General features: G+C 42.1%; 1 protein-coding gene and 1 long non-coding RNA gene across 6 annotated transcripts; both read right to left on the bottom strand.

Annotated features, from left to right (window-relative positions):
• Positions 1–37,407: 37,407 nt before the first annotated feature.
• PDE1B (phosphodiesterase 1B) lies at positions 37,408–509,119 on the bottom strand. 5 transcript variants are annotated; one of them, XM_040340762.1, is made up of 16 exons: positions 508,823–509,118; positions 481,812–481,920; positions 145,270–145,383; positions 141,357–141,539; positions 133,916–133,982; positions 130,670–130,786; positions 120,353–120,493; positions 100,137–100,237; positions 90,981–91,106; positions 89,707–89,808; positions 81,560–81,680; positions 75,333–75,414; positions 75,048–75,171; positions 62,200–62,336; positions 42,843–42,948; positions 37,408–38,794 (listed from the first exon to the last, which is right to left on the bottom strand). In XM_040340762.1, the coding sequence occupies exons 1-15, from the start codon at positions 508,878–508,880 to the stop codon at positions 42,866–42,868; spliced, it is 1,665 nt and encodes a 554-aa protein (XP_040196696.1). In that variant the 5' UTR covers positions 508,881–509,118; the 3' UTR covers positions 37,408–38,794; positions 42,843–42,865. The 5 variants fall into 5 exon arrangements, with proteins under 5 accessions (XP_040196696.1, XP_040196695.1, XP_040196699.1 ...); XM_040340761.1 differs by having other exon boundaries at positions 42,880–42,948; XM_040340765.1 differs by lacking the exon at positions 508,823–509,118 and adding an exon at positions 482,243–482,481 and having other exon boundaries at positions 42,880–42,948.
• On the bottom strand, positions 251,773–258,760 carry LOC120929377. The gene is made up of 2 exons (XR_005747384.1): positions 257,528–258,760; positions 251,773–253,637 (listed from the first exon to the last, which is right to left on the bottom strand). It is a non-coding gene; the product is annotated as an uncharacterized LOC120929377 (long non-coding RNA).
• Positions 509,120–516,338: the final 7,219 nt, after the last annotated feature.

Below are 516,338 nucleotides of genomic sequence, written 5' to 3'. Positions count from 1 at the left end.
AAAAAAAAACAGAATTACACACCCCTGCTCTGTCGCTGCTACTAGCTTAGGGTGGTGTATTTTTTTTCCCATTATCTGTGCCTCTTTCTGATGATCATGTATGGGTCAGAGCGGAGGGAATATTTCTTTACTTTCGGGTGCATGCCCATTTAGCTCTGCTCGCATTTTCTTCTTCAGGCAGGCTCAAGCCGCCTGCCTGCTTATCTCCTTGCCTTCCCTGGCGGAATGATCTTCCTCCACTCCCCACCCAGTAGTATCCGGGGCCCGGAGATGGGCAGAGAGTCACTGATTGCCGTCATTACTAGTAAAAAAAAATATGTCCCCGGATTTCATTTAAAAAATCTGGTCACCTTATGTTATACTCACTATGGAACCTAAGGGGTTAATTCTCTGCAGTGTGTAAAAGGCTGTTTGATCCTGTCTTCTCTGATTCCCCCCTTCTTTTACTGTCCCCAACCCATCTGCTGATAGAAAAGAGCCTTGGGGCAAGCTGCACATGCTGAGTTTGATGTGTATTGCTAGAGAGGTTTTTTTTGTAAGGGTGCATGTGAATCAGCACTGTCCAGACAGACAGTCAGGGGTCCTCCAGCCTCATAGGACAGTCAGAGGAGAATCAAAACTCCTCCTACAAGCTTTAACCAGTGCTCAGCCAGACACTGATAGAAGAAACAAGACTTCTATATACTGCTGATGAGAATGGGTATTTAGCAATTTATATTTACTAAAATAATTGCATTTCCATGCTCTGTGTACTGTGGGAGACCAGATATAATGAATAAAGTGTCCTGAGTAGGGATGGGCTGAACAACCCCTGGTTCGCACCAGAACACGCGAACAGGCAAAAAGTTTGAAGCGAACATGCGAATCATATTAAAGTCTATGGAACACGAACATGAAAAATCAAAATTGCTCATTTTAAAGGCTTATATGCAAGTTATTGCCATAAAAAGTGTATGAGGACCCGGGTACTGCCCTAGGGGACATGTATCAATGCAAAAAACGTTTTTAAAACAATCTTTTTTTTCAGGAGCAATGACTTTAAATATCGTGTCTGGGTGGTCCCCTTAGTCTGCCTGCAAATTGGCACATCTGTGTGATGTGTAGAACAGTGCCGCAGCAAAATTAAATTTCTAAAGGAAAAAATGTAATTTAAACTTGCTCGCCGCTGTAATGTATTGCCAAAATTCATACCAGACTCTTATCTGAGCATGCAGCCTGAAGGTCAGGATAGGGGGGGGACAAGCGAGCGCCCCCCCTCCCTCCTGAACCTTGCCAGGCCACATGGTCTCAACATGGGGAGGGTGCTTTATGGTGCCCCACAAAGCACCTTGCCCCCATGTTGATCGGGACAAGAGCCTCTTCCCAAAAACCCTGTCCATTTGTTTGTCGGGGTCTGCAGACAGGGGGGTTATTGGAATCTGGAAGCCCCTTTTAACAAGGGGACCCCCAGATCCTGCCCCCCCTCTATGTGAATGGGTATCGGGTACATTGTACCCCTACCCATTCACCCAAAAAAGTGTTAAAAAAGTATTCTTCTATTTTTTGGGTCCATCGGGCAGCGTGATTGAAGATGAATGGACATCGCTGGACACTTGTCAAAAAACGTCTCTTGTGGTTTTTACTTTTTGACACCCGATACCCATTGACATGGGGGGGCATGATATAAGGGCCCCCCTTGTTAAAGGGGGCTTCCAGATTCCGATAAGCCCCCTGCTCTTGCCTTGTATGGTTCAGGAGAAGGGGGTGCCCCCTCCTGGCCGGCCAGGCTGCGTGCTCTGATAAGGGTCTGGTATGGATTTGGGGGGACACCACGCCAATTTTTTATTTTATTTTGGTGTGGAGTTCTCCTAAAAATCTTTACCAGACCCAAAGAGCCTGGTATGGACTTTGGGGGGGGGGACCCCACGCTGTTTTTTTTTTATTATTATTGCTTGTGCATGTATATTAGCTTCTCCCACTGCACGAAAAAAAAGATTATTTAGATATTCAGAATCTCCTTGTTTTAATGCCTAACCCCAACCAAAATGGTTTGCGGATGGAATGTTCCACCTCCTCATTCCTTTATTGATTCATTGAAGCTGTAGTACAGCTTCTATTATTGGGGCGGAAAAGGTGGGCATTGTGGGAACTCTCAATGAAGAGAAAGAGGCACAACCACTTCAAACACTTTGAAATTGTTGGGTTCTGTATGTACATTATATCAGCTCCCACTGCTCTGATTTTGAGGGACTGTCCCTCATTCAGAACAAAGTCCCTCGGTCCCCCTTTCCTCCTCATTTGTCCCTAGGTGTGGTCTGATTTATATAGTTGTATATAAAATGGACTACTTATCTATCAAAAAAGTGTTTAACAGTGCTAAAATGTTTCACCCAGTTTTTAAATTTCTGCATTTATAAATTTCAAAAGCCAGTATAAAGGAATGGTAGTGGTAAAAAAAAAGCATTTGTGGGTTTAACCAATCATTTTGTTTTTGTATAATTCTCTATTAAGGGGGCTTGGCAGGGAGTATGTCACATGTCTATACTTTTGCTAATAGGTGTCCCTATGCTTATTTCAACATATTTGTTCCAGTTCAGGGACTCACCATGTAAAGATAAAATGTATGGGTCATGACCTTGAGTCATGTATATTAGCATATTCCAATAGCGGTCAGCAATGGTAGTTCCCATCCCCGACAGATACCCATTATAGGAAACCTGTACAGAGAGAACTACAGGGGCAATAACTCCTGAGATCTTTGTATGTACTGTATCTAACCCAGCTGCTTGTGTCTTCACTGCTTTTCCATTTACTAACCTGGAACAAGCATGCTAAAACCATTGAGGTCAGAACTATTTTGCATATTTTTTCCAGGTAAGTAGTATTAAAGGCATTGAATTTGCATCACAGTCAGGTAGAAAAGATAAGCAATGACAGCCTTAATATTTTCTGGCTACATATTTTCTTTAAGAATATTGGGCCAGATTCAGCAAAAACTGCGGCGGCGTAACGTATCGTCTTTACGTTACACCGCCGCAAGTTTTCAGCGCAAGTGCCTGATTCACCAAGCACTTGCGTGTAAACCTTCGGCGGCATAGCGTAAAGCTGTCCGGCGCAAGCCCGCCTAATTCAAATGGGGCGTGTACCATTTAAATTAGGCGCGTTTTCGCGCCGAACGTTCTGCGTATGCTCCGTTTGTAAATTTCTCGCCGTACTTTGCGTGAAATTACGGCGCCCCGACGTGTTTGTGAATGGCGACGTGCGTAACGTACTTACGCCGAAAAAAAAAAATTTAAATTCGACGTTGGAACGACGGCCATACTTTAACATGGCTGGTGTAAAGTTAAGCCATGAAAAAGCAGGCTTATCTTTGCGACGGGAAAAAAACGACTTGCGACGACATAACGCATGCGAGTACCTTCGTGGATCGCCGTAAAAGCTAATTTGCATACCCGACGCTGGAAAACGACGCAAACTCCACCCAGCGGCGGCCAAAGTATTGCAGCCTAAGATCCGAAGGCGTAGGAAGCCGTAAGCCTGTCGGATCTTAGCCAAATGCCGTCGTATCTTGTTTGTGAATCACAAATTAAGATATGACGCGGCAAATTTGAAAATACGCCGGAGTATCAGTAGATACTCCGGCGTATTTCTTCTGTGAATCTGGCCCATTGTGTTTCCAGGTGACATGTTTTATTCTATATGGACACTAGAGGGAGTGATATGACCACCTTAAACACCATGGGCCATATTCTGAGTAAAGTTACGATGGAGTAACTCAGGATACTCCATCGTAACTCCCTTTTTTGACCCGTGTATCTATGCTCCTGATTCTCAGAATCAGTTTTGCATAGATACACTAAAGATCCGCCATCTGTAAGTCACTTACACTGGCGGATCTTAAATGCAATGACGCCGGCCGCCGCTAGATGGCATTTAAGTGAAGGAGTCATTTGCGTATGCAAATGATCCTTCTACGCCGATTCACGAACGAGTTCGCGTCGCGTAACCGTCGCTAACGTCGTTTGCGTAAGCGGAAACTTACCCCTGCTATATGAGGGGTAAGTTTCCGCAAGTCTCGCGTAGGCCATGTTACGGATGGCGTCGGGTCCCCGTCGTGTTTTTTCGTCGGATACGTCGTTTACGTAAGTCGTTCTTGAATACGACTTTACGTCAATGACGCACACGTCGGCGTCATTGACGTTTTCCGCCGAGAACTGGAGCATGCGCACTGGGCTTTTTGCAGCCCGGCGCATGCCCAGTTCTTTTGTATCGGGGGCGCGCTTCATTTGAATAGAAGCCGCCCCCTTGGAGATCCGCCAGGCTACGCCGGGACACTTACACTCCGCTGTCCCAACTTATGGAGCAAGTGGTTGGGGAATACAACACCTGCTCCAGTAAGTTGGGACAGCGGAGTGTAAGTGCCCTAAGCGAAGCTGGCGGAGATTTACTCAGAATATGGCCCCCTATCTACATAACTAAGTCATTTCTGATGTTATAAACCTAAATAGAGACCCTTTTACTGCAAGTTTAGGCAGCTGCTAATTCCTAAAAACTGTATTTATTTCTTTTACCACTTAAGCCTCGGACCATTTCGATGGCCAAAGACCAGAGCACTTTTTGCGATTTGGCACTGCGTCGTTTTAACTGACAAATGCAATGTGGCTCCCAAAAAAAAAATTACGTAATTTTTTCCCACAAAAAGAGCTTTCTTTTGGTGGTTTGGTATTTGATCACCTCTGTGTTTTTTATTTTTTGCGCTATAAACAAAAATAGAGCATATATTTTTTACTTTTTGTTATAATAAATATCCCTAAAAAATCTATAATTTTTTTTCCCACAGTTTAGGCCGATACGTATTCTACATATTTTTGGTAAAGAAAATCGCAATAAGCATATATTGATTGGTTTGCGCAAAAGTTATAGGGCTAGATTCAGCAAGAATTTACGACGGCGTATCTATTGATACGCCGCGTAAATTCAAAGCTGCGCCAGCGTATCTCCTTTCTGTATTCAGAAAGCAAGATACGCTGAAATTAGACTAAGATCCGACTGGCATAAGTCTCTTACGCCGTCGTATCTTAGTTGCATATTTACGCTGGCCGCTAGGTGGCGCTTCCGTCGATTTCAGCGTAGAATATGCAAATGAGCTGGATACGCTGATTCAAAAACGTACGTGCGCCCGGCGGAATTTTTTACGCCATTTGCGTAAGACTTTTTCCGGCGTAACGTTGCTTCTGCTATATGAGGAGCAACCAATGTTAAGTATGGACGTCTGGCCAGCATCGAATTTTGCGTCGTTTAAGTAGTTTGCGTAAGTCGTTCGCGAATAGGGCTTTGCGTAAATTACCTCCACGTCGAAAGCATTGACTATTTGCGACATGATTAGGAGCATGCGCACTGGGATACGTTCACGGACGGCGCATGCGCCGTTCGTGAGAAACGTCATTTACGTGGGGTCATGTTTTATTTACACCTCTTCAGAATTTTAATTTGGTGCGCTTACGCCGGCAGATGTACGCTACGCCACCGTAACTTAGGGCGCAGGTTCTTTGTGAATCCAGCCCCAGCCTCACTAAGTTACGGCAGCGTAGCGTATCTGAGATACGCTACGCCCGCACAAACTTACGGCGGGCTTTCTGAATCTAGCCCATAGTGTCTATAAAATAGGGGATAGTTTTATAGCATTTTTATTATGATTTTTTTTCTACTTGTTATGGGGGTGATCTGCAATTTTTATCATCACTGCGACATTATGGCGGACACATCGGCCACTTTTGGTGCTATTTTGGGACCATTCACATTTGTACAGTGATCAGAGCTATAAATATGCACTTATTACTGTATAAATGTGACTGGCGGTGAAGGAGTTAATCACTAGGGGGTGTGAAGGGGTTAAGTGTGTCCTAGGGAGTGATTCTAACTGATAGGGGCCGTGGCGACGAGTGACTCGTCACTGATCGCTGTTCCCGATGAGAGGGAGGATATGATCAGTGACAGTGTCACTAGGCGGAACGGGGAAGATGCATGTTTACACTGGCCTCTCCCCGTTCTGCAGCTCTGTGACCCGATCGCGGGACACCGGCAGACATCGTGTCCGCGAGTCCCGCGGGCACGGTCATAGAGCTTGCGGCAGGGGCACGCGCGCACAGCGGGAATTTCAAAGTGACGTAAATATACATTACTTTGCCCAGCCGTGCCATTCTGCCGATGTATATGTACAGTAGCCGGTCGTTAACCGGTTAAAGACTCAGATACCCAGTGCACTGAAAATGAATGGGTCCAGTCTATTGTTCAAAGTGGTATTAAACACACAAACAACAATGTCATATATTGAAGTTTACGAATCCTTAAATGTGGTGTCTGCATTAGTTTTTTTCATTAGGATTGTTTCCTTTATTTTCACTTGCTGATTAGGATAGCTACAATAGCAGATTTAGTTGGACTTGGCTTATAAATGATAGAAGAAGTCCAGGTAACACCTTTCAATCAGTTACAGCAACATTATTTTTTTCCTTTTATGATAAAGATTTTATGCAAATAATGCAAATTATGCAAAAAAGATGATCATTGTAAACACCACTGTCAGCGTTAAATGGGTTGTCACAACCTTCTAACTGACACTTTTGCTGGTCTGTTAAAGGACGTTGAAAAATAACAGACTTATTAGCAGTTGTGATCTTCAAGTGCTGCAGGGGTTAAAAGAGCTGCTGAACCTGTCACAAGCACTTGTTAAGAGCCCCACTGCTCCATTCATAGAAGCTGTACAATATATCTATACTTACACAACATTAATTGAGGACAGGTGGACGAATGACAGATCCACCTCCTCGTTTATTCATTGATAAAAGCCATAGTACAGATTCTACGAATGGAGGAGAGGGGCGGAAAGGGTGGGCATAGTGGGCAGTCTCAATGAAAAGGATTTTACAGGTATGTCAATAATCCTTTTTTCTTAAAAGTACATTTCAGGACACAGGATCAAAGTCTTATACTATGGGATATTCAAAAGCATTCCAACTGAGTGGTTGGCGACACGGCATACACTATAAGATGCACAAATAGTTCAATTAAAAGGTTTACCTTACAACCAATATTGGCATCAGATGGCAATGAACAGAAGATCAGGTAGCAGCCTTACAAATATTTGAAACGGATGCCTTGAAGCGGGAACACCCATGAAGCATTAATAGACCTGGTTGAGTGCGCTTTTACAAGGAAGAGAAGAGCCCTTTCCTTTAGACTACATTTTTCAATAATGAGTTGTCTAATTGACCTAGAATATTTAGAGCGAGAGGTAGACTCGAACAGTGTCTACCACATCCAGAGAGTCGAAAGAAATCTCCCTAGAATGTTCTGGTGATGAACCTGTCGAGTTTGTCATTGAACCAGGACACCAAGCGGTCCAGATTTGGTAACCTGCACCTGCGACAAGAAGCTTGGAACACCTCTGGATGAAGGGACTATTCCCTGAAATTCAGACATCACATCTGAGGAAGTCCTCCTGCCAGTTTTAATGCCCGGGATGCTCATGGCAAACAAGGCCAGAACGTAGAGTTCTGCTTAAGATAGAATTAGGTGTAATAGGCTACAGGTTTGAATAGTGAGTTGTATAATTGACCTAGCATAAGTAGAGTGAGAGGTAGACTCACACAGTGCATATCACATCCAGGGGGTTGGAAAGAAGTTTCCCTAGAATGTTTTGCAGCAGGACAGAGAGAGGGAGGAACAATGTCCTGGTAAGTGTGGGAACAAAAAAACATTTTGAGAAGAAAAGAGGCCTTACTGTATATGTAAGGTATCACTAGGAACGGCTCTTTACAGCATGAAGCTGCCTAATGCCGCGTGCACAGGGTCGGAATTTCCGATGGAAAAAGTCAGATGGGAGCTTTTCATCTGATATTCCGACCGTGTGTATGCCCAATCAGACTTTTTTCGTCGGAATTTCCGACGGACTTAGATAGGGAGCAGGTTCTCAAAAAATTCCCATTGGAAAATCTGTTTGTCTGTATGGTATTTGATGGGAAAAAAACACACATGCTCGGAAATAATTCGAGGCATGCTCGGAAGCATTGAACTTCTTTTTCTCGCCTCGTCGTAGTGTTGTACGCCACCGCGTTCTTAACGCTCAAAAGTTCCGAGAACTTTTGTGTGACTTTTTTCCATCGGAAATTCCGACCGTGTGTACATGCCAAGCTTGAGCGGTATTCCGTCGGAAAAAACATCCAATTTTCTTCCAACGGAAATTCCGCTCATGTGTACGTGGCATTAGTAGAGCAAGAGGTAAACTTTCACAGTGCATACCACATCCATGAATCCTCCTCCACAGAAAGCATAGAATCAGTCAGAGGGAAATCAAATATAGAGGATATATGATATATATATGAGGAGATTTGCCTGTGGCCCCTGCGATCTGAGGCTTCCAAAAGCACTGATAGTCTCCCCATTAAATCAGACAGTGGCTGACAGCTTCTCTCCAGATAAACAGTAGTAAAGGAGTGCACCAGAAAGAGCTAGCAAGGTCTCTGAGAGGGACAGCTACTCAGATTGAGGACATTGGATAAAGGCTAGCAGAATTTTGAGCTTGCAAGGGGATTTTACTGCCCCCACCAAACTGGTAGCTAAGCGTGAGCTGGCAAGGGTTGCTGACCCACTCCTCAAGGGGTATTCATGATCTGTACTATAGAGGAGAAAGGATTAAGCCTTCTGTGATCAGTCACATACAATGCAGTAAGGCAGGGAGCAAAGGAAAAGCAACTGTGTATTATGGTGCTGGTGCAGACATGCGCAATGTGTTTTCTCAGAAAGAAGGCTTGGCAGGCACATTTGTGGTCCCTGGTCTTATTTTGGAGTCTGATAGTCATACATAAAAGGCATCAAATTTTAAAGTATACTTGAATACTGGCCACACAGAATTCAGTGCTCAAAACAACTTTACAGACCTGACCCACATCTTCCCACATCTTCCACATAGTGAGCATACCTCCCAACTTTTTGATACGGGAATGAGGGACATCTCATTCTTACAATTTTTTTTCCCGGGAATTTTTTACATTTCGTTTTCAGCGGGGAAACCCACTGACAGCCGATGACTCATCGGTTGTTAAGGACGTGGCGACCGGCTTGCCTGCCACCTCCTTAGCAACCAGCTATATACAGCATGTCTAAAGAGAAAAAAATATTTAAAACACAAAATGCATGAAAACTGCATGCAAAAACGCACAAAATCTGTGGGTTTAAAAATGAAAAACACACCTGAAAAACGCATCAAGCGCAGCTGCATAGATGTGAACCTAGACTTATGCATTTTTTAGTGCATTTTCAGTTTTGCAGAAATACACTACAGTTCACTTCGGACATCGGACATCGGACCTATGGGTCACATTTACATCTGTGCATTTTATGGAAAGATTTTTTTTCTGGTTTTTGGATCCATAGACTTCAATGGATCAAAAACGTGTATTGAAAAACACAGAATGCAACTGGAATATGCAAACTGCAACCTGTAGAGGGATGAACTAGGCCTAATAGTCAGTCCTGTCTTAAAGAGAAACAATTCACTATCCTTTTCATTTTTTGTCACTGAAAATCCCATTATAATGTTTGGTGACTGGGAGGAATTGACTGGATGCTGTCTTTCCTAATGACCTTCTTGACCATCACCAAGAGAAAAAAAAATTAAAAGTTCTCACTCATTGGTACAGATGCCCTTTTACTCTACAGTGCATATACCCCTCCTAAAATATCTACTGGTGATTTTTCCAATCAGGGGGCACTCATTTTTTTAGAAGAGCTGTGTAAAGTGCAAACTTTTTGAAATAATGTGTTTACAGCTTTCTGCGTGATTATTGGCTCTAATGAATAGGACTCTAGTCTTTTCTCCAAAAATACATGAAACTGATTAGATCTGACATTTTCAGCCATTGCATGAGAGCAGCCCAAACACTAGTATTCTGTTGCTGGAGGTCTTTTGAGACACAATACTTATCTTCTTGGACCTCCATCTTGGACAGAATCATGCATGTGGAGAGTTTGATAGCAGTCGATAATCACTGTATGGAGCCCTAACTATGGCCATAGTCAGGCTGGACTATACACAACAGTACAATCATATTAAAATCCCTACTGACCTCTTAGGCCTCGTACACACGATAGGATAAACAGAGGACAACGGTCTGATGGACCGTTTTCATCGGTCAAAACCGATCGTGTGTGGGCCCCATAGGTTATTTAACCATCGGTTAAAAAAAAGCCAACTTGCTTTTAATTTAACCGATGGATTCCTAACCGATAGGTCAAAACCGATCGTTAGTAGGCACGACCATCGGTTAAAAATCCACGCATGCTCAGAATCAAGTCGACGCATGCTTGGAAGCATTGAACTTCATTTTTTTCAGCACGTCGTTGTGTTTTACGTCACGGCGTTCTGACACGATCGGTTATTTAACCGATAGTGTGTGGGCGCGATGGACCATCAGTCAGCTTCATCGGTTAACCGATGACAACGGTCCTTCAGACCGTTCTCATCGGATGGTGTGTACGAGGCTCAAATGCACCTTCATGCCTCTCTTACCCCTTCTTTCTCCCCAATTAGTGCCTACTACTACCTACCTTTATAAAGTCTAGACACAAAGGCCCAGATTCACAAAGCACTTGCGCCGACGTATCTCGAGATACGCCACGTAAGTGTAAATATGCGCCGTCGTATCTGTGCGCCGTGCCCACAGAACTAGATACGCCTGAAAATAGGCTTCATCCGACCGACGTAACTTTCCTACGCCGGCGCATATTTACGCTGGACATATTTGGCGCTCCCATTGATTTTCTATTCACATATGCAAATGAGGGAGATACACCAATTCACGAATGTACTTGCGCCCGGCGCTTAATAAAAGCGGTTTGCGTAAGTCCTACGTCCGGTGTAAAGTTATGCCCCATAAAGCAGGTGTAAGTCAGCAGCATCCATGCAAATGGCTGCACCAGGGAACACAGCCGTCGTATTTTACGTTGTTTACGTAGTATGTGAATAGGGCTAGGCGTAGGTTACGTTCACGTCGTAGGCAGTGATCCGTCGTATCTTAGGGAGTAGTTCTGACGTGATTCTGAGCATGCGCACTGGGGTGCGTCCACGGGACGGCGCATGCGCCATTCAATTTAAGTACTTGTCTGGCACTCGGCACATCATTAGCATGGGGTCATGCCTCATTAGCATGTCTCAGGCCCACTTCCACCTACGGCGGCTTACGCCTGAGGGAACCCAGCGTAGATTTGGGAGCGAGTGCTTTGTGAATACTGTGCTTGCCTCTCTGCGCTGGTTCGGCGTAGCGTAAAAAAGATACGCTACGCCGACATAAATATGCGCCAATGTATGTGAATCCGGGCCAAAGTAGTATGCTCTCTGTCATTAACCCTTCACTTCTTACCACTCCTGCCTCCCTATATGATCAACCCCTAACTGTTTGTTGGTCATTTTACCACAAATCTTCCCCCTTCTCTTTTTCCCTTACATGTTCAATCATCGTGAATTATGTTATCAATAAAAATGACAAGACATTATCTTTTGGATCAAATGCCTTTATTGTGCATATTTCAACATGGTCCATGACTGTATACTTGCATAATTTTGAAAATTTAGTAAACAAATCTTTACTCGAAATGATGTGTGGTCTTGGGTGGCCTTGTCTGTTCCTATTAACCTACATGCACCTCACTGCCACACTATAATATTAAAGTAGCTACAGTTTTTTTTCATTTACAGTTCAGCAGCACTGTTTTAGAGGAAATGGCAACAAAAATTCCCAGGGAAACCGCTGATAACCAGTATACTGGCAATGGAAAAGGAGAGGTAATTATATTAGTGCAACATAAGTTCAATAATCAAATAATGAACATATAAATATAAAAATGACTATAAATGCAATAACCACTGTGGAAATCATATAGTGGTGAATAGAGTGCTGAATAGCAAATAAAAGTCCATCAAAACTTCAATCCATTCATCCTTAAATGTGCAAAGTCCAAATATGAAGTATAGAAATCCACCTTCACCAGCCATAGTAATACACCCAAAGTGCTAGGAAAATGGATGGCAGCTTACCAGATGAAGTTGACCCTTTTTCATTTAAAAAGGGTCAAATGCGCTTTGAGCAGGATGCACCTGCTAAATGAATCGATCTCTACACCTCAGACCTTTAATCCCAGAGGGCTCCCATGTGGATATTTAAAAACTAAAATGATACCGCAATAGTGTAATCTCGTTTAATATAAAAATGCATGTACATAAAAATCGGACAAATGGCTCCTTATTTGAAAAAGTGCCCCGAACCCGGCACTGAGGCTAAATGGCATAACAAGCCAGGTACGCTTCCTGATGACGTGGTAGTCGAGGCGGTACTTCATCTGGTAAGCTGCCATCCATTTTCTGAGCACTTTGGGTGTATTACTATGGCTGGTGAAGGTGGATTTCTATACTTCATATTTGGACTTTGCACATTTAAGGATGAATGGATTGAAGTTTTGATGGACTTTTATTTGCTATACAGCACTCTATTCACCACTATATGATTTCCACAGTGGTTATTGCATTTATAGTCATTTTTAGATTTATATGTTCATTATTTGATTACTGAACTTATGTTGCACTAATATAATTATCGTTATAACATATTTATATTATATTTATCTCACTGCATAGGAATAGGTAATATTTCATATACTATCTATATGCATTGCTCACATATTATCGTTTTAGGGAACAGGTGTGTTGGTAACTAATATAGTCAGTTTTTGTATAATATAGTCAGACGCACAGAAAGGACTTCAACAGATATTTGACACAAAGACCAAGAGACTTCTATTTTTTAGGGAAAAAAATGATTATGAATCAGGAGACAAGGCTGGTAAATTTTTAGCGAGAGCCTTGAAAAGTACCAGGACAAATCAGAATATACTTGGCATATGGACAAAGTCAGGGAAACTTGACATAACAACGAAACAAATAGCTTGTCACTTTCATGACTATTATACCTCCCTATACAACCTCTCAGAACGACCAAACAGGGGACCTGCACAGGGAGAAAGGAGACAGGTAATCTTAAATTATCTTAAAGATTCGAACCTCCCAACATTGTCCAAGGAGGATTCAGAACACTTTGGCCCCATACACACGATAGAATCCATCCGCAGATAAATCCCAGCAAATGGGTTTCTGCGGATAGATCCTATGGTGTGTACACGCCAGCGGATCTGTTTCCGCGGAGAAATCTCCTCTGGGATGGATTCCAGCAGATCGGATATTTGCTGACATGCACAACAAATCCATCTGCTGGAATCCATTCCAACGGATGGATCCGCTCGTCTGTACAGACTTACCGGATCCATCCGTCCAAAGGGATTCCCCGCACGCGTCGTAATGATTTGACGCATGCGTGGAATTCCTTATATGACAGCGTCGCGCCCGTCGCCGCGTCATAATCGCGGCGACGGCGCGACACGTCATCGCCAGAGGATTTCCGCGCGGATTTCAATGCGATGGTGTGTACACTCCATCGCATAGAAATCTGCGGAAATCTTTGAGAGGATTTATCCGTGGAAACGGTCCGCTGGACCGGATCCGCGGATAAATTCTCTCGTGTGTATGGGGCCTTAGAGAGATCCATTGAGGCCATAGAACTCTAGCACGCCATTAGTGATCTTAAGTCAGGGAGAAGCCCAGGCCTGGATGGCTTCACCACCATATACTACAAAACTTTCTTAGATTATCTGCTCAAGCCATTAATGAATGCCCTCAACTCCATGTCAGGACCCAAGGAGATCCCACAAGCCTTTCTTTCTGCACACATCACAGTCCTTCCCAAGCCACACAAGGACCCAACTGATTGTTCCAGCTACAGACCAATCTCTCTGCTCAATCTAGACGTGAAACTCATGTCGAAAATTATAGCCAACAGATTGAAGCCCCTGATCCATATCCTGATAGGGCCTGAGCAGGCTGGCTTCATGCCAGGCAAAGAAATGAGAGATAATGTCATTAAAGCGCTCAATTTAATACATGCTGCTAGAACCAGAAACATTGAGGGTCTTCTCCTGTCAACTGACGCGGAGAAGGCCTTCGATAGGGTGGCTTGGGAATTCATGTTGGAAACTTGTAAATTTATTGACTTGGGAACTCATATGATGACGTGGATTTCTTCCTTGTACAAAAATCCAACGACACAACTTAAGATCAACGGCTCCCTCTTTGATACAGTAAAAATCAGTAATGGAACAAGGCAGGGCTGCCCACTTTCCCCTCTTCTATTCATTTTGACACTGGAATCATTTATTAGAAGACTATTGGCAAGAGACTCAATACACGGGTTTATGGTAGCGGGTAAAGAATACAAAGTAGCGGCATTTGACAATGACCTATTGTTTTTTGTCACCAAACCACGCACATCACTACCCGCACTAATGAAAGAATTTTCCCTGTTTGGAAGTATTTCTAATTTAAAGATCAATTATTCTAAGTCAGAGGCCATGAATCTGACCGTCCCCTCGACTGACATTGATGACATAAAATCTAAAAGCCCCTTTAAATGGATTGACTCAGCACTCAAATACTTGGGGATCTGGTTGACTCCTAATCTGTCCTAGATTTATGACCGGAATTTTTTACCTCTTCTGAAAATGATCAGAACAGACTTGACAGCCTGGCATCCACGACACTTTTCCTGGTTTGGGAGGGCAGCAATCTGCAAAATGACTGTCTTGTCAAAAGTTCTTTATCTATTCAGGAACCTACCTATCAAAATTCCCCAGAGTTTTTTCAAGACCCTCCACGCAGCCCAAATGAATTTCATCTGGGCACATAAACACCCTAGAGTAAGATTTGCCCTATTCACTCAGTCCAAGGCAAGGGGCGTGATGGGTATCCCTAATTTTAGACACTACTACCTCGCCTCACATGTCACTAGGATTGTTGATTGGCACTGCCACTTCAAATTCAAAGATTGGGTTGGATTGGAAGAAGCGCTGAACCCCATTTTGATACGGTTCACCCCTTGGAATAGCTACCTGAAAGACCTAAAATCCCACGCGCTTGTTGGGACCACACTGGCAATCTTTCATAATTTGACAAAATTCCCCAAATTCTCATCGCACTTGAGTCCGCTTACCCCCCTGCAGGATAATCCTGACTTCCCCCCGGGCCAGGGGAATCACTTCACCTTTCAGAATCAAACATACCTTTGCTAGCCACACACTGCTTCCACAGTGACAGTTTCAGAGACTTCACAGTTATCAAATCAGACCATAACCTATCAGACTTACCATTGTGGACGTACTTCCAAATCCGCAGTTATCTTAATCAGGCAGCTAGAAAGGCAAACTTTAGCAGACAACTGACTGATCTGGAGACGGTATGCTTGAGAGGGGACCCTTTACATAAAGCGACATCTATAGCCTATGGCTGGATTCAGGACTGCAGCGCGCCTAGGGACGATGTACTTAGGGAGCTTTGGTCTGATGATTTGGGCATTACCATCTCAGAAAAACAATGGCAAACTGCTTGCTCACAAGTGTTCACTCAGCACCAGGACTCAGGAGATGGCATACAAGTTACTCACACGTTGGTATTGCCACACCTGTGAAACTCTACTCTTGGTTCCCACATACCCCTGACGTTTGCTGGCGTTGCCACAGCGAAAAGGGCACTTTACTACACATATGGTGGCAATGTACTGGAATACAACCATTTTAGTCTAAGGTAAAGGAACTGATATTTCAGATCACAGATACTAAGCTGAAGTTAGATGCAGTGGGCTGCCTCCTCCATGTCACAGGCTTCTACATCACGAAATACAAGAATTCGCTCTCTAAGCACTTAATTAATGCTGCCAAAGCTCTCATCCCCCTATTTTGAAAATCACCTCTCATATCAACCATCCAGGAATGGTTGCGTAAAGTCTCAGAGGTCTGTGAGATGGGGGAGACTGTAGCACAGGCGGGGGACAATGCCAGAGGCTTCCACGACACCTGGTCTCCTTGGTTCTTATTTAAATATTCCCATCTATTCCCATCTATTCCCATCTATTCTGATGGACGCAAAGTAAATATGAGCTGGTTGCTTTCTATATGTCCTACTATCCATGAGGCTGTATTGTTGTGTCTACGTCACTCTTGACCTTCATTGTCCGATACTCTGTACTCCACTCCCCCCCCCTATTCCCCCCCCCCCACTCCCTTCCGTCTCCCTTTTCTTCTTAAGGCTATTTTGCAAATTTGACATAAACAGTATTAAAACCTGAAGAAATGTTTATCAAGGCCAATTGTTGAGGGTACCAATTCAGGTTTTGATTGCTTTATTCTTGCCTCTGTAAATTGAGTTCACCAGATAACACCTATGGCTATGTCAGACTGTATTTGTTCCTTTCAAGTGTATCTTGATTCTATGTTCTCCAGTAATAATGTGGAGCTGCGACTCCATAAATCTGTTTTTCTTTTGCTAATTTTCAATAAACTTGATGTTAAAAAAAAAAAATGGCAGTTTGAGCACAAATGAAAACACAGAAGGTAGGTTTAGACACAGTCTGCTATAATCACTAGGCAAAGGTAACGTAGAGTTCTGTACAATTAGACTGGGATTAAAGTATTACTGAACCCACAACAGTAAAATCTGTCTGTGTATGCAGAATAGCACGATTGTTATACTTACTGTGGAACTTAAGGGATTAATCATCTGTATTGTGTAAAAAGGCTCTTTGATCCTGTATGGTCCTCCCCCTCCTGCAGGGTCACTCTTGGCAAGGCCACATAAGACACAGTCAGAGTAGTAAGACTGGACATGCTCAGTTTGGTCTCTATTGCTGGAGAGAACATTTCCTTGCTAAGCTGAGCTTTTCAGGTCACATGATATAGACATCACACATTTGTGCATGTACAGATCCTAAATGACAACACAGTCTCTCTCTCCTTCTCCATGCCCAGTAACTAAAAAATAACACAGTGGGTGGGATGTCACATCTTGATCCATGGATGATCCACCTTTCATAACAGCATGAGGACACATGCTGTAGTGGAAATCTCCCCTACCTAAACACTCAGCACTCAGGCAGACCCTGCAGTTTATCACATGACAGTGGTATACAGATCAGCCAAAAAGGTATATAGTGGCAGTATTTTAATGTAAGAATACGATTTATAAGCTGTGGGCATTGGGGGATGAACTGTTTTAATATTACTGTGTTTAGTTAAACTTTAAGACATGAATCAGCAAAGTCAGCATATAAGCATTGACTACAGTTTGAATAATAATACTATAAGTAGTCCAGAGTGCACTAGCAATAATTGCTTAGCAATAGGTAAATGTCTCTGTGTAGCAGCTGTAAACTCTTCAGTCAGCTAGTGTTGGGGCCCAGTTGTACCATGCACATGAGAATAGGCCCAGTCAAGCCTGCATGCATTAATAAGGCTACTAGATGGCTACATGGCCAGATCCTAAAGGGCTCAGTCTCTCTAGCAGCAGATTGCAAATCCTCACAGCAGCAGCTTACCATCACCAGTCCGAGCAATGGTGCAGCTTACCCTCTGGTCACACACAGCAATAAGTCCACTCTCTGCTGTGCACCCAGGTTACTCTGGCTGTTGGTACATCTAGACTCAACACTTCAGATGCTGCTCAGATTATGCAGCAGCGATGGTGCACTCCAGACAATGATGTGAACTCCATTGCTCCCTCATGACAAGACTGTACAGCTTGAGAAAATGCAGCACTTTCCCTTCCTTCTGGCAACCTCCCTCTGGAAAATGCAGTTCAAAAATCTCTTGATTGTAGTAGAGTCTCACTCCTCTGGACTATATTTCCCAATACACAGTGCTGCCTGACCTACCCTATTGAACTCTTCCTGCTCAGCAGCTCCCTCCTCTTTCTAACATAACCAGTTCAGCACCCAAGGGCAGAAGCTACAGGGAGCAGCTGCAGTCAGTGTTTCTCTTGCTTTTCATTCATAGCCAAGTACCTGGATACACACATGCATGACAAAGCACACATTCATCTCCCATCGCTATGTTTAGCAACCAGTAGCCAAGAGAGGAAGACTAAAGAAGTCTTAAGTGCCTGAGCAGCTTCCAGAAAGCACCAGCCCTATCACGAACTACAAAATACTTTTCCTTACTGTTAGCAAATAAATGGATAAGTGGGAGAGCATTGGGGGACCTGCTTTGCATTGTGCTGCATTTCTTTAGACACAATAGGGGTTATTTACGAATGGCAAATCCACTTTTCACTACAAGTGCAAAGTGCACTTGAAATTGCACTAAAAGTACACTTGGAAGTACAGTCACTGTAGATCCGAGGGAGACATGCAATGAAAATAAAAAACAGAATTTTAGCTTGCACATGATTGGATAATAAAATCAGCAGGGCTTCTCCTCATTTCAGATCTACCCCTCAGATTTACAGCGACTGCACTTCTAAGTGCACTTTCAGTGCAATTTCAAGTGCACTTTGCACTTGTAGTGCAAAGTGGATTTGCCTTTCGTAAATAACCCCAAGCATGTCCTTCTGAGGTGCATTTGATCTGCAGACAAAGCAGGCCTTTTCTTGTCAAACACATTGGGGTTGATTTACTAAAGACAAATAGACTGTGCACTTTGCAAAGTGCAATTGCACTCTGCAGGAGCAGTTGCTCCAGAGCGTAGTAAATGAGCTTAAGCTGCACTTTGCAAAGAATACCCAATCATATGCAAGGAAAATGCATTTTTGCTTGCACATGATTGGATGATTGAAGTCAGCAGAGCTTCTGCTAATTTACGAAGCTCTCAACTTTGAAAAGTGCACAGTCTAGTTGCATTTAGTAAATTAACCCCATTGTGTTTTATTTGAATGCAGCTGCATGCACTTAAATAAAGACTGAAGCATGTGACAAAAACACTCTTCAAAATGAACCCTTAACATGACCCTGTTTCTTTGCCATTCTTAAGTTTCACAGAGGGTGTTAGACAGCTGGTAAATGTTGCCACTTCACCGCCTATTTTTACCCCTAAAAACACAGTTGTGTAGCAGTAAGAGTGCTGCCGTTTTCATGTGCATAGCATCCCAGCTGTGGCATGTGGCAATAAAAAAACATGTCTCAACCCCCCAACTGCAAGTATAAATGAGGTCTAAAAGTGTCAGTTTCAATCTAGGTTATTTACATTGCTATGATGTAAACTCACAATGGTCATGCAACCCAGTGCATTAGTAAAGAAAATAGGATAACTAAAATGTACAAATATTGTGACAGAGCTGATTCATTATCAGTCTTGTATAGGTATATATACTCTAAGGAACAAATATGACAAACAGATTGATATGATTCCTCGTAACTGTCTTTTTTCCCCATCTATGTTTTTTATATTGCTGCATGTTTTATGTCTTTCCTTTGGGCCTTCATCTCTAGATTCCAGGCACCCTGAGAAATAACTTGTGAAGATTATCACACTCTCTGCTGCAGTCACAAATCACATCATTGTTGTTTGTTAAGGCGTAGATAGATCATTGTCAAGAAATGGGTAAAAAAAATAATAATAATAATTTTTAAAGGAAATATTATGTGTGTATGAAGTGTCTTCAGGCCTGAAAGGATACATATGCAATTGCTTAGGGAAGATGGGATAAATAAAACAGCGCAGCACTATCCAAACACTGATCATGTGCTCAAATCAAAATTACTATGAAAAAGTTTTTTTCAAGCCCAAGAGCCAGTATGGCATTATCTTAATCCTTGATTTACCCTTGTCATTTGGATCTCCTTAAATTACCAGTAATTTTAGCCAACATGAGATCCCCCAAAAAAAAATTGTGGGAGCCTACTCGCTGTGCATCACCTCCACACAACCTATTGTGGCAAAATTACTTTGGTACTTACTGGTATAAAACCTTAAAATGTAAGAGAACCCCATGCATGTTCCTGGTACTTCTGTATTGGCAAAAGAGCTTTTCATTGAGGTAGATAGCTCTGTAGAGACAAGCACAATGAATAGCATTTCCTTTGCGTTAGATCATATTGGATCCTATGGACACTGATGCTGTAGTCTTTATTCACTTTTACAACCTATATCTTGCCTACTTCTTGAAACATAAGTCGTTCTTCTCATAAAGACTTTGATACGGATGTGCAATTTGCTGGCTCTCCTTATCTATCTGCATTCTGTTCAGGTGTTTGGAGGACAGTTGGGGCGAAAGCAACCGACAATTCAGATCCCTCACATGTCTATTCTGGGACCATGAAGTGAGCGCTGCATCTGTTTGTCACTTTTAATATTTTACACATCCGCATTTTCGGATAACTCATGCTGCCACTGCATACATAACTAATGGGTAGAAAGCCCTAGAACAAATGTTATAGCTTAACTCCAGACAGTTTTTTATTTTGTGCAACTGTTAGAACATCTGTTGGGGTCCTCATTGTTATCTGTGGTCTCATTGGGAATATCTTCTCCTGGTGACAGAGGATCACACCGTCTTGTCCTTCAAAAAGTAGAGCGTAATGGACAATCTCTCCAATGGTGACGGAGAAAACAAAACATATTTCCTCTTTCTTTTAATACAGTGGAGAATGGTTAGAAACTCAGTTATGATTTTAAGCATTGTCTGTGCCTTTCCCTCTAGGCAGTTGCCCCATCTGAATTAGAAAGCATTGTCCTGGCTAGGAAATTTAGGCTGTGATCAATTTTATCAGATGGCAGTTATTGTATGCTTTGGGTTGTGCAGAGAAATCACAGGGGCATATTGAGGAAACCCACATAAACAGTAGGAGAGCATAATATTCTATGCAGTTAGTATCTCTATAACCCAGGACCTCAGCTGAGCCAACACTTAGCCAACATGCTGTCCTTATTACAGGCAGTCCCCGAGTTATGAACACAATAAGGACTGAAGGTTTGTTCGTAAGTCGAAGTTGTTTGTAAGTCGCAACACTGCATTTGTAAGTGTAATTTCCAGGCGGAACACTGCATTTGTAAGAGTAACATCCGCCTGTGCATTGATGTGGGATGTTCCAGCTGCTTTTTATGTTATCTTCTGGCCATACAGTACATGTAGTACTGCAGTGTGGGATGTGTCCGGAGGTTATCGGAGGTATCCAGGACCAGCGTGGAGCACAAGTGGCTGGCATTTGAGGCCGTTCGTAAGTAGGAGTCGTTTGTAACTTGGGTGTTCGTATCTCAGGGACTGCCTGTAAACCCTTTTAAAGATGTTTTCAACTATTTGGGATGGTCTCCAATCAAGCAGATTTTTATTTTATAGAAAAAAAAGTGTTAGATCATAAAGGAGGACTGAATTTCCCCTAGTCATTATACATTACTACTATATACGGTGGAGTTTTGTTGTGGTAAAGTACTGTATATATTATGCATATCTATATGGATAATTTTTTATTACAAAAACCACGGAAGCACACAACACAGGTTCTATTTGAGAGATGCTTTATTAATATTATTATTATAGGAATTAAAGACAGATGTACATTCTAAGAGGTCATTTCCCCTTATTATTATTTTACATGCGCATAGTTTAAATCTGACAATGTATTTTTGTGGGGTGTTTTTTGCATCAGTTATAGCAGTGCAAAAGTTTTCAACATCTCAAGAAAGAAAAGGAACTCGTGTACATGACAGAATCCACAAATAACCCATGCACATGGACATTCTAGTTAACCTTTTTTTCTTGGTAATGAACTTTATAAAACAGTCATTTTTATTATTTTTGTAATATAATGTATGCTGTGTGCAGTTATGCACTTAGCCAAATCTTAGTGATTGAAGACCAGGCCACCACTCCAGTTACTCTTCCTTGTAATGCCGAGCTATATAGGCAGACACCTAGGGCATCATGGATGTCCAAGATTCTCAGTCACAATTTTCATGCTTCTGCAGTAACCCATGGGGTATAAAGCAAATGGTTAAAACTATGCTCTTGCCTGTCACTTCCTATGCCAGGCAGTTGGTGTCTTATGTGGCTGGTCATGCCTTTACAGGAAATGCAATTAACATGGCATCCCTGTGCTTTTTGCAATCCTTATCATGGTCAATTGAAGAGATGAGGGGTGGGGTCAAAGCTGCCGTCTTGCCTTTGGCCTATTCTGCCCTAATATGTCTCTGTTGTAATGGCACACTTACCGGTTTAAGTAGTCATCCAACAGTCCTGGCCAAAACTGAGGTGCTAATAAAACTTTAGACCAATCTGCTGATGGCCTGATGTCTTATGTTATAGCGTACAGTGCAGGTCTCATTCTGAATTCATTGATGGCTATGTTAGTTAAAGATAATCAATAAAGAATGGAGAGGGTGAACTGTGAGCAATATAATAATGAATGTGAATTTCCTGATGAGTAATCCAATCAAAGTTATTAATTACCAATACCAACATCAATAACATTGCTCACCCAAGGTGAAATGTAAAACATTAGCTTTTCTCTGTAAGTATGGCTAGTTGTATATCACAGCACTCTGACAAGTTGTAGCCCTTTCCTATTATTTAATTTTTTAGTTTTAGACTTTTCTTTTTAGTGGTCCTTAAAAAACATGGGGGAATATCAGTCTTAAGCTTTTCCTTCAAGAACCACATAAACATGCATGTTTCAATACTGTTTTATGTGGCAGTAAGAAAACCATGGCACCACGCTTATCTCAGCTCTAACCAATGGCAACATCAGGCTAATAAAGAAAAATATTTAACCAAGTTTAGAACCATTTCCACCAATAGTAATGGCCCAGATAACTGATTCTGTCTTCTGTACAGTATAGAGAATGAGGCCCCATACACACGAGAGGATTTATCCGCAGATACGGTCCAGCGGACCGTATCCGCGGATAAATCCTCTCGAGGATTTCAGAAGATTTCTATGCGATGGCGTGTACACACCATCGCATTGAAATCCGCGCTGAAATCCTCTGCCGATGACGTGTCGCGCCGTCGCCGCTATTATGACGCGGCGACGGGTGCGACGCTGTCATATAAGGAATTCCACGCATGCGTCAAATCATTACGACGCGTGCGGGGAATCCCTTTGGACGGATGGATCCGGTAAGTCTGTACAGACGAGCGGATCCATCCGTTGGAATGGATTCCAGCAGATGGATTTGTTGAGCATGTCAGCAAATATCCATCTGCTGGAAATCCATCCCAGGGGAGATTTATCCGCGGATAAATATCCGCAGGAGTGTACACATCATAGGATCTATCCGCAGAAACCCATTTGATGGGATTTATCTGCGGATAGATTCTATGGTGTGTATGGGGCCTATGACTGTTGCCTGATCCTGCCAAATACATCTTGGAGATCCAACGTGTATGAGCACGTTTAAACTATGATAACCATAAATCTTTATGTAGCCATAATACCGTTCATTGCACAGTGTTTTAGAGATTTTTTTTCCTTTTTAAAGTAATGCATTTTGAAAGAATTTACAACTAAAAGTCTAGATCAACTGAACTATTTATAAAATGCCCAAATAAATTACAATGGTATGGTTTCCATAAACACTTTTCTATTCAAAGAGAATTCTATCACATTATGGAAGGTCTTATATATTGTTTTTTTTTCTTTAATTTTAAAGAGACATCATTTCATTATTTAAATAAAAGGCAACTGCATTATTTTTATTTCCTGTGTATGCATATAAAAGCCCATACAGAGCACAGTACATTCTACAAAGTATGGAGAGAAGTGATGCTGCGTTATTACTGACACTACCCCTCCTGCCAAGTTATCCATTGACATTTTAAGGAAAAATAAGATTTTATTGAAAAAAATAAACATTTCAACCCCATTCAGCTGACATTCAGCTGATGAAACCCTTCTAAGTTCATGTTGTGAAGGCATAACTTGAATATAAATTAAGGTTTTCTGTCTGTATTTCAAAGCAAACCTATGTCTGCACTGATCATTAGTAACAACTGTCAGCGAGATATATCATGACTGGGGAAAGGTGTGCTCCATCCCTTACCTATCTTAGCCTATCCAAAAGGGAGGTGAGGGAATGGGAAGGGTCAGGCAGCACAAAGGCCATGACATCTGGTCAAGCTGGTTAACACCTCTATCATCACACCACCTTTTTCTTGATGAAAATGTTTGCACTGCCAATAAGCATAGCATTTGGAGTGTTAAAAATAAGATCTGAAATAAATACAAACTGTGTACCGTTGGGTACATCGGAAGCAAGATATTTACAAATCTCTACTGAGGTTTTAAGCAAACATGTCATGAAAGGAGTTTGGTGGCTGCCATTGTAAAGGTGCGTATTGCCTGACGATTTATGCTTTCTTCAATCCGAGTCACTGATACAGAACAAGTATGCACATTAGCAAAATCGGAGCAAAGTCAAAACACACACTGACTTGTATCGGGGTAAGCTATGCTTCTGTGCCTCCTTCTCCCTTCCTGTTGTGTGCTGTGGGAAGGGTGGGGGCTCTCAAAGCTCACTGCTGAGGGATGCAGCAGCTGTATTGGTTGGCACACTGGCATAGGAGTGATATAATGGAGTTGGGACTGTGGATGCCTGACCACTGGTGCTGCTTCTTTTAGTTCCTGCATGTTTTCTCTCAGTGAGCACACTAGGAAACAAAGCCAGAAGCCTTATTTAGTGGCCATTTTGGGAGAGCCTGAGTTACAATGAAACTTATGCAACTATGTTTCAAGAAAAAGGTTGAACGGGGTGGGACTTTATGTGTGCCTCAGAGGAGTAAATAAATATATATATAGATACTAGAATTACAAAAAAATAAACAACTGAATGAAACTTAGCTCTCTGATAAGGCAGAAATCTTAGTTGTGAATAAATATAAAAAGTGTGTGATGCAGCTCTCAATTGTTGATCCAAGTGATGAACAGCTAAGGGGAAGTTCCCAAACTTGATAGGTATTGTTTGGGAATGTCCTTCTTCAGGATTTTTACTTCCCCTGTTGCACTGGCAACCAGGACCTACTAATGCAAGCAAGGAACCAGCAGCTAATAAAGGCAAGTGCTCTAAGTAATTTACCAATTCCTAGCTTGTTGACAAGGTTGTCAAGAAGCATTGGAGTCCAGGCATCCTCCACATGCAACACATTCAGCCACCGAATGTAATGCTAATTTTCTAATGAAAAAATGTCAGATAGGCAGAAGCCACACCTGCCAATTATTCCTGTTTGCAATTTTTACTATTTGTGTTGTCAGGTTTGTTTTTTACATTTGTGAAAATTATTTTTGTGTGAACATAAGTGATTTGCAGGCACTGTATTTTTTTTGTTGGAAAGTAAGTTACATTGCCGCATTTAATGTCTAAGATTTTGTCTGTGAAGATTATTACCTCTTATGCTGAGTACACACAATCGGAAATTCCAGAAAAGTCTGATTTGAGCTTTTGGTCAGAAATTCCGACCGTGTGTATGCTCCATCGGACTTTTGCTGTCGGAATGTACGCCAACAAAAAATTGAAAGCAGGTTCTCTATTTTTCATAGAGCAGAAGAGCCGAACTGCCTATTGAACTTCGTTGATCTTGACTCATCGTACATCTTGTATGTCACCGCGTTCTTGACTGTCAGAATTTCTGTCAAGATTTGTGCGACCGTGTGTATGCAACACAAGTTTGAGCCAACATTCCGTCAGAAAAAATCCACGGTTTTCTTGTCGGAATTTCCGATCGTGTGTACGCGGCATTACTTGATAAAAGGTTATGTCACACATCAGACTCTTTATTCTTCTTCAGTGCCCATAGTTGTTTTACATGCATACTTGCTCAGGATCTGTAACTCTGAAAGTATAAACTAGAGTTTCATCATGGCAGCCAGGCAGCTAGCATTTTCAAAAGTAGGGATCAATAGTGGTGCTCCCGTGTTTCTCTTAGGACACGTTTTCTCTATCCCTCTTGTTTTGGAAACCCAATGGCCCTCTACTACTGACATCATTTTGTACTCAGAGAGGGCCAGGTTCTTCAACCCAGTTAATAAAAAAGTCAAACCCAAAGATGCATTGATATTGACAAACATTTTTAGAACTGTGTAGTACTCATTTATAATGAGTATGAATCACTTCAAATGTACAGTTAAAAATATAAGATACAACCCTAAATTAACCCATAACCCTAATAAGTTAACTTGGTTTGCTGAAGTTTAAATGTGTATCTCCTATACATGGAGCCTCACCACCAAGATAACAGGTAGTGATGCTCTTTTTTAATCCATACATGATCTTACTTATATGATGGTGTAGATTGTTATAAAGTACTCAACAACTTTATAAAAAAAAGCGATGAGGAAAGTATTGGAATACAGGTTAAAAAGCAAGCAAACCTGTTTCCTTTATCTTCACAAATGTAACGTCTATTGTATTATTATATTCAACCAAGGAACCACCAGTGAGGTTTTTGGACACATGAGGTCAGTGGACAAATACAAAGCAAATGAACCCTTATTATTCATTATTATTTTTTATAAAAATGTGCAGTTTCAATAAATAATTTTGAGATATGCCCTGAATCATGGTGTTTATACTAACTGTTAAGGAAGACTAACAAGATACCATATCAGGGCTTAGCCCTGTTTTCTTTCTTGCTGAGTTGTAGTGCTTTCTTTGCATTCAGCGGAGCTCAAGCATATGTGATACAAGGAACGCACTGACACAGTCTAATCATGTATTGGATACAGTCAGTTGATGCTTTCACCCTTCACCTTCAGATATCTGAATTGGACCTGTTCTTGCTCTTCTGCTTCTTGCCACTATTCCCACTACATCTTCTACCATTTGAGATTTATGCACATCAAAAGGGGTAGGAAGTATCTCAAGAACTGGTTTTACAGCCTAAGAGACAAGAATAAAGGTCATCTTTTCTGTCTTTTCTGCCCCAGAAAAGACACTCCGACTACATGGCATTAAAATGGTAAATCAAAGACACCTGAAAGGAGGATATATTCCATTCAGAATGGGGTACACAATGTAAATGGAGTTTCTTGTCAGTTATCCAACAAAGTATTTTACCTGCAAAGACTTTTCTGACACGGCCATTGTAGAGAACAATATTTTCTTACTTCATGTCCAGTTAAATTGCAATGAGCTACCCTGAATGGTAAGAGGTTGCATTACAGTTCACCGAGAAGTACAGGACTGTGTACTTAAGCCCTTAGTTTTTTGTAGTTCTGCAACTGTTGTGGGGCTAAATTACCGCTAATCAGATGACTATTGCACTTTCAGTGGCAGACATATAAAAAAATGCAAAAAAGGCCAGGCTTTAACACCTATTTTTTTTTTCTTTTATGTATGCACATGCCCATGGTGAATATGTTCATTTTATTTATCTTCCTTCCCACATATCATCATATACTTTTCCTCTTGTCCAGTTCCTTGCTCGATAGCATTATCAGAACCTCTACCAACACTTCCTTAGTATAACTAAAGGTATTTTTTTTAAAGTTTTGGATAGTGGGGAAAGGGATTAAAACATATATCAGTTTTTACTGCTGTCTGTGTCCCCGTCAGGGAGATTCACCCTCTCTATTTTTCTTGTTTACAATGATCATCGAAGTGAAAGTAAAAGAAAATCCAAAGTTCTAGATTGTTCCCCAGAAAAGTAATGAAGAGGAAATGTTCCAGTGGGAACACTACTTCTGATGACCTGGGGGTCCCCAAGAGATTCTCTTAATTAGCAGGGATTTTTTTCACTTCCTGTTTTGGCTATGGGACAGAAAGTGAAGGTAAATCTCCCCAATGGTACAAGGATGACAAAAATAAACCTTACAGAGGTTACAACCCTCCCTTACTCTATCCAAAATGAAAAAAAAAAAGTTTTGCCTATAGTTCTACTGTAAGAATGATGCTAGGTCATGACATATCAAATAAACAATTAAGCAGCCTAATAGTTTTTTTTTCAAGCATCTAGCCATGAAAGAGAGAATTCCTCTCTATCCTGATCGTCTCCCACCTCTCAGCTCTTTCATGTTGTGTCATCGTCCCCCCCCCTCCCCCCATATATCCCTCATATGGCTTCCTTGGCTCTTTGGGCCCATGGGCAGCAGAAGCTGCATGTCTGCCTGCAGTAGTTAACAACAGTTGGAGAGCTGCAATTTTTTCTTTCAAGGTTTAGCAGTACTGCATATTCAATTTTAAAGTTAGCAGATAGAATGTTACATTTAAATTATATTTTACCAGTAAAAACAGAAGAAGGCATGACAACAATTAAATTAGATTAATATATAAAATATGAAGATTCTGCGCTTAGGAGTAGATTGGGCTGCTGCCTCCTCTAGAATTCTCCAGTAATGGAGCAGAAAAGTTGTAAACAACAACAAAAAAAAGGTAGGCGGCGCTGCCCGTCATCTGAGGAGTTAACCTCCAAAGGTGAATCACACTTTAAGTGCAAATTATGCCAATAATATATGTATATATATATATATATATATATATATATATATATATATATATATATATATATATATATATATATATATATATATATATATATATATATTTCATATGACATTACACATTTATAGGTTTATACACTTTGATCACTGTGATATATATATATATATATATATATATATATATATATATATGTACAGTATATATATATATATATATATATATATATATATATATATATATATATATATATATACATATATTATTGGAATGATTAGCACTTGCACTTATTCACGTGAAATGTGATTCACCCTTGGAGGTTCACTCTTGATGGGCAGCGCCACCTACCTCTTTTTCTTTCGGTTTACAATGCAATTTGATTGTAAAGAAAAAAGAAAGGCATAATCACTATATAAAATATTTGTTCCACATATTAATGTATTGATTTGCACATAGTGTGAGCACAAAAAGGACACTGTTATCATACAAGATGAAAAAAAAAATTGTGAAATAGATGAGAGAGTTTCTGTTCTAAAGTGCTCTGTTACTACCAACAGTATATCTCACTTTGTGAAATACAAATATATATCTATATATATTTTGATCTGTGTTATATTATTACTATATACTGTATTTTCTGTATGTATCTGTCATAGGTGGAACAGATCCAGCATATGGGGGATCTAGTAGGACAGATAAATTTGTGGTATAAAAAGAAAATCAGGGTCTTGTTGCCATGGCAAATTCAGTTAATGGGAACACAAGAGCAAAGTTGCAGCGGAATAAAACAGCGTTTAACTGCCAGCATTCAGTCTTTTCAGTTGCAATAATGAAATAAACTTGCAAGGAAAAAAGTACACCGGTTAAGGTGAAGGCCTCCATCTCACCAGAGTAAATGATCAGTCAGGAGAATGTTAAATAACTGGCAAGGAGATGTGCCATAACTTTCATTGTGTTCTAAAGTGCTTTTCTGTACAGCAGCAAGGGATGTACAAATGAATGGTGTGAAAATGTAAAATGGCCACAGCGTTATGAACATACAGGATCACGCTGCGCCTTTTAAGCACAGTGTGAGATGACGGTGGGGGAAGCAAACGTACCATTGCATCCTATAAGGCAGGGGGCAGGTCACTGTGGTCCCACTGAAATCAATGGAAATTCCATCAGCACCTCATTGGAGCAGCAAGCAAAAGGTCCCCAACCACCCTCCTCTTCTTTCTTGTCACTTGTTCTGTTTGATGTATCATTTTCTTTTGTATATGCATTTGTACATGTTTTTCTGCTGGAATGTATGTTATTTAAGGACAAAAAATAATAATTTTGTTCTATTTGCCCTCTGATTTCCTATTTGTCTGTGCTCTTGTTTTGTATTTTCCATGAAGGTGCACTGTGGGGGTTATTTACGAAAGGCAAATCCATTTTGCACTACAAGTGAAAACTACAAGTGCACTTAAAAATTGCACTGAAAGTGCACTTGGAAGTGCAGTCGCTGTAAATCTGAGGGGTATTTCTGAAATGAAGGGAAGGTCTGCAGATTTTATCACCCAATCATGTGCAAGCTAAAATGCTGTTTTTTTCCTTGCATGTCCCCCTCAGATCTACAGTGACTTTCAGTGGATTTTCAAGTGCACTTTGCCCTTGTAGTGCAAAGTTGATATGCCTTTCGTAAATAACCCCCTGTGTGTATCTGTCACCTGTAGTTGGTATCGTTGTCACAGAAAGAGGTGTCCCTTGGCTGACTGTGATGGCAATAAAAAGTCTGGTGGAGTGGGCCCAGCTTGGAGGTTATTGATGAGAGCTAGAAGCTGCGCAAAAACTGGTTGGCTTATCAGTCCCCCTAATACCAAGGGAATTCAATTTTTTATCTTTTTAGATATGTCAGTTATGTTTTTAACATTTATTGTAGGTTTTTATAATGGCTGAAGCCCTGGTAAGCTCTCATACCAGAATAAGTGGTTGGGGGCAGTATTGGCAGTATTGGCAGTATTGGCTTCAGGCATTAATCTTCACAGCGGTTTTCCAGAGTGTGGTTCAGGGTGAATTTTCCATACCAAGAGCGATAACCTCGAGCCACACTCAGGGCTGCATCGCAGTATTCAGGGAAAGTTACTTACCTTGTCCCCAGGATCCTGCAATGTCCCCCCGCTGTGTGCAGCGGCTGTGTCTACCGGCCGATGCTCTTTATGCCTGGCTCCGTTCCCTGCGAGCGGCGCAACGCACGGCGACAGTACCCGGCAGGAAATTCAAAAAGTACAAAAAAACTGAATACATACAGTACACTGTAATCCTACAGATTACATTACTGTATCAAATTATTTCACATCCCTTTTGTCGACTTCCTAGTGCTTTGTCCAGTGCCCTGGATGCAGTTTTATATTATAAAATTATAATAAATAGTGATTCATGGGGAAATTCATCATCAGACATTGAAAGTGACGACAGCGACAATTCTGCAACTGAGCACATTTCAGTGTTTTTGAGTTGATTACATTATTAAATGAATATTAATATTATTATATTAATATTGTTGATAAATATTTATTGTTATTTATTATATTATAATTTTGTTTTTCACACTTTATCATACCCGGGATGTCTACTAGACTCTTGTTTGGACAGATTTAAGTGAGTTATTCCTAAGAATTACAGGGCTCCAATTTTTAAACGCCAAATTCCCATGCAAAACAATGAACCACTTTCAGCATCAAAAATCTGACATAATCATACCGCCAGGGAAGTTAATAAGTTGATGTTGTTTTGGTAGAATCGAGTGATTGTTGGTAACATCTCACATCAGCCAAAAAGGGATTGGTTTTGGTATTTGTATATTTTGGACATCAATGACTATGGTGTGTTATTTTTGAAGCTGTGGCCGATATATATATATTTACACAAAATATATATCATTCCAATGAAAAATTGGGATTTGTACCCTACAGAAGATAGCTTGGATGGTAAATAACATTGTTTGTGTTATCAGGTCAATTCACAGGAAGCAGCAAGGGCAGTGCATTTCTGGCAAAATCAATATGCATTTTCTGCACTTGCTGAACATGTTCTTAGCCTGAAAAATTTAAATAAATGTACAGTAGTCACCACATCTAAGGATTGTTGAGCTGCAGTATATTATATGTATTTGCACCTCTGTTCCTTATAATAATTTAACAATAATCACTTAATTTCTTCCAATATAAAAGTAACTCTACTAAAACCAATCAAGGCGGTGCATCATTAAAATAATGTGATAGGAATCCAGCAATTAACTGGCCTTGTAAATGCCACTTCAAACTGATTACTCAGTTTTGAGTAAAATGACCAACTATCATGGATCTCACCAGAGAGATCCCTCAATTTCCCATCATGGTTGTGAAAGAATGAAAGTGGTTGAATGCTGAGTTACTTGTGCCATTGGCCACTGAGTTCTGCGTTTGATCCTCTGGAGCCGCACTACAGTTCATTTATTGATCCCTGTACCTTCTACTGATCTCACCAGAGTAGTATTCAATCTGACAAGGGTCAATAGCACCTTGGCTTACAGACACGTGCTTGTAAGAGATATCTATACACGGGATGCTTACAGCTGGAATGATCCAGAAGGCGATCACACTGCCACTCCACCAGAGAAACACATTTTGGGAGGTGTCATTTTTTTATATTTTTAAACATTGTGAAATCTCATTTTCTGTTGTGTCACAGACTACCATGTATTGGTTATTTTATATAACAAACTGTAATAGAATGTATTACAGTCAAACTGAGCCAAAACTGTTCTTAACTATGCAATATAAGTACAAATTTCACATGGCCAAATGCGGGGGGCTGTTTTCCTTTCTCATTATTTTCCAATCTTTAGTGTTTTTTCACTGGCACTGTAAACATTATTAAGTCTATTAATCTATGTTAAAGGTTTAAACAGCAATCCTTTAAGAACTCACAGGGGTTTATTTACTAAAGGCAAATCTACTTTGCACTACAAATGCACTTGAAAGTGCAGTCTCTGTAGATCTGAGGGGGACATGCAAGGAAAAAAAAAAACAGCATTTTAGCTTGTTGATGATTGGATGATAAAATCAGCAGAGCTTCCCCTCATTTTAGATCTTCCCCTCATATCTAAAGTGACTGCACTTCCAAGTGCACTTGTAGTGGAAAGTGGATTTTCCTTTAGTAAATCAACCCTACAGTCTCTCTAACCTCAATCTTAATGTAAATGTGTACTTAGTGCTTTATTCAAATCCAACTCTTTGTGATCCCATGGATTTTAGCACCCCAAGCCTGTATATCAGTAAATGTCTTTCTGAACAATCAAAATTTGATACATTTGTTTAACCCTTGAGTTAGTTTAAATGTTTTACCACCCTGGTGTCAGTCTGTGGAACTTTGATACTTGTTGGGCCCAAGAGTTAGTAGCAGGAGCATTGATTCTTAAATATGCTGTAATGTTTTCTATCAGTTTAATGTAATATGTCCATACTGTCTGACTCTGCATATCTTCAGTCTCCAACCACACCTGTAGCATGTCCAAAGTACCTGGTAATTTCCTCTCTGTGCAGTTTCAAACAGTCTTCTGTAGCATTATGTAGCCCCCCCTCTAGTTAGGCTGCTAGGTACATTTAGTTTTTGGCTCCATTGTAATGAAAGAAGCAGTGCTTAATTGTGTTGGTCTGTTCAGGGTTTCCTGAGCTGAGAGATTTATTCCACCTTGTGACAGACTCACCTGGGACAGAGGCTTTTGGAGGGGACTGAATGCTAGCCTCTTGCCTTGCGATCATGGGCCCTGGCATTTGGGGGAACGGTGCTCTTTGTGAGCTGTATGCCTGGGGACCCTGTATATGCCATATTAGAGTGACTGATTCATACTGTTGGGACACAGAGTGTAAGGAGATGCTAATGCCATCCCCTCCAGCCATCTGTCTGTTCTCTGTGCTAATTGACCTTGCTATTGTGTGAATATGTCCTGTGTTTACACTTATGATAATGTGTATTGTATAGCAGGTGAGCGAGAAGACGCAACGTCTACCCTGAAAGGTCATATCTATGAGTCGCCTAGTCTGGGTAAATGATTAGTTAATTAGCTCATGTTAATTTATGTTCTGGTTACCTCCTCTTTTAACTGTATATAAGGTTGTATTCTTGGTTCTATTAAACACTCCATGTTCAGCAGACAAACAAGTCTCGTCTCGTTGTGTGCTTGTGAGCAGCTGGAATATCTGATATCTATATCCAGACTGATAGAAAGCGGTATATGACGGAAGCACTCAAGCGGAGTGTGGGGCAATCCGTTACATTGGTGGCTAGCAGCGGGACGCTACCTGCAGTCTGGGACATCCAACCTCCACTTGGATCCAAGGTTCGGATAGCAAGAGAGGAGAGGTACAGATACCAGCCACCATGGAAGAGGAATTCGGAAGGAGGTTGCGAGAGAAGCAGATACAGCACAGAGGACCAGTATCAGAGCAGGTCCTGCTAGGATGGTTTGATTCTATTCACTGCAAACTCTGAAAGGAAGCGCTAGCCCGTGAGCAGCGACACCAGGGAAAAGTTTTCCCCTCCAACCGGGAAAGGTACTGGTTGCAGTATGGATTGCGGGTGCTGTTTGGGAGAAAAAACGCACAAGGAACAGACAGCTGAATTAAGCAGGCTGGTCTGGGCAGAGATGCGGCTGGATGAGAGCTACAGAGCCATTCGGTGGCATGTATCCCAAGCATGTCCCTGGATAGCGGATGACAGCCCAATGGAAGGGTTAATCTACGGCGGCCTGGGACTGTTGTATGTGAAACTGACAGGGGACGCTAACTTTGGGAGTGATTTGGAGTGGCGGTTGGATGAAATCATGGATTTCATAGAAGGGCTACTGAATGTCTCAGAAGTGTACCGGGCACTGGAAGATATAGAGTTTCTGGCCGTTCAGGAATGGGAGCTGGAGATCGCCTACAGACAGCTGCTAGACTCTGCTCAGCGCCAGGGCTGGGCTCCCTTTGCCTGGGACTATCAGGAAATACCAGTGGACAACTCTGAAATCCTGGCTGAAGAGTCGGCAATGTGGCAGAGTAACAGTGTGCTTTGCCATCCTGCCCCCGCAGCTATGGATGCGGAGGTCTTATGGCGGATGCAGCAAGTGCTGACTGACCTTGATGATCCTGTTTCTGCATGGGATGCTCTTGGATGGAGGAATGTGCCTGTCCAGCAGTATGCCAAAGAATCGGCAGTGGAAAATCTGGATATTGCCATCCCCAAAGATGAAGTGCTGACAGCAGGGCAGAGTACTGCTAACCTCTACCCAGCACCGATAGCATATTCTGGGTTCCACAGACAAGAGATGGTGAACCTCTATCCCCAGACACCAGTTGCAGAGACAGGGGATTTGATAGACTTTTCAGCTGAGGAAGAACAACGTTATGAGCCTCCAGCAGATGAGCTGGTATCAGGGCCACACTTCACTATGCTCTGCCCATCACCAACAGCAGTATCTATGGAGTTGCAAGGAACTTCCTCAGCTAAAGTGCTGGTCACCGAACAGAAGGTTCAAGACCTCTGCCCCACCCCTGTGGCAGTTCCGGATGCTCAGGGTGAGAAGGCGGTGATCACTTCCCAGCAGTCGATACAGGGGGAAAAGGGTGAGGAGGTGTTTATCGTCCCTCCCTAACAGCTTGCCAGGGTGGAGAACGTGGTCTTTCCTCCCCAGCAAAGATCCGTGCATCTGGGAGACAGTACCATAGACATGTTGTCCCAGCAGCCAGATGAGGGAATGGAAAAGGAAGCAGCCAGCTCACCTCCCCAATGGCAGCTACACAGTTTGGGTGAGGAGGAATCCAGCCTCCTTTCCCAACGGTTAGCCGGAGCGAATGATGTAGAGTCCCCAGCAAAAGTGCTGGCAAAAGGGCAGAGCTTCGCTGGCCCCTGCCTAGTGCATACAGTGTCTCTACAGCTTCAGGAAGCTGGGGCGGTCGGCCCCTCTGCCCAGCAGCAGGCCAAGCCCCGGAATGTTAAAAACCTGGCAGCCGGACAGAGAGTCAATGACCTCTGCCCCACATCTACTGGTGTCAACTACTCCTTGCAGCCAAGATTGGAGGTCATGCGGACAGACTATGTGAGTTCGCTTTGTCCGACTAACGCATGTCCAGACCAGGTGGAGGTCTGGGACCTTGTTAGTCGACTTTTGATGGGGGAGAAATGTGACAGACTCACCTGGGACAGAGGCTTTTGGAGGGGACTGAATGCTAGCCTCTTTCCTCGCGATCATTGGCCCTGGCATTTGCCTGGGGACCCTGTATATGCCATATTAGAGTGACTGATTCATACTGTTGGGACACAGAGTGTAAGGAGGTGCTAATGCCATCCCCTCCAGCCATCTGTCTGTTCTCTGTGCTAATTGACCCTGCTATTGTGTGAAGATGTCCTGTGTTTACACTTATGATAATGTGTTGTATTGAATTGTATAGCAGGTGAGCGAGGAGACGTGAAAGGTCATATCTATGCGTTGCCTAGTCTGGCTAAATGATTAGTTAATTAGCTCATGTTAATTTATGTTCTGGTTACCTCCTCTTTAAACTGTATATAAGGTTGTATTCTTGGTTCTATTAAACACTCCATGTTCAGCAGACAAACAAGTCTCGTCTTGTGTGCTTGTGAGCAGCTGGAATATCTGATATCTATATCCAGATTGATATGAAGCGGTATATGACGGAAGCACTCAAGCGGAGCGTGGGACATTCCGTTACACACCTTGCCTCTGAAAGAAGTTTCCAGAGCATAGGGTTGTAAGATTTAAATTATTATTTAAATATTTATCTTGCCCCAGCCAGACCCTTAAAGAAGGCACCCAGAAGGTGGGTAAGTGATAAATGGGCAGGAGGGCTAACCACAGTGTTCTTTTCCCTTTAAGGGAGGTATCCAGATCTCAGGGCTGCTGCCCCTGGAGGCAGCTCCACTAAAGACAAGAAGCTGCAGTCTATTCCTTAGCAGCTGCTTGACTAAGTGCCTGGGGGAGATTGCCTAAGGATTACATTTTGCTGGACAGCATTGCGCTAAAGTCCTGGGTCTCGAGAAGGATCTAGTTATTCTCCCTCAGGATCAGGAGTATGTTGGTTGGCAGACATTGACTCTGTGTAAAGACCTTGTTGGTGACTGTTAGTTGTGCAAGTGCCAGAAGGGAACTAAGAGGCAGAGGTTGCTATATGGACTGCTGTGGTAGGGCCCTAGATATATTGGCCATTCCCTGCTACCGCCAGAAAATAAGCTTTTGGATGATTAGAGAGAAGTTTGCTCTCCTAGTGTTGTTACTGATTGTTTTGGAGTATCCTGTGACCCTAAACTCCTCTCTTGTTATAATTCTTGAAAACATACATACTAAAAAGACATCCACTATACTAGTTGAGAGAACTTGGGCATATTCTCAGCGGCCCCCTTCAGAGGTAAGTACTACAATTACATATAGTGAACATTATGTGTAGTGATTTTGTGATGTTAGCACTGTTCTAGTTTCACATGGTTGCTACAGGGTAGAGTTAATATTTATGTAGTGTATCCTCTATTCTGCTGATGTCCATAGCACTAACATAGTCTGCTATTGCTCTACTTACAAATATGTGGAACTGTTTCTTCCAATATGATATATTCTTCCTCCCAATTCTTTGCAGTTTCCACAGATGGCTAAACAGATTTAAATGTCAAGTTGGTCTCATTAGGATTCCTAATGGGAACTATCAGATCTATCTGATAAGCTGTCACATAAGAATCATCTAAAAGAGATATCGGCTGCAAACATGAGACCACAATCCATAGTTAAACAGTTTAAATTATTCCTTGACCTTCATATATTTTAATATTTTGGATGTAAGATTATACAAGCAGAACTGAGGCTATACAGCTTCAGTTTGACGCCAACCTATCTGAACCCCATTGTCTGCAAAATAGGTAATGGTAATGCAGCTCCCTGAAAATCTTTAACCTGAGATGTGATGATGAAGTTCCAACTCAAAATGTTAAATCAAAATTATTTGTCCAAAAAAAATAAAATAATCAACAGTTAATCTCTTACCAGTAAGCAATTGTTTAAATCGAGCCAGGCTCTGGAAATTAATTAAAAAAAATGGTGTCTTTACTAAGGTACTGGAAAGGTTGATGAACACACAGTCGTCTGAGATAGACTTTGTACAGCACTTCAAAACAAGGCACAGAAACACAACACCAAAACCCAGGACACAGACAGGACACAACAGACAAGAAATTCTTGTTATTCCATCACAGGGAATGAAGAACATACAATGATCTACAGGTGCTTGGCTTGGAAATTTGTTTTTGGGAATGGTCAACTAATCAGTGCTCTGCATACTCTGAGAAGAGAAGTTTGCAGAGCATTGTTAATCTTCTCGGAAAATGTCTGATGTCCTCCTGCTTGGCGGGTCTTAGAGGAAGAAACAGGATTAGGTTCTGCACATCTTAATTAGCTGGAGAACATATGTGTAGTGGTGTTTAACAGGGAGGAGTCTATCAACAATGTGCTATGTGGAAATGTTGCAATACTAAGTCAAAAAATCCAAAACATTGCATTCACCTAATTAAACTACTGTAAGTACTAACATGCTTTGGTCCCCTTCGGAATAACTACATTATAATGAAGTGGAAGGCATGGTCCCATGATCCTTCTGAACAGGTCCAATTTCTTTATTCTTCTAGATGGCTCAGAATCAATGAGTCTCAAATCATTTACTATTGGTGAAATCCAGATGTCATTGTAGTGTAACCCATACATAGCGGGGCCTGAGTGCTGATTTGAGGGCCACAACTCTGAACTCTGGATGCAGTTGTCTATTTGTAACTTTTTTTTGGTAAAAATTGTTCAGTGTTTTGTTATATTGCATTTTCCTAAGTTACAAAATGACATTTACTGTAGTGTGAGACACTCTTTGTTTCCTTCTTGAGGTGAGGTGAAGAGCCAGAGTTCTATATCCTGTTCTTCATGTCACTGTGCATAAGTGAAGTGTTTTTTGCATCACTCTGGAAAAACAAGAACTAAATCATGCAGAGCCTTGATAGAGCCATGAGAGGCAAACAATATAAAATGTAGATGATTGTACGTTGGTGACTGCATACAGCAAAAATAAATTTTAAAAAAGTGTCCTAAACTAGGAGACACACAAAAGGAAAAAGACAGCTCTGTTTCAGAGGCTGAACAGAGCAAAGGCAGTTCCATATGGTGGCATCCTAATGATCCACAAAAAAGAGACAGACCCACAAAGCAGAGACAGGTGGACAGAGACAAAGAGCTGTGCAATGATCTGTGGGTCAGCCCACACAGTGTCACAGACAGGGGATTCTGAGGACAGTCAAGTTCCCTGAATGTCAGATGTTCTGTGCGTGCCAAGTGACCTGCGACTTTAGATCCAATCTCTTTATTCCCTGTGCCCTAGTCCTTCTGTACTGCAGGGAGGGGATCTGAACCTCTATGCAGATGGAGTAGCGCCTGTTAAATGAAGAGAGAGAGAGAGAGATGCGTGTAAATATATTATAGCATTAAACAGTACTTACCAAAGAATGGATCACAGATGGTATGTTTTCTCACTGTAGGTTGTACACTAACAGGCTCAGGACTTACACAGTGTCATAATACGAAGGGATATGCTCACCCTTATAGCAGTTGCAGATGGTAGGTACTTGGGTGAACATTGATGAAATCAATATTATTTGCTTCTATAGATCCTGGGTGCAATTTTATTATAGGAATGGCATGGATGCCAGCTCTTCTATAGAGCATATCGTTAGCCATCTTTGGATAAAAATAAAGTTAAAACCAGGCCAGAATTCCACACTTAGGGATCAAGATAGTAACAATTATGGTTGAGACAATGTCAGAATGTCACTAGGTTGTCACTCAACATAGCAACTGCTGTTAAAAATGTCTAAGTGTGCTCAGTTTACATTGTCTATGTTGACTTGAATAGTTCCAAGGGCACTCTAGTAACTTATATCTTCCTAAAAGGGCAGTCACTCCATTCTCATAAACCCCATTTCCCTAAGCCCTTTGTCTCTCTTCCAGTTGCTCAGTCAACTATGAAAGAATATTACTATGCTGGTGAGTGGTGATGACCTGCCTTTTCTTTAATAAGCCCTGGTAAACACTTGCTCATTCAGCAGTCAGTTTTTAATGTTAGACTGGCAGCAATGTACAGCGCAACAGAGTTTGAATGGATTGCAGTACTGGCATTTCTGATGCACCTTAAAGCTGAACTGCAGGTATGGATTTTCTTGCATAGTTACATTGGTCCAACTTGGATCAATGCAAATATGCATATGTCATACCTGTGGGACTGGTGGGGAAGCAGAGAATCACTGTAGTAGTCACTGTCTTTTGTGTCCCAAGTTGACTGGGAATGCTTTGCATTCAAAGTGCATAAAGAGTCTGACATTTTTGGCATTATTTTCGACATTCTTTAATACTCAGATAGCCCTAGATCCCACTGTAGAGCTCCTTAATAAAAAAAAAAACCCTGACTTAACTCATCATCAATTCAAGTTACTCCTGCAGATCACCACAGCGGCCAAGCAAACTATAGTGAAAGCCTGGAAATCTCCCACCCTCCATGTCCTCGCCGTTAAACATAGGATCACACATATCTATCCATGTTAAGATAGAGGTATATTGAATTTTTGTGGTGTACTCCCTCACATGACTTATGTTAACAATTTAAGACCTGGTAGTAAGCCCAGACTGGCCATAGGGCACACCAGGCACTTGCCCGGTGGGCCGGGGCCGCATGTCCTTGTGAAGCCCAAGACGGCTAAGCTGTCCTTTGATCCTGGGCTAATCACCCGACCCTCTCTGCAGCAGGCCGGTGTCCTGTCAAAATAGCCAATTCATCAAGATTTCCAATTACATCACTTCTGGTGACTGTAAACCATCAACTATGGGAGATTCCGATGACCTACCGCTTTGACACAACACCGGCAAGCGTTTACACTCAGGTACACAAAGACTTTGCTGTTTTGACACAACAGCGGGTAATGAGGAACAAGTTGTCACCAACATGGAGGCAGACATTTTGTTGGTTAGTATCGGAGTGGACTAACAATATTCAAAATTTCAAATTACTGATGGTTTACATAAACCGGACGTAATTGGAGATCTTGATGAATTGGCTATTTTGACGAAACACTGGCCAGCCAGCTGACAGCTTATTTCAGCCTTTGGGCCAGGGGGTGGAAACTAAAGGTCTAACTGTGACCATGAAGAGGGAGGCACTGGAGGAGACGCCAGACGAGAGGAACAGTGAATGCGGCTCCCTGAGTGCCTGAATAGGAGCAGCAGCGGGGCGGCTGCATATACTGTAGAAGAATCAATATATTTTTTTCCTCCTGCAGCCTCTTAAAGTCTGCTTCTCCTCCTCTCCCTCCCACAGGCATTCAAAGACTGCAGGAGGAAAATTGAGAAATTGATTCTTATATATGCAGCCGCCCCACCGCTCCTCCTATCCAGCTGCTTTCTACTGCCCCCCCCCCCCCTGTGCTCTCAGCCCACTTGTGCTCTCAGGCCCCCCTGTGCTCTCCAGCCCCCCAGTGCTCTCCTGCCCCTATGTACTCTCCTGCCCCCTGTACTCTCCTGCTCCCCTGTACTCTCCTGCCCCCCTGTGCTCTCCTACCCCCCTGTGCTCTCTCTGCCCCATGTGCTCTCCAACCCCCCGTGCTCTCAGCCCCCCTTTTCTCCCGCCCCCAGTCCCTCTATGCTCTTCGCCCCCCATGCTCCCTGGTCTCCCCTGTGTTCTCTGGCCCCCCTGTGCTCTCTGCCCCCCCTGCTCATCACCCTCCACCCATGCTCTGCGCCCCCTTGTGCTCTCTGGCCCCCAGTGCTTTTTCCCGGCCCTCCTCACCTGGGCTGCTCGATCTAAAATGGCTCTGCCTATTTTTTGTCCCAGTCCGCGCCTGCAAGGTAGGATTGGGTAGGGATTTTTTATACAGTCTTTATGGACTTTATGGGTCAAGACATTTCTCTTATTGGTGTTTGACCCATTGTCCTGCTATTTTTCTGCCACCCTGTTTCATGGTTTTGTAGTTTTTTTTTGTGTCTCTACATGTGATGATTTATAAATCCTTCTGATATCTGGATGCATTTCATGGCTGCTTCGGCCGCCCGGATCTTTACCAGTTGATACTCTACCTTCTCCATGTATGTTTTGTACTTTATGATGTATTCTCCAGTTACCAGCCCTACTGATGCACTGCCCCACTAAGGCCCCTTTCACATGGGGCGGATCAGTATTGATCCGCCTCCGTATGCTCCGTATGCTCAGCGGGGATCGCTCCTTTGATCCCCGCTAAGCCAGCGGATGACAGGGCGGTCCACGCACACTGTCTGGAGAATCGGATCATTGCGGAGGCGGACGAGATCGGGTGTCAGCGGATGTTCATCCGCTGACACCCGCATTCTCATGGGGACCAATGTATGTCCCTTTTTCATCCGCAAACGGATGGATGAAAAAGTGGACATACGGTCCGCAGGTGTGAAAGGGGCCTAAGTGATATGTCTTGCTGCATACCATGTACTGTCTCTGTAGCAATCTGCACTTGTTCCTTTTTGTATAATTTTTATTGTTATTGTTATTCATCAATAAAGTATTTGAACAAGACATATATTCATAAATGGTTTCTTTATTTTGTTGTATTGTTTATGTAGCCTTTTTCTAAAATTATAAAAATTATTAAAACACAAATTCATAAAGGGTATCCAAGCCAAATGAGCAACCCCCTGTGCTCAATATGTAGCAGCACAGTTGCTTGGCATTGGACCTGGAAGCAGAGACTACTACAGTGATTTTCCATTTCCCCCAGTGGTCTGATGTGTACAGTATGGCAAATGCACACCCACATTGGTCCAAGCTGGACCAATGAAACGTTGCAAGAAAATACTACAATTCAGTACTTTTAGCACTCCTGATACAAATACATTTTTTGCCTTTGGTTTACTGAATACCAATCTCTTTAAAGAACTAAAAGTCTCCTGTAATCCCCTGCACATCAGACTGGGAGAGCAAAAGAACTGTTAGTCAATCAGACTCTACTGTGTTGCACAGTGCTATCCACCTATCAATGCAAGCTTCCTGACAGGTGAAGAGAGTACAATAATGACCTAATCAGTGCGCTGTAGTTTACAGGAAGAGCATGGTCTGACTATGATGCCTGACAATGGTGCCAGGATAACAAGACAGAGTAAGCAAATGCTTTGGCAGAGAAGACGATGTTAAAACCGATGTTTGCCTGCTGCTTAGCTTTAAAAAACATAATCTGTGGCCCAGAAGAGGTCAGTGTATGAATTCTAGTTTCAGTGCAAAACCTTAGGGTCATTATGAACTTGATGATGTTCCAGTGTGACTATAGAAGGTCTGTTCTTTAGAATGATAAGTACATAAACCTGCTTGCTCATACAGGTGGAGCATGCACGTTTATATATTCACAGCCTTATCTTGTGTGCCCTGTCCGTCCTGACTTGACCTGGCCTATCTCTCTGTGCACTTCCCTACCTGGTCTCCATGGAAACTGTGCACTAGTCCAGGTTACCATTTTCCTCTGTGCTATGCTCTTCCTCACAGGGCGAAAGCTCATCCACAGATGTTTGGTTCGTGATTCCTAAAAAAAAATAAAAAATAATAAGTATTAATGTATAGAACAACGAATATGGCATGCCAATGGCAGTAGATCACTGTCCTGTCACTAGGCAGAACAGAGAAATGCCTTGTTTACATAGGCATATCCCCGTTCTGCCGTTCCGTGACAAAATCGCAGGACACCGGCACGCTCCTGCTAGGCAGAAGATTCAAAGCAACGTACCTGTACGTTGCTTTGCCTGCCGTGCCATTCTGCCAACGTATATGTACGTGAGGCAGTCATCAAGTGGTTAATGACACTAATTTTTATTTCTCTAGTCTAGGGGTCTCCAAACTTTCTAAACAGAGGGGCAGTTTACTGTGCTTCAGACTTTAGGGGTGCTGGACTGTGGGCATGAGTAGACAATGTCTTAGGTATCGTGGTCAGTGAGAATAAATTAAAATAGCGCCTGTGATCAGTACGAAGAGGAATAGTGCCCCATCATTGGTATTATGCAAGTTCCTCAGTTTCTTTGTTGTGGAAGGGTGGGGCATCATATGGCCATAGCTTTTCCACCTGCAGTCATGCTTTGAGTGTGGGCATCCTTTGGCTATATAAACAAAAAAGGATACTGCGCTATTAAAACCCTAAAATAAGCTGCATAAGTGAGATACACACCAAGCAGAAAGAAACAAAAATAAAGCTGCACTATCGCAACCATAAAATTTAATTATACATGTGAAATAAATGAATATTATATTGAAATATAGGTGAAAACAACATTTCTAGATTGTAAGCTCTAACAAGCCGGGCCCTCTGATCCTTCCTTTATTGAATTGTATTGTAACTATAATGTCTTCCCTGATGTTGTAAAGCGCTGTATAATAATAATAATAATAATAATAATAATTAATGTCACTTTATGAGTAATGAACGAAAAATCAGCATGAATGTCACGCTATAGGTACCTAAACCTAATAACATATAGAGTATAAGTGAAAAATTGAAAGGTCCATAAGTGGTGAGTGGTAAAGTGAGTAGAAGGATATCAGTAGAAAAGTCCCTGCACAAAATGACATTTCTAAAGGAAATAAAGTAATTTAAAACTACTCGTGGCTATAATGAATTGCCGAGTCCCGGCAATACAGATAAAAGTCATTGAAAAATAAAACAGCATGTGTTCCCCCTTAGTCCATTACCAGGCCCTTTTGGTCTGGTATGAATATTTAGGGGAACCCCGAACCAAAATTTTAAAAAAAAGCGTGAGGTTCCCCCCAAAAATCCATACCATACCCCTATCCGAGCATGCAACCTGGCAGGCCACAGGAAAAGAGGGGGGACAAGAGAGCGCCCCCTCCTGAACCGTACCAGGCCACGTGCCCTCAACATGGGGAGGATGTCCCCATGTTGATGGGGACAAGAGCCTCGTCCCCACAACCCTTGCCCGGTGGTTGTGGGGGTCTGCGGGTGGGGGGCTTATCGAATCTGGAAGCCCCCTTTAACAAAGGGGAACTCCAGATCCTGCCCCCCCAGTATGGATTTTTGGGGGAACCCTACACCATTTAAAAAAAAATGTCACAGGGTTCCCCTTAATATCCATACCAGACCTGAAGGGCCTGATATGGAATTTGGGGGGACCCCCATGCTTTTTTTTTTAATTTTGGTTTGGGGTTCCCCCTCAATATTCATACCAGACCCAAAGGGCCTGGTAATGGACTAAGGGGGGAAACATGCGCTACTTTACAGCATACTATAGACACCCACCAGGTACAAAATTTAAAGGAATATTTCACTTTTATTGTTTCACTTTAAGCATTATTAAAATCTCTGCTCCTGAAAAAACTGCCATTTAAAAAAAAAAAAAATTGCATTGATACATGTCCCCTGGGGCAGGACCCGGGTTACCAAACACTTTTTATGACAATAACTTGCATATTAGCCTTTAAAATTAGCACTTTTGATGTTTCATGTTCGTTTCCTATAGACTTTAACGGTGTTCATGTGTACGAACAACTTTTTTGCCTGTTCGCATGTTCTACTGCAAACCGAACCGGGGGTGTTCGGCTCACCCCTAAAGACTGGCGTTTGTGGTGCTTTTGGAACAAGATATAGTTTTTCGTTTTTATCTATAATCCCCTGACTAAACCCTCTCTGTATGATGAAGTCTAGTTCTTTCTGGTAGGAAACTTTGGGGTCAGAAATCAATGGAGTGTATGTATCACGATCTCCAAGGATCCTGTAAATTTCCTCCATAAAGTCACACCTGTCGAGTATGACAATCTTACCCCCTTTGTCAGCAGGTCTAATGACAAGCTCTTTATTCTCGCACAAAAAGTCTAGACCAGCTGTCACCTCCTGTCTAGGTTGGGTCTTTTTGATAGGCATCTTATCAAGGTCCCTTAGCAAAACATCACTGAAGAGATGGTGCCAAGGACCCAGGTGGGTTAAACAAAGAGGCGTTTGAAAGCCCCGAATGTCGATAACCAATAGTTAATGGTCTGATTGCATCAATGGGGTTAGAGAGCATATAACGCTTAATGTTGAGCTTGCGTATATAAACCTATGCACATCCATATACCTGTAGGTCTCAAATTTATTAAGCCTACGTGGGGGGGCATAGTTGAAACCTTTATCCAGAACAAGTTTCTCTGATCCACTCAGAGTCACTGTGCTTAGATAAAAAATTCTGGCCCCAACTACAGTTTATTTTTTGGATCGAAGCCTCCCCCCCTCTCTAGATCCTCTCCCAACCTTTTGGTACCCTGACCTGGCCTGTGAAAACCCCAATGTTTCGAGTCACGATCATAATGGTCAGAACCTGTGTAGTCAAATCCACTGTTATTATCACCATTATAAGGCATAGCAGAGGTACCAATGTCTCTAGCTGGATATGGGATTTCATTCCTGCGATCAAAATCCGTTAATGGATAATCTTTATACCTTAACGGGAAAAAACTGTTCTGTTTATTGATAGTATATTCAAAATAATTCCTGTTATCAAAAGTGCCCAACGGCTCAAATTGATTTGGCCCAGGCACATATGATGAACCATAACCATGATGATTATAGTTGCCCTGAGTGGAGTCTCGAGACCATAAGGGGCCTCCTCCACCCTGGGAGTGTCCCTGTGTGGGCATATGGTAAGGACGTCCCTGGCTGGGATAGGAGTTGGGCTATATTGTGCCACGACCACCCCAAAAGGCCTGGTTCGGTCTCTGTGGACGATGTGGTAGTGGTTGAGGATAGTTAGGTGGCTGCCTACCTCTAACGCCACCATATTTTGATCGGGTGATTGGTGTGATCCCTGTCTAGTCCTATTCGGGGGCCCATGTGTATTCCCCTGGGAATTCTTTATGTGGGGTTGAATTCCCATTTCCGGGTGGCCACTAATTGAAACCTCCATTTCAACATTGCTTTTATTGGCTTGTTCAGCCAGAAGCTTTTTCTGTCACTCAAACACAACCCCACCCTGATAGTCAGTTAAGTCTCTATTATATTTTTTATTTTTCTTATTTTTTTGTTCTCGGTCCTCTTTTTCCAATCCTTTTAGGAGTAACTGAGACTTATCTTTGTATTCATTGGTATCCTGGAGAGGAATCAGTTTATCTTTAATAGTTTTGATTTCCTCATCGAGACAGGAAAGTTTGAGACCTTTCCTTTCAACTAAAAATGTAAAAAACTTTACTCCTGCCTTATTAAAATACTTATACCAGTCTTACAACTGGATATCTCCTTTTTGGGGGCTAACCTCCCATCTAAGGCTTCTGAGAACCATATTGTTTTTAATATAAGTTTCGAGGTAAGTGATGTCCCATTGGGTGTGTGTTTCAGACAACCAACCAGATCCCCCTCCTTTTCTTTAAAATTTTCAAAGACCCCCTCGGTGTTGACCACTCTGGTAGCACTATATTCAAAGATGTCCATAATATCATATATCATTTTTTTAAATACATGAGAAATAATACAAGATTAAAAGCAGTGGTATGAAATATCAAATACAGAATATAAGGTAATTATGTTGTTTTAATTTAGACCAATCTTAGTAGGTTTTAACTCTCCTGCCAATTTCCAAGATGGTGAATCTGGAACTTCCGGATCTCCGCGCGGAAGTTTAGGTGTTCCCATTCCGCGACTCAAATCGAGGCTTGGTTGCCCTGCTTCCTATATAGCGCGATGTGTCAGTGTGTCGCCCGTGCCCCAAGACGACGTGCTGACGTCATTCTGTATGGTGGAGGTGCTTTTGTCAACTTGGTGGATATTGGATCACTTTGAAATACCCTCTGACATCCTTCTACTCACTTTACCACTCACCACTTATGGTCCTTTCCTTTTAATTTTTCACTCATACTCTATGGGCCTGATTTACCAAGCCTTTACTCCATGACTCATGGAGTAAAAGCAGGAGTAGCAGCCGTTTGGCCATTTACTAAAGAAATACGCTGCTAGTGCAGTGTATTTCCCTAGTTACTAATGTGCTCCGTGCGCCCAGGAGAGGGTGCATTGTGCACCAGTACAGACCTGGCGCACGGCACATTAAACTGTAAATTGCGGGGGTTTGGGCGGGAGTTTATTAGGGGGGGAGGTGGGGGGATGCAGGGGAAGTGAAGTGACATGTGTTTTGAAGTGTTTGGCGGGCCGAATTGAAAGGGAAAGTGTTTTTTGAAAACACATCCCCGTACGCTTGCACAGTGCGCCTGAACCTCGGGAGGTTCATTTGCATACTGGGCATGCGCAGAGAGAAAAGTCAGGGATTCCCGTGCGCCTTGTCAGTACGCCGTGAAAATCTTGGTAAATACCAAGCGGCGTACCCGTGATTGCGCTGCGTGACGCGGCGCACGGGAATCTCCGAGCTGTTTTCAGCCCTGAAGGGGAACTCCGCGCCAAATTTCAAACTTGAAATCGGCGCGGGTCCCCCTCCAGGGCTACATTAGGCTCTTAGGCTTGGTCCGGAACGTGAGGGGTTAAACCTGCGCCGATTCGGCGCGGGGGTCCCCCCCAGATCCAAACCAAGCCCTCATCCCAAGCATGCAGTCTGGCCCGGACAGGAATGGGGGCGGGGACGAGCGAGCGCCCCCCCCCCTCCTGAGCCGTACCAGACCGCATGCCCTCAACATGGGGGAGTGTGTGCTGTGGGGGAGGGGGGCACTGCCCCCCCACCCCACAGCACTCTTGCCCCCATGTCGATAGGGACAAGAGCCTCTTCCCGACAACCCTTGCCATTGGTTGTCGGGGTATGCGGGCGGGGCTAATCGGAATCTGCGAGCTCCTTTAATAAGGGGGCCCCCAGATGCCGGCCCCCCACCCTATGTGAATGAGTATGGGGTACATCGTACCTCTACCCATTCACCTGGGGGAAAATGTAAAGTAAAATAAAACACCACACAGAATAAAATATTTTATTAATCTGCTCCGGAGCCCCCCCTTTCTTCTTTAGCTCTCTTAGAAGGGGGGGTTTCTTCTCTCCCGATCTTCTGCCGGGACCCTGGGCTTCGGTGATTTCTGCCGGGGGAGGGCGCCATCCCTCGGTCCTCTCCGGAGCCTTCCGCCGGATGCCCCCACCCCATTTAAGCTCTTTTTCATTAGGGAGGGGCATCCGGACTTCGGGGTCTTCTGCCGGGGGATGGCGCCTATCCCCCGGTCTTTCCGGTGCCTTCCGCCAGGGTTCCGGTCTTCCTGGTCTTCTGCCGGGGGTGCGCCAACTCCCCGGTCTTTTCTCTGCTCCCTCTTCTGCCTGGCTCCCCCGCGGAGCCAGGGCTTTCTTCCGTCTTCTTTCTTCTCTCTTCCTTCTTCTGCCTGTCTCCTCCGGGAGCACAGGGCTTGTCTCCGCTGTCTTCTTCCTTCTTTCCTTCTCTTCCATTGGATGTTGACACGACGAGGTTCCGCGCTGACATGCCGTGTCAGCGACGGGCATGGACTTATATAGGGTAATGCCACCATGTGACCTCAACCCATGTGACATCACATTCCCTGGGCATGATGGGAATGTGATGTCACATGGGTTGAGGTCACATGGTGGCATTGCCCTATATAAGTCCATGCCCACTGCTCAGACGGCATTCCAGCGCCGGACCTCGTCGTGTCAACATCGAATGGAAGAGAAGGGAGAAGACAGCGGAGACAAGCCCTGTGCTCCGCGGAGGAGACAGGCAGAAGCGGAAGGCATCGCAGAAGCCCGGAGAGTGGCGCCCTCCGGCGGAAGACACCGTACAAGCCCGGGACCCTCCCCCAAAGGCAGGAGCCTCCCTGGTGAAGGGGGTCCCGGTGAATTACGTCGCTGAAGACGGGGGTGGGGTGCCAGTGCACCCCCCCCCCCGCAGAAACCGTCGTGGAAGCCCGGGACCCTCCCCCAAAGGCAGGAGCCTCCCTGGTGAAGGGGGTCCCGGTGAATTACATCGCTGAAGACGGGGGTGGGGTGCCAGTGCACCCCCCCCGCAGAAACCGTCGTGGAAGCCCGGGACCCTCCCCCAAAGGCAGGAGCCTCCCTGGTGAAGGGGGTCCCGGTGAATTACGTCGCTGAAGACGGGGGAGGGGTGCCAGTGCACCCCCCCCCCCGCAGAAACCGTCGTAGTAGCCCGGGACCCTCCCCCAAAGGCAGGAGCCTCACTGGTGAAGGGGGTTCCGGCAGAAGATGGCGAAGCCCGGGGCCTAATGGGGTGGTGGTGGGGGGCCCCGGCAGAAGACCCCCGGCTGACTAATAAATTAATTTATTCATGTGTGGTGTATTATTTTTTTCCATTTTTTTCCCCAGGTGAATGGGTAGGGGTACAATGTACCCCATACTCATTCACATAGGGTGGGGGGCCGGAATCTGGGAACCCCTTTATTAAAGGGGTCTCTCAGATTCTGATAAGCCCTCCGCCCGCATACCCCGACAACCAACGGCCAGGGTTGTCGGGAAGAGGCTCTTGTCCCTATCGACATGGGGACAAGAGTGCTGTGGGGGGGCAGTGCCCCCTCCCCCACAGCACACACTCCCCCATGTTGAGGGCATGTGGTCTGGTATGGCTCAGGAGGGAGGGGGCGCTCGCTCGTCCCCACCCCCATTCCTGTCTGACCAGACTGCGTGCCTGGGATAAGGGCTTGGTTTGGATCTTGGGGGGACCCCACGCTATTTTTTTTTGCGCGGGTTTAACCCCTTATGTTCCAGACCAAGCCTAAGAGCCTGGTATGCACCTGGAGGGAACCCACCTTATTTTTTTTTTGGGGGGGTCTGGAGTTCCCCTTCATGAACAGCGATCTGTCATTTACACATGTCAGTCCCCCCCCCCTACAGTTAGAACACACCCAGGGAACATATTTAACCCCTCCCTCGCACCTAGTGTTAACCCCTTCCCTGCCAGTGGCATTTTTACAGTAAGCAATGCATTTTTACAGCACTGATCGATAGAAAAATGCCAATGGTTCCAAAAAAGTGTTCGATGTGTCTGCCATAATGTCGCAGTACTGATAAAAATCGCTGATCGCCCCAATAACTAGTTAAAACAAAAAAATAAATATTTTGTAGACGCTATAACTTTTGCCAAAACCAAACACTAAACGCTATTTGCGATTTTTTGGAACCAAAAAGATGTAGAATACGTATCGGCCTAAACTGAGGGTTTTTTAATTTTTTAGAATATATATTTTTGGGGATATTTATTATAGCAAAAAGTAAAAATATTTTTTACATATGTGGGCGGGACTTACGCAAGTCCCGCCCACATATATAAACATCGTTCAAACCACACATGTGAGGTATTGACGCGTGCCTTAGAGCGAGAGCAATACTTTTACCACTAGACCTTCTTTGTAACTATAAACTGGTAACCTTGAAAAAAAAATAAAAGGTCGCCTATGGGGATATTCACGGAATTCATTTTGGCCCCATTGCAGGAGTGTTTCCAATAGTAAAGCGTGACATGTAAGGTATCTATTTACTCAGTGTAACATCATCTTTCACATTATCCCCAAAAATTGGGCTCACTTTTGTGTTTTGTTAATTTTTAACCACTTGAGCCCGGACCATATTTCTGGTCAATGACCGGGCAAGTTTTTGTGATTCGGCACGGCGTCGCTTTAACTGACAATTGCGCAGTCGTGCGACGTGGCTCCCAAACAAAATTGGCAACCTTTTTTTTCCCACAAATAGATTATTAAATGTGCGTGTTTACTTCTGTCTTTAACACCTCCCCTTCAGGCTGGAAAGCATCAGATCAGGGGAAACAAAAAAAAAAAAAGCTCTCATTCCATTGCAGCTTGGTTCCTACATGTGTGATGAACTGAGCATGCTCAAACACTTAGAACAAAAATATCCTTTCTTTTTAAAAGGTTTAAAACACTCCTTGGATGCTCATAGAGCGTGGTTTGGGTTAATTGCAGGTGTGCCCAATTACAAGCTCACCCAAACTAGAGACTGCAATTTGTTCATGTGATTTCAATTGCTTCATTACTAGCACTGTTATAAAAAGCTTGGATCGATCAGTCCTCAGCTGCCCTCAGAAGGGGCAGGCTGGCAGAAATGCTGTTGCGAAACACAAATGTGGTTTGTTGCATGGGTTTTGTTTTATTTTGCCAATGGTTTTGGTTTATTTTTAAATGATGTTCACTTTGATGTATTTGTCTATGTGGCCTTATTTTATGAAAAATGTGTGAAGCTATGGTTAGTTAGAATTTTGAAATGTATTTTTGTTTGTGTTTGTTTGTCTTTTTTCGCTTTCCTTGTTTTGTTGACCAATAAAAATTATTTTAAAATTGTTAAGTTTGTCTTTTGTTACTTTTTCATGCTACATATGTTGACAGCTGCAGCTGAAATCGGTTTGGGCCTAACAAATTATGTGTGTCTAAGCTTCTTTCCTGGTGTGTAATCATGAAATGTTTGCCATGTTTATTCTCCATGACTTTAAAGAGAAAAGTGGTAATTATTTTATTTTTTCTGCAGTGGTCCTCAGCCCTCAAGTACCCCCGACAGGACATGTTTTGTGGATTTCTCTTATCAAGAATTGCTGTCCAGACTGTATTTTAAAGCACATGTACAAGATGAAGGAAAACCTGCAAACATGGCCTGTGGGGGGGGTTTGCTATTGGTGGACAGGCTTGACGTGCTGATTTACAGCACTGTGCTTAAATCTAGCGCAAGGCAATCCTATTCAAATTGTGGGTGTTTGAGGGAAGCCAAGTGAGTGTTATAACCCCTGCTTTGTGTTTTTTTATTTTTGTGTTGAGCTTTGTGTCCCTTTTCTTAAAATTGGCTTCACTTCCTGTCACACAGCTGAACAGGAAGTGAGGTTAAAACCCTACCAGTGTCATTTCTTGGGGACACAGGTCAATCTAACTAGTGTCCCCATTAAGCAAATTGCACTCCAGCACTGTTGTGTACACCCCAAATCATGGGTCTTCAAACTACGGCCCTCCAGTTGTTCAGGAACTACAATTCCTGTCATGTCTGTGAATGTCAGTGCATTACAAGGCCTCATGGGATGTGTAGTTCTACAATAGCTGGAGGGCCGTAGTTTGAGGATCCCTGCCCCAAATGATTATTTAGTTTGGGGTTTAGTAAAGGCAAAGCCACTCTGCAGTACAAGCATAGTTGCTGAAAATCAGAGAGGAAGCACTGATGGTTTTAACATCCAATCCTGTAGAAGCAAAGTTGTTTTGTTTTCTTCCTTGCTTTGCACTTGTAGGAGTGGATTTGCCTTTAGTAAATGGACCCCAAAGTCCAAGATCCCTAATAATTTGGGGTGTACACAGCAAAATGCTAGAGTGCAATTTACATAATGGGAAACTATTTAGATTGATCTCTGTGTCCCCAAGAAAATATATTAGTAAGGTTTTACCCTCACTTCCTGTTTGGCTATGTGACAGGAAGTGAATGAATTAGAAAGGGTGAAGACACCTCACAAATGTTGTCACTATCAGGGGTGCAGACATCCCCAAAAAAATTAGCAGATAATACTTATTTGCAAATTAATAATTTTTTAGTTAACATTGGGTGGGGTGCTCTAACACACACATTCCTACATATTAGCAACGCTCTATCCTGGCCTATTGGCATGGTTATATTTTCTTAGGGCTCTCAATAAAACTCTATGAAATTTGTGCTTAAACTAGAACCAGGGGCGGACTGACAACTCATGGGGCCCCTGGGCAATAGAAGATTATGGGGCCCCTCTGGCTTACAGATGGCCACCACGCCAGGAGGTAGTGCAGAGGCGGGCAGCTAAAATCTTGGGATATTCACATTAAAAGCATGTCATTTTCGGACATATCAGGGACAGATCTAAAAAAAACACAGATTTTTACATACTGTCCCTGGTTTTACTGAGCCTGGCAACCCGGATGGGGCCCCCTAGTGGCATGGGGCCCTCGGGCAGTGCACGAGTGACTCAATGGTCAGTCCGCCCCTGACAAGAACTATAATCAACAAGTTTTATTTTATTTTATTTTGGATAGTGAGGAAGGGTTATAGGCCCTGTCAGTTTATTTTGTATTATCTGTGTCCAATTGGGGAGATTTGCCTTCACTTCCTGCCCCATAGCCAAACAGGAAGTGAGAGAAAAACTATGCAAATTAACCACTTCCCGCCCAGCCTATGGCCGATTTACGTCCGGGAAGTGGTTACACAATCCTGACAGGACGTCCTGCAGGATTTCATGCCGCGCGCGCCTGTGGGGGCACGCAGCGCGGCGATCGGTGATGCGGGGTGTCAGTCTGACACCCTGCATCTCCGATCTCGGTAAAGAGTCTCTCACGGAGACAGACGCGAGTATAGGAGAGCCGATCGGCGGCTCTCCTGACAGGGGGCGTTCGCGCTGATTGTTTATCAGCGCAGCCCCCCCTCGGATCACCACACTGGACCACCAGGGATGCCCACCCTGGACCACCAGGGTGTGCAAAAAAAAAAAAAATATAGAAAAAAAAAAAAAAAGCATTAAAAAAAAAGAAAAAAGATGCCAATCAGTGCCCACAAATGGGCACTGACTGGCAACCTGGGAAAATCAGTGCCACCCCACAGTGTCCATCAGTGCCACCCCACAGTGTCCATCAGTGCCACCCCACAGTGCCCACCTATCTGTGCCCACCTGTGCCACCCATAAGTATCCATCAGTGCCACCCATAAGTGCCGCCCATAAGTATCCATCAGTGCCACCCATAAGTGCCGCCCATGAGTGCCCATCTGTGCCGCCCATGAGTGCCCATCAGTGCCGCCTATGAGTGCCCATCAGTGCCGCATAGCAGCGCCGCCAATCAATGCCACCTCATCTGTGCCCGTCAGTACTACCTCATCGATGTCCATCAGTGCCATCTCATCGGTGCCCATCAGTGCCGCCATATCAGTGCCCGTAATTGAAAGAGAAAAACTTATTTACAAAAAAATTAACCTAAAAAAATAAAAACGTTTTTTTGTTTTAAAATTTGCAGTTTTTTTTAGTTGTTGCGCAAAAAAAAAAACGCAGAGGTGATCAAATAACAAAAAAAGAAAGCTCTATTTGTGGGGGAAAAAGGACGCCAATTTTGTTTAGGTACAGTGTTGTATGACCGCGCAATTGCCATTCAAAGTGCGACAGTGTTGAAAGCTGAAAATTGGCTTGGGCGGGAAGGTGCGTAAGTGCCTGGTACGGAAGTGGTTAAGGGAATCCAGTGCCCCCCCAGAACTAGTGTGTGGGTCCCCTGAAAATTACTGGGCGGGTCATACAAAAACAGGGTGTGGCTTTGACAGGAAGGGGTGGGTCATTTTTCTATTAGGAGGTGCAGATATGTAGTCAGGCCTAGGGCAGAACAAAACCTAAATATACTACTGCATATTAGGGCTTATTTAGACCAGATCCGATTTACAGCGTGTTTTTATATTGTGGGAGGAAACCCACGCAGGCACAGGGAGAACATGCAAACTCTATGCAGATGCTGTCACGGGCGGGATTCGAACCAACGACTCTTTTGCTGCTAGGTCAAAGTGCTATACACTACACCACTGTGCTGAACGAACATGATTGCAGCTGAAAGCATGAGAACTTTTTTTTTTTTTTTCAATACCATGCTTTCCAGCCTTATTGACCCCGCCTCTCTCCATAAAGAGGACCTGTCACACACTAGTCCTATTACAAGGGATGTTTACATTCCTTGTAATAGGAAGAAAAGTGATCCAAAATCAAAAAAAGTGTCAAAAAAGTGCAAGAATAAAAATATGAGGTAAAAAAAAAAAACAAATAAATAAAATAACGCCCCTGTCCCTAGAAGCTCGCACTCAGAAGCAAATATGCATGTAAGTCCCGCCCACATATGTAAACACCATTCAAACCACACATGTGAGGTATTGACGCGTGCGTTAGAGCGAGAGCAATAATTCTAGCCCTAGACCTCCTCTGTAACTCTGAACTGGTCACCTGTAAAAAAAAAAACAAGCATCGCCTATGGATATTTTTATGTCCCAAAGTTTGGCGCCATTCCATGAGTGTGTACAATATTAAAGCGTGACAAGTTAGGTATCTATTTACTCGGTGTAACATCATCTTTAACATTATCCATAAAAATTGGGCTAACTTTACTTTTTTTTTTTTTTTTAATTCATGAACCGTGTTTTTTTTTGGGCCAAAAAAAAGTCGTTTGAAAAATTATTGCGCAAATACCGTTGGAAATCAAATAAAAAATGACCGCTAACTTTATTCCCTAGGGTGTCTGCTAAAAAATTATATATAATGTTTGGGGGTCCTGATTAATTTCCCAGGAACAAAATATAATTTTTACATGAAGGAGAGAAGTGCCAGAATAGGCGCGCTATGGAAGTGGTTAAAGTGAAATAATAAAAGTGAAATATTCCTTTAAATTTCATACAGGGGGGGAGGGGGGGTACACGCATGTTTCCCGTGCTTAGAACTGTCCCTGTACAAGATGTCATTTCTGAAGTGAAACAAAAAAAAGGAAGTTTAAAGTACTCATGGCTATAAAGAATACAGTCATTGCTCATTAAAAAAAAAAAAAAAAAAAAAGGGGGTCCCTCCAAATTAAATTACCAGGCCCTTCAGGTCTGGAATGGATATTAAGGGGAACCCCACCGTAAAACCCCCCCAAAAAATGGCGTGGGGTCCCCCCAAATATCCATACCAGACCCTTCAGGTCTGGTGTGGATTTTAAGGGGAACTCCACCCCAAATTGAAAAAAAAAATGGCGTGGGGTCCCCCCAAATATCCATACCAGACCCTTCAGGTCTGGTGTGGATTTTAAGGGGAACTCCACCCCAAATTGAGAAAAAAAATGGCGTGGAGTCCCCCTAAAAATCCACACCAGACCCTTATCCGAGCACGTTGACCTGGCCGGCCGCAGAAAAGAGGGGGGGACAGAGTGCGGCCCCCCCCTCTCCTGAACCGCACCAGGCCACATGCCCTCAACATGGGGAGGATGTCCCCATGTTGATGGGGACAAGGGTCTCATCCCCACAACCCTTGCCCGGTGGTTGTGGGGGTATGCGGGCGGGAGGTTTATCAGAATCTGGAAGACCCCTTTAACAAAGGGGACCCCCAGATCCTGACCCCCCCCCCCTGTGTGAAATGGTAATGGGGTACACTGTACCTCTACCATTTCACCCCCAAAAAAATGTCAAAGTGTTAAAAATGACAGTAGCCGGTTTTTGACAAATCTTTTAATAAAATCTTCTTTTCTTCTTTCCTTCGGGTTTCTTCCGCTGCTTCTTTCTTCTCGTCCACATCTTGCCCGACGTCTTCTTCTATCTTCTCCGTCCGTCCTTCAGCCTTCTGGTCCCGCATCTTGCCCGTTGTCTTGTCCTGTCTTCTTCTCCGTCCGTCCGCCAGCCTCCTCGTCCGCATCTTGGGTCTTCTGCGGTCTTCTTCTCGGTCCGCCAGCCTTCTCGTCCGCATCTTGTGTCTTCTCCGGACCCAGCGTTTGAATTTGAATTGGCCGCCGTGTTCCCGCTCCTGGGACCCGCCCCCCTCTGACGCCACAAGTAAACTCCTTAGAAGGTCATGTGCGTCAGAGGGGGGCGGGGTCACAGAGCGTCACACAGCGGGGGAATTCAATTTCAATCACGCCGCCCGGAGAAGAAGTTCCCGCCGTGTCACACTCATGTGACCCCGCCCCCCTCTGACGCACATGACCTTCTAAGGAGTTTACTTGTGGCGTCAGAGGGGGGCGGGTCCCAGGAGCGGGAACACAGCGGCCAAATCAAATTCAAACGCTGGGTCCGGAGAAGACACAAGATGCGGACGAGAAGGCTGGCGGACCGAGAAGAAGACCGCAGAAGACACTTCAGGTCTGGTGTGGATTTTAAGGGGAACTCCACCCCAAATTGAAAAAAAAAATGGCGTGGGGTCCCCCCAAATATCCATACCAGACCCTTCAGGTCTGGTGTGGATTTTAAGGGGAACTCCACCCCAAATTGAGAAAAAAAATGGCGTGGAGTCCCCCTAAAAATCCACACCAGACCCTTATCCGAGCACGTTGACCTGGCCGGCCGCAGAAAAGAGGGGGGGACAGAGTGCGGCCCCCCCCTCTCCTGAACCGCACCAGGCCACATGCCCTCAACATGGGGAGGATGTCCCCATGTTGATGGGGACAAGGGTCTCATCCCCACAACCCTTGCCCGGTGGTTGTGGGGGTATGCGGGCGGGAGGTTTATCAGAATCTGGAAGACCCCTTTAACAAAGGGGACCCCCAGATCCTGACCCCCCCCCCCTGTGTGAAATGGTAATGGGGTACACTGTACCTCTACCATTTCACCCCCAAAAAAATGTCAAAGTGTTAAAAATGACAGTAGCCGGTTTTTGACAAATCTTTTAATAAAATCTTCTTTTCTTCTTTCCTTCGGGTTTCTTCCGCTGCTTCTTTCTTCTCGTCCACATCTTGCCCGACGTCTTCTTCTATCTTCTCCGTCCGTCCTTCAGCCTTCTGGTCCCGCATCTTGCCCGTTGTCTTGTCCTGTCTTCTTCTCCGTCCGTCCGCCAGCCTCCTCGTCCGCATCTTGGGTCTTCTGCGGTCTTCTTCTCGGTCCGCCAGCCTTCTCGTCCGCATCTTGTGTCTTCTCCGGACCCAGCGTTTGAATTTGAATTGGCCGCCGTGTTCCCGCTCCTGGGACCCGCCCCCCTCTGACGCCACAAGTAAACTCCTTAGAAGGTCATGTGCGTCAGAGGGGGGCGGGGTCACAGAGCGTCACACAGCGGGGGAATTCAATTTCAATCACGCCGCCCGGAGAAGAAGTTCCCGCCGTGTCACACTCATGTGACCCCGCCCCCCTCTGACGCACATGACCTTCTAAGGAGTTTACTTGTGGCGTCAGAGGGGGGCGGGTCCCAGGAGCGGGAACACAGCGGCCAAATCAAATTCAAACGCTGGGTCCGGAGAAGACACAAGATGCGGACGAGAAGGCTGGCGGACCGAGAAGAAGACCGCAGAAGACACAAGATGCGGACGAGGAGGCTGGCGGACGGACGGAGAAGAAGACAGGACAAGACAACGGGCAAGATGCGGGACCAGAAGGCTGAAGGACGGACGGAGAAGATAGAAGAAGACGTCGGGCAAGATGTGGACGAGAAGAAAGAAGCAGCGGAAGAAACCCGAAGGAAAGAAGAAAAGAAGATTTTATTAAAAGATTTGTCAAAAACCGGCTACTGTCATTTTTAACACTTTGACATTTTTTTTGGGGTGAAATGGTAGAGGTACAATGTACCCCATTACCATTTCACACAGGGGGGGGTCAGGATCTGGGGGTCCCCTTTGTTAAAGGGGTCTTCCAGATTCTGATAAACCTCCCGCCCGCATACCCCCACAACCACCGGGCAAGGGTTGTGGGGATGAGACCCTTGTCCCCATCAACATGGGGACATCCTCCCCATGTTGAGGGCATGTGGCCTGGTGCGGTTCAGGAGAGAGGGGGGGCCGCACTCTGTCCCCCCCTCTTTTCTGCGGCCGGCCAGGTCAACGTGCTCGGATAAGGGTCTGGTGTGGATTTTTAGGGGGACTCCACGCCATTTTTTTTTCAATTTGGGGTGGAGTTCCCCTTAAAATCCACACCAGACCTGAAGGGCCTGGAATGGATATTTGCCGGGAACCGCACGTCTTTTTTTTTTTTGTTTTTTACGGCGGGGTTCCCCTTAATATCCATTCCAGACCTGAAGGGCCTGGTAATTTAATTTGGGGGAACCCCTACACATTTTTTTGTTTGTTTTATGAATGAATCCCTTTAGAATTGTCAGAGCCGACAATTCATTATAGCCGCGTGTGAATTTTTAAATGACTTTTTTCCTTCTGAATGTCATTTTGTGCAGGGGGAGTTCTAAGTGCGGGAAAAATGCGCTATTTCACATGCTGACATTACACCCCCCCTAGGTACGAAATTTAAAGGAATATTTCACTTTTATTGTTTCACTTTAAGAATTATTAATTTCACTGCTCCCGAAAAAACGGCCGTTTTAAAAAATAAAAAAAGCATTGATACATGTTCCCTGGGACAGGACTGAGGTCCCCAAACACTTTTTAGGACAAAACTAGCAGATTAGCCTTTAAAATGAACACTTTTGATTTCTCCCATAGACTTCTATAGGGAGTTCGGCGCGGCTTTACATATTAGTTTCAATGCGCCGGCTGCTACGCTGGTTCATGCACCCAATTAAGCCTCCACCCGGAGTACTAATTAACGCATGAACCAGCGCAGCGCACATAGCATAGTAAATCAGGCCCTATATGTTATTAGGTTTAGGTACCTATAGAGTGACATTCATGCTGATTTTTCATTCATTACTCATAGAGTGACATTCATGTTGTTTTCACCTATATTTCAATAAAATATTCATTTATTTCACATGTATAAATAAATGTTATGGTTGGGATAGCGTAGCTTTATTTTTGTTTCTTTATCCTTTGGCTATAGCTTTTCCATCTGTAATCATGCTTTGAGTGCAGTAAATCTGCCGCCATCGGGGAATCTGAATTTTAGGCTTCCTCTGGGATAGTGGCAGTAGGTCCCCTGATTTTCCCCGGGAAGAAATTAAATATCCCCGTTGAAGCTGTCACAAACCTCTTCTTCCAATGCCAGCACCCCAACTCTCCTGCTCCTCCGCATCACCCGCACCCATATCCTCCTTCTCCTCGTATGGCCAACACTGTGGTGTAAAACAGGCCACAAGATTACAGAGAGGTGTTTGGCAATGCTGGCATTAAAATGCTAGACATTAGGGTGATTTGGTGACATTTTATTCAGAGGTCTGTGGACCAGGCCTGGGAATACCGTTGAAGAAATCCAGCTCGCCAGTTGGTGGGGCTATATCAGGGGTTGATGATGATGAGGAGTAAAAGGATGCATAAGCAGCATTAGAAAGGACAGTGACTGCTCTGTCCCCTTAGGGGGAGGAAAAGTGTGCTCTGTGATCTCGAGTAGAAGGGGGTATTCTGGCATATTAGCAGAATTATAAAACATTTTGACTGCTATGCATCCTTGGGGAGGAGGTGGAAAAGAGAAAAGGATACATTAGCAGCACTTGCAAGCAAGTGGTTTTACTGTGCCTGAAAGGAGTAAAAAGCTATGTCTCCACCTCCTAAATGATTTACCACTGTTGAGGTGAGAAAAACGGATCTTCAAAGCAAAAAAAAAAAAAAAAGAGCTAACACAATATTGGCAAAAGAATGCCTTGTTTGTCCTACAGCAGAGTTATCTAGCGGCAAACTTGCTCTTGTCCATTAAAAGTTTACAGGTCTGGAGTTGAAGTGGTTAAAGAAAAACTTTGTTCTTGTATCTACCCCTATCTGAAAAAGAAATTTAGGACCTGTTTACACCTATGATTTGTGTTTAACACACGCGCATTGGCATGTTATGTTGTGTGTTGCGTTATGGTTGCCAATTCACTTGAGTGGGCTGCCAATTGTACTAGTAAAGTGCATGTACTATTTTTAGCAACGCAGTGCACCATGATGTACAGTAGTGTGTTATTGTACATTGTGGTGTTCTGCAACCAGGTACATTAGTGAGGTGCATTGGTGAGCAATATGCACATTACTGCAGTGTGACAGTGTGAATCCACTTTCAAAGCTGAACTCTGGGGAAAAAGAAAAAAATTACCCTCCCACTTCAATGGTTGAATGCTTTTTCTCTGCCTAGGGTACCAGGAAAAAGAACATTTACTGCTATCTCTGGCCATCACTCACCTTTTCTTTCTGACACTTTGGGGTTGGGGAGTGAGTCCTTGGTGTCCTAATTCACAATGCAGGGCCACTGGTCCTGCATTGTAACTGATGATGTCATAGCTGTGCCTGTTTGCCAGAGCACCAAAGAGAAGAGACTTCAGGGGACTGGTTGCATGGAAGGAGGAGACTTCCATTACTGGTCCTGCATTTGAACTGATGATGCCAGAGCTATGTCTGTTGGCCAAAGCACCAAAGAGAAGAGGCTTTGGTTGACTGGTTGCATGGAAGGAGGAGCCTGTGAGAGTGTGGGATTAGGTAATGAAAAGTATTTTTCTCTGGTACCCTAGGCAGAAACAAAAATATAATTTAATCCTTGCGGTACTGGGGGATGACTTTGCCACTGCAATAGCATTTTTTCATTTTCCTGGAGTTTAACTTTAATGTTCTGTTACCACTCAAGGTCTAGATGACCATATACATTTGTGTAAACTTAGTCTCCTGTACAGCCTATTCAGATCTACATCATTACAGGTAAGGTAAACTCTTATAATGCAATGTTGGCTTTCAGTGCAGTATATATTTTGTCAACTTTACGGGTCTGTATATTTGGTAATTTCTCGGTGCAAACGTGACAGTTAATGGTATTTGCTGCTCTTCAGTGTAAAATAAAATCTTTTGTGTTTTTCAGTAAACCAAAATTTTAATCTTGAAGTGAGCCCATATTATACATAATAACAATTGAGAACTAGAGTTCAAGAATTGTAATTGTATTGTGACAGTTATGAGAAAGGATTACACCTACCATGTACATTGCATCTACTAAATTCCACTTCATGTACCCCATTTCATGGCATATATCCTATTTTATTACATGTATCCCCTCTCACTTTATCTACCCCATCACACTTCATGTACCCCATGTCACTGCACCTACCCTATTTCATTACATTTATTTAGCGATCTCATTGCATTTTCTCCATGTCACTACATTGACCTGATCTCACTGCATTTACCCACATTTATCCCATCTCACTGCATTTATCTTACTTCACTGTCTGTACCCCATCTATCTGCATTTAACCTAGCTTACTGCTTGTATCCCACATCACTGCATCTCCTCTGTTTCATTGCCTATACCCCCTTAGTGCATCTACCCCATCTGCCCTTTCACATAATAAAATGCATACTCACCACTTGCTGCTCTTTCTTTCCACTTCTGCTTATTCTCCTGGATATACTTGGTCCATGTTGATCGGAAGCTATTCAGGTCAGCATTAATATCACCCAGTTCAGACTGTTCATCTAACGATGGTTGTCTCCACTGAGTGCTACAAAAATAGAAACAAATTCTTGGTCAGTCACCTCAAGTCCCCCCAAAGTTGTAGCCTTCATTTTCACATTTTCAGGAAATATATTTTTCATTGGTAACTGTGGTTAAAACATACAGTAACATTTTAGTATTCAGTATGTAATTACCTTTATTGTTTCACATGCCTTTGTGTATGTTAAATAAAAAAAGGAATGCATATATATCAGCACATGAATTATACAGTTATTAGGATAAAATATTTATTTTTGCAGGGATCAGTGTCACCTCCTTCTTAACACAGGGGCCCCCCAATTGAGGCCCTCATTAGATCAGTACCCTAATATGAGTGCCCCCCCCTTAGAGACCCCCATTACATCAGAGTCCCCTTATATCAGTCCCCCCCCCGTAGAGATCCCCCATTACATCAGAGTCCCCTTATATCAGTGCTCCCCTTAGACCCCTTTCACACTGAGGGCGTATTGCAGGCGCTATAGCGTTAAAAATAGCGCCTGCAATCCGCCTCTCAAACAGCTGCTCCATTGTCTCCAGTGTGAAAGCCCGAGGGCTTTCACACTGGAGCGTTGCGCTAGCAGGACGGTAAAAAAAGTCCTGCTAGCCGCATCTTTGGAGCTCTGAGGGAGCATTGTGTATACTGCTCCTCCACCACTCCTGCCCATTGAAATCAATGTGACAGCGCGGCTATACAGCCCGCAATGCGCTGCTTCAGCCCTTTCTCGGCCGCTAGCGGGGGTTAAATGTGCCCCGCTAGCGGCTGAAATGCGCCACAAATCCGCCCATAGCGCCAGCGGTAAAAATAGCGGCGTTTTACCGCCAACGCTATGGGCGGCTAAGTGTGAAAGGTTGGTAAGAGACCCCACAAAAAAAAAAAAAATACAGTGCAACCTTATTATAATTCTATTATTTCATATGTGAAAAGAAAATTGTGATGATGTTGGAAATCCCCAAGTGTAATCCAAATATTGATACATTCCAATTTTATTAAAATATTTTATACTGTGCAATCTTGATACACATAATACTATATGAATAGCGGTAGAAATCTCAGATCCATTCCAAAATGTGATGTGCTAATATCCATCACAATTATTTATTCACATATGAATAAATAGAATTATTATAAGGGGAGGTTGCAATGCGTTTTTTTGAAATTTTTTAACATTTTTTTTTTTTTCGAGTTGTGGGAACACAACTCAAGTTTATTTACTGAGTTTTTAATTTTTTGATACAAGTCTTCTTATCTCAGCGACCCCTCTGAGAGACCAACTGCTGGGGACTCTGATCTAATAGGGGGGCTCTAAAGGGGGTGCTATTATAGAGGGACTCAGATCTAATGGGGATCTGTAATGGGGGTGCTGGCATAAGGTGACTCTGATATAAAAGTGGGTCTTTAAGAGGGGGGCACTGATATAAGGAGACTCTAAACTAATGGGGGGTCTCTAAAGGGGAGTGCTGACAGAGACCTCCCCATTAGCTCAGTGACTTTTTATATTAACACCCCCCTTAAAGACCTCCATTAGAGAGACCCCCACATAAAAAAAATGTCACTAGTATATTGGAATACTGATTATAAACAATACATTTTTTAGAATTATACTATAATTTAGGGCATATTCACACTAGAATGTCCAATCGCACAGCCCTTTTGATCTGCTGAGGGGGTCAGTGCAACGCTAACAACACCTCAAAAGCAGGTTGCAAAAGAAGTACGTTTGCCAGCACCGGATTTCATGCTACAAAAGTACTATGCGATGCAGTTGCCATGCATTACAGTACAAAAAGTAGTGCATGCATTACTTTTGGTGCAGTGGGTTGCGATTTCAGCCCACTCAAAATTTAAAAGAGCTGAAATTGCACTGCACAGAATTGCATGTGAATCACACAAGAACTACACAGCGTTCCTGTGTGATTTACATGTGGTTCCTAGTGTGAATGGGCCCTAAGAAGTCAGTTGTATAAAATAGAATTAAAATAACACCAAATATCTACAATAATAATCTGTACAAACATTTTACATATGAATCGAAGAAAAGGCTGGACGGCCACACTATGTTGACACATTTATTGAAGACGGTTTAACAATTCTTCTGGTACAAAGACATCAGAAGCACAGGATCAATGAAAAACTGACATGTTTCACAGGATGCTTAATCGTAGCTGTTGGAAGATGGAATGACCATCCATATATATGGGGATGAGGAAAAGGTGGATCAAACAGGAAATCCTTCTGATAGGCCACCCACATGGATACATCAGTCCAAATTCCTGGACGAATACGAAACACCTGGAGTCATGCAGATGCATGGGATATCTTAATCAATGAACTTAAACACGACATACCAAAATAACCTGATAGACATACCTGATGTATCATGCAACACAATGCATGATGAACAAACATAATATGTAATTCTTAATAGTTAAAATTTGGAACAAATTAATCAATGAGCAAAAGATGAAGAAAGTGAAAACAATTTAAAAGAAAATAAATAAAGGAAAGAAAGAATAAATACACAAATGAAAAAAGTAAACATTTTACATACATCTGTTTAATAACAGGTGGCACAAAGTTAAAAATAAATGGATATGCAGTAAATCTACATAAAGCAAAGCATATGGAGTATGCTGCATCATATTTCTTAATTTAGGAACATACTCATTTACCACAGTTAGATTATAGAAAACAATTATAATACAGCGACAATCAAATAGCAAGCAACAGTGTAAAAAATATTTAATTTTTTAAAAAAATATTGAAAGTGCCCCCGTTAGCCTATGCTAGTGTGCAAAGACGAACTCATTCGTCGGACCAGCACGCAAATAGCGATCGTCTCACACATGTGAGGTACAGTATCGCTGCAAACATCAGATCCTGGGTAGTAATTCTAGAACTCCTCTGTAAATCTAAAGTGGTAACCTGCTATGGAAAGTGAAATTTACTTTGTATGCTGCCGTTGAACGGGCTTTTAACCGGTTCCTGACTGGCTCACGCAGATACACTGCGGCAGAATGGCTCTCCTGAAATCCTGTTAATATATGGCTTCGCCCAGGAGAGCCACCAAAGAGCGTGCGCACGAGAGGGAGCACAGGGGTTTGTGTGTGTAAACACACAAATCACCATGCTATTTGAGGCGACAAGACAGATCGTGTCTTTCTACAAAGTAGAAAACACGATCTGTCATCTCCTATAGTCAGTCCCCATCCCCCCAAAGTTAGAACACAAAATAGGGAACACAGTTAACCACTTGATCGCTTGTGACATTTACATAGTAATCAGTGCATATTTATAACACTGATCACTCTGTAAGTGTCAATGGTCCCAAAAATGTGTCAAAAGTGTCCGACCTGTGTCCAATGCCGCAAAAAAATCGCAGATCACTGCCATTACTAGTAAAAAACAAAAAATAAAATAAAAACGCCATATAAATGCCATACATTTTCCCCATAGTTTGTAGACATCATACCTTTTGCGCAAACCAATCAATATACGCTTATTGCAATTTTTTTTACAAAAAATATGTAGAAGAATACATATCGGTCTAAACTGAGGAAAAAATTAGTTTTTTGTTTTTTTAAATTAGTATATTTACTATAGCAAAAAGTAAAAGATATTGAGGGTTATTACTAAAAACAAATCCACTTTGCACTACAAGTGCAAACTACAACTGCAAAGTGCACTTGAAATTGCACTGAAAGTGCACCTGGAAGTGCAGTCGCTGTAGATCCGAGGGGGACATGCAAGGAAAATAAAAAACAGCATTTTAGCTTGCACATGATTGGATAATAAAATCAGCAGAGCTTCCCCTCATTTCAGATCTACCCCTCAGATTTACAGTGACTGCACTTCCAAGTGCACTTTCAGTTCAATTTCAAGTGCACTTTGCACTACAAGTGCAAAGTGGATTTGCCTTTTGTAAATAACCCCCATTGTGATTTTTTTAAAATTGTTGCTCTTTTTTTGTTTATAGTGCAAAAAATAAAAACCGCAGAGGTGATCAAATACCACCAAAAGAAAGCTCTATTTATGGTGAAAAAAGGACATCAATTTTGTTTGGGTACAACATCGCACGACCGTGCAATTGTCAGTTAAAGTGTCACAGTGCCATATCGCAAAAAATGGCCCGGTCATTGAGCAGCAAAATCTTCCGGGGCTGAAGCAGTTAAAGCGTGACATGCTTGGAATCTATTTACTTGGTGTAACACCATCTTTCATATTTTACACAAAAAAAAAAGGGGTTATGTATTGTGTTTTTTTTTTCATTAAAATTCTGAAAAGTTTATGTTTTCCCAAAAATTGCGTTTGAAAAGCTGCTGCGCAAATACCACGTGACATAAAAAATTGCAAAACCCACCAATTTATTCTCTGTGGCTTCTGCTTTAAAAAAAATTGATATAATGTTTGGGGATTCTAAGTAATTTTCTAGCAAACTGATTGTTACATGTAAACAAAAGGTGCCATAAAAAGTCTGGTCTTTAACCACTTAAGCCCCAGACCATGTTGTTGCTAAATGACCGGGTGTCAGGTCACCTGAGGCCAGGTGACAGATGCACACCATTGGGTCAGGAGTGCACCGCTATGATAGTGGACCCTATGGCTGACTGCTGCGGTTGGAACCCTGGGTGGTGCAGGAAGGCAGGTGCACTGGGGCACCAACACGGATCCCACAGGGAGCTAGAATGTGAGATTCCCCAGGGCGCGGAGTGTAAGGGCCAGCTGGTGTTCACCAGAGCCTCTAGTGGCAAGGATGGACTTCACTGCAGCAGACTCCAGGCTGCGGCCCCTACGGTCTCCCAGCTCACGGTAGGCTATAGAAGGATAAGCTAATGGTTGGGGCGACAAGCAGACAAGGATAAACGGTGAACAAGCCAAAGGTCAAGGGTCACAAGCAGGCAGGGATAGTCGAGAACGAGCCAAAGGTCAGGGTCACAAGCAAGCGGGGATGGTCGGGAACACACCAAGATCAGTAACAGAGACAAAATGTAGAGCACACGGCAAACAGGAAACCAAACACACAATATGGCAAGGCAGGCTTGGAGAACACAGTGTTAAATAGTGGTTCTTGTTGAGGCGAGGGTGGAGCCACACTGAGGGAAGATTACTTAACTATGCAGGTGTGAGAAGGCAAGCCCTAAGGCTGATACACAGATAAGGTAAGAGACAGACAGGTCATGAAAGTATTACTGCAAGGTCATGACACCGGTCCACTTTTTGCGATTCGGCACTGCGTCGCTTTAACTGACAATTGCGCGGCCGTGCGACGTGGCTCCCAAACAAAATTGACGTCCTTTTTTTCCCACAAATTGAGCTTTCTTTTGGTGGTATTTGATCACCTCTGCGGTTTTTATTTTTTGCGCTATAAACAAAAATTGAACGATAATTTTGAAAAAAAAAGCAATATTTTTTACTTTTTGCTATAATAAATATCCCCAAAAAATATATCATTTTTTTTTTCCTCAGTTTAGGCCGATACGTATTCCTCTACATATTCTTGGTAAAAAAATCGCAATAAGCGTTTATTAATTGGTTTGCGCAAAAGTTATAGCGTCTACAAAATAGGGGATCGTTTTATAGCATTTTTATTAATATTTATTTTTTACTAGTAATGGCGGCGATCACCGTTTTTTTTGGTGACTGCGACATTATGGCGGACACATCGGACACTTTTGACACATTTTTGGCACCATTGTCAAGAGTTTACTATAATACTTGTTCTTACAAAGACAACTATTTTCCTATAGGAAATTATTTCCTGCAGTAAACTTTTCATGGGAACCGCACTCTGAACTACACATGGCCACTTCTAGTTTATAAATATAAGGTCTAAAGAACTCCAGCATGTAGCAAAGCAGCAAACACTTCATCCTGATACAAGATATACCAATCACCAAATATGAAATGTGGTGCTATAGAACAAATGTGCAGTCATATATACAGGTGCAATTGAGAAGTAGACTCTTAGTGCAAAGTAAGCAAATAAGAACAATTTGATGTTTGTTAAAAACATAGGGCCAGATTCAGGTAGAATTCCGGCGGCGTAACATATTCCATTTACGTTACACCGCCGTAAGTTTTACGGGCAAGTGCTTGATTCACAAAGCACTTGCCTGTAAACTTGCGGCGGCGTAGCGTAAATCCGTCCGGCGCAAGCCCGCCTAATTCATATGGGGCGTGTATCATTTAAATTAGGCGCGTTCCCACGCCGAACGTACTGCGCATGCTCCGTTTTGAAATTTCCCGCCGTGCTTTGTGCGAAATGACGTCGCACCGAAGTAATTTTTTGAACGGCGACGTGCGTTACGTCCTTTCCTATTCACGGACGACTTACGCAAAACAAAAATGTAAAATTCGACGCGGGAACGACGGCCATACTTTAACATGGCAAGTCTAAATATAAGCCAAGAAAAAGCAGCTGTAACTATACGCCGGGAAAAGCCGACTAGCGACGACGTAAGAGAATGCGACGAACGCGCGTACCTTTGTGGATCGCCGTAAACAGCTAATTAGCATACCCGACGCGGAAAACGACGCGAACTCCACCCAGCGGGCGCCAAAGTATTAGACCTACGATCCGAAGGCGTACGACGGCTTCTGGCTTTGATCAGCGTACGCCTGTCGGATCAAAGCCAGAAGCCGTCGTATCTTGGTTTGAGAATTCAAACTAAAGATACGACGCAGCAAATTTGAAAGTACGCCGGAGTATCAGCAGATACTCCGGCGTACTTCTTCTGTGAATCTGGCCCATTCAATGTGCAAAATGACTATGTACCAAGCATAAAAAGTGATCATACCGTATGCAAATAAAGTGCAAATGCGAAGTCCATTCAAATTAGAGCCCCATACAGAAATGTTCAGTTCGGGTAAGAATCCTGCAATCACTCTCCCTCTGGTGCCAGTAAAATTCTGCTGATGGATAATTTGCTTTACACCCCATGCTATGCACACAAGTCTTATCAGAAAGTTTTGACCCTTGTTGGTCATAAAAGGCTGTACTGGTTAAAACCTAATTTAGGGTAAAGTACAATGTAAAGATCCTTCAACTTCCTCATATCCATAGAGCACAGCAGGCAATAGGCTTAAATATGCAACCTATGTGCAAATGTGCAAACCTATCCCAGCTCCAAACATCAGAAGGATCAATGTTGCATGTAACAATATAAGACAAGGGAAGCAACCCCCATAATGTGAAACCATATATAAAAGCGTCATTAAATACAATTTATTTACTCACAGGTAAAAAACAAAACATCCACAGCGCTTTGATATATTAAGTCTGCTATATGCTAGAATACAAGATGGCTGCCAGCCAGTTGACATGCATGGTGATGTACGTTCTGGCTCTGCCCTTCACATTTTGTCATGCATGATGTCATCAGGGGTTTAAGACGCACGTTCAACACACATATACTGTATACTGTATAGAGGAACAGGAAAGGTGGATAGGTTGGCAATTATGCAAATATATCCACAAACGCTGATTACAATGAGACAATGTCCTCCTGTTGGTAAGAAATAGAACGGGCTAGTGACATACATACACAATCCCAGAATAAACATGAAAGAGTCCCTCTGGTGGTCAAGAGAGGGAAAAGCAAATTAAGTATATTAACTAGTGTTGCTCACGAATATTCGCATTGCGAATATTCGACTCGAATATAGCATATTCGAGAAATCGCGCTATATTTCGAATTTCGCGGTGAATATTCGCAATTCCGAATATTCGCATTTTTTCAATTTGATTTTTAAAACAGATCACATCCTATCGACGTCTAAAAGCATTGCTGGTATGATTAGAGACCCTGGGCCGAGTAGCTAAGCTGAGGCGATCCTATTATGTTGCCAAATTGAAAAAAAAAAAATTGCGATTTTTCGCTATTGCGAATGCGAAAATGATTGCGAATTTTCGATAACTGTGGTAGGAGAACTCTGATTGTCTCTGATGCAAAAGGGGGGGGCTTTGTGTATGTGTATGTGTATGTTATGAATATTTGTATGTTTGATATTATTATTTTTTGTAAGAAGGAAAAAATTGCGCATACCTTAAAAAAGGGGAGAATACAGCAGCAACTCAAAAATGTTATACAACATAAATTAATACAAGACAGAAAATGGAGTCGCTCTACAAGAATAAAAAATATGTCTAGTGACAAGACATGTGGGCAAATTATAAAATAAGCAAGCGCAAATAACTTGTGAAATACACAGTGAAACAAATATATAAAGAAATATAGTCCCAATAATAGAAAAATAATCTTTCATAAAAATGTCTTTGATATGTGAAGTGAAAAAAAGTCCAAAGCATGCAGCATGAACGTGTTCAATCTTTAAGGTGTTTGATTGACAAACGGCTGTGACAGATGGATAGAGTAAAGAATCACCACCAATGCAAAACACTTTTTATTTTCTATTGTAAAATATCAAGAATATTCTGAGCCAATCAGAGTGCTCCTTCCGCATTTGCCGAATATTCGCAATTATTTTGTATTGTAAAATATCAAGAATATTCTGAGCCAATCAGAGTGCTCCTTCTGCATTTGCCGAATATTCGCAATTATTTTGTATTGTAAAATATCAAGAATATTCTGAGCCAATCAGAGTGCTCCTTCTGCATTTGCCGAATATTCGCAATTATTTTGTATTGTAAAATATCAAGAATATTCTGAGCCAATCAGAGTGCTCCTTCCGCATTTGCCGAATATTCGCAATTATTTTGTATTGTAAAATATCACGAATATTCTGAGCCAATCAGAGTGCTCCTACAGCATTTCTCGAAATTGCGCAATAAATATCGCATTCGCATGTTGCGATATTTCGATAAAATATCACGAATATTCTGAGCCAATCAGAGCGCTCCTCCAGCATTTCTCGAAATTGCGCAATAAATATCGCATTCGCATGTTGCGATATTTCGATAAAATATCACGAATATTCTGAGCCAATCAGAGTGCTCCTACCGCAGTTATCAAAAAATCGCAATTATTTTCGCATTCGCAATAGCGAAAAATCGCAATCATTTACTTTCGATAAAATATCACGAATATTCGAATTTAGCGAATATATCTCGAATATTCGAATATATATTCGAGATATATCGCGAAATCGAATATGGCATATTCTGCTCAACACTAATATTAACCACTTATTTTATAAACAAATCAAAATGGGGAGATTATTTATAAACAATGTTATGAGTAATAGATTATTTCTAAATAGAAAGGTCCCGATCTGCCTTTCCATTCGCAAATTCCCCAAAAAATTATACAAACTTGTACACTAACCAATTAAATTGAATTTCAAATTAGGAAATCCTAAAGGACCCAAACTAATTTACTATTAGGTACACAGGTTCACTCTATCAACCTAAGTAACGGCAGATATGTTTTACCTTTGCTGGTACCACCATTTATGTAACAGTCTTACTACAGAATGAGATCAACTATTCTTTATAAAACAATTGATGTCTCATTCAATATTGAGACCACGAGGAGTAAAAGTTCTTATACTTTACATCTATTTAGTCTCCAATTTTGAAATTTCCCTCTTGATGTTACCCCCACTCCACTGTATATATATTTATATATTCCTATACACAGAGTATCAGCTGGGTTCATATTATGATGTAGATATGTGCATTCCCATTCGTACGAATGTTATTTTCGTACGAAAATGTTCATTTTCGTACCCGCAGAATAATGTGTACATACGAAAAAAATAAAGCACCAAAATACGAAAACGACAGGATTACGAATGAGCTGCATAACGAACAACCGTAAATACGAACGAACGATCTGACAAAAATACGACAAAACGAAAATGGCAAAAGAACAAAAATTACATCTATAACAAAAGATTTGCATTCTGTATCCTGTTTGAATCCCCTCTCTGTTCGTATCCTCAGCCGTATGCTCACACGACATCCACAACAAAAGATTTGCATTCTGTATCCTGTTTGAATCCCTTCTCTGTTCGTATCCTCAGCCGTATGCTCACACGACATCCACAACAAAAGACCCGCACCCTGTATTTTGAATTCGTTTTTTCTGTTTGTATTTTGGATTCAACAGAATGCAAATCTTTTGCCACAGATGTCACACGAACACACGACCGAAAACACCAAAAGAAAAAGGACCCAAAATACAGAATAGAAATCTTTTATTATAGATGTCATTTTCGTTTTTTTGAATGGGCAGTGAGTGTAGTTAGTAAAGCAGCTTCTCTTTTGTGCTGAGTAGTACAGTAAAGCGAAATAAACTTTTCTGTGGATTTTCATCTGAAGGGAGATCAGTTGGCCAGACTTTTGAACCCAAAAATGGTTTTCTGATGGAGTTTAAAAATGAACAAATTTTCTGAGAACGAATGGAAAACGATCGTTTTTATGTTTGTTGTTAAAAAAGTCTGACCAAGTGTATGGGGCTTAACAATCGTTAATATGGATGAGCCGCGTGTTGAAAGTGCCGTGAATCCCCACGATATATTTACGAAAGTACAAAATGACGAAAATCCTTTTTCTGTTCGTATCTTCAGTCGCATGCCCACATGACATCCACAACAAATTGTCATAGATGTCACACGAACACACGACCGAAAACACGAACAGAAAAAGGAATCCAAAACACAGAATGCAAATCATTGACGAAAATTCACAAAAATTATTGTCTAACAAGTAACGAACATGAATTAAACAGAATAACGAACCAACCCGCATGTACGAAAATAAAACAGTAACGAAAATACGAAACGATCGGAATACGAAAAAATCTCGTCGTACGAAAAACGAACGGGAACGAACAGGAAAACGGGCGTCTTACGAAAAACGAACGGAAACAAACCTACGGAACGATACGAAACAGAACAAAAAAAAAAGAAAAATGTTTCTGTGCACATGTCTATTATGATGCTTGGCATAGTGTTTTGGCACACTGTGCCCCTTGAAATCCCATTATTATGTTTGGTATGTGTTCTTTAGGTAAACTTGTAACTCCTGTGTGGTCTGTCCCACATATTGCAGACCACATTCTTAGAGCCACAAGACATAAAGGAAGGAAAGTAATTGTATTTGGATTGATTGAAATTTGGTTAGTTTCCTACCTTTAAAGGCAGTAACCTGGCATACACCACATTTACTTTGTTCAGGGCAACTTTATTTCTCAAAGATGGTATCCCCTGAATATTATTGCACAGTTTTCAGGTAATACTTGACCTAAAATGTTATCATTTTTTAGCACAGACCAATATTTCTTGATGATGCTTTTAACCAAGTAGATGGTAATCACGGACCAGTTAAATCTGCCTGAACCAGATGAAAATCTACTACTCTCCTTAACTAGTATATCACGGTCTTGTTGTTTTACCTGCAGAATAGTTATATCTAGTACTCCTCTATCATATCTCTTTCCAAGAGTTTTGACCTCAGAGTTTGAGCTTGCTCAAAATAATCCTTGACTTCAGTACAATTCTGTTTGAGTCAAAGAAACGGACTTCTAGGGGCAGAGGTTAACCAGGACGGATATTTGCATATGACTGAATCCAATGATTTCAATGTCCCTGTCACAAATGAGGATAATATTGTGGATGTACCTCTTCCATAGCCATAATTCCAATCTCCTAGTGGTCAAAACTACATCCTCCTCCTGCTAGGCCATGAATAAGTTGGTCATACTAAGAGCAAATTTGGCTCCCATGGCCACTTCCTTATTCTGAAAGTAAAAGAATAATACTTCTTTGGATCTCTGGTAAAGTTAAATCCTGGTCTAAAAAATATTGAACAGTATCATAGCTAAGTCTATGTGAGATGATCGTGCACTGGAGGCTATGTCTGCAGTGGCTAAGATATATCCTTCTTGCCATTGTAAATCCTTAAGGACATTAATAGTGAGCTGCCTAACCTTCAGAAAAGAGGGGTCTGCATCACTAGTGACTTCAAGTAGTGGTTAATATATTTCCCAATCATGTGACAGATGCCATTAATAATGGGATGTCCTGGTGGATTTACGCTCTTCTAAGATCTTGTGGATTTTAGGTGGACAATACATGACTGGCACTCTAGAGGCCAAAGGGACCAGAAAAGCCCACACTTTCTTTAAAATCCCATCTCTATAACCACAATCCACCACTCTTTTTAGATAATTTTTGTAGTAATTTTTAAGAAGTTTGTGCATGGAAAGGCTGATTGGGACCTTCCTATTTAGGAACAATCTGTTTCTCATAACATCGTTTATGGAGAATCTCCCTATTTTGATCTGTTTATAGAATAAGGGGTAAATATACTTAATTTTCCAACCAGAGGAACTTTTTACAGTTTATTCTGGGATTGTATATTGATGTATGTTACTTGCCCATTCTACGTTTCACCACTAAGGGGACATTACTTCATTGTAATTTGCCTTCACAGAGATCAATTTGCAACTAGCCTCAACCAATCCGCCTTTCCAGCCTTTCCAGCTTCTTTATATAAGAAGAATGTGCATCCTGAGACTTTAATGGCGTCACGTATAACATCACATATGACGTAACAAATTGCTCTCATTTGTTTACTTTGCACTAAAAGTGTACTTTTTAGTTGCACCTATATACTGCACATGTGTTCTAAAGCGTTGCACTCATGGCCACTTACACCACTGACTTTGATGACTCAAAAGTTCTTTCTTTTTTCACAAGCAAGAATTCAGTTTAAGTTAAAAGACACTTTTAGAAGAAGTAAGATTATGAACAGACCTGGACTGGTTGACAGGAACAGCTGGTTTTGTTTTGGTGCCCTCTTCTACTAATGGAAGAACAATCTTTTCAGCCACATCAGTCAACACTGAAAATGTTGGGTCGACAATAAAATCAATGAAGCCTGTAAAGATGCAGATGACAAATCACTGATAGGCTTTAGTTCCAGAAATCATAGAATGACCTCTGTTGACCTTGTCAACGTTCAAGGACATTTTTGGTCTTATCTTCCACTTTCAGGTTCAGATTTCTACTTACTTTGTGATAAAGGAAACTGCAACATACCTATTTGAGACTGAGCTACCAATGTAGCCTTGCGATCACAAAGTGGAGAGAATGGCAACCCCATTTCAGCCTCTTTGTCACCCTGGAAGAAATAGAAAACATAATTAAAGGAAAAACTAGTACAGTAACTCAGCTTCTGCACTAAGCAATAAGAAAGGTATTAGACATCAATCACAAGGTCTTTCTCATACAGCAAAATGTTCACATACTCTGTTGTAGAAAGAGATATGCTCCCCCAATCGTGAGTAGAAACTGGTGGTTGACTTACTCACTGATATCTAAAATTAACCTGTCAGTAGTAATTCAATACCAAAACCTGCAAAGAAAATGTATTATAAATTACCAGTAGATGCTACCTAGACTTGTCACACATGGAAATGTTGACATCAGCTGTGACAGGACAGTCAGACACATTCACTGCATTCTATTTATGCATATCTTTATGGGTCACTGCGGCATGTGCATTGCATGACAGAGCTAAAGCAGATATTTACATAATTCTGGTTGTAATTATAAAGAGAAAACACAGATGGTATATACAAACACCTTGCAATGATTTATATTTGGAAAGCTTGATATCAAATTATAACTGGCATGTACACAACCTCTCAGGGACACTAGTCACCAAATCTCCCTGCCACAGTTCCCAGCATTGTCAAGAAGTGATTTAACCAACTGTATCCACTCCAAATATCAGTTTTAGGCGATCGTATATTAAAGGAACATTGTCACAGGTGAAACATGGAGATGACCTCTTTTTCTGAAAATGCACATTGCCTGACTTTCCTGTTGAACACCTTTTAAAAGCTGTATACCTGTCAAAGGACTTGTATTTCTTTCCATTTAATCCTGAGAATTGTATTTGTCTATTCATTCCTGAGATTTAGACAACCCTGTCACACAACACAGCAACCCTAGAGACTTGGGGCCAGATTCAGATACATTTTCGTTGCTCCACGGCAGCGTAACGTATCCCATTTACGTTACACCGCTGCAGGTTTACAGCGTAAGTGCCTGATTCACAAAGCTCTTACCTGTAAACTTGCGGCGGTGTAACGTAAATCCGCTCGGCGCAAGCCCGCCTAATTCAAATGGGGCGGGCACCATTTAAATTAGGCGCGTTCCCGCGCCGAACGTACTGCGTATGCTCCGTCGGGAAAATTACCCGACGTGCATTGCGCTAAATGACGTCGCACGGACGTCATTTGTTTAGACGCTAACGTAAATGGCGTCCAGCACCATTCACGGACGACTTACGCAAACGACGTGATGTTTTAAATTTCGACGCGGGAACGACGGCCATCCTTAACATTGCTTAGAACACCTAGGAGGTAGCCCTAATTTTACGACACGTATCTCGACGGAAACAACGTAAATTTAGATCGACAGGCATCGTGAATGTTCGTGGATCGCCGTAACTAGTTATTTGCATATTCTACGCCGACCGCAATGGCCTCGCCACCTAGCGGCCGACATAGAATTGCATCCTAAGATCCGACAGTGTAAGTCAATTACACCTGTCGGATCTTAGGGCTATCTAATCGTAACTGATTCTATGAATCAGCAGCATAATTAGGACGGGCGGATCACAGAGATACGACGGCGTATCAGGAGATACGCCGTCGTATCTCTTTTGTGAATCTGGCCCTTGATTTTTTTTTTTTCTTCTGCAACTACGTCTTGAATGGGTCACAGCCTGCGATTGGATTGTGAATGAAAAGCAAGACTGATGAGTTCATTTGTATATCACTCTGATCTCTGTGCCCACACCACAATTGCCTGGTTCCTTCTGCTGATTATTTCTTTCCCTAAACTGTGATGTACATAGGATACAAAATTGAAATTTAGTTAGTAACCAACTTGTTACTAGCTATTTTTTTTTGATAATTACATACCAGCATTTTCACAAAAGGTTCAGTAACTGTACCTCCTCTATTCCTCCTATGGCAGAGGAAATTATGCACTTCAGTTAGCTAAAGAAGTGTTTTCTTCTGTGTTGTTTAGCTGTGAAATTACTATGGCACAACATGCTGTCTTCCACAGTTATGGCACCTTAAGATTTATATTGTTAATTTAAATTTAAAATGCCTGAACAGTAGTTTAATATGCAATAATATTCCCAGAAAGACTTGTGATGCGGTCTGTTATTAGACTCATAAAGTCAACTGATATATTATTGTTGGAGGTATTCTAGATGATGGAATGCTGTGAAAATAATAATTGAAAGAGATGAGTATCTAAAGAGCAAAATCGGGTTGCTGTATTAAAGAACTTTCTACTTAATGACAATGTTACCTTTTAATAATACAGCAGAGACAACAACAAATTTCCTTCCCACAGAGAACATAGGATCCAATTCACACAATACCCGAAGGACTCATCATTTGTAATTAAAAAGTATTAACAAAGTATACCTATTAATACTAGTATATATAAAAGTTATAAATGCTAGAACAGCATCTACAGTGGGAAAATAATTATTTGATCCCCTGCAGATTTAGTAAGTTTGCCCACTTACAAAGAAAGGAAGGGTCTAAAATGTTTTATCATAGGTGTATTTTAAATGATAGAGACAGAATATCAACCCAAAAAAACAAAAATCAAGAAAAAAAAACACATGATACAAATGTTATGAATTGAGTTGCAGGTCAGTGACCTTGGCAAGCACAGAGGTAAGACATTTCTTGTAGTTGGTGACCAGGTCTGCATACATCTCAGGAGGGATTTTGGTCCAGTCTTTTTTACAGATCTTCTCTAAATCCTTAAGGGTTCTTGGCTGTTGCTTTGCAACTCAAAGTTTAAGTCCTCCATAAATTTTCTATAGGATTTAGGTCTGTAGGCTGATTAGGCCACTCCATGACCTTAATGTGCTTCTTCTTGAGCCACTTCTTTGTGGCCTTGGCCTCGGTATGTTTTGGGCCCTTGTCATTCTGAAAGACCCATCCATGACCTATCATCAGTGTTCTGGCTGAGGGAAGAAGGTTCTCTTCCAAGATTTTACAATACATGGTGTCGTCTATTGGCCCCTCATGTGGCAAAGTTGGTCTGTACCTTTAGCAGAGAAACAGCTATAAAGCATAATGTTTCCACCTCAGTGCTTGACTCTAGGGATGGTGTTGTTAGGGAATTCAGCATTTTTCTTCCTCCAACATGGCCAGTCCCCTTCCTCAAGAAGGCACATGTACAGTTATGCCAATGAACATCTAAATAATTCAGAGGATTGGGAGAAAGTGCTACAGTCAGATGAGACCAAAATTTAGCTCTTTTGCATTAACTTGACTCGCCGTGTTTGGAAGAAGAAAAATGCTGACTATGACCCTAAGAACACAGGGCCTGATTCCCAAAAGAGATACGCAGACTTAACTGCTGTTCAGTCTGTGCCTAACTTTGGAAACGATCCTCAAAAGGCTTTTTCCAAAGTTAGGCAGAAAATCTGACATGTGTAAGACACTTACACGGTCAAATCTTAGGATGCAGTACCGCATCCGCCGCTGGGGGCATTTCTCATTGGTACGTGCACCCACGTGCACCCACCACGTGGGTACCTACCGGAGCATGATGGGACGGTGATGCCTATATAAATGGGATGCAAGGCGCGCTTCCATCATTACAGTGACAAGAGGCGACGAGTCAACATCGGAAGAAGGGAGAAGAAGAACCTGACGTCACAGAAGACCGCGATGGCTGCCTGCTAGTAATTGAGCTAACACACAAAGATAGCAGGCAGCCAGCGCTGAAGAAGAAGGCACCGGACAGCTGCAGAAGAACCGGGGTTCGCCCAGTCAACAGCGGAGAGCGGCGAAGATAGAAGAAGACCCCCGGAGAGCGGAGAAGCCCCCCCCGGAGAGCGGAGAAGCCCCCCCTGGAGAGCGGAAGAAGAAACCCCCCCCGGAGAGTGGAAGAAGACCCCCGGAGAGCGGAAGAAGAAGCCCCCCCTGGTATTAGAGCTAATAAAGAAGACAGGGGGGGCCTCCGGAGCAGAATAATAAATTATTTTAAAAACCCTTGTGTTGTGTGTTTACTAACTTTTACTTTTTGCCTCCAGGTGAATGGGTAGGGGTACGATGTACCCCATATCCATTCACTTAGGGTGGGGGGCCGGTATCTGGGGGCCCCCTTATTTGAGGGGACTCCCAGATTCCGATAAGCCCCCCACCCGCATACCCCGACAACCAACGGCAAGGGTTGTCGGGAAGAGGTCCTGTCCTCATCAACATGGGGACAGGGTGCTCTGGGGTGGGGGGGCCCGCTGTGCGCCCCGTTGCCCCAGAGCACCCAACCCCCCCATGTTGAGGGCATGCGGCCGGGCACGGCTCAGGAGGGGGGGGCGCTCGCTCGTCCCCACTCCCTTCCTGACCGGCCGGGTAGCGTGCTTTGGATACGGGTCTGGTATGGATTGTAGGGGGACCCCTACGTCGAATTTTCGGCGTAGGGGGGGTCTCCTTACAACCCATACCAGACCTAAGGGCCTGGTATGCTCCTGGGGGGGGGAACCCATGCCGCTTTTTTCTTTGAAAATTGGCATGGAGTTCTCCCTCTCAGGAATGCATGCTGAGCGACGCTGTCTTTTTTTTTATAATTATTTGTTTTCCCGGCGCGTATATTTTTTTTCACCCGTCGCAACTTTAGTGTCCCGTCGCAATCCACAAAGCCGCCCAGCGTCAATTACGTTCGCGCGCTGCACGTCGGGAAAATTACGTCACACGCATGCGCAGTACGGCCGGCGTGGGAGCGCGCCTCATTTAAATTTTAAACGCCCCCCCGGAGAGGAGGACCGCCTTGCGACGGCGGCACTTAAGTTACACGGCCTGAAATTTCTAGGTAAGTGCTTTGAAGATCAGGCACTTAGGTAGAGATTTTAAGTCAGTGTAACTTAACTGCTGAAAGTTAAGTTAGGCAGCTTTTTTGGGAATCAGGCCCACAGTCCCTACAGTCAAGCACGGAGGTGGAAACATTATGCTTTGGGGCTGTTTCTCTGTTAAAGGTATAGGCTGACTTTGTCGCATTGAGGGGCTAATGAACAGGGCCTTGTATTGTAAAATCTTGGATGAGAACCTTCTTCCCTAAGCCAGAACACTAAAGATGGGTCGTGGATGAGTCTTCCAGCATGACAATGACCCAAAACATACCGCAAAGGCAACAAATGAGTGGCTCAAGAAAAAGCACATTAAGGTAATGGAGTGGCCTTGTCAGTCTCCAGATGTTAAAGTGGTTGTAAACCCATTACAACCACTTTTACCTACATGTAAGCCTATATTAAGGCTTACCTGTAGGTGCTCGAAATATCTCCCAAACCTTCACGGTTTAGGAGATATTTACAAATGAGACGGGCGCTGATGGCAACTGCGCACGCGCCATAAACAATGGCGCACACACCGTACACAGCGGCGCAGGCGCACTTTAGAAACGGCATGCGCGCCGTTTCTAAAGGAGATCGTGCCGTGCCTGGCGGCTCCCATGACGTCGTCGCTGCTCTGGTCAATCACAGCACCGAAGCCGCGATACCTAGAAGGAAGATGGATGCTTCGTGGAAGAGGGGACAGCAGTGACATTGCAGGCTTTGGTTTCAAGTAAGTGACACATAATGGGCTACCATACGATGCAGGGAAACAAAGAGGAAGTAAAACCCATCAGATTATATAGCTGAATTCGCATTGCACAGACATTGTATGTGAACAGCACAGTAATGTGGTGCAAAACAAATGCAATGTCTGGCATCGCACCAGTGTAAACTGACCCTTTAGTACCACAAACCTTGCATTTCTTATGCACAGCAAAATTGCTGAATGTGTTATCAATTTTAAACTGGCCCATGTATTGCTTCTTATCAATTTAAACAATCATACATGGGAATCAAGGTTGGAGATTACAGTTGGTCTTCTCAAACTAGAACAAGTACTCTGGCAGAAAACCCACGCCTCCACTGAACCCTCCTCTTTCAATGACTTTACTCACTAAGCACTTTTTAGAACCATTTCAGAAAAGCTTCTTTCCCAAAGAGGCTAATAAAAAATATATAACATAAGCACCTACATATTGAATCTCATGGAATTAAGATTAGATTACTTATTAGCATGGTAACCAACATAGTGCTAGCGCAATATATCATTAGTTATCTATGTGTTTTGAGATGGTTTTCCAGTCAAAAGGAAAAAAAAACGAAACCTACCACTTAAGTCTCAATGAAAAAAACATCAATCATGCTGATCTATATTGGTGTTTGTTACCTGTCGAAAGAACTCCTCCATTAGAGCTTTGGTCCATCGTGCATGCACTTTCCACTGCTTTGTAGGGTGGCTAATGTCAGCTGCATGAAGTAGTAAAGATAGTGCTTTTGATTTGTCAATGCTGCAATAAGAACCAAGACAGACCTTGTAAGTTGACATAGGCATGTACTAAAAAAAATAAAAATAATCTATCATAGTCTGTTTCGTATGTCATGGGAGTAGCTGCAGTTACTGCATGAACTGCACAGTCCAAGGCTACCTTAACCAGCAAGACAGCTGGTCCACCATTAGACAATGTTTAAAACTGTTTTTACCTAATCCCACTGGATCTGTTAATAAAAGGTTCTCATGAAAAACTATGGACAAGGGTTTGAAACTCCATCAGATTTCTCTGTTACAATAGGTTTTTATTGAGTTTTACTAAATTGAATCATGTCATCACGTTCAGGAAGTACAGGAAACACGAAACTCTGGAAATTGTGTATTGAAACCGCTAGTGGTTTTAATTGTATACAGTTGATTCTATCTATATGTGAGTGCTGTTTTTTGATGAGAAGTGAGTGAGTGAATAAAAAAACCTGAAGGATAAAGAACTATTTAGTGTGTTTCCTTTATATGTGTCTGAATGGAGGAGGAGAGGAGAGTGAGTGCTGGAGAAGTCACCTTAATTTAGGAAGACCCCTATTTGTGGCTGGTTGCAGAAGGAGACATAATGTCAACAGAGGACCGCCAGAGAAGCTCTGCAGTATACTTTATGTCCATTTAAATGGGACAAGAGCCTAGTTTTAATTTGTAGGGTCAAGGTTCCCAGGTGAGAGCACAACTGGCAAAGGTGTGAGCATGCTTGGTGGCAAGAGAGATCCTTTGATGTTTTTGGGGGTGGAAATCAAAAGGAAACCCAATTGTTTGATTTGAACTAGAGACTTTGGTTAAAGATCATGGTTAAACATTACTGAGTAGTAATAAAGATTATAGTCATGACAATTATAATAAAGGGATTCTGGAACAAAGGGATGATACCAAAATGTTGAAAGTGCAAAAATGTCATGTCCCCAAAATCTACTCGCAGACAACTAGAGGGAGACTTTTCTACAACCAACCCCACAAGGCTGTGACTATGTAAGCAAAGACCAAGAACATTTTAAAAAAGAATGTAGGGAAAAGAAGAATGCAAACAGAAGAGAGAGGGTGGGGAGGGGGGTTAACACAGACTCAGAGGCCTCAAGGAGAGTGGCCAAGCAAGGCCTAAACAGACTGGTTGGAGTGAGGGGAACTCATTAGAATTCCATGGTTCCCAGATCTTGAGAAATTTGGCATGTGAATCATTCAGAATACTGGGCATTCATTCATGAAGCATATTCACCCCCTGGAAGGTTACGCTTTGGGTCTTCCATGCTTGAGCTATGGTCCATTCAGCGTATGCTGTGATGCATATAAGCTGAGAATTAGACAGTGTAATAGGGCCAGCCTTGCATCCCTATGGACTGTTATATGGAAAAGGGTCTGGGGTAAGTGGAAAACCCAAGACCAGAACCCCACTAGACTTTTAAAGCAAAGAAAATCTTAACTCCTAGAGTTGGTAAGGCCTATGTATCAGGACATATGATCCTGCTTTCCAAAACTCTGTCAAATTTTTACTGCTGTCTGACCCCTGTAGTGAGATCTGCCCTTATTTCCTTTCCCCAAACTCTCTAGCAAGGACATAGAAAGCCAAGAAAACTTGACAAAGGTTCTAACCCTTCACCACACAATAGTTCCAATTATAACACTCACTCTGCCTCCCTAAAATCATACATTCCATTTCCATATAACATTTATTGATAAACTGTTAATAGTGGGCTACTAATATCTTTGAAGTGACAACGTTGTCTCTTTCTTTTGTCCAATTTTAATGGTGTTTGGAGGGGTGGGCCACTGTGCCCCTGTTAAAACGATATGCCTTTTTGTATTAATAAAGTTTACATCACCAATTATATACACCTTGTCTGGTCCTCCATTACAACTCATTTTGACCTATTCAGATACCGTCCTAATGTTGTGGAGGTACCCTGTTCAGCTGGACAAATCGGTTTTTCAATAATGGTTAATTTGAGATCCTTTTCTTACAATATATTACAAAATGTTCCCATTAATTCCCTATGGATCTATTCTTGATGTGATCTCCTACTATTGATGCTTACCCTTCAAGCACATTATTTGTTGGCAATCTGTACATCACCAAAATATCTTGGATTTTACATACTGTGAGAATGGCGTTTGTGCTGGGAGATGAACTAGATGATGAAATAAGGGCTACTTTTGATTGTGACAATAACGACCCTGTGCAAAAAGAAAGTGAGGCGTTAAAGGTCCTGTTCAAGGAACATAAACTTATAGTGAAGTCCCTAAATAGGAATTGGGACATCCTCTCTTTGGAATCTTATATCACCAATAATATTATCTTGAGAGGACTCAGGCCCCGTACACACGAGAGGATCTTTCTGCTGGAATTGATCTGCGGATCAGTTCCAGCGGATAGATCCGCTGGTGTGTACATCCCAGCGGATCTTTTTCCGCGGATTTTTTCGGGCCGACCGATTTCCAGCAGATAAAAATTTCTTAGCATGCTAAGAAATCTATCCGCTGGAATCGGCTTCAGCGGATCGATCCAGTGGTCTGTACAGACTCACCGGATCGATCCGTCCGATTCCCTCCCTTGCATGCGTCGTAATGATTCGACGCATGCGTGGGTATCCTTATATGACAGCGTCGCGCACGTCGCCGCGTCATCATCGCGGCGACGGCGCGACACGTCATCGCGATGGGATTTCGGCGTGGATTTCGATCCGATGGTGAGTACACTCCATCGGATCCAAATCCGCGGAAATCCTCGAGAGGATTTATCCGCGGATACGGTCCGGCGGACCGTATCCACGGATCAATCCTCTCGTCTGTACCCGGCATAAGGGAACGTGTCATTCTGGCTACTTTTTTGGACCATGGAAAAACATTGCATAGAACACAGCATTAAAGTTATGAAACTCAGTGTTGAGGAGGAAAGGATATAATTATCCATACTCGAAGATCAGATTACCGATAGTAAAGATAAACTTGAACCCTTCAAAGATAAAGTGGAGTTCATTAAACTTAATAAACTATTCAAAAAAGAAAATAAGAGTACAGAAGACTCTAAGAACCACAAAACATTGCAAATTCAAGCGAGATTTAGAGGACTGGGCAAAGGGAAACACCTTTGACCTCACACCCAGGGGTGGGAGAAGTAGGTCAAGAAGGTGAAACAATTCTTCCCGAGCAGGATTCAATGTTGGCCAGGCAACATCAGGAAGTGGGGAAGAGGGTCAAAGAAAAGTAGTTTTTTTTAGATCAGGAATCTCCCCAGATGCCCAGTGGAATCCTAAAAGGAAACAAAGTAGAAGAAATAGTAGAAGACATTCTGAACACGATTGCAGACCTGTATTTTCCGGGAGAGATGATGCTCGTTGGTATAGACGTGGAATCACTTTACATGTCTATACCACAATAAGGTATATCGGCAGTCTTTCAATTCTTGGACTCCAGTTATCCAACCCTGTGTACCCAAAATAAGTTTATTATTGAGCTTCTGGAATTAGCACTTAAGAACAATTCCTTTCAGTTCACAGGCTTCTTTTACCAACAAATAAGGGGCACAGCGATGGGAGCCCCATGGGCACTGGCATACGCAGGTCTGCACCTGGGCTGGTGGGAGGAGGAGGTAGTATATGCCTAGTCGATGTACCTTGGCCATGTTTGTCTGTGTCTAAGGTACAGCTACGACGTACTTATGCTATGGGAAGGTTCAGGAGAGGACTTTTCACCGTTTGTAGATGAGCTAAATTGCAATACTAGGAACATCCATTTGACATATGTAGCAGATACACAGGAAATCTCTTTCCTGGATTTGTCCATCAGGTTGGAGGATGGCAGCCTCACTAGCAAGACATTCAGGAAATCCATGGCCGCCAATACCCTGCTCTATGCAAGCAGTCATCATCCAAAATCTTTATTTCGGGGGGGGCTATCAGTGGGTCAGTTTCAGAGAATAAGGCGAAGCTGCTCCAATGAGACAGACTATAGACGGGAAGCTGACAAAATGTACAGGAGATTCAGGGAAAGAGGATATTCATATCACAATCTGAGAAGAGCAAAAAAGGATAGCCAGTAGAAAACGGAGAGGTGGTCTACTTAGACCCGGGGGAATTGAGTCTGAGACCCCAGAGGGCCCAGTAAGGATCATCACTAAATTTGGTGCGCAGTGGAATGGCCTAAATAAAACTCTTGGTGACTACTGGCACGTACTGACACGCTCCAGTTAGCTGAAAGATATAGTAGGCTCGAGACCCCACCTTGTTGCCAAACAAGCAAGCAACTTGAATGATACTCTGTCGGAATTTATTATAACTACCAATAGAAACTGGCTAACCGATATACCAGAGTTAAAGAGGATGAACCCTTATGGTCACTGTGCGATCTGCGAATATGTGGACCGTTCTGGTTTGTTCCCAGACTCTGATGGCATTAATAAATACAACATTAAGCATTTTATTAATTGCACTACTACCAGGGTACTTTATCTTTTGGAGTGCCCCTGCAATAAACTTTATGTTGGCAAGACTAAATGCCAGCTGCGAATCAGGGTTGGTGAACACATCAAAAGTATTAATCTAAAGGAATAAAATCCTATTGGACAGCATTTTGCAAAGGTATCACAATGGACAACCAGGGGGTCTAAAGGTGAAGGGCTTCTTTGCCCTCAATCTGTCAACCAGGAGGGGTGACTTTGACACAGTCCTCCTAAGGAAAGAAAAGGCCTGGATCTTTTGATTAGGGACCATGACACCTAAGGGGCTAAACAATGAACTTAGCCTCAAAGGGTTTCTTGAGCACTGATTATCCTCTGAGATAGCAGCACTTTAGTCTTCAAGGATAGGTTATGGCATTGTTCCCAGCACAGAGTTATTTATTTATTTATTTTCTTGACCTATGTATCTATCCATTCAATCGCTTGTCATAAGACTTTGGCGGTGTGATTGAAATTATTGTTGCCAAATTTCACAGATATGTAAAGTGTTATGCTTGAATGAATAATGCAAGGTGTTTAGAATGTTCCAACATTTTATTGGCAATATGTCAAATGGCCACTAGATGGCTCCAAAAGGACGCTCTCGGACAAGGAAGATAGGATTTTCCACGCTTTAAAAGACACGTCCAGTGAGTGTCTCAACATCCTGATGAAGCATGCGCAAGGTATTCGAAATGCATTGACGTGAGCTCAATCACAGGACGCCAAGCTGCACGCTGTGCTTCCGCTGGGCCGGTGATACACGGTCCCTACAACCTGTTCTTGGTTAGTGCCTTCTAGATGGGATAGTCTGTATTCTAGGGAGTTAATCGAGAGGTACCTGACATGCCGTGAACTATGGGGAGACAGTAATGTCAAAAGGAAGGCTGTGCTCCAGTTACCACTACCGAGTTGCTTTTTGAGTCTGCTGTGATCTGCCTCCAGAATCCTTCACCTGTCCTTCATAGAAGCGGTATGTGCAGATGATGTTGTCTCCTGTGACTTTGGCTGCTAATTCAATCTTGGATTATCAATATCGTTGCTTTACCTCCCACTGTGGGGAATATGACTTGTTAATGAAGACATACACCTGGTAATCAACTCCCAATACTACTGATCAGTCCATACATCAGTCTATAGCTGCTACTGGGACATTTGTCTCTGCACTTTTATTGGTAACTGGAAGCCACCTGGTGACAAGTGGTAATAAGGGGTAAGTACCATGGATTTCTATTCAGTCCTGTCATGGATCCACATTTAACTATGGACTACTCACCATCCTAGCCAGTCATTCAATCCACCTCTTGAGAGTAATACTTCAAGACTGTCTGAAAATGCCCGATAGTCATTTGGGCCACTTATCTAACTGTTACCTCCTTATCAATTTTTCAAATGCAGTGTGGGTCAATTTCCAAATGTATCAGTTTGCCTGAGGACCGTGTCATAATGGTCAGGTCTAGGTTATCTGGGGGTTATTGACACCTACAGCATAAAACAACCCCCGAAGGGGACAAGTTTTTTTTGTGCCTAATCACCCCATACCTAGACCTCTTATGCCGCATACACACGATCGGTCAATCCGATGAGAGCGGTCTGATGGACCATTTTCATCAGACCAAACCAATTGTGTGTGGGCCCCATCGGTTATTTATCCATCGGTTAAAAAATTTGAAACTTGTTTTAAAATTAACCGATGGATACCTAACCGATAGAAAAAAAACGAGCGTTTGTAGGCATGTCCATCGGTTAAAAATCCATTCATGCTCAGAATCAAGTCGACACATGCTTGGAAGCATTGAACTTCGTTTTTTTCAGCACGTTGTTGTGTTTTACGTCACCGCGTTCTGACACGATCGTTTTTTTAACTGATGGTGTGTAGGCACCACTGACCATCAGTCAGCTTCATCGGTTAACTGATGGAAAAAAATCCATCAGACCGTTCTCATCGGATTGACCGATCGTGTGTACAGGGCATTAGGCTTAGATACCTGGAAGCTTCCCATTTAGGTTGACTGCGGTTTGATTGCACAAGTGAGCGATGTCCTGTGTATTTTGTTTGAAGTGACAACGTTGTCTCTTTTTTTTCTTATCCAATATTAATGGTGTTTGGAGGGGTGGGCGACTGTGCCCTTGTCTAAATGATATGCCTTTTTGTATTAATAAAGTTAACATCAACAATTGTATACACTGTGGCTGGTCCTCCTTTACAACTAATTGTGTCCTATGTATCCCTACCCCCCATTCAGATACAGTCCTATAGTTGCGGAGGTACCCCGTTCAGCTGGACAAATTGGTTTTTCAATATTGGTTGATAACTCAGTAGTTTGAGATCCATCTATTACAATATATTACAAAATATCTTAAATTAACCTTGTTTTAAACTACTCATGATAGAAGCGAAGTCATTTAAATATATATAGCCGGATTCAGAAAGACTTACGACGGCGTATCAGTAGATACGCCGCCGTAAGTCCGAATCCGCACCGTCGTATCTTTAAGTGTATTCTCAAAATGAGATACGCTTCTCAGTTGCTAAGATACGACCGGCGTAAGTCTCCTACGCCGTCGTATCTTAGCTGCCTATTTACGCTGGCCGATAGGGGCATGTACGTTGATTTACACCTAGAATATGTAAATCAGCAAGATACGCCTATTCACGAACGTACGTACGCCCATCGCAGTAAGCTACGCCGTTTACATAAGGCGTTTTTCAGGCGTAAAGATAAACCACCAAAAAGATGGCGAAGCCAATGTTAAGTATGGACGTCGGAACAGCCGTCTAATTTCACGTTGTTTACATCGTTTTCGTAAGTCGTACGTGAATGGGGCTGGGCGTAGGTTACGTTCACGTCGAAAGCATTGACTATTTGCGATGTGATTTTGAGCATGCACACTGGGATACGTCCACGGATGGCGCATGCGCCGTTCGTTAGGCGCGTCATTTACGTGGGGTCACGATTCATTACCATACAACACACCCACTACCAGCCTACTTTGAATTACGCGGGCTTACGCCGGCCCATTTACACTACGGCGCCGTAACTTAGGACGCAAGTTCTTTGTGAATACGGTACCTGCCTCTCTAAATTACGGCGGCGTAGTGTATCTGAGATACGCTACGCCCGCACAAACTTAAGCCAGTCTTTCTGAATCTGGCTAATATTTTATACTGCAGCTAGACTCTATTCATGAACAAATCATGTAGGTTTACAAATTTAGGTCATTTTAGTGTTTTCCCCACACTGAAAGTCTGGTGCAGTGAACACCCTCTTCTTTAGAATAGTTTGGAGAATTGTAAGAACAGTTTACCATAGAATGTATGGCTAGGGGGGCTAATCTGGCAGTGACTATATGCTCTTTTTTGCACCCCTCAGATAAAAAAGAGCACCTTCTTCAATAGTGTTAGCTAAGGATGACTGCTAGCCCCAGCAGCACTCAAATCAGCACTATTGTAATTTTGATTCATGGATGTTACAACTTCGAAATTGTGTTTCTGAGCTTGTAGGCAGACTGTTCTCCCCTAAAATATTTATATTTTATGAAATGAAAAATGTATGTATGTACTTACTTCTCCAGGGACTGTAGGGAACTTTTCATGGTTTTCACTTGTTGGAAGTGGCAAGACATGTCTGTGGCCAAGACCATCTCAATAACGAGCGACCTTAATTCCCTGAAAAAGCAGAATGAAAAACAGGGAATGTTGGACAGAAGAGCTTATCATTGGTAACTCCACTAATGTATATGATATAGGGAAACTCAAATTTTTGTTAACCTGTAATGTGTTATATAGTTCAGCTCTTAGTGCTTCACAAAAGATATGGGCAGCTAAGCAAATACCTAACAAATGACATTGTTGAGTCTTACAGCCTGGATTCTTACAGGAAAGCCATTCCAACACACTATTGACATGACAGTTGACTCCATGTCTGAGCTCTTCAATGGTAAATTTCTATAAATCTGCTGACTAGTGATGTCCCTGCCCTTTTTCTTATCTACAGCCTTTTCACTAAAGCTTTTTTTTGACCATAGTGACAAGAAAATTTGAAAGAGCAAGGTGGACATTTTATTTTTCTTCATAAAACTAATGAATTTCTAAAAGTGTATGTGATTTTTGTTTGGTAAAGTCCATTCATTCCAAAATCGAATGTTAACCCCTTTCTGCCACTGCCCCCCCAACTCTTTAAGACAGGTACACCGATCACGTGACTGTCATGATTGGTTATCACAGTGGTCACATGATCGGAAATCCTGATTATATGTATGTATTAGGAACTACCCGTGACATCTTAGTCACTGTGCTGGGAGCATGCAGTAAGTGCATTCTCATCGCAGAAAGCCATTCCTTGTGGTTGCATAAGAGTGGCCTCTTGGCATTAAAGCCTACCGGTCAGCTTAAGTTTGCTCTAACATTGCAGGGAGTTTTAGTTAGTAGTTTCTATTGGTATTTCATCTTACATTCCTATGCTATTATTTGCTTAATACAGTTACAATAACCAGATTGATGTAATCATACTTTAATGTTTTTCTTTTAGATTTAGCTCAAGATGTGTAAGTAGCTTGGAATCTGTTGATAATAAAAAACCAAAGTGGAAACAAGCAGACATCTGTTCATTCCTCTCCAGAACAGGCCAGATTATCAATTAATTAATACCGGTGGTAATAAAATGCATTGGATGTCCATAAGCTCCTAATTAGTTAATAATGTTTTGGGCTGTTAAAAGTAAACGAGCTTGCTATTTTGAACATGTCCATTTTTTATTTTTTTATTCTCCCATCACACTTTGCTACTTTAAGGAACAAAGTGATATTAATTACGGTAGTTTTAAAGAACAACAAACGTACGAGAACTCGTCCTTGGTGAGATTCACAAATATGTTCATTTCATCTTCTTGCATGATTCGATATACTGCACTGACGTGGTGGTTTTCAAGTACCGATCGGTCATTGTATAAGATTGCACAGTCTGACCTGTGAAGATAAAATGTAATACTGAGACACAATCTGGCAATTTATACACAGAATATATATCAGAATCAGACACAGCATCATTTATAAAGCATACAGCTCAATTCCAGGGAACCTGCACAGACTGCACATACCAATAGACAGCAGAGTTTGACATTGCAATTTATTTGACCTGGTCAGACACACTACATGCAGCCACCATATTTGGATTGGTAAGATGCAATATACAACATTTTTGTTAATGGGTTTAAATGTTCTTCAGGCATTAGGTTAAAGTTTGAGTTCAAATTATATGTCATAACTTTGGTTAAGGGTTACATTTATAAAGAGTATAAGTCCTGCTTTACATTGTCAATTATCTGCATATACAGTACCTGACATCTATCCCTGAGCACAGGTAATTGCTTGGTGTGCAGATACATGTACATAGCGACAGCTGTACTTTGTACAGGTTGAGTGCCGGCCCTATTCACATGCACCTCTAATCTCACCCACAAAAAATCCAATGATTCTTGCCACTCGGACCTGTTGCATGCTGGTAATCGCCAATGTGAAGCAGGGTTTAGGGTTTATGCCAGCCGTAGACACTAGAAAGTGGTTGAATGTGTAGGTGCAACTTGACTACCCCAAGATATCTGTGCAGGTGTCATAGTTCACTTCTATAAAGAGAAAGTCAGGGAAGGTGGACACAACACAAGCAAAGCTTATTTTCGGAAATGTTTTTTGTTCTGCCCCACCAGATTTCAGTCCTGCCCCCTAGCACCAGTAATGCTGGCATCAGGAAGTGGAATGGCCAGGGGACAGCGTGCAAGCCTGCAGTGCTGTGTTGGCATGGCTGCACAGTGCCCTGCCCTTATACACCATACCACATTCTTTGTTTCTATGGTGCAGGTGGGGGGACCAGGACACACTGCATTATTAGTTGTTTTGGTGCTGGCACCATGGAAATGATAATGTTGATCCGGGGGGGGGGGGGGACTCATATTGATCCGGGGGGGGGGGACACTCATAAATGGATGGAATTCCTGCTTATGTCTAGATCTGCTCTGCCTCCTGCCCCCTGCCATGATGCTACCACTGCAGTGACGATTTGAATGTATTAGTCTATATGTGAAGGGAATACTGAGAACTTTGATGTTAAGGGGGCTGACTCTGATGTGATGGAGGCAGACTTTGATGTGAAGAGATGCGTGGGACTCTGACGTAAAGGAGGAACTCTATTGGGATGGGAGGCTTTAACCACTTAAGGACCGCCTCATGTAAATATACGTCAGCAGAATGGCACGGACAGGCACATGCACGTACCTATACGTCCTCTGCTTGACGTGGGTCGGGGGTCCGATCGGGACCCCCCCCCCCCCGGTACATGCGGCGGTCCTTAAGCCTCGGGGAGCGATCCGGGACGACGGCGCGGCTATTCGTTTATGGCCGCTCCATCGCGATCGCTCCCCGGAGCTGAAGAACGGGGAGAGCCGTATGTAAACACGGCTTCCCCGTGCTTCACTATGGCGGCGCATCGATCGAGTGATCCCTTTTATTAGGGAGACTCGATCGATGATGTCAGTCCTACAGCCACACCCCCCTACAGTTGTAAACACACACAGTGAACCCTAAATGTTACAGCGCCCCCTGTGGTTAACTCCCAAACTGCAACTGTCATTTTCACAATAAAGAATGCAATTTAAATGCATTTTTTGCTGTGAAAATGACAATGGTCCCAAAAATGTGTCAAAATTGTCCGAAGTGTCCGCCATAATGTCGCAGTCACGAAAAAAATCGCTGATCGCCGCCATTAGTAGTAAAAAATAAAATAAAAATAAAAATGCAATAAAACTATCCCCTCTTTTGTAAACGCTATAAATTTTGCGCAAACCAACCGATAAACGATTATTGCGATTTTTTTTACCAAAAACAGGTAGAAGAATACGTATCGGCCTAAACTGAGGAAAAAAAAATGTTATATATGTTTTTGGGGGATATTTATTATAGCAAAAAGTAAAAAATATTGAATTTTTTTCAAAATTGTCGCTCTATTCTTGTTTATAGCGCATTGGTACTCAAATGTAAAGAAGGGACTCTTTTGTGATGAGGAGACTTTAATGTGAAGGGGGGGGGAACTTATGTGATGGGGGACTATAATGGGAAGGGGGGAATCTCCATAGAGAAGGGGGGCTATAATGTGAATGGGGAGCTCTGACATATTGGAATATGATGAAGGAACCCTGATGTGATAGGGAGACTCTAATGTAAAAAGGGGGGCTCTGGTGTGATGGGAGGGGGCTGTAACATAATAGAAATACTCTAATTTAATGAGAGAACTGTGATGTAAAAAAAAGGGGGTTACTCTGAAGTGATAGCGGGACCCTGATGTAAAGGGGGAACACTTATATAATGGGGGAATCTCCTATGTGGTGACAAAAAGAGAGTGAAAAAATCTCCCAGAACAGTTTCCTTCAGCCCAATAAATAAATTTTGGGACTAGGGTGCCTCATGATTTTACATACTTTTAAAGCATGGTGGAGAAATGCTGACCTAATACATACTCTTTGTTGTCACAGAAATGCAAAGACTCAGGAACTGAATTAACTTAATGCACCCCCAGACCAGACAGGCTAGATCTGGTTTTGTGTAGAGGTAAAATTCAATGGCTGTTCACCGGCTGCTGCATTCAACTAGCCTGTCCATCCTATTTAGAACAAGGTCAATGTGACTGTGGAATGCCAGGCAAATGCCATTGAATCCCACTCAGGCGAATGTCAGGCAAATTTCCCAGCTAATCCTTCAACCCTTGAAACTAATGTACTTATATTGTGTGAGGAATAAGCAGCTGCCAGTTTTCCATAATGTCCACCAATGGCTCATATAATAGCCAAAGATCAAGCTGTATAACATATTGGCAGATATGCCCTCCACACTGCTTAAAGAAGAGGGACTAAATCTTGGTAATTCACAGAAGACATGTGACTGTCACACTGTTACTATGGAAATGGTGCAGAGTTTTAATGTGTGACAGCTCTTATACTTGACACATGGGAGTTTCTGATGCAGGCAATTCAATCCTGAGAATAAGAGGACATAAATATATGATTTTAATACTATTTAAAATCAGTTCTGACACTTGATAATTAAAATAAAATTAAATCTTTAACTCGTAACTGAAGTGTAAATTTATTTCCGCAGTTAAAAAATAAAAAGTTCCAAATGTTCCAATACATTTCATTAAGATGTATGCATCATTTTGCACATCTTGTGTTTTTAAATGACACATGCTTAAAGTGGTATTAAACCCAAAAGTAATATATTGCAGCCTAGCAATCCTTACATGGGGTGGCTTTTTTCCCTATATTTTTACCTGGTGGTCCAGGCAGTAACACACTATCTGTTTTAAAAGGGAACTAAACCCATCCAAAAACTGTTAGGCCCTGTACACACCGTTGGACAAAACCGATGAGAATGGACCGAGGTGTATAGCCCATCGGTCTGTTTTCCTTCGGTCCAAAATTTTAAAACATGCTTCAAAACCGAACCAATGGATCGCTGCCCGATCGGTCCAAACCGATGGTTAGTACAGAAAGCATCGGTTCAAAACCTGCGCATGCTCAGAATCAAGTCGACGCATGCTTGGAAGCATTCAACTTCGTTTTATTCAGCACGTCGTGTGTTTGACGTCACTGCGTTCTGACCCGATCGGTTTTTGGAACAATGGTGTGTACGCACATCAGAACATCAGGCCACGTCAGCGGTGAACCGATGAAAACGGTCCGTCGGACCATTTTCATCGGTTTGGAACGACCGTGTGTACAAGGCCTCACATTCCCAGCATGCCAGGAGTGCTAATTGTTACATTTGCATAGGCATTAAAGGGATGTTTTTAACGCCACACAAATGCCTGCTTTTAATGTCAATTTGAACTTTTCAGCAAAGGAAGGCCATCTCGGCCTCTGCAGTTGTCATGGCGCTGCACATGTGATCAGTTAGGACACAAGTCATTTGATGGCTTTACACTTTGGATGAGAGGCCAAAAAACTGTGACAGTTATCATTCGCATCTTCTTTGGAATTTATCTGGTAATGACTAAGCGCTAACATTTGCGTGAAAAGCGTCTACCTCTTTGTCCCCTGCTCCATCTGTCAACCACTTGTCATATGAAGCTTCAATAAAAGGATTTTTGGAAGTGCAGCCGTCTGGAATTATTTCTTTACGTTACACAGCATGCGAGCTGGGCTATCACCTGACTAGTGTGTGTGGGGATTAACCAAAGACTCACTTACCACCTGGAGCAGCTTTTCTTGTTTCCGGGAATTTACTGTATTTATCGGCGTATACCGCGCACTTTTTTGCCCTGGAAATCAGGGCAAAATCGTGGGTGCGCGATATACGCCGATACCCGCTTCCCGCACTGTGTTTGCATGACATATACCGAGCGCAGTACACTCGGGTACATTCGGCCAGGCTCGACTTCGCTCGTAGTCACGCTCTGTGACGTTTATGCGTGAGAAGCCGAACCTGGCCGAATATACCCGAGTGTACTGCGCTCGGTATACGTCGGCGGGGGCTTCAAACTGAGCGCGGGAAGCGGGGATTCGACATGAAGACATGTTTAATGTTTATTTAACTGGTGCATTTTTTTCGAACAGAACACATAAAGTCAACATTATTAGGAAGCCAATAGAAGGAGCAGTGGCTCCGAGCGCGTAGCCCAATCAGTCTTTGTTCTCCCTGTCTGACCCTCCTCCCAGAAGTGTTCCCCGGAAGTAATCACGTGACCTGTCACGTGACCCGTGAGGCTGGACCAGGCCTCAAGACTCTACACATTCTGCTATCTTCACTTCTAAGCAGCCCATGGATCCGGGACGAGGACTACAGGATGTTACAGATGAGCCTTCTTTCCTTACCTTCTTGTAAGTGTGTTTTGTATAATGTGTCATTAACTGCTTGCCGACCGCCCACCATCCTTTTACCGCGGCAAGTCGGCTCCCCTGCGTGAGAGCCCGTAGTATAATGTCGGCGCCCCCCGCTCGCCCCCGACTCCTGTGCGCGTGCCTGGCGGGCGCGATCGCCGACGAGCACACGCGATCGCTCGTTACAGAGCGAGGACCGGGAGCTGTGTGTGTAAACACACAGCTCCCGGTCCTGTCAGGGGGGGAAATGCTGATCCTCTGTTCATACAATGTATGAACAGAAGATCAGTCATTTCCCCTAGTGAGGCCACCCCCCCCCCCACAGTTAGAACACACCCAGAGAACATACTTAACCCCTTCCCCGCCCCCTAGTGTTAACCCCTTCACTGCCAGTGGCATTTTTATAGTAATCTAATGCATTTTTATAGCACTGATCGCTATAAAAATGCCAATGGTCCCAAAAATGTGTCAAAAGTGTCCGAAGTGTCCGAAGTGTCCGCCATAATGTTGCAGTACCGATGATTACTAGTAAAAAAAAATATTAATAAAAATGCCATAAAAATACCCCCTATTTTGTAAACGCTATAACTTTTGCGCAAACCAATCAATAAACGCTTATTGCGATTTTTTTTACGAAAAATATGTAGAAGAATACGTATCGGCCTAAACTGATATATATATATATATATTTTTGAGGGATATTTATTATAGCAAAAAGTAAAAAATATTAATTTTTTTCAAAATTGTCGCTCTATTTTTGTTTATAGCGCAAAAAACACCAAAAGAAAGCTCTATTTGTGGGGAAAAAAGGACGCCAATTTTGTTTGGGAGCCACGTCGCACGACCGCACAATTGTCAGTTAAAGCGCAAAAAGTGCTCTGGTCTTTGGGCAGCAATATGGTCCGGGGGTTAAGTGGTTTAAAGAACCTCTTTAATACTGCACTTAGGTGACGCTTATTTTCTCGACCCCTTTTTCATTAGGAAGGCTTAGATACATGGCAAACTAGGATCACACTGTATGTTCTAAACATTAATGTACTATAAGGCAGATATGTTCAGAGTGTCTATGACTGTGCAGACATAAATCCACATGGTCATCCAGCCCCACAATGTGTAAAGTAGAACTATAGGCAAAACTATTTTTTTTAAATTTGGATAGAGTAAGGGATGGTTAAAACCCCTGTGAGATTTTTTTCCCCCCATATGTGTCCCGATGCAGAGATTTCCCTTTACTTCCTTTCCAATAGCCAAACAGGAGGCAAGAGGAAATCCCTGCGCATGAAAGGAATTTTTTGGGGATCCTCAGGTCACCAGAATTAGTGTGCCCTGTAAACGGAACAAATAAAGAATGTAAATCTCCCTAACGGGGGCACAAACTGCAATAAAAACTGACAAGTGTTCTAATCCCTCTCCACGCTAAAGGCAAAACATTTTTTTTTAAGTTTTTAAATATAATTCCTGTTTTTTTGCTAGTAAATAAGTCCCAGTATGTCTGATGATGTATGGGGGTTGATTAACTAAAGGAGTAACTAAAGCATGTTCACTTTTAATGTCAATTTTCACAAGGAAAAATTAATATGATGAAAATTCACTTGGAAAAGTACAGCCTATGACAAGCTAGGGGAATAAAAAAACAGGGTCAAAGACTCCAGAGCCACAGCTGCACTGGATCCACAAATGTCAGCAAAAAGGCAGTACAGTCGGCCTTCCTAAACGAATGGCCGAGGGAAAATAAGGGCCGGCTGTACTGCCTTATCAGTGGTCCTCATGGTGAGATAACCCATAGTGAGTATCAACATTTGAAAATCTGGACAGGTTAGAGGGATACAGCAAAAGCAAAATACCGTAAATATAATAAAAAATGGAACAGAAATGTACTGCAATGTAATGGAGAAAATAAGGAGCACATAGCAAAATATAATATATACAATATCTCACAAAAGTAAGTACGCCCCTCACATTTTTGTAAATATTTTATTATATCTTTTCATGTGACCACACTGAAGAAATTACACTTTGCTACAATGTAAAGTAGTGAGTGTACAGCTTGTATAACTGTAAATTTCCCTTCAAAATAACCCAACAGACAGCCATTGAAGTCAACAAAAGGGAGTACAGCCCTAAGTGAAAATTTACAAATTGGGCCCAATGTGTCAATATTTTGTGTGGCAATCATTATTTTCTAGCACTGCCTTAACCCTTTTGGGCATGGAGTTCACCAGCGCTTCACAGGTTGCCACTGGAGTCCTCTTCCACTCCTCCATGGCGACATCACGGAGCTGGTGGATGTTAGAGACCTTGCGCTCCTCCACCCTCTGTTTGAGGATGCCCCACTGATGCTCAATAGGGTTTAGGTCTGGAGACATGCTTGCCCAGTTCATCACCTTTACCCTCAGCTTCTTTAGCAAGGCAGTGGTCGTCTTGGAGGTGTGTTTGGAGTCGTTATCATGTTGGAATACTGCCCTGCGGCCCAGTCTCCGAAGGGAGGAGATCATGCTCTGCTTCAGTATGTCACAGTTCATGTTGACATTCATGGTTCCCTCAATGAACTGTATCTCCCCAGTGGCATCAGCACTCATGCAGCCCCAGACCATGACACTCCCACCACTATGCTTGACTTTGTCTTTGTACTCCTAACCTGGTTGCCGTCACACATGCTTGGCACCATCTGAACCAAATAAGTTTATCTTGGTCTCATTAGATCACAGGACATGGTTCTAGTAATATATGTCCTTAGTCTGCTTGTCTTCAGCAAACTGTTTGTGGGCTTTCTTGTGCATCATCTTTAGAAGAGGCTTCCTTCTGGGATGCCATGCAGACTAATTTGATGCAGTATGCAGCGTATGATGTGAGCACTGACAGACTGATCCCCCCACCCAGTTAACCTCTGCAGCAGTGGCGGCTGGTGTTAAAAAAATTAGGGGGCACAAACAAACAAAAAAAATAATTGAAAAAACCCCATCAATTGCAGCCACTGTGCCATCAAATGCAGCCACTGTGCCATCAATTTCAGCCACTGTGACATCAAATACTGCCACTGTGCCATCAAATGCTGCGACTGTGCCCATCAAACGCTGCCACTGTGCCATCAAACGCAGCCACTGTGCCATCAATTGCAGCCACTGTGCCATCAAACTCTGACACTGTTCCATCAAATGCTGCGACTGTGCCATCAAATGCTGCGACTGTGCCCATCTAACACTGTTTCATCAATTGCAGCCACTGTGCCACCAAATGCAGCCACTGTGCCATCAAACGCTGCCACTGTGCCATTAAAAGCTGCCACTGTGCCATCACTTGCAGCCACTGTGCCATCAATCGCAGCCACTGTGCCATCAAATGCTGTGACTGTGCCATCAAATGCTCCGACTGTGCCATCAAATGCTGCCAGTGTGCCAATCAAATGATGACACTGTGCCAAATGCTGCCAGCGGCAGCGGTGACAATAGATAGATTCATGCAATTCATGAATCTATCTATGGTGAGAGAGAGAGTGACAGAAGAGGGGGGTGGCGCTCCTTCCCCCTTCATGGACGCACCCCCTCTGCTTTGTAACAATGCTGGCAGCACTCATATGTCTATTTCTCAAAGATAACCTTTGTATATGACACTGAGCATGTGCACTCACCTTCTTTGGCGACCATGGCGAGGTCTGTTCTGAGGGGAACCTGTCCTGTTAAACCTCTATATGGTCTTGGCCACCATGTTGCAGCTCAGTTTCAGGGTCTTGGCAATCTTCGTATAGCCTAGGCCATCTTTATGTAGAGCAACAATATTTTTTTTCAGATCCCCAGAGTATTTTGCTATTAGGTGCTATGTGTTTTTTACTTAGGGGTGTACTTACTTTTGTTGCCAGTGGTTTAGACATTAATGGCTGTGTGTTGAGTTATTTTGAGGGGACAGCAAATGTACACTGTTATACAAACTGTACACTCACTACTTTACATTGTAGCAAAGTGTAATTTCTTCAGTGTTGTCACATGAAAAGCTATAATAAAATATTTTCAAAAATGTGAGGGGTGTACTCACTTTTGTGAGATACTGTATGTAGAGAAAGGCAAAACAAATAATTGGGATTTACTGTAACTAGTGATATGTTTTTGTTCATAAAACTGATCAGAAATGCACTTACTTTGTCTGGATGTGGAAGCTGTTTGTTGTACCTGTGTGCTCAAAATCATGGATGGCAGCGGCAAAAATAATCGCCAGGATTTCAATCTCATTGAGGCAGTGCTATACAAGAAATGAAAAAATGTCATTTAATTTTACCAGGTGACCAGCAGAGGGAGTAACAGGATAACTATTTTCACTGGAAAATCAAACGACAAGAATTTACCACTTTAAGCAACTGAAACATTCAAAGTGCATTGTTTTAAATATTGTTAAAATGTTGAATATTTAATGAGGTTACATTAGAGTTAAAACAAGCAAAAAAAACGTCTTCAAAGATAGTTTTTGCCTCCGCACTTCTCTGTTCTCCAGATGACTGACCTCTGCAGTTATTACATGGAGTTTAAATATTTACAAATTCCATTTTAGCGCTTGCTTAAATATTATAGGATTTAAAACGTATTTTATTAGTGCTCTCTACCAACGTTTTTTTCATTTTTTATTACTGCTACAGCATGCAGCCTGACAAATGTCAGGGGAAAAGGGAATAGTCGCTCCAGGTGGGAACCCAGATGAATATCCTCTGTTGCAGACAACTCAGGTGCAGGCAATGCACTTAGCAAAGCAGGAACAAAGATTGTCTCTGGACAGCCACACACTGAACAAATTGTAGCCTTTTATTAAAAGAAGGACAGCACTGCAAGTCACAGCAAAATAAAATAAAACCTGACTGCTGACGCGTTTCGCACTGAAGCTAGTGCTTAGTCATCAGACAAACCGATCATTAGAGTGAGCTTTTGCTTTTTGTGCAGCAGCAACCACAGCCTCCCAGACACTGTTCAGAGAGGTTTACCGTTTTCCATTACTTAAATCTCTCAATTAAGAAGTGCCCACAAGTTCTCAATAGGGTTTAGGTCAGATGAGGAACAGGGCCATCTCATTATTCTTTCATCTTTAAGGCCTTTACTTGCTATTCATGCAGTGGAGTACTTCAATGCAATGGAGCATTGTCCTGCATAAATATCATGATCTTCTTGAAAGATGCAGACTTTTTCCTGTACCACTGCTTGAAGAAAGTGTTTTCTAAAAACTGGCAGTATGTTTGGGAGTTGATTTTGAGTAAATTTTAAACCTGAAAATGTCCAACTAGCTCATCTTTAATAATACCAGCCCATACCAGTACACTACCTCCACCTTGCTGGGATCTGAGTGTAAATGGAGCTCTGTGCCCATTACCGATCCAGCCACAGGCCCATTCATTTGGTCCATCAAGAGTCGCTCTCATTTCATCAGTTCATAAAACCTTAGAAAAATCTGTCTTCAGATATTTCTTGGCTCGGTCTTGACGTTTCAACTTATGTGTCTTGTTCAGTGGTGGTTGGGTTTCAGCCTTCTTTACCTTGGCCATGTCTCTGGGCGCTGAACACCTTCTACTTCTGGGCACTTCAGGTAGTTTGCAGTTCTGGAATATGACAGCACTGGTAGATAATGGGTTCCTGGTAACTTCACACTTGATTCTTCTCAAATCATTGGCAGTTAATTTGCGTCTTATTTCTCAACAAGTTTCTTGCAACCCTGTTGACTATTTGCAAATAAATCTTTGATAGTTGTGTGATCACGCCCAGGGCCATCTTAATAGCATCATGGGCCACTGGGCAAAGTAATGCTCTGGGGCCCCTACAATGGAGACAGTGCAGGTAAACAGACATCAAGTAGGTAGGAGGCAGACAAGCGGAGCATCCCCTTTTGGGTGAAGCTCCGCATTATTTACATGAACCGTCATTCAGTACAGCAAAGAAACTGTGGCATAATACTACATATATAAAGTAAGAAAGTTGTCCAGTGCATATAATATATCTGCTAGATTAATGCCTCTCCAGCACTATGGCCCCTCTACGCCCCAGGTATCCCCCCAGCACTCTAACCCACCTACACCCAAGATATCCCCCCAGCACTCTGACCCCTCTACACCCCAGATATCCCCCCCAGCACTTTGACCCCTCTACATTCCTGATATCCCCCCCAGCACTCTGACCCCTCTACACCCCAGATATCCCCCCAGCACTCTGACCCCTCTACATTCCTGATATCCCCCCCAGCACTCTGACCCATCTATACCCCAGATATCCCCCCCCCAATCTATACCCCAGATATCCCCCCCCCCAGCATGGGCTCAAAGACCAGCTGCTTTGTGGAAAGGGCAGGGGCCCCCCATGCAGCTGGGGCCCCTGGGCAGTGCCCAGCTGTGCCCTCTCATTAAGACAGCCCTGAAACCCCCCCCCCCCCGATAGCTTAGCAATTTCAAGAGTGCTGCATCCCTCTGAGAGACTTTTAAAAATGTTTGCTTTTCAGAGTTAGTTAATAAAATGTTTTTGGCCCATTTTGCTTTTCAAAAAGAAGCTGCCTAATACTTATGCACACTACCTTGATATAGGGTGTTGATCTCCTTAGGCCACACTCTCCCTCATTACACAAATACACATCACCTGATATGCTTATATTCAATAAGCATTTCAGTTTATACAGCTTGGAGTTGAACAATATACATCAAAAATATGATTTGGTTAATATACTCACTTGCCCAATAAATGAGCACACAATATATATATATATATATATATATATATATATATATAGTGCATCCGGAAAGTGTTCACAGCGCTTCACTTTTTCCACATTTCGTTATGTTACAGCCTTATTCCAAAATTGATTAAATTAATTATTTTTTTTCAAAATTCTACAAACAAATACCCCATAATGACATTGTGAAAGAAGTTTGTTTGAAATCTTTGCAAAATGATTAAAAATAAAAGACAAAAAAAATCACATGTACATACATTTTCACTGCCTTTGCCATGACACTTAAAATTGAGCTCAGGTGCATCCTGTTGCCACTGGTCATCCTTGAGATGTTTCTACAACTTGATTGGAGTCCACCTGTGGTAAATTCAGTTGATTGGACATGATTTTGAAAGGCACACATCTGCCTATATAAGGTCCCACAGTTAACAATGCACGGCAGAGCACAAACCAAGCCATGAAGTCCAAGGAATTGTCTGTAGACCTCCAAGACAGGATTGTATTGAGGCACAAATTTGGGGAAGGGTACAGAAATATTTCTGCAGCATTGAAGGTCCCAATGAGCACAGTGGCATCCATCATCCGTAAATGGAAGAAGTTTGGAACCACCAGGACTCTTCCTAGACCGGCCTTCCTGACCAAACTGAGCGATCGGGGGAGAAGGACTTTTAGTCAGGAAGGTGACCAAGAACCCAATGGTCACTCTGACAGATCTCCAGCTTTTCTCTGTGGAGAGAGGAGAACCTTCCAGAAGAACAACCATCTCAGCAGCACTCCACCAATCAGGCTTGTATTGTAGAGGGGCCAGACAGAAGTCACATGACAGCACGCCTGGAGTTTGCTAAAAGGCACCTTAAGGCCTCTCAGACCACAAGTAACAAAATTCTCTGGTCTGTTGAAACAAAGGTTGAACACTTTGGCCTAAATGACAAGCATCATGTCTGGAGGTAACCAGACTCCCCTCATCACCTGGGCAATACCATCCCTACAGTAAAGCATGGTGGTGGCAGCATCATGCTGTTGGGGATTTTTTTCAGCGGCAGGAACTAGTCAGGATCGAGGGAAAGATGAATAGAGCAATTTACAGAGACATCCTTAATGAAAACCTGCTCAAGAGCCATCTGGACCTCAGACTGGGGCGAAGGTTCATCTTCCAACAGAACAACGACACTAAGCACACAGCTAAGATGACAAAGGAGTGGCTACAGGACAAACTCTGCGAATGTCCTTGAGTGGCCCAGCCAAGTATTGAGCAAAGGTTGTGAATATTTATGTACATGTGATTTTTTTTATAGTCTTTTTTCATAAATTTGCAAAGATTTCAAATAAACTTCTTTCAAATTGTCATTTATGGGGTACTGTTTTCAGAATTTTGAGGTAAATAATTAATTTAATACATTTTTTAATAAGGCTGTAATATAACAAAATGTGGAAAAAAATAAAGCGCTGTCAATACTTTCCGGATGCACTATATATTGTAATTATATATATATATATATATATATATATATATATATATATATATAGTAGAATCTCTAACCTCTTCCAGTCTAATGCGAACCTTCAAGGCCAAAGATAGCTGACATCCTTCAATATATGGTGGGTTGTGAGGCATGACTTTTACAGTCATTGGGCACCAGACACTTCTTGGATGTAAAAGAGGTTTTATTTCTTTGACAGTCCTTTTTATATTTTGCAAGGGAAAGAGCTTTAGGGCCAGGATATTCTTAAGTAGTTACAATTTCAAATGGCAGACTCCGAGACTTCAATTGGAGGACAGCCGTATAGGGAAAGGCCCCAGCAAGGTGCCACTTCTGCACTTGCAGTATTGCTGTCTCCTATTGCAACAGTACTTATACAGTTCCTAACTCAAAGTAACAGTTCTCTCAGCTGTACTACAACTTCTCCTTGTAGTTATTCAGCCTCTTGAGCTCTTGGTCTCTCACTGGACCCTCTGATTCACTGACTTTGAATTTGTGAGATCCTCAAGGCATTTGCGGTGGTATCTCCCTCAACTGTCACCCTCGCTTCCCTGCTGGGTCCCTAACGTGGCATTTCGGATACCTTCTAGCTTCACCCCTGCTGGCCGGCTCGGTCCCTAGCTTAGCACACAAGACTGGTCTGCAGGCATCACCTCCACTGGTTAGGTCTGTGAATTGATTACCGCCTGAAGTTTCCCGATTCTCCACCGTGCCCATTCGGTAAGAAAACTACTCCGGTAATTGCTTCAGTTACTCACTGTGGTCCCTGGTAAAGGTGATTGGTCCCTTAGTGGTGACAGCTTCCCTTCTACCTACGACCATGACAGGTTCTCCAGCCGGCAGAACTGTCACTTTTAGTTGGGCTGCAAGCCGCAAGTCCCAACCCTGCGCTGCCCTCTTACTTCTGCATAGGCCCTCATACAGCCTGTAAGCCTGATGCCCCTGGTATAGGCCCAATCTCCGTTCTAGCAGCCGGGGGCAGATGACACTGGTCCACCCAGACAGCAGTCTGGGTGGCACACAAGAACCTGGATCACCTGACCTCAGCCGAATATATAGGCTCTCCCAGCAGGCCAAGCGATTCAACAAAATCCCTGCCCATTGGCTGAGATATCCCATATACCCATAACCTGACCTTGAGTTGTCCTTCTTAAAGCGGGGGTTCGCCCTGTTAAAAAAAAAAAAAAAAGTTTTTTTTTATTAGACAATTAAATTCGGCATCGTAGCGCGAGCTACGGTATGCCGGTCTTACATTTTTTATGCCCGTACTCACCGTGCTATCGTTGATTGAAGAATCCGGGGAATGGGCGTTCCTATGGTGAGAGAAGGTGATTGACGGCCGGCCCTGGCACGTCACGCTTCTCCGGAAATAGCCGAAATAGGCTTGGCTATTCACGGCGCCTGCGCATAGCCTGTGCGCAGGCGCTGTGAATAGCCGAGACCTACTCCGGCTGTCTTCGGGGAGCGTGACGTGCCAGAGCCGGCCGTCAATCATCCTCCCTCTCCATAGGCACGCCCATTCCCCGCGGGAGTCGGATTCTTCAATCAACAATAGCACAGTGAGTACGGGGATTAAAAATTTAAGACCGGCATACCGTAGCTCGCGCTACGATGCCGAAAGTAATGGAATAATGGGGTGAAGGAGGGTGAACTACCGCTTTAACCTAATACCTCCAAGTGCCCGGCCACCTGGTGGTAGAAAAGAAAAGTACAACAAGGCCAAACTTAGGAAGAAATCAATGGATCCCTAGTAATTAACTACAGTAGCTACTCCTGACAAAGAATTTGGCGAAGAGATGCCTAACTAAACCCTAGGGCGCTACATCTGATTTAATAATTACTTGGTAATATGTATAGAAACTTAAGTAGCCCTTTTGGTCTTGCATAAGTCTCATAACAGACTTACAGTAAATACTTATCCCACACTTGTTGCCACATGTGAAACTGAAATGATGGCAAGTTTATTTTGTTACAAGGCACAGTTTTAATGACTTATATTATTTATGGCTAGCTCCTTCATTATATACAGCACCATTTATTACAGTAAATGAGAGTACACAGCTGCTGGCACAGCGCAAATTAAACTATTTTATATTCTGGTGTTAATTAGGTAATAAAATAGTCTGCTTTTCAAACTGATGTAATTTAATGATCACTTAAAGAAAGTTAACATTCCTATATCTACATAGGAAAACTAAAATTCAGTGCAGATTATACTTTTAATTTATTTTGTTTGATTATTGCCAAGATGTTTGCGAGCGCGATTAATGCAATTAGGGGCAGAAAACAGGTCATTTGCGCAAACCGCAGAAAGCAATCATTTAACAGTTGTAAGTTGTCTCTATCTTAATATGTTTAGAATATTCATACACAGGGCATCTACAGCCTTACCAGCCTTTTGGAATTTACTGTGCGTGCCTTGGACCCCAGCTGCCAGTAGTAAATGCTTTCCTTGCCTCAGTGCAATGGTAATTAAACTGGTTCTTATTAGCTAAAATGGTTTGATTTCCTGCAAACTTTCTTACTTTATCTGTGCTGTCTGTTGTCTTTTTGTATGTGTTGTGAAAGTGCTGGGCCCTGCTACTGTGGAAAAAGAGCTAAAATGTACACAGGTCTCTCAAGAATGCAGATTGAGGGGCTCCAGACATTTTGGGTTTTATCCTGGTTTTGTAATTCAAGGTCTGATGCTCAAAGGGGGTGGGAAAAAGCCTCCAATCCTGTGTCATGGTCTTTCCGGAGACCAGTAGGCTGAGCGTGCACACATGTTACAATCTAGGACCTGACAGTTGTTTGGAGCCCCACCGTCCCAAGGAGTCTGGGTAGTTGCAAAGGAGCAACCAGAGACAGTACCAGTCAGGTGTAGTTTATGAGGGAAGAGACCAAAGCCCTTAGCTAGAGGGCCAAACCACCAGGGACTTGTGAGTGTGCCGAAACAAGCGTTAAAAGGGGGGTGCTGTAGGGAGGTTTGAGGGACCATATCCAAGGTGTGAGTCTAATGCCCCGTACACACCATCACTTTATGTGATGAAAAAAAATGACGTTTTTAAAAACGTCACTTTAATTGACCGTGTGTGGGGGAAAACGTTGTTTTATGTCTTCTAAAAAACGACCAAAAAAAATTGAAGCATGCTTCAATTTTATGTGTCGTTTTTCAAAACGTCAACTTTTACTTCACAGAAATTGACAGTGTGTAGCAAAAACGTCGTTTAAAACGATGTTTTTTCACCCGCGCATGCCCAGAAGCTACTTATGAAGCGAGCTTCAATGGAAAAACGTGGTGGAACGTAACCTCGCTTTGCTAGAACATTGTGAGAAACACGATGGTGTGTAGGCAACTTCGTCTTTGAAAATTGAAGTTTCAAAAACGTCATTTTTTACTTCACAGAAAATGTTTTTTTTTTTCATCACATAAAGTGATGGTGTGTACGGGGCATAAGGACTGAGAAGTGGTGTTGCGAGAGAAAGCCAGGATGCTGATTATCATTTCCTTTTTTAATTATTGAAGTTATTGTGGAAACCACTGAGCAGGTACATTTTTCTTCTAAGGCCTCGTACAGACGACCAGTTCCAGCGGACAAATCCGGTCGTCTGTACGGCCTAGCGGATATTTATGCAGGGAGATTCGTCCAGCCGATCGATTTCAAGTGGATAGAAATTTCTTATCATGCTAAGAAATCTATCCGCTTGAATCGTGTCCAGCGGATTGATCCAGTTGTCTTTACAGACTCACTGGATCAATCTGTCCGCTCCCATCCCTCGCATGCGTCGTAATGATTAGACGCATGCGTGGAAGTAGTTACCCTCCAGCGTTGCGCACGTCACCGCGTCATCGTCGCGGCGACGGCGCGACACGTCACCGCGGATGTTTTCTGCCCGGATTTTGATCCGATAGTGTGTACAAGCCATCGGATCAAAATCCGGAGGAGGAATATCCGCTGGAAACGGTCCGGCGGACCGTTTCCAGCGCATATCCCCTCGTCTGTACGAGGCCTTAGGAACTTTGTTCTTTCATTTTGAATAAAAGAGAGCCAAAAAGGGATCAAAGTAGACATGTGCAGAAGGAAAAAAAATGTTTTGTTTTTATTTGTTATTTACATAAATGTTTTTATTTAATTTACATAAATTTGTTTCATTCATTAAATTTGTTTTCGGAATTCATTTTGTTTATTCGTTTTCAAATCGATTCAAATTTTTCGAATTCAGATCGATTTGAAAAGTGTCGAGTTTGAATAGTTTTCCAATTTCCAAAGAGAATAAAATAGAATAGAATACAAATTTGAATAGAATAGGAAAGCATATAACAGACAATAAAGGGTGATGAGGGGGCTACTTCTAACAACTCTCAAATAGACATGGAGAGGACACACCAGCCAGCCATAGAAGGTCAGGGTGCCAGAAAACCAACCACTCACGGTGACCCACCCACAGCAGGGCCAGGGTGCCAGCTAGCCAGCCACCCGTGGTGACCCAGCCACAGCAGATCCAGGGTGCCAACCAGCCACCCATGGTGATCTACCCACAGCAGGATGCCAGCCAGCCACAGAGGATGCGGAAGCAAGCCAGCCAGAGGATGCAGGAACAAACTACAGCTACAGTACCCATACTTAAGGTAAGAGGAGCGCTACACAGTGCCAATTTTATTTCTACTTTGTGAGAGATTGGGGCAGGAGTGAGAGTCACAAGTAGGGGGTCCCATGAGGGCCAGAGTGAATGAAGGTGTTCACTGTACACTCTGTTAGAAGGAGGTCCCCTCCAGTGGGTTATGGGTGGGGCCTGACAGGGAGCCCTTTCTTTTTTTTTTTTTCAGGGTCCTGAGTGTTGTCAGTCCGACCCTGGCAGTGAATGACATTTTTCTTGCTAAATCAACAGCCTTGCAGGGGTAAATGTATAAACTCTTCTGCGCTGATCAATATAATAAATAGTGAAAAAATTATATTACAAAACTGTGAACCAAATAATTTATTCTTCTACCAATAAACAGCTGCTATAAATAAATATAAACCCCTAAGTGATATAACAGGGTGCCTGATGCTGGGAGTGAGTAGGAACTGTGTCCTGTTATTTTTGCTGCTTCTGTGAGCTGGGAAGGATTGGCGTGGCTGATGGCCAGTGGCCTCTCTGTATACTGTATCTTTACCAACACATGTATATGCTTGGTTTTAAGTTTATGCTTTAAAAGCTTTTGTAAATACCTTGATTACTTTTGTCAAATACATTTGGATGTTTAAGATACTACAATATGGGAGCCTGTTTTATTGTTATTTTTATACTGGCTATAAAATCTAACCACTGAATATGGAGAGGACAGTAGTGGAGGTGAAGCCTTGAAGTGGACAGTACCTGTTTTGAAGATCTTTGGAATTAATACAAGCTGTGTTTGACTAATCTTGTAGGCATGTGCTTACATACTTACGGTATGTGCTTTTTCCTGTATCAGTGGTGGTCGTCACTTTGGATCAAGCTGTTGCTTACCTCAGGGTAATATATTCCTGCAATCAACTCCATGTTGGTTTTCTGTATGGCAAAGCTATGTTGGCACCTAAGCTTGAGCATGCAATTCCTAGGCTTCAACTTTTTGGGTCTTTGCAAGCTTTGGAAATAGCAGACTTCATACTGTGTGAGCTAGACATTCAGGTAGATGATGTCAAATTCCACACAAACAGCAAAGTTGTTCTGGTCTACATAGGCAATCAGACACGACATTTCTATGTCTACAGTATGTCAGCCAAAACACTGCTGCTGGGGGGCGTGGCCTAGACATGGCTGAGTGAGGACGTGTTTCTGCAGGGCTCCCGGCTCAAGACCCCCCTAAAACAGCAGAAAACCGAATAATTCGGTATGAACTCGCAAAAAAAATACAAGACGAGAGCATCCACTAAAGGGACACCCGCAGCCAAGAAAACGGGAGAGATTCAGCGATACTTCCACCACAAGCAGCAGGAGGCCTCCCCAGGAGCCTGGGCTACAGCATCAAGGAACACACCGCGTGGCGTGGCACAGCTGCCTCACCTCCCGGATACAGAGTCCCATCCGCCCGAGATCCCGGCGCCATCTGTGGATACCTCCTTTGTGCAGGGAGACGTTATTATGGCCCTCCAGCTACCTCAGGAGGTGAGCCTCCCCGAGCAGGACATTAGGGCGCTGCTGCAGGCCCTCCCCACCCGTTCCGACATTGCGGCCCTCCCCACACGCACGGACATCGAATCCCTGATCCTGAGGTTGGAGGAGACTCACCGCAGGGACATACAGGAAGTGCGAGGCGAAATATCCACTATAGCAGAGCGGGTGTCTTCAGGAGAGTCGGTGGTGACATCGCTGGAGGGCCGTGTGCTGGCGCTGGAGCAGTCCCGGGATCAGCATCGTGAGGCGGCTGTGGCACTCCAGCTCCACCTGGAGGACATCGAGGACCGGAGCCGCCTCAATAATCTGCGGCTCTGCGGCATCCCAGAGGACGCGGGGACAGAGGACCTGGAGGAGACGGTGAAGGGCATATTTTGCTCGATACTTGAAGACCCGGAGGCGGACATCCTGCTGGACAGGACACACAGGGCCCTAGGCCCGAGATCAGAAGATCCGAACAGGCCGCAGGACGTGATTTGCCGCCTCCACAGATACACACAAAAGGAGGACATCCTGCGCCGTGCATGGGACTTTGGAGACGTGGAGGCGGCGGGCTCCAGGGTCAAGATCCTTCCGGACCTATCCAGGGCCACTTTGAAGCGGAGAGCCCTTCTACGTCCCCTACTGGAGCTGGCTAAACTCAAGGGCTTTACCTACAGATGGGGCTACCCCTTTGCGGTGACATTCCGCGGGGACGCGGGCGCTTTTACCTTGCAGTCCACCGCCGACCTCCCAGCGCTGTTCCGGTTTATGGAGACGGAGCAGATCCAGGTGCCCGACTGGCTGCAGCTTCTTCCGAGGGTCGTGGGAAGATCAGGACCATCTGCACACCGTGGCCCGGCCCCTCCTCGCCAACAGAGGGGCAGAAGACGCCGCCAGAGGGAAGTGTCGGGGGGAGCACGTGAGTAGGCCATGGGCCGCTTGGTCCCTGGAGTCGTCTTCCCCCCCTCTCCCCCCCCCCCGCTGCTGAGTATACACCCGGATGGCACGGCTCGGGTCCTCTCCCTGTCTTTTATTTTTTTTATATATATTTTTTTTTGTGTGTGTTTTCTGGGGACGGACGCTGTGGCCTGCCGTGACTGCCTGATGCCTCCCCCTTCCTTATGGGGATGCCGGGCTGCCACATGGGAGTATCGTGCCTGTTAGGCCCGACCCACACGCGCTGTTGGGGACCCTTGGATGCCTGTTTGGATCCCCGGCCTCTCTTTACACTTGTCCCCCCCCCTGGGCCGCCGCGGCGTCGCCGTGCTTTGGGGGGAGGTGCCCCACGGACTCTGGATCCAGAGGAACTATCCCTGACTCTGGGGACCTGAGAGATGACGTTTACAGGCCCCCAGGTTGCCGTTATTTTACCCCCCTCCAGGCACTGCACCATGTTACCACCACTGAGAATCTCCCGCTCCCCCTCGGTTTAATCTGGGGGGGGCGGAGATGGAGTTGTACGGAGCCAGACTGAGCCGCACGTGACGCTGGGTGGGATTGCGCTGCTCCGATGAGGTGGGGGGGGTCGGGATATGACCCGACTATTTCACGGGAGTCCTGAGACATGTACTGGGAGCGGGCGCCCGACATGAGGGGGATACGCAGAGGACGCGTCCAGGGAACTACACCGCCTACACTGATGTATATCATGAATATACTATGTTTGCACTTTTAGGCCTGCTTGTTTTCTAGTTTATGACCAGGTTTTATGTTTTTGCATTTTGTCTGCTCCAGTTTAATGAGATGTATGCTGTTTGCTACAATACCATGTTTGCTTTCAGATTGTTCTGCCGTTTTGTGATGATTTCTATTAATATATGCCGGGGGCGAAGGAGCCGGGGCCCTGCTCGCTGGCTCTGTCTCGCCACCACCCCACATAGGACCGCGCTCGGTACCCAGGGTTCTCCTGGAGAGCGTTCTAGCCGATTAGGCTTCTTTAGGTTCCCCTCAGCTGCCCGCTCTGGTGGTAGCTTCCTAACTTCATACTCACCTCTCGAGTGGGACATTTCCGTCCCGCTCTCAGCTATTCTCTGACTTCTCCCCCCCCTCCCCCCTCTTACATACCCCCCGGAGGATTCTCCCCCCTCCTTCTCATCCACGACCATGGACGAATTACAGGTGATGTCTCTTAACGCCAAGGGGCTAAACACACCTGAAAAACGTCGGGTGCTCCTCCATGACATGCGCCGCATGAGAGCAGACATCGTACTCTTACAGAAGACCCACTTTAGAGACGGCTCCCTCCCAGTGCTTAGAAACCGTTTCTACCCCCAGGCCTACCATTCTACGTACACAGAGGCCAAGTCTAGAGGGGTGTCGATTCTTATATCGGCTAGAGTCCCGTGGACGTGTATTGACGTACGTACGGACCCGCAGGGTCGTTTCCTATTTCTAAAGGGTAAGATAGGCGAGCTGAAAATAACCATTGGGAATCTCTATGCCCCAAATGAACGCCAAGACGTGTTTATTAAACGCCAAGTAGAGAAGCTCATGAAGTACAGAGAGGGACAGATGATTGTGGGCGGGGATTTTAATATACCATTGACACCGTCGGAAGATACCTCCTCGGGCACGTCGTCCGTCCCTCGAGACGCGCGCAAGCGGATAGCAGCGGCCCTCCACTCAGCACAATTGGTTGACGCGTGGCGCCTATTTCACCCGGGGGAAAGGGATTACACTTTCCACTCGAAACCACATCAAACGTACTCTCGCATTGACTATTTCCTTATCCCCCATGAACACCTGCATGCGATCAGAGAGGTTACCATAGGGTCAATAACGTGGTTGGACCACGCCCCGATAGGCCTGAGATACGTTATTTCAGACATCCACGGAACACAGAGACCGCCATGGAGATTAAATGAGAGTCTCCTCCAGGACCCAGAGGTTTTGGCGGACGTGGTGAAAGAGATTGGCCACTATTTTGATTCCAACGGTATACCGGGGAGTGACGCGGGGGTAGTGTGGGAGGCCCACAAGGCGGTGATTAGGGGCGTTTTAATTAGACACGGGGCCCGTCTGAAACGACAGCGGATGGCACAGCTGAACCAGTTACTACGAGACCTGCAGGGCCTAGAGTCTAGCCACAAACAGTCACCCACCAGACAACTGGGAGCCGAACTGGACAGCGTTCGCACAAAAATTACAGATCTCTTGTCCTATAAGGCCAAAGCGGCGCTTCAGATTTGCAGACGGAAAATCTATGAATCCGGGGACAAATGCGGGAAACTCCTGGCCCAAACTTTACGCTCACAGAGACTTTTATCCTACATCCCATACATTGCGACCACCAACGGACAGAAGGCGACCCTGCCCCGACACATCACAGAGGAATTTAGAGTCTTCTACAATTCCCTCTACAATTTACACACGACTCCTCACTCCCGGACAACGACTGTAGAGTATATAGCTAATAGAGAGTTGCTGGAAGGCCCCATTACTCTATTAGAGTTGCAGATGGCACTTAAAACTACCAAAACTACCAAACCGGGTAAAGCCCTGTCAGGGCACAGACCTTTCACGGTCACATTCCCCAGCTGGTTCTGGGTAGAATCGAACCTGGGACTTCTTCATTTTCAGGTCCGGCTCTTTGTCTCTGAGCCACTGCTCAGTTCTATTCTGTGTGCTGTCCATTGGAGCCTGGTTCTGAAACCTGTACTTCTGTGGACCAATCAGTGGCCAGTGCGGCCTATTTAAGCCAGCCCCTTCCCCTTTGCTAATTGCTGGTTCGTTGTCAGCTTTACCTTGTTTGAAACACCTTGAAGAAACCTGAACCTTTACCTGTTTGACCCGGATCTGGACTTGACTACTCTTTTGCCTTCTCCTGCACTTGACCCCTGGATTGTTTATTGGACCTGCTGCCGTCTCCACTCCCTTTGACCATTGGCTTACTGACTTGGACTCTCTGCCTTCCGGAACCCCTGACCATTTGGCTTGCTTCTTGGATCTCCTGTTGTCCTGACCTGAACGGGCTCTCAGCCTTCTGGACTTTGTTTTTGCACCTGCATCTCTGCTATATCTACCACAGCTCCCCTGGTGTCTTCGCATCACATCTCCAGTGATTCTCGTCTTACCATCTTCCGCTGCTGGTAGCCGGTGCCTCTTTGTGCCCCTCCTCGCTGTTACCACCTCCAGGGGGTGAGGTGCACAGAGTCGCAAAGGTAGCCGCCCTCGGCATCTCGGCCTCGGTGAGTACTTACCTTAACGTTCCTGACAAGCCCCAGGACCAGATGGCCTCACGGTCATGTACTACAAAACTCTACTCCCCTCCCTAGGCCAACATATGGTAAAATTGTACAACAACCTTAGTGAGGGAGCAACGTTACACAGGGACACCCTAAAAGCGCATATTTCAGTTATACACAAAGACGGTAAGGACCCGACACAATGTGGGAGCTACCGCCCGATCTCCCTTCTAAATACGGACCTCAAACTCTTCACTAAGCTCATCGCCAGTAGACTTCAGGGACACTTGACACACCTCATCCACTTGGACCAGGTGGGCTTTGTGCCAACTAGAGAGGCTAGAGACAATACGATCAAGGTCTTGAACCTCCTGCACATAGCGAACACCACCAAGTCACCAAGCATATTCCTGGGGACGGACGCAGAGAAGGCGTTCGACAGGGTCAGCTGGGATTTCATGTTCGCAACGCTTGATCATATAGGGTTGGGGGCTAAAATGATGAACTGGATAACAGCGATGTACTCATCACCGACGGCCAGGGTCAGGGCGAACGGCGTCCTCTCTGACACCTTTCCAATAACGAACGGCACGAGACAGGGGTGCCCATTGTCGCCCCTGCTGTTCGCACTGTCCCTGGAACCCTTTTTATGCCACGTTAGACAGAATCCCGGAATTACGGGCATGGAAGTAAAGGGCGTGCAATACAAGGTCTCGGCTTACGCGGACGATCTGATGTTTTCCCTGTCGGACCCGGCCGTCTCCCTGCCCAACCTAATGAAGGAGTTTGAGATATACGGGAAGATTTCCAATTTAAAAATTAATCTCAATAAGTCGGAGGCAATGGGAGTGGGGATTCCCCAACCCTTGCTCGCAGACTTTAGAACACGATTCCATCTTAAATGGTCAGAGACGGCGTTGAAATACCTAGGTACCCTCATCCCGACGTCCATTTCACGCCTTTTTAAGCTTAATTTTCCTCCCCTCCTTAGGACTGTGCAGTCGCTCCTCGACCAATGGACCGGTGGGCTCTATTCCTGGTTCGGGCGCTGTAGCATCCTTAAGATGACGATCCTACCCAAGTTCCTGTATCTATTACAGGCCATCCCGATTCACATCCCGGTGAGCTACTTTAGGCAAATACAAACCGCCTTCACAAAGTTCCTTTGGGCAGGGAAAAAACCCCGCATTCATAAGAAGATACTTATAATGCCGAAAATATCCGGGGGGATGGTGATGCCCGATGTCCAAACCTATTACCACGCGGTACACCTCAGCAGGCTCCTTGACTGGTGTCGACACACAGAAACCAAACTATGGCCACACCTGGAACAAGCCCAGACCATGGTGCCCCTTTTCAGGGCCCCATGGTGCCAGACGGCCCTGCCCCCTGGCCTCAGAACACACCCGCTGATTGGTAACACAATCAAGACTTGCGCGCGCTCGATGGAAGCCTTTTCTCTCTCGCCCCGTAGCTCGACGCTGAGACCCATCATAGGGGACCCCGGGTTCGAACCGGGCCTGACAGACAGGCCCTTTTTGGCTTTGAGGGAGGCGGGCATATATCAGGCCTCGCACTTTGGAGGCGGGGGGAGGTGGCGAACGGTGGCGGAGCTGTCGGATCCGGGTGGCTTATTCCGCCTGGATTTTATGAGAGCATCGCAGATTGGGCACTTCCTCACTAGCTTGTCTCCGCCTGGAGACGCAGACGCGACCTTAACGGAGTTTGAGGGGCTCTGCACAGAGACGGGCGTGCTGCCACACACGCTCTCTTTAACTTACAACATGCTTATCACGCCGCCTGGGAGCTACCGACCCCCTTTCCTCCATAAGTGGGAGGAAGACCTGAACTGCAGCTTCACAGTCACACAAAAACAGAACATACTTGAGTTCGCGCACAAGTCCTCCCTCTGCACCAAATCTCAGGAAACAAACTATAAGCTCCTCACGAGATGGTACAGAACGCCAGATCTATTGCACAAGTTCTATCCGGCAACGTCAGACCTGTGCTGGCGTTGTCAAGAGGAGAGGGGTACCCTCTTACATGTCTTCTGGTCCTGCCCCCGACTTCGGAGCTTCTGGGGGGAGGTGCACAGGATCACACAACAGTTCACAGACCGCCCAGTCCCGTACAGCCCGGCCTACTTCCTTCTGCACGCAACTGACATACCAGCACGCATTTATAAGGCCTCAGTGGTACGGCATTTGCTGAATGCGGCAAAGGCCTGCATTCCCATATTGTGGAAGACGCCACACCCGCCTACAGTTGCCACATGGCTTAAAAGAGTGGACGAGGTGGGCAGATTAGAGGACTTGGTCCTGACCAGCCAGGACAGACAGGAAAAACACAAAATGACTTGGCAACTCTGGAACCACTTTAAGTATTCCGATGAAGGCTTACAGTTGAGGGGAGAGGCTGAGCCAGTTACACCCCCGCCTCCCTCCTAGACCCCCGCTGACTGCCCCTCTATGGGCTCTCTGGTGGAGAAGAGGAGATTACCCTAGCTAAGAACGTGAGGACAGTGCCCCTTCCCTCTCTGGTGGGAGACCGGTCCCGGGTCTGTGAGCCCTCCCTCCCTTCCTCTCCCTCCCTGTGCTTGCCTCCCCCTTTTTCTTTATTTCCCTCTCTGTGTCTGGGCGATCTCGCCCACTCTCTTCTACTCTACTCATCCTTTCTAACCTGCCTTTCTTTCCTTTTTAACACCTTTTAGACGAAAAAGGAAAAAGAAGTGGCTGGCCCCAGCGGGTTGCGGTATAATTCCTTAATATACGGGGGTTCCCGTCATTGCTGCTGCACCATTCCTACAGGAGAACCCTTCCTGAGTATAAGTTGTGTTGCAATGCTATGGATATGTATGCTGTGAAATTATATGTATTTGCTGCGGCCCATCCGGGCCAGTTTCTTTGATATAAATAAAAAAAAAATAAAACACTGCTGCTCCTGGCTGGACACACTGACCCTGATTTTGTTTTCCTGCCTGTAAAGGCCCCAGCCACTAAAATATTTTAAAAGTCCATATGTGCATAGACACATAGGATAACATGGAGTGGCATTTGGAATCAGTAAAAAAACAAAAACACCTCTGTGCATGAGGCCTAAAGATCACAAGGCACTGAGATGCTACTGTACACTTGCATCTGGGGAGGTGTAAAGCTGATTAGTGTTTTTACAGCCCCTCAACCACTTCCCTTTAACCACCCTGTTTTAAATGGAGCAGAGGCCATGCTGCAAGCATGTCTTTTTTAACACACATGTACACACATTTCCAGCTGGAGACAGCAGCCAGGAGTGTGTGCATACTTGTAAAGGCAGCTGAGCAGGTCTGAAACCGCCTGATCACTTCCACAATCATTGCACCATATGTCCCCACCCCACAACTTTTGAGGCAGGGTCAGAGGTGGGGCCAGGAGTGGGGTTGAGAGCGAGATCAAAGAGGGCCCCATCAGGTAGGCTGTATGGGACCCCATGATTTCCTGGCTGCCCATAGATCAGAATGGGCTTTGTCCATGTCCACTCCGCAGAAACTGAAAGGATATGGATGTGTCATCAGCTTGCTCCGCTCTGATTAACTGGGGATCTGTGAGCTGACCCCTGCTGATCGGCACAGAATCTGTCCCATGTGAAAGGGGCCTAATTGTTTTTATTATGTTGCCACCTTTTGACTATTTTTATATTGCATTTCATTTTCTGTATTCCCTTCCCCTTCTTTTGAGGTAATTTCCTTTTTGTGAATTGCTTTAATCTTTCCTCCCTTACAGGACACACATTTTACTTAGGAAAGCCAACACTTTTTTTGATCGACTTAAACATTTCTATTAGGGTTGCACTGATACCACTTTTTTAACACTGAGTACGAGTACCGATACTTTTTTGCAAGTACTCCCTGTTACCAATTACCAATACTTATCGCATAGGTAGGGGGGTGGTTTGGGAGGGGGGGTTGCTAGGGAGTTGGGCGAGGCTGGGTTGAGGGCGGGGTGAGGCAGGGTAATAGAGGGTGGGGTGAAATAGGGATTGTGGGGTGGGAGAGTTGAGAAGAAAAAGGCTGTGATCGCTGGGTGGAGAGGATGGGGATGGAAGGGTCATTGGGAGACATGGGGGCAGAGGTGACAGCTGGTGGGGGAAGGAGGAGGCAACACTCGGTGGGCAGGAGGACACAACACAGGGAGGGCGCAGTGCAGGGCGTTAGGAGGGCGCCATACAGGGCATTAGGTACAGACTAGTCTGTACACTGACACCATACTGTACATTATATACAGACTGGTGTATGTATAACATATAACATATACAGTACAGTGTCAGGATACAGATGTATATACTGTATGGTGCCAGTGTAAAAGACCAGTTTGTACCATGCTGACACTGTACTGTACATACTACACTAACCTGTTTGCAGGACTTGCTCCCCTCAATACCCATCCACTCTCTGTCATTGGATAGCAGCCAGACAGCCAGCCAGCCAGCCATCCAGTCTAGCAGCCAGCTCTTTCTGTCTCTGTGCAGAAACAGAAAGGGAGGAGCCATGACATCACCCACCCTCTTCTTGTTTACAGAGGCAGGAGAGGATCACATCAGTGCTGCATAATGAAAAAAGACAGCGGGGAGCTGTTGCCAGCTGTCAGACTGTTCCCGCTGTGCTGAGGATTTTCCTGCCCCTTGCCTTGGTGCCGTAAGGTGCCTACTGCTCCGAACCCCACTGCCAGAGGGAGGAGGTGGCGTCCCACCCGCAGCTAAAAATTATTTTCAGTATCAGTATTAGAGCATTTTGGCAAGTACTGATACTTGTGAAAATGCCTAGTATTTGCACCGATACCAGTATTAGTATCAGTTTATCACTATATCAAGTCTACAGCATCCCATTTTATTGCCTCAGTGTTCTACAGAAAATAAAGAGATTTGTGGATTACAAGGGTTTGGTGAGTTCAGCTATCAGACAAAGATTATCTGCAGTGAGTGCCTCTGTTTTATTCAGGCCAGGCATAGAGGTCTCAGTAAGGGATAGTCAATATTACAACAATTGGAGTCAAAATAGTTGCTAGTTATAGTTAAAGTAGAAATATAGCCAAAACTTTTTTTTTTCATTTTGGATAGAGCATCTGTGTGGATATTTTCCTTCACTTCCTGTTCCATAGCCAAACAGAAAGTGAGAGGAAATCCCTTAGGCTGCATTCACACTGTAACGCCGCGTACGCGGCATATTTTGCCGCGATTTGTTTAACTTTTTTTTTTTTTCACAAATTATTTCCATTGCTGTCTATGCCGAACGCCGAAAGCCACCTGAAAAAAAGGGTCCGGGACTTGTTTTCAGGCGGCAGGCGTACGGCGTGAGATGTGAACCATCTCATAGACAGCAATGGAAATTCGCCCCTCCAGCGGCACGAGCGTCGCGCTTCAGGCGTATATACGCCGAGGTGTGAATGCAGTCTTAAAGAAATGAAATTCCTTGGGGTCCCCCAGATCACCAGAACTAGTGCCCCCATTGTAAGATTTCCCCTCTATTACATTTCTAGGGACAACCCGCAATTTGGGATTTTCTTTTCCTTTCACTTTCAATGATAATGGTAAACAGGACAAATAGCGAAGGTGAACCAATGATGACTCCAGCAATAAATACTCACAGGTATTCTAATCCCTCTATACTCTATACTTTAGTCTTTTCTTTTGTGAGGTCATATAGCCATTATAAAAAGTAGTTTAGAATTATTACTCAGGATTGCTTTTTTTAAACGTAAAGCAGCACACAACATAATATTTGGAAACATCATATGCAAAACTCTATTTAATATTCCTGAGATGTGTGGTGTATAAGGATCGAATGAAACCACTATTATAGAGGTACTAGATCAAGGACATAATAAAAAGTCATGAGCAGTTTGCAATCAAGTGCTTACCACCATGCCTGTACGCAAAAGGAAGCAGTGAACTGTCTGTGTCACGTCTGCTGCATGGATCTGGTTGTGGTAAGGATTCTTATACTTCCCATAGCCACTCTCCAGGGAATCCAGAAAACTCATTAGAAACGCAACGGGAATCTAAGAGGAAGAAAAGCATGTTGTAAATAGACTGCCAACAAATGATTTATTAACATTACAAGTTTGTCTTAAAACTAAAAGCACAAATTAAAAAAGGCTTCAAGTTTCAGGTATATTTGTCAACAGTACATTTATTTTGTTTGCACCAACAATTGTTTTGCATCACTTATTGAACATTCATATCAGTCCCAGCCCTCAGAAAGCTTCAAGCGGTATTAAAACCAAAAGCAAACATTTATTATATTGCAGCTTACCAATTCTTATGCCGCGTACACGTGATCATTTTTCGGGCATTAAAAAAACGTTGTTTTTAAAAAATGTCATTTAAAATGATGGTGTGTGGGCTTTACATCATTTTTCGGGTTCTGAAAAACGACAACAATTTTTTTCGAACATGCTGCATTTTTTAACGACATTTTAAACGATGTTGTTTTTCTCGTTGTAAAAAAATGATCGTGTGGGGGCTAAAACAACGTTTTAAACCCGCGCATGCTCAGAAGCAAGTTATGAGACGGGAGCGCTCGTTCTGGTAAAACTACCATTCATAATGGAGTAAGCACATTCATCACGCTGTAACAGAAAAAAAAATCGTGAATCGTCATTTACTAAAACGGAATCAGCTAAAGCAGCCCCAAGGGTGGCGTCATCTGCATGGAACTTTCCCTTTATAGTGCCGTCGTACGTGTTGTACGTCACCGCGCTTTGCTACAGCATTTTCTTAAAACGATGGTGTGTGGGCAACGTCGTTTTATTGACAAAGTTGGAAAAACTTAGTTTTTTTCATGCCAAAAAATGATCATGTGTACGCGGCATTAGAGATGTGAGAAAAAACATTTACCACGGATGGGTTGCTTGCATTTTTATTTATTTTATTTATGTAGGACATTTATCCAAAAAGGAAAAAAAAACTGCTGATAAAGTATGAGCTGGCATTTGGTTTTAATTTGTTAGTGTATCTAAATATGTTAGTATATTTAACACACCCTCCTTCAAGACTGACAATGGTGCTGTCAAAAGGAGCCCCTGTGCTCCTTCATCCAGAGTGAGGGCGCTCTAATACAGGAAGTGTTTTACTGGCCGGATCACTAAGTGGAAACAGGGAAAAAAAACTAAAAAGAGATAACATCTAAGGATTGGTATTTTACATGTTTGGTTTTGGGTTTAATACTGCTTTCAAGTCCATATTTCACCTGAATACATACACAGACTAGGGCCAATTTACCAATACCTCCTTGGAGTGTGACTCCTTCTAGCACAATGCATTTGGGCAAAAGACATACCCCTGCCACACCTCAAGTTATATAGACCATTAAAAATGCATATGTAAAAAATGATTTGTTAAACCCAGAATTCATTTTTCTACTATTACTTTTCCTTTATACTGTACTGCCTTTTCAAAATAGTAAGCAAGATACTTCAGACATACTGTAGGATGAAGCTTTTTTTGGAGAAAAACATGTTTGGTAGATGAATAGTACATTTTCATTGATACCTGTACATCAGACCAAAAAAGAGGGACAACTGAGGTGAAGCAAGCAAGGACACATAGATTTAGTTCCAAGAGAAAGGGACAGTTGGGAGGTATGATTTACCTACTAGCATGTCTTTGAATGTGGGGGGAAACCAGAGTACCTGGAGGAATCCCATGCAAGCATAAGAAGAACATACAAACTCCATGCAGCTAGTGTCCTGGTTGGGATTCAAACCATTGATCCCAGTGCTGCACAACATTAGTACTAGTCACTAATGTCCTATTCCCACTTGCCATTGGGACTATTAACCATTACATGCAGGAGACCCAGCAGGGACTCCTAGGGCCAAATTCTCAAAAGAGATACACAGACTTAACTCAATTTTTCTAAATTTACACGGCGCGTATATTTGTGCACGATCATCAAAACGACTTAAGCAAACATTTCCGTATTTTCAGCCGTACTTAAATTAGTTACACCTGCGCATCCCCGGGCGCAAATTACGCTAGGCTCGGCGCTGTTTTTGATAGGCAAAGATGCAAATGAGGGAGTTAGGGCGATTCTCAGAATTAAGTGTGTGTGCCGTATTTTCCGCCCTGTGCGCACCTGTTAGTTTTTCTGACTAAATTTCCACATTATAAAACCAGCCCTAATTTTACACATGCTGTGGAAGGGTTTACTGTAGGTAGTGACTAGAGGTTAGAGCTCTAGTTGTGAAGGTTATTTTTGGAAAAATGCCAGGACCAGCTATGATTCTGACGGCACTTGCTGCCTTACAGGCACAAAGGAGGAGGAGGGCACAGAGGAGGAGGATGAGGGCACAGGCGCGAGTTTATCGTCCACGGCGTGATATTTGGCAAATGCCAGATTATGAGGTGATTGGCAACTACCGTTTTGATAGGGAGGCCATCCTGGAGATCACCCAAATTCTTCATGAGGATCTTATCGCCCCAACCCTACGTTCCCATGCCCTGACACCTCTTGAAAAAGTGATGGCAACCCTCCATTTTTTAGCGAGTGGCTCATTCCAGCGTGCATCTGGAGGTGTGGCTGGGATGGTGCAGTCATCAATGAGCAAATGTGTCCATCAGGTGGTCCCTGCCATACTGCGGCGCATGAGCAACCAGTTTGTCATGCCCACCCAGGAGGACCAGCGTGTGCAAGCCATGACAGACTTTTATAACATTGCTGGCTTTCCAAAGACCATCGGGGCGATAGACTGCACCCATGTGGCACTACAGCCCCCCCATGATACTGAACACCTGTTCAGAAATAGGAAAGGCTGGCATTCGATAAACGTACAGGTTATCGTAGATGCACATGGCCTCATCTGGCACGTTTGTGCCAAGTTTCCAGGCTCGTGCCACGATAGTTACATCCTACGGCAGACCAAGATCTACAGAGACTTGGAGATGAACGTTTATGGAGACAGCTGGCTGATTGGTGAGTGACATTGGTGTCAGGTATGCCCCCCCCATGATGCAGACATCACAAGGGGCACATGCATGACTAATATCTTCCTGTCTTTTCCCTTACAGGTGACTCAGGATATGCGTTGGGACCCCACCTGATGACCCCCTTTAGGAACCCCCAAACACCCGGAGAACGGAAATTCAATGAGGTGCAGCTTGTTCCGGGACACGCTCCTCAAGTCATTAATTTTTTTTTGAACTCCAGCGATGGTCCTGGTCTCCCCCCCCCCCCCCCGCCGCATTGATCCGATCGGTGATCTTTTGAAGGATCTCCTTCCTCCTGGCCGGGGTGGTGTTGTGGCTCTCAGGGCCATGGAGAAATCGCCCAAATTTAATGACGCCCTGAGCAAGTATATGCTTCTCTGCCAGGGTAAAATTAAGCTTCCTGCGCTTGGGAGCCATGACAGACAACACCCAGCAACAGGGAACTCACCCAAAAAACAAACAACAATACACACACACAACAAAGAAAATACAAACAAGCAAAAAAAAAAAATTATACAGACAGCGACTATAAATTCAAAAACAAACTGGCAAAAAAGGAAAACAAAAAACAATCACACACCAAAAAACAAACACTTATCAAAAACAAACAGGCAAAAAAGGAAAACAAAAAACAAATTATCAAAAACAAACACCAACTATACCCTCCAACTCCACAAACACTTTTCTCACAAACAAATCTTACCAACAAACACTGACAAACGTTCAAAGCAGAAGCAACTTGCTTTAGGAAGGGAACACAGGGAAATACTTTTGCAATTGAAGTCTGTTTGACTGGGGCTATTTAGACACAGGGCGATCTTCAAACTAAGTACGCTTGGCCTTTTACCTATCTCACTGATTGCGATGACCAAAGTTCTGCACATGCGCAGTGAGGTCCAGATTCGTGCGCGCATGCGCAGTACGGCCGGCACTTCATTTGCATGGGGTCACGGCTCATTACAATGAAGCACGCCCACTTCATTCCCACTTGCCATAACCACGCCTTACGCATTGAAACTTAAGTTAAGGATGGCGCAATTTTGTGCGCAAATGCACTGAGAATACGGTACTTACAACACCAACTTAGGGCGCCGTAACTTAAATGACATAAGTTAGATAATCCTAAATTTACACAGGTTTTTGAGAATTTGGCCCCTAGTGATTTTCTCTGGGTAAAAGCCGCACTGAAATCAAAGGAAGGCTGACAGCTCCTATAGCTAATAGCAGCCGCCTGAATGTAATCGCTCAAAGGGCAATAACCTGAGAATGATCAGCCCTGGACACTGCAGAAGTTGTCAGCCTCCCATTGCTTTTACTGTAGGATTTTGGTGTAATTTTTTTTTTTAGGGTGGACCTTCACTTTAAGTAGTATCCTGAAAAGATGTAAAATGATCTTGAATTACTTCCTCTGCCTCGGCACTCCTGTAACCTCTATGCTGTATACCTGCAGTGTGAGAACTAAGGCCTCTGGAGATTTGGAGTGAGATTTGGTAAATCACCGGTCACCTTCCTGAAGAGAAAGATGTACTTAAAGACCTGCAGTGCAAGGACCTCCAAACTGCTGCATGGAACATCCAGTACAAACTCTATAGCTAGAATTTTGAATAATCATCTCTTATGCAAGAAGGCTTTTTTTCCAGTACAAAATTTGAAAATACCACCAACTTTTTTTTTTTCAGATATTTTATATGATTTATAAAAATGTATAGTATTTATATGTTGAACATTGTCATGTTTGGATTTGATACATTTCCATTTAATCTCAATCCTTAGATCTTCCACATAACTGTGATTCTAAGGCATGATATGTGTTTTCCCAAGATCCTTTACATTATTTGAATGCCTTCCCTGGGAACAGAGACTTTAATTTTGTTAAAATATTTACAGTAATACACAAACATTTAAAAGTTCTCATAAGAGTTATTCCAACGAAAAACCGTAATACAATTAGAGTTAAGTTACAGGAAAGCCCCCAAAACAATTACAGGAAAGCTATAACATCTTCTAAAAAAAAAAAAAAGACAAAATCTGCTAATGGTATTTTTATGCCCTAACTATCAAAGATATGTGCACAAATCTGAACTTTAATTATGTCTGTAGCATCTCCACCAGGTCAGAGAACGGAATCAAAAATTCTTGTAATGGTGTAAACTTTCCTTACTATAGTATGGCACGCATTGTACTATAGCTAAGATGAGGGGTTAAGCACTGAGATGAAGAGCAGTATATTGACCTTGAATACAGATGGGATGGCTTGAATATTAGCTACTCAATACTGGACAGTAGATCATAATTATTTGCTATATCTAGAAATGTTAAAGAACTACTAAAGAATTTTTTTTTTTTGGATAGAGTGGGTGTAGAGATAACATATTTTTCAGGGATTTATTGTACCCACTGGGGAGACTTTTTTTTTTCTCAGTTCCCGTCTCTGTGTTGCCTACTGAGAATTGAGTGCAACATTGGCTGCTCACTTCAGGATGTTGGGAGTTCACTGTATTTTTTGCAGGATCGGTAGGTATTTTTTGCACTTGTTGGAAAGATATACCAAAACATGTTTAAAGGTGTATTTAGTAGGCCAAAGGAAACACATATGTGAAATGCATTGTAATGCCTTGAGTGAGTGAGTGAGAAACGTATATAGCGCAACACATGCAAACTGAATCGCCTCTGGGCGCTTAGTATCCATTCCCTGGGCCCTCAGAAGAGATGGGTCTTGATCTTTCTCCTGAAGGCCAGGTGGTTTACCTCCAATCGGATGCTGGTTGGTAGAGCGTTCCATAGTCTGGGTCCTTGGACCGCAAATCTTCGTTCTCCTTTGGACTTGTATCTGGCTTTGGGTATCTGGAGTAGATTTTGGTTGGTGGATCGCAGAATGCGATTGGTGTTGTGAGCTTTTAGTTTCTCGCATAGATATTGGGGGGCATTTCCCAGAATACACTTATGCGTTAGACAGAGAGCTTTGAAAGTGATTCTGTCTTTTACGGGCAACCAATGAAGGGATCTCAACGAAGGTGAAATTGATTCCCATGTTTTTTTCCCAGTCACAAGTCGAGCGGCCGTATTTTGAACGACTTGCAGACGAGTGATTTGGTATTTTGGGAGTCAAAGATAGAGGGCATTTGCATAGTCAAGTCTGGAGTTGATAAGTGTCCCCACCACGACTGCTATGTCTTTTTTTGGGATAAAGGGAGTGAGTCTGCGTAGAAGGCGCAGCAGATGGTGCGGTCCGCTGACTACTGACCCTATTTGTGCATCCATTGTCATGTAGGTGTCGAAGATGACTCAGAGACTTTTAACTTTGGTGCTGGGGGTGATGGATTGACCCAGAATGGGCGGGGGCGTCCATGTTGTTGCGGGATGAATCTTCCGATTGGCCTGAAATAGGAGAAGTTCTGTTTTTAAGGTAACTCTTTGTCATCCACTTTTCTATCATAGTAAGGCATTTCTCTAGACCGAGATAATGATCCTTTTTGTTGCAGATGCGAAAATATAGTTGCGTGTCATCTGCATAAGAGTGGTAAAGTAACTTCTGGTTGCTGATGAATTCAAAAAGCGGGCAGAGATAGATATTGAAAAGAACAGGCGACAGAGGGGATCCCTGGGGGACTCCGCATGACACCGTGCGTTTTTTAGAAGTGAAAGGGCCCAATTTCACTATTTGTGATCAGTTTTTCAAGAAGGAGGAGAACCAAGATAAATCACATTCCGCAACTCCGGCAACTTCAACTAGCCGTGTCAGCAATAATTTGTGGTCTACCGTATCAAAAGCTGCGCTTAGGTCCAGCAGTACTGGAAGACAAAATTCTACTTCGTCTGCGGCCTCTAGAGCGTCATCCCATATTTTGAGCAGTGCTGTTTCTGTCCCGTGACCCGGACGGAAACCGGACTGGAATGGGTCAAGTAATTTATGGGTGTCTAAGTGATGTTGTAGCTGTTGTACAACTTCTTTCTCCATTACCTTGGAGAAGACATTCAGGCCTGTTATGGGGCGACGGTGGTTAGGGTCTTTGGGGTCGAGGGTGTTTTTTTTTAGAATTGGTTTGATTTTACCTTGTTTCAGCAAGGGTGGCAACACGCCCTCCTTGAATGACTGGTTTATGAGCTGCATGATAGCTGGAACCAAAATATCGGCACATTCTTTCAGCAGTTTAGTGGGGATGATATCATTAGGCGCTGTGCAATTTCGCAGAGTCCTGATGATATTTTTAGTGGCATCAATGGAAATGGGTTTTAGAGTGAAGTTAGGTGATTGTGGCAGGATTATGTGGGTATTAGGTTTGTGATTTAGGTGTGGGGTAGATGGAGGTTGTATTTTGCTGAATACCGTATTTATCGCGGTATAATGCGCTCCCGCGTATACCGCGCACCCCTAAAGTGGCCCCGAATACTGTGTAAAAAACTTTTTTTTGTACTTACAGTTTTGGTGTCTTGCGCGGCGTCCATCGGCGGCCTCGTCGGGTCCGGCGTCCGTCTGTGGCTTCGGGTGTCCTCTTCGTCGGGTCCGGCGTCCTTCTGCGGCTTCGGGTGTCCTCTTCGTCGGGTCCGGGGTCCGTCTTCGGGCTTCGGGTGTCCTCTTCGTCGGGTCCGGCGTCCTTCTGCGGCGTCCTCGCGCCGAGTTTGAATACTGCGCCAACATATACAGAGCGCAGTACACTCGTGTATTGTCGGGCAGGCTCGGCAACACTCGCGCTCACGTCCTGTACGTCCAGGACGTGAGCACGGAAGGAGCCGAGACTGGCCGACTATACCCGAGTGTACTGCGCTCGGTATATGTCGGCGCAGTATTCAAAACTCGGCGCGGGAAAGCGGGTATCGGCATATACCGCGCACCCACGATTTTGCCCTGATTTTCAGGGCAAAAAAGTGCGCGGTATACGCCGATAAATTCGGTACTTTCACGGATTCTTTCAATTTTGTTGATGAAATAATCCGATAATTTGTTGCAAAATTCTTGTGAATCAGAATTAGGGGCTTCTAGACAGACTGGGTTCAAGGTCTTGGTAACTAGATTGAAGAGTTCACGAGGGCGGTTTAGGGCATTGGTGATAATATTGGAAAAATCTTTTTTTTTGGCAATAAAGATTTCTTTATGGTATTTTTTGGTTATTATCTTATAAATGGTGTGGTTTTCCTTTGAAGAGCTTATTTTCCAGGCTGCTTCTGCTCTTCTGCGCTCTTGCTTTAGCTGGAGTTGTTTTTCCGGATGCACGTTGTGCATTTTGGCGCTACTAAGTCGGCTGACTGTAGCAGAGCCTTGTTTATAGCATCAAGAGTTTCTGTGGCGGTTTGATGTAGTTGGATTATTTTTATTTTGTTCCCTAATGTAGTTTTGAAGAGTTCCAAGTGGAGCTTCTTCTGAGATCTAATCCAGTGTGTTGTCACCGGTTTTACCGTTTTTTTTGATGGGGCGTTTATGTTGATTGTGAATTTAATGGCATGGTGATCAGTCCATGGTTGCGGCTCATTTTCCAGAATATTGATTTTCAGATCTTGTCTGAAAATGAGATTGAGCGTGTGACCTGAAGCATGTGTGGGCCCCTGTACTAGTTGCTGCAGACCTAATCCTTCCAAGTGGTCAATGCAGGCATCGGCGACGGGGTCCAGTGTGGAGTTGGCCCAGAGGTTAAAATCCCCGAGCAGCAGGAGATGTTTGGTGTTTAGGGTATAGGTGGAGATGAACTCTGTCAATGACATGAGCAGGTGCGTTTTTGGACCCAGTGGTCTATAGCACAGGAGTATGTGAACAGTGTCCTGGGGATTTGTTTGCAGTTGCAGAGTGAGGGTTTCCATAAATGGAAGTGAGTACTGAAGGCCTGGTTTAGTGATCGAGAGGTGAGTCTTGAGGATCACCGCCAGGCCTTGTACACACGATCGGAATTTCCAATAAAAAAAATTAGACAGAATTTTTTCATCGGATATTCCGACTGTGTTTGGACCCCATCTGACTTTTTTCCGTCGGAGTTTAGAAATAGAATTTTTATTTTCTGATGGAAATTCCGATCGTCTGTGTGGAACTCCGACGGAGAAAACACACGCATGCTCAGAATCAAGTCGACAAGCATTGAACTTTTCTCGACTTGTCGTAGTGTTTTACGTCACCACATTTTGGACGGTCGGAATTTAGTCTGACAGTGTGCATGCAAGACAGCTTGAACGGAATTCCGATAGAAAATTCCATCAGATTTTATCCCGTCGGAAATTCCGATCGTGTGTACAGGGCATTAGAGTTTTAAATACACTTTACATCAAACATCAACGTGGACAAGGCATTCAACTACAGTTACCAATTAACAGGTATTTTTCATTTTGTATGACTTCTGTAAACTAGTTCATGGGAATAATAGCACACCATTACTGCTTTCCCAGTCTAGACCTCTATGACTAAGCCCCGGTGGGTGGGATGAAACATGTCAGAGGGCGTGGCCTGTGGAGTGGTGTAAGGCTAAGACCATCTAACACGTGTTTACAATATAGACTGGACTGGGAGAGCAGAGCTTTTTCTAAATATGTATTTAAATGTTCTGCTTAGCCCACATTCACATTGGGTCAATTTTATTGCTGGCAATAGCAGCGTCCGAATCGGTGCAGCGCCGACTTTGCGGCACCGCACCAAACAGTAGTTCATGTATAACTTTTGGCGACTTTGGGAGTGATTTGAATAGACATCTGTGCGTGAACTCGAACAGATGTCTCTCAAATCGCCCCCGAAGTTGGACTGCATTATCAGTTTGAAATTGTGCAAGTTCAGCTGAGTTTGCACGATTTCTAACCCGCATCAGCATGACCCTAGGCTTAGGTTACTACACTGGAATGAATGGAAAGAGTTATATTTATGCTTTTGGATACGTTGAATTGAAAAATGTAACAGATCTGTTCTAAAAACATTAGAGAACATGATAATGGGAAAAAAAATAAAAAATGTTTCCTGCAATGAAAAGCAATGCCACTATTTATTTTAAGAATGTTATATGTTATTAGGTCACTTACTCTCTCTGCCTAATTTAGCTCTAGCATTCTAACACAACATGACATTCTAATAAAAGAATGTTTATAACCCTCCTTGTGAAATGCACATTTTTGATTTTACAACATAAATTATAATTATTAATATTATCAGTATAAAAACATACAATAAATACATTATGGTACAATTAGTAAGCAGCTGAAAACAAGAAATGTGATCGACTCTTGTGAGTAATATTTCCAAAGTCGTATTTGAATTGTTTGCACGTATTACAAGTTACCTTGAAGCGACTGTTCAGGTTGTGTCTAGTGAGAAGTTCAAACACAATGGTTTTCAATGCATGATCTTCACTGACTCTATTCAGCACAAATACATCAAAGTCCCACAAGTCCAGATGCTAGAGAGAGAGAGAACACAAGATGAAAAAAATCTCTTCTATAATTCAGCATTCCAAATACAGTAAACTGATAGATATTCATCTGAGCCCAACTGACTAATCTTTGTGTTTTCTATAAAACATCACTTAAAGCACAGTACTGCATCCACAATAATATTCAACCAGCTTAGAGACACAAATTCCCACATAAACATGTACATTTAGTAAAAATCAAATATGACCCGGATGCAAATATTTTTTGCCAAAACAATTTAGGGGACTTAATGGTTTTAAAAAGGGACCAGACCTTTTTTGAAGTGCCCTTTAACCCATTAACTCATTAACTGAAGCTCTGCATGTAAATGTGGCCACATGATCCAAATCAGACAGAGTTGGTCTTATACATCTGAGGCCAAACTGAAAATGTAGTTATTTGGACCCCTAACAAATTTCTACATATATCAAGACAGAAAATGGAAGTTTCAGAAATAGAAGATCTACAGTAGTTAAATAGAGTCACAGGATAAGTTTATCTAAATCTGCAGCTTGACAGAACCTAAATGTGTTGGCTGTAGTAGTTTTCTTTTCCAGGCTTTATTTTGTTTATTTCCCCCTGGTAATCATGTCAAGTATACATTAACTAACATAACAATGTTAAAGGGGTTGTAAATAGGTTCCTTTAAGCTAGTGCATTGTTGGTTCACATACCTTTTCCTTCAATTTCCCTTCAAAAATTGTTTTTCTTTGTCTGAATTTCTCACTTCCTGTTTCTCCTCAGTAAGCTTGCCACCATCATCCTTACTGAACAGCTTACTGAGGAGGAACAGGAAGTGAGAAATTCAGACAAAGAAAACAAAGAAAAAAACATTTAGAAGGGACATCAAAGGAAAAGATAAGTGAACCAACAATGCACTAGCTTAAAGGAACCTATTTAGAAAATAAAAAACAAACCTTTACAAAACCTATAACTCATTGTACTGCATAAACAGTTGTGCTCATAAGATTACATTCCCTGGCACAGCAGTATGTTATAAAAAAATACTGGAGGAACATTTCCATTCATCAGCCAGGAAGCTGCGCATGGGATGAACTTGGACATTCCAACATGACAATGATCCAAAACACACACACACACCTGTCATTGGCTACTAGACATGTGCACACTGAAATATTTCAGAATTTCGTTTGCGTCCGAAAAATACATTTATTTAGTTACTCCCGAAGTTCATTTTTATTTATTTTGTTTCATTAAAAAATGAATTTGTCCGAAAATCCAAATTAATTAAGGTCGAATCTGTCATTGAAGGCTTATGGTGAATGTTCTAAGAAGATTCGACGAAGCAGCTAAACTGTACGACGACGCAATTGTACATTTCCGGTCGAATGTTCCGCCTACAAGCTATAGAAGAATTCAAATGTTTTTTGACACTAGTAATAATTATATTTATAAATTATTATTACTAGTCAACCAGCATTCAAATTCTTCTATAGCCTATTGACTGTAAATGTATAATTGCCGCGTCGTACAGTTTAGCTGCTTGTCGAATCTTCTTAGAACTTTCGACAGACACCATAAGCCTTCAATGACAGATTCAACGTTTGTATGTTTTTCGCTGCTTCGTCTAATTTTCGTCGTTCATGTCGAATGGTCTACCCCAACACTGTCTCTATAATGTCAAATCTTTTCTCTCTGTCGAATCTTTCCTCTCTATGTAGCATAATCTTGGACTAATAGAGTTAGGTTAGGCACATTCGACCACAGATTCGATAGACACTGATTGCTATTGTCAGCATCATGTTGAATCTCCTATCTATATCGAACTGTTGAAGCAGCGAAAAAGAAAATAAAGCATTTTGATGGATCTTTCGGATTTCGGATTCTGCGCATTCGTTTTTGTTTGTTAAATCGATAACGAAAATACCCGAAATTCTGATGAAAATGCATTCAGACGAAAACTAATGCACAGAATGTCTACGTGCCGTTCATGCAAGACAGTCCAAGAATTTACAGGAACTGGAGGCTTTTTGCCAAGAGGAATGGGCAGCTTTACCATCTGAGAAGATACAGTAAAGAGCCTCATCCACAAATACCCCAAAAGACTTCAAGCCGTCATTGATGTTAAAGGGGGCAATACATAGTATTAAAAACTGGGGTATGTAAACTGTTGATCAGGGTAATTTGGGTATTTTCTGTTTTGATTATAAAAAGAGTAAACACAGTTGATTGATAATAAATTGCTAAATGGCCAAACACTAACCATGAGTGAAAGAAAAGTTTTTGTGCTATCATTCATATTCTCTGAAAAAAGGACAAGAAATCATATATTCTTCCAGGGTATGTAAACTTAAGAAAGTATTATCTGGAGTTTTGCTTTCATTTGTTAGTCACTTATGTAAAGTCCATCCCATACTATGCTCACCAGACAGTGCTGGTGCCCAAGGGTGACTCTGTTGCTCCTCAATAGATAGAGGTGCCACCCTAAGACAGGAAGTGTGGTACTGGCAGAATAACCATGTGAATATAAAGGAAAATTAATGCAGCCACTATATCTAAGGCTTAGTAAGCTCCATAACATTTTTTTGTGGGGTTTAATACTGCTTTAACTTTTAATATTTGCTTCTGAAAAAATCTACTTATGAAGTGATAAAGCCCCATTCACATGGGAGTACCAATACCTGTGAAAAGGGTCATATTCACCCAGGCGGAATGCACATGTGTTTCCTGCAGCAGTGTGCAGGCAGCTGGCTAAACAGTCCTGCACGGATACCCAAAAGTATCCCAAAGTCCGATAAGCGAGTCCGATGCACAGATCAAAATGCAATACTGTCTGCATTCTGTTCCGTGCATTGAACCTGCATGGATGTAAACTCCCGGATGCACTTGGAGATCCATGCAGGACTGTGCAGCCAGCCTTCAACAAGCCACCTGCATGCTTCCGCAAGGAACACCTGTGCTGTGAGGGAAGATGGCCCTTCGTACTGGTCTACAGATCACTACATCTACGTGAATGAGGTCAAGTTGCCCTCTAACAATGAAAACTGTTTTAAGACATTTTCTTCACAAAATAATAAAAATTCACCCTTGGCAAGAGGTGTATATCAAAGTATGCTCCAATGCTCTTGGCTGATTTTTTATGCATATTTTCCTACCTTTAAACTGTTAACAACAACTGAAGAATAATTTGGTCCAACTGCTGTATACGTCCTTCGAAACATTCTGAAAACAAAAAGAATGAAATATAGAGTGCTGAAAACCTTTTTAACTTAGTCAATTTTAAAAGAAGAAACTATATCCTAAACGCCTCTACCAGGGATGTTTTATGAAATCAGTGGGCCTGTGTGCAAGATCATAAATTGGACCCTAGACTTAGAGGAAAAAATGTGGTGCACTACGCACGCCACAGCAAAAAGTGGGCAGGTTTTATGTTGCGCTAAATATTGGGTGTGGCATAAAGGGGGTGTGATTAAAGAGTGAGGTGACTTATATAGTGTGGATGTCATAAGTTATGACCAGCCAAATACAGACAGGCTAGAATGCTGCAGTTGGGAGGTGGTGAAGGGGGTGCAAAAGGTGAGAGAGGAGGGTAAGACAGAGGAAAAGAGGGGGAGAAAGAGGAATGAAGGAAAAGAGGGGAGAGAAGGAAACTAAGAGAGGAATGGATGAGAGAGAGATGGGGTGAGGGGGAGAGGGAAAGAAGAGAGCGAAAGGAAGGGGGAGAAAGGGAGAGAGACAGGGGTAAATAGTTAAGGGGAAAATGAAGGGACAAAGAAAGAAAGTGAGGCGGGGGGGAGCGAAAAAGGGTGACAAAGAGAGGGAGAGGGGTATAGAGTATGTGGGAAAGGGGGGGGAGACATAGTTAATAAAGAAAGACAGGGAGAGAGGAGAGGGGAGAGAAAGGGGGAGCTAAGAAAAAGATAAGAGAAATAAAGAGAGGGAAACAGAGGTAAAGGGGTAAGGGGACAGTGAGTGGAGGAAGAGAGAGGGCAGAAAGAGAGAGAAGGAAATAGAGAAGTAAGGGAAGGGGGACAAAGAACGTGGGAAAACGATAGAGAGAGAGGGGGAGAGTACGAGGAGAGAGGGAGAGAGAGAGGAGAGGGGGGAGGAAAAAGAGCAAGGGGTATGAGAGATAAAGAAGGAGAGAGGGGACAGAGAGAGTGGGGGGAGAGAGGGGGGGGCAGAAAGAGAGAGAAAGAAAGAAAGAAAGAAAGAGAGAGGTAAGGGAAGGGGACAAAGAGAAAAACGGGAAAAGGATAGAGAGAGAGGGAGAGAGAGAGGAGAGGGGGAGAGGAAACATAGAGAGGTGGGTGATAGATAAAGTGGGAGAGAGAGGGCAGAGTGAGTGGGGGGAGAGGGGGAGAAAGAGAGGAGAGATGGAAAGAGAGTGGAGTAAAGGAGGGTGAGATAGAGAGAGAAATAATTAAGTAAGGATGGGGGGGAGAAAAAGAGAGAGGGGGAGAAAGAGAGAGAGGGAGAGAGGAGTGAGAGAGGGAGGGGAAAGAATAGAGAGGAGAGAGATAAAGTGCTGAGGGAACAGAGAATGGAGGGAAAGAAAAGGGGAGAAAAAGAGAAGAGAGAATTTTGCATAAAGTGTGAGGCCTCGTACACACGATAGGTTAAACAGAGGACAACGGTCTGATGGACCGTTTTCATCGGTCAAAACCGATCATGTGTGGGCCCCATAGGTTATTTAACCATCGGTTAAAAAAAGCCAACTTGTTTTCAATTTAACTGATGGATTCCTAAACGATAGGACAAAACCGATCGTTAGTAGGCACGACCATCGGTTAAAAATCCACGCATGCTCAGAATCAAGTCGACGCATGCTTGGAAGCATTGAACTTCATTTTTTCGTCGTTGTGTTTTACGTCACCGCGTTCTGACACGATCGTTTTTTTAACTGATGGTGTGTAGGCACGACTGACCATCAGTCAGCTTCATCGGTTAACCGATGAAATCGGTCCGTTCTCATCGGATGGACCGATCGTGTGGGCATGAGGGTGGCCATATTTAACCACCTTGTGTCCTGGGCAATATTACAATTCTCTTTTGCTAGAAAATTACTTAAAACCCTCAAAGAATTATATGCTTTCTGAAAGGAGAGACCCTGTATAATAAAATAGTGGCAGATGCAACTTTTTATTTTTTGCGCAAATGTTTATCAAATCTATTTTATCAGGAAAAAATACACTAAAATTTACTTTCGTGCACACATAAACAAAATAATACCCACTTTTTTGGTAAAATATAAAACAAGGGTTTGTGTTAAGCAAATAGATACCCAACATGTCAAGCCTTGAAATAGTGTTCACCCATGAAGTGGTGAAAAAATACCGTACCAAAAATTGTCCATAGGCAGTCCTTTAAAAGTGAACAGACAACACTAGAATTATAGCTCTCACTCTAACATGTGTGGTTCAATTGCTGTTTACATACATGTGTGCGCAATAAATACGTGTTTGGTATTTGCATAGATGTGCAGAGTGCAATTTTTTTTATTTATTGTAATTATTGTAGTGTAATTGTACTTTAATACTTTTTTTCATGTACCTTTATTGAGATCACAAGGTGTCCAACAAGCTCTCTGTGCGATAGCATGGTCATGTGATAGTTTCTCTTAATGAAGGTATCAGGGTTCTTTTATACCCCTAATGTCTCCCTGCTTTATTCTACAGCCGATAAAGCATAAAACTATGCTTGAATGGCTGTTTACGCAACTTTTCAGACTGGGCTTGACAGCTCTCAACCCGGAAATGCTCAGAGATCAGCGTTTCTGGGTTCACTGTTTGCAGGCAGATTGAAGAACACAATTGTGGTCTCAGGCTCCCCAGAGAAGCTTGAGAGCTCAGGAACCACTGCAGGTGATCACTAGCCATGCAGTCCATTTTACTGAAAATCTAGGCCTGAAAACGGCACTTGGTTAATGTAAAAATCAGGACCCCGTGGCTTTCAACTGCATCATTAGGTATTCTCTAAGCAAAGAATATGTAGCAGCCTTTCCTAGGAGAACCTATAAACACAATCGAATAATCTATTTAGGAAGATTGTCTGAAAGGACCCAGTTTATGATGATTATCACATACCTATGGAATTTTTTTGTTTTGGAGTAAGTAGATAGAGATAACTTTTTATCAGCTGATATTTTCAGCAATACCAAATACAATCTTAAAAATTAAACAGCTTGGGTCATTGAAGGGTTGAGAATTGATGAAGAAAAATAAGAAAGACACAACTGAGACAATCATTTAGGTTAAAGCAGGCATGCTCAGACTAAATGTGGCCTGTGGAGCTGTCCGATGTGGCCCGTGACCTCAAACCTATGGCAACTCACACAGCCTCCTTCAGGTGCACGCCTCTCTACTGAACGATTGCTGATCCTCCATAATCCCTGCGGCTGTTATATACACAAGCCGCTATTGCAGCCAGCTCCCCACTCGTCTTCTTTTTTAACACACAGACAAGTGGACAGGAACCTTTAGCCAAGTGGATTACAACTAGTGGCATCCACATAGGGGTTCTGAAGGTGGATTCTCACAGTTGTGATGAGCTTGGTGTCATTCTGGGAGCACGTCAGTGCAATTATGTGTCATTAAGTTTATCTTTGCTTAATAAAGAAGTTTATTGTACTACTAGGGCATGTGCTTCCCTAGTCTGTTGTTTAGATTGTCCACTGTCCTTGCTTTGCCAATTCAAATGATGGCTGCAAAGACCCTTATACAGTGATCTGGTTAATAAAAAATATGATTTTTGTGATTATGAATAAATAGTGGGTAAACATCCAATGGGGATTGGTCCCACAGAAAGTGATGATCCTGATTGTTGTTTAAAATCTTTATTTTGCTAATCAATATTAAAATTTGGAAATTCTGAACCATTTCATTGTGCCCTGTGACTGGTTACCAAATTACTTAAAGTGGAACTTTAGTCAGAAAATTAAGTCCTAAAGATCACTTCAGGCTGGACCCCTTTGCAGGTGTAGCTATGTAAAACATAAAAAATGGGTGTCTATACTGTTTAAAATCCAGTAATACACTGTCTCGCCCTGCTCTGCAACATGCTCATTTGCTCTCCTATTTTTTTTTAGGTACTGCTGAGTTTGTAGAGGCCAACCTGCTGACAGCGTTAAAATGGAATTAAACCCTCCTATCCTTTACAGCAAAGGAATCTGCTTCTGTTTGATCTGCAGCAGCCATGGTGCGGCACATGTGATCAGTTATAACACCAATCATTTGATGGGTTAACAGTTAGGTTGAGGACTCAAGCAAATGTGACAGTTAGCAATGCTGGCATAACTAAGAATGTAACTTGTTTTTGAAACCGTTAACTTGATCGGCTTAGTTCCACTTTATGATTTACTGCTGTTCAGGGGCTCTGGTCTTCAGCAAAATGTCAGCCTCCAGCAAAAAGAAACAGCAGCAATGCTGCAGGCAATTTACAGCACACACTAATGTTGGTAGTGTAATTATTAATGTGGAATGTATGCTCCTTATTAAAGCACATTATTTTTTATCAATTTATTATAAGTAAAGTTCCGCTTTAAGTGTCCCACGCTCTTCAACAGGTTGAGCACCCCTGGGTTAAAGTATACAGGGGTGTCTTCTTTCCACCTCCAGCCTGCTGATTGGGCTGTGAAAGAGCAGCAGTAGACAGATGAGGGCAAGCCATCATTAATCTGCATCTTTTATATCTGCCAGTTCGGCTTTTTTATCGTTGTTCTGCCTGCCAATACCTCTTTAACCACCATCTGTCCCTAACTGCAATATGTCCATCATAATATAAAACAGTTATGCTTTATTGTTAGATATGATGTGTCCTTTATACCAATATGCAACCCTTCCCTGACTGTTTTTGTCCACAAAAACTAGGGCTCAATATTGCAAATGTAAGGCAAAGAATCTATATGAGAGCGTTTCTTTACTTTACTTTATGTCACGGCACATTTTTTTTGCCTGTGGGCAACAAGGATAACATTCTAAAATATACTCTTATAATTGTTGAAAGGTGTTAAAGTAATATGCAACATATAAATCTAAACATGCACTGTCATGATTAGTGTTGCTCACGAATATTCGTATTGTGAATATTTCAAATTTTTCGAATTTCGCGGTCAATATTCGCTATTCCGAATATTCGATTCAATTTTATTTTTAGAACAGATCACATCCTAGAGATCTCCATCGACGTCTAAAAGCATTTCTGGTATGATTAGAGAGCTTGGGCCGAGTAGCTGAAGCCATCATTTTATATTGCCGAAAATTTGCATTGCGATTATTCGGCAATAGGAATATTGCGCGATTATTTTCTCCGCCCTTCTTTTGCATCAGAGCCAGCAGTTGTCGAAATTCCGCAATCAATATCGCATTCGCATTTTGCGAAATTTCGATACAATATCACGAATATTCTGAGCCAATCAGAGTGCAAAATATCACGAATATTCTGAGCCAATCAGAGTGCTCCTTCCGCTGTTGTCGAAATTTCGCCATCAATATCGCATTCGCATTTTGCGAAATTTCGATACAATATCACGAATATTCTGAGCCAATCAGAGTGCAAAATATCACGAATATTCTGAGCCAATCAGAGTGCTCCTTCCGCTGTTGTCGAAATTTCGCCATCAATATCGCATTCGCATTTTGCGAAATTTCCATACAATATCACGAATATTCTGAGCCAATCAGAGTGCAAAATATCACGAATATTCTGAGCCAATCAGAGTGCTCCTTCCGCTGTTGTCGAGAATTCGCAATTATTTTCGCATTCGCAATAGCGAAATTTCGCAAAAATTTCATTTCGATAAAATATCACGAATATTCGAATTTAGCGAATATTTCTCGAATATTCGGCTATATATTCGTGATATATCGCGAAATCGAATATGGCGTATTCTGCTCAACACTAGTCATGATATTAAAGTTACCAAGAGCATAAGAAATGCAAAACAATTTAAATAAATCACACTGGAATCTTTTAACCTGTAAAGCATAATGGACCAAGTTTTAAAGTGAAATTCTGGGTAACTATACAAGTATGCATGAATAAATTCCTTACATGTTCCAGTGCATTTGCCTAGGCTGAGATAAAGTCAATAGCCTGTGCCCAGTATTCTGACTGCATGGGAATTATGTAAAAAGTCACAAGGTAAGAGGCTGCGGCAAGGGCTGATCTGTGTCAGACAATGGTCAATACAGCCAAGATTGGCACTGACCTTTCGGCACTGACTAAAGATCAAGTGTAGTATCTGTTCTTATCAGTGTCCAGTAGGGGTGCTTTGCCGTCATTCTGGCCTTTTGGCTCAAATGTCTGGATATATAGTATCCCTACTAGTCTGATGGTGGCCCTGAGGGATCTTCCCTGTGGGAACAGAAATCAGGACACAACATTGCTGCTTTATTTTTTATTTGTTCACTCTCTACGTGCGTGTCTCATTGCACTTTTTTATGTGTTTTTTTTCCATTACCCAGATGGTAGGGTGTGGGTCTTCGGGCCTTCCCTAAAGTCTAGGGGGGAGGACAATCAGGTTCCTGCATCGTCTGCTATAAAGTCAACCACCTTTGTGAGAGATTACTTATTGTACTTATTGATCAGCGTTGGCTAATCACGAGGAGGCATTTTGCACAAAACAAGGTCAATAAAGACATGGAGGAGCGACTTTGGGGTGGAGGAACTTAACTGGCCTGCACCGTGTCCTGACCTCAACCCGATAGAACACTTTATGTTATGAATTAGAGTGGAGACTGTGAGCTTTTCGTCCACATCTGTGCCTGACCTCATAAATGTGTGTCTGAAAGAATGGTCAAACATTCTCATAGACACACTCCTAAACCTTGTGGACAGCCTTCCCAGAAGAGTTGAAGCTGTTACACCTGCAAAGGATGGTTCAACTCAATATTAAACCCTACGGACTAAGACTGGGATGCCATTAAAGTTCATGTATGTGTAAAGACAGGCGTCCCAATACTTTAGGTAATATAGTGTATATATAGGTCTGCCTCCCTCTGGATTTCCAAGGTGTTATGTGGTCATTTATGTTTTTTTTTTTTTTTTTTTTTTTATTGAACTGCGTAAGCTTTTGCAAACAGACTTTTCTCATCCTTTCATTGTATGTTACATTATTTTAATCTGTGTGTGCAAATCTTTTGATTTAGGCTATGTTCGCACATTGTAATATGCAGTGTTTTACTGTGCAGGCTAGTACAGTGCTGGCTTCAGCAGGGAGCAGTGCAACGTATGTCTCAGTGCTTCACACTGTTTGCTTTTTTTTTTACAACTTTACTTGTAATTGTAATAGCGCAACCATTTATTCATGTCACTGCACAGCTGTGTAGTGCATTGTGCTACTGGGCAGTGACATGCAATACCATCCAGCACAGTGTGAAAAAGTGGAGACATGCTGCATTTCTCCACACTGAATCGCACCGCACTGCGCATCGCACGAGTGTCACAGTGTGAACCCTAGCAGTGATCTGCAACCAACCAGTGCAGAAAAATGCAGGTCACCACAAATAGTGATAATGAGCCCTTGCCCAAATAAAAAGATTCTTTGGAATACTAGTATCATATAAAAAGTAATAACATGATAAACATGCTGCTTACCTCTCCACAAAAATGCCTGCCTGTACAGCATGTACAATGCTGCGGAACCTTGGCTTTTCCTCAGACCGTCGACCTGTGGCCCGTGTTTGCTGTGTAAATGTAGAAGCCAGCCAGTCTCTGACCTCAGAGGGTACAGCATCTGAGCGAATTTCTTGAAGTTCATCTTCTGTGTCTAGGATTTGTCTGCAACGAGAAAATACAGAAGAAAACGGTTAATAAACTGAGGAAAACAAAATGAACACATATATTTCTAAGCAGAAAGAAAAATCATGTCATTTTTAACCAAGACTGCTCGGGAATGTAAGAAAATATGCTAGGCCAGGATTTAAATTACATAAAAAAGAAACAAACTATTTCTTATTTTAATAAAAAGAAGTTATTAGAATTATTTACCAAGTAAGGGGTAGAAACATCACTGCTGAATCCTGTTCTACTACACAGGGCCCCACAAAAATGGAACCAATTAGGGAGCAACCAAAAGAAAACACACACAGTTCACCAGTCAGGATAATGAAGCTCCTGCTTATCTAGATGCACAGCCATGCACTCCTTTATGAGGAACAGAAACTGGAGGAAAAAATAGGCTCTTTACTAATAATTCAAAGCATATCTGAACCCAAAATCTAAAATGTAATTTATAGCACAGCTTACCAATCCTTAAAGCCCAACTTCAGGCACAAATGAAAATAGTGCATTGTGCATCAATGATCTTACTCCTCAGTCTTGAATCCCAACACCTCTTCCCAGTTTTATTTTCTCTCAAACAATAGGTGCTGGAACTCAACCACAACCCCCCCAAAACCCCTCCACCCACACACACCTTCATAAAGTGGGTGTGGTCAGATTCCACAAACAGTAGAAGGGTCTTAAAGTGGCATTAAATGCCAGGATTGAATTACATACAGAGTGCATAGTTCAGGTGGTTACACACAGAGTGCAGAGTTGTCACTTGTAAACACAGAAACCAGACTTCTGTGTTTACAAGTGATTGTGGTGAGCAGGCACCAAAGGGTCTGAGCCAGAGGTGGTAGAACTGAGTTCCACCAAGTTTTCCCTGAAAAAAAAAAAAAAAAAACTTTGCCTCTTCCTAATGCAGTGTAATGTATCAACGTCCCTGATTCTTCTATGAGACAAGCTAATATCCTGCTCTGAGGACCAGATATGTTTCCCTGCATGTTATCTTCTTGGGCAATGGTCTCCTCGTCACCCCCATGAGTTCCCCTGACTTTAGAGCCCAGGGAAGAGGAGCTAGCCACTGAAAGTGTTGCCTCTACCAATAGGAGGTATGCATATCAAGCAGGCAGTGGACACCCGAAGAAGGACACCAGTAAGTTAAAAAAGAGAGAAAGATCATCATGTGACCATGGCTTCAGTTAGGTAAAAAAAAAAAAAATTTCTCCATACCAGCAGTTACAATGGGTGGGATGGAGGGCTCAGAGGAGTTGTCTAACAAATTGGCTTTGGAATTAAAATGAGGTGGCCACATTAGTTTACTTTTATTTTTTTATCTTTTTTATTCAGTACATTTTTATTGTTTTCAACAACAGTTTTGTTTTATTTCCATCTAGTGGACTGATCAATGTCTTCTTTTTTTCAAAGTTTCATTAACAGACCAAGCTGTCCAGTAAACATGTCAGTTAGAAGGTTGAGACAAACCATTTACCACTAACAGGGATGCTTACAATGGTAAGCGTTGATTCATTTATGTAAAACCTTAAACCCAAAAGGAAAAAGACTGTTGCTGTAATTGATTAAAAGTGTTAGCTGGAGTTCACCTTTAATTTGTTAGTCAAGTCCATCCATATCTACAAGGCCATCTAACACTAACCAGGGCCGGTGCTAGCGCAAGGCAACATGGGCACTTGCCTTACGGCGCCAGGGAACAGGGCGGAAAATTGACAGTGTCACTGTGTCAGTGTCTCTCTTGTCTCTGTGAGTCCTAGCAGGCATCTCCCACTGTGTGTATTGGGCCTTAGTGTGTTAACTTTGGCCGCGCTGTGAGAAAAGTCCCGCCCTCCTCCTAGATCAGCTCGTGTGATAGGCAGAACAATGCGTCTATCACCAATATGCCCCGATGTGTGCCAATATGCCCTGATGTGCACCAAGTGCCCTGATGTGCCATGTGTCCTGATGTCTCGTGCCCCAGTCTGCTGTGCCTCAATGTCATGTGCCCTAATGTGCTGTGCCCTGATGTACTGTGACCTGTGCCCTAATGTGCTGTGCCCTTTACCCTGATGTGGCCTGGTGTGCTGTACCCTGATGTGCTATGCCCTGATGTGCACTGTACCCTGATGTGTTGTGCCCTGTGCGTGCGTGCGCGCCGGGGGGCGGCAAAATGCACCTTCGCCTGAGTTGGCAAAAATCCTTGCACAGGCCCTGACACTAACCCAGATTGAATGCTGTTTCCAAGGGTGTCTCTGTTGCTCCTATATATAAAAAAGCCACCCTAAGGCAAGAAATGTGATACTGACCGGATCACCGGGTAAAAATAAAGGAAAGAAACTTAAAAAAGAAATCTAATGCAGCCACTACATTTAGGTATCGGTAAGCAGCAATATAAAAAATATGTTTGTTGTTGGGTTCAGATATGCTTTAAAGCAACCTAATGTAAGGAGAGAAGAACCATATAAATATTTTGGAATATTTTTTCATAGCTGCCAGTCAGACTCAAAGTTTCAGAGCAAAATTAAATATACCCGGTGGCTAATGCCTCGTACACACGGTAGGACTTTGTTTCTTTTTTTTTGGAAAGTCCGGCCGTGTGTAGCCTCCATCTGACTTTTTTTATCGGAAGTCCGACAGACCTTAGATAGAGAACCTGTTCTCTTTCTTTCCGTCGGACTTCCGTCGGACTCATGACGGACTTTTGCACAAAGTCCAAAGTCCGACCGTGTGTACGAGGCATAAGAATGAGTGACTCTAGTTCTTGGTAACAAAAACATAAAGACTTTGATACTACTCCAAATTGCCTCTTTCCCTGTACCTCCAGCCCTCATTAGGTGCATGCCCAGGAGCACATCCCCACTCAGCTGTACTGCTTGTCATGTAGAAATGAACGGGCCACACATTAATGCCATCACTGATGTAAAACCAGCTTTAATATAATAAGTAGAGGATTCACAACATACTGTATAGGGGTTGATTTACTAAAGGCAAATAGACTGTTCACTTTTGCATTGCACTCTGCAAGTGCAGTTGCACCAGAGCTTAGTAAATGAGGTCCGGCTTCACTTTACAAAGAACACCCAATCACATGCAAGGGGACTAATTATTATTTTTTTCTTGCACGTGATTGGATGATGGAAGTCAGCAGAGCTTTCCCTCATTTACTAAGCTCTGGAGCAACTGCACTTGCAAAAGCACACATTTGCCTTTAGTAAATCAACCCCATAGACTCACCTGTCCACCTACCGCTCCAACTCATTTCATAGTACAAAGGGCTTAAAGTGATACTAAAGCTTCAATTGTTTTTTGTTAAATAACAAACATGTCATACTTACCTCCACTGTGCAGCTCGTTTTGCACAGAGTGGCCCCGATCCTCGTCTTCTGGGGTCCCTCGGTGGCTGTCTCGGCTCTTCCCTGCTTCTGATTACCAGCCAGCAGTTTAAGTGATGACTGAGACCAGCCAGCAGTTTAAGTGATGACTGAGAGGAAGCCATCTGAAAATCTTCGTAAATTGACTTTTACATAAAAATATTGCAAACATTGATAATACAAAGTGCACTTGATTAATTCAGATGATCTGTGCGATAAAACCAGATGTGAATTAAAAAAAAAAAATAATAATCATAAAAATGAGAAATTATTACACAGTAATAAAAATTACTGTATGTGTTTTGCTTTATTGAGTTGACCATAGCAATACTAAATATTTCTAAAACAAACATACAAGTGATTGATGTGTGTCTCACCGTGTCTCATCAATATATACAGCTTCCAGCAATGAGGCCGTGTACTCCAAGTTTTTTTTCAGTTCCACAATGTTGACCTCTCCATTCTCTAGTTGCTTCACCATGTACTTCAGGCTGTAGATAAAGCAAAGACATGAGCGGTAATTACAATGACTGAAAATCTAATTGGTATATATGAGCACCAGCAGTTTTCGTAATACGCATTTGACAGTTTTCGTAATACACATTTGACTTGCAAATCATTTGTCCACAGAGGACAAATACAAGAAAATGTTCACCTTGTACAAATCCGTACATGCACTTATCACATAAAATCTACGGCTCGCACTTAGATCAAATTAATCCTCAGTGTTCTCACTTGGATCACTACACTAGAGGACATTCAAAATTGCTTCAATAGCTTAATACTATTGATGCCCTATCTGCAGAAAAGGAAACTGTGTTTAATTTAAACCCACCCTTCCTTGAGTTTTTTAATTTATTCAAACCTGCCAAATTGTTTTTCTTTTCAAATTGTTATTATAAAAGGTTAAAGTGTATCTAAAGCCAAACCCCTTTTTCCTTTTCTTTTTTTGGGGGTTATTTTGTTTAATTTTGGAAAAAACTGTAACAAATTACAGCCTCTGCCAGAGTCTGTGTTCCTACCATGTTTCCCCGAAAATAAGCCTGGGTCTTATATTAATTTTGGCAACAAAAGACACAGTAGGGCTTATTTTCGGGGTAGGTCTTACCATGTCTTCTTTCACCCTCTATCTCCCTGCCTGACAGGAATCCCCAGTATGAATTGGGTTAAAATGCTTGTAAAATCCTATAATTCACTCTATTACAGTAGTATATAATGTAGAATGTGTGTGTTTCTGTAATATAATTGTGCCTAATACCTTCTTTTTAGTGCCTCTCTGCAGTTTTGTGACCTGCCAGAGCTCCCTTCCCGGCAATTATATTACAGAAACACACACATTGTACATTATATACTACTGTAATGGAGTGGATTAGATGATTTTACAAGCTTATTTTCAGGGTAGGGCTTATTTTGCAGCTCTCATGGAAAATAACTCTAGGTCTTATTTTTGGGGTAGGTCTTATTTTCGGGGAAACAAAGTATTAGGGAGATTTATGTCCTTGTAATCAATGTCACTGTGACTGGAAGTGAGGGCCCATCTAGCCTGTCACCAGGACAGGAGCAGGGGGGGAATCTCCCAATGGAGACACTTGATCCTGTGACAACTGTCACAAATATATTTTTGCTTTCTGTTGTATGTATTAGAACAGAAGCAAAGAGAAATCTCCTGAAATGGACACAGATGTCAAGGAGTTTTAAATATTTCATAGTCTAAAATGACAAAAAAAAGTTTTTGCTTTAGATATATTTTATGCCAGCCAAAAGGGTCAGTATTGAAAGGGTCAGAGAAATCTCAACCCTAGTTTCCGAAGACATATGAATAGGCAGTAGCTGCTAAAAATTCAACAGTTTTTTAAACTCCCTACTAGACAAGACATGTGCACAACAAAAGTTACGTTTTTGTTTTGTTTCGTCTCGTTCCGTAGATTCATAAAGATTTGTAATTTCGTAAGACGCAAGTTTTCCTATTCGGACCCGTTCGTATTTTGTAAGACGCAAGTTTTCCTATTCGGACCTGTTTGTATATTCGCAACAGTTTTATTTTCGTTTATACTGAATGATTCGTAAGTTTGTCTAATTTATTTTCATTGATTCGAAATTCCTAATTTTGTTAGATAATAATTTTCGTTTAATGGATTCGTAATTTTGTACTTTTGTAAATACATTGCGGCGTGGTCATTCGCAATCTCGTATTTTAGTTTCATTTTCAACACGCGGCTAATCCATATTAAAGCCTCGTACACATGGTCGGACTTTTTGCTGACAAACTTCAAAATGAGCACGTTTTCAAAAAAATCCGAGCGTGTGTACGCTCCACAGGAGAAACTTTCGGTTTTCATCAGACAAAGGTTACACTGTCCAATGTGACTCAGCACAAAAGAGATAAGCTGATTGGCTAAGATATTAAGTAAGATATATCACTCACTAACTACACTGCCCAGTGCCCATTCAAAAGAACGATTCGAGTACACAAATTTACGAACAGACAAAGAAACGGATTTACAAAACACACAAGTGAAAATGCGAACATACAAATGAAAATACGAAATATACAAAATTACGAACAGACAAAGGATTTAAAATATGGAATGCAAATTGTCCGTTATAGATGCCAGATGCCCCTAGGAGCAGCTGTAAAAAATGTCCTGTGCGAGTCCAAAAAGTTAAGACTTGTTAACCTGTAGGGGACATATAGAATTATTAATTGTACTTAAACTGTACCCTGAAAGATTTACAGTTTTCACACCTCCCAACTTTATGAAATTTGAAAGAGGTTTTTCCTCAAGTGCAAAGTTTGTAGACAAAATATACCCCCCAAATAAGGCATACCACTAAGAATGAATATAAAATGATTGTCTGTACTCGCAACTGGGTTTTTGACCACAACTCTTCCTTTATACTGAAATTTCAAAATAAGAAATTAAATTATTTGGAGTTTAAATGGATGGCTTAGTGTGGTATAACACATTTGGATGGTAAATAGATATTTAAATAAAGAGCAAGTGTCACCAACCCCCGGGCTGCGGAACTGGGAGTCAGGCCCTGCGGTGGGGGTTGGCAGCGTACAGAGTGAACCAGTACAACCAGTACAACCTGCACTGCCACCCTCAGACCACCAGACGGCGCTTGCTCTCTTTATCCTAGCTCCACTACTCTCTTCCCTCACTGTGGTCACAAAGGAGAAGAGGAGGAAGGAGAGCTGGTCTGGGGACACTGGTGAGATTGCACGCCCTCCCCCATGAGGTGCACCACCAACACCACACCCCTCCCAGGTGACAGACTTCAACCAAACCCCCCACCCCCGACTGGTCCATGGAGGGGTTGACTTCTGCACAGCCGGTTCCTGGTGCCGGGGGCGTTGGGGACCACTGATATAGAGGTCTATAAAGCTGACCAGATAGAAAGACAACTTGGGAAATGAGAGACAGAAGGGTTGGGTTCCAAAAAAGACAGTCCTTTTAAATCAAGGAACGGTTGTGGCCTAGTAGCTCTATATCTCCAGTGTGAGATTATCTAAAGCACTGCTGCCTATGACTACTAGTGAGGTTCATTTTTTTCTCAAGATCTGGCTGGAGAGAAAGCTAACAAAACCCAGCTGAAATTACCAACCAGCCTTCAATCAACTGAATTATCCTGTCTAACAGTTGCATTTGCAAATACATGCGTAAGCAGCAGAGCCTCTTCACAGCACCCCAGTATTATCTTAAGTCACTCTAAAAAAATTTGAGTTTAGACTGCAGATAATACTGGGGTGCCGTGAAGAGGCTCTGCAGCTTACACACACATTTGCAAATGTGTGCATACTAAACCACTGTTTTTAACGCATACTGTTAGATAGGGTAATTAGGTTGGTTGCAGGTTGGACGGTAAGCTGAGCTGGGAATTTTCTTTAGTTTTGTTTGATATACGTTGCCCTTCCATGTACTCCTTGCTGTAAAGGCCAGTTATAGGTGGGGGCAGTGGCCATGTGTTTGTTCTTTTGAAGAGAAAGCTAAACCTGAGGATCTGCAAAGCAAGGACCTCCCTGCTTCTGCTCCATTCAATCTGTGGCTCTCTGCTTCCTTCCTCTGTCTTGGTCAGAGCTTCCATAGTACAGGTTTGCGTTATGTAATTTATTTTAAACTAGCCAAAAGCATTGGACTTTTCTTATGCAAATTGTTACATAATTAAGTTTGATTGTGCTGGCTGAATACGTTTAGACATAGAGCAGACACAACTGGTGCAGGCTTATCTTGGGGAAACAATAGCGATTATTCAACAAATCAATCCTGATCCAAGCAACTAATAGTTTACTGTGTTCCAACATAGTAAATTCTGTTCAATATACCATGCCCTATATGGAAAAAAAGCCTCACAAGGTCAAGTAAGGGAACTGGGCCAAGTTTCTTCTGGCTGGTTCAATGACTTCAGTTTCTTCGCTTCTTTTCCAGCAGAAGAGGAGTCCATATTTCTGCAGTTAACATTGTTCACATATTGCCTTGTTAGTGTTGTTTAGTGCAGTAGTAGTGAGTCTAGGCTTCTGTGATGATGCACCCACTAAGGCCACAACAGAATGGACCCAGAGGGATTGGGTTGGCAGCCCTAAAACATTGAAGACTGGAGACATAAAGTGGCAAAAAAATGATTTACTGCAAGGGACAGCTATACATTAGGGCCAGTATGCAGCAAAAGCTGTTTTTGGGGGGGTTTTCTTGGGCTTTATTTATTTATTTGTAATAAAACATCAGTGATCTACCTGTCCTCTCTTCACAGAAAATGAATGTTTGCTTGTTGATATAGGAGTCTACCACCTCCAGATCCTAAAAAGTCATTACAAATTCTGCATCAGACGTAGACTCAGATAAAAAATTAATCTGCCCTCTGTTTCCTACAGGCCTTTGCCGTCAAAGACGAAAAATGTTCCATTTTACCTGGGTTTGTTTTCCAACCCCAGGCATCCTGGGAGAAAAGCTTAGAAGAAAATGAAATGCAAAAAATAAGCTCTCAGGGGGGATGAAACCTTGAATTCAATTCATTTTTTGTCATATAAGAAGATGGGAAATGACATCATTCAAGAAAAAAAAATACTTTTCTTTTTCCAAATAAATTTGTGAAGATGATATTTAAAAAAAAATTGGAAATTGGCAAAAGGAGAACCCACTGCAAACATAAAGATATATAACTTTGCATAAGTAAAATGGATATTGATTTTACCATTCTCATTCTATCATTCTTTTCCAACTATAGCTCAAAAAGTTGGATGTTAAATTGTGTACAAATTACACTATTTCAGTTCTCAGCTAAAAAAAAGAGTTTTTATTGCTGTTAACTTGATCTCCAACTTTGTAAAACATAGTGTTGCCTGTTTTCTAGCGCAATAATAAAAATACTGCACACTGCTGACAGTTGAATATTTATATTGATTTTCTAGGATTTTACTGTTATATTAAAAAATCAATAGATCTTTCTTTCCAGCGACCTTCTCAGTTTCATTATTTTACTTGATAGCAAGTTATGCCTTTGCACGAAAGTGGTCAAGTGTTTCCAATTTTTTTCTAATGTGAAATGAGGAAAGCATGACTTATAGCTTTGTTTAGTAAAGAGTTTTTATTCTTAACCACTTGATCAACGCCTACAGTCGAAATACGGCTGCAAAGCGATTGCTTAACTCTGGGAGGACGTCCATGGACGTCCTCCCAGAATCGTGCTCCTGGGGCGCGCACATGGGAATGTCCCATGTAATACCCCACACTACTCTGCAATACCCCACACTACTCTGCAATACCCCACAATACTCTGCAATACCCCACAATACTCTGCAATACCCCACAATACCCTGCAACGTCGCCTATGGGGATTTTTAAGTAGCAAAGTTTGGCGCCATTCCACGAGCGTGTGCAACTTTGAAGGGTGACATGTTGGGTGTCTATTTACTCGGCGTAACTTCATCTTTCACATTTATGCAAAAGAATGAAGAAAAAATAAAACAGAAACAATGAAAAAAAATTTTTTTTACAGAATTTTCAGGTTTTTTCTCTTATAGCACACAAAATAAAAAACCCAACGGTGATTAAATACCACCAAAAGAAAGCTCTATTTGTGTGAAAAAAAGGACGAGAATTTCATTTGGGTACAGTGTTGTATGACTGAGTAATTGTCATTCAAATTGTGAGAGCACCGAAAGCTGAAAATTGGTCTGGTTATTAAGGGGGTTTACGTGCCCAGTGATCAAGTGGTTAAAGAGACCTTTTCATTCCTGGTAAATGTAAAGGGTCTCTTTAGGGCCCATCCCCCAAACCATTTATACTCATCTTCACAGTTCTCCCCAGTGAGAATAATACTCAGCTAGTGAGTATTGAAGAGCATGTAACCTTCTCACAGAATACAGTATTGGCAAACAACCACTATGACCAAACACTGTCACATGACAGAGGAGATGATGTAATCGCTCCCTGTAAGCTCCAACACTAGTTGACACCTAATATTTTGTGTCCACTGCTACAGGAAAAGCAACAGTAGGGTAAATCGGTAAAAAATAACTGGGTCCAGGGTGAAAATTCTACAGATCCTATTACTTTGCATGAATAGGCAAGGTGGTTGGGTCTTTTGGCTACTAAGAACAGTAATCTAGAACAACCAGTCACATACCATCTTGTACTAGTATCTTGTCATTTGCTTCAGCAATTCAGTGAATTCTAATTGGTTCTAGATTAATACACTTAAAGGGGTTGTAAAGGTTTGTTTTTTGTTTACTAAATAGGTTCCTTTAAGCTAGTGCATTGTTGGTTCACTTACCTTTTCCTTCTCACTTCCCGTTCCTCCTCAGTAAGGTGTTCAGTAAGCTGTTCTAAATGACTTTCCACCGCTCGGATGACGGTGGAAAGCTTACTGAGGAGAAACAGGAAGTGAGAAATTCAAACAAAGAAAAATAATATTTAGAAGGGAAATTGAAGGAAAAGGTAAGTGAACCAACAATGCACTAGCTTAAAGGAACCAATTTAGAAAATAAAAGATGAACCTTTACAACCCCTTTAAGAATTAGCTATTATTTTTTTGTTAGAAAATCACTTAAAACCCCCAAATATTTTATATATATATATATATATATATATATATATATATATATATATATATATATATATATATATATATATATATATACAGAGACCCTAGAGAATAAAATTGACAGTCATTGCAATATTTTATGTCACGCTGTATTAGTGTAGTGGTCTTTCAAACGCAATTTTTTTCAAAAAAAATATACACTTTAATGAATTTTTTAACACAAACATTAAAGTTAGCCTCATTTTTTTGTGTACTATGAAACATGATGTGCTCTAGAGTAAATAGATACCTAACATGTCATTTAAAATTGCACACACTTGTGGAATGGCGATAAACTACAGTACTTAAAAATCTCCATAGGCAATGCTTTAAAAATGTTCACAGGTTATCTGTTTAGATTTGCAGAGGAGGTCTAGTGCTAGAATTATTGCTTTTGACCTAATGATCGTGGCAATACCTCACATGTTTGAACACCATTTACATATGTGAGTGCGACTTACGTATGTATTCGCTTCTGCACATGATCTCGGAGGGATGGGGCGCTTTAAAAAAAATGTTTTAATTATTTTATTTTTAATTCTTAAATTTGACACTATCCCTTTATTTTTTTTATTTTTTTCTGATGACTTTCATTCCTATTACAAGTAATGTAAAAATCCCTTGTCATAGAAATAAGCATGTCGAGTCTTCTGTATGGAGAGATCCCAGATCTTTCATTTGCCTTTAAGAGCGTAGGCGGAAGTGACTACAGACGCTGCTCCAGTCCTCCAAGGGCATAGAGCTGAGTGGGGGCTATCTTGCCCTTACTAGGCTTCCTTACTAGGGATTGGCCACACTGGATCGGTTACCGGTTACCGACAGGTCCCAAGAGCCTGCTAGCTGGGGAAGGGGCGCGGCTGAACTTCTGTTGGAATCACTTATGCCCTGTACACACAATCGGTTCGTCTGATGAAAACGGACCGTTTTCATCGGACGAACCGATCGTGTGTGGGCCCCATCAGTTTTTTTCCCATCGGTGAAAAAAAATAGAACCTGTTTTACATTTTTCTTATGGTGAAAAAACCGATAGAAAAAAACGATCGTCTGTGGGGAAATCCATCCGTCAAAAATCCACGCATTCTCAGAATCAAGTCGACGCATGCTCGGAAGCATTGAACGTATTTTTTCTCAGCACGTTGTTGTGTTTTACGTCATCGCGTTGGACATGATTGGATTTTTAACGGATGGTGTGTAGGCAAGACTGATGAAAGTCAGCTTCATCGGATATCTGATGAAAAAATCCATCGGTTCGTTTTCATCAGACAAACCGATCTTGTGTACAGGGCATTAGGCAATTCCAGCAGAAGTGGGAGGGAGGGAGGAATTTTAAAGCTGAATTTCCCATTTAGAGTAAAGTTCTGTATGTAAAGCCAAAATGTTTGTTTTCGTTTTGGATAGAGTAGAGCAGGATTATAAGCCTTTTTAGTATTCTGTTTATTTTTTCAGTTATTTTTACTTTGTCCTCATTGGGGAGATTTTCTCTCTCTCTATATGTCCTGGTGACCACAGCCACTGGGAGAGAGAGAAAATCCAAAACACTGGATCAGAAATAGAAGGAAAATCTTCTAATGGGGACACTGGATGCTATGCCAACTGCCAAAGGGAAGTTTTCCTTCCTCTTCCTGATGTTTCCATATGACAAGAAGTGAAGAAAAATTGCAGGACTGGGACGGAGATGGCAAAAAAGAGCTAGCAGCGGTTTTAACCCTATCCCACTCTATTAAAAAACAATTTAAATGGGGTTTTAAATATACCTTAACCTCTTTACCACCGGGCTTGTTTTTCAGATTCTGTGTTTACGAGACTAAAACAGTTTTTTTTTGCTAGAAAATTACTTAAAACCCCCAAACATTATATATATTTTTTTCTAACACCCTAGAGAATAAAATGGCAGTCATTGCAATAATTTTTGTCACACCGTATTTGCGCAGCGGTCTTACAAGCGCACTTTTTTTGGAAAAAAATCCCTTTTTTGAATTAAAAAATAAGACAACAATAAATTTGGCCCAATTTGTTTACATATTGTGAAAGATAATGTTACGCCGAGTAAAATGATACCCAACATGTCACGCTTAAAAATTGCGCCCGCTCGTGGCATGACGTCAAACTTTTACCCTTAAAAATCTCGATAGGCGACGTTTAAAAAATTCTACAGGTTGCATTTTTTGAGTTACAGAGTAGGTCTAGGGCTAGAATTATTGCTCTCGCTCTAACGATCGCGGCGATACCTCACTTGTGTGGTTTGACCACCGTTTTCATATGCGGGCACTACTCGCGTATGCGTTCGCTTCTGTGCGCGAGCTCGTCGGGACGGGGCGCTTTAAAAAAAAAAAAAATTTGTTTTCTTATTTATTTTTATTTAGTTAATAATATTTTACACTGAAATTAAAAAAAAATATATCACTTTTATTTCTATTACAAGGAATGTAAAAAAAAAATGTTGCTTTAAGACGCTGGGCGGGACTGACGTTTTGACGTCACTTCTGCCCAGCAGAGCTATGGGGACGGGTGAAGGAAATTTTTCCTTCACTCGCAACCCCAGTCAGCTGCCGAACAGTCCCGATCGCCTCCGCCGCTACCGATGGCTCCGGTAAGCGGCGGAGGGCGTGGGAGAGCGGCGGGAGGGGGGGCCCCTCTCCCGCCACCGATAACGGCGATGTCACGGCGAATCCGCCGCGGAGACCGCCGTTATCGTGTACACCACCGCCCACTGAAAAGATGGATACCTCGGTTTTGGCAGCAGCTGCTGCCGTTACCGAGATATCCATCTTTAAAAACAGGACGTCTTTTGGACATGGGGCGGTGGTCAAGAGGTTAACAGTTCTGTGTGAAATCCCCCACTCACTCCTGCCCCCCCCCCTACCCTCCTGGAAGTAGAAGATCTGACCCAATCAGCAGCCGAAAAGGACTTGTCATGCAGCGCCCGCCATTAATTTTGGAGAAATTTAGACCTTAAAGGGGCATAGTGCAATGCAAGTAAAGGGAGGCTGATGGAGCTGTGGACTTCACTACCCAGTATTCCTTGCACATCAGAAGAGGAGAGACAGGACTTTTTGCCTGGCTATTCTGCAGAGATTTGGGTATTTGTATGGGGAAGTCAAGCCATACAGACATGAGGCTTTGGATGGACTTGTGCAGAGATTGGTTGCCCTTTCTGTGTCCATAAGAGCCTGAGGACTGACTGTCTGCTGAACTGAGCCCAGGAGCTGGAAGGACCCGTTGCCATGGGTGTCTACAACAAGGGAGAACCAGTGAGGACCAAAGCTGAGAGACTGAGCCTTGTGAGGACCTGTTCAGGAGGACTGAGTCACTGGGTCCTGAGTACCTAAGGACAGCAGACAGCCAAGTGATCTGGACCAGATTCCTGTGTATTAGGAGGGGTGAGCCAAAACATCCTGCTGCAGACTCCCCATTGGACAGTAAAACATCATCATCATCAGCTTTGTCCAATGAGCAGTGGGCATGGTTACGAAGAATTAAAGCTGATCAAATAAGCACACATACGAAACCTTAGATTTATATATCATTTGGTATGTAAAACAGTAAAATGTGTGTAGCTGTTTTGCCTGGAGTTTCATTTTATTAATATATGTTGCTGGATTATTCTGCTTTACAGAGATGTGCTATTTTAAGTTTTAATTAATCTTATTTTACAGATAATTTCTCAGAAACAAAATCTATAATGACACAGAAGATAGTAATTTTCAGAATGAGCAGACTGGTACGCAAGTTTAGAAGATATTGTTTTTCTCTTCCTCTGTGACACTATTTCTCAGGAAAGAGATACTTTATGTGTGACATAAAGCGAGAATGACAGCTAATAAATACTCATCATCTAGAACAAACAGTCTGAAAGTCGTAGCTGGAAAACACCAAGCTTTTGGTCCAACCCCCTCAGAACTGTTGCCATGTTTATTCGCATGCTGTGCTGCTTCATAAGTTTTCCCTGCACGTTGTCTCCTTCAGTGTGTCCTTGCCCTGAGCCACCAGCCGTTCAGAAATTGATTTTCCCTTTTATGCTTTCAGCTTGCAACTAATTGAATAGATGGTACCTGTGATTATGACATGGCTGCTATATCAGCCAGGGGACAGGATTGCTGTGCCTAACACAGAAATATCCCATCACAATAAATAAGGTTAGACAATCTTATCCTCATGCATAACGTTTATCTGTAAAAGGCGGCTCTGCCCAAAAGGTGATGACATCAGGAAAACCACACACCTTGTAACACTCTGGTATATACTGGGGTAAAAGAGGGGCGTTTTTTCAACACTGCTAAATAATACTTGATTAAGGAAGAATCTGTAGGCTGAAATGCCAGCTGTGATATTGGTAGATTGTTAGCTCAGCGGTAGAAGCAAAATCCAGAAAAAAACAACAAAAAAAAACATCTTTCTTCATTTACAATTGATATTCCGGAGCCCTGCACTCTGCATACGTACCCTGGGCCAGATTCAGATAGATTAGCGGATCTTTAGATCCGCGTAATCTATCTGATTTACGATCCGCCGGCGCAATTTTGAGAGGCTATTGCAGTATTCACAAAGCACTTACCTCGAAACTCGTAACTCCCCCGGCGGAATTCAAATTCCGCGGCTAGGGGGGTGTAGTATTTAAATCAGGCGCGTCCCTGCGCCGATTTAAATGCGCATGCGCCGCCGGCTAAATTTCCCGGCGTGCATTGCTCACACTGACGTCGCTAGGACGTCAGTGGTTTCGGCGTGAGCGTAACCTGCGTCAGGCCGAATTCTGAATCGATGTACGCAAACGACGTTAAAATTTAAAACTCAGCACGGGAACGACGGCCATACTAAACATAGGAAACGCAGCAGTTACCCCTGCTATAGCAGGGGTAACTATCCGCTGGAAAAAGCCGAACGCAAGCGACGTGAAAAAAAAGCGACGGGCGGGTGTTCGTTACTGAATCGGCGGTTCTCCTCATTTGCATTTCCGACGCGTAAAAAACCGAGGCGACACCTAGCGGCCGGCGGGAGATTGCAGCCTAAGATCCGACGGTGTAAGTCACTTACACCTGTCGGATCTAAGGGAGATCTATGCGGAACTGATTCTTATGAATCAGTCGCATAGATCCGACCGTCGGATCTCAGAGATACGACGGCTTATCAGGATACGCCGCTGTATCTCTTTGTGAATCTGGCCCCCTGTGTTCTTTCTACTTCCCTTTTCACAGTGGCAGGGCATTTTTAATGTTCCACTTGAAGCATTTAAAAAAAATCATTGATCCTGGCTGAATGGAATCTTTAAAAAAAATGATCTGCATTGATACGTGTCCCCCAGGTCAGTGCCCACCAATCTTCCCCTCTTCCCCATGCTATTTTTCGATACCCATTGCCTATTACCACAAAAATAGGCATATTTGATTTGACAGATTCAGCTACTTTTGATTTAATAGTATTCAGGTTCGCCGAACATTGGGCAGTTCAGCTCATCACTACTATCAATATCATTTTAGGAATTTTTAAAGGAATCTATAAAGTATTGAGAGAACATATGAACCCCATGCAGCGCATGTTCTGAAAGTATTTCCATACAGAATCTCTTTGTTAGAAAAATTGAAGTGGTTGTAAACTCCTGAAATTAAAAATGAACAAGGCACATCCTCATATAGTGTGTACTTGTCTCATTCTATAATAACACGTATTGGGTTTCCTCTCTGCTCTCTCCTTTCTCTGCTATATGCATGAGTCACCAGGAAATCCCAGGAGATGGCCCTACACCAGGGGTCAAGTCCTGGGGAAAAAGTGTGGGATCTCCCACCCAAGATCCACTCCCCCACCAAAAAAATAAAATTATACGCTCATATGCATAATTACTAAACCGCATTTTTTTTTTCCGATCCACTGTACTTTAGTAATCCTTTATGTTACTGGCTGCTTCCTGTATATGGATTCATTGGGTAGTGTGCGGGTATTCCGTCACTACCTCGATGCCGTAATGTCTCCTGGGAGCTTTTGTCGTTCCCAGGAGACATTGCGCAAAGACGAATGACACATCATGCTCAGGGGACCCTGCAATGGGACTTTGCTGCAAAATGTATCTGGTGTTATCTCCATAAATAGATAAACATACCCAGGTATATGTGCACCGTTCACCTGGACTCCTGTTGGGCCCTTTGATGATAACACCTGTTTGTACATTTGATGCATGCGCTGTTTTTAATCTTTTCTTCTATTTAAAGCTTGCATTATTTATACACTGGTGTGCATCTATATACTTATGGTTAATGTTATTTGTTGGTTGCAGGAGTTCTTCTGCAGCCAAATACTTTGATTAGATTACTGGTTAATTTCCTAGGAAGGGAATCCACTCTGTTCGCAGAGGCTGTGTCCTGGATGAAGGCACTGCCAATTTTATTATTAATCCCACTCTTCCATTTATCAAAGGTTCTCTTATTAACCTACAAGTTTGGCACAATATCCTATTGAGGGGGGGGGGGCATTTGTTATATTATTGTTCAGGAGGAGGGGGTCGCTTCCGCTACTGTCTGCCAATGAGGAGGGAGAGTCCACGGAGAGCCGAGGCTCTTGTGCACATTGCTTGATGAAGATCTGGCTCAGGTAAGTATTAGGCTGGGGAGGATGCTGCACACAGAAAGGGTTTTACCTTCATGCATAGAATGCAGAGAGCATGGGTGGGGCTGGCTCAAAACAGTTTTTACAAGCCATTCTGTGACCTCATTGCTGATATTGCGCTAGGCATTAAGGATAGGCAAGTCTAGGACTAGCATAAGGGGCTGGAAGCAGTTAAAGGTGCAGTTGCAATATAATTGAACATGTCAGGAGCAGGAGCTTACTTTTCTTTTAATATAACCACATAATATATGCATTGCAATATTTTATTCTCAGTTGGATTAACTACAATAACTGTTTTTGGGCATAAGACAAAATTGAGCACTTTGATAATTCTGCCATTCTCAAATACTCCTGCGGAGTTGAAATGTTGCTGGAAAACAACACAGAGTATTCCAGTCCATTTGGAGATGAATTGCACAGCTTTGTTCTTTTCATGGTGCAGACAATTACAAGATGATGGGAACACACAGTGCTGTCCCGAAGGCTGGATACCAGCAGGCATATTCACATCTGCAGTCTAGTAACAGGCCGGAAAACAGCAGCCTTCTGCTGAACAGCAGTAGTAGCATTGAACAATGTAATCTAGTTAAATAGGTTGATGTGGCATAATCAGTCTTCCCTATGAGGACTGGACTGAAAGTGCCTTAGAAAATGACAATGTAGTTTATTAAATAAAACAGCAGTGAACATTATTTCTAAATGGTTTCACTTCAAAGAGAAGGCTTGTGGCTGTAGCTTACAACGACTTTTGCTTTACAGTAAACCCAGGGGCGGATCCAGGCGGGCGGCTGGGCAGGCGAGAGAGCAGGCGGCGCCACAGGCGGGCCAGGCTGTTTGGTGGCTCGGTGTGTGAATGGGCGGGTGGGTGAGAGAACGGGCGGGCCGGGCTGGTGAGAGCCGGCAGGCAGCTGGGTGGCTCTGTGTGAGCGGACGGCTTGCCAATCAGCAAGCCGACAGGCGGTGGAGCAGAAAGATGACATCATCTCTCACCGCGCCTGCCCTGCATCCCTGCAGTAACTTCCACCCTCACTGTGCAAGCACCGTGGGCAGCAGAGAGATTACATTATCTCTGCTGCCTGACTCTGGAACACTGCATGCGACAAGCAAAACACCACCTTAGCAGGCAAGTGTCAATCCACAAGGTGTGGCAAGTGACAATCTGCAAGGTGTGGCAGGTGACGTGGCAAGTGACAATCCGCAAGGTGTGGCAGGTGATGTGGCAAGTGACAATCCGCAACTTGTGGCAGGTGACGTGGCAAGTGACAATCCACAACTTGTGGCAAGTGACAATCCACAACGTGTGGCAGGTGACGTGGAAAGTGACAATCCGCAAGGTGTGGCAGGTGACTTGGCAAGTGAAAATCCGCAACTTGTGGCAGGTGATATGGCAAGTGACAATCTGCAACTTGTGGCAGGTGACGTGGCCATTGACAATCCTCAACTTGTGGCAGATGATGTGACAAGTGACAATCCGCAGCGTGTGGCAGGTGACGTGGCAAGTCATATACCACAACATGTGGCAGGCGACATGGTAAGTGACAACCCGCAACTTGTGGCAGGTGACGTGGCAAGTGACAATTCCCAACATATGGCAGGTAACGTGGCAAGTGACAATCTGCATCTGGTGGCCGGCAAGTGACAATTCGCAATGTGTGGTAGGTGGCGTGGCAAGTGACAATATGCAACATGTGGCAGGTGACGTGGCAAGTGACAATCTGCATCTGGTGGTAGGCAAGTGACAATCTGCAACGTGTGGCAGGTGACGTGACAAGTGACAATCCGCATCTGGTGGCAGGTGACGGTGACAAGTGAGACACTCGGGGCTCCCACTGATTCTGCATTATGGTGAGTTGAACTATTTAATTTTATATTACAATATAATAATAGAAATAATGCACTTCAATTATCCTGACACCATATCAACCATGGTGCCAGGATGATTGAAGCGCCAACACCAGCCATTTCCCCCCGATAACTTGCCCCGCAAAATAATGTATTTTCTGGCAGTGCCCTCCCGAGACCAGACTCTGAATCCACCCCTGAGTGAACCTTTGGTCAAACTATAGATGTGACTATGAATTATGGAAGTATTTACCAATTCTTAAGTAGTAAATTAGCTTTAAAATAGAAAAAACAAAGTTCTACAACAAGAAATCCCTAATTAAGAGCTAATGGGGTAATCCACAAAACAGATACGCCGTCGTATCCCTGTTTCTATCTTTGGAACTGATCCACAGAATCAGTTTCCAAGAGATAGACAGAAGATCCGACATGTGTAATTGAATTACACTGTCGGATCTTAAGGATGCAATTCTAGGCTGGCCGCTAGGTGGCGAGGCCATTGCGGCCAGCCTAGAATATGCAAATGAACACTTACGACGATCCACGAACGTTCCGACGGGCCCGTCGCGCTAATTCTACGTCATTTATGTCGAGTTACGCCGTGTAAAAATAGGGCTGAGTCCTATTTGACTAAGCCCTATTAAGTATGGCCGTCGTTCCCGCGTCGAAAATTCAAACTCTACGTCGTTTACGTAAGACGTCCGTGAATGGCGCTGGACGCCATTTACGTTACCGTCTAAGCAAATGACGTCGGAGCGACGTCTGTTAGCGCAATGCACGTCGGGTAATTTACCCGACGGAGCATGCGCAGTACGTCCGGCGTGGGAGCGTGCCTAATTTAAATGGGAATCGCCCATTTGTATTAGGAATGCCTTGCGCCGGACGGAGTTAAGTTACACCGCCGCAAATTTCCAGGTAAGTGCTTTGTGGATCGGCACCTAACTTGGGAGATTTGCGGCAGTGTAACTTAACTCTGAAAAGTTAAGTTGAGCTGGGCGGCTGTGGATCTGGCCCTTAGAGTTTTTGGCAGATGAAACATGTCAAAAATGTTTCCCTGCTAGCCCCTGGCAATTTTTTTTGCTCTTCTCTGTAAACTGCACAACTGCAAACCCAAAATGCCAGAGACAATTTAACTCCTGTGTGCATCATCATTAGCTGTCCAATGGCGCAAGAGAAGCGTTCAGGGACTCGGAAAAAGCAGTAGAGAAGATGGGGGTTGGATCACATGTAGCAGTGACAGGCTGTATTTACCTGAGCGGGATCTTGATCCAGCAATGTGCATTAGAGCAGCAGCTTTCTTGGGTCTGTTGCTCCTCATTGGCTCACACAGCAGTGGGAGCCATTGGCTGCTGCTGCTGTCAATCACAGCCAGTGGGCCAATAAGGCAAGAGCAAGGGGTGGAGTAGAGCCACGCTCTGTGTGTGAATAGACAGTGTCCATTTACAGGAGCATGGTGAAACTGTGTTTAGTCCTAAGTATATGCAAGATAACTTAAAAAAAATTGAAGTTGTTTGCCTGAAAAGGACTAGATGATTAAATTGAAGATAGCTCACCTCATTCATTAAGGTTTTCATATTGAGCACACTATCAACTGGCCCTTTAAAATATCATCCTCATCTACATAGCCAGAAATAGGACATCTGTTTCAATCAATTAAGTAGATTTTACTTTGTATTCGCTTATGGACAAATCTCTTTTAATGAATGTTCAATTCACTTCCCATTTGTAGAAGGCATTTTTGACTTGGCAGAACAGCATGAACATTTATCACGTTGTCTTGATTAGAAATAAGAAGAAGAAAGGCTTCTCTATCAGCCCTCGGACTCAACATTATGTCTCGTGAACAGGCAATCACTGAATCCCAGTTCATACAGAACAGCCTTTCTGAAGGAAAAATATCAATTCATTTGGATTTCAATTGGCAGCAAGATTAGGATCCCTGTGTCACCAGATTGTTCAATAAAAAAAACTTTATTTTCAGAGATTCTCAATCTATTATTCTGTATATAATATTAGCAGGCAACTGTGGAATCATAAAGAAAAAGTGTAGTTTATGGCAAAGCAAGAGATAAAACTTAAAAAAACAACACAAGCCAAAATGTCTTATTTTATTTTGAATTGAACAGAAAAAGGTTAGACCTTCCTACCTGCACCATGTGTTTTTCACCTGCATTAGATGTGTAATTTGTTGCCCTGGACTCACAACGTATGTATAGTTACATAGTTGGTCTAGTTTAGGGTGACCAGACATCCCCTGTTTCAGGGCACAGTCCCCTGATTGAGTACACTGTCCCCGGGCTAAGTCTGTCCCTGGTTTTGTCCCCAGATTGGATTTAATAAGGGGCAGGGGCAATTTCAAAGACAGTCAGTGCAGAATTAAAATAAAAAAAAATAGAATTACACCCCCCCCCCCCCCCCGCTCCGCCGTGCCTTCTAGCATAGGGGGGTTGTATTTTTTCCATTATCTGTGCCCCTTTTTGATGATCATGTGCTGGTCGGAGCGGAGGGAATATTTTGTGCGCATGCCCATTCAGCTTCGCTCGCATGTTCTTCTGCCTTGGCTCAAATCCTGGCCAGCCTCCTGCCTATCTCCTTGCCTTCCCTCGCGGAGTGATCTTCCTCCGCCCCCATCCAGTAGTAGCCGGGGCCTGAAGAGTAAGACTTGAGAGGCTGTGAGGCGGGCGGCGACGGGCAGAGAGTGGCTGATTGTTGCCATTACTAGTAAAGAAAAAATATGTCCCCGGATTTCATTTTAAAAATCTGGTCACCTTAGTCTAGTTCAAGGGGGGGGGGATGCTTTTGAACTACTGTATGGTGTTGGAGAAGTCTCTTAAAAGTCTCTTGGAGGGCAAGAATATTAAACCAGTGAAGGAAATAAACCCTGATATTCACTGGAAGAACAGATCCTGAAGATGAAACTCAAATACTTTGGGCACCTAATGCGAAGAGAGGACTCGTTGAAAAAGACCCTGATGCTGGGAAACATGGAAGGAAAAAGAAGAGGATGACAGAAAGCAAGATGGATAAAAAGCATCGTCGAAACAATGGACATGGATTTAAGCAAGTTTCGGGAGGCAGTGGAGGACAGAAAAGCCTGGTTCGCTATGGTCCATGAGGTCACGAAGAGTTGGAACACGACTAAATGATTGAACAACAACAACTGTAAATTCACTGAAACATATAGTGAACAGAGATCTCCTCAACAGGGACACAAATAGCAATAGAAACCAGTCAGATTCAAAGCCTTTTGTTCTATTCAGAACAACAGCATAAAAAGTTTGGATTGAAGTTCTGATTTAAAGTACATCTAAAGGCATAGAGTAGGGGAAGGTTAAACTGCTGTCTGTTTTCACTCCACTTTCTGCTTTGTAGAATTAGCAAGAAGTGAGGGGATATTCCAATTTGAGGGACATCCCTTCTTAGACAGCTGTCACAGCAACAACTGTCACCATTGGAAGATTTCATCTGTATTACTGTTCTAGTAGCAACTCTGACAGGGGTTCCACTCATCACTCTATTCAAGGCCATAAGAAAAGTTTTGCCTTTTAGTTATACTTTCACACATTCAAGATCTGCTGCTTCCAAAACAGCATTTATATTTAATATAGGCTGGAGATATCCTTTAAGCCATTGTTTTATTGTTTTGTCAACAGAAACTGTCTGATGATGTTAAGGTAATGGGACATTAACATTTCAATCTTACTATTATTGTTTAACCCCTTCCATACAGGGCATTTTCACCCCCTTCCTGCCCAGACCAATTTTTATTTTTCAGCGCTGTTGCACTTTGAATGACATGTGCGCGTTCATGCAACACTGTGCCCAAATGAAATCTTTATATTTTTTTCCCCACAAATATAGCTTTCGTTTGGTGGTATTTGATCACCTCTGCGGTTTTTATTTTTTGCGCTATAAACAAAAATAGAGTGACAATTTAAAAAAAATTCTATATTTTTTACTTTTTACTATAATAAATATCCCCAAAAAAATATATAAAAAAAAACGTTTTTTTTCCTCAGTTTAGGCGGATACGTATTCTTCTACATATTTTTGGTAAAAAATAAAATCGCAATAAGCGTATATTGATTGGTTTGTGCAAAAGTTATAGCGTCTACAAAATAGGGGATTCATTTATGGCATTTTTTTTTTTACTAGTAATGGCGGTGATCTGCGATTTTTATTGTGACCGTGACATTGCGGCGGACACATCGGACACTTTTGACACGTTTTTGGGACCATTCACATTTATATAAAATGCACTGATTACTGTGTAAATGTGACTGGCAGGGAAGGGGTTAACACTAGGGGGCGTTGAAGGGGTTAATATGTTCCCTAAAGTGTGTTCTAACTGTAGGACGGAGGGGACTCACAAGGGGAGGAGACCGATGTGTGTTCCTCTGTACTGGGAACACAGCATCGGTCTCCTCACCTCTGAGGCAGCGTACACACGGTCGAACATGTCCGCGGACCAGTTTCCGCGGACATGTCCGACCGTGTGTACGGCCTAGCGGACAGGTTTCCAGTGGACAAAAGTTTCTTAGCATGCTAAGAAACTTGTCCGCTGTAAACCTGTCCGTCAGACATGTCCAATGGTTAGTACACCTAATTGGACATGTCCGCTGGTTATGACATGTACGGGACGCTGGTTACACGTCATAACCAGCGGACATGTCCGATTAGGTGTACTAACCATTGGACATGTCCGACGGACAGGTTTCCAGCGGACAAGTTTCTTAGCATGCGTGGAAGCATTGCACTTCCGTGTTTGAGAACGTCACTGTCTTCTACGTCACCGCGTTCTCTGTCCGCGGGGATTTTGGTCTGATGGTGTGTACACACATCAGACCAAAAGCTCCCAGGAGACATGTCCAATGAAAACGGTCCGCGGGCCGTTTTCATCGGACATGTCTCCTCGTGTGTACGGGGCCTGAGAGGAGGTGGATCTGTGTGTTTACACACACAGAACCACACTCCTGCCATGATAACCGGCAATCGCGGGCGCCCGGTGGACATCGGGTACGCGCGCTGGGTCATGAGTGGCACAGCGGGTGTGCGCCCTAGATTGCCAGGAAGAAAGGACGTCATAAGACGTCCACCAGGATCGAGGGCGGGTTCCTGCCGGCGTCATTTTATAATGGTCCGGTAAGGAAGAGGTTAACACAGCTTTAGGTTAACAATGTGGATTATAAGCATGAAAGCCCAATTCAAGCCCAAACTAATATTTTTCATTTTACATAGAGTATAAAGGGATAACAACCCTTGTCAAGTTTTATTGTTGTCGGTGTGCCTGTTGGGGCACTAGTCTACTATACAAAAGTACTAACTATTGTATGCCACTGGAGAGATCCCCTCAATTCCTGTCCTGAAGCCTACAAGGTAAGTTGTGGGAAATTTTCCCTGCGCAATCACAAAAAAAAAAAAGGTCGCCAGGGGTGTTACAAAGGCTAATTATGTCCAGTAGTGGATGTGTGGGCTGCTTTTGCCCAATTTAATCCACTAGGGTAATACAACAACTATGTCTCAAGGGTATGAATAGGGTATGAGTATCCCCTGAGCCAGATGATTTAAAGCGGTTGTAGACATGAAATAGGAACAAAGCATATCTTCCTATAGCAGTGTTTCTTAACCATTTTTCAGTTAAGGCACCCTTTAAAATCACAGACAATCTCATGACACCCTTTAAAATTATGGACAGTCTCGAGACACCCCATTCTAAAATGTAAAAAACTATTCTTATGCCTTGTACACACAATCGCAGTTTCCATTGGGATAAACTCAGACGGATTTTTTGACGGAATTCCATTCAAGCTGTCTTGCATACACACTGTCACACCACACCAGCACTACGACGAGCCGAGAAAAATGAAGTTCAATGCTTCTGAGCATGCGTTGACTTGATTCTGAGAATGCGTGTTTTTTTCTCCGTCGGAGTTTCATACAGATGAAGGGAATTTCCGTTTTACATAATGCAGAAACATCCACACATTAGAGGTGATTTATTCTTCCAAAGCAAATACACTTTTGCACACTCATAGTGACTAGTATTCCAATGTTTCTCTTCTTTCTCAATGTCTCTCCGTCAGTCAGCTAATGTGACCCCAGTGCTCAGGGAGAGGGGCAGGGGAGGGTCAAACAAGGATGCTGTGGAGACAACAGACATCCTGCTTATCAACTGATGACATCATTGGCTGTTAGGATGCCAGTGTCTAGAAAGTCGTAATGGTGCATAATGAAAACCTGTGGCTTTGTGTAAATCATAGGCAGGCTTCATCCACCTGCTGGCTTGTTTTGCCAAGGCACCCCTGAAGAAAACAGAAGACACCCTAGTTGAAAAGGGCTGCTCTATAGTGTGTACTTGACTCAATCCAGAGCATTAAGTGTCATTTCTGTCTGCTGCTTCATTCCTCCGCTATCTGTAGGAATCACATCTGACAAGTTTTCCTGACACCAAGAGAAAAATGTCAACAGGGGAGGGAGCTCCAGCAGATTGACAGCCTCAGTTATGTTCCTGTGTGGAGGGGAGTGTGGAGGGGGTCCCTCTAATCAGCTCTCAGAGCTCTCCTCGCTTTGCTCTGTAGTGTGGACATTTCAGCTCTCCGCCCCTTTTTTCTAACAGCTCAGACAAGCGTTATACATTCTGGACTTGGAACGGATGTAGGAAAGAAAAGACAGCAGCTAACAAGGTTCAACTGTTGTAGGAGTGTTCCCTTTATCTCTGTGTATCACTTGAAACAAGTACTGTAACTTCACTGGGTATATGTAAGGATTTACAACCTTTTTAAGATCTGTTTTAATATGAATAGCCCAAAGCACCATGCAAGATTGTAATGTAGCCTAAATAGATGTGAGCTCCATCCATTATTACAAACCTAAGCACCTGAGGCATTCAATGAATTCATGTTCTATACCAAGCTTGACAAGGACAGAATACAAGTATGGCCATTTAACCAAATCAAATGACACTTAGATGTTTAATGAAAATAGGATCCTCTTCCTCTTCATGGTGGCATTGTATGTTTTCAAGCACCTAAATACCCTCTTAATACTGAAGGAAGTATTTTTCGCAGAGCATATATCATGGCTGAGATCTGCATTATTTTAACAAATGTTTGCCATCTCTAGTGAGTAGGGATTAGGATGATCTGATTTTCAGTTTTTTGGATCATTGCCAGGTTTGGGCAGTAGCATTATTGGTACTTCTATCACCAAAGGATGGACTTTTTCTGATACTAATGCTGTGCTATACATCAGTGGTTCTCAAGAACCCCCAACAGGCCATGCAAGTTTACCTTTATCTTGCACAGGTGATTTAAATCACTGGCTTGGTATTTTAGACATCTATTTTATCTAAGAGAAATTCCCAAAACATGGCATGTTGGGGGTACTTGAAGACTGACGTTGAGAACCACTGTTATACATCATCAATAACTAGGTAATAGGTTTTATAAAGTTCTGTAGGCAGACTGTTCACACCCAGTGCCTTTCTGTTTGGGAATTGGAGTCTGTCTGTAATGTTTCTATTAATCAACACCACAAAATCATATCTGTTTAGGCGTATAGTATTGCTGTCTACTACAGGCTCAAATATGAATGTATGAGCTAAAGTACTAATAATGTATATGCACATGCAAATATTCCTGTTAAGGTGTTTGCTACAATAGCTGACAATTGGAAAACCATTTTAAGAGAATCACTTAATCCTTTCCACAGCTCCCCTATCTTATCTTGCACCCGCCATGTTAATACATATTCATATCTCTCTTCTTTCCTACTACCGTCTATAAGCATGGATGAGGGCACATGAACATTTTACATAAAAACCACATAACAAAAGTTATTTCAGTAGAAATGTCCTAGATTTCCAAAAACAAACAGCCCAATTATCTCACTGCAGCACATGATAATTGCCTTTTTAATTAGTTTAGGTGGCAGCCGTAACAAACAGCAATGAAAACAGGTCTAAGTTTATCACAGAGTCTTCAGTTTAGAGACCTAACACATGCTGCACTACCCAGCATGCCCAGCTAAACTTTCTTTCCACATGCTGAGAGGCACTTAGCAAATCTGATACATTTTCTGAATTTGGGAAGCCACAAATGGGAACTGTAAAGATGTAGATTCAGCTCTTGGCAGAAATTATTATACAGTTGAATGAAAGTAATAATAAATGCTACAAATGCCACGTTAACAGCTTTGAAAGGTTACTATTTCCCTGCTGAATATAGGTTCCCATCTATTTTTATAGAAGGCTTTGCCTTTTTTTTAAAAGGACAACTTTATCTTTAATAAAAAACTACTGTAACCCACCCACCCTTGCCTTCCATAACTAATCTACACTACATCCTCCCAACCCAGCTTCCTACAGTAGCACATTTGGACCTTCTCCTACAATTAGAGCCTTTCCGTACAAAATCCACTTCAGAACCAATTATGCCTGAAAAGCGACCACTCAATTCTCGGAAAACAAGCCCCACTCAAGTCTATAAAACAGCGTACACACCTATGCGCGTTTTTGTGCATTTTCCGTTTTGCAGAAACACACTGCAGTCCATTTAACATGGTTTGGTACACGTTCACATCGATCTGTTGCTGATCCTTAAGCTGATACGTTTTTGGAAAGGGTCAAGTATTAAAGAGATTGGTAAAGAATGAACTAGAGCCAAACCAGAAGAGCTAGCAATCAGGCAACTAATCCAGAGGGTCAGACAAGAATTGTAGGTTCAATAACAAGCATTGCACTTGCAAATGAGGAACTGTATTCAATATTGGGCAACTACTGAGAGTGGATGTGTTACGTTAAAGGTGTGGAAACCAATGAATAAACAAGAAAGCAGAAAGCAAAGTCCCGTAATTTTCTTGCACAGATGCATGTGGTTGTGAATGCACTAATTGGTGGGCAGGGACAGTCCGCCTAAGTGTATAAAAAAGGCATGGTTAAGCAGGTTCTCTCGCACAGTAGTGATGTATCATCTGTGCAGGAAGTAATTGAGAGGCATGTCTGATAAAAAGGTGACCATTAGCTTATTTACAGATCAATGAATTAGAACCACTACCACGGAACTTTACTGTTAAATCAATCCTTCAAATCAGAATAGAGCCCAGAGCGCAAACCTGTTTTGCAGCTGATGACTGTAAAAGCTCACTCACAGGTTTTTGGAATACCTCTCCATGCACAATAACATTATGATGCCTCTTCTTGCCTTTTAGAATGTTGTATGTTCAATATGATGACATAATAATGGTAGATCTCAAATTATATCACCTTGAATCTGATCCCCGCTGAGGTAAAGGGAAGTTCTATAAAAATGTATAAAGCCCCATACACACTATCAGTTTTCCTGCAGGTTTTCTCCTCAGGTTTACCAAAACCATGTAGTGCAAGGGCCTGCTTGATTGCTTACAAATTGAAACTCTTGAGGTTTGACCTCATATTAGATGGTTTTGGTAAATCTGAAGAGAAAACCTGCAGGAAAACTGATAGTGTGTATGGGGCTTCAAACTACTTACAATATATCAGTTTAGCAATATCACTAAGTTTATTCTTCATAGTTATTGATTCGGTTACAGCTAAGTCCCGCTATGAAAGCCTTGGTGATATTGCTAGTTTAATGAGATTTACTAAACTATACTTAAAATATGTGCTTTTTTGACTGTAATGAGATGTTTACCTTGTATTATATTATAGACTAATGATTACTTGACAAAGAAAGAAATGTTATACTAAAAGGACAGTAAACCCAATTCAACCCTACAAATTTGGTTACCAATATCCACAGTCTGTGGTGCTTTTCCAAGACCATGGAAAGAATTAACCTAGCAACGACCTTGAGGGTCATCAATGCCAAGCCTAGGTGAGGTGGTATTTGGATGAGGGTGCGGAGAAGGAAAGGAAAAGGGAATCTAATATTTCTCTTCCAGCTGAATAATTTGGTCAGCATTATAAACAAGTTGGTCTTGTTATTCTGCACTGCCTATTGTTTTCCAGATGGGCATGCTTTCATCACACTGTGTGAAGAAAGGAAATATGATCTCGGAAATAATTAATTTATTGGGCTAACTATTAATGTTGTCACTGTTGTAAGTACATTCACAAAGCAAACCTAAAGACAAACAATCATCGTAAATAATGGAACGAGAAGAATAGATTACCACACAGAGAAGTAAATTACAGGAGCAATTCACAAAGGATTTTGTTATTCATTATTCAATACTCCAACATGGTATCATTCTAACAGTGAAGTTGCATTTGTTTTTTAGATATTTACTTATAACAGATGTGTTACAAATGTCAATTAATAACAGTTAAGCCGCGTACACACAATCAGTCCATCCGATGAGAACGGTCCGAAGGACCACTCTCATCGGTTAACTTGATTCTGAGCATGCGCAGGTTTTTAACCGATGCTTTTGCATACTAACCATCGGTTTTGACCTATCGGTTATCAGTCCATTGGTTAAATTTGAAAGCAAGTTCTAAACTTTTTGACCGAAGGATAACTGACCGATGGGGCCCACACACAATCGGTTTGGACCGATGAAACGGTCCTACAGTCTGTTTTCATCGGTTTTGACCGACCGTGTGTACGCGGCCTAAGAGATCAAAATGTTTCTTTCATGCATCACCCTTTACCCAGAAAATTCTCTGAGCTTATGCCCCGTACACACGATCGGAAATTCCGACAGCAAGAGTCCGATGTGAGCTTTTGAACGAAAATTTCCGACCGTGTGTATGCTTCATCGGACTTTTGCTGTCGGAATCTCCGCCAGCAAAAGATTGAGAGCTGGTTCTCAAATTGTCAGTCGGAAAAAATTCCTATCAGAAAATCAGATCATCTGTAGCAATTCTGACACGCAAAATTCAGACGCATGCTCGGAAACGATTTGATGCATGCTCGGAAGCATTGAACTAAATTTTCTCGGCTCGTCGTAGTGTTGTACGTCACCGCGTTCTTGACGGTCGAAAGTTCCGAGATCTTTTGTGTGACCGTGTGTATGCAAGCCAAGCTTAAGCGGAATTCTGTCAGAAAAACCCTCCAAGATTTTTCAGACGGAAAATCTGATCGTGTGTATGGGGCATTAGGCATCATGTCAGGTGGTAACATCCACTACTACAGTATGTAATATATATATATATATATATATATATATATATATATATATATATATATATATATATATATATATATATATATATATATATATATATATATATATATATATATATATATATATATATATATATATATATATATATTGTGATACGGGGTGATATGTTGTAGATACGTTTTTAGTGAGACATATCAGCCCAAGTTTGTCTCTAAGCAGTCCTACCTGAACCATCACCTGTACAGTGGTCAGCAGTATTTGAGCAACCCTTTACTTTGCCATCATTTACAGAAACTAGTGCCAGATATGAACTGTGCAGCTTATAAACAAGGCACCAGTGCATAATCATCAAACAAAAACTAGGTTCCATTCTGTCCCCAGAGGTCTGGTGAATAACTTATGAGATAGAAAACTATACCAGGATTTCTACATGTTGGGGTGCAATCATTCTTGCTACTCCAATCCAAACGAGCAGTACTAGATTAAAAAATCTATCTATTGGGGGGGGGGGCTTCCCTTATTCAAATAGACTTCTTGTTTAAAGGGTGTGTATTTCTTAAGGACCTTTCCAATGGCTATATTAGCATAGGGAGTAGCTATTATAGGGTCCATTCATCTATACATGTCTGGGAAAAGGGGGCAGCCATGAAGCAGATAATAAAAGGAGGGCCATTTTTCTTCGGAGTTGCTGGAAGGCATGGGGCCTGAACAGGAGATGTACAGAGAACACTTGTGAGCAAGTGAGCACCACAACAGCCCCTCCTGAGTAGTACTAGTGCACAATTGAGACCTTATTTATGACTAATATCTGGGTTTAATGCTATCTTCCTTAAGACTTGTTATCGACAATCATATGTATCTCCAATGGAGTTTATGCCACTAATGTCTATAAACAGTGAAGTGCTGTCCAGTAAATTTCATAAAAACCATTGCAAGCCTTGCTACTAACTGTGAATGCAAGGCAATGAGAGTCATGTACCTTTATGGAATGGGATGTGCAAGCCAATACCAGAGGATTTTGGAGTATTAAGTGTTGAGGGCAAACTGATTGACCTATTCGCTGGTGCCGGCCAACTGGAATGAGGTTTGCCTTCTTAACAGTATTACTAGCCAGTTGACCTGGGCCCCCCATATCACATTGGGCTCAGGTATAGAGACTAGCCTCAAAGCCCTAGCTTGAACCGCAGAATATACAGGGCCCTGCAGGAAAATGTGCCCCAGGTGTGAAGGGGAGTCAGAGTGAAGTGGGTTTCTGACCTATTACCCACATAGTGCAGACATGGAGGTCTGCATTGAACACCTGAGCCAAGAACTAGCCTAACAACCTGACCCCTGGGTGACATGTGTTATGTAGGCCACTAGCTGAAGGTTAAGGGGTGCCTGTCTCTCCCTCAACACAGTGCCACCTCACCACACTTATCCCTGCACTAACAAAAGAAAAAAATTGTCAACTGGTTGAAAATTTCCAAACACAATGATAACCATTCCTGCAGTAGACATCTGCCAATGTTACCTTCTGATTGATAATCTACAGCAGGGATATGCAATTAGCGGACCTCCAGCTGTTCAAAACTACAAGTCCCATCATGCTTCTGCCTCTTGGTGTCATGCTTGTGGCTGTCAGATTCTTGCTATGCCTCATGGGATTTGTAGTTCTGCAACATCTGGAGGTCCGCTAATTGCATATCCCCGATCTACAGGCATCTACATTGCCGATTGAAATGGAAATAACTGCGGTTTTCAGGGTATCTTTGCCGGTTTTCAGGGTATCTTGGCCAAGCTCAGACATAGCTGATCATATACACCGGGGGCCAAATTCTCAAAAACGCCGCCTAACTTAACTTTCAGCAGTTAAGTTACACAGGCGTTAAATTTCTACCTAAGTGCCCGATCCACAAAGCACTTACCTAGAAATTTCAGGCCGTGTAACTTAAGTGCCTCCGTCGCAAGGCGGTCCTCCTCTCCGGGGGGCGATTACAATTTAAATGAGGCGCGCTCCCGCGCCGGCCGTACTGCGCATGCGTGTGACGTAATTTTCCCGACGTGCAGCGCGCAAACGTAATTTACGCCGGGCTTTGTGGATTGCGACAGGACAATAAAGTTGCGATGGGTGAAAAAAAAAATACGCGCCGGGAAAAAAAATTCAAATTTAAAAAAAAATCGCTGCGATCGGAAAAAAGGTCTGGTTTTACATGGTGTACTAACTTTACACATTGTAAAACTAGCCCTAATTTAACGCGTGCAAATCGTAACTTATGCAGAAAACACAAAGCTTTAATGCTTTGTGGATCTGCTTAAAGAGGAGTTCCACCCAAATTTGGAACTTCCTCTCAATCCACTCCTCTCCCCCTTACATGCCACATTTGGCATGTAATTTTTTTGGGGGGGGAGTGGGGGCTTCAGCACGAGTGGGACTTCCTGTCCCACTTCCTCCTTCCTGTAGGCGACTAAGCTTAGTCGCCTTCAGGAAGTGGCTGCTGTAGGCGATCGCCTAGGACACGTCACAGGTCCTAGGCGATCTCCTGGCCAATTACACGGCGCCGGGCCGCGTCGCTCGCGCATGCGCAGTTCCGCGCCGCTCGCGCTCGCGCATGCGCAGTGGGTGCCCGGCCGTGAAGCCAAAAGCTGTCACGGCCGGGTGCCCACACTGAAGATGAAGACGCCGGCCGGGGAGGGGGGGAGAGGAGCGGAGCCCCGGCCGGCGCGTCGCTGGAGCGCTGGAGCAGGTAAGTGCCTGTTTATTAAAAGCCAGCAGCTACACTTTTTGTTGCTGCTGACTTTTAATAAACATACAAATGGCTGGAACTCCCCTTTAAGTACTCATTTGCATACGCTAGCCGGCATTTCGACTCGAAATGCCCCCAGCGGCGGATGCGGTACTGCATCCTAAGATCTGACAGTGTAAGTGTCTTACAGATGTCAGATCTTCTGCCTAACTTTGGAAAAATCCTTTTGAGGATCGTTTCCAAAGTTAGGCACAGAGATACGCAGGCTGAACAGCAGTTCCGCCTGCGTATCTCTTTTGAGAATTTGGCCCCATATTTATTAAATATTCTCATACAGAGACATGTTTTCAATTAGTAAAGTATAACCAGAACATTGTATATGTTATAATTATAGATTTGCATTCTTTACTACTTAACAAATTGTTCACTAAAACAGATATGACACAATACCCTTGTATAATTATTGAACAAATGATGGTATTATTATATTAATGCAATCATCTAAACATTACTTTTCCCTAATTTTAGATACACTTCAGAAAACTTGAGCTTTCTCTTACAATGGATGTGTTGTGTCATGTGAATAAGGAGAAATGAACATGTTAACTATTATTTGATAAGCTTTAAATGACTTCCACTTAATGACTTTTTTGAAGAAGTGAGCAGCAAGTAAATGATGTGATATCCTGAGTGTATTTCAAGGTACAGGGGGGTCCAGACTTTAACTTAATTACAAGGGATAAGAAGGCAGCTTTGTGCAAAATTCTGCTTTTGAACTATTAATCTCTTTTTCTGTTGCTATGTTCTAGCTGTGCAGATTATATTTATTCTGGCATTTATAGCTTTCATATCTGAAGGAGGCATAGACCTGAGCAGAAGCCATGTAAAGCTACAAAGTACTAATTGGACTGGACTGGTACCAGCAAGGTAAACCACATGCGGCAACATAATCATTTTGCTAAATCAGATATGTGAAGGAACAACATTATTTTCTCACATCTCTAAATCTGCCTTGCTTCTAGTCAAATTGTCTCTGAAAAAGGGTAACCTATCTGTTGATAATCATTTCCATTGTAAGTTTAACCACTTAAGACCCGGACCAATATGCAGGTAAAGGATCTGGCCAGTTTTTGCGATTCGGCACTGCGACGCTTTAATTGACAATTGCGCGGTCGTGTGACGTGGCTCCCAAACAAAATTGTCGTCCTTTTTTTCCCACAAATAGAGCTTTCTTTTGGTGGTATTTGATCACCTCTGCGGTTTTTATTGTTTGCGCTATAAACAAAAATAGAGCGACAATTTTGAAAAAATTCAATATTTTTTACTTTTTGCTATAATAAATATCCCCCAAAAATATATAAAAAAACTTTTTTTTTTCCTCAGTTTAGGCCGATACGTATTCTTCTACCTATTTTTGGTAAAAAAAAACGCAATAAGCGTTTATCGCAAAATTTATACATTTTTACAAAATAGGAGATAGTTTTATTGTATTTTTATTAATATTTTTTTTTTTACTACTAATGATCAGCGATTTTTTTCATGACTGTGACATTATGGCGGACACATTGGACAATTTTGACATATTTTTGGGACCATTGTCATTTTCACAGAAAAAAATTCTATAAAAATGCATTGTTTACTGTGAAAATGACAATTGCAGTTTGGGAATTAACCACTAGGGGGCGCTTAAGGGGTTAAGTGTGACCTCATATGTGTTTCTAACTTTAGGGGTGGCGGGGCTGGACGTGTGATGTCATTGATCGCCTTTCCCTATATCAGGGAACAGACAATCAATGACAGCGCCACTGTGCAGAACGGGGAAGGTGTGTTTACACACACCTCTCCCCTTCTTCAGCTCCTGTGACCGATCGCGGGACTCCGGCGGGTCTCGCGGCCACGGTCACGGAGCTTCGGACCGAGTCGGGGTCGCACGCACGACTGGGCACTTAAAGAGGACGTACAGGTACGTGCTTGTGCCCAGCTGTGCCATTCTGCCGACGTATATAGGCGTTAGGCGGTCCTTAAGTGGTTAAATAATTCTTGTTGCTGCAGTTCCAGTTGTGTGTGTGTGCTGTCTTCAGTCTCTAGTAAGCTAACCAATCAAGAAACAGATAAAAGAAAAATAGATCTAGGAAGTAGAGATGAGCAAAACAGGGTTTTCTTGCTCCCAAAATGTTGGACGAAAATCATACTTCTTTGAAATGTTCCCATTTTTGGTGAAATGTATTGCAGTCAATAGGAAATGTGAAAGTTAGCTGGCTTATAAGGGTGCATACGTTTTAGATGGCTGCTGAGGGCTGCAAGAGCCTGCTTTGAATTACCCTGGACCTGTGGTCTGGGGCTGCTTTGCAGCTTCAGGACCTGGACGATTTACCATAATTGATAGAACCATGAATTCTGAGCTCTACCAGAAAATCCTAAAGGAGATTGTCCGGTCATCAGTTTGTGACCTCAAGCTCAAGGCCATTTGGGTTATGCAGCAGGACAATGATCCAAAACACAACAGCAAGTGCACCTCCAAATGGTTCAAACAAAGCAAAATTTAGGTTTTGGAGTGGCCTAGTCAAAGCCTGGACTTAAATCCAATTGAGATGCTGCATCATGACCTTACAGAGGTTATCAATGCTGGAAAACCCTCCAATGTGACTGAACTAAAACAATTCTGCAAAGAGTGGGCCAAAATTGCTCCACAGCAATGGAAAAGACTCATTGGCAGTTATCGCAAACGCTTGATTGCAGTTGTTTCCGCCAAGGGGGGCACAACCAGTTATTTGGTTTAGGGGGCAATTACTTTTTCACATCATTGTAAATGAAACAACCCTAAATAAAACTCGTCATGCAAAAAAACAACCTTTAAAGAAATGAAAAAGAAAAATAGATTGGTAAATTTATAGGAGAATACATTTTGTCCAAACCACTTCACTTATACCTACTAGAGAATTAAAGGGTAGCTCCACTTTAATGGGAAAAAAAATATCACAAATATATAATATATATATATATATATATATATATATATATATATATATATATATATATATACAATACTGGCACAAGCCACATTGTAATATAACAGTTTGAAACCCTTCCTATTCAGTCTGTAGTGCTGTCATTTTCTGTAAAATGCAATATGACAACCTGGAGGTGTTCTGCACACAGGTGTAAAGAACATTCCATAGAAATGTAATTTCCTGCTTGTGTGCTTGGCTCATTGATTTTCACAAAAGTCTGCACAAATCTGATTTTGGGCATCCTCGCATCCCCTGCAATAAACATTTCAGTTTTGGTAAGATGATCCCAAAAAGTTAACCATATCTAAAGGGATTCAGACCCTGTAACTTTTCTCATTAGTACCCTGCAAGTGAAACTGATCACCGCAAATTGTCGGCCAACAAACACGAACGTAGTGACGTACTAGACGTACTACGTGGTTTTTCAGCTCTTTAGCGCCACCCTTTGGTCACCTTTTGCTAATGCTTGTTAGTACTTTGGACTTTTGTCCGACGGACTTGTGTACACACGATCAGAAAATCCGACAACAAACCGTTGTCCACGGTAAAATTTAAAGCCTGCCATCCAAAATTTGTCCATGGAAAATCCGACAACAATTGTCCAACGGAGTGTTTAAACGGTCGGATTTTCCACCAACAGGCTGTCAACACACAATTCCCGTCTGAAAATCTGATTGTGCGTACGAGGCTTAAGTGTAGAATGCATTAGGCCTCGTACACACGATAGGATAGCCAGAGGACAACGGTCTGAAGGACTGTTGTCTTAGGTTAACCTATGAGGCTGACTGATGGTCCATCGTGCGTACACACCATCAGTTAAAAAACCGATCGTGTCAGAACGCGGTGACGTAAAACACAACGACGTGCTGAAAAAAACGAAGTTCAATGCTTCAAAGCATACATTGACTTGATTCTAAGCATGCCAGGTTTTTAACCGATGCTTTTGCATACTAACGATCGGTTTTGACCTATCGGTTACCAGTCCATAGGTTAAATTTTAAAGCAAGTTCTCATTTTTTTAACCTAAGGTTAACTAACCTATGGGGCACACACACGATCGGTTTGGACTGATGAAAACAGTCCTTCAGACCGTTGTCCTCTGGCTATCCTATCGTGTGTACGAGGCCTTAAGGTAAAAAAAACCTTGAGGCTTTAGAACCACTTTAAATTCCCAGAGAGTTAGGAAACCAGATGACAAAAATTTACAAAAATGATGATAGGAATCAATACAATACAAATTATTTTTATCTTTTGGCAGTGCAGGCAAGCATATGCGAATGTTTTGTTGGTTTGTAGTATACAGCAACTCCACCTTTCCATTTTTACACATAAAGGACCCAGCATGGGGGCTACATGTTTCATTTGACTAATGAAAAGCCCAGTTTAGCAATTTTTGCATTACAGTAAAAAACCTTGGATTGCGAGCATAATTCGTTCCAGAAACATGCTTGTAATCCAAAGCACTTGTATATCAAAGCATTTTTTTTTACAGGCTATAAAAGAGAAGAGAGGCACCTCTAAGTGTAGCAATATGTTGCTAAATGTTGTACCTTCATTAAATGTAACCATATTGCTACACTTAGAGGCTCCTCTCTTCTCTTTTAAACTCAGTTGTGACATGACGCTACTCTTATATCAAGACATCACTTGTATATCAAGGCAAAATTTATAAAAACATTTTGCTCATCTTGCAAAACGCTCTTTAACCAAGTTACTCTCAAACCAAGGTTTTACTGTATTATGTTCTACAGAAGGACAATATACAAAAAAATACAGCTCCACATCCATGAATAAACAGACAGGGGGCAGTAGAGCACAGACATACAGTTGCTAATACCAGATTATAGCAGTAATACACAGAGGTCAACCAACCATTAAAATTCTGCCTGTCTTGATTTTCTGACTTATCAAATGAAACTAAATGAGCATCACAATGTCATTAGCTGTTGTTGGAATGACTGCATAGTCCTAAATTCGCTATGCAATGAACATTCAAAAGCAGCCAGAAGCTAAAACCTTCAACTAATAAAATTGAAGTGCTATGCTATGCCAAATATCTCAGAAGACAAGAAACAAATAACTGAGAAAATGAAGATTCCTGTAAAAAAAATAACCCAAATTGCTAAAGTATTATCTTATGTTTACATCTGTTATTGCAAGCACTATGTAATGAATAGTGTTTGCTGATAAAAGAAAGAAACACTATTATGTGAAAGAAGACTATTCAAAAAGCAATCCATTATTTTCATTTATTTATATAGTTTAGCCTATTAACTATTTTTCGAGAATATCCTCAGAAAGTGCCAAAGTCCACTGTGCATACACAAATGTCATATAAAATACTTTAAAAAGAAGTCAAAAATGAATTGTGAATTTTTAATGTTGCTTTGGGGCGGAAAATTTGCAGTCACAATCTCAGATACAGTTCCACAAATCAAAGTCTGCCTGGTATTCCAAAGCCATTCAAGCATCGTTGTTGGCTTCTGCCCAGCTTATACAGGATAAAATGTTTGTTTTGTCTACGGTGATCCAATAAAAAGTAATACTTATATTAAAGGAGTTGTAAAGTAAAACATTTGTTCACCTAAGGCTGCTTTCACATTGCAGCGTGGAGCCGCGGTGACGGTATAGCCGCGCTATTTGTAGCGCGGCTATACCGTCGTATTTACTGCGATATTCGGGCGCTAGTGGTGAGGTTTTAACCCCCGCTAGCGGCCGAAAAAGGGTTAATACCGCCCGCTCCTATACCGCGGTAAAGATGCGGCTAGCAGGACTTTTGGAGCGCTCCTGCTAGCGCACCGCTTCAATGTGAAAGTCTTCGGGCTTTCACATTGAACACTACAGGGCATGATTTTTCATGTGGTATAGCAGCGCTATTTTTAGCGCTGTACAGCATGAAAAACGCCCCAGTGTGCAAGGGACCTTAATGCAATCTATGCATTAAGGTGAAAAAACATCTGATGCTGTCGCCCCCCCCCCGAGCCCCCGTTATACTTACCTGACCCCTCGAAAGTCCCACGCGCGGTCCCGAGATCCTCTTCACCGCTCAGCCTGGCTGCTGATTGGCTAGAGCGGATGGATTGAGAGCAGCGCAGCCATTGGCTGGCGCTGCTGTCAATCACATCCAGTGACGCGCTGCGCCAAGGGCGGGGCCGAGTGATACAGTGAGCGGCTATGGTCGCTCGCTGTATCACGGAAGCGCGCCCGCAATTACTCACCACCATGCGAGCTCTCTTGCATGACTGTGGTCAGTACTTGCGGGGAGGACCAGAGACAGCTGCCGAGGGACCCCAGAAGACTTGGATCGGGGCCACTCTGTGCAAAACTAACTGCACAGTGGAGGTAAGTATGAAGCCTTGTACACACGACCGAGGAACTCAATGGGCAAAACACATCGTTTTCCTCGTCAAGTTCCTTGTTAGGCTGTCGAGGAACTCGACAAGCCAATTTTCTCCATTCCCGTCAAGGAAATAGAGAACATGCTCTCTTTTTGGCTCGTCGAGTTTCTCGACAGTTTCCTCAATGAAAATGTACACACGACCGGTTTCCTCGGCACAAAAATATCTCCCAGCAAGTTTCTTGCTGGTTTTTGCCGAGAAACTCGGTCGTGTGTACGAGGCCTGACATGTTTGTTATTTTAAAGGAAAAACATTCTTTCCTTTACTAACCCTTTAATCCACTGTCCTGGTCTGGTGCTCTGGTCTTCTTCCTTTGCGCCCTGGACAAGGGGGGTCTTTAGCTGTCTTCAAAGCGTCTGGGCTTCTGGTCTGTTTTGTAACTTTTAAGAAAAATGAAGCTACCTCCAAGGTATGCCTCCTCTCAAGTGGCAGTTATAGTCGTTGTAAACCATTACAACACACTTTTTGCTACCGGTAAGCCTATAATAAACTTTGACGTGTCTGTAAAGCAATTTTTTTTTTTTTACTTTATAATGGGTTTAGGATTTTATTGCTGTCTGCAGGGAGATTCACATCATCATTCATCATGTCCTGAGGACCACTGCTACCGGGATAAAAATGAGGGAAAATCTACAATTTTGAGTTGTCACAGAAATACCAATAAAAGAAGAAATCTTTCAATAGGGACACTTGTTTGCCTTTTTTTTAGAGAGATCTCCTTTCACTCCCTGGAAATTAAAGGAAATCTCCTCAATCAGGCACAAATAAAAACAAAAAAAATCTTGACAGGCGTTTTAACCATTACATACTGTATCCAAAAAAATGGGCTTAAAGCTGGCCATACACTTATCAAAATTTGCCCGGTTCAGCAGGAACCCCCTCTCACACAATACACTGATCTGTGGCTGCAGCCACTGATCAGGGAAAACCCTCCAACAAAAGGCAATCAAACATGCAGGCATAGCCACACACTGTTTAAAGTTTGCCCGGGTTCAGCAAGAACCGGACACATTTCGATCGGTGTGCCGCCATCCCCACTCGTTTGAATGACTTCTGTTGTAGACATACTTGAAGATGGTCCTTGATCAGAAGTTGCAGCCGCAGATCAGGGTATTCTGACAGCAGAGGTAGCCATTGTCCGAATACAATTTTCCGGTGAGGGGGAATTTCTCCATCGACCTCGTTTGTGTGGATGGAGAACGTTTTTTTTTTTTTTCCAGTTCAATGGCTAAATGAAAAAAACTAAAAGCTCTGTTTGATCAGTTTTTCAGATACATTCATTTTTTTTTTTTTTTAAGTAATGGTTATTTTTCAAAGGTCTTTATTCTCTTTGGGTGGTGTGACCAGTTTAGGTGCCAACTGTGCTTAGAAGAGTTTTCCTTTCTTATCTTTGTCTTGTGACAGGTCTGTTCTTTTTCTAGACATATGAACAGCCTTGACAACTCTTCTGTCATTTCACAAGAACAGGGTGTGAAACACACCTGTCAAAAATGGTTGACAAGTTTTCTACAACAAACTGCAATCCGGCACACTCATACTTTTGGAAATGTACTAAATCCTGCTAATCCTTAGTGCCAGCGTGATACCTTTATTATCTACATGATTTTCTTTGCTCGGTTCCTCTTAATATAAACCAGTATGGACTGCTTACAAAGCAAAGTAACACTCAAACCTTACAGCAGTTTTTCTATTCTTACAAAAAGTCAAAAAAAAGTTGTAACTTTATTAATCTGGGATTTCGGTGGAATGCAGTGCCAGCTTTGGAGAAATCTTCAGGAATAACATGCTTTATTGGTACTAATTTAGCTCTTCCTTGTAAGCACCACATATACTGTATCCAACGCATATATTACTAGGAGTAAAGTGGGGCAAAACAGAGCACACTGGATCGTACATCTATAACACCCATTAATAGAAGGTAATGTCTCAATCATTTCAAGTCACTATGTGGTAGCTGCAATTTATTTTTGTATTTCATCTGTCTGATCTGGTGCACTTTGTTTTGATGCAGTTTTTGAGATAACTGGAATTTGATAAGGCATCAGCCCTTCATGGGGCCTGTGATGAATAAGGACCAGAAGGGCCCAAAAGGATAAAAATATAAGGCAAGGCAGACAGTCATGGTTGCACAATAAGAGGCAGGAAGACCATTTGCACACATTGGGGTTGATTTACCAAAATTGAGGGGGTGTAAAATCTGGTGCAGCTGTGCATGGTAGCCAATCAGCTTCTAACTTCAGCTTATTTAACCACTTCCCGCCCAAGGACGTCATATGACGTCCTGGACTTTCAGTGGGGATATCTGAAAGATGCCTGCATCTACAGGCATCATTCAGATATCCATCTCTTCAGCGGCGATCATGTGCACTATAAGAACGATCATAGTGGCAGATCCACCGCTTGATCGTTCTTATAGGCGACGGGAGGGGACATCCCTCCCCTCCCGCCGCCATCCGGTGCTTCTCCTGGCTCTCCTGTGCCATCGATGGGAGGCATAGAGATGACTGGTGACCAGATAAAAAAAAATGTAAAAAAAGTGTAAAAATAAAATAAATTAAGTAAAATAAAAAATAAAATAATAAAACAAATGTTTTAAACGCCCCTATCCCCGGTAGCTCGCGCTCAGAAGCGAACACACACGTAAGTCCCGCCCACATATGTAAACGCCGTTCAAACCACACATGTGAGGTATCGCCACGTGTGTTAGAGTGCCAGCAACAATTCTAGTACTAGACCTCCTCTGTAACTCTAATCTGGTAACCTGTAAAAAAAAAAAAAATAAGCAACGCCTATGGAGATTTTTAAGTACTGAAGTTTGGCGTCATTCCATGAGTGTGTGCAATTTTAAAACGTGACATGTTAGGTTCTATTTACTTGGCGTAACTTCATCTTTTACATTATACAAAAAAATTGGGCTAACTTTACTGTTTTGTTATTTTTTAATTCATGAAACTGTTTTTTTCCCCAAAAAAAGGCGTTTGAAAAATGATTGCGCAAATACCGTGCAAGATAAAAAGTTGCAATGACTGCCATTTTATTCCCTAGGTTGTCTGCTAAAAAACATATATAGTGTTTGGAGGTTCTGAGTAATTTTCTGCCCAAAAAAATATGATTTTTGCATGTAGGAGAGAAGTGCCAAAATAGGCCCCCCGGTATGGAAGTGGTTAATTAAGCTTTGATAATAAAACCTGGAAACTGATTGGTTTCTATGCAGAGCTGCACCAGATTTTGCACTCTTTAGTTTTAGTAAATCAACTCCACTGTGCAGCTGCATAAGATATCTCTAGGCCTATTTTTACGAAAAGGAGGTGTATAGCCAAAGCTTGTTTGGCTGTACTTCCCTTATGGATCACAGGAGTGCAGTTCGTTTTGCACTCCTGTGTCTCATTTTCAGCAGAGAGTGGGCTGAAGTCCGCTTTCTGCTGACGACACAGAAATCAGTCCAGGCACCGCGACAATGACTATGACTAAGCACTAGTTTCAGTGTGAAATGCGTCAGCAGTTGGGTTTTATTTTATGTTGCTGTGATTTGTAGTGCTGTCCTTCTTTTAATAAAAGCTACAATTTGTTCAGAGTGCGGCTGTCCAGAAACAATTTTTGTTCCTGCTTTGCTAAGTGCATTGCCTGCACCTGAGTTGTCTGCAACGGAGGATATTCATCTGGATTCCCACCTGGAGCGGCTACTCCCATTTCCACCGTGACAATGGACGTCGGGACCTGCCAGGTGCCTGGAGTTACACCCCGCTCAGCCTCTCAGGGAGCTGCTGAGAGCCTGAGCCGACCACTTCCCACGCCTCCACAGCCCAGCACTACAGTGAGTGAGGAGGAGGCAGAGCGGAGAGCCGCTGAGTGGCAGTCAGCAGCTCTCTGCTTGGGGAGCTGTCAGAACTAAGCAATCGCGGTTCTTAGTGTAGAGGTGCCAAAAAACAGATGCAGCATTGGACCGATGTTGCATCCACCTAGGCAGCCTTCAAAAATTCCACTCATCTGCTCATTTTGCGAGTGGAATTTAATGCAGGGCGAGTGAGAAGTAGGGGTGGACCAGGCTGACAGTTTCCTGGTTGATCGCTTTTGTAAGACTCGTGTGATAGTAGATAGTAGAGTGAATCGGCAATTGATGGGCACACTGGCAACATTTGATGGGGCACAGTAGTGGCAATTGATGGGCATACTGGCAGAAATTGATGGGTACAGTAGCTGCGATTGATGGCACAGTGGCTGCAATTTATGGATACAGCCGCTGCGTTTGATGGCACAGTGGCTGCATTTGATGAGCACAGTGGCTATGTTTGATAGCACAGTGGCAGCAATTGATGGGCACAATAGCTGCATTTGATGGCACAGTAGCTGCGTTTGATGGGCACAATGGCTGCAATTGATATTTTCCACTGCATACTTCTCTTTTAATGTTGGATGTGCATGGGTTGGGATTCCCTTTTGCTGTTGCCTAGGCTTGGACACTGCTCACTCACAGTATGTGTCAGCTTAGAGGCATTCTTCACAATGCCCTAACTGTGCTTCTGGTTTGTAATATGTAAGTGTGGTTTAATACAATACAGGGCAAATACAAAGAAGGCAATTCCTATATTCAAGTTAAATGCACCAGTAATGCAAGCATGCAATGCAAACCATACAATACAGCAATAGCATACCATATGGTATGGTATAAATACCAAATAATTACAGGACATGAAGATTTTACTTCTCAGTAGGTTTAAGAAGTTTATAAAATTTGCTGTTTTTTTTCAGCTTTACTTGTGTTCTTTCATGACTATTACACAGTGCATAAATCATAACCAACAATTCCAGAGATCCTTTCTGTACAAAAAAATATGTCTAATAAATGAGCAGAGCTTATCCGTCTTATTAAATGAAGACACCGCACATTGTTTTATCTCCAGGAAAGAGCCAGAGTTGTGTGAGGTACAGTGACAGAGGCTAACAATACTAAATTCCCAAGTGGTTAAGCCGGAAAATAGCTTCTGCTACACTTTTCTGACTGTATGACTCCAAGTACAAATGAATGCTTCATCCTTTCAAATTCTAGAATTCTTTATTAAAAAATGACTTGCCACATTTATAACTGTTTAATGCTTAACACAGATCACAAGTTTACTTTCCTAACGTTATCTATCTGTACCATGTTTCAAAAAAAAAAAAGAATGGTTGCTAAAATTAAGATTAGATTCATGCTCATTTTGTCTAGGGGAATCGGCTAGTTTTTTTAAAAACGAAGCAGTACTTACCGTTTTGGAGAGCGATCTTCTCCGCCGCTTCTGGGTATGGTCTTCGGGTCTGGGCGTTCCTTCTTGATTGACAGGCTTCCGACGGTCGCATCTATCGCGTCACGATTTTCCGAAAGTAGCCGAACGTCGGTGCGCAGGCGCCGTATAGAGCCGCACCGAAGTTCGGCTTCTTTCGGCTACTCGTGACGCGATAGATGCGACCGTCTGAAGCCTGTCGGAAGCCTGTCAATCAAGAAGGAACGCCCAGACCCGAAGACCATACCCGGAAGTGGCGGAGAAGATGCATCTCTAAAACGGTAAGTAATGCTTTGTTTTTAAAAAAAACTAGCCGATTCCCCTAGACAAAATGAGCATGAATCTAATCTTAAATTTTTTTTTGCGGGTGAACTACCGCTTTAAGAAAAGAGGCCATGTATACAAGTGTTTTTTTATTTAATTATTAAACTGTATGTAAAGCCAAAACTTTTTGTTTTAGTTTTGAATAAAATGTGGACAGAGGTCCTGCCACGTTTTTATTGCTTCACGTGTCCCCTCTAGGGAGACTCATACCTCTCTATGGTAAGAGACCATGACCATGGTTTCCAGTGCAGATAGTGATGGGAAATCCAATATTTTTAAGTTGTCACAGGAACAGAAGGTAAAAGAAATCTTCCAATGGGGAAAAGTTTATATGATTGGGGCCATACACCTGGGGGGCTGCCATGAGAACAAATCAGCCTAGAAATAAATACAATAAATAGAAGTGGTATGCATAGGACTAAGTATCTAAATGTGGCCAGGACATGTGGCCACAGTGAAGAACTTGGAAGCAGGTTTGTATTTTGCGATTATTTTGCTAGTTGGCTGCCTCTCAGGGGATCTAGGGTGCACATTTAAAGGTCAACTTTGTTAACAGTGAATTTGTCTTTTAAGCCAAGTCTAAGTTGTATTTGAAACTTATCCCAGCTTGTGTTGAGAAACCACTAGGCTTGTCTTGATTTTCAAGGCCGGTTCTTGTTTTAAAATAGAAATATGTCTCTGATTACTTAGCTGATAATTAACCCAGTCCTTGCCTGCTTCACTAAGGAGTAAGTGAATCAGTTTACTAAACAGGGACTCATACAAGTTCAGGGCAATCCTTTGTGAGCAAATATGTGCCATGCCTAATTTTTGAACCGGTAAAGGGTCTTTTTGTTTCTTAACAAGGTCACCTGTGGCAATTCATTCCTTGCAGCTGACCCCAATCAGTAGTGGGCAGGTGGTATCAGATAATATAAAGCAGGGGTCCCCCCTCATATGCCCAATTAAGGATGTACTGTATTTCCTTTACTAAAAGTGTAACTCTAGCCAAAACTGTAGCATCGCTCCACTACCATGATGATATGGTGGCACATGGCACAGTCCATCCATATAGGAGACACAAGTTTGTGTAATTTAGTGGCATAGCTTTATATACCACAAGATTGAATGAGTATATAGGGGTTGATTTACTGTAGGCAAATAGGCTGTTCACTTTGCAAGGAAAGTTACACTTTCTTAGAAAATGTGCCCAGAGCTTAATGAATGAGGGGAAGCTCTGATGACTCCCATCATCCAATAATGTGCAAGCAAAAAAATGTTTTTTTTCTTGCTCGTGATTGTGTATTCTTTGCAAAGTGAAATTTCACCACATTCACTAAACTCTGGGGGAAATTGAACTGCTAGGTCAACAGCCTATTTGTCTTTAGCAAATCAACTCCAACGTGTCTACATTATTTTGTATATTGAGTCCCACCTGTGTGTGTTTGGATATGAGTTTCATACAGGTACCGCAACATTGGACATCTAAGCATATTTTGAAAATATACACTTGAAAATATTTGGTTGCCCTAACTGAGTCTCATATCCTGCACAGCCCTGCATATCACCTTCAGTGCCGTGTCAGCCCTGTAAGGCAACCAAAGTGTTAAACATCTTGTTAGTCTGAAAAATGTAAATTAGTCTTTTAGATGTAACTGGAAGGAGTCATTTTAAGCTCTGGTAGGACAGATAGGGTAATCACCGCAGGTGAATTTATCATCACAAAGAAGAAAGAAAAGTCGCCTAAGGAAGCCACTGAGCAGTCGCAGGCAGACGACTTTCTTCGCGTTGCCTGGATACAATAATAGCTTTCACTGCAGTGGCACGTGTCACTGACGGCAAGTGGGGCTGTGTGACATTCCAGACCTAAGCTTCACCCCTGAGAAGACCAGGAGGCTTCGTAAACACTTCATGCTTATCCTTGTAAATCACAAATTCATGTTAGTTTACCAGCACACATAACTTCAGACGTGCTTTATAAGGAAGCTGGTTCTCTTCCGAAGCGTGAGGAGTTACATATGACACGCTTACACTATCTGGCTTTTACTTGTCTCTCTCAGTCTACCTTCAGCGCAAACATAACATTTTAATAGATATTATCTTCAAATCTGAACACAATACAGGCAGTCTCCTAGTTACAAACATCCGACTTACAAATGACTCCTACTTACAAATGGAGGGAGACACAGGAATTGAGAGTAAATATACCCTTAGAAAGGGAAAAAGGTACCTACAACAACCCAATTTTTTTCAAAATCCAATTGGGACAGAAAGTGAGGTGAAATTTTCTGAACAGAGGAACAGACAGCAAAACAAACATTACAGGGGTGTTAACCCTTCCCTATGCTATCCAATAAGCATAAAAATCTTTTTTTTTGTCTGGAGCTACACTTAAAAAATATACCTGTTCCGACATACAAACAGATTCAACTTAAGAACAAACCTACAGACCCTATCTTGTTTGTAAACCAAGGACTGTCTGTACATATATCATTAAAGAAAAGTTGTGCAAAAAAAACTGTATTTAGGCTGCCACGTGTTAAACTCCTTTGAAAAAATGTGAGTGAATGACCCACAAAAAAATATAAATTCAATAAAAACAGAGCTCTTTATCTATGTTCCTGTTTTGGACACAAACATTACCGGAACCAGAAGATTAACATAACATGAAGAGATGTATTAATGTGTCACACCAACAATGCACTAAACTGCAGATGTGTGAATGCACCCCTAATGCCCCATTCATACATGCGAATGGGCCCTTACCAATTAAATGCGTGAGACCCAGCGGGGGTTCCCAGCGATTAGTTATGGGAAGCAGTCCTGCAATGGGAGGCTGACATACAGTCCGTGTCCAAGGCCATTTATCACCTGTACACATCTTCATTTAGCTTCAGGAGTATTGCTACCACCAATCGCAGGGAACCCCTGCTGGGTTTCCCACATGTGGTGACGGTCCCATTCCCAAATGTGGCTTAAAAAAATTGCTTCTACAGGGGTTTTGTGTTCTGCCTGTAGAAGCAGCTCAATGTTATCCTATGTGTCCTTACACATTAGGATGATTACAGGCATATTTTGAGCGCAACGTTTAGAGCAGTGGTTCTAAACTCCTGTACTCAGGATCCACTAACAGGCCAGATTTTAATTATTATCTTGGGGAGATGTAGACTATAATACTGCAATCACACAACTGTCTAAACAAAGGGCCAGTTTATTGTCCCTCAGACTTTAGGGGGGTGGACTGTGGGCAGCAGGAGTGGAAATTTTCCTGGCATGAATGGGAATAAACATTGCCACATTTGAAATTGGGGGAGGAAAAGTGCCCCATCATTGGTATCATTGGGATGAATAGTACCCAATTATTGGTGTCAGTGGGAGAAATGGTGCCCCATTGTTGGTGTCAGTTGGCAGAATAGTGTCTTGTATCAGTGTCCCAAGAGCCAGATAAAGGCAAGCAAAGGGCTGCATCCGGCCCCAGGGCAACAGTTTGGAGACCACGGGCATAATCAATAGGCCATATAAGATTAACAGTGGATGTTAGCAAACTATAAGAAAAAGCTTTATTAATCCATGTAGAAATTTGTATCCTTCAGTCATTTTGCCTGACCATTTGATTTGTGAAAGTATACAATATCACAAAACTGTATACTAAGACATTGCAGTTTGGTTACCAAAGGCGTAGTGGCTGTTTACTCTTCAAGGTGAATGTTCACTTGGCTTAGTTAATATAATAACATTTTGTTCACTTCTCAAGCATAAAGCCTTTGCATTTCTTTTACTTCCCTTGCACACGACTGGGTGTTCAAAGTGAACATAACTTAGTCTATTCACTAAGCTAAATGAACATTTGCTTTGAAAAGGGCACAGGCTACATTTATCAGCTGAAACAATGATAAAGCAGGGGAATGTTCTGAATTAATCAGAAATGAGAGAGACGGACGAATGAATAATAAAACAATAGACCATCAGCAATATGCTAAAAAAAATGTTCCATCGGATAATCCCCACCCCACGAATCAACGAATCTGCATAATGAGCTAGTAAGGCTTTGACAGTACCTAGGTCTAAAAAATTTTATTAATATGGACTTCTAATTTTATTGTGGAAAAAAAAAAGAGGGGAACTTAAAATGTACCTTGTAGTACGATAAATTGTTAAGTTCTAATTTCTGGGCCCCCTCCTCCCCCTGTAAACACCACTAGTCTTTAGTATAGGCCCCACCAGCACTGTGACCTATACAACCAGCCTGCAAGGGAAAACAACAGACATTCACATGGGGAGTAGAGCAAGAGGGAATATACATATAAGAAAAGGCATCTCCACTGTATGTTTAAAAGAGAGATAAAGCACACTTACTATGGTATTCTTCTCACCCCACAGACACCTCCTAATGAGGAAACACTGCATTCCCCAAAATACCTCCAAAAGGGGCTCCCAGACATTTTAGTATCTGTAGCAGCCTAAAACCTGGGGCTGTGCCTGGGAGAGGCAGAGCTAGAGGCAATACGTAGGAAATAAAAAAGAAGATTGCATTTTTATACTCATTCATTGACTGGTGAGGGTTGGTCATCACTGCAGGGCAGAGGGGCCCAAAAACATCAGCAGCCCCTTTGGGGGTGAGCACTGCACAACGTCATGGTATAGCTAGTAATAGTCCATATTCAACTGGATTTGTTCTGTAATGATGAAGATGTTTTACTGCTCATTCAAGCATCTGCTCAATGTCTAAAGTAACCTTGCATTATTTACGTATTATACCTAACCTAGAATTCTTTATTGAGTTTAGCTCAACTTTAGATTTTGAACAACAAAAAAAGCTATTAATGTAAATACGCTTTCACACATTTTTCTCATTGGCATGGGGGAAATTACGACTCCATTTAGAACTATAAAGATTGGGTCTTGTTTCAAGAATGCGATAGAGACTGTGGCCCCGATTCAGATACAATAGTGTATCTCTCGGCGGGCGTAACGTATCTCAGATACGTTACACCGCCGTAAATTAGGGCGCAAGTTCTGTATTCAGAAAGAACTTGCGCCCTAAGTTAAGGCGGCGTAACGTATGTGGTCCGGCGTAAGCCCGCGGAATTCAAATATGGATGATGTGGGCGTGTTTTATGTTTTTTACGTTTTTTACGAACGGCGCATGCGCCGTTCGTGAAAGAATCCCAGTGCGCATGCTCGAAATTATGCCGCAAATTGACATTGCTTTAGACAAGAACGTAACTTACGTACAGCCCTATTTGCGAAGACTTACGCAAACAACGTAAAATTTTCAAAATTTGACGCGGGAACGATGTCCATACTTAACATAGGATAAGACACTTACGCCGGTCGCATCTTAGGGAAATCTATGCAAAACTGATTCTATGAATCAGTCGCATAGATACGACCCCGCAACTCAGAATTACGACGGCGTAACGGGAGATACGCCGTTGTAACTGCTCTCTGAATCCGGGCCAATGATGGTAATCTGTCAATACTGTGGCAGGTGGAATCTGATCTGTCAGAATCCTGGCAGAAGAGATAAAGCATTTAGAAAGGGTTGCAAATGTTGCAAATTATTTTCACCAATTAATTCAAGCAACAACCTTTACTTAGCAATAGTAAAGACCAATGGTTTGAGTAAAAAAGATTACCGCTGTATGACATGTACTGGCTGGTTAGTAGTTGGGGTGTCTGGATATTTTTCCTCTCTGGGTGGTTTTTAGCTACAAGATTGTGACTAATGGGAAAACATCTTCTTTCTCTTAAAATGGGAGTAAACTCCCTTTGTTGTTTTGCACCTACAGGTAAGCCTATAATAAGGCTTACATGTAGGTACAGTAAATATCTCCTAAATGTGCACCGTTTAGGAGATATTTACAAATGTGGCAGCTGGTGACTTCCCAGGCGCAGGCGCACTGCACAGTTAATGGATGGCATGCTGTCCATTGAGAGAGCTGTGCCGCATCCATGACTCCCTTGTGCATGATTCAAATGGCCGGCACAGGGATAGTGATTAGGTAAGTCTGTCACAATGTGCTATGACATTACCTTGCAGGGACCAGTGTGTTTGTTTTTTAAACGCAGTTTACTAACACTTTAAGGTAGCATTGGAATGCTGAGATTTTCATAATCTCAGAGCAGCTCATGTTCTACGAATGAGATTTGAGTGGTAATGGTCATCTTTCCTTTACTGCACAGTGGAACACTAATCTGCTGCTGTTCTCCCATGGTAGCACCCTGATGCCGCGTACACACGATCGGTTAAACCAATGAGAATGGTCTGATGGACCATTTTCATCGGTCGAAACCGATCGTGTGGGCGCCATCGGTTATTTAACCATCGGTTAAAAAAGCCAACTTGTTTTAAATTTAACCGATGGTTTCCTAACCGATGGGAAAAAAAACGATCATTAGTAGGCACAACTATTGGTTAAAAATCCATGCATGCTCAGAATCAAGTCGACGCACGCTTGGAAGCATTGAACTTCGTTTTTTTTTCAGCACGCCGTTGTGTTTTACATCACCACGTTCTGACACGATCGGTTTTTCAACCGATGGTGTGTAGACGCGACGGACCATCAGTCAGCTTCATCGGTTAACCGATGAAAACGGTCCATCGGTCCGTTCTCATCGGATGGACTGATCGTGTGTACGCGGCATCAGAAATAATTTTTATTCAAATGCAACGTTAAGATTTAAATACCTTCACCAGTTTATGAAAACAACTTTCTTTAATTAGCAATAAGTAAAAGTAAAAGTGAATGGTTTGGGGGAAAATCATTAACTGATATATGACATATACCCTCTGATTACCAGTTACAGAACTGTGATTGACCAAAAAAGTGACTTGTGTCTCTCCAGATGAAGCCATAGTTCAGACTTCCTCTAGATCTCAGATGGGGTGTCTCAATGTTCTCTTCTGGGTGGTTCTTATCATTATGTTTTCAATTGATAACAAAGAGATTTCTAGCCCTCTGGGCAGTCAGAGTCCTCAGCGAATTTAGAAAAAAAAAACTCTGATTCCCTATATATAACATATTAGAACTGATTGCAAACTCTGTGCCCACTATGTTCAGCAGATTATATTTATGATAGGAATTAATGGTGTCATTTTGGTTGTCACCAAAAATAATTACGGTATACTCAGTAGAATGAATTTGAATTAATTTTCTGGTAGCAAGAGACAAAACTAATACTATTTAATGGTTTTAAATTATCCATATACCAAATATTTGCCATAATTTAAGCAAAGCAGTGCCTAGTAATCATTTTTATTTATTTTTTTTACTTTCAAAGATTTTTATTAGTTTAAAACAGACATACATGGAATACAAAATTCTTACGAGGCATTGAAAGAGACTACTGGCCAGATCCACAAAAGGGATACGCAGGCGTATCTACTGATACGCCGTCGTATCCCTGTTTCTATCTATGCGACTGATTCATAGAATCAGTTACGCATAGATATTCCTAAGATCCGGCAGGTGTAATAGTTTTACACTGTCGGATCTTAGGATGCAGTACCGCGGCCGTGCAGTATGTCCGGCACGGGAGCGCGCCTAATTTAAATGGGACTCGCCCCATTAGATTGGGCACGCCTTGCGCCGGACGGATTTAAGTTACACCGCTGCAATTTTCTAGGTAAGTGCTTTGTGGATCGGGCACTTAGGTAGAGATTTTGTGGCGGTGTAACTTAAATCCCAATATTTAAGCTGCGTCCGCTGTACATGGATCTGGCCCTACATTCTTACAAATAAGAAAAACAGTTAAGGTATAAAAAGGCTTAAGCCCCATACACACTATCAGTTTTCCTGCTGGTTTTCTCTTCAGGTTTACCAAAACCATGTAGTACAAGGACCTGCCTGATTGGATTCAAATTGAAACGCTTAAGGTTTGACCTCATATTAGATGGTTTTGGTAAACCTGAAGAGAAAACCATCAGGAAAACTGATAGTGTGTATGGGGCTTTAGAATTCTAAGGCGGAACCGCAGAACACTCATGCTGCTAGGATACCAGTTCCAGGAGTCAGTAGAGGCTTTCCCGGCAACCCCAAAAGGGAGCATACTGTGCCCGGAAAACCTCCCCCGAGGACACTGAGGCCTAGTAATAATTTCATACATTCCATCTCGTCAAGAAGGTGCCCAAAGAGCAAATATAAAAATAACTGGTATACCAACTATTTTCTATGCACATGACTATATTGAATTATGGATAATTGAATTAAGGAAATATTATAGATATCACTTTATCTAATATTTCACTTTTTATTGGGCAGGAGGGGGTTAAGTACAAAATAAATCTGATAACATAGGAATAAAAGAACTTTGTGAACTTTGGCTGGGACATAAATATTGTATTTATTAAGTAGGTTACAAAATTACAGTTCTGTTAATAGACCTGACAGAATAATATAGATTTGTGGTTTGTATAAAAGATTAATGTTGCACAAATACAGTACGTCTTACAATGCATTGCTCTGTAATAAGGAACATTATCCAGATATCTCCTGCAACATGTTTTGCTGTTAAAAAACCCTTTAGAAAATCATTTTTATTGGCATCTCATGCAAATACAAAACTGGCATGCACATGATACAATGTGGAAGAAAACAACCTATTGGTCTTTGTACAGTGCTGTTAAGTGGAAAAATAAAGGAAGCACGTATGTTTACTTCTGCGGGTGCTATAGAAAATCTTGAACACAGGGACACTTTGAAAAAGGTCCAGTGGCTTACAAACACTGTTCAATAACTGTGTTTGTTGAGTAATAAAAATCGTTTGTTCTGGTATCGTACTAGCAAAATGTTCAGGTTTGTCCCTTTGGATTATTTTGCACGAACTGTCGTGATTGGCTCTAGAAAGCTGTGTACTAATGATCAGGTTAGCATACAGTACAATCACTTCGAAAGCGGTATTTTGCATCCGATTTTCTGATCGAGTGTACTAGGCTTTAGTCTTCTAAATACTTAGATGCTATGTAACAATGCATATATCTGACCTGTGGCATCCTCCTAGATAGGTGCTAGGATTAGTTAGATTTAGTGCTGTCTCACTGTGTTCAGTGGAGCGGTATTTTTTTTGCTAGGTAAATTTAATTGTGCTGACTGTAGTTCAGTTCAACTGCATGTGATTAGTTGGGTCTGCACAGTGTTTCAGCTGCTGCTAGTTTTGACTGTTTCCTCTGCTTCCAGAGAACTGTCGAACTCTTTAGAACATGGGTGTGAATCAATGAAAATAGCAGCATGAATACTTAAACAGCCCTGGCCAATCCCAGGGAGGATGGCCTTGAAGGCAGCTGGGAGCCTGTATAAATATTCTGGGACACTGAGCTGCTGGGTCTTTGCCTGCAGAGGGGAAGTCCAGCCTTAAGGGTTTGCTGCTATCAAATGCAGCGCTGCCATCTGCTTGCTGTTCATAAGGCCTTAGGTGGGTGACCTGAGGGCCCAGATGCTGAAGCTACAGAGAGCTGACTGAGGGGCTGTCTTCTGAAGATCTAGTCTGATATCACAGGAGAAAGGTGTCACTTGGATGTTTAAAGGAGGCAATCAACTTCCCCTGGACATTTGTGAGTACAGACTGCTGTGAGAGATCTTAGAGATTTTTGCGCTGCTGCCACCCCTCTTGTTCTAGAGAGTCAGCTGTGTGTTTGACCCTAGGGGACATGGGCTGGTATCCCGAAGAGCTTGGTCAATCTAGTTCTTTGTGAAGGAACTCTGCTCTGGTTTCTCTAAATAAAGAAGCCTGCTTTTTACTGCTTCTGCTTCAGCTTTTCAGAAAGGAGTTCTCAACCTGTACATAGTACTCTTTTTTGGAATATCCAACTAAATTCCCTCAACCCCATCCCAGTTACTCCAAAAATAAAAACAGAAAAGTACTCCCCTAGACTGGTTATTGAGAAAGAGTGACTGTGATTGTGTGCCTGGCTGTCTACAGGGAAAAGAACCTGGGCCATTCCCAGGCGCTCCTTCAGGGGTAGCGCTACATACTCGACCTGGCCGATGCCCCAGGAACCTGGAAATCACTAAAGAAAGACACCACTACACCAGTGAGCTGCACTTGCTTTCTGGTCCTGTACAAAAAGGCTACATTCTGAACCGAGGAGGTAGGCCATTTGACACTGTCACCATTCAGAGAATGAGTGCAAACAGTTCTCTGAACAAGGTGGAAAGCCCGACATACCTGCCAACCTCTCCACCTTGTCCAGAGAACACTTTGCACTACCACAGTTGCAGGGTAGTTTTAGGGCAGCTCCATTCATTTGACTGGGTCACGACAAGGGGTTTAATCCCTGCTCCAGCCACAGCATGTGTACACCCTGGCTACTGGCCTTTGCAATTTAAGGGGGAGCAGTTGGAGGGTGGAAAAAAATACAGCTCAACCACATGTTTTACACCCCCCCAACCACTAGTGTAAACAAGCCCAAAAATGTTGCTCATAGTGGAAGGTTGTATTATTAATGTTATGTGACATTACAATTTCTTGAGGGAAAATAACATTCCATATATTTAATTTCCTGTGTTATTTATGTTTTCTTGATCCTTTCCGTAAAGTGGTGACAATGATGGAAAAATATTGTTCATTGCCATTATTCTTCATAAATGACTAACTGAGGTTTTGATCGGCTGTCAACTATTTTTATAAGGGTCATTTGTTTGGATGACAGATGTAGGACTGTGTCACATAAAAGTGCTTGGGAAAGTTTGATACTGGAATATTCTGAGGAAAGTTAAAGTGGTGCTAGAATTCTACTCAAGATGAAGGCAATAATGACAAACCAAGGCATTTTTTTATACATTGTATGGTATGCTTTGGACAAGTTATATGAACAAAGATAGTCAATGGTACACATCCTAGCTAGGGTTACAGCCTGCCCTACCTGAAATAGGCTTTGACAGAGTAAATGACAGCAGGATGTTTGTGTCTACTGCATGAAAATTAAATGGCGTTTATGATTCATGTACCACCATCATAAGGCCATGAAGCACTACTTATACATTAAATGATAGTATAAATATCATCAACTTACAGTATTACTAATAATGCTTTAGCTGTACTGACTGTCATCACACATTCTTGGCTGTACACTGCTTTTATGTTCAGCGTTCAGTAATTATTCAACTCCTGGAGCCTTTGAAAGCTGGAACATCCAGCCAGCTGGTTAAAATGTATGTCAAGCCAAAAACCTTTTTGTAGTTTTGGACAGAATAATGAAGAATTGAAACACCTGTCAGCTTTTTACTGCTAACCAGGACTCCGTTAGAGAGAATTACCTTTTTTTCATGTCCTGTTGTGAGAATTCCTCTCACTTCCTGTCTTATTGTGAATTCCCCTCACTCCCACAGCCATGCTGTGAATCCCATTGGTAAATACCAACTGATTCCTGTGGCTGCGATTGACAGCTGGGATTGACATCCAGCCACAATTACTGCAGATAATAGCTGGCTGTGCACAGTAAAGAATAGCTGTGGTTGCACTGTACAGGGCCACAGCTATCCACATACATCTGTCAATCTCAGACGCAGGAATCGGTAGATTTTTGTGACTGGGATTCATAGCATGGCTAAACGCCCATGCGAAAGCAACCTTAGGTAGATTCACCCTCTATTTTGCCCTGTTTACCATTATCACAGGACGTAAATGTGAACAAATATCTCAAATTTCAAGTTGTCACCAGAACAAGAATATATAAAGCTATGAATAAGCACTTTTGAACGTGTGAAATGCGTCAGTTCCTGTATTCTGTTGTTCGCTGTAGCTTGCATTTTTTGGGGGATTATTACCTCTTTTTAATAAAGGCATTGATTTGGAGTGCGGTTGTCCAGAATTTTCTCCTCACCCAATATTTTGCCTGGTTTACCGTTATCACAGTGAGTAAACGTGAAAAAATATCTCACATTTTGGGTTGTCACTAGAACAAGAATATATAGGAAATCTTCCAATGGGAACAATAGTTTTGGTGATCCTGGTGACAAGGTGCCTATGGGACAGAAAGTAAAGGAAAAATTCCCCAATGGGACACAGATGGCAAAAAAAAAAACTCACAGGGGTTATAACTAGGATGCATCGATACTGGTATCTGTGCCAATATCAAGCATTATCGGTACTCGCCCACATGCTTCTGATACGGAAACCGATACTTTCCCGATACTTTGTGGTGTGATTTGCATCAATATAAAATAATGGGCATTAATCACATTGCAAAAAAATCACATGCAATTTCCCCCACTGCTCCTGTGTGTGCATAGAAAGGGATTAAAGTGCCCACCTAGTGGGTAGTTTAAATAAATGTTAGAACTCACAATACATATCTGTCCACGTGCTATCATGATAGCAAATCACAGCCACTGGAGGTGCTCACAGGGCTGGAGGAGATGTATAGGTGGTGTGCCCTTAAGCTGACATTACTTCCGCCCCATACCCACGGGGTCCCAAAACTTCTCCTCCAGCCCTGTGAGCACCTCCAGTGGACTTCTCCTCCAGCTTTGTGAGCACCTCCAGCTGATTTGCTGATTATTTTGCATGTGGCCACTGGCCAGATATGTACTGTGAGTCCTAACCTTTTTGTAAACTACCCACTAGATGGCGCTTTTACTTTTCTATATACACACACACAGAAGCAGTGGGGGAAATCACATGGAATTTAGACAGGAATTGCACCACATTCATGTTCAAATCGCATGTGTTTCTTTGCAGTGCAATTTGCGCCAATATTTTTCGTATTGATGCAAATCGCAGAGCAAAGTATCTGCACTCTGTATTAGCAAGTACTTGACTGGACGTATCGGTATTCATACAAGCCAATAAAAAAAATGGTATCGGTGCACCCCTTGTTATAGGACTCCCTTACTCTATGCAAAATGAAAAAAAGTTTTGCCTTTAGTTCTACTTTAGGGTCCAATCTTATTTAGGTCAGGTTCAAAATGGTGCGACATACAGTTTTGTTCAAAATTATTCAACCCCCCAATGCTGTAAAGGGTTTTAGGGAATTTAGTGTACATTTGTAATTGTATTCAGAATGAAATCCTACAAGGACTTCTTAAAGAACCATATGCAACTAAAATGACATCAATTGGTTTTGTAATACAGTAGTAAATGTTTATTTTGTGAATTCTTCATTTACACAATTATCCAACCCCTTAAAGACTACCACTCTGAAGAACAGAGGTTCATTGAAGTGTTTTCAATCAGGTATTGAAAACACCTGTGGATGTCAGGGAGCAGCAATAAAGCCTCATAAGCACCAATTAGGCAGCGTTAAAATTACTGTGATACTCAGCTCCTTCTAGACATTTACTGGTGTGGTTACAAACATGGTGAAGTCAAGAGAATGGTCCAGGAAGACAAGAGAAGAGGTGATTACTCTTCACAGGAAGGGGAATGGCTATAAGAAGATTGCAAAGATGTTAAACATACCAAGAGACACCATAGGAAGCATCATTCGCAAATTCAAGGCAAAGGGCACTGTTGAAACGCTACCTGGTCGTGGCAGAAAGAAGATGCTGACTTCGACTGCTGTGCGCTACCTGAAGCATAGAGTGGAGAAAAGTCCCTGTGTGACTGCTGAGGACCTGAGAAAAGATTTGTCAGATGTGGGTAGTAAAGTTTCTGCTCAGACAATACGGCGCACACTGCGTAATGAAGGCCTCCATGCCAGAACTCCCAGGCGCACCCCCTTGCTGTCTCCAAAGAATAAGAAGAGTCCACTGCAGTATGCCAAAAGTCATGTGGACAAACCACAGAAGTTTTGGGATTGTGTTCTGTGGACTGATGAAACAAAATTAGAACTGTTTGGGCCCATGGATCAACGCTATGTTTTGGAGAGGAAGAACAAGGCCTATGATGAAAAGAACACCTTGCCTACTGTGAAGCATGGTGAGGGGTCAATCATGCTTTGGGGCTGTTTTGCTTCTGCAGGTACAGGGAAGCTTCAGCGTGTGCAAGGTACCATTAATTCTCTTCAGTACCAGGAGATATTGGATGATATGTGATGCAGTCCGTTTTCAGCCCATTCAATATCACTGAAGTCGGATCAAAGTTGAATCCTCGTCCTAACCATCCGACTTGTGACATCGGACATGGTGATTACAGCAGCAAAAAAAGGAATTTATGTCACACTGGGATTATTTTGATTGGTCAAAAGACAAGTTGGACTATCTCAAAGTTGGAGAAAAATCGTATCCTGTTCATTCAAGTTGGATGGAAGTAGGACCAAAGTAGGACCGAAGTCGCCGGGCAAAGTAGGATGACAGTTGTACAACAGACATGTGGTACAAGTATGAACCTGGCCTAAATCACAATCCAAATTTTTGTGTCTGCTGATTTCAATTGCAGGGGAACGTGCTTTCTTGCAAATTCCTTGAAGAATCCTGTAGTGAGCTAAACATGGAGGCTGTCATTGCTGAACTGCTTTAGAAAATGCTGATTGACTGGCTATTATGTGGAAGTCATGCCTTGATACTTGCAGAGTCACTGACCCAGAAACAAGCATCCAGCAAGTTGAGCATTTGGGAACTCAGTACCACTGATCAACCTTTATGTCCCAGGTCAGTGACTTGGAAACCATCAAAATCATGGGATCAGTATGACAGCCTGGCAATTGGAAAAGTCAGCCTTTGTATACACCAGATTACTTCAGGTGACATGCAAAACAGTTTTGTTGCTTGCTAAGGTCTGCTAGCATTACTTATGCCGCGTACACACGATCATTTTTCGGGTTGTAAAAAACGTCGTTTTTCATGATCATTAAAACGGCGTTGCTCACACACGATCGTGAAAAAAAAATGCTCTAGCAAAGCGCGGTGACGTACAACACGTACGACGGCACTATAAAGGGGAAGTTCCATTCGGATGACGCCACCCTTTGGGCTGCTTTAGCTGATTTTGTGTTAGTAAAAGACGATTTGCGCTTTTCTGTCTGTTACAGCGTGATGAATGTGCTTACTCCATTACGATTGGTAGTTTTACCAGAACGATCGCTCTCGTCTCATAAGTTGCTTCTGAGCATGCGCGGGTTTTTCGCGTCGTTAAAGCCCACACACATAATTTTTAACAACCCGAAAAACAACAAAGTTTAAAACGTTGTGAAAAAATAGAGCATGTTCGAAAAATACTCTGAAGCCCACACACGAACATTTTAAATTACATTTTTTTAAAACGCCGTTTTTTACAACCCGAAAAACGATCGTGTGTACGCGGCATAACTGTGGGAAACCTAACATCTTACAGACTTCATTACCACTTGTCAGGGCCGTCTTTACCGCAGGGCAAATGGGGCAGGTGCCCTGGGCCCTGTCACTGTTGGGGGCCCAAAGCAACCCCCTTTGAATAAAAAAAAAAAATTTTTTTTTTTTTTTTTTTTTTTTTTTAGGGGTCCGGAGGCCCCCAGGGGCCCGGAGGACCCCAGGGCCCCAGATGGCAACCCCCCTTTTTTTATTTATTTTTAAATTAAAAAAAAAAAATTATATATTTTTATTAAACGGACAATTTTTTAATATATTTTTATTTTATTTTTTATTAAAGGGCCAATTTTTTTTTTAGAGGTCTGGGGGTCCCCAGGGGCCCATAGTTCCCCAAGGCCCCGGATGACAACTCCCCTTTTTTTATAAAAAAAATATTTTTATTTATATATATATATATATATATATATATATATATATATATATATATATATATATAAATGTTTATTATTATTATTATTATTATAGGACCCAGGGGTCCCCAGGGCCCCGGGTGGCAACCCCCCTTATTTTTTTATAAAAAACATTTTTTTTATATATTTTATTTCTTTTTTTTTCTTTTTATATATATATATATATATATATATATATATATATATATATATATATATATATTTTTTTTTTATTAAAGGGCTCAGAGTTCCCCAGGGCCCCATGTGGCAAACACCCTTTATTTTTTTTATAAATGTTTATTTTTTTATTTTTGTTTATATATTTTTTTATTTATTTTTTATTTAAGGGCCCAGAGGTCCCCAGGGCCCTGGATGGCAACCCCCCTTTTTTTTATAAATGTTTCTTTATATATATTTTTTATTAAAGGGCCCAGAGGTCCCGGATGGCAACCCCCTTTTTTTTGTAATTTATTTTTAATTAAAAAAAAATATTAAAGGGCCCCAGATGGCAACCCCCTTTTTAAAATATATTTTTAATATATATTTATTTCTTTTTTTCTTTTTATTAAAGGGCCCAGAGGTCCCCAGGGCCCCGGAAGGCTACACCCCTTTTTTATATATATTTTTCTTTATTTCTTTCTTTATTTCTTTTTTTGTAAATGGCCCCCCGCTTCTAAATTTGCGGCAGCCCCCCCCTGCTTTATTAATTTCAGGCGGCAGCACCCCCCATCCCGGTTCTCTGCTCCAGGGGGCCCATGCCTGAAGCTGTGTAAGTGGCCTCATAATTCCTGATGGCGGCCCTGCCTCCCGTTAAGCCCCTGTGCTGCCCACAAATCAGGCTGAAAATCATCAGCGGCACGCAGCCAGTGACAGTACTGCTTCCCTTCCCAGTGTTTTAAAATGTACAGCACCCCTGGCTTCCCTTTAGATGCGCACTTCTCCCTTCCTGCCACTGGGTGCTGCTTGCATAAAAAGGGAATTAGAATGTGATTTTATAACATCCCCAGTTTGCTCTTCCCGAGGCTGACTTCTTCATGTCCTGCTCCTCAAAGTATGTCACTGTTTGCTAATCTATATTGTAAATAGAAGTTTTCTGTAGAGTGTGCCCAAAGTCTTTATAATATTTGATGATTCACTGCAGGTCTGGTCAGTGTTTTAAAAAGTTCCTCTATTTTACACATGGCATGGCATGGGGTCACAGCACCGTCTGTCCATTCTGCTTTAGCACCATGGGACCCCATGCCATGTGTAAAATAGAGGAACTTTTTAAATAACAGACCAGACCTGCAGTCCAGGCTGAGTAAAGCCTCAGAGCAGATGACATTACTGTCTGTATTTAACTGCTTGATGGGCTTATTTTGGGCCTGGCTGGTTCACATGTATGTGTTTTGGCGGCCCACATTTGCGCAGGCACAGCAGCCCATTCATTTGAATGGGCCGCCATGCCTGCGTTTCCTGCAAAGAAAAGCGCATGCCTCATGTAATAGGCTGCGCACACGGCACGCCTATGCCCATCAAGCACTGAAATACAGCACTGTCTGTCTATTCTGCTGTCTGCTGTGACTTATCTGCAGTTCCTGCACTGTCAAACTTGCTGCATTTTTAGATGTTTAGGTCACGCTTTTAAAAACACAGTGCGTTAGTGTGTGCAAGAACTGCAGGTAAGTAGCATGGTGCAAAAGCAGAATGGATTTCAAGGCAACTGTATTTTTAAAATGCTGAATGCACCTTTTTTCTGCAGGAAACAAAGGCATGGCAGCCCATTCAAATCAATGGGCTGCTGTGCCTGCACAAATGAGGGCCGCCAAAACATACATGTGAACCAGCCAGGCCCAAAATAAGCTGGAGGGGGCCCCAAAAAAATGTTTGCCCTGGGCCCAAACCATATTAAAGACGGCCCTGCCACTTGTATAATTGTTGTAATACTGGAGATAGATCTAACTCAAACGGCTGCACTAAAGTATGACAGTGAGCATGTTAATGACACACCTACTCAGATAACATGATCGTGCCATCAAAAACCTCCAGCAGGGAGATGGATTACTCCTAATATCCTTTAACAACACACAAGATATTTAGAGAAGACAAATAGCTGGAACAAGATTTCCCAAGCTCTTCATAATGAGCAGGCTCAGTGTTCTTATGGAAAAAGAAGATAGATGGTATGTGATTATCTAAATTAGGAGTCATGCTTGGGAAATGGCTTATAGTAATTAAAATGATTGGCAGTCATAACCTGTCAGCATTGAAATCAAAATGAAATGCAGTGGGGCCTATTTAGACTGTACCAGATAGCAGCACATCTGAAATTTGTAAGTAAAGAAAGTTTAACGAACAATGACTTAAACCTCCCAAAAAAAACATGTTAGCCACGGTTTAGTGGTTTATGAGCTATCATCAGTCTCTCCCCAAGCTTATAATGAATTATGCTGTGTATATTTGAATAATCATCTAATTTTCTTGCCCAGCATATTAACTTAGCGCAATAATGAGGCAGCATATCATGTCACTGTGATTTAGTGGAAAGAACCCCTGCAGAATACTATATCGCTGACATGGCTTTTTGCTGTTACATGTATGTTTTTCTAGGATGACCTCTGTGGAAAACTTCTCAACAACCATTGGAACTTATCTTAACAGAAAAGCAGGGTGAAGCCTCGTACACACGACCGAGAAACACATCGTTTTGCTCGCCGAGTTCCTTGTTAGGCTGTCGAGGATCTCGGCGAGCCAAATTTCCCCATTCCCGTCGAGGAAAAATAAGACATGCTCTCTTTTTGGCTCGACCAGATCCTCAACAGTTTCCTCGTCGAAAAGTGTACACACGACCTGTTTCCTCGGCAAAAAAACAGCAAGTTTCTTGCTGGTTTTTGCCGAGAAACTCGGTTGTGTGTACGAGGCCTGAATGTGCGGCTTTGTCTCTGGTCTGATAAAAGCAATGTTCCTTATATGGTTCCTTATATGTTTGACTCCTAACAGGATATTGTCTGAGATAGGGCCACCCATGTAACAAATCTCGGTCAGTTCATCAGTCTGGCCAGCTTAAGCCTGCACATGGATACATGACTATGAAAACTTGTAGGGACCAGGGAGGTACTTGGGAAAAAAAGCTTTTTCCTTTGAACAACCCAAAAAACAATGGTTCCCCAGGCACTGCACTATCTTTACCTGCAGTATATAGTAATTAATTACCTGAATGTTAATTTTGTTTTTATACAGTAGCAATTCATGTTTTATTCATCATTTGAAAGTACTTAAAAAATAAATGAATTATTTATACCAAGTAGAACCAAAGCCATTTCTGAAACATGTATCTAAAAAACAAACAAAAAACAAACAAAAAAAAGCGAGTTTAAAGAAAAATAAAATACCAATAACCTTTGATCAAAAAGCGTTGATTCTTCCTCAGGAACCTTTCTCTGTACTACTGCACTAGGCCCAGCTTTCCCTACCTGTGTACTCCCCACGATGCAGGGCCCCAAAATTACACAACGGGATATAGTGAATATATAAACAAATCCCACGCTGTCCCCTGTGCAGGCCGCGTCCATCTTCAACCCTCTGCCTTCCGGTGGCGTGGACTTCCGGCTCTGCGACTGGCCGGAGCCTCTTGACGTCACTCACACGCATGCGAGCGGGATCCGTCAGTCACGGCATGCGCTGGGGAAGAAATGTCACAGAGGTCCATTTCTTCACAGCGCATGCGCTGATGACATCATCGGCACACTTCAAGGGAAATATCTCCTAAACGTGCGCCGTTTAGGAGATATTTCCACTACTTATAGGTAAGCGTTATTCTAGGATGTGTATACTATTTACTGAAGGTGATGCTGCTTAAGATAGACAGGATACTTTAGCTAAAACAGTGTGAGATAGATATAGGCACGCTACCCAAAGAAAAATACAAACAAAAATGTGTCCATAAACATTAAACATTAAAAAAATATCAATCAAGGAAAAAGAAAAAAGGAGGAAACATTTTTCTAGCAAAGGAAAAATTATTCCAAAAAAAGTCCAAATTAATGTGTACTCCTTCGAATAAAAACACAGCTCAAATTAACGAGATTAAAAGCGCTCATACAAATAAATCCAGCACAGAATATCCTCTCCTCGTAATCCTCTGCACACTGCACCGCTTCAATGGGACCAGGTTATTTAAAGGTGTTGTAAAGGGTTGTTTTATATTTTCTAAACAGGTTCCTTTAAGCTAGTGCATTGTTGATTCACTTACCTTTTCCTTCGATTTCCCTTCTAAATTTTTTTTTTCTTTGCCTGAATTTTTCACTTCCTGTTTCTCCACAGTAAGCTTGCCCCCCATCATCTGGCTGGGGGTTAGTTAGCCAGAACAGCTTACTGAGGAGGAACAGGAAGTGAGAAATGCAGACAAAGAAAACAAAGAAAAAAACATTTAGAAGGGAAATCGAAGGAAAAGGTAAGTGAACCAACAATGCACTAGCTTAAAGGAACCTATTTAGAAAATAAAAAATAACCTTTACAACCCCTTTAAATTCTCAGAAAAAAGGGAGTATTGGAAGGAAAGGACTTCATGGTGTAGTACTTCATATGATCATTTATTAAAAAATATGTAGCACTCACATTCAAGAAGGTGGTAAAAATAACATAAGTAAAACAGCCGTGGATCTTGCCAACAAGCTGACCATGGTGACGTCTAAGGATGCTGCTCCACCCGACCCGTGACCCAGTAAAGCCTCGTACACATGACCGAGAAACTCGACGGGCGAAACACATCGTTTTGCTCGTCGAGTTCCTTCTGAAGCCGTCGAGAAACTCGACAAGCCAATTTTCTCCATTCCTGTCAAGGAAATAGAGAACATGCTTTCTTTTTGGCTCATCGAGTTTCTCGACAGTTTCCTCGACGAAAATGTACACACGACCAGTTTCCTCAGCAAAAAAATATCTTCCAGCAAGTTTCTTGCTGGTTTTTGCCGAGAAACTCGGTCGTGTGTGCGCGGCCTAAGAGGCATCAGCTGGGTCATCAGGTCTCAAATAAGACCTGGACCCAGAATTTAAGGCTTTGTCCCACCCAAGACACTTTGAAGCCATCAAGCTCCAGACATTGATCCCGATTACAAAACCTGGAGAAAAATGAAATCCCAGTCTTCTCTGCTCAAACACAGTACTCTTGAGCCACACACTCTGCATTAGTGCAAGACATTTTTGTCTCCTACATCCATTCCCACAGTGGCAGGGCCTCACACTGTCACTAGATATACCCTATAAAGGTTGGCTAGCTGCCCAAGTCTCAGGAGAGCGCTATGTCCAAGCAAACACAGGCTAACCCAGTCCTCAAGGTTCCCCCAAGTGCCAGAGGTAAGCAGCAATCTTATGAGTGTTACATTTACTTCTGGCAGCTAACCAGAAAGTGAGTGTGCCATAACCAGATCAATGCCTCACGCTCTGTGCTGGGACCTGGCTGAGCTATATCATCGTTCATCAAGTGAAGCATCAGCTGCACACACAACACCCTCCTACAAGTCAATAGATTGATTTCATACTTGTTCTTTTCTGGTTGCTTTCATTTGAAAACAATGAACTCTCTGGAATACCAAGAATCATTATGGAAACAGTTAAATATGAAGGTATTTGCTGCTGGTTAAGGTCACAGGGAAAAGCAGCAAGGTTTTCAAAATTGGAAAGCCCTGCTGATCCCGGCTTGCTGCCAAATCAAAAGAGAGATGGAAATTCACATAAGAAAATGTTTCACTTCTCCAACAGCCACTTAAAGGTTATTTTGCTATTCCAAACATAGAGCAAGATCAATTGTAAAAAAATGTTCAGGTGCTTAGGTCACTTAGGCACCCTTTTTCTCTCTCCAAACATTCTTACATTAATAAATTTCAAATAGTGGGAAATGAGGGAAAGGATTTCTATAAAGGTATGTGAACAGCTGGAGATGTATAAGAAGTAATTGTTTAAATAACAGTTAATAAGGCAAAAGTTTATATCTATAGATTGTTGAAGTATGTAAAGTTGAACCATAAAGAGCAGTATTCATCATCCTACTAAAAAAATGCTTGCTGTTTTTGTCAGGCCTCGTACACACGACCGAGTTTCTCGGCAAAAACCAGCAAGTAACTTGCTGGGAGATATTTTTTTGCCGAGGAAACCGGTCGTGTGTACATTTTCATTGAGGAAACTGTCGGGAAACTCGATGAGCCAAAAAGAGAGCATGTTCTCTATTTCCTCGACGGGAATGGAGAAACTTGCCTTGTTGAGTTCCTCGACAGCCTAACAAGGAACTCGACAAGGAAAACTTTGTGTTTCGCCCGTCGAGTTCCTCGGTCGTGTGCACGAGGCTTCACTGTTCTTTGTCATCTACAACAGTGTTTTTCAACCGTTTTATACTCACAGAACCCCTTAAAATTCAGCACAGTCTCTCACAGGCACCCCATTCTAAATTGTAAAAAAACAAAGCTCATAGTTTTACATATTGCAGCAACATCCACACAGGTAGGACACCCAACATTAGAGGTGATTTTTTCACACTGGTACTAATATTCCAGCATTTCTCTTCTCCCTCGGTTTCTCTCCCACACTTAACTAAGGTGACCCCAGTCCTGAAAGAGAGGGGTAAACAAGAGGCACTTGATGTAGTCCTTATCAATCTATGACTTCATTGGTTGTTAGGACTCTGGTGTAATGCTACACAATAAAACCTTGTAGATTTGTGTTACAAAAAGGTAGACATTATCCAGTTGCTGGCTTGTGGACAATTTTGGCAAAAGTTGGGGACATTTTAGGCACTCCTGAAGAACACAGCATGCATCCCAGGGTGCCACTACACCTTGGTTTTAAAAAAGGAGGATCTTGAATTTCTGCTCACCTTCTATCCCAGTAACAACGCAAGAATATGTCACAGTTGAAGTAAAATGCATATATAGATTCTTATGCCCTATACACACGATCGGTCAATCCGATGAGAACGGTCTGATGGATTTTTCCATCAGTTAACCGATGAAGCTGACTGATGGTCAGTCGTGCCTACACACCATCGGTTAAAAAAACGATCGTGTCAGAACGCGGTGACGTAAAACACAACGATGTGCTGAAAAAAATGAAGTTCAATGCTTCCAAGCATGCGTCAACTTGATTCTGAGCATGCGTGGATTTTTAACCGATGGACGTGCCTACAAACGATCTTTTTTTTTTCTATCGGTTAGGTATCCATCGGATAATTTTAAAACAAGTTTCACATTTTTTAACCGATGGATAAATAACCGATGGGGCCCCACACACGATCGGTTTGGTCTGATGAAAACGGTCCATCAGACTTTTCTCATCGGATTGACCGATCGCGTGTACGCTGCACACATGCTGTGCACAAGTCAACTACCAGAATATAAGACATTAAAGGCCATGCACAAAAACATTTGCAGGGTTAAAGCACATATACATTTTTGTCTCAAAAGCTTTTTTCTACATGACATTATTATTTCAGCTTCTGGTGTACTAACAGGTCACTCAGATGTAAACACTGCAGGTCTCATAGACCCCAGTGCTGCAGTGGTGTCTCTGCCTCCTTCTCCTACAAGCCATTCACAAAACACACAGCTCCGGGCTTCCTGTCCTCACAATCTCTGTTCAGTCAATTCTTGCATTCAGCCCAAACCACATTTTCCTCTATCTTGATCCTGGCTGCTTGTTGGCTACTAAGAGAGGAAGATGTAGCTAATGTGCTGGCTGTGTCGCTCCCCATAAGAAAACCCATAAACAGGGCTTTAGCTTGGGGTGGGGCTACAGCCATCCTTAACAGAAATAAAGACGTTTTTTTTTTTATCCACAACGTGACCAAGCTCCATGGGGGATTCAAAATAGATTTTTTAAGTATGTGAAGATTCTTATTCTTTAACTCTTCTTTCACATTTTAAATAGATGCATGGATATAAAGTGATTGCTGTCCATTCAGACTGATTTTAGCTGAATTGTCCATCCTTCCATTTATGGATAGAATCAGGCTAAAATAGATGGTTATTGCTGGGAAATCTTGGAAGAAATAGTGATGAGCTATGTTGGATATTTGTTGGCTGATTTCTATGGTCCCCTTGAGATTCAACCAACCCTACACGTGTCTGTTCACTCTTCCCTTTTCACCTCCATAGAAATAAAAATTCTGGACATTCATTGAGAGCATGTTTATTATTTGCTAAAAATACATCTTTTAACAAGATCTGAGACTGCTATTTTCTGTAACCTATCAACAGTTATCAGTTAAAGCTGTACTAAACCCAAAACCAAAAATGTAATATATAGCAGCCTACTAATCATTAGATATAGTGGCTGTTGTATTTATTCATTTATTTATTTATTTTCCCCCTAGCGATCAGGGCAGTAGCACATCTCCTGTATAAAGTGCCCTCACTTTATGTGAAGGAGCACAGCAGGCACCTTTGGACAGAAACATTGTAAGTCTTGGAGGAGGGAAGTATTAGAGGTACTAGCAGATTTAAATACAGTAACAAATGGGGGCTGACCTCCAGCTCAAACTTCATAATCAGTTACAGTAATCATTTTGGGATAAATAAATATCCCATAAATAAAAGCTGATTGTTTTAAGCACCCTCGTCAGTGTTAAATGATTTGTCTCACCCTGTAACTACAATAGAGTAAAAAACAGACTTACTTTCTGGATTGCAAGATGGAAATAGAAGAAAGAAAGCCTAAAAAAGAAAAACGAATGCAGCCATCACATCTAAAAATTATTAAGTTTGCTTTTGGGTTTATTAGTGCCTTAAGTAAATGTTATTTTTTATTCTTTTTAGTTGCATCTGTGTTTTTCACTGGTATATTAAGAGACTTGAATTGTATATAAAGTTTTTGTTTCCCTGGGGTCATTGCAAACTAACTTAAGATAAACAAAGCCAAACAACTGTAGATCACTTTAAAGCAATATTAAAGGCAGAATATGTTTTCTGCTCTGTTTTGCACAGAGCAGTCCCGACCCCCCTTTTCTCAGGTTCCTCGCTGGCACTCCTGGCCCCTCCAGCCAAGTGCCCCAGAGCAAGCTGCTTGCTATGAGGGCACCCAAGGAGGCTTCCTCCCGAGCTTCTGCTCTGTGTGTCCATTCACATGGAATGGCCCTGCTCCCTCTCTCTCCTCATTGGCTCACTGACTGTGATTGACAGCAGTGTGAGCCAATGGCACCAGCTGCTCTCTCATCTCAGCTAATGAGGAGGAGGAGTCCCTAGAGAGCCAAGGCTCTTGTGTACATTACTGGATCGAGATGGGGCTCAGGTAAGCATTTACCCTAGAATCTATGAAGGTAAAAAACCTTGAGCCTTTAGAACCACTTTAAGTTTTGAACATTATATTCTGAGATCAAGGGAAGCCTTGCAGCAAAAACAGTTAACAGCTTAAAGTGACCATTGACCTCAAATTAACTTCAAAATAAAATGAAAGACAAAAATGCCTCTCAATAATGACAACTAAAAAAAAAAAAGGTAGCAAAAGGGTTGACTACCCAACAAGCTAGCAATCAGGATATAGGTACATTTTCCTAATTGCCCTAATCTCTCCCTAAGCACACACGCTCTGCTCTGCTATGCTTTCTGTCAAGGGCCATGCAGTGCATTTTGGTTTAAAAATACTCTCCAAGGTATATCTGCACATAGATTCACCAGGACTTGGAAACCCACAGGATTCTACCCCAACCCATAGTAGCACTAAGACCAAACCTCACACTCTAAAGCCCTTTACACACGGTCGGACCTTTGTCCGACCAAAATCACATCGAAATTCCGACGGAATTCCATCAGAGTAAAAGAGAACATGTTCTCTATCTAAACTCTGACGGAATTCCTCTGAATTTTCCAATGGAAATAATCCGATGGGGCATACACACAGTCGGAATTTCCGATGGAAAAAGTCTGTCTGACTTTTTCCATCGGAAATTCCGATCGTGTGTACGGGGCATTACACTACATATTATCTCTTGGGGATTTCACTTTTAAGATGTTGCTGTCAAAATTCTCAATTCTGTCCAGTTACTATAGCCATTAAAATAAAAATAGGATACCATGCTGGCTGAAGCTTTGGAGTAATTTCTAACATTCAGAATAAATACGTAGTTGGAGTGCCCAGCTTCAAATTTGATGAAATCTACACTATTGTCTCCTTGCTGAAACAGAATAATGTGCAAAAAACGTTATAATGGAGTTCTCAAAGAGATACTGGCAGCCTGCACATGATTCAACTCACTATTATCCACCCAAGGTGGAAGTATAAGCCTATGAGCTTAGTACAATAACCAGACTCCTCTAATGTAAACTCTTCTATTCTTCAGAAGCCACTTTTGTCATGTTTCTTTAGGTGTCCTGCAACATAATCAATGATTAGTATTGATCTTTTGTATCTCAATGTGTGAAGCAGCTGTGAGAACAATCGTAGTCTTCTACTGTACAAATAATTTGCCGTTGCGCTGCACATGGGCTCCTCACATTTCTAGCCATTGTTCAAAATGATTCCCATTCATCACACTATCCTTTCTTTTTGTTTTGAGCCATACGTTGAGAGAACAAGGAAACCTGCCGCAGTGTGGTCACTGCTCACACCTCTTTAATTCAATTACTTACTGTGCTCAGTGCAGTTAAAAGGTTGGTGTCAGTAAAGATTAGAAACAATAAGACAACATTGGCTATTTGCTTGTGACCTGAAGCACCTCCTGCTATTTTATTTCTTATCACATTCATCGGTATTATGCTTCTACTGAAGGCTCTAGCATGTACCGATGTAATCTAAGAACATGATCTCATGGTAATAGGGAGTTCATTTCATTTACTTAATGAGACATAAGTGCTACAATCTTTCCATATTGCACTGGGCACATTGACATTTTTGTTTCTGACTGAGTTAGCGAAAAGATGACAAAATAATTAAACTAGAAGTATATTAAATAAAGCTGAAGTCTCAAGAGCGATGGGTCCTGTGAGTTATTTTTGATGGGAAGGAGTCACTTATAAGGCAAGCGCCATTGCGAAAACCACAAATGCTAAAAAAGAGAACTCTGCTCTGCAGCTTGGGAACTAGACAAACCTAGTGCAGCATCATCCCATCTGTACTCCACATGGCGCATTCAGTACAACTGTGCAAAGACTTATGATATGAAACATGCATAACTACATACAGTAAGTGGTCCATGTAGTAATTTCCTAGATACAATATAACTGGATTCTATTATTTATAGGTAAAGTTGATCCAGGGAACATCCGATTGCCTCTTGGGGGATCAGGAAGGATTTTTTCCCCCCGTTGGAGCAAATTGGATCATGCTTTATTGTTTTAGTTTTTTTTGCCATTCTCTGGATCAACTGTGGATATAGGATTTTATATATATCTATATATATATATATATATATATTTCTTCTTCTTCTTCTTCTTCTTCTTCTTCTTCTTCTTCTTCTTCTTCTTCTTCTTCTTCTATTGGTTGAACTAGATGGTCTTTTTTTCAGCCAGACTAACTATGTACTTAAAAGTCTACTTATCAATGGCAACCATACAAATTTCACTGTTATAAAGTCAGCTGAGTTTGAGATGAGTTCCTTTTGGTTGCTCTGGGTTACAGCATTTTGCTTGTTGTCTTAGTGAATATACCTATTTGTGTACTGAGAACACCACCATTTTTTTTTTACATATTTTTTCTTTGTATATTTCAGACAGTCACAGAACACCAGGCGATGTTATCAATATATTCTGTTCTGGAGTCCGCTTATTGTAGTTATAACTACCATAGATAGACAATCTATGGTAGTTATAACTACAATAAGCGGACTCCAAGATTTTCAATGTGCACCTCCTTGGAATGCCCTTCTGGATTACCTCTGAGGATTACATGGTTCTAGCTCTGCTGTGCATACATTTTTCCTAGGAGCATACAACACTAGCCTGACATAGGTGTGCACACCCTTTTCCATAAGGGTGTGCACCCCAAAGCTCAAACATACATGCCTTTCTCTACAGCCTCAGCTGCACAGGACAATAAATGAATGAGTGCCCTGTGCTGAGCGGCTTTATGTTCATTCACAAACTGAAACACAGTAAACAGAGTTTACTATGCTTCAGTTATGAACAAGGAAGCCACTGGTAAATTACAAATTAACTACCCTCTTCCCCCACTTTCTGACTTAAAACATCCCCCCGCATCACCTGAGGAGAGTGGAGGGAAGCCATCAGCACTGTGGGGCAGAGGGCCCAACACAGGGAAAGTCCTGGTAGTAGGGGGAATCAGGACAGCAGTAAGTGGTTAGGGTGTGCCCAGGCACACCTGGCACACCCCCTGCGCACACCTATGTAGCCTGAATATATTACTACAGATATACTTACAGAATACTTACAGATACTTACAGAACCACCTACAGAATATTTTACTATAGGCTGTATTCCAATATGAAATCCCCAAAGTAGTTTGAAAATGATCCAATTACTTCAATCCATCCTTATTTTCGTTCTTGTAGAGGTGAACTGATTGGGGAACTGGTCTTGAATTGGAAAGGTAGGAGCTTAGACAAATTAATACAGGTAGCATAAATTGATTAGTCTACTACTTCCCTCCTGAAAAACTGATCCATGTATTCCTCATGGAATTGTGCCTCACACCTCCTGCTTCATATCTTTAGTGTTAAATAATACATCATCCATGAGGAACATGTCATAGCCTTCAGTTGATGTAGCTAGTTAGGTAAAGAGGAACTAAACTCTGGAAGTTGAGCCCAAGAAAGGCAGGCAGAGGGCAAAAGGATTGCCAACGATGTTGCATGTGGGCTCCCTGTAGTTGATCTTTCTCCCACTACTGAGTTTCCACTCCTTGTTCTGCACTATGTGTCACGATCAGGTGTCGGGCTTGAAGGCCAATTGCAATAGCAGCAGAGCAGATGTTCACACAGGTCACCCTGGCTAATGACACAGGCCCACCTGTGCTAACAGGTGTTCACCAGAGCTCCTGATGGTGGAGATGGATTTTGCTGTGTGTTAGCACCAGGTCGCGGTCCTCAGGATCACCCCACCAGGAGGTGAGCAAGCTGGGGTCCAGGAGCGGATAAGCAGATAAGGATCAAACAGAAACGTGGTCAGTAAACAAGCCAAGGGATCAATCACGAGTGGCTGCAGGCTGGGATCAAGCAGAAGAGTAGTCAAAGAACAGGCCAAGGGTCAAACACAGGTGGTTGCAGATTGGGACCAGGCAGTAGAGTAGTCAGTAGAGTAGTGGGAGAAGCAAAGAGTTCAAGGTTCAGCTGCAATCAAGACACCAAGCAGAGTAGTCTAATGGGTCATATAGGTTTATCCAGCAGATCAGGCAGGGAACTGTCCAGCATCCCAGATAGCTCAGTGGAAAAAGACAATGTCAGACACAGACGAGGTCCCAGGTTCAAGCCCAGGACCTGACAGTACTCCCCTTCGGACGTCCTAGGTCTTGGCTTGGCTTGGCTTGTGAGGAAAACCTCTGGTGGAATACTCTTGATAATCTAGGGGAGTGAACCTTATTATTCCTGTAGAAGTTCCTGGGAGATTCTCCTCACTTGCAAGGCTTTTTCAAATAACACCAGATCCTGCTTACGGACTATGGTGCCATTTGAGGCATACGTGCAGTCAGGTGGTAGAACTTCCTTGGCAGGACAGGAAGTATTGATGGTATTAGGAACATCTGTTTTCTCAGGAGGTAGCAAAGGGGTCTCTGGAGCAGGAGGTGGTTCTTTGGCAGGACAGGGTGATGTTACTGCATTTACCACTGTGGAGCGTGGGATGAATACTGGAACTGGTCTGTTGTCGGGAGGTTGCATAGTTGCCTCTAGGCCAGATGGTAGGGGTTTCACAGGGGTATTGGTTGCGGGTTCAAGAGGGGCACTGGCATTGTTGACCACTGTAGTCTGGGAACCCACTTGTGTCATTGAACATGGACAGGCCTTACAGCAACCTTGGCAGTTCACAGGCCGAACAGCAGGGATAGCAGGATGAGTCCCAATAGTACACACTTATAACCTTTGGCCGAGGTGGACGAGTTGGGCAGAGAGAAATTAAGTGCCCTCTTTCTCCACAATAAAAACAAAGGCCACAGCCTCTCCTCCTCTTTCAGCTTTAGACAGCATGGTTTGGAACTGTCCAGCATCCCAGATAGCTTAGTGGGAAAAGACAATGCCAGAAACAGAAGCGTTCCCAGGTTCAAGCCCAGGTCCTGACACTATGCCTCTGTGTGGTGGTGACCCGCTTGGTAAAGGCAGAGTTTTGCTTTCTGATATTAGAGTCTCCAACAGTGAGTCCCCAAAACGGTACTGACATCCCTAAATCTCACTCTAAATCTCTTGAAACTAGCAGTCAGTGGCATCAGTACCTTCGATCTTACACTGCAGATATGTAGCTGCGATGCCGTAGGCACAGGAGTGCCTAGGCACCCTTGCATACTAGGAGGAGTTTAAGACAAAGGATACATTTTTCTTGATGCTGCCTAAATACAATTAACATTTTTAAACTTTCCCTATACTATAGCACATCTTCACTTTTTAACTTCAAAATAAGTAATTAGGTTTAAAAATTGCCAGTTGTCCTCAAAAGATTTAAACCAGTGAGTGATTCAGCCAACAAACATGAATGATCTGTTCCCTAAATGTAATATTTTATTACATTAATTTGAATAAACATATTTAAACATAGTGATTGTATGCACTAAATGGTATCTGATTCATGTTCATAGCCTATTTTCTCTATCAAAGAACGTTTTTATTTCATTACAGATCCCTAGATTACGAACTGCAGCTCATTTCTGTAAAGAAAAAAATGTTCATTCACTAAGCAGGCAAGATAGTAAATGAAAATTACTATTGTGAAGAGGATTCATTTTTGGTTTCTGATTAAAATACTAGAAATTTACCATTTCAAATCTACTGTTTGTACTCTGAAATGTTCAGAATAATTTACTATTAAAAGTGGTTATGCAGACAGTAATACAAACAAGTGGGAATCTTATTGCTCTACAAATATATTACAGATACAATCAGGGGTAGAAAATCAAACAAGGAACCACAGCAGTTTTAGTAGAAGTTGGTAGAATGGAAATGAAAAATGAAATAAACGAATTCAAGTTATCATAATAGTCATTACCTACATTTTATATTTTGAGTTTCTATATAATTTTATTTACATATACTGGCTTTCCCCAGAAGATAGAACCTCCCAATCTCAAAGACTAATATACAGTATATTACCAAAAGCAGTGCCTTTACACACACATGAACTTTAATGGCATCCTAGCCTTAGTCCGTAGGGTTCAATATTTAGTTGGCCCACCCTTGCAGCTATAACAGCTTAAACTCTGTGGAAGGCTGTCCACAGGGTTTAGGAGTGTGTCTATGGGGATGTTTGACCTTTCTTCCAGAAGCGCATTTGTGAGGTCAGGCACATGTGGACGAGAAGGCCTGGTTCACAGTCTCTGCTTTAATTCAGTGCAGGCCAGTCATGTTCCTCCATCACAAATTTGCTCACCCATGTCTTTATGGACCTTGTTTTTTGCACTGGTGCATCGGTCATGTTGGAACAGGAAGAGGCCATCCTCAAACTATGCCCACAAAGTTGGGAGCATGAAATTGGCCAAAATGTCTTGGTATACTGATGCCTTAAGACTTCCCTTCACTTGCCAGTCAAGTTCCTCATTTAAAGGTACATGGTTTTATTGTTTGGGTTTTAATTACAGTTTTATTCGTTCTCCACGCTGCGCAGTCTGGCGTTGGGATTTGTCACTTTGATGGCGAGCTGTGCTGCTCTTTTCACAATAGTCTTGCAGTTCTTAGAGGAGACGTTATGTGGACGAAGCGGACGAAGAAGTTCATCCGCCACCAGTCAGACCGTTATGTTAAGATTAAGCCCAACTGGCGTAAGCCCAGAGGTATTGACAACAGAGCCCGCAGAAGGTTTAAGGGTCAGATCCTGATGCCCAACATCGGTTACAGTAGCAACAAGAAAACCAAACACATGCTGCCCACCAGCTTCAAGAAGTTCCTTGTACACAACATAAAGGAACTCAAAGTTCTAATGATGAGCAACAAGTCATTCTGCGCTGAAATTGCTCATAATGTCTTATTTTCTTATTAACGATTTTATACCACATTTATTTCCCTACCTCGAATAGCTCCTTTTTGTTAATATTTGTTTTTAATATGCACCTATTATAACTCACAATAGGTAGGGTTATTTTAGGGAGTGATACCCTGTGTCGTAATCTTTGTTTACGCTCTATCACTTTGTTTTTTTCATAATGTAATATATTTACAATGTAAGGCCCCTTTCACACATGCGGATCGTATGTCCGCTTTTTCATCCATCCGTTTACGGATGAAAAAGGGACATACATTAATCCCTATGAGATAGCGGGTGTCAACGGATTAACATCCGCTGACACCCGATCTCATCCGTGTCCGCAATGCTCAGATTCTCAGATGGAGGAAAATCCTATTTTTCCACCCATCTGCAGAGCGGATCGAGTGAACACGGACAGACGGTCCATGTTTATCCGATCCCACATAGGGGAAAGCGGAGATCTGACAGGGCGGCAGGGACCGCCCTGTCATCTGCCGGCTCAGTGGGGATCAACGGAGCGATCCCCGCTGAGCAAGCAGATACACAGGATCCGTACATGTGAAAGGGGCCTAATAATATTACTAGTACAGGTATAACATCACAACTTATAGATCTGTCTAAAAAAGAATGTTATTAATCTTTGCAAGTTCACCCCTTAGCTATTTTAGCTATATCATGCACAACATCAGGAAAATAACAGCCAAACAATGAAAAATAGTTTTGAGAGTTGTGTCGTATTAGTCATTCATTTCTTGTTCTGGCTATAATTTCCTTTTTTGGCAGTCAATATAGAAATTTGCACTTGTAGCCTGAATTAAAACTTGAGATGGTACACAAATGAATAATGATAATTGTTCAAAGGAAGACATTTGCTTAATGCATAGGACAGCCTATAAATAATTTGTCACTACTGGTCTCAGGCAAGAATGCATATATTCAGTCCAAAAGTATTAGAGCTGTTTACTTACCAAGAAAGATTTATATCTGCCCCGCTTATTTGGCTTTACTTACTTATTTTCATTAAGTGTGACTCGATCATGTGTTAGGCCCCGTACACACGTCCGAGAACAACGAGGAAATAGAGAACATGTTCTCTATTTGGCCCGAAGAGTTCCTCGTCGGCTTCCTCGCTGAAAAGTGTACACACGACCGAGTTTCTCGGCAGAATCCAGCTCCGATCGAGTTTCTGGCTGAATTCTCGGTCGTGTGTATGGGGCCTTAGAGGTAAGAGGTCATCTCTAGTCTGACAGCTGCTGTCTTTTGAACTGCCTAATCTCATTCTATTAACTGTATAGTGCCAATATGTGGTCAGGAGTTTGACAAGATATTAAGTGTCAAAGCCTTAATGGGGTTGTAAACCCTCCTGTTTTTTCACCCTAATGCATCCTATGCATTAAGGTGAAAAAACATCTGACAATTACCGGCCCCCCGTTTTACTTACATGAGCCCTGAAAAGTCCTGCTGGATTATTGCCTGGGGTTCTTGGCTCTTCATTGGACAGATTGATAGCAGCACAGCCATTGGCTCCCACTGCTGTCAATCAAATCCAATGACGCGGGCGCCGGGGGGAGGGGGGGCAGGGCCGAGTCCTGCATTCAGCGACTATGGACGCCAAATGCTGGACTCGGGAGCGCGCCCGCAAGGTAACCCCATTGGGAGAGTGCTTCCCAGAGGGGGTTATCTGATGCAGGGAGGAGCCGAGAGACCCCAGAAAATAGCGTTCGGGGCCACTCTGTGCAAAACAAACTGTACAGTGGAGGTAAGTATGACATGTTTGTTATTTAACAACAAAAAAAATCTAACCTATAGTGTTTCTTTAAGTCAGGCTCAAAGTAAGTAAAGCCAAAGAAAAGAAGAAAATATACATTTTTCAAAGCTAAGCCTGCATGACTACAATTTTTTTTAAGGTTATACATGTCAAGTTGATCTGCTTAATAAATAAAACGATCAGCTTTGCCGACCAGCGCACGCACATTTACGTTGGCAGAATGGCACGTACAGGCAAATGAGCGTATATATACTGTACGTTGCTTTAAATTTGCCGCCGCGTGGGCGTGCACAACCCTGCCACGAGTGCCCCTTGCCGCAAGCTTCGTGACTGTGCCCTCAATGTTCACCGGTGTCCCAGGATCGTGTCACGGAGCTGCAGAACGGGGGGATGTCTGTGTAAACAAGGCATCTCCCTGTTCTGCCTTGTGACATGACACTGATTGTCTGCTCCCTGTCATCGGGAGCAGCGATCAGTGTCATGTCACAGTAAGCCACGCCCCCACACAGTTAGAATTACTCCCTAGGACACACTTAACCTCCTCCCTGCCCCCTACTGGTTAACCCCTTCACTGCCAGTGTCATTTACACAATAATCAGTGCATTATTATAGCACTGATCGCTTTCTAAATGACAATGGTCACAAAATAGCATCAAAAGTGTCCGATGTATCCGCCATAAATGTCGCAGTCACGATAAAATAAAATCGCTGATCGCCGCCATTACTAGTCAAAAATAATAATTTAGGAAAATGCCATAAAACTATCCCCTATTTTGTAGACAATATAACTTTTGCGCAAAACCATTAAATACATGCTTATTGCGATTTTTTTTTTTACCAAAAATAAGTAGAAGAATACATAGCAGCCTAAACTGAGGAAAAAAAACTTTTTTTTATATTTTTTGGGGGGGATATTTATTATAGGAAAAGGTAAAAAATATTGCTTTTTTTTTCAAAACAGTTACTCTATTTTTGTTTATAGCACAAAAAAATAAAAACCGCAGAGGTGATCAAATACCACCAAAAAAAAGCTCTATTTGTAGGGAAAAAAAGGATGTCAATTTTGTTTGGGAGCCACGTCGCATGACCGCGCAATTGTCAGTTAAAGTGATGCAGTGCCATATGGCAAAAAGTGGCCCGTTCATTTGGCATCCAAATCCTCTGTTGGTTGAAGTGGTTAACACCTTCTTGTTTCTACCTATACTTTGTAATTATGTCCATAAGTGCAGAGTAGTGGCCAAATTTGCTTGTGTTACGGATTTAAGTGTATCCCCTGTGTCACCAAGGATGACAGCTAACTAACAGACAAGAGATGCTAGAGCTGTTTAAGGCCTCGTGCACACGATAGGTTAAACAGAGGACCGCGGTCTGATGGACCGTTTTCATCGGTCAAAACCGATCGTGTATGGGCCCCATAGGTTATTTAACCATCGGTTAAAAAAAAGCCAACTTGCTTTAAATTTAAATCCACACATGCTCAGAATAAAGTCAACGCATGCTTGGAAGCATTGAACTTTGTTTTGTCTCAGCACGTCGTTGTGTTTTACGTCACCGCATTCTGACACAATCGTTTTTTTAACCGATGGTGTGTAGGCGCGACGGACCATCAGTCAGCTTCATCGGTTAACCGTTGAAATCGGTCCGTTCTCATCGGATGGACTGATCGTGTGTACGCGGCATAAGTCTTCACACTGATGTCCAGCACAAACAGTATACTGGAGCAGAGTCAGTAGGCTGAGGGTCAGGTACAGACAAACTGATCCTCATAGAATTCAGGTTTCACACAGGTGAACATAACAATGCCTAATAAGAACAAACATAATGGGCGGAAAAATAGAATAAGAGCAGACAAGCTGAGTAAAATTATCAAAACTATTCTCAGGAGTAATTTAGGGCATGGACAGTCAGACAGATAGGCTTCTATCCATGGCATGCGCAGACTAACCATTGATTAGACACAGGCTACATGTCTAGCAGTCTGTTTTGCCATTTTTAATTGAGACAGATGTGCACTACAGAAACCTAAGTAGCAGTGCAAAGCAATAAATAGAAGATGGTAAAATCTTAAGTCAGATTCTTATAGCATGTTACATATGCAGGTTCTGCTTCCTGCCTAGATGTGCTCCAGGACATAACTCAAACTTACATGGCCTTGTAGCTAATGTTTATAGGCCTCCCTTGTTAACAGAAAATAAAAAAAACATCATTGAACAAAACCCGAATGATCATAGTAATGTAACAAAGGCCCTGAGCCACAACATATATTATTTTCTGCCATAACAAATTTTGTTTTCGATGTCCTCTTAGACTGGTGGCCAGTAGGACAAAGCATTCTCCCTTGCATTGATAGTTGGTGTAAATAACTATGTTCTTGATGTCAGGGGTTAGTAGATGGGAGAATGCCCCTTTACATGATTGGTCAGTAAAAAAAAAAAAAACTATAAACACACACAAAAACACATACACTACAATAACACATACCGTACAAGCTAAACAGATCCTGTATATTTCCTTACACACACTCGCTCACTAACACCCCCTTCAACAACACATACACTTGTGTAGTGGGAATAAACAGTGGCCTCTTTCCACGGTTGCTAGTGCATACTGTACTTGGACTTTCAAGTCAACAAGCCCTAGTGGCCACAGAACTGATGTACAGGGGCTGTCAGAGCAGAACAGGACAAACATGCTACCCCTCCTAAAAATAAATGAGATCTTAAACAGCACAGCCTATCCCACAAAGAGAAGATATTAAACCAATGGGATAAGATATTAAACCAATGGGTGTCAATGTTGCTGCAAGCTATAACACTAAAAGGTGATTTCACAACACCCTCCCCTTAAATTAGGTAACAATAATGTGTGCAGCACAACAACAATAAAATAAACCAACCAAACTATATGTAAATCTATAAATACTCGAATGTGATATTAAATAAGTTCATGCGTCCAAATTGTGAAAATTAATTATCAGTGATATTTAGTCTATAAATTAATGTACAAAAAGTAAATAAAAAATACTGTATATACACAGTCCAGCACCCTAGTGCAATCAGTGACCACCTATCTTTACTTTTTACAGTGACCCGTGCACCTCCGTCAGACGTGTGAAAAACCTGCTCACCCTAAATACATAAAAAATACAGGGGTAGATTCAGCAAGCAATTACGCCTGCGTATCCATAGATACGCAGTGTAATTGCTAAGTAGCGCCGGCGTATCGACTTTCTGTATTCAGAAAGCTCGATACGCCGACTGTAGCCTTAAGAGACGACTGGCATAAGTCTCTTATGCCGTCGTATCTTAGGGTGCAATCTGACGCTGGCCGCTAGGTGGCGCACCCGTAGTTGTCAGCGTAGAGTATGCAAATTGCATACTAATGCCGATTCTCAAACGTACGCACGGCCGGCGCTCGTTTTTTACGTCGTTTGCGTACGTCGTTTTCGCCGTAAGGCTGCTCCTGCTATTAGGAGGCGCAGCCAATGGTAAGCATGGACGTCGTTCCCGCGTCGCGATTTTCAAAATTTGCGTCATTTGCGTAACTCTTTCGTAAATGGCGCTGGACGCCATTTACGTTCACGTCGAAGCCAATGACGTCCTTGCCACGTCATTTACCGCAATGCACGACAGAGCATGCGCAGTACGTTCGGCGCGGGAACGCGCCTAATTTAAATGATCGACGCCCCCTACGGGATCATTTAAATTATGCGCGCTTACGCCGGCCCCTTTTACGAAACGCCGCCGCAAATTACGGAGCAAATGCTTCGTGAATGAAGAATAGCTCCAGTAATTTACGGAGGCGTATCGTAAAAATGGTACGCTGCGCCGCTGTAACAGTGCGCGCCCCTAGCTGAATCTACCCCACAGTGTATCCGGATAGTATTCACAGTGCTTCACTTTTTCCACATTTTGTTATATTACAGCCTAATTCCATGGAAATTGATTAAATTCATTATTTTCCTCAAAATTCTATAAATAATACCCCATAATGACAGCGTGAAAGAAGTTTGTTTGAAATCTTTTTAAATTTATTAAAAAAAATCACATGTACAAAAGCATTCACAGCCTTTGCCATGACACTCAAATGTTAACTCAGGTGCATTCTGTTTCCACTGATCATCCTTGAGTTGTTTCTACAGCTTGAATGGAGTCAAACTGTGGTAAATTCAGTTGATTGAACATGATTTGTAAAGGCACACATCTGTCTATATAAGGTTCCACAGTTAACAGTACATGTCAGAGCACAAACCAAGCCATGAAGTCCAAGGAATAGTCTGTAGACCTATGAGACAGGGTTGTATCAATGCACAGATCTGGGGAAGAGTACTGAAAAATGTCTGCAGCATTGAATGTCCCAATGAGTACAGCGGCCTCCATTATCCATAAATGGCAGAAGTTTGGAACTACTAGGAATATTCCTAGGATAGGACGCCGGGCCAAACTGAGCTATTGGGGGAGAAGGGCTTAAGTTAGGGAGGTAATCAGAAACACTCCCAGACCATGGGAGACAAAATGATCTGGTCTGATGAAACAAAGCTTGAACTCTTTGGCCTGAATGGCAAGCGTCATATCTGTAGGAAACCAGGCAGCGCTCATCACCTGGCTATTACCATCAATACAGTGAAGCATGGTGGTGGCAGCATGACAGCATCATGAAGTGGGTCTGTTTTTCAGCTGTAGGAACTGGGAGGCTAGTCAGGATCGAGAGAAAGATTTATGCAGCAAAGTACAGAGACATCCTTGATGAGAACCTACTCCAGAGCGCTCTGGAACTCAGACTGGGGTTAAGGTTTATCTTCCAACAGGACAATGACCCTAAGAAAACAGCCAAGATAACAAAGGAGTAGCTAAGGGAAAACTCTGTGAATGTCCTTGAGTGGCCCAGCCAGAACCCAGACTTGAACTCGATTGCATATCTCTGGAGAGGTCTGATAATGGCTGTGCACCAACGCTCCCCATCTAACCTGATGGAGCTTGAGAGGTCCTACAAGGAAGAATGGGAAAAACTGCCCAAAAATAGGTGTGCCAAGCTTGTAGCATCATACTCAAAAAGACTTGAGTCTGTAATTGGTGCCAAAGGTGCTTCAACAAAGTATTGAGCTAAGGCTGTGAATACTTATGTACATGTGATTTATTTATTTATTTTTTATAAATTTGCAAAGATCTCAAACAAACTTCTTTCACGTCATTATGGGGTATTGTTTGTGGAGTGTTGAGGAAAATAATGAATTTAATTAAATTTAGAATAAGGCTGTAACATAATAAAATGTGGAAAAAGTGAAACGCTGTGAATAATTTCCAGATGCACTGTAGGCTCATCTGTATCATCCCAGCATCTTTAGTCACAGAACAAACTCTTCACACATCTCATTAGATACAGGATACAAAGTGGATTGACCTTCCGATTCCAAGTGCTCTTATATATCATCAAAATGTACATGGAACAGAAAAGCAAACAAACATATTAAATATTAAAAAACCCCAGCCAATACAGGACACTTGCAGGAATAAAAACACAATGCGCTTTGTGTAATCATGTCCTCAACCTGCTCACCCCTTCATACTGATATGGCGGCGGCATGACATCACATGCTCAGCTCCCGCTACCGCATTGCACCTTCTGATTGGGCTTCTTCAGTAGGCCTACAGTTTTTTTTCCTGTACATTTAATTTATGTACATTAATTTATGGACTTAAAGCGGAGCTCCACCCTAAAGTGGAACTCCCGCTGATCGGAACCCTCCCCCCTCCGGTGTCACATTTGACACCTTTCAGGGGGGAGGGGGGTGCAGATACCTGTCTTTGCACCCACTTCCGGCCACACAGTTTCGGGTAAACTGCGGGCATGACGTCACCCCCCCTGTTGTGTTCTGGAAACACTCGGCTCCCAGTACACAGCAGGAGCCAATCGGCAGGCGTAGCGCGACTCGCGCATTCGCCGTAGGGAACCGGGCAGTGAAGCCGGAGCGCTTCACTTCCTGGTTCCCTCACCGAGGATGGCGGGGGGGGGCAGCAGAGTGACGAGTGATCGCTTGTCCTCTGCTGCGGACAGCGCTGGACTATTAAAAGTCAGCAGCTGCAGTATTTGTAGCTGCTGGCTTTTAATTTTTTTTTTTCAGCGGACATCCGCTTTAATATCACTGATAATACTTTTTCACAATTAGGATCCATGAACTTATTTATTTTCACATTAGAGTATTTATAGATTTACATAGATTGGCATCTTTTATTATTGTTGCGCCGCACTCACTATTGTTATTTAATGTTAACCCTTCCTGTTGCCCACCAGGCACCACTCTGCCCCATAGGAGCTGACAACACTAAAAACGAGGATAAGGATCATTATTTTAATAAAAAAAAAATTATTTTTATCAGAGTGCCAAAAGATTAAAAAAATTACAATCCCATAAGTAAAATAAGGATCCATGTAACAAAAGTTTTAAAAATTCTAGTTCAACTTTTGGGGTATTTGAGAAATAAAGTGAATTATCTGTATCTCTATGTGACTGATGCACTAATGTGTTTTTGCTAAGAGCCACATAAGTCACATAAAACATTACTATAGTAACTGAAAAAAATATACTTACTAAAAGAGCACTATAGTTTTACTTTTATTAAAGTGGAACAATGCTTTACAATGAAAATGTTGTAATGGGGCAAGCTTTTTATTGCAGAAGAGACACACAATATAACCTTCTTCCCTTGCAGTTTGTGTTCTTATTTGGAATATACACTGAGCTGGTGTGAATGCAGCTTAATGCATATTTTCATCAAGCCAGGATGAATTTCCATGTGAAAATAATGTTGTCTGGCCAATCTAAATGGCTCTGAAACTGGAGGAAGAGTGGATGAAGATGTCAGAGCCAGTGAGAGAGCTCCTGGAGGGAAGATAAGTATAGCGCCACTTTAAATTTACCATTTCATGACCTAGGTCCAAACAAATCTTGCCCAAACCCAATTTTGCAATGCTGACATACATGTAGATTAGTATAACTGTACAGATCATTGCATCTACTTGGTGTATCCAGGTGGATTATAGCTTGTTTTTTTTTTCAGGACAGATTCGGCTTTCATTTGATGGTAAATGGTAATTGATATCTCCTGATTTTTTTTTTTTTATTATGAATGAAAACAAACCCAAAATATGAATAAAATATCTTTTTTTAAACTTTAGATGTATATTTTTATACCAATACCATGACCTACAATTATAAAAAACCTGCAAAATAAATTCTCCTACTTATGACTATTGTGGCGATACCCTATATGTGTTATTTGTTCTTTGTACCCTTGGTAGGTCCAAGAGACAGTAGTACACATTGTTATCCTACTGAAACATACCGACACTAATGCCTAGTACACACGATCGGTTTTCCCGACAATCAAAAGACCGCTGGGAAAACCGAAAGGAAAACCGGGAACTGGCTCGGTCCCATTTCCCCTGTACACATGGCCGGTTTTCCCCACAGGAAAACTGCCAGGAGAACTTTGGTCGGGAAAACCGACCTTGTATATGCTCCCTCGCAGTGTTTCCCATAAGAAAACTGCGGGGAAAATATGCTGCGATCCGCAGCGAGAAAATTGAAAACATGAAAATTGAAAACATGTTCTAATTTTTTAAGCCGCCGTTTTCCTGTCAGGAAAACTGCTAAGGAGCATACACACGTCCGGTTTTCACGGCCAATGGAAAACACGGGAGTTTTCTCAACGGGAAAAACGATTGTGTGTACTAGGCATAACACTTGATGCTGACACTTAATATAAACCTCTTATTTCATACCTAAACATACACTGACCCAAACACTGCTACTAGTTGACACTAATGCTGACCCTAAGACCCGGTTCACACTGGGGCGACTCGTCAGGCGACGCAGCCGCCTGACAAGTCGCGTCCCATTCTAGTGAATAGAACCGTTCTAATAGGAGCGACGCAAGTCGCTCCGACTTAGAAAAAGATTCTTGTACTACTTCTGGGGTGACTCGGGGCGACCTGCATTGGCTTCTATACAGAAGTAATTTTGCAAGTCGCCTTAGATGTCGTCTCCATGTCGCCTGGCCGAGTCTCCCCTGAAGTCGTGCCGCCCCTGTGTGAACCGGCTCTAACACTGACACCAACTGACACTTACACTAACTGGCACTGCCACTAACACTGACTCTGACTGACATGTACACTGCCTCTACCTGACACTCACTAAATTGGATCAATCTCTGATCTAGCTAATCTTTGTTTTTGTACAGGCTTCTCCTCTGATATAATGTATCTTTTTCTCCTCACTAGAGAAGAAGTCTGTTGTTTCTTCTTTCTTCACAGATAGGCAATAGAGTGAATGATCACTTTGATAGCCAGTCACAGGCTGTCACAGCTATCAGTTGATCAGGAAACGGTCCCCCTGTGTCCCGGTCATTAGTACAAGACTTAGGGCTATCACTGACAGCTTGATCTCATAGCTGGAAGCACTGACTCATCCAGTACAAACAGGAATCACATATGCAGTACCCAGGGATAAAGCCCACTTCCTGAATGAAACATATATACATTACATGATCATAAAAGGTTTAAGCTATAAACTATTAATCTGAACTGGTCACATATGCTTGGAGTTCTTTTATGTAGATAAATTGCCTTTTAAAGATGGCTGTGGCAACAAATAGAAAGATCAATAAAAACAACTTTACAAACAAAAAAACAGAAAAAAACTATAGTAGTAAGTAACAGAATAGGGATTTGAACAGTAAATACACACACTCTTTGGAGTTATCTGTGTGGCAGGAATAGGGATTAGTACCATCTTTCTTTAATATGGGAATAATTTGGGGGCTGTGCTCTTTGTTTAACCAGGGGAACCCCTTAAAGCTACAACTATGATAAATGTTCAGAAGATTTATTACCAATACAGAATTGTCTCTAGTAAGAAAAAAATCCTTAGAAAAAGACCAGCTTTATATTGCCTTTGAGCTATGATACCCTGGATAAACTATTTCTTTAATAAAAGTCGCTTTATCACTTTCTTCCCCTAGGTGAAAATAAATGAAGCTTAGTCTCTCTACGGGACTCAGTCCCGCTCTTACGTCTCTCTTCATGACAGCATGTCTAAGAAAAATATTGCACCCTTCTCTGAAAAAACATTTATCGTCAAATAGGACTAACATTTTTCTTTTTTCTAGCCAATAAAATAACCAACTGCTGCCAATAAAATAAATGCAGTATGTATGAAAAAAATAGGAAGCCCGGTAGCTTTGCTTGTTTAAGGAAAATCTTAAAGGTTTTAATGACCTACTTTAACATAATAACGTTCCCAGGAATTTTGGAAATTAGGATCAGTGTAAATTTGCAAACTCTTCATTGAGTACCAAGGATTAATGTAGAATCCTAATTTGTTACCTTTTCTCTTCAAACATAAACGTGTCAAAACTACCAGTTTTTAATAAAGAGATATGGCCTGCAAAAAAGTAGGAAAAAGGCACAACATATTATGGAGAAATATGTAGGTGTAACATGAAGAAGAAGAAATTGATTTCACACTCGAATCCAAAAAGATGCAGTGGAAAAATACTTTATTGACATAAGTCAGACAAGCTTAAAGATGGAAAAAGTTGACGCGTTTCACACGTAAAAATCATGCTTGTTCACTGTAGGTGTAACACACTGGAGATAACACAGAAGTATAGGGCACTAAAAGCAAAGTAAGTATTGGAGAGGAATGAAGTATCTCATTTGTGGCATGGAAGCAGTGAGCTGTGTAAACTGGGGTAGACCCCCTGAACTAAGCTCCTGCATTTCACTGTGTGAACAGGTAAATATTACCATCTTAAAGACTACTGAAAGTCTATTGTTCAAGTAACTTTTGGGGAATTCAATAAAGTATTTGCACCGTGTTTCTGGTGATATGGTCCTTTAAAAGGTCCTGTGAAAAAATCATGCTGATAGTTTCGGTAGCTTTGTCGTGCAGCAGACTCAAATAGTTCTTAATAGTATCACTTTTTCATAGTGTGTTATGGCTGTACCAAATTTTAAAAACAATTACTTCCAGTTCATAGACAAAACTCAAGGTAATTAAGACCAAATCGAAGTTGTGTACAGAGACAGGCAGAGTGTCTGTCTCTGTATGCAGTACAGCAGGGTGGCATATTTACCTCCTCCCCACTTGTTTCTGGTTGCCTCTAGCCACCAGTGAAACTGACTGACAATGACCAAGGGAGTGGGCCCGATAGGGAACTAGTGTCTGAATTTCTATCAGGGTCTGGCCACCCACCTAAAGAATTCCTCGGCCATTGCGTTGTTCATATGACAGCTGCAGGGAGGGAGCCCCCCAGACCCCCTTTTTTCTTACCTGAGCCTGGTCGTTCCAGCAAAGGGGACGAGCACAGCAGCTCCAGCCACTGTCTCAGGTCCTGATTGGGTAGATTGATAGCAGTAGGAGCTATTGGATCCCGCTGCTTTCAATCAAATCCAGTGACATGGGAGGCAGGGGGCAGGGCTGAGTCCTGCTGTCTGTGTCAATGGACGCAGCAGCAGGACTCTGGAGCGCCCCCGCACGGGTGCCTCAATGGAATGCGGCCTTCCGCGGGGGCACTCAAGAAGAGGAGGGGGACAGGAGCGCAGTCAAGGGACCCCAGAAAAGGAGGATTGGGGCAGCTTTGTGAAAAACCCTTGCACAGAGCAGGTAAGTATAACATGTTTTTTTTTTGTTTATTTTTTTTAAAACAAAGTTTTACAATGACTTTAAGGCCCCTTTCACACATGCGGACAGCATGTCTGCTTTTTTATCCATCTGTTTACGGATGAAAAAGGGACATACATTAATCCCTATGAGATAGCGAGTGTCAGCGGATGAATATCTGCTGACACCCAATCTCATCGGTGTCCGCAATGCTCCAATTCTGCAGACAGTGGAAAATAAAATGTTTCCATCCGTCTGCAGAGCGGATCGGGTGAACACGGACAGACGGTCCATGTTCATCTAATCCTCCCATAGGGGAGAGCAGAGATCTGACAGGGTGGTCCCTGCACAGCAGGGACCGCCCTGTCATCTGCCGGCTCAGCTGGGATCGATCCACGCTGAGCAAGCGGATACACATGTACGGATCCTGACAGGATCCGTACATGTGAAAGGGGCCTTAGTTGATCTCTTTCTGATATATAAAGAGCAGTATTTCTTCTATAACAAAGCAATACCATGGATTTGTAAGGGCTCATGTGGATGGCCTTTACGAGACCACAAATTCTTGCCTTCTTGGGCTGCACTCAGGTTGCTTTGCCATATATGTATACAGCATATACTCAGCAAAACAACCATGCTGCTTGTAACTAATTAAAAAGCATCACTGGTTTCACTCAAACTAGAATCTGATTTGTTGTTATGAATTTTCTTTCATCATTACATTAATGACTAATGCCGCGTATACACGACCGTTTTTCATGATGTGAAAAATGCAATTTTTTTTAAATGGTCATTAAAAACGATCGTGTGGGCTACAGAGCAGTTTTCTCTACGTGAAAAATGGGCATCAAAAATTTAGAACATGCTCTACATTTTTCACCTTGTCGTTTTTCACGTCGTTTTTAACGACATGAAAAAAACGAGCATGCTCAGAAGCAAGTTATGAGAAGGGAGCACTCGTTCTGGTAAAACTAGCATGTATAATGGAGATAGCACATTCATCACGCTGTAACAGACTGAAAAGCATAAAGACTGAAAAGCGCGAATCGTCTCTCACCAATCTTTTACTAACACAAAATCAGCAAAAGCAGCCCAATTGGGGGCGCCATCTGAATGGAACTTTCCCTTTATAGTGCCGTCGTATGTGTTGTATGACACCGCGCTTTGCTTGAGCATTTTTTTTTCATAATCGTGTGTATGCAAGGCAGGCTTGACAAGAAACACGTTGAATTAAAACGTTTTTTTTTCTAGGACATTAAAAATGGTCGTTTGTACGCGGCTTAACTCTTGTTAGGAGGAGAAGGAAGGACTGGTAAGTGACCACTGGTAATATGAGTATAATGGGGTAAGAGAGGCCCTTTGCTTAGATACTATCACTTTGTCCTGCATGGGCAAGTTAACAGTGGCTCTTTAATACGGGCCTTGCTGCGCTGAAATTAGGCCTACAATTCTTTTAAAACTAGCATAATAGTTGCTCAAGAAACAGCCTAATTCTTCTCCAGTATCAATGTTCAAACTAACAAAAAAACACTTTTTTATATCTATGCCAAAACTTTTGTACAGAAATATAGAAATCCATATAATTGACTTCTTTGAATGACATTGAAAGGAAAGACTTCCAGTGGAACAATCATACAGTCACAGATGGCTAATATAACATACTCCAGCCAGAAACAGCAAATCAATGCAAAGCTAATGTGTTGACTGCACAAAGACAAGGTGGAGAATAGTAGAGGACAATTGGTACCAGGTTGAGGGCACAAGATAAGAAACTCTACACAAGAGAAGACTGCCAGGGGTTACAATCTGGATTACAAGCATGGTTACACTTGTGGAAAACAATAGCTTTGTGGTTGGCATCCCAGCCATAACCAGCAAACACAAAACCATCAAAATCACTAAAAATGCCAAAAACATGTAGGAATACAGATTTTGACTGAACAATCAAACAGTTTGTCATTGTGGGTTATTATCTGAACTCGTAAAGGAGCCCTCAGAAAAAAGACACCAGCAATTTTGAATAAAGCTATGTGCACTTGCTGTTTTTTGATATAAAGAATAACAAAATATATTTAAACAAAAAATAAGAGTAGGGAAGATTAGGTTTTGGAAAAGCCAGCTGGTCATATGTATAGAGAAGCCAACAGATCAGAAACAAGTATCAAAATCCTTGAGAAATCCCATCTTAGACTTATCAATAGATATAAGCTTGGGCATCCTTCAAACTCACCTCCAAATCGTACTCCCACTGTTTTGTACTCCATTTAGCTGCAGGCCAAGTCATTCCAAGCCACACAGGTCAAATGATCTGTAGAGCAAGGAATGTCCTGACCCGTGGCTCATTCAGGTTAAAGATGAGTTTGGAGGACACCCAAGCTCATCTCTACTCATCAACTATTCAGTAGCACATTTTGGCTAGTCCTTCCATCACTGCCTATGACTATAAGGCAGATTAGACCAACATGTGTTTTCTTTGTTTTCCCGGAAGCAATAAAATAAAGTGGGAGAAATTAACATTCAAATATGTGCCAGTGTGCAACAAAGTAATAAATCAGTGAACCAATTTGACAGAAGTAGTTTTACTAGTGTGCCAATTTCAAAAAGTGATGTGTTTTTTCATCATTTCAGATGTTCTTGATTTTCAGAAAAAGAAAAAAAAATATTGAATAAAGATGCTCAGTCTCAATGTTCAAAATAACAATGAAAAGGATACAAATGTCACATATAAATTAAGATAGAGTTATATGGTTAAGCTGAATGTAGGAGTGAAAGTGAAGGAAACAAAGTTATGTACAGACTAAAATACTGAATTGATATAAATATATTTGGTGCAAGATAAATAATTATTTTTACTACTTCTAAGAGCCGGTTCACACTAAAGACGACTTCAGAGGCGATTAGCAAAATGACTTCTGTATAGAAGTCAATGCAAATCGCCCCGAGCCGCCCCCAAAGTCGTACAAGAACCTTTTTCTAAGTCGGAGCCACTTGCGTTGCTCCTATTAGAATGGTTCTATTGCATAGAATGAGACGCGACTCGTCAGGTGGCTGAGCCGCCTGACGATTCGCCCCAGTGTGAACAGGCTCTAAATCTCTATTCTACATTTTATATTTCCCTGTGTGCCAAATTAACAATCTACATACAATAGGTTTATTCATTTGGTGCCTTTGCATAGAAATATATTCATTTTGGAAACTTGAGCACATTTCCGCATGCTTGTGTTAATTCCCCCCACTGTGCCAAAAAGCTGCTGGTTCCTTATGATACTTAAAATGCTTCTTTGATATATTCTTTAGCTCCCCATTTTCAATCATCCCAAAATCATTCCATATGTGCAAAATCTCTGCATGGCCATGGCAAGAATGCACACAAGAATGCACACAGCTCTTTCTAATAATTAGTGCACTGAAAACATCCATTACACAGAAATAGGTATTTCCTCCACAAGATCCATTATTTTCCTCCAGGAGATCCATTATTTATTTTCCATTATTTTCTTTAAAAAGGCCAAGCTGTATAGTGCCCTATATTGATTATAATTTTTTAAGGCTATCACCATTGTAAAATTTGTATTTCAATGTTGGATGGACACTGGTGGGTTGAGTCTCCTGTGTGCTGCAATGGTCACATTAGCTCACAGCAAAGCCACCATCAAGGCTCCAGCTGGATTGTCACAGCAACATTTGACGTTGTTATGTCTGCAGTGGTTGGATGGAGCTGTGAATCCTCAGTACTGGAGGTCCCTAAGGATAGAAAAGGCCAGCAAGTGTTTTAACCTAGTCCCAAGCAAAACTGAAATTACACTTTGGTGGTAGATGAGTTTCAGAATATAACCACCATAATCTTGGTACTTTCTTAGAAGTTTGATTTCAAAAAGTTTTTTTATTTCTGCCCTTGAACGCATTATAATTGATAACATTTTAGCTGAAATGCTTTTTGGAATCTAATATTATTAAAAACATGTATTGTCACCAGAGCCATCTGCATTCTATTCCCTTAAGGTTTTTCAGTCTTCCAGCTCAGCAGTCAATAGCATCTACAGTAGTAATTGCTTAGATAAAAGTTTATCAATGTTGCACATTCAATTTAACTCATAGAACTGACATATTTTAGTTTTGATTATCACTGCACAACCATGTGAGTCCTGCATTAAATCTGAAATCCCGTTCTGCGGTTTGGAAAAATTCAAGAATATAGATACATAAATACAAAAGAGACAAACTAGTCAGCAGGAATATTTATGTAGGAAAAGTAACATAGGGTAAAATCTCCACATGCCTTAACCACTGCACTATGAAAACACCTCGGGCTTCCAAGTTATCAAGGTTAGAAACCTTTACATACCTGAGTTATTAAGCAGCTGGTATTTACAGGACAGATGTGGCTGTCCAAAGTTATTATTTGACTATTGTAGAACCCTGAAAAGATTTATGTAGGTCAGTAATAGTAATTCAGTAGGATTGTCTATTAACATATTTTACCCCATATCAGCTCCTGCAGTACAGTTTTCCTTTGTCAGCACTGTTTTACTTCTAGTATATAGTCAATTGTAGCCTACAAACATTTTATGCTTTGGTTTATAAATTGGTATCGATTTAGCTAGAGTGCTAATAAATATTCATTATTGCTCCAACAGACTTGGTAGACTTTGTCATTGACACAAATATGGGCAGCTCTTGAATGCTAGTTCCAATTTCTATGCCCAGCTTGGAACTACATATATTGTATCTATCCAAAGATAAAATACAGAAGAGCAAAGTGAGTAATACTGTGTGGCCAATATCTTATACCAACAGTTGTTAATCAGTTAGTTACTGTAGAAACTGGCCTACTCTGCCTCTATTGGCAAGATAAAGCATGTACAAATATTAAAGGCATGTCAAACAATATTTTAGAGTTTTTGAAATTACAGAATGTTTTTCTTAGTGTTGGATAGCATGGGTAAGGGTTAGAACTTCTGTCAGATTTTTGCTGGAGCACCATTAAAGAAAGTTACCTTTACATCCAGTAACCGCTGGAGCTCAAAATCTTTTGGGGGGTGCAAACAAACTGAAAAATACTGAAAAAAATCAATTGCAGCCTCACTGTGCCCATCAAATGCAGCCACTGTGTCCATCAAATGCAGCCACTGTGCCCATCAAATGCAGCCATTGTGTTTATCAAATGAAGCCACTGTGCCCCATCAAATTCAGCCACTGTGTCCATCATATGCAGCCATTGTGCCCATCATATGCAGCCACTTGTGCCCAACATATGCAGCCACTTGTGTCCCATCAAATGCAGCCACTGTGCCCATAATATGCAGCCACTGTGCCCATCATATGCAGCCATCTGTGCCCATCATATGCAGCCACTGTGCCATCAATTGCAGCCATTGTGCCCATCAAATGCAGATACTGTGCCCTACATATGCAGCCACTTGTGCCCCATCAAATGCAGCCACTTTGCCCATCATATGCAGCCACTGTGCCCAGCATATGCAGCCACTGTACCTATCATATGCAGCCACTTGTGCCCATCATATGCAGCCACCTGTGCCCATCATATGCAGCCACTGTGCCATCAATTGCAGCCATTGTGCCCATCAAATGCAGATACTGTGCCCATCATACGCAGCCACTTGTGCCCCATCAAATGCAGCCACTTTGCCCATCATATGCAGCCACTGTGCCCATCATATGCAGCCACTGTACCCATCATATGCAGCCACTTGTGCCCATCATATGCAGCCAATTGTGCCCATTGAATGCAGCCACATGTGCCCATCATATGTAGCCACATGTGCCCATCATATGCAGCCACCCATGCCCATCATATGCAGCCACCAATGCCCATCATATGCAGCCACTTGTGTCCATCAAATGCAGCCACTTGTGCCCATCATATGCAGCCACTTGGGCCCATCAAATGCAGCCACTTGTGCCAATCATATTTAGCCACTTGTGCCCATCAAATGCAGTGACTTGTGCCCTTTAAATGCTGCCAATGTGACTTCATCTGTGCCCGCTGTCTGCCCAGCACTTACCCCATCTTAGTGGTGGGTCAGGCAGCGGGTGATGGCAATGAGCTGTGGGGCCACTCCTGTGTCCTCCATGCTTCCCCCTCCTCTCTTCTTTGGTCTGCTAGGCATCCAAATGGTGTGCCTGTGCCTGTCCCCTCAGCCAATCATGTGATGTGTATTAGACCCGCGCTACCTGATTGGCCCGAGAGGTGGTTCAGTGTTAAAAAAAGCAAATAAGCAAATATTTATTTGCTTTTCTAACACATCTGGGTGGACTGTGAGTGCAATGCTTTGAGCTCTAAGTCCACCTTTTTTGAAGCCTATTAAAACCTATGGCTCTAATCAGGTGCTTCAAAAAAAACACCCCTGCCACTTGAATTCAGGCGCCCAGCACCCGAAAAGGGTCCGGACGCCTGAATAGGGTGTGGCAGCGGCGGCCATGGATAGGTTAATGCTATGCATGAATCTATCCATTAGTCATAGGGGGTGGCTGGAGAGAGGGGGCAGTGCCTGTTCACCATTAATTGATGGGCCGGCCCTGCTTACATCCTGCCCTGCTGATAATGTCTCACCAGACAGGAAGAGAAGGCATATGTGCTGAAGTGTTATGATATTTCAACAGACACCCCCTTGATGCTAGTTTTGCTAACTGTATTGCTTTTTCCAGATAACCATGTCTTACAATCTAACATTTTACTGACTAGAATGAAATCACAATTTGATAGAAATCAAACATGATATTGGTATTATGTCTATTCTCTTTAGGAAATTTAATATGTCCCATAAGGTTTCTGCACCTTGTAATATAGGGGTGTTGGTACTTAACTGGTAGTTATTTACTTAAAATTTTAAGTAGAGTAGATGCTTTAAATGTAATTTTATCATAACTGGAATTATGGATTTTGTATGCAGTTTGAGAGAGGGCAATTTCAGGTCAGTTAGAGCTAGACATTCAATGTGTATTGGTTCTAAATTATTTTGCAACAGCCAATTATGAGTCACTGTCTTAAAGGAGGTTAATAGCTGTTATTAGCGCACTGGCATGCAAGACTTCTGTTAAATACAGATTATGACTGAGCTTAAACGAGAAGTACAGGGTTTCCATTAAAAAAAAATGTATACTCGCCTAGGTGGATGCAGCATTGATCTGATGCTGAATCTGTCCCCCGTCAATTCTGCATTGAAAACTGAGCAATCAAACACTGCTGATCCCTCAGTTCTACCCTCTGCACCAAGCAGAGAGCGATGACTGTCAATCACTGGCTTTCTGCTCTGCCCATTCAGGGCTCACTGGAGCACTGGGCTGTGGAGGGGGCAGGAGCGACTGGCTCATTCTCACAGCAGCTTGCTGAGATGCTGAGCCAGCTGGCAGTCCAGGCATCTGGGTGGCTCCCAACTGTAAAGTCGGATTGATCCAGCACCTAGATTGGCTGAGTGTTGTCAGCTGACAGCAGACTTTAGTCTGCTGTCAGCTGAAAATGGGTCACAGCAGTGCAGAACAAACTGCACTCCTGTGATTCATAGGAGAAATGGGGCCAATACAGCTTTGGCCATACTTTTCCTTTAATTAGAAGCCTTTTCAATATTTGCAGACCCTTCTAAATACTGTGTATTCATTTCAACCTGATCTGCTTGAGCTGAATTCTTAATAGTGTGGGGTGTTTGATCTTGCCTGTGGCTTTTAAAAAGTTGTCATCTCTTTCTACAGCACAACTAGCAGATTTAAATCTAATAGTTTTGTTGCAGATTTATGAGTTTTGGAGAAATGAGAGTGCCACTGTGCTCAATACAGATCCCCAATCTCCTCACTCAGTATGGGGCCCATCAGACTTCACAATCTACATAAACAAAGGACAAAGTTTCAAGACCTCTTCCACTGCAGAAGGTGGGCTGAAAATGTGACTCTCTGCATACTAGGCATAATGAACAGAAAAGCAAAATATAAAAGGTGGCTGGTCCTCTTTAATTGTGGTTACATGAGAAATCACTCATTAGCGTTCTACAACTATCTGCCCCATCCCCATGGATTCTCATTTTTCCATCTGCAGCTGTGTAATCTCACCTCTGTTGCATTGTCCATATTGTGGGGATAAATTAAATAAAAGTGAAAATGAAACATCCTTGTATTGGCTTTAGCATCTGGGTTTAGGGGTCAGGTGTAGATTCCCACTGCCATTGGGTCACTTGACCAGAGTAACCTAGAAACCTCTGGATGACTCTACTCAAAACGAAAGTGTTATGATAGACTGGCACTTTAACCCCCCTGGCGGTATTCCCGAGTCTGGCTCGGGGTGGAATTTCAGGCCCAAAAAAGGTAACCCCGAGCCAGACTCGGGACCGCCTCGCAGAGTCCACAGGCACAAGTTACTTACCTTGTCCCTGGATCCTGTGTGATCGAGCGGTGTCCTCCTCGCTCGATTCACAGTCCCGAGTGCCGCCGAGCTCCGTTCCCTGCGACGTTACAACGCACGGGGGTGAAAATCAGCGTCAAATTTAAAAAAGTAAATAAACACAATACATACAGTATACTGTAATATTATAGATTACAGTACTGTATGTAAAAAATACACACGTCCTTTGTCCCTAGTGGTCTGCCCAGTGTCCTAAATGCACTTTTATATATTAAAACTGTTCTTTCTGCCTGGAAGCTAGAGATTGTCCATAGCAACCAAAAAGTGTCCCTTTATGTCAAAAGTGGTTTTAGACCAGCTAAAAAACAGCGATAATAAATTAGAATCACTTGCAGAACTGAGCGATAGTGATTTGTGGGGAAATTCGTCATCAAAAAATTAAAAGTAATAATTTTTATTATTATTATATTATTTGTTATAATTATTTATATGTATTTATTGTATTATAATTTATGATTTTGTGTTTCAAATTGTATTATACCCGGGATGTCTACTAGACTCTTATATAAAACGCCAAATTTCCATGCAAAATAATGGTACCGCTTTCAGCACCTAAAATCTGAATTAATCATACCGCCAGGGAGGTTAATGATAATGATAACAATTAATTCTTCTAAAATTCCCAAGAACACTGGGATTCATCTCAGGCAACAACAACAAGACAGATAAACAAGTGTGACTGCCAAGTGTGCTGAGATCATTTACTAGGCATGCAGGGACTCACAGGAACTTCCTATGGCAGGACTCTATATATGTTGCATTTGGGGGAGGACAGCACTTATACACAAAATATTCATATTTAAACACCAGTCAAAGAAGGAAGCACGACAATGAAGACTGCACATTCTCCTTTAGCCTGCACATTAGTGAAAGAATATGCCAGTGAGAATAAACTATAAATAGCATTAGCACAAGCAATCAGTGGAAACTAAGAAGCTTGACCTCTCTTAGTAACCCTTTCAATGCTAGTGTAGTCCTACCAGAGAAAAAAAGGCAATAGTTTAACAAAAGGAAAAAAGGAGGGAAGTATCCCTTATCAGCAAATCAGAAATACTTTTTCCTAATATGATGCTTGTATGAGAAAAGCATGGGGCTGCCATTGCTTTCCTATGCTTTAAGAACATTAATTCCCTTGATGTCATGGTGATGCTTTGGCTTCAATGCTTTCTGAAGCTCCGATCTAGGAAAAAAAAAATGAAATAAGGAATTTTACACCAAATGCATTTTCTTGCAATTTGCCAATGCAGACAGACTGCATGATACATTACTGTCAGTGGGGCTCATTCTCAACAGAACCATGCAAAACTTGTTTCAGGGTGCAGCAAATTTTGAAAACATCTGCATGTTGTGGGTTTGGGCTCATTCAAATCACCTAAATGGACCCTTCAAAAATTCACAGCAAATGGGTCTAAAAAAAAATGACAGCACACACAATTCTGCATGTGTTTTCACTTGCTTTTGGCATGAGCAAGCACTAAGATAATTATGTACAGTTTCAAAATACTGCACACGTTTTCAATTGCTTTTGACATGAGCAAGCGCAAAGATAATTATTTACAGTCCCAGCACTTATTTCCAGGAAGGTTCTAATGGTGGCTTTAGGAGCAAGAGATCTGAGTGCTTCTTTAAATAACCAATAGTTCACAGATTAGCGATTGAGCCAAGCAAAGAAAATAAGTAGCATTGTTTCCATATGTGCCAGCTAGTCTCATTTGGATCTGAAGTTGAAAATGTAACCACTAGAGGTGTTCAGTAAGGTCTCCAATACCAGGTAGTAATCACATCTTTAGTTTAATATATGAAAAATCTACTTGTGTATCAACAGTTTTGAAAATCAAAAAGAAATACAAGTATAGGTTCCAATAAAGTTGTTAACGATAACTACATTAACTTTTTCAAAAGTCTGCAAAGTCTTGTTTCCTACCTGATAACAGGGACCTGAAGATGTTTCCTTCGGACTTGGATGAACTTTTCAATAGTGTCACCAACATCTGTCTTTCCTTGCAGACAGGACTCCAACTGTGTCGCTAGCTTTGTATCGCTTGTTCTCAGGAGGTTACAGGGCAACATAGCTCATGAAAAGTCGCTAAGGACCGTTCATGTTGGCATCAGCATGTGTTGGTATTTTATAAACTGAATGTCAGGGATATATGTGCAAGAGAGTGCGGAACAAAGCCAGATGTTTGTCTTAGGTGGGAGGGGAAAAGGAGGGGAAAGTATACAGTTTTAGAAAGAACCTCACGCAGCTTTATATATTTATTTCTCTCAGTACGTCAACAATGGAGGAAAACAGATGTGCTAGTCCAAGAATCTGGATTAACTGTTTGAGATGTACATTCTAAGTAAATGTAGTTAATGTGGGAGCACAAAACAACATGGGAATAATATAATGAATATTAAAAAGTTAACAACAGACTGTCAGTCACACACAAGTTGAAATACAAAATAAACCAGATTCTTCATTGTGTGTGTTAGGAACTTTTACGATTTTACTTTAGGCAGGTATAAAAGACGTGAATTCAGCACTGTAATCATTAAAGTGGTTCTAAAGTCAGAAGTTTTTTTTTATCCTAATGCATTCTATCTGCTGTCAATCAAAGTCAGTAAACCAATGAGGAGAGAGAGGGGGGGGCTAGGGCTAGGGCACGGCTCCATGTCTGAATGGACACACAGAGCAGTGGTTTGGTTCGGGTGCCCCTATAGCAAGCTGCTTTCTGTGGGGGAATTCAACAGCAGGGATGGGCTGGGAGCGTCGGTGTGGGGCCAGAGAAGAGGAGGAGACTTTAGTATCAATTTAAGGCTGACATGTGGGTAAAAACTTTATTGAAGCATTAGCTAGATACCAATAAGGTGCTTTAAATGATGTGTGCTATACTGGTAGCTGCTGCTTCTTTCTTGAATTTTTTTTTCTACATGCATCTGCTGAAGTTCCAGCGGTGAAAACGACAGTCCTACAGCACAGCAGATCTGTGGTTTCTCCATTCAGGAAACGTCTTTCTTGTTCAAGTATTTTATTGATGAATAGAATAGACAAAGTTCACTGAAAGTAAACCAGATAGGATCAAACAACAAATGGATCCTCGCAGGGAGCTACTGTATAGTATGCTTTGGGTAGAGACAAAGAATAGGAAATACATAACTTAACTTTTTTTTCTCCTGCAAGGCAAAAGTCATAATGAGCTAGTATGCACCGCATATTAGCTCATTATGAAATACTTACCTCGGAACGAGGTGTGTAGAACTTACCTGGTCCACGCCGAGCGAGATATCAGCTCTAGCGCTGTGATTGGCTGGAGCGGCGATGACGTCACTCCCGCGCATGCGCGTGGGAGATTTAAATTCGGCAAGGTCCGGCGGTTGCCGGTCCTTTCGCCATAGATCCCCCCTGCACATGCGCCGCTGCAATCAGCGGCGCATTGCGAGGGGAATATCTCCTAAACCGTGCAGGTTTAGGAGATATTCTCCTTACCTACAGGTAAGCCTTGTTATAGGCTTACCTGTAGGTAAAAGTCAAAAAAGTGGGTTTACAACCACTTTAATAGCCCCTGTAGTCTAATCCCAATGTGCATATTGTGAGAAATATTTCAGCAAAGTACTACATATATGTATAAAATACAAAATAACGGAATCTAAAGTCTGGAAAAGGTGGGCACCAATTTTCCCCTTCCCAGCCATAGCTTGGGGGGCAATCAACTCCTGAAAAGTACCAGAAACAAGGTGTCATTATCCAGTAGTAAGACAGCATATATTTATGTAGAAAAAGGCTCCAGATATGACAGGCCTAGTGGTATACTTGAAAAGGTTCACAGAGACCATCCCTGGCCCACAAACAGATAGATCAATCACTAGCAAGAACTCACGATACCAAAGATCAAATCATTATTTTTTTTGCCCTTCCTCATAATAAATATCCTTATAATAAATATAAGTGGGTACTGGAAGATACAGAAGGTAGAAAGTCCTTCTTATCACTGTTGATCACCTTGGAATGTGGACCAGACCTCCAGGAGGGTGTTTATCTGTCATGCTGTGAAATATAGCTGGTTCTGCTGGCATATAAAATAATTACAGAGGTGTTGGTCTTATGGGCGTTGGCCTTGTTGACGAGAGAATTACTGAACATGGCAGGCAAGTTCCTGATAAAGACAGACTTTCTTGAGGGTGGCTGCACCATGATAAGAGTACATTCACATAACATTAAGAAGCAGTGAAGAATGTCAAATGGGCCCCATACATTTTGTTTCTGTGGGAAGCCTCTGAGGTGCATTCACCACTGACCTAATTATTCCTTCCTCGTATCTGGAATCTACAAATCAGATTCCTATTGGGAACAGCTAGTAGAAACTGTGATATATTACATTACTATGATATGTTCATATATGTCTGCTATAAGCACCCAAACCTGATCTGTATTCAATAAAAATTAACCTTCAAACTCTCTTCTTTACTTTGGGGGATACTCGTATGTATTGAGGCCTTTATTAGCTTTATGATTAAACACTTCTAAATTAGAGTAACATTGTAAAAATACATTTATTAAAATCACAGAAAATTAAATGACAAACAATAAATGAGAAAAAAAAGTAACCATCACTGTATACACTATTCAGCTGATTGGCAGGAATTCAAAGGGGTCTAAACTGCAAATCACAGTATCCCAATCAGTTTTGTATTTTCAGCACTATTTTCTCACATATTTTAAAGCCAATTGCAAACTCTGTTTCATCTCAGTAAAGAAATACCGGGGAGTATTTATAAATCCCCATTTTTGTAAATGGTACATACCACTATAGCAGGCAGATTTTGGAAGTGCTTAGTTAAATAACTGAGTTTGTTACATGTGTAGCCTCCCTGGCGGTATGATTATGTCAGTTTTTTTAATCTCAAAGCAGTACATTTTTGCATAGTAATTTGGCTTCTTATATTGTAGGCCTGTAAATCTTAGGAATAACTCACCTAAATCTGTCCAAACAAGAGAGTCTAGTAAACATTCGGGGCATGATAAAGTTTGAAACACAAAATCATAAATTATAATATAATAAATAACTATAAATAATTATAATAAATAATAACCAAGGCTATTCAGCCGAAATGCATCTGCTTTTTTGTTTTCCCATATGTGCTAATAAATATTTCTTATGGATTAGAGTTGCTGGCTATTTTTCTATTTTATCGACCTATTTGGGTGTTGTTTGGAGGACACCGCTGCCTGAGCACCCACCTGTGGACTTCACCCTGCCTGTTGGTATTCCCCTGTTCAGAGCACTGCACCTTTCTGTTTGTATAAAAAATAATAATATAATAATAATAAAATACATTTCCCACGATTCACTATCGCTCAATTCTGCATGTGTTCTAATTTACTGCAAAGTCCAGTATAGGAAAAGAAAGAAAGTTTACCACTCAGAGGTCCCAGAGAACTGCAAAGTGGAGTCCAAACACTTGGGTGCAGGCACTGCAATAGTATGCAAAAATGTATAAGAAAGAACCGGGACGGCCGCACTCCAAAAATAAAAATTTGTTCCTTTTAATAAAAACTGGTCACAACATGGATATGTCACAGCAAAAAATCAGGGAAAAGGGCTAACGCGTTTCACACTCTCATACAGTGCTTATTCTTAATAAGCACTGTATGAGAGTGTGAAACGCGTTAGCCCTTTTTCCTGATTTTTTGCGGTGACATATCCATGTTGTGACCAGTTTTTATTAAAAGGAACACATTTTTATTTTTGGAGTGTGGCCGTCCCGGTTCTTTCTTATACATTTTTGTTTGAATTTACTATCGCTGTTTTCTAGCTGGTCTAAAACCGCTTTTGATGTAAAGGGACACTTTTTGGTTGCCATGGACATTCTCAGGTTTCCAGGCAGAAAGAACAGTATATATAATATAAAAGTGCAGGCAGGGAATTGGACAAAGAACTAGGCACAATCGCAGGATCCTGGAGACAAGGTAAGTTATCTTTACCAGGATTCTGCAATGCATGTGGCTCGGGGTTACCACTAATGGTAATGAAAATTAACCCCGAGCCACACTCAGGATTGCTGCCAGGGAGGTTAAAGTGTTTACTCTATATAAATACTTTCAATATGTCCCACAATAAAGAAAACTGCTAATCAAGTTTCACCACTTAGGACCCCTTAGAGCAGGGGTGCCCAACCTTTTGAAGAGCGAGGGCCACTTAAGCAACTTGGCAACCAGTCGAGGGCCACAATGAGCGGAGCGGGCGGATGACAGATCACGGATACTCTATAGGCCCTCCGATCTGCCCAGATGGAAGAGGACGAATTCCCTTCTGTTTTTCAGATTGGAGGTAGGCGGGGTAAACGGACATCTGTCGCTCTGTAGAGGTGAATTGACGGTCCCATTTGGTTGGGCTGGTCGTGTAAAAAAGGGCCTAAGGCTGCTTTCACACTGATGTGCTGCGGTTTACCCACACCGCGGGTGCAACGTACTGTAGTGCACCTGTGTCTATCCTGCGGGTTAGCTGAACTTTGCCATAGACTCCGGATGTGGCAAAAGCCGACGCTGTAGAGGAAGCATCGGCTTATGGGGCTCTGCTCCGCAGCCGCTTTCTTCCTCTACCACCAGCTTCATTTACAACATTGATGCTGTGGTATGGCGGGTCACCACCTGCGATCTGGGCTTGCCAACCCACCATTCCAGAGCAGGAGGTCGCGGGCCACATCAGAGGTCTCCGCGGGGCCACTGGTTGGCCACCCCTGCCTTAGATCTTCACTGCAGACAAAGTGAGGCAGTTGAAACTCCTTTCACTTTTTTGGGGGGGGGGGCTGGGGGGTTCGCTATAGAGAAAGACAGTGGTTATTTGTGTGGAATCAGTGGTCCAGTCAGCAGGGATTGTGAGAATTGTTTGTTGGAGAGTTCCAACAGAGAGCAAGGGTTCTTCTCCACAGCATGCTGGTGCAGGAAGTGAAGTTTGGAATGGCTGCAGGGACCTATTTCTAGCTACTAACCGTAAGACATTTAATCTTTCACTACAGATTTACCATTGCCACCGAAAGTGGAACAAAAAAAAATCCCAAATTTTGGGTTGTTCACAGAACAGGAATGGTGGGGATATCTTTAAAGCGGAGGTCCACCTGAAAAAATAAATATTAAAAACCAGCAGCTACAAATACTGCACCTTCTGACTTTAAATAAATGAACACTTACCTGTTCAGGGTGCCCGCGATGTCGGCAGCTGAAGCCGAGCAATCGCTCTTCTCTCAGCTGCCCCCGCCGCCATCCTCGTTGAGTGAAGCGTTGCTGCTTCACTGCTCGGTTCCCTACTGCGCATGCGCGAGTCGCGCAGCATGTCCTCACTGGTCCCCGCTGTCTCCTGGGACCAGTGTGTTTCCCAGAAGACAGTGGGGGGAGGGGAGTGAGTCTATTCCCGAAAGTGGTGCAAATACCTGTATTATATAGGTATCTGCAACCCCCTCCCTCCTGAAAGGTGCCAAATGTGGCACTGGAGGTTCACTTTTTTTGTGGATCTCTGCTTTAAGTGGGGACACTGGTGACTCTGGTGACAACCTGAGATCCCCTCACTTTTTTTAACAGAAAACATTTTTATTAAAGAGTAACTCCACCTTTTGTTGACAAAAAAATATTCTCCTCTGAGTGATCTATGTAGATTGCAGGACAACACTTTGTTGCAGAGTCTTACCTTTTGTTATGCTGGAGAAATAGCTTAACATACGCTTAAATTTGGCTAAGATACGACCGGCGTAAGTCTCCTTGTATCTTATGTGCATATTTACGCTGGCCGCTAGGGGCGTGTACGTGGATTTACGCATCGAATATGCAAATGACCTAGATACGCCAATTCATGAACGTACTTGCACCCGATACGCTGTTTACGTAAGGCGTTTTTCCGGTGTAAAGATAAACCACCAAAAAGATGGCGCAGCCCATGCAAGGTATGGACGACGGAACAGCCGTCGTATTTTACGTCGTTTGTGTAAGCTTACGTGAATGGGGCTGGGCGTAGGTGTTACGTTCACGTCGAAAGCAATGAGTATTTGCAACGTGATTCTAAACATGCACGCGCATGCGCTGTACCAACGGCCCTCATTTACATGGGGTCACGGTTAATTTAAATGAAGCCCGCCGACTACATGCCTACTTTGAATTATTCGGGGTTACGCCGGGCCATTTGCGCTACGCCGACGTAACTTAGGGATCAAGTGCTTTGTGAATACAGTACTTGCCTCACTATGTTACGTCTGCGTAGTGCAAATGGGATGCGCTACGCCGGCATAAAGATACGCCGCCATACGTGAATCTGGCTATATGTGTCTAAAACATCATACTTGGGTTTAAATAGGCCTTCAAATTTGCAGAATGTAGAGACCTTGCCCTATGCTGTTTCTTCCCTAATAAATATAGTTTGGATTGTTACTAGGCTGTATCCAGTCTGAGTTTTTGTGTGCTCTTTTTCTAGGTATGCAAGTTGTCACTATGCTATTGCTTGTGCCTGTTACTGTAAAGGTGGTTCCAGTAATTAGAGTGGGAAGGACACTTCCCGAGTTATGAATATGTATCCGATCCAAGCAATCCATGAGGTTATATATAGGGCTATAGTTTGGAAAGAATATAAATATGTAGGTCTTAATTCCAGAGTGTTCTCTCTCCTCTTTGGTCCTGCCTGTACAGGATGTGTTTAACCCCCTTAGCGGTAAACCCGAGCGTGACTCGGGGTGGATTTTTTATGCTAAGAACGGTAACCCCGAGTCACGCTCGGGGTAGATGTGCAGAGCGGGCAGCGGCGCGGCTTACCTTTCGCAGCATCCACAGACAAGTTACTCACCTTGTCCCTGGATCCTGTGATGCCTCCCCGCTGTGTGAGCGAGCGGTGTCCTCCTCGCTCGATTCACAGTCTCCCCGTGTGCCGCCGATCTCCGTTCCCTGCGACGTTACGACGCACGGGGGCGGAGAACGGCGCCAAATTCAAAAAAGTAAACAAACACTATACATACAGTATACTGTAATCTTATAGATGACAGTACTGTATGTAAAAAATACACCCCCCCCCTTGTCCCTAGTGGTCTGCCCTGTGCCCTACATGTACTTTTATATAATAAAAACAGTTCTTTCTGCCTGCAAACTGTAAATTGTCCAAAAGTGTCCCTTTATGTCAAAAATTGTTTTAGATCAGCTAGAAAACAGCGATAATAAATTATAGAATTACAGGCCTACAGTATAAAACGCCAAATTTCCTTGCAAAATAATTGTACCGCTTTTGGTACGTAATTCCAGACAGAATCATACCGCCAGGGAGGTTAAAGAGTCTCTTGACTTGGATCTTGCCCATTGCCCATAGATCAAGGCACAATTGACTCATCTAAAGGGGTAAAGAACCAGTTTAGTACAGAGAGATTCATGCAACTTAAGAATGATCTCCCTAGCTAGTCTCACAGGGTCATTTACTAAGAGGCTACGCTTAAAGGGCCTATTGCTATCACTATGACTTTTAGAATACATGTCCTGTTCTTGTGCTCTTTTAGGGTATCTTTAAACCCTACACATTCTCTCTTAGGGCCAGATTCAGGTAGAAATGCGGCGGCGTAACGTATCGTAGATACGGTACACCGCCGCAGGTTTTCATCGCAAGTGCCTGATTCACAAAGCACTTGCGATGAAAACTACGCCGGAGGCCTCCGGCGTAAGCCCGCGTAGTTTAAATGGGCGTGTGCCATTTAAATTAGGCGCGCTCCCACGCCGGACCTACTGCGCATGCTCCGTTTTGGAATTTCCGCCGTGCTTTGCGCGCAGTGACGTCATTTTTTCGAACGGCGTCGCGCGTATCGTAATTCCGTATTCCCGGACGGCTTACGCAAACGACGTTAATTTTTAAATTTTGACGCGGGAACGACGGCCATACTTTATACAGCAATACGATTGCTGTGTAAAGTTAAGGCACCAAAAACTACGACTAACTTTGCGACGGGAAACTAGACTAGCGGCGACGTAGCGAACGCGAAAATCCGTCGTGGATCGCCGTAACTCCTAATTTGCATACCCGACGCTGGTTTACAACGCAAACTCCCCCCAGCGGCGGCCGCGGTACTGCATCCTAAGATCCGACAGTGTAAAACAATTACACCTGTCGGATCTTAGGGATATCTATGCGGAACTGATTCTATGAATCAGTCGCATAGATACTCTGAGAGATACGACGGAGTAAGTGAGATACTCCGTCGTATCTCCGTTGTGAATCTGGCCCTTAGTTTTTAGTTTAGAAGTAGAAAAGACCAAGATGACTGGCATCTAGCTTGTTGTCCATCCCACTATCCAGCAAGGACCTGACCTAAGATTAAAATGCTAGCTCATTAAGCCACTTGGGTAGATCGCATTCACCACACAGAGGTAAGGGGTTACTACTAGAAGAAAACAATGCTGAGAGAACATGTATGCTGTCATTAATGATCTCAACATTCACTAAAGACCTCACTATTCAGTAATTTCTGTTCCACAAACCTGAACAAAGTATATGGACCATCAGTTCTGACTTTTACCTGATTTTCTGATCTACATGCTTGTTCAAGGTCAATGACTTGCTGAGTATTGGAGACAACCAGGCAACTCTTATGCCGCGTACAGACGGTCGTTTTTTGTGATGAAAAAAAACGACGTTTTAAAAAACATCATTTAAAATGATCGTGTGTGGGCAAAACGTCGTTTTATGTCTTCAAAAAAACGACCAAAAAAAATTCGAACATGCTCAAATTTTTTGTGTCGTTTTTCAAAACGTCGTTTTTGTTTCACAGAAATTGACCGTGTGTAGCAAAAAACGACGTATAAAACAACGTTTTTAAACCCGCGCATGCCCAGAAGTTAGTTATGAAGTGAGCTTCAATGGAAAAAAGTGGTGAAACGTAACCTCGCTTTGCTAGAGCATTGTGAAAAAACGATGGTCTGTATGCTACGTCGTTTTTGAAAATGAAGTTTCAAAAACGTCGTTTTTTACATCACATAAAACGTCGTTTTTTTTCCATCGCAAAAAACGACCGTCTGTACGCGGCATTAGAAGAAAACAAGCAATGGCACATTCCTCCTTACTACAGGTTTGCTTTAAGTTAATTTTGATAGTGGAGCTATTAACAGCTACAGATCAAGGTGTGGAATTTTTTTACCTGCTGTTGGTGATTACTGAGAGTGGACACAGTGGCAACCTAAAGTAGCCAGCACATTGTAAATGTTGGCTTTGCTCTTTACCTGAAGGGGTAAAAAAAAAGTAATCCCATTCAATTAAATTCTATGCAAAAAAGGTAGCAATATCACAAGGGAGCTTGTTTCATTGTGCCTGCAGCTAGGAGGCACGCCATTTTATTTAGAGAAGCAAGTTAAGATTATCCAGGCAGGGAGTGGGAGACAATCTCAAGTTGTTTAATGCAGAATTCACAACATGATTGCTAATGAAGTTCACTTATCAGAAAAAGGAGAAGCTGGAGGCTGGCAAGAGATGTCTGCCAACTGAAGTGGTTCAGTAAGAAATTCCTCTTCATATGGCACTTTGTACTTTTTGATAAGTCACTTGACCCATACTGTCTTATCTGTTACATGATTTTCATGTGATCGAACTTGGCAGAGCATCACTTTCCCTTTGGAAATAATATATTTTGGCAGCTGCATTGAACATATGAAATATAGTAGGTTGAGTTACCATCAGGCAATCGACTTGCTATACTATAATTGCTTCTACCCAACCATGCCAATATTAAAATAAGGGAAAAAGTACATTTGTAGAAAGAAAATATAGTCTGTTCTTTTTGCCAGCATTTAAAAAACCTGATGCAAAATGAAATTATTAAAATGTGAATATATATATATATATATATATATATATATATATATATATATATATATATATATACACACACACATTACTGTGCAAACTTTTTGCATAGAAGTGTCAATAGATCAGGGCTATGTGGAGGCCAAACCATCACTTCCAAAACTCCATGTTCTTCTCTTTAAGCTGAAGATAGTTCTTAAAGACATTGGCTATATGCTTGGGGCTGTTTTCCTGCTGCAGAATACATTTGGGGGCAATCACAGGTCTCACTCATGTTATGGCATGCTGGATAAGTATATGCCTGTATTTTTCAGCATTCAAGACACCACTGATCCTGACTAAATCTACAACTTAATTTGCAGAAATGCAGCCCCAACCTTGCAAGGAACCTCCACCATGTTTAAGGCCTCGTACACACGACCGGACATGTCCTCTGAAACTGGTGCGCGGACCAGTTTCAGAGGACAGATCCGATCATGTGTACAGGCTAGCGGACAGATTTCCAGCGGACAAAAGTTTCTTAGCATGCTAAGAAACTTGTCCGCTGGAGAGCTGTCCGTCGGACATGTCCGCTGGTTAGTACGTCTAACCAGCGGACCGAAATCCAGCGCATGTGTCGAATTGATTCGACGCATGCGTGGAAGCATTGAACTTGCACGATAGAGAACGTCGGTGTCATCTACGTCACTGCGTTCTCTGTCCGCGGGGATTTCGGTTTGATGGTGTGTACAGCCATCAGACCGAAATCTCAGAGCGGACATGTCCGATGAAAACGGTCCGCGGACCGTTTTCATCTGACATGTCCTGTGGTGTGTACGAGGCCTCACTGTTGCCTGGAGACACTCCTTATTGTACGCTCTCCAGCCCTTCGGTAAACAAGCTGCCTCCTTCTACAGCCAAATATTTCACATATGCTGCCATTTTTCTGCACCCCAATTTCTATGTTTTCATACAGAGTTCAGTCGCTTAACCTTGATTCCATGTCTGAGGTATGGCTTTTTGGCTACAATTCCTCCATGAAGATTACTTTTGACCAGACTTCTCCAGAAAGTAAATGAGTGTGCCTGAGTCCCACTGGTTTCCGACATTTCTGTGCTGATGGCACTGCTGGATATCTTCCGATGTCAAAAAGTAGTAAGCATGATATGTGTAAGAATGTAAAATTAATAACTAATATTCTTATAGCTTCAAGGGCGTATCTGAATGAAGATCATTCATAGTCAGGTTGATTTGAAAATAACGTGTGAGTTTATTGTCACACAGGTGGCATCATAAACACAATGAAAAATAGTATAAAGTTCAGTTTAGCGTAGATGAAAATATCTGGAATTGGATCGATAGTATTGTAGCAAGCTTATGAAAGGATGTGTGCAGCCTCAGGCATGTTGTCTTCTGAGATTTTCCAAAGTGATGCCGGAAGAAACAGGAAATGACGTTTGACTTCTGGCTTCAGCTGTTCTCCTAGTCTATATGTCAGTGTTGTCTTTCAAAGAGGGTGTGAATTAGTGTGTCTTAGTTTAAGTGTGTATCAGTGTGTCATGCAAGTGTGTGGTGCAAATGTGTCCAGCCTTCTTTAAAGCAAAGCTTAAATATATGTTACAAGTGAACGTCATGACCTCATACGGCCCAGGCTTAGACCCTTGTATGGCAAATATTAATATCTGCTAGGTTCAGCAATATGAAGATCTTAGCACAGAGTCGTATGGAGTTTGATTGACAGGCACACATGTGACACTCTATACTTAGAGTAGTGTGCTTGATGATGCAATGTCATAGAACATATATTATCAGCTATAAAGCTATAACTTCATTAAGTAACTATATACTAATACATATTAGTATGACTAAGACTTCACTTAAACTAACTCTAAATAATTAAACAACAATATCAAATAAATAGCTAAGTTATGGATTATCTGTGATTTTAACTTTAAAGCATGTAAAAACATGTCAGCTCTGACACATGAACTCTATGTGTATACTTATCTGTTAGCCTGCTGACCTACTGAACTCATGTCAACTTTGGACATAGTAGAACAACTGCCTGACATTCAAATCTTATGTCATTCTCAAATCGGTTGTCCGTAATGCTCAGTTTTGGATAGAAGAATTATGTCATATCAATTGATCAAGGTCATTCATTCATACCTAATTATTATGATTAATCATAAATCAAAATATGTTTTGCAAGCTTGCCATGAATTGCCGAATTATGAATTTGGAATAATATTCTAACAATCCCCCCTGAATTATGATTAATCATACTAAATCATTTAATACTCACATACATACATTCATATCTCATTTTCTCCACCTTGTATCAAACGATTGGACACGATATTCCTCAGAACTGAAGCAACTAGAAATTTTCCTTTTCCTAAATGCTTTACTCTTTACTTTTAACTCTTCTTAGATCTATCTAATCAAAATCTTACCAGAAATAATGGTATAGATTTTAAAAATGTATAACATAATGATGACTAATATCAATAATTATTAATATTAACAATAATAATAATAATGAAAATTATTATTATTAAAATAAGTAAATAATGCAATAATATATTTCCATATATGTGCTCAAATAATATTTTAGCTCTTTGGAAATATACTTTATACTCTAAAACTTTCATAACTTTCCATAGTTCTATTAATGATATCTTTCTTAAGTTATGAACAAAAAATGTTCTATTAACTAGAATGAGTGTGCTAACATTCAATATGTGAATAAATAAAAATAAATAAAAATAATAATCCTAACTTCATGTGAACATTAATATCATAATAATTGGATAATCAAAAAATGTATATGTATATGTGGACAAATGTTTCAGTCCTAAATTGTTTATCTATAGTAGATAGATAATGTTCCTTCCGATTAACGTTTCTTCATGAAATGTCTTTAAAATGTCTTCTTCAAGTTCCGTTAGAAAAACCTTGATGAATAAGATAAAATAGTTCATAAATATGAAATATAAATCTTTTGTCAAATATTCTTCCAAAAAGGATCTCTTCTTTAACTTTGAATTTCTCTTTGCTCTTTATAGAAGCTTGTTATCCTTCATATTTGTTTGATTTTAGATGCCATATCTGTAAAAGAGAGGCAGTATCATTACTCAGGAATAAAATATTTATATTAATTCTTATACATTTTGATATTTTTCTCAACAAATATTAAAACATTATGAGACAATTACTTTGTGAATTTGTTAAAACTATATGTGAAATACTATCTCATATTTTCCTTCAAAGAGATTTTCTGTGTGACTATGTACTTCTATATACTTCTGTATATTGTCCTTATTCTGACTAAAAATAACCTAAATTATAAAATATATGTACTGTGAGGTTTAGGTATGTCAGGACGCAATATTTCATTTTTCCGGTCATGATACAAATTCTATTTCTAACGAACAAAGTTAGATTTCATATCACCCCAGAGATGACAATGGACTATGCCTTTGTTCTCACCTCTAAACGATTAGAAATATGCGTAACTGTATTCTGTGTTGGAGTTCTTACTTTAGTGTCAGAGTGTTCTGCAAGTACTTCAATGCATTTCTCAGCTCTTACGCTGGAAATCTGAGATAAAGACTTCTCAGCTACAGCTGTATAAACATGTGCTGGTGTAAATTTCTGTTGATGTCTTTCGTTCCCATCTATCTGAATATGTATTTGTAATAAAGCTCTGAACCATAAAGGATATATTTTCTTAATTTCACTAAAATTACCTTCCTCAAAAATACCTTTTAATGAACAGTCAGGTGTCCGTACAATGGTTTTGTTTGATTTCACTATGCTCTCTGTAACTTTAATTGCATAGTAAACACTTAGAAGTTGCTTCACACCTGGCTCAAAAGTTTTTTCCAAAAATGATAAAACTCTGGAGAAATAGGCAATTATTTTCTCCTTACCTTCTTGTAACTGAAACAATGTTACTGAGATGGCATTCTCAGATACATGAGTTTTCAAAACAAACGATGTTTCAGAACAGACCTTTATTGTACTTAATGCTGGAGCATTCTGCAAATCTTTTTTCAACACTTCAAAAGCATTTTTCTCATTTGGACCCCACTGGTCAACTATATTACCTTTATTCCTTAAAAGATTATATAGTGGATTAACTTTTTCTGCGAAACAATGTACAAACTCTTTGCAATAATTTATTTTATGCAAAAATTTATGCAATGTCTTGTAAGTTGTTGGAGTTGGGATAACAGTAATATCCCTAACTGTTTCTTGCAACAATTGTCTCTTTCCTTGACTAATTTGCATGTGAAGGAATTTCACTTGACTTTTCATCAACTGAACTTTTGTTGTGTTTAATTTTAAACCTTCAGCTTGTAACATCATAAACAATTCAGACAAAAGAGCCATATGTTCATCGATATTCTGAGTACTCAGCAAAATCGTATCCACGTGCTGACAAATGCAATCTGGCCTAGAAAATTTAGAAAGTATTGTTGCTATAGTTTCATGAACTATACCATCACCAATACCTAGATCAGGTATTAATCGAGTGAACGTATAAGTCTCTTTTCTGAATGTGAACGCAAGTTTGTATTGACAACTTTTAGTTAAAGGAATGGAAAAATGGCTACCAGCGATTTCTAGTACAGAAAACACTTTGTTCTCAACATTCAAATGTAATTTTATGTTAGATTTATCAGGAAGAACTGGGCTATTTGTGATTTGTTTATCCAATGTTCTTACGTCAACTGATAAAGAATATGAATTATCAATATTTTTGATAGGCCAAATACAGTTATTTACCACTGATTTAGCTTTCTTTACAATTCCAAGTTGTACAAATTCTTGAATAATATCAGAAAGTGGACCAATTGATTCTGGTGGTAACTCACTCTGATCAAGAGGTTCTGGATCCTTTCCTTCAATATTTAATTCGGCACTTTTCAAAGTTCCAAAGTCATTTTTGAACTTTGACCACAAACTTGGAAAAGATTGTACCACTTCCTTTAAAGCACAATTTTCATCAATATCAGGCCACTTTTGTTCTGTAGACATATTGGTAACGGAACCAACATTACGGTATACAGAGGGATCAATCAGCACTGATTTGGGCCTAGATGGATCTTTCCAAATACTTTTATTAGCCAAATCAATCACCCACTTTTGTTTATTGATTACATCAATGCCAAGTATATTCTCTGCTTCGTGACAGACCCAAATGTTAATATTAGTTTTCACTAATCCAGGTACTTCAAATGTTACATTGGATACCTGTCTAGCAGTGGAATTACCTGTATTATTAAAACCCACTATATTACACATAGGAGAATTTGGTTTCACAGGTATGTTTTCTTTGATAAGGGTAATCTCAGATCCACTGTCTAAGAGACAATTAATATGTTTACCATTTATCAAACATTGTAAATATGGCCTCCCATTCTCGTCCAAAATAATTGGTGCTACATATTGTAATGGCAGAGAAATTGAATCCGGGTGTGATTCTATTTTTGGCAATGGCAATAAACCTTCTTTTTCAGTGACAGCTCCTTTTGCCATAATGTCTGAACTACTGTGAACAGTCAAATTACTGATCTGTTTGACTTCAGTGTCATAAGGCAATTCAGTCAAAATGTTATCTTGACATGAAAAATCAGGTTGCACAAAAGCTGATTTTTCATACTCCATATCTTTAGTTCTTATTTGTAAGTCACTCTTAAACTTAAAGCAATGTTTTTTCATATGGCCAAATCCATGACAGTAAAAACACATCATGGGGTCGTCTCCTTGACTCACTTGACTGCACCTGTCCTTGTCATTCCTGCTAAGACCTGTCGTTTCTGACACGTCTGTAGCCTGACTATTTTTGTCACATTGAATAATAGAAACCTCGTGTGCGAGACTGCTTTGATTCAATTGTCTCCTAATTTTGTCAATGAAACTTACTATAGCATTTAAATTTTGCCGTTCCTGAGCTATGGCCACTGAAGTTGGGTCAAGGTATTTAAATTTTTTTATGAAAGCCATTTTTAAACCTGGGTCAGTTTCATCATCTACTCCAAATATCATTTCATAAACCTTGCAAAATCTTGTTTTAAACCAAAATGGATCTTCTTCTGCAGTAGTCTGTAATAGGTCTAGCATTTCTATGGTCGGTTTTTGTTCACCGGTCATACATAGCAATAATAGTCGCAATCTATCTGTGGCGTCATTTTGACCTTCATCATCACTAACAAGTGAATGGATTCGTTTAGCAAAATTAACAGGAATCCACAACTGAAAAATGTAATTGCGTTGATCGTTTGAAAGATTAAAACGATCTGCAAACATTTCAAATAAATCCCAATTAGAAAATACAGTAGCCTCAACGTCATAAATAGGAAAGTCTTTTAGAACCTTCATCAGCTGATCATGAATTTGCAATTTAAGTTTTGCAGTCCTACATAATAAGTTTTTATGCTTCATTTCCATTTCATCAGTAGCATCAACATTCTCTATTTCCGAACTTTCCGGAAAATAAGATTGTAGCTTTGACTTGGTTTCAACCTTTTTGTCATCTGTATTTATTACAGCAATCTGTTTACTGTCATTTTGCAACTCTGGCAAAATCATTTTTTTAGATTTCTCTATTTGTTCCTCAAGATTCTCTATGTAATTACACAAAATCTCACAATTAGAACAACTGAGAGCATCCTGGGACACATTTTCATGTATTCCTGTGTTCTGTACATTATTAGTCTCTGTCTGGTTTCGTGTACACACATTTTTGGCAGGTAAAATATTAATAATCATCTTATTAAAGATTCTTACCAATTTCAATACATTACTTATTTTCTTACGTAATTTATTCACAGTAAACCTGGATTTGTCTATCTGGACATTGGAATTTAAGCATTCTTGATACATATACAACCACAAGTGACTGTCATTTGGATAAAAACACACATCTTTAAATTCTAGCTTACTATCTCTAGCTATTTCATCTATAAAATTCATATTTTTTTTTTACTCACCGTTATTAGAAGGATTTCTCGTCATCAACCGTCTGTTACTGGACTGTTGTCCACATCTGACGCGACACAAACGCCTCTTGCTTGATAGGTTCTGAACCGTCTTTTTTCTCGAGACTTGAATATTCGCAAAGACTGCGCCAATCTCTCCCCCCCTCATCAAGGGTCGAGATTTCCGTAAAAATAGAGATAAGACAGTACTTTCTTTGGCTCGCCACTGTAAGAATGTAAAATTAATAACTAATATTCTTATAGCTTCAAGGGCGTATCTGAATGAAGATCATTCATAGTCAGGTTGATTTGAAAATAACGTGTGAGTTTATTGTCACACAGGTGGCATCATAAACACAATGAAAAATAGTATAAAGTTCAGTTTAGCGTAGATGAAAATATCTGGAATTGGATCGATAGTATTGTAGCAAGCTTATGAAAGGATGTGTGCAGCCTCAGGCATGTTGTCTTCTGAGATTTTCCAAAGTGATGCCGGAAGAAACAGGAAATGACGTTTGACTTCTGGCTTCAGCTGTTCTCCTAGTCTATATGTCAGTGTTGTCTTTCAAAGAGGGTGTGAATTAGTGTGTCTTAGTTTAAGTGTGTATCAGTGTGTCATGCAAGTGTGTGGTGCAAATGTGTCCAGCCTTCTTTAAAGCAAAGCTTAAATATATGTTACAAGTGAACGTCATGACCTCATACGGCCCAGGCTTAGACCCTTGTATGGCAAATATTAATATCTGCTAGGTTCAGCAATATGAAGATCTTAGCACAGAGTCGTATGGAGTTTGATTGACAGGCACACATGTGACACTCTATACTTAGAGTAGTGTGCTTGATGATGCAATGTCATAGAACATATATTATCAGCTATAAAGCTATAACTTCATTAAGTAACTATATACTAATACATATTAGTATGACTAAGACTTCACTTAAACTAACTCTAAATAATTAAACAACAATATCAAATAAATAGCTAAGTTATGGATTATCTGTGATTTTAACTTTAAAGCATGTAAAAACATGTCAGCTCTGACACATGAACTCTATGTGTATACTTATCTGTTAGCCTGCTGACCTACTGAACTCATGTCAACTTTGGACATAGTAGAACAACTGCCTGACATTCAAATCTTATGTCATTCTCAAATCGGTTGTCCGTAATGCTCAGTTTTGGATAGAAGAATTATGTCATATCAATTGATCAAGGTCATTCATTCATACCTAATTATTATGATTAATCATAAATCAAAATATGTTTTGCAAGCTTGCCATGAATTGCCGAATTATGAATTTGGAATAATATTCTAACAATATGTCTTTCATCTGCTGCATTAAGTTTCCTTGGCTAATCACTACGTCTACAATACTCAACATTATCCGCTTCTTTGTGCTTCTTCAAAAGAGCTTGAACAGCACATTTTAAAACCCCAGTCTGCTTTAAAATGTTTGCCTGGGAGAGATCTTGATTATTCAGTTTAACTGCTTTGTGTCTTTTTGCTGTGATCAACCTTAGTAGCACAGTTTGGCTGTTCCTCACCCAGTTTTAAGCCTCTACAGTAGTTTTCTTAAAAAATGTATGATCATTAGCACCTGCTTGGTATATTTGGTTTATCATACATCTGACACAAAATCCCTGACTTTGTGCAAGTGTACAAAGTGTGCAAGTGTAAGAACTGAAGTTGGTTTGAAGCCAAAGGGTAATCACATCAAGTATTGATTTGATTTAGATATTTATTCTGTTGACTCAATTTATATTTTGTAAATTCATAAAAATAAACAATAAAATATATACTTTTGAAAGCATTCTTACTTTACAGCATTCTTCACAGCTGCATAAAGCTTTTGCACAGTACCTTTTGCAGTTGTACCTCTAATAAATATGTGTGTTTATGGCTGGGTTCTAATCATTATAATGTTTACCTTTTTTGGACCTGTAGGTTTTCTAAGCGGGATGGGTTGATTGCTTGAGTCTGTTACTAGAAAGAGGTTCCAGTAATCAGTGTGGGAAGGATTACCCACTAGATCATGAATATTTATTTGGCTCAGCCAAACAATGATGGAGTTGTTTAGGATTATAGCCTGAAGAGATAACATAGTTACATAATAGGTGAGGTTGAAAAAAGACACAAGTCCATCAAGTCCAACCTATGTGTGATTATATGTCAGTATTACATTGTATATCCCTGTATGTTGTGGTTGTTCAGGTGCTTATCTAAAACATTTCTGAAACTATCGATGCTCCCCGCTGAGAGCACTGCCTGTGGAAGGGAATTCCACATCCTTGCCGCTCTTACAGTAAAAAAAACTATTTTCTTCTAATTTTAATGAGTGGCCATGTGTCTTGTTAAACTCCCTTCCGCAAAAAAGTTTTATCCCTATTGTGGGGTCACCAGTTGTAAAGAACCAGAAGGCTTTTTCCTCTCGGGCTTTGCCCCTGGGAGGGTACAATGTACAGTCAGGTCCATAAATATTGGGACATCAACACAATTCTAATCTTTTTGGCTCTATACACAACCACAATGGATTTGAAATGAAACAAACACAACGTGCTTTAACTGCAGACTTTCAGCTTTAATTCGAGGGTATTTACATTTAAATCAGGTGAACGGTGTAGGAATTACAACAGTTTGTATATGTGCCTCCCACTTTTTAAGGGACCAATAGTAATGGGACAATTGGCTGCTCAGCTGTTCCATGGCCAGGTGTGTGTTATTTCCTAATTGTCCCATTTACAAGGAGCAGAAAAAAGGTCCAGAATTCATTTCAAGTGCATTTGGAATCTGTTGCTGTCAACTCTCAATATAAGATCCTAAGAACTGTCACTATTGGTGATGCAAACCATTATTAGGCTGAAAAAACAAAACAAACCCATCAGAGAGATAGCAAAAACATTAGGTGTGGCCAAATCAACTGTTTGGAACATCATTAAAAAGAAAGAATGCACCGGTGAGCTCAGCAACACCAAAGAACCGGAAGACCACGGAAAAAAAAAGTGGTGGATGACCAAATAATTATTTCCCTGGTGAAGAAAACGCTCTTCACAACAGTTGGCCAGATCAAGAACACTCTCCAGGAGGTAGGTGTATGTGTGTCAATGTCGACAATCAAGAGAAGACTTCACCAGAGTGAATACAGAGGGTTCACCACAAGATGCAAACCATTGGTGAGCCTCAAAAACAGGAAGGCCAGATTAGAGTTTGCCAAACAACATCTAAAAAAGCCTTCACAGTTCTGGAACAACATCCTATGGACAGATTAAACCAAGATCAACTTGTACCAGAGTGATGGGAAGAGAAGAGTATGGAGAAGGAAAGGAACTGCTCATGATCCAAAGCATACCACCTCATCAGTGAAGCATGGTGGTGGTAGTGTCATGGCGTGTGCATGTATGGCTGACAATGGAACTGGTTCTCTTGTATTTATTGATGATGTGACTGCTGACAAAGGCAGCAGGATGAATTCTGAAGTGTTTCGGGGAATATTACCCGCTCATATTCAGCCAAATGCTTCAGAACTCATTGCACAGCGCTTCACAGTGCAGATGGACAATGACCAGACGCATACTGCGAAAGCAACCAAAGAGTTTTTTAAGGGAAATAAGTGGAATGTTATGCAATGGCCAAGTCAATCACCTGACCTGAATCTGATTGAGCATGCATTTCACTTGCTGAAGACAAAACTGAAGGCCTGGCAGAGCATCACCAGGGATTAAACCCAGCGTCTGGTGATGTCTATGCGCTCCAGACTTCAGGCTGTAATTGACTGCAAATGATTTGCAACCAAGTATTAAAAAGTGAAAGTTTGATTTATGATTGAAGAAGAGGGGGTGTAGTGGCGCTTGCCAATAGGAGATTAATAAATGGTCAATGTATATAAGACACACATAAACGTAAACGCACTTCAACGTAAATGCCTGACCAGTGTAGCCAATTAAACGTGTTCCACTCCTATTTCCTTATATCCCACCATACATCAACAACCATGATGCGAGGGATGGATAACGTGAAGATAATGAAATCCAAAATAAGTAAATGACTAGAAATTGTTTTTTTAGTCATCAAGAAATAGTCACAATGATAAATATATAATGTGAAAAAACTCCTTAATGGGTAAAGAAAGTCCAGTGCAAAAATAAATAAATATAATAAATAGTGAAAAGGTAAAATCCAGAATAAATAATCAATAATAAAGTACCTTTAAATAATAAATATGCAAAAGAGTCTATATGTGCACAATAACGTGCTGAATAAATAAATAAAGAGTGTTCAAAAAATATCAGTGCTTCAGTAAAATCAGTAAAAGTGCACAGTGCTCCAAAAACAAAGTCTGGTAATCAAGTGCTTGATTGAATATTTCCCAAAGTGCAATAGGATCCTATGACTACGTGGCGTCGATCTGCCACGCAACGTGTCAGGAAGGAGGAGAGCCATCGGTGACGTCATCTCCGCTCGTGGCCGAGAGCGGAGAACTCCTGAGAACTGAATCTTATTACTGTCATCATCTGCATGCAGCTATTTTAAATGTGAGTGCTATATATTTTTTTATTAAAACGTATTTGCCTACTACACTATGGGGATTCTACTGTGCTTTCATTGAGTGCCATTTTGGGAGCGATCTGGGAAATCTGCGGTCGGATGATTGGAGCAAGCGGGGCTGACCTGGAGACACAGATCCGCAGTTGAATCTGCTAGGCTTATTTGACATCATTATAGGCTCAATATAGCCTTATTTAAGGTGAGAGGCTAGGATTACCTTATATTAAAGCTTGATCTGCACAACTACACGAAATGATCGTGCGGTGGATTGCAGCATCATTTTTCAAGCACTATTGCACTTTGGGGAATATTCAATCAAGCACTTGATTACCGGACTTTGTTTTTGGAGCACTGTGCACTTTGGAAATTTTACTGAAGCACTGATATTTTTTGAACACTCTTTATTTATTTATTCAGCACGTTATTGTGCACATATAGACTCTTTTGCATATTTATTATTTAAAGGTACTTTATTATTGATTACTTATTCTGGATTTTACCTTTTCACTATTTATTATATTTATTTATTTTTGCACTGGACTTTTCCATTAAGGAGTTTTTTCACATTATATATTTATTATTGTGACTATTTCTTGATGACTGAAAAAACTATTTCTAGTTACTTATTTTGGATTTCATTATCTTCACGTTATCCATCCCTCACATCATGGTTGTTGATGTATGGTGGGATATAAGGAAATAGTAGTGGAACACGTTTAATTGGCTACACTGGTCAGGCATTTACGTTGAAGTGCGTTTACGTTTAGGTGTGTCTTATATACATTGACCATTTATTAATCTCCTATTGGCAAGCGCCACTACTCCCCTCTTCTTCATATGATCTTCGGTGTGTGAGCACCTTTAGTAGTGGCTGCTGCTTTTAATTTTAATTTTATCTTAGTATTTTATTATTCAGCTTTTAGTGCCCTTGGTTAGAGTGGTTTTGCGCATTAGTTCCCCCCCTTTTACATATTGATTTATGATTGTTAATCTGTCCCATTACTTTTGGTCCCTTAAAAAGTGGGAGGCACATATACAAACTGTTTTAATTCCTACACCGTTCACCTGATTAGGATGTAAATACCCTCAAATTAAAGCTCAAAGTCTGCAGTTAAAGAACGTCTTGTTTGTTTCATTTTTAATCCATTGTGGTGGTGTATAGAGCCAAAAAGATTAGAATTGTGTTGATGTCCCAATATTTATGGACCTGACTGTACCTCCACTGTGCAGTTCGTTTTGCACAGAGTGGCCCCGATCCTTCTGTTCTGGGGTCCCTCGGTGGCTGTCTCGGCTCCTCCCCGCAATAGCTAACCCCCTCTGGGAAGCTCTATCCCAAGGGGGTTAGCTTGCGGGCATGCTCCCTGTCATACACGCTGCGTCCATAGACACAGAGTGTATGACTCTGCCCCGTCCCCGTAATTGAATGTTATTAAAAATGACCCTTCCTTTTCAATCTGCAGCTGCTGTCATTTTCTGTCAATGCAGTGCAATATGGCTACCTGCAATTGTTCTGTACACAGAGTATGTACTGACTACTCCCCAGAAACATATTTTCCTGCTTGTGTGATTGGCTCACCAATTTTCACAGAAGTCCGCATAAGATACAAGTCAGATTTCAGGCATCCCCTGCAACAAAAATTTTATTTTTGGTGCGATATTCCCTGTAGGAACACATCTAAAGGGATGCAGGCCCAGCAGGTTTCCTCATTAGAGCCCTGCAGGTGCACAGCTGAGAGATAATCATGAAACCACTATCATTAGACCCACTTATCACAGAGGCACAGAGGAACATGCAAGGATTTCTTCAGAATAACAAAAGGTAAGAATCTGCAACAAAGGTTGTTATAATTCTTGCAATGTACATAGATCACCCAGAGGGGAATGTTTTTTTCTCAAAGAAAGTAAAGTTACGTTTTAACCAATACACGGCCATGAATGAAATCCAGGGAAATCAATCCTTGAATCAGTCCCTGAAAACCTTGGACATCCGGGAATTAGGAAATCACATTGCACAGAATTGATGGAGGGAATCAAATGATATGATTTAATTTAGATTGGTTGGCAAGGCTGTAGTTACATAGGGTAACAGGCTCATAGGAATAAGCTTCCCTTGTGCTGCTTTCCCTTTTTATTTCATAGATGATATTCATGACTGATGTTGTGCTGCAATTTCCTCCAGCAACTAACATGTTAAAGCTATTTAACTTTCAATTCTGTGCCAATTATGGCCCCAAGAGAAGGGATTAACTGTTAATTTAGAGGTTGGTGAAAGTGATTGTCTGCCACTGAGAAGGATTTGCTACTTTTAAACAGCATTTGGCCAGCTGCTAGGCTTAAATAAAGCACCTTTTTTCTCATTCCATTTCCTTGCGCCAAAGGGGTCAGCATTTTGTTTTTGTAAGCATGTACCCTAGATGAAAGATAACTCACTTTTCTGGACGTTTGTGGTCTCTCGCCCTTTATTTTTATCCATTTCTAAACTTAGTTTTTTGTTTAAACATTGCTAAAAATAAAACCATTTTGGACTACACTCTAGGGTTCAATCTTCTCAGTGTTTGTGGTATAGTGCTCATAGTTTTTTTTTCTCTGAAGACAAAGAATAGAATAAATATTAGAATAAATTGCTACAGCAAATTGGGAAAGTAAATCATTTTATGCTGTAACTGGATTTGTCACTTTTAATATACGCTAGCTGAAAATGGAAATAAAAAGATTCCGGTTTTAACAAGTGAACAAGGATTCTTATACATAAACACATTGGTAAACAAGTGCTGTATATACAGAGCAATATTTTATCTTCAAAATCCTAAAATGTAATATTCATCAACTGAAATTCTGCAAACCACTAAACACACCCCAGTGAAATATACATATTTGAAATGTTTTTTCTGTCAAAGGATATCTAATCCTGTTCAGCACAGTTGAATACTGTCCATGATACTTTTTTTTTATTTTTTATACTACCAGTTAAATTTTCAGCACAAGTTAAGAAATAATTATGCTCATCAGCGCCATCTAGTGGCCACAATGCAGCATTTTCCACATTCACACATTCAAATTGCATAGAATATAGCCTAGAAATTCAAGTTTGCTCCATTTGTATAGAACACATTTACCTGCAGTTTTACAGCTATGCAAAGTTTCTATATATACATATACACCCCATAAAGTATATCTTTATAAATATATATATCTAAAAAAACGCCCTTAGTATTGCTGTAACGTAATAGTGGCCCAGATTCAGGTACATTTGCGCTCTATTTGCGGAGGCACAGGGCAACGATTTTGCCCTGCGCCCACGCAAATATTTTGCGCTGCCCTCGATTCACGGAGTAGCTCCGTAAATTGCGAGGGCGCGCCAGCAAAATTGCCCGGCGTAAGCGCGCACAATGTAAATGATCCCGCCGGGGGTGGGAATCATTTAAATTAGGCGCGCTCCCGCGCCGAGCGTAGAGCGCATACTCCATCGGGAAACTTTCCCGACGTGCATTGCGGCAAATGACGTCGCAAGGACGTCATTTGCTTCAAAGTGAATGTGAATGGCGTCCAGCGGCATTCACGAATCACTTACGCAAATGACGTAAAATTTGAACGTCGCGACGCGGGAAGGGCGGTATACTTTAGCATTGGCTGCCCCTACTATTAGAAGGGGCAGACTTACGCTAAAGACGCCATACGGAAAATCCGTAACTTGCGTACGCAGGGCCTGCGCAGCTTTGTGAATCGGTGTTAGTATGCAATTTGCATACTATACGCTGATCACAATGGGAGCGCCCCTAGCGGTCAACGCAAGAATGCAGCCTAAAATCAGCGTGGCATAAGAGCCTTATGCCACGCAGATTTTAGGCTGCAGTCGGCGTTACGATGTTCCTGAATCAGGAGCATTCGTAACGCCGGCGCAAGTAAGCAATTGCGCTGCGTAATGGTTACGCAGGCGCAATTGCTTACTGAATCTGGGCCAGTGTATTTAACATTCTGCCTTATCGTTTAACCTTAAATTACACATACTAATTACTGTTAAAGGCTAGTCAACATTATCATTTAATCAATTTGTATTGATTTATTTTAACTTGAAATCTATTTAAAAAAGATCCCTGTCACACACTATAGATCATAATAACAGTGTCCTGGGTATCATGTATAATTATACAACAAAGCTCACTTTATCTGACATATCATGACAACCTAATTAGTAGACATATGAATATATTATGTGACCGGAAAAAATATAATATCATGTAATGATACCTGCTAGTGAGAAGTGATTTAGCATGCATTTCCAAGTAATTGAAATTAATGGAATTGACTGTACCAATAATCAATAAATCAACCACAGAATGATATTAAATTCAAAATTCATTAATATTGAATTGACCTTATTTTGTGGTTGATTTATTGATTATTGGTATGGTCAATTCCATTTATTCAGTTTACTTTAAAATATCCTCAATGCAGTGTAAGGCAAAGGGAAGCCCCACTCATGCCCATATGTTCCTCAAGTAGATCCTTGGACAATAAAATAATTAAAGCGTAACTCTATTTTTGTTCAGAAAAAAAACATTCCTCTCTAGGGTGATCGATGTACATTGCAAGGATTATAACAACCTTTGTTGCAGATTCCTATATTTTTGTTATTCTGAAGAAATCCACGTGTGTTTGTCTCTGCCTCTGTACCAAGTGGGCCTAATGGGAGTGGTTTCATAATTAACTGTCAGGTGTGCAGCTGCAGGGCACTAATCATAGGCGGGTTTGCCGGGTTTGCCTGGGCACACCCTAATCACCGCTTGAGGTGCAGATTCCCCCTGCTGATATTGCACCAATGCCTCCAATTTTTTTTTTTTTTAAATAAAAATAATAAAAATAATAAAAATCTAGTGACACTGTCCAAGGCCTTACTAACACCATCCTCTGCTCTACTAAGTCCACTGCTCTACTGACACCGTCCATGTTTTAATACATTTGGGGTGCACACCCTAATGCAATAGGCTGCGCACACCTATGGCACTAATGAGGAAATCTGCTGGGCCTGCATCCCTTTAGACATGCTCCTATTAAAAGTATCTCTGCAAAAATGAAATTTTTGTTGCAGGGGATGCCTGAAATCTGACTTGTATCTTAGGTAGTCTTCTGGGAAAATTGGTGAGCCAATAATACAAGTAGGAATTTACGATTCTGAGGAGTGGTCAGTACTCATTCTGTGTACAGACCAACTCAATGTAGCCATATAGCAATGCATTCTCAGAAAATTACAGTGGCTGCAGATTGAAAAGGAAAGGTATTTTTTTAATAACATTCAATTACAATATGATTAGTGTCGCAATTATATGAGCTATATTATTTTTTCTTTATTTGCAAATTTTTTTTCTCACGAAAGTCAAACAACAAAAATGGAAGCGATAAGACAAATTAAAAAAAATGGTCTATTTTTAATGGTGACAATGGTGGCATAATTAATAGATTTTTTTTTTACAGCAGACAAAACAGATCAACTGAAAGAATGTATTGATATATAGATTTTTTGATAAATATATTGGGCCAGATCCACGTACCCTGGCGCATTTTTCCGTCGGGGGTAGCGTATCTCTGATACACTATGCCGCCGTAATTTTTTTTTTTGGTATCCTCAAAGAATGCGCGCCGTAAGTTACGGCAACGTAGTGTATCTTTGGCGGCGTAAGGGCACGCAATTCAAATGGATGTGATGGGGGCGTGTATTATGTAAATACGTCTTGACCCGACGTAAATGACATTTTTTTTCAACTGCGCATGTGCCGTCCGTGGGGGTATCCCAGTGCGCATGCTCGAAATTAAACCGGAACAAGCCAATGTTTACGACGGTGACGTCATTCTACACAAATCCCTATTCGCGAACGACTTACGCAAACAACGTAAAAAAATTACAAATTTGACGCGGGAACGATAGCCATACCTAACATTGGCTGCGCCTCAAATAGCAGGGGTAACTATACGCCGGAAAAAGCCGAACGCAAACGACGTAAAAAAATGCGCCGGCCGGACGTACGTTCATGGATCGCCGTATCTAGCTAATTTGCATACTCAATGCGGAATTCAACGGAAATGCCACCTAGCGGCCAGCGGAAAAATGCCCCTAAGATCCGACAGCGTACTAAGACGTACGCCTGTCGGATCGAGCCCAGATGCAGTCGTATCTTGTTTTGTAGATACAAAACAAAGATACGACGTGGGAACTTTGAAATTACGCGGCGTATCAATAGATACGCCGGCGTAATTTCTTTGTGGATCTGCCCCTTTGTCTTTAATTTGGTTCCAAAAAAAAAGAGAAAATAAATAAATAAAATGATTGGCATTGGCACTCTAAGCCAAAATACTTTATTGCTTTCAACAGTGTCTATTACTGTAACACTGACCATTGCTCTTATGCCGCGTACACACGATCGGACATTCCGACATCAAAACCGTGGATTTTTTTCCGACGGATGGTTCGCTCAAACTTGTCTTGCATACACACAGTCACACAAATGTTGTCGGAAATTCCTGAACGTCAAGAACGCGGTCACGTACAACACAACGAGGAGGCGAGAAAAATAAAGTTCAATGATTCCGAGCATGCGTCAAATTAATTCCGAGCATGCGTAGGATTTTTGTGTGGCAGAATTGGCTACAGAAGATCGGAAAACCTGAAAAATTGAGAACCCGGCTCTCAAACATTTGTTGTCGGAATTTCCGACAGCAAATGTCCGATGGAGCCTACACACGGTCGGATTTTCCGACAACAAGCTCACATCGAACATTTGTTGTCAAAAATTTCGACCGCGTGTACGCGGCATTAGAAGTTACTAAAGCTGAATTTAACCACTTCCATACAGGGCACTTATACACCTTCCTGCCCAGACCAATTTTCAGCTTTCAGGGCTGTTGCACTTTGAATGACAATTGCGTGGTCATGCTACCCAAACTAAATTTTTATCATTTTGTTCTTACAAATACAGCTTTCTTTTGATGGTATTTGATCACCTCTGGGATTTTTATTTTCTGCTAAAAAAATAAAAAAATTACAGAAAATTTTGAAAAATAAAACGTTTTTTTTTTTTTTTCAGTTACAAAACATTGTAAATAAGTATGTTTTCTCGTTCACTGATGGGCACTGATGGTACAGCACTGACGGGCACTGATAAGGCAGCACTGATGGGCACCGGTGAGGTGGCACCAATGAGGTGGCACTGATGAGGTGGCATTGATGGGCACTAATATGCGTCACTGATGGGCACTGATAGGTTGCACTGATAGGCGGCACGGATGGGCACTGATAGGAGGCATGGATGGGCACTGATAGGTGGCACGGATGGGCACTGATAGGTGGCACTAATGTACTGCAATGTGTTGTACTAATGGATGCCAATCAGTGCCAAACAATAATGCCTGACAATCAGTGATGCCCATTGTGGGCACTGATTGGCATTCATTGTGGGCACTGATTGGCATCCATTATTCATTTCTGATCGTCATCCCTGGTGGTCTAGGGTGGCATACCTGTGGTGGGCATCCCTGGTGATCTAGTGGCATCACTGGTGGTCCAGTGTGGGCATCCTCAGGGGGGGGGGCTGCGCTGATAATCGATCAGCGCAAACCCCCCATCAGAGGAGCAGCCGATCGACTCTCCTCTACTTGCGTCTAACAGATGCGAGTGAGGAAAAGCCGATTACCGGCTTTTCCTGTTTACATCATGATCAGCCGCGATTGGACACGGCTGATCACGTGGTAAAGCGTCTCCGTCAGATCGGTGTAGCGGGGTGTCAGACTGATACCACGCAACAACGCTCGTTGCAATGCGCGCCCCGGGGGCGCGCAGCGGCTCAATATCCTAAGGACATCATATGACGTCTAGTCAGGATATTGAAACCACTTTGCCACCTTCATTTTGCTATATGGCGGGTGGAAAGTGGTTAAGAAACCTTTTTTTCTCAGCTACTCAAGAGTCGGATAAATACAATTACCATGATGTAAAGGGGTCAGACATGCTGCGTTAAACAGCTGTGGAGCAGAAATAGTAGCAGATAAACAGCTACAATTTGTATAGGAGGATTTGCTTCATCTCTGGGTATCGCCCAAGGCTAGTCATCTCACTGGGTATCTGTAAGTGTTTACAGCCATTTTAAGTAGGCTGACTGCATGAAGCTTTATTATCCCACTGACCTGGGTGGAATGCCGGCCCATGCACAAGGCCTGGAGCTATCAGGAATAAAGAGCCCTCTCTTGAGTCAAGGTCTTCCCCTGTTAAGTTGAACTGTGTAATACTGAGTCAAAGCCTAAGTTACCAACCCTCCTCTACAGTATCTATAGTTTCTTCAACTTGCCCTTGCAGGATTCTGAGGCTTAGATGAACCTGTTGGATGGGAAGTTACAAAATCTTGACTTTTCTTATCAACACAGCTGTGGCCTACTACACATTGGGGTTTATTTATCAAAAGCAAAATAGTCTGTGCACTTTGCAAATGCAGTTGCCAGGGGTGTATTAAGGTTTTGTGCTGCCCTAGGCCTGATTTAACTCATGCAACCCCTAATTTAAATATGATCCACCCCTTCCTGTCAAGGCCACAACCCTTGCGGTTTAAGACCCACCCTGAAATTTTCAAGTGGGGATACTAGTTCTGATGGCCTGGGGGGGGGGGGGGGAATGGATTCCCTTAATTTGCATAGATTTCCTCTTACTTCCTGTTTGGCTATGGGACAGGAAGTGAAGGGAAATCTCTGCAACGGGGCAGGGATTGTAAAAAATTAGAAGCAACCCCCCCCCCCCCACCACAGTTGCAGAATGCCAACCGCCCACATACTGGAAGCAGTGCGGCCGATTTATGGGGGCGCTAAACTAATTTGTCTAACAGTGTAGTGCAAGCCGGCGGGGACACTGTCTGTGCTGCCCCCCCTGCAAAGTGCTGCCCTAGGCCTGGGCCTTGTTGGCCTGGGCCAGGATACAGCATTGGCAGTTGCACCAATCTTCCCCAGAGCTTCCCCAATCATATTCAAGCAAAAATAAAAATAAATCTTCTTGCACCCGATTGGATATTCTTTACAAAATGAAGCTTCATCACATTCACAAAGCTCTGGGGAAAATGAGTGCAAATGAACTTACAAAGTGCAAAGTCTATTTGCGTTTATTAAATCAACCCCACTGTGTTCCTTATAGACTTTATTAGTGCTTTACTTCGAGTGCTCCTAGAGACCAGCCAATAGGCTGTATCTTTGGGAGTCTTCCATCCATCGTACAATATGCACGCTTACTACTAATCCCAGTTTGATTTTTGCATGAGATGTCAGAGAAAATTATGCACTAAAGACATTTCTACAACAATACATCTATTAGTAGGGGATGTCTGGTCAATCTTCCTTTTCATTTCCACAAAACAATGAGGTGTGAGTGATGCGCTATGTGAGCAACATTGATCTTTCATGCAAACCACAAATCTATATTATTCTTTCAGATATAAAATAATAGAACTCTAACAATGTAAACTGCTTATTGAAGATAACAATCCTGTCCTACCTACGGTTGGCATTTGATGTATTATTCTTGCAGGGTCATATATTGTTTTTGTTTTTTATATTAAATGTAGGACTGACTCAAATCTAATATTCACAATGACATTGACATAAATCAAACCTGTATAATCTTTGGGTACTATGCATTGTTATTCAGCTCTTAGCATAATTGTCCTGCTGTTTTATGTTCACGGGTCTTTCTGCAATGCTTGATTATTTAGAAAGTAATTTAATTTATTACCGGGATTTATATAAAACGAACAATTTACAAAGTGCTTTACATACTGTACAAACATTAACCGATGCCCTCGAGGAGCTTACAATGTGAGGTCTTAATCTCACATGCATATATGCACATACTTTTTCCAGCTAAAGCTAATTATAGTGAATTTCCTGAAAACAGCATTTCATTTAACTCGCCCAGCTATCTCCTACATTATCCAACTTTAGGCCTCGTACACACGACCGAGGAACTCGTCGGAAAAGACACATCGTTTTCCTCAACGAGTTCCTTGTTACTCGAAGGAACTCGACAAGCTGGCTTTGCGTACACACGGTCAAGACAAAATCTCCTGGGAGCTGCGGTGGCTCAACGCGATTGGCACTGCGCTGACAAGCCATTCACCTCTGCAGCTAGAGGTTCGGATCCCGGTCTCGGCTTCATGTGAATTGAGTTTGGTGGTCTCAGCCCGGCTCCCGGTGGGTGTGCTATGCAAGGTAAGCCTGTGCTTAGTACGCCCACCCCCCTCCCACAAAAACCACCACACCTACACACGCACTCTAAATTGGGTTAACACACGCACTTTGACCATGCGGTCTCTAAAAGAGAGGCGAAGGACTAATGGGGCTGGTTGAGCGGGCTAGATCCTCTCACTCCCTTATAGGGAGTCCCTCTGCCCCGTTGGGCTTCAAAGCGGAGCAGGTAGGGCGGGCTGTGTGGGAGGACCCCCTCACACACCCGCCATTGCCACCCGGGGCATGGAGAAAGGTGGCAGATTGCCTCTGGGGGAGGCCTGCCTACTCCCAACTCCTGCAGTCCGGCTCCTCTCTCGAGTACACGCACAAAATACACTTAAAAAAAAAAATAAAAAAAAAAAAAAAAAAAGACAAAATCTCCTCATTCTCAAACAACGGTGACCTACAACCAGGGTCGCCATAAGGAATTATGGGGCCCCTTACACAGCTTCAGGCATGGGCCGCCTGAAATTGAGAAGCGGGGGGGGGGGGGGGCTGCCACGAATTGAGAAGCGGGGGCCCTTTTCAAAAACAGAAGAAATAAAGAAAAATGTATATAAAAAAAGGGGGGTAGCCATCCGGGGCCCTGGGGACCTCTGGGCCCTTTAATAGAAAGAAAAAAAGAAAGAAAAAATAGACTCCAGCTCTGTGACTGGCCGGAGGTGCGTGACGTCACTGCCATGCATGCACACGGGAGCTGCCAGACACGGCACATTTGCCTGAATAAAGGGAACAGGCAGTCATTGTAAACAGTAAATATCTCTTAAACAGCGCACATGTACATGCATGTAGGAGATATTTACAGTACCTATAGGTAAGCCTTATTATAGGCTTACCTTTAAGTACAACTTGCAGAGGGAGGTTTACAACCTCTTTAAGACTTTACACCAAGCACTACATGTCCATATAAGTAAAAACAGCATAACCAAGCATTGCCATTCCTTACAGCATATGCACATGGAGACCCGTGTTTACCTGCATGGGAATGCATTATTGTACCATGTATCCCCGGGCAGGCAGTCCCATTGATGTCAATTAGGATGCAGCAGCAGGGACACAGTCAGTGCTCCCATACTGATATTTGTGCGAGTGCACAGGTTTGAACGCAGATAGTGTGAGCTCGGGGATGCACACCCCACATACCCGCATACACCAATGTCAAATTGAAAGCAGTGGCTGTATCCATGCAGTTACTGAGCCCCAATTGACATCAATAGGACTGCCTGCACAGGGATGCATGGTACACCTGTGCATCCCCATGTGGTTAAACACATCCATGCATGGGTATACGCTGTAGTATTTCCTATGTGAATGAGGCTTTACTATGTTTTTTTTTCTTTTATTCCTATTATTTTTGTACAATTTTTTTTTACGATGCATACTAGCTCATTATGCCGTTGTCTTGCAGGTTGTTTTTTTGTTCTAGGGTTTAGAACCACTTTAAAGTGTATGTACTAAATGTAATGAACTTTTTTTTATTTGCTCCCTTGTGGTCTGGTAAAAATACCATTGGAAGAGTTTTATTGTTTTAGGATAAGTAAAATAAAAATACATGTTGATCCTGCCAGAATCTTGTCAGCTGATAATTTCAGGTGCTTTTACCCTCTTATCAGTTCCCAGCTATCTGTGATAACTACAGAACCCCTCCCCTTGGGGTGAGAATGCGACTTCTATATAGATACAATATGGTGAGTGAATGTTATCACTTTAGGTCAGGCAGGGTGTTACTCACAGGATCATCAGGTGAAGATACAGGAAAAAAAGCCAGATACAATGAAATTAATAAAGTCACCACATCAAAAGACTGATAAGCTGCAATTATATCACATTTTTGTTCTTGGGTTTATATATGCTTTAAATCTACCTTCACATTTATACATTGTGTTAACTTTCCTGTAATTTGCTTGCAGTTCCAACACCCCAACATACAAATACAGTAGGGACTGATGGACCCGCGGTGTGTTGCATTCAAATGTTGCTGTAGGTTGGGTTGTACCTGTATTGTGGTGTGTTGGCAGGCCATTTAAAAATTATGGGTTGTGTGATCACAATAGATACTAACGCAAAACATAAAATGTGCTAATGCGACCCATCACAACACTGAGGTGTGAAACGGCCCTAAATGATTATTTCTAAGATAATGTCACCGTCCATGCAGATACCCATGGGGCACAATCTAGGGGAAATGGTCATCACCAAGTTGGATATTCCCATATGGCCATTGTGCCCATTTTTATTGATAATTCATGACGATTTTATTCCTTCTTTTAATTGCTGAAAACCACACACATCACCTTGGCTAAGGGATCTATACATCTTTGTGTAAATTATTTTTATACAAGTAACAAAAAGCCTGATGTCTGAAAACCAGCTGAACAGATGACATTGATGACCGGAAGGGATTATAAGGATAGACCAGGAGTTTCCTTGCAACCAAGTATATGGATGACCACGGCAACATATGTTAAAGTGTTAATTGCTCACATTATCACACTCTGCACGTCTTATAGCTTTGGTAGGATACTGAATGAATATACAGCTCTCTTCAATGTAGGAAAGAAACCTATTCAGCTTGTCTGATTAGGGAAAACAAAGTCATTAAGCAAGCAAGATTCCCAGAGATGGTCTGAGCAGGAAGCCCAGATGGGATCGATTTTCAAGCGGATTATCACAATTGAAATTGATGATATTTTTTTTCTTTTGGTAAAAAGAGTAGAATTGATTTGAGATGAGTATGACTTGATCTTTCCCTTCCCTGCTTCAGATTTTCACCAGCATTTAAAAACGCAGTATTATCTTTAGTTCAACTAGAGAGCTGGAGTGAGTCAGGCCTCGTACATACGACCGAGTTTCTCTGCAAAAACCAGCAAGAAACTTGCTGGGAGATATTTTTTTGCCGAGGAAACCAGTCGTGTGTACATTTTCGTTGAGGAAACTGTCGAGAAACTCGACAAGCCAAAAAGAGAGCAAGTTCTCTATTTCCTCGACGGGAATGGAGAAACTTGCCTTGTCGAGTTCCTCGACAGCCTAACAAGGAACTCGACGAGGAAAACGATGTGTTTCGCCTGTCGAGTTTCTCGGTCGTGTGTACGAGGCCTCAATCATTGCACAACCTAGTTCTATACACAACTCTATCAGTGAAAGTAAAGGGGTGTGTATATATATATATATATACATGTATATATATATATATATATATATATATATATATATACATGTATATATATATATATATATATATATATATATATATATATACACACACACACACATACATACACACACCCACCAGCAGCAACTCAATGCATTTAGGCATCTAGATGTGGTGAACATAACTTGAAGTTCAAACAGAGCATCAGAATGGGGAAGATGGGAATTTAAGTGGCCAAGCTTTTCAAAACCTGCTGATCTACTGGGATTTTCACACACAACTATATTCTAGAGTTTACAGAGAAAGGCCCCAAAAAAAAAAGAAAATGTTCAGTGAGCGGCAGTTGTTTGGAGGAAAATGCCTTGTCAGAGGAAAATGGGAAGACTGGTTTGAGATGATAGAAAGGCAACAGTAATTTAAATAACCCCTTGTTACAACCAAAGTATGCAGAACACACAACACATAGAACATTGAAGCAGGTGGGCTACAGCAGCAGAATACCACATCCGGGACCATTACTGTCAGCTAAGAACAGGAAACTGAGGCTACAATTCACACAGGCTCACCTAAATTGAACAATAGAAGATTGGAAAAACGTTGCCTGGTCTGATGAGTATTAATTTCAGCTGTGACATTCAGATGGTAGGGTCAGAATTTGGTGTAAACAATATGAAAGCATGGATCCATCCTGCCTTGTATCAACAATTCAGGCTGGTGGTGGTGTAATGGTGTGGACAATATTTTCTTTGAACACTTTGTGCACCATAGTACCAATAATACCATCAATTAAATGCCACGGCCTACCTGAGTATTGTTGCTGACCATGTCCACCCCTTTATGACTACAGTGTACCCATCTTCTGATGGCTCCTTCCAGCAGGACAATGCACCATGTCACAAAGCTCAAATCATTTCAGCACTGGTTTCTTGAACATGACAACGAGGTCACTGTACTCCAATGGCCTCCACAGCCACCAGATCTCAATCCAATAGATAGAGATTGGGATGTGGTAGAATGGGAGATTTTCTTCATGGATGTGCAGCTAGGAAATCTGCAGCAACTGCGTGATGCTATCATGTCAGTACAGTAGGTGACCGCGATATTGTGTCAATCTCGCTCCCTTTCTACGAGCCCCGTCGCGGGAGCCAGTGCCGAGCCGGCTCGCCGCAATGGGAAAAAGCCGTCATAGAAGCGACGGGTATTCGACTTGGATTCCCGCCAATTCTAGCCACAGCGTTTGGTATGAATCATGGGGGAACTCCACGCCAAATTTAAAAAAAAAAAAACGGCATGGGTTCCCCCCCCAGGGGCATACCAGGCCCTTAGGTCTGGTTTTGGATTGTAAGGAGAACCCCCTACGCCGAAAAAACAGGGTGGCGGGCCTGGAAGAAACATGTCAATAAAATAAACACACAACACAGGGTTTTAAAATAATTTATTAGTCAGCTCCAGGGGTCTTCTCCGCTCTCCAGGGGTCTTCTCTGCTCTCCGGGGGTCTTCTCCACTCTCCGGGGGGTCTTCTTCCATCTTCTCCGCTGTCGCCGCGGCGCTCCCCGCTATCTTCTTTTTAGCTCTCTTTTAGCTCGGGACCCAAGGAGCATGATGGGACCGTGATGTCATAAGAGGCCTATATAAATCGGTGCGTCAACATCGGAAGAAATGAAGAAGGCAGAAGACAAGGCCGCTGCTAGTAAGAGAGCTAAAAAGAAGATATCGGCGGCCAGCCCCGAATGAAGGCACCGGAGAGCGAGCGGGAGAAGAAGACCCCCCCAGAGAGTGGAGAAGACCCCCAGAGAGCGGAGAAGACCCCCGGAGCTGACTAATAAATTATTTTAAAACCCTGTGTTGTGTCTTTATTTAAAAAATTTTTAGGGGGCTCCCAGATTCCGATAAGCCCCCCACCTGCAGACCCAGACAACCAACGGCCAGGGTAGTCGGGAAGGGGCCCTGTCCTTATCAACATGGGGACAGGGTGCTTTGGGGTGGGGGGGCAGCAGGGCACCCCCCTGCCCCAGAGCACCCAACCCCCATGTTGAGGGCATGCGGCCTGGTATGGCTCAGGAGGGGGGGTGCGCTCGTTCACTCGTCCCCACTCCTTCCCTGACCGGCCAGGCGGCATGCTTGGATACGGGTCTGGTATGGACTGTGGGGGGACCCCCACATCGTTTTTTTCGGCGTAGGGGGTTCTCATTACAAACCATACCAGACCTAAGGGCCTGGTATGCCCCTGGGGGGACCCCAATGCTGTTTTTTTATTTAAAATTTGGCGTTGAGTTCCCCCTCATGATTAATACCAAACGCCGCGGCTAGAATTGGTGGGAATCCAAGTCGGATCCCCGACGCTTCTATGACGCGCTCGCTGGAATGTGCTTTTCCTATTCCAGCGAGTGCGAGATGTTGGCAACATGTCGCCGAGAATCAGCGCGATGCCGTCGTGCTGGAAACACATTCTCAGTGACAGGTACTGTATGAACCAAAATCTTTGAGGAATGTTTACAACGCCTAGTTGAATCTACGCCACAAAGTCCAAACCAGTACTACCAAGGTGTGGCCGCAGGTGGATGTATATTGTATGTATATATACACACATATTTATTTATATATATATATTGATATATATATATATATATATATATATATATATATATATATATATATATATATATATATATATACATATATATATATTGATATATACGCACACACACATACATACATACATACATACATACATACACATAGATCAATACAACTATGAATCTATCAAAACCACCCTTTATTCGCCAAAAAATACGACCATTTTAAAACCACTTAAAACATGCGCTGCAGGGCCCTGCATCAATATCTACCAAAATATTGTATTGAAAGGAATTTAATGTTCTTGTGTTTCCTATATTTAGCAAGATACACACTTCCTATTGATATAGACTTCTAGGAACATAAACATCTGTACAAAGCAGGTTAAACATAACAACCATGAGTTCAGGCACCTGTAACTATGTAACTATGTAGACACCCATATGGCTCCTGGAGAGATATATACTATAAATCATACATAAACAGATACCTTTGTATAGCTCTTGTTCTTGTGGATTGTAAATAACTGCAGACTTGTATATGTTCTCTTATAGAACATGCACCTAACCCCAGAAAAATGCAATTGTAACTGTAACACCACAAGTGATATACAAGATATTTAGGCATATGTGGCTGTGAATGTTAATCCTGTTTAAACCACGTAATACAGATGTTGTATCAAGAACAGTTCCTATTTAGATGTATTGACTATACATAACCACTGCAGGTATATGCATCCCCATACGATATCATACATACAAATTACACCGTTTCCATGCATGATTTCATGTCGTTTTCAACATAGATGATATAGTAACTATAAAACATTTCTGTCGATAAAGCGATCAAAAAATTTAAGGGCAACCATGCATGAAACAAAATTTCGATCCATGTATGGGCAGACTGGTTGTACACGAGTTGCTCTATCATCTGACTTGTGTACAACCAGCCTGTCGGGTATTTCCTAAATGATCAGTGCCACCGGCTATAGTCGGCAGCACTGATCATTGTATTCTAAGAGCGGGGAGGTCTCCCATCATCAGAATACAAAAGTGCAGCGAAGAGGGATTTCCACATTCATCTCAAATATGTGGATGGGGGAATCGGCTCATTTTTTTTCCATTCAACCTACTGGTTGAACAGAAAAAAAAATTACTAATGTATGGCCAGCTTGTGCTGGAGACCACTAATTTCATATTTACTATTACAGTACATTCAGAAAAGCTTTCCAGCAGCTGATATACATATTTGGTTGTAGATTGTTCCCCCCCCCACACACACATCACATTGAGCAGCGTGCTCGTACAGAGTAAATCTCTTCAAACAGTGATGCATGATATCTCAGCTCTAAATCTATAGCAATCAGTGATATCTATCTTGTTCCACAGCAAGGCGAACAAAAATGCTGTGCAAATGCATTTATATCTAAAAACACTATTAGAGCAGATAGAATGGCACCAGCAATAGCGCATTGTTTTATAATTAATTGTAACATGAAAAAAGGCACATAACACCTTAAATGCATATGGCATTCTTAGCTTAATCCCTGCGCATGCAGCCCCTTTGAGCTCCTCACATATAGTTGGACAGATAATATGGGAACAACACATATGGACCCCTTTCTGTTCTTGTGGATGCCATGCTATGTAGAGGGCATTCAGAGTTCCCAACAACGCTCTTTGGTGCATAGTGTCTGAGGGGCAGAAATCGAAGTGCTTGTTTCTGCCCTTACCCTACAGGTAACCACAATTCTTAGCAGTTAAAAAAAAATGGAAGTTGGGGTGCGCAGAATGCAACCTGGAAGTAAACTTCAACTTAAAGTGGATGTAAACCCTCACATATACTCAGTGAAGTGAACAGCCTCAGATGATACACAGAGATGAAACAACATACAATATCTCACAAAAGTGAGTACACCCCTCACATTTTTGTAAATATTTTATTATACCTTTTCATGTGACAAGTGACAAAACTGAAGAAATTACACTTTGCTACAATGTAAAGTAGTGAGTGTACAGCTTGTATAACAGTGTAAATGTGCTTTGCCCTTAAAAATAACTCAACACACAGCCATTAATGTCTAAACCGCTGGCAACAAAAGTGAGTGAAACATGGCACCTCATGGTAAAGATCTCTCTGAGGATCTGAAAAAAAAAGAATTGTTGTTCTACAAAAAGATGGCCTAGGCTATACAAAGATTACCAAGACCCTAAAACTGAGCTGCAGCTCAATGGCCAAGACCACACATCGATTTAACAGGACAGGTTCCACTCAGAACAGGCCTCGCCATGGTTGACCAAAGAAGTTGAGTGCACGTGCTCAGCGTCATATCCAGAGATTGTCTTTGGGAAATAGATGTATGAGTGGTGCCAGCATTGCTGCAGAGGTTGAAGGGGTGAGGGATCAGCCTGTCAGTGCACCATACGCTGCGCACTGAATTACATTGGTCTGTACGGCTGTAGTCCCAGAAGGAAGCCTTTTCTAAAGATAATACACAAGTAAGCCCGCAAACAGTTTGCCGAAGACAGACAGACTAAGGACATGGATTACTGGATTCATATTCTGTGGTCTGATGAGACCAAGATAACCGTATTTGGTTCAGATGGTGTTAAGCGTGTGTGGCGGCAACCAGGTGAGGAGTACAAAGACAAGTGCGTCTTGCCTACAGTCAAGCATGGTGGTGGGAGTGTCATGGTCTGGGGCTGTATGACTGCTGCTGGCACTGGGGAGCTACAGTTCATTAAAGGGAACCATGAATGCCAACATGTACTGTGAGATACATAAGCAGAGCCTGATCCCCTCCCTTTGGAGACTGGGACACAGGGCAGTATTCCAACATAATAATGACCCCAAACACACCTTCAAGATTACCAAGATGGGTAAAGGTGAAGGACTGGCCAAGCATGTCTCCACACATAAACCCTATTGAGTATCTGTGGGACATCCTCAAATGGAAGGTGGAGGAGCGCAAGGTCTCTAACATCCACCAGCTCCATGATCTCATCACGGAGAAGTGGAAGAGGACTCCAGTGGCAACCTGTAAAGTTATGGTGAACTCCATGCCCAAGAGGGTTAAGGCAGTGCTGGAAAATAATAGTGGCCACACAAAATATTGAAACTTTGGGCCCAATTTTGTCATTTTGACTTTGTTGTACTCACTTTGTTGCCAGTGGTTTAGACATTAAGGGCTGTGTGTTGAGTTATTTTGAGGGGACAGTAAATTTACACTGTTATACAAGCTGTACACTCACTACTTTACATTGTAGAAAAGTGTGATTTTTTTTTCAGTGTTGTCACATGAAAAGATAATAAAATATTTACAAAAATGTAAGGGGTGAACTCACTTTTGTGAGATACTCTATATTTTACATGTATATCTGCTGTCTTCAGCTTGCTATATTCTCTAGAAGGTTAACAATGTTCCCTTCCTGTTCAGCACTGGGACTGTAGTCTTGGCATACACTGTGTGACAGCTGATTGGAGGAAAGGCACACACCCCCCTCCACATAGACAGAAGAAGGAAGGAATGTGCTGTGAATAGACCAGCTCTTTGCTAATGTATTTATATTTAGAGCTTGTCAAAAGTTGTCATGCTGATAACAGAAGAACCGAGCAGCAGAAAGACACAGGACTTAGGGCTTTGGAGATAGAGAAGAAAACACTACAGATATATATGCCTAATGCCCTGTACACATGATAGGATTTTCCATCAAAAAAAGTTGGATGTGAGCTTTTGGACGGATATTCCGACGTGTGTATGCTCCATCCAACATTTTCTGTCAGAATTTCTGCCAGCAAAAGATTTCGAGGAGGTTCTCTATTTTTCCCATGGAAAAAGTTATTTTTGGAAATTCTGCTTGTCTGTATGCAATTTCCGACACGCAAAAAAACATGCATGCTCAAAATCAAGCAGAAGAGCCGAACTGCCTATTGAACTTCGTTGATCTCAGCTCGTCGTACGTCTTGTATGTCACCGCGTTCTTGATGGTTGGAATTTCAGACAAGATTTGTGTGACCACGTATGCAACACAAGTTTGAGACAACATTAGTAAAATTTCATGAATTGGGTTTACATCCACTAGTATCGTCATTAGTTTACATTAAAACAACACCAATGAATCCCATGAATATGTCAAAAAATTAACTCATCAATTAAAAAAGATATATATATATATAAAATAATAATAGTCAAAAATGGTAATTCAAAAAACATATTGGGGGGAATAGATAGATAGATACTGTATTTATTGGCGTATAACACTCACTTCTTTACCCTGAAAATAGAGGGTAAACTGTGCCTGCGTGTTATACGTAGGGGGCAGTGGAACGTTTTTTTCCTGAAACTTCCCTCTTAAAGTTAGGGTGCGTGTTATACACCTGTGCGTGTTATACGCCGATAAATACGGTAGATATGCAATTAAAAAAAAAAATGGTTTGACTGGGGTTATACTTTAACCACTTCAGCCCCGGAAGATTTGGCTGCTCAATGACCAGGCTGTTTTTTTGCAATACAGCACTGCATCGTTTAACAGACAAGTGTGCGGTCGTGTGATGCTGTACCCAAACAAAATTCACGTTTTTTTCCCCCACAAATAGAGCTTTCTTTTGGTGGTATTTGATCATCTCTGTAGTTTTTATTTTTTGCGCTATGAACAAAAAAATATTTTGTACTTTTACTTTTTTCTATAATAAATATCCCCAATTTTTTTTTAAACCACATTTTTTCATCAGTTTAGGCCAATATATATTCTTCTACATATTTTTGGTAATAAAAATCACAATAAGCGTATATTGATTGGTTTGCGCAAAAGCTATAGCGTCTACAAAATAGGGGATAGATTTATGCCATTTTTATTATTACTTTTTTTTTTTACTAGCAATGGCGGTGATCTGTGATTTTTATCGGGACTGCAATATTATAGCAGACAGAGCGGACACTTTTGACACATTTTTGGGACCCTTGGCAATTATACAGCGATCAGTGCTATAAAAATGCACTGGTTACTGTGTAAATGTTACTGGCAAGGAAGGGGTTAACACTAGGGGGCGAGGAAGGGGTTAACTGTGTTCCCTAGTGTGTTCTAACTGTGGGGGGAGGGGACGGATTATAGGAGATGACAGATCGACATTCCCAGCTTGTAGGTACTCACGATCTGCATCTCCCCTCCTCATAGAACTGGGATGTGTGTGTTTACACACACGTCCCTGTTCTGCCTCTCATGCCCGTGAGAATCGGCACCCCCACAGTGCGGCAAACGCACACCTGCTATCCTGCTTAAAGGAGCCAACGTACAGCTACGATGGCTCGCGGGATCGTGCCGACCTGCCGCAGGATAGCGATGGTGGCTGGTCGGCAACGGGTTAAGTAAGAATAAAATAATTGAATAATGCTAATTAATTTTTATAAAGTCAAATACTTCTCATTAGTCTTTAATCCCAGGCATTTTTTAACAACACTGTGTAATTATTTCCCATTACGTTGGCTTACCCATCCATGTAGCTAGTGGGACCTATAAGGGTATGCCCTGCTGGCACAGTCATGTTTGCCTAGCACTAAACATATGCTTTTGGTTAGACAAGAGATGCATTCAAATTCTATTAAAGCAAAGTCCTGTAGCACTACACTGTCACAGAGAGTAACCTTCTACAGGGATTGCCATGTGCTGCTCCTGCCAGAGAATCAACACTGGAGGGTGACAGGGTTATATAACAATGAGCAGAAGCCTGCACCCGCTCCTATCCTGCTCCACTGGGCAATGTTTTCCTGACCTTTATGCCAGATCTGATTAAATAAACGCATGCCAAATCATTAGTCGTTATCCTTCGGGCACATAAGGCATGTTCTGCTCTCCACGAGGCTTACATGCATCATTCATTGCACCAGTACTGGCAATAAAACCTACTGTGTAAAATGAGGGATATTCATGCAGTTACTGAGAGGTGAAGCAGATGGCGTTCACTTGGCATTTCCGTTGCCCAAAAAACTGCAGTAAATCAGCAAACTTTTCCAGTAATTAGAGCTCAGGCTCAGGACCGTGTCTAGAGATGATACTGCTGTTGGCAAGGTAAACCAGTGGCAGTGAAATAATGTTTTAAACTAACATATGCAGTACTAAGCTAACAGCAGAAGTCAAATTCATATCGTATTCATCAGTAAGCCCCCCCCCCCCCCCCCCCCCCCCCCAATGCTTTACTGTGCACAATAAAGGTACCAGCTAACTCAGGAACCTACTAAATGAAAATCCAGGTGCTACTTCTTTAGGAAATTTAGCTTCAATTGCCTTGCGTTTTTGTCAGTCTGGTCATTTCCCTCTTGGCAATGCAGCACTTTGTTTTTTATATATTTTTCGGGCGTATTTATTATAGCAAAAACTTAAAAATATTGTTTTTTTTTTTTCAAATGTATGCTTTATTTTTGTTTATTGCGCAAAAAATAAAAACCGCAGAGGTGATCAAATACCACCAATAGAAAGCTCTTTTTGTGGGGGAAAAAAAGGACATACATTTTGTTTGGGAGCCACGTCGCACGACCGCGCAATTGTCAGTTAAAGCGATGCAGTGCCGAATCGCAAAAAAGTGGGCCGGTCTTTGGCCAGCCAAATGGTCCAGGCTTAAGTGGTTAATGGAATAAGCTGAAGCTGGAAGCTGATTGGCTACCATGCAGAGCTGCACCAGATTTAGCTTTCTCCAATTTTAGTAAATCTCCCCATTAGTGATGTATTAAAAAAAATAGAGAGCTAAATAATTTTTTGTCTCATATCTTCTTGGAGTTTAATTTTTAACTCATGTGATTCCCATGATCACAGCCAGGCCGGCAAGGCTCCTTTTTCAGAGTCCCTTTGTGGCACATTCATGCATCCTTTCTCCACTGTCTATTTGCTTGCTGGACAATGGAGTAGATTAAGACCCCTTTCACACTGGGGCGTTAGCTGTAAAGCGGCACTTAACCACTGTTATATCAGCGCTTTTCAGCCTCTAGCGAGGCACTTTAAACCCCCGCGAGTGGCCAAGGAAAGGGTTAATAGTGCCCCTTTTGCAGCTCTGCCGAAAGGCTTTTCGGGCACTTTGGCAGCTCTGCCCATTCGCTTCAATGGGTAGGAGTGGTGGAGAAGCAGTGTATACACCGCTCCCGCACGGCACCAAAAGATGCTGCTTGCAGGATTTTTTTCCTGTCCTGCAAGCGCACCGCCCCAGTGTGAAAGCACACTGGGTGGCTTGAGAGGTGCTTTTCAGGCTCTTTACAAGCGCTATTTTTAGCGTTAAAATGCCTGAAAAGAGTCCCAGTGTGAAAGGCGCACTAAAACTACTAAAACTGGAGCACTCAGAATCTGGTGCAGCTGTGCATGATAGCCAATCATCTTCTAACTTCAGCTTGTTCAGTTAAGCTTTGACAATAAAACCTGGAAGTTGATTGCTTTCTATACAGAGTTGCACCATATTGTGAATTGGCACCATTACACTGATTCATCATCCAATAAAAAGACAGAAGCCAGACTTTTGCCAGTGCTCCAAATTTTTGGGGGTGCGCAAAAAACAAACAAAGCCCAAGTAAACGTGATGCAATGGCAGTCCAGTCTCCAGTGTGTGCATGTGTTGTAAGATGTCCTGAATATGAGAAGAACACATCATCATATAAACGTTGTGTTGTTCCAAGACTGGAAATACACAGTTCTACCAGGCATAACACCCAGCAGCACAACCGCTTTCAAGATGGGGGCTAATAATTATAAAGTTCTTTGTAATCATGATTGGATGAAAGGCTCGATATGAGTCCAAATTATTATAATTATAGACCGCAGAGGCAGCGTGAAGACATGCCAAATTGAATCCATTGTGTTCACATCAAATGAAAGGATTTCTGATTCAATGTCTTATCAAGTGTAATTGCAGTTGTTCTGGGCCTTTTACTTTACTGTAACACATTTAAAACAAAATAACTGAGCAACTTTTTCACACTGAAAGGTAAAGGATATGATAAGCATTACCTGCAAGTGTATGAAGTGGCATCATGCAATAAACTAAAATTAAGTGTTTAAATGTGTATATACCATCAATATACCACTGTTTGTAACCTTAAATTAAAGGGTATGTAAAGGAAAATGTTTTTTTTTTTTACATAACAAACATTATACTTACCTCCACTGTGCAGCTCGTTTTGCACAGAGTGGCCCCGAACCTGGTTTTCTGGGGTCCCTCCGCGGCTGTCTCGGCTCCTCCTCGCAAGAACTCATCACCTTCATGCGAGCTCCCCTAAAAACCTTGACTTGTCAATAATGGGGGTCTGATGAGCTTTATTGCAGCTTCCAGGCAGGGAACATGGGCTGTGCATGTCAATGAATAATCTGAGATCTATATCTGGACTACATGTCCAATGATCCCATCCATGCTGACCGTACTGTGCGTGTGTGCCCCCTTCTAATAGTGTTTCTCCTGGTCCCATGTCCCACAGCAAAAAATTAGCAGAAATGAAACATTTAATTTTTTTCAAAAAACGTTATTATCCAGCATGTTTATACGTTTTTTCTGTGTTATAGTAGTGATGCAGTAAAAAAAAAGTGAGTTCTTAGACGTCTTGCCTCTGTTGGTGAAGGGCTGATGCCAATGGAAAAGAAGGGAACCAACTGTGAATTTAAAGGGTGACTCCTTTTTCGTGGGGAAAAAACAAATAAAAAACGTGTATGTTATATACAGATGCCACACAAGCCATATTGTAATTGTTATTATGGAATGAGCATAGGAGACAGAGCAGACAGCAACTTTGTCAGTCTGGGGGGGTTAAATGTATTAGCAGATTTAGATACACTAATAAATGGAAGCCAAACTCCAGCTCACACTTTATAATCAGTGACAGGGAGCAGTCGTTTTCCTTTTGGGATAAAGGTTTTGCATGAGTAAAAAAAAGCTGATCATTTTAATCACCCCTAAACAGTGGTTTTCTCATCCATGTAAACTGATACATTCTACTGGAGTCACAGGAAAGGGTTAACCTCCACCAAGAGAAAAGGGTGGCCTCTCACCTCAATAATTCGACCTGTGGCTAGGTCAAAAGGCAAGAAGCACAATCTCCAAAGATTGATAATCAACTTCACATGGGTTCAATTTCCAAAGAATCCACCAGATGGCACCAGCGGGCAATAAGCAAGGCAACACTCTCCTATTGGCCAATACTAAGGGGAGATTCAATCCTTGGTCCTGCGCTTCCTGAGAGGCCTCAGTTTATCTATAAAAAAGCACCGTCTTTGAGAGATAGACTGGCCCCTGGAGTCACTGACCCTCCTGTTATTCCTCGTCCCAGGCTCTTTAATTTCTTGTCAGGGTTTTATGCCTGTGGCAGATGTGCCACATGCAAACATGCTAAATTGAACATTAAAAAACGTAAAACTTTTACTTCTAATGTAACCCACGTAGAATATCCGATAAAGCAGCTAATCACCTGTGCCACAGAGGGTGTAGTGTATATGCTCGAGTGTGACTGTGGGTTACAATATATAGGGCGCACCTCACGTGAGCTGCATGTGAGAGTGGGCGAGCATGTGAGCAACATAAAACGTGGCATTAAGACCCATAGTGTATCTAAACACTTTAGAGACCATCATCAAAGAGACCCCAAATGCCTCAAATTCTGGGGTATAGAGAAGGTCTCTAGACACTGGAGAGGGGGTCACTACATTAGACAATTAAGTCGCCGTGAATCCTATTGGATCTACGAGATGAAGGTTTCAGTGCCGTTGGGATTAAACGTTGAGTTTGATCTCAACTGTTTTATATCTAATCGTTGAGAAATTTATTGGGGATTTTATTATGTATTTTATTATGAATTTTATTTTATATATATAAAATTTTTAATATATTTGTTTTTACTGAATTATGTAATTATTGCTTGGTTCTTATAATGATGATCATGTGATATTTGAGGTCTGGAGGAGGTAAAGGCGGCTGACGTCTAATTTATATTATTTATTTGTTTGTTTTTTAATTTTATACTGCCTGGCTGATGTACATTAGGATTTATCCTTGGTCTGGTGTGTTTATAATTTTTAAACACTAGATGGCGCCAGCCTTAGGCTAATTGTATTATAACTTTTTGGCCTTTAAATAAATTATTTTATTTATCTTGTGTTCTGCTGTGTGGACACAAGATGGCGCTGGCTAATTAGTTCCTGTGAATGTTGCTATGGCAACCACATGGTATTTATTGCGCTGCGGGACGTTCACGGAGATCCCCGCCCCACGCTGATGAAGTCCCGCCCACTTTGGGACGTAACGCGTACGAGGGGGAGGAGCTACGTTGACGTCATCCGCGTTTGCCTCACAGAGACCCAAGAAGCTGTTTACACTGATCCGGACGTTCGTTCCGGTAACTGCTGTCATTCCTGCACTCGGTTTATGAGTGCAGGACCATGTGAGTGTTTTATCTTATGCTTTTAAATTTCATTAAAACGTTTTAAGCAGTTAGCACTTAGAATTGTCCTTCTTACTCCTTTTCGGTCCATGTTATTGCTGTATGGGAGAGTGTTGCCTTGCTTATTGCCCGCTGGTGCCATCTGGTGGATTCTTTGGAAATTGAACCCATGTGAAGTTGATTATCAATCTTTGGAGATTGTGCTTCTTGCCTTTTGACCTAGCCACAGGTCGAATTATTGAGGTGAGAGGCCACCCTTTTCTCTTGGTGGAGGTTAACCCTTTCCTGTGGGTCACGGATCCGTTGAAGATTTTTTGCACTTTTGATCACTATTGATTTTTTGGAGCACTTTTATCACTTTGCACTTTATGGACTTTACCAAATTTATTTATTGATTTATTATCGTATGTATTGTATTATTATTTGCGCTGCACTACCTTTTTACATATTCACTTTGAGATATTTTTGAGTTATATCTACAGTGCTGGCTTGCAATTTAGTTTAATTTTATTGATTTTCCAGCGCTGAATCACCTTTACTTAATTTTCTGTACCCAATTCAATTTTTATTTAGCAGCAGGAATGGATGTATTTTCTTACTTGGAGGATAGGGAGATTACTCTCACCGAAGTATTTTCTAAAAATATTGCTGATTCCGATCCAGGTGATTTGATTGTCTCTTTCAAAAAATTAGGACATCTATTTGAAAAGAAAATCAAAGCCTGGTGGGATATTGCCACCTTTGAGCAATACATGACAGCAAAAATCATCCCCAGACGTCTAAGGTGGGATTTACCTCCGAATGACGGGCTGGTTGATGACGAATCTAACAAAGAATGGTTTAACTTCTTTAACAATAAGGGTTTTGAATTAATAAAATTCTTATTGGCCCGCAAACAGCGCAAAAAGCTCTGGTTAGAGGGCCAGATTCAAACTATTTCTGATCATATCGAAGTACATAAGGATACTCCTGAGTTTGTGCGTCTCTCCGGGGAGTTAAAAATCAAACTTATTAAGTGGGATAAAGACTCCCAGGAGAAAAAACGCAAAAAATTCCTGCGTGATGTAGGAGACTTTGATATATCCAATGTATATAAGTGGCAATCCTTAAGTTCAATTAATGGAGTAGCTTCTTTGCCATCCTCTATGGATACGGCAGAGCCATTACCCACCCCTGTGGTACAAGAGGCCGCAGCCTTCTGGAGTGTCAATCCCAGACGGGATAAGACCCCTACGGCATCTGGCACTCCGATAGGTAAAGGCCTTGGCCCACATAAGGGAAGAGGAAAAAATAAAAACACTAGGGGCAAAGCAAGCTCATCAGGTGGGAGATCATCCCATACTCCTGTTATACAGGAAACTCCACCTTGGAAAAATGTGCATGGTAGAGGGAGGGGTCACAATAGAGGTGGAGGAGGTGCTCCTTCTGGAGTTTTCCCCCCCCCTCTGTCCACATATAATTATTATGCACCATTGCAAAATTATTGGGATGGACCCCCACCCACTAATCAACAGCATTTTTTAGGGCAGGGGAGGACCCCATGGAGGGGCCCTCCACCCTTCCCACCCGCTTGGACCGGAGATTGGAGGGAGCCCCCTCCGTTCCCATACCCTCCACCACCGATTCAGCCTCCTCCAGGCCCATCCAGGCCCAAAAGAAAAAATCAAGAGGAGTCAGGGGGGGGGAGAAGAGTCCAAAAGAGCAAGGCCGTGATCGGCACTGGAATCTTTAACCTTAGTGGAGTTGATCTTACTGAGGATGAGATTAGAGTGTTAGACAAGGGTTTAAAATTTGCTCCAGTGCGTAATCTTAATAAGTTTGAAACGTATGTAAGTGTACAGAAGTATATAAGAAACCTAAACTTAAAGAAGTATTTCTTGTCAAATCCAGTTATAAAGAACAATATAGCTGTAACTTCTCATCACTCTACATTGAGAAACAAATCCGTTTTCAATCCCCAATACAATGATACCAAACACTTGGATGTGTTTCGAAATCTTGTTTGTAAAGATCTTGATAGTTTGAAAATAAAGAAAGTGAAAGATTCACAATGTATACAGAGGGGTATTGCCTCTCTGGAAAAACGTAACGAGATCGTTATACGCCCCGCAGACAAGGGGGGGGGGTTAGTGGTCCTTAGTAAAGCCTATTATTTTGAGGAAATGGGTAGGTTACTTGGTGACCAGGACACTTACCTCTTACTGCGAGGTGATCCAATGGTAAATTTTAAAAATGACCTCCATACTCTGATTGAGAGAGGCAAGGGATCTGGGATCCTCAATAAAAAGGAAGCTGCATATTTAGACCCTTATTATTGTCGGACACCGATCATATATTTCTTGCCTAAAATGCATAAAAATGCAGAACGGCCCCCAGGCCGCCCGATCGTGAATGGGATCGATTCAGTCAGTTCACGGTTGGGGCAGTATTTGGACATATTTTTACAGCCGTTAGTCTGCAAATTGCCTGCGTATCTACGAGACACCAAGCAAATTATCCAAATCCTGAATTCAATCGAGTGCACATCTGAAACGATATTGGTGACAGCTGATGTGGGGTCTTTGTATACCATCATAGGGCACGATGCAGCCCTCACATCAGTTGCATGGGCTCTGGAGTCTACTGATCTAGATCCCGAGCATGTGCGTTTTCTTTTGGATAGCTTGGAATTCTGTTTACTTAAAAACTATTTTTGGTTTGATAAGCAGTTTTTTCTTCAGCGTTGCGGAGTTGCGATGGGGGCTCGTTTCGCTCCCAGTGTGGCCAATCTTTTCATGGCCCACTGGGAGCGAGACGCGATCTTCCATACTATGCCACCTCAGCTCCGTTGCTATCGCAGATACATAGACGATTTAGTACTCATTTGGGAAGGTGATATGTCATCTTTGAATGCCTTTATGCTTAGGCTGAATTCCAACCAGCTGGGTATAGTCTTGACTTGGACCGTTTCTACGGAACAAGTGACATTTCTGGACTTGGAGATATCCAAATCTGAGTCTAGGTTGGTGACTAAAAACCATTTCAAGATGGTGGATAGGAATGGATACATCCCATTAAATAGCTGCCACCATAGGTTATGGCTTTGCAACATACCTCGTGGCCAATTTGTAAGATTGCGTAGAAACTGCACTAGGGAATCGGATTTCCTGGTTCAGTCTCGCGAGCTGGCCACTAGGTTTGTTGCTAAGGGTTATTCCAAACCTTCGATAGAGCAAGAAATAGAGAGAATCAGGATTGCAGATAGAAATCAGATGATACAGGATAATTCTCCCAAAGAAGATCCAGTGAACAATAATTTCAAGATGCTATTGGATTTTAATGTCCAACACAAAGCATTTGAAAAAATTGTTGCCAAATATTGGCCAATACTAAGGGGAGATTCAATCCTTGGTCCTGCGCTTCCTGAGAGGCCTCAGTTTATCTATAAAAAAGCACCGTCTTTGAGAGATAGACTGGCCCCTGGAGTCACTGACCCTCCTGTTATTCCTCGTCCCAGGCTCTTTAATTTCTTGTCAGGGTTTTATGCCTGTGGCAGATGTGCCACATGCAAACATGCTAAATTGAACATTAAAAAACGTAAAACTTTTACTTCTAATGTAACCCACGTAGAATATCCGATAAAGCAGCTAATCACCTGTGCCACAGAGGGTGTAGTGTATATGCTCGAGTGTGACTGTGGGTTACAATATATAGGGCGCACCTCACGTGAGCTGCATGTGAGAGTGGGCGAGCATGTGAGCAACATAAAACGTGGCATTAAGACCCATAGTGTATCTAAACACTTTAGAGACCATCATCAAAGAGACCCCAAATGCCTCAAATTCTGGGGTATAGAGAAGGTCTCTAGACACTGGAGAGGGGGTCACTACATTAGACAATTAAGTCGCCGTGAATCCTATTGGATCTACGAGATGAAGGTTTCAGTGCCGTTGGGATTAAACGTTGAGTTTGATCTCAACTGTTTTATATCTAATCGTTGAGAAATTTATTGGGGATTTTATTATGTATTTTATTATGAATTTTATTTTATATATATAAAATTTTTAATATATTTGTTTTTACTGAATTATGTAATTATTGCTTGGTTCTTATGATGATGATCATGTGATATTTGAGGTCTGGAGGAGGTAAAGGCGGCTGACGTCTAATTTATATTATTTATTTGTTTGTTTTTTAATTTTATACTGCCTGGCTGATGTACATTAGGATTTATCCTTGGTCTGGTGTGTTTATAATTTTTAAACACTAGATGGCGCCAGCCTTAGGCTAATTGTATTATAACTTTTTGGCCTTTAAATAAATTATTTTATTTATCTTGTGTTCTGCTGTGTGGACACAAGATGGCGCTGGCTAATTAGTTCCTGTGAATGTTGCTATGGCAACCACATGGTATTTATTGCGCTGCGGGACGTTCACGGAGATCCCCGCCCCACGCTGATGAAGTCCCGCCCACTTTGGGACGTAACGCGTACGAGGGGGAGGAGCTACGTTGACGTCATCCGCGTTTGCCTCACAGAGACCCAAGAAGCTGTTTACACTGATCCGGACGTTCGTTCCGGTAACTGCTGTCATTCCTGCACTCGGTTTATGAGTGCAGGACCATGTGAGTGTTTTATCTTATGCTTTTAAATTTCATTAAAACGTTTTAAGCAGTTAGCACTTAGAATTGTCCTTCTTACTCCTTTTCGGTCCATGTTATTGCTGTATGGGAGAGTGTTGCCTTGCTTATTGCCCGCTGGTGCCATCTGGTGGATTCTTTGGAAATTGAACCCATGTGAAGTTGATTATCAATCTTTGGAGATTGTGCTTCTTGCCTTTTGACCTAGCCACAGGTCGAATTATTGAGGTGAGAGGCCACCCTTTTCTCTTGGTGGAGGTTAACCCTTTCCTGTGGGTCACGGATCCGTTGAAGATTTTTTGCACTTTTGATCACTATTGATTTTTTGGAGCACTTTTATCACTTTGCACTTTATGGACTTTACCAAATTTATTTATTGATTTATTATCGTATGTATTGTATTATTATTTGCGCTGCACTACCTTTTTACATATTCACTTTGAGATATTTTTGAGTTATATCTACAGTGCTGGCTTGCAATTTAGTTTAATTTTATTGATTTTCCAGCGCTGAATCACCTTTACTTAATTTTCTGTACCCAATTCAATTTTTATTTAGCAGCAGGAATGGATGTATTTTCTTACTTGGAGGATAGGGAGATTACTCTCACCGAAGTATTTTCTAAAAATATTGCTGATTCCGATCCAGGTGATTTGATTGTCTCTTTCAAAAAATTAGGACATCTATTTGAAAAGAAAATCAAAGCCTGGTGGGATATTGCCACCTTTGAGCAATACATGACAGCAAAAATCATCCCCAGACGTCTAAGGTGGGATTTACCTCCGAATGACGGGCTGGTTGATGACGAATCTAACAAAGAATGGTTTAACTTCTTTAACAATAAGGGTTTTGAATTAATAAAATTCTTATTGGCCCGCAAACAGCGCAAAAAGCTCTGGTTAGAGGGCCAGATTCAAACTATTTCTGATCATATCGAAGTACATAAGGATACTCCTGAGTTTGTGCGTCTCTCCGGGGAGTTAAAAATCAAACTTATTAAGTGGGATAAAGACTCCCAGGAGAAAAAACGCAAAAAATTCCTGCGTGATGTAGGAGACTTTGATATATCCAATGTATATAAGTGGCAATCCTTAAGTTCAATTAATGGAGTAGCTTCTTTGCCATCCTCTATGGATACGGCAGAGCCATTACCCACCCCTGTGGTACAAGAGGCCGCAGCCTTCTGGAGTGTCAATCCCAGACGGGATAAGACCCCTACGGCATCTGGCACTCCGATAGGTAAAGGCCTTGGCCCACATAAGGGAAGAGGAAAAAATAAAAACACTAGGGGCAAAGCAAGCTCATCAGGTGGGAGATCATCCCATACTCCTGTTATACAGGAAACTCCACCTTGGAAAAATGTGCATGGTAGAGGGAGGGGTCACAATAGAGGTGGAGGAGGTGCTCCTTCTGGAGTTTTCCCCCCCCCTCTGTCCACATATAATTATTATGCACCATTGCAAAATTATTGGGATGGACCCCCACCCACTAATCAACAGCATTTTTTAGGGCAGGGGAGGACCCCATGGAGGGGCCCTCCACCCTTCCCACCCGCTTGGACCGGAGATTGGAGGGAGCCCCCTCCGTTCCCATACCCTCCACCACCGATTCAGCCTCCTCCAGGCCCATCCAGGCCCAAAAGAAAAAATCAAGAGGAGTCAGGGGGGGGAGAAGAGTCCAAAAGAGCAAGGCCGTGATCGGCACTGGAATCTTTAACCTTAGTGGAGTTGATCTTACTGAGGATGAGATTAGAGTGTTAGACAAGGGTTTAAAATTTGCTCCAGTGCGTAATCTTAATAAGTTTGAAACGTATGTAAGTGTACAGAAGTATATAAGAAACCTAAACTTAAAGAAGTATTTCTTGTCAAATCCAGTTATAAAGAACAATATAGCTGTAACTTCTCATCACTCTACATTGAGAAACAAATCCGTTTTCAATCCCCAATACAATGATACCAAACACTTGGATGTGTTTCGAAATCTTGTTTGTAAAGATCTTGATAGTTTGAAAATAAAGAAAGTGAAAGATTCACAATGTATACAGAGGGGTATTGCCTCTCTGGAAAAACGTAACGAGATCGTTATACGCCCCGCAGACAAGGGGGGGGGGTTAGTGGTCCTTAGTAAAGCCTATTATTTTGAGGAAATGGGTAGGTTACTTGGTGACCAGGACACTTACCTCTTACTGCGAGGTGATCCAATGGTAAATTTTAAAAATGACCTCCATACTCTGATTGAGAGAGGCAAGGGATCTGGGATCCTCAATAAAAAGGAAGCTGCATATTTAGACCCTTATTATTGTCGGACACCGATCATATATTTCTTGCCTAAAATGCATAAAAATGCAGAACGGCCCCCAGGCCGCCCGATCGTGAATGGGATCGATTCAGTCAGTTCACGGTTGGGGCAGTATTTGGACATATTTTTACAGCCGTTAGTCTGCAAATTGCCTGCGTATCTACGAGACACCAAGCAAATTATCCAAATCCTGAATTCAATCGAGTGCACATCTGAAACGATATTGGTGACAGCTGATGTGGGGTCTTTGTATACCATCATAGGGCACGATGCAGCCCTCACATCAGTTGCATGGGCTCTGGAGTCTACTGATCTAGATCCCAAGCATGTGCGTTTTCTTTTGGATAGCTTGGAATTCTGTTTACTTAAAAACTATTTTTGGTTTGATAAGCAGTTTTTTCTTCAGCGTTGCGGAGTTGCGATGGGGGCTCGTTTCGCTCCCAGTGTGGCCAATCTTTTCATGGCCCACTGGGAGCGAGACGCGATCTTCCATACTATGCCACCTCAGCTCCGTTGCTATCGCAGATACATAGACGATTTAGTACTCATTTGGGAAGGTGATATGTCATCTTTGAATGCCTTTATGCTTAGGCTGAATTCCAACCAGCTGGGTATAGTCTTGACTTGGACCGTTTCTACGGAACAAGTGACATTTCTGGACTTGGAGATATCCAAATCTGAGTCTAGGTTGGTGACTAAAAACCATTTCAAGATGGTGGATAGGAATGGATACATCCCATTAAATAGCTGCCACCATAGGTTATGGCTTTGCAACATACCTCGTGGCCAATTTGTAAGATTGCGTAGAAACTGCACTAGGGAATCGGATTTCCTGGTTCAGTCTCGCGAGCTGGCCACTAGGTTTGTTGCTAAGGGTTATTCCAAACCTTCGATAGAGCAAGAAATAGAGAGAATCAGGATTGCAGATAGAAATCAGATGATACAGGATAATTCTCCCAAAGAAGATCCAGTGAACAATAATTTCAAGATGCTATTGGATTTTAATGTCCAACACAAAGCATTTGAAAAAATTGTTGCCAAATATTGGCCAATACTAAGGGGAGATTCAATCCTTGGTCCTGCGCTTCCTGAGAGGCCTCAGTTTATCTATAAAAAAGCACCGTCTTTGAGAGATAGACTGGCCCCTGGAGTCACTGACCCTCCTGTTATTCCTCGTCCCAGGCTCTTTAATTTCTTGTCAGGGTTTTATGCCTGTGGCAGATGTGCCACATGCAAACATGCTAAATTGAACATTAAAAAACGTAAAACTTTTACTTCTAATGTAACCCACGTAGAATATCCGATAAAGCAGCTAATCACCTGTGCCACAGAGGGTGTAGTGTATATGCTCGAGTGTGACTGTGGGTTACAATATATAGGGCGCACCTCACGTGAGCTGCATGTGAGAGTGGGCGAGCATGTGAGCAACATAAAACGTGGCATTAAGACCCATAGTGTATCTAAACACTTTAGAGACCATCATCAAAGAGACCCCAAATGCCTCAAATTCTGGGGTATAGAGAAGGTCTCTAGACACTGGAGAGGGGGTCACTACATTAGACAATTAAGTCGCCGTGAATCCTATTGGATCTACGAGATGAAGGTTTCAGTGCCGTTGGGATTAAACGTTGAGTTTGATCTCAACTGTTTTATATCTAATCGTTGAGAAATTTATTGGGGATTTTATTATGTATTTTATTATGAATTTTATTTTATATATATAAAATTTTTAATATATTTGTTTTTACTGAATTATGTAATTATTGCTTGGTTCTTATGATGATGATCATGTGATATTTGAGGTCTGGAGGAGGTAAAGGCGGCTGACGTCTAATTTATATTATTTATTTGTTTGTTTTTTAATTTTATACTGCCTGGCTGATGTACATTAGGATTTATCCTTGGTCTGGTGTGTTTATAATTTTTAAACACTAGATGGCGCCAGCCTTAGGCTAATTGTATTATAACTTTTTGGCCTTTAAATAAATTATTTTATTTATCTTGTGTTCTGCTGTGTGGACACAAGATGGCGCTGGCTAATTAGTTCCTGTGAATGTTGCTATGGCAACCACATGGTATTTATTGCGCTGCGGGACGTTCACGGAGATCCCCGCCCCACGCTGATGAAGTCCCGCCCACTTTGGGACGTAACGCGTACGAGGGGGAGGAGCTACGTTGACGTCATCCGCGTTTGCCTCACAGAGACCCAAGAAGCTGTTTACACTGATCCGGACGTTCGTTCCGGTAACTGCTGTCATTCCTGCACTCGGTTTATGAGTGCAGGACCATGTGAGTGTTTTATCTTATGCTTTTAAATTTCATTAAAACGTTTTAAGCAGTTAGCACTTAGAATTGTCCTTCTTACTCCTTTTCGGTCCATGTTATTGCTGTATGGGAGAGTGTTGCCTTGCTTATTGCCCGCTGGTGCCATCTGGTGGATTCTTTGGAAATTGAACCCATGTGAAGTTGATTATCAATCTTTGGAGATTGTGCTTCTTGCCTTTTGACCTAGCCACAGGTCGAATTATTGAGGTGAGAGGCCACCCTTTTCTCTTGGTGGAGGTTAACCCTTTCCTGTGGGTCACGGATCCGTTGAAGATTTTTTGCACTTTTGATCACTATTGATTTTTTGGAGCACTTTTATCACTTTGCACTTTATGGACTTTACCAAATTTATTTATTGATTTATTATCGTATGTATTGTATTATTATTTGCGCTGCACTACCTTTTTACATATTCACTTTGAGATATTTTTGAGTTATATCTACAGTGCTGGCTTGCAATTTAGTTTAATTTTATTGATTTTCCAGCGCTGAATCACCTTTACTTAATTTTCTGTACCCAATTCAATTTTTATTTAGCAGCAGGAATGGATGTATTTTCTTACTTGGAGGATAGGGAGATTACTCTCACCGAAGTATTTTCTAAAAATATTGCTGATTCCGATCCAGGTGATTTGATTGTCTCTTTCAAAAAATTAGGACATCTATTTGAAAAGAAAATCAAAGCCTGGTGGGATATTGCCACCTTTGAGCAATACATGACAGCAAAAATCATCCCCAGACGTCTAAGGTGGGATTTACCTCCGAATGACGGGCTGGTTGATGACGAATCTAACAAAGAATGGTTTAACTTCTTTAACAATAAGGGTTTTGAATTAATAAAATTCTTATTGGCCCGCAAACAGCGCAAAAAGCTCTGGTTAGAGGGCCAGATTCAAACTATTTCTGATCATATCGAAGTACATAAGGATACTCCTGAGTTTGTGCGTCTCTCCGGGGAGTTAAAAATCAAACTTATTAAGTGGGATAAAGACTCCCAGGAGAAAAAACGCAAAAAATTCCTGCGTGATGTAGGAGACTTTGATATATCCAATGTATATAAGTGGCAATCCTTAAGTTCAATTAATGGAGTAGCTTCTTTGCCATCCTCTATGGATACGGCAGAGCCATTACCCACCCCTGTGGTACAAGAGGCCGCAGCCTTCTGGAGTGTCAATCCCAGACGGGATAAGACCCCTACGGCATCTGGCACTCCGATAGGTAAAGGCCTTGGCCCACATAAGGGAAGAGGAAAAAATAAAAACACTAGGGGCAAAGCAAGCTCATCAGGTGGGAGATCATCCCATACTCCTGTTATACAGGAAACTCCACCTTGGAAAAATGTGCATGGTAGAGGGAGGGGTCACAATAGAGGTGGAGGAGGTGCTCCTTCTGGAGTTTTCCCCCCCCCTCTGTCCACATATAATTATTATGCACCATTGCAAAATTATTGGGATGGACCCCCACCCACTAATCAACAGCATTTTTTAGGGCAGGGGAGGACCCCATGGAGGGGCCCTCCACCCTTCCCACCCGCTTGGACCGGAGATTGGAGGGAGCCCCCTCCGTTCCCATACCCTCCACCACCGATTCAGCCTCCTCCAGGCCCATCCAGGCCCAAAAGAAAAAATCAAGAGGAGTCAGGGGGGGGAGAAGAGTCCAAAAGAGCAAGGCCGTGATCGGCACTGGAATCTTTAACCTTAGTGGAGTTGATCTTACTGAGGATGAGATTAGAGTGTTAGACAAGGGTTTAAAATTTGCTCCAGTGCGTAATCTTAATAAGTTTGAAACGTATGTAAGTGTACAGAAGTATATAAGAAACCTAAACTTAAAGAAGTATTTCTTGTCAAATCCAGTTATAAAGAACAATATAGCTGTAACTTCTCATCACTCTACATTGAGAAACAAATCCGTTTTCAATCCCCAATACAATGATACCAAACACTTGGATGTGTTTCGAAATCTTGTTTGTAAAGATCTTGATAGTTTGAAAATAAAGAAAGTGAAAGATTCACAATGTATACAGAGGGGTATTGCCTCTCTGGAAAAACGTAACGAGATCGTTATACGCCCCGCAGACAAGGGGGGGGGGTTAGTGGTCCTTAGTAAAGCCTATTATTTTGAGGAAATGGGTAGGTTACTTGGTGACCAGGACACTTACCTCTTACTGCGAGGTGATCCAATGGTAAATTTTAAAAATGACCTCCATACTCTGATTGAGAGAGGCAAGGGATCTGGGATCCTCAATAAAAAGGAAGCTGCATATTTAGACCCTTATTATTGTCGGACACCGATCATATATTTCTTGCCTAAAATGCATAAAAATGCAGAACGGCCCCCAGGCCGCCCGATCGTGAATGGGATCGATTCAGTCAGTTCACGGTTGGGGCAGTATTTGGACATATTTTTACAGCCGTTAGTCTGCAAATTGCCTGCGTATCTACGAGACACCAAGCAAATTATCCAAATCCTGAATTCAATCGAGTGCACATCTGAAACGATATTGGTGACAGCTGATGTGGGGTCTTTGTATACCATCATAGGGCACGATGCAGCCCTCACATCAGTTGCATGGGCTCTGGAGTCTACTGATCTAGATCCCAAGCATGTGCGTTTTCTTTTGGATAGCTTGGAATTCTGTTTACTTAAAAACTATTTTTGGTTTGATAAGCAGTTTTTTCTTCAGCGTTGCGGAGTTGCGATGGGGGCTCGTTTCGCTCCCAGTGTGGCCAATCTTTTCATGGCCCACTGGGAGCGAGACGCGATCTTCCATACTATGCCACCTCAGCTCCGTTGCTATCGCAGATACATAGACGATTTAGTACTCATTTGGGAAGGTGATATGTCATCTTTGAATGCCTTTATGCTTAGGCTGAATTCCAACCAGCTGGGTATAGTCTTGACTTGGACCGTTTCTACGGAACAAGTGACATTTCTGGACTTGGAGATATCCAAATCTGAGTCTAGGTTGGTGACTAAAAACCATTTCAAGATGGTGGATAGGAATGGATACATCCCATTAAATAGCTGCCACCATAGGTTATGGCTTTGCAACATACCTCGTGGCCAATTTGTAAGATTGCGTAGAAACTGCACTAGGGAATCGGATTTCCTGGTTCAGTCTCGCGAGCTGGCCACTAGGTTTGTTGCTAAGGGTTATTCCAAACCTTCGATAGAGCAAGAAATAGAGAGAATCAGGATTGCAGATAGAAATCAGATGATACAGGATAATTCTCCCAAAGAAGATCCAGTGAACAATAATTTCAAGATGCTATTGGATTTTAATGTCCAACACAAAGCATTTGAAAAAATTGTTGCCAAATATTGGCCAATACTAAGGGGAGATTCAATCCTTGGTCCTGCGCTTCCTGAGAGGCCTCAGTTTATCTATAAAAAAGCACCGTCTTTGAGAGATAGACTGGCCCCTGGAGTCACTGACCCTCCTGTTATTCCTCGTCCCAGGCTCTTTAATTTCTTGTCAGGGTTTTATGCCTGTGGCAGATGTGCCACATGCAAACATGCTAAATTGAACATTAAAAAACGTAAAACTTTTACTTCTAATGTAACCCACGTAGAATATCCGATAAAGCAGCTAATCACCTGTGCCACAGAGGGTGTAGTGTATATGCTCGAGTGTGACTGTGGGTTACAATATATAGGGCGCACCTCACGTGAGCTGCATGTGAGAGTGGGCGAGCATGTGAGCAACATAAAACGTGGCATTAAGACCCATAGTGTATCTAAACACTTTAGAGACCATCATCAAAGAGACCCCAAATGCCTCAAATTCTGGGGTATAGAGAAGGTCTCTAGACACTGGAGAGGGGGTCACTACATTAGACAATTAAGTCGCCGTGAATCCTATTGGATCTACGAGATGAAGGTTTCAGTGCCGTTGGGATTAAACGTTGAGTTTGATCTCAACTGTTTTATATCTAATCGTTGAGAAATTTATTGGGGATTTTATTATGTATTTTATTATGAATTTTATTTTATATATATAAAATTTTTAATATATTTGTTTTTACTGAATTATGTAATTATTGCTTGGTTCTTATGATGATGATCATGTGATATTTGAGGTCTGGAGGAGGTAAAGGCGGCTGACGTCTAATTTATATTATTTATTTGTTTGTTTTTTAATTTTATACTGCCTGGCTGATGTACATTAGGATTTATCCTTGGTCTGGTGTGTTTATAATTTTTAAACACTAGATGGCGCCAGCCTTAGGCTAATTGTATTATAACTTTTTGGCCTTTAAATAAATTATTTTATTTATCTTGTGTTCTGCTGTGTGGACACAAGATGGCGCTGGCTAATTAGTTCCTGTGAATGTTGCTATGGCAACCACATGGTATTTATTGCGCTGCGGGACGTTCACGGAGATCCCCGCCCCACGCTGATGAAGTCCCGCCCACTTTGGGACGTAACGCGTACGAGGGGGAGGAGCTACGTTGACGTCATCCGCGTTTGCCTCACAGAGACCCAAGAAGCTGTTTACACTGATCCGGACGTTCGTTCCGGTAACTGCTGTCATTCCTGCACTCGGTTTATGAGTGCAGGACCATGTGAGTGTTTTATCTTATGCTTTTAAATTTCATTAAAACGTTTTAAGCAGTTAGCACTTAGAATTGTCCTTCTTACTCCTTTTCGGTCCATGTTATTGCTGTATGGGAGAGTGTTGCCTTGCTTATTGCCCGCTGGTGCCATCTGGTGGATTCTTTGGAAATTGAACCCATGTGAAGTTGATTATCAATCTTTGGAGATTGTGCTTCTTGCCTTTTGACCTAGCCACAGGTCGAATTATTGAGGTGAGAGGCCACCCTTTTCTCTTGGTGGAGGTTAACCCTTTCCTGTGGGTCACGGATCCGTTGAAGATTTTTTGCACTTTTGATCACTATTGATTTTTTGGAGCACTTTTATCACTTTGCACTTTATGGACTTTACCAAATTTATTTATTGATTTATTATCGTATGTATTGTATTATTATTTGCGCTGCACTACCTTTTTACATATTCACTTTGAGATATTTTTGAGTTATATCTACAGTGCTGGCTTGCAATTTAGTTTAATTTTATTGATTTTCCAGCGCTGAATCACCTTTACTTAATTTTCTGTACCCAATTCAATTTTTATTTAGCAGCAGGAATGGATGTATTTTCTTACTTGGAGGATAGGGAGATTACTCTCACCGAAGTATTTTCTAAAAATATTGCTGATTCCGATCCAGGTGATTTGATTGTCTCTTTCAAAAAATTAGGACATCTATTTGAAAAGAAAATCAAAGCCTGGTGGGATATTGCCACCTTTGAGCAATACATGACAGCAAAAATCATCCCCAGACGTCTAAGGTGGGATTTACCTCCGAATGACGGGCTGGTTGATGACGAATCTAACAAAGAATGGTTTAACTTCTTTAACAATAAGGGTTTTGAATTAATAAAATTCTTATTGGCCCGCAAACAGCGCAAAAAGCTCTGGTTAGAGGGCCAGATTCAAACTATTTCTGATCATATCGAAGTACATAAGGATACTCCTGAGTTTGTGCGTCTCTCCGGGGAGTTAAAAATCAAACTTATTAAGTGGGATAAAGACTCCCAGGAGAAAAAAACGCAAAAAATTCCTGCGTGATGTAGGAGACTTTGATATATCCAATGTATATAAGTGGCAATCCTTAAGTTCAATTAATGGAGTAGCTTCTTTGCCATCCTCTATGGATACGGCAGAGCCATTACCCACCCCTGTGGTACAAGAGGCCGCAGCCTTCTGGAGTGTCAATCCCAGACGGGATAAGACCCCTACGGCATCTGGCACTCCGATAGGTAAAGGCCTTGGCCCACATAAGGGAAGAGGAAAAAATAAAAACACTAGGGGCAAAGCAAGCTCATCAGGTGGGAGATCATCCCATACTCCTGTTATACAGGAAACTCCACCTTGGAAAAATGTGCATGGTAGAGGGAGGGGTCACAATAGAGGTGGAGGAGGTGCTCCTTCTGGAGTTTTCCCCCCCCCTCTGTCCACATATAATTATTATGCACCATTGCAAAATTATTGGGATGGACCCCCACCCACTAATCAACAGCATTTTTTAGGGCAGGGGAGGACCCCATGGAGGGGCCCTCCACCCTTCCCACCCGCTTGGACCGGAGATTGGAGGGAGCCCCCTCCGTTCCCATACCCTCCACCACCGATTCAGCCTCCTCCAGGCCCATCCAGGCCCAAAAGAAAAAATCAAGAGGAGTCAGGGGGGGGAGAAGAGTCCAAAAGAGCAAGGCCGTGATCGGCACTGGAATCTTTAACCTTAGTGGAGTTGATCTTACTGAGGATGAGATTAGAGTGTTAGACAAGGGTTTAAAATTTGCTCCAGTGCGTAATCTTAATAAGTTTGAAACGTATGTAAGTGTACAGAAGTATATAAGAAACCTAAACTTAAAGAAGTATTTCTTGTCAAATCCAGTTATAAAGAACAATATAGCTGTAACTTCTCATCACTCTACATTGAGAAACAAATCCGTTTTCAATCCCCAATACAATGATACCAAACACTTGGATGTGTTTCGAAATCTTGTTTGTAAAGATCTTGATAGTTTGAAAATAAAGAAAGTGAAAGATTCACAATGTATACAGAGGGGTATTGCCTCTCTGGAAAAACGTAACGAGATCGTTATACGCCCCGCAGACAAGGGGGGGGGGTTAGTGGTCCTTAGTAAAGCCTATTATTTTGAGGAAATGGGTAGGTTACTTGGTGACCAGGACACTTACCTCTTACTGCGAGGTGATCCAATGGTAAATTTTAAAAATGACCTCCATACTCTGATTGAGAGAGGCAAGGGATCTGGGATCCTCAATAAAAAGGAAGCTGCATATTTAGACCCTTATTATTGTCGGACACCGATCATATATTTCTTGCCTAAAATGCATAAAAATGCAGAACGGCCCCCAGGCCGCCCGATCGTGAATGGGATCGATTCAGTCAGTTCACGGTTGGGGCAGTATTTGGACATATTTTTACAGCCGTTAGTCTGCAAATTGCCTGCGTATCTACGAGACACCAAGCAAATTATCCAAATCCTGAATTCAATCGAGTGCACATCTGAAACGATATTGGTGACAGCTGATGTGGGGTCTTTGTATACCATCATAGGGCACGATGCAGCCCTCACATCAGTTGCATGGGCTCTGGAGTCTACTGATCTAGATCCCGAGCATGTGCGTTTTCTTTTGGATAGCTTGGAATTCTGTTTACTTAAAAACTATTTTTGGTTTGATAAGCAGTTTTTTCTTCAGCGTTGCGGAGTTGCGATGGGGGCTCGTTTCGCTCCCAGTGTGGCCAATCTTTTCATGGCCCACTGGGAGCGAGACGCGATCTTCCATACTATGCCACCTCAGCTCCGTTGCTATCGCAGATACATAGACGATTTAGTACTCATTTGGGAAGGTGATATGTCATCTTTGAATGCCTTTATGCTTAGGCTGAATTCCAACCAGCTGGGTATAGTCTTGACTTGGACCGTTTCTACGGAACAAGTGACATTTCTGGACTTGGAGATATCCAAATCTGAGTCTAGGTTGGTGACTAAAAACCATTTCAAGATGGTGGATAGGAATGGATACATCCCATTAAATAGCTGCCACCATAGGTTATGGCTTTGCAACATACCTCGTGGCCAATTTGTAAGATTGCGTAGAAACTGCACTAGGGAATCGGATTTCCTGGTTCAGTCTCGCGAGCTGGCCACTAGGTTTGTTGCTAAGGGCTATTCCAAACCTTCGATAGAGCAAGAAATAGAGAGAATCAGGATTGCAGATAGAAATCAGATGATACAGGATAATTCTCCCAAAGAAGATCCAGTGAACAATAATTTCAAGATGCTATTGGATTTTAATGTCCAACACAAAGCATTTGAAAAAATTGTTGCCAAATATTGGCCAATACTAAGGGGAGATTCAATCCTTGGTCCTGCGCTTCCTGAGAGGCCTCAGTTTATCTATAAAAAAGCACCGTCTTTGAGAGATAGACTGGCCCCTGGAGTCACTGACCCTCCTGTTATTCCTCGTCCCAGGCTCTTTAATTTCTTGTCAGGGTTTTATGCCTGTGGCAGATGTGCCACATGCAAACATGCTAAATTGAACATTAAAAAACGTAAAACTTTTACTTCTAATGTAACCCACGTAGAATATCCGATAAAGCAGCTAATCACCTGTGCCACAGAGGGTGTAGTGTATATGCTCGAGTGTGACTGTGGGTTACAATATATAGGGCGCACCTCACGTGAGCTGCATGTGAGAGTGGGCGAGCATGTGAGCAACATAAAACGTGGCATTAAGACCCATAGTGTATCTAAACACTTTAGAGACCATCATCAAAGAGACCCCAAATGCCTCAAATTCTGGGGTATAGAGAAGGTCTCTAGACACTGGAGAGGGGGTCACTACATTAGACAATTAAGTCGCCGTGAATCCTATTGGATCTACGAGATGAAGGTTTCAGTGCCGTTGGGATTAAACGTTGAGTTTGATCTCAACTGTTTTATATCTAATCGTTGAGAAATTTATTGGGGATTTTATTATGTATTTTATTATGAATTTTATTTTATATATATAAAATTTTTAATATATTTGTTTTTACTGAATTATGTAATTATTGCTTGGTTCTTATGATGATGATCATGTGATATTTGAGGTCTGGAGGAGGTAAAGGCGGCTGACGTCTAATTTATATTATTTATTTGTTTGTTTTTTAATTTTATACTGCCTGGCTGATGTACATTAGGATTTATCCTTGGTCTGGTGTGTTTATAATTTTTAAACACTAGATGGCGCCAGCCTTAGGCTAATTGTATTATAACTTTTTGGCCTTTAAATAAATTATTTTATTTATCTTGTGTTCTGCTGTGTGGACACAAGATGGCGCTGGCTAATTAGTTCCTGTGAATGTTGCTATGGCAACCACATGGTATTTATTGCGCTGCGGGACGTTCACGGAGATCCCCGCCCCACGCTGATGAAGTCCCGCCCACTTTGGGACGTAACGCGTACGAGGGGGAGGAGCTACGTTGACGTCATCCGCGTTTGCCTCACAGAGACCCAAGAAGCTGTTTACACTGATCCGGACGTTCGTTCCGGTAACTGCTGTCATTCCTGCACTCGGTTTATGAGTGCAGGACCATGTGAGTGTTTTATCTTATGCTTTTAAATTTCATTAAAACGTTTTAAGCAGTTAGCACTTAGAATTGTCCTTCTTACTCCTTTTCGGTCCATGTTATTGCTGTATGGGAGAGTGTTGCCTTGCTTATTGCCCGCTGGTGCCATCTGGTGGATTCTTTGGAAATTGAACCCATGTGAAGTTGATTATCAATCTTTGGAGATTGTGCTTCTTGCCTTTTGACCTAGCCACAGGTCGAATTATTGAGGTGAGAGGCCACCCTTTTCTCTTGGTGGAGGTTAACCCTTTCCTGTGGGTCACGGATCCGTTGAAGATTTTTTGCACTTTTGATCACTATTGATTTTTTGGAGCACTTTTATCACTTTGCACTTTATGGACTTTACCAAATTTATTTATTGATTTATTATCGTATGTATTGTATTATTATTTGCGCTGCACTACCTTTTTACATATTCACTTTGAGATATTTTTGAGTTATATCTACAGTGCTGGCTTGCAATTTAGTTTAATTTTATTGATTTTCCAGCGCTGAATCACCTTTACTTAACATTCTACTGGAGAGCTGGAGAATATGTTCTTTTGAAAAACAACAGACTTGCTGGCTTGTTCACCCGATGAAAATATAAGTCTAAAAAAAGGAAAATTAATACAGCCATCACATCGAAGAACTGGTAAGCTGCAATATAATAAATGTTTTCATTGGGGTGTAATGCTGCTTCAAATATTACCTTTCCTTTTAAATCTGCATTGCTGTAATCTTCTGTAAAATTCAATGCAATAGGGCAACCTAGAAGTGTTCCCTACGCCAATTAAATGTTCATGGGTTTAATGACAATTGAATTCAAAATGGAAGGTTTCTAAATACAATATTGAGCCTGGTAGCCAGTACGAGGAATAGGACTAATGCACATTGCAACAGCTCTACTCTCACAGGTTGACACATCTGTGTTTGTTTGCATAGCCACAGCAGGTGGATTAATACCTGTCACTTCAATTGTACAAGGAGAAAAAAAATCTATACAAATATTTTCAAAACATCAGTTCTTTCATATCATTACATTTCCCAGTACAAAATTATATCTCCAAGATTCATTAATTCTGCACCGTGAAGGGTAAAAATACATGTTTTTTTCTTCAAAATAACAAACATGCTACACTTACCTGCTCTTTGCGATGGTTTTGCACAGAGCAGCCCCGATCCTCCTATTCTCAGGTCTCCTGGCTCCTCCCCCCACCTAGTGCCCCCATAGCAAGCCACTTCATTGGGATTGAGATCCAACTCAGATAAGTATAAGGGGGGCTGGGGCATGGAAATGCATGCAAAAGATGTTTTAAAGGGGTTGTAAAGGTAAAAGTTTTTTTACCTTAATGCATCCTAAAAAAACATCTGACAGCACTGCCCCCCCCCCCCAAGCCCCCGTTTTACTTACCTCACCGTTTGAAAGTCCTGGGCGCGTGCTTGTCATCTTGCTCGGTTCCCAGCCTGGCCGTTGATTGGCTAGGCTGGGCGGATTGATAGCAGCGCAGCCATTGGCTGGCGCTGCTGTCAATCACAGCGGATGACGCGGTGCGCCGGGGGGCGGCGACGAGTGATACATTCGGCGGCTATGGCCGCTGCTGTATCACGGGAGCGCGCTCGCAAAAGCTTTCCACCATGCGAGGGAGCTCGCATGAACGTGGAAAGCTTTTGCGAGGAGGAGCTGAGACAGCCGCCGAGGGACCCCAGAAGACACGGATCCGGGTCACTCTGTGCAAAACGATCTGCACAGTGGAGGTAAGTATAACATGTATGTTATTTAAAAAAAAAAAATTGTGCCTTTAGTGTTCCTTTAAGGTATCATTAAATCTGCATTAAGATAAAATAAACTTCTGCCTTTATAACCACTTTAAAACTAGCTACGGTAGATGGAAAAGGGTATGCAAGGGATAAAAAACAGGTGCTTGTGGGTGTAGAAAGATAGGAATGTGCTTTTTTTGGCCTATGACAAAATGTTTAATGGTCAGACATAAGAGATCTAGTTCAGGAAATGACAAATGTCTATACTCTTTATGGTGACAAGATGCATAAAGCAACCTCATTCAGCTCAGCTGTCCAAAACTATCATATCACTGTATCATCCAAGAGCTGCAGGCATTTTCTGAATGATTATGTATTGTACGTGGCAGCACTTTGTAGTATACAGTATGTTTGACTGTGCCTATGTATAGCTTGCCCTGCTGTAGATTGTATATGTATTAAAAGTTACTGGGCCTTTGCATTCAAAGATTCAGATTTTAAATCTTGAGATGTCAACCTCCTGTAAACCTGAATTAGCTCATACAAGAATTAAAGTAAAGACGTATGCTAGTTGAAGAAAATAGTAGGCTGTTAAAGATATAACTCATTTATTTTACATAGGTAATAACAGGGTCAAGGTAAGGAGTTAAATGCGGCTAGGAACTTAGAGGTCCAGTAAACATAGAACCCTGTTCCATCCCCACCTAGAATTATATGTGAACAGTTTGTCATATTCGTCCTATTTTTGATTGAGTTTCCTATCACAATCTAAAATCATAAATGCAGGTTAATGGCCATAATTTAAAATTGTGCCTATTATCTGCATGTGTGTGATGATTGCTATGGCTATTTTAATAATTTTTGTACCATAAATATGGAAACACATTTTAGAAGCTAGACCTTCCCAATTCATGTGTTAATGAACTTGTTGGACTGGTTTGTGAGCTCAGGACAGGAAATGAAACTCAGGATAGGGAATGATAAAGGCAGGACTTGAGGGGGAGGGGAAAGGATTTGAACAAGCCATGTGCTGAGACACAGCCAAACAGTCCTAGTTTTGCTTGAGTTTCCTAGCACAATTCAAAATAAATGTGGGTTAATGGCCATCACTTAAAAATGACCGTACTATGGGCCAGATTCACGTATCTGGGCGTATGTTTGTGCAGGCGTAGCGTATCCTATTTACGCTACACCACCGCAACTTAAACTTTATTCACAAAGCACTTGCTCCGTAAGTTGTGGCGGCGTAGCGTAAATGGGCCAGCGTAAGCCCGCGTAATTCAAAGTAGGCGGGTAGGGGGCGTGTTGTATGGAAATTAATCCAGACCCCACGTAAGATGACGCGCCTAACGAACGGCGCATACGCGCGCATGCTCAGTATCACGTCAAATGTTCTCCCTAAATTACGCCGGCTCAATGCTTAGTCGACGTGAACGTAACCTACGCCCATCCCTATTCACGTACGACTTACGCAAACAACGTAAAATACGACGATGTTCCGACGTCCATACTTTGCATTGACAGCGCCTCATATAGCAGGGGTAACTTTGCGCAGGACGTAAGCGGGCGCAAGTACGTTTGTAAATCGGCGTATCTACCTCATTTGCATATTCTACGCGTAAATCTATGGAAGCGCCCCTTGCGGCCAGCGTAAATATGCACCCAAGATACGACTGCGTAAGAGACTTACGTCAGTCGTATCTTGGTAACAGTGAGGCGTATCTGATTCTATGAATCAGGCGCATAGATGCGACGCCTCACATTCGGACTTACGACGGCGTATCAGGAGATACACCGTCGTAAGTCCTTTGTGAATCCGGGCCTATGTGTGTGTATTGCATTAGCAAGTAATGTCCTTCAGGGCAAACTGTCTCCCTGGGCACAGTAGAGACTTTTAGAATTTGTTCAGTGGTGGGTCAACAAATCATTCACTTACTACCTTATTTCCAAGTACTGCTGGTCCCATATACTAACTCTAGTTAGCAATGTAAAAAGCCACTGCTCTATTAGACTAGTGTAATGACTAAATAAGTTGTACTTAATTTTTAGGGAGAATACAAATAGTGCAACAGTTACGAAAGGCAACTAAGTACCTTTGTATTTGTCTGAACACATGTAGCCAGATTCACAAAAAGTTACGTCGGGGTATCAGTAGATACGCCAACGTAACTCGGAATCTAAGCCGTCGTAAGTTTAAGTGTATGCTCAAACTGAGATACACTTAAACCTGTCGCAGTAAAGATACGCCGTTTACGTAAGGCGTTTTCCGGCGTAAAGTTATTCCAACAAATAGCTGGCCTAGCCAATGTTAAGTATGGCCATCGTTCCCACGTCGAAATTTGAAAATTTTACGTCGTTTGCGTAAGTCGTCCGTGAATGGGGCTGGACGTAATTTACGTTCATGTCGAAACCAATACGTCCTTGCGGCGTACTTTGTAGCAATGCACACTGGGATATGTACATGGACGGCGCATGTGCCGTCCGTAAAAACGTCAATCACGTCGGGTCACCAATCATTTCCATAAAACACGCCCCCCCATCCTCATTTGAATTAGGCGCGCTTACGGCGGCCCCATTTACGCTACGCCACCGTAAGTTAGGAGGCAAGTGCTTTGTGAATACAGTACTTGCCTCTCTGACTTAAGGCGGCGTAGCGTAAATACGATACGCTACGCCGCCTTAAAGATGCGGCGCCCTACCTGAATCTGGCTAATGTTTTCCAATGATTCATTGTTTTTTGGAAAAAGCATTTTTGTAATAAAAAAAAAACACTGTTTAAAATGCTATTTTTCAAATGCCATATAAACACAATCAAAATCCAATTTTTACTAAGTCATGCTTAAAAATGCATGCAGTGGCCTCTCTGTAATACCTTCACTATTAACCCTGCAAGTAAAGTGAAAAATACCTGTGGATCTGCCAAAAATTTTCACTGCTCCTAGGTTGTAATTGTGAAATTAGACGGCATGTAATGAACAAATATCCTTCACTGATCCTGTCAGCAAAGTCCGCGTAATACAGCCTCTTGCGATGGGGTGACAACAATGCTGCACTGCTCCTGACTCCATTGAAGTGTAGCTGCTCTTATGTACTGTAAGCTGTGCCTAGTCTTACTAGGGTGGGATAAGAAAACATTTGGCAGGGTGCCCCGACTGTGTTCTGTGTCAGAGGAAACACAATAAAGGAGGATATGGCTCAGTCACGGAAGGTAAACAAGGTTTTTGGTTTAGTTTTTGAATCTTGTATAACCCCCCAATGGACATGAACTAAATCCCAGGGTCCCCATTTCCTAGTGTTGGATGCTGGAATGCTCTCTCCAGCACCTGGTGCCAGTATAAGACCTTGACCAGTACAGGAACAGTACAGGTGTGTGGGGAACTCCATCCCCACTTCCTATTTCTGGTCATGTGATGAAAATATCACATGACACAGAGCTGCAAGGAAAGTCTGGGAATAGACTCCTTTAGTGTGCTATGAGGCATCCTGCCGGTCTGAGGTCTGAAGGAGTTGGAAAGGGGGGAAGGGAGGGTGCTGATCTGAAATCTGAAGAGGTGCTGATCATAGTGTGAGGAGTGTAAATAGGATGCTGATTTGGGATTGTAAAAGAAGTTTAAAGAGGGTGCTAATCTGGGGTCTGAAGAAATGTTCAAGGAGGTTATGATCTGGGTTTGAAAAGAAATGTATCTGAGCTCTGAATAATTAAGTGGTTCTAAAGTCTAAAGTTTTTTTCTCTGCATTAAGGTACAAAAACTCTCACTATCTCTAAGTACTCATTTACACTTGCTGCGGCTTCAACACACAATAACGGCTAGTTTACACTTGCTTCAAAACAAGGCTTCGGATAGGCGTTGTTAAAGCTCCCTGAACGCCAGTCAAAGCTCCTATCACTAAATAAAATGGTTTGCTTACAGTCCTGTTTACACCTTGCTTTTGCTTTGCTTCAAAAATTATACCCCATGTCGCTTTAGTGCTGCTTTAAAGTGACTTCAAAGCCTCCATAGAAGTCTATGACATAAAAGTATATGACAAAGCTCACTTGAAGCCCCACTGAAGCCTCAAACCCCACAAAGCCTCACCAAAGCCCCATCAAAGCCCCATCGAAAATCCACCAAAGCCTCATCAAAGCCTCATCGAAGCACCAAGCAAAAGCATGATGTAAACAGGACAGTTAGTGACAAGGGCTTTGGCGTTCAGAGAGCTTTAACAAAGCGTGTCCGAAGCCATGTTTTGAAGCAAGTGTAAACTAGCCCTAACACTTATGCGACTCCTGTATCAATCCAGCTTGTTGCCCAGCTGCAGGCCCCCCTCTCTTCCTGGTCTGACGGGTTTTGCTGAGAACAGTGAGGGCCATTGGCTCCCGCTGCTGTCAGTCCAATCCAATGAGTAGGGCTGAGCCACACTGTGTGAGTCTATAGATGCTTGGTATCGGCTTGCTATGGGGGCACAGAAGAGGACGAGCCAAGATCACCGGTGGGGGACCCCAGGAGAAGAGGTTTGGAGATGTTCTGTGCAATGCTCAGAGCAGGTATTTATAAACCAGTCTATTATTATATATATATATATATATATATATATATATATATATATATATATATATATATATATATATATATATATATATATATATATAAAACACATTCAACCACTTTAAGATGGTGGAGAGGTGATGGTACACTATTCCCTTCATTTAATTAGGGTGGGGTAGGCAACCTGGGGCCCTCCAACTGTTACAGAACTACAAGTCTCATCATGCCTCTGGGAGTAATTGTAACTGCCAGCCTTGCAATGCCTCATGGGAATTATAATTCCACAACAGCTAGCGGGCCCCAGGTTGCCTACTCCTGAATTAGAGAATGCTTTGCATTCATTCTCTCAATGGCACCACGTCAAGAGGCTCACCTTCTGTGTTCAGAATGGAGCAGGGCAGCTGTTTGGCATGGGACTCAAAAGCAAGTGGAGATCTCTGGAGTAGCGGCATCTACTTTGGTGATTTCCACATTCCAGAGACATCAACCAGGTATGGTGTGCACTGCCGTCTGTTTAACAGAAGCCAGTCTAACGACCGGCTTCTGTCAAACAGTCCCGCTACAAAACCAACACTTGATCTGCACTTGCAGCCAATGGCTGCAGTGCTAATTTGTGTATTCTGACAATGGGGAGGGGGGGAGTCTCCAAAGCCAGAATACAATAGTGCAGTAGGAGAGATCCCTGCATCCTCATTACTTGTGTTGATGCAGGAATCTGTCAGTTGTTTGTTGAACCCACTGGCTGAATGAAAAAAAAACTATGTGCGTGCCCTGCATGTGATGATAGATATTGATAGTCACCTTCAAAAGGCTAAAACCCCAAGAAGCAATATATAAAGCTTATGTCTAGACATCTATGATATTTCTCTACCTCGAGTGTCAGCGATGATTCTTTCCTATAGAATCCTACAGCTGATCTTCAGGCGTAAACTGAGAGCTGCAATGAATTATTTTATTGTGAACGTGACTACTTTCCTTACTTCCGACCTCTCGACAATGATTGATGTGGCTTCAACTGTCCTAGTAAAATACAAAACAAAACCGGCAGCGTCCTCGCTTTGAGATCTGTTGTCTTCCTGCCCATAAATTGGCAGTTGCAGCACATAAAATCTTCGCAGAAGGTCTATTCTTTGGTAATTGAGCAGAGTTCTGTTCTAACAACAGAAGGCTATAAAACCATTAAATGAATTGCTTGCATCTCTGAGAAATATATTCCAGCAGTCAGCAATACATTTCCACAGGAGATGGATCAGAGACGTACAAACTGTGCAGCAAGAATGAATAAACAGAACAAGTAATATAATAAGCCTTGTGATATCCTCTCTGAACCTCTATCTATCCTCATCATGTATTTGTACAGAGTGTACGCTCTGGCTGCGCACTGAACAGTAAAACTTATTTCAGAAGCTGTTTGGAGATAGAATAATTGAGATTGGCACGCAAGTCAACACTTCAAAAATAAGCTGTTTTACCTACTAAAGGATTTTTTAATTCTGTTTAGTCAGTGTTGTGATTTACACCTGTAGCACCTGGCTATTTTCAGAGCCGGTGCTATGGTAAATTTAGGGGAAGTTCAAAGAGGTAGTTGGCTCTGAACCTGTTCATTTGGTTAAATTGAGGGCCTCTGCTCCAGCTTTGGCTGTACTGTTTGTACATACTGTTGTTGTCTGGGGTACTAAGTTCTGCCCCAGACCGACAGGTGGCAGCAGTATGGTCAAGTGCAGTTGAATATCTGCTCCCAGCAGCCTATCAGGAGGGTTGGTCGCCTCGCTGTGCATGCTGGGGAAGGGTATTTAAAGGGCAGACGCCATTGGTACCAGGTCGCTGTGTTCCCGCCCTTGAGCTGGGCAGTCATCCCACCACCCCCCTGTGTGGCCCTCCTGGCCGAGGTGTGTGCGTGTGTCGCAGTGTTCCTGGCTCTGGGACCACGTTGGTCTGGAGCGCATCCATCTGTTTGGTGGATCCAGTGAGTCGACTGGGTCCCTAGTTCGCCAGATTGTCCTGGGCTGTCCGTTCAATTGGAGGAAGCCACCTGATGAGGAACCTATCTGGGAGATACTGAGCACAAGGCTGGTGTTTCAGGAGAGGCCTGTCCATTCATCGGAGGACAACTTTGGTTCTGAAAGGCTGGACGCAGGTCATCTATCAGTTGCTGATTTAACGAAAGCCATTTGAAGGAGAACCGGGTGCTGAATCCAGTTAAGAAGGATTTTGGACCGCAATTGTCTCCAATCTCCAGGAGGGTCTATGGCAGAGACTTTATCCTGTTCATTCGAGTGACATTCTGGCTGCCCAGATGCACTATACCCACTCCAGCTGGAGTGGTGAAGTAAAGTTGTTGTAGGAAGCAGGACTGTTTCCATATCCAGTTACACCTGAATTTGCTGTCTTTCCTATCATCTTCCGCTAAGTTTCACTACTTTGCCCCGTTGGGTAATAAAAGCACAGAAAAATCATTTTTTTTACTAGTAATGGCGGCGATCTGCGATTTTTATTGTGACTGTGACATTATGGTGGACACATTGGACACTTTTGGCGCTATTTTGGGACCAATTTCATGTATACAGCAATCAGTGTTATAAAAATGCACTGGTTACTGTGTAAATTACACTGGCAGGGAAGGGGTTAAACACTAGGGGGCGTTGAAGGGGTTAAGTGTGTCCTAGGGAGTTATTCTAACTGTGTGGGGGCTGGGCTACCAGTGACACGACATTGGTCACTAGTCCCGATGACAGGGAGCAGTAGATCAGTGTCCTGTCACAAGGCAAAACAGGGAAATGTCTTGTTTACACAGGCATCTCCCTGTTCTGCAGCTCTGTGACACGATCGCGGGACACCGGCAGACATAGAGTCCGTGGGTCCCATGGGCATGGTCACGGAACGTGTGCCCACAGGGAGCCACTTTGAATGGGGGCACTCACTCGGCCCCACCCCGACTCCTGTGCCACTGGATTTGATGGACAGCAGTGGGAGCAATGGCTCCTGCTGTTATTAATGTGTCCAATGAGGACCCGAGAGAGCGGCTGGAGCTGCTGGGATCATTATCGTCAGTGGAATGATCAGGTTCAGGTAAGAAAAAGGGGGCTCTGGGGGGCAGCTACAGCACAGGAGGTTTTTAACCTTAATGCATAAAATGCATTAAGGTGAAAAACCTTGAGACTTTACAACTCCTGTAATTGTTGTTTACCTGCAATATCAGATTTGACCACAAGATGGAACCGTTGGTAAAAGTACTGTTTTTGCAGAAACTAGAAACTGTTCACCTTTAACAAAAGTTCATATAATTCTTCAGTCTAAGGAAGAGAAACAGGTGTATCCTGAGAACTCAGACTCCATCTTAGAGACTGAAAGAGGGAGCCAGATATCAGAGCACATGTTGGACTAGAAGTTACATCCGTTTGCATTCTCTAAACGCAGCATCGTTGGTGAGAACTACTTTTCACCATCTACAGCGTAGTCTGTTCATTGTATTTTTGTATACTTCATATATTGATTATATGTATCTGTGTTTGTTTTTTCTCGATAGATTCACCCACCCGTTTTTGTTCCTAAAGCTTGAAAATGACACTCAGTCTGGCTTATTTCAGAATAGGAGGGTTTAGCTGCTTGTTGAGCTACACACAGGCAAACGTGTAGTGGGGAAAGAGCAATGGGGCAGATCCACAGAGATCTGAACGGGCGCAGCGTATGGGAGATACACTACGCCTCTGTAACTTAAATTTTTAAACTTCGAATCCTCAAAGAATTTGCGCCGTAAGTTACGGCGGCGTAGTCTATCTCTCGCGGCGTAAGGGCGCCTAATTCAAATCGGCGAATAGGGAGCGTGTTTCATTTAAATGAAGCGCGTCCCCGCGCCAAATGAACTGCGCATGCGCCGTCCCTAAATTTCCCGCCGTGCATTGCTTGAAATGACGTCGCAAGGACGTCATTTTTTAAACTTAGACATGACTTACGTCTATCCCGATTCATTGACGACTTACGCAAAAAAAAGAAAAAATTCAAATTTCGACGCGGGAACGATGGCCATACTTAACTAGGCAAATCTAACTATACGCCGCAAAAAAGCAGCTTTAACTATATGCCGGAAAAAGCCGACGTAAGAGAATGCGATGGCCACGCGTATGTTCGTGGATCGTCGGAAATAGCTAATTTGCATACCCGACACGGAAAACGACATGAACGCCACCCAGCTGAGGCCGAAGGATTGCATCTTAGATCCAAAAGGCGTACGAGGACGTATACCTGTCGGATCTAACCCAGATGCCGTCGTATCTTGGTTTGAGGATTCAAACTAAAGATATGACGCGGGTAATTTGAAAGTACGCCGGCGTATCAGTAGATACGCCGGCATACTCTGTCTGTGGATCTGCCCCAATGTCACTAAACTTCAGCATTCTGTGAAGTCAGAACACAACGGAACCATTGCCCACTGTTCTTGTTGCTGAAGGTCACCTTCAACATGATGATGACCTTCAAACATGTGCACAGTGCAGGAAAAGGCATGTAAGTCAGAAATGGGGAAAGGACCAGTCGCTGACCACAGGCAATACGGCTGACTAACTTTGCCCTCTGTATGCCTTCTTTGGATACATTTTCCACAGTTGGGTTCCTCTTTAAGACCCCTTTCACACTGAGGAAGTTTTCAGGCGTTTTAGCCTGAATAATCTATAGGATTATAAAAAATGCATATTGAGGTTAATTACCGACAATATATAATGAGTCAGGACTATTAGGAATGTTTCTATTTTTAGAGAAATTGTACGTGAAATTTTTCATTTCCTAATAAGATTCAACGGCATTTAAGTGGCGATTCAGTTTCTCATCTTTTTGCAGACAAAATATTAGTGTTGGCATACCAGGTATAAATATAATATTATTGGTGCAGAAGGCATTCGGTATTTTCCAGATAAGGACAAGTGTAAATGTTTACTTACATTAAGACACTTCTGCTACTGGCTGGCGCATTTCACTAAGGTACAGTATCTGCTCTGTGTCTGAGTAAATGGCATACATACGTTTTCAATATAAACCGACAGAGGAAAGTATGCGAGAAAGGTCAAGAGTGTTCTTAGCTAGGGAGCAGACTGGAAATGGTTTTTACAACAGATATTTTATCTATACATAATGGTACACTGAATCTAATGGGTCTATTTATACTTTTACAATAATACTGTTGTAAATGTTTTCAATACTGTATGTGTGAAATGTTATTATATGAAACTGTGTGTTAATAAAGCGGTATTAAACCCAAAAGCAAATATTCATTATATTGCAGCTTACCACATCTTAGATGTAATGCCGCGTACACACGATCGGTTAAACCGATGAGAACGGTCTGATGGACCGTTTTCATCGGTCCAAACCGATCGCGTGGGGGCGCCATCGGTTATTTATCCATCGGTTAAAAAAAGCCAACTTGTTTTAAATTTAACCGATGGATTCCTAACCGATAGAAAAAAAACGATCGTTAGTAGGCACAACCATCGGTTAAAAATCCACGCATGCTCAGACTAAATTAGGGGACGGGAGCGTTAGTTATGGAGCTAGCACATTCATCACGCTGTAACAGACAGAAAAGCGTGAATCGTCTTTTACTAACACAAAATCAGCTAAAGTAGCCCCAAGGGTGGCGCCATTGGATTTGACCTTCCCCTTTTTAGTGCCGTCGTACGTGGTTTATGTGTCCGCGTTCTGACACGATCGTTTTTTTAACCGATGGTGTGTAGGCACGACTGACCATCAGTCAGCTTCATCGGATAACTGATGGAAAAATCAGACCGTTCTCATCTGATGGACCGATCGTGTGTACAGGGCATAACAGTTGCATTCATTTTCTTTTTTCGGCTTTCTTTCCTTATTTTCACCTGTGATCCTACCAGTAAGTCTGTTGTTTTTCAACAGAACAAGCTCACCTGCGGATTTAGCATTTAGAGGGCTTAGACCAGTGTCAGATAAAACTCTGTAGAGAACCCTAGACAGTCGAGTCCTTGGGGCTCCCCCTCACAGGTTTCTGGAGGTTTCTCATGCGCACATTCTAGTGAGATAACATTGAACTAAGTGGTATTCATGTCGGCCGCTAGATGGAGATGACCATTACTACTGTACATACGTAGGTGGGTTGCACAAGTTTTTTCCAAACTGATCCTTGATAGAAGTTTTTAAGTGATAAACTGTAATGTGATCCTGATGTCTATGGTTTATGCACTTTAAGTTGTTATTGGGTACATTACATTAATACTGTATGTTCTCTATAGAGTCTTTAATGTAAATCTTTTGCTTGCTTGAGATTATTTTTTTTTCTATCTTTTATAAACAATTTAGGAAAGCTTCATTGTAATTTTCATTCAGTGACAGGGGTGCTTACAGTGATCAGCTTTTATTTACGTTTGTAAAACCTTTATCCCCAAAGGGAAATAAAAACTGTTGCTGTAACTGCTTCATTTTTTTAGTGTATCTAAATGTTCTAGCACATCGAACACTACCCTCCTCCCAGACTGGCAATGCTGCTCTCTGAAAAGTGGAAACAGTAAATCTGATACAAAAAAAATGCTGAATAATGAAAAAAAGTTGGAGGGTTTAGCACTACTTTAACCCTTTCCCGTGGCCAATGACAGATCACTGTACCAGCCCACAGCCGGTACCGTGTGATCACTCTGGCCAATAACAGCAAATCACATTACAGTTGTATGCAATTAAAGGCTTTGTTTTTCATGCCTTTCATTGTGTACTATTGTGATGAGCTTTGTAATTGGTCACAGTCATCACATTATACAGACAGGGCCAATCACAGCCCATCTGTACCATGTGATTAGCTGTGACCAATCACAGCTAGCCACAATAGTAAACACTGTATGAGTAGTTTTCATTCAGAAAAATGGTTGCTTATAACTGTAAAATTCTGATTAATAGTGTGTAAATAAATAAAAAAAAAATACCCAGAGTAGTACAGTATTGCTGTGGTAACACTGTTCAAAATGATTATAAATTGAAAAAAAAATTACATTTTTTTTCTCCGAGACTGTCACAAATCAGTGTTCCTGATCACCGCCACACGATGTACTGTATATTATGACACTGTAGTGCACTGGTGACAGTCTGTAAAAATTGTATTTTAATTTCTTAATTTCCAAACAATTAGGACAAAAAAATTCCAACTTCAAAAAACTTGCCATGCCTCATACTAAAAACATTGGACTGTCTACTTTCCCAAAAAAGGGTCATTTGGGGGATATTTGTACTGTCCTGACATTTTCAGGCCTCAAGAAAAGAAATAGGCCCTCAGTACATCAGGATTATTACATTTTTAGATCTATAGCATAGTTTGTGGACTCTATTGCTGCGTACACACAACCGTTTTTCGGGTTCTAAAAAATGAAGTTTTTTTTTTTAATGTCATTAAAAGCGATCGTGTGTGGGCTCCAGAGCATTTTTCACGATCTAAAAAAATGGGCAATAAAAATTTCGAACATGCTCTATTTTTTCACGTTTTTAACGTTGTCGTTTTTAAGGTTGTAAAAAATGGTCATGTGGGCTTTAGCGATGTGAAAAAAACGTGCATGCTCAGAAGCAAGTTATGAGACAGGAGCGCTCATTCTGGTAAAACTAGCGTTCGTAATGGAGTAAGCACATTCATCACGCAGTAAGAGACTGAAAAGCGCGAATCGTGTTTTACTAACACGAAATTAGCAAAAGCAGCCCCAAGCGTGGCGCCATCCGAATGGAACTTCCCCTTTATAGTGCCGTCGTACGTGTTGTACGTCACCGCGCTTTGCTAGAGCATTTTTTTTCACGATCATGTGTAGGCAAGGCCGTTTTATTGATCGGGTTGAAAAAAATGTTGTATTTTCTAGACCCTTAAAAACTTCATTTTTTTAGAACCCGAAAAACGGTTGTGTGTACGCGGCATGAAACTTTCCTACAGACTAAATAATATACACTGATTTGGTGGGTTTTTTTTCACCAAAAAATTTAGCAGAATACACATTGGCCCAAATTTATGAAGAAAGATCATTTATTTGCAAAATTTTATAACAGAAATTAAGAAAAAAAAATGTTTTTTTGTTTATGTTGCAAAAAAAATAATAAACAGCTGTGATTAAATGCTACAGAAAGAAAGCTCTATTTGTGTGAAAAAAACATTATAAGAATGTCTCATGGGTACAGTGTTGCATGACCATGCAATTGTCATTCAAAGTGTGATAGCACTAAAAGTTGAAAATTGGCCTGGGCAGGAAGGGGGTAATTTTTTTTTTACCAGTTATTACAGTATTTTATGGGTTTCTCTGGTGAATATCAGCAGTACTGGATGCTACTTATTCTAAGGCCCCGTACACACCATAGAATCCATCCGCAGATAAATCCCAGCAAATGGGTTTCAGCGGATAGATCCTATGGTGTGTACACGCCAGCGGATCTGTTTCCGCGGATATATCTCCCCTGGGATGGATTCCAGCAGATCGAATATTTGCTGACATGCAGAACATATCCATCTGCTGGAGTCCATCCCAACGGATGGATCCGCTGGTCTGTACAGACTCACCGGATCCATCCGTCCGAAGGGATCCCCCGCATGCGTCGTAATGATTCAACGCATGCGTGGAATTCCTTATATGACAGCGTCGCGCACGTCGCCGCGTCATAATCGCGGCGACGGCGCGACACGTCATCGCCAGAGGTTTTCGGCGCGGATTTCAATGCGATGGTGAGTACACTCCATCGCATTCAAATCTGCAGAAATCCTCGAGAGGATTTATCCGCGGAAACGGTCCGCTGGACCGTATCCGCGGATAAATCCTCCCGTGTGTATGGGGCCTAAGAGCATTTGATCTTAAGAGAAAATACCCTGAGAACAATGAATTACCTGATTGGTTGCTGCAGGGGAAAAAAAACATCCTTTTCCAAGTGCTTTATCACTGAAATAGAAATCCTCCAAAAGGCATTTGCATTTTAGTCATTAGATGGGATCAGTTTAGATATCATAACACAATATGTTTTTTTCTCTCCATTTTTTCACAGATAGTTTAAGAGATATTCTGAAGTGTATTAGCCCAATCCCCCTGAGTGTAGGATATTAAATATGTGCATTTTAGTTAAAGCCCAAGCTAGTTTTCAGGACATAAACAAATTAATGCTTTACATTTTTTTTTTTTCTTTTTAGATTATCATGAGAAGTTACAAGTGGCCTTTACTAGTGTCGCCTTACTTTTCTATTAAAACAAGAGGAGAGGTTTAGAATGTTGTACAAGGTAGAAAATAAAAGCAAAATCAAAATAATTGTTGTGATCAGGGCTGTCGGTTCCTCACTTCATGTATAGCAGACCCAATCTAATTGGGAAATTATAGTTGCCATTTATGTTATCTATTTCCTACTGCCACACTGCATTTCTAATAAGAAGTAACAAAACAGGTGTAAGGTTCATATATTTTACAGTAAAACACATTTAATCCTAATCAACTGCTAAGGCCCTTTCACACTACAAAATAAATCCGTTTTAATAATCCGTATTAAAATCCGTCAGATAATGTTAAAAAACGGAAGTTATACGTCCTTTATAAAATATCATTAAAGTCTATGGGATTTTTTTATGTTCCGTAAAGATCCGTAATAGTCCGTTATAACGTACGGACGTTAGTTATAACGGAATATGTGACGGGTCTTGCACTATTTTTTGTCCATTTTTTGTCCGTTGCAAGTAACGGATATATTAACGTCCGTTATATTTTAACATTGAAGTCTATGGCGCACGGACGTTAGTAAATGTCTCCGTAAATGTCCGTTATGTTAACGGACGTTAATTTTACTGAGCATGCTCAGTAAAGACTTCTGGAGCTGAACTTCAAGAAAGGGTGAAATGGTTTTTATTAACGGACGTTAGAAAGGAATGATATAACGGATGTATACGGATATATATACGGATAAACATTATCCGTTTTCAATAAAGGAAGAATGGTAAAAAATGTATCCGTATGTATCCGTTATTAAATCCGTTAATAAACGTCCGTTAATAGGTGTAATACGGATATTATAAAACGGACATACAATCCATAGTGTTAAAGAAGCCTGAAGCCTCGTACACACGGCCGAGGAACTCGACGTGCCAAACACATCGAGTTCCTCGGCCAGTTCAGCACTGAAGCCGCCGAGGAGCTCGGCGGGACGAGAGCTCCCATAGAACAACGAGGAAATAGAGAACATGTTCTCTATTTCCTCGCCGAGCTCCTCGTCGGCTTCCTCGGCCGAAAGTGTACACACGACCAGTTTCCTCGGCAGAATTCAGCCAGAAACTCGGTCGGAAGCTGAATTCTGCCGAGGAAACTGGTCGTGTGTACGAGGCCTAAGAGTTTAAGGGCTCATGCACACTGCAGCTAAAAAAAAAGAATCTGCTTTTTACATGCGTTTGAGCTTTTATTTCTGCCTATTAAGCTTGATGAAGCTTGTTCTTTTTTGTGCTCTCACATTTTTATTGAGGTCTTTTGAGCTGTTTGAGCATAAGCCTTTTTTCACAAACCCTCCTAGATAGTATTTTCTAAACAACTGTATAAACAAAACAAAAAGCTGAACAAATGTTTTTTTGCGTGTTTCGTGTGTTTTACAAATTTTTTTGCTTTTTTTGAGCACTTTGGGGCACTAGCGCCTCTCAAAAATTAGAGTTTGGTAGGGGTTTTTCTGCCTGTAGGAGCATACACCTGAAAAAGCCATAGTGTGCATGGGCACATTGGCTAACATGGATGGGAGTTTCCAATGTATTAGAACACCTCACTGGCCACTAATCTAAGTGGGCACTTCACTGACCACCGATGTAAGGAAGTATCTTTTCACTGGACACCAATGTAAAGGAGCGCTACATTTTTCACAGTCTGTATTTATTTTCTGGTCATTATTTGTATTTGTCATAATTTTGTCCCATGGAACAGCCCTGGGTGTCAAATGCACAAAGTACCCTGCTTTACTTGCTTTTTTTTATTATTCTTATACCTACAGCTTACTGTTAATGCTAATGTTCTATGAGCAGAAGGTATACTATTTATTATTAGGGGCCTTCTGAGACCTAAAATTTATTTTAACCACTTCCCTACCGGCCCATAGTAAAATGACGTCCACAAAGAACCTCTGCCGTTCAGAGTGGACGTCATATGACGTCCTGGGCATTGTGGGGGGGATATCTGAATGATGCCTGCAGCTAGAGGCATCATTCAGATATCCTTCTCTTGTGCCGGCGATTCTGCACAACGTAAGAACGATCATAGCGGCGGTTCCGCCGCTAGATCGTTCTTACAGGCGGTGGGAGGGGACATCCCCCCCCTCCCGCCGCCATCCGGTGCTTCTCCGGGCTCTCCCGTGCCATCGGGGGCCCGGAGAACGAATCGTCCGGCGCTCGCAGGAAGCATAGAGATGACTGGTGACCAGATGGTCACCAGTCATCTCTATGACCGTCGGAGGACCCGGGCGCGATGTGATGACGTCACGTCCGGGTCCCGTAAGTAAACAAAGCCGCGATTGCGGCTGCTAAGCAACAGCAAGCATGAGATCGGTGAATTTTTTTTCACCGATTTCATGCTTTCCAGCCTGGAGGAGAGATGTGGGGTCTTATTGACCCCGCATCTCTCCATAAAGAGTACCTGTCACACACATTCCTATTACAAGGGATGTTTACATTCCTTGTAATAGGAATAAAAGTGATCAAAAAAAAAAAAAATTAAAAAAAAAAGTGTAAAAAAAGAAATAAATATATAAAAATAAAAAAAGAAATACAATTTATTTTTTTAACGCCCCTGTCCCCGGTAGCTTGCGCGCAGAAGCGAACGCACACGCAAGTCCCGCCGACATATGTAAACGCCGTTTAAACCACATATGTGAGGTATCGCCGCGTGCGTTAGAGTGCCAGCAACAATTCTAGCACTAGATCTCCTCTGTAAATCTAAACTGGTAACCTGTAAAAAATTTCAAATCGTTGCCTATGGAGATTTTTAAGTACCGAAGTTTGGCGCCATTCCATGAGTGTGCGCAATTTTGAAGCGTGACATGTTGGGTATCTATTTACTCGGTGTAACATCACTTTTTTTCTATTTTACAAAAAAATTGGGCTAACTTTACTGTTTTTTAATTTTTTTAATTCATGAAACAATTTTTTTCCAAAAAAAAGGCGTTTGAAAAATTATTGCGCAAATACCGTGCAAGATAAAAGGTTTCAATGACCGTCGTTTTATTCCCTAGGGTGTCTGCTAAAAAAACATATATAATGTTTGGGGGTTCTGCGTAATTTTCTAGCAAAAAAATTATGATTTGTACATGTAGGAGAGAAGTGCCAGAATAGGCCTGGTATGGAAGTGTGTATAACTGCCCTGTATGGAAGAGGTTAAAGGTTCCTCCATGGTAACAAATTTGAGGCTGTGTTAGATCATTCCCATCATCATAATTTTTTATAATGTTTGATTGCTGCAGGGGTGCTGCTGTTAAGTTCCACTCTGTAGCCTGAAGATATCTGTCATGGTACTTGAACTCGCTCAAGCTGGGGAACATTCCAGTGAGTATAGCATTGTGCTTTAAGTCATGGGAGCATCCAATAACCGGTAGGCTTTTTTGGCCATACTTTTAGATCATAGGAGTGCACAAGGCTAAAGTCATGTACACACGATCGATCCATCCGATGAAAATGGTCCGATGGACCGTTTTCACCGGTTAACCGATGAAGCTGATTGATGGTCAGTCGTGCCTACACACCATCGGTTAAAAAAACGATTGTGTCAGAACGCGGTGACGTAAAACACAATGACGTGCTGAAAAAAACGAATTTCAATGCTTCCAAGCATGCGTCGACTTGATTCTGAGCATGCATGGATTTTTAACCGATGGTCGTGCCTACAAACGATCGTTTTTTTTTCTATCGGTTAGGAATCCATCGGTTAAATTTAAAACAAGTTGGCTTTTTTTTAACCGATGGATAAATAACCGATGGCGTCCACACGCGATCGGTTTGGACCGATGAAAACGGTCCATCAGACCATTCTCATTGGTTTAACCGATCGTGTGTACGCGGCCTAAGAGCTGAATACAGCAGGACCCACCCCACCTCCTACCCGGCTCCCCAGTGAGAGGCAGAGAGTGATGACTGAGAGTCACTGCTCTCCACTCCAAACAGACTGAGAATTAAGTGATCAGTGGTCATGTGATCACTAAATTCTGGGGTTTAGAGACACTATTTTCACAGAGCAGGACACAAACTGTTAAACCTTACGGCTGCAGCCTTTGCTTGGGGTTCCCATTAAGAAACTGTGTAGTGGTTTTGCATGTAATTATTATGATCAGGACTGAATTTTTTTTATGTAAATTAAAAAAATTGCACAGGGGAATTTTGAAGTTTTAATTGCAAGAAGCAGATGGAGCTCTAGGCCCCCTTTTAAATGCTCTCTAGACTAGTCTTAAAGAGACACTGTCATTTTGCAAATTTAGTAAAAAGTGCATTTCTAAAGGGACCACCCTTTGCCCCAGTTATACCTATGTTACCAGTAATCCAGTGCTGCTCCTGCCTACGCTCGATAGAAAATCTGGGGCTTCTCAGTATGTGGAGCATGTGACCTGCCATTGACCGTGCACAGTTCTATCAGCCAATCAATAGGCCAGGGAATGGTCTTGTTATTCTCCACAGATATTCATATAGTAGAAGTGCCAGCTGAACAAAAGCGCAGTACTAGTACTTAGCTGGGTTTGCACAAGTCTCACACAGATCTGTTGTCTGCTGCCTCTCACTTGGTAAATTGCTGCAAAATCATAGTGTTATTGTAAGAGCAATTACAGAGGAGAGAGAAAGTCCTTCTTCCTGCTTAAAGATACATAGATGACATAATTATTTTCAGATTTCACATCTCAGCCTTGGCACTATCACTGGACTGGAGCTTAAAGCAGAACCTTTCGTAATTTTTTCAACTTTTTATCTATTAAATCTTCTGCCCTTATTGTTTTAACTTTGGATAGGCTTTTTTTGCCAGTAAATACCTTATAAAGCCCACTTCCTTTTTCTGGTCTGGTCATTAGCCTAGGCTTATGACATCATGCACAGCTCTCTCTCACTCTCATGAGAGTTTGCCAGGCAGGGAGGGGGGATGAGTGATAAGAGGGCCAATGAGCACTGCAAAGCTGCAGAGCTGGATGTGTGCCTCTGTGTGTAAATCCAGGAAGTGAACAGGCATCAGCTTCAGCTAACCACAGTTAAAATGGATGCAGCCAGACTCAGTTGAGGGAGATTTCTGCAGCATATTTGGCAAGTACAGAATCACAATATAAATAAAATAATATGCAAAGTGGTTGGAGGAAAGCTTCAGAATGCCAAAGATGTTTTTTTTACAAATTATGTGAGCACACTGCAGTTCCTCTTTAAGGAAAATGTACACAGTTGCTGCATATTATGTCAGGAATTTATTCTTCTAGACTTGTTAACTTACTGATCCATTTTTACTTAGCCATGAAATCAATACAGCCCATAAAAAGAAAATTCAGAAAAATCAGCTTGTAAAAAACAAATCCATCTTTAAAAACAAAAACATTCCCTGGAACAATCATCTAAGAGAAAAATCATCATTCAATAGCTCAGACTCTGACTTTTAACATTCTCTTTACTGCAAGTCACATACATCAATCCAGATGGATTGCTATGATAACTGTCCAACAGAAAAATTTGTTCTGTTTCGGAAAATAAGTACAGGAGGCCACAAAATCAATATTAAAGTATTACGTTGTTTCAAGCCTGTTTATTTTTGGTGAGTGCTAAATCATTTTAGGTTTATCTACAAATGCCTGCTTTCCACTTAATCATACAATGATGTGAAAATGAAAACTGAACAGCCAAATTCATGAAATCACCCTTATGTAACGTGGTGTATTTGTATAAATCAGTAGACAGCCCCTGTACAGATGTGTGACTGTAGCCTAAAAAGAAAAAAAACACCAAAAAGGATACTGCACCCCTGGGGCTACCAAAATAAATGTATTAATTAATTGGACTTAAAATTACAACAGTACTGTACAGTGCATGTCCCATAGACCCCCCACTGGGTGACTCTTGCATTTCCCCTCCCCCTCTCCCCAAAGATGCCTCCCCACACAGCCTCCCTCCCCCAAAACCTCACTCTGCTTCTCCAAAAATCACCCACACCCCACAATCCCTAACACCCTTAACTCCCCCTAAATTGTAATTTTCAGTCAAATTCATTAATACATTTATTTTGGTAGCCCAGAGGTGCAGTATCCTTTTTCGTGTTTTTTTTTCTACATGTATTTTGGATGTGCCTCCCCGATATAGGGTATTGCCACCAATAGAGATACCACTCTTAGAAATTCTTTTGGTGGGTTTTTTACATGTGAATGTAGCCTAAAGCCTTGTACACACGATCCAATTGTTGGCAGGGGATTGTATGTTGACAGACTAAAATCTGACCGTTAGTTTTCTCCTTTTGACAGTTGTTGTTCAACTTTCGGATGACATGCTTGTAAATTTTCGGCGGACAACGGTTGGTTGTCAGATTTATTGATAGTCAGTACACCAGTACGTCACACAAAAGTTTATAGTACAAACACGCATTATCGGAATCAATGCTCACCAAACACAAAATTAGCAGAAGGGACCATAAGGGTGGCGCTCAAGAGCTGAAATTCCTCATAGTACGTCGCTACATTTGTGTTTGTTGGCCGACAATTGTGTACCGTTAGTATACAAGACAAGATCCTGGCACATGCCCTGAAGACAAAAATCTGACGCTCGGTTGGCCAACAATCGGATCATGCTTACAAGGTTTTACTCTATTACTATTTAAAGCTGAATTCCAAATATACTTTTAAAAACACATGTAGCGCTCACCCCCGAAGGAGCCGCTGATTGATTTGGGATCGGCAAATTAAGTTACCCTGACATGGCTCCAGGGGTGCAGTGGTAGAACAAATAGTGAGCGAAGGTCCAGACAGTAATTGAAGGGTTTTCAATGCTTTATTTCCAGGCCAACACGGCCAACATCAGTTTGGAAGGACAAGGTTGATGAAAGGATAGGAGGAGAAAACCTTGCGGTATCAGGCCTGGATAACAACGGAGCAGTCAGTACCACTCTGTATAGTACCAACTTCTGCAACTCGTCGCCACTCTACTCGGAGTGGGTAAAGTGCCCCCGGACAGACTCCTATGATAGGCCTGGCAGCCGAAGTGTCACTCTGAACTGTCTGGGAGGAACGGGTCTGTCTCACAGACCCGGCTCTATGGCCTTGGTCACAGGTCAATTTCAATAAAGGACTTAGGTGAATAAAGAACAACTCCTCCCAGTAGACTTTTTCCTAAACAGGCCCCCGGATGACAGCAAGCATACCTGTCAGTGATCCGAACACCCGATCCCAGACTGGGATTCTTTCAACAGGTCCTGGAATTCAGCGAAACACTGAAGTCCACCTTTTCCTCCCGATGAGGTTTGAGGCAGTATTGAGCCTTGGCCAGGTGGGCCGCGCTGGTGGGGTCTATGGATGCGCAAACCCTGAAAGTGGGTACCGCACCTGGAACGGGGACCCCGCAAAAGTTTTAGAACACATGACCCCTGTCACAGATATACTCTCCCCCAGCATGCCTTGCGAGGGAAAACTCCTCTAATTGGCTGCTAGGAAAACTTGTTCTGCCAGAACCCCTCTAGTGCCAACTGCTGGCCAGGGATGGCACTGCATCCCTGGACCACAGACTGACCCAGTGGACAATTCTGGAATGACAGACATCCGGAATTTGAACAAATCTTGAATGGGAGCAAAGTAACTCTCCCATTCCTCACTAACTCTAGCTTAGTGCCCATGCTAAAAGCAAAGGGGGCGCTACACACATATTCAATAAATATATGAGAGCTGTTTCACCTACAAAGTATTTGTATTTCTGCCCATCCAGTTTTGAGATTTACATATCTCCGGCCCACAGCACACATTCTCTGCTTTCTCCACCTATCAGTATGTTTTTGTGCACTGCAGCACACCTAGCTGGCTGCTTATGCTGTTGCTCTCTTCTCCTTTTTCAGTTCTGCTTTACAGACTGAGAAGTGGACTTTAAAATGGAACTACACTGCATCTGAGTGCCACAAACCAAAAATACTATTTAACCACCTGAGCCCCAGAAGGATTTACCCACTTCCTGACAAGGCCATTTTTTTGCAATACAGAACTGCGTCGTTTTAACTGACAATTGCACGGTTGTGGGACATTGTACCCAAATTAAATTGATGTCCTTTTTTCCCCCCACAAATAGAGCTTTCTTTTGGTGGCATTTGATCACTTCTATGCAAGTAAATGATGTGGTGCTTACTCAATGAAGATCAATATATGGCGAATCAACTTCCAAAGCGATGTGCAATTCAATTCTAAAGAAGTGCAAAGAACATATAATTTTAAAAATCCAAAAGAGCTAAAAATCTAAAATAATCACAGAATTGTTCATAAAGTGCTTGTGCAAGAAAACTCAGTGCAAAAAAAAATGTTCATAAAAAGATGAAATTTCACCATCCGTAGTGCAAAAAATGAAGTTCTTTCAAGTGATAAACTTTCAACATCCGTGACAGTGGTGTGCCCCAGCCTCTCACCTCAAATAGAGACCCCTACAGGTTTAGTTGGGCTTCTGTTATAGATTTTTTAGATATCCAAAGCATCAGACTCTTTTTCCTTAGAGTGTCCAGCCAGATCAGACAAATCTCAATGTTGGAAAAGAAAACTCCAATTCACATGATGTTCTCCAGAACTTCCACCACTCTCCTCCATTATAAGCTCTAAATAATAAATAAATCTTATTTTTGATGCTGGGGATCCATTTCTTCACATATGTAGCTGTGTGCAGCATCCCCAGTTTGGGGCAATTACTGCCAATGTCCTTCACACATCCCTCTTCCCTCATTCTCTGCAGCCACACTCGGTTCAGTCTCCCCAGCTGCTTCTCCTCATTCCTGGCCAGGAATCACTTTGAAAAACACCCCCTAGCATTTGTGGCCATGGGCATCTTGAGTAAGGCAGATAATTCATGTAGCATTTACTTCCTCAAATCCATCTGCCCTTAGCTCAGGCATACAGGCAGGAGGGTGTGCTTAGCTGGGAAAACCCCTCCTCCCCTCCTGAAGATTCTTGGGATGTATGACAGCATTTGCATTGAAACCAAGAAGTAACTAAAGAAATGTAACATGTCTGCTTTAAGAGGCTACAACTAAGTCAAATTCTGGAACATGTACTACTTGAATTATTGAAAAAGTGTATATTCAGATCAGACAGAAGATGGCATAGGCAGATCAGACAGAAGATGGCATAGACAGATCAGACAGAAAATGGCATGGATGGGCAAGTAAGGTGGACAAAGAAGACAAAAGATAATGAGGCAGATCCAGGTAGATCGGCGCATTACTCCGTCCGGCGTAACGTATCTATGATACGCTACGCCGCCGTAACTTAAATTTTTTTTGGTATCCTGAAAGGATTTCCGCTGTAAGTTACGGCGGCGTAGCGTAACTTAGGCGGCGTAAGGGCGCGGAATTCAAATGTATGTGATGGGGGCGTGTTTTATGTGAATACATCTTGACCCGACGTAAATGACGTTTTTTTTAACTGCACATGCGCCGTCCGTGGGGGTATCCTAGTGCGCATGCTCTAAATTAAACCGGAACAAGCCAATGCTTACGACGGTGACATCATTCTACGCAAATCCCTATTCGCAAACGACTTATGCAAACGACGTAAGAAATTCAAATTTCGACGCGGGAACGACGGCCATACTTAACATTGAGTACGCCTCATAAGAGCAGCTGTAACTATACGCCGAAAAAAGCCGAACGCAAACGACGTAAAAAAATGCGTCGGCCGGACGTACGTTTGTGGATCGCCGTATCTAGCTAATTTGCATACTCGACGCAGAATTCGACAGGAACGCCACCTAGCGGCCGCCAGAAAAATGCACCTAAGATCCAACGGCGTACTAAGACGTACGCCTGTCGGATCGATCCCTCATTCCGTCGTATCTTGTTTTGTGGATACAAAACAAAGATACGACGCGGGAACTTTGAAATTACGCCGGCGTAATTCGTTTGTGGATCTGCCCCAATGTGTACAAACCATTGCCTCCAGCAACCAGTTCTCATCTGTGTAGCATCGGTTACAGTATAAATTCTGTGATACCTCTTCTTGTCCATCCTATGCTATATTTCTACCCAATACATGACACCTCTTCTTTTCTAGCTCTTACGTTAGGTACTATGCTACACACCCAACAAGCAGGTTTTCTGCAAAGTAACAAATAAGTGATGGTTTCAAATTTACATTTTAAATTTGTTTACAGCTAGAAAATAACATTTCATAAACTTTACCTATCATGATGCTCTTCTGATGATTTATCTTTGAAACCATAACCAGGATGTGCCTCTGTCAGGGCTGCTAAGACATAATTTGATTATGGTGCCAGCTGGAACGTTAACTTACAAGACCTGCGGATGTTGCTGAATGCTCCAGAGTGCCCTGCATCGTCTTATTATAGAACAGACTCTATTAAACTTGACACCAGTAATTCTCCTTAAAGCAGATGCAAGGTACTCATTATTAAAGAGACACTATTACTAAATGTCATATTTTCATAAACTGATTTCTGTCAAATAGATTTTAAATATTTATCATAGTTAAATATGTACAGGGTTAAGGGGATTAATAAAATCAAAGTTGTACAAAACCAAGGTGGCATCATGGAAGTGAAATTGTCTATCATATAGTTGACCTCCTATCTAGATATAAACAAACACTGGAAAACAACAAACTTTATATTTTGATGCCTTCTTCCAGCAAGAACCCACACAGCAAAGTTACACATGTGGGGAAGCTTTTCATTAATTAGTTGCCATTTAACATAATGCATAAAATGTGGTGATTTATTGTTGTTTAGTGGTATCCTAAAGCTAATCTGTCCTAAAAAATGTTTTTATCTAAATGTATTTTGTACTTAGACACTAGTAATAAAGGCAAAACATATTTTTTCAATTTGGATAGAGTAGGGGAGGGTTATAACCCCTGTGAGTTTTTTTTCTCCCATCCGTGTGCCACTGGGGAGAGTTCCCTTCAGTTCCTGTCTCATAGCCAAAACAGGAAGGAGTAGGAAAACTTTTCAAAGTGAAGCAATCCCTGGTTGTCACCAGAACTAGTGTATCCATTGAAAGATGTCCCCTCTATCATCTGTTCCTTTAAAGTTTTGGCTTTAGTTATACTTTAACCACTTAACCTCCGGACCATATTGCTGGTCAAAGACCAGAGCACTTTTTGCGATTCGGCACTGCGTCGCTTTAACTGACAATTGCACGGTCATGCGACAAGGCTCCCAAACAAAATTGGCATTCTTTTTCCCACAACTAGAGCTTTCTTTTGGTGGTATTTGATCACCTCTGCGGTTTTTAGTTTTTGCGCTATAAACAAAAATAGAGCGACAATTTTGAATTACTTTTTGCTATTATAAATATCCCCCAAAAATATATATAAAAAAAACATTTTTTTCCTCAGTTTAGGCCAATACGTATTCTTCTACATATTTTTCGTAAAAAAAATCGCAATAAGCATTTATTGATTGGTTTGCGCAAAAGTTATAGCGTTTACAAAATAGGGGGTATTTTTATGGCATCATAACTGTAGGGGGGGTGGCCTCCCTAGGGGAAATGACTGATCTTCTGTTCATACATTGTATGAACAGAAGATCAGCATTTCTCTCCCTGACTAGTGGCCTGCACGAGAGCCGACGTATAGCTACGTGCTCTCGAGCAGGGGAGCCGACCTGCCGCCGTAAAACGACGGCGGCTGGTCGGCAACCAGTTAAGTAAGTATTTCATCATTAGGTCATGACGTGCTATGCTATATTAGGCTAAATGTTGAATACAAACAGTGCTTGATGTATTTTTCTTTAACCACTTAACGACAGCCCACTGTATATATATGTCCTATTTTTAAAGCTGAATATCTCGGTAACGGCAGCAGCTGCTGCCAGAACCGGGATATCCACCTTTACAGTGGGCTGCCGTGTAAACGATAACGGCGGTCTCCGCGGCGGATTCACCGCGAGATCGCCGTTATCGGTGGCGGGAGAGGGCCCCCCCCCTCCCGCCGCTTTTCCGCGCCCTCCGCCGCTTACCGGAGCCGTCGGTAGCGGCGGATGTTGCCGCCTGGAGAGTGAGGACTGTAGTGAGGGCAAGATGGCCCCCACCCGTCCTCATAGCTCTGCTGGGCGGAAGTGACGTCAAAACGCCAGTCCCGCCCAGCGTCTTAAAGAGACAATTTTTTTGTTGTCATTTTTTTAAATGACAAATTTTCCTTTTTTTTTTTTCTTGCATTGAAGCCTAAATATGAGATCTGAGGTCTTTTTGACCCCAGATCTCATATTTAAGAGGACCTGTCATGCTTTTTTCTATTACAAGGGATGTTTACATTCCTTGTAATAGGAATAAAAGTGATAATTTTTTTTTTTATTATTTCAGTGTAAAAAATAATAAAATTAATAAAAATAAATAAGAAAACAAAAAAAAAATTTTTTAAAGCGCCCCGTCCCGACGAGCTTGCGTGCAGAAGCGAACGCATACGCGAGTAGCGCCGCCATATGAAAACGGTATTCAAACCACACAAGTGAGGTATCGCCGCGATCGTTAGAGCGAGAGCAATAATTATAGCCCTAGAGCTACTCTGTAGCTCAAAAAATGCAACCTATAGAATTTTTTAAACGTCGCCTATCAAGATTTTTAAGGGTAAAAGTTTGACGCCATGCCACGAGCGGGCGCAATTTTAAAGCGTGACATGTTGGGTATCATTTTACTCGGCGTAACATTATCTTTCACAATATATAAAAAAATTGGGCCAAATTTATTGTTGTCTTATTTTTTAATTCAAAAAAGTTAATTTTTTCCAAAAAAAGTGCGCTTGTAAGACCGCTGCGAAAATACGGTGTGACAAAAAGTATTGCGATGACCGCCATTTTATTCTCTAGGGTGTTAGAAAAAAAATATATATAATTTTTGGGGGTTTTAAGTAATTTTCTAGCATAAAAAAATGTTTTAGTCTTGTAAATCCCGAATCTGAAAAACAGGCTCGGGGCTTAAGTGGTTAAAATCTCTATAACAGTTCAGCTTGGTTTGAAAAGGATATTTTTTGCTTTTTGTTAGTTGAAAATTGCCAAGTAGCGAGACAAAGCTATACCATCAAACAATGTACTTTTGGTCCTTCAAGTTGACTTCTAAATTCCAAAGATTATTTTTAATCAATTATCTCTACTGTTGCCACTTCCAATTACAACTCATTTGGATTCTTTAAACCATTCAAGGCGGATATGAAATCTGCATGAACATGCAATAGAAAATAATTATTTTTTCATTAATGGAGCATTCATATGGAAATAAGGGAAACTTGACAACTACAAACACACCATTCAAGCTTAGATATTGACTTTGGAGCAAGGGCATTAGATCTGTAGATAAAAAGCTCCTGTGGGTTTTGAAAGAAAATGCATGTAGCATTACATCAAAAATTACCATTGAACAATGGGCTGGCACTTCTGGATGTATTTTCAGTAGTTTATTGCTGCTAGCAATCACTATGACTTTTCCTGCCTGTCCCCATCATACCAAACAGGTGCAGGTACACATAAACAAGCATTTCTATGACATATAACAAAATTGTAAAATTTTTATCTGTTTCAGGAAACTGTAATGTTACTTGCATGACACTTTTCTACTGACAAATCTCTTTGATGATCATAGTTGCCTCACATACACTAATTAGCCTTGTGGGAGCTGTTCTTTGCAACGTATCCTACAGGAACATGTCCCATAGAGCTGCCCAAGGGCATCCATGACTTCTGTATAACAAGCTTAAGCTTACAGAGGGCACACAAATGATTTACAACATCAGAAGAGGTCCTTGCAAACACTATAGTTCACTTTTACAAAAGTGTCCAAAAGACAACATCCATTGACTACAATAATAAAATCTAAGCGAGAGACTGACTCTCTGTTATATACAATCTATCATACATTTATATGCTAAGGTGCTTTGGTAGCCATATTTTTGCTTATCCCTAGTCCACATCTTAAAGTACTGTATGGTGTATGGCCTCCCTCAATTTACATAAAATAACAGAAACAAAAAATTATACAGTTAAATGTACGTAAATGTAATCAATAACATTTTACAGTATGATTTCTAAAAAAAAAAAATCAAACTTCTAATTTATTTTTTTCCAGACTATTTCAGTTACAGAGGAGGGGCGCTGACTGTATAGCAGATCATTTATTTTTCATAAAAGATGCAGATATTTTTTTGGAGATATTTAAAAAAAATTGTGCCATTGTTTAGCCTACACACTAGTCTTTATTTCATTTAGTTGGCTTTACCTTGCAGGAGGAGTGCAACGATTAGTGTACAAAGACGTCAGACTCAAAAGCAAACCTTTGCAGTGCACTATTAGGCAGTATCAGGGGAAGATGACAACAGAAGAAATTAAGATGCCATTACCATGTGTTCACAATAATCGTTATTGAACAAAACAGCACACTGCACAGCAAAAACAACAATAAAAGCACCTAAACACTACTCCATTCCAATCAATTTAAAATTAAACAACACTGCATTTCAGATCCTTCAAAACCCTTCACAAATTCATGTCAGGAGCAAAGTACAAATGCCCATATGCACTATACCTAACATTGGCTAGTTTCCTTTGGCTAGTTTCCTTTGACATCCCCCAAACAATTCATTGCTGACAAGAAGATGAACGTGTAGAATTTGAGAACCTCCAATGTTTTTAATGTTTTAGTAGATCATTCAAGAAAAGTAATATAATGCACTAGAGCAGTACCGGGTTGTAGACCGATATTAATTTCGCATGACATCAGTTATTTAACATATTGTCTATGCCTGTATCATTTGATTCTTTTTTCAACTACTGTTCTAAAGAAAGGCCTTTTCTATAGTTGCAAATAAAATAGTTGTTTAGTCACTGAATAAAACATATTAACTATTAAGTCTCATTTTCAACGCTGGGAAGACTGATAAAAATAGGATAATTTTTAATTTGTACCAGTCCTACATTAAAGCATAAATTAAAACATAACAAACTTTATCTATCCTGTTACAGAAGGTCCCTACTTCGTGTGTGGTAGTATTTTTTTGATTTCGAATTACTGTAATCAAAACTCAACTTTTTGGCCTTAAAAGTCCAATAACATCCCCTTTCAGAATGCTTTCGTCTGATGACATTGTCATCTCAAGATGTCATGCTTTTTTACGTGGACATCAGGGTGTAAATGCTGGTGCACTGTGCATCATTAGGTAAATCTAAAGTCTGCAGTCAGTGCATATCCTAGTTTAACACTTCTCCTGCATTGTAGCATTGTCACGCCTAGACCCAGAAGTAGGGGAACTGGTAGGTTCATTAAGTAAAGAACTTGGAAAACTAATTAATACTGGAACAAACAGAGGGTATCCTACTGTTTTATTATTTTTTATTGTTAGATTAAGTTACATTTAGTTAAAGTTTGAGGTAATTGAGAATCAGTGGGGAGGTTCAGTGTGTCTGTGGAAGTCCCCACTATTGAAAGCTATGATCTAGCAAGAAGAATAGATGCTACAAACAGCCTTTTTCCTTTTACTTATTTCATGTGCGTGCACGATTGTTAAATGCACTGAAACCAATAAAGCTAAATTTTTGCCAGGGCAGGGTGATAATCATTTAAAAACACCTTGCTGGTTGTTGGACATTAGTTCCTCATTAAATGATCAGTCACAAAATTTTAATAAGTGACAAACTGATGGAAAATATAGTTGTGGAATCACATAGGCAAGGATTAGATTTTAGTGTAAAAGCAATCTTTACAAATTTTTAGCGCTACACCACAACTTTCATTATATTTCATTGTATCCAACAATATTGTGTCAGCTGCTGTAGCCTATTTTTATTTTTTTTTAGATTTAGCGCAACAAGCACTCTATTACAATATTGTTTTTCAATTATTACTGAAGCAACTGTAACTTTGCAATGCTATTATATTTACTTTTTCAAGCTAGATCAGTGGCGTATCCAGAGTATGGCACATTTGGCAAGTGCCATGGGCGCCTTATGAAGGGGATGTCGCCATCACTAATATACTACAATTTTATATTTTGAAATTTTGACTTGTTAAGGTTATCCGAAAGATGAGTTTCAAATGTTTTGACAGGGGTGCCGTTTCAGTGCTTGTCATAGGCGCCATTTTCACTAGATACTAGATACAAAGCCATTTGATGACGAATGTCTTTGTGTTTTTTTTTTGTTTTGTTAGATCAGGCTTATTGTAAGGGCAGCAAGAAGTCTGCAGTGAGTGTGTTTGAGGATAGCTTTACTGCATCAAAAGCAGTGGTTCTCAGATCACCAGACTACCAGTAAAGATAATGGAGTACACTTGTGCACTATATCAATACATCATATTCCACATTGATTTGTTTTATAATTGTAGCAGGTATGCAGTTACTGTGGTATTGGCATTACCTACTCATGCGGCACAATTATGTGATTTGAACAGACAAAAAGAAATACATGAACCTTTTACACAACGCTAATCGCCCAGCACACACACAGCATCCTATCTATCATGATAAAGAGTAAGCAACCATTAAACGTACAACTAAGCGAGAACCAACATGATTGAGGTGAGCGCAAGTGAACTGAATTTACCTGGCAAAGCATACCCCATGCAAAATGCATACATAGTAATTTAAATGCAAATATTGTAACACAAAGTTCAAAGGATTCAAATGAGAATTACCCCATTAGAATAAGTGCTGATGTTATACAAGATCTACAAAAGCATACACATAAAATAACAAACTTTCCCACATACTTGACAGGCACAATGAAACAAGCCACTCCTATTTGTAAAGACCACAGAATGCCTTTCTGTGTTCAGAATAAAGACTACACAGTGGATGAACCCAGACCCATTTTTGTCACGTTTGCATCAATATAGACTGTAATGGTCAGGGGTTAACGCAGTTTACGATATTCCATTCCACCAACTTACGACAGCTTATTGACACTCTACAATCCAGCAGACGAACCCCAATAACGAGACACAGCTCTGTTTGAGGTTCAAACGAATAGAATCTTTAATGGGAAACTCAGGCTTTTATACAGTTAGAAACCCCAAGGAACAATGACTGAACTCCACCCACAACATTATACAATGAGCCCAATACACATCTTTTAGCCAGACTTTCTGGCACCAGGTCTGACACAATCCACATGAGCTAATTAGCTACAGCTGACAAGTCAGACGTCATGACTCCGGCTTATCTCACCTGCTATACAATACACATTCCTTTAGTAGACATAAGTCAGACATCTGACCTTTAGACCGTGCTAACTCACAATACACATCTATCATCAATAGAAATTCACACAATACAGTGTCAATTAGCATAACACAATGAAAGGTCTTTAGAAGCCATACTAAGGTTAGTTTACATGACAGTAGCAGACTTAATTACCCCCTTAACAGTCTGTGTTTCCACATGAATGAGTCACACTTCTATTGACCTGTTGGGTTCAGAATCAACAACCTGTAATATTTCAAGATATCCTGGAATACATTGTGAATTATCATTACTGTCCCATCTCCTGTAATCCAAGATATCATTTCTCAGTCATCCTATGCCCCTAGTGGACATAGGATGACTTTAGACACAAGAGTCATTGGTGAAGCTGAAACAGGAGTACCCCACACCCTGCAAGAGCCTCTGGGTCCCACGGGCCCTCCCGTTACATAGACTAATGCCGCATACACACGCTCGGAATTTCCAACAACAAATCTTCAATGGGAGCTTGTTGTCGAAAATTCCGCCCGTGTGTAGGCTCCATCGGACATTTGCTGGTTCTCAAATTTTCCGACAACAAAATCTGTTCTCATAAATTCCGATCGTGTGTAGACAATTCCGATGCACAAAATTCCACGCATGCTCTGAATCAAGTACGAGACTGAAGCGCCTGGTCTGGTAAAACTAGGATTCGCAATGGAGATAGCACATTCGTCACACTGTAACGGACTGAAAAGCACAAGGCTGAAAAGCGCGAATCGTCTCTCACAAAACTTCTACTAACACGACTGGTATTGAATTTCCTTTTAATAGTGCCATTGTGCGTGTTGTACGTGACCGCGTTCTTGGCGGTCGGAATTTCCGACAACATTTGTGCGACTGTGTGTATGCAAGACAAGTTTGAGCCGACATCCGTCAGAAATAAATCCACGGTTTTGTTGTCGGAATGTCCGATCATTTGTACGCGGCATAATAGTTCATTCCACAAAAGGAAATGTTTGGATGTCCTTGAGAGTGCAGCCATAGTATGTTCACTTCTGGCAAACATGTAACAAAGTAATCACTTCAAGGAAAACATTATGCCAAATTATTGCCAAAGCTTTAATGCTTTAAAACTTGCTTAATAATAACCAAAATAAGAGTTTAAATAAAAGATAATAAATGCTGACAACAGTAAAGCAAGCTTATATATAGGTAGGCGATGAGGGTTACTAGAGAAGGAAGCCCATAAAGTGACCAGCTTAGAGCATTCTGAATTCTTTGTCTATAGCTTGAAGCAGTGGCTTGAATACATGCTCCATCTTGAAGTGAATCTATACTGGGCAATGTAACAAGTTGACTTTATGGAGTATATGCACCATGTACTTACGGTACCTTTCACCCGCTCCCTACTACTCTGATTCAGCTTAGAAATAGACAATGGGGCAGATCCACAAAAGAATTACGCCGGCGTATCTATTGATACGCCGCGTAATTTTCAAGTTCCCGTGTCGTATCTTTGTTTTGTATCTACAAAACAAGATACGACTGCATCTGGGATCGATCCGACAGGCGTACGTCTTAGTACGCCGTCGGATCTTAGGTTTTTTTTTTCGCACTGGGATACCCCCACGGATGGCGCATGCGCCGTAAAAAAAAACGCTGTTTACGTCGGGTCACGACGTATTTACATAAAACACGCCCCCATCACATCCATTTGAATTTCGCGCCCTTACGCCGCCAAAGATACACTACGCCGCCGTAACTTACGGCGCAAATTCTTTAGGGATTCAAAAAAAATATATAAGTTACGGCGGCGTAGTGTATCTTAGATACGCTACGCCCGACATAAAAATACGCCGATGTACGTGGATCTGCCCCAATATTTATAGGTCCGAGAGAACATAAGACATTCCCCCTTGACTGACCACAAAGTAGCTCTTGGCCAATCACTAGGCTCAAGCTCCTTCACAAGGCATTGGGTGGGAATAAGCTCAGCACAAGGTGGTCTATGGGAGGATTAGAGCAGCAGGAAAAAGAATGAAAGGTAGGTACATGTTTCTCCTACTCCACTGAATAACGAGAATAAATAATTTTGTACAGGAAGTCAGTCAAACAAGGACTTTAAAATAGCAGATTGGAGGACTCTGGGAAACAGGGATGAGTGGAATTAATCTCCACTAATAATCGAAAATACTATTGCCTTTATAATGGACGACTTAATTCAGCTCCAGCTGTTTCCCCTGACAGCACAATCATTTATTATTAGATAGAGCAAATAATTAATAACTGGCAAATAATAATGACTACATTTTGGGAAGTAAAGAACATTACATAATGTACAGGGCTTGTCATATTTTATTACCAACAGCAGTTCTGTATTTTTATTTTTTGGCTTTGGACAAGGATGAGTCAGTCTTCAGCACAATTAGCACTACAAGTAATATCAAGAAAAAGACCATCATAATTATCCTCAATATGGCTTACACTGAAATATTAACAGCTGCCATAAAGCAATATTAATATCTACTAGTAAACAACAATGAAAGTGTTACAAATGGCTATATGCAATAGTGTTAGCTTTCTGTCATCTACCCAAATGTATTTCATAGTAAGAGTCAGAGAACAATTAATAATTGACTTATAGAACCTTTTTATTTACAGTATCCTTCACTCACTGGAGGAGTGATTTGTCTGTCCAATAATAACTATACTGTTTGACATTGTCAACTTTTCAATTCTGGGTGTGTTATTCAAGTATAGTACTGTGTGAGTCATCAATAACATCATTCAAACTATTGGGTAACTCAGTAGGCTAAACATGTTTAAGTTATCTTTACTTTTTCGGTTTCTTAATCGGATATGATAGGTCTATGCTGTATCTGAAGAACATAGTAGCTATTACACACACTGTCATTTGGACTATACCCATTCTTTTCTTGACTATTAAAGAAAAATATAGACTCCTTTTAACTAGTTTTGAGTGCTTTCATGCTGATAGAAAATAAAAATGAATGGGGATCATGGCTCAAACCATCAATGAACTGTCAGAGAATCACAATTGTTTTATCATGGTCTTGCACTGTTTATCATACGATAGACAAACTGTATGTGACCAACACTGTATAGTTATCAGTGGGTTGGCAAATTGTAAAAAACACTGGGGTTGATTAAGGCCCCTTTCACACGTGCGAACCGTATGTCCGTTTTTTCATCCATCCGTTTGCAGATGAAAAAGGGACATACATTGGTCCCTATGTGATTGCGGGTGTCAGTAGATAAACATCCGCTGACACCCATAATCGTCCGCCTCTGCAAACATCCGATCTTGCAGACGGAAGAAGATCCTATTTTTTCTTCCGTCTGCAGAGCGGATCGGATGAACACGGACATACGGTCCGTGTTCATCCGCTCCCCCCATAGGGGAGAGCAGAGAAAAGACAGGGCGGTCCCTGCACAGTGTGCGGAGACCGCCCTGTCATCCGCCGGTTCAGCGGGGATCAACGGAGCGATCCCCGCTGAGCTTACGGACATACAGAGGCGGATCATTACTGATCCGCCCTGTGTGAAAGGGGCCTTACTCAAACTGGAGAGTTGAAAATCTGGTGAAGCTGTGCATGGTAGCTAATCAGCTTCTAAATTCAGCTTGTTCAATTAAGCTTTGACAAAGAAAACAGGGAAGCTGATTGGTTTCTATGCAGAGCTTCACCAGATTTTGCACTCTCCAGTTTTAGTAAATCAACCCTATTGCTTCTAAAGATATACCAGTTTACAAGCTGAAACTTCACTTCTTCACACTGTTATGTACTTCTTATAAAGTTAACAAAAAATAAAGTGGCCCTTCCTAATATTTTACTCAAGCCAATTAATTTTAGAATTTATATCATTTCTTTCAACACAAAGGAGTTGATTTAGTAAAACTGGAGAGTGCAAAATCTGGTGCAGCTGTGCATGGTAGTCAGCTTCTAAATTAATCTTTTTCAATTAAAGTGGCTGGAAACCCTCTCATATACCTGTGAAGTGATCAGATGACACGCAGAAAAAACAAATCCTCCTACAGAAGTTTCCCTTCTTTATCTGCAGATCCCCCTTTAAAAGTGCTAATTTTAGGTAAAATCCTACTGCATTTTTCAGTATCACAGAAGAGGGGGAGGAGAGCTGCAGTTAGAGGTCTGTGTGAGAGCTGATTGGAGGAAAGTAACACACCCCCTTCACACACAGCAGAACTGTGTTCTGAATAGACAAGCTGAGCTCTCCTCCCCAACACAAATGTTATCGCATGTGTTGGGAAAACTTCTGATAACAGAGGACTGGAGCACCAGATAGAAATGACACTTAGAGCTTTGTGGAGAACCAAGTAAACACTACAGATATACATGCTTTGTTCAGATTTCATAAATGAGGTTTGATACCACTTTAAGCTTTGCCCAAAAAAAACAAAAAAAAACTGGAAGTGGATTGACTTCTATGCAGAGCTGCACCAGATTTTGCACTCTCCAGTTTTAGTAGATTGACCCCAAAGTACTTTTGTTTTTGACTCCTCCTACTAACACGAGGCACAGAATCCAGGTACAGGAAACTATGCCGGATCTTCAAATATCTGCAACCAGCAAAAAAAGCGAAGGGATGTGATGAAGGAGGACTGGTAATTTACATTGGAGGAAGCATAAAGGAGCAATGAATAAGGCAAGTATAGCTGCTAATTCATCTATCCCCCAGCCAAAATGAATATGTCGCTCTTGCAGTGTGGGGATGGGAGGAGGGGCGGGGAAGAGTCATTTTTTTTTCACTTAACCCAGTGTTCAGCTTTAATTCAAGACATTCAGAATGAGTGAAAAGGTAAAGAGAGCACCTCTGTTGAAGATTTTTCAAATAAGACTAATGCCCCTTATACACAAGCGGAATTTCCGCCAGCAAAAGTCTGATGTGGGTTTTTCATCGGAAATTCAGACCGTGTGTATGCTCCATCAGACTTTTGCTGGCGAAATTTCCGCCAGCAAAAGTTTGAGAGCAGGTTCTCAATTTTTCAGACGGAAAAAATTCCTATCGGAAAATCCATTCGACTGTATGGGATTCCGATGGGGAAAAAACACGCAAACAATTCAAAGCATGCTCAGAAGCATTGAACTTCTTTTTCTTGCCTCGTCATAGTGTTGTATGTCACTTCTTAACGCTCGAAAGTTCAGAGAACTTTTGTGTGACCATGTGTATGCAAGCCAAGCTTGAGCGGAATTCCGTTGGAAAAACCATCCAACTTTTTTCCGACGGAAATTCCGCTTGTGTGTACAGGACATGAGTCTAGGTCTCACAATATTAGCAGAAGATTCTGTGGTATGCATACAATAGTAAACAGTGTTATAGTATACCATTACTTCATAGGATAAGATCAGCAAAACAGAGCAAGCTATGGTTTATTTAAAAATGTAAAATATAAATATGTCCTGGTATAAAATTGCAATCTGCAATGTAATGACTCCCGTTCTTTACCAGTTAGCACTCCAACCCCTTTTATGGAGTGGTTACCCTGTAATACTAATACACCTTTAACAATAGTGCTTCATTAGGATCTCTTTCTAATGCAATTATAAATTCATGCTGCTGATGTGCCTGTACTTTGGTGTTTGCCATATATTTGTCTAAATTTGAGTCTGTGAAGACTTGTTCCATGTGTGATGTATTCCAACCATTGATCGTCACTGCTTGAATCATGTTTTGCTGAAGAGGAACTAATTATGTACAGGAGGCTTTAGGATTATAAACTCTGAATACAATCAAATGAACGGCATTGCGGCGTTGCAGAGATTTGCTCAATGCGTGCCTAAATATTAACATTGATTCGGACTGCCTGGATTGTGGTGCGTTGTGAGGATGCAATCATTCAGCATTGTTTTGATGTTTAAATCTCAATTTCTGAACTCATGTTATCCTACATCATTAAAATGAGGAAGTTTTAAACTTTGAGTGAGTGAGTGAGTGAGTGAGAAACGTATATAGCGCAACACATGCAAACTGAATTGCCTCTGGGCCCTTAGTATCCTTTCCCTACTGTACTTTTGCCCTCAGAAAAGATGGGTTTTGAGTTTTTTTCTGAAGGCCAGGTGATTCACCTCCAACCGGATGCTGGTTGGTAGAGCGTTCCATAGTCTAGGTCCTTGGATTCCAAATCTTCATTCTCCTTTGGACTTGTATCTGGCTTTGGGTATCTGGAGTAGATTTTGGTTGGTGGATCGCAGAACGCGATTGGGGTTGTGACATTTTAATTTTTTGCATAGATAATGGGGGGCGTTTCCTTGAACACACTTATGTATTAGACAGAGTGCCTTAAAAGTGATTCTGTCTTTTACTGCCAACCAATGAAAGGATCTCAGTGAAGTTGAGATTGATTCCTATGTTTTTTTCCCAGTTACGAGTCGAGCGGACATATTTTGAACGACTTGCAGACGAGTGATTTGGTATTTTGGGAGTCCGAGGTAGAGGGCATTTGCATAGTCGAGTCTGGAGTTGATAATTGTACCCACCACGACTGCTATGTCTTCTTTAGGGATAAAGGGAATGAGTCTACATAGCAGGCGCAGCAGATGGTGGGATCCGCTGACCACTGACCCTATTTGTGCATCCATTGTCATGTGGGTGTCAACAATGACTCAGAGACTTTTGACTTTGGTGCTAGGGGTGATGGTTTTACCCATATTTTCTTGCATACGGCATGTGTGCTTGATTAAATGTATTTATTATTATATACCGTAGTAGTGCTTGTTATATATTAAACAGATTATGGTATTTCATTTTCTGGTTCCCTATTAATCATTAATATTCATGCATGAATTAGTTTTAATACTTGAAATTATTTAATTTATTTCTCATATTAACATTTGTAATCACTTAATTTGATCACTAGCTGGAGACCAACCAGTATGTGGCCTTTAAATGAACTGTTTTGCTTTTCCCTCTTTTTTAATGTTGCCTACTCCATCATTTGCTTTTAATAGTGGCAGGTCTGTTTGTGATGTGGTTTCCTAGAGCCACTGCAATGGAAATGGTGTGACCCCTGTTCTACCAGCAGCACTTCAACAGTTGTGAATGCATACATTATTTGTAAGAACTAGATGAGACCTGTTTTCTCACTGGCAATAATTCACTGCAATTCTGTATACATATTCTCCACTCCTCTCAATACCTCCTCGTCTCAAGCTCCCTTGTCTCCTCCTCCCATGTTCATCTACAGGACTTCTCCAGAGACTCTTCCATCCTCTGGAACTCTCTACCTCAATCTGTCCGACTATCTCCTACCCTGGCTGCCTTTAGAAGATCCCTGAAAAACTCATCTCTTCGGGAAAGCCTATCTTTGCTCCAACTAATATTGTATCACTTCCATCAGCTCATCCCCCACATTTACAACCTTTTGTACAACTTGCCCCACCCTATTAGATTGTAAGCTCTTATGAGCAGGGCCCTCTTGTATTTTATTGTATCTATTGTAACTGTACGGTCTATCTTTTATATTGTAAAGCTTTGCATAAACTGTTGGGGTTTTATACAGTGCCTTCAAATTATTCATATCCCTTGAAATTTTCTACATTTTGTCATGTTACAACCAAAACATAAATGTTTTTTATTGGGATTTTTTACATGATAGACCAACACAAAGTGGCACATAATTGTGAATTGGAAGGAAAATGATAAATGGTTTTCATTTTTTTTACAAATAAATATCTAAAAAAATGTGGCGTGCATTTGTATTCAGCCCTCTTTACTCTGATAACCCTAACTAAAATGTAGTCGAACCAATTGCCTTCAGAAGTCTCCCAATTAGTAAATACAACACCTGTTTGTAGTTTAATCTCAGTATAAATACAGCTGTTCTATGAATAACTCAGAGGTTTGTTAGAGAACCTTAGTGAAGAAACAGCATCATGAAGGCCAAGGAACACACCAGAGAGGTCTGGGATAAAGTTGTGGAAAAGTTTAAAGCAAGATTAGGTTCTAAAAAAAATATCCCAAGCTTTGAACATCTCACAGAGCACTGTTCAATCCATCATCTGAAAATGGAAAGAGTATGGCACAACTTCAAACCTACAAAGACATGGCCGTCTACCTAAACTGATATGCCAGGCAAGGAGAGCATTAATCAGAGAAGCAGTCAAGAGGCCCGTGGTAACTCTGGAGGAGCTGCAGAGATCCATACCTCAGGTGGGAGAATCTGTCCACAGGACAACTATTAGTTGTGCACTCCACAAATCCGGTCTTTATGTAAGAGTGACAAGAAGAAAGTCATTGTTGAAAGAAAGCCATAAGAAGTTGCGTTTGCGAGAAGCTGTGTGGGGGGAAACATGTGGAAGAAGGTGTTCTGGTCAGATGAGACTAAAATTGAACTTTTTGGCCTAAAAGCAAAATGCTATGTGTAGCAGAAAACTAACACTTGAACATCACCCTGAACACACCATCCCTACCGTGAACCATGGTGGTGGCAGCATCATGTTGTGGGGATGCTTTTTTCGGTAGGGACAGGGAAGCTGGTCAGAGTTGATGAGCAGATGGATAGAGCCAAATACAGGTCAATCTTAGAAGAAAACCCGTTAGAGTCTGCAAAAGACTTGAGACTAGGGCGGAGGTTCACCTTACAGCAAGACAATGGCCCTAAACATACAGCCAGAGCTACAATGGAATGGTTTAGATCAAAGCATATCCATGTGTTACATTGGTCTAGTCAAAGTTCAGACCTAAATACAATTAGGAATCAGTGGCAAGACTTGAAAATTGCTGTTCAGACGCTCTCCATCCAATCTGACAGAGCTTGAGCTATTTTGCAAAGAAGAATGGGCAAAAATGTCACTCTAGATGTGCAAAGCTGGTAGAAACATCCCCAAAAAGACTTGCAGCTGTAATTGCAGTGAAAGGTGGGTCTACAAAGTATTGACTCCAGGGGCTGAATACAAACGCATGCCACACTTTTCAGATATTTATTTGTAAAAGAAATGAAAAACATTTCTCATTTTGCTTCCACTTCACAATTATGTGCCACTTTGTGTTGGTCTTTCACATAAAATCCCAATAAAATACATTTTTATGTTTTTGGTTGTAACATGACAAAATGTGGAAAATTTCAAGGGGTATGAATACTTTTTCAAGGTCCTATAGAGATAAAGATGCATGTACATAGGTATATTGAGGTTTATCACACAAAACAATTGACCTTACTGGCAGTAAGTTGTGTAAATGCTTTATGCATGTAATAGACAGTATGTGTAATATTTACACATGTAAAAAGGGACACTGTTAATGCAGCCTATTGGTGGCTAGGACGTCTAGCATCCTTAGTTATTAGGATGTAGGTGGCTGTTGCTGCCCAGTGTTCTTGGCTGCCAGTGGCGGCTCGTCCATAGGGGGCGCCCGGGCGCAGCCGCCCCCTCCTGTAGTCACAAAAATATAAAAATAAATTGGGCCCTTTAAGACTTTTTATTTTCCCTAAAATGTCGTTTTACAAACAGACCTGCCACTATACTGCAGTGATGGCCGTCCGTCTATAGAGGGCACTGAAGTGCAGCCCCCACTGGCTCTCGCAAATAACATACATCCATGCATTGCATGAATGCATGTTATTGTTGCCAGCTGCCGCTGGTCTATTCAGATGGCCGGAACTTGGGCGCGGTTACCTGAATAACGGCAGCTGGTTGGCTGTGCGGAAGTACAGCCCTCGTCTCCCGGATGTCTATCCTCGGAACGCACGGGAGGTGCGTTCCTTGGATAAGACTGACGGCTGTCTCAGCCAATAAGGTTCGCCTATTCTGGTTATTGGTAACCTGATTGGCTGAAGTGTCATTGAGGGCGGGAGAAGACATCGAGGGACGTGGAAGCAGAAAGGTAAGTGCATTTTACAGGGCACATCGGCGACAATGGGCACAGAGGCGACAAAGGGCACAGTGGCATCAATGGGTACAGTGGTGACAAAGGGCACAGTGGTGACAATGGGCACAGTGGCAACAATTAAAGGGCACAGTGACAGGCACAGTGGCAACAATGGGCACAGTGGTGACAATGGGCACAGAGGCGACAAAGGGCACAGTGGCATCAATGGGTACAGTGGTAACAAAGGGCACAGTGGTGACAATGGGCACAGTGGCAACAATTAAAGGGCACAGTGACATGCACAGTGGCAACAATGGGCACAGTGGCAACAATTAAAGGGCACAGTGACATGCACAGTGGCATCAATGGGCACAGTGGTGACAATGGGCACAGTGGCAACAATTAAAGGGCACAGTGACATGCACAGTGGCAACAATGGGCACAGTGGCGACAATTAAAGGACACAGTGGTGACAATTGGCACATTAGCTACAATTGAGGGGCACAGTGGCTGCGTTTAATTGGCATGGCACAGTGGTGACAATTGATGGCACAGTGGCTGCGTTTGATGGCATAGCACAGTGGCTGTGTTTGGCATGGCACAGTGGTGCGAATTGATGGCATAGTGACTGCGTTTGATGGCATGGTACAGTGGTGATAATTGATGGCACAGTGGCTGCGTTTGATGGCATGGCACAGTGGTGACCATTGATGGCACAGAGGCTGTGTTTGATGGCATGGCACAGTGGTGACAATTGATGGCACAGTGGCTGCGTTTGATGGCATGGCACAGTGGTGACAATTTATGGCACAGTGGCTGCGTTTGATGGCATGGCACAGTGGTGACAATTGATGGCACAGTGGCTGTGTTTGATGGCATGGCACAGTGGTGACAATTGATGGCACAGTGTCTGGGTTTGATGGCATGGCACAGTGGTGAAAATTGATGGCACAGTGGCTGCATTTGATGTCATGGCACAGTGGTGACAATTGATGGCACCGTGGCTGCGTTTGATGGCATGGCACAGTGGAGACAATTGATGGAACAGTGGCTGCGTTTGATGGCATGGCACAGTGACTGCATTTTATGGCATGGCACAGTGGTGGCAATTGATGGTACAGTGGCTGCATTTGATGTCATGGCACAGTGGAGACAATTGATGGAACAGTGGCTGCGTTTGATGGCATGGCACAGTGACTGCATTTTATGGCATGGCACAGTGGTGACAATTGATGGTACAGTGGCTGCGTTTGATGGCATGGCACAGTGACTGCATTTGATGGCATGGCACAGTGGTGACAATTGATGGCACAGTGGCTGCGTTTGATGGCATGGCACAGTGGTGACAATTGATGGCACAGTGGCTGAATTTGACAGGCACAGTGAGGCTGCAATTTTGTTTGTTTTTTTCATTTGCGCCCCCCCAAAAATTTTGAGCACCAGCCGCCACTGTTGGCTGCTATGATGCTGATGGCTATTGCTGCCTGTCGCCTCATTGCTAGAATGAAGATGGATGCCTAGTGTTCTTCATTTCTAAAACATAGGAGGCTTTTGCAACCCAATGTACATTAGCACTATACGCTGTACACAGGAACGCATTTTGTTTACATGTTTATACCATAAAATACAGTTCATATGAAAGATGGTGTATGCAGAGTTTTCTATTTTGATTTTATAGATTTTGACGTAGAGCAAGTTTTGTGGTTTTTCACAGCTGTGTGCAAAGCTGCTTTCAGATCCATAACAAAAGAGAGAAAAATACTGTTTTGTGAGGCCAGGTGCATGAGCCCTATAGGTGATATACTGGAACAAATTACATATAAAATGTACCTGGTGTATTCATTCTTATTATCTAAATTAATGGAAATTCTAATTTGTCACATGAAAAGGGTAAGTACACCCCAATATCTACCACCACTTCAAATCTATGAAAAATTATAATGAAATTATAAAAAGGTATTCCATATTAGGTGCCACAAATTGGAACCTCCTTAGAAAGTTTGCAGGTGGAATCTTATTCAAACCTCAGATAGCTACAGTACAGTCCAGTGTTCTCTGTGTTTTTCTTGTCTTTAAAGCAAGTGGTGTCATCCTGACAAAATCAAAGGAAATCTCTAATGCCCCCAGAAAGACCAATGAGCGTGGCTTTAAGGCCCCTTTCACAGACAGACCCATCGGGCCACCAGTCAGTTTTTCAGGCAGACCTAATCAGACCATCCATTGTTCTCTATGGAGCGGCGGATGTCAGTTGACATGGGTCCACTGAAACCCATGGACATCTAATCCAATCCTGTCTGGTAAAAACAGATGGATGGGGATCATTCCCCATTCATCCGGTTGATCGGATGGCAGACGGTTGGAAATGGACAGGTGGTCCATTTCCATCTGACAGCCGTAGAGGACAGTGGGCTGTGTGTCCATGTCGGTTCTGCATCAGCAGAGCAGACACGGACCTGTCATCTGCCTGCTCAGTGGGGATCATTAGAGAGATCCCCTACTGAGCAGGTTGATTTGCAGATGGGCTCTGCCAGTGTGAAAGGGCTAGCCTTAGGCCCTGTACACACGATCAGTCCAAACTGATGAAAAGGGACTGAAGTTCAGTTTCATCGGTCCAAACCGACCGTGTGTAGGCCCCATCGGTCTGTTGTCATTCGGTCCAAAAACAGAGAACTTGCTTTAAAATTGGACCGATGGACGCCTGACCGATAGGTCAAAACTGATGGTTAGTATGCAAAAGCATCGGTTCTAAACCCGCGCATGCTCAGAATCAAGTCGACGCATACTTGGAAGCATTGAACTTCAGTTTTCTCTGCACGTCGTTGTGTTTTACGTCACCGCGTTGTACTCGATCGGTTTTTGAACTGATGGTGTGTAGGCACATCAGACCATCAGACAGCTTCATTGGTTAACCGATGAAACAGACCTTCAATCCGTTTTCATCAGTTTGGACTGATCGTGTGTACAGGGCCTTAGTCTGCTGATCTGTCCAGGACTGGCTAGCCCCACTTTTTTTAGCCCAAGAGTTTAACACTTGATGCCTTAAAAAGTCTCCAAGAACCCCTAAATTTAATTTCAAAATCTGACAGTAACACTTGCAACAGTTGCTGTCAAAGTGCATGCATTCACAATCAGAAAGAGATTCCATCAACTTCTCCTGCATCGGAGGTGTATCAGTAAATTTCTTCGCTGTCCAAAAAGAATGTTAGAGCAAGACTACAGTTTACCATCGAACATACAGGCAAAAAACAGTTCTTCTGGAACAATGTTTACTGGACTGATATTTTAAAGACAGAGTTACTCGGCTACAGTAAAAGTAGATATGTTGGGCATTTCAGGAGACTCCATATCAACTGGGAAGCTTGGTGGAGGGAATGCTATGGTGTGGTTTTTCAGCTTTATGGTCTGGTCAGTGTTTGCTGAGTTGTGTGCGTCTTCTATTACTCAGAGGATTGGCTGCAATAACCAGCAGTAGTATTCTGATGGCTGAGTTTGTAAGGCAGAGAAGAAAATTATGACATGAATTAAAGACTAAGGTTACTTTCACACTGAAGCGCTTTTCAGGTAAAATAGCGCCTGTAAAGCACCTGAGAAGTGTCTCTTAAACCACCGCAGTGTGAAAGCACGAATGCTCTCACTCTGGGGTGGTGTGCTTTCAGGACAAAAAAAGTCCTGCAAGCAGTGTCTTTGGGGCGGTGGGGGAGTGGTGTTTACACCGCTCCTCCATTGAAATCAATGGGCAGCACTGCCAAAGCCGATAGCGGGGGTTAAAAGCATTCCACTAGCGGTCAAAAAAGCTCCGCTATATCAGCGGTAACGCGCTGCTAAAACTAGAGGAGCTTTACTGCTGACGCCCCGCCCCAGTGTGAAAATAGCCTAAAACTGAATGATGGAGTTAATGATATAATCAACGACTAACATGTTTAAATCTTTGAAATAATTATCTCCGTAATGTTTTTCCAATTTACCCTTTTTCTGAAACCTCTACAATGACAAGGCCAGGGACCCATACATCTCTATTGAGTGTTTGCTGTTTACACTTTGTTTACACCTATTGAAAGCTAGAATAGAATTGAAGAGGAGCTCCAGTCTCCCCACAAAAAAAATACAAGTCAGCAGATACAAATACTGTAGCTGCCTTTTAATATAAGGACGCTTACCTGTCCGGGGATCCAGTGATGTCCTGACCTGAGCCGATTCTTCAATCTGTATTGGGTGTGGGCATTGGCATCTTAGGTAAAGCAAATCAGCAGTGAAGCCCTCCGAATTCACAACCGGTTTCCTGCTGCGCGAGCCGTGCTGCAATTTGTGAATGGTCCCAACTTCTTTTTGAAACCTGTGAGGTGTCCCAAAAGGCTACAGGAGGAAGGAAGAGGTGGCCAAACTTCCGCACAGATCACTGCGGTGATCTGACTGGAAGTGGGAGTGGTTACCTGTTAAAACCAGTAGCGAATGTGGCAGTGGAGGGGGGGGGGGATACAAACAATCATAACAAGCATTCCCCTTTTAAGGGAAGTTCCGATTTAAACTTATGTAACAAAGCAAAGAAAAACTGTAGTTGCCAACAGTAACCAATCAGAAATTGCCTAATTATGGAAATCTGATTGTCAAAGATGAGTGCACTGATTGCATGGTCATTGATTACTTTGAATTACCTTACTAAATAAATAAGTTCTTCTTTAACTATATAAAATAATAATTTATATTCTTGCCCAAAGGGTAAATTCTAAATAAAATTCAATAAAGTTGCCTCGAAGAGTAATCCACATCCATCCCACCTCCTACAGTATGAAGATTTATTCCTAAATTACCATGCTATATATGATTTGCCTAAATTAATATATCTCCCTTAAGTGTTGTTAGCAGTAGACTTGAATGCAATATTTAGACGCAGCTAAACTCCTATTTCAAGCTGCTTCCATACTAATCTTCCACTTGATTTTTTAAGTAGTGAGCCCAGGGGACTCATTCCTGCCTTGAAGTGATGGCATCAGTGGAACCTTTGCTTCCTCTCAGGCGTGGGTTGCATTGCAATGAAACATCTGTCACAGGCAGCAATCGTTCCCGTTTTTATCTTGACTTTAGTTCCCGGACTCGTCAAAGGTCACTTTTCTACTTTGCTATTCCTCTGCCAGTATTTGTCTGCGCCTCCATTTGTGCATGTCTTTAATGTGGCTATCACGTATTTCACACACCAGATGTGCTATATGTTTCCCATAACATGATTAGGACAAGCAGTAAAATCCCTGCTGTCTAGTTTTTAAGCAATTTGTGGCCTCTTAAAATAACATTTACAATGACCCTAAGCAACCTGTTTACTGATGGATAACAATTCTTAAACAATAAGAAATGACTGACAATCAGTGATAATCTAAGATTTTTTTGTCATGGATATGATGGACCTTCTGCGTTAGAAGGTGAATGTAGGCCCTAACGAGGACTGATGTGTGGGGTCTAAGGAACTGCTCCATGTTCATCAGATTGATGCAAGGATTGATGGGTTTAGAGGTGGCTCTAAAGCTGCAGCCCTCGGATACACACAGATTGACAACAGCTGACAGCTGAAATGAAGCAAGGTATAGAATCATTAGGCAAGGTCCTGGTCAAGAAAGGTAGATAAGAAGAATTATTGAAAAATTGAAAATATGGAAGCAGTGGTCACAGAAACATGAGCATGGAGATATATTCTCAGAGTGGTCTTTGCAAAGGTAATTGCCCATTGCGCTGGCAAAGTTTAAAGTGTGTTTATAGCCAAAAGTTTATTTTTAGTTTTCGGTAGAGTGGGGAAGGATTACAACCCCGGTCAGATTTACTGTGACATCTTTAGGGCCCATTTGTACGTTGTTGGGATTATTAAGCACTTTTACTGCAATGAGCGGCAAAGTGCTCTAAATGGTACCCAAACCCACCTTCCAATGGACATACATTGCAGCGCAGAACTGCATTGTGTACATTGTGTTGCACTACCAAAAATTGTGTATTTAGTGAGCTGTCATATGTGTCCCCACGCATTAATGAGTTTCATAATATGTCCCCCTACCATACATTGTGGTCAGAGAAATGATGTAGGGGTTGGCAGCAAGAACTAAAGTAAGCAAATATCTGAACTCCTAATTACCTGAGAGGTAGGAGTCAATCTGCTTTATTTACATGTATGTGAAGGCACCATTTTTTTCTGTTTTGAATAGTGATGTATTAGACCCTATGCTAAGTTTTTCGAGTTGTCGGTGTTCCCTACTGGGAAAATTCACCCCTCTATATGTCCTGGTAACCATTGGCACCAAGTCAGTAGGAAAAGAAATAGAAACTGCTCCAGGTGATAGCAATCCCTCCTCTACTGATTAGGTGCTGGTCCAGTCTACAGTCTGGGTAAGTGAAATAGAAACAACTTGTTGCCTGCACTCCAAAGTGTAGAAGAAATTGGGTGGTTAATTAAGTGAAACATCAAGGTAACAACGATAGACTAGACATATAGCAGAAAAGATTGACGTGTTTCACAAATCAAGTTTGCTTAATCATAATTCAAGATACATCACTGAACGGAACATTTAAAATACTGTACCGTATTTGTCGGCGTAAAAGGGAACTGGGCATATAAAAGGACACCCTAATTTTTCCAGCTAAAAGGTTGGTTTTGGGATATACTCACTGTATAAGACTACCCCCCTTCCGACTAGTGCCAATTACATGCCTCACCTCACTGTGCCAATTACATGCCTCACCTCACTGTGCCAATTACATGCCTCACCTCACTGTGTCAATTACATTCCTCACCTCACTGTGCCAATAACATGCCTCACCTCACAGTGCCCATTACATGCCTCACTTTGCCGAACTCCATACCTTATCCCTTGTCATGCAGAGTCAGACTGCGGCTGTCCATTGTTCAAAAGCCGCGCCTCCTCCTCGTCCTGTTCCATGATAGGCGGAACACTCAGTTTCCCAGCAGAGCCTGTGTTCAGTGTTCCGCCTATCACGGATGTCTTCTCGTCCTCGGCCTCGAACGAGACGACATCCGTGAACACAGGCTCTGCTGGGAAACTGAGTGTTCCGCCTATCACGGAATAGGACGAGGAGGAGGCACGGTTTTTGAACAATGGAGGACCGCAGACTGACTCTGCATACAGGTATAATACCTGGTGTATTAGGCCTCGTACACACGACCGGATCTGTCCATTGGGATTTATCCGCGGATCAGTTCCAGCAGACAAATCCGGTCGTGTGTACGGCCTAGCGGACATTTTTTGGCGGAGATTTCTCCAGCCAACGGTTTTCAAGCGGATAAAAATTTATTAGCATGCTAAGAAATCTATCTGCTGGATAAGTCCAAGCGATCCCCATCCCTCGCATGCGTCGAAGTGATTCGACGCATGCGTGGAAGTATTTACCTTCCAGGGTCGCGCACGTCGCCGCGTCATCGTCGCGGCGACGGCGCGGCCACGTCACCGCATATGTTTTCCGCTGGGATTTTGATCTGATGGTGTGTACAGCCATCAGATCAAAATCGGGAGCAGAAATGTCCGCTGGAAACGGTCCGGCGGACCGTTTCCAACGGATATCCTCTCGTGTGTACAGGGCCTAAGACGACCCCTGATAGTACGAGGTGAGAATTCCCCTCAATTGGGGAGCTTTTCTTTCACTTCTGGTTGTGTCTGCAAGACAGGAAGTGATGTGTTGCATGGCTATACCCAGTGTTCTGGAATGAGGAACAATCCTCTTAATTTTGGGATAAATGATGGAATAAGACATGTGATGAGAGTGATGTTTTTTTGATTGTAATACTCCTTTCTCACCATAACCTGTATTCCAAGACATTCTTTTCATAGACTGCACTGATGATAGCCAGAAACAGCTGTAAGCAGTTTGGTATAAATAACTCTTTAATATTAGTCCATTTATGAACTGCTGGTCATTGGGGCAAAAAGCAATGATTTGCATGCCATTGTCCACTGTCCTGAAATGAGGAAAAGTCCACTTATTTTTGCAATATGAGATAACATGACTTCTGTTCTAAAAAGTCTTTACTGTGCTGTGTCTTCATTGAAAATGCATTTTCTTTTTCCTACCAGCCTCTACAACCCTTTATCTGTTAATGATAAGGCCTACATGGAAAAATGTTGGACAACCATGATTAATAGATTCAGATAACAGTCAACCTCTTCAACTCAAACCAGTATATGGTGCTACCCTTCAAAAGGAATATTTCATCCTTTGAGGTATGTTACAAAGCAAATTTATCCAGCCACACATCAAAGTATAAATAGCAAGAGTGACCCAAAGCTTTTTTACAAAATAATTAGCATAACTGTTTTCAGATATAGAACCTGAAATGCCCTTTAACACAGGCAAGTGTCTTCACAACCATCATATGCTTTGCAAGTACATTCAGAACTTAAAAGGAAAAGAGATAAATAATACCTGCTACTGGTTTGTAATAAGTATTCCCAATTCAAAGTCATAATGTGCAGCAGTAAGAGATGATCAAAGATGAAAGATAGAACTTTTCAAGGAATCAGTCACCTTTTATTTGTTTTAAATTCACTCATTCAATGTCACTTACATATTTTACTTTACAGTTAACCTCCAAGGGCAGCTTATAAACGACTTGCCGCCTTGTGGTGAGAAGTGGTAAAAGTACCTTTATATATGTAGCTGTGTATCTTGTAAATATATATATATTTTTTTTTTACTGTGGAACTTGTTCTGTTCGGTCTAAAACAACAAAGTGGCTTAACCACTTAAGGACCTTAGGTGTTTTTCAGATTTGGTGTTTGCAAGACTAAAACAGTTTTTTTCTGCTAGAAAATTACTTAAAACCCCCAAACATTATATATATTTTTTCTAACACCCTAGAGAATAAAATAGTGGTCATTGCAATACTTTTTGTCACACCGTATTTGCGCAGCGGTCTTACAAGCGCACTTTTTTTGAAAAAAAATCACTTTTTTGAATTAAAAAATAAGACATCAATACATTTGGCCCAATTTTTTTATATATTGTGAAAGATAATGTTACGCTGAGTAAAATGATACCCAACATGTCACGCTTAAAAATTGCGCCCGCTCGTGGCATGGCGTCAAACTTTTACCCTTAAAAATCTCGATAGGCGACGTTTAAAAAATTCTATAGGTTGCATTTTTTGAGCTACAGAGTCGGTCTAGAATTATTGCTCTCGCTCTAACGATCGCGGCGATACCTCACTTGTGTGATTTGAACACCGATTTTATATGCAGGCGCTACTCGCGTATGCGTTCGCTTCTGCGCCGAGCTCGTCGGGACGGGGCGCTTTAAAAAAAAAATGTTGTTTTCTTATTTATTTTTATTTATTTTATTACTTTTTACACAAAAAAAAAAAATGTGATCACTTTTATTCCTATTATAAGGAATGTAAACATCCCTTGTAATAGAAAAAAGCATGACAGGTCCTCTTAAATATGAGATCTGGGGTCAAAAAGACCTCAGATCTCATATTTAGATTAAAATGCAAGAAAATTGAAACTGTCATTTTTTCAAATGACAAAAAAAAAAAATTGTCTCTTTAAGACGCTGGGCGGGACTGACGTTTTGAGCTATGGGGACGGGTGAAGGACATCGACCCGATCGCCTCCGCCGCTACCGACGGCAAAGGTAAGCGGCGGAGGGCGCGGGAGAGCGGCGGGAGGGGGGGGCCCCTCTCCCGCCACCGATAACGGTGATCTCGTGGCGAATCCGCCGCAAAGACCGCCGTTATCGTGTACAGGACCCTTAGCACTAAAGATGGATACCTCGATTGTGGCAGCAGATATCCATCTTTAAAATTAGGACGTATATATACAATGCAGGGTCTGGAAGTGGTTAAAGGAGTTGTAAAGGAAAAAAACTTTTTTGCTGAAATGACTGTTTACAGGGTATAGAGACATAATAGTTAACTGATTCCTTTTGAAATTGATTAAAAAATAGATAAAAATCAATCATATAATGTATCTCTAGTTTCGTTTTTGCATCTAGTTTCGTTTTTGTATGTTATCATGCCTCTGTGCATGTACAGAGCCATAGAGCAGTGATGGTTTGGAAAATGAAACTAGAATCTCCCAGTACTGTGGTCATCAGGAAACAGACAACCAGGAAGTGTCCAGAACAGAGAAGAATTACAGCAACATCAGAGCAAAAACGAACAATGAGGACATGAAACCAGGACTGCAGTAAGGTAAAGGAAGCTATTTAGCTAAAAAAAAAAAAAATCCTTTAGTGACCCTTTAATGTTTAATGATTACCATAGGAGAAACCAATATAGGAAAGATAAGTGATTCCTATGAAGCAAAACAAATTGAAAACTGAAAAACAGTACAGAGAAAACAGGAGCCAACACCACTGAAAGTTGTAAACTGCGTGTTGTGCTGGGGTAAGAATTTTAACAAAAAGTTAAAGTAGAATTAAAGGAATTATAATTTTTTCCATTGTGGATAGAGTAAGGCCCCATACACACGATAGAATCCATCCGCAGATAAATCCCAGCAAATGGGTTTCAGCGGATAGATCCTATGGTGTGTACACACCAGCGGATCTGTTTCCGCGGAGAAATCTCCTCTGGGATGGATTCCAGCAGATCGGATATTTGCTGACATGCACAACAAATCCATCTGCTGGAATCCATTCCAACGGATGGATCCGCTCGTCTGTACAGACTTACCGGATCCATCCGTCCAAAGGGATTCCCCGCACGCGTCGTAATGATTTGACGCATGCGTGGAATTCCTTATATGACAGCGTCGCGCCCGTCGCCGCGTCATAATAGCGGCGACGGCGCGACACGTCATCGCCAGAGGATTTCAGCGCGGATTTCAATGCGATGGTGTGTACACGCCATCGCATAGAAATCTTCTGAAATCCTCGAGAGGATTTATCCGCGGATACGGTCCGCTGGACCGTATCTGCGGATACATCCTCTCATGTGTATGGGGCCTAAGGGTAATAACCCATGTCATCTATGTCCCATTGGGGATATTTCTCTTTACTTCATGTCCCGTAGCCAAAGCAGAAAATGAGAAGAAATTCCACCAAAGAGAGGGGATCCATGGTTGTCATCAGGGTCACCAGAATTATTTTCTCCACTCATGTATTTCTAATCTGGTGGCAACCCACAATTTGGAATTTCCTTTTACTTTGGCTTTTGGTGTTAAAATAATAGTATGGCCAAAATTTGTTTGGTCATACTTCTCTTGTGGGTTAGAGGAGTGCACTTGATTTTGCACTCCTGTGACTCAGAACCAGCCGTTAGTGGGCTAAAGCCTGCTGTTGGCTCATGTCACAGAACTGCTTCTGTCTCTAGAATGTATCCTGACAATAATGTCGGGATCCACCCAGATGCCTGACTGGCAGCTGGCTCAGCCTCTTAGCATGCCGCTAAGACCCTGAACCATCTGCTCCCGCCTCCTCCACAGCTCTAGTGAGTGTTGAAAGAGCAGAGCAGAGACCCGGTTATTGACAGTCACCGCTCTCTGCTTAGCGAAGACCAAGAACTAAGAGGTCAGTGGTCATGAGATCACTCAGTTCTTGGATTTAGAGCTGGTGGGAACAGCTGCAGTATTGGATTTGTACAGTAGGCGAGTATAAATATGTTTATTTAAAATCCCCCACTTCTCCTTTAAAGCTGATTCATGAAATTTGAGCTGGGCACATATATCTGCAGTGTTTTGTTATTTGTCTTCAAAGAGCCAAGTCCCATAGCTCTATCCTGAACCATTTATCTGTTATCAGCCTGATAACCCCTGATAAATTCTCAGACACATCAGATAAAAGCAGCCTGCCATTTCTGTCTGGGGAGGTTGCTATAAATAGATTAGCAGGGAACTGGCCCTGTTACAAAACAATTTTGAGAGACTCTGCCTTATGATGAGAGGGGGTGTGTGCCTTTCCTCCAATCAGCAATTTTAGCTATCTTGGCTGTATGCCCAGATATCACACTCTGTGTTAAACAGGAAAATAAAATGTCTGAACTTTCTAAACAGTATATAAATGTGAAGACAGCAGATATACATGTGTGGCGCCATGCTCCCATTGAGTAGGTGCTATATGTTAAATTCTAGTTGCCAGGGCTGTAGTTTAGCTCAGAATAATTATGCTAAATTATTGGTTTCAGTTCAGCTGGGTTGCAAAATTTTCCCCTTGACAGTGGGTGTCGCTGTTACCACAGGTAAAGGTTGGAAAGGCAGCAGGCTGAATGCATTGGGTATCTCTTTCCCAGAAGCAGCTCAGGGGGCGTGGTCAACCCGCTGTGCGTTCTGGGGAGGGGTACTTAAGGGACAGACGCCATTTGGCGGGGTTCGTCTTCCGTTACCGACCTGATGGCCCTCCTGGCCTCAGGGATGTGTGAGCCGTTTCGTAGCCTTGGTGGCTGGCTGGTCCGAGGCCTCGCAACTGAGAGTAGGCCCAGGAGTTTCTGGGGCCAACTAATCCAGGGATGGTCCTTCGCTACCTTACCTACAGAAGGAAGCTGAACCAGTGGGATTCAATTGATGGACATACCCTGGCAAATTTACTTCACTGTGCTGTCGGTCCGGCTGAAACATTCTGGCACTGTGAGTCTTGTTTATTGGAACTATACAAAGTGTGCGAGTGGTTACGCGATCTTGTGGCAGAAGATCGTGGGACAGCTTGACAACACTTATCAAGTCTGTGGCAGAGACTTTGACGAGCTTCGCACCAGCTGCTAGGCCAGTGAGAGTAGGCCTATCTGGTGGTTGCTGAAATCCAGTGTGGAGTTGAGTTAATCCTCTGGATCTAAGTTGTACCCGTGATCCGCAAAGCAAAGTTACCTGAGCCTAACCCATCCCTCTACCCCTCTGTTGGAGAACTTTGTTTAATAAAACCCTTGAAAAAGACTTTGTGTTTGGTGCAGGCATTCTTAGGGACAACTTTTCAAGGAGAACCCCTGAAACAAGCGTATGAAACAGTAAGGTAACGGCAGGCCCAAATCTAAATCAGCAGCTCCTTCGGGGGTAGTGCTACACATGTAAAACCTATGTAGGGAGATTTGGTTCATCCCTGTGTATCATCTGAGGCTATTCACTTCACTGGGTGTATGGAGGGTTTACATCCACCTTAATGCTAAACAGAACAAATACAGATGGTGAATCCTTATGCTTTTAGTTATACTTTAGCTGGGGACCATTTGTTTTACTGTGCTTAAAAAGGGACATTTATCAAGCAATACAAGCAGGACAAAATTAGTCTGTGTCAATGGATACAGCAGCAGGACTTGGGAGCGTGCTCTCTCTGGGGTCACTCGAGAAGGGGAGGAGCCAGGAGCGCAGTGGGGGACCCCAGAAGAGGAGGATCAGGGACACTCTGTGCAAAATCACTGCACAGAGGAGGTAAGTATAGACATATTTGTTATTTAACAATTAAAAAAAAAACAAAGCTTTACAATCACTTTAAGATAACACAGATTTACAGTCTAATGCCGTGTACACACGATTGGACATTCCGACAACAAAACCGTGATTTTTTTTACGGCGGAATGCTGGCTCAAACTTGTGTTGCATACACACGGTCACACAAATGTTGTCGGAAAATCCAAAAATCAAGAACACGGTCACGTACAACACTACGACAAGCCCAGAAAAATGAAGTTCAATGATTCTGAGCATGTGTCAAATTGATTCTAAGCATGCATAGGATTTTTGTACATCGGAATTGGCTACAGACGATCGGAATTTCCGACAAGAACTTTTGTTTTCGTAAAAATTGAGAACCAGCTCTCAAACTTTCCGACAGCAAATGTCCGATGGAGCTTACACACGGTCGGAATATCCGACCAAAAGCTCACATCGAAAATTTGTTGTCGGAAATTCCGATCATGTGTACGCGGCATAATAAGGCATATAGTTGGTCAGGGTCAGGTTTCATTCATTGATATGTACAAACTTTAGAGCAGCCAAAAGAAGAATTTAAGACTCAGGCATTAACCCTGTAATAAATCTGTCTCAAAATCACATCTTACTGCTCCTGCTTAGCATTGCTTTGCCTTGCGACAGTATTGATATATAATATGTCCCCTAATGTCTTAAGCTAAAATACAGTGCGGTTTATTACTACTTTAATTTCAAGTGAGGGATCCACATGCACTTTTTTGTTAAAAGTAGGGTTGTCCCGATACCGATACTAGTATCGGTATCGGGACCGATTCCGAGTATTTGCAGGAGTACTCGTACTCCCGCAAATACCCCCGATACCAAAATAGAATACTCCCCCCCTGCCGCCGCCGTTACGCCGCATCCCGCCGCCGTTTCGCCGCATCCCCGCTGCCGCCCACTGCTTAATACGCGCGGGGAACATTACAGCTTTCATTTGAATAGCTGTAATGATTTGCGCCGCGTATAGACACTCCCCCTTGCTCGGGTGAACTGACCAATCCCGAGCAAGGGGGAGTGTCTATACGCAGCGCGGCGCGAATCATTACAGCTATTCAAATGATAGCTGTAATGTTCCCCGTGCGTATTAACCAGTCGGCGGCAGCAGGATGCAGGTAAGGGGGACATGGCTGGATATGGGGGGAGACATGGCTGCATATGGGGGACGACATGGCTGCATATGGGGGACATTGCTGGATATGGGGGGAGACATGGCTGCATATGGGGCGACATGGCTGGATATGGGGGGAGACATGGCTGCATATGGGGGACATGGCTGGATATGGGGGGAGACATGGCTGCACATGGGGGGACATGGCTGCATGGGGGGGGACATGGCTGGATATGGGGGGAGACATGGCTGGATATGGAGGGGGAGACATGGCTGGATATGGGGGGAGACATGGCTGCATATGGGGGACATGGCTGGATATGGGGGGGACATGGCTGGATATGGGGGGGAGACATGGCTGCATATGGGGGACATGGCTGGATATGAGGGGAGACATGGCTGCATATGGGGGGACATGACTGGATATGGGGGGACATGGCTGGATATGGGGGGGACATGGCTGCATCTGTGGGGGGACATGGCTGCATCTGTGGGGGGACATGGCTGCATTTGGGGACACATTTTAAAAAAGTATCGGTATTCGGTATCGTTGAGTACTTGAAAAAAGTATCGGTACTCATACTCAGTCCTAAAAAAGTGGTATCGGGACAACCCTAGTTAAAAGTATTGGGATGCCTGTCTTTACACGCACATTAAATGTAATGGCATCCCAGTCTTAGTCTGTAGGGTTCGATATTGAGTTTGCCCACCCTTTGCAGCTATAGCAGCTTCATGTCTTCTGGGAAGGCTGTCAACAAGGTTTAGGAGTGTGTATATGGGAATCTTTGACCATTCTTCCAGAAGCGCATTTGTGAGGTCAGGCACTGATGTTGGACGAGAAGGCTGTGCTCGCTTTCTTTGCTCTAATACATCTCAAAGGTGTTCTATTGGGTTGAGATCAGGACTCTGTGCAGGCCAGTCAAGTTCCTCCACCCCAATCTCCCTCATCCATGTCTTTATGGACCTTGCTTTGTGCACTGGTGCACAGTCATGTTGGAACAGGAAGGGGCCATCCCCACAAAGATGGGACCATCAAATTGTCCAAAATGTCTTGGTATGCTGATGCCCTAAGAGTTCCCTTCACTGGAACTAAGGGGCCAAGTCCAACCCCAACAAAACAACCCCACACCATAATCCCCCCTGCACCAAACGATTTGGACCAGTGCACAAAGCAAGGTCCATAAAGACATGGATGAGCGAGTGAGTCCTGACCTCAACCCAATAGAACACATTTGGGATTAATTACAGTGGAGACTGCGAGCCAGGCCTTCTCGTTCAACATCAGTGCCTGATCTCACAATGCGCTTCTGGAAGAGCGGTCAAACATTCCCATAGACACACTCCTAAAGCTTGTGGACCACCTCCCCAGAAGAGTTGAAGCTGTTATAGCTGCATAGGGTGGACCAACTCAATATTGAACCCTACGGACTAAGACTAGGATGCCATTAAAGTTCATATGCGTGTAAAGGCAGGTGTTCCAATACTTTTGACAATATAGTGTACAAGCAGTTCCCTTGGCTTCCCTTCACACCTCCTTTCCAACTAAGGGGGTACAGCCCAGCTTCTTCTTTATTGGAGAATAGTCCAAATGCTCCCCCTCCCCCCTCGGAGGGACGTACAAAACCCAGCACTACCTGCACTCACATGTTGTCCTATGTGTAAGGCCTTGGACAAAAAAAAAATCCTTTGTGGTTCCACTGCCAGCCAAAAAGAACCTCTTTTTTCCTATCCACCATTACTAATATACTATGTGCCGGGTGGCATTGGCAGCAGTGACACCAACATAAAAAACCTTACATCTCATTACACAACTTTTTTGCACTGAGGTCAGAGGTATGGTACCTTTATTGTACATAGGTCACAGGGCCGGGAAATAAGGGGAAATCTCCCTAAAGGGACCACAGACAAAGAATAAAGTGACAGAATTTTTAACATAGAGGTAGTCTCAGACACAGAAGAAATATGTTAGACTCTATAACAATAACGGAGCCTCTTGCTACGCCCAAAAAGAACAGAATGCATTGTTAGGTAGGATCCAGTGTTACGCTACAATATTTGTACTAACTCAAGTTGCTGCCTGACATAAAAACTCCTCATAGTATAAATTTTATGATGTATGTATTGTTGCTCAAAAATAAAGCAAAGAAGGAAGAAGAGTGTGTTAATGCTTTAATATTTACATTGTTCAACGTGCTAATCTTTACAGTAGCAGTGGACAATTTATAGAAATAACCTGCAAGGTGAGGTAAAAGGTGAAAAACTGTATAACCTAAAATACTTCCCACTGAAGACAAGAATCCCCCCCGGGCTATAGAAAAGAAAGAAGAGATGTCTGGCATTGAGAGGCAAATAAATAATAGAAGCAGACAGAGTGGTCCTTACCTGACATGCAGACTGATTCTTTTGATGTTACTGGAAGGCAGAGGGTTTGCACTCACGACACTTGTTACAAAACAGAAAACAGCAAATGATTCCCTCTGCTGCCTCGCTGAAAAATTGAAGTCTGCCTTCACATACAATTAAGTTATGATAGCGTCTAATCTTTGTTTAATGTCAACACTCCATAAAGGCGGCCATTTTGTAAACTGTCTTCATATCTGCAGCAACTGGAGATCAAACAGAGGTTAGGATGAACAATTTCTTGACTGTAAAGGATAGGAGTGTTTAGTTCCTTCTACTGACCACCACTGTAAAGGGGGCATCACTCCTCCGAACAACTCCCAAGGTAAGGAGGCTTATTTTCTTCTACTTTACCAATGCTAAGAAGTATTCTACCTCCTAAGAAAGCATTCTTCATTTCACTAGCCCCCAGTGCAAGAAGGCATTTTTCCTACTACTGACGAACAAAAGGGAGCATTCTTCCTCCTTTCTAATGTAAGGGGGCACTCTTCTTCCAACGGACCAGCATAAGGGATGTTGCCATATGGTTTTTGGGTAATCTAGATTAAATAGAGATATGTGGGTATATATATATGGCTGTGTCTGTGTATGAATATAAATATATATATATATTTATTTCTCTGAGTAGGGGCTGAAGACATTTCAGTCAGAGTACAAAGTTTATGGTTCATTTAGCATGCTAATTCATGGCATTTAGCATATAGCAAAGTTCATTGTTTGTTAACAGACATTGTGGAGCCAGTGAATTAAACCACCTTATGTGATGGACCCCATGCTGGGATGTTCAATCAAGATAGCCCCACCCTTTGTAAACCTGGGAAAGTTCACTTTACTCTGCTGTCGGATATAGTCACCAAGATTTGCATGAAAGGGGGCTGACTTATTTAGTCGGGCCTCCAATCATGATCCTAGCTAGGCCAACCAATGGGACGTCAGCTTAGAAAGATATACTCCACAGCAAAGATTAATGGAGCTCACTTTTATGGAAGGGTCACTTGATGGAAGGATGGCTTGAAGGATGAGTCTTAAAAGGGTAACTATGGTATAGGCATGTGATAATTACTTGTAGCAACTGCCCATGCTTGTAATCTAAGGTTTTAGAGGAATATACTCTAGATTCCTTCATGTAAATGTATGCATTTTAACCTACGGTTTTGTTTGAGACTATAGATAGGTTCTGTGTGTTAGATTAGACTTTAGACTAATAAATAAATGTGTTATGTTAAAGCTTTCGCTCTGGACAATAGAACTCTCTTATTTTAACCATATATCATATATGTGAGTTATTAAATATTAAATATACAATTACTAAAAGTAACAGGGAGCATACTACTTACCACTGACCATCAATGTAAGGGGACTATCTCCCACCCACTGACAACCAACATATTAGGACTGTCTTCCTCCTACTGACCAACATAAAATGTTTGTTACCCTAAAAAAAATTGATCCTTCTCCCTTAAAGCATGTTATACAGAACAGTGCCTGTGCTGTGTAATTTGGCCCCCTGTAACACCTGAAATACCTGGCTATATCCTCTCCCCCTGTAAACTGACCACAATTTATCATGGCTGCTGAACAGTTTACGTGCCTCCGTCATCCACATCCCTGCTCTCCTGTGTCTGTGTCCTCCTTCCCCCTCCCCTCCCTGCCTGTCAGCTCCATCCACTCCACGATCCTCCCTACCTGGTGCAATCATATCTATACCAGGGTCATGCCATTCCCTTCTGTTATATAATGCTACGTGTCCGTTTCTGCTACATCACTGGGTAAGCCCAGAGTCTTCCCTATTCCTGGGCTTCCCCAGTGACGTAGCAGAGGGTACGTCAGAGGGGACGGGGTCACGTGACGGGTGGCCCTGCCTCCCCTATATAAATAATGTCACAGCTGCAGTCGCGTCATTCGCTGGGCTGTGTCCAGCGATGAGAGGAGGTCGGCGATGCTGCTCTCTGGATGGATCATGGCAGGAGCGGAGATCACCCGTCGCAGGATCTTCTCATCGCTGGAGATCACCCGCAGCCGTCGCTGGATCAGGACAACGCAGGAAGCCGGGAACGAGTGGATTATCACCGCTGGAGTTTTTTTTTTTTATTAAAGTACTTTATTCTACGGTGTGTGTGTTTTTTTTTTTTACAAGACTTTACACTTCCTTAGTGAAATGGTAGGGGTACAGTGTACACCATTACCATTTCACACAGGGGGGTTCAGGATCTGGGGGTCCCCTTTGTTAAAGGGGTCTTCCAGATTCTGATAAGCCTCCCGCCCGCATACCCCCACAACCACCGGGCAAGGGTTGTGGGGATGAGACCCTTGTCCCCATCAACATGGGGACATCCTCCCCATGTTGAGGGCATGTGGCCTGGTGCGGTTCAGGAGAGGGGGGGGCCGCACTCTGTCCCCCCCTCTTTTCTGCAGCCGGCCAGGTCAACGTGCTCGCATAACGGGTCTGGTTATGGATATTTAGGGGGAACCGAACGACATTTTTTTTTTAAATTGACGGCGGGGTTCCCCTGAATATCCATACCAGACCTAAGTCTGTGTCCCATTGACTACAATGGGGTTTTAAAGTTCGGGTTCGGACCCGAACCCGAACATCCAGGTGTCCGCTCAACTCTAGTCACTTGTACACCTACTAACCAGTGTAATTCTTCCCGTAAGGATGCAATTTTTCCCCTACTGACCACTAACGTAAGGGAGCATTCTTCCTCATACTGACCACTAATGTAAGGGAGCAGTCATCTTCGTACCAAACACAAATGTAAGGAGGCATACTTTCCCAACTTAAATATCAAGACACATTTTTCAAACAGGGAATCATATAAGAAGATAAAATAAAACACACAATAAATATTGAGTTTGATTCACTAAAACTGAAGAGTGCAAAAATCTGATGCAGTTCTTAAAAGGAACCAATCAGCGTCCAGGTGTTTTTGTCAAAGCTTAATTGAACAACCTGAAGACTGATTTATTTTTCTAAAGTTCTCCTAAAGCAGCGGTTCTCAACTCCTGTCCTTAGGGCCCACCAACAGGCCAGATTTTAAGTATAACCATGGGGAGATGCAGACTAGAATACTGCATTCACTGAGCAGCACATTATATCACCTGTTATGTATTCAGTTGTCTTGCAAACTTGGCCTGTTAGTGGGTCCTGAGGACAGGAGTTGAGAACCACTGTCCTAAAGGGAGCTAGACTCAGAACATACATATTGCATATATGCAACATCCTAGATCTTTTCACTCCAGCTGATATTTTATTGTCTGCCGCATGTAGTACCTGCTTTGTACCTTCTGGTGCTATGACTTTCTGTTGACTCCCATGTCATTGCTAATGTTTTTCTATTCTTACCAGCAGCAAGGCTAATATGATATATGCTCAGTGATAGGTGTGGGGATATGTATGAAGGGGGTTAAATATTCACTGTGCCATTTATTCATGGCAAAAATAGCTTTGTCTATTTTGAACTTTTTGCCAGTAATTTCTACCATATTTCAGCAAAAACTCAAATAATTCTGCATAAGGTATTATATAATTTTCCTAATTCATAAATATTCTCTGTCCTATTATCACTGGAAATGTTCCTGATCATTCATGCTACTCTAAGCTTAAAGGGGCTGTAAAGGTTTGTTTTTTATTTTCTAAACAGGTTCCTTTAAGCTAGTGCATTGTTGGTTCACCTACCCTTTCCTTCGATTTCCCTTCTAAATTCTCTTTGTCTGAATTTCTCACTTCATATTTCTCCTCAGTAAACTTGCCACCATCATCAGAGCGGTGGTTAGTCAGCCAGAACAGCTTACTGAACAGCTTACTGAGGAGGAACAGGAAGTGAGAAATTCAGGCAAAAAAAACAAAGAAAAAAAAAACATTTAGAAGGGAAATCGAAGGAAAAGGTTAGTGAACAATGAACTAGCTTAAATTAACCTATTTAGAAAATAAAAAACAAACCTTTACAACCCCTTTAACATATGTCATTATGCAATGTAGGAAAGCTTCCTTTTACATGGTCATCAGGTTCAAAGCAGTCATTTGCAGGTGCCCGTTTGCTGGTTCAATATTTATGAAGTCCACATAGAAAAAATAATAATCTGAAAAATATATAAAAAAATATATCAATATAAGGATATCCCATAAAGTGACTCTTGTGATGATAATCCAGGTTTAAAAGAGGGTGACTTCACACACGTGTTCCCCCCTGTGTGACTGTGCTCACCCCAAATAGTGTGACCGCACAAATAAGTTTAGTCCACATAAGCAGTTGAACCCCTCTTGGGCTTTAAAGTAAAACAAAGAGACTGGATAGTGCATTATCTTTTGATTATAAATGTATTGTAAATAAAGAACATTAGGGTACTCACATTTCAAAGGTACTTCCAGCGCACCAGACTATAAAAAACATTTAGCATAAAAATCCAATCCAAACGGATTCCAAACGTGTGTGTGTCAGCAGCTTACTCAAACGAGTAACTGTCTTCTCCCCCATCCTGGCCCCTCCCCTACGCGTGACGACACGGGGCTAATCACGTGCCTTCCTCAGGGGGGCTACTGACACACACACACGTTTGGATGCCATTTGGAGTGGATTTTTATACTAAATATTTTTTATAGTTTGGTGCACTGGAAGCACCTATGAAATGTAGAGTACCCTGATGTTCTTTATTTTCAATAAATTTATAATCAAACGATAATGCACTATCCAGACTTTTTTTTTTACATTAAATTGAGGATAACATCTCTGGGTTTTCCTGGGGGATCCTGCTAAACCTGTTTTACCTAGAGTCCAGGTTGGGTTTTCAATTTATACTTTTCTCTATGTGGACTCGATGGAAATTCAGAGAAAAGGGTCTTTCCTGGACACTTGATACTAATGAAATGTATTTTACTGTGAACTTGCTTCATACAAAAGTTTTGATTTATTTACATTTAATTTTTCTGGCATCTTTGATGTTACTTTTCATGGCACTATCCTTGCATTTGTTACTATCACATAACGCTGCATTTTCTTTATTTTGAAATTTTGAAAACCCACAAAAAATGTTGTCTATTTTTATATTCTACTTTAAGGATTTGGATCGTTTTGGAACTTCTGTTTTTGTGATGCCCTCTTACACAGTATATGTTGTATAGCTGAACATTAACATGCACTCCATGAGACATAGGTCATCTTACAGTCAAAGAGAATGTTCCTTCAGTGCTCCAACAGCAGAATGTAATGTGCAATTTAAAATTTCCATCTCTCTTATCAGGGAGTCAGAATGGAACCGCTAAAAGACATTTATCCAAGGAAGCAATGTCAACATGCTTTCTCAGACATTTAAATCGGGATTTATGCGTGAAGGGTAAATGCCTCAGATGTGTCGCCACTGCAAATAAACGTCACATTTACGCATGAGCAAACTGAGTGAAAATTTTCAAAATCAATATTAAATTGCATTCCGAAAAAGATGCTTTCAAAACAGCATTTTGTGTGCACGTAATAATGCCTTGTCAGGGAAATAAAGCAATCATTTAAAGAAATCCATAAGGATATTTTTTCCATTCACTAATGATACTGTTATCAGTGAACCTTTGAAAATGCGCTATGCAATATATTATAAACAGCTCAGCTTCATGTGAATCTAGTCACTTGGCTTTAAACCCATATAGTTACAAAATACTATGGGCCAGATTCAGAGAGATCGGCGCATCTTTAGATAGGCGTAGCGCATCTCATATGCGCTATGTCATCGTAACATTGAGAGGCAAGTACAGTATTCACAAAGCACATGCTCCCATATGTACGCCGGCGTAACGTAAATAGGCAGGCGTAATCCCGCGTAATTCAAAGTAGCAAGTCAGTGGGCGTGTTGTACTATAATGAAGCGTGACCCCATGTAAATGCATGGCCGAACGAACGGCGCATGCGCGCGAATGCTCAGAATCACGTTGAATTTACTCCCTAAGATACGCCGGCTCCATTCATATGACGTGAACATAACCTACGCCAAGCCCCATTCACGTACGACTTACGCAAACAACGTAAAATACGACGGCTGTTTCGACGTTTCCGACGTCCATACCTTAACATGACTTACCCCTGGTTTATGAGGGGTAAACTTACGCCGGACATACGTCTTACGTAAACGGCGTAGCTTACTGCAACGGGCGCAAGTACGTTCGTGAATCGGCGTATCTAGCTCATTTACATATTCAACGCATAAATCAACGGAAGCGCCCCTAGCGGCCAGCGTAAATATGCACCCAAGATACGACGGCGTAGGAGACTTACGTTGGTCGTATCTTGCCAAAATTCAGGCGTATCTGCTTTCCTGAATAAGCGTATAGATACGACGGCGCACATTTGGACTTAAGTCCTTTCTGAATCCGGGCCTATGTTAATAAAGCCCAACCCAAGCAGGTGTTACAATAAAAAAAAAAAGAAACTTGGGCTGCCAATACTCACCTTTAACCTAGAGCTGTTCACACGGCACTTCTTTTTCACCACAAGATGTCTTCAGTGTTCTGGTATGAATGAGGCTCAACATCACTAAACCTGAAAGACTAATGCCGCGTACACACGACCGTTTTTTCACAACGAGAAAAATGCAATTTTTTAAATTGGTCATTAAAAACGATCGTGTGTAGGCTCCAGAGCATTTTTCTCAACGTGAAAAATGGGCATTAAAAATTTAGAACATGCTCTAATTTTTCTCGTCGTTTTTCACGTTGTAAAAAACGATCGTGTGTAGGCTTTTACAACGTCAAAAAATGCGCATGCTCAGAAGCAAGTTATGAGACGGGGCACTCGTTCTGGTAAAACAAGCGTTTGTAATGGAGATAGCACATTCGTCACGCTGTAACAGACTGAAAAGCACGAAGCGTGAATTGTCTCTCACCAAACTTTTACTAACACAAAATCAGCAATAGCAGCCCAAAGGGTGGCGCCATCCGAATGGAACTTTCCCTTTATAGTGCCGTTGTACGTGTTGTACGTCACCGCGCTTTGCTCGAGCATTTTTTTTTTCACGATCGTGTGTATGCAAGGCAGGCTGGACAAGAATCACGTCAACAAAAACACGGTCGCGTGTACGCGCATTAGGAGATACTGCAAGTGCAGGGCATCATGGCCCACAACCCTTTTATTTACAATAGAATGGTGCAGAAGGAAAGCTGATGAAACACATTGGTGCTGCTCTCTGTAGATCACCAACCACTGGGAGAAGATTGGAAAAAGTACCCTGCGTGTCTGATGACCTTCCAAAGACATTGAAAAAGGTAAGTACAAAAAAAAAAAGAAAAACATTCTGTGGGGGGGGGGCAAGTTGGGGGCACGGTTGAGGCCAATAAAAGTCGATGACCATACCATCCAAAAATTATTTTTAAAAGTGGAAAATACTGGAAAATCATGGTCAGCAATTATGTTTTTTTTATTGTCCAAACAGACAACCTGAGGGTTGGGGAAGCTGTGGTGCTACTGCTGCCGTAGTAAGAAATTCAACTTAAATAAAAGTTGTAAGATCAGATGTTGTTTGAGTAGACCTGTCTCGCAATCCCAATTCCAATGTGTTTATTAGGGGTAAGGACTGTTCAAGTTTTATCACACCAATCTAACCAAACTATGTATTTATTGACCTGGCTTAGTGCAAAGGGACACAATGATGATGGAACAGATAAGGTCCTTCTACAAACCGTTGCCTCAAGGTTGGAAGTGCACCATTGTCTAAAATACGTTTCTATGTTATAGCATTACTATTACCATTCACTGGAACTACCAAACTCCTCAAAATTCTTGGAGAGATGCTTTTCATGTACCTTTAACCAAAAATTTTGCTGAAAAGGTCTGCTAAACTGCTGATGGCTGACCACGTTTTAAACTCGAATGGTCTATATATTACGACATTTCATAAGCTGGTCAAAAAATGGCATTTGTGTGATTCAGTGTGTCTGCTGGCGGGATTTTGCTTTCTGCAAACTGTTACGCTATAAGGCATTTTGACAGGGAATTCACTACATCCATTTTTCTAGCTGCCTCGCTTTGTGCAGTAGCTTTTGACATGAAACTTGGGAGTTTTGTCTCCTGCCGGGAGTTTCTGCTATGAAGCTTACTGTTTGATTTACGCATGCTGACTAGAAATGCTCCATGCTGATTTCAGACATTTTAGCTCGGGGTGAGAACCTGACAGGGTCAGTCCAAAGAAATACATGAATTAAGCCCTTATAAACTAAACGGCTTGAATCACCCTTCTGGTTAACACCACTTGGCATACATTTTCTATATTTGATCTTGATTTTAATTGTTTTTTTTTTCTGCTTTCAAATAGCAGGCATCTTTTTAAGATCTTTTTTTATTCATGTTGTTTTTTTCCCATTGTATGACAAGACTGTCAAATATTGTAGTGCCTCTAAGGTTTTCTTATTTGCTCCCTTTGGTCTGATAAATATACAATTGAAGCTGTTTTGTTATAGGCTGCTGATGTTCTCCTTTGTCCTGTGCATGCTGCAGTCTTATCTTAAACAATGTCAAACCAAAACACCATGATTCCTATGTAATATAGATTAGGAGAGGGGCAGATGTTTTTTTAGTATAACAATTTCCTGTTCAACCGTGAATGCAGTGCACTACCTTAAAGTGGATGTAATAGAGATTCATGAAATCTGAGTTGGGCAAATATATCTGCAGTGTTTTCATATCTCTCTTAAAAGCACCATGTCCCGTAGCTGTCTCCTGCTTCATTCTTCTGTTATGAGCCTGATAACTCCTGACAAGTTTTCCATCACATATGATAAAAGCTGCATGAGTTTTGTGTTAGGGAGGGAGCTATAAATAGATTAGCAGAGCCCTGAACAATTTAAGGGACAGAGCTGAAAGTCTCTACCTATGAGGAGAGGGGTGCGTGTCTTGGCTGTATGCTCAGGCTTCACTGCAGTGCTAACCAGGAAGAGAAAATCTCCTAACACAATCTGAATTTTATAAACAGTATATAAAGCTGAAGACAGCAGCTATACATATAAAACTTATGTAGGGAGATTTGGTTCACATCTGAGGCTGTTCACTTCACTGGGTGTATGTGAGGGTTTACATCCACTTTAAGCCTAGTACACACTGGACGAATGTTGGGTGGCATTGGCCAGTTCAATAGAAACATTACGTGTGTACTGCAGCTGGTCTGACAGAAACCGGCTGCTGGGTTGAACGAAAATAAAAACTAATAGTATGTACAAGCCTTTAGCTACAGCACACAAGCAAGCGTTGTCCTAATATGATTTACCACACGCTGACTAGCTGTCAGATATTACCAATGATCATTTATGGTTCAAGTCACAACACAAGCAAAGCTAGTGGAAAATGAAACCCTTATTTGAAAAGTACAGGAAATCACTCCATTGAGTGGAGGAAAAGGGATATTACTTTTTTTTCTCTAGACTTCAGCTTTAAAGGCCACCTTTTAAAAAACAAACAAAAAAAAAACAATAATAATAATAATAAATGCTCCTATATTTGCAGGAAAAAATGTCTCTTTATAATTCTTTAGCCTGCAAAGAACTGCAACCATGAGCAGTGGATCGTGCGTGCAATTCTGAAATTTGGAGGAAGTGTCAATGGACAACAAGTACGGTGATCACAGGACCACAGGACCAGGCTCCATTGAGAACTGCAAGACCGGACTTCAGTTAATTAATTCACGGATCTCTGTTAATGTATGATGCAGCTGTGTGGGTAGAGCCCCGCAAACTTCAAATGTGACAGCAGCTGCTGGAGGTGGGGGGTGGGGAGAACTGGTTTGTTGGAGGTCCCATTAAAACGGTTGCAGCATATAACATGGCGCAAAAGGCACAATTATGCTGCGTACACACGGTCGGAATTTCCGACAACAAATGTTTGATGTGAGCTTGTTGTCGGAAAATCCGACCGTGTGTATGCTCCATCGGACATTTGCTGTCGAAATTTCCGCCAAAAAATGTTTGAGAGCTGGTTCTCAATTTTTCCGACAACAAAAGTTCTTGTTGGAAATTCCGATCATGTGTAACCAATTCCGATGCACAAAAATCATACGCATGCTCAGAGTCAAACAGAAGAGCCGCACTGCCTATTGAACTTAATTTTTCTCGGCTTGTCGTACGTCTTGTACGTCACTGCGTTCTTGACGTTCAGACAACATTTGTGTGACCGTGTGTATGCAAGACAAGTTTGAGCCAACATTGGAAAAAAATACATTGGTTTTGTTGTCGGAATGCCCGATCGTGTGTACGCGGCATTAGCCTTCAAAGTGTTTGTTTAGCCTAATCTTCTAAAAATGGTCACAGAGAGCGTGAATCTAGGGGACACAGATCGCAATAAAAACATGCCTGGGGTTCTAATGCTTTTCTATGCTATCCAAAATCCAAAACTAAACAAAAAAAAGTTTTAGCCTAAACATACACAAATTCGCTCTGGCACATACGAGTATTTTCTAGTTTTTATTACTGCATAGTTAAACTAAGAAGTGCATTTTATTTTTATTTACCTGGCCTGAGGTTATGCTTTCAAATGTATATGTTTACCCTTTGGCAGACCCATCTCAGTGTGAACATCACATCTAATTAATGGCAATATATTTTATACTATGCTGACAGAAATTAATCCTAAACAGTGAAAAGTAAATAAATCAGTAGGGTATGACGCACAGACATCTCATACATTGAGCACTGTAAATCCTTTCTTTTTATATCACCATACCCCCACTTTCTGTGGCAGTTGGAAAATACAAATGGGTAAAACTTAAGCTCTAATGACCAGATGTCTTACTAATCAGAATATAGAGATATTCAGAAGGATTCTGCAAGAACAGTTTGAATGAACACAAATTCTGTGTAGCTCTTCAGCTATAAATGTGAAGCCAGAGATGCCCTACCATATGAAGTGTCACATGTATTTATTCCAAAAGAATACATTTATTATGAATGCAAAAAGCTATAAAAGAAAGTCTCAGTAAATACATTTAAAATATTTTCCGAAAATTTGAGAGAAGCTCACTCTGACTAATAAAACCATCATACCCTTAGATATTAGGGCATAACTGTAGGGTGGTGTGCAGACCTTCTAGGACCTATTAGTTTAGAAGATTTAACCATTACTGTTCTTCTCTTCAGAGAAAAAAAGTCTTTGCACCTATCAAAAAACTCTATATTTATACAGCTATGGTCTAAAATGGAAGAGTAAAATACCTTTGAATAATAAAAACAACAACATACATATATATATTTATCCAGGTTCTCCTCCTACCTATCTCTGCGCCTTTTCAGTGTTACTTACAACTCCATCTCCTCCACTCTTCTTCTTTCTGTTGAGGTACCCCTAATGACACCACAAAGCAACCTATTCACTCATTGATTATTTCCCGCCTTGACTACCGCAACTCTCTCCTTAATAGCCTACCCTTACACAGGCTATCCCCCTTCAGTCTATTCTGCTGCTAGACTAATACACCTCACTAACTGATCTGTAACTGCTGTTCCTCTCTGCCAATCCTTTCATTGGCTTCCCCTACCCCACCCTGTAAAATTCTAAATGCTAACCACAATATACAAGGCCATTCACAACATCGCCCCCATCTACATTACCAACCTCATCTGCAGATATCGCCCAAATTGTCTCCTTTGCTCCTCCCATTACCTCCTGCTCTCTAGCTCCCTTGTTACCTCCTCCCATGCTCGCCTTCAGGACTTCCCCAGAGCCTCTCCTATCCTCTGGAACTCCCTGCCCAAATATGTCCAATCAGCCCCTACCCTGTCCACCTTTAAGAGATTACTGAAAACCAATTTATTCAGGGAAGCCTATCCTACACCCACCTAACAACTGTCCCCGAGCCACCCCATCAAATCATTCTCTGCAGCTATTACCTTTTGTACCATCACCCCTCCCTTTAGAATGTAAGCTCTATGAATAGGGCCCTCCTGTACTTTCTGTATTGAACTGTACTGTAATTGTGCTGTCCCCCCTATACAGTGTAAAGCGATGCGTAAACTGTTGGTGCTATATAAATCGTGTATAATAATAATAATAATATATGGGTAAATGCTTTAAACAAATGCTGATGGAAACCATATGAGAACCTTTAGAATTAGGACATCTTCTCAGAGGAGCCGGCCAACCTGGCCTCCACCTTGGAGGTGGCTTTTCTGGGTTCTTATGCTGAGCTGAGAAACCTGGTGCACAGAGGGCCCCGATCCAACCCTTAAACTACTCTTCCAATGAGTACTACGTTAAGGGTGTTGGATATGGTCCAATCAAAGGTGGCAAAGCCAGATACATTGTCTCCTAACACCCCACTTTGGGGCAACCCCAAACTGCCCCACTTTAATACCATCCCAGACCCGGTGCTATGGGCTTTTTCATATGTTCTGGGACTGTCCTGTCGTCTCGGCCTATTGTACGAGGGTAATTGGGGAAATTAACTCTAGATTACAAATGTCCCTTCCAATGCTACCTGAGTTGGCCTTTTGGGGGTTCATAATGACGAACAACGCTCTCATCACTCCAAATTACTGATTTCATATCTTCTCTTTTACGCTAAAAAGGATTATGTATATAAACAGGGGTTGTCAATGGAAATACGAAAAAATATGGGCCCCCTGGACTTCTGCCTAGTACACTGGGAAGGACTGGATCTCCTAGCATAGATACTAGTCACTTTATGCTGCTAGATAACTTTTTGGTCGTAACTGCTGTGTACTTCTTTTCCTAGGAATGTGAACTTTTGCTGCATGCTTTGCTGCACAGTGTTTCGTGACCTGTATATGCATGGACACATAGGTTTGCTTGGCGTGCAACGATCGGGACCCCCTTTTCTTTGTTGAATATACAGAGCCGAGACAGGCTCTTTACACTAAACCAGCACCCACAGTGGAGCCCACCAGATTCGGATGCAGGAGCTTAAGTGGTAACCCATATGTTTTTCAGGTCACACTGGGTAAAAGTCTCCTGTAAAACCAGGATCAAGATGAAACCCCTTAATCATGAACTTTCAAAGTGAAATCAGCAATGGTAGCGCCCACTATTTTCTCCTAAAAGGTTCACTTTAAAGTAAACCTTTACTGTAAAATATAAGGGTTGCCATTGCTGACATCATTTAAGAAGGACAAATATCTGCTTGTCTCTTCCACTCTCCTCTATTTTCTCGGTCACTGAGATTTACTGACAAGCATTCTAATTAGAAAGTCAGAATTCCTGATTCTCTAATTGTTCAGAACCAGTATTTGATCCAAAAATTACTGAAGCCATTGAATCACAATAAAACCTAACAACCTGCACAGGGCCGATCCTAGGGTCACAGGCGCCTGGGTGCAGAAATATTTCTGGCGCCCCCACATGGGCGTGGTCATCTTACTAACTCCTCCCCATTACAAATGTTTCTATGGCAACGACTCAGAGATGCTCCCTTAAGAAGTCTTCATTATCCTGGGATCCTCCAATGATCTCTTAACAATAAACAAATTACAGGAAGAGAGTACACTAATGGGACCAGGGGGGGGGGGGTCTCTCTGATGGACACAGAGAGGGCTTCTGTTAGAGAGTCTGGTAGGAAGAGCCAACAGACATACTACAGACATAGTACAGGAGACGGTCAGAGACTGCAGACATGGTACAAGAGATGGTCAGAGACTGCAGACATGGTAAAAGAGATGGTCAGAGACTGCAGACATGGTAAAAGAGATGGTCAGAGACTGCAGACATGGTAAAAGAGATGGTCAGAGACTGCAGACATGGTAAAAGAGATGGTCAGAGACTGCAGACATGGTACAAGAGATGGTCAGAGACTGCAGACATGGTACAAGAGGTGGTTAGAGACTGCAGACATGGTACAAGAGGTGGTCAGAGACTGCAGACATGGTACAAGAGGTGGTCAGAGACTGCAGACATGGTACAAGAGGTGGTCAGAGACTGCAGACATGGTACAAGAGGTGGTCAGAGACTGCAGACATGGTACAAGAGATGGTCAGAGACTGCAGACATGATACAAGAGATGGTCAGAGACTGCAGACATGATACAAGAGATGGTCAGAGACAGCAGGCATGATACAAGAGATGGTCAGAGACTGAAAACATGATACAAGAAATGGTCAGAGACTGCAGACATGGTAAAAGAGATGGTCAGAGACTGCGGACATGAAACAAGAGATGGTCAGAGACTGCAGGCATGATACAAGAGATGGTCAGAGACTGAAAACATGATAGAAGAAATGGTCAGAGACTGCAGACATGAAACAAGAGATGGTCAGAGACTGCAGACATGAAACAAGAGATGGTCAGAGACTGCAGACATGAAACAAGAGATGGTCAGAGACTGCAGACATGAAACAAGAGATGGTCAGAAACTGCAGACATGAAACAAGAGATGGTCAGAGAATGCAGACATGAAACAAGAGATGGTCAGAGACTGCAGACATGAAACAAGAGATGGTCAGAGATTGCAGACATGAAACAAGAGATGGTCAGACTGCAGACATGAAACAAGAGATGGTCAGAGACTGCAGACGTGAAACAAGAGATGGTCAGAGACTGCAGACGTGAAACAAGAGATGGTCAGAGACTGCAGGTATGAAACAAAAGATGGTCAGAGACTGAAAACATGATACAAGAGATGGTCAGAGACTGAAAACATGATACAAGAGATAGTCAGAGACTGAAAACATGATACAAGAGATAGTCAGAGACTGCAGACATGAAACAATAGATGGTGAGAGACTGCAGGCATGATACAAGAGATGGTAAGAGACTGCGGAAATTATACAAGAGATGGTCAGAGACTGCGGAAATTATACAAGAAATCAATGCATCAAATGCAGCCTACCAGTGCCCACCAAATCCAGCTCATCGGTGCACACGAATTGCAGCCTGTCAGTGCTCCTGGATCACACAGAGCAGCGATGATCTCCTGCTGTCACAGAGCTTGGATTTGAATCTCCCGGGCATCCACTCTAGCAAAGTCCCGCCTCCTAGACCAGCTTGTGGCTTCTATGATACACGTCACACTGATTCAATTTTACTGCATTGGATCGGTGTTCCGTCTATCTCACAGGAGGCCAGGAATTTCAGACCAAAGCTTGCGATGTGCGAGACACACACAAGCAGTGGCATCGCTAGGGTTGGTGTCACCTGGTGCAGTCAGTGGCTAGCGGGACCCACAGGTCAGGGGGCAGCAGGACCCACAGGTCGGGGGGCAGCGGGACCCACAGGTCAGGGGGCAGCGGGACCCACAGGTCAGGGGGCAGCGGGACCCACAGGTCAGGGGGCAGCGGGAACCACAGGTCAGGGGCCAGCGGGAACCACAGGTCAGCGGCCAGCAGGAACCACAGGTCAGCGGCCAGCAGGAACCACAGGTCCGTAGACAGTTCCCAGCAGGACCTACAGCCTGTGGGTCCTGATGGGAGGTGGCCGCGGACCTGTGGGTCCTGCTGGGAGCTGGCCGCGGACCTGTGGGTTCTGCAGGGAGCTGGCCGCGGACCTGTGGGTTCTGCAGGGAGCTGGCCGCGGACCTGTGGGTTCTGCAGAGAGCTGGCTGCGGACCTGTGGGTCCTGCTGGGGGCTGGCCCCGGACCTGTGGGTCCTGCTGGCCTGTAGGCCATGGCTAGCTTCCAGCAGGACCCGCAGGTAATAGGGGGGGGAAATAAATAGAATGATCATGTGTGGGTCAGGGTCTCTCACCTCAGCCATGGTCCAATGGCAGCTGCCAGCTCAGCAGGACAGGTCCTCCTCCCTGCAAGTTGCATGGCCTCCTCCATAGTTGGGGGGGGGGTGTGATGGCGATGCTCATGTGCTGGGGTCAATTACATGCACTGACTGCAGCAAGCAGGCAGACCCCTGCAGCAAAACAAAAAAAAACTGATTCAAACATATTTCTTTCCTCTCCTTCCTTGAGGAAGACTCTCAGCACGCTAGCAATTTGAAAACACACGCAAGGTGAGTAACAGTAGCATTGTTGTTAGGAGCGCCAGGAGGAGACGCAGCCACCCACTTACATTTACTTGTGGCTTCACTCCGAGCGGCGCGTCAATCGCCTGTCTCGGAGGAAGCCGCGGACTGCAACTCCCAGAAGCCACAGCGGCGGCCGTCATCGCCGCCGTGGCTTCTGGGAGTTGTAGTCCGCCACCTCCTCAGAGACAGGCGATTGACGTGCCGCTCGGAGTGAAGCCACAACAAGAAGAAAATTGTAGGCGGGTGGCTGCGTCTCCTCCTGGCGCTCCTAACAACAATGCTACTGTCACTCACTGTGCGTGTGTTTGCTACACATAACAAAGCTTTGGCACCGCACGGATCAAGGAGAGGAGGAGGGAGGGAGGGAAGCCCTCTGACAGTCTGACACCTCGGCGCCCCTCCCCTCTGGGCGCCCGGGTGCCGGGCACCCAGTGCACCCCGCCCAGGATCGGCCCTGAACCTGCATTTTCAGAAGGAATAGTAAGCAATGGCAAACCCTAAATTGTCATATGATTCTTTAAAGAGGATGGATTCCTCAGTCACATCTTCTTCAACTATTTTCAAATTGAATGTGGACTTTCTGGACTCTTATCCCGCGTACACACGATAATTTTTCGGCATGAAAAAAACGTTGTTTTAAATAAATGTCATTTAAAATGATTGTGTGTGGGCTTCACATAATTTTTCGGGTTCTGAAAAATGACAAAAAAAAAATTCGAACATGCTGCATTTTTTAAACTATAATGTTTTTCGGGTTGTAAAAACGACGTTAAAAACCTGTGCATGCTCAGAAGCAAGTTATGAGACGGGAGCGCTCGTTCTGGTAAAACTACCGTTCATAATAGAGTAAGCACATTCATCACGCTGTGACAGACAAAAAAGCGCGAATCGTCTTTTACTAACACGGAATCAGCTAAAGCAGCCCCAAGGGTGGCGTCATCCACATGGAACTTCCCCTTTATAGTACTGTCGTACGTGTTGTACATCACCGCGCTTTGCTAGAGCATTTTTTAAAAATGATAGTGTGTAGGCAACGTTGTTTTAATTATGAAGTTGGAAAAACTTCGTTTTTTCTACATGCCGAAAAACAATGTTTTTTTTCATGCCGAAAAATGATCGTCTGTACGCGGCATTACACCGGGTTCAAGAAAATACAGGCAGAGACTGACAACTCCAACTTCATTGCACTTATTACTTGGGCCGGAAGTTCCCTTTAAAAAATTTTTTAATCATATATAAGAGTAGACACCTACTTGGTAAACTCTGGTTTAGTCAAAAAGTTACTGTTGTGCAAAAATAATTCTAGAGAATTAAAATACAACAGATTTTACTTTTACCTACAAGCTTTGGGACAAAAGCTAATTTCATCCCAATATCTGACAGCTTTAGGCCTCTCCTATACTGGGGCTCTCCTAAACATTTTTCCCCAGCAGGAAAAAAGGAACTTCAAAACCGAGCCTAATAGCTCCTATTATTTTACCCTGACCAATCTTGACAGGTCCTATTATTAAGAAAAGCTATAGGTACGGGTATTCTTAAATTAAAATTAGATTATGATACAGAACTATTTTAAGGGGTTGTAAAGGTTCGTGTTTTTCACTTTAATGCATTCTATGCATTAAAGTGAAAAAGTACCTTGCACTCTCCTGCCCCAACCCCCCCCCCCCCCGCCGAGCCCCTGTTTTACTTACCTGAGCCCCGAACTTCAGTGGGCGCGATCCCGCGTCACTTTCCAAACGGCTTGTCAGCTCTTCATTGGTTAGATTGATAGCAGCGCAGCCATTGGCTCTCGCTGCTGTCAATCAAATCCAATAACGCGGCACGCCGGGAGGGGGGCGCACCGAGGGGCTATGGCCACCGATTGCATCACACGGGAGCGTGTCCGCAAGGTAACCCCCTCGGGAGAGAGCTTCTCGGAGGGGGTTAGCTCTTGCGGGGAGGAGCTGAGACAGCCGCCATTGGACCCCAGAAGAGGACATTCGGGGCCATTCTGTGCAAAACGAACTGCACAGTGGAGGTAAGTATGACATGTTTGTTTTTGTTTTTTAAACTGAACCTTAACTATTACTTTAAATGCAAACCAAGCCTAGGGGATTCATTAATATGTATTTGGCTATTTATTTAAATATGATAACTCCTCCAGGCAAAAATATATTAATTAACAAACTGGCCACAGCCTTGTAAACACCCAAAACAGTGCTCACTGGCATGTCCGCTATTACACACACCACTGAAATCAATGCTAATTGGTTCACATACCATAATCTGTGGGCCCCTTTTCAAGCTAATTATATTATGTTTCAGTCATGCTTCCCACAGCAAACAAGATATAAGCTAATGAGAGTAATGTAATAATACATTCTTCCTGGTGCCAGGAGAGACTTTGCTTATAAGGACTGCATGCTCAAATGGTTAAATTCATGGAAGAAGATATACAGAATGACAAGAGGCTTGCATCATATGGCAGCAGTGATGGCTTTAATCTTACAGCATTTCATAGGATGTGATTTCCTCCTTAGCATGTAGGTTGGTCTAACAGCTCTGTCATGGCTCCTCGGATCATCTGTCCTATATGGATAGATTGATTGAAAACTGAAATGGGATCTTAAATTAAAAGGTTTTGAAAGCAAGCGCTGTAAATATCCTTTCAAATAACGGCACTTTCCATTCTCCCACTATTTTCCTGTCACCCCCACATTCTTATATTTTTTTCTCTCTGCAGTTTAGCAGCTAAAGATCTTGTAAAAGCTTCAGCAAAGAAAAAAAAGCCTTCTCTTGCTGAAAACTGTAAGCATTCCCAGAATTGGAATTCCAACCTGCCTTGAATAGTGAGAAGACTGCGAATAGCCCAGAGCAGCGGCAGTCCCTGTCTGCTCAGTCTTCAAGAAAAACTCAATTATGAATGCTGACAGCATTATAGATATAAATGTATATTTATATAAAGCGCACTGCATTGCCTGGCAGGATAAAAACGGCATGAAAAATGCATGCACCAAAGAGCATTCAATCCTTTTTACTGTAGGAGAGGGTGAAATGACCTTTTGCAAGGTTATTTCAATCGCTTGCTTCTCCCCAAAACTGAGAACTGCAATGCTACAGGCTTAGTATCACATGAACAAAACATATACAATTCAATATTGTAATGGTTCAGCACAAAAATGACATACCAAGATCTGGGCCATCAGAATTGAGGTTTACTTGAACATTGTTTGACAAGAGAGCCTGACAATTCCAGGTAATTCCAGCAGTAGGCTTATTCAAGAAGTATAAACAAGACCAAGCATAAATCCAAGGAAAAATCCAAGCTTTACTCACCTTACTCAATAAGTAGACTGGTTATTCACCAAATGTAGCCACCCAAGGGAAACAAGTTTCAAATGAATGTAGCAAGATTACAGAAAGATGAATTTTGATTTGTTGGTTTAGATAAGTGACCTAGAACTCTTTGGTTTTCTGAATAAGCTTCCGGGAAGGTATGAATGGCCACCACTTTTTCATTCTAGCTCCCTTGTCTCCTCCTCCCATGCTTATCTCCAGGACTTCTCCAGAGACTCTACCATCCTCTAGAACTCACTACCCCACTCTGTCCTGTTATCTCCTACGCTGTCCACTTTTAGGCGATCCCTGAAAATTAATCTTTTCAGGAAGTCCTATCCTCCCTTCAGCTAACAAACCGAATCTTCTACTTCCCTCATCAGTTCATCCCTTACAGTTACTACATTTTGTTTCACCAGCCCCTCCCTCTTAAATTGTAAGCTCGCAGGAGCAGGGCCCTTCCGTCTTGTATTGAATTGTATTGTTACTGTATTGTCTTCCTTTATTTTGTAAAGCACTGTGAAAATTCTTGGCGCTATATAAATCCTATATAATAATAAATAATAATTTTATTTTTCCCAATGCCTATGACAGGTAAAACACTGCAAGCCATGCTTGTTTTGGTATCTCCCCTTTCAGCAGAGGCATGAAGGGTATGGAGGAGCTCAGCTATGAGGGAAGATTAGAGAAAATGAATTTATTCTCTCTAGAGAAGAGAAGATTAAAGTGATTGCAAGTTTTTTTTTTTTTATAACAAACAGTGCAGTTCGTTTTGCACAGAGTGGGTCCGATCCTCGATTTATGGGGTCCCCCGGTGGCGCTGGTAGCTTCTCCCTGCATCGTATAACCTCCTAGGTGAAGTGCTCTCCAGGGGGGTTACCTTGTGGGCACGCTCCCGAGTCCAGCATTTGCGTCCATAGATGCAGAATGCCGAACTCGGCCCCACCCCTCAGCGCCTGCGTCATTGGATTTGATTAACAGCAGCGGTAGCCAATGACTGCGCTGCTATCAATCTATCCAGGGGAAGAGCGTGTCTCTGGCGGGGGAATACAGGACTCAGGTGAGAGAAACAGGGGGCCTGGGGGGCCAGTCAGTGAAAGAAGTTTTTTCACCTTAGACATGAGGGTTTAAAACCCCTTTAAGGGGGGATATGATCAACATGTATAACATCAACATAAGTGGTTCAAATAGCGAACTTGGTGGTGAGTTAGTCAGGTCATCACAGAAGACAAGGGGCAATCCTTACATCTGGAGGAAAAGAGATTTAATCTCTAAATACGGAAAGACTTCCTCACAGTAAGAGTTGTAAAAATGTGGAATAAACTCCCTCAAGAGCTGGTACTGTCCAGCTCGGTAGATTGTTTTAAGAAAGGCCTGGATTCTGATTCTTCCCTGGATCCAGGAAATATCTGATTGCCTCTTGGGGGATCAAGATTTTTTTTCCCCTGCTGGAGAAAAATGGGTCATGCTTTATTGTTTTCGTTTTTTTTGCCTTCCTCTGGATCAACATTGGGTATAGGATTGTATATATATATTTTTTTTCCTTATATATATATATATATATATATATATATATATATATATATATATATATATATATAGATATATAGATATATATATATACATATGTTTAACTATGTTTAAGGGCCTGGTAGCCCATTTTTATTAAAAAAAGTCCAAACAAAATAATGACTTCAGCCTCCTGACTCACACATGCAAAAGGAAATGCCAAGCCACCTGGCTCTTTTCAGCAGTAGCACCACTGCTCAGGCTCCAGCATGAAGCCCTCCTGATGCCTGTCAGCAACCTCAGATTTAGGTCTCTGGGTTTCAAAGTGCACACCTGCACTCTCCAGCTTCTCTAGCTACTACAGTGCACAACTGCGCTGTCCAGCGCTCTAGCTACTTCAGTGCACACCTGCACTCTCTCGATTCTCCCTTCCAAGCCTGGACTCCTCAGGAGGGTGGAGCCCAGAACGCTGGTCCTGAGTCTCCTATCAGGCCCACACACACCTGCACAATCAGTGTGCTGATCAGCTTTAAAGCCTGAACCCAGGACTGGGGATTTCATCCCACCCATATCTCTACGAAATCCCCGGGCTCCAGATCCCAAAGTTGATTTTAGTAAATACAGAGGAAACTGAAAAGCCAGTTTCCTCCCAAACCAGCAAATACCCTGGAGCCCCTCAACCTGCCTGGTTGAAAATCCTGGGTCATTACGCTTTTGGGGTACCACACTACTACAACGTATGTATATATATATATATATATATATATATATATATATATATATATATATATATATACACACACACACATTTGTTTTTCCTTTTATTGGTTGAACTAGATGGACTTGTGTTTTTTTTCAGCCAGACTAACTATGTAGCAGAACTATTTATCGGTCTCCTGAAAATACCAAAACCATGCTCCTTTTTTTCATATGTCATGAAGTGAATATTGGTAAGACTAGAATGGGTATTTTTACTGGCAAGCAATTATACATGTGTCCCAGCATTCCCTTTCTTAATAAAGCACAGCTCCACGAACACCAGTAGGTCTTGTCCCACATGTACCAAGCACCTTTTCCCTTGCAGTGTAGTTCCAACACACCATCCTTCTCTCCTGTGCCATTACTATATATTAGTACTTCTCCTCCTTTCATTGTGCTGCATGATGTCTCCCGCTGCTTTATGATTATTATTTTTTTCCCATCTGTCATCACTGCTTTTGTATAGTTCCCTTTACAATGAAAGTGTGCTGCAAGAATACCCAATTTCCTCACTCCCATGCCTAAGATATAGGACCCCCCAATCTCTCCAATCATCCTGTTGTAAAATCCTCTTATATGCATACCTGTAAAAGTGCTGCAAATGAGATATCATCTTTCTAACCTACCAATTTGATGCCAACGATGCTGCTGAGCAGGTAGTAGGTACAAAAGTAAGAGCTGGAGTGGCTAGATTGAATATAAATACCAAAATGCTGGCCACACAGTGAACAATTTTGGCTCACAATGTGATAATTTTCAATAATATGATTACTGGTGCAGGTGTCATATAAAAAGATCTCAGCTCATACATCTAAACTGAAAAGATTTTTTTTTTTTTTAAATATTGTTTTCATTTAAAAGTTTTGATTATCCAATAATTAGGAACAATTATGCTGCTTTGTGTGGGTAGACATAACAAGTGTAATTAGTAAATTTATTTTCTGCATGTTCTCGTTGCTCAGTTTATGTTTAATATTGCAGAGTCTGAATGACACTGGCAGAGAAAAGGACCAGAGCTGAATGACAGAGGGAACAGCGCTAGACAGAAGGTAAGTATTGCAGCAGGAGCTGCTTTTTTTAATAGCTCCTGCCTTATTTTTTTTAAATGTAAATGTAGGTGAAGTTGGGGTTTAAATATTACCAATGTGTTTCTATACCTATGATTTGTCCAGTGTCTTCATGACAGGACACCATTGCATACGCAGTTACAGACTTAGGGCCCTTTCAGACGTACGGACAGTATGTCCGTATTTCATCCATCTGTTTTTGGATGAAATACGGACATACATGTATCCCTATGAGATAGCGGGTGTCATCAGATGAACATCCGCTGACATCCGATCTCATCAGTGTCTGCTATGCTCTGATTCTGCAGACGGAGGAAAATCCTATTTTTCCATCCGTCTGCAGAGCGGATCGGATGAACACAGACAGACGGTCTGTTTTTGCATGTTTTTGCATTCCAAAAAAATATTCTAAACTCAACTGCTTAGAAACAACTACACTGCTCAAAAAAATTAAAGGAACACGTTTGAATCCGAACTCCTGGGATATTGATCTGGTCAGTTAAATAGCAGAGGGGGAGGGGTGTATACAGAGGGGGTTGTTAATCAGTTTCAGCTTCTTTGCTGTTAATTGAAATTAACAGCAGGTGCACTAGATGGGCAACAATGAGACAACCTCCAAAACAGGAATGTTTTTTTCAGGTGGAGGTGTCTGACATTTTTTTCCCTTCTCATCTTTTCTGACTGTTTTTCACTAGTTTTGCATTTGGCTAGGGTCAGTGTCACTACTGGTAGCACAAGGCAATACTTGGACCCTATAAAGGTTGCACAGGCAGTCCAACTCCTTCAGGATGGCACATCAATACATGTCATTGTCAGAAGGTTTGCCGTGTCTCCCAGCACAGTCTCAAGAGCATGGAGAAGATTCCAGGAAACAGGCAGTTACTCTAGGAGAGCTGGACAGAGCCGTAGAAGGTCCTTAACCCATCAGCAGGACCAGTATGCAAGGATGAACAAGATGAGCACTGCCAGAGCCCTACACAATGACCTCCAGAAGGCCACTGGTGTGAAGGTCTCTGACCAAACAATCAAAAACAGACTTCATGGGAGTGGCCTGAGGGCCCAACGTCCTCTAGTGTGCTCTGTGCTCACTGCCGGGCACTGTGGAGCTCGATTGGCATTTTCCATTGAACACCAGAATTGGTAGGTCTGCCACTGGTGACCCATGCTTTTCACAGATATGGGCAGGTTCAACCTGAGCATATGTGAGAGACGTAAAAGGGTCTGGAGAAGCCGTGGAGAACTTTATGCTGCCTGTAACATTGTTCAGCATGACCGGTTTGGTGGTGCGTCAGTGATGGTCTGGGGAGGCATATCCATGGAGGGATGCACAGACCTCTGCAGGCTACACAATGGCACCCTGACTGCCATTAGGTATCGGGATGAAATCCTTGGACCCAATGTCAGACCCTACGCTGGTGCAGTGGGTCCTTGGTTTCTCCTGGTGCACAACAATGCCCGGCCTCATGTGGTGAGAGCATACAGCCAGTTCCACGCTCCCCTGACCTAATTTCCAAAAGAACACCTCAGGGACATTATGTTTCGGTCCATCCGGTGCCGCCAGGTTGCACCTCAGTCTGTTCAGTGATGCTCTGGTCCAGATCTGGGAGGAAATACCCCAGGACACCATCTGTCGTTTCATTAGGAGCATGCCCTGATGTCAGGCATGCATACAAGCACTTGGCGGCCATACAAACTACTGAGGACCATTTTGAGTTGAAATTTCAGCAAAATGGACTAGCTTGCTGCATAATTTTTTCACTTTGATTTTCGGGGTGTCTTTGAATTTAGCCCTCTGTAGGTGGATAATTTTCATTTCCATCAAATGATGCGCCATCCTTTCATTCTTAACATATTATCCAGTCCATATCAGTATAGATATCCAGCATGAGATTTTTGCCCGTTGAGATCTGATATGTTTTCAAAGTGTTCCTTTAATTTTTTTGAGCAGTGTATGAACGAACCTGTGTACATGTACTGATAAGATAACACAGAGGAGAGTTCAGGGGTAGCTGAAAAAAAACTGCTCCTTAACGTCCATTTACCAACAGCAGTGTACATGAATGAGGCCTTGAACTATCAATACTTTCAGCTGACACCACAAATTGTGGAAGGTAGTTCTACATTCTTGCCGCCCTGACAGTGAAAATCCCTCTACGCAGCCTAAGTTTAAACCACTTCTCCTCCAATCTCAGTGGGTGGCCCCATGTTTTTCTACACTCCCTGAGACTGAATAACTTCCTACCTATGCTGGAATCACCATTGAGTTATTTGTATATTGCCAACTTATCTCTTCTCAAGCGTCTCTTTTCCATGTTTAGTGCTTGTAGTTGTTCCTCTTGCCTCTTATTAATTGTATTGCCCTTCTCTGGACCCTCTCCAGTTTTAGTACATCCTTCCTGAGGATTGGTGACCAGAACTGCATGGAATACTCCAGATGTAGCGAACCAAAGTTTAAAAAAAAATGGCAGTATTATAGTTTTATCTCTGGAGTAAATCCTCTTTTTAATGCAAGCTAATAGTCTGCTTGCCGCAGCTTGACATTGTATGCTATTGCTCAGTCTGTATTCTACTAGGACCCCTAGATCTTTCTCCATCCTGGATTCCCCCAGAGGTTCTCCCCTAAGCGAATAACTTTCATTTAGAATTTTTAGCCCACAAGTGCACTAATTTACATTTTTCAACATTTAGCCTAGTTTCACACTGCTGCGGGATTAAAATTGTGCGAGTTCAGCTAAACTCGCCCAATTTAATACCCGCATGTCAGTCCGAGTCAGCCGGGGGTGATTTCAGAGACATCTGAGTGGGTTCCTGCACAGATGTCTTTTGAAATCGCACAGATGTCTATTGAAGTCATCAAAAGTAGTACAGAAACTACTTTTGGGAATCGGTGCCGTGCCACAAAGTCGGCATCGCACCGATGTGGACAATGTCATTGCTGTCAAAAGCCGCTGATTTAGCATATGATCCCCTTCACTGTGAACGCAATAGACATTTTCAGGTTAGGGCCCAGCACATATATGACACTTAGAAATAGGGAGGGTTGTTTTGTTCTTTTTTTATTTTTCGCTTATCTTTATTATAATTGATATGTTGTTTGACTCGATGTTTCCCTTCCACCGTATTTATGCGGACTGATTTGAAGGGATTCTTTGTCATAATTGAGATTTTGATATTTGTTTTTCTTTCTTGCACTTAACCTAAATTTGCTCTCTTGGTTCTATAGCTCGGAGGTGTGGGTCACGGGCCAACCACCCCGGTCGAGTGGACATCGGTGTCTCTATGGCTATTATGCAGGTTGTTTTCCATTTTTCCTCAATTTGTTTGACTCATCAGCTGCCAGGGGAGACTTTGGGCTTTGTACCCAAATGTCATCAAATTTACCGAAAAAGGGGGATAGTCATATCCCCTTGGGTAGATATAGAAGGCAGCTGTGGCTTTTTTCTCCCAAAGGTCTCCCAGTGGTTCATTCAAGAACTACAGGAGAATAGTGCCTACCATAACACACACAAACTTGGGCTCGATTTTGCCCTTATGATGACTGTTTCAAACTGTGATCAAGGTCATCTTTTGAACGTTTTTATCCTCCTACTATCACCCCTTATAGTTGCACCCTTTTCAATCAAGTTGCTACTCTCTAACAAGACATACAATCAAACGTCCAATTCAGGTCTATGCCCTTTTGTAAAATGGCCGCCGGGGAACTTCCGGATCCGGCTGAGAGGTTTTCAGATATCCCTGATTTAACCAACCAATAAAATGGCTACGGGGGCGAATTGTATGGCAATCGAATTGCAATTGAATGGCAATTCGCGATGGCGAGTCGAGTGACAACTTAATCCCATTGGGGTGGCATTCGAGTGGCAATCGAATGGCAATTCACAACGGTGAATCGATTGGCACTCGAATCCCACTACCAAAATGGCCGCGGCGATACTTCCGGTCCCGGAAATGACGCGGATCGGTATACACTGAATGACGGCGCTACAATGCGCCTTGTAACAGCGGCGGTTTGCTTGAAAACAATAAGGAGCCACACATGGCTTCTCAGGAATAACATGTTTCAATTGATGGGTGATGAGGGGGAGGACTACAGCACCTGAATACAGTTAAGGTAAGTACTTAAGGAGGGCCAAGAGGGTTGGGTGGTGTCATTCCCTCTCCATATGTAGGAGAACAAGGAGCTGTCTTTCCTCTCCAAGGGGAATCTGTCTGGGCAACCCAAATCTTTTCAGGATTTACCTGCACCCGGCTCTCCCCTTCTTTGGATACAAAGACTTCAAACTACTGGTGGTGAGTTTTCCATAAACGGTTTGGAATACAATTCCCAACCAGTTTTTTGAGGCTCAAATGCTGGGTTATTATTTTTGACACAAGTCTTTGATATATCTCCTTTATATAGGACTGCAAAAACACCACCCAAATTGAACCAATTGGTTCTATCCACTCTATGAGTGACATTCAAATGGGGATTTGTTTTAAATGGTGCAACCTGCCATAGGAGACATCGGCGTCCCTGAACACCCGGGGGCCTTCTGCCCCACACTCCTGGGCGTGGAGCTTTTTAAGCAATAGGTGAGTCCTCTTCATTGTGAATTATGCCTTTTCCCTACTCGAGGAAGAGGATGTGTATGTGCTTTTGCACTTCAATGGAGAGAATACAATGATTTAATGTGAATGTATTTAAAATATTTTTTGCTCTACTCTAGATGCAATACTTGTTTTATGCCTTGATGAAGGATGCGTAGCATTCGAAACGCGTCGGCCTTTCAGCTACAACTTTACCTCCCTTATGGTGATGGTACCGTATGCCGGACAGTATCTGCATCATCCATGTTTTGTTTTTGTACTATGTATATTCCTATAATGCTCGAGATATTTTTGTACATGTTGTAACTATTTTTGTAATAAATTGTTATTTTTTCATATATATTTTTGAAAAATTTTATTCGTTGCCTATACAATCCCACTTCATGAGGTATTTTCGATATATTTGATTTAGCATATGATTTGACATGCCAAATCACATGCCAAATCGCATCAGTGAGAACCTGGGCTAAACCTCATTTGCCAGGTAGTAGCCCACCCCATTATTTTATTCAGGTCTTCTTGGACAGTTTCTATATCCTGCTTTGAAGTTATTGCCCTACTTATTTTCGTATTGTCAGCAAACACTAAGATTGAGCTATTTATATCGACCTCTATGTAATTTATGAATAAATTAAACAGAATTGGTCCCAGGGCAGAGCCACTTCAGACCAGTCTGAGTACACAATATTTATCACCACCCTTTGGACGCTTCACTGTAACCAGTTTTCTATCCAAGAACAAACCCTATGGTCCATGCTTACAGACCTCAGTTTGTAAATTAAGCGTCTATGGACAAATGCAAAATCCAGATACACCATATTCACAGGCCTTCCTTTATCTAGATGGCAACTCTGACTGCTAAACCTTTTATTTTCCAGAAAAGTCGTGTTTGTTGTTTAAGGCTCTATTAAAACTAGTACGATTCAGATGCAATATCACACAATCTCATATGACAAGGGAATTCACAATATTTTCCGTTTTCAGTAGTGCCTGTTCACATCAATGTAATTCAGCATGGTGTGATTTTGAAAAAGGTTCCTGTATTACTTTGGTGTGATTCCATTGCAATTTTGGCCCCAGAGAATCTGCAAACTATATACAAGTTGCACTACATAATTGCAATGAAAATAAGATTACAGCAGTGTAAACCTAGCCTAAAACAAATGTTAAAACATATACTGTACACATCTGTTGTAGAATATTGTAAACATGTTCATCTCTATCACAAGAAAGACTAAACTATGATCAAGTAAAAAAAAAAAAGAACAATGGAATGCAGTGCAGTATACCTTTTTATTTTTCAGGTTTTGAATGTGTGTATGTCATGAAAGTTATTTGTTTGAAATGTAATTTATGGACTCTAAAAATGATGAAATGCAATATAAAAAAGTCAAGTCAAAAACAACTACCGTATTTTTCGGACCATAAGGCGCACCGGGTTATAAGATGCACTATCATTGAGCGCCTGTTAACAGATTTTTTTACATACATAAGGCGCACCGGGTTATAAGGCGCACGCGAGTATAGAAAATTAATGAATTAATGCACACACCTCTGTCACACGCAAGCGCCAGCTCCGAAATGCCGTCGCATTCCAGTGACGTCACCGTGGCTCGCTCTGCGCCCCATGCCTCGCTTTCAACAGTGTCACCGTACCAGCTAGTTCCACTGCTATACGGACGGTTCGACATAGAGGGGCATATGAGCATTTTACAGCTTATATTTGGTGCAGAAGGACGTTACAGTAGAGACTATTTCCATGATCTACATGCCGGATCTCTACTATTTACATGTAAGTGGATGCTGTAAACCTATCATGTATGTCTGTAATGCTCAATACAACCATACATTAGGCGCACCGCATTATAAGGCGCACTGTCGATTTTTGAGAAAATTAAAGGATTTTAAGTGCGCCTTATAGTCCGAAAAATGCGGTATGTACTGTAATCAAACCCGTAAAGGTTACAATGCATGGGAGATGCCTCAAACACAACATCACAGTGCTTTGTTTTCTTTAAACTGCAATGCCTTTTTATGTATAGAACCCCTACTTCTCCCACACTGCAATAATAGAAAATAGGAAATTCTTAAAATGGGGATTTTAATGTAATTTGATAAGTTTCCACTAAAGATGTTACCTAAAACAGCACATTTAGACCACCAGTTCTCCTCAGAGACGCTTGCTTGAGAATGATGTTAAAGCATTGCATCAAATTCAAGTACAAGTTCTTTTTTTTTGTTTGTTTTGTTTTGTTTCCTTTGTCTTTGCCAATCTTGGCACATTTACTGTTTTGGTGGTATTGTTTTTGTATTTTGCACATTGTTGCTTTTATATGCACCCAGGTGCGTATTGTGTGCTTGTATCAAGTGCCAACATGTATATCATATCCCATTAAAGATAATTTTTTACCAACACTGGGACAGATGCAGAAAGAATCGCGGCAGCGTAACGTATCGTCTTTACGTTACACCACCGCAAGTTTTCAGCGTAAGTGCCTGATTCACAAAGCACTTACCTGTAAACTTGCGGTGGTGTAACGTAAAGCCGCCCGGCGCAAGCCCGCCTAATTCAAATGGGGCGTGTACCATTTAAATTAGGCGTTCTCCCGCGCTGAACGTTCTGCGCATGCTCCATTAGTAAATTTCCCGACGTGCTTTGCGCAAAATTACAGCGCCCCGACGTGTTTGTGAATGGCGACGTGCGTAACGTACTTACGCCGCAAAAAAAAAAATCTAATTCGACGCGGGAACGACGCCCATACTTTAACATGGCTGGTCTAAAGTTAAGGCATGAAAAAGCAGCCTTAACTTTGCGACGGGAAAAAAACGACTTGCGACGACGTAACGCACACAAGTAGCTTCGTGGATCGCCGTAAAAGCTAATTTGCATACCCAACGCTGGAAAATGACGCAAACTCCACCCAGCGGCAGCCGAAGTATTGCAGCCTAAGATCCGAAGGCGTACGAAGCCGTAAGCCTGTCGGATCTTAGCCAAAAGCCGTCGTATCTTGTTTGTGAATCACAAATTAAGATACGACGCGGCAAATTTGAAAATACGCCGGACTATCAGTAGATACTCCGGCGTATCTCTTTTGTGAATCTGGCCCACTGTGTTTGGCTTGTAAAGTCCCACCAAGGGGGTATACTCTCTTTTGTTATATGTTTCCCAGGGATGTGGCCAACACCACAGTTATTGGATCCATGAGCACCTCTTCCTATATTTTCAAGTTCTAGACAGGTACATGAGTTTGGACTTTTAGAATGCCCACGAGATACTTTTACAAATTCTGACTGCACCAGTCTTTGTGAATTGCACTGTGTATATTGTACTCTTTTTTTTTTAATATATAAATATGCTGTATCTGAGATGTAGTGATATTTTTTTGTACATGTCTAAATTTAAAAACTTCTAACAAAGTGTTACTGTTGAAAAAAAAAAATACCAATGTGGAACATCATATATATATATATAGTAAATTTACTTTAAGTATTTTTAATGGGATGGGATTAAAAAACAAACAAAAAAACATGATATTGTATTCCAGGAAAAGCTCACAGTCATCTCCACGATTTGCCACGGTTATCACTATAAGCATTTTTTATCACAGGGGAGATAAACGCTTATACTTATTGTCCTCACTTCTTTCCTGTACAAATCAATCTAAATGATGTCCTGCCATCTGCAGGCAGCCTAAATATTTAGTCAGTGTATATTCATTGCTGCTTGTCAAACATCATGTCATGTCCTCAGAAAATATTCCAAAATCAACCGCTGTCTTGTCAAAAGACAATGCAATAGAATAGCTCTTTGTTCTGCAAAATGTATATATTCTGAGAGAGGCAAAAAAACAAAAAACAAGAAGATGATTGCATGGGCAGAAAAATAGGGATGGAGCGAACAGGCGAGACCACTATAATATGGTTTCTGCTACACATGGGAACTCTCTGAATCAAGGCTGGGTCTAGCCCATCTGATCTGGGGTGCAGTATAAAAAGTCAGGGAGCGTAATGTCAACAGTGTGACAGAAATGTAGGGAACCCGTATTCCCTGTTCACTCAGCATGCTTCTGTACCAAGAGCTACAACCCAGAAATAACATCTGACAGGTAGTGCAGATGTGGTGCAGGAGGGAACAGGGAGCACCAGCATGTATTACGCTGTTATTAGATTAGGATGACTATACATAACCTGTGCCTCCTTATATCCAGTATCCCTATCAGGGTCTCCCTCTTACATCAGGGGACCTCATCAAAGTCCCACTTTACCTCAGATGTCCCCATCAGTGTGCCCCCTTGCATCAGGTGTCTCCATCAGAGTAACCCCTTATATCAGATGCCTCCATTGGAGTGCCACCTTGCATCGAGTACCTCCTTACATCAACTGCCCCATCAGAGGCCCCCTTACATCAACTGTCCCTATCATAGTATCCCTTACTTCAATTTTCCCCAGCAGAGTTCCCCCTTACGTCACTTTTCTCCATCAGAGTTCCCCCTTACATCATTTGTCTCCAGAGAGCCCTGTTGCATCAGAGTACCTCGTTATGTCAACTGTCCCCATCAGAATGCCCCCTTACATCAATGGTCCCCATCAGAATTCCTCCTTACATCAATTGTCCCCATCAGAATGCCCCCTTACATCAATGGTCCCCATTAGAGTGTCCCCTTACATCAATGGACCCCATCAGAGTATTCCCTTGCATCAATGGTCCCCATCAGAGTGTCCCCTTACATCAATGGTCCCCATCAGAGTATACCCTTACATCAATGGTCCCCATCAGAGTGCCCCCTTACATTAACTGCCCCATCAGAATGCCTCATGGATCAGTTGATACAGTGGTCATGCAGACCTGGGGGGGGGGGGGCACATCCAAAAAAGGTGGATGCACAGCCCACCCCAGCACCCCCTAGATTCGGGCCTGCTCTCAACACTGATAGTTATAATCACAAAGCATAGGCAGTAACGAACATGCATTTGTAAAGGAAATCTTCAGCCTTGGTCGCGGAGATGGGCAAGGTCAGAAAAGAACCTTTGTATGATTTGTTTAAAGTAGTAGCATATAAAGACTGATTTATCTGCAAAATATTAGTTCTGTCTAGCCAAGTGTGTGTCTGCCAAAATGGAAAACCAGAGAGGGACACCATTTTTTTTTGTTAGACTTACAATGTATGTCTGGGAAAAATAAAGGAAAAACATACTCAGTACATCTCTGCAACAAATGTATTTTGTTTTGGTCTCATCAAAAAAAGCTGCAGGTGCAGACAACTACCTTATTCAGTGAGCACATATCTTCCTGTAGTATAATAAATAATAATAAATCATTATTATTACAGGCATTAGATTGACAGGTAAATCCATTATAAATACACATTTCACTCGAGGCTACAAATGATGCTAGCATCCCTGAAATGTATATACGAAGCAGGTTAAATATGGGTGTGTGCGGTTTGAAGGCACCCAACTTAACAGACAACCATTTAGATAAAAAGAAACAAAAAATAGATAAAAAGAAAAACAAGCTGAACATCTGTCTAAGAGTGCTTTCACCGCTCTTAAAGCGCTGCAAAGTAGCTGCTGGCAGGACTTTTGACGCCCTGCTAGTGCAGCACCCCAGTGTGAAAGCACTCTGGCTTTTACACTGGGTTTGCAGCTGAGGCTTTTTTCAGGTGCTTTACAGGCGCTAATTGTAGTGCTAAAGCACCTGAAAAACGCCTCCAGTGTGAAAGGGGTCTAAGGCCGCGTACACACGATCGGTCCATCCGATGAGAACGGTCCGAAGGACCATTGTCATCGGTTTTACCGATGAAGCTGACTGATAGTCTGATGTGCCTAAAACCAATCGTGTCAGAAAGCGGTGACGTAAAACACAACGACGTGCTGAAAAAAACTTCAAGTTCAATGCTTCCAAGCATGGGTCGACTTGATTCTGAGCATGCGCAGGTTTTTAACCGATGCTTTTGCATACTAACGATCGGTTTTGACCTATCGGTTAGGCTTCCATCGGTTCAATTTTAAAGCAAGTTCTCATTTGTTTGACCGAAGGTTAACTGACCGATGGGGCCCACACACGATCGGTTTGGACCGATGAAACTGGTCCTTCAGTCCGTTTTCATCGGTTTTGACCGATCGTGTGTACGCGGCCTAAGACTCTTATGCTCTCGTAAACATAGAAATACCAATGTAAAAAGATATTTTTTTTTAGTTTTCTCTCTTCTTCAGGGGCAAGAAAATTTAACGATGTTGGTTAGAGGTATATGTCAGCCTACATGGTTATAACAACAACCCAGTCCCTGTGATCCTGTGATGCTAAGGCCCAGAAGGAAAAAGGGGAACGGTGCACACAGAGAACCACTGGGACAGCAGGAACATTTAATCACTAGAATAAAAGGGGATTCATCCCACAGCATGGCTGACTGCAACAGTCCACAGAGTAGAAAAGTAGCAGCCACTATCTGTGCTATGACTAAAGTTGTATAGCCGAAACACATAAACCTGTGTTTAATTGATCTTACATGTAGCTAATAAAGAATCATGTTTACAGATAATCTCGAGTTGCTGATCCTACTTTGCTGAAAAGATTACCAGGAAGAATGTGGAATACTCGAGTCTGAGCAGTGGTAATTCCAGTCTTGGAAAATCTATGTGGTTGAACATTGTCTTCTTTGCATTTGTTGCAGAGACCACCTTTAAAGCGGAGGTTCACCCAAATAACATTTATATCAGACCAACTTCTTTATACTTCTAACATGTACAGTCCGCAATTTTTTTATTTTTTTAGGCTGTACATACAGTATAATCTTTATTTGCAATCTGGCTTCTGGGTACTTCTCCCCGCAGGAGTAGGTGTTTCTATGCTGAGGAGGCATGTCATCTGGGAGGTCGCCCAGATGATTGATGTCCTTTCAGAAAAAGTTATCCCCGGCGGATAAGGCCCCGTCCCCCGTATTGCATAGGAGCGTCACAAGTCACGGTGTTTCCGAAAAAAGCCGAACATGCAGAGCTGTGAGTCGGCTGTATACGGTGCCTGCGCACCGACTAGGAGCCGTGTAGAGCTGACTGTGCAGGCGCCATATAGAGCTTCTTCATGTTCGGCTTCTTTCGGAAACACCGTGACTCGTGATGCGCCTACGCAATACGGGGTCGGGGCCTTATCCGCCGGGGATAACTTTTTCTGAAAGGATGTCAATCATCTGGGCGACCTCCCAGATGTCATGCCTCCTCAGCATAGAAACGCCTACTCCCGCGGGGAGAAGTACCCAGAAGATGGATTGCAAATATAGATTAGAAGGTATGTACAGCCTAAAAAAAAAAAAAAAAATTGCGGACTGTACATGTTAGAAGTATAAATAAGTTGGTCTGATATAAATGTTATTTGGGTGAACCTCCGCTTTAAGTGGTTGTAAAGTTTAGATTTTTATATATTTTTAAAATAACAAACATGTCTCATTTATCTCCACTGTGCAGTTTGTTTTGCACAAAGTGGGCCTGATCCTCCAGTTCTGGGGTCCCACAGCGGCTGTCTCGGCTACTCCCCGCAATAGCTAACCCCCTCTGGGAATCTCTTTCCCGAGGGGGCTACCTTGCGTGCGATACATTCGGCGTAAATAGCTGCCGAGTGTATGACTTGGTCCCGCCCCCCAGCGCCCACATCATTGTATTTGATTGACAGCAGAGCAAAACAATGGCAGCGCTGCTTTCAATCTATCCATTGAAGAGCCGAGAAGCCAGAGCAAAGATCGATGTGGGACTTTCCAGGGCTCAGGTAAGTATAACGGGGGGGCAGAAAATATCAGATGTTTTTTCACCTTAATGCATCCTATGAATGAACCTTTACAACCCCTTTAAGGTACATGCACATAGGATGCTAGATTTTTAAATCTGACTTCCTAGCAATGTCCAGAAAGAGGTCTGATTATCAGGTCCATATAAACAAAATTTAGTTGCACCATGCTTGGCTGGTATAGTACCTTAAAAATACATAATATTTTACTAAATTAAAGTTTGCATAATATAACCAAGCTGTAACATGGGACTTTACACCATACCATGCATGAAGTCCCTACATCACAACAGTATATGATGGATGGTGGAAGCGACTGAAACACCAATACTAATGCTGTCATTCTGTCAGGGTGATTTTTCATGCAGTGAACACTTGACACATCAATTATAAATAAAGCCATATAGAACTTTTTATAGGATTTGGTGGATTTCTTTCAAGTACTTGACAATTCTAGGCCACGGTACCAGACTTTTCCTGACAGTAATAGGACGGGAATGGAATTGGCACCATCTGAAGATCAGATTTAATTATTCTCTTAAGCAACATATTTGATAGAGGACTCAATGCTGGATATATCCCAATATATTGTAAGTGTGTATTTACGTATATGGGGAATATTATCAACCATTCTAGTACCTTTGTAAAGGTCTACTGATGTTTATTTTCTCATTATTTAATGAATGGCTTACAAGTGTAGTTCTTTTACAAGGACATGTTTAATTATTGCCCAAATATTCAAAGTCCATTATAAAGCTACTGTATTTTTGCCAATACAAGAATTTTTTTGACCAATAAATGTCCAGTAAAATAGATTCTATACCTTACCTTTATTTAAACTGTTAAATAGTTGGAAAAGGTATTTAAGAATTACATTTAATCTGCTGATATTTGCTGATATTTGTGTCTTTCTTGATTCCTCTATTCCTCAACATGCTAATGTAATTTTTTTAATTGAATTTTGTTTATAATTTTTATAACATCTTAGACCCAACAACGTCATACCTGTGATTCTCCCTGCAATGCAGCCATAGCATGGCTAGTAAGAGGAGTCATTAGTGTGCAGTGCATATCTTACTGAAATCACAGCACTCTGAATCAATACTCCTCTTAACCAGTTCACGACAGCCAACCATAGATACTGTGGCAGGGTGGCCGTTGTGCGCCAGCTCACGTACCTAGTACGTGATCTGACACTGCTGGGCCTGGGGCACGCTTGCCGCCGGTGGTTCGCCCCCCGCTGTGATCACACACAGCAAGAGCCCAGAGGCAGGTACTGTGGAATTAATGTCTGCCGCCACCCGTAATTGTTCAGTACACAGGCAGAACATCGATCTGCCTATGTCAACAAGGCAGATCGCTGTTCTGTCACTAGGGAAGGCATTGATCCTGTGTTCCTGCAAATAAGGACACAGATCTATGCCTTCCCTAAGTAAAATTACCTCCCACATTTAACCCTTTGATTGCCCCTGTTAACCTCTTTCCAGACAGCGTCATTAATACCGTGCATATTTTTTAGCACTGATCACTGAATTAGTTTCACTGGTTCCCAAAAAGTGTCAATTAGTGTCCAATTTTTCCGCCACAATATCTCAGTCCCACTATAAGTCGCCGATTGCTGCCATAATAGTAAATACATTTTAAAAAAAATGTATAAAAATATTCCATAGTTTGTAGACGCTATAACTTTTGCTCAAACCAATTAATATACGCTTATTGGTATTTTGTTTTACCAAAAATCTGTAGCAGAATACATATTGGCCTAAATTATTATTTTTTTTTTTTTTACATTTTAATGGATATGTTTTACAGCAGGAACCGCAGAGGTGATCAAATACCACCAACAGAAAGCTCTATTTCTTTGAGAAAAAAAGGACATCAATTTTATTTGGGTACAGATAAAATAATGCAGTGCCATATCGCAAAAAAATGGCCTTGTCAGGAAGGGGGGTAAATGTTCTGAAGGGCCATCATAGCCATCAGCCCTTAGACAAGCAGTGATTACTCAGGTTTGTCTAATTAATAGAACGTACAATTACTATAATGTACAGTCTGTATAACTATCTGTTGGCTCCCAGTTGATGGTGGCTTCACATGTGGACTCTCTGATCAGAAGTGCATTCTTTGATCAAAAGTGCGAGTTAAAAACCAGGATTTGGCTATCATTTGCTTCTGCTTGCAGATTTTTTTTCCCCTCTTTTTCTCTGACACTTTTTAAACAGCTTTTTTTTCTTTTTCCTTTCTGCTAATTAAGGGGAGGGTTTAATTGTTCACAGGTCTTCACAGGTGAGTACAAAGTGGCTGTACAAGCTCCCAGAGGAGCTGGCTCCCAGTTGATGGTGGCTTCACATGTGGACTCTCTGATCAGAAGTGCATTCTTTGATCAAAAGTGCGAGTTAAAAACCAGGAGTTTGAAACAGGAGGTAAGACAGGAGTCTTCATTATTTTTTTCAATCACTGATCCAGAACAAGCTTGCAGCTAATAAAGTTGGAACTTTTGCTATATTGATTCAGCGGTGTAGCAGACGCTCTCATCTTAGTCTGCTCACCCCAGGGATAGTGAGAGCAGGACGCTCTCAAACGAGTCGGCTCTCCCCAGGGATAGTGCAGCCAGGCAGGGTCCACCACACCCCCCTAGCCAATTGATCCAGGGTTGCACCGATCGCCGTTAAGGGGTCAGGAAGGAATTTTTTCCCCCGATCGCTGCAGATTGGCACAGCACGCCTGGGGTTTTTCGCCTTCCTCTGGACCAATCGGGGAGAGAAGACTCAACGAGTGACGCCTCACTTGGACAGTCTTCCACCCATCACGTCCGGCGTCTCGCGGCTCTTCCCGCATCCGCGCCAGACCAGGCCTCATTCGCGGCCACCGCAATTAGGAAAGACTGACGACAATGTGACTGGCGACAATGGCTAATCTGCGATACTCTGCGGACTCTATTCGGGGTCTGAGACAATTTGCAACAGCATTACCAGCCGTCACCAAAAAGGCCTTAAAAATAGAGCAACTTTTGAGATTCGATCGTCGATCGACCATCAAAAATTTTAACTATTTAACCCAGCTCGAGCACATATCATGTGCTTTGATCAACACAAGATCGGCAGTAAAACACCGATTAGAAATCCACGATTTCTTACTACAAAACGATCTAGACTGCCTCTTTATTACAGAAAGCTGGCTCTCAGACGACTGCAACACCATTCTCGGAGAATTGGTGCCAGAAAACTATCACATTATAACGGAAAACAGAATAGGGCAAAGAGGAGGAGGCCTGGCGGTGATCCACAAGAATCGCATTACAATCACTAAGCCAGCCCTTCAAAATCCTCTTCCATTCATGGAAACCCTTACTCTTCAACTTCAAACTTCCCCCCAGGAGACTGTTCACATTCTCCTCTGCTATAGGCCACCTGGGCCAAAATCGCAGTTTTTGCCATCATTAACGGAGTTTATATCCACTTATACCCTTAACAGCAAACACCTTTTGCTGCTCGGGGACTTTAATCTGTGGGCCAACTCCGCACAGGATCCCATTGCGGACGCCTGCATTGATCACCTGGAGGGATTAGGGCTACAGCAACTTATAAGCGGGCCAACACATGCTTCAGGTCACACACTCGACCTAATTTTCAGACAAAATCTGAAAATAAGCATTTTAGAAAATGAACCATTGCCATGGACAGACCACCATGCAATTAATTTCATAATCTCCAAAATTCCACCAGTGAAAAAAGCACCCAAGCCGGTGACAATACACTGGGCTAGATCTCAGAAGAAGCTCCATTCGGAACTCTTCAAATCTACCTTGGGAAACAGAATCAAAACAATCCATCCACATCAAACAGCCGCAGATACACTGGATGCCATAAACGCAGCCCTGCTACAGTCAGCCGATTTAGTAGCACCGAAACGCAAAGCCTGCATCCGAAAAAGAAAGTCCGGCTGGTTCAACAACCAGCTGTCGCTTCTGAAGCAAGAGCGCAGAAGGGCGGAAGCCGCCTGGAAAAGAAGTCCTGCAGAGGATAACCTCATCATCTACAAGGCAATAACAACACGATATCATAAAGAAATCTTCAAAGCCAAGAAACATCATTTTTCTATGGCGATTAACAGCGCCCTAAACCGCCCCCGCGAACTCTTCAAGATGGTCACCCAGACCATGAATCCAGGATGTCTTGAAGTCCCCAACTCAGACACCCAAGAGTTCTGCAATGAACTATCGGATTTCTTCATCAACAAAATTGAAAGAATCCGGGAAAGCATCATGCAAAACAATACCCCCCTCAACCCCACCGTCAATCAACCACAAAACACCCACAGAAACGCTCTACAATCAACAAAGTTCACTCTGGAACCGATCTCCATCGATACCACAAAAAATATCATTGGTGCTTTGCGGAACAGCACATCGCCCAATGATATCATCCCCACCAAACTGCTGAAGGAATGTGCCGACATCCTGGCACCACCCATCACACAGCTTATAAACCAGTCATTTAAGGAAGGCACAGTGCCATCCCTGTTGAAAGAGGGCACAATCCAGCCCATCTTGAAAAAACCTAACCTGGATCCCAAGGACCCAACTCACCGCCGTCCCATAACAGGCCTAAATGTTCTCTCCAAGATAATGGAGAAAGTAGTGGTACAACAGCTGCAACAGCATCTAGATACCCACAATCTACTAGATCCATTACAATCAGGCTTCCGTCCCGGACACGGGACAGAAACGGCCTTACTCAAAATATGGGACGATGCCCTCGAGGCCGCAGACGAAGGAGAATCTTGTCTCCTGGTTCTGCTGGACCTAAGCGCAGCCTTTGACACGGTAGACCACAAACTGTTACTAATGCGACTAGCCAAGGTAGCAGAAGTCGCAGAAGGTGATTTACCCTGGTTTTCTTCCTTTCTTGAAAACCGATCACAAACAGTTAAATTGGGTTGTTTCACGTCGGAAAAGCGCACGGTGTCATGTGGAGTCCCCCAAGGATCCCCCCTGTCACCGGTGCTTTTCAACATCTATCTTCGCCCTCTCTTTGATATTATCAGTAGCCAAGAACTACTCTATCACTCTTATGCAGACGATACGCAACTGTATTTTCGCATCTGCAACAAAAAGGATCATCATCTCAGTTTAGAGAAATGTCTCTCTTTGATAGAAAACTGGATGACTAAGAGTTATCTTAAACTCAACAGTTCAAAAACAGAACTCCTTATGTTTCACGCCAGCCGAAAGAGTCAACTGGCAACAACCTGGACACCCCCGCCCATTCTGGGCCAAATCATCACCCCTAGCTCCAAAGTCAAAAGTCTCGGGGTCATCTTCGACACCTTCATGACAATGGACGCACAAATAGGGTCAGTAGTCAGCGGAGCGCACCATCTGTTGCGCCTACTACGCAGACTTATTCCATTTATCCCCAAAGAAGACGTAGCAGTCGTGGTGGGAACAATCGTGAATTCCAGACTAGACTATGCTAACGCCCTGTACCTCGGACTCCCAAAGTACCAAATCTCCCGTCTGCAAGTCGTTCAGAATACGGCCGCCAGACTGGTGACTGGGGAAAAAAAATGGGAATCAATCTCACCTTCGTTGAGAACCCTTCACTGGCTGCCAGTAAAAGACAGAATTGCATTTAAAGCACTCTGCCTGACACATAAGTGCATCCATGGGAAGGCTCCGCAATATCTTTGCGACAAGATAGAACCTCACAATTCGAATCGCGTTCTGCGATCCACCGACCAAAATCTGGTCAGGGTACCAAAAACCAAATACAAGTCCAAAGGAGAAAGAAGGTTTGCTTTTCAGGGTCCTAGACTATGGAACGCTTTACCAACCAGCATTCGGTTGGAGGAAAACCACCTGACTTTCAGAAGACGGATCAAAACTCTGCTCTTTTGATGTCATGAGACACGAACAACTAGCGCCCAGAAGCGATTCAGTTCGCATGCGCCGCGCTTTATAAGTTTTTCATTCATTCATTCATTCATATTATTTGAGTTGTTTTTTTTTTCTTATAAAAAAAACCCTTTTTTTCCCACTCATGCAGCAGTAAGATATACATGCTAGACTCACAAACATGGAGCTTGAAATGTGCTCAGTAAATGGTACAGATCTATAGATTTGTGTCATTCTTTTTCCATGCTGGAAACGGGTGACTATACTTTTAGAATTGTGAGATAACATTATTTTTCTATACAGCTAAGCTTGGGATATAAGATTGATAGGTTATAAGAATACAATGCACACATTTATTCTTCCTTTTAATGTGTCAGTTGATAGCCTTACATTTAATCACTTGTATAATCCCCTCTTTGTATTTCAAAATTTCACTCAAATATCATCAGGTTTCACATCTCCAAGCCCAGGATTTACTGTGCAGAAATGTCTAACAAAACGATCAGGGCTCAAGTCCTGTGGGAACGCGCGGGAACGGAGTCCCTGCACCTTTTTCACAGCAGGAACGCAGTTCCCTTTGCAGGACTAGAGCAGCCGAGAGCAGCCGAGCCGCCCGAGCCAATCCTTCACTAAGCGGCGATGCCCAGCTCGAGTCACTGTCAGGGGCAGGCGAACCTTAGTAATCGTTTATGTTACTGGCCGCTTCCTGTATATGGATTCATCAGGTACTGGGCGGGTTTTCCGTCACTTTCTCGATGCTGCAATGTCTCCCGGGAGCTTTTGTCCATGTTCCCAGGAGACATTGCGGAGGTCTGCCGCGAGTTATCAAGGGGTTTAGAAAGAACTTGCTTAAAGGTCTTTCTAAATCCCGCGATAACTTGCGGCAGACTTCCGCAATGTCTCCTGGGAACAATGACAAAAGCTCCCAGGAGACATTGCAGCATCGAAGGAAGTGACGGAATACCCGCACACTACCTGATGAATCCATATACAGGAAGCGGCCAGTAACATAAAGGATTACAAAGGTACAGTGGATCGAAAAAAAAAATATATATATGCGGTTTAGTAATTATGCATATGAGCGTATAATTTATTTATTTTTTGGTGGGGGAGTGGATCTTGGGTGGGAATTCCCACACTTTTTTCCCCAGGACTTGACCCCTGGAAACGATGGACATTGTCATTCTTTTTTGTTTAATGTGTCGTAACCCAGGAACATCCAATAAATGTCTTTTTAAGTAATATCGTCCTAGAATTAACTGAAAGTATGATAAATGTAATGGAATGATATTTTCTAGATCTACTAATAGTTTGTGTAGCACTTATTTGATTGTCGGTTGGTGGGTGCAAGCTTACACTGTAGTCAGAGCAATCACACACCTGTAGATATTGCTAGAATATATGTTTAGTTTTCATTGAGAGGTTATTGTGCTGCCTCCAGCAGTTACTGTATATGAGCAATGCAATTGCAGCTATGTTTATTTCGTATGCTGTTCCACTAAATTAAAGTGATCTTAAAGTCTTGTTTTTTTTTCTATAAACATAACAAACATGTTAAACTTACCTGTTCTGTGCAGTGGATTTGCAATCCTTCTCGGGTGCCTCGTCTATGCTCCTGGTCCCTACCCCCTGTTGAGTGCCCTTACAGCAAGCAGCTTGCTATGGGGCACCCAAGCCGAGATGCAGCTCTGTGTGTCTATTTAGACATGGAGCTGTGGTTGGGCCCTGCCCCCTCTCTCCCCTGACTGGCTGACTTTGATTGACATCAGCGGGAGCCAATGGCTCCGCTGCTGTGTCTCAGCCAATCAGGAGGGAGAGTCTCGGACGACTAAAACAGTCGTGGACATCGCTGGACAGAGATAGTGCTCCGGTAAGTATTGGGGGGCCGAGAGAGCCTGCTGCACACAGAAGACTTTTTATCTTAATGCATAGAGTGCAATAAGATAAAAAACCTCCTGACTTTACAATCCCTTTAAAGGGGTTGTAAAGGTACATGTTTTTTCACCTTAATGCATTCTATGCATTAAGGTGAAAAAACATCCGAGCATTAGCGCCCCCCCGAGCCCCCGTTTTCTTACCTGACCCCTTTGAAAGTCCCGCACCGTGAACGCGCTGGCTTCTCGGTCGGCTTCTCGGCTCATTCATTGGTTGATTGAAAGCAGCGCAGCTATTGGCTCGCACTGCTGTCAATCATATTGATCGAGTGATACAGTGAGCGGCTATAGCCGCCGGCTGTATCATGGGAGCACGCCCGCAAGAACTTCCCATCATGCGAGAGAGCTTGCATGAAGGTGGAAAGTTCATGCGAGGAGGAGCCGAGACAGCCACCGAGGGACCCCAGAAGACCAGGTTCGGGGCCAATCTGTGCAAAACGAACTGCACAGTGGAGGCAAGTATAACATGTTTGTTACAGTATTCTCTTTAGTGTTCCTTTAATTGTTCACTGGTATGCTGCCACCCTGTGGTCACTGTGTTAACAATTTTTCTGTAATCCTTCCATTTAGTATAATGTAATTTCCTCCTTCCTCGCTGTAACTTCCTCTGATTGTTCCTGCAAGACACACATTGAAGAGGTGGAGGAGAGAAATATTTATTTTGACCTTCAAACACTGCAAATGCCAACATCTACTGCATCATGCTATTTGCCACAACTCTTCTGCATGCAATAAAGATATTTGTGGATGCCGAGTGTTTGGTGTGTTCAGCTATCTGAACTCTGTGACAGAGAAATGGACTTGCATTGCACTGTTTTTCCTTTCACTGTCCAGTCACGGGCTCAGGTTGGTTGAGGGCAACCTAGGCTCAGAGGAAAGGGGCTGAATGATGCTGGCCATCAGACTGATGTCATCTAGTGGCATAAAAAAGCAATGTGGAGGAAATATCTGGATTGAAGTTAAACATTCCTGCAATAATTGTTTTTTGGTCATTTATCTTTTAATGGGCTATTCATTTTTTACCTTATTATTTTAGCTGTTTTAATGCAAAGTCCCCACTGGCTCTAACTGCATGTCTATCATGCCCATTCCTAAACCTCAATGGCACAGCACACAATATGAAAGATGTAATGGTACCTCAGGATCAGGAATGAGGGTGGTTGGAGACCAACAATAGGCCAATAATTAGTGTCAGGAATACAAAAGTGTTTTCTGTTTATAAATGGCACCTATAGCTGGATAGCTTACAGACCAGGGGCGGACTGACCATTCGGTCCGTCGGGCACTGCCCGAGGGCCCGTGGTGGGGGGGGCCCGGGCTGGCTCAGTCCGCCCATGGAGGTGCCTGCAGCAGCGTCAGCTTCTACACAATGAAAAAAACCCAGAGAAAGCAGTGCCTTGGATCCCTCTAGCTAGGTTGATGTGGCTGCGCTGTTGTATGAGAGGCTTGTGAGGTGTGAGCTGGAGATGGATGGAGCCGTGCGGGGATTTACAGTGACAGGCGCTCCGGCCACCTCTCCCCCCTGTGGAATTCAGCTGAGGGGGCGGGGCCGTAAGTCACTGCCGCGGAGGACTGTCTGTGAAGGAGCTGCTGGACTCGGAGGCAGAGTGAATTGCACAGCCACAGGCATGGCATCCACACAGACCTGCCTGTGCAGAAGCAGGTCAGTGTCATAATGAAAGCACTGTCTGTGTCTCATCTGTGTTATAAGAGCCATGCTGATTGTTACTTTACCTTCTTTCCCTGTGCTGTGTCTGTGCTTATTTACCAGGTAGCAGGTCAGGTGCTATTCACTAGTGCACATGATGAGCCATCCATCCCGGCCAGCTCATCCCTCCCGAGCCTCTCATACAACAGCCACATCATCCTAGCTAGCAGGATTTAATGGTTCAAGACACTGCTTTCTCGGGGGTACAGACTCGTTTTTTTTTTTTATTGTGTATGATAAGCTGCCACTGCTCCGGGCACCTCCAGGTTTCGGACTGAGCCGGCCCGGGCCCTCCCACCACGGGGCCCTCAGGCAGTGCCCAACTGACCGAACGGTCAGTCCGCCCGCCCCTGCACACTGATATCTGGTACACTGAATGCCACTCAGTGTATAGATATCAGTGTTATATATAGGGAATAGCACTTAGACCTGATTTACATTGAAGCAATATACCATGCGATTTGACATGTCAAATCGCATGGTAATAGCACTACCCGAATCGGTGCGATGCCCCATTTCTGGCGCAGCACCGATTCCCAAAAGTAGTTTCTGTATAACCTTTGGCGACTTCTTGGTGCAATTTCCATAGACATCTGTGTATGGAATCCGCACAGACGTCTCTGAAATCACCCGCCAAATTCACACTGACATGCGGGTATGAAATCGTGCGAGTTTAGCTGAACTGTCTCACACAATTTCATTCCCGCTGTCAGTGTGAACCTGGACTAAGGCCTGATTCACATCTATGGCATTTTTTGTGCTTTTTGCATTTTGTAGATTTGCACAACAGTTCATTTAACATGGTTTCCTATGGAACACGTTCTGTAGTGCAAATCTGCAAAATGCAAAAAGCACTAAAAATGCATACTGTAGGTGTGAATCCAGCCTAAGTGAGTGTTATTCCCTATATATATTCCTTACATTGGTGATCAGTGGGAAGAATGTTCCTTACATTGGTGATCAGTGGGAAGAATGTCCCTTACATTGGTGATCAGTGAGAAGAATGTCCCTTACATTGGTGATCAGTGAGAAGAATGTCCCTTACATTGGTGATCAGTGGGAAGAATGTCCCTTACATTGGTGATCAGTGGGAAGAATGTCCCTTACATTGGTGATCAGTGGGAAGAATGTCCCTTACATTGGTGATCAGTGAGAAGAATGTCCCTTACATTGGTGATCAGTGGGAAGAATGTCCCTTACATTGGTGATCAGTGAGAAGAATGTCCCTTACATTGGTGATCAGTGAGAAGAATGTTCCTTACATTGGTGATCAGTGGGAAGAATGTCCCTTACATTGGTGATCAGTGGGAAGAATGTTCCTTACATTGGTGATCAGTGGGAAGAATGTCCCTTACATTGGTGATCAGTGGGAAGAATGTTCCTTACATTGGTGGTCAGTGGGAAGAATGTCCCTTACATTGGTGATCAGTGGGAAGAATGTTCCTTACATTGGTGATCAGTGAGAAGGATGCTCCTTACATTGGTGATCAGTGAGAAGAATGTCCCTTACATTGGTGATCAGTGAGAAGAATGTCCCTTACATTGGTGATTAGTGAGAAGAATGTTCCTTACATTGGTGATCGGTGGGAAGAATGTTCCTTACATTGGTGATCAGTGAGAAGAATACTCCTTACATTGGTGATCAGTGGGAAGAATGTTCCTTACATTGGTGATCAGTGAGAAGAATGTCCCTTACATTGGTGATCAGTGAGAAGAATGCTCCTTACATTGGTGATCAGTGGGAAGAATGTCCCTTACATTGGTGATCAGTGAGAAGAATGTCCCTTACATTGGTGATCAGTGAGAAGAATGTTCCTTACATTGGTGATCAGTGGGAAGAATGTTCCTTACATTGGTGATCAGTGAGAAGAATGTTCCTTACATTGGTGATCAGTGAGAAGAATGCCCCTTACATTGGTGATCAGTGGGAAGAATGCCCCTTACATTGGTGATCAGTGGGAAGAATGTCCCTTACATTGGTGATCAGTGGGAAGAATGTTCCTTACATTGGTGATCAGTGGGAAGAATGTCCCTTACATTGGTGATCAGTGGGAAGAATGTTCCTTACATTGGTGATCAGTGAGAAGAATGTCCCTTACATTGGTGATCAGTGGGAAGAATGTCCCTTACATTGGTGATCAGTGGGAAGAATGTTCTTTACATTGGTAGTCAGTGAAAATGATTTAAAGTAAATACAATTATTTAAAAAAAATGTAAAACACACCCATAATCCCTTCACACACTCTATATAAAAAGGGTTATGTAGGATGAGCATATGTATGTAAACAATAATGGATACATGTATAGTATCCACCAGAACATCAGAGTGAGAGCAATTCTAGGGCCATAATTCATAGTTAAAGGGGTTGTATGGGTTCAGTTTTTTTTTTTTTTTTTAATAACAAACATGTTATACTTACCTCCACTGTGCAGTTTGTTTTGCACAAAGTGGCCCCGATCGTCATCTTCTGGGGTCCCACGGAGGCTCTCACGGTTCCTCCCCGCAAGAGCTAACCCCCTCTGGGAAGCTCTCTCCCAAGTGGGTTACCTTGCAGGCGCACTCCTGTGTGATACACTTGGCGGCCATACCCGATAAGTGTATGACTCAGCCCCACCCCCTGGCGTGCAACAACATTAATTTGATTGACAGCAGTGAGAGCCAATGGCTGCGCTGCTATCAATCTAACCAATGAAGAGCCGATTGGAAAGCTATGCGGGAATATTGTGCTAATTTATGAAAACCTTAATTTCGAAAATGTACCATTGTTGCACTTTAATGTACATTTTATTTTTCTTTAATTCCTATAATAAACATTTATTTGGAACATAGCATCCAGAAATTCTTTGAATGCATGCAATATCGGCAGTGCAATATGTAGGTAGGATTTGTGTGGATGCAGCTTGAACGTGGGCAGGGACACATGGGCAGAGACACAGGGGGCCCCATGATCTCCTTTTGCCCGGGGGCCCCATGAGCTGTCAGTCCGCCCCTGTTACAGACCCAGTGGTTATTATACAGCTGCTAGTAAAATCACAATGTTAGTAAAATCTTGATTTATATGTTAGCTACAAACACTGCCATGCAAAACACTGACAAATTGCAGCTCTCTCTTGCCATGATCTCAGAAATACTCTGATAATTTAATCCAGTCCAGCATCAAGTACCTCTAGCTATGGTTAGATTCAGAACCATTGACTCATTACCAAATGAATTTAATGAATTAAACAGGCTTGTCGCCACCTATTAGAAATGTTCTCCATCCTCTGGTGTACAGACTGCTAAGGAAATCATTTAATCTTCTAAGCACTCCAGACAAAAGTCCTTCTACATTCACAGTTTAAATATTGTCATGCTAATTATTCCTTTCTACTGGAAAATCAGAGTCAGCAGGAACAAAAATAAGTTTTAACTAAACTCATATGCTCAGTTGCCTCCATAACATGGCCCTTCTTTGGAATCATAAAATACATTCGCTGCTTTATACTGTATAAACCTTTGCAAAGAGTGAAACCATGTGGAATTGCCTACATGTGCATCCATATTTTTATTTTACTCACCCAACACCATACTTTCCAACTTTTTAAGATGGGAATTAGGGACACCTATTATCAAAAGTATGTAGGAATAGGACACACCCCCTGTCACATCCCATAAAGGAGAAATATAAAAAAAAAGTTAAACCCATGAGTGTTTTTTTTTTTTACCACTATTATTCCTTTATGCTGGCTTTTGAAATCTAGGAGATTTTGGAGCACTTCACGCTTCCTTCATCAGACGAGCTCTATGGGGATGAGGACTTAATTTTCCAGCAGGACTTGGCACTTGCCTCACACTGCCAAAAGCACCAAAACCTGGTTCAATGACCGTGGGATTACTGTGCTTGATTGGCCAGCAAACTTGCCTGACCTGAACCCCATAGAGAATCTGTGGGGCATTGCCAAGAGAAAGATGAGAGACATGAGACCCAACAATGCAGAAGAGCTGAAAGCCGCTATTGAAACATCCTGGTCTTCCATAACACCACAGCAGTGCCACAGGATGATGGCTTCCATGCCACGCTGCACTGAGGCAGTAATTGCTGCAAAAGGGGCCCAAACCAAGTACTGAGCACATATTCATGCTTATACTTTTCAGAGACTCGATATTGTTCTATGTACAATCCTTGTTTTATTGATTGCATGTAATATATATTCGAATTTTCTGAGATTGTGGATTTGGGGTTTTCGTAAACTGTAAGCCATAATCATCACAATTATGACAAATCACGGCTTGAACTATATTGCTTTGCATGTAATGAGTCTATCTCATATATTATTTAAATGGACCTTGCCTAAATATGCACCAACCACAGGGCGACTAGTCGCTGTGGGTGCAATTATTTTCATGTACCAACATCCCGATAGTGTGAAAATGAGAATTAATCTGGACTTTTGGCGGTACAAGTAGTAAATGTAAAAAATCTATAAATATTTATTTATGTAAAAAACATATATAGAAAAAGATTGGATACACAACTTGTGGAGAAGTTTAAAGCAGGGTTAGGTTATAAAAAAATATTTCAAGCTTTGAACATCTCATGAAGCACTGTTAAATCCATCATTCGAAAATGGAAAGAGTATGGCACAAGTGCAAACTTACAAAGACATGGCTGTCCACCCGACAAGCCAGGCAAGGAGAGCATTAATCAGAGAAGCAGCCAAGAAGCCCATGGTAACTCTGGAAGAGCTGCAGAGATCCACAGCTCAGGTGGGAGAATCTGTCCACAGGACAACTATTAGTTGTGCACTCCACAAATCTGGCCTTTATGGAAGATTGGTAAGAAGAAAGCCATTGTTGAAAGAAAGCCATAAGAAGCCATGTTGGGGACACAGCAAACATGTGGAAGAAGGTGCTCTGGTCAGATGAGACCAAAATTAAACCTATAATGCCGCGTACACAGGCTTTTGCCCTGCTAAATCACATCGGAATTCCATCGGAGAAAAATAGAACATGTTCTATATCTAAACTCCGATGGAAATAATGGGAATTTCTGATGAAAAAACTCAGATGGGGCTACACACGATCGGAATATCCGATGGAAAAAGTCAGTTGGACTTTTTCCCATCGGAAATTCCGAATGTGTGGACAAGGCATTAGAGTTTGCAAAAAAATTAAGACTGGGGCGTAGTTTCACCTTTTTTTAAATGTAAAAGTCCTGTGCACCAACTTCGTACACCACTCTCTCTGGTTCCCCCCTCTGATGTCCACACATTATAGGATACGGTAGTGACGCAGAAGTCAGTAGGACCAGCGAACATTGTGACGACACAGGAGATCCAAGTGTTGGTTTCCTTTTGGACTTCAGCAGATTCCTCAGCATCTAAATGCTGACCTATTTACAGCCAGATATATCATTGCTTAAAATACTTACCGTACTTACTATAGTGACAACACAGAGCACAAACTGAATTATGTCTACAATTACTGGCATCTGACTTCATGACTAAATCCTGCCAATTATCATTCCACTGTCCAGGGTAAGGGTAATCATAAGTGAAACAAGGGAGGTAAAGTCAGCATTCAGTAACAACATTTAACTAAATCAGAGAGGGGTACATAAAAGCATTAAGGCGTTTTCTGGCTAATAAAAGTAATAGTAGAAATATTTTTGTGTATTTTCATATGTATCGGTTTAGCTTGATATTAGATTGATATTAAATTATCAAATGATTTTATTGGAATTGTTGTGAAACTAAAACATTACTATTTGCCAGGGCATGCATCTAAATAAACCTGGAAAATAGCTGGCACAGTGATTTGCAATGTTACATAGGTTGAAAAAAGACACTTGTCCATTGCTTTCAATCTACAGGTTGAAGAAGAATCATCATCAGGATGGAACCGAAAATCATTGTTGAATCCCACAGGACACAGTGCACATACCATTCAAACCCCTCCACAGGCTTGGAAAAAAATGGTAATTTGTATTTCTATCTGAGCTGACTGCAGCTCCACCCCAGGTCAAAGCCCAATTTATGGACATTCTGATGGGGACGTACAGTCAGTAACTGCCGGCTTGTGTTGTCGTGAATGACAATACTGGAAAGCAACACCATCATTCACAAAAACACAAAACCATAACAACACAAGCCTGCTACTACGCTACTTTCTCAGACAACTGACCCCAGGCCTGGGAACAGAGACTAGTATAGTAGCTGGCATGTATTTTGTGGGAATACGTTTTTGTGAACTACAGTGCTCCTCTCCGGTATGGGTCATTCACAACCACATAAACCTAAGTTACTACTATAGTCTCTCGTCTCTCTTTAGGGGAGGGATGTCAATTGCCTGACCATGCTGCTCAGCAATCACTGTTGCACAGATATGAACAGAGCCAATATAGACCAACGCCCCCTGGGGCATTCAACTAGGATTTTAAACTTTTGGCAATACTTCTTGACATTTTGGTGGTTCATGTTATTACTCAGGTCTTGCCCGAGAGAAAAGAATAAAGTAAAATTTCTAATCTGCATGTTAGATTTTTACATAAAAGATGGCTTTGCATAAATGATGCATATTTTTCATGAATACCTAGAAAGTAACATGTTTTCATAGTATATCTATTACATTTAAGTGACTAAAGCTGTAGTGGCAATTAATACATAATGTACATTGTAAGCACCCATTAGTGGAATAAACATCTTGAGTGCCTCAACTGTAAGTTCTGTTTTCTTTAGAGGTACTTAAAATATTAAACAGATAATTCAACATGCATGTCAACTAAATCTCAAACACTGTTTCACAGCTCCTCAAATAAGTGCCCTTAATGTAGCCAGAGGCTGGACTACAGAAACATAGGAAAGAAGAAATTTCCCACTTTACAATTAGTTTACTTTCACTTTTTGCTGTTATACTAAATGTTGTTGCACTATCCCCTCCAGTCAGTGGAGGGAGAACGTTAGCCAGAAAATCTAATGGATTCCTATGCAGAACGCTAAGGATGATGGGATTTGAAGTCCAGGAAATAAGCCATATTGTGTAATTTCCAAGAGACACTGGGTCAAGGAGAAGTGGAGCTGCTTTTGTTAAAATGTCCAGCTAGACTAATCCTGGTGGTTCTGAGCAAATATGCTGCATACTGAAACCTCCCCCTGGATCCTCTACCTCCCATTGGATCCCTTGAGGCATTCTGTGGAGAGACTGTGGGGGCTCCCTTTCTACAGCGAGAGTTCACAGCCGCACAACAAGGGGAGCAGAGCGCAGCCACATCTATCCTTTAGAACTAGATCTTGCGCTTATGCGCTTAGTTGCAAGGGCAGAACTAACAAGCAGATCAGACGTAGGTTACTTTGCACTTGAGTTAAGAAGAGGAGCAAATCATTCTAGTGCAGCACATCATAGTGCATGGTGGTGTCAACTTTTTACATAGACAAGCATAAATCATAGATAGAGTATATATATTACTCTTGAATCATTTTGCTTGCGCAGTGACTCTTGCCATCTTGTTTTCATCTGCTTACTGCATAATTTCTGTTCTGTTGTGAAGGCTTCAGTAAAGAAATTATCTTCAAAGCACAAGTTTTACTGGCTTCTTTTAAATGGCCAGTCATATCCAGAAAGCATATCCAGAAACAGACCCCTTCTAAGCACTTTTGGGCTTTTCGGCTTTCAATAGTCTTTTTGGAGCACTGCACCCAGAAAATAGTATGAGCGCACAATCCACATATTATAACATTTTCTTAAAGGCAAATATGTTGTTCACTTTGCAAGGGAAGTTGCACAAATTAATTTGGCTTGCACACGATTCGATGATGGAAGTCAGCATAGTTTCACCTCATTCACTAAGTTCTGGGGCAAATTCCCTTGCAAAGTGAACAACTCATTTTCCTTTAGTAAATCAATCCAATTGTTCACCCTTCTTCCTTAAAAGAAGGTGATATATTGAACTATACTACTTCCAAAAACAGGATACTTTCCCATTCTTTGTCTGCTACCCTGAAAAACAGCAACATTTTATAAAGTCCTGTTTTCCAGCAATGGAAGGCAGTAGGGCCTTCCATTCAGTGTTCACTATCTGGTTTATTGTATTGCCCTCCTGGTTTTATCTAAGTGTTAAGCCTTTTTTAAAGAATACAGTTTATTGAGTTTTCAAATATATACATAGGAACAGAGAAATACAGGAGGTATGTAGAAGTAGAAGGCACATCCTACCCGTATGGGGGGGGGGGGTGGTATACATCAGATACACATCAAACTTCAATACAATGTACCACAAGCAGTCATGAAAGGACATTAGTAAAGTAAATTTTGTGTAAAAAAGAGGTTCTACAGTCATAGTTCTTGATATTGATGGCTAGCCATTTTTTTTAGTTAAATTGTGAACGGATTTGTTTTGCCTGAAATTAAACATTTACATGTTTAACATGGTGTAAGTCTCTTGATTAAAAATGTAAATTATTTATGAACATTTGGAGTCTGGAAACCTTTTGCAGTTTGACATATGTGCCTTATGGGCCAAGGCACGTTGTCCCAGCAGGACTTCGAAAGACTTCATCATAACAGTATGTGAATTGTGATTCTAAGAATATTATGCTATTGGCAGAACCCTCTTATACATGTGATGTACTGCAAACTAGTAAAGGCTCACTTGTGTACTGCAATTAGTTGTTACATAGCAACATAGCACATAAGATGAGCAGCTTGACAGCTCCACCATGGAGACATCTGTCTTTGGCAACTCAGCTGGAAGACAGTTAAAATGTGTTAAATAAGAACTCTAGACAAAACAAGAAAAAAAAAACCTCAGTAATAAACATACTGTGTACGCAATGATACATTTGAGCTGGTTTCCTGCTTTAGTTGCAATGTTTTAACAAAAACAGTAAAATTCTTCTCCGTTTTGGACTGTGGTAAAAAAATAAAAAATAAAATACCTGTTAACCAGTCAACCTTGTGTATGTGATGTGGGCTCAGCTAACCACTGTGCATGATAGCAATTAAAGCAGCCCGAGCCCTCTCCCAATCTACAAATATTAATTTGTTCAACATCTATTGAGTCAAGATGGTCATACAGAATTTAATTAAAAATTGAAGGAGCAGGATGATTTTTTTTTATTGAAGGAGTGAATTTCTAAAAGCAAATGTAGTATTCCTTTGTGAAAATTCCAAAAACGAATTTTAGAAGTAAATGAAGAGAATTCGATATTCTGTTAAAGGCGTTGTAAGGGCAGAAGGTTTTTTATCTTAATGCATTCTATGCATCCTGAGCCCCATCTCTATCCAGCGATGTTCACGAATCCCTTGGCCTTCCGGGACTCTCCTTCTGATTGGCTGAGACACAGCAGTGGCGCCATTGGATCCCGTCGCTGTCAATCAAACTTGGTTAGCCAATCAGGGGAGAGGGGGCAGGGCCGGGTCAGGGCTCTTTGTCTGAATGAACACACGGAGCTGTGACTCGACTGGAGTGCCTCCATAGCAAGCTGCTTGTTGTGGGGGCACTCAACAGGACGGAGATGCCAAGAGAGCAGAAGAGGTATCCAAGAAGAGGAGGCTCTGGGCTGCTCTGTGCAAAACCAACTGCACAGAGCAGGTAAGTATAACATGTTTGTTATTTATTTTCATTTTTTTAAATGAGACTTTACAATCACTTTAAATGTTCCTATGCTTCACTTATGCTGAAGGAGAAGCCTTTATTTTGTTAAAACTGAAGTTTAATCTGTTTATATTTTGCCTTCCCTAGTTTCTCCCTACCCCCTCGTCAACATGGTTATGACATTTTTCTTTTTCTGTGACATACTTGTTTTATACCCAGTGTCATTATCACTGGATCTCTATGCTTCCCTGTGCAATGTCGGCAGATCATAGCTGTTTGTTGGGGCCAGCAGGGGCTGAAAATGTCTCAGCATTCTGTCTAAGGACTCCTCTCAAGAGACCTCAGCCCTGATGCAAGCAGTGGGCTGACTCTTGGGAGGAGTTATGTCATTTATAAACAGCGCCCTGTTCACAATTTGTTTGCATACAATACCTGTGAATGTTCTGCCATTGGACAATTCAGATCAGAGACAACTGAAATTAGTGGTTCTGTACCTTGTGATCACCCTTCAATCATATGTGAATCAATCATCGATCACTGTGAAACACTGTCTGTATTTACAAACATTCAGCCCATTATCAATAGAGGAAACTGTGTAATGATGAAAGTAGCATATTCACGGTAGGTGGCACTGACCACCAGTGGTTGTGAGATCAATTTTTAAAGGTGTGTTTGTGTGTAGATGAGGGGGCTGGGATGCCACTGACCACTAATGATTGGGGGAGAGGGTAATTGTATTGCTACTATTTGGCTTCAGTGGGCAGTTTAAATGTGATACAAATTTTGATAACCTTGGGGCATTTACTTTCCAAAAATGGGGTCATGTTCGGGGTGTTAGTACTGTCCTAGCAATTTTATTAGATTTTTTTTATAACAGAAAGTAAAAAATAAAAAAAATAGTGGCTTTTAAAGTGTATCTATTGTAAAAATGTAAAATCATATACAGATTTCCATTTTTTTTTTTATTAATCTAAACAATCTGTGTACTCTAATTTTTTGAAGATCCCCTTCCTTGAATTCTGTGACACATATTCTCTATGCTCTGTACGTAGACACTGCTGTGTCACACATTTAACAGAGCCTGCCTGCCTTCTGAACTACAGAGGTGCTGGAGAGAGGAGTTTCAGGAGGCGGAATCAGTACAGGAATCACTGATTACATGCAACAAGGTACCATGGGATGTGTAGTCTTTAGAAACTGAAAGTGTTTTTATTTTTATTAGATACCTCCCAACAGTCCCAGACTGTGCAGGACTGTCCCGCCTTTTGAGTAGAGTCCCAAGGTCCCATGTGCAGGAGCTGAGTACCACAAAGTCTCTGCCCCTGTACATTGCGCTCACAATGACAATGCATTCATATACAAAACACCATGGAATTTGCATATGAATAAAATCAATTAAATTAAATGACCTAATGGGGTTTGCATATGAAAGAGCTATAGTGGCTCTTTTTATGTTCAAATCCCATCTGTGGCTCATTAATATGCAAAGCGGAGGAATACTACTCCTCCATTCCTGTCATATACACATATCACTGCCACTACACATACTGTAAGATCTTCAGCAATTGGTGAGTAGGTTTAAGGGAAAAAGGGTCTATGCTGGAGTTGGTCTGTACTGTGGGGTGGTCTGTATAGAGGATCCATTCTGGGGAGATGGTCTGCATCAAGGAGGTGATCTGTACTGAGGAGGTGGTCTGTATTGGGTCTCTGTACTAAGAGGGTGGCCTTTACTGAGGAGAGGAGGTGGTCTGTTCTGGTGGTCTGTACTGAGGAGGCGGTCTGTTCTGGTGATCAGTACTGAGAAGGGGGTCTGTACTGAGGAGAGGGTCTGCACGGGAGGTCTTACTAAGGAGGTGGTCTCTATTGGGTGTCTGTACTAAGAAGGTGACCTTTACTGAGGAGAGGAGGTGGTCTGTTGTGGTGGACTGTACTGAGGAGGTGGTCTGTTCTAGTGGTTTGTATTGAGGAGGCAGTCTGTTCTGGTGATCTGTACTGAGGAGGGGGTTTGTACTGAGGAGGGGGTCTGCACTGGGGTTCTTAATGAGGAGGTGGTCTGTACTGAGGAGGGGGTCTGTACTGAGTAGGTGGTTTGTACTGAGGATGTGATTCATACTGCGGGTCTGTATTGAGGATGTGCTGAGGAGAAGAGGGGGTCTGTTCTGGTAGCCTGTACTAAGAAGGTGGCCTGTATTGAGGAGAGGAGGTGGTCTGTACTGGGGGTCTGTATTGAGTAGGTGGTCTGTACTAAACCCTGCATCCCTGCACTTTGTGCACCACGCAGTCCAGATCACTGCAATCTATGCAGTATCTAAAGCCCTGAAGTCAATGCATTATGCACTCTCCTGAACAGTAGTCAGCAAAAAAATCAGTATCCAATAAGGTTCTCTAAATACTTCATGCCAAATGTGTTTACTGTGTGTTGATTTTTCACTGTATTCTCTGCCAGAGCCTTTGGGTTTATCAGTGTATTTAAAACCACACCATATGGCCACACCCACCATCCACTGGCCACACCCACTTCCACACCCACAACACAAGCTGAATTTCTCTCCTTTACAAATTGTCAAATTCAAAAGTTCGAATGTATGCTATTAAAATGCTGGCGTTCTAAAATTGGTGGATATGTTGTGACTATAGAACTCCTTTAAATACCATAAAAAAAAAACATTATCTGTCTAAAAAAAGATGATAAAATTCATCTGTGTACAGTATTGCTTGATGGATTAATCGTCAGCCAAACTATCACAGCACGGAAAACTGAATATTTCCTGGTATGGAACTATTAAGGCTAGTACTGAAGTGGTTAAACTGACCCTTTTAAACAGGGTAATTTGTACACAGTGTTCAAGCTATAAAAGAACTGGCTCTATATTTACCTTTCCAGTAGCCTGTGGGTTAAAACACTGCCACACCCCGGGTGCTGCATGAATTTCACACTTTCAAGTGTGTAGTACCTGCTCCCCTACGGCTCTCTGTGATTTTTCGTGACAGCTCATTCGTCACAAAAAAGATGTACAAGCCAAAAGAAAGAACAACAATGTGCAGATGGTGTAGCAGGTATTTGACACATGAGGGGGTCGAATACTGGCTGTGCTTCGGAAGCTGTGAATCAGTAGCATTTTAACAAGAAGACTGCCGAAAAGGTAAATAAATATAGAGTCTTTTATATAGCATAGGCAGTGTACAAGTGATCACTTTAAGCAAGAAGTAGATTTAATAGCGAAAATATGAATTCAAGGTGATGACTATACATCTAATATATCTAAAGGTTAGAACTACTGTCAGGTTTTTATTGCGGTCTCTTAGGGCTTATTCACACATGAGGTCAGGGGGTGATAAAAGCAGATGGTTGACCTACCGTTTTACCGCCTCCCCACCGACCACGCCTGAAAACTAGCATGCAGCCACAACCAAATTTAAACTGCATATCACTTTCAGTGTGCGGTGCCGCTGCCAAACGCGACTAATGCAGCTCTATGGGGCCACACCAGAGCAGCACCACATTTTTAGCTTTAGATGAGTCCCTTATTGCATACTGGAAAGCCAAATAAGATAAAAATAAAATGAAACAAAGAACTACATTTTCCTTTTTACGTGTTGATAACGATAGATCAAGGTGTTCTCATTTATTAAGGAAATTCTAATTATTTTGATTGCTTGTAATGGTAGCAGGCACAAATGTCTTAGAGACTTTACAGTCATAATGTCTTTTTCTTCCTCTGAAGTAATGTGTACCATAATTCTAAAAGTCTTTATCTTTGGTTCCCTATTCCTAAATTGCCATATTTATTTGTAGACTCCTGAAGACTGGAAGCATTAAAACCTGCAGAGCGATATTTTTTGGACAATTAGGCGCATTGGGTTGTGCTGAAAACTAAATTATCCAGCATTCCTTTTAAACACCCGCTTTGACAAATCGTTTTTCCTCTCAAGGGCAATGAGTGGTGAAATGCTGTTAAAATGTATTTTTTTCCCAGTGTCTCTGATCTAACCGTTTCCCTGTGTGGCACTCTAGAGCCTAAATGGAGATGGCTAGATGTTCAATGCGTTGGGACAACAGTTAATCATTTCTGGGGAGCAAGGACACAGACACATTGTAGACGTGTTCTGTAATGGATGCAAAGCAGCTGTATGCTTTAGTGTGCCATTCACCAAGAGGACTGTGACTATGGCAACCTACTGTCTGCATAAGTATTAGGGGAATTGTGTGCCATTCAAGCAACCGTCAATTATTATCTGCAGAAGTCAGCAAAAGTAAATAAAATCAATAAATGAACTTCATTGCTAGGGATAAGCGTAGCGATTTCTGCAAAATTAATTATTTCACAGAGTAATTACTGATTCCTGTGAGATTTTGCCAAAGCAGAAGCTCCTAACTTCTCTAATTGTTCTGATTAGGCGAAATACCCCTTTGACTCTATTTAAAAATTTTTTTGGAAGGTATTTAGGGTTGTTATTCTATTTCATTTAGTGGGGTTTTTTTGTGTGTATTTGATATTTGTGTACTCTTGCTTTAGTTTTTAATTCATTTTTTTAAGTGTAATAATGAAAAGGCAGTTTTTGGCACAAGAAGAGGTCCAGTATACTGAATGTAATGGATCTTCCATTGCCCGCATAGGCCTTTTACAGGCCAATGCATCCTTAGGCTAAGAGCACATGGGCAATTTTTAACAACACGATCATGCTACAAAAAATTGCTAGATATTAGTTACTAATAGTAGCATTCAGCCTGTATTCAGATGGAAAACATGGCCATCTATAGAGTAAGGTGTACAAGTAGAATTGTGCCATTATTAGCAATTAATTGCTACTACACGCTACTTGTTTAGAGATCTAATGCTACTACTAGCAATTCATTACTAGCAAGTGACCACAATAAGATGAGCAATGGAAAGGTGTAATGTCACATACACATGATCAGAATTTCCGACAACAAATGTTCGATGTGAGCTTTTGGTCGGATATTCCGACCAGATGTATGCTCCACCGAACATTTGCTGTCAGAATTTGTACGTGACCGCGTTCTTGACATTCGGAATTTCCGACAATATTTGTGTGACCGTGTGTATGCAACACAAGTTTGAGCCAACATTCCGTCGGAAAGAAATCCACGGTTTTGTTGTCGGAATGTCCAATCGTGTGTACGCGGCATAAGAGTTCCTTATGGTAATAATTTGCTGGTCTGTAACTTGGGAACCATTGAAGCCAATGCCTCAAGCATAACAGCCATGGAACTAGTATCTTTAGAAAGAATGGTCACCAATGGCAGCCTCCACAATGCTCTTGTGACAGCTTTCCTTTAAAAAATACCAAAATGCCCTAGTTTTGATTTCCTATTGGCTCCAATGGATTTCACAGAAATATCATGATTTTCAAAGAAATGTCTGTGTTGTTGAGTCATTTGATCAATTTAATTCCTAGCTTTTCTACAGCTACCAATAGTTGGTAAATGACAGTTGAAAAGGATTTACACACAAGAATCACATTACTTTTGTTCATTACTTTCTATGGAGCCTGTCAAAAATGTATATGAAAATGATCTTATAGGCATGTCATTATCCCTCAGATAAGAATTCTTTATGGCACTGCTGTCATTGAACAAACAGGTACATTTAGAGATAATCCTTGATTTAAGTAAACATTAAAGTGGTTCTAAAGTTATAGATTTTTAAGTAGTCTACACATTAGGGTAAAAAAAAATATTATAGTGCCTGTTTCTCCCCCTCTCCTAAATAATTACCTGAGCCTGTATCGATCCAGGGCAGTGCTCATCTGCATGTCTTCCCCTCTCTCATAAGCTTGACTGAGAGCAGCAAGAGCTATTGGCTCCTGCTGCTGTCAGTCAAATCCAGTGAGGAGGAAGTTACAGCCGAGCTGAGCTGTGTATGTCAATGGACACACACACACAGCCTGGCTTGGAAGTCAGCCCACACATGTGCCACTCTCGGAAGCAGCTTCCTAAGGTGACACACTCAGAGGAGGAGAAGCCTGGAGCGCTGGCAGGGAACCCCAGAAGAGGAAGTTCAGGGCTACTTTGTGCAATACTAGTGCACAGAGCCAGGAAGTATAACATGTTTATTATTTTAAGAAAACATTTTTTACTTTACAATCACTTTAAAGCTGAACTCTGGACAGAACAAATGTAACAGTAATCGTTGACTTAGCTTAGCAGAGTTTCACTATAATGCTTGTAGCAATGCCATACCTCCCAACTTTTTGAGATGGGAACGATGGACACTTATTAGCAAGCGTATGTAGACATAGGACCCTAAAAGAGAATTCTACAAAACAATTATTATTATTATTATTTTAAAGTGCTTTTTTTTATCAGACCAAAACAAGGGACAAATGAGGAGGAAAAAGGGACAGAGGGAGTTTGTTCCAAATCAGGATCAGTCCCTCAAATTCAGGGACAGTTGGGAGCTATGGCAATACTGCTGTTCAGTAAACATGGCAGCTGACAGGCAGAAGGATGCATTTATGGCGGAAGAGACCAATAGGGTCTCTTCTGTCATAAATACCCTGCCTGTCAGCCATTTGATTGAAAAACATGTTTACTTCCACTTTAATGCATTCTATGTATTAAGAAAGGGGTTTTCTATGGTGACACTCACCAAAGAGGAGCCAGGAGTACCAATGAGAGACCCCAGAAGAAGAGGATCAGGGCTGCAGGCATGTACTGTATGACATATTTGTTATTTAAAAAAAAATTATAGGTTTATGATCACTTAAATGGCCTTCCTTATCGCAATGTAAGATAAGGCAAGTTGCATAGAGCAGTTTTGCATTTACAACCATCAAATTAACTCACATTACCTGTAAAGAAACTCACATTCACTCAGATCCTATTTTAACTTTCATCAGTTTTACAACATGCCTTTTCCAGAAGGGACAGACTTCTAGGCCCTACGCAGGCAGACCATTTCTTAACAGCCCATGTAACCAGGGCTGTACACGAGGCAGACTTGACCATTGGCTGTAAGCCTGAAGTGGCAGCCTCTGCTGCTTATCTGTTTCAAAACCAATTCTACCGGCAAGATAGAGGTGTGGCGATGGGGGCAAAATATGCCCCCAGTTTGGCCAATTTGTTTATGGCCATGTGGGAGGAGGATGTCGTCTATGTTTGCCAACCTCCCCAACTTAAGTTGTGGGCCAGGTACATTGACGACATCCTCCTCCTATGGGATGGTCCCTTTGTTGAACTCCAATCCTTCATGACATTTCTTAACATCAACACTAGGGGTATTCATCTTAATTTTGAGTCTAGCCAATCTAGTATTAACTTCCTGGACCTTACAATTTCAGTCCAGGCAGGGGTTTTTTGTACAAGTACCTATTTTAAAGGGACAGATAGGAATTCCTACATCCCCATTGACAGCTGCCATCATAACTCTTGGCTGAAGTCGGTTCCAAAAAGTCAATTTTTGCGTATTAAACGCAATTGCTCTAATGAGACCGACTTCTTGGAACAATCAGCTATTTTAACCAAGAGATTTTTGGAAAAAGGGTACAGTCTGAGCTCTTTGACATCCACACTTGAGGAAGTCAAGACTGTTGATAGAGCTCATTTACTTGAGATCAAACCACGTGACAACAACAGACTACCCGTTGTCCCTTTCATCACCACCTTTTCCACCCAGCATTTTAGCGTGAAAAAGCTGCTCAAAAAACATTGGCACATTCTTAAGAATGACCCAATATTAGGCCCTATTCTGCCTGATAACCCTCAGGTGATATTCAAGGGTGGTTCGGCCTTGAGACATAAATTGGCTCCCAATGTTCTTGAACCACCTATTATTAAAACCACCTTCCTCAATTCCTTCACTGGTTTTTACCAGTGTAGGAAGTGTCGGGTGTGTTCGCTTAGTGGCTGTACACATAGAAGAACGCATAATTTCACTTCTACGGTCACAGGCGAACAACACACTATTAAACCCTTCATCACATGTGCGACTGAGGGGGTGGTCTATTTGTTGCAATGCCCTTGCGGGCTCCAATATGTGGGTAGGACCAAGAGAGCGTTATCTGTAAGACTCAATGAGCACATTACAAACATCTTAGCAGGTTTCTTGAACCACTCAGTATCTAAGCATTACCGCTTAGCACACAATAGGGACCCCTCAAAGACCATCTTTTTGGGGATTGATAGATACAGTCCCCATTGGCGTGGTAGCCCACTAGTGAGGAGCATCTCCAGATCAGAAATGCTATGGGTACATAAAATTAAAAGTTATACCCCACATGGTCTCAATATTGAGGTTGATGTCAACGCGTTTATTGACAACTCTTGATATTTCATGTTTTATTGTATGGTCCATCATATTTCTGTGAACTCGATCTGAATTATGGGTGGACCCTTATATTGGCCTCTAACTGGGTCTATATATACATTTTAATTGGATACACGATTTAAATATATTTGGTTTTTTACTATTTGAAACTGGTCTCTAATGGGCCCCCTTTTTCAATTTTATTTTTATTTTTATTTTAATTTGATTTTTTATATCTTGGAGTCTTATATTTTATTTTTATTTTTATTTTTCACAATTCTATATAATTCTACATTATTAATTTTTTGTAGAATCACTATTACTCACATTCACTTATGATCAATATTACGTTTTTATACATCTTTATATTTTTTCACTATATAAATATTTATGCTTCCTAATTTTGTAAGCATATCATAATCAAAATTATTTAAATATTTCACATATTTTTTACTCATTAATTTTAATTTATCATTGTTATTCTTCACTTATCCTAGATTTTGTCTGCATTTTGAATATTTATGCTCTGAATCTAGTTTCTTCACATATTTCTCATTATGTTCAATTATAACATAAAGTTTTTGTAATCTTTCATGCCCTATTTTAATCTTAGAGCATGTATATACATTTTTTTCCTCTAATTATATTAGATGAAACCCACTATTTCCGGAAAGGCCAAATGACCTCTTTTTTAAGATAAATGTTTTCTTTCCTTTGATATTTTTTAATTATTTTTAGAAGCTTTTGTTGACATACCCATTTTGTCCACAAGATGGCTTGTTAATATATAAGTTCAGTCTAAATTTAATACAGGCTCTGGTCGTTTTATTTTATTCAACCACTAGAGGGCCTGTGCCATTCGGTTTTTTCTCAAACCTAGTTTTGTCCCAACGCAGCCACCATGAGCGGTCAATTAGCCCATAGAATCAGATCGAGGCTTGGCTCTGTTGTTTTGTATTTATTGCGATGTGTCAGCACGTCGCCCGTGCCCCAGATGACGTCATTTTATGACGAAACGCGCGTCGGGAAGGTAGCGTGCTGACGCAGGACGTGTTGTGTAGAGTGGACGGGCGTTTGTTCCGAGCCGGCCGGCTTCTCTCTGTTTTTTACTTTCATTGACTCTGTAAGTGCAATCTTTTTATTATTAAACGCATTGTTTAAACATACTTCACTATGTGGGCTCTATCACTTCCTTTATGTACCCACTGAACACGGAGAACACGTAGGACTATCATTACAGCCCAGGAATTAAAGGCCCAGGCTAGGGTTTTAGCCACTTGCTGTTGTTTTTATCCGTTCTGGTAAGCCTCCTATTTATAGGGTGCTGGTGATGGTGGTACTTTAAGTCACTTTTTTCCTATATGTGTGCTGATCAAACGTACTTCACCATTGCAATATTTTTTCCTATGATACGGCTCATTAATTTGGCTTCCGGTGGAGACTTCAAGAATCCTCTTCCTTTACCATCTTCCCCTGTGAGGACTATTTTAAAGGCCTTGACTGGGGTTTGCAGTCGCAAGCACACACTGCTTGCCATCTGGTAAGCCTCCAATTTTTTACTGGTTCGAGGTGTTTTTTCTTTACTTGTTTCTCAACATTGCCACTCCTATACGAACTTTATTTCTGTGGATGCATTAGGACTGCAACTATTCTCCTTTTTAGTATCGCATCGATTTGAGATATTGGCTTCAGAATTCCATAAATTTAAAATATTGCTTAGATTTATTATTTTTAGCGCAGCAACTTTTCCTCCTCTGTTCTATACTGTTGTGTTCTGTATTAACACTCCGCTGTTGCAGCTTTATTAGCAATTTATTGTTAGTGTTTTTTAATATTTTCTAGCGCGGTATTTTTCTTCCTTTGTTCCAATCTGCAAAAATAACCTGGCAGTGGTTTAAACCCTTCCGTATTCTACCCAAAACTAAAACAAGATTTATACTATAAATACATTTTAATGATATGGCAAAGTTATCTTTCAGTTTAGCTCAATATAGATGCTTTGTATACCACCATACACTCTTGAAGTTCATGTCCCAGTCACAGGCCTTCAGTCACCAATGAAATGGTAGCGGTAAATAGTGGTGCCACAGATTAAACTTTGAAGCAAGAAATTAAAACATTAGTACTTACAATTAACTATCTGGGCCAAATGTATTATTGTTTTCATAATACAGGTTTACCGTAAATTCTTGCTTTGCATTTTTAGCTTTCGTCCTTACATTTTTTTCCATTAATTCAAGGTGAAAAATACAATTATGTCTCCTGCGGTTTATTGCAAAGCCAAATAAAATAAAATAAAATGAAACAAGCAAATAATGTAATTGCAAGTTTTATGTGTTGATAGCAATAGCTATCAAGGTGTTCTCAATTATGGAGGAAATACTAATTATTTTGATTGCCTGTTTTTCAATGGCAGCAGGCAAGAATGTCTCTATACACCCATAATCAGTTTTTTTCCTCTTAAAGAAATGTGTGCAGCATTTTGAAATGGCTTTTATATTTCTTATATCTAAGTTGCCACTTATTTTCATCACATGCAGGAATAAATGGGGAGCTCACAGGTTGTAGCTTACAATAAAGATGGATACAAAAACCTGGATTAGTGTAAGTCAGGTATTACGTCACCCGGGGAATATCTGTGTAATAAATGATATTGCTCAGTCTCTCAGTTTATTTCATGAAGAAGTGGAAAAGGTCAGTTCAATTGTTGTGAACAGAATATGTTATCTCTCTTTATTTACCTCTTTTAGAGCCAAATGGGAGCACCCTGTATGTGTCTGTTAGCGCACCTGTGGTGTGCTTGATTCACTCTCTGGTGTACGTTTAATAAACCGTGATAAGGAGCAGAGAACACATTCTCCACTTCACATCACAGCACATGGATGTTTTGTCACAAACGGCCAGTTTAATAAACCGTGATCTGAAGATTTCACAGCTCTTCACCTGAAATATCTCCCTTCCAGATTCACCAGCTCAGAGGTGGAGAATCTGGGAGAGATGCTGGTGTGATAAGAGGAAGAAGGCTTATTTCTTCCTAATTTCAACACCAGTGGGTTAAAAATGAATATTAACAACAATATACACGTGTGTGTGTATATATATATATGCACACATACAGTATCTATATAACACGTGTGTGTGTATATATATATATATATATATACACACACATACAGTATCTATATAACACGTGTGTGTGTGTGTGTGTATATATATATATATATATATACACACACACACATACATATACCGTATTTATCGGCGTATACCGCGCACTTTTTTGCCCTTAAAATCAGGGCAAAATTGTGGGTGCGCGATATACGCCGATACTTGCTTCCCGCACTGTGTTTGAACTTTGCCGCCGATCCCTGCTTCCCGCGCTGTGTTTGAACGCCGCCGCGGACATATACCGAGCGCAGTACACTCGGGTACAGTCGGCCAGGCTCGGCTCCCTTCTAGGTTATGCGAGAGGAGCCGAGCGTGCTCGAGTGTACTGCGCTCGGTATATGTCGGCGGCGTTCAAACACAGCGCGGAAAGCAGGGATCGGCTCAGAGACAGCGCAGGAGCAGCAGGGAGGACACCATGATGGCCGCAGACGGACGCCGGACCGGACAAGGCTGCCGATGGACGCCAGGCAAGACACCAAAACTGTAAGTAATAAAAAATAAATAAAATTCAGGAATTTCAAGTCCAGGGTAGGGGTGCGCGCTATACGCGGGTGCGCACAATAGGCTGATAAATGCGGTATATATGTATGTATATATGTTATCACATATCTGAAAACATTAATTACATGTTCTTTTAAACTTTAGTTTCACTTTTTGGGCTGCACCATAATCTCACAATATCTCACGAGATTACAGGCAGTCCACCCACTTTTACACAGATCTCGGCTGTTTTCAGAGAAAAAACTTCACCTCTGTTCACCATCTGAGAAGTGAAGTTCTCAGTTTATTAAACAGGCTGCAGAGGAGATAATTCTCCTCATGAGAACTGCCATGAACTGCTGTGAACTGAACGGAGAAAAAACTTCACAGTTTATTAAACGGACACCTCTGTCATCATACAAGATGACCAGTCATGATAGGATCTATGCAAGAATACAAACATTCTTTCTTAATTGTCAAAAATCACTTGAATAATAATTAAGCTCATTAACAAAAATGTAATATATTACAGATCTCTAGTCCTTAGATGTGGTGGCTACATTAATTTTCATTTTTCAAGCTGCAAACATTTTAAGCAAATGCAGAAAATGTCCTTGTCACTCTTTGTGAGCTAAACTGGAAGCAAAAACAATGGTAATTTCCTTTTGTAAACTAATCCACCACCCCCACTGTAGTCAAAATTAACAAAGGCAATCCTGTTTGAAGTCAACAATCATGGCTCCCTACATACAGACAGTGGAGGATGGAGCATACCCACATGTGACCGATTCTCTTCAAATGAAAGTAAATTGCAGCAACAGTTCTTGGGGCAGATTCACGTAGATCTGCGGCGGCGTAACGTATCGCATTTACGTTACGCCGCCGCAAGTTTTACGGGCAAGTGCTTGATTCACAAAGCACTTGCCTGCAAAGTTGCGGCGGCGTAGCGTAAATTCCCTGGCGCAAGCCCGCCTAATTCAAATGATCCGGGTAGGGGGCGTGGATCATTTAAATTAGGCGTGTTCCCACGCCAAACGTACTGCGCATGCGCTGTCCCTAAAATTTCCCGACGTGCATTGCGGTAAATTACGTCGCAAGGACGTCATTGGTTTCGTCATGAACGTAAATGGCGTCCAGCCCCATTCACGGACGACTTACGCAAACAACGTAACATTTTTAAATTGCGACGCGGGAACGACGGCCATACTTAACATTGGATACGCCACCTAGGGGGCAGCTTTATCTTTACGCCGCGTATCTCTTACGGAAACGGCGTAAATTTACTGCGACGGGCAAGCGTACGTTCGTGAATCGGCGTAATGACTCATTTGCATATTCTACGCCAGCCGCAATGGAAGCGCCACCTAGCGGCCAGCGTAAATATTGCACCCTAAGATACGACGGCGCAGGCCGTCGTATCTTAGGCATGTTTAAGTGTATCTCAGTTTGAGAATACACTTAAACATACGACGGGCTTAGATTCGGAGTTACGTCGGCGTATCTACTGATACGCTGGCGTAACTCTTTGTGAATCTGGCCCCTTGTTTATAACACAAAGCTAATCCTGGACCAGGAAAGCCTCAATTTTATTTTTCATTGACTTCAGCTGGAGTTTATAAATATGTGCAAAATAGTTGCACATACTCAGATGACTTTTGTCAACTATGACATATGAAGCATTCCTGTGAAATGAACTTGAAAAATGTACTGCAAACACCTCTATCTACTAGAAGTTAAGATATAAGAACAAATAACTGAGTTGAGATATAAGAATAAATTAAAGAATGGAGAATGGGATGTACTTATTGTATTTGACACCCAAGGCTGCTTTTTACAAGAACATTATTTTCAGCAGAAATAGTAAATTGGAATTAATACTAATCATGGTCAGAAAAGAAAACCAAATGATATAAGCTTTAGGCCGCGTATACACGATTAGTCCATCCGGTGAGAACGGTCCGAAGGACCGTTGTCATCGGTTAACCGATGAAGCTGACTGATGGTCTGATGTGCCTACACACCATCGATTAATGAACCCGATCGTGTCAGAACGCGGTGACGTAAAACACAACGACGTGCTGAAAAAAACGAAGTTCAATGCTTCCAAGCATGCGTTGACTTGATTCTGAGCATGCGCGGGTTTTTAATACTAACGATCGGTTTTGACCTATTGGTTAGGCGTCCATCGGTTCAATTTTAAAGCAAGTTCTCTTTTTTTGACTGAAGGATAACTGACCGATGGGGCCCACACACGATCGATTTGGACCGTTGAAACGGTCCTTCAGTCCGTTTTCATCGGTTTTGACCGATCGTGTGTACGCGGCCTTAGTGTTCCCTCACAGTGGTGCTCAATGGAGAAACACCTGCTTATGCTTATGGTCAGTTGAGGCTTGCACTTTTATTTTGGTGGACCATGAAGTGCCCCCATATATAGGTGGTCAGGGAAATGCCCCCATACATTGATAGTCAGTGAAATGCCCAAATACATTGGTGGTTTGTAAAGTGCCCCCATTCATAAGATAGTAAGCAAAATCCCTTTAAACTGGTAGGGCCATATTCCCGTAGATTTCGGGCGGGCGTCACGTAAGCCATTTACACTCCGCCACCCCAACCTACAGGAGCAAGTGCTGTATTCCCCAAACACTTGCTCCGTAGTTTGGGGCGGCGTAGTGTAATTGGCCCGGCGTATCCCCGCGTAAATCCAAGGGGGCGGCTTGTATTTAAATTAAGCGCGCCCCCGATTCAAACGAACTGCGCATGCGCCGGGCTTAAAATAGCCCAGTGCGCATGCTCCAGTTCTCGGCGTAAAACGTCAATGACGCCGACGTGTGCGTCATTGACGTAAAGTCGTATTCAAGAACGACTTAGGGAAACGACGTACCCGACGGGAAAAGACGACGCGGACCCGACGCCATACTTAACATGGCGTACGTGGGACTGGCATAAGGTTACCCCTCATATAGCAGGGGTAACCTTACGCTTACGCAAACGATGTTAGCGACGGTTACGTGACGCAAATTTGTTCGGGAATCAGCGTATCAGGCTCATTTGCATAAACAAATGAGACCTGAAAGTAAACGCCACCTAGCGGCCCGGCTGGGTAATTACATTTAAGATCCGACAGTGTAAGTGACTTACACATGTTGGATCACAAGAGTATCTATGCGAAAATGATTCTAAGAATCACTCGCATAGATACGCGGGCCAAAAAAGAGAGATACGACGGAGTATCCTGAGATACTCCGTCATAACTATACTCAGAATATGGCCCGTAGTCAGTAAAATGCACTCATACATTGATGATTAGTGAAATGCCCCTGTACATCAGTGGTCAGTGAAACGCTCCCATAATCTGGTGGTCAGTAATGTGCCCCCAATGCCTTCATACATAGATGGTCAGTAAAATACCTGCATACATTAGTGGCTAGTAAAATGCCCTCATACATAAATGGTCAGTGAAATGTCTGCATACATTGGTGGTCAATAAAATGATACCATATATTGGTGGTGTGTAAAGTGCCATAGAACCATATGTCAAAGGAGGGGTGATGTATACCATTAATAATAAAACAAAAACACTATAGGAGATATCATACCCATAACCAAGTAATGCACCAAAACATAGAAAGATAAGGGGCTTTAAATATACCTCCAATAGTAGTCTAGTACAGAAAAATAATCCAAATAAAATACATTTATTGCAAAATAACATAAAATACCGCCACATGGGGCATTTAAATTACATCTTATCGTATACATGTGCATTTGGAATAGATTAATACCACTCAAAAAACTGAAACTCTAATACTTTGGCCAAAGAGAAGATTCATTGTAAAAAGCCCTGATGCTGGGAAACATGGAAGGAAAAAGGAGAAGAGGATGACAGAAAACAAGATGGATAGATAGCATCATCGAAACAATGAACATGAAAACAAGCAGGCTTTGGGAGGCAGTGGAGGACAGAAAAGCCTGGTGAGCTATGGTCCATGAGGTCACGAAGAGTCGGACACGACTAAACTACTGAACAACAATAACATTGATGAATCTTGACATTTTGTTTTGATACAATGCACAGAGATGAGAGGTCTATGCGTTTTGTGGAACAAACCCGCTTCTTCAGGACTTCTCTAATCTGAAACTTGTGAGGTATGTGTCATGAACTCCTCCTGCAGTCACCAATTCAGAAGAGGCTGTAGGCATCAAAAGGCAGTCAAACACAAGCTCCCCTGGCCCATGGGGGGCCCACACCATGCACCGATATGGTACACTTAGGAAAGGCTCAGCTAGCTAACATTTACAAAACATGGTTGCAACAATCCACAATGACTTCTCCTCCATCCAATGCGCAATGTCCCTATTCATTGGTGGTGTGTAAAGTGCCCCCATACATTGGCAGTGAGTGACATGCCCCCATACAATAACAACTTAATATCAAAAACTGTGCCATGCAAAACACATGTAGAACATCCATTGCACTTTATTTTAATTATATTTTGTTTGCGCTGGAGTATTGCACAAATTAACTTTAATCAATGCCCCCGTACATTGGTGTTGAGTGAAATGTCCCCCATACATTTGTGGTCAGCAAAATGCCCCAAATACATTGGTGGTTAGTGAAATTCTCACATACATTGGGGGTCAGTGAAATGCCTTCATACTTTGCTAGTGACTGAAATCCTGGAAAAGCCATGATAATAAAAAAACTTTGAATGTAACACACAAGAATACAGTGTATTCTTGATTTTATTGGGGTCATTTCATTTTTCTAAGTTTTTACTAAGCATCCTTAGATGCTCATGCCTCAGTGTATAATTTTAAAAGCTATTCATTCGGTGCTGTCTCTCAATTTGCATTCTTGTATCTTTTGCTTTGCATATCTAAATATGTAAATAAAATGTTGAAGCAAACAAAAAAAAAACAGTCCATCACTGCAGATGAATTGCTCATGCTCACACTCCATTAAACAGCAAACCACCTACTCAGCTGGGACTGCTTGTTCTACTGTAAAAGAGGTTCACAAGATAGGTCTACAGGGCCTATTTACCTATCCTGTATTGACAAGACCTGTCTGTATCACTTAGAATGAACATCATACACTATGCGTAGCATGTTTTGATTTGGACACTTTGACAGTCATGTCAGAGACAGTGTTGCCAACCGTCAGTATTTTTACTGGCAGCCAGTAAAAAATGGGCACTTTTCTGCTGCCAGTAAGAGGAAAAGGTTGCCAGTAAAAAATATGGCTGTGACGCTAGGCTCGGAACTGTACATAGGCAGCTCGGGTCAGAGCCGGCTGAGACCATTCAAGTGCCTGCTACAGTGTGTTCCGGCTGTGCCGGTGGGGGGATAGGTAGGGTGGAGGCGGTGTCTGAGCGTGTCATGTAATGTCATGGTGCAAGGGAGCTGAGCGGAGCGGCCAGAGCATCTTATGCGGGTCTGCACGACGGGAGTAAGGCAAGCCAGGAGTGGGATTGTCAGTGCTGTTTGGACTGGAGAGGACTGAAGGGACCACTTGGCGTGGAGAGAGACTGTCACTGTGACTCAGGAGGGGACGTGTCGGTGAGGTGTCAGCATCATTTGTGCTGCTGTACACTGCTGTCAGTGTCACTGTGAGAGTCAATTTCATGAGTGCATCGCCTTTTCTAATGTATTGACTCCTGTCCCTCAGCTTCTTACTTACTATATAGAAAAAAAAGAAATATGCTTGTTGCCTTAATATCTACCGTAAATCACATTGCTAATTGCATATTCTTCTTATTTGTAGCATAAATACAGGAATTTGCACTTAAAACTGTAATTTTGTAACTTTTGGAACTGCTAGTAAAAACTTAGCTGTGCCAGTAAATTATGTTTGTTGTGTCAGTATCTTGCTGATTTACATATTCTAGGCGTAAATTAGCGTACACGCCCCTAGCGGCCAGCGTAAATATGCAGCTAAGATACGACGGCGTAGGAGACTTACGCCGGTCGTATCTTAGCAACATTTAAGCGTATTTCTCAGTTTGAGCATACGCTTAAATATACGTCGGCGCGGATTCAGACTTACGACGGCGTATCTACTGATACGCCATTGTAACTGTACCTGAATCTAACTATCTATATGTTGGAAAATGAGGAGCTTCAGTGTGCAAAAGGACACCTCTTTTGACTTCTTAGCAGCTTACCTCACAGCAATTGCTCTAAAGACCTGATAGTTCTCAAGGGATACACATCAGATGATATGATCAGCCAGAGGATATGGAACCAATGGAGATATAGTATAACTCTCACAGCAGCTAGACTAGACGCCCAGCAGATATAGAGAGACGCTCTGAGTGGTGAATCCAGGAAACCAGCACAAGTGTTGAGGGGTAAAAAACTCCAAAGTGCACACACCTCCAGTGATGTCAAGAAGCTTACCTCAAAGCTGTTTCACTGACAGCTTATAACACCACATGTAACACAGCCGATACTGCGATGAGCTTTTGTGTGGTCAGGGAAATCAGTCTCAGATGATATCCTCTGATCACATAACCTCCGCTCCATGGGTGACGATCCCTCCACTCCAAAGTGAAAGTATAAACATGAGATGTCAGTGATGCCCTTCACCAGTGAGGTAGGATCCTGAACTGTTTAGTTAGTGCCTACATTGCAACAATTTTTTTTTTTGTTTTGTTCATTTGATTTTCATGCAACCTTTTAAAAATAAAACTGGCTATAATTTGGATTTTAAGAAAACCTGCCATTTGGACTGCCCTTTTTGCTAGGGAAGGTGATCCCCATTGAGCTAACCCCCCTATATATATATATATATACACACACACATACACACTCTTTTTTTTATTATTATAATTTTATATTTTAAATATACATTATATTACATGTTAAGTTATATTATATTAAGCGTTAATTGAGATACATACAGTAAGTAATGAATATCTGATGGTCAGTGGTAAAGCCATGAAAAACCATCATCCTGAATACAGAAAAATCTATTTCTATAATTTGCTTCTTGTAAAGGTTATGTTTGGAACAATGATTTTGAGTAAGGGCCAACCTTCATCCATGGGCCTTGTGCATCTACCCAGATACTGTATCTCTTGCTATAGTACTCTGCTATGTAATGCATGGATGCGAATTTATGCATATCAGATGTGCGCCCGACAGTTTTACTAGCATGGTGGCAGGCAGAAAAATTTGGATCCGGTCTATCAGACATTACAATAATCATTAATTGTGTTGGTGTGGCATAAAGAAAGTAGCAGAATTTAACAATTAGTACTCCAGCAGAAATGCTACACTTTTTCCTTGTAATAAATCTAAACATCCATTAACCTTTATGGTGCTATGTACGTGATCTGTTTTAGCAACAATGTCAGTCCCTTAAACAGATCTCTAAAGTATTAGAAAGACTGGGCATGATGCCCTGTTGGACGTGTGCAGTAATAGTTATCTGCCGACAAAAGCTAGAACTCTGGCACTTGCTTGCTTTTGCAGAAAGACAAGCAGAATCTCCGGTCTATACTGCAAATAAAACAACAATCTCTGCTGAAAATTACAATCAAATAGAAGAACATTGTGTGCTCAGCTTTAGAGTACCAAGAAGATATAATCCACAACCTTTAGGTCAAATGGAAGAACAATTTTAAAATATATGTAAATCCAATCACTAAAATCTTATATATGATTTATCAAGTGAATATCATTTCAAAAATGATTCATAATATTAAAAAATCTGCAGTTTATAATAAAATAATACCGGGTGATCCTGTTATTAAAGTGATATTAAACCCTGAGTTTTCTTTAAGCATTTTCAGCAACTGATTTATTTTTACTGAGTACTGTATGCAGCTTATTTATCTTTTAATCCTTGCCTATTATTTCCAGTTTAATCTGGTGCCATGACCACTGCCCCAGGTTCCCTATTTCTATTTCAATAATTTTATTGGAAGTTTTTTATAAAATAAAAATTAACATTAGATAGGAGAGGCAAACAATCCTTGTCACTCTCCGATTGTTCAACAATATAACTATTTAAGACGTACATAGGAAAGGAGGTGGTGGGGGGGTAATAAATGTTCTAGGAACACCTAGAAAGATCATCTAATGTTGGTATCTTCTATAACTGCATACCAATAACAAAGGAACAAACATTTAAAAGGTGGTTGTATAATAGAGACCTGTAGAGCCGAGAGCCTTCTCAGGGTCAGATCCACGGGTCTGTCTAAGGCACATTTCTAGACCCTAATGCCCCGTACACACCATCACTTTATGTGATGAAAAAAAACGACACTTTCTGTGAAGTAAAAAATGACGTTTTTGAAACTTCAATTTTCAAAGACGAAGTTGCCTACACACCATCGTTTTTCTCACAATGTTCTTGCAAAGTGAGGTTACGTTCCACCACGTTTTACCATTGAAGTAGCTTCTGGGCATGCGTGGATGAAAAAACGTCTTACAAAACGACGTTTTTTGCTACACACGGTCAATTTCTGTGAAGTAAAAAGTGCACTTTTGAAAAACGACACATAAAATTGAAGCATGCTTCAATTTTTTTTGGTCGTTTTTTACAAGACATAAAACGACGTTTTCCCCCACACACAGTCAATTAAAGTGACGTTTTTAAAAACGTCATTTTTTTTCATCACATAAAGTGATGGTGTGTACGCGGCATTAGGCTTTAAAAAACAATAGCCTTTATGGGATATATGTCAGAAATAAAGTGCATTGGACTTGCATTATAAAAATCAATTACTTTCTCCACAATCCCAACCCAATGAGGACATTAGTGGGAAACGTTACTTCCCACTGCTGATCCTTTATAAATCATAGGTGCAGAGAGGGAAACAGGCATCGGTCACAGGACAGGCATAACAAAGAGGAATAAGGAAGAAAAGAAGACAGAGAGAAGACAATGAGAAGAAGGAATAAAAGAAAATAGAAGGTCCATCTGGGTGTCTACCGCCTACCACTACTAGAATTAGTATCTTGTGTCTGGAACTTGCAAATAGGTAAGCCAGGGAGACCATATTATGTCGAAGAAGGGTTGTTTGTCTCGCAAGACGCTGAAGAAATTTTTGGTTTAGCATTATCCGTGTAAGTTTAGGCTTCATTAAGGTTATATCTATAACTGGGCTTTTCCAAGCTGTCGCAATAGAAATTTTTGCCCGCCAGAAACATGAAGTATATTAAGGTCTGTCTGAGTGTATCTCAGGACATTTTGACTGGTTTATTCAGTAGAGCAATACTTGCATCTCTGGTAATAATGACCGTTGTTACCGAAAGAATAAAAGAATCTACCCTCATCCAAAAGCGGAGCACTTTAGGCCAAGTCCACATACAGTGGATATAAAAAGTCTTCACACCCCTGTTAAAATGTCAGGTTTCTGTGATGTAAAAAAAATGAGACAAAGGTAAATCATTTCAGAACTTTTTTCACCTTTCATGTGACCTATAAACTGTACAACTCAGTTGAAAAACAAACTGAAATATTTTAGGGAGGGGAAATAATAAAAAAAAAAAGTGGTTGCATAAGTGTGCACACCCTCTTATAACTGGGGATGTAGCTGTGTTCAGAATTAAGAAATCACATTTAAATTGATGCTAAATATGAGTCAGTATACACCTGCCATCATTTTGAGTGCCTCTGATTAACCCCCAAATAAAGTTCAGCTGTTCTAGTAATTCTTTCCTGACATTTTCTTAGTCGCATCCTACAGCAAAAGCCATGGTCCGCTGAGAGCTTCCAAAGCATCAGAGGGATCTCATTGTTAAAAGGTATCATTCAGAAAAAGGATACAAAAGAATTTCCAAGGCATTAAATATAACATGGAACACAGTGAGGACAGTTATCATCCTCACTAACATGGCACAACAGTGACATTACAAAGAACTGAACATCCCTCAACAATTTATGAAAAGACGAGAAGAAAACTGGTCAGGGAGGCTGCCAAGAGGGCTACAGCAACATTAAAGGAGCTGCAGGAATATCTGGCAAGTACTGCCTGTGTGGTACATATGACAACAATATCCAGTATTCTTCATATATCTGGTGTCTGGGTTATGGGGTCGAGTGGCAAGGCAGAAGCCTTTTCTTATGAAGAAAAACATCCAAGCACAGCTAAATTGTGCAAAAACATATCTGAAGTCTTCCAAAAGCATGTGGGAAAGTGTGTTATAGTCTGATGAAACCAACCTTGTGGCCATAATTCCTAAAGATATGTTTAGCGCAAAAACAACACTGCACATCACCAAGAGCACCATACCCACAGTGAAGCATGGTGGTGGCAGCATCATGCTTTGGAGCTGTTTTTCTTCAGCTGGAAAAGTGGCCTTAGTCAAGATAGAGGGAATTCTAAACAGTTTCAATATTGGCACAAAACCTTCAGGCTTCTGCTAGAAAACTGAACATAAAGAGGAACTTCATCTTTTAGCATGGCAATGACCCAAAACATACATCCAAATCAACTAAGGAATGGCTTCATCAGAAGAAGATTGAAGTTTTGGAATAGCCCAGCCAGAGCCCAGACCTAAATCCGATTTGAAAATCTGTGGGGTGATCTGAAGAGGGCTGTGCATAGGAAATGCCCTTGCAATATGACAGATTTGCAGTGTTTTTGCAAGGAAGAGAGGGCAAATATTGCCAAGTCAAGGTGTGCCATGCTGATAGACTCATACCCAAAAAGACAGAGTGCTATAATAAAATCAAAAGGTGCTTCAACAAAGTATTAGTTTTAGAGCCGGTTCACACTGGGGCGACTTGCGATCCGACTTCATGTCGCCTCAAGTCGTCCCAAGTCGCGCTGTAGAGAAAAACAATGGAAGTGAATGGGAGCGGTGTTAATACACACGACTCAAGGCGATCCGACTTCAGAAAAGGTTCCTGTACTACTTCAATCCGACTTGTAGGCGATTTGTACCCATTGATTTCAATGGAAGTCGCCTCAGAAGTGGGATCACTGTCTTAACTGAAGCTACTTTCCAGGAAGATAACATACATTTCTCAGGCAAACCCCTCCCTCCCCCTCCCTCTTCCAGAGCTGATTGTTGTTTTATTGGCCACTGGAATGTCTCCTGTCCTGGAGACGACTTCAAGTCGTGTTGTAAATCTCCCCAGATCGCCCTGTGGTTCATGCTCAAGTCGTGTTGGAGTTGCTTCTGAAAGTCGTGCTGGAAGTCGTGTCGCCCTAGTGTGAACCGACTCTAATGCCGCGTACAGACGGTCGTTTTTTGTGATGAAAAAAAAACGACGTTTTAAATCATGAAATAAAACGACGTTTTTGAAACATCATTTTCAAAGACGAAGTTGCCTACACACCATCGTTTTTCTCACAATGCTCTAGCAAAGCGAGGTTACGTTTCACCACTTTTTTCCATTGAAGCTTGCTTCATAACTAGCTTCTGGGCATGTGCGGGTGTAAAAACGTCGTTTTAAACGTCGTTTTTTGCTACACACGGTCAATTTCTGTGAAGTAAAAAACAACGTTTTGAAAAACGACACAAAAAATTCAAGCATGTTCGAATTTTTTTTTGTCGTTTTTTTGAAGACATAAAACAACGTTTTGCCCACACACTATCATTTTAAATGACGTTTTTTAAAACGTCGTTTTTTTTTCATCACAAAAAACGACCGTCTGTATGCGGCATAAGGGTGTGCACATTTATGCAACCATATTATTATTTTTTTATTATTATTTTTACTTCCCTCCACTTAAAAGATTTCAGTTTGTTGTTCAACTGAGTTGTACATTTTATAGGTCACATTTGGAAAACGTTCTGAAATTATTTATCTTTGTCTCATTTTTTTTACATCACAGGAACCTGACATTTTAACAGGGGTGTGTAGGATTTTTATATCCACTGTATATGAAGGAATGTCCCTATCTGGCCACATCCTCTGAAGTGGCAGGTTCCCTATTTCAGGGAGACTTCTTCCTTCGCTGTTGAAGGCAGAAGTTTTTTTTATTTTTTTATCCTAATGCATTCTATGCATTAAGATAAAAAACCTTTTGTGTGCAGTAGCCCCCCTCAGCCCCCCTAATACTTACCTGAGCTCCCTTAGATCCAGCGATGTTGCATGAGGCTTGGCTGGGGTGCCCCTATAGCAAGCAACTTGCTATGGGGGCACTCAATAGGAGGGAGGGGCCAAGAACACAGAAGAGGGGCCCAAGAAGAGGAGGATCCAGGCTGCATTTCACAGTGCAGATACGTATAACATGTTTGTTATTTTTCTTTAAAAGAGAAACTTTAGTATTACTTTAACACTTTCCTGTAAAGACTGGAAGTTGAGGGAAGCAGCACTGGGAGAGCAGGAGCCAGCAGTCATAAACTGAAAGTGCTGGGGTAAAAATTTTAACAAATAGTTGACTGGAGAACATTTATTTTATTGTGCTAAACCTGTTAAGCTAAAACACACATGAAGGTTTAATACTATTTTAAAGTTATTTTTCAGTAATTTCATGTTATAGCGTGGCAACTATCTTTCCCCATCTCCCCCAAATGTCCTCCTGCATTATCAACCTGTCACAGGACTTCCAAATGTAGACTACAAGTCCCCATGTTAAGACACGTTATGTAGTCATATCCACTGTTGTCATCATTGGGAAACAGGCCATAAAATGCTATGCAAAAAAGGAAGACAGAAAAAGGGAAAACAAATAATTTATGAAAAAAATGAAATGCCAGTTGCTGTTCAGTACATCTATGTTAAAGGGGTAGTTCACCCTCCTTTCCATCATTAGACCATTAAATTCGGCATCGTAGCGCGAGCTACGGTATGCCGGTCTTAAATTTTTAATCCCCGTACTCACTGTGGTATCGATGATTGAAGAATCCGACTCCCGCGGGGAATGGGCGTGCCTATGGAGAGGGAGGATGATTGACGGCCGGCTCTGGCACGTCACGCTCCCCGAAGACAGCCGGAGTAGGTCTCGGCTATTCACGACGCCTGCGCACAGGCTATGCGCAGGCGCCGTGAATAGCCAAGCCTATTTCGGCTATTTCCGGAGAAGCGTGACGTGCCAGGGCCGGCCGTCAATCACCTTCTCTCACCATAGGAACGCCCATTCCCCGGATTCTTCAATGAGAGATAGCACAGTGAGTACGGGCATAAAAAATGTAAGACCGGCATACCGTAGCTCGCGCTACGATGCCGAATTTAATGGTCTAATAAAAAAAAACTTTTTTTTTTTTTTTAACAGGGTGAACCCCCGCTTTAACATGTATGGTCAAACATTATGCACCGTTTTCATCAGACTAACCGATCGTGTGTGGGCCCAATCGTTTTTTTAACCAGCGGTTAAGGAACTTGTTTTAAAATTATCTGATGGTTAACTAACCGATAGAAAAAAAACGATCGTCTGTAGGCACGTTCATCGGTTAAAAATCCATGCATGCTCAGACTAAATTAGGGGACGGGAGTGCTCGTTCTGGTAAAACTAGCGTTCGTTATGGAGCTACTGTAGCACATTCATCACGCTGTAACAGACAGAAAAGCGCAAATTGTCTTTTACTAACACAAAATTAGCTAAAGCAACCCCAAGGGTGGCGCCATTGGATTTGAACTTCCCCTTTATAGTGCCGTCGTACGTTGTTTATGTGACCGCGTTCTGACACGATCGTTTTTTAACCGATGGTGTGTAGGCACGACTGATCATCAGTCAGCTTCATCGGATAACTGATGGAAAAATCCATCAGACCGTTTTCGTGTGTACAGGGCATAATACTGGAAAAAATCTTTGCTCTCAGAGGAAAAATGACAACCCCACCCCCCCTCCCACATGTGCTCTAGATCACATGTGCTGTTGAACATCATGATCTACCACAAGCAGGACAGACATGACATTTGGGGGAGTCAAGTAGTAAATTGTATATAAGTTGTTCCCCTATGGCAATAAAGTAGGTAAAATTATTATATGAATATGTCTAGAGATGTCAAGTGCTCCTCATTTTAAAATAATATCATAATCTTTATTCATTTGGTTTTTAAAAATATCTTCTTTCCAGACAACTTCAAGCCCTGGAGGTAAACGACAACCAAGATGGACATGTTCAATTACTTCTGCTCTGTCAGATATGATCATATCAGACAGAAATAGTGTTCACAGGTGGGAGCCCAAAGCCAAGTGGAAAATTATTCCTGCTACGTGACCTAACCAAATGCAACATATGACAGTCAGGAAGCACTATGTGCAAGAAAGGTGTAGACACAGGACTTTGTATGGGGGGGGGGGTCCAAATGCTATTGTTCAAAACATCTAGGGACTGCATGAGTAGGTACTCTATATAACCAGGTACTGGGCTATGACACTATGGAGACAACGACATTGCTCTATAAAGATGATGAGGCCACACAATCAGAGTGCAACATAACAATTATTCACAAAGTGCAACAATTAGTCACATATCTACTGTATATAAAGTGCAAAAATCAACATGAATATGTCAATCCTCTTAAAGAGGAGCTCCAGGCTTCCTCCAAAAAAGTGCAATATAATATCACAGTAAAAATAAAGTGTATATATATATATATATATATATATATATATATATATATATATAGTGCAAAAAAGTCCTGTATAGTCCAAAAAACATATACAGTACGTTATAATTCCTCCTCCAGCAACCCAGATTTTTGCCAGACTTTTTCCAGTGTAAAGAAGCACCAGCCACCGGAGAGCGAGCGGGAGAAAAACCAGGGAGTGCCGAGATGACAGCGGAGAGCGGAGAAGATGGAAGAAGACCCCCCTGAGAGTGGAGAAGACCCCCGGAGAGCGGAGAAGACCCCCCGGAGAGTGGAGAAGTCCACCCGGAGCTGACTAATAAATTATTTTAAAACACTGCGTTGTGTGTTTATTTTCTTTTACACTTTGCCTCCAGGTGAATGGGTAGGGGTACGATGTACCCCATATTCATTCACCTAGGGTGAGGGGCCGGTATCTGGGGGCCCCCTTATTAAAGGGGGCTCCCAGATTCCAATAAGCCTGCCGCCTGCAGACCCCGTCAACCAACGGCCAGGGTTGTCGGGAAGAGGCCCTGTCCTTATCAACATGGGGACAGGGTACTTTGGGGTGGGGGGGCCGCAGGGCGCCCCCCTGCCCCAGAGCACCCGACCCCCCATGTTGAGGGCATGCGGCCTGGTACGGCTCAGGAGGGGGGAGCTCGGTTGTCCAAATTCCTTTCCTGACCGGCTGGGCAGCGTGCTTGGATACAGGTCTGGTATGGATTGTGGGGGACCCCCACGCCGTTTTTTCGGCATAGGGGGGTCTCCTTGCAATCCATACCAGACCTAAGGGCCTGGTATGCCCCTGGGGGGGAACCCATGCCGTTTTTTTATTTAAAATTTGGCGTGGAGTACCCCCTCATGATTCATACCAAACGCAGAGGCTAGAATTGGCGGGAATTCAAGTCAGATCCCCGTCGCTTCTATGACGCGCTCGCTGGAATGTGCTTTTTTTATTCTAGCGAGTGCGAGATGTCAGCACCATGTCGCCGAGAATCAGCGCGATGCCGTCGTGCTGGAAACACATTCTCTGCAACAGGTACTGTAAACCAGACTAGATTCAGACAAGGCAATATCATGAAGGAAATATGCGGGCTGCATAGGCTGACCTCTGCATCCAAAAATATTACTTGATTGGTTGTTATGCTGGTGCTTTGGCTTTATAGAGGGGTGTCTGCACACACCTGCAGGCAAATTTAGTATTCTCAGCCCACACTGACAATGTCAGGCTGTTATGATTGAGATTTTATCTGACTGATTTAGCTATTCTAAATAGTGTCAACCCTGCCCATCTCTTCCTGCCTTCCACACATTCCTAGTAGCAGGTGAAGCAGTCTATTATACTGGTGGGCCAATAGGAATGTATAGAGTGAGGAATACCGGTAATGTAGATGCATCAGAGCTTTGCCCCATCAGAATGGCTTAGCATTCAGATAAAGTCTGTACTTCATACGTGTGAGCAGCTTTTAACATTCTTAAATTAACGGAGTCTCTTTATTGCCTTCTGTCCCAGGACAAGTATAAAGATAATGAATTATGGCTTTTCTATGACTTTCTTTTGCTGCATACTGGTTCTGGGGCAGGGAATCATACTGTACGTAGTATTTTTTATCTTTTTTTGTTTATGCTTGTGTTAGGTCACGTGATTGCTGCCTTCTGTGGTTTAATTTTATCACATAATTTTTTGAGTTAGCGCAATTTTCTTTCTTTATTATACTGTACGTAGCATAACCAAAAGCAGCCAACCAACTATATATTTCTGCACCAACAGGTATACCTTAAACAGCTTCTTCAAACAACAAGTAATATAAAGCAGAACTAAACTCAAAATATAAATGTATTACATTTCAGCTTACAATTCTTCAATGTGGTGACTGTATTTGTTTCCTTTTTTTAGGCGTTTTTATTTTCAGCTGGTGATACAAACATTAAGTCTAATATTTTTCAACTTCCTTTAGCAGAGCAAGCTGTCTAGTAAAAGTGGTAGTTAGAGGATTGAATCCAACAATTCAACACTGACAGGAGTACTTATAATGGTCAGCTTTGATTCATTGATCATTTTACCTTCATTCCAAAAGTACAAAAAACAAAAAAAACAATTTGCTGTAACTGCTTAAAAAAGCGTTCGCTGGAGTTCGGCTTTAATTCATTAGTCAAGTCCATCCAAATGTGCTAGTGCATCTTAAACGCCCATACACACAGTCTGACTTTTTGACAACAACAACAGTCCGACGGACTTGTTTGATCGGACAATCCGACCGTGTGTATGCTCCATCGGACAATTGTTTTCGCTTTTTCGTCGGACAAATGTTCGCTGTGAATGCTCCTAAACTTTTCTGCAACAAATGTCCTACGTCAGCTAATCTGATTGTGTGTACACAAGTCCATCGGACTAAAGTCCAAAGTACAAACACGCATGCTCAGAACCAATGCTAACCATAAGACAACATTAGCAGAAGTTGCCCAAAGGGTGGCGCTAAAGAGCAGAAAAATCACGTAGTACGTCTATTACGTCACTACGTTCGTGTTTGTTGCCTAAAAATGTTCTGCCGTGTGTATGCATACCAAGTTCATGGCTAACGCCCCTTCGGACCAAAATCCACGGAAAAGTCTGATAGAAGTCCGATCGTGTGTATGAAGCTTAACACTACCGCTACTACCCAGACTGATAATGCCTCTATCCCAAGCTGCCTCCTCTCATGCAGTATAAACATCCTAAGACAGGAAGTGTGTTACTGGCTGAACCATCAGGTAAAAACAAAGTGAAAAACAGCTTTAAAAAATGCAGTCACCACGTATTCTGTAAGGATTAGTCATTTGCAATATGCATTTTTTTTGTCTTTGGGTTTAATACCGCTTTAAATGCAAATTATATTAAAATGCACTATATAGTGATAAAGTCAAACAGTCCATTTACTTAATCTTTATCAATCCAATGCACAGACATTTGCCATCAGATTCAGCATACTTCTCCAACTTACAGGCGTGTCTGCAATCTCTTGTCACATGATTCGGGTTCACATGTGTGCGGCCGCGATTTCCATCATTGGGCCGGTGCTTTCCTCTTCACTGTTTCAGGTTCGAATTTTTGCCTGAATTTGCACCTAAACTGGATCCAAACATGCACAGGACCCTTTTGGTATGCAGACCGTGGCTGCCCCAAGCACGTGGGGACCGCCTTCATTGAGAGCCGGTCACCCTTACATGTCATGCTTATTGGATGCGGGAAAATCAATTCGCACATATGTGAACCCGGCCCTAGGATGATTTAAACATGATCATATTGGCAGCTATTTATAGGGATTTAGCTAGCAACTTAGAGAGATGAGGGGGGCTAATGCAAAGATGGAAATTAGAACCTGCCTTCTACGTCAGTTTACAATAAAAATGTTTGATTGGATCCTACTTTTCAAAGGGGAACTCCCCCTTCAAATTTTATTTTTCCAATCCCTCCATACCTGTTACGCAGGGTTCTAATCATAAAATATATTGACCAGCCCATCAAATCTTGCATTGTCCTACGGCAACCTGCTTCTCAGCCACCGGGGTCAGGTCTCACACCAATGTCTACTATTCCGTTATCATCGGGAGCCAGCTGTCCCCAATGACATACCACTAGGTCAACTCTCCAGACACTGTGGGTTTGATTTGCTAAAACTGGAGAGAGCAAAATCTGGTGCAGCTCTGCAAAGAAAACCAGCCTGTGCTGAACCTAGCTATTGCCCAGGTTCACACCGCTGCAGGTTAGAAATCGTGCGAGTTCAGCTCACACGATTTCAAACTGACAATGCAGTCTGACTTCCGGGGTGATTTGACAGACTTCTGTGTGGGATTTTTGCATAGATGTCTATTTAAATAGCCCCAAAGTTGCCAAAAGTAGTATAGGATTCGGACGGTGCCATTGCCGGCAATAGCTGCCTATTTGTCATGCGATTTGACATGGCAAATCATATGCCAATACGGCCCAATGTGAACATGGGCTTCATGTTTTTTTGTTGAAACTTAATTGAACAAGCTGAACCACCAGATTTTGCACTCTCCTAGTTTTAGTAAATCAACTCCAGAGTGTCTGGAGAGTTGGCCTAGTGGCGTGTCACTGGGGACAGCTGCAAGAACCTGGAAGAGACAGCTGGCTCCTGATGACATACAGTAGCAATGGAAAACGTTGGCAGGAGACCTGGCCCCAGCAGCAGAGCAGCAGGTTGCAGTAAGACAATGCAAGATTTGATGGGCAGGTAAATATATTTTGTAATTTTCTGTGTCTAAATGCCTCTCTATGTTAGTCTATGTGGCCATGCACACATGTGCATTTACAGGCTTTCAGAGGCAGGAGCATTTGGAGGCAAAAAATAAATAAACGTGTAGGAACATTTGTGCATTAATGCACTATAATGGCTCAATCACCTTGAAGCATTTTATGTATATCAGGTAACAGTAAGATCTTTGCTTTCCAACAGCTAAATCATCCAACAGTGTGTTACACAAAACAAAGCCTGCTATCTTGCTTAATTAAAAGCTTTAATGTCCCCATAGATTTCACCCCAGTGGTCTCAGCATTATTACCTTAATTAAAACATGCTGCTCACTTTAAGGAAATGCTGCCTGGAGCTAAAGAAATCCAAACATGAAAAAAAACAATAGTTTATTTTTAAGATAAAAAAAAAACTATAAACCCATTTAAATAATATTGGTTCTCAAAATTCAAATAGAGGATGATGACCAATAATCAGCCTTGCAATTCATCAGAACCAATCCCATTACCATGTCATGTGATCCATGGTTATGTCATTCGTTACTAGAGAATTCATGGGCTGTGCTTTTTAAAGTATTGGTCTGCCCACCCTAAAGACAAATCTAATCTTTTATTGTATGTGGATGTCAAGCTTTTGTTTTAGTAGTCTACAGCAGCCTTTCTCAACAATTTTACTCCAGAGAGACCCTTGAAACAATGTTAAGGTCTCAAGAAACTCTTTCTAAAATTAAATAACTGGGGTTGGGGGGGAAGATAACCCTTATATTAGTGGTCAGTGGGAAGAACAATGGTGATAAGAATGCCACCATTACAAACAGTAAAATAAATCATCTGTGTCTTGCTGTAGGCTCTGCCAAGTGGTGTTGGATCTGGAATGAAGCAGGCACCATCCGGTGAGCAGTCAATGAGCCACAGTAAGAGCCGCTTCATACAAGGGCGACTCGTCAGGCGACTCAGCCGCCTGACGAGTCGCACTCCACTGTGTTCAATGGAACCGTTCTAATAGGAGCGACTCAAGCCGCTCCGACTTAGAAAAAGGTTATTGTATGACTTTGGGGGCAACTCGGGGCAACTGGCATTGACTTCAATACAGAAGTCATTTTGCAAGTCGCCTCTGAAGTCGTCTTGAGATCGCCTTGCCGTGTCGACTCCAAAGTCGTGTGAACCGGGTCTAAGAGTAGCGGGGGTAAATGGTATACTTTCTTCAGTCATGACATCTCCCTTCATTCATGGCCACAGCTTTTCCATCATGCATCTTCATGTATTTGTCAATTGTGGTGAATGAAATTAGCAAAACTTTAGATTTTAACCAAACTTGCACAGCTAACAAGACTATAAAGGTTCCCTAAAATGTGAGATTCTGTCTATTTCAATAGAGTTATTATTATTAAAAATTTTAAATAAAACTTCAGCTTTCTTGAAAGAAAACAATCCTTCTCAATAAGCTACATACATTTTACTTATTTCAGCTAATGTCATTGCAGATCGTTACCATCATTTGATCTGTAATTACTGATGTAGACATTGTAATTAGTTTCCAAAAGGGACAGGATTGAGCCCAGGTTCACACTGGGCTGCAGGAATGAAGCACGATTTTACTACCGCTTGTCAGTCTCGATTTCGGCTGCGATTACAGAGACATCTGTGCAGGTTTCAGCACAGATGTCAATGTAAATCGTGGCCCGAAATCACAAAAAGTAGTACAGAAACTACTTTTTGAAATTGGTGCAGTGGCGTTGCACCGATTAGGATGGTGCTATTGTCAGCAAATGCCGCAGATTTGACATGGGATTTGAAATGTCAAATCGCATTTTAAATTGCTCCAGTGTGAATCAGGGCTCAAGCCTTCAAATACATCAAGGGGGTGAATGGGGTTCAGGAGTAGTGTTGAGCAGAATATGCCATATTCGATTTCGCGATATATCTCGAATATATATTCGAATATTCGAGATATATTCGCTAAATTCGAATATTCGTGATATTTTATCGAAAGTAAATAATTGCGATTTTTCGCTATTGCGAATGCGAAAATAATTGCGATTTTTTGATAACTGCGGTAGGAGCACTCTGATTGGCTCAGAATATTCGTGATATTTTATCGAAATATCGCAACATGCGAATGCGATATTTATTGCGCAATTTCGAGAAATGCTGGAGGAGCGCTCTGATTGGCTCAGAATATTCGTGATATTTTATCGAAATATCGCAACATGCGAATGCGATATTTATTGCACAATTTCGACAAATGCTGTAGGAGCACTCTGATTGGCTCAGAATATTCGTGATATTTTACAATACAAAATAATTGCGAATATTCGGCAAATGCGGAAGGAGCACTCTGATTGGCTCAGAATATTCTTGATATTTTACAATACAAAATAATTGCGAATATTCGGCAAATGCGGAAGGAGCACTCTGATTGGCTCAGAATATTCTTGATATTTTACAATACAAAATAATTGCGAATATTCGGCAAATGCGGAAGGAGCACTCTGATTGGCTCAGAATATTCTTGATATTTTACAATACAAAATAATTGCGAATATTCGGCAAATGCGGAAGGAGCACTCTGATTGGCTCAGAATATTCGTGATATTTTACAATAGAAAATAAAAAGTGTTTTGCATTGGTGGTGATTCTTTACTCTATCCATCTGTCACAGCCGTTTGTCAATCAAACACCTTGAAGATTGAACACGTTCATGCTGCATGCTTTGGACTTTTTTTCACTTCACATATCAGACATTTTTATGAAAGATTATTTTTCTATTATTGGGACTATATTTCTTTATATATTTGTTTCACTGTGTATTTCACAAGTTATTTGCGCTTGCTTATTTTATAATTTGCCCACATGTCTTGTCACTAGACATATTTTTTATTCTTGTAGAGCGACTCCATTTTCTGTCTTGTATTAATTTATGTTGTATAACATTTTTGAGTTGCTGCTGTATTCTCCCCTTTTTTAAGGTATGCGCAATTTTTTCCTTCTTACAAAAAATAATAATATCAAACATACAAATATTCATAACATACACATACACAAAGCCCCCCCCTTTTGCATCAGAGACAATCAGAGTTCTCCTACCACAGTTATCGAAAATTCGCAATCATTTTCGCATTCGCAATAGCGAAAAATCGCAATTTTTTTTTTCAATTTGGCAACATAAAAGGATCGCCTCAGCTTAGCTACTCGGCCCAGGGTCCCTAATCATACCAGCAATGCTTTTAGACGTCGATAGGATGTGATCTGTTTTAAAAATCAAATTGAAAAAATGCGAATATTCGGAATTGCGAATATTCACCGCGAAATTCGAAATATAGCGCGATTTCTCGAATATGCTATATTCGAGTCGAATATTCGCAATGCGAATATTCGTGAGCAACACTATTCAGGAGGGCAGTTTGTTCAATATGAAACCAAAATCAAGAACACAGGGACATGACTGCAAACTAACTGGAGGTAAGTTCTAAATTAATCTTAGAAAGTGTTAGTTGATGCTTGGAATGAGCTCACCACAGTAAATGGCTTCAAACATGCTTGGGACAAACACAGATCTATACTCAGACAACAAAAATTTAATGAGGAAAAAAAAAGGGCAGACTTGATGTCTTTTTTCTGCTGTCACCTTTCTTTCTATGTTCTACTAAGTACAAGGTTTTGCCCAAAACCACCTGATCATGCTAATTTGATTACAAATGTGTATCCCCTGTATCCCTTTATGGATTACTCAGAAAAACTATGTCAGCAAATTTTAAAAATTAAAAAAAAAAAAAAAGAAAAAAGGAAAAGATTTTACATTTTTCGCAGTTCTACTAAATTTCAATATTTTTAAGATTACAACATGGTCCGGTTAGCAAATTTTGGAGCAACTGGGTGCCTAGAGGCAGCAAAGGAGCTCACACCAAATTAAGTGTCTCCTGGAGCCAGAAAATGTTGGTAACTGGTGGCCTTTATGCAAGTTGTGTAACCTGGATGAAAACAACCACAATAGAAAGTATGTAAACCCTCAAGTTGCTCTTGGTTATATAGTTGCCAAATTAACTGCACACCTGCAAAGCCTAAAAGCTTAAATACCGGTACTTGATTTTATGTTGTTATAAGAGCTACCTGTTGATCCTGCCAGGTTCTGCTTTTCTTCAACTTCTGTTACATGGTGACAATCCTTAACCACCAGCCCCCAGTGCTGTGGTAGCATTGTCACCCTCTTGTGTGTCTTAGGCCCCGTACACACGACCGGTTTTCTCAGCAGAATTCAGCAAGAAACTCCATGGGAGACGTATTCTGCCGAGAAAACCGGCCGTGTGTACACTTTTCGCCTAGGAAACCGACGAGGATCTCGTTGGGCCAAAAAGAGAACATGTTCTCTATTTCCTCGTTGGGCAATGGGGAAATTTGGCTCACCGAGATCCTCGGCGGCTTCACAAGGAACTCGACGAGCAAAACGAGTTTCTCGGCCGTGTGTACGAGGCCTGACAGTGGAGCTATGGGCAGCCAAATGTCTGAAAGTTTTAGCACTGTTTGACCGTGTAGTCCCTGAGCCTAGATGTAATTAATGATCTGCTAAAGCTTTGCAAATGCCCCTGCTTGTTTGTTTAAGTAGGTTCCATGCCTACTTTAAACTAACATCTTCTTGTGGAATGACCTTTCTCTCCTGTCTTTGCTGTTTGTTCTTACTCTGAATATACATAGGTTTATAATACTGCTCAAAGTACAGAACATTTTACTATACTGTTTTTAAATAATGTCATTTGACAAATCAATTTTGCATTTTAGAGTTTTAAAATCTGTACAAATGTCAGTGTCGTGGTCAACACTGATCATAGTTCTTAAGTGTCCCTCATTTGAAGGGATAGTCATTGTTTTGAAACCCCTCTTTCCTCCATATTTATCCCACTTTTTCATCTGCTGTCTACACCTTCATTATAAACATTTTAGTATTTAATTACTAAAAGGATTATACTACACTATATACCTTTCATGCAACTTTTAAATTATGTTTTTTATTCTGAAAAAGAAGAATCGGTAGTGAATAAAAGCACTTGTGGGTTTAAACATCTACTTTCTAATGTGTTAATCCTTTGTTGTTGGTGTAACTGGGGGCTTAGCAGTTTTTTGTACTTTTACCTTCATACTTTGTGATAGAAATGTGTCCCTCTTTTCCATCTCAGAATGCTGGGAAGTATGCATAGACTAGCAGACCCAATAGCTACAAGATAACTTGATGCAACTACACTACACATTAGATTTGACATTTATGATAGGAAAGAGTGAATATTAACTACATGGTGTCAATTTATTTGGTCAATTGCATGCTCAGAATTGTCTACCCCACCATACTCTGTGCAATTATAGGCAACACATCTTTGATTCAGTCCTAGTGCTTGCAAATATTAAATAGTGTATGAACAGCCTTGGGCCAGACATGCTCTTATTTTCACTAGCAACGCAGCCAATTTAAGGATCACATGCAATAATCTGGCAGGGTAGCGGTGACCTTCTGAACGATAACAAGTGTTAAAAGTGCTCCTTACTGCTGGCAGATATTTTTTTTCATCATGTACTATGAGGTGACTGTTCAAAATTAAATATTATTCAAGTTGCGCAAAAAAAATTTACTGCATATGACAGTGAAGCAATTTGCCTATTGCCATTGTTACACTAATCTAAAGAAAATGTTTTTTTTCCCGCAGTGCATTTGTTCTGCTCTATATGTGAGTGTAGCTTATTAAAGAAAATCATTAGGTACAACAGTGTAGCCACGTAAGTCGTTCCCTCAAAATATCTCTGCAGGCACCAGGGATTGTGCAATCTTGCAGAAGACGTTAGTGTTTATGCAGAAAAAACATTATTCCTGCTTCGTGCTTCCACTGCCCTGGCACTGTCATCACCTGGGCTCTCCTTTCTCTAGTACCATTCATTTCCACTTTAACTGGCTTAATAATATCTCTTATAGAGATTCATTACATCTAAGCTATGTTTCTGTCTTTGTCTCCAAAAGCATGCAGTGCACCCAGATAGACTACAATGAACGCAGATAGACTGGATCTGTCTGCTTTGTGCAATATTTAAGAAGCATGAAAGAGAAACCCTGTAGGCTCAGTGGGATCCCCCTCTTCAAAAAGCATTGCAATTCTATAGGCTTTCATTTGATCACCGGTCTCCTTAACAGCCCATTTGGGCTAGTGTGTTTGATGCCAGCAGAATCCAAAAACCAGAACATCTGTTTGCTTGGAAAGCGAAATATTGCAGATTTAATAAAAGCATATTTTTTTAACTGTGCTGTCCTTGCCAAGTTGCTTCGGCAAAGAGAAAATAGCAATGGTAACAGTTACGTAGCCTTGCACTGTTATTACTACCAGCTGCGTCACAGAACTCGCCACAAAGCTTCATTCATGTCCTCTGCTCAGGACAAAAGGAGGGAGCAAGAAGTGAGTAGGAAGTCAAACTTTCCCTGTAAACAAGGGGTAGACAACATTGGAGAAGTAGAGATCTACCTGAACAACATGGAAGAGATCAAAGACCAAGAGGTCACAAGTAATACAGAATTCAGAGAGCAATATATGTAACACAGAGTTCAGTGGTAAGTAATGCAGAATTAAAAGATCAGTAATATGTAACACAGAATACATGGAGCCATAAGTAAGTATTCTTGAGTTCAGAGGTTGGTAGTATGCAGAGGTCAGGAGTAAGTAACACAGAGTTTAGGGATCAGTAGTAATACAGAGTTCAGGGATCAGCAGTTAGTAATACAGAGTTTAGGGGTCAGAACTAAGAAACGAAAATTCAGAGATTAGTAGTAAGTCATGCAGAGTCCAGGGTTCAGGACTACGTAAAGCATTGTGCATGGGTAAGAACTAAATGAAACACTGAGTTTAGGGGTCAGTAGTAGTAAGGCAGAGTTTAGAGTATTGTTGCAGAGAGTAGGGGCTCAGTAATAAGTAAATCAAAGTGTGAGCAAGGCACTACAGTTAGCAGCATGTTCTTCCCTCTCGCTGCCTCTGTCATACACAGAGCTCAGAACTGTCAGTGTAACCTTGTGGACAAAAGGATGGGCACAGGGGCCCCACACATACCTCATCACCCTAAAACACTCATCTGACCCTAACTTTCAATCACAAAGAAAACCCACTCACCAATGAGATCCATGTGCTCAGAGATGTCATCCAGTGAGATCCACTTCTGATATGTAAGGTAGGTCATCACATGGTCAGGGTCCATTTAAGCAATAATGGTCTCTCTTATTCTTCTACACTAGGGGCCAATGACAACTGCAGATGCTATACAGGAGAAGAAGCTCACCAATTGGAGCTAAAGGAGTAAATCATAACATTATCATTTATTTAAAATATCTCTCCTGGAGGTGAGACCCTGAGGATGTGCCCTCGCACGAAACGTGTTGGGTGGAACTTACGTGCTGATGTCACGCTGATGCTTTCTTCCAAATCAGCAATCTGAGTTTGACTACAATTGTTTTTTTCTAATGACTGACAAATGTAGCTTATTGCAGACTGTCTGTTGGCTGGATATTTTAAATAAATGATTGCCCTATGATTTATTCCTTTGGCTCCGGTTGGTGAGCATCTTCCCCTGTATAGCAACTACAGTCGTCAGTGCCTTCCAGTGGAGAAGAATAAAATAAGCCATTATTGCCTAAAGGGACCAGATCTGCTGTGCATAAGAGAGAGCCTGCCCATATTACTGTACAGAGCACTGTATGCTGCTATTAATTATGGAGCTTATTGTCGAGTGAGTGCATAATAATGGTGGTGTGGTGATACTCATGGCCAAAAAGCATTATTTCCATGGATATTACTGTAGATTTAGTGGAAGGATCAATCACGCATACATTACATAAACTGTTGGAACCTTTTTGTTTATTTATTTATTTATTTATAGGTGGATGGACTATTATTGCACAAATATCAATTTAGGATTTTTTTTATTTTACTCACATTAAAAATGTTGTGTCTTATTTATTTGTTTATCTATTTATTCAGTGATATATTTATACACCGTCGGAATTCGAGCACATTATTTGATTGATTGATTGATTTTTGAGCTTAATTAGGCGCCAAATGCCCACTGTGAAGTGAGCGTCTAAGCGCGTCTAAGCGCGACATTTATTTGTTAGTGTCACTGGTGGGATAAATTGATCAGTCTTTTACTTGATATTTATATTATTTCTGGTGCTGCACTGATTAGACATTTGCATGGGAAGGATTGCCTTTTGTTGCTAGCTGCCTTTTTTTCCCTAGCAATGAATTTTTTTTGGAGGTAAAAAAAATAAAAAATAAGGTTTAAAAGGTTTCATTTAAAAATGTCATTAACATGTTGATGAGGTTGGGAAAAATATAAGCAGATTAAATTTCAGGTTTAATGTGAATGTTTAAAAAGTAAGTGAGTAAAATATCTAAAGGGAGGAAGACCTTCTAGAACAAAATACAGAATGTACTTAAAGGACTCACAGCCTGTTATGCAAGCCACAAAGAAAAGAAAAGAAAAGTTATTTTTTAATCTCTACTTTTGCTTTATACTGGCTCTTCAAAAAAACAGATGCAATCATTTAGAGGTTGCGTAAAAGGTTTAATGAAATACAACACTTTCGGCAGGTAATTATTGCATTTTATAGGCATCCACACATTAGAATAATAAGAATTACAAAAGAGGAAACAGTGTAAGAAATTCCACCCTGCATTAATGTATTCTGGGGAGGGGAGCGGGTACTGGCGTAAAAATGAGGGCAGGTGCCAGAATAATTCTGGGGGCCTATAAGTTTAACATTCATCCCAATTTTTCGGGGTAGCTGGACTGCTGCTGTGGCTGAACTTTAGTTCTGCCCACTGAATCCATAGAAAGAAGGAATAAGGCTGTGGTCTCCAAACTGCAGCCTGGGGGCCAGATACGGCCCTTTGCACTGTTTTAGAATCCAGAACTTGGGGCATATTCCTCCCATTGATATGAGACACTATTCTGCCAATTGAAATCAACAGTGGGGCACCATTTCTCCCACTGACAATGGGGCACTATTACTCCCAATGATACCAACAACAGGGCACTATTCCTCCACTAATACCAAATGTGGTGATGTTTACTCCCACTGAAAGTCTAAAAGGACAATAAAATGGCCCTTTGTTTAGGAGACCCCTGGAATAGAGCATGCATTGGGGACAGAGAGAAACACAATGGGGGTTATTTATTAAAGGCAAATCCACTTTGCACTACAAGTGCAAACTACGGCCCGGATTCACGTAGCACTTACGCCGACGTATCTCGAGATACGCCGCGTAAGTGTAACTATGCGCCGTCGTATCTGTGCGCCGTGCCCACAGAACTAGATACGCCTGAAAATAGGCTTCTTCCGACCGACGTAACTTTCCTACGTTGGCGTATCGTGGGCGCATTTTTACGCTGGCCGCCTCTTTGCACATATGCAAATGAGGGAGATACGCCGATTCACAAACGTAGTTGCGCCCGGCGCATCATATACGCGCTTTGCGTAAGTCGTACGTCCGGCGTAAAGTTATTCCCCGTATAGGAGACGCAACTCATGCAAAGGTATGGACCAGAGAACAACAGTCGTAATTTACGTCGTTTACATAGTACGTGAATAGGGCTGGGTGTAGGTTACGTTCACGTCGTAGGCAGTGATTCAACGTATCTTAGGGAGTAGTTTCGACGTGATTCTGCGCATGTGCACTGGGTTGCGTCCACGGTACGGCGCATGCGCCGTACGTTATTCGTATCTTTATGACACTCAGTACATCATTTACATGGGGTCACGCCTCATTAGCATGGCTCACGCCCACTGCCACTTACGACGAGTTATACCGAGGGAACCCAGCGTATATTAGGGAGCAAGTGCTTTGTGAATACTGTGCTCGCCGCTCTGCGCTACGTCGGCGTAGAGTATATTCGATACGCTACGCCGGCATAACTATGCGACAATGTATGTGAATCCGGGCCTACAAGTGCAAAGTGCACTTGAAATTGCACTGAAAGTGCACTTGGAAGTGCAGTCGCTGTAAATCTGAGGGATAGATCTGAAATGAGGGGAAGCTCTGCTGATTTTTTCATCCAATCATGTGCAAACTAAAATGCTGATTTTTATTATCCTTGCATGTCCCCCTCGGATTTACAGTGACTGCACTTCCAAGTGTATTTTCAGTGAAATTTCAAGTGCACTTTGCACTTGTAGTTTGCACTTGTAGTGCAAATTGGATTTGCCTTTAGTAAATAACCCCCAATGAGTACAGGATGAGGGAGAATGGTGGTAAGCTGTGTAGGGGAGGACTGTTTTGCTGTACTGTGAGGCAGAGGCCACCTACTACCGCCCCCTGTACTCTGCATCACTTTCTACTGACCCCTGCTCTCTGCATTACTAATTCTTACTGCTGTCCTCTACACACTGTCATTTACTACTGACCTTCACACTATGCAGGACTGCTGCTGTGGCTGGATTTTAGCTCTTCCCTCTGAACCCATGGAAAAACAAACAAAGCACGCATTGGGGACCGAGAGACACAAAATGAGTAATGGGAGAGGGAGAATGCCAATTACCTGTGTAGGCTGTTTAACTGTACTGTGAATAAAAGGGTCACTTACTATTGACCCTTGTACTCTTCATCTCTAACTATTGACCTCTGCACACTACATCACTTTATACTGACCCCTGCACTCTGCATTACCTGCTAAAGACCTCTGCGCTCTGTGTCACCTACTACTGACCTCTACACTCTGCATCACTTACTACTGACTTCTGCATTTTCCATCACTTAAAGCGGGAGTTCACCCATTTATTAAATTTTTCCCCTTTTCCCCTTAGATTCCTGCTCGTTCGGTCTAGGGGAATCGGCTATTTGTATTAAAATATGATCCGTACTTACCCGTTTTCGAGATGCATCTTCTTCCGTCGCTTCCGGGTATGGGTCTTCGGGAGCGGGCGTTCCTTCTTGATTGACAGTCTTCCGAGAGGCTTCCGACGGTCGCATCCATCGCGTCACTCGTAGCCGAAAGAAGCCGAACGTCGGTGCGGCTCTATACTGCGCCTGCGCACCGACGTTCGGCTTCTTTCGGAAAATCGTGACGCGATGGATGCGACCGTCGGAAGCCTCTCGGAAGACTGTCAATCAAGAAGGAACGCCCATTCCCGCAGCCCATACCCGGAAGCGACGGAGAGGATGCATCTCGTAAACGGGTAAGTAATGCTCATATTTTAAAACAAATAGCCGATTCCCCTAGACAAAACGAGCAGGAATCTAAGGCTAAAAAGTGCCTGTAATTTTTAGAAATAACTCACTTAAATCTGACCAAGCAAGAGTCTTGTAGGCATCCCGGGTATGATTTGTTTTTTAAAACAAAATTATAAATTATAATATAATAAATAATTATAAATAATTATAACAAATAATAATATAATTATAATAAAAATTATTCAATAATGTAATCAACTCAAAATCACTGAAATTTGCTCAGTTGCAGAATTGTCGCTGTCATTATTTTTTTTTTATGACGAATTTCCCCACAAATCGCTATCGCACATTTCTGCAAGTGATTATAATTTATTATCGCTGTTTTCTAGCTGATCTAAAACCATTTTTGACATAAAGGGACACTTTTGGACAATCTACAGTTTTTAGGCAGAAAGAACATTTTTTATTATATAAAAGTACATGCAGGGCACTGGGCAGACCACTATGGACAAGGGGGGTGTGTATTTTTTACATACAGTACTGTAATCTATAAGATTACAGTATACTGTATGTAAAGTGTTTGTTTACTTTTTTGAATTTGGCGCCGTTCTCCGCCCCCGTGCGTCGTAACGTCGCAGGGAACGGAGATCGGCGGCACACGGGGACACTGTGAATCGAGCGAGGAGGTCCCGCTCGCTCACACAGCGGGGTGGCATCGCTGGATCCAGGGACAAGGTAAATAAACTTGCGTGTGGATCCAGCGAGAAGGTAAGCCATGCCGCTGCACACTCTGCACGTCCACCCCGAGCGTGACTCGGGGATACCGATCCTATCATTGAAAACCAACCCCGAGTCACGCTCGGGTTTACCGCCAAGGGGGTTAATACTGACTTCTGCATTGTGTTTTATTTACTACTGACCTTTAAAGTGGCACTATTCATGACTTACCACTGAGCCCTGCACTCTGCAATATTTACTACTGATCTATGAACTCTGCATCACTTGCTACTGATCCCTTATCCATAACTTACTACTGACCTCTGTGCTCTGCATCACTTTCCACTGATCTCTGCATTCTGCATCATTACTGGCCACTGAAAGCTGCATCACTTACTACAGTCTCCAGAATCTGCATCACTTACTACTGACTTCTGCACTCTGAGTCACTTACTTATGACCTCTGAACTTTGTGTCACCTTCTCCTGACCTCTGTACTGTGCATCACTTACTCCTGATTTATGCATCACTCACCACTGACCATTGAATTCTGTATCACTTACAAATAACCCTTGCACTCTGCGTCACTTACTACTGACTCCTGCACCCTGTGTAACTTTCTACTGACGTCTGTACCTGGGTAAAATCTGAGGTTCTCTAAAATGCTAATGATGGATGAAAGAATACACATTAATTGTGTTCCTCGCTTTGCACATAATACTTGCTTTAAGCAAAACCATGATCTCATATTTTGATGACCAGTTCAATGTATCTCATGCTTGCAGAGATTTGAGTGGCCATGGTTTGACCCAGGAACATCATGCTACACTTGGGATGATAGCGGCATTTCACATATGGGCACAGCTAAGCCAAGGTACATCTTTCATAAGCCATGGGACAAACAGGTATAGAGGAGGAAGATTTCCAGACCTCTGACCCCACTCCTTAATGGTAGGTTTTTAGCATCCTATCAGCATGATTTAGGCTGGGTTCACACTGTTGCGAATTGGATGAGGGTTTCTCCACATTCAGTTAGCATAGCAGGACATCACACATCTCCGCAGCGGCTCCGGTGCGAATGACATAGGAGTCCTGTGCATCTTTTGGTCCATTTAAGGTCCGAATTCAGCCCAAAATATGGGCTGAAATTGGACCTGAAATAGTGAATGGAGATGCACTGAACCCTTGCTGTGAGCCGGCGCATGCTGCAGTGTGAACCCAACCTTACACTACAAGAATTCTGCCATGGACAAAACAGCAGCCTATATCACTTACACAAAAATAAAAAATAAAGCAAACGGTTCATAAACCTCATTTCCCATAGACAAGAGTATTCCAAATTCACAGCAGTAGCACTGCAGTAAAAGAAATTGTATTTAAACCCATCCACTGCTAGGTCCTATGATAAATTTCTCTGCAGTAAGAGATAATTTGCCTTTTATCAGTTCTGCGGATGAATTAGGAGTGAATTGCAGTAGACAGTTTTGCTGAGTCTTCCATACGGATATTTAAACCTTATATTATTGTGGGCATGATTGCTTGGTTGAGCTACAATCCTCCCAATAACATTTAACTGTTTCACTGGGCTGTATGCAAAACTCATTTATATAACTAAAATGCATGGTTTACCTTTACTGAAATACTGCTTGTGCAGATAAGGAGTATACTGTACAAACAAGCTGTGCAGCTTTGATGGTAAAGCTTTAAAGGTAATAAATATCCCCTTGCTATAGGTCAGTGGTTCTCATCCTGGGGGTCGGGACCCCCTCGGGGGTCGAATAAAGATTCGCCAGGGGTCACCATATCCTGGGCTGTTCCTGAAGCCTGCACCGCTCTCCCAGCCTATTTGCGGCCGCCCAGCAGGGCTATACCTGGAGCCTGTGGCCACCCAGCTGGGCTGTTCCTGGAGCCAGCGGCTGCCCACTTAGCCTCTTTACAGGTGCCCATTCAGTTCATGGCATGGCTGGGGGGCAGAGACTAGAGGTCATCTGACTGGTGAGGAATGTGATGTGGGAAGGGCTGGAGGAGACCCTATCTCCTGATTTCGGCATACGTGTCACTGTTATGAGACACCACAAAGTCAGAGACACAGTGACGCCAGAGATACAGTGAGTAACACTACCTGTGATTAAAGTTGCCATTAAAAGGACTCTGGGAGCGCTAAATGTCTGCGGGTTAGGGGCGCAAATAACTTGTCTTGCCTTGGGTGCTGACAACCCACGCTACAAAAATAATTTTACTGTTAGGGGTCCCCACAACTTGGAAAATGTTACCAAGGGGTAGGTTGAGAACCACTGCTATAGGTGTAGGCCATTTATGTACGACATAAAGCCTGACTGGAAAACTTCTAGGGAATTTCTAAGAATGATCCTAAGAGAAGCCTAATGTGTACCTTAACCAAAACAGGAGAAAACTCTCCACCTATGCAGTAGCTATGAGCAGGGCCAAAAATAGAGGGGGGCAGGGGGAACATGACCTGGGCACGGCATTGAGGAGGGCCCAGAGCTGGTACCAATCCTCCTGCTTCCCCACCTCTACCTCCTGCTAGTTGCCTTTCCGGATCGTATGATGAGATTTTTAGTGCGGAGGATCATGTCTGTATTAAGCCCGTCCATCCACATACTGCACAGCTATCCAGTTGAGAAGCATCATAATATAGCGTGGTCTTACCCCGAAGGGTCCCGACATGCATAGCAGAGTTCCTGGGAAAAAGAGGACCTAGGAACCAAAAGCAGCACAGAGCGCCAGAAAGGGTGGATGAGAGAGCCTACGCAGGAAAGGCTTGCGTGAAAAGCCAAGTCTTCAGTAACCCGTGGAAGTCCGGGATAGTAGGGGCATCCTGGAGCTTGGCAGGGAGGCTATTCAATAACACGGCACCCTGGAGAGGAGGTGAGCATTGCGGGGGAGACCAGAGAAGTGGGGGGGCAGAGAAGCAAGGGGGCCACAGGAGAACTGTGGGGGAGAAGAGGAGCATGTGGGGGACCAGAGGCATACAGGGGGGACCAGAGGAGCATGTGGGGGATGAGAGGATCATAGGGGGACCAAAGTAGAAGAGGGGGGACCAGAGGAGCACAAGGAGCATGTTGGGGTACCAAAAGAGCATGTGGCGGACCAGAGGAGCATAAGAAGCATTCAGGGGACCAGAGGAGCAAGGAGGGACCAAAGAATAAGGGGGGCAGAGGAGCAGGGGGACCAGAGGAGCATGTGGGAGATCAGACAAGGACGGGGGGACCAGAGGAGCATGTGGGGGACCAGAGGAGCACAGGGTAATAGAGGAGTACAGGGGAGACCAGAGGAGCACATTTGGGACCAGAGAAGCATGTAGGGGGCCAGGGGGGCATGGAGGAGCACAGTGGGAACTAGAGGAGCATGTTGGGGACCAGAGGAGCATGAGGGGGGATAGAGGAGCATGTGGGGGAGCATAGGAGCACAGGGGGCACCAGAAGAGCATGTGGGGGACCAGAGGAGCACAGGAGGAATAGAGAAGCATGTGGAGGACCAGAGGAGCATGTAGGGGACCAGGGGAACACAGGGGAATGGAGGAGCACAGGGGTACCAGAGGAGCAAAGGGGGAACCAGAGGAGCATGTTGGGGACCAGAGGAGCATAAGGGGAGGACAGAGGAGCATGTGGGGGAGCATAAGAGCACAGGGGGGACCAGAAGAGCATGTGGGGGACCAGAGGAGCGCAGGAGGAATAGAGGAGTACAGGGGGACCAGAGGAGCATGTTGGGGACCAGAGAATCATGTAGGGGGCCAGAGGAACACAGGGAAATGGAGGAGCACAGGGGGACCAGAAGAGCACAGTGGGAACCAGAGGAGCACAGGGGGAACCAGAGGAGCAGAAATCCCCCTCCTAGCACAAATCCTCTTCCCCCACCCCCCTCCCAACACAAATCCCCTAAATCACCACTCCTAGCAATTCTTAACCCAAATTGCCCCTCCCAACGCAAATCCTCTCATAGTGCCACCCACCTCACATGAAACCACAGTGCCCAGGGCAGAAGGTCCCCCATGCCCACCCATTGTCCCAGCCCTGCCTATTACTAGTTTACAGTGCCTTGTTCTGCATTGTGACTTTGTATAGAGGTGGGCATCTTAGTAAAGATAAGGTTTTGCTTAATCATGCCCGAGCCACTAGCAAGGAGAACAGTGAACAGTAATGACATGATCAAATCTCCTGAGACTAGTAGTCAGAGGCAGCAGAGCCTTGGATCTTACATGTCAATTATACAGCTATGGGACTGTTGGCACAGGAGTACATAAGCACCCTGACATACTAGGAAGTGCACTGTTATTTTTCAAGAGGAATTACGGCCAGGGGGTACAATATTCAGGATATAGCTTAGGTAATTAAATCAGTAAATCCTTACTTTTTGAGTTCAGGTCCCTTTTGGCCTCATGAACACTGGGCATTCTAGACTCTCTTCCTCCTGGCAGCAGATATTAGGCAGAAAAAAAAAGTTTGACGCTTGTAAACTCATGTAAGCGCTTGGGTGTTCATTTCATCTCCCAGAATAATAATTTATTCTGGCCACTGAAATGAACACTCAAGTGCTAAACATGCCTCGCTTTTTCTGCCAAAATGCAGCTGCTATTGGACTGACAGGCAGTGTTTTTTTTTCCCTCTGCCTCTAAACTCCTCTAAACACTTATGTGTGCATGGACACAAAGGCTAACATGCAGGGGCATTTAGAGGCAGAAAAGAAAAATGACAAACATCCCTAGGAGCAGCAGAAAAAAAACATCCAGTGTGCAAAAGGTCCAAGTGGCCTTTTGTTGCTAAATTCCAGGTAGATATAAAGACAAAAAATAGGACAGATATGTATTTATCAGAAACTCATTCAATATATTTTTAAATGCAACTTCTCCTGTAGTTAGTTTGTCTGAAAAAAGACACAATTCCATCTAGTTCAACCAATAACAGGGGGGGGGGGGGAAGAAAATTACAATCCTATATACACAATCATATACCCACAGTTGATTCAGATGAAGGCAAAAAAAAACAAAGAGCAAAGCATGATACAAATTGCTCCAGCAGGGGAAAAATTGACAACTATCCCTGGATCAACTATAAAATGTTGGTATCCAGTTATATTATGTACATTTAGGAAAGAATCCAGGCCTTTCTTAAAACAATTTACTGAGCTGGACAGTACCAGCTCTTGACTATTCCACATTTTCACAGCTCTTACACAGGATCGGAAAATCCGACAAGAAATCCGTGGATTTTTTTTCCAACGGTATTTCGGCTCAAACTTGTGTTGCATACACACGGTCACACCAAATTCCACCCGTCAAGAATGCTGTGATGTACAACAGTATGACGAGCCGAGAAAAAATAAGTTTAATGCTTCTGAGCATGCGTCGACTTGATTCCGAGCATGCGTAGGATTTTTCTCTGTCGCAATTGCATACAGACGATTGGAATTTCCTCCAATAACTTTTCCCATCGGAAAAATTGAGAACCAGCTCTCAATTTTTTCTTGGCGGAAATTTTCAGACAGAAAAATTCCGTTGGAGCCTACACACGGTCGGAATTTTCGACCAAAAGCTCACATCAGACTTTTCCTGCCGGAATTTCTGACCGTGTGCCACGTGCATTACTGTGAAGAAACCTTTCCATATTTGGAGATGAAATCTCTTTTTCTCCAGACATAAAGAGTGCCCCCTTGTTATTTGTGATGACCTTAAAGTGAATAACTCACAACGAAGTTCACTATGTAGACCACTTATGTATTTATACATGTTAATTACATCCCCTCTTAATCTCCTCTTATCGAGAGCGAATACATTGACAAAGTTTAAATCTTTACTGTCGGATCACAACAAATGAATTTCTATGTACACGCTCAATACACAGAACAGCAGAGATATGAATAACTGAGATCTGGGAATATAAAATGTGAATAAACTGTCACCTGTAATAAAGCTCTTAAAATCAAGATAATTGTGCACATTAATTTAGCAAACACACTGAGCCCTTAGTACATTTAACAATAACTAACACATGTAGTAATAATATATCAAATGTCAGCAAACAGTCTTAAAGCATCTACAAGCCTCCAAGCCGCCAATATTGTGCTATTTTATATATAGTAAGTGCACCTGAAAACTATGCAAATGATTCAGCAATCATAAATAAAACAGCATAAGAACTCCAGATGAACTATAGTACTGATGAAAACAGATCTCTTCTAAAATCAGGTGTGGACCCAGAAATAACATTAGTCAAACTGTAATAAAGAGAGAGCACAGTGCCACCATATCCTTGTTGAGATATATCTCTGGCAGTAAGTTGTGAAATCGCACAATCACTGAGTGTACATGTGATACCAAAGGTCCATAGAAAGTTGTAACGGGTTGGTCAAGCACAGCATGCAAATGATGCAGAGAAACAGCCTGGCTGTGTTCGTTCCGCAAGTAACAAATGATAAATAGGAAATACATGCTGTAGATATAATCAAAAGCAACAGTGTGTTCAAAGGAATAATGCATTCATAAACAATCCAAATTGTATATGAAGTTCCCCACAGAGGTGGCATGCACAGTTCCACAATCACTAAGTAGCAATCTGGTAATGAGGTCCAAGCAAGGTTAAAGAGGCATAGTACACCTTTACAAAAAAAATGTCTATGCAGCTAAGGGGTGTCTGTAGATAAAAACAAACTGTGCAGGTTTGATCAAAGTTGGATATGCCCTTGAAAGGTGTTGGCCATTTACAGTTGTGCTCATAAGTTTACATAACCTGGTCGAATTTATGATTTCTTGGCCATTTTTCAGAGTATGAATGATAGCACAAAAACATTTTTCACTTGTGGTTAGTGTTTGGCTGAAGCCATTTATTATCAATCAACTGTGTTTACTCTTTTTGAATCATAATGGCAACAGAAACCACCCAAATGACCCTGATCAAAAGTTTACATACCCTGGTGATTTTGGCCTGATAACATGCACACAAGTTGACACAAAGTGGTTTGAATGGCTATTAAAGTTAACCAACCTGTGATCTGTTTGCTTGTAATTAGTGTATGTGTATAAAAGGTCAATGATTTTCTGGACTCCTGACAGACCCTTGCATCTTTCATCCTGTGCTGCACTGACGATTCTGAGTCATGGGGAAAGAAAAAGAATTGTAGAAGAATCTGCTGGAAAAGGTAGTTGAACTGTATAAAACAGGAAGGGGATATAAAAAGATATCCAATGAATTGAGAATGCCAATCAGCAGTGTTCAAACTCTAATCAATAAGTGGAAAATTAGGGGTTCTGTTGAAACCAAACCATGGTCAGGTAGACCAACTAAAATTTCAGCCACAACTGCCAGGAAAATTGTTTGTGATGCAAAGAAAAACCCACAAATAACTTCAGGTGAAATACAGGACTCTCTGAAAACATGTGGTGTGGCTGTTTCAACATGTAAAATAAGGAGGCGCTTGAAGAAAAATGGGCTGCATGGTCGAGTCGCCAGAAGAAAGCCATTACTATGCAAATGCAACAAAGTATCCCGCTTACAATATGCCAAACAGCACAGAGACAAGCCTCAAACCTTCTGGCACAAAGTCATTTGGCGTTATGAGACCAAAATTTAGCTTTTTTGGCCACAACCATAAACGCTACATTTGGAGAGGAGTCAACAAGTCTTATGATGAAAGGTACACCATTTCTACTGTGAAACACGGAAATTTGGTAAAAATTTATGGCAAGATGAATGCAGTATGTTATCAAAAAATACTGGAGGAACATTTGCATTCCTCAGCCAGGAAGCTGCGCATGGGACGTACTTGGACATTCCAACATGACAATGATCCAAAACACAAGGCCAAGTCGACCTGTCATTGGCTACAGCAGAATAAAGTGAAGGTTCTGGAGGGGCAAACTCTGTCTCCTGACCTCAATATCATTGAGCCACTCTGAGGAGATCTCAAATGTGCCATTCATGCAAGACAGAGCAAGAATTTCCAGAAAATGACTGGCTTTTTGACAAGAGGAATGGGCAGCTTTATCATCTGAGAAGATAAAGAGCCTCATCCACAAATATCCCAAAAGATATCAAGCTATCAGAGCTCTATTGTATTAAGTACTTGGGTATGCAAACTTTTGATCATGGTCATTTGGGTAAGAATCCAAAGAACTGAGCGAGGTGGGGTTCACCGCTCCAGGGAAATCCTAAGTGCAATTGTGGATAAGTCCAGGTGGATGTGGGTGCTGGCAATGCACTAGGCAATGGAAGGCCATGAATAAGCACTAACTAAGTGTGAAACGCATCGGCTATTTTTGATTTCTGCTGTGTATTTGCGGTGTTTGCTTATGTTCCTTCAATAAAGACAACTCAAGTGTTCTTTGGTGTGCGGCCGTCCATTCGTCCTTTGCTACTTTCCATGGTCATTTGGGTAGTTTCTGTTGCCATTATGATTGAAAAAGAGTAAACACAGTTTATTGATAATAAATGACTTTAGCCAAACAATAATCATGAGTGAAATAAAAGTTTTTGTGTTATCATTTATAGTTTCTGAAAAATGGCTAAGAAATCATACATTCGGCCAGGGTATGTAAACTTATGAGCACAACTGTATGTACATCCCAAAGCCTGAGTGAAAAACTCTTAGATATGGCATCTCCTTATCCTGCCTTGTTACTAGAAAGTTGCTAAGGCACCCCCAGCTGATTAAAACTTCTTTGCATGTGTTCTCTCTCCCCTGTCACAGTAGTTTCAAGGACACAGTAGACTACACCTGTGCAGGGGTTCGAGAATTTGACTCTGCTGATGGTGAGGATGACCAACAACGGCTGGCAGTGTCTTAGCAACATCCTAACAATGAGAAAAATAGGATGGTGCCATCTCTGGGAGTTTTTCAGTCAGATTTTGGGAGATATGTAAATAGCCTATGCCCTTAGCATACTATGCCCGTAGCAACGTTATCCAACTTTAGTCCAACTTTAATCAACAAAAGAAGACGGAATGAACTTTGTAGGAACGATAAAAAACATTTCCTATACAAACTTTATATAAAAACACATACATCAATGGTTGTAAGCTAAAAATATCACCGACCAGAAAGTGGTCTATAATCTTGAATGAACTGTGGATCATCTTTTACATCTGTTTGCCTGGATGTATCATATTGTTGCACATATTTTTGTATGTACATCTGTGTAATGTGTTTTTTTTTTTGCATTTTTATTAGATGTGATTTGCTCCAGAAGAAGCATGTCACTGCGCGAAAGTAGTCGAGCACAGATTAAATGAATATCGAGCAGAACTGACATACCCTGAGTTGGCTTTTGTTGACCCCCTATTACTTTCGTCAGGACTGTACCTGTTCAGGTCACCTATTGTGTTACCAAATTGGGGCACTTACCAATCTTAGCGATGTTATGGCTCTGAACAGCCCTGTTCATTTAGTCTTAGGCCTCGTACACACGACCGAACATGTCTGCTGAAACTGGTCAGCGGACCAGTTTCAGCAGACATGTTCGGTCGTGTGTACGGCCGACCGGACAATTTTCCGGCGGATCGGACAGGTTTCCAGCGGACGAATGTTTCTTAGCATGCCCGCTGGAAGCCTGTCCGTCGGACATGTTCGGTCGTCTGTACGACTTACCGGACATGTCCGCTCGGCCGAAAGCCCTCGCATGCGTCAAAGTGATTCGACGCATGCGTGGAAGCATTGACCTTCCAGGGTCGCGCACGTCGCTGTGTCATCGTCGCGGCGACAGCGCGTCCACGTCACCGCGTATCCTGTCCATGCGGATTTCGGTTTGATGGTGTGTACAACCATGAGACCGAAATCTCCGAGCGGACATGTCCGATGAAAACGGTCCGCGGACCGTTTTCATCGGACATGTCCCCTCGTGTGTACGAGGCCTTAGAGGAAAATAGACCACTTGCTTGTCAGTGATAATTTTAGCTCACAACCATTGATATATGTGTTTTATACATGTCAATGTCAATATTTTTTGCTATAATAAAGTTTGTACACAAAATTGTTTTAACCATGCCTACAAAGTCCATTCCTTCTACTTTTGTTGATTGTTTTTGATAACCTATGGGACGTGGCATAGTGCACCTGTCTGCTGTCCACAGTACCACCCTTCGAGGACAGTCCTTGTCTATTTATTAATTTTGGTTCATCTTTAGTCATAGCTGCACAGTTTGTTTTTATCTACAGACACCCCTTACCTGCATAGGCAATTTTGGGGTAATCGTGAACTAACCCTTTAGAGGAAAATTAAACCTAAGAACAAAAATGCTAAATATTGCAGCTAACAGTGGTGGCTGCACTTTTTTTTTTTTACACAAAGGATATTGTTAGCAAATACAGAAAATACCTGTTGATCTTGCCTGAAATACCTGTGTCTTTGTCACTTCAAGTGAGCTGCACAGAAAAATATCTTCCTTCCTAGTTACCTTCTGTAAACTGCCAATCCTACATGTAATGGAGATCAAGAGATGCAGACATAAGGAGAGCAGCCTAGGGTGACAACAATGGCTCCCTCCATAGATACAGTGGAAAAGTGACATGGCCACCCAGGGACTGGAAGGGTGTTATCTGTGGAATTACTTGGTCAAAATAAAAAGGGGGGGGGCGAAAAAAGAAAACAAATGCACCCACCACTCCAAGGACTACTAAGCTGCGATTTATAAAACATGTTTTGGTTTTGAGTTTAGATACACACGACAACAAGGGATAAAATACAGTACATGTTGAGTTTCAAATATGCATTCGGAATACAGTTTTGAGAACTGCAGTCTATATTTGCAAAGTATAAAAACATATGACAACTAATCAGATTTCAGTTTGATTTTTGATTGATATAATAGGTAACTGCACTTTTCACTGTTACACCATACTCTGTATTGCCTTAGTGATGACTGAATACATCTACTTAATATATAGTAAAGTAGCCTTCAGCACAGATCACAAAGCATATTACTATGAGAAAATTACTTTTCTAAAGTGTTATTCAGCAGTAATGAAAATAAATTTCACCTATTAAAGGAGCTTTCAAAGTAAACAATGGTGCATTACAGTTTTATAATGCAAGTAAGTAAATAAATACACTACGGTCCTTGCAAAAAGGTAGGAAAAATAGGACAATTATTCAGATTGTGGAGGCATACATCTACAAAGCTACACATAACAGAACACATATACTGCAGATCATTACGGTCATTCATTACACCATTTTGGATTCAATCTTCTTATTTTCAATCAGAGAATATATTTTATAAATACGATGCTGTTGGTCAATATTTAATTAGTTTCACAAAGCTATCTAATATTCAGCGTGATATGGGAGCTTGATATAATGGCCATATGTTTCCTTTTCTTTAGTCATAGGTCAGCATTGCCACCCGCATTATCCTGATTTATTGGATTTTTCAAAGACATGATAAAGGAATATCTATCTAACAGTGAATACATATGCCAATATGCAGCAAACGTACAGTCTATCTAAGCCTGAACAAAAAAAACAATCTGATTACCCCATCCACACAATCATGGAGCAATCCTTCCCTCTGTGGTATTGTATTCTGAGAGCAGGGAGCCTTCTTTGCCGTCAGACTCAAAATACGATCAAGGTTGCCGGCTATAGCTGACAGCACTAATCATTCAGAAAAAAAAAAAAACAGCCTGCCCATTCATGGATCGATATTCAGCCAGTCCCTGCTGAACCAGCCAAATTGGCTTTAATGTTCTAGGGTGGCAATGCTCACTTACTCCACTTTATCTATGAAGGAGCAGTATTGTCACACTAGGATGCTTTCCTGATTTGGACTACAAACATATCCTTCTCTCCGTATGCCTTACATGGGGGCAGAACGATTTGTAGATTACAGAAAATAGCATAAAAGGAAGATAACATTGTTTCAGATTCAATTTTATCTCACAGGGAAGTACAAATACAGTGCATTTCTGGTAAAATCAGGAGATATTTCCCATACTTGCAGAAAATGCTTGAAAAAAGAAAAACTGGTGAGCTGCAATATGTTACATTTTTGTTCCTAACTTTAGATACAGTGCATCCGGAAAGTATTCACAGCGTTTCACTTTTTCCAAATTTTGTTATGTTACAGCCTTATTCCAAAATGTATTAAATTCATTATGTTCCTCAAAATTCTAAAAACAATACCCCATATTGACAAAGTTAAAGAAGTTTGTTTGAAATCTTTGCAAATTAAATAAAAATAAAAAACAAAAAAAATACATGTACATAAGCATTCACAGCCTTTGCCATGACACTCAAAATTGCGCTCAGATGCATCCTGTTTTCACTGATCATCCGTGCCAAAAATTTGAATGGAGTCCACCTTTGGTAAATTCAGTTGATTGGACATGATTTGGAAAGGCACACACCTGTCTATAAGGTTCCACAGTGAACAGTGCATGTCAGAGCACAAACTAAGCCACAAAGTCCAAGGAATTGTCTGTAGACCTCCGAGACAGGATTGTATTGAGGCAGAGATCTGAGGAAGGGTACAGAAATATGTCTGCAGCAATGAAGGTCCCAATGAGCACAGTGGCCTCAATCACCCATAAATGGAAAATGTTTAGAACCACCAGGACTCTTCCTAGAGCGGGCCAAACTGAGCAATCGGTATGGCAGAGTGGCCAGATGGAAGCCACTCCTCAGTAAAAGGCACATGATAGTATGGTGGTGGCAGCATCATGCTGCGGGAATGTTTTTCAGTGGCAGGAGCTGAAAGACTAGTCAGGATTGAAGGAAAGATGAATGCAGCAATGTGCAGAGACATCCTTGATGAAAATCTGCTCCACAGCACTCTGGACCTCAGACTGGGGCACAAGTTTATCTTCCAACAGGATAACGACCCTAAGTACACAGCCAAGATAACATAGGAGTGGCTATGGGACACCTCTGTGAATGTTCTTGAGTAGCCCAGCCAGAGCCCAGACTTGAACCCGATTGAACATCTCTGGAGAGATCTGAAAATGGCTGTGCACAACGCTCCTCATCCAACCAGATGGGGCTTGAGAGGTCCCGCAAAGAAGAATGGGAGAAACTGACCATTAATTGGTGCGCCAAGCTTGTAGCATCATACTCAAAAAGACTTGAGGCTGTAATTGGTGCCAAAGGGGCTTCAACAAAGTATTAAGCAAAGGCTGTGAAATACTTGTGATTTTTTAGTTTTTTAATTTTAATACATTTTTAAGATTTCAAACAAACTTATTTCACATTGTCATTATGGGGTATTGTTTGTAGAATTTCGAGGAAAATAATTAATTTAATACATTTTGGAATAAGGCTGTAACATAACAAAAAGTGAAGTGCTGTGAATACTTTCTGGATGCACTGTACACTGTAAGGTGAATGTATACTGTTAGATAAAGGGGGAAGGCTTAGAATATATTGTGGTCTGTGTTCCCCGCTGGAGGGAATTATCCACCCTTTTTGTCCGGGTGACTGGGAAAGAAAGTGATGGGAAACCGAAAATTGTGCTGTGGCCCCCAGCTCAAGAGTTGAGGAGGAACCTTCCAATAGAGACATTTGTTGCTATAACAACTGTCTAAGAAGGCATTCCCTTTATTATATAAAGATTGTATCTCAAATTCTGTTCCACCTTTTTGACAGGAAGTCAATAGAAATCAGGGATTAAGCCTTCCTTACTCTTTCTAAAACAAACAAACATTTTTTTTTTTATATACAAATACTTTCATAAATAATATATGAAGACACCCATTTACAAAAAACTAAAAACATAGCATAACTATGCATTTAGTGAAACTGCATGTACATTCATCCTGTGCAAATTAACCAGCTGTTGTGAGAATCAGGCAAAATCAAATGTTCTTAGGGCATTGTCTTTTCTGGATGAATGTTTTCAAAATGTGAGTGTGGTTAAAATAAAAAAACACAAATATCAGCAAAATGGGCATGCCTTGCCATTAATGCGTGTTTCTTGTGCTGCTGGCTCCTGGTTTCCTTGACATTTTCCTCCTTCCATCCCTACCCTCTACCCCACTGCAGTAATCTTCTAATGTGGCGGGCGAACAGAACAGAGGGAGCTGTCATTTGCACTCATAAAGAGTGCCCAACTATGAACTCCCTTTACACTCAGCTCTGCCATTCATAGTAGCTGTACTACAATTTATATGAATGAAACAGGATCTATGAATGGAGGACGATCAGATGATTGAAAGGTCTGCTCCCTCCAATAATAAATCTTGTTTTATTCCTAAAAGCTGTAGTACTGGCTTTTACGAATGGAGAACCCGGTTGAAAGGGCAAAGTCAGACTCTCCTGATGAGCCCAAATGACAATTCCCTTACGGTGATGGGGGTGGGGGGGGGGGTCAATTGATGGAGGAAAATGTCAAGAAAACCTGGAGCCAGCAGCACAAGGGACACAGCACATTAATATTATGTGCTGATTTTTGTGTTTTTTATTTTGAATACACTTAGGCTTTAAGGGCCAGATTCACATATATCTGCGGCGGCGTAACGTATCCCCTTTACGTTACACCGCCGCAAGTTTTCAGCGCAAGTGCCTGATTCACCAAGCACTTGCGTGTAAACTTACGGCGGTGTAATGTAAAGGCGTCCGGCGCAAGCCCGCCTAATTCAAATGGGGCGTGTACCATTTAAATTAGGCGCGTTCCCATGCCGAACGTTCTGCGCATGCTCCGTGTGAAAATTTCCTGACATGCTTTGTGCGAAAATTACGGCGCCCCGACGTATTTTTTGAATGGCGACGTGCGTTACGTCGTTTCGTATTCCCGGACGTCTTACGCAAAAAAAAAAAAAAATTGAAATTCAACGCGGGAACGACGGCTATACTTTAACATGGCTGTTCTAAATATAAGCCATGAAAAAGCAGGCCTAAGTTTGCGACGGGAAAAACCGACTAAAAAAACGGAAAATTACACCTAGGATTCGAAGGCGTGCGAAGCCGTACGCCTGTCGGATCTTAGCCAAAAGCCGTCATATTTTTTTTGTGAATTACAAATAAAGATACGACGCGGCAAATTTGAAAATACGCCGGAGTATTAGTAGATACCCCGGCGTATTTCCTCTGTGAATCTGGCCCTAAGAATTTAAAGAACATTTACTCTCATTACAGATTAAACGAGCAGGAGAATACAATGAATAGTCCTGTCAAAGTGTCAATTCCAATAACATTAATATTACTGTGTTGCAAATGGATACATTAGTGTCTATTGGTGCTAATGTTTGCCTTTGGAAGTTAGAAACAATGTTGCAAAACCGAGAAAGTAAATATACTCAGTGCAATGACGATCTGTGAAGGCTTCAAGGCCCCTTTCACATGGGTGATGACAACAGCTTAAAAGCTAATACTGTAGGTGGACCTGATCAGAAGGTCCAGGCATTCCTATTAACAAGCAGGTGTACATGGACTTGCATCCCTTTACACCTACCTACACCTACCTACCTTTGGGTACAAACTAGTCTGCTAAAGAAAAAAAAAATAGAAGGGGATCTGTCTTCTTCTATTTAAGGCAGATCGGATCGGAGGGTAGTCTTATGTAAATAGACAGTGTAGTCCACCCATAGAGCCGTACTTGTCCACCCATACTTGTAGTCCACCCGTACTTGTCCAATCTGCAGAGACTGATAAGACATGGATAGCAGCTAGTAAAACTCTATGGGAGGCTAAAAGCTGCTGTGTCTGGACGGTGCACCAAGTTTAGGGCAGTATGCTCCAAGGGAGGGATGCAAGCATTGTGTATGAGACCTAACGCTGCATGGACTGTCAGAGCAATGGGTTTGGAAGAACAAATTCACGTTTTCTAAAAAACATCCACCCCCTTCCCTTGCCCCAATAATAGAAGAAAACTGTAACATCCTTCAACTCCCCACAGGTTCTTACTCTTCCCCCACATTGTCTGCAGCCCAGTTAGTAATGCATACTAAACAGCTTGGGTGGAGAAATCTCCAAATGTACACACGACTGCTTGAATACCGTAGCACTGCCTTTGAGTGACTGCATCTGACAGGATGCTGTCACTGTTTAGCTGATCATCTCCACCCAGTTTCGTCGATTTTGAAATCGATTTTTGTTGAGCCAGGTGGTTCTAGTAGCCTGGGCTTGAATTTCAGCCTGCGCTGCAAACACCAGAGCACTAAATTCTATATATTCCTGCTATACTCCTGCATAGAATTCTGCTCCTGCAATATGGGTATACCCTATTCAAGTCTATAGTATGTAGGGTTGCCACCTCATCCCTTTAAAACAGAACACATATGAATTACACAGTTTCTGTGGCTAATTAAGGTGGTAATTAGACTCATTTGGTGCCTTACCTGCATTAAATTAGCCTCAGAACCTGTGTAATTCATATGTGTTCTGTTTTAAAGGGATGAGGTGGCAACCCTAATAGTATGTGTGTGCAGGTGGCAAAAGACTAGATTTCTATAAGCTGGCCTGCAGGCAGAAGTTTTTTTAAATCATTAAATTGTCCTTTAAACCAACGGTCCCCTGTTGATGACTGTGCTGCACAGTGAGGGGTGAGCCGTGGCCATGGTCTGCACAAGGCTATCATGGACTGGGGTCACCGCTCACCAGCTGCTGTGCGGCCGTGTGTCCTTTCCTTACTCCTCTGCCCGCCCAGCCAACAATGTCATCCTATCAGCAGGGCAGGGGGTAGGAGGAGCTGCAGATAGGAATGGAGAGCTCCTCCTGCCCCCTGCCCTGCTGATAGGGTGACTTTGTCAGGCCAGTGGGGGAGATGGGAGATGACACACAGACTGCAAACAGACTCTGCCCTGCCAATGGTAGGAGTCCAAAGCAGGGGAGGAAGAGATTAGAATGGGGAGAGAACAAGGGAGGGACAGACTGCAGGGGCACTGCAATGTAAAGGGGGCACTGTAATACTATATAAAGAGGACTGCTCTGTAAAGGGGGCACTATAATATAAAGGGGACTGCACTGTAAAGGGGGCACTATAATATAAAGGGGACTGCACTGTAAAGGGGGTACTGTAATACTTTTAGTGCAGTCCTCTTTATATCACAGTGACCCCTTTACATCACAGCCCCCCTTTACAGAGCATCAAACGCACAATTTATAACTATTTATTTTTATTTTTTTGGTCAAATGCCTGATGAAGGGGGCCTGCGTGGCTTCAAAACGTTGCAATCTGCTGTAACAAAGTGATTGTTGAATAAAGCTTAGGACCCATTTTGGAGATCCTTGGTGTGCTAGTGACATTTTTTTGCTTTTTCTTTACAGAGCAGTCCCCTTTACATCACAGTGCCCCTTTTACATTACAGTACACCCTTTACAGAGCAGTCCCATTACATTAGCCACCCTGGCGGTATGATTATGTCAGATTTTTACGTCTTAAAGCGGTACAATTGTTTTTCATAGAAATTTGGCGTTTTATATTGTAGGCCTGTAATTCTTAGTAATTACGCACTTAAATCTATCCAAACAAGAGTCTAGTAGACATCATGTGCTTGATACAGTATGAAACACAAAATCATAAATTATAATATAATAAATAACTATAAATAATTATAAAAAATATAATAATTATAATAAAATGAAATTACCCATGATTCACTATCGCTCAATTCTGCAAGTGTTCTAATTTACTATCGCTGTTTTCTAGCTGGTCTAAAACCACTTTTGACCTAGAGGGGAACTTTTTGGTTGCCATGGACAATCTCAGGTTTCCAGGCAGAAAGAACAGTATATACAATATAAAAGTGCATGCAGGGCACTGGACAAAGCACTAGGGACAAAAGGGAGATGAAATGATTTCATACAGTAATGTAATCTGTAAGATTACAGTGCATTGTATGTGTTATGAATTTTGCACTTTTGGAATTTTGCGCTGGGCTCCGCCCCCGTGCGTTGCGACACTTGCAGGTAATGGAGCCCGGCACACAGCACATCGGGTGGAGGACACAGCCCGCAGACACAGCGGGGGGGACATCGCAGGATCCTGGTGACGAGGTAAGTATACTGCACCAGGATCCTGCAATGCAAACCTGAGTGTGTCTCAGGGTTACCACTAATGGTACTGAAATCTAACCCCGAGCCACAGGAATACTGCCAGGGATGTTAATGTAAAGAGGCACTGTGATGTAAAGGGGGCCTGTGATGTAAAGGAGATTGCTCTGTAAAGGGGGAACTGTAATGTAAAGGGGAGGTGTTATGTGAAGGGGAACTGAGGACACTGATATAAAGGAGGGACTGTGCAGTAAAGGATAGTTGTGGTGGGAAAGAGGGGACTGAGGACAGACTCCATGAATACCCCATCCACCAAGCCGTCCACCAAACACCCCCCCCCCCCCGATCCCTCAGGAAAATTGGCTGCCATGAAAGCAGTCCCTGGTGCAAAAAAATACTGCTTTAAGCAACTCCCCTCCCTCTTCAACAATATAATAAAAATATGTTAATTAACTAATAATTAAAAGCCAATGTAATAAATACAGTATACACCCACATATTTACAGTATATATATACATATATATATATATATATATATATATATATATATATATATATATATATACACACACACATACACAAACACTCTGTAACACATATATATCTATAGATCTATAGCTAGATAGATAGATACATAGAGCTTGATTGATTGTTTTTGGTAGACATTTAATTGTTTGCTGAGAGAATGCTGCATATTTGAATGTAGGGGTTAATCAGAATCTCACACAGGAGGTTGCCATGGTAATGTTAGCATTAATGCACTGCCATTGCTGCGTTCACTTATCCTCCTAAGGCACAAAAAAAAAACAAATTTGGCTAAGCGCTGCATACTGCTGGAACATTACAGGTGAGAACCTCCTGTGGATAGCTGGGTAAACCTTTTTGTTTTGTAGTGTGATGAGTGCTTTGTTGTCGTTGAACGCTTTTGTTTAGCAGGCGTAATGGAAATCACGGTCTTTCAGGCAAAGATGGGATTCCTATGGGTGGTCTGCGCATGTGGGGAGGGGAAGTCCCTTAACCCTTCATACACCGGTTACTCACAGAGCTCGTAGTTTGACCCACATCTTCTTGCTGGGAGCCGATTTTAGCTCGAAGGGAGACGTGCATCCCTCCAGCAGATCTTTGTCTACACTGGGGGCCTCCATTATGCCTGTAAAAAAAATAAAAAAAAAACATGTTGGTGAGACGACAAACGTTTATGACATCGATCAGGTCTGGAAGAAACTTCAATGGACACTGTGAGGTTAAACAATTCTCCAATGTGACAAGCCCTTCAGCTATGACAGTATTGATTTTATCTGTAATGGTCTGAGTACAGTATCTGTTCAGCTGAGGCCGCGCTTCCATTTAACTGATATTAAACACATTTGACGAGGAGGCAGAATTATGCCTCAGAAATGGTGCATACTTTCTATAGGCACCTCAGTGGTACAGAGGGATGTACAATACACTACAGGCAACACACAACATACCATAGGCAGCAGGATCAGTCTCTAACTGCCAGGACTGTGCCAGCAAGGAAGGGGTTCATGCAAATTATCTTTCCTCTCACATTTTCTGTGGTCGTCCCTGTGTCCTTCAGGGAAATCAGTCCATTCTCCTTGCGCCGTTATGTCTAAATGTGGGCAGCGGGAGGGGGGGACTAATAACAACGGCAATGGCATGAAGCAGGATGCCTGCCCCTTCTGCAGAGGGATCTTTACGCGTGTAAGTGAGCGAGACAGAGTGTGTTATACCTCTAAGCTGAGCGAGAACCTCCCCCAGTGACTCTAACAGGTTAACCGATTGTGCACAGATTATTCCCACCTCTCTATAAGTCTTATTCGCAACAGGATCTATATATGATTTATAACCAGAGCCGCCAACCCCAGGGGTGTCCCATGCATCTGTCATGGCAATGTGACATGTCATAAAAAGAACAGATAATACGATGATCGCTATAAACCTGCATTGCACCAAGACCACTGCACTCCACAGAGAGAATAAACTGTGTTGCCCACATCTGACATCATGGGTATGTGTTACATAAGAAGGATATTTAATTACCGGTAATAACCTACACTGGTATCTATAACAGACAATAACATTATTTGGATAATGAGATGTACGTTTGTGCGTTTTTTTTTTTTTTTTAATAATTTGCAGAGCGCACATAAGGTAAATGACCTGTAGATACATGATGTGTATGTATATATAGGTCTCTAAATCACAGATAACAATGTGGCTTTCAATGGGTTGCTAAGCAACAGCCTGAAAACACACGTCCAACCATTTAAGAGAAGGGCATCTAATATACTTTGCATTTGTATTCTATTGAGGAATTATAAAATTGCCAGAAACATACAAGACTGCATGCTGATCAAACGCAAAGCTCTTTTAGGTTCATTCAGACATTGGCATCCTGGTGCGTTGTGTTAACAAATGTGCTTTAACACGTGTTTTTTTTCACTCTTTATCGTGCATTGCATTAAGGCAGCTTATTTAAATGTATAGGCTGGTAACATGCACAAGCATCCAAAAAATGGACATGCACCAATTTAGGCAACAGAGTGCTCTACAATGCACAGTACTGCAATTCATGTGTTCTTTAAAAATAAATGGCATTACAATGTGCCAACACATATAACGTGGTGCATTACCCTTCATTGGGGAGCGCTTTAATGCCAGTGCATTGAAGCCGCATTGCCATAGTACAATGGCACTGCAACATACCAACACACGTACCGTGTGTTAGCGCGCATTACAGTAACAGAACGCACTGCAGTGGAAAAGTGTATTTTGATCATTACAGCTCATTTAAAAAAAAAATAATAATAAAGATCTGCAAAAAAACAATCCCATGGAATAAATAACTATGCACATCTGAATTATTTTAAAGTGGGAGTAAACTCCCTTGCTTAAAATGAACCTATAGGTAAGCCTCTATTAAAGCAGAGTTCCACCCAAAACCACTCCTTGCCCCCTTATGCCGTGTACACACGATCAGTCCATCCGATGAGAACGGACCGATGGACCATTTTCATCGGTTAACCGATGAAGCTGACTGATGGTCCGTCGCGCCTACACACCATCGGTTAAAAAACCTATCGTGTCAGAACGCGGTGACGTAAAACACAACGACGTGCTGAAAAAAAACGAAGTTCAATGCTTACAAGCATGCGTCGACTTGATTCTGAGCATGCGTGGATTTTTAACCGATGGTTGTGCCTACTAACGATCATTTTTTTCCCATCCGTTAGCAATACATCAGTTAAATTTAAAGCAAGTTCCCCAAGCAAGCAAGCAAGCAAATTTTTTTGGGGGGGGGAGTGGGGTCTTCAGTAGGAGTGGGACTTCCTGTCCCACTTCCTCATTCCACCCAGGGACCGCTTAGGCAAAACGTCATATCGCCTACAGCGGCCCCTCCCTGTAGGCGATCGCATGGAACACGTGACAGGTCCCAGGTGATGGCCTGACCACTCATAGAGAGCAGCGAGTGCCCGGCCGTGAAGCTGAAAGCTGTCACGGCCGGGTGCCCACAATAGGAATGGAGGCGCTGGCCGGAAAGGGGGGGGGGGAGAGGAGCGGAGCTCCGGGCGGCGCGGCGCTGGAACGTGGAGCAGGTGAGTGTCCGTTTATTAAAAACCAGCAGCTACACTTTTTGTAGCTGCTGACTTTTAATAAACATAAAAAAAGCCTGGAACTCCCCTTTAAGGCTTACCTATAGGTATAGTAAACATCTCCTAAACTTGCACCATTTAGGAGATATTTACTTGCAAAACTGCTGGTGATGTCACCGCCGCATGCGCTCCGAAGGAACGGAATTAGATTACAACTGTGGTGTGCGACCAGTTTCTTCTCATTTCTAACTTACTTTGCACATATATCAATAAGTACCTTTGATATCTAAAAATCACACATATAAATAGATATCTTCAATATCTATCTTATCTCTTGATAAGTAAGTACAAACAATACCTATTGATCCTGTCAGAAATCATGTGAGTTGATAGGTTTCTGCCTGGGTTGACTGTTATCAGCATTGTTCTAGGATTTCCCTCTGTACTACAGAATACCTCTTCACTTTGTCATTTGAGATGAGGAGAGGGGAAAGTGCACCAAAATATTTCCTCTCTTAGGGTAACAATACTGCACCCCACAAATATAATTATAATAATGTTTCCCCCATAAACTAGGAAGTGGGGAAAAAAACAAAACTAATACAACTACAATCAGACAGCTAATCTAGAGCAATCATGTGAAGCTGGCATTGGAGCAAGTGCATGGAGACAGAAAGGCCCAGATTTACAAAGCACTTACGCTGACGTATAACAAGTTACGCTGATGTAAGTGCAAATGTGCGCCGTCGTATCCGTGCACCAGACCCACAAACAGATATGCGCCTAAAACCAGGCTACACCCCGCCGATGTAGCTTGCTTACACCGGCGTAGGGTGGGCGCACATTTAGGCTGGGTGCATGGTGCCGCTCCCATTGATTAGCCATTTAAACATGCAAATTAAGGAAATATGGCGATTCACGAACCTGCGTGCGCCTGACACAGGCTACGTGAGGTGCGCGTAAGTTGTATGTCCTGCGTAAAGTTATTCCCCATAAAGGAGGTGCAACCCAGCAGACATGCAAAGGTCTGCACCAGGGAACACAAGCCGGCGTATTTTACGTTGGACGTGTGTCTGGCTGGGCGTAGGTTACGTTCACGCCGTACGCAGTGATCCGGCTTAGTTTAGGCAGTTGTTCCGACGTGGTTGTGAGCAGGCGCAGGGGGATGCGTCCACATCACGGCGCATTCGCAGTTCGTGATACGTATCTGTCTGGCGCTCGGCCCATCATTTGCATGGGGTCACCCCTCATTTGCATGGGTCACGCCCACTTCCACCTACGCCGGCGTATGCTTTCGAATCCCACGCCACGCTGGCGCAGCGTTGGGAGCACTGGCTTGCTGAATGCAATGCTTGCCTCTCCGCGCTACGTTGGCGCGGCGTACGGCGTTGGCGCTACGGCGGCGTAATGTGCGCCCACACTCTGTGAATCTGGGCCATAGTGTCTGAAAGGAGGCTGGAGGAAATCAGCAGCCTTGAAACATAACACATGCCTCCCAACTTCTGGACTTGACAGAGCAATTGTTAAACAAAAACAAGAGGGACAATTGTTAAAGGGGTGGAATGCATGCAGCACGTGTAAAAGTAGGTGTGACCAGCGAAAAGTAAGCATGACGACACAGGTATGTCTTAAAGATTTACCTACAAAAGCTTTGATAAGAATACCACCTAGCAACGGAACATTTATCATCATAAGGACAGAAATAGGACATATCAGCAATTGCTCATTAATAAAATGATTTATGTAATTGTTAGCTGCAACTCTCTGTACAGTCTACTCAAGGGTCTCCAAACTTTTCAGTATAAGGGCCACATCTTATTTTTTACAAAAAATCACGGGCCAAAAAATGTGTTTTATAAATCAATACCTGTAAATCAAATCTAAATTAATTAATATTTTTTTACTTGTTTTTTTTGTTCCCCCTTAATTTAGCATGTTATGATTTGGAGCGAAAGAGAAAAAAAATTTTAGTAAAACAAAGCAAAGGAATTCCAAATAATTATGTCCCCATCAATTTCCCCCCATTACATCAGAGCTCTCAATAAAGTCCCCTTTTACATAAGAGTCCCCTCTTATGGGGGTCCCAATCAGAGTTCCTTCTTACATCAAAGGACTAGATAAAATCTTGCAGGGGGCCAGATTCGGCCCGGGTTGTGGTTTGGAGACCCCTAGTCTAATCCAACAGTTCTTGCAGAGGATCTAGTGATAAACACCAATTACACTGCAAGCACATTTGGGACAACATATGTAACACCTACTGTGGCTGCTAATTAGTTAATGTTTTTTAAGGTGGCAAAAATCCTCTGTTAAAAGAAAAAGAAAACTATTTAGGACTCTGTCATCCAGCTTAATATGAATCAGTGTGCTAATTAATGGGAGTAGTTACCTGTTTATAGGTGATATATAACTACTCCTTTAGCTCACATTGAGCTTGCTCACATTTGGCATTGTGAACATAATAGAATTTTACCAAAAACAATAGGAGTTTTTAAAAAAGGCTGTCTTTTAACCTGTAATAAAATGTTGTCAATTTTCAGTAAGTAATATTAATATTGTAACTGGGAAAATGTGTGCTAGCAAGGTTGAAAGTGTTGCAACGTGCACAGTGTGTCATATGTATACTTAAATGGAGCAACAGCTCCGGGATGAATACCACTGAGACAGATGTGAGCAGGTCGTCCATCTGGACGTTCACATTTGGATTTGGAGGAGCGAATTGCAACACTGAGTGGCATGAACAACCTTGAAAGAAGTCTTCTCACTGAGCAGGTGCCTAATTGGGTTGATGTTGAGGGTTAAGCCAGGACGATCAAATAGGAAGATGGGTTACTGTAGTTAGAACGGGCGGTAGGTACTCACAGAAAATGAAAATCTGCTTTGTGTTTGAGCACCCATAACATTTGGTAAGAAAGCTCAATCTGTAAAAAATAAAAGATAAAAATGTTGTTTGGATGTAGTGTTGCATGACAGTGTAATTGTCATTCTAAATGCGACAGCACTGAAAGCTGAAAATTGGTGTGGGCAGGAAGAGGGTGAAAGTGATTTAAGGCTGTGTTTGATCTGCTTTATGTTGCACTGTGTTTCTTTTAACTGCAGAGACTTGTATTTAAACTGCATGCAAAGCAGATCAAATGCAGCCTTTTCTTGTCGAACGCTGCGTTTTCAGTCAAATGAACGCATTTGTGTTAGAATAGTAAATGTGGTATTTGACATGAGCCCTTGCCCCCCGAATCTGCCATCCTGCTCTCCCCTCTACCTGTATGCACTTTTAAATCCGTGTCTCCATGCTCTCTACAGCCATTCACTGCACTGTAGATAAAACCAGGTAAATAAAACCTCTTTATTGACTACGGCTGCATGTGTCAGTGTCAGAGCAGCAACAGGGAAGACTAAACCCATGCAGTTGATCTATGGAGGATTTTTGTTCCAAAAAAAGGAGTTGCAAGTTAAAGGGTGTCTAAACTCCAAAAACAGAAATGAAATATATTGCAGCTAATTAGTCCTTGAATGTGTTAGCTGCATTCGTTGTTTTTTTCAGACCTTTTTCTTTTATTTTCACTTGATTTATTATTTTACTTGGTGATTCTGCTGGTAATACACTTCTTGTCCTAGGACACGTTTTCATCCTTTTTACATTTGTCAAAAAGATATAACAAAATACTATCAATGGCATGTTTAAAGCAGAGTCCCACCCAACTTTTGAACTTTTTCTTTAAGAAAAGATCACTGCTCGTTATTTGGATATTTCAATTTTTTCCACTTACCTTAGTGGTAAACAGGTGAACTTCCGTCCCAGCCTCTCCATGGCGAGATATGTAATGACCTCTTCTGGCTCTGTCCCTCCTCTGCCAACCCTCGCCCCCCCCCCCCCATCATGGGGCCCCTAATTACAGATAGGGCAGCGTGGGCTCAAGGACCAGCTGCTTTGGGGAAAGTGCAGGGGACCCCAATGCAGCTAGGGCCCCTGGGCAGTGCCCAGCTGTGCCCTCTCATTAAGACAGCCCTGATTACATTTAATGAAGAAACAACATTTAGCAACATATTGCTACACTTTTTTATACTCTGTAGCTCCTGCTGGATTTTGCCTCTAATCTCCTTGTGGAGGTTTCCATTTGTGGAAGGACGTTTTATGGTTACACAACCTATCACAATGCTATAATCTTTTTATATGGACTATAAACTGAAGGACTTATGAATTAATGGCTGTAGGACGAATCATCTGAGTTTCCATTATTTCTTATGGGGAAATTCACTTTGATATACAAGTGCTTTGAATTACAAGCATGTTTCCAGAACTAATTATGCTCGCAAACCAAGGTTTTACTGTATTATGAGAGTTCAACACACCAGCTCTCAGAACAGGATAAGATATCTATTTTACAGAATTGATTATTTTAGTGTTAGGGATATTTCTCATGTACACAGGGTATTTGCCCAGCTCTCCTAAATTCCTTTCTTCCTGGCAGCAGCGTTTTGACAGAAAAAATGCTTGAATCGTGTCAAGTGCTCGGATGTTAATTTGTTTCGTGGCCAGAATAATTTACTTTGGGCATCAAAATGAATTAACTTGCACAGTCTACTCAAGGGTCTCCAAACTTTTCAGTATAAGGGCCACATCTTATTTTTTACAAAAAATCACGGGCCAAAAAATGTGTTTTATAAATCAATACCTGTAAATCAAATCTAAATTAATTAATATTTTTTTACTTGTTTTTTTTGTTCCCCCTTAATTTAGCATGTTATGATTTGGAGCGAAAGAGAAAAAAAATTTTAGTAAAACAAAGCAAAGGAATTCCAAATAATTATGTCCCCATCAATTTCCCCCCATTACATCAGAGCTCTCAATAAAGTCCCCTTTTACATAAGAGTCCCCTCTTATGGGGGTCCCAATCAGAGTTCCTTCTTACATCAAAGGACTAGATAAAATCTTGCAGGGGGCCAGATTCGGCCCGGGTTGTGGTTTGGAGACCCCTAGTCTAATCCAACAGTTCTTGCAGAGGATCTAGTGATAAACACCAATTACACTGCAAGCACATTTGGGACAACATATGTAACACCTACTGTGGCTGCTAATTAGTTAATGTTTTTTAAGGTGGCAAAAATCCTCTGTTAAAAGAAAAAGAAAACTATTTAGGACTCTGTCATCCAGCTTAATATGAATCAGTGTGCTAATTAATGGGAGTAGTTACCTGTTTATAGGTGATATATAACTACTCCTTTAGCTCACATTGAGCTTGCTCACATTTGGCATTGTGAACATAATAGAATTTTACCAAAAACAATAGGAGTTTTTAAAAAAGGCTGTCTTTTAACCTGTAATAAAATGTTGTCAATTTTCAGTAAGTAATATTAATATTGTAACTGGGAAAATGTGTGCTAGCAAGGTTGAAAGTGTTGCAACGTGCACAGTGTGTCATATGTATACTTAAATGGAGCAACAGCTCCGGGATGAATACCACTGAGACAGATGTGAGCAGGTCGTCCATCTGGACGTTCACATTTGGATTTGGAGGAGCGAATTGCAACACTGAGTGGCATGAACAACCTTGAAAGAAGTCTTCTCACTGAGCAGGTGCCTAATTGGGTTGATGTTGAGGGTTAAGCCAGGACGATCAAATAGGAAGATGGGTTACTGTAGTTAGAACGGGCGGTAGGTACTCACAGAAAATGAAAATCTGCTTTGTGTTTGAGCACCCATAACATTTGGTAAGAAAGCTCAATCTGTAAAAAATAAAAGATAAAAATGTTGTTTGGATGTAGTGTTGCATGACAGTGTAATTGTCATTCTAAATGCGACAGCACTGAAAGCTGAAAATTGGTGTGGGCAGGAAGAGGGTGAAAGTGATTTAAGGCTGTGTTTGATCTGCTTTATGTTGCACTGTGTTTCTTTTAACTGCAGAGACTTGTATTTAAACTGCATGCAAAGCAGATCAAATGCAGCCTTTTCTTGTCGAACGCTGCGTTTTCAGTCAAATGAACGCATTTGTGTTAGAATAGTAAATGTGGTATTTGACATGAGCCCTTGCCCCCCGAATCTGCCATCCTGCTCTCCCCTCTACCTGTATGCACTTTTAAATCCGTGTCTCCATGCTCTCTACAGCCATTCACTGCACTGTAGATAAAACCAGGTAAATAAAACCTCTTTATTGACTACGGCTGCATGTGTCAGTGTCAGAGCAGCAACAGGGAAGACTAAACCCATGCAGTTGATCTATGGAGGATTTTTGTTCCAAAAAAAGGAGTTGCAAGTTAAAGGGTGTCTAAACTCCAAAAACAGAAATGAAATATATTGCAGCTAATTAGTCCTTGAATGTGTTAGCTGCATTCGTTGTTTTTTTCAGACCTTTTTCTTTTATTTTCACTTGATTTATTATTTTACTTGGTGATTCTGCTGGTAATACACTTCTTGTCCTAGGACACGTTTTCATCCTTTTGTATTAGAACAAGAAAAACAAGACAGGACTACTGGGAACTCCATGACATGGATGTACAGGCGCCTGTAGTGCACAGAACAACGTAAGTGACCAGATTTCTGGCGAAATCAACAGGTATTTTTTACATTTGTCAAAAAGATATAACAAAATACTATCAATGGCATGTTTAAAGCAGAGTCCCACCCAACTTTTGAACTTTTTCTTTAAGAAAAGATCACTGCTCGTTATTTGGATATTTCAATTTTTTCCACTTACCTTAGTGGTAAACAGGTGAACTTCCGTCCCAGCCTCTCCATGGCGAGATATGTAATGACCTCTTCTGGCTCTGTCCCTCCTCTGCCAACCCTCGCCCCCCCCCCCCATCATGGGGCCCCTAATTACAGATAGGGCAGCGTGGGCTCAAGGACCAGCTGCTTTGGGGAAAGTGCAGGGGACCCCAATGCAGCTAGGGCCCCTGGGCAGTGCCCAGCTGTGCCCTCTCATTAAGACAGCCCTGATTACATTTAATGAAGAAACAACATTTAGCAACATATTGCTACACTTTTTTATACTCTGTAGCTCCTGCTGGATTTTGCCTCTAATCTCCTTGTGGAGGTTTCCATTTGTGGAAGGACGTTTTATGGTTACACAACCTATCACAATGCTATAATCTTTTTATATGGACTATAAACTGAAGGACTTATGAATTAATGGCTGTAGGACGAATCATCTGAGTTTCCATTATTTCTTATGGGGAAATTCACTTTGATATACAAGTGCTTTGAATTACAAGCATGTTTCCAGAACTAATTATGCTCGCAAACCAAGGTTTTACTGTATTATGAGAGTTCAACACACCAGCTCTCAGAACAGGATAAGATATCTATTTTACAGAATTGATTATTTTAGTGTTAGGGATATTTCTCATGTACACAGGGTATTTGCCCAGCTCTCCTAAATTCCTTTCTTCCTGGCAGCAGCGTTTTGACAGAAAAAATGCTTGAATCGTGTCAAGTGCTCGGATGTTAATTTGTTTCGTGGCCAGAATAATTTACTTTGGGCATCAAAATGAATTAACGCTTAAGCATGTGAGGCACCTAGTTTTAATGCGCATTTTGATGCATTTAGACACGTATATACGTTTTAAGCATCTTTTCTGCAAAAATGCTGCTGCATGTGTTAGAAATGCTGGGCCAGATTCACAAAAGGGATACGACGGCGTTTCTCCTGATACGCCGTCTTATCCCTGTTTCTATCTATGCGACTGATTCATAGAATCAGTTACGCATAGATATCCCTAAGATCCGACAGGTGTAATAGTTTTACACTGTTGGATCTTAGGATGCAGTACCGCGGCCGCCGCTGGGGGGAGTTTGCGTCGTAAACCAGCGTTGGGTATGCAAATTAGGAGTTACGGCGGATCCCCGACGGATTTTCGCGTTCGCTACGTCGCCGCTAATCTAGTTTCCCGTCGCAAAGTTAGTAGTCGTTTTAGGTGCCCTAACTTTAGTCAGCAAACGTATTGCTGTCTAAAGTATGGCCGTCGTTCCCGCGTCGAAATTTAAAATTTAACGTCGTTTGCGTAACACGTCCGGGAATACGGAAGTACGCTACGCGCGTCGCCGTTCGAAAAATTTACATCACGGCGCGCAAAGCACGGCGGGAGTTAGGAAACGGAGCATGCGCAGTAGGTCCGGCGCGGGAGCGCGCCTAATTTAAATGGCACACGCCCATTTGAATTGGCCCGCCTTGCGCCGGAGGCCGCGGGCGTAGTTTTCATCGCAAGTGCTTTGTGAATCGGGCACTTGCGATGAAAACTTGTGGCGGTGTAACGTATCTACGATACGTTACGCCGCCGCGATTCTACGTGAATCTGGCCCGCTGCTTTAGGGGCATTTTTTTTCTGCCTTTAAACTTCTTTAAACACCTATATGTGCATTGGCAAATATACTAGCATGGAGGGCCATTTAGAGGCAGATAAAAAAAAACAGGAGACAGCCAAAAAATATCCTGAACTTTGAACACCTCACAGGGCACTGTTCAATCCACCATCCGAAAATGGAAAGAGTAAAGCACAACTGCAAACATACCAAGAAGTCCACCTAAACTGACAAGGTGGGCAAGAAAAGCATTAATCAGAGAAGCAGCCAAGAGACTCTGGAGGAGCTGCAGTGATCCACAGGAGAATCTGTCCACAGGACAACTATTAGTCGTGCACTCTATAAATCTGGTGTTTATGGTAGAGTGGTAAGAAGAAAGCCATTGTTGAAAGAAAGCTATAAAAAGTATTAGTAGTTTACGAAAAGCCATGTGAGGGACACAGCAAACATGTGGTGGAAAACTAACACTGCACATCACCCTAAACACACCATCCCCACTGTGAAACATGGTGGTGGCACCATCATGTTGTGGGGGTGATTTTGTTCAGCAGGGACAGGGAAGCTGGTCAGAGTTGATGGAAAGATGGATGGAGCCTAATACAGGGGGCAATCTAAAGCCATGTACACACGCTCAGTTTTCTCAGTGGTAAAAAGTCCACCCAGAAAACCGAGGGGAAAGCACAGAACCCGGCAGGAAAACTATCATGGAGCTTTGGTCGGGAATGCCAGCCGTGTGTATGCTCCATTGGCACTGCCTCGCAGTGTTTCCCATAGGTAAGTAGTAGATCTGGTGGAAGAAAAACCCCTGGGAATCCCAACGGGAAAATAGAGAGCAGGTTCTCTATTTTCCCGCCGGGATTCCCGGCTGTTTTCCTGATGGGAAAACTGCGAGGAAGCATACACACATCCGGTTTTCCCGGACAAAAGCTCTCCTGGCAGTTTTCCTGCCGGGAAAACCGGTCGTGTGTACGAGGCTTCAGAAGAAAAACTGTTATCGTCTGCAAAAGACTTGAGACTGGGACGAAGGTTCACTTTCCAGCAAGACAATGACCCTAAACAAACCAGAGCTACAATGGAATGGTTTAGATCAAAGCATATTCATGTGTTAGAATATATGTGTATATATGTGTGTATGACTGTGTGTTTCAAGCCTGTCAATATCCTACGGGGTAAAATGACTGCACCAGCCAAGTAGACCCTGGCTGGAAAAAGCGCCCAGAGGCGATTCAGTTCGCATGTGTAGCGCTATACAAGTCACTCATTCAGAATGACCCATTCAAAGTCCAGACCTAAATCCAATTGAGACTCTGTGGCAAGACTTGAAAATTGATGTTCACAGATCTGACAGAGCTTAAGCTATTTTGCAAAGAAGAATGGTCACTAATTTCACTCTCTAGATGTGCAAAGCTGGTAGAGACATTCCCAAAAAGACTTATAGCATTAATTGCAGCAAAACGTGGTTCTACAAAGTATTGACCCAGGGGGTCTGAAAACAAATGCATGCTACACGTTCACATATTACTTTTTAAAAACTATTTATAATTTCCCTTCCACTTCTTAATTATGTGCCACTTTGTGTTGATCTATCACATAAAATCTCAATAAAATACATTTACATTTTTGGTTGTAACATAATGTGGAAAATGTCATATGGTATGAATACTTTTTCAAGGCACTGTATATAGATATAAATAATGGCAGCAGTGTGAAAGGGGTCTTATGGCAGAGCCAGTCAGAGGGAGAGGTTTGCCATCTCCTCGCCAGCACACAGAGTGATAATGCTAATGTGCATGCAGCACGGGGTGATTAGGGTGTGCCCAGGCACCCCTGGCAAACCCTGAGCACACGCCTATGGTGGTGGCGTATGGAGAGGGATTTAGAAATGATAAATGATCATATATCACGTGTGGACACTGGGTGTTAATATTATTAGATTATTTCTCTGTTTTTGTATATTATTATGTGTGAAGCTCTGAGGTTATAGAGTTAACTTACCTAAAACTGTTAACCAGTTTTTCTTTTTTCGATTGATGATTTATCTCAGTATACGTCACATATCTGCAAACACCTTAATGCACTTCCATAATGGATTGGGATGTCTGTATATCTGCAACCTTCTGGATTCCATGGAGTGACATGACATTTTTGAGAACAAATGAGGCCAATGACAATGTATGACTGTAATTATTGATCTCTCAGTAGACAGAAAAGAAAGTGCCATAAAAAACTAGACTTGTCAAGAAAACCCCATTTCCAAGGTGGCAGTGATCTAAAGCTCTTCAATGATGTGCTTTGAAGTTGAATGTGCAGTAGTAAACTCTTTTATTTTCAGACTGTAGTTTTGAAAAGGGACTTTATCCTTCCACGTCTGCTTCAGTTTCTAAAAACCGCAGATACAAATACGCTCTGTTCTAGGCAGCGTGTGCATTATTTTAATTTAATTTTAATAACGCTAAAGCTAGTCACATCTGTTGCGATCCCCATACAAAACAGTTTTCTAATGTTTTTACCCAATGATGCAATAACTGTGACTGTGAGATGATAAACAATGTGATTGCATATTGAAGACTGTCCTATATATACCTTCTGAATACATAATCTCTTTTTGCAACACAGAGGATATGATGGAATTTGTGGCTTGGGAGAAATTTGCTTTAAAATAATTACTATTCTTTTCAATATTTATTTAGAGCAGCTTTTCTCAGTTAAAGGTTCCACTAGAGCAGTGATGGAGGAACTTGGCACCCCAGATGTTTTGGAACTACATTTCCATTGATGTTCAACTACACTGCAGAGTGCATGAGCATCATGGGAAATGTAGTTTCAAAACATCTGGGGTGCCACGGTTCGCCATCACTGCACTAGAGTTTGATCAGGGTTCCTTGACCAATAAGCGATTTCTTCCTCTCAGATAAGTTATAACTTAGCTAGCTGTTATGGGGGCATTCTTTCCATTGAATCCAATGAAGGCGTATTGTTTCCACTGACAACCAGTGTATAGGGCCCGTTGCTGATTAACAGTGTAAGGGGGACCTTCTCCACTGACCATCAATTGGAGGATGTACTACATTTTTTACTGTCTGAGGTCTTTTATGGCCATTGTTTTTTTGTTTCATTTACTGAAAATAATGTTGTTGTTTAGAGTAGCCCTGGGTGACAAACATGGCATTTATGCCACATAATCCTTACTCTTTTATTTCTTTGTTTATATACAGTGCCTTGAAAAAGTTTCCCCCCCCCCCCCCTTGGCTTTTTACCTATTTTGTTACATTACAGCCTTTAGTTCAATGTTTTTTTTTTTTTATCTGAATTATATGTGATGGATCAGAACACAATAGTCTAATGCCTCGTACACAGGATTGGTTTTCCCTACGAGAAAACTGCCATGTTTGCTTTTGGTCGGGAAAACCGGCTGTGTGTATGCTCCATAGCAGTTTTCCTGACAGGAAAACTGCGAGCAAAAGAATGAGAACTTGTTCTCTTTTTTCTCGCTGCGATTCTCTGCTTTTTTTTCGCTCTGCATTTTTCCTATGGGAAACACTGCAGTGGAGCATACGCACGGCCGGTTTTCCCGACCAAAGCCGTCATGGCAGTTTTCCTGTCGGGAAAACCGGCCATGTGTACACGGGAAAAGCAGGTTCTCGGTTTTCCCCTTTCGTTTTCCCGGTGGACTTTTGACCGCCGGGAAAACCGATCTTGTGTACGAGGCATAAATTGGTGAAGTAAAATTTGAAAAATATATACATAAAACTATTTTTCAGAAATAAAAAAATGATAATTGACATGTGCGTATGTATTCACCCTCTTTTGTTATGAAGACCATAAAAAGCTCTGGTGCAACCAATTACCTTCAGAAGTCACATAATTAATGAAATGATGTCCACCTTTGTGCAATCTAAGTGTCACATAATCTGTCATTACATATACACACCTTTTTGAAAGGCCCCAGAGGCTGCAACACCTAAGCAAGAGGCACCACTAACCCAACACTGCCATAAAGACCAAGGAACTCTCCAAACAAGTAAGGGACAATGTTGTTGAAAAGTACAGGGTTAGGTTATAAAAAAAGAAAATATCCAAATCTTTGATGATCCTTGGAGCACCATCAAATCTATCATAACCAAATGGAAAGAACATGGCACAACAGCAAACCTGCCAAGAGATGGCCGCACACCAAAACTCACGGATCGAGCAAGGAGGGCATTAATCGGAGAGGCAGCACAGAAACCTAAGGTAACCCTGGTGGAGCTGCAGAGTTCCACAGCAGAGACTGGAGTATCTGTATATGTGACGACAATAAGCTGTTTCCTCCATAGAGTTGGGCTTTATAGCAAAGTGGCCAGAAGAAAGCCATTACTTTCAGCAAAAAACTAAATGGCACTTTTTGAGTTTGCGAAAAGGCACGTGGGAGACTCCCAAAATGTATGGAGGAAGGTGCTCTGGTCAGATAAGACTAAAATTTTACTTTTTGGCCAACAAAAAAAAAACGCTATGTCTGGAGCAAACCCAACACATCACCCAAAGAACACCATCCCCACAGTGAAACATGTTGGTGGCAGCATCATGCTGTGGGGATGTTTTTCAGTAGTCGGGACTGGGAAACTGGTCAGAATTGAGGGAAAGATGGATGGTGCTAAATACAGGGATATTCTTAAGCAAAACCTGTACCACTCTGTGTGTGATTTGAGGCTAGGACAGAGGTTCACCTTCCATCAGGACAATGACTCCAAACACACTGCTAAAACAACACTTGAGTGGTTTAAGGGAAACAACTAAATGTGTTGGAGTGACCCAGTTAAAGCCCATACCTCCATCCAATCGAAAATCTGTGGTCAGACTTAAAGATTGCTGTTCACAAGCACAAACCATCCAAATTGAAGGAGCTGGAGCAGTTTTGCAAGGAGGAATGGGCAAAAATCCCACTGGTAAGATGTGGCAAGCTCACAGAGACTTATCCAAAGCGACTTGGAGCTGTGATAGCCGCAAAAGGTGGCTCTACAAAGTATTGACTTTAGGGGTTTGAATAGTTATGCACATTGACTTTTTCTGTTATTTTATCCTATTTGTTGCTTGCTTCACAATAAAAAAAAAAATCTTCAAAGTTGTGGGCATGTTCTGTAAATTAAATGATCCCCAAACAATGCCAGGGGGGGGGGGGGGTAAATACTTTTGCAAGGCACTGTACAACTTACTGTTCACACTAATGTGTAAAAGAGCTGTAGATACAATAAATATTGGCAGGGGTTACCTAAGACCTCCATAATGTTATTTCAATGATTTCTCCAAAATTTGAGAAAAGCTGATTTACAGAAGAAGCCAATTTTGACACAAGAACAGGTCATGCAGCCATCACAGCTAAGAATTGGTAAGCTGCAATATAATAAAATGTTTGCCTTTGGGTTACTGCTTTAAGCCCAAAGCATTTTTACCAAATGGTAAAACTACATCAAAATCTTCCTATTTTCATCACAATTTCAGGGAACTTACAAAGGTCCCTAAGCACCTTTATAACTAACAATGTGAACATAAATAGCAGTGATCTCCAAACAGCAGCCCGGGGTCTGAATATTATCCTTTGCTTGCCTTTATCCTTCCCTTGGGCATTATTCCTCCCACTGGACATTTACAATGAGGCATATTTCCCTACCACTGACACCAATGATGGAACACTATTCCTCCCACTGACACCAATGATGGAGCACTATTCCAACCACTGACATTAGTGATGGGGCATTATTCTTCCCCTCCCACTGACAACGACGGGGCACTATTCCTCCTACTGACATCAATGATGGGGCACTATTCCTCTCATGGACACCAACAATGGGGCACTATTTCTACCACTGACAACAATGATGGAGCACTATTATAACCACTAACACCAGTGATTGGGGAACTATTTCACCCACTGACATCAACAATGAGGCACTATTCCTCCCACTGACACCAATGAAGGAGCACTATTTCTTCCACTATCCAACATCATGACATTTCTTCTCCTACTGACCACAGTCTGGCCCCCATAAAAACTGAAAGATAATAAACTGGCCCTCTGTTTAGAAAGTTTGGAGATCTATGCAGCCAGGGTGAAAAGAAGGTACATTCATCATCAGCTGGAGGATTATTTTTATTGCGTGTAGTTTGACTTTAAGCCCCCTTTCACGCATGTGGACCATTCGTTCAGGCAAGGTATTTCAAAGAAAAAATGGATGAACCTTTCACCAGTTTTTCATCAGTTTTTTACATCCTCCAGCTAGAGTCCTTAACCACTTGAGTCCTGAATCAATTTTTTCATGCAAAAATAGACCGTTTGTCCGTTTTTCATCTTTTTTTCGTCTGATCTTTTTGTTTTTTTTAAATAGTTTTTATTGTAATATTTTAAGTATGAGGTACAAAATAGAGCCTATTGGGCATACCCAGGCTTGAACATGAAAAACAACGAACATAACAAACTAAAACTAGAAGCAACCAATAAAAACTTGGTACACTCGAACCACCAATGCAGGTTGAAACAAACATGTCTTTCCCGACAAATCTTCAGAGTCTACCTCACTATGAAGATAATCCATTTTTTTTAACAGAAACAAAATAAAACGGATGTTGACGGAAGTGGATGTAAACGGATGTAAATGAATAGTCATCCATTTTTCCATAGAGATGCATTGAAGTCCGTTTTTGATCCATCAACAGATGGATAGAAAACTGAAAAATTGGCCACTCAACTTTACTTTTGTATCAGCAACAAAAAGGACAAATACTCGGACTAGAACAATGCCTCACTTTGATAGACAACTGGATGACGGAGAGACACCTTAAGTTCAATGGATCAAAAACAGAACTTCTTCTGCTCCACGCAAACCGAAAGATACTTTCTAGAATGACATGGACGCCACCCCCCATCTTGGGACAGACCATCACCCCAAGCACCAAAGTCAAAAGTCTTGGAGTCACTTTTGACTCTGACATGACGATGGATGCACAAATAGGATCAGTAGTCAGCGGATCCCACCATTTTTCTCCGTCTGCTACAAAGACTCGTTCCCTTCATCCCGAAAGAGTATATACAGCAGTAGTGGTTGGAACAATTATCAACTCCAGGCTCGACTATGCAAACTCCCTCTTCATCGGACTCCCAAAATACCAGATTGCTCATCAACAAGTCGTCCAGAACACGGCGGCAAGCCTGGTAACAGGAAAAAAAACCTAGGAATCAATCATTCCCTCCCTGAGGTCCCTCCATTGGCTGGCCGTAAAGGACCGAGTCACATTTAAGGCCCTCTGCCTGACGCACAAATGTGTACAAGGTCTCGCCTCCCAATATTTATGTGAGAAAATAAAATACCACAACCCCAATCGCATCCTTCGATCAACTAACCAAAATCTACTCCAAATCCCCAAGGCCCGCTACAAGACCAAAGGAAAACGAAGATTCGCAGTCCAATGACCTCGACTGTGGAACGCGTTACCAACTAACATCCGAACGGAAGTGAATCACCAGGCCTTCAGGAAAAAACTCAAGACCCACCTATTCTGAAGGCTAAAAAAAAAAGGAAATGGATACCAAGCGCCTTGAGGCGATTCAGTTCGCATTTGTAGCGCTATACAAGTTATTCACTCACTCACATGTGTGAAAGGGCCTAAGACAAGTGAGGCTATGTATGGTTTCCAAATATGTATGGTTGTATGTATATACAATATGTATGGTTTACAAATATAATCAAAGGCCTTTACTGTTGGGTGGATGAATAAGTCATCTTCCTGTTCTCCAAAAAAAGAAAAAACAGAACAGCATAAGATACAAAACTATTACATGCAAAACTGCCCTGCACCAACAATTTGAATCTGATCAACTAAAGATGAGACTGTACACGGGGCTGTAGAACTCAGCAGACACTCTCACACTGCTATACCTCTGATAGCTCACTGTTCCTCAAAATCATAACTACCATGTTTCCCTGAAAATAAGATCTACCCCGAAAATCAGACCTAGCGCTATTTTCCAAGAGGGCTGCAATATAAGCCCTACCCCAAAAATAAGCCCTAGTTTAAAATGCTTGTAAAACCATATAATCCACTCTGTTACAATAGTATATAATGTACAATGTGTGTGTTTCTACAATATAATTGCGCGGAAGAGAGCTCCGGCGGGTCACAGAAGTGCAAAGCGGCGATATATCGAAGGTATTAGGCACAATTATATTACAGAAACACACACACATTGTATAATATATACTACTGTAATAGAGTGGATTATAGGATATAACAAGCATTTTAGCTGAGTTAACACTGGGCTATAACGAAGGTATTTGGCACAATTATATTACAGAAACACACACATTGTACATTATATACTACTGTAATAGAGCGGATTATAGGATTTTACAAGCATTTTAACTGAGTTCACACTGGGGATTCCTGTGAGGCAGAGAGAGAGAGGGGGAGAGAAGACAGCACATTACGTGGTAAGACCTACCCCTGAAAATAAGCCCTACTGTGTCTTTTGTTGCCAAAATTAATATAAGACCCAGGCTTATTTTTGGGGAAACACGGTACAATTATATACATAAGCATATATATTTGTAAGATCTGAGTATTTGAGGGGGAAAAATTATTTTGTAATATGACTGAAGTCTACTATCTGCCACTTCTAGCTTGCCAGACCAAAAAAGGTACCTTTCAGGATTTATAAGATCAAAAGTATTTTGGAGTTTGGTTCCATTTTCTGTGCCATGTCTAATCATTCATAAGCATTGTACGTGGAAGAATCTCAGCCTATGCTTGCTGTCATTTGCAGAAGAAAACACAGCCAGATCTTCAGAATAGACAGTTCAGCTCAGATGTTTATTCTTATATCTGTCTCGGGGATCAGCTGTAAGTAAACAAATCCGATACTCCATGACCCCTTTTATTGGCAGGTGCAGGTGGGTTTTGCAGTATTGAGCTGGTCATGCAAATAGTACAAATGCCAGTCATTCATTAATTAGTTAGCAATGACAACGTGTTTAGGTCAGTGCCTCCAGCAAGGTGATTGTTCATTTATGTCATTCTACATTGCCAGTGCTTTCTTTTGAGAAAACAGCAGCATATTCTGACCATAGACTTTTACTTGGACATGCAGGCATGATCCATCCACCCTCCGGCTAAATTGCGTTCTGAGCACTCTGTAATCATGAACACTTGGCTTTGTATACTCTGTACTGGGAGTATGCTGTCCATGCGGAATTAAAGGGAAGGGGGAGTCTAACAATATTTGGTGGAACACGTTTTTGTTTTTTTTTCAGATCAATCGTTTCCCATAAGGACCAGTTATTAAAGTTTGTGGGTACCTAAAAAAAATATATAGGATTGTCACCTGATCCAAAAGAAAACAGTCCTAGGGTGGGATTCTAATCTCATGTCAATGTTATCTTTGTACAGTAAGAAAAAAAAAAGTATAGTAACCATAGGAACCAAAAAGCTTTATTCAAACAAATTAAAATTTTCATTGAACTGTCTTCAGTAAACGTAATTATGCTCGATCCCTACAGGTTACTGAACTTTATACATCATTAATGCTCATCCCACTGCTTTACTGAATAAGACTGTCTGATTTCTAAGATATGCGCGCTTCATCTATAATAGTCTAACTATTTACTGGTCTTTGTACTGTGTATTATTGTATTATACTAGCAATACATGCATTGATTTTCTTTATTGGATTCTACTGAGGTCCCATGAGATAGTCAGATGCAGGATTCCTTTCTCCAACTGGCCACACATGCTTTCCTATTTTATCTTGAATTCATAACAATGCAGGAAAAAAAACTGATGTTGCAGGAATTATCATTTGATCAGCTAAAAAAAAAAAGGGAAAAAAATGTTCAAGAAGGCAGGCTTATGCCGCGTATACACGATCATTTTTCGGGTTCTAAAAAATGACGTTTCTTTTAATGTCATTAAAAACGATCGTGTGTGGGCTTTGGCGCATTTTTCGGGTTAAAAAAATGGCAAAAAAAAAAATTTGAACATGCTCGATTTTTTAACAACGTTTTTAACGTTGTTTTTCGGGTTGTAAAAAATGGTCGTGTGTGGGCTTTAACGACGTGAAAAATTCACACATGCTCAGAAGCAAGTTATGAGTCGGGAGAGCTTGTTCTGGTAAACATAGCGTTCGTAATGGAGTAAGCACATTCATCACGCTGTAACAGACAGAAAAGCGTGAATCGTCTTTTACTAACACAGAATCAGCCCCAAGGGTGGCGTCATCCAAATGGAACTTCCCCTTTATAGTGCCGTCGTACGTCACCGCGCTTTGCTAGAGCATTTTTTTTTTACGATCGTGTGTAGGCAAGGTCGTTTTAATGATCAAGTTGAAAAAAAACGTTGTTTTTCCTAGAGCCTGAAAAACTTAATTTTTTAGAACCCGAAAAATGATCGTGTTTACGCGGCATTAGGACTGAATCAAAAAAAAGTTTGTTACACCAGATGCTTTTAAAATTTCTTTAGAAAGTATTCCAATTTTTCCAATTTGCCCAGTCACTTTTTTTTTAGTTTGACAAGAAAGATATCATCTGAAAGTGATTAAAAAGGAGTATTGCACACACTTCAGTTTTCCTTAAACCTCATGCACACGATCGGATTTTCCGACAACATATGTGTGATGTCAGGGTTTTGTGAGAAAATCCGACCGTTGGTACAGTATGCTCCATCGGACAAATATTGTCGGATTTTCCGACAACAAATGTTTTATAAGCATGCAGTCCGACAACAAATGTGTGATGTCGGATTATCCGATCGTGTGTACACAAATCCGCTGAAAAAAAAAATACAAAGTACAAACACGCCTGCTCAGAAGCAATGCTAACCATAGCACAACATTAGCAGAAGTTGCCTAAAGGGTGGCGCTAAAGAGCGGATCAGTTTCATCGGACATGTTCGGTCGTGTGTACGGCCTATCGGACCGTTTTCCAGCGGTCAAAAGTTTCTCAGCATGCTTAGAAACTTGTCCGCTGGAAACCTGTCCGTCGGACATGTCCTCTGGTTAGTACGTCTAACCAGCGGACCGAAATCCCTCGAATGCGTCGAATTGATTCGACGCATGCGTGGAAGCATTGAACTTCCTGGTTTGCGCACGTCGCCGCGTCACTGTCACCGCCACATCACCGCGTTCTCTGTCCGCTGGGATTTTGGTCTGATGGTGTGTACACACATCAGACCAAAATATCCCAGGAGACATGTCCGATGAAAACGGTCCGCGGACCGATTTAATCGGACATGTCACCTCGTGTGTACAGGGCCTGAGAGTCTCTGCCTTATGATGAGAGGGGGTGTGTGCCTTTTCTCCAATCAGCAATTTTAGCTATCTTGGGTGTATGCCCAGACGTCACACTCTGTTAAACAGCAAGAGAAAATTTCCTAACACGATCTGAACTTTCTAAACAGTATATAAATGTGAAGAGACAGAGATTGCAGCTCCAGGCAGGTCTTGTTGGGTGCAAATCTTCTCAGGAACTGAGGGTGCTAGCAATGCACATGGCAATTAAGAACAAAAGATGATCAGGACAGTCGCACTCCAATCCAATGTAACTTTAATGTAAAAAACTGGAAACAGGCACTACAAGTCACAGCAATGAAACCTATGACAGCTAACGCGTTTCACACTATGAGTAAACACTGAAGTTAGTGTGAAACGTGTCCGCTGTCCTAGGTTTTGTTGCTGTGACTTGTAGTGCCTGTTTCCAGTTTTTTACATTAAAGTTACGTTGGATTGGAGTGCGGCTGTCCTGATCATCTTTTGTTCTTAATTATATAAATGTGAAGACAGCAGATATACATATAAAACTTATGTAGGGTGATTTGGTTCATCCCTGTGTATCATCTGAGGCTGTTCACTTCACTGGGTGTATGGGGGGTTTACATCCACTTTAAACAATGCCCTTTCCATAAGCATATTTTCTTTTTACAGCCATTAGATCTTTTTTAGGACAGAACTGCAGCATATCTGCAACATAATAAACCGAGTGTGAAATAGCACTGCACAGAATAGCCTTGTTGAAATGACAATTGAATTGGTAAATGTGATCTAGTTATATAACATGCTTTGGAATTCAGTACAGTGATGCCTAATACACCCTGGTAACAGTGGGCATTGATGCTCAGTATATTTTCCTTTTTGATTTTGCAAAAGAATAATTAGAACAAAACTCACAATGATTTTTTTTGGACCAAGCTCTTGGTCTGTCCTCTTAGCAAAGCGTATCGTATGCCTAGTGCAGCAATGTGGATTCCCATACTCCAAGATCTCTATTAATCAGCAGCATGGTATCATGGTATTCTTTCCTGTATCTAAATGTATCAAGTCTGTGCACTCATTTAATCAGCTATGACAACGCTCAACTCACTCTAGCATACCATGCATAATGAACTTGGCCAGACAATACATCGCATCAAAGACATGATTCTGCGTTCTAGCGTACCTGCGAAATGCTGACTTTGTTATCATTACAGTGTTTAACATTTAAAGCATTTCTATTAAATATTTGTAAATATTATTGTGTTGTATTAGTTGTGAAGCCAGGTTTATATAGCTCAGTTTCTTACAGATAAACCCTTCTATTCCAGGAATGCCATACAAAAACAACTTGGCGTCATACTGCGCTTGGCATTGGTAGATTGTCAGCTCACAATAATCGTGGCACTGCCTGCATCACTATGAAGCTGGACAGGGGCATAGCAAGTCCTGATGTACTAATGGCACCCCATGTTTATTTACATTCTTCTCCAAGAAAATGTTCAGTCCTGTTCTTTAAAGCACTACCATGCAAAGTGCAGTAACCTATAAAATCCAGGCTTCGGTTCAGCCTGTTCATTTATGAAATATTTTTTGATCATTTGCACCTACTGCGCTTTGCTATATTTAATTAAATAGGTTCATTCTTGTAGTAGCATAGTGCTGATCTTTTTATGGAGAACTAAAGTTCAGTCAGTCGTGGTCTACATGGACCACAAGCTTAGTCCAAAGAAGAAAAATTCTCATCTCTATAGATAATACATGTTGTAGAATATTTTTATTTGCATTAATATTCTTATACTTATTTCACCACAATGGACATATACACACAATCTAATACGTCACATAAGCAAATCATTTGTGTATCCTCTTCCATCTTTAACACTATATATACATACATACATACATACATACATACACACACATAAACACACACACACATACATACATATATGTCTTCTTTGATTTAAACAATTTAATCTTCTCTCATAACCAATTACCCATAAGTATTAGTCGTTTAGACAGAGTGATAAATTGATTTCCTATGCATATTGCACATTAATGACAGCTACAGGTTAATGAATGATTCTGCCTTTAAATCACTTTGCAGTGCACCCAGCTGAACACAAGTTGAATGCAGTACCATAAGCTATAGCCAAAAGCTAAGTGCAAGCTTAGAGTTGTAATCAGTAGTCAATTCAGTAATAGAGCAATGTGAAAACTGTTTTCTTATGGTACTAGTCAGTCCTGTGATCAGAACGTGAAGTCACTTCAGTGATGGGTCAATGTAAAGTTGGTTCAACGTTGAGGACAATATGTAATCAGTCTAGTGATAGTAGCAACATGGGCTCAATCTAGCAACAAGGGCAATGTGGAGTCAGTCCTGTATTAGGGTAATGCAGACTCAAGTGATGGGATAATGTGAATCTGGTCTAGTAAATGTTGTAATGTGAGGTTAATCCAATGATGGAGGCAATGTGGAAGCAGTCCAGTGATGGGGAGCAATGTGGGGTCAATCCAGTTACAGGGGTAATGTTTGGGTCAATCCAGGGATAGGGCAATGTGGGGGTCAATCCAGTGATGGGGCAATGTGGGGGTCAATCCAGTGATGGGGCAATGTGGGGTCAATCCGGTGATGGGGCAATGTGGGGTCAATCCAGTGACGGGGGCAAAGTGGTGTAAATCCAGTGATGGGGGTAATGTGGACTCAATCCAGTCATGGAGGCAATATGTAGTCAGTCCACTGCTGGTTGCAGTGTAAAATCAGTCCCATGATGGGGCCAAAGTAGAATCCACTCAATGACCGTAGCAATGCTGAATCAGTCCAGTGACGGGGCAATGTGAAGTCAGTCCAGTGACGGGGGCAATTTGGGTTCAGTGTAGTGATGAGTACAATATGGGCTCAGGGCAGTGATGGGGGTAATATGGGCTCGGCTCGGTGCAGTGACTGGTTCAATGTGGGCTCAGTGTCGTTATGGGTTCAATATGGGCTCAGTGCAGTGATGGGTACAATGTGGGTTCAGGTCAGTTATGAGTTTAATGTGGATTCAAGTCAGTGAATTGAACAATGTGGACTCAGGTTCATGATGGATACAATGTGGGATCAGGTCAGTGATGGGTACAATGTGGGCTCAGGTTCGTGATGGATACAATGTGGGATCAGGTCAGTGATGGGTACAATGTGGTCTCAGTGCAGCAATGGGTATAATGTGGGGTCATTGCAGCGATAGATACAATGTGCAATGATGGGTACAATGTTGGTTCAGTGCAGTAATTGTTACAATGTGGGCTCAGTGCAGTGACGGGTACAATGTGGGTTCAGGTCAGTGATGGGTATAATCTTGGCTCAGGTTAGTGATGGGTACGATGTGGGCTCAGGTCAGTGATGGGTACAATGTGGGTTCAGGTCAGTGATGGGTACAATGTGGGCTCCAGTCAGTGATGGGTGCAATGTGGGCTCCGGTCAGTGATGGGTACAATGTGGGCTCCGGTCAGTGATGGGTACAGTGTGGGATCAGGACAGTGAAGGGTACAGTGTGGGATCAGGACAGTGATGGGTACAATGTGGGCTCAGGTCAGTGATGGGTACAATGTGGGCTCAGGTCAGTGATGGGTACAGTGTGGATTCAGGTCAGTGATGGGTACAGTGTGGGCTCAGGACAGTGATGGGTACAGTGTGGATTCAGGTCAGTGATGGGTACAATGTGGGCTCAGGTCAGTGATGGGTACAGTGTGGATTCAGGTCAGTGATGGGTACAGTGTGGGCTCAGGTCAGTGATGGGTACAGTGTGGGATTAGCTCAGTGATGGGTACAGTGTGGGCTCAGGTCAGTGATGGGTACAATGTGGGCTCAGGTCAGTGATGGGTACAGTGTGGATTCAGGTCAGTGATGGGTACAGTGTGGGCTCAGGTCAGTGATGGGTACAGTGTGGGCTCAGGTCAGTGATGGGTACAGTGTGGGCTCAGGTCAGTGATGGGTACAGTGTGGGCTCAGGTCAGTGATGGGTACAGTGTGGGCTCAGGTCAGTGATGGGTACAGTGTGGGCTCAGGACAATGATGGGTACAGTGTGGATTCAGGTCAGTGATGGGTACAGTGTGGGCTCAGGTCAGTGATGGGTACAGTGTGGGCTCAGGTCAGTGATGGGTACAGTGTGGGCTCAGGTCAGTGATGGGTACAGTGTGGGCTCAGGTCAGTGATGGGTACAGTGTGGATTCAGGTCAGTGATGGGTACAGTGTGGGCTCAGGACAGTGATGGGTACAGTGTGGGCTCAGGTCAGTGATGGGTACAGTGTGGGCTCAGGTCAGTGATGGGTACAGTGTGGGCTCAGGTCAGTGATGGGTACAGTGTGGGCTCAGGTCAGTGATGGGTACAGTGTGGGCTCAGGTCAGTGATGGGTACAGTGTGGGCTCAGGACAGTGATAGGTACAGTGTGGATTCAGGTCAGTGATGGGTACAGTGTGGGCTCAGATCAGTGATGGGTACAGTGTGGGCTCAGGTCAGTGATGGGTACAGTGTGGGCTCAGGTCAGTGATGGGTACAGTGTGGGCTCAGGTCAGTGATGGGTACAGTGTGGGCTCAGGTCAGTGATGGGTACAGTGTGGGCTCAGGACAGTGATGGGTACAGTGTGGGCTCAGGTCAGTGATGGGTACAGTGTGGGCTCAGGACAGTGATAGGTACAGTGTGGATTCAGGTCAGTGATGGGTACAGTGTGGGCTCAGATCAGTGATGGGTACAGTGTGGGCTCAGGTCAGTGATGGGTACAGTGTGGGCTCAGGTCAGTGATGGGTACAGTGTGGGCTCAGGTCAGTGATGGGTACAGTGTGGGCTCACGTCAGTGAATGGTGCAATAAGCAGGCAGCAGCTTAGGAGAAGAGCACAGTCCTGTACCTGGATGGAGGTGGATAGGAGCTCCTCTCTGCAGCCTACGTGTCGCTGATTGGGACATGTCTGCACAGGTACGCCTCCGCTTTGACTTGCTGAAGATCCCGGGGGAAGCTCCCGGTGCCGCTGTTAGTCCCCGGGGTCCACCGTGGTCCCTGGTTAGCGGGAGGCTTGCGTCCTGTCCGTATCCTTGGATGGTGCTGCAGGGGAGTAGCGGAGTCCCGGTGTGTAACCTGCTGATCCTGGCAGGCTGTGTATGTGTCTGCAGAGGGGAGCACCGCGACTCACATCACTGGAGAGAGAGGAGAGGAGGGGGAGAGGAGAAGAGGGGGAGAGGAGGGGATCAGCGCTGATACCGGAGAGATGACAGCAGAGGAGGCAATCACACAATAGAAGAGGAAGAAGAGTGAGAAATAAATAGAGGGACAGAGACAAGAAAACCAATGTCTACAACAGAGTGCACAGGGAGGCAAGGAGCAGCAGGTGCGCCAATATTATACACTCTCCGACAAAACATGCACGTGCATTATAATGCTCAGGCTTCAACAAGGTTAACATTAAAAAAATATAAAAAAAAAACAAATAAAAAAGCTACATATTGTTTTACGATCATGTCACATCAGGGGTTTTATTGCATGTACAAATCCCTAATGATTTTCTATGACTATTTGGCTATAACATAGCAGCTGTAGGTGTCTGCAATACAGATCTATGCAGCATTGGGTGACAGCTGAAGCTGGTCATTCACTATCCAGATCCAAACACTGCAGAGAGTCAATGACTGGAATCATCAATACTGTATACCTTTCATTGACTGCTATTATTTATAGTGACAACATTGCCATACACTTCACATCTGATCAATGGGAAGTTCAATAAATATACTCCAATTGGCATAACTTCACTTCCAATCAATTTAGACAATTTAGCAAAGTCAAATGGCCATGGTGGAAAATGAACAATCATTTTGCATTGCTCAGTAGCACCAAGATGCTTTGCTCATGAATTTGATTGATCAGATCATGAGATTGGATGGTGAAAACAAAGATGTGATCGTTAACTTAAGATTGTATTTTTCAATTGTCTATCAAAATCCACTTCCCCTCTTATCGATCTAATGGCTAAAGATTGATCATTCCTTTCGGGAGAGAACAATTAGAAAATAAATTGATAATTTACCAAAGCATGTATGGCCACCAAAAGCATGCAGGTCTGTTGCTCTTACACATAACACATTGCTGTTACAAAAACATGTCTCCTGTGACATGGTCCTTGTGCTGCCCATACAAATTGGAATTGAGTCAGTTTTAATCATTTTCAACCAGCTTTGGAATGGACCCCTAACCATCTATCTGAACTGAGAAAACAGATTCAGGTGGTAGGATGCATTGATCTGCTCAGTCATTTCTGCACTAGAAAGAGTCATCTATAGTATACATGATAGTATTCATATGCTATGACATCTGCTAATACATAGCAAGTCCTAAGACATTTGAGGTACCACCATAGGTGTGCGCAGCCTTTGGCATTAGGGTGTGCGCCCCAAAGCTCAAACACACTCTACCGATCACTCACAGGGCCAGATTCAGCAAAGAATTACGCCGGCGTATCCATAGATACGCTGCGTAAATTCAAAGCTGCGCCGGCGTATCTACTTTCTGTATTCAGAAAGCTAGATACGCCGCCATTAGCCTAAGATCCGACTGGCGTAATTCTCTTACGCCGTTGTATCTTAGGGTGCATTCTCACGCGGGCCGCTAGGTGGCGCTTCCGTCGTTTTCGGCGTAGAGTATGCAAATTACCTAGTTACACCAATTCACAAACGTACGTGCGTCCGGCGGTAGTTTTTTACGTCGTTTGCATAAGGGTTTTTCGGCGTAGCGTTGCTCCTGCTATTAGGTGGCGCAGCCAATGTTAAGTATAGACGTCGTTCCCGCTTCGAAATTTGAATTTTTTACGTCGTTTGCGTAAGTCGTTCGCGAATAGGGCTGGACGTAATTTACGTTCACGTCGAAAGCAATGACGATTTGCGTCGGAATTTCGAGCATGCGCACTGGAATTCTTTCACGAACGGTGTATGCGCCGCCGTACAAACATTTTTACAAACATTGTATACATGAATGGTTGGGAGAAACAAACTGTCCAAAATGTCTTGGAATGCTAACATGTTAGGTGTTCCATTCACTGGAACTAAGGGGCCAAGCCCATCCCCTGAAAAACCACCCCACACCATAACCCCCCCTCCACCAAATGATTTGGACCAGTGCACAAAGCAAGGTCCATAAAGACATAAATACATTTTGGGTGGAGGAACTTGATTGGCCTGCACAGAGTCCTGACCTCAAACACATAGAACACCTTTGGTATTAATTAGAGCGGAGACCGTGAGCCAGGTCTTCTCATCCAACATCAGTGCCTGACCTCACAAATGCGCTTCTGGAAGAATGGTCAAACCTTTCCATAGGCACACTCCTAAACCTTGTGGACAGCTTTCACAGAAGAGTTGAAGCTGTTATAGCTGCAAAGGGTGGGAAAACTCAATATAGAACCCTACGCACTAAGGCCCCTTTCACACTGGGGCGGGAGCCACGGTGGCGGTATAGCGGCGCTATACTGTCAAATTTGCCGCTAGCGGTGCGGTATTAACCCCCGCTAACGGCCGATAAAGGGTTAATACCGCCCGCAATGCATCTCTGCAGAGGCGCATTGCGGGCGGCATTACCGCGGTTTCCCATTGTTTTAAATGGTAAGGAGCGGTAAACATACCGCTCCTCTCACCGCTCCAAAGATGCTGCTGACAGGAGATTTTTTTCTCTCCTGCCAGCGCATCGCCTCCGTGTGAAAGCCCTTTGGCTTTCACATTGAGGTTGCTGGGCAGGAGTTTTTCAGGCCGTATAGCAGTGCTATTTTTAGCGCTGTACCGCCTGAAAAACGCCTCAGTGTGAAAGGGGTCTAAGACTGGGATGCCATTAAAGTTCATGTGCGTGTAAAGGCAGGCGTCCCAATACTTTTGACAATATAGTTCCTTTTTTGGTGAGCACATGCTACTTTTTTTTCAACTTGCTTCTCATTTTTAACATTGGTTACAGTGTCACTCCAACATGTTTTCTAATATATTTTATTAATAAAAAAAAGTACCAATGCAGCATTTTCCTGATGCTTGGGAGAAATCTCATGGTGCAGAAGTGGGGAGGCCAATCCTGGTCCTGGCTAAATAGGCATGCCCAGCCTATTGCATTAGGGTGTGCATCCCAAAGCTCAAACACACATGCGTGTATATATGTATATATATATATATATATATATATATATATATATATATATATAAACGCTGACTGCAGGTCAGCCTGAATTTGTAGGAGGAGTCTCGCTCCATAAATACCTGGCCTTAATCCACTCATCTAGGCACCAACATTACCACAAAGTGTTTCTACAGCGCAGTAGTTCATACGAGTTCTAAGAAATAATTCGATCGTACCCCAAATTGGTCGCTGGTGTCGTTATTTCGTAACTTGCTGCTAACAAATCGTTCTGATCTTGGTACACTTTCGTCCCACTGAGTTTTGTTTCAACATCAGTATATTATGATAATATATATTTTTTTCCCGGGATTTCTTTTACTCTGCCCTTTTCATACTATTTATTTAACTTTCATCTAAATCTACATTTATTTGCCATTACATCGATATATTCGTACAATTTCATTTCTTGAATTGCTTATGATTTGTACATTTTGCATATACATCCTACTTATCCTTTACATTGTCGTATATTCGTAGCCGCATTCGTTCTACTGTAATTAATGTGTCGCAGTTCATACAATTACATCTGGAGACATAAGTGGTTTTAGGTATCAGAATACAGGACATTTCACATAATTTCTCATGTTATACTTACGTCTTTTGCAACTCGCTTAATTGGGGGTCTTTTTTGTTGGATAGTTTTTCAAATTAATTCAGGTTACATCTTTCATATATGATGTCAATAAGCTTGATTAGATTGTTTACGCATGTTTTAGGTAGTTTACATTAGTTTCAGGTCACATTAAGGTACACTTATTTACAGGGGTGGGGGTTTATGGTGATATGTTGTATTACAGTTTCATCTAGTTGTTGCTGTTCAGTTCAACCATAGCATCTGCTAGCATAACAACAAGCCAACCAGCAGTTATATTACTCAGGTTAAATGAGCAATAGTACACGCCACACACTATATAAGGCCGCCTGCATGGCGGCCTTGTATAGTGTGTTTTGCGGCAGTGGTGAAAGACAGTCAGAGAGAGAAAGACAGTGTCATTTCAATTGAGTTAGATAGAGCAGGCAGGCGAGTCATTTATCTGCAGTTACGGTGTGTAGAGGATATATATGCAACCCAGGTGTTGTATATATATTTATACACTGTATTCAGTTTAGCTAGATCTGTTCCTGTATTCTCTTCCTAATATACTGACAGGCAGGCAGGTGATTGTGCTAGCTGCAGTATTTTCACTTAGTGTACTATGTCCTTTGCACAGTGTTCACCTAAAGCTACATGAATACAATTGCTGGTGTTCTCATACTAATACCACAGGCAGGGAGCTGCAGTATTTTCAGTTAGTGTAATGTGTCCTCTGCACAGTGTACAACTAAAGCTAACAGAAGACAATTGCTGGTGTTCTCATACTAATACTACAGGCAGGCAGTTGATTCTGCTAGCTGCAGTATAATCAGTGTGTGTGTGTATATATATATAGATATATATATATACATCCCAGCTTTGTGCAGCTACATCTCCCTGCAGGCCATTAGTATGTCTGGAAGGAAAACAAGGAGAGGCAGACAGTCATGAGCCAATAAAAGAGGGCAAGCAGGCCCTGTGTCTAGAGGCAACAGTGCTGGTCGTGGACACGGTGCATCCTCATCAGCACGTGGCCGTGGCACACCCTTGTCCTTTTTTAAAAAAACATTCTGATGGTTAAAAAAACGATAGAAAAAAACGATCGTCTGTGGGGAAATCACTCGGTCAAAAATCCATGCATGCTCAGAATCAAGTCGACGCATGCTCGGAAGCATTGAACTTCATTTTTCTCTGCACGTCGTTTTGTTTTACGTCACCGCGTTGGACACGATCGGATTTTTAACTGATGGTGTGTAGGCAAGACTAATGAAAGTCAGCTTCATCGGATATCTGAGGAAAAAATCCATTGGTCCATTTTCATTGGATGAACCGATCGTGTGTACGTGGCATAAGAGTTATTACTTGTTTCACTAAAAACCCAACATTTTCAAAAAAACATTTGTCATTGGGACAGAAAGTGAGGTGAAATCTTTTAAACAAGTGCACAGACAGCAAAACAAATGTTACAGGGGTGACAACCCTTCCCTGTGTTTTCCAAAAAGCTTAAAAATAGATGAGACGCAAAGACTTTCAACTCATGAGAAGCAAAAGTGGATTAGATGTTTTGATAAAACCACTGACAAGAAACATAATATATATAAGGAATAGTTGTTGAGTGGGGGTGTTGGAATACAGAATTGTATTTAGTGGAACAACTACTGTACATTTAGTAGAGGTATATTCTAGATGGTAGTGTTTATAAGTTTTTAGCTGCATCTATGGTATGCTATATGTCTTATCTCTGTAATAAAGTTTCCTGTTTCCTGTCTGCAGTTATGCAGCAAAGCACATGTGGACTATGCAATGCCTGTTCTGTAGGACTATATACAGAATTTCTAACACTTATTTTCCAATGTGTATATCTTTTAAATGATTGGAAGCCAGGGAGCTGATTCGTACAGTTCCTGGGTTTTTTGCTGGAACGTGGCTGTCACTGACAGCTGGCAGTTAAAGTGTTAGAAGCTGCCAGGACTTACAGGAGCTGAAGAGTGTGGGTGCCACTTTAAAATGGACAAACATCGGCTGGTCTGTGCCACTTTAACCACTTAAGGACCGCCTAACGCCGATATACGTTGGCAGAATGGCACGGCTGGGCACAATCACGTACCTGTACATCCTCTTTAAGTGCCCAGCCGTGGCCCGCGACCTGGTCCGAAGCTCCGTGTCCGCGGCCGCGGGACTCGCGGACCTGATCGCTGCCCGAGTCCCACGATCGGTCACAGGAGCTGAAGAACGAGGAGAGGTGTGTGTAAACACACCTTCCCCGTTCTTCACAGTGGCAGTGTCACTGATTGTCTGTTCCCTGATATAGGGAAAGACGATCAGTGACATCACAAGTCCAACCCTGCCCCTCTACAGTTAGAAACACACATGAGGTCACACTTAACCCCTACAGTGCCCCCTAGTGGTTAACTCCTAAACTGCAATTGCCATTTTCACAGTAATCAAAGCATTTTTATAGCACTTTTTGCTGTGAAAATTACAATGGTCCCAAAAATGTATCAAAATTGTTCGATGTGTCCGCCATAATGTCGCAGTCATGAAAAAAATCGCTGATCACCGCCATTAGTAGTAAAAAAAAATTTATTAATAAAAACATATAAAACTATCCTCTATTTTGTAAACGCTATAAATTTTGCCCCTCTACCTCACAGTCAGCAGACACATTACAGCCAATCAGCAGCATACCCTCCCTCCCTGACCATCCCACCTCTCGAGAAGCATCCATTTTAGATTAATTCTGAACTTGCATTCTTAGTGAGAGGAGGGACAGAGTTGCTGCTGCTGATTTTATAGGGAAAGCGCTAGCTTAGGCCAGTGTACTCCAGTCCTGAAAGACTCATCTGATCTCTGCTGTTAGAACAGCACCCCAAACAGCCCTTGTTAGGGCTAATCAATCAGTCTGCTTTTTTTTCTCTCTGTAATCTGTGCTGCGTGATTTACAGAGAGAGACAGACAGAGAGAGTGTAATTTTTTGGAGTTAGATAGAGCAGGCAGGCTAGTCAGTTAATGTTACAGTGTGTAGAGGATATATATACATCCCAGGTGTTGTACATATATTTATACACTGTATAGTTTAGTTAGATTAGAGGTGCAGGGTGTTGTGTAATATAAAGGGGTCCAGTGGTGCAGTGCTGTGTAATATAAAGGGGTCCAGAGGTGCTGTGTAATATAAAGGGGTCCAGTGGTGCAGTGATGTGTAATGTAAAGGGGTGCAGTGCTGTGTAATGTAAAGGGGTCCAGTGGTGCAGTGCTGTGTAATGTAAAGGGGTCCAGAGGTGCTGTGTAATGTAAAGGGGTCCAGTGGTGCAGTGCTGTGTAATGTAAAGGGGTCCAGTGGTGCAGTGCTGTGTAATGTAAAGGGGTCCAGAGGTGCTGTGCAATATAAAGGGGTCCAGTGGCGCAGTGCTGTGTAATGTAAAGGGGTCCAGTGGTGCAGTGCTGTGTAATGTAAAGGGGTCCAGTGGTGCAGTGCTGTGTAATGTAAAGTGGTGCAGTGCTGTGTAATGTAAAGGGGTCCAGTGGTGCAGTGCTGTGTGATGTAAAGGGGTCCAGTGGTGCAGTGCTGTGTAATATAAAGGGGTCCAGTGGTGCAGGGTGCTATGTAAAGGGGCCCAGAGCTGTGGGGTGCTGTGTAATGTAAGGG

Source organism: Rana temporaria, chromosome 2 (assembly GCF_905171775.1).
Source record: "Rana temporaria chromosome 2, aRanTem1.1, whole genome shotgun sequence".
Classification (NCBI taxonomy): domain Eukaryota; kingdom Metazoa; phylum Chordata; class Amphibia; order Anura; family Ranidae; genus Rana; species Rana temporaria.
The sequence above is the reverse complement of the archived record's forward strand: the minus strand, read 5'-3'. Positions and strand labels throughout refer to the sequence as shown.

Coding starts and splice junctions, on each gene's coding strand:
- PDE1B (XM_040340761.1), bottom strand. CDS start 508,880: ATGTCCCAATCAGCGACACGTAGGCTGCAGAGAGGAGCTCCTATCCAC. Junction 130,787..133,915: donor TTGTTGTTAACAGTTTAAAG/GTAGGAAAATAT, acceptor CTCTCTCTCTAG/CATCTGGACTTGTGGGACTT. Junction 100,238..120,352: donor TTTTGCGTACAGGCATGGTG/GTAAGCACTTGA, acceptor TTTCTTGTATAG/CACTGCCTCAATGAGATTGA.